The sequence below is a fragment of the Loxodonta africana genome, chromosome 27, assembly GCF_030014295.1.
Source record: "Loxodonta africana isolate mLoxAfr1 chromosome 27, mLoxAfr1.hap2, whole genome shotgun sequence".
NCBI classification, from domain to species: domain Eukaryota; kingdom Metazoa; phylum Chordata; class Mammalia; order Proboscidea; family Elephantidae; genus Loxodonta; species Loxodonta africana.
Window position 1 is genome coordinate 3,719,470 of NC_087368.1, and position 576,716 is coordinate 4,296,185.

The 576,716-nt window shown below is 43.9% G+C and overlaps 1 protein-coding gene, 1 long non-coding RNA gene and 1 pseudogene across 6 annotated transcripts; 1 reads left to right on the forward strand and 2 right to left on the reverse strand.

Moving 5' to 3' along the window:
* Positions 1-44,937: 44,937 nt before the first annotated feature.
* On the reverse strand, positions 44,938-46,098 carry LOC135228731 (cellular tumor antigen p53-like; annotated as a pseudogene).
* A 5,050-nt stretch (positions 46,099-51,148) lies between these two features.
* Positions 51,149-388,093, forward strand: LOC111749362 (uncharacterized). Of its 5 annotated transcripts, XR_010319522.1 has the most exons (12): positions 51,149-51,369; positions 51,548-51,662; positions 59,959-60,126; positions 69,752-69,849; positions 101,434-101,652; positions 102,112-102,992; positions 129,613-129,725; positions 155,288-155,390; positions 193,798-201,518; positions 208,166-208,398; positions 361,744-361,856; positions 387,882-388,093. It is a non-coding gene; the product is annotated as an uncharacterized LOC111749362 (long non-coding RNA). The 5 variants fall into 5 exon arrangements; XR_010319524.1 differs by lacking the exons at positions 208,166-208,398; positions 361,744-361,856; positions 387,882-388,093 and having other exon boundaries at positions 51,160-51,369; positions 193,798-194,144; positions 201,188-201,854; XR_010319521.1 differs by lacking the exons at positions 208,166-208,398; positions 361,744-361,856; positions 387,882-388,093 and having other exon boundaries at positions 51,164-51,369; positions 193,798-201,854.
* Positions 388,094-455,284: 67,191 nt separating this feature from the next.
* On the reverse strand, positions 455,285-457,022 carry LOC135228717 (proline-rich protein HaeIII subfamily 1-like). Its single transcript, XM_064277311.1, has 3 exons — positions 457,010-457,022; positions 455,498-456,453; positions 455,285-455,410 (listed from the first exon to the last, which is right to left on the reverse strand). Exons 1-3 carry the CDS (start codon positions 457,020-457,022, stop codon positions 455,285-455,287), a joined length of 1,095 nt encoding a protein of 364 aa, XP_064133381.1.
* Positions 457,023-576,716: the final 119,694 nt, after the last annotated feature.

The window sequence follows — 576,716 nt, forward strand, 5'->3', positions numbered from 1 at the left end:
ATTTTCTTTACAAAATTTGAAAGTGTAGTACTTGGACCAACAGCACCAGCACTACTTGGAAGCTTATTATAAAAGAAGGTTCTCAGTTCCCACCCCAGGCCCCAGGTCACTGCTTTGAGTTAAATGCAAGAATTACCTGCACTGATGAGTTTGGTATAAGTACAATCAGGAGAGGCCAAAGCTATTTACTGCCAGGTAGGGTGAGGGGTTAGAGGTGGTCTGCTCTTGCAGTTAGAAGTTTTGAGGATGAAAATAATTCTTGACATTTTGAAGTGAGTTTGTGTTAAAACAGATTTTCTGGGGTAGGTGGAGCTCCTAACCAAAGACCAAACCCAGTGCCATCGAGTCGATTCCAACTCACAGTGACCCTATAGGACAGAGTAGAACTGCCCCATAGAGTTTCCAAGGAGCGACTGGTGGATTCCAACTCCCAGCCATTTGGTTAGCAGCCGTAGCACTTAACCACTACACCAGCAGGGTTTCCAGTGGAGCCCCTATTAGGTATAAATTCCAACTCCACTTTTATAATGGCACTCAGTAGTAGATGTATAGAATAATATTCAGAGCCCTGGTGGGGTGATGGTTGAGAGCTTGACTGCCAACTGAAAGACTGGCAGTTGGAATCCACCACCCACTCTTTGGAAACCCTATGGGACAGTCATACCCTGTCCTATACTGTCATTATGAGTCAGAATCGACTTGACAGCAAGTTAACATAACATTTATCATGTGCCAGGCATTGTTCTAAGTTCTCATGAATTACTTAATTTGACCCTTTCTACAACCCTCAGAGATGGTGAGTCTGCTGTTATCCTCAGTTTACAGATGAGAAAGCTGAGGTACAGAGAGGTTGTTTGCTCAGGGTCACACTCCTAAAAAGTAGCAAAGCCAGGATTTGGAATATAGTCCATCTGGCTCCAGAAACCAAGTTCTTAACCATTACACTACACTGCCTAGGTATAAAATGTATAAATGAATAAATATTCATATATTGGAGGTGTATACACAAATATTTTTATTGATAAGAAACATGATCAAAAAAATTTGGGGACCACTAGCCTAGGGGATATAATCTCAAACTCTAGTGAGACATAAAAAGCCTTTTGTGATCTGGCCCCAACCAATCTCTCTGACCCCAGCTGTTGCTCTCCTCCCTTGAAACCTGTGTTCTGACTTCTGCCATATTGAATGAGCATCCTAGCAGCACACTGAATTCCCAATTGCTTCTCTTATCTCCTACTCCTACTTGAATTTAGGAACTCTACCTGCCCTTCTCAATTCCCAGCTTCTCAACTTCCATCACATCCCCTCATTCCCCCGACACAATGCCAAGTTCAGCCCAAGTATCCTATCTACACTCCTGGCACTCTCTGTACGCTTCTCCATGACCCTTGTTTCACTAATTTGTAATTATCTATTCACTTGTTTGTCTACCACCCTTAACTGCGGTGTTCTATCTTGTTAGTTTCTTATGTCTAGCATCTAGTGTACAGCCTGGTGTATAGTAGGTGATGTTCATAGGAATAAATGAAGTATCAATGAAAGAGAAAGCAGCCGTTGCCCTAAGAGTAATTCTTCAACCTGTTATTTGTATAATGGCCACCAGAGGGGGGCAGACGAACATGGTCGAGTGAACACCACACATTTAGAAGAATTAGGGGCCAAAACTTTAAAGAATTATCCTAGATCTGAAAGGGAAGTCGAGTGGTCATGTAGGCCATTGCCGTGTTTTATACAACACTTTTCAAATAAGCACAATGATATTTATAATTTTTTTGGTTTGCTTTTGTTTTTATCTAGGTAGTCTTCCCACCACTCTTTGCCAGTTTGTTTTAATGTGGTGGTTTTCATGTCGCTGTGATGCTGCAAGCTATGCTACCACCAGTATTTCGAATACCAGCAGGGTCACCCATGGTGGACAGGTTTCAGAGGAGCTTCCAGACTAAGAGAGACTGTTAAGAAGGACATGGTGACTTCTAAAAAAAACTGGCCAATGAAAACCTTCTGCATAGCAGCGGAACATTGTGTGATATAGTGCTAGAAGATGAGTCCCTCATTTTGGAAGGCACTCAAAAAACAACTGGGGCAGAGCTGCCTCCGTAAAGCAGAGTAGACCTTAATGACTCAGATGGAGTCAAGCTTTCAGGATCTTCGTACGCTGATGTGGCAAGACTCAAAATGAGAAGGGACAGCTGTAAATATACATTAATAATTGGAATGTGGAATGTACGTAGCATAAATCTAGGAAAACTGGAAGTCTTCAACAATGAAATAGAACACGTAAAGACTGATATCCTAGGCATTAGTGAGCTTGAAATGGACTGGAATTGGTCATTTTGAATCAGACAATCGTGTGGTCTACTCTGCTGGAAATGACAAACTGAAGAGGAGTGGTGTCACAGTCATTGCCAAAAAGAACATTTCAAGGCCTATCCTGAAGTACAGTGCTGTCAGTGATAGGATAATATCCATGCTCTTACAAGGAAGACCAGTTCATATGACTATGATGCAAATTTATACACCAAGCACTAATGTCCTGTAGGGTCGCTCTGAGTCAGAGTTGACTCGATGGCAGCACGTTTGTTTTTTTTTTTTTAATCGTTAATATCACATGCAAATAAAAATTTGCTCGAGAAAATTCCAAACTGTCTGCAGCAGTATATGGACGGGGAACTGCCAGGAACTCAACAGAATTAACAACAGGATCTAGTTCATAGAGTTTTTGTGAGGATTAAATGATTTAATACTATAAGGTGCTTAGCACAGCAATACCTTCCTATCTATTTACATATCAATTCCAAACTCAAGGGGACAGGGATGATGGCAAGTCAGATTGTCAAGAGCAGGGAGGCCAAGGGATGGGACACATCTCTCAGGAATGGGGTCCTGGGACCCATTAGAAACAGGCAGCATCACAGCCCAGCTTAACATTGGTTGCTGGAGAGCAGAGGCCCCTTCCCTGCCAAAGACCTTGGGTCGCACCATTGACATCACATGGACACTGCTATCTGGAATCCAGGGATGGGATTAAAAACAAAAAAAGACAAACCCGTTGCTATTGAGTCGATTCCGACTCATAGCAACTATATAGGACAGAGTAGAGCTACCCCATAGGGTTTCCAAGGAGTGCCTGGTGGATTTGAACTGCCCACCTTCTGGGTAAAAGCTGTAGCTCTTAACCACTGAGCTACCGTGGCTCCAGGGGTAGGATGAGCATGTGCATAAACCAGTTGCTACCAGTTTGATTTAGACTCATGGTGACCCCATGTGTGTCAGGGTAGAATTATGCTCCATGGATTCTTCAAAGGCTGACTTTCTAGAACTAGATCACCAGGCCTTTTTCTGAGGTGCCTCAGGGTAGACTCAAACCTTCAGCCTTTTGGGTAGTAGCCCAGCACATTAACCATTTGCCCACCAGGGACTCTAGATGTGCATAAAAACTAAACTCATTGCTGTTGAGTCGATTTCAACTCATAGCGACCCTATAGGACAGAGTAGAGCTCCCCACAGAGTTTCCAAGGAGCACCTGGTGAATTCGAACTGCCAGCCTTCTGGTTAGCAGCATGAAGCTCTTAGCCACTGTGCCACCAGGGTTTCCAATATGTTCATTAAAAAAAAAAAAAATCATTTATTTTTTTTATCGGGGAAGGAAAAACAATGTTAACTTCTTGTCCTTCTCAGTACCATCACATCCAGAGAGCTCTTCCCCTCAGCAGCAGCAGCACGTCTTCAGCCACACAAGAAAATGGAATTGTTTTCTTGAAATATTTTCTTGGAGGGTGGAAAAATCCCTTTTGGAGGGAAGAAGTAGAAAGGTCTTGGGTATTAAAGCATCCATTTCCAGACAATATCCTGGGGGCTGCTGGGACCAGCAAAGAGGCCGTGAATGTGAGACCAAGAGAGGCTGGTCTGTTTGAGCAGCTACAGAGAGGACTGCACTCATATCACTAACGGAAAACGAGAGGAAGGAGGAAGGAGGTGCCCAGTGATGCCTTGGATGAATGTCTTATTGACTAAGTCTGACAGGATGGCTTGGTGCCCTGGTAGAATCACAAGGAGTTTAGAAACGCACAGCCTTGTTTTCCTGCTTAACTTCTCCCTATTCAATCTCTTTGCTTCCCTGGCTGTGGTGACCCGGCTTTTTCTTACTTCCTTGATCCTCCTATTGTCTTTGACAATTGTGGGCACTTCTCAAACCTTTCTTCTCTTCTGAATGGCTCTGCTGAATGGCTATCATACTTCTTGGATATGTGCTACTTATTTGTCATTTAACCCCTCATGTCCTATGCCCTGGAAAACCCTGGTGACGTAGTGGTGAAGTCCTACGGCTGCTAACCGAAAGGTCGGCAGTTCAAATCCACCAGGTGCTCCTTGTAAAGTCTGTGGGGTAGTTCTACTCTGTCCTATAGGTTCGCTATGAGTCGGACTCTACTTGACGGCAACGGCTTTTTTTTCTTCTTGGTCCTATGCTCTATCTTCTGCTACGAAAAGGGATGAATATTTTATTCAGTTTTTTAACTGGTCACATATTTAGATTATTTCTCCCTAGCAAGGCCATTGTTTGGAAACCCTGGTGGTGTAGTGGTTAAGTGCTACAGCTGCTAACCAAAAGGGCAGCAGTTCAAATCCACCCGGCGCTCCTTGGAAGCTCTATGGAGCAGTTCTCCTCTGACCTTTAGGGTCGCTATGAATCGGAATTGACTCAACGGCAACGGATTTGGTATTGGTTTTGGGGCTGTTGTTGGACTATAGGTGCATGTCCTAGTTTACTTTTTTATTCCATGAGAGACCGAAACATGAGACCTTGTCCAGATCGGACTCAAAAATTGTCTGATTTGGTTCCTACTGGGCTATCGTCCACGTTGAACGCATATCAACCTGGGAGGTCTGGTGGGGAAAAAGGCCTATGCTGAGAGTCAGGAGACCTGGCTTCTGATTCTCACATGAGCCATGAGAAGTGGCCAAATCACAACTCTCTTTATTTCATGGATTTTCCATCTTGAAATAATGACAATAAAATGTGTCCTAATTCTCAGGATTGTTGTGAAAACACACGGGAATGATAAAAAGAAAGTGCTATATAAATGCAAGTTATGTTTATTCACATTGATAATTCAAAGGGAAAACCGAGATGTTACCAATAAGGTATCATTTTCAGGTACAATTCTTGCTACCAAGTTTGCATTTACACAATTGTTTTACAATTACACAATGTCATTACAATTACATTACACTGATGAAATGACTCCATTTCATCCGCTGAAAGCAGGAACCAGTGGCTAAGCCAGCCTTTTTAATTAACCTTGAAAAGCTTTGTGGAACTTTAAAGAAAATCTAATAGGAAACCTTGGTTTCCAAAACTTTCTGTTGGGAAAACTCATTCCACCAGTTACACTTGGCATCAAAGTGCCAATTCACAAATCATAACTTCACTGCTAAGTATATATTTTTTTCTTCTTCTTCTTTTTTTTTTTTGGTGCTTCTGGCAAGTGTTTAAATAACTACTTTCAGTAATGAAGTTTTTTTTTTTTTTTTTAAAACATAAACCTTTCCTTTCTCCTTTTGTTAAAGAGCCTAGATTGTAATTCTCTTCTCTGAATCAAGCTGCAAATTCAGTTTTACTCACTGCCTTGTATGTTTTCTTCGTTATCTAGTACTGCTATACCAGAAATACAACGAGTGGATGGCTTTAACAAAGAGAAATTTATTCTCTCACAGTCTAGGAGGCTAGAAGTCCAAATTCAGGGTGCCAGCTCCAGGGAAAGGCTTTATCTCTAGGTCGGCTCTGGGGGAAGGTCCTTACCATCAATCTTCCCCTGCAGAGGATCTTCTCAGTAGTGCAGGGACTCTGGTCCAAATGACCCACTATTCTCCTGCCTCTTCTTTCCTGGTGGTATTAAGTCCCTATGTCTCCCTGCTGGATTCTCTTTTTTCTATCTCAAAAGGGATTGATTTAAGACACAGCCTGATCTTTTAGATTGAGTCCTGCCTCATTAACATAACTTCCATTAATCCCACTTCATTAACATCATAGAGGTAGGATTTACAACACATAAGAAAATCACATCAAATGACAAAACTGTGGACAATCACACCATACTGGGAAGCATGGCCCAGCCAAGTTGACACATTTTTCGGAGAGGCACAATTCAATCCATTACATATGCACCAGACACAGTGTAAGGCACTGGGTCAATAGGGTCCAGTCCTTGCTCTCAAGGAGCATCCAGTCAAGTAGGAAAGACAGATGGCTTAAAAAAAATCATTTTTAATTACCTACGATTATGCAGTTAACAGTTATCTAACAGTGTACGAGTCTGGGTAGGCTAGTAGCTGTAACAAACAACCCCCAATTTTCAGTGTGTTAACATAGTAACTTACACAAACTGCAACGTGTCTGTCCTTGGTTGAGTGGTTCTCTTCCAAGTGGTGATGCAGGGATCCAGGCTCACTGTACCTTGTGATGTCACCATCTTCAACTCGTGGCCTCCAAGTTCACCAGGAAAGGGGAAGTTAGCGTGGGCAACGTGCAGTGGGTACTTAGCCACCTCAGCATAGAAGTGATAGAGGTGACCTCTGCTCATATTTCATTAACCAGGTCTAGTCACACAGCAATTTAGATGCTGGGCAGCCGCTTCCCAGACACAACTACACTATATAGGAGGAATGCATATCTTTGGAAAACAGTTAGTCACCTCTGCCAGGGGCAGGTACTATTTTACAGATGACAAAATTGAGGAACAAACTCAAAGTCACACAGCCAGTATGTGGAGACACCAGATGTGAACCCAGCTTCGTTTGATCCAAAGCTCATGCTCTAGCCGCTCTATTACACACTCTACTGTGACCACTGCTCTAGACCACAGTGTGATTCTCATGCACATGACCTGCCTGTGGATCCCATTCTCTGGTTTGGACCCGTCTGCAAAACTGGTGTTGCTGCTGCCTTAGCTTTCTGGCCTAATTTTCCTTGGCTATGACCTGAGGTCTTGCTAACCAAACCAACCCACTGCGACTGAGTCGACTTTGATTCATGGCAACCCTATAGGATGGAATAGAAGTCTCCCATAGGGTTTCCAAGGCTGTAAATCTTTACGGAAGTAGACTGCCACATCTTTCTCCCATGGAGCTGCTGATGGGTTCAAACCACCGATATTTTGGTTAGCAGCTGAGTGCTTTAACCACTGACCTGCCAGGGATCCTTCAGGTCTTGCTAGTTTCCTGTAATTCTCTCCTTCCTCAAATGAATTCATAGTACTGGAGAAAGTTTCCATCTTTGTGGCATGGAAAACAAAGGAACAGGATTCAGTCTTCCACAGCTGCTGTCTGGATGGGATAGCAGCAATTTGGATGTACAACTTCACACATCTTTGGTTATACAATGGTTACATTATTTTATAGTTCCTCCTCCCACAGGCTAGTAAATGGGCAGTGTTAAGTAATACACAGGGCTGTAGGAGCTTGGATATAGAAGACCACATTGGGTTTGAGTACAGGACCAATTAATTTTGTGAGAAGAAACCTCTACACTGGGCTACAAACATAAGCAACAGTATAAATATGTAAAATAGGCTCTTAACCTTTGATTTGGGAATGAATGAAAGCAAACAGCCTGATGCAGATGTATGAGAGAAATGTCAACCCCATCTAAAACGCCTTGATTAGACTGAATTCCAATTAGTATGCTTGTATAAAAACTTACCTAAAAGTTCGTAGCTAATACAACCATTTATTATGCTCATGGATCCTGTGGGTCAGGAATTTGACACAGCAGGGATGTCTTGTATTTGCTTCACAATTTCTGGGACCTCAGTTGGAAAACTCATTGACTGAGAGCTGAGATCCTCTGAAGGCTCGTTCACTCAGAACTCTGATGGTTGATAATGGCTGTTGGCTGGGGGCCTCTGTTCCTCTTCGTGTGGGCCTCTCCATGGAGTCCTTCTATGTAGGCTAGTATGGGCTTCCTCACAGCATGGTGGCTGAGTTCCAAGGGTAAGCATCTTGATAGAGAGAGAGAGGACTAGGCAAAAGCTGTATCGTCCTTTTTGATCTAGCCTCTGAAGTCATGTAACATTGCTTCTGCCATATTGTTTGTTTATTGAAGCAGTCAGAAAGTCTTGTCCAGGTTCACAGGGAGGGGAAATAGACCCTGCCTCTTGATAGGGAGCAGCAAAATTCTGGAAGAATGAGTGAGACTGGAAATAGTCCTGCAGCCAATTTTGGAAAATATAATCTGCCACACTTTGCTTTTATTCTGATCCTTAAATCTGACTTAAATCTTCGCTATCATCTACTTGGTACCCATGTGCCAAACCAAAAAACCAAACCCAGTGCCGTCAAATTGATTCTGACTCATAGCGACCCTATAGGACAGAGTAGAACTGTCCCATAGAGTTTCCAAGGCGTGCCTGGCAGATTCGAACCGCTGACCATTTGGTTAGCAGCTGTAGCACTTAACCACTGCACCACCAGAGTTTCTGGCCCTGTGCCAGGCCCCCTATATTCATTAAATATCATCCTGACCCCGACTCTGCAAAGTAAATCCTGTTGCCCCTTTTTTTACTTTAAGAAACTGAGGGCAAGAGAAATTAAAGCAACATATCCAAAGACACAGAGCTAGCAAATGGTAGAGTCAAGTTGCAAAGCTAAGCCTGGCCGACTCCAAATCCCATACTCTTTCCCACAGTTCCTATATGATTCCCAGTAGGATGACTCATTCCTTTAACCAAAGTCAAGTTTGTCAGGGGAAGGCTGGACTGGTAGTGATGGGATAAAGGGAAGTTCAGACACTTTAAAATATTGTAACTGCTATGAAGGTTTCTAATAATTTCCACCTTCTAGAATCGACACATCGTTAAAGCCCATCAAGTCAAGGCAATGGAATTTAAACCCTCCCTGGTTTCCAAATAGCTGCAATACATTTCCTTTGATTCTCCAGCATGTATAAAGTATTCCTCAAAGACCGCAGGGGAAGTAAAATGCTTGTGGACAATGAAATCCGCCCTCTTTCAAATGGGCTGACGAGAAACCCTGGGAGACTTCCCTGGAGTGATCATCAGGCTGTACTCTTAAGAGTTGTGTCCTTTACTGATGTGAGTTATACCTCAACCAAAAATCAATACGGCTGCAAAGGAATGAAAGTTATGCCAGGACAACAGGCATAAATGAGTTCTGTCCTGGGCAAATAAGGCTGAATGGACGTTATAACCTGTTGCCGTTGAGTGGATTCCGATTCACAGTGACCCTGTAGGACAGAGTAGAACTGCCCCGTAGTACTTCCGAGGCTGCAGTCTTTACAGAAGCAGACTGCCACATCTTTCTCCTGTGGAGCGGCTGGTGGGTTCAAACCATCAACCTTTCAGTTAGCAGCCGAGCACTTAACCACTGCACCACCAGAGCTTCTTAGAGCCATTACCAAGTCCCAAGCTAACCTCACTGGGGACAAGGGGGTGTTCGTGCTCAGAAATAATGGAGATTTCAAAGTTGAGATCCCTAAAAGTTACATGTTTGGATGCATAGTAAATGCACACACTCACATAACTTACACTCATACACACGTTCACACTCACACCCACTTACACACAGACTTGTACACTCACATTCACACCAGACAACCTGTACTCACACTTATGCAACTCACACACACACACATTCACGTACTTATATTCACATATTCACAAACTGGTACACGCATGTTCACTCACACAGCTTACACTCACATTCAAATATACAGTACACTCATATTCATAGTCACACACACATTCACATTTACACTCGTGATTACAAACACAACTTACGCTGGCACACTCACATTTACATTCTCTCTCTTTCTCTGTCTTAAAGCCCTGGTGATGCAGTGGTTAAGAGCTCGGATGCTAACCAAAAAGTTGGCAGTTCAAATCCACCTTGGAAACCCTGTGGGGCAGTTCTACTCTGTCCTGTAGGGTCACTATGAGTCGGAATCGACTCAACGGCAACAGGGTTTTGGTCTCTCTTTCTAACCCACCCCCACATATACTTTATCTCAGTCCTCTGAGAAGGACTCAGCTGGAACCAGACTGGGACAATTAGAACATTTTCCCCCTGAATTTTACCACACGGGCTGAGTAACTGCTAAGGGGTCTTGTCATTGCTGCATTATTTCTTCTGTCCTTATTTGTGTTTTTCCTTCAAAGAATCTCAGGTTTTTTGTCCCAAAATACAAATTTCTGTATTACTGCATATAAAATTTATATAAACAGAACAGTGCTTCTTGCTAAACTTCATAACCTTAAAAAAAAAATACTACCCTTGGTCCCGATGTTCAGAATTTGATTCCCTTGCCATGTGTATAACTATATGTTTTAGAAAGTGCCTCTTTTGATATTAGCGACTGAAGTGCTTTAAAATTTAAAAACTCCTCAAGCTCAGCTAACAGCCCCAGACAGCTGGGGGCTTTAGGGACACAAGTCTGTCTGGCGACCTTTGTGTCACTAATTTGTGCTCATGGTGGCAGTTTCTCTGGCTCTATCTTGGTTCCAGGGTGAATTCAGGGCCTCACCTGAGCTGGGCAGTGTGTGGGCTAGAGAACTGCCTAGGCAGCCTGCATAGAAGTGGGCATGAAATAGTTAAACAACAAACCATAGAAATAAAAACCTCAGACAGCTGTAGCTGGACTGGGGCGGGGGGGGCGGGGGGGTGGCGGGCAATGGGGACAGGGGAATGTTTCCCAGTGCAACATCCAATTTGTCCCACAGCTTATGATGACACAGAGGAGGCCTTTGTAGTCTGTTTACATCTCTTGCCACCCAATTAACAGCACAGGCTTTAAAACCCCCTCATAGTCTGGCGAGGCAGATCAGAGCGTGCAGAAACCAGAGCGAGGCAGAACGCCGAGCAGCACAGGCAGTACAAGGCCATTCCCAGGGAACCCGGCAGCAGCAGTATTTCACAGCTCACTTGGAAAAGGAGGCGTGATTCCCTTAATGTCCCAATAGCAAAAGGTAAAGTTAAAGATATATGAAAACCCAAACAAAACCTGTTGCAGTTGAATCAATTCCTGCTCATGGCGACCCCAATTGTTACAGAGTAGTATCAAGCTCCATAGGGTTTACTTGGCTGCAATCTTTATGGAAGAAGGTTGCCAGGCCTTTCTTCTGTGGCACTGCTGCATGGTTTTGAATCCCCAACCTTTTGGTTCGTAGTCCAATGTAAACTGTTTGCACCACTGCAGTGTGATAGATGACTTTTGTATGGCCTTTCTAGCCATGGTCTTGCAACTCCCACCCAAGTGATTGGGTGGGACTGTGCAGATATGGTAATTGTGGCCTACCAAAGGCATTGGTCAGGTTTGCCATTCTGTTGGGCTTGAAATGAGCCACCCCAGTGCCAGGAAGGAGAGGATCCCACCACCACCAAAGAAGAATAGCCAAGAGTGGAGAGCATGTCTTTGGACCTGGGATCCCTATGCCGAGAAGCTCCTGGAACCAAGAGACAGAGAGAGAGAACTGTAACAGTAAAGGCAGTGAGAAGTGCCAGTAGACACGCGGCAGCAGGGAGACTGCGCATTACGCTTTCCAGCTCACAGAGAGAGGGTGCTTTTGGGCAGAGGCCTAGGGCCAGGAAGAAGTATGCCTGTGAGCATGGGTGGGAAGAGACTGGCCTATGGAAGAACTGTATCCTTGAGTGTTCCTCGGGCTGAATTGTAACCTGTTACTTCCCTAATAAACCCCATAATAACGAGTATGGGCTGTGAGTTCTGTGTGGCCACAGCAATGAATTACCGAGCCCAGCAGAAAAGTAGAGAGTGCTGTGCGCGGGAAGGTTGGTGTCAGAATTGGTGAAGATGGTGGAGAGAGGAGGCGTGTTTGGCCTCCACCTCATGGGGCCAGGCTGGGGCTGTCGGTCTTGGTTCTCTTCCCCCTTGTGAGGTTAGAGGAGGTCACTCACCATCCTCGTGGTGTTTCCATAGCCACCCAGGGACCTTAAAGCTATGTGAACACAGCTGATAAAGCTCTGTACCTTTAGGCTGGAAAAGAATGAGAATCCTCTGCAATCTCAGTGTCAAAGCCAAAACAGGCAAAGAACTTTTACTTAAGAAAGCCCCTTTCCCAATGCCTGAAAGCTTGTTATGGAACAGTGTGGCACACAAAGGAGGACCAGTGAGGACTGCAGAACCAGGTGACAGAAGAAAAGATTGGACCAGGACAGAGAAGTCCTTGCCACACCCAGGTGAGGAGTCCTTTGATTCTTCGTTAGTAGGGATTGGAGATTAATGCCAGGACCACATAGTATGGAAATTGTCTCTGACTTGTATTTTTCACTTCCTGACTCGCTCTCTTTTTATTATTTGAGGTAGGATTAATATGTCTCAGTCAGGCCCTAAAGAGAAGCCCTCAAGCCTTGTCCACTTTCTGGGAATATCTGAAAGTCCAACATTTGTGTCTAATCACCTTTAAGACTCACCCTCACCAGGGGCCATTTGCTCTGAGGAAGACAATATTACTCCCATTGTAAAGCTGAGGAAACCAAGGGTCAGAGAGGGGCATTAATTTGCTAAAGATCTCACAAGTAATAAGTGGGAAAGGCCCTATACATATTACTATGCCTCTCCTCATTATTCCACTTCAGCAGATCACAGGATAAAACACCCAACAATGATAATTTCAATCCACAATGGTGCTTAGAGCAATAATGGTTTTTGTCTGCCCTAAAGGCCCAATGCAGGAACAGGGGTCCCTGGTAAAAGACAAGGAGTCACCACTCATTCATGTGAGTTCTTTGGTCCCTTCGGAGAAGTCTATCACAAACCACTTTCCTGTACCTCCTTGGCTCCAATTCCCCAATCATGTTTCTTCCAAGTCCCTGGCTATTCAGCCAAACCATCGACCACAGCCCATGAATCAGTGTACAATTACATATTTGGTCATTTATCCTTCCAAGCAAAGTGAACAACGAGGTGCACTGCTTGAAGTTCTGCCATTGGGAAGATATCCCTTCACCACTGTCCTTCAGGGAAGTCCCAGAAATGGGCTGCAGTGGCGCCGCTGTGCACATTCAAATGGTGCCTGCATGTCACGCAGAACCGTCAATACACCAGGCACGAGTTTTCTCTTCCTCAGGCAAATGATCACGAGGCACTCCCAATGAGGCCATAGGTGCAGCCTGGGAGAGGGCAGGTGATGTGACAGGAGTGGGGACCCTGAGCATTTGGGCCATTTCCTTATGCAAATTACTTGAGTGTTCAGGTCGTGCTCAGGCCCTGTATCATATATACCTCTTCATTTAACGACGGAGTGCTGCTGTGCACATCCAACTTTATGGCTCTATGGGTCAGACAATACCCAATTCATGATGGGCGACACAGGTCACTTGATGATTTGGTGGCCCATAGTTAAGAGTTCAGTCTCTACTAAGACCCAGTAACAAGACAAAAGCTGTTTTGCAAAAGGAGAGTAGTTATCTGTGGAGGATGGCAGGGCTTTGCTCCAAAATCCTAAAGATCTGCACTATGATTCGCCAATAGGAGCCTGCCAAAGACCCCAAATAGCATCTTTATTTGCAACTGACTCTACAGACATCACTGGATCGGCTGGATCATATGGCTCAAGTGGCAGAACAGCTTACACGTCAGTCTGAACCTGTTGCAAGGCCTTCTCTTGTTCTGGGCCCCACTCAAAACTAGCAGTTTTTCAAGTCACTTGATAAATAGGCTGGAGTAGCACACCCAAATGAGGGGTATGTTGCTTCCAAAATACAAAGATGTCCAGCAGGGTTTGTGCCTCCTTTTTAGTTGTAGGAGGGGCCAGATACATCAACTTATCCTTCACTTTACAAGGAACATCTTGACATGCCCACACCACTGGAGCCCTAGAAGTTCACTGAGGTGGAAGACATCTGAATTTTGGGGAATAATTCCCACCCTCTAGCACGCTAGGAGTCGGAATCAACTCGACGGCACTGGGTTTGGTTTATTGGTTTAGCATGCAAAAGTTCTACCAATAACTCTAGAGTCATTGATACTTCTTGCTTACTAAGTTCAATCAACATAATGTCTTCAATGTAATGGACCAATGTGATGTATTGTGGAAAGGAAGGGTGATTAAGTTCCCTGTTGATTAAATAATGACCTAAGGCTAGAGAGTTGATATACATCTGAGATAAAACAGTGAAGGTGTATTGCTGGCCTTACCATCTGAAGGCAAACTGATTCTGGTGGTTCTTCAAAACAGGGATGGAGAAAAATGCACTGGCCAGATTTATGGCTGCATACCCCAGGAAATGTATTAATTTGCAGGCCACGTTCCCAAGGAAATGCCTCTTCTAACTGATTGGCTGCTCACATCTGATCATAAAATAGAGTGTGATTACATAATGTCTGCCAAAACCCTGAGAATCATGGCCTACCCAAGTTGACACATAACATTAACCATCACAGTAGTGATGAAAATGTTCTGAAGTAGATACTGGTGATGGTGAATAGGATTGTGAAAGTACATAAAGCTACTATATTACACATTTGAAATCTATTAATACAAAACTTTATTTAACGAGAAATCTACCAGTTAAAATACTATAAACTATACAGAATAAATTGAGCTGGAAAAATACTGCAACAAAACCCAAAAACTACCCACTCAGGTGAGGAGAAGTAAGGGTCTGCTTCTGGAGCAGATGTCCCCTGGCTGTCAATAAGGAGCTGCTGTGGAGGAGGTGTGGCAACTAGTTCAGCCTCTGGTGCCCCAGATGGTGCTGGAGATGGAGGACTTAATGGTGCAAGGGGCTCCAGTGTTGGAACAGGAGCTGGATCAAATCAGCTGTTCGTCTGGGAGCCAGTTGGAAGTGGCCCAGGATGGAAATCCACCCGTCCAGCTGGCCCTTCATCTGGTGTCGGTGGTGAACCTGGAGAAGGAAGACCTGTGGCTTCAACAAGCTCCAGTGTTGGTCCAGGATCAGAATGAACAACAGCCGGTGCTATGGAAGCCGCTTCTGAAGGTGACCCAGGATAGGAATCCGATGCTCCAGCTGGCTCTTTGTCTAGTGTCACTGCCAGAGCTGGTTGTGGAATAACTGGTGCTCTAAGGAGCTCTGGTGTTGGTGCAGGAGCGCTATCAACATCAGCAGGTGATGGAGGAACTATTTCAGGAGGTTGTGCAGGGTTGGAATCCAGCTCATCCAGCCAGCTGTTTTCCTGGTGCCCAGGCCAGAGCTGGAGATGGAGGGCGGTGGGCCACAGTGAGCTCTGGTGTTGGTGTAGCAGCAGAGGTAGGATTGACATCAGCCGGTGGTCCAGGAGGCAGTTCTGGATGTAGCCCAGGGTAAGAATCAGACCTTCCAGCCAGCTGTCCATCTGGTACCAGTGATGCAGCTGGTGATGGTGCTCCATGGAGGTCCAGTGTTAGTCCAGGAGCATGATCAACTCCACCAGGTGGTCCAGGAGCCCATTATGGTTTTGGCCGAGGAAGAGAATCCGATCTTCCAGCAAGCTCTCTGTCTGCTCAACTTGCTCATGGAGAACCTGTTGTTGTACCCGGCTCCAACGTTGCTGCAGGGAAAGAATATAACGCAGGAATTGGTCCTGGAGTCTGTTCTGGTAGTCACCCAGCGTAAAAATCCAGCTCTCCATCTCTTGGCAGTGCTGGAGCTGGTGATGCTCTATTGAGCTTCGGTGTCGGTTCAGGACCAGGATCTCCATCACCAGGTTGTCCAGTGTCTCGCTCTGAAGGTGGTCCAGGTTAAGAATCCGAACCTCCCTCGTTCTATCCCTCTGCTGCCACAGCTGAAGCTGGTCATGGAAGAGCTGGTGCTCTACGGAGCTCCTGTGTTGGAACAGGAGCAGGATTGACATCAGCTGGTAGTCTAGGTTCCGGTTCTGGAAGAAGCCCAGGATGGGAATCCACCTCTCCATCCAGTTGTCCATCGGATGCTGGTGATGGAGCTGGAGGAGGGCCTGGGCTACACTGAGCTCTGGTGTTGGAACAGGAGCAGGATTGACAGCAGCCAGTGGCCCAGGAGTGGGCTCTGAATGTGGCCCAGGGTAAGACTCTGACCCTCCAGCTGGCTCTTCATCTGATGTCAGTGTAGGCGCTGGTGATATAATAGCTAGTGTGGTATGGAGCTCTGCTGTTGCAGCAGGAGCAGGACTGACATCAGCCAGTGGTCCGGGAGCCACTTCTGGAGGTGACCCTGGATGGGAATCCACCCCTCCAGCCGGCTCTCCATCTGGTGCCGGTGCTGGAGCTGCCAGTGAAATAGGTGATGTGCTCTGGAGCTCCGGTGCCAATAGAGGAGCAGAATATACCACAGGACACATTGCAGGAGCCGGTTCTTGGGGCAAAGATAGATCCTGAGGTACTTTTACAACTGGTGCTGGCTGTGGTTCCGGAGCTGCAAGAGGAGAAATGTTCACCAATATGACTGCATTTCCTCGTGCTTTCCAATGATGGAAAACAGCTCACTGCCATCAAGAGAAGCCCATTCCCAAGATTTCCACCCCAGGAAGTCTTCCCAGACTGTGGTCCACCAGAGGAGGGTCTGAGGTTACTCTGTGCTCTGGCTCAACCCCAGCCTCTGGGGGTCTTCCCATGTCCCCCTCACAAGCTCACATGCAGGCATGCCCAGTCCTCCTCACCCTCTGGCTCTGTCTCAGTGACTTTCATTTGATCCAGCTGGGCCAAGAGAAGTTGGGCACGACGCTCCAGATGTGAGCCTGGCATGTTCACCTGCACATACTCTACCAGGAGCTTTAGGCAGGGGAAGTATGGGGGCTGCTCGAAATCCTCCGAGTATTCTTTCAGCCACGTGCCCAGGATAAAAGAGATGGCACTGGGGGTGGGTGGTAAAGAGGAGGGTCAGAGGCCTTGCTTTCCCACCACACTGCCCTCCCAGGGCACCCCTGCAAAGGGCCCTTTGTCTGCCCATCCTTCCAAAGGTCAGCACCACCCTGCATCACACCCTCTGGCTATCCTGGCAGTGGCAGGCCTGGTCACTGAGCAGAGGGCTAGCACACAGCCTCCATCACAGGGAGCTCCCCATCAATGATCTGTACAACTCTCCCTGCTGGGGGAGCCTGAATTACATCTCTTTCTGTCCCCTGGCCCTCTCCCCACTGGACAGTAACCCTCTAAGGGCACAGAGATGTGTGTTTGCATGTTCACCTCACAGCCTGACACACAGTCGTGCTCCAGGATTATCTGATGCTGGGCGACACACAGAGTCCATCCCCTGACCCAGATGCCCAGGCCATAGGGCCCCTCCTCTGAAGTGTGTGCACCAGCGTGGTGCCTGGTTCTCTGCATGTGTGTGAGGGCTGCTTCTCCCATGGACACTGTTCTCCCCCAGGACAGGGGCCCCACATGCAGCTGAGCAGCCATGACTAGGGATCGGGATTTGGGAGCAATTTTTTCCACCCCCCTCCCCCGGCCCTCCTCACCTCCTGTTTTGGCCCTCCAGTAGGGGAGGGGGCAAGCTAAAATGTGAGGGGATTGTGGGAGGATAGGTTCTCTCAGGGGCCTTTCTGAGCCCCCAGCCTCCTCTCTGCTCCCCAGGACGCCCAGGTTCCACACCCAGCTCTATGACTGCTTATGTCCTGCAGGGGGTGCTCCTAAACTCATTCCTCTAGTGGGGCCCAGGGTCTGCCCAGGCCCAATCCAGACACAGAACCCCTATAGCCTCCACCCGTCCATATAGACAAGAGCTCCTCTTTCTCCACCCAAAGTCCACTCACCCTTTCAGCTGGTCATGGAGTTCACCGTCCTGGGCAGAATAGGGGTGGTTACATCCATACCTAGAGGTGGTGTGCGGGTGTCACATTGAACGCACTGTGAATACTACCTGCTTAAGATGTATGGTGTTCCTGTCTGACTCCCTGACTAGAAGGGAGGCCCAGGAGGGCAGGGCTGCCTATCTTCTTCGTCTACTGAATGATGTTAAGTGCCTAGAACAGTGTCTGCAACAGGAGGGGCTTCATGGATAATTGGTGAATGAGTGAACCCAACCAGCACCTTCCCAGGTATCTGAGAGTCCTGGGGCCCCTCTTCGAGCCTCCAGGAAGAGGGGCTCCTGTTCTGGCTATACCAAGGACAAATTAAATTGAATCTCAATCCTGCTTCACAAATAGGAAATAGGATTGCTCAAGGGCACGTAGTCAGTGAGGGGTGAGACAGGCAGCTTCTTCATGGGGGAGAAGAAAATAATAAATGTGAACATCCCAGCCCTTCCAACACCCTTTACCAAAGAGCTAGGCTCCAGTACACACTTTCCATGGCTTGTCCCACGGGCTCCTGACAGTAATTCTAGCTGATTTGTCCTTTACCACCCCACTTCTCAATGGAGCAAAGAGGCTCTGAGTGGTGAAGTGACATTCTCCAGAATCAGAACTGGTAGGGGTCAGAGTCAAACTGGGCTGTGGAGGACGGGGCGCTCACCTTTGGAACAGCTGGTCTAGGACCTGCTGGGTGGTGGCGTAGGTTCCGTAGGTCCCAAGGAAGATTTCGATGTAGGAGAAGTCACCCTTTAGGAAGGCGGGCACCAAGTGCTCGACTAGCTTCTCCAGTGAGCCTGCCTTGAATGTTTTCATCACCCAATCCTCATCCAGGTCCTCGTCAGAACCACAGACACACTGGGGTGGGACAGAGGAGGGACATATTGTCAGAGGCAGCCTCATGAACCACCAGGAGGATCAGGGGCACGGAGCTCAGACCAGGCACTCCCTCTCCCTCAGTGACCTGTGGCAGGAGGTGGGGCACGAGTGCCTTTATCAGAAAACAGGCCTCAGCTTTCCAAGCAGGATTGGAGGTGGGGGATGATTACAAACATTAGGAACCTGAAGGGATTTTGTTAACTAAATAACCGTGGTAACACCATGGAGGAAGAGCAGTATCCCACTGAGTCCTCACAAAACACCCCATTCCACAGATGAGAAAAGAGAGGCTTGGTGGTATCTAGTGTCTGCTCGAAGTCACCTAGTCAGAGCCCAGAACTGTCCGACGCTAGGGCTCTGTGATGTTCCCTCTGTGCTACATGAGGCCTGTTCTGCTCCTGACTTAGAGGGGAATGTCTGGTGCAAGCTCACTCCTTCCCAGCTGGAGACAGTGCACAGAGCAGACACACCCATGAGATAAGCAAGGCACAGATTTTTCTTTCTGTACATTAAAGGGGGTTTTGAGAACCTGAGGCTAGGGAGTACCAAGATGCAGTCAAGGGTGAGAGCCTGGAGATCCTGGGTGGGAGAAAGACCCCCATAGGACCCAGGATCTGAACAAATGGCTCAGGAAGAGTGAATCCAAATGGCCAGTAAAGGAGAGGGGGCTCTGCTTCTCAGGGCCAACAAGCACCTCAAAGCCACCCTGTAGTTCCATTGGCCACCCTGACAGCAGATTGGCAAAATGGAAAAGAACCCTAACAGCCGCAATGGGCTCGATGCAGGGACACAGCCATTGTCACAGACCACTGGGCCACGGGACTGTGACCGCTGTTTTGGGAAGGAGTCTGGCTCTAGTGATCCTAACTTGAAATGTGCACATCCTTCCCCTAGCATGCCACTCCTGGGAGTCTGTCCTGGGTGGGTCAGTGTATGAGGACACACATAAGTGTTCCTGCAACCCTGCTGAAAGGGCAGCAGAAGGAATCAGTCCAGGGCCAGGAGCAGACAGAGGCTCAGACACTGTGGGAACGGGCTTCCCTTCTGGAACATTCTGCAGCGAGTCAGGATATAGCCCCTGACCTGAAGGGGTCACGTGATATATTCCGTGAGACTGCAGGTTGTAGAAAAAGGTGTGTCATAGCCTGAGCCCTGAACTTTAGGGTAAAAGAAGCCTGGTAAGTGTGATGATATGTGAGGCTGGGAGAAGGTGTGGAAGGACAGTCCAGCCAACTGCTACCTGGGGCACTGGCATTAGAAGTTAAACATTAAAACAGCAGCAACACGCAAAAGACGCATGGGTGGATGTGAAGTGACAAAGGTATAAAAAATTCGTTTCTGATATTCCTACAAATATGGGAAGAGTGACTTTGTAGCTGGCCAAGGCAGGGAGGGCACTGGGGGGGGAGGGGGGAGAAAGGTTGATTCCTTTGGGAGGGGACTGGCGACCCTCGAGAGGGAAAGTCCTGTGAGGGACCTGAGTTTTACAGGGTTGTGTCTGGGCCCTGGGCCCCCTCTGGTCATCTCGGGTCCCTAGGTGGGGATGCCACACCCCTTCCCCCATACTCACCCAGAACCTGTGCCAGCCCTTCCTGGCCCCTTTCTTGGGGTAGACCGAGTAGACGATGCCATTCTCCTTTTCCTTGGGGATCTCCTGTGGGCTGTTCTGCAGAGACAGTGCCAGCAGCGGCCAGGGAGGCATCAAGAACCCCTCCGAGCCACCTCCTTCCCTCTCTGCCCCTCAAGGCCTTGTGCCTCCGAGGAGCTCCCAGTTCCCCCATGCTGGATGGGTTGGCCTGTGGGCAGCACCATCCAGGCCTGACCAAGTCCACAGATAGAAAAATCAGGATCTGATTGCAGCAGAATCTGGCAGAAGCTGGGCTGGCACAGGGTCAGCAGTGGCCCAGGCAATGCCAGGAGCTAGGGCTGCACGTTGACTGCCACACTCAGGGTGAGCGGGATCTCAGAGAAGACCCAGGCGAGAGTGCTCACTCAGTCTGTGACCCGTACAGTCCCTCCCTAAGGCCTGGTCTGAACTGGAACCCCCGGGTAGGCTTACATCCCAGTGTTCTGTGTTATCGGGGTGGTCAGGGCAGGGAAATAAAAGAGGCCTCCACATTTGCCAGCCCAGACCCCAGGCTCCCCAAGGCACCCAATCTGATGGACTAGTACCAGTCATGGTCAGACTCAGGCCCATGAACCCAGGATGGTGAGAGACCGTGGGGGTGGACCTAGGGGTTGCCCTCAATCTGTGCTAGTCCTCAAGCAGCAGCCCCATTTTCATCAACCTCATTATCACTCCTCCTCTCCCAGATCTCCCCAGGTCACATGGCACCTCCTTCCCTGACCCCCACCACCTCTCTACCAAATGGACCCTGCCTCAGCTAACAACTTTCTTCCTCATCAGTTCTGTCCACATTTCCTCCCAGCCCCCGTTACCAGGGACCCCATGAGGACAAGGGCTGGCATGGCCTGGGGGATGGTATGACCTGGGAGAGGGGTGTGGGGCTTTCTAGGTGGGATCACAGTGGTGGCCTGGCCTGGATTGGCAGCCCTGGGCCACCCTGTGTTACCTTCAGATTCTTTTTGGTAAATGGCCTGAGCGTCCGTGGTTGGGAGACGAGACCATGTCTCAGCCTTGGTGAAAGTGTCGAACTCCTGGGTCTCTCAAGCTTTGACACAAGGGAAGATAGGAGACAACAAGAAAACATGTTCCTAGTTTGAGTGTCTCCACTCAAGTGAGCTGGGTAGGGGGCTGGTTACCAGGGTTCCAAGTTCTATGTACTCTGTTGTCAAGGAAGTGAGGTCACGGCCTGGCCTCCTGACTTTGGCCTGATGTCAGTTAAAGCCTCCCCAAAGTCCCCTGTGGGCTGCTGAATGCTCACCTCTCCCCATGCAATCTCTGTAACTGTACACAGTGACATTAACACAGCCCTCCCCCTGCCCCCAGAACCCGGAGAAAACCTGGGTGTAGCCAGGACCCCAGCTTTGAGCAAACAGAGCTGGGTTCAAACAAAGCTCATCCCTCTCAACCAGTTTGTGACCCTGGACAAGTCTTTGTGCTTCTCAGAGCCTCCCCAGTCCCCTTACCCACACAACAGGGATCATACTAGTGTCTTCTTCCTAGGGACATTAGCAGGTATACGTGAGATAATACCTATAGAACCCGTGGATTGGCATTATCTGAAGCTAATCAGGGGTGGATTATCTAACAGGCAAGGTAAGAACAGGCCTTACCTGCTTACCAGATCATCTGTAATGAACATTTTCACCTTTTCATATTTTTCCACCATATCCAGTACTCTCCTTCTAGGTATGGCTGGCATCTGTCTCTCCCAACCCCACAGCACCTTCCTACAGAATCAAAGCCTCTTTTCAAATATACAATCCCTGACGGGGGGCAGATGACCCTGTAAGCAAGGTAAGCACATGTCTACTTGTACTTACTAATCTTTAGTGAGCAATTTTGCATGGGTTTTGCCACAGCAGAGATGTGGAGTTCACAGTGCTTACCTTGCCTATTGGGTAATCTGCCCATGTAGCTAATGCACGAACTCAGAGATGGAAGATTTTCAAGCAGGGGTGGGAAGCAGCATGGAGTACATCTCCAAAGAGGGCTGGGCCCTGGTGGTGTGAGCTTGGGAAAGTCACTTCCATTCTTGGCCTCATTTCCCAATCTGCACTAGGATGGGGTTGTAATTAAATGAACGTCAGATATTGTTACCCTCTCCATGAAACCCTCCAGTAACTCCCATTATATAGAATCCGACCCAGTGCCTCATCTCAGACTAGGGGGTAGATAACCTGCACAGTGGCTCCCAACTATCCTAACTCCTGGTCTCCATATCCTGTATGACCCCATCCCATTGGTGTGGATTGGACTCAGGTACTCGCTTCTCAAGAATGTTGTTGTTAGGTGCCACTGAGTCGATTTCAACTCATAATGACCCCATTTGGGGCAATGTTTCTTGGCTGTCTTTTATTCTCTATCTCAGTCATTTCTCTCTCTGTCATTTATTTCTCTCCCTCCCCCCAGGAAGCAGCTGTGATATATGACCTGCCCATGGAGAGACTCATGTGACAAGCACCTGAGGGAGGGTCCTGATCAACAGACAGAGAGGAAATGAGGCCCCCCAGACCAACAGCTCATAAAGTCCTGCTCATAACATGGAAGTGAGTAGGGAGCAGATCCTCCCCAGTCAAGACACAGTTGAGATCACAACCACAGTCTCCTGAACTTGGGGCAGTCACCAGGTAAGCCATGCCTGGATTCCTGGCCCACAGAGACTGTGTGCTGTATTGTGTTGTGAGCCATTAGTTTTGGGGGTGTTTTTTATCACAGAGCAGGAGATAACTCCTCCAGCCTACCAGGTCATGGGTCCTGGACCTGTTCTCCTCCTCTCTGCCTCCTCTCCTCCTCCGTTCCCTCTAGCCATACTGGCTGCATTTCAACTCTCTCTCTGGAAGAACTCACGTCTGTCTGTCTCCCAGTCTCTGTACCAGCTGTGTCTTCTCCCTGGCACTCTGTCCCCAGACAAGAGCAGGGCTGGTCCCTCCTGTCATTCTGGTCACACATAAATGTCACCTTAGTCAGGCCTTTTGGACCACACACCAGCCTTATCTCACAGCACCTTACGTTATTTTCTCTATAAAATGTGCTCTTTTCTTTGTATGTATTTGTTTTCATTCTTTTACCCATTTCGTGTCTCTCCTACAGATAGATTGTGAGCTCCTGGGGACAGAGACCACATGGGTCATTTTCAGAACCAGCTCCCAGACCACCTGCTGACGTCGACCCTGCTACTGCTCTACATCAAAGCTCCATAGAGCACCAGGTCCTCCATCTCCAGCTCTGCCTCAGTCACCAGAGATTGAATCATTTGCTCTACGTCCTCCACAGCCACTCTTCATTCACAGCTAGGGAACATCAGCTCCAGAAGCACACCTTTTCTCCAACTCACCTGAGTGGAAATTTCTTTGGTTTTGTTGTAGTACTTTTCCAGGTCACTTTATACTATTTTAACAGGTAGATTTCTCATAAAATAAATTTTTTTAATAGTTTTAAAGTGTGTAGCATAGTGGCTTTATGTACTTTTACAATCTTACTCACCCATCGTCAGTATCTATTTCAGAACATTTTCATCACCACTGTGATGGTTAATGTTATGTGTCAATTTGGTTAGGCTACGATTCTCGGAAGTTTGGCAGAAATTATGTAATCAGCCTCCATTTTATGATCTGATGTGAGCAGCCAATCAGTTGGAAGAGGAGTTTCCTTGGAGGAGTGAACTGCAAATTCACACACCTCCTGGTACCTTGTAAAATAAAAAATATATATATACTTTTTATTTATCCAGCCATTAATCTGGCCTATGCCTTTTTGTTCATCCTTGTTTTGAAGGACAGGCCCCTCTTGGTGAATCACAGCGCTGATCTGTAGGATTTTGGAGCAAAGCCCTGCCATCCTCTGCAGATAACTACTCTCCTTTTGAGAAAAAGCTTTTGGCTTGTTGCTGGGCCTTAGTAGAGACTGAACGCTTAACCATGGGCCACCGAGTCAACCTGTGGCCTGAGCTATCCCTTATGAACTGGATGTTGTCTGACCCACAGAGTTGTAAAGTTGGACTTGCCCAGCAGCACTCCATCATTAATTGAAGTGATATATACAAGATCGGGCCTGAGCAGGATGTGAAGGCCCAAGTAAGTTGCATGAGGAAATGGCCCAAATGCCCATGGTCTCCGCTCCTGTCACATACCTTTCATCTTCCAGTCTGCACCCACGGCCTCATGGGGAGCTCCTTATGATCAGGTGACCGAAGGTGAGAAAACTCGTGCCTTGTTTACAGATGGTTCTGTGCAATATGCAAGCACAAGTTGAAAATGGAGAGCGGCAGCACTATAGCCCCTTGCTGGGACCTCCCTGAAGGACAGTGGTGAAGGGAAATCCTCCCAATGGGCAGAACTTTGAACAGTGCACCTGGTTGTTCAGTTTGTCTGGAAGGAGAAATGGCCAGATGTGTGATTGTATGTCTACTGATGCACGGGCTGTGGCCAGTAGTTTAGCTGGATTGTCAAGGACTTGGAAGGACATGATTGGGAAACTGGAGACAAGGATTTATGGGGAAGAGGTATGTGGATAGACCTCTTTGAATGGGCCAAAGAAGTGAAGATATTTGTGTCTCATATGAACGCTCACTAAAGAGTGACCTCAGCAGACTAAGACTTTAACAATGAAGTGGATAGTGACGTGTTCTGTTGGAACCACTCATCCTCTTTTCCCAGGTACTCCCATCATTGCTCATGAATAATGTGGCCACGATGGCAGGGATGGAGTCTATGCATGGGCACAGCGACATGGACTTCTAGTCATCAAGGCTGACTTGGCGACAGCTACTGCTAAGTGCCTGATCTGCCAGCAGCAGAGACCAACAGTGAGTCCCCGATATGGCCCCATCCCTTAAATTGATCGTCCAGGAACCTAATGGCAAGCTGATTACATTGGACCACTTCCATCATGGAAAGGGCAACGTTTTGTTCTTACGGGAATAGACATTTACTCTGAATATGGATTTGCCTTCCCTTCATTCAATGCTTCTGCCATAACTACCACCCATGCACTTACAGAATGCCTTATCCACCATCATGGTATTCCACATGCATTTCCTTGAATCGAGGGACTCCCTTCACAGCAAATGAAATGCAGCAGTGGGCCCATGCTCATGGAATTCACTGGTCTTCCCATGTTCCCCATCATCCTGAAGCAGCTGGTTTGATAGAATGATGGAATGGACTCCTAAAGACACAATTATGGTGCCAGCTAGGTGGCAGTACCTTGCAGGGTTGGGGCAGTGTTCACCTAGAGGCTGTATATGCTCTAAACCAGCGTCCAATATATGGTGTTGTATCTCCCGTAGCCAGGATTCATGGGTCCAGGAATCGAGAGGTGGAAAAGGGAGTGACACCACTCACTATTACCCCTAGTGACTCACTGACAAGATTTTTTGCCTCCTGTATCCTAGCTTCTTCGCTTGTTTTGTTTTGATATGCTCAGATGGGTTGCTTGAGTGAGCTAGCTGGATTATTTTCACCTTTGAAGCTCTGCTGTCCTGTCACCAGATGGCTAGAGCTGTTATCAGATATATCAGTCTAGGAGTCCATTCACTTTTCTTGTATGGATTCAGCTCAGGTGTCCAGGTAGCTCATCATCTAGTGTGTGGTACAAGCTCTGTCCTACAATCTTAGAGGGGCAGAGGTGATTGTTGTAGGTACTGGTATCTGGTTGCAGTAGGGAGTCACGCTGTGAACAAGGCAGGGGGCTGAGAAACGTCCCCCAAGTGTCTGTGAGGAAAGCGCGTCCCTGTTCCCTAGAGCGTATGGGTGGGTAGGATCTGCAGATGGACCATGGGCACCCAACGCTTTTGGTTGTGAGGATTGGGAGGTACCAGTTATCCTTGGACCCCTGTCACGGGTGGCTGGATGACCTGAGTGGAGCCACTAGTCCTTTTCCCCTGATGTGGTAGGTGAGGACTCTGTTTAGTAGGCAAAGCGGTGTCAAATATCAAACATCCACCTCTCCACTGCACTGCTGAAATGGTTGCAGTCTGCCATCAAGGGCCTATTCTCCTGGAATAAGCCATCACAGGTCCATGCAGGGGGAAAAGATATTCAAAGTCAATGGACCATTTATGCCGGGACAGGAGCCCCTTCTGTCCTGAGCTCTGCTGGTTAGTTGAGCTGGCAAATTATCTTTTCCCCAACTGTGAACTTATTCTAATCTCATGTGATCCCACACAAGAAGTACTGCTTTTGCCATCAGGAGCAATCTGCTCACCAGACTGCCATTGTAGATCTAGGGCCTAGCCCAGAAGATCTGGGACAATCCCATGGATATATGGGCCTGAGTTTCTTGGGCCAGCAGGTGAACTCTACCCATGAGGTAGAGAATTAGAGAGTGCTCCAAAGGACAAAACAGGCAACAAGGTCCACGGAGACCCCAGTCTGGGCTCTGGGCATCCTGCGCCAATGGTACTGTCACACCTACAAGAGGGGGACAGAAAATCTCAAGGAAGCCCTCCAAAGCATGGGTCCCCTGAGGCATAGATCCTGAGAAGGGGAGCCCTTGGCCCATACCTAAGGGTGAAGCTTTTCTGTAGTATGTTTTACAAGCCTGTCAAATCCACAAGGACTGGAATCTCCTGATAATATGTTCCAAGTACGTGAGACAAGTCTCGCCATCCTTGCTTCTAAGGAGCATTCTGGCTATGGGCTGTGTTTTTAAGATAAATCTGGGAACTTTTGAATCTATCTTCTCTTTCTGTCTCTCAAATCTGATCACCAGAAACTTCCAAATAAAAGGTAACAACATCCCTCAGGAGTAGAATACATGTTCAAAATCTGCTCCCTTCTTTGTAGAGGCTGGGAAGAAGTGAGTAGTTCTGTATTCTGAGTTCGTAGGGAGGAGGTCTGAAAAAGGAAGGTTGATATTAGCCCTTTTCTTTGACAGTCCAAAGTCAATGATAGAATTAGACATTAGTTGTGAGAGTATTTCAGCAAAGCCCTTAATCTCACAAATAACTGGCACTGTTTTCCCAGCATCTCTGCCTGTGAGGTTTCTTTCCTGCAACTGTTCAGCTGTTTCAAAGGGTAGAGATTAGAGACCGCCAGACTCCCTCTGCAAACCCTGCCTTTGGATGGGTAGGTTAAGAAGTTTTTCTATGATCAGGTCCTGTGGAAAAGACCTTCTCACTACTTCTCTCCCTTAAGTGTCCTGTTCATTCACAGTGCTTGACAGTGAAAACCTCCAATTACAATTCTTTGCTTCTCATTTGGGCTTCTGTCCTGTTAGAGTGAGTGCTACACAGTAGCCAGCGTGGAAAGAGTCTCTTGATCTAATAATGCAAGATAGCAGACTATCCCTCACTTCAAGCTCCCTTCAGTACTCAATGCAATGGCGTGGCCTACCCTTTGAAGCACTGTGTGCTCCTAACAAGTTTTCTGAGTCCATGTGCTCACAAATGACAGACTTATACCATGGCAAGTTGCCAGGAAAGTCTCCAGCCATGTCTGCAGGATTCACCAAGGGTCCCTGGCACACCACCATTAACTACACTGGAGAGCAGGTTATGTCACATATAACAGGGGCATCTGGAATGAAGGGACTCTGTCTTATTTGACTTTTTTCTCTGGACCTTGTTTAGTGCCTTTAATACAGTAAGGAGCCATAAATGCTTGTTGAATGACTAAATGAAAGGATGAATGAATATAAATAAATGAAAACCACGTGAGGCCACAATTTCAGTGGATTCGGAGACCTACTTGCAGCTCATCTACATGCCCAAGGGGGTCTGTGTTCCAGGAAATAATAAAAAAAAAAGTAAGTTATTAAAAAGAATGCTTCAGCTTTAGCTGCCTTGATGAGTCTCCAAAAATACTGGGGAGTAGTTCTCAGGCTAGACGTTGATGGGAAAGCTCCAGGGGAGGAGGTGAAGTCAGTAGTTAGAGATGTGGGCACAGAAGCAGTATTGAGCTCTGTGATGGTGTGGACACTATTCCTCCTGGTCAGGGTTGCCAGATAAAACACAGGGTAAACAGTTAAATTTTAGTTTCAGATAAACGACAAATAAATATTTAGTATCAGTGTGTCCCGTACAATATTTGGGATACACTTATACTAAAATTATTCATTATTTATCAGAAATTTAAATCTAACTGGTCATCCTGTATTTTTATTTGCCCAACCTGGCAACCTTTTTCCCGTCCATTCTACTGTGGCTGGATTCCCTCCCTTGGATTTGCTATACCTCTGTCCTCTGTGTACCCATTCTGCCAATGGTTCCTCTTTTATCTCCAGATGCCCTTTAGTTTGATCCCACACTGACAAGGATACAGTGATGATTTTAGACTGGATGAAATGAGGGCACTTTGTTACCATCACTCTATTCTCAAAAACATGGGAAGAGTAAAACCAGGTGTATCTGTGCCTGTGTGTGAGAGAGAGAAAAAGGGCAAAAAAGTGAAATGATGAATCAGTAAGAAAGAAGTTTAAGGTTTACTCTTTTGAGATAATCATGACAACTAGAAAAGTAGTGCAGGGGCCACAGAAGGAAGTAGTACAACTCGTGTGTGATTAAGATAGAGAAGTGGCTTCTGGGAAGAAATTAGGGAAAAATCCTTGAGGTTTACAGAGAATTGCCAACTTCTTGTCAAAGAGAGTGAACTATTTTTGAAAATCAGATAGTGTGGGAGTACTGCTAGTTGCTAATTCCAATCCCCATTCTCCACTTTTTCTTTAAAATCAAAACTCTGAATTCTGACTTTCATCGAGGCAGCAATGTGTCTGGCTAAAACATACATTTCCCATCAGCTCTTGCATGTAGAAATAGCCATGTGACAAGTTGTGGCCAGTGAGACTTAAAATGAAGACTGCTGGACATCCCTGGGGAATCATTCCTTTCTCAATATAGGTGCTACCTCTTCTTCCTTTTTGCATCCTTCTTATTTCTGCCTCGAGTGCAGAAATAAGGCAAGGGGTGGAACAGTCATCTTGAGAGCGTGAAGCAACCGTGAGCGTGAAAGCCAAATGCTAAGAGTGGCAGTTCAGAAAGGCAGAAGGAGCCTAAGACGGTCCAGAGGCCTTAATCAACCCCACCCACTGATGTTGCATCATTACTAGGAGATTATTGCCGTCTCTTTCTATGCTATAAAGTTGGTACATCTAACTCTTCAGTAAAACGGTCACTGATGTGTAAATTAGAAATGTGTACTTGGTTCATACAGCTTTTGACTTCAGAGACATTTTCCTAAGTAATTTAAATCTAATGACTTCTGGGACATTTGCTTGTCTTGAGACTGGGACAGTGACAGGAGAAGTACATCTGTCACGTATTGAAAGCCCCAGCAAAAGCAGGGATTCAGGTTTGAATTTCTTGCACCTGGTATTTCTAGCATATATTTCCTTTCTCATTTGTCTACTTTACCCAGACACACACTATATTGATAATGGCCCCGTTTAGCACAGTGAGTGCAGTCCTTTAATTGAATGCAGTTGTATAATAAAACAGTAGAAGTCACATTATACTCAGGCTAGTTGCTTGATCTAGGCACCTCCAAGGAACATTCAAGAGCAGGGAGAAAGGAGGTTGCTGAGAAGGTAGATGTTTGTGGAATTCTCTTAGACCTAGTATTTGAAAGCATGGGGCATATTCCTTCCTTTACATGTATGGTCTCCTTGCTTAGTAGCTGAGTCCAGGTTTTACTGCAACAATGTACTCGGCTTAAAAAAAAAACAAAAAAAACTTTATTTCCTAGTCTCCCCTGCACCTAGTGGTGGTCATATGACACAGTTCAGGGAAGGAGTTTGAGGGATTTTAGGCTGCGGAATTGACACTTTTAGCTAAGAGTTGTAGCTGTGGCTCATATCTGATTTGCAGATGTGTTTTGCTTGGTCCACAGAGATTTCTTTTTAAAAAATGGGTAATTTCTTATATAAATCCAGATTTCTAGATCTCTAAAAATATGATATGGTAGATCTTGCATGCTCATGTTGCAAAAATGGGCTGTAATTTAGTAATACCACAGTCCCCAACTCTTCTTACTTTCTTATCGCTGCCTGTTTCACTCCTTCGCTTTGACTCTCTCACCCTGTAGGTGTCTGTCTTGTAACATCTTCCCTAAACCATAGTCTGTTTCTCTCTCACTCTTTTTTCCCTTTCTCTGTTTTATGCCATGTTTTATCTGTCTGTGCCTCAGCTATGGGTGACTGCTGCATCCCAAAGCTTTACACACTTATGAGGACTAAATTACCGTACCCAAAGAATGCTGCTTCAAAGCTGGGGCATGTGTGAGTGAATGAATGGGATTACTATTCATTAACCTTAATATTTTTAGGTAAGCTAACAAACAGTTGTCCTCGAGTTCACTCCAACTATGGTGACCCTGTGTGTGTTAGAGTAGAACTGTGCTCCACAGGGTTTCCAAGGCTGTGAACTTTCAGATACCGATCACTAAGCCTGTCTTCTGAGACACCTCTGGGCAGGTTCAAACTGCCAGCCTCTGCGGCTAGTGGTCCAGCGCTTAACTCTTTGTACCATCCAGGAACTCCCATAAATAGGTATGATAATATATAAAGACTATGCTTTTTGCACCCTTATTGGCAGGAACTTTTTGCCAGAGGGCTGTTGCTGATGCAGCTGGAGATAAAAAAAGATAGCTGATGAAATTCCAGAAGGGAGCCCAGTACAAAATGAAAGAACATTGGGGTTGGGAGGGGAGAGTGGACAGCCTGGAATCTATTGATTGGTTTTCTGAAGTTTTATTTATTTATTAAATCAATTTAAACACAGTTAACATTTGTTGAATGCTTACTGTGTGCTGGGCTTTTAGTTCGTTTTAAACCTGTAACTTTAACTGGTTAACAAATTCACAAGTAATAGTAAGGTCATAAGAGATAAACAAAAATACAATATGGTGATATGTAATTCTTATCCTGCCTAGTCAAATAGCAAGACAACGTATATGATGAGGGCGTTTGAAGCATGTCAAATTTTGAAAGTAATCTACTTAGCAAACACTTAAGTATTTCTTTACTACAGAAGTTAAGAAGTAGGTGTATGTAATGGTATCCCTGAGGATTCCTACTCTTTGGACTTCATTCAGAGGCAGGCACGTTGCTGTCTATTGATTGTGCAATATTCTGTGGTCTGTACCCCTGTTGCCATCATGGAGAGCCTAATTAAAGTCACTTGGAAAGAAATATAATAATCCAGAAGATACTCATCAGTTCTCATTTGTTTAGTAACCAGCACATCTCTCATGAAACCAGCAAATCAAGCACGCTTTTACTTTTAAAATTCACATTGTCTTTCCTCTCAAAGATGACTTTTGTTTAAATATTCAATGATTTTTTCATTGCTGTTATAGGCTCTATGACTTTGCCTGTTATTAAAGCAAAGCTCTTCTGATCATGGTTCTTCAGGTCTCCTCCAAACTCCTTCACTGAATGGGGTTACAGCTACATATTTGTACATATAAGTCAGCAGATTCTCCATCTCTCTGTCCTGACAGTTTGTCCGCATTGATTTTGTCCAGCCTGGTGAAGTATCTTCGAGTAGCGTGCAGTCAAGTAATTCCAACTAGTTCATCTTTGGGGACATCATGGAAAAGGAAGTCTCCACTTATTCTTTCAATTTGGATCAAACAATTCAGCGTGTAAAATATCCCCCTTTCCATTCTCGAGCAAATCCTTTATCTACAAGGATCAAAAAAAAAAAAAAGATCAAAGATCCCACTTATTCTTTGAGTGACTTCCTCCCATTTACATGTTGAAACAATCTCCTTTTATTGGTTTTTAAGACACTTTACTGGGTTAAGACACTTACAAGGTGCTTTTCAAATTCTTTCTGGTACAGTTATTATTTTCCTCATTTTTAGTTTACTGGGTGTCTTTATCCTGTTCACGTGAGCTCTCTTGCCAGTTTGGGGAAAATTCCCTATTTTTTCTCTAGTAATTTATATGGCTTTACCAGTTCTTTTTTTAGCTTCTACCAAAAATGCTTGTTACTTTTATTTCTTGGTACAAACTTTTCATGGAAGGCAAGGGGAAAAGTATATAGGATTTTCTTGTGCGTTATTGACTTTTTAAAGTACTTGCTTTCAATTATCTCCTGGGTGGGGCCTACATTTATCATATTTTCCTTTTTAAAAATCTAGAGTGCCTGAAACACGTTTTTTGGTTTTCCTCTGTCTCACGAGGATGAAGAATTTAATTGTTTTTAATTCTTACTGAGTGCTTCACCCACAGCAATGTCTAGAGTCCATTTCTGATCCTGTCTGGAATGAAAGCCTGCTCTATTTTCTGTTATTATGGGTTGTAGAAAACATCCTCAAATTATTAACCCCTCCCCCATCTCTCATCCTGATTGAGCAGTTGGTCATTTACGTTTAGATGATGAAAGCATTCTTTTATTAGTATCTGGACTAATATTTTAGCTTTGCCAATTCTTTTAACACTTTCTGTGTTATCATACCACTCAGGAAATCCATACTATACATATTTCTGGATATAGAAGTTTTAACATGAATTGTTTTAAAAATAGAAAAGCTTTTATATAAAAAGTTATAACACACACTGCTGCTGTGGAGTTTATTCAACAAATATTTTTTGAGTGTCTACTCTATACCAGAAAAACCCTGGTGGCATAGTGGTTAAGAGCTATGGCAGCTAAGCAAAAGGTCAGCAGTTGGAATCCACCAGGCGCTCCTTGGAAACTGTATGGGGCAGTTCTACTCTGTCCTATAGGGTCAATATGAGTTGAAATTGACTGCACTGCAGTGGATTTGTTTTTCTTACTATATACCAGTTCTGGGCATGGAGGATAAGCAGGGAACAAAATCAAGGTCCATACGCTTACATTCTAGAGACAAAAAAAAATAATTCATGAAATGTTGATAAGAGCTCAGAAGAAAAATCAAGTGGGATAACCATTTACAGCAGCCCTTTTCTATCAGTTCCACGGGAGAATTAAACACTAATGTCCTAAAGCAGCTGTTATGTACAATGAATTAAATTCTATGCAACTAGAAGGATGTTAGCTATTTACCATCCTTGGGAGGTATGAAAAAGTCACTGACATTGTTTTCTCTAGGGAAATTCTCTCACAGAACCCTGGTTAAGAAAGGCTTGGTTAGAGAGCACCAGTTGCTGGAGGAAATGCTTCTTTGGATCATTTGACCAGGGAAGGCCTCTCTGACAAGGACTCCTTTAAGCAAAGACTTGTTCAGTGAGGGAGAGAGGGCCCTGTGCGTACATGGGGGCAGAAGATTCCATCCAGAGAGAGTAGTGTGTTCCTGCAACAAGTGTGGGCTTGGAGTATTGGAGGAAAAGTTAAGAAGATAGTTGTAGCTGGAGCTAAGTTATCAAGGGGCAGAGAGGTGGGGCCGAGTTATATATGTGAGGCAAGTAGACTGAGAAACAGATAATGAATGAGGGCCTAGATGTGCTTTATACAAATTCATATTCTCAAGTAAGCATCTCTTTGTTTCCTGTTGCCTCTGTTTATAATGATGACACCCATAAAGGGGAAAACAATTTTTTTTCTAGTTTAAAATTCACAGTATTCATGCTAGTTAAATACCAATGAAATCTGCCCTTGTTTTACCCAATAGATAGAGCTACAAGTTTACAAGGCGAAAAACATTCCTTCCCATTTGGATGCTGTGAAATATATTTTTAGAAGAATCAGAGCAGGATGGAAGCTAGTTTGAAGGCTCACACATTGGGCTTCCATATTTTTCGTGTCAAAAATAAAGTCACTTTAGAAAAAGACAGCTGTTGTTAGGAGAGCATTCTGAGGGGACCTCACTAATTGAGTTAAAAACTGAGTCAAGCTCCACTACATTACACATCATTCCATAGAAAAACTCTGTGCAACAACAGCATCCCGATGCCTAATTAAAAATAATAATGACAGAACTTCCTACAATCCCTGTAAAGAGAACTGAGAATCCCTTGGAGTTTTTTTTTTTTTTTTTTTTTTAAATGGAATGGCCCTCCTATATTTAGCCAGCATGGCAAACTAAACTAATATCATAGCTCTTTTATTTGAGGGCTTGCGTATGTGTAGATGCTCTCTATCAGGAGATCCAGTTTGGACTCGCATTTGACCAATAATGACTTCAGGACTGTTACATGAGAGAAGTAACAGGAGACTCTGGGGTGAGTCCTGGGGATCTGCATTTTAACAAGTACCCCTGGTGACTCCTTACACACTTTGGGAAAAGCCTCAGAGAATAACTGTTAATGATATTCAACCAGGAATTTGCTTTTGGTAAGAGAGGCATAGAATAAGTGAAGATAGCACTAGAGAGCTGGTCAGCTTGGCATGGTTGACAAAGATAATAGGTTCTTTTTGAAACATTCAGCTAATCAACTGGAATGAAACTGAGTTGTGGACCTGGCTTTTCAATTTGTACCACTGAAATGTCCTTGGTGTATTTATTTCCTATGAATTGTTTTTGGCCTTTCTTATGTATTCTCACATATTGTGTGGAAAATGCCCTCTGTTTTCACAGTCTTCGTGTCATTAGTGATCTGTGTTGCAGACGTGACTTTTCCTTGTGAGAGAATGACTCCATTGATCTAGCAACTTACGCAGGTGTTCTCACACATGCTGGATAGCAAATCACCTGTGGGACTTTTTAAACCTATAGCTACCCAGGTTCCAGGCCTCACACCAAGCAGAACCTCTGGGCACAGGGGCCCCAAATCTACACCCTTAAAACCTTTACTGCACAGCCACACTTCAGAACCACTGGTTTAATGATAAACCCGAAATCAAACCCATTGCCGTGGAGTCGATTCTGACTCATAGCGACCCTATATGACAGAGTAGACCTGCCCCATAGGGCTTCCAAGGTTGTAATCTTCACAGAAGCAGGTCGCCACATCTTTCTCCCATGATAAGCCTGGTGGGTTTAAACCACTGAGTTTTGGTTAACAGTCAAGCACTTTACCACTGAGCCACCAGGACTCCTCCAGTTGGTTTAATGCTGAAACCAAGTCAAACCAAATCCACTGTCATCAGGTTGATTCCGAGTGATAGCAACTGTAGAAGACGGCAAAGGAAATTTTCTTTGAGACTTCAAATGTATTTTTCACCATTGGACAGCTGTTTATTCCTGCTGTAACCAGAACTTGATTTAACGTGTTCCCAGAAACTCTGAATTTTATGCTATGCCTGCTCTGATACTGAGCAATGTGATGAACAATGTCCGAGGTTACTGATTGGGCTTCACTTCTAGTCCTGATAAGACACACTGACAAGGATGAAGTTTTCTCTAAATGGCAGTTTAGTCCCCTTGATGAGTAAAGTGAGTAATAACTGCTTGAAGCAATGTGGTAGAATATCACACCACCTGGTCTGAAGGTTTTGGAGAATTTAGCCCTTACACTCTTGGAGCATATCAGGGACAACACTGGGCAATAAGAGCTTGATTATGCTGAACAGCAAAGCTCCTAGATGGCCAGTCTGTACACTAAGTTCAGGTCAAGTTTGAGAGATGGCGGAGGCAATGGGCTTCTTGAAGTCCTGACTCTGGAATTACAGAAGAGTATCTGGAAAATTTTTTAAGACTTCTCGCTATGAGTCGGAATCAACTCGACAGCACTGCTTTTTTTTTAAGGCAGGTTAGTTTACAACCACTCTAGCTTAGGCTGCAAAGATCAGATACCTGCATCTTTTTCCTGTATTCCAAGCTCCCTCCCTGAACTTGCCCTTGGAGTTCTATAACAGAGTGTAAATTCCACAAAGTAGAGGGCACTTTAAGCCAGAGTCTGGTAAAGCTGCCACTCAGAAACTCATGCCCAATATTTTAGAACACAGTCCTGTTACTTCCAAGGATCATACAGTCCCCATTTCTACTTTCCACACTCCAGTCCCAAGTTGGCATAGGTTGTTGTCCCTTAGCCTAAGGGTGGGTGGTGCGGGAATTAAACACAGCACAGAGGTGGAAGGTCAGGGGTTCCGATCCACCAGCTGCTCCTGGGACAAAGCAGTCTGCTTCCCTAAAGATTTACAGCCTTGGAAACCCTATGGGGCAGTTGTACCCTGTCCTGTAGGGTCCTATGAGTCCAAATCGACACCACAGCAGTGGGTTTCCTTGGCGGGTTTTTCCCCTCAGCCGCTGCCCAAACTATGAGCGTCATCAGGACACCCAGTGCTTAGTCAGTCACTGGAATGCTCTGCATCACTGGAGGAAGAGGTCTCAAAACTTGAAAATAACATGGGTCAGGTGTAAAACCTACGCTTTCTGACAGATTTCCTTAAAATCTTGCTCCTCAAGGGTGGTCCTCGGACCAGGAGCAGCATCACCACCACCTGGGAGCTAGTTAGAAAGCTGGAATCTCAGGTCCGTACCCCAAACTTACTGGATCAGAATCTGCATTTTAACAAGACACCCAGGTAATGACTATTCATATTAGGATTTTGGAAACTAACAGATGTAGCCAATGATCAATCCAGGGCTTCTCAGTCCCCCAACAAGCAGGCTTAGTCTTCCCGTGCACGCCTCGCATCCTCCGCGCTGTAGCAACAAGCTCCACAGACACTTCGGAACCTTTGCAGCCAAGGGCAATTTGGTGATTGGCTGCTGTGGCCACGTGACCGGCGCTGGGCCTCCCGTGCTAGCGGATTGGCTGTCGCGGACGCTGACGGGCAGGGCAGGGGCGGGCCAGAGCCTGGTCGGAGGGGCGCGCGCGTGGACCAGAGGGGCGAAGGCGCGAGAGCGCTAGTGCGCGTGCGCGAGCGGCGGGGCTTTCCTCGCGCCTTTGGAGGGAGCCCGAGCGTTTCTCCTGAGGTGAGCGACGCCTTGGGGTTGCCCGCCCCACCCCTCCGCCGGGTCGGGTGAGCGGGATGGGCAGGGCCGGCGGGTCGGGGCTAGTCTGGGGCTAACCCGCCCCGCCCCGGGAGCCCCACTTCTGAGGTGGCCGCAGACCCAGGCTCAGCCACCCCCTCGGTGCCTCGGTTTCCCTTTCGTACCCTCTTACGCATCTCTACATCCTCCCCACCCCGGAGATGGGGCCGCCCGAGGGGAGTTGCCCGCCTGGCAGCGTCGCTTCCGCCTTTGTTTCCCGCCCAGAGGGATGCTGGCAGGTAAAGGGCGCTGGTGGTGAGGTGGGGGCGTTCCAGGCGCGGACCCGGGTTGGGGCCCAGCAGAAGGTGGCATTAATGCAGCGGGAAAATGAGGGAAGAAATGGAGTGTCACGTTAAAGTGGCCCAGGCCTTGGGACGCGAACCTCTGAAGCTTCGGGACCCGCACTGATCCCGGGGCTGTGGGCGACGCCGAATTGCAGGCGCAGCTGTGGAGAAGCGCTCTCTGCCCCGGTGCGGGCGGGGTGGGGGCGGCGTGACCCGGGACCGAGCCCGAGTGCCGCCCGGAGAAGCTTCTCTGCCCGCTGGACCTGCAGGCGAGCCCTGGTCCCAGGTTCCCCGCAGCTGGGCGCTCTGAGTGGGCTGAAGGGCCCAGGTTCCCCGCAGTTGGGCGCTCTGAGTGGGGTGAAGGGCCCAGGTTCCCCGCAGTTGGGCGCTCTGAGTAGGCTGAAGGGCCCAGGTTCCCCGCAGATGGGCGCTCTGAGTGGGCTGAAGGGCCCAGGTTCCCCGCAGTTGGGCGCTCTGAGTGGGCTGAAGGGCCCAGGTTCCCCGCAGCTGGGCGCTCTGAGTGGGCTGAAGGGCCCGGGTTCCCCACAGTTGGGCGCTCTGAGCCGGGTGTAGGGCCCGGGTTCCCCGCAGGTGGGCGCTCTGAGCGGGGTGAAGGGCCCAGGTTTCCCGCAGTTGGGCGCTCTGAGTGGGCTGAAGGGCCCAGGTTCCCCGCAGGTGGGCGCTCTGAGTGGGCTGAAGGACCCAGGTTCCCCGCAGTTGGGCGCTCTGAGTGGGCTGAAAGGCCCAGGTTCCCCGCAGCTGGGCGCTCTGAGTGGGCTGAAGGGCCCAGGTTCCCCGCAGGTGGGCGCTCTGAGTGGGCTGAAGGACCCAGGTTCCCCGCAGTTGGGCGCTCTGAGTGGGCTGAAAGGCCCAGGTTCCCCGCAGCTGGGCGCTCTGAGTGGGCTGAAGGGCCCAGGTTCCCCGCAGCTGGGCGCTCTGAGCGGGCTGAAGAGCCCAGGTTCCCCGCAGGTGGGCGCTCTGAGCGGGCTGAAGGACCCAGGTTCCCCGCAGTTGGGCGCTCTGAGTGGGCTGAAAGGCCCAGGTTCCCCGCAGCTGGGCGCTCTGAGTGGGCTGAAGGGCCCAGGTTCCCCGCAGCTGGGCGCTCTGAGCGGGCTGAAGGGCCCGGGTTCCCCGCAGGTGGGCGCTCTGAGTGGGCTGAAGGGCACAGGTTCCCCGCAGCTGGGCGCTCTGAGCGGGCTGAAGGGCCCGGGTTCCCCGCAGCTGGGCGCTCTGAGCGGGCTGAAGGGCCCGGGTTCCCCGCAGGTGGGCACTCTGAGCGGGCTGAAGGTCCCGGGTTCCCCGCAGGTGGGCGCTCTGAGCGGGCTGAAGGGCCCGGGTTCCCCGCAGATGGGCGCTCTGAGCGGGCTGAAGGGCCCGGGTTCCCCACAGTTGGGCGCTCTGAGCGGGCTGAAGGGCCCGGGTTCCCCGCAGGTGGGCGCTCTGAGCGGGCTGAAGGGCCCGGGTTCCCCGCAGTTGGGCGCTCTGAGCGGGCTGAAGGTCCCGGGTTCCCCGCAGTTGGGCGCTCTGAGCGGGCTGAAGGGCCCAGGTTCCCCGCAGGTGGGTGCTCTGAGCGGGCTGAAGGACCCAGGTTCCCCGCAGGTGGGCGCTCTGAGTGGGCTGAAGGGCCCAGGTTCCCCGCAGGTGGGCGCTCTGATTGGGCTGACGGGCCCAGGTTCCCCGCAGGTGGGCGCTCTGAGTGGGCTGAAGGGCCCAGGTTCCCCGCAGGTGGGCGCTCTGAGTGGGCTGAAGGGCCCAGGTTCCCCGCAGTTGGGCGCTCTGAGTGGGCTGAAGGAACCCAGAGATTCGTTATAGGGGTAAAAATGTTCTAAGCAGTTGGGCGCTGGCGGAGCAGGTCTAAATGAGATCCTTAATTGGTGACTGGTAAATTGTGAGGAAGGAAATGCGTGCAGTGAACTGCGGACCAGGTCAGCACACTGAGATTCTTCTTCAAGAAGACAGATTTTGTGTGCGTGTGTGTGGGGTGGGGGGTCGCTGTAAACTGAGGTTTTTCGGGGCCTGTCCAAGCGGGTAATTACTTGTTTTCTGCTTATTAATGGACTGTAGGGAGAGGAACGCAGGGTCTAAATTAAGCCTCTTCAGACCTCCTTAGTTCTTTGAAAAGTGTGTGTTTGAAGAAGACCATTTGGCTGGCAGAAGAGGGATGTGTGGGGAGGGAATCTCTCGTGTAAACCGTTCTTTGCAAAGGAGAAGTGTGTGCAGCAGTTTCAGAGCAGATTAAAACTGCAGGGTATCCCCTACCTCTCTCCTCCATTTCCGCAGACCTGCAATAGGCAGGGCATACTGTACATCCTTATAGTGAAACATAAAAAGTCCCTTCAGTTTTCCAGTGGTTAACTACTTTGTTAATTTTACTGTATTCTGGAGTTTCAATGTAATCTGCTTAGAATTTATTCTGGCATGAGATTGACAAAGATCTTTATTTACCTGATTGCCTGGAGACATCCTGATACCTTTTCAAAGCCCTTTTATTCCTCTTCTTGCTACAGATTTGTTTCTTTAGGAAACAGTATGATTTTCAAACATCTAAGACATACTCCAGAGATGGATTATCCAATGAGCAAGGTACACATGGAGTTACTTGTGCCTACTTACTAGTGTGTAGTCAAAATTTTACCTGTTTTTCACCACATGAAAGTGGTGATGAAACCCCCGTGAAATTGTGCACTACTGATTGGTAAGTAAACACAATTAAGCTTGTTGCACACCTTGCTTAATGTAATCCCATGAGTACCTTGCTTACTGCTTAATCCGCCCCTGCATCCTGACAAAATGTCTACACTTGATAGGAAACCAGTTAGCTTGACAAGGCAAAAAAAAAAAAAAATTGAAGAGGGAGCACTTAGATTTGTTAGGAAGCAGAGAACTCTGAGGTGCGCAAAAGTAGAAGAAGTTGCTGTGAAGCTCAGGGTCACTGGGAACATAACAACTGTTCCTAGTAAAGTGAAATATAGGTTGTCGGCTAATAGTTTGGAACACAAAGCAAATTCTTGGGGATAACTTAAAATTTTGCCTAAAATTTTTAAGTTGGTATTGGTGATGGTGGGGGAAGGAGTCCTGAAGTTTGAGAGAGGTAGTATAACTTGAAAAAGTATATGCTTTTAGGTCTAATGAAAAAATGTCATTTTTGTCATGCAGGCAGTTCCTGGATGACGAACAAGTTCCTCTCCTAAATCTCTCTTTAAGTTGAATTTGTACGTAAGTCGGAACAGTTAGGTACCGTTTGTATCTAACGTCAGTTAATCAAATGTTTGTCTTACGATGTAGTGTTCCTTTTCTATACGTAAACATTAAAGAATCATTTCCAACTACACTAAAATATCTTTAACATGATAATATGGTAATAATAACAGTGTTCTAATGTGCTTCCCTAAGTAATGCCAGTTTATTATTATGAACCATTGTATATACCTCACATTTTTAATTTAAATAGGCTCTATGGGGATTGGTTTGTAACTACAGGTTGCACGTTAGTGGCACATTTGTAACTGGGGACTGCCTGTGAAAACTACACAAAGGGTGTGCAGTTCTTATGTTGAGCCTACGGAAGGGGCTGTGAAAAGGTTGAAAAACACTGATCAGGTTAAGGAAGGAAAACCAGGAAGATTGGCAGGCTTAGTTCATCTTGAGGGACACAGCATATATCCGTCACCTATAGCGCAAGGTTATATTTTCTGAATCAATGAAAACTCATTACTGTTACTTTCAAAACAACAAAATCATTTCCTTTCTGTTGTTTCTGCCCCTTGGTTTAGGCACTGGGAGGATGGAGAGCAAATGAAAGAGATTAGAGTCTGACCTCCATGCCTAAGCAGTAGTGTCCTTTGAGAAGGATCTGTGTCACATTGTGTACATGTAAGAGCCTTCACATTGAGAGGGGTCTGAGCACCTTCCTTAGGATGTGAGATGGAGCTAGATAGCATAGCCACAGGTCAGGGCTGGGAGTGCTATTATCTGATACTGAAGCAGTGGGGGAAAAGGAGAGCCAGGAAATGCTGAATTCAGTGCCGCTCTTGCATTTGGAACATTGAGGAGGCATTTCCAGACAGAAGTGCCTCATTGTTGGCTAGCCTGGCTTTGCTTTACATGGCTTCCAGACGACCTGCCAGTCACAATGGAGGCTCCTGTGGAGGTTACACATCTCAGGTTGTAGCTTATGCGTATAATGTGCTCTAGAAAAGAAAGGCTCCCAAAGACAGAAATCTAGGCTGTCATTCCTGTCACCCATAAAATAGGCTTCCAGAAAGCAGATTGTGCCCTCCCTACCAGCAGGTGGCACTGCTGTCTCTGGGAATTCCTGGAGGAGATGAAATAATGGAGCTGGCAAACCAGCAGTGTGTAGCCTCTAGTCTAGAAGATCTCAAGAAGCTTTGTGAGATCTCAGTCAAAGAGAAGCTCAAAGAAAATAGTTGTGAAAGCGAAACTGTTTCTATAGGAGTAATGGGTGTTGTGGGGACTGAGGGATCGTTGTGGTTACTTTGCTGGGTGTGTGTGTGTGTAGTGGGGGAGAAGGCAGAATGTAACCTACCAATTAAGCATCATAATACAGGGTTTGAAAGCACTTTGCATAAATTGGTTAATTGAATGTGAAGTTGAAATCATAATTCAATCAAATTTCCCCATAACTTCATAGTTTCTACTTCTTTGCTTGTAAAGCTAGTCTACACACATGGGTGGGATTCTGGAAATATACATTATTGGATCAGTATCAGTAATGTATATAATCACATACCTTGAAAGTAGGGGTGAGAGTATTAGTAAAAACTGTTGGTTAATTAGTCTCTATACTTCAGAGCTGACACAGAAGGCAGATCAAAGTTATTCTCAAATCAGTTTGTTCTAAAACTTGAAACTTCCTCCTAAGTATGGATTTTCTTAAATTCTGTCCTTTTGAGATTTTATTCACAACCCAAAACTTGGACATTGGTTTCATTGACCTTAGGAGCCAGAGTCATTCATCCATTCTCTCTTTGGAAATAACTAGGTGGCTGTTGTTTGAAATGGATTTTGTAGACATGATGTTTGAGGGAAATGGGTGCTGTTGCCATTGATGGGAGGGTTACAGTGTATAATGAGGCCCTCAGCTTTGACCCTGACCCAGGTAGAGTACACTGCCTTTGGTGCCAGTACCCCAGTCACCTGCTTCCTCTTACAGTTTGTATTCTATGCCCAGCTTATTTGAGGTTTATTTCTGTCTCTCTTCAAATAAACTGATGAGCTTGTTTTTACTAGCAATGACGAATCCTAGAATTCTCCTGGTGCTAGCTCAACATTATTAGTCATTAGGGAGATGCAAATCAAAACCACAATGCCATACCACCTCACCCCGACTAGAATGGGTATAATTAAAAAAAAAAAAGCAAAATAACAGGTGTTGGAGAGGATGTGGAGAAATTGGAACCCTTGTTCATTGCTGGTGGGAATGCAAGATGCCACAGTCGCTGTGGAAAACAGTTTGGTGGTTCCTCAAAAAAGTTAATCGTAGAACATATGACCCAGCAGTTCCAGTCCTAAGCATGTGGCCCAAGGAACTGAAAGCAGGGATGCAAACAGCAACCTGTATACCAGTGTTCATTGGAGCAGAATTCACAATAGCCAAAACCTGAAAACAAGGGAAATGTCCATCAAGAGATGAATGGATAAACAAAATGTGGAATATACATAACAATGGGCTATTATTCAGCCATGAAATCCTGATACATGCTATAAGGTGGATGAACCTGGAAAACGTTATGTTGAGCAAAATAAGTCAGTCACGGAAAGATACTGTTTGATCCTTCTTACATGAAATAGGCAGATCTTTATAGAGACCAGAGCTTATTAGTGATTGCCGAGGTGGGAGGGAAGAGTAAATGGGAAGTCAGTGCTTAGGGGCCACTGAGTTCCTGTTAATGGTGGTGGGATAATTTGGAAAAGGATAATGGTAATGGGTGTACAACATTTTCAATGTAATCAATGTCACTGAATTGTACATGTAAAAATTGTTGGAGGAAAAAATCCTGCTAGTACTAAATAGCAATAGTCACAACAGCTTGTTAACATTTCCTCTTTATGTGACCCCAACTCTCTTCGCTTTTTGAACCTCAGTTTTCTCACCTGTTCACTGGGATTGGTGAAGTGGCAGGTGTTGCTTCAGATTCCTTCCAAGTCTGAAATTGTCTGACTAGGTGATTTGTGTAGGTATTTCTGAAGCCTCTGGAAAATTCTCATTTAGAATTCATTTTCCTACTGTGAGTGTAGGGAGTCTTAGTCGTGTAGTGCTGCTATAACAAATACCACAAGTGAATGGCTTTAACAAAGAGAAGTTTATTCTCTCTCTGAGTCCAGTAGGCTAGAAGTCCAAACTTGGGGCGCTGGTTTTAGGGGAATGCTTTCTTTTTCTGTCGGTATGAGGTATGGTGGTATGAGGTCCCCAACTCTCTGCTTCCTTCCCTTTCCTTTTTATTTCTTGAGACATAAAAGGTGGTGCAGGCCACATCCCAGCGAAACTCCCTTTACATTGGTTCAGGGAGGTGACCTGGTAAGGGTGTTACCATCCCACCCTACCCGTCTTTAACATAAAATTACAATCACAAAATGGAGAACAGTCACAAAACCCTGGGAATCCTGGCCTAACCAAGTTGTTACACACATTTTGGGGGGACATAATACAATCCATGACATAGGGTGAGAAGAAATTTAAAGTCTCACTAATATTTATTTTGATAGCAAAGTTTTCTTGTAAAATAAGAAACAGATATAAAAATGGGATATAAAAAGAGGCGAGGAGAAGGGATACAGGCGAAGAACGCAAATGTGCCTTCCAGAGTGCAAAGAAATTAGACTCTGAGCATCTGGGGGCAGTAAGACGTGGTGGTGGGTACAGATGCCACGTAAAAGCTGGAATCCTCCAGGGAGTGGGATGGGGCGAGGTTTCCTTGTAGGTGCTGAGGTTTACCTGGAGGCTAGACAGGACGTGGCTAGGCCAGCAGAAAAGGGACTTGGGAACTCCCTCCCCTTAACCAGCTGCCCAGTCAATCCATCAACCAACAGGGACAGGGACCAGCACTCCCCAGAGGCCCAGTCCCAGATGCCATATGATCTAAGAAGATTTTAAGGCCAGCAGCCTGGTGACTTCTGGCCCTCTGGGATCTTTGAGTCCTACACACATCATTTCATTAACCTCATGTCAAACCCCACGAGGTAGCTGGTGGGTGTCAGCATTTCACAGATGTGCACATTGCTGTCAGGAGGAGGGAAACACCTTGAGATAGTTTCCCTGGCTAGTCTGCTGGTGACCTAGGCTTCCAACCCAGGTATGGCCAGTTCTATGACTGGTTTTAAAATCTAATTCTTACATGCAGGAATGCTATCCTCTCTCTCCCAAGCATTGTTTATAGTAAAAACCTTAAAATCTAAGCTGCATTGTCCCAGCTGCCCTCATGCCCCCCAAATCACCAGTGTAGGCCAACATCTTTAGTGGAGGCCCAGACCAAGGTAAGTGAAAAGTTCCTGAGTGTTTTGGAGGCACACCTGTATGAAGCAGGGGTTCAAGCATGTGAATTTCAAAATGGTAGGGAAGGAAGGCAGGGGCAGGGTGTGTAAATGGGGGACAGGAAGTGAAGGACATCAGTCTGAGTCAGGCTGCTCTCTGTTGAACATAAGTTTTTTATGGCGGGAGGTAGATTGCCTTTTCTTAGACTTGGGAAGGCTGGATTGAGCCCTGTTCCCCTCTGGCTGCTTCCCAGCCTGGGCATCCTTGAGCTCCAAGGCCTCGTTGAGCTTTAGGAACATCTTGAAGCATTCATGGCCATGGATCTGAAGAGTGAAGTATTTTTCATCCAGTGGCTTCTTCTTTGGCTTGGTAGAGGAGCTGGTGCTGGTGGGCAGTGTTCGCTTAGTGATCCTCCCCGAGCCTGGCTCAGGGCAAGGCTCCCACTTCTTATGGAAATTGTCTTCCTCTGTATATCTGTGTCTCCCAGGACAAGTACAAATATGCACCTCGAAACTGTTGTGTCCCAGCGGATTACCATTGGAGTCTTCCAGTGTGATGATGGTGAGGATGGGTTCCTGCCCCCCATGCAGGAGCTGTTACACATGAAGTTGAAGTGGATGGTGGTAGTCAGAACCGACCTCTGGTGGCTCCTAGGGCACCCCACACTATGTCATAGAGTGATGGTGTCCTCCAAATACTCAGCATGCAGGTTTCCTCCCACTGGATAAGGTGCTGAGGAGGGTCTAAGCAATCGCTATAGTCAGAGCGGCACTCAAGGTGGGGGCAGTGCTTCACGACCTCCATCATATGCTGACGTCTGGTAGATGGCCATGGTGTGAACACAGGTGCTGGGCGGGGATGTTGAGGTGACCCACAGCTGCACTGGACAGGCCTTTGCCAGCTGGCAAAACAGCATGTTAAGTTCAGGGGAGTACGTGTAGGTGACAGACTTGGCTGTCCCAGAATGCAAGAAGCCCAGACAGAAATGATAGGTGCTGGGTAGGTCTTCTGAGAAGGGACAGAGGATGACAGCGTCCAGGAGGTGGCTAGTGTAGGGGCTTCTGATATTCCTTGAGCCCCAGCTTGGCTTTCTAGCCAGTCTGCAGCATCTTCTGGGAGTAGCAGATCGTCTACTGCCTCTGCTGCTGGGGACAGTGAGGGGAACAGAACCAGCTTCTCAGGAAGGAGTTTCCCCAAGTATGAAAACGTCCCTTGACTCAGAGGGAGCTCAGTGCTGAGATCTGACTGAGGCTCCTCCATTGCAGCTCCAGGGAAGGCAGTCTGGCTATGGAGCCTCAGGGAAGTGTGTAACCTTCTTGGGAAGGACTCTCCAAGTCCAGAAAGAAGGTGCCCCCAGAGCCCAGCAGCTAGCTGTGCCCAGGATGGTGGCTTCGGGCTTTCGACTCGTTAATATTTCTTCCCAGATAGTTATGCATTATCTTAGTATCACAAAGTCATAGCTAGAAAGAATTCCAGAGATGGTTTAATTCAAACTTTTCATTTTATAGCCAGGAAGTTTCAATTCAGAAACTAGGTGACCTGACCAAGCTAACAGGGCTAGTTAGTGGCAGAAAACAAGGGGACTAAGACTGAAGCTTGGATCTCATCTGGATCTTCCAGTTCCCAGTGCTGCCTCCCTTCACTTGCCATCAGGACATAAAACATGCTTTGTCTGCAGGGCTGGGGCCAAGCAAATTCTCTGGGTAATTCCTTAATGTAGGATTTTAAAGGCACGTCATGAATAGTGTTGGGTTTGGGGAGAAAGTCAAGGTTAGACTTCTCTTTGCAGCTCATTCTTTTCTTCCCTGACTGATCCCGAGCAGGATTTTTCTGTGCATCTTTGGGTTTTTAAAACTTTTCTGCACACCGTCTGTTTCCTGTAAGAAAAAACTTTGACCATCCCAGAAGAGCCCTTCCCCAATCACTTGTTCTTAAATTGAAGTTCCTGAACTCCCTAAAAAAAAAAGGGCTTATATTTTCAGGGGTCATCCATGTGGTAGCATGTATCTGAACGTCATTTCTCCTAATGGCCGAATAATAATAGTCCATCGTGTGTATGTTCCAGGTTCTGTTTATCATCCGTTGGTGGACACTTGGGTTGTTTCTGTCTTTTGGCTGTTGTGAATAATGCTGCCTTGAAAATTTGTCTGCAAGTATCTGTTTGAGTGCCTGCTTTCAGATATTTTGGGTATATACCTAGGAGTGGAATTGCTGGGTCATATGGTAATTCTATGTTGAACGTTTCGAGAAACTGCCAAACTGTTTTCCACAGTGACTGCTGTTTTACAGTCCCACCAGCAATGCCCCAGGATTCTAATTTCTCCACATGACTTCCTTTTTAATGCTATGTGTTTTATCCTGCGTTTAACACATCGTTCTGAGGAGGGAGCCCTTGGCTTCAACAGACTGCCAGAGAAGCCCACGGTACAAAGAAGACTAATAACGCTCCAGTCTGCAGTAGATTCTGGAAAACCCCCGGGATGGGAGAATTCTTGATTGAGGAGTCAAAGGCCTTCTGGTGGAAGAGGGTTGTGAGGTGGGGTATGGAAATTCCTGGTAGTATTTTAATTTTTATTAAAAATACTTAAAATTGCTCACTAAATGAAGATATTCATATTTACTCATCTTAAATTAATAATGAATATGCAAGTATTGGAAACCCTGGTTGTATAGTGGTTAAGTGCTACAGCTGCTAACCAAGAGGTTGGCAGTTTGAATCCGCCATGCGCTCCTTGGAAACTCAATGGGGCGGTTCTACTCTGTCCTGTAGGGTCGCTATGAGTCAGAATCGACTCGACGGCAATGAGTTTGGCTTTTTTCATGCAAGTATTGATTTTCATTTACCATTCCTTGCTCAATAAGTTGTTGTTGTTAGGTGCTGTCAAGTTAGTTCTGACTCATAGCGACCCTGTGCACAACAGAACGAAACACTGCCCGGTCCTTAGCCATCCTTACAATCGTTGTTATGCTTGAGCTCATTGTTTCAGCCACTGTGTCAGTCCAGCTCGTTGAGGTTCTTCCTCTTTTCTGCTGACCCTGTCCTCTGAAGCATGATGTCCTTCTCTAGGGACTGATCCCTCCTGACAACATCTCCAAAGTATGTGAGACGCAGTCTTGCCATCCTTGCTTCTAAGGTGCATTCTGGCTGTACTTATTCTAAGACAGATTTGTTCATTCTTTTGGCGGTCCATGGTATATTCGATATTCTTCGCCAATACCACCGTTCAAAGGCGTCAGTTCTTCTTTGGTCTTATTCATTGTCTAGCTTTCACATGCAGATGATGTGATGGAAAATACCATGGCTTGGGTGAGACGCACCTTAGTCTTCAAGGGTGACATCTTTGCTCTTCAACACTTTGAAGACGTGCTTTGCAGCAGATTTATCCAGTGCAATGCGTCTTTTGATTTCTTGACTGCTGCTTCCATGGCTGTTGATTGTGGATCCAAGTAAAATGAAATCCTTGACAACTGCAATCTTTTCTCCTTTTATCATGATGTTGCTCATTGGCCCAGTTGTACTCCTACCTGATTTCACCAAGACATGTTCAAATTCACTTTGCTTTGTTGGAGATGACAACTGCGATTTGGTTTCCAGATATTCTGTGCCTTTCTGATTTATGACTTGGGAGTTTTCGACTGTTGTCTTTTACGTCAGTGATCCTACATCTGATGTTCTTCTCTAAGCACCTAGGACCCACCATCATCTCAGATGCAGGATAATTTACATGCCAGGAATACAAAAAGAAAAAAGCTTTAGATTTTTTTGTCTTCATGGCTCGCCACAGAAACCACTGTTGTTCTTCAGGGAACTCATTTATTTCCTTTTTCTGTTTGCTACCCCAAGCTCTCTCTTTTTCTAATTATCCCTGAATAGGAATGACTAGAGTTTGTATACATTGGAAACAAAATTCTGATTTTTGCCAGAAAGTAAAAAGAAGGAAATTTGCGTTTACATGATATTTTGGATACATGGGACGTAACTTTATTAGGGCTCACTGCATTTTGAAGATCATTTTCCTGAAAAATCCCTTGCTGTGTACCATGTGACAGCTTGCCTGTATTTAGTACCCTGGTGGCCTTTCTTGTTGAATTTCACCTTCTGGGACCTTTTTGGGTATGGGCCAGAATCATATTTGTTCAGTGAAGCATAAAAGTACCCTTTCTTTACAAGGTTATCATTTAGTTTATTTAATGACAGAAAAAAAGTCAAATGTTTGCATTCTAATCCTACCACACCACTAAGTTACTGAGAGATTTTGGGGGCATCAGTGATTTCTCTGAATTTGATTCCTTGTCTTAGAAATAAGGGGGTGGGGAGGGGGGGAAGGGAGTGGTGGATAGTAACTCCTTAAATTCTTCCTATTCTCCAAACCCTGTGACTGTCAAATTCTATCTGATGCTCATACTAAACACATCCTAGAACTGCTGGCTAGTTGGGGATTCATTTATAATCAGTTAAAGTGAGGACCAGGAAAATTATTCTTTATATCTGCAAATCACTTTGTGGTTTACAAAACTATTCTCTAACTATCCCTTTTTACTCTCTCTTCTGTTCCTCTGAGGCCAGCAGCATTGACATCACCTGGGAACTTCCCAGAAAAGCACAATCTCAGACCTCACTCTGTCCTCCTGAGTTAGAATCTACATTTTACCAAGATGCTGAGGTGATGTGGACGCACAGGGAGTCTGAGAACTGCTGCTTTGTCTCATTCTGAGTCTCCTAATACGGTCGCGATGAGTTGGAACCAGTTCACCAACACCTAAGAACAGTGACAACAGTGACCCTCAGAGGAAGACAGGATATTTTACAGATGAGGAAATCAAGACTCAGAGTTGTTAAGAAACTAAGTCAAGGTTGCTGTGCTTGTGTCTTATCCAAAATTTCTTGCTCTAAACCTTATGCAGCCAGGATGTTCGTTAGATGTGAGGATAGCAAAACTTCATGTCACGTACTTTGGACGCGTGATCAGGAGGGTCCAGGCAGTGAAGAACATCATGCTCGGAAAAATAGAGGGTCACCCAAAAAGAGAAAAACCCTCAATCGGACGGATTGACACAGTGACAGAAACAGTGGGCTTTAACATAGCAACTATTGTGAGGATGGCACAGAACCAGGCAGTGTTTCATTCTGTTGTACACAGGGTCTCTGTGAGTTAGAATTGACGGCACCTAACAACAACAACAACACACCTAATGCTCTCTTCCTGATTGGGCTGGAGTCAGCCTTGTACAACGGAGACTCCTGGCTGCCTAGCAGTCCATGTGGATAGTTCTAGCCAACTAGTGGCTGAGTTCTAGCCAGCAAAATGTGAGTGGAAGTAGGAAGTACTGTGATCCATTTCTAGGGAAAAGAGACAAACTGAATAACACCCATGCAACCTCCTCCATTGTGTTTTCCACTGCTAGCTGGCTTGAAAGGAGAGGACTCCCCAGAGCATCCTTGGTCTTCGAGGCACAGGGGAGATTGGTGTACCCACAGGCATCTGGTTGCAGCAGGGAGTCATGCTCTGAACAAGGCAGGTGGTTGTCAGCTGTCCCCTGAGTGTCTGTGAGGAAAGCATGTTCCTGTTCCCTAGAATGCAAAGGTGGTTCAGTTCTGCAGCTGGACCATGGGGACCCAGTGCTTTCAGTTGTAAGGACTGGTAGGCACCAGTTGGACCCCTGTTGTGGGTGGCTAGGTGATGTGGGTGGAGCCACCAGTCCTCAGGCCCCTGATGTGGGTAGGTGAGGACCCTGTTTAATAGGCAAAGCAGTGTCAAACATCAAAAACCTACCTCTCCACCACACAGCTGAAACAGTTGAAATCACATTTCGAGCAGGTACATTTGCAGTCTACCAACAAGGGCCTGATCTGAAATGGGCCCACACAAGTCTCTGCAGGGGTTAAAGGTGTTCGAAGTCTGCCTGAACAGGACCTGCTTCTGTCCTGAGCCTCCCAGCTTAGTGCAGCTGGCACATTATCTTTTCTCCCAAGGCCAGGGGAATGGCTCAGAGTACGCAGCAGGACCTGTCTCAGGCCCAGGGAAATCGACAGCCACTGAAGCCGGCTTGGGGGCTGGCGGTGTGGTAAAATAAGTGCAAGTACTTAGCTTTTGCCAAGAGTGCTATTCTTCTCTGGTTGGGGAGATGTGAGTAGACTGTGCGGCCCGCTGTCTCTCCCTGAGGAACCCGCATCCCGTACATTACCGCCAGCTCTGCTGTGGTTGTTCTGGGGAATTGTGCCTGAGTGGCGCTGGTTCCTGCCGAGTCAGGTCTGGCAACTCCTTGCCGCTTCTGAACCATCTCTCCCTCTGCCTGCCGCTCAGCTCAGTCCGATTTCTGAACTTTGCCTGTGATGTTCAGGGCTCCTACCTTTTCATATATATAAACGTCTCACTTGTTTTTTTTTTTGGTCTTTGTTGTAATAGGGATCGCTGGAAGCATCTAACTACTCCACCATCTTGGCCCCGCCTTACCCCAGAGCAACCTTAGAAATTGTTTAGAGATGGCAAGACTGTTGTCAGCCTGGGTACCTGGATCACTGCATTGAGAAAGCCCACCACAGTGACGGGTCTGTCACCTGTCCGGTATGTGTACAGGAGCCAGAAGTAAACTTTTATAGAGCTTGAGACATTATATTTGTTTGGGTCTATTTCTTAAGTGCTTAGCCAGCTCTAACAAATACATTCGAGCAGTGACCTAGTACTTGAAGTCGTGGGTCTTTTGGCCTAATGCATTCATTCATTTTTTTTTTGTCTCTGGCAGTTGGTGATTGATCGATCGTGGTCCAGCATGCAGAAGTGAGTGTGTGGTGAAAAGCAGCAGAGCTGATGAGTTGTGAAGACGTGTGTTTGAAGGCTGCCACACTCCCTACTCCAGGGTAAGGCAGGGGCAGTGGCTGCCATTGCTACTCTGACTTTGCCAAGTCATAGGGACTATTGTCTCTCCAGCCTCTCGAAGTTACTGCAACGGGATGCCCTGCCTGTGAAAAGTTTCCAAAGCATCTATTGATTCAACTCATAGACACCATGCTAGTCAGTAATTGTGAAGAGAAAACCATTAGGTTTTGGGTGATAGGATGGAATTCATTATGTGCATTGAAATATCTCAGGCATTATTAGGGACTTCTTTGTATGAGATGTGATTTTCCTAGGACCAGGGAAGGGTTGTTGGGCCTTCCTGAGGTGTGTTGTCCAGAATGGAACCAGGTCTGATTGCCCTTTTCCTGTACCCTATCAGGTTGTTAGCTCTGCCAGCTCACATTACCTCAACCACCATCCTCCTTCTCCATGGATCACTTTCCTTAACTATTCTTTCGTTAGTTACTTTTTCTAGAAAAGAAACAGCTTGCCAGAGAGTTGAGGATTCCAGGTTTGGTGGATAATAGCATTGGCAAAGCACATGGTTCTGCCAGTTCCGCTTTATCCTTCGTCACTGGTGGTCACATGTCCATTTATTCATCTCTTTACTGTTCCTAGTGATTCAGGTAGGGAGCCCTGGTGACATAATTGTTAAGCACTTGGCTGCTAACCCTAAGGTTGGCAATTCGAACCTTCCCAGTGGCTCCATGGGAGAAAGAACTGGGAATCTGATGGCACCTAACAACAGTGAATCAGGCATTGGCATTGGAACATTAATTATGACCAAGGCTGGCTTTGAACTGTCATTTGTGCTGAAGATTTCTGAGTCCAGAAGGAGAAAGTCACTGTTTGGTGTACCCTTCTGAGAGTCCAGGTGGAAGTCTGGGAAGAAGGGGTAGAAAAGATACCACATCTCTTTCCGAGCTCTCCAGCTTCTGTAGCTTGAACTCAAATCAGACTCCTTGAAGAGAAATTTACAACTAATAAAATCTAGGCAGAGCCAAGGGTGGTTTGGAAAGAGGGACAGAAAGTGAAAAGTTAAAAAAGAAAAGTTGTATTCAGCTTGAAAACTGTTTGGAGTGTTGTCTTAAGCTTCCTTTAGTACTTTGGAGCCCTTAGTAGATAATGTCCCATTGCCAGCCTCAGACAGAGGGCGACCAGAAAGGCTGATGTCCTTAGATGCCTCACATGGCTCGGTAATAAATGTAATTTACTGAGCAAAACACACAACTAGGGGGTGTAGATCTCTGGAGATTCCCATCAACATACATCATTACTGCTCTGGAGTGACGCGTGTGTGGGGATGAAAGCAGAAAAAACGCAGCTGCAAGACCATGTCATCAACCGGAGACTCCAGGTGAGCAGCCAGGCACAGGCAGACCACAGCTCAGGGGATGGAGGTTGCTAAGGAAAGGAGCTGGTCCTGCCAGGTTTTCTTAGTAAAAGAAAAGAGTTGGGCTTTGTGAGCTCTACTCGTATCCCTCTATGACTCTCTGTATCCTCTGTTTGAACAGTAGCTAAAAAGCATAGCATGTCAGAAATAGCAGTAGACCGGCATGTGTAAATGCTGTCCAATGATAAAATTGTAGAGTAAGCCATTCTTTAACTATCAGTTAGGGGCCAAAGAACGTAATCCTAGAGATACCAGTAGACCAGAGTTTCTCAGCCTCAATGCGGTTGACATTTTGGTCCAGACAGTTCTTGTAGGGGGGTTGGGGGCGGTTGTTGGAGGATGTTTAGCAGCATCACTGGCCTCTGCCCACTGGATGCCAGTAGCACTGCCCCCTTCCCCAATCGTGACAATCAAAAATGTCTCCAGACATGCCAGGTGTCTACAGGAAGGGGGCAGGGGCACCAAAAGAGCCCCAGTTGAGTGACTACAGTGGGAGATACAGGAATTTAATCTTGCTCTGAGTTTCTCTGGGACTGTATTTTAATGATTTAACCTCATCATGCCTCAGTTTCCCGACCTGTAGACGCAGTCTAAGGAAGTAATGGGCATAGTACTGTGTGGCAACTAGGGGGTTCTCTAAGTGCTCGGAAACAATACCTGCCTGTCCCCCACATTTGCAGGACCCAAAGATCACTCTTAATCTTTGTGATGGCAGTAAGTGAGGGGCAGTGGGAATTCGGAGAAGGGTGAAGGCTCAGTGGTGTGGGAAATGGTGAAGAGTACGGGCATCTGAGTTTGCTTGAAGACATCCTGTCCTAGTTTATTGTGACAGTATATTCTGGATGAAGGCCTTCTTTTGGAGAGGAAAGGAAGGGGAGGGTGGAGAAGGCAGGAAGGACGCTGCTCAGATGAGCAGCCAGGAAAGTGCACTCGATGGGGCTATCTCGTAGTGTGAAAGTGAGGCATACATAAGTAGACCAGAGGACACAGAGAAGTAACCCCCAAATCAAAATATCTTTTCAAATGACTGCTGATACAGAAGAGTTTTTGCAGGTAATTGAGGAAGACCAGAGACTGTTTGGAGAAGTCTCTTTGTTCTAGAGCCTTTACATTTCTGTCTCCTCTGTTGGAATATGGAAAAAAGATGTCTTCACATACGCTTTTGATAAACGCTTTACTATGATATGTGTGTTCTTTTGTTATTCTTCAGAAGTATGTGTTGGAAAGGTGACAAAGGCTGTAATCCTGATCCAGACCCGAGTGATCTGCATTATTTTGATAGAGAGCACCAACTCGACTCTAAGGCAGGGTCAGTGCGGGGATTAGACATAAACTATCCTGGCGGGCTTGCATTCACCCTTACTGTGCTTCTGGTCTCTGTAGCATTAGACACACTTACAGAGTTTATGACAAATGTGGACAGATCTTTGATCTAATACGTGGAGAAGCCGTCTTAGACAGGTAGCCTTGTTTATTTATATTCTCTCTACGCTGCATTTATACTACTTGGTGTTAAGTTCTTACTAGAAGAAAGGGCACTTCTGTGTAGCAGAAAGGGGACAGTGAGAGAAATATTTTGCTAGATAGGTTGGTGTCTTAGTCATCTAGTGCTGCTGTAACAGAAATGCCACAAGTGGATGGCTTTAACAAAGAGAAATTTGTTCTCTCACAGTTTAGGCGTCTAGAAGTCCAAATTCATGACGCTAGCTCCAGGGGAAGGCTTTTTGTCTGTGTGAGCTCTGAGGGAAGGTCCTTGTCATCAATCTTCCCATCCTAGGAACTTCTCAGTGCAGGGGCCTTGGATCCAAAGGAAGCGCCCCCCTTGTGGTTGTGCATTCTTGGTGGTAGGAGGTCTCTGTACTCACTTCTCTCTTTTATATCTTGAAAGAGATTGATTTAAAATACAGACTATTTTTGTAGATTGAGTCTTGCCTCATTAACATGACTGCCCCTAATCCCACCTCATTAACATCCTAGAGGTAGGGTTTGCAACCCATGGGAAATTCCATCAGATGACAGAGTGTTGGACAGTCATACAATACTGGGAATCATGGCCTAGCCAGGTTGACAAACATTTTAGGGGGGACACAACTCAATCCATGAGAGTTGGTGTTTGAATAGTTGAAGTTTTCATTCTAGTGCTACTCAGAGTGTGGTCCTAGCAGCATCAGCATTACTTGGGAACTTGTTAGAGATGTAAATGATTGGGGCTCAACCCAGACCTCCTGAATCAGAAACTTGGGGTTGGAGCTCAATGATCTGTGTTTTAACAAGCCCTCCGTGATTCTGACGTATGCTAAAATTTGAGAGTGCTGCTCTTGTGATGCATGGTGAAATCTTATGCATAGTGTCTGTGTGTGTATGGAGGGCAAGGGTTAAGGAAGTGTTTTATCAGGTAGTCAGAAGATGAGTAAGATTGTCTTCTCACATACTTTTGGATTATTTTCCCAGTCCATGGTGTAAGCCTTTAACTATGCTGTCTAGTACACTAGCCACAAGCCACATGTGGCTATTTATATTTAAACTAACACGACTAAATACAATCAAGAAAACTTATTCAGTTGAACTAGCCACCTTTCAAGTGCTCAGGAGCCACATGTGCTTAGTGCTGCCTTATTAGAGAGCAGAGATGTAGAGCATGTTCATCATCACAGAAAGTTCTATTGGACAGCACTGTTTCAGCCTGTAATGACCCCTGTTTGACTCATACAGGCTGGAAACCCCCAGTTGGAGGATGGTGTGTTCTAGTTAAGTCAAGACCTCAACTCCTTTAAAGCAGAATTGAGTTTCGGACTTCTGTACCCTGGGGAGACTTTCACTTTGTAGTTGTATCTTGGTGAACTTTGTATCTTGTGCTGACATCTGCCTGGTATAGAAAGTGCTGTGTGTCTCTGTCCCACATAAGTGAGTGCACTGCTTCTAAAACATTTGCTCTTTAATCTGCTAAGCTGTCTCTTTCCATTTGGTCTCCCCATGCCCTGACCAGCCGTGGTAAAGCTTGTTTGTGCAGAACGTCTCTTTGAATACTGCTTAGAGCTTTATAAAGAGTCTGGAAGAGGTGGCAAGAGAATTTGACGGCTTCTGTTTCCCCAGCGTGGCTCAAAAAACTGTTTCGCAAGAGGATATTAATTTATAAACTTAATCTGTGAAGAGTTATCCTCTGAAGAATTAATCTCTAAAGTGAAATTTCAATAGATGTATTATACCACAGATTTAGTAATTAAGTCCTTTAGCAACATGGAGAAATTTTCAGTTGATACTCTATTGCTATTATCAAGCAGCTCTGGTGATGTAGTGTTTAAGTGCTCAGCTGCTAACCGTAAGGTCACGGATGGAACCCACCAGTTGCTCACACGGAGAAAGATGGGGCAGTCTGCTTCCCTAAAGATTACAGCCTTGGAAAGCCTATGTGGCAGTCTACTCTGTCCTGTCAGGTTGCTCTGAGCTGGAATCGACTTGATCGCAGTGAGTTTGGTTTTGGCATTGCGATTATCAACAATAGCAGTAATTATTTAGTTGCTAAGAAATTCTCCTAATTAGAACAAATGAAAAGATGTGGAAATGCAGTGTTTAAAAGATGAAATTGAAAGCTAACTGGGCCCATGGGAGGGGGTATGAGAGTAAGAACTTTGTGTGCCTTTATCATTATTGCTGGAGGTGAGGGAAGGAGGTGCATAGAGGATCACATTGACCTTTGGACAGCCTTAACTTGACTGGTTCACTTCTGAGGGAGGATGTTGCTTATTCTCTTACTGTTCTCCTGTCTGTAATTTGCCTTTCTTACCCTGTTTTGTCTGCCCAGAATGTTGGAGGGGGCCCAGTATTTCTCAAGGAGGGTGCATTGGCGTGATTTATCATTATGTGGAACTGTCCTGCCCATTTCGGACATTTAGCATCCCTGGTCACTTGATGCCCATGTTACTCCAACCTAACCAAGTCATTGTGTCAACCAAAGATATCCACCCCACCTGCAGTACACATTTCCAAGTGCCTGTGATTGAGAATTACTGGTTGTTAAAGAGATGAGCTTGGTGTCTTTTGGGAGGGAGAAGTGATTAGAGTTGGTGAAGGTGCAGGTGCTCCGAGGGGCTGGATCATTAATTTTTGACATGACCTGGCTCCAAAGAGCTGCTTCTCGCAGTGCTTGAAGTGATGCTGGGAGCTGATTTTGTTCTATTAGACTAGAAGAATTGTGTTCTGCTACTGCAAGACTTGGACCCAGAGGCTCAAAATCAACAGAGGCCTCTGTTACTGCCAGGGAGGGACCTAACTCAAGAGCAGGGAGATAGTTCCTGGTCTGGTGCCACTCCGGGGTGTGTCTGCACTAACACTGGTTGCTCATTCGTACTCTACTTCTTAGCCATTTACATGACATGGCGTTTCCATTTAGGTTTCTCTTCTGGGGTTTTTCTGCTCTTGCTCGCCATTCTTGCTCCTACTACCTACTGATGGTCTGTGTATGGACCAAAGTCCAAGAAAAGAATAGACCTGGATAGGTTCTGTAGTAGCTATCATCCCTTTTGGCCTAAGCTCTTAAACCAGGCAATCTTATGGATGCTGATACCTTCTCCTGGTCTGTCTTAGTCATCTAGTGCTGCTACAACAGAAGTACCACAAGTGAATGGCTTTAACAAAGGGAAATTTATTTTCTGACAACCTGGTAGGCTAGAAGTCCAAATTCAGGGCGTCAGCTCCAAGGGAAGGCTTTCTTTCTCTGTCGGCTCTGGAGGAAGGCCGTTGCCCTCAATCTTCCTCTGGTGGAGGAGCTTCTCAGGCGCAGGGACCTCAGGTCCAAAGGACAGGCTTAGCTCCTAGTGTTTCTTTCTTGGTGGTATGAGGTCCCCCTCTCTGCTAGTTTCTCTTTCCTTTTATCTCGTGAAAGATGAATGTGGTGCAGGCCACACCCCAGGGAAACTCCCTTTACATTGAATCAGTGATGTGACCTTAGTAAGGGTGTTACAATCCCAACTAATCCTCTTTAACATAAAATTACCATCATACAGTGGAGGAAACCACACAATATTGGAAATCATGGCCCAGCCAAATTGATGCACACATTTTGGTGGTGGAGGGGGACATAATTCAATCCATGACATGGTCCAAACATTTGTGGCCTAGGGCTACTTGCTTCAGTAATGGCTGTGGCCATGGCAGTTTTCCTAGAAGAGAGCAGTGGTAGGATAGACTGATGGAGCATGAGACCCCTCTCCAGTGTAAACCAATAAACCAGTTGCCCTTGCATCATTTCTGACTCATGGTGACACCATGTGTGCAGAGTAGACCTGTTCCGTAGGGTTTTCAATGCCGTGAGCTTTCAGAAACAGATCAGCAGGCCTTTCTTCCAGGGAGCCTCAGAGTGGCTTCGAACTACCACCCTTTTGGTTAGTAGTCAAGTGCTTAACCGTTTGCACCACCCAGGGACTCCGCCTCCAGTATGTTGCTGTTGTTGGTCGCTGTCAAGTCGATTCTGACTCATAGCAAGAGCGTGCGTGCAGCGTAGAAATGCTCCGTAGGGTTTTCAATGCTGTGACCTTTTAGAAGTAGATCACCAGGCCTGTCTTCCAAGGCGCCTCTGGATGGGTTCAAACTTCCAACCTATCAGCTAGTAATCAAGCGCATCAGCATTTGTGCCACTCAGGGACTTCTCTCTCTGGCATAGGGACCCTGAATTGTTAACTTCTGGAATCAATATAAATAGCATTTGTGGGTTATGTGCAGCGTAGAGAATTGGAAGATGATTCACAAAACTTACGTGCTCTCATGTTCAGTAGCAATTGGGGAAAAGCATAAACCCTTTGTTTTAATTGAGACGATGGGCTGCATCTCAGTATAGAATAGCAGGGAAATTGCTAGACTAGATGATTGGGACATGGGGAGTTGTATTTACCATATGGCTATCCTATTTTTTGCATCCGTCAAGTATGATTCTCCCAGGCACTCATGGATCCCACGAGAATAATGGCTAGGTGACTGTCTAAATGTTGAAAGACGTTTTGACATCTGTGACAATTGCTGTTCAACAGCTGTGCTTGTAAGATTCCAGTTCTGACAAAGAAAATATCTTGGCTTCTTAGTCTATAAATAAGTTCCATATTAATGTTGTCATTTCAGGGATTACTGTCTTAGAAAACATAGTTAATATGTTGTTATAGTGGGTTTTGTTCATGTGAACCAACGATTGAGTGTGACCTTACAAGGGAATGCATTATAATATCACAGAGAGCTCTGTCCTTATTCCTGGTTTTGTGTCAGGGTAAGAACGACGGTCCAGGTTCCACTGGGACTGGCACAGCTGTGAGCGGGGTGATCTGTGGCAGCACAAAGAGCTCATGATGTCGATGAATTCATTTAAGGCTCTAACACTGAATTCTTCTCACCGAGTAGCTGGATCCCGGTGGTACTGCACACAGAGAATCAGTCAGCGCTTCCTTAGAGGGATGGAGCTTTGTCGATTGGGAGTCAGCAGAGAAGGGGTGCAGCAGAGCTTCTCCAGCTGGTGGGTGAGGAGGAAGTGTAGTTTGTTACCCAGGGGTGGCCTGGGTCAGCTTTCTCACCCAGCTGCTGACTACTGAAGTGAAAAGAACAGAGGGGAATCATTTGCTCCAGTTGCTCTTCTTTCTCTTCTTGAAGATTCCTACACCCTCTATGGAATTAAAAAAAAAAAAAAAAAAACGAGAAGAGAAAAAAGTACAGAATTATGTATAGTTAATTTTAATATATGTATGTATATATATGTATTTCTTTTGAATAGGAAGATTTATACAAAGATAACCATGTGTTGCCAGAAGATTAAAACCTTTCATTTTAATTTTAAATGAGCATTAATCTTGCAGGCTAAACTAGATAAAGGTAAAGCAGCTCAAATCTGTGCATATATAATTTTTTTTTGCAAAAATAAAACAAAATTATCATTGTTCCCACAGGATCAGGAATTAACTTGCAACAACCCTCGATGAAGATTCTGTAGCAGTGGTAAAGACATCTGCTCCCTCCACGATGTAAAGAGATCCTGAGAGATTCTGAAAGATGGCTGAGAGCCTAAAATTAAAATCCTGGATCCTTGAGTCATGTCCTGCCGTAGGCCACTCGCTGTGAGTCGCCTGAGGGATAAATGTGCACCAGGGGAAGGACTGTGGGTGCAGATGCTTGATTGAAGACCTGTGACTGAGCACCCCCCATCTAGTGAGCAGCCCCGCCCTTCCCATTAGGTGCGGGAAGGGGCTATGCTTCTTGGTGCTGTCTCTCCTGAGCCCATCATTGGTTCTTGCCTTGGACTTCCAAACAAGTAAAGCTGTGGCTGACTTAATGTTTTTAAATGTGACCCGTTCCTAGCACCCACCTCCTTTGAGGGGGCATCAGAAACAAGGAAGAAAGCAGGCAAGGGGGAGCATGATTCTCCTAGCTATCAGTAGCTTTCCCTGTTCCACCAGAAAGAACTTTTATTGGTCACTTTTTTTTTTCCCTCTTCTTATTTTATTTTATTTTCTTTTTTTATTGGAGGCTGTGTCGAGGGAACAAGGCTGGGAGGTGGGAAAGTGTGTACCCCTAGTTACTGGGTACTCTGTGTCCTGTTGGGAGCACCATGAAGTTTGCCTTCCCGTCCTCCTTATCTGCAGTCCTTGGTGGCTGAGTTCCAAGATGGCAAATCAGCCAGCAGTGAGCTGGTGTCTCTCCAGCTGAGTAACCGTGGCCCATTGGAAAGCAGTGGAGGCCACATACAGGGAAAAAGGGTGAGGGTGGGAAAGCATGTATCCCTGGTTACTGGGTGCTCTGTCTCCTGTTGGGAGCTCTGTGAAGTTGCCTTCTTGTACTCCTTGTTTGCGTTCCTTTGTGGCTGTGGTCCAAGATGGCAAATGCGTGCTGCCTTAGCTGGTAGGGGACCTCCACTCTGTAGTTCTCCTTGTTCTCTGTCAGTTTCTTATCCCATTTGGTGCTTGATTGAGTTCTTTATTCTTTCATTTGATGCTTCGGCTTCCAGGATTGACATTTGTATCTGTTTTACTTAGTTTTTCTGGTCTTTGCTGCAGAAGGATGGCATGGCGCTTCTGTCTATAGCTTCATGTTGGCTCCACCTCTTTCTCATTGGATTTTAAGATTTTTTCAATTTCATTTTTAATTTCTTCTATTACCCAATAGTTTTTAAGTAAGTTGTTATTCAGTTTCCATGTTTTTTTTTTTTCTTTAGTGTTCTTTCTATTATTGATTTCTAGCTTTATAGCGTTATGATCAAAGAAGATGTTCTGCATTACAGGTATACATCACTTAATATTCTTTCGGGTAATATCCAACTGCATACATGTCTGTGGTTCCATAAAGTTATAATAGAGTTTAGAAATCCCAATCACAGAACAGGATGTCGCAGATGTACTTTGCTGGAAATCTGATCCGTCTCTCACTAGCTGTCTGGGTCCCACATCTGCCCTGGCCCCGGGGGCAGAGGGGTGAGGGTCTCGGTGCCCATCTGTGGCTGCCTGTCCTGCTATATTCACCTCAGGCAGGATGATGCTGCCAGAGCTGCTGAGGGGTATGCCCTGCTGAGGCCACAGCTCCAGTCAGCCTGGGCGCCCTACACTTGAAGCTGAGGCCTGAGGCTGCAGCTCCTCCCATTGTGGTTGGTCACCTAATTATTGGGCTCAAGGGGGTGGTAGGAAAAAGAATAGGAAAGGCATGTGGAGATGTGATGTAAAGGAGGGGCGGGCAGGACTGGAAGAATTGAAAGCCATTATTGGGGATGGGGAAGGCAGGGAGGAATGAAGGGGATGGAGCTGGCAGCTGGCTGGACAGCAAGTGCGTGCCGCAGCAGGTTGGGGGCCAGGTGTGTCTCCTGGAGACGGGCTAGTAGCCATGCAGGACTGACTACGGCAGAGCGAAATTTTTGCACCGTCCCTTGGTGTGGCTGGTGACCATCCTGTGTACCTCTCTCCTGTATATACTGTGGTGTTCACACAACGTCCTAATCACTTAATGTCATATTTCACAGAATGTATTGTGGACATTAAGTGGTACATACCTGTACTTTGATGTTTTTTAATTTATTGAGGTTTGATTTGTGGCCTAAGATGTGGTCTCTTCTGGAGAATGGTACATGCGCATTGGAGAAGAATGTGTACTGTGCTGCTGTTGGGTGGTGTGTTCTGTATATATCTACAAGGTCGAGTTGATTGATTGTGTTAATTTAGATTTTCTGAATCTTTTTTTTTTTTTTTAATTTATTGTGGTTGAAATGAAAGTTTACAAATCAAGTCAGTCTCTCATACAAAAACTCTGGATATCTTGCGAGGTACTCCTAGCTGCTCTCCCTCTAATGAGACAGCAGACTCCTCCTCTCCACTCTATATTCCTTGTGTCCATTTAACCAGCTCCTATCCCTTTCTGCTTTCTCATCTTGCCTCTAGACAGGAGCTGCCCACCTAGTCTGATGTGTCTACTTGAGCCAAGAAGTTCACTCCTCACCAGTATCACTTTCTGTCTTATAGTCCAGTCCAATCCCTGTGTGAAGAGTTGGCTTCGGGAATAGTTCCAGTCTTGGGCTAACAGAGGTTCCAGGCACCATGACCTCCAGGGACCCTCTAGTCTCAGTCAGACCATAAAGTCATCTTTTGAGGAGAATTTGAGGTCTGCATCCCACTGTCCTCCTGCTCCATCAGGGATTTTCTTTTGTGCCCCCTGCCAGGGCAGTCGTCGGTGGTAGCCGGGCATCATCTAGTTCTTCTGGTCTCAGGCTGATGTAGTCTCTGGTTTATGTGGCCCTTTCTGAGACCAACAGATGCTCTTAGATGGCTGCTTGCTAGCATTTATGACCCAATACGCCACTCACCAAAGTGAAATGCAGAACTTTTTCTTAATATACTTTGTTATGCCAATTGACCTAGATGTTCCCTGAAATCATGGTTCCCAGACTCCAGTCCTGCTACTCTGGCCTTCGAAGTGTTTGGTTGTATTCAGGAAACTTCTTAGCTTTTTGTTTAGCCCAGTTGTACTGACCTCCCCTGTATTGTGTGTTATCTTTCCCTTCACTTAAAATGGTTCTTGTCTACTATCTAATTAGTGAATACCCCTCTCACTTCCTCCCCACCCTTATAACCATCAAATAATATTTTCCTCCGTGTTTAAACTTTTTCTTGAGTTCTTATAATAGTGGTCTCATACAATGTTTGTCCTTTGGCAACTGACTGATTTCACTCAGCGTTATGCCTTCCAGGTTCCTCCATGTTATGAGATGTTTCATGGATTCTTCAGTGTTCTTAATTTTTAGGTAGTACTCCATATGGGAATACACCATTATTTATCCATTCATCCGTTGATGGGCACCTCGGTTGCTTCCATCTTTTTTCCTGCTGTACATGGTGCCGCAGTGAACATGGGTGTGCATATACTGTTTATGTGAGGGGTCTTATTTCTCAAGTATATATTCCAAGGAGTGGGATTGCTGGATCATTTCTAGCTTTCTAAGGAAGCGCCAAATTGATTTCCAAAGTAGTACCATTTTACATTCCCACTAGCAGTGTGTAAGTGTTCCAGTCTCTCTACAACCTCTTCAACATTTATTATTTTGTGTTTTTTTGATTAACACTAGCCTTGTTGGGGTGAAATGGTATCTGATTGTAGTTTTGATTTCCATTTTTATTTTAATAGCTAATGATCGTGAGTATTTCCTCATGTATCTGTTAGCTCCTGAATGTCTTTGGTGAAGAGCCTGTTCATGTCCTTGCCAGTTTTTTAATTGGGTTATTTGTCTTTTTGTTGTTGAGTTTTTGCTGTATCATGTAGATTTTAGAGATCAGATGCTGATTCGATTTTTTGTAGCCAAAAACTTTTCCAGTCTGTTGGTTAGATCTGCAGTATCTTTGCTGAGTTTGTTTCAAGTTGTTCTGTCCTTCATCGAAAGTGATGTGTTAAAGTTTCCTACTACTGTTGTAGAACTGTCTGTTTTACTACTGTAGAACTCCAATTCTGTTGGAGTTTGCTTTATGTATTTTGGAGCTCTGTCATTAGGTACATAAATATTTATTAGGGTTATGTCCTTTTGGTGGATTAACCCTTCAGTAGTTAATGATGCCCTTCTGTCTCTTATAATGGATGTTGACTTTAAGTCTGTTTTATCAGAGATTATTATTGCCATTCCTACTCTCTTTTGGTTACTATTTGTTTGATATATATATTTTTTTCCATCCTTTGATTTTTAGCCATTTATGTCCTCATGTCCGAAGTGTGTGTTGTAGGCAACATATTGATGAATCATGGATTTCTTTTATCCATTCTGCACTCTCTGTCTCTTTTCTGTGTGATTATTGATAGGTATGTGTTTACCGTTGTCATTTTGTTATGCCTTTTTTTTGTGTGGTGTTAATGATTTCTTTGTTCCACTTAAATTTTTTTGCTAAGTTGTTTTTGTTTATGGATTTTCTTCCCATATCCGCAATTGTTGTTGACTTTGTGCTTACTGATTCTTTTTGATTTTGTTTTTGTTTGGTAAGTAGATTTATTAATTTTGCCTGTGGTTACTCTGAAATTCACCTTTATCTTCGTAAGTTTAAAACAGTGTTATATCTTGATATCGCCTTGACTTCCTCTCCATTTATTCCCCCTTTTTGTTTAGAAGCTGTCATTGTTTACAGATTGACATCTCTGGTATCCTGTTTTCAGTTTTGCACTTTATTTTACTTTTGAGAATTCTTTATCTGTGTTGGTATCTGTGTGATGTTGTTATATGTCTTAGTTTCAGATTGTTCTCTGATATTGTTGGTTCTCTGTCTGAAGGACTCCCTTTAATGTTTTTTTGAAAGGTTGGTCTGATTTTTACGTATTCCCTTATTTTTCTTTTATCTGAAAATGTTCTAGTTTTGTCATTATATTTGAAAGACAGTTTTGCTGAATATAAGATTCTTGGTTGGCAGTTCTTTTCTTTGAGTGCTTTACATATGTCATCCCATTACCTTCTTGGTGCATGTTTGCTGCTGAGAAATCAGTGCTTAGTCTTATTGGTGCCCCCTTGTAGGTGATATTTTGTTTTTCTTAAGCTGCTCTTAGAATTCTTTCTTTGTTCTTGGAAAGTTTAATTATAATATGTCTTAGTGACTTTTTGGGGGTTCTGGCATTGATTCAATGGCGCTGGTTTTGGTTTGTTTGGTTTATCCTGTATGGGGTTTGTTGAGCTTCTTGGATGGAAACCTTCTCATCTTTGATGACATTAGGGAAATTTTCTGGCAATAAATCTTTGAAAATTCTCTCTATACTTTTTTTTTTTTTCCTCTTCCTCTTTTGGAACTTCTGTTATGTGTAAATTATTATTCTTGATAGTGTCCCATATACCTTTTAAGCTTTCTTCATTTTTTGTCATTCTTTTTGTGATTGTTCCTCAAACAACTTAGTAACAAGGAATTTATTCTCTATTTTGCTGGTTCTTTCTCTCATTGACTAAATTCTACTTCTGTGTACTCCATTGCATTATTTACTTCTGATTTTTTATTGTTAATCTTCTGAATTTCTAGTTGTTGTTTTTGTATGGTTTCTAATTGTCTGTCTTGTGATTTTGTTCTTGTATTGTTTTCCTGAATTCTTCTAGGGTTTTGTCTGTGTTTTCCTTGATCTCTTTGATGGTCCTATATATGTCTTTTGAATCCCTCATTAGGTGGTTCTTCCTCAGTAAGGTTTTCTGCTCCTTTATCTTGCTCACTTTTTTGAGCTGTCTTATCCTGTTTCTTCCTATGATTTGTTATTGTCTACTGTCTCTGAGGTATTAAGGTGTTAATTTATTTATGTATTTCTTTCTTGATTGTATGTTTTTTGCTGATTTTTTTTATTATAGTTTAGATGAGGGTTTACAGTACAAACTAGCTTCTCATTAAATAGTTGGTACGCATATTCTTTTGTGACATTGGATATCAACCCTCCGACATGTCAACACTCTCCCCTCCTTGACCTTGAGTTCCCTGTTACCAGCTTTCCTGTCCCCACCTGCCTTCTCATCCTTGCCCCTGGGCTAGTGTGCCCCTTTAGTCTTGTTTTGTTTTATGGGCTTGTTGAATCTTTGGCTGAAGGGTGAGCCTCAGGAGTGACTTCATTACTGAGCTAAAAGTGTGATGGGGGCCATACTCTTGGGGTTTCTGTAGTCTGTCAAGCCAATAAGTCTGGTCTTTTTTTGTGAGTTAGAATTGTGTTCTACATTTTTCTCCATCTCTGTCCAGAGCCCTCTATTGTGATCCCTGTCAGAGCAGTCAGTGGTGGTAGCCAGGCACCATCTAGTTGCCCTGGACTCAGTCTGGTGGAGGCTGTGGTAGTTTTGGTCCATTAGTCCTTTGGATTAATCTCTCCCTTGTGTCTTTAGTTTTCTTCATTCTACCTTGCTCCTGATGTGTGCTAATTTATTTTATTTTGTTTTGATGTATCCAGAGCCTTGTTTCTTTTCTTTCTCTTTAGAATGACTTTATTCCTTTGCATTACTTATTTTGTGGTTCTGGCTTATTTGTAACTTTGGTGGTATATTTTGGCTGAGGATGATTTCCTCTCACTATGGGGTATGGTTTGTCACACTCATGTGTGAATCTTCTTTGGGTAGGCTCATTTGTCTTCCCTTACTGGATTGAGTGGAGGTGGGAGAGCTGGCTCTTCTCCTGACATTGGGTGACAAGTGTTGGGTGTTCAGCTTCCTTCCACAGCACTTGTGGGACCATGGGATCCTTCTGGGTTAGTGATAGAGTTAGTGTGTTTTCTGGAGGTCAGGGCAGGATGTTTCCATATCCACCATGAGAGAGTGCTACCCAAATAGATGGGGTAGGCCCACTGTACATGCACAAATTGTTATCTCATTAGGTGGTAGGGTATCAAGGGGTTTCAGAACAAGTGTAGACAGCCTGCAAGAACTCTTTGGATATGGAATGTGTGGCATTGCAGATGGTGAGATGTAGGCTGAGGGCACTAGGATCTCCTGATCATCATTTGGCAGAGGTTCAGTTGGCACCTGTCAGGATATATTGCCATTGCTGCTGAGGTGATGTGTCTTTCCAGCTGGTTACTGGAGCATGGGTGCAGGGAGCGTTCTTACTGATCTCTGGGTTGGGCATTGTGTGTGTGCCTTGCGGGTTTCCCAGTGGTTGGGGTGAGAGTGCGTGGGTCACTTGTCACTGGGTAGGTAGCACAGGAGCTTTCACTGCTGATCGCCAGGTGGGTGGAATGGTGGGCGGGAGAGGGGAGTTTAAGTCCTCCGATTGCCAGTCTGGTGGCGGGAGGGGTGGGCTGGGTAGCGCAGGGGTGGATGGAGCGTGCATGAGCCTCTGGTTGCAGGTCCGACAGTGTACGACTGTGTGCTGTGGATTGCCAGGTGTGCAAGTTGGCATGAGAATGGACGGGGCAGATGCAAACCTCGGGTTGGAAGTGTGACAGCACGGGGCTGTGTGATGTGGATTGCCAAGTGGCGAAGGGAAGAGAGGCACACTCCTGGGAACTGGGAGGGAAGCGGGGAGCATAGAGAGGGAGCTGAGACACTCCCCACAGAGTGCACCCAGTGATCAGGACCAGCTCTGACCAGATGCTGGGAGTGGGCTGTTCAGAGTCTGGTCAAGTGAGAGATCTCTAGCTGCCACTTCAAGGATCCACCACTCTGGCAGTGCCAGCTGCCCTAATGATCAGAAACTGCTGCTGGTGAGTAGTTCTGCCCTATTTTCTAGCTCACTCCCTACTCTATGGTTGCCTGGATCCCTAGGGCTCTCACCTGCCTTCCTGCACTTTGCTTCCTTAGGTATGGTTCATGTTTTGCTTACCTTGTTTTGCTCCACGTTTGTCTACACAGTATCTCTGTCTCTTAATGGGGGTTCTGTGAAGTTGCCTTCCTGAGCTCCTCACCCAGGAATGTAACTCACTTTGTTTTAAGATGGCCACATGGTGCTGGGCTGGCTGGGAGGATGCCTACAGTCTGTAAGTCTTGTTTGCTGTCTTCATTCAGTTCTCCTTTCCTTCGGTGTTTGACTCATTTGCTGTTCTGGGTTCCCAGATTGTCATCTGTCTTAGTCATCTAGTGCTACTATAATAGAAATACCACTAGTGGATGGCTTTAAGAAAGAGAAGTTTATTCTGTTAAAGTCCAGTAGGCCAGAAGTCTGAATTCAGGGCGCCAGGTCCCGAGGAAGGCTTTCTGTCTTTGTCATCTCTGGAGGAAGGTCCTTGTCATCAGTCTTCCCTTGGTCTGGGAGCATCTCCATGCAGAAACATCAGGTCCAAAGGGACACACCCTGTTCCCAGCACTGCATTCTTGGTGGTGTGAGATTCCCACGTCTCTCTGCCTGCTCCTCTCTCTCGTATCTCAAAATAGACTGGCTTAAGACACTGTCTAATCTTGCAGATCTCATCTGTATAACTGCCACTAATCCATCTCATTACATCATAGTGATAGGATTTACAACACGTAGAAAAATATCATGAAATGACAAAATGGTGGACAATCACACTATACTAGAAATCATGGCCTAGCCAAGTTAACAAATATTTTGGGGGGACACAGTTCAATCCATGACATCATCTTTATCTGTTTCACTTGGTTTCTTGGTTCTTTGCTGTAGGGGGACAGCATGGTGTGCGTGACTAAGCTGCCATCTTGGGTCATTTCCTCCTTCCTTAGCGTCTGTTTATCTGGGAATGTTCTATTTTTTGCCCTCAATTTTGAAGGACTATTTTGTCAGATACAGAATTATTATTTGGCAGTTTCTTTTTTTTTCTGTCATTGTCATAAGTATGTGACCCCACTGCTTTCTGGCCTTCTTGGTTTCTGAGGAGAAATTGATATTTAATCTTTTTGAGGATTCTTTGCATGTGATGATTTGCTTCTCTCTTGCTGCTTTCAAAACTCTTTGTCTTTGGTGTTCATCAGGTTGATTATAATGTGTCTCACTGTGGATCTCTTTGGGTTTATCCTTGGAGTTCATTGAGCTTCTTGCATGCATAGATTCATGACTTTGATCAAATTTGGAAAGTTTTCAGCCATTATTTCTTGAAATATTCTTTCTGTCCCTTTCTTACTTTCTCCTCATTCTGGGATATCCATAATGTGTATATTTTCTGCATGATGGCGTCCTACAGGTGTGTTAGACTCTGTACATTGTTTTAAAGTTCTTTTTTCTTTCGGTTTCTCAGATTGGATTATTTCCGTTGTCCTATCTTCAAGTTCACTGATTCTTCCTTCTGCTAGCTCAAATCTGCTGCTGAGCCCCTCTAGTGAATTTTTCATTTCAGTCATTGTACTTTTCTGTTTGGTTCTTTTTTTTTATATGTGTATAATTTATATCTCTACGGATATTCTCGCTTTGTTTATAGATTGTTTTTCTGATTTCCTTTAGTTCTTTGTGTTTTCTTTTAGCTCTTTGAGCATATTTAAAAGAGTTGTTTAAAAGTCTTTATCTAGTAAGTCCAGTAACTTGGCTTTCTTGGGGATGATTTCTGTCACTTTGTTCCTTTGAATGGACCATTCTCCCCTGTTTCTATGTATACCTGGTGATTTTTTTAATTGAAAATCAGATATTTGAGTAACATGAGGACTCTTGAAATGAGATTCTCCCCCTTCTACCGGACTTTCTTTTCTTCCTTCTTTCCTTTCTTCCTCCATTCTTCTCTGTCTGTCTCTTTGTTTTGTTGTTGAAGCCCATTGGTTTAGTGACCTTCACAGATTAGTTTTGCAAAGTCTGAATTACTTGGTGTGTGTGTTCACTGAAGTCTCTATTTCTTTAGGTTGTGCTCAGCTATTGTTCTGTCAGAGACTTCCATGAACACTAGGAGTTGAAAAGAAAAAGAAAAAAAATGAAAGAAAACAGGAAAAAGAAGCAAAGGTAAGCAATGAGAGAAAAAAATCCTCTGTGGTCCTTGCAGATAGGGTCTGTCCTGCAACACTCCTTCAATACTCAGCAAGGTTTACGCTGACCCAGAGATCAACGCAAAGTGAATGTTAAAAGTGTTCTCAGGTCTTTTCTGGGTGAGCATCTTAACCTAGGCGTTTGTATGTCTTTTTAAATTCCTCAGTATCCCTGGATGCTTCTGCATGCCCCAGTTTCCCAAAGAAGCTCTCGTTCTGGCCCCTTGACCTTACCCCACAGCTTTCTAACGTGTGTCTGAATCTTCTCCTCTTAACCCAGGACTTTCCATTAGCCCACTACTCCTCCATCTGTACTACCTCCTTTTAGGCCAACAAGGCTTATAGCAGTAACCAACAAACATTTTGACTGTTTGTGTGACTAATCAGGTATCCGTCAATTACAGTTATAATTACAGTGACTCTGTGTTGGTTGCTGTTGTTTTTAGGTGCCACTGAGTCAATTCTGACCCATAGCAACCCTGTGTGCAATAGAACGAAACACTGGCAGGTCCTGCGCCACCCTCACAGTTGGTGTTATGCTTAAGCCCATTGTTGCAGCCCCTGTGTCAATCCATCTTGCTGAGGGTCTTCCTCTTTTTCGCTGACCCTTTACTTTATGATGTCCTTCTCCATGGGCAGGTCCGTCCTGATGACATGTGCAAATTATGTGAGACAAAGTCTCACCAACCTTGTTTCTAATGAGCATTCTGTCTGTACTTCTTGCAAGACAGGTTTGTTTGTTCTTCTGGCGATTCATGGTATTTTCAATATTCTTCACCAACACTGTGATTCAAATGTACCAATTCTTTTTCGGTCTTCCTTAATTATTGTCCAACTTTCATGGGCATATGAGGCAATTGAAAACATCATGGCTTGAGTCAGGCGCACCTTAGTTGTTAAAGTGACATCTTTGCTTTCTAACACTTCGAAGAGATACTTGGAGCACATTTGCCCAAATGCAATGTGTCATCTGTTTTCTTGACTGCTGCTTCCATGGATGTTGATTGTGCATCCAAGTAGAATTAAATCCTTGACAACTTCAATCTTTTCTCCGTTTGTTGTGATGTTGTTTATTGGTCCAGTTGTCAGGATTTTTGTTTTCTTCATGTTGAAGTGTAATCCATACTGAAGGTTGTGGTCTCTGATCTTCATCAGTAAGTGCTTCAAGTCCTCTTCACTTTCAGCAAGCAAGGTTGTGTCATCTGCATGTCTTAGGTTCTTAATGAGTCTTCTTCCAATCCTAAGTTGCTAAGTAGGTCCAAATCAGCATTGTTCTCTTCTACCATCACAATCTATATTTATTCCTTTTTTTTTTTTTTAACAGTTTACAGAACGTCGTTTTCATGTTACCTCATTTAATCTTCATTGCATCCCATATGGAAAATAGCCTTTGTTCTCTTGTTTTACAGATGAGGAAACTGAGGCTCGATGTAGTTAAGTTACTTTCTCCAAACCTTCCAAATAATTAATGGATTTTAAAACTAGACCTTCTGGAACCACAACTTGTACTTTTCATACGGCAATATTGTATCCCCTGGAATGGAAACAGGTGGTGACCCAAGACTCTCAGGTGTTGCTGTCAGTCAATCTGTGCCCAGGAGAGTTTCCAGACACAACTTGTGGACCCAGGAGTAGGCCGGGAAGATGAGTGTATTCAGTCCCCTAAGCTATCCACTTGTCTCCCTTCCCCTACTTAAATGGTGCTTGGCTATGAATTGACTATGGCCCAATGGTTCCTTTGTGCATTCTTTCACTCAACAGGTGTGTGTTATTTTGGCCATATGTGTGACTACTATAGTTCAGAAACCATTCTGCCCACTGAGAATTCAGCAGTAAGCAAAATAGAGTAAAAAAAAAAAAGTCTGTGCTCTAATAGAGCTTAAATTCTCAATGGAGAATGTGATAACAGGTAAATGAACAAACATGTTCATTTACTTATTCATTTAATTTTGGGGACAATAAGTACTTTGGAGAGAAATAAAACCAGTAAGATGAACCTGGAGTTCCAGGGCATGAGGTTTGTTGTTTTCGATAGGTGATGAGGGATGACCTTGTTAAGGTGAAGGAATTGGGAAATGAGACACAGATATAGGGAGAAGGGTACTAGTCCAGGATGAATGAACAGCAAGTTGAAAAGCACTAATGCAGCAGGGTGTGTGGGGTTTTCTAGAAACAGCAAGGAAACCAGTGAGTCCGGAGCAGAGTGAGCCGTGCTCCAAGATGAATGAACAGCAAGTTGAAAAGCACTAATGCAGCAGGGTGTGTGGGGTTTTCTAGAAACAGCAAGGAAACCAGTGAGTCTGGAGCAGAGTGAGCCAGGGGAAGATGATAAGAGAGGAGTAATAGGGGACAATCATGGAGAGCCTTATTGGTCATTTGTCTTTTTTTTTATGGTCAACAGATTTTTTTTTCTGAATTTTATTAGTTTTTTTGTTTTTTAGAATATACAGAACAAAACATACACCAATTCAACATTTTCTGCATGTACAATTTAGTAACACTGATTGCATTCTTCATGTTGTGCAACCATTCTCACCCTCCTTTTCTGAGTTGTTCCTTCCTCATTAACATAGACTCACCCTATATAGATGGTTCTTAAAAGAGCATTTTGCTAAACTCTTGACCAATTTTGAGATGACTTCAGGGAATATTTTTGGTTTAATGTTTAAAAATCATTTCAGGGCAATAGTTTCAGTGGTTAATCTAGTCTGTATGGTCCAGAAAGTATGGATTCCATGAGAATTTGAAGTTCTGCAACCAGGATTCTTCTATGGACTTTTTGATCAAAATGCTTAGTAATGGTAGACAGACACCATCCAGTTCTTCTGGTCTTATGGCAAAGGAGGCGGTTGTTCATGGAGGCAATTAGCTACACATTCCATATCCTCCTCTTATTCCTGACCCTCTTTTTTCCCGTATTGCTCCATGTGAATAGAGATCAATTGTGCCTTGGACAGCTGCCTGCAAGCGTTTTAAGACCTCAGTCACTACAAAAGAAACTAGGAGGTAAACCAGAAGCACTAAATACATTATTAGGTTAGTTAACTGGGATGGTCCATGAAATCATAACTGTGAACCTCCAAGCCAAGGAACCAAATCCCATGAGGTGTTTGGTTATACATAAGCAGGCTCAACAGCTCTTTTTTTTTTTTTTTGTCATTATAAATATATCTCTCATGCAACTTTTGCCAGTTCAGCTTTTTACAGGTATATAGTTGACAGCAATTACAATACTTAGCTATGCAACCCTTGTTTAATCAATGTGATTTTTCCAACACCGTCAACTCCCGTTTCCTCCTGCTTCCCTGCCTCAGGCAACCACTAATAAACTTTGGGCTCTGTACATTTGCCTTTTCTTGTCTTTTTATACAATGGAGGTCATGTAATATTTTTCCTTTTATGATTGGCTTATTTCACTCAGCATACTGTCACATGTATCAAGACTTTATTTCTCCTACTGGATGATAGTATTCCCTTGTATGTATGTACCACATTTTGTTTATGCATTCATTTGTAGATGGGCATTTAGGTTGTTCCCACCTTTTGACTATTGTGAATAGTGCTGCAGTGAACATTCTTGTACAAGTCCCTATTTGAGCCTTTGCTTTCAAGCCTTTCGGGTATATACGTAGGAGTGGAATTGCTCGGTCACATGGTAGCTCCATTTTTGGGTTAAAAAATTTTTTCTTTTTCTTTATTGTGGTCTAAGTGAAAGGCTACAAATCAAGTCAGTTTCTCATACAAAAAGTTACGAACACCTTGCTATGTACTTCTAGCTGCTCTCCCCCTAATGAGACAGCACACTCCTCATCTCCAACCTGTATTCCCGGTGTCCATTCAACCAGCTCTTATACCCTCTGCTTTCTCATCTCACCTCTAAACAGCACTTGCCCACATAGTCTCATGGGTCTGCTAGAGCCAAAAATCTCACTCCTCACTAAGATCATTTTCTGTCTTATTGTGCAGTCCAAACCCTGTCTGAAGAACTGGCTTTGGGAATGGTACCAGTGCTGGAGTAACAAAGGGTCCGGGGACCATGACTTGCAGGTTACCTCTAGTCTCAGTCAGATCATTAAGCCTAGTCTTTTTATAAGAATTTGAGGTCTGCATCCCACTGTTCTCCTGCTCCATCAGGAATTCTCTGTTGTGTTCCCTGTCAGGGTAGTCATCGGTTGTCACTGGGCACCATTTAGTTCTTCTGGTCTCAGACTGATGTAGTCTCTGGTTTATGTGACCCTTTCTGCCTCTTGGGCTCATCTTTACCTTGTGTCTTTGTTATTCTTCAGTTTTCTCTGCTCCAGGTGGGTTGAGACCAATTGATGCATCTTAGATGGCTGCCTGCAAGCATTTAAGACCCCAGATTCCACTCACAAATGTGAGGTGCAGAATGTTTTCTTTGTGCATTTTGTTATGCAAATGACCTAGATGTCCCCTGAAAACATGGTCCTCAAACCTCCAGCCCTGCTACTCTGGCCTTCAAAGTGTTCAGTTGTATTCAGGAAACTTCCTTTCTTTTAGTTTAGTCCAGTTGTGCTGAGCTCTCCTGTATTGTGTGCTGTCTTTCCCTTCACCTAAAATAGTTCTTGTCTGCTATCTAAGTAGTGAATACCCCTTCCCTCCCTCCCCACCCTCGTAACCATGAAAGAATATTTTCTTCTGTGTTTAAACTTTTTCTTGAATTCTTATAATAGTGGTCTTGTACAATATTCGTCCTTTTGCAGCTGCCTAATTTCACTCAGCATAATGCCTTCCAGATTCCTCCACAGTATAGATGTTTCACACATTCATCATTGTTCTTAACCATTGTGTAGTATTCCATTTTGTGAATATACCATCATTTATCTATTCATCCATCGATGGGCACCTTGGTTGCTTCCATTTTTTGCTATTACAAACAGTGCTGCAGTGATCATGGGTGTGCATGTATCTGTGCATGTGAGGGCTCTTATTTCTCTAAGATAGATTCCAAGAAGTGGGATTGCTGGATTGTATGGTAGTTCTATTTCTAGCTTTCTAAGCAAGCGCCAACTCAATTTCCAAAGTGGTTGTACCATTTTACATTCCCATCAGCAGTGTATAAGTGTTCCAGTCTCTCCACAAGCTCTTGTACATTTATCATTTTGTAGTTTTTGGATTAATGCCAGCATTGTTTGGGTGAGATGGTGTCTCATTGTAGTTTTGATTTAGATTTCTCTAATGGCTAATGACTGTGAGCATTTCCTCATGTATCTGTTAGCTGCCTTAATGTCTTCTTTGGTGAAGTGTCTGTTCATATCCTTTGCCCATTTTTTAATTGTATTATTTGTCTTTTTGTAGTTGAATTTTTACAGTATCATGTAGGTTTTAGAGATCAGATGCTCATCAGAATTGTGGTAGCCCAAAACTTTTTCCCAGTCTGTCCGTTATCTTTTTCCTCTTTTGATGAAGTCTTTGGATAAGCATAGGTGTTTGATGTTTTTTTTTTCCAGATACCGAGTTTTTCTTCTGGTGTTTGTGCATTGTTACTAATGTTTTGCATACTGTTTATTCTATGTATTAGGGCTCCTAGCACTGTCCGTATTTTTTCTTCCATGATCTTTATTGTTTTAGATTTTCTATTTAGGTCATTGATCCATTTTGAGTTAGTTTTTGTGCATGGTGTGAGGTATGGGTCTTTTTTCATTTTTTTGCAGATGGATATCCTCTTATGCCAGCACCATTTGTTAAAGAGACTGTCTTTTCCTTATTTAACAGACTTTGGGCCTTTGTCAAATATCAGCTGCTCATATATGGGTGGATTTATGTCTGGGTTCTGAGTTCTGTACCATTGGTCTATGTATCTGTTGTTGTACCAGTACCAGGCTGTTTTGACTACTGTGGCAGTATAATAGGTTCTAAAATCAGGTAGTGCAAGGCCTCCCGCTTTGTTCGTTTCCTCAATAATGCTTAACTTATTGGGGACCTCTTTCCTTTTCATATGACGTTGCTGATTTGCTTCTACCTCTCATTAAAATCTGTCATTGGTATTTGGATTGGGATTGCATTGTATCTATGGATCACTTTGGGTAGAACAGAGATTTTTACAATGTTGAGTTTCCCTGTCCATGAGCAAGGTATGTTTTTCCACTTATGTTGGTCTCTTTTGGTTTCTTGCATTAATGTCTTGTAGTTTTCTTTGTATAGATCTTTTACATCTCTGGTTAGATTTATTCCTAAGTATTTTCTCTTCTTGGGGGCAATTGTAAATGTTATTGATTTGGGGATTTCCCTCTTTGATATTCTCTTTGTTGGTGTGGAGGGATCCAAATGATTTTTGTATATTTTTCTTGTATTCTGGTACTCTGCTGAAACGTTCTGTTAGTTTCAGTAGTTTTCTTAAGGATTGCTTAGGGTTTTCTGCATATAAGATAATGTCATCTGCAGAGATTCTTTTACTTCTTCTTCGCTAATTTGGGTGCCCTTTATTTCTGTATCTAGCCTAATTGCGCTGGCTAGGACATCCAGTACAATGTTGAATAAGAGTGATGATAGAGGGCGTCCTTCTCTGGTTCCCTTTCTCAAGGGGAATGCTTTCAGACTGTCTGCATTTAGGGTGATGTTGGCTGCTGGCTTTGTATAAATGCCCTGTATTATGTTGAGGAATTTCCCTTATATTTTTATTTTGATGAGAGTTTTTATCATGAATAGGTGTTGGACTTTGTCAAATGCCTTTTCTGCATCAGTTGATAAGATTATGTGGTTCTTGTCTTTTGTTTTATTTATATGGTGGATTACATTGATTGCATTTCTAATGTTGAGCCCTCCCCGCATACCGGATATGAATCCCACTTGGTCATGGTGAATTGTTTTTTTTTTTTTTGATATGTTTTTGAAATCTTTTGACTAGAAGTTTGTTGAGGGTTTTTGCATCTAGGTTCATGAGGGATATAGGTCTGTCATTTTCTTTTTCTGTGGTGTCTTTACCTGATTTTTGTATCAGGGAAATGCTGGCTTCATAGAATGAGTTTGGGAGTATCCGATCCTTTTCTGTGCTGTGAAATACCTTGAATAGTGGGGGGGTTAACTCGTCTCTGAAAGTTTGGTAGAATTCTCCAGTGAAGCCATCAGGGTCAGAGCTTTTTTTTGTTGGGAGTTCTTTAATTACCTTTTCAATCTCTTCTTTTGATATGAATTTTAGTTGTTCTACCTCTATTTGTGTTTGTTTACGTAGGTAGTGTGTTTCTAAAATTTGTCCATTTTTTCTAGGTTTTCAAATTTTCAGAGTACAGTGTTTCATAGTAATCTGAAATGATTGTTTTAATTTCAGTTGGGTCTGTTGTGATATCACCCATCTCATTTCTTATTTCAGTTATTTGCTTCGTCTCCTGTTTTTCTTTTGTAAGTCTGGCCCGTGGTTTATTGATTGTTAATCTTTTCAAAGAAAGAGCTTTTGGTCTTGTTAACTCTTTCAATTGTTTTGTTCTCTATTTCATTTAATTCTGCACTAAATTTTATTATTTGCTTACTTCTGGTTCCTGAGGGTTTCTTTTGCTGCTGTGTTATTTGTTCAAGTTGTAGGGGTAGTTCTTTGACTTTGGCCCTTTTTTCTTTTTGGACTTGTGCATTTATGGCTATAAATTAACGTCTGAGCACTGCTTTAGTTGAGTCCCAAAGATTCTGATAGGAAGTGTTTTCATTCTCATTGGATTCTATGAATTTCTTTATTCTGTCCATAATTTCTTCTATAACCCAGTCATTTTTGAGCAAGGTGTTGTTCCACTTCCATGTGTTTGATTTCTTTTCTCTGCTTTTTCTGTTATTGATTTCTACTTCTATGGCTTTATGATCAGAGAAGATGCTTTGTAATATTTCTATGTTTTGGATCCTGTTAAGGCTTGCTTTATGACCTAATATGTGGTGTCTTCTTGAGAATGTTCCATGAACGTTAGAAAAGAAAGCATACTTGTCTGGTGTTGGGTGGAGTGTTCTGTGTTTGTCTACAAGGTCAAGTTGGTTGACTGTGGCATTTAGATCTTCCGTGTCTTTGTTGATCATCTTTCTGGATGTTCTGTCCTTCATCAAAAGTGGTGTGTTGAAGTTATTGTATAGATGTGTATCTCACTTTTCAGTGCTGTTAGAGTTTGCTTTATGTATCTTGCAGCCCTGTCATTGGGTGCATAAATATTTAATATGGTAATATCCTCCCGGTATATTGTCTCTTTAATCATTATATAGTGTCCTTCCTCATCCTTTGTGGTGGATTTAACTTTAAAGTCTATTTTGTCAGAAATTACTGTTGACACTCCCTCTCTTTTTTGATTGTCGTTTGCTTGATATGTATGTTTTTTCCATCTTCTGAGCTTTAGTTTGTTTGTGTCTTTAAGTCTAAGATGTGTCTCTTGTAGGCAGCATATAAACGGATCGTGTATTTTTTTTTTAACCATTCTGGCACTCTCTGTCTTCTTATTGGCACATTAAGTCCATTTCCATTCAGGGAAATTATGGATAAGTATGAGTTTAGTGCTCTCATTTTGATGTCTTTTTGTGTGTGTTGTTGACCATTTCTTTTTTCCACTGAATTTTTTGTGTTGAGTAGTTTTTCTTTATAAATTGTCTTTTCCTTTTTTTCAGTGTTGATTTTGTTTTTGCTGAGTCTTTAGGTTTTTCTTGTATTTTATTTTGATGTGTAGGAGTGTTAATCTTCTTTGTGGTTATGGTATTATTTACCCCCAGTTTTCTAAGTTTAAACTAAACTTTTATCTCTGTATTGCCTTGACTTCTTCATATGAAAGATCTATGAGTACATTTTCTTGTCCCTCTTGATTGATTTAATGTCTTCTTTTACATAATGACGTCTCTATTTCCCTGTTTTGCACAATTTTTTATTGAGTTATTTTTGTGATTTCCCTACCTTGGTTGATATCTGATTTCTCTGTCGTATGTTTTAATCTTGGGTTTTTGTCTGATGCTATTGACTTTTTGAACCAGAAAACTCCCTTTAGTATTTCATGTAATTTTGTTTTAGTTTTTGCAAATTCCCAAAACTTCTGTTTATCTGGAAATGTCTTAATTTTACCTTCATATATTGAGAGACAGTTTTGCTGGATATATGGTTCTTGGCTGGCAGTTTTTTTCCTTCAAGGCTTTTTGTATGTTATTCCATTGCCTTCTTGCCTTCATTGTTTCTGTTGAGTAGTTTGAGTTTATTCTTACTGACTCTCCTTTGTAGGTGAGTTTTTCTTTATCTCTAGCTGCACCTAAATTTTCTTTATCTTTGGTTTTGGCAAGTTTGGTTATAGTATGTCTTGGTGACTTTCTTTTGGGATCTATCTTGTGTGCAGTTGGGTGAGCATCTTGGATAGATATCTTGTCATCTTTCATGGTATCAGGGAAGATTTGCCAGTAAATTGCCAGTAAATCTTCAGCAATTCTGTCTGTATTTTCTGTTTTCCCTCCCTGTTCTAGTACTTCAATCACACGAAGGTTATTTCTCTTGATAGAGTTCCACATGTTTCTTAGGGTTTATTCAGTTTTTAATATTCTTTTATCGGTTTTTCTTCAAATATATTGGCGTCAAGTGTTTTATCTTCAATCTTGTTAATTCTGACTTTCATTGCTTCAGTTCTGCTCATCTGACTTTCTCTTGAGTTTTCTGATTCTGAAGTATTATTGTTGAAGCTCTGAATTTCTGATTGCCGTGTGTCTATGGATTCTTGCAGCCTTTTAAATTTTTCATTATGTTCTTGAATAACTGTCTTAATTTCCTCAAATGCTTTATCTGTGTACTCTTTAGTTTGTTCTGCATTTTGCCTGATCTCCTTCCTGATCTCTTGAAGAGCTCTGTATATTAATATTTTGGATTCTACGTCTGGTAATTCCAGGAAGGCCTCTTCATTCAGAAGCTTCTTTTATTCTTTGTTTTGGGAGCTTGTTGAAATGATCAGTGTCTGCTTCTTTATATGATTTGATATTGACCGTTGTCTCCAAGCCATCTATAAGTTACTGTATTAATTTATTTTGTTTGCTTACTGTCTTAGCTTCTTACTTTGTTTTGTTTTGATATACCCAAATAGGCTGCTGGAATGAGCTAACGTGATTATTGGAGCCTTTAAGCTGTAATGTCTTTTCATGAAATGGCTAGAGTTGTTACCAAGTATACGAGCATAGGAGTCCATTCACTTTTCTTGTATGGATTCAGCACAGGTGTCCAGTGAACGGGTCACCAAGTGTGTGGTGCATGCTGTCACCTATGGTCTGAGAGGAGAGTAGTGATTGGTATATGCACAAGTTTCTTGTTGCAGCAGGAGGTCACACTCTGAACAAGTCGGGGGTGACAACCAACCCCCAGGTGTCTGTGAGCAAGGTGAGTCCCTGTTCTCTAGAGTGTACAGGTGGGTGGGCTGTGAAGCCGTGCCATAGCCACCCAGTGCTTTTAACTGTGAGGACTGGGAGGCACCACTTATCCTTGGACCCCTGTTGTGGATGGCTAGGTGGTATGGGTGGAAACACCAGTCTTCAAGCCCCTGATGTGGGTGGGTGAGGACCCTGCTTAACAGGCAGAGCAGTGTCAAATATCAAAAACTTGGCTCTCCACCCCACAGCTGAAACAGTTAAAGTCAGACTTCAGGCACATAAAGCCTTGCAGTGTAACAGCAAAGGCTTAGCTACTGAAATGGGACACAGGTCCATGCAGGGGTCAAAGGCATTCAAGTCAAGGACTGTTTATGCCTGAACAGGAGCCACTTCTTCCCTAAGGTCCCAGTTTAGGGGAGCCAGGAAATTATTCTTCTCCCCGTTTGTTAATTTGTTCCTTCTGTAAGGGCAGGAGAATGGCTTAAGGTGTGCAGCAGGATCTGGCTCAGGCCCAGGAAAAGTGACTGTCACTGAAGGTGACTTAGGACCTGGGGCAGAGGGAGGAGGGATCAGATAAATCTGCATGGTAAATTAGATGGAAGCACTTAACTTTTGCCAAGAAGGCTGTTCTTTGCTGATTCCTTAGGGATGAGTAGATTCTGCTACTCACTCTCTGTGGCTGAGAAAACCGCATTCAGTATGCTACAGCGAGCCCTGCTGTGGTCAAGGCAGGGGATTGGGGCTTAGGGGTGCCGGTTCCCACTGAGACAGGTCCAGCAACTCCTCATGCTTCTGAACCATCTCTCCCTCCCCCTACTGCTCAGTTCAGTTTCTTAACTTTGCTTTGATGTTCACGGGTCCTTGCTTTTCATATATATAATCAATTCACTATTTTTGGGGGGTCTTCTTTGTAAAAGGGACCACCGGAAGCATCTGAGTACTCCCCCATCTTGGGCCTGCCTCTCCTATTTTAGTTTTTTGAGGAAGTGCCACAGTTTACCACAACTGCTGTACCATTTTATATTCCCACCAGTAATGGATAAGGGCTCCAATTTTTCCACATCCTAACCAACATCTGTTTTTTTTTTTTTATGATTAGACGTCCTGGTGGGAGTGACATGGTATCTCATTGTGTTTTTGATTTGCATCCCTCTGATGGCTAATGACACTGAGCATCTTTTCATGTGTCTGGTGGCCATTTGAATGCCCTCTTTGGTGAAATGTCTGTTCAAGCCCTTTGCCCATTTTATGATTTTTGTATTTGTCTTTTTGTCACTAAGAGTCAGAATTGGCTCATTGGCAACGTGTTTGGTTTTGGTTTTTGTTGAAGTTTGGTATATAGTTTGATTGTTAGATTCTTATGCGACATAGAGTTCCTGAAGATATTCTCCAATTTGGTAGCTTGTGTTTTCACTTTTTTGATAAAGTGTTTTTTCTTTTTATGAAGTTCCATTTATTTATTTTGCCTTTTGTTCTTTTATTATTATATTAAATAAGCCATTGTTCAAAGCTGGACCTCAAAGCACTGCCCCTGCCTTTTCTTCTAAGACATTTATGGTTTTAGTTTGCACATCTGTGAGCGCGAAAATACAAATTTGAGCATACCAACCGACCAACCCAACCCTGTTGCCGTCAAGTCTATCCTGACTCATAGCAACCCTATAGAACAGAGTAGAACTGCCCCCACAGAGTTTCTAAGGTGTGCCTGGTGGATTCAAATTGCTGACCTTTTGGTTAGCAGCTGTAGCACTTAACCACTACACCACCAGGGGTTTGACCTTGAGTGTATACCACCTGAATTTAGACGCCATCTTTAGAATAGATTTCATGCATTGAATACTAATGACCAAAGACCAGAAATGTTGTGGGGTGGCATCAAGGACATCACACATGAAGAAAGCAAAAGATCATTAAAAAAGAGAAGAAAGAAAGAAAAGACCAAAATGAATGTCAGAAGAGACTCTGAATATTGCTCTTGAACATAGAGAAACTAAAACGAATAGAAGAAATGATGAAGTAAAAGAGCTGAACAGAAGATTTCAAAGGTCCGTTCGAGAAGACAAGGTAAACTAGTGTAATGAAATGTGCAAAGACATGGAATTAGAAAACCAAAGGGGAAGAACACACTAACCATTTCTGAAGCTGAAAGAAGCGAAGAAAAAATTCAAGCCATGAGTTGCAGTATTGAAGGATTCTACAGGAAAATATTGAATAACACAGGAAGCACCAAAAGTAGATGGAAGGAATACACGAAGTCACCGTACCAAAAAGAATTGATCGATGTTCAACTCTTTCAGGAGGTAGTATATAATCAAGAAGCAATGCTACTGAAAAAAGAAGTCCAAGCTGTACTGAAGGCATTGGCGAAAAGCAAGGCTCTAAGAATTGGAAGAATACCAATTGAGATGTTTCAACAAATGAATGCAGCGCTGGAGGTGCCAACTTATCTGTGTCAAGAAATTTGGAAGCCGTGTACTTGGCCCAGCCACTGGACAAGATCCATATTTGTGCCCATTCCAAATGAAGGTGATCCAACAGAATACAGAAATTATCGAACAACATCATCAATATCACACACAGGTAAAATTTTGCTGAAGGTGGTTGTAGCAATACATCAATGGGGAACTGCCAGAAGTCCAAGCCAGATTCAGAAGAGGACATGGAACAAGGTGCATCATTGCTGATGTAAGATGGCCCTTGGCTAAAAGCAGGGAATACCAGAAAGATGTTTACCTGTTTTATTGACTCTGCAAAGACATTCAACTGTGTAGATCATAACAAATTATGGGTAACATTTTGAAGAATGGGAATTCCAGAACACTTAATTTTGCTCATGAGGAACCTGTACATAGACCAAGAGGCAGTCATTTGAACAGAACAAGGGGATACTGAGTGGTTTAAAGTTAAGAAAGGTGTGCATCAGGGTTGTATCTTTTCACCATACTTTTTCAATCTGTATTCTGAACAAATAATCCAACTACATGAAGAAGGATGGGGCATCAGGATTGGAAGAAGACTCATTAAGAACCTGAGATATGCAGATGTCACAACCTTGCTTGCCGACTTAAAAAACATACTGATGAAGATCAAAGATGATAACCTTCAGTGTGGATTGCAACTCAACGTAAAGAAACCAAGAAATTTCCAACATGGCATTATACACAGAAGCACCATGCTATCCCTCTGCAGCAAAGACCCAAAAAACAAAACAAATATATACATTAATTCTGGAACCTTAAGCATCAACTGAAGGAATAAAGAAATCGATCAAGCATCAAATGGAATAAGAAACTGATAGAGAACAGAGAAAACAGAGAGCTATGGAGTGGAGGTCCCCTACCAGCTAATGTGGCATGGATTCGCCATCTTGGACTACAGCCACCAAGGAATAGAGACAGGGAGTATGAGAAGGCAACTTCATGGAGCTCCCAACAGGAGACAGAGCACCTGCTAACCGGGCATATGTGTGGTCTTAAGCTAGTTTCTTTGAAGAAGCAAAACCAGTAAAGCGTATGTACATGTACATACGTGTATATATATGTGTGTGTGTGTGTTTGTGTATCAATCACATGATTGTAGCGGCTGGAACAACCCACGTCCATGGATCAGGATAGAGGTTTCTCCTGATTCATGTAGCCCCAGGGGCTGGCGAACGCAAGATGGGCAAGTCAAAGAGGAGCGCTCTTGCTCACAGGCTGTGAAGGCTGATGAATCCCGAGATTGGCAGGTAGGTTGCTAGCTCAAGTCCCAAGAACCAGAGGTCAGATGAACTCGAGGTACCTGCAGGGTACAGAATCAGCCAAAAGCCTTGGCGAGGCAAGCAGGGAGGAAGTAGGCAGCAGAGGGAGGAGAGATGAAGGCTGAGGGGCGGTGAACTGCCCCATGCCCTGCCTCTGCTATTGCCACTCAGCAGATTCCATCTTGGGGGTGATTACATATCAGATTTCAACAGGAAGTGATCACAATACTATAGAACTGCCAAAACATTGATAATCATGGCCCAGCCCAAGCTGACATGCAATCTTAACCATCACAGTCCACGCCTTGTCAGCTTGGCACCTGTATACATCTCCCCAAACCATACAAAACCTCTGAAGAAAGACAATTAGAAAGTCACACTTGGAGCTAACATGATACAACTAACACACATCCAGCCGAAAACACTCTAGCCCTATTGACATCTTACATTTCATAAGTGTAGAAAACAAAAATATTTGATGCACACATACAAAACAGAAATACTCGTAACAATTACAGTCCTCGTTTCTGCAAGTGGTCACGTGGCCGCAACTGGTATTTAGAACTACCTTCTACCACCACCCATTCCATATTCCCTTTGTCCTCAGCAAGCACCTCAGCAGGTCATGGTTCTTTGCCTGGTGGGATGACCCAAACCTTCATTCCTGAAGGGCCTGGGCCATTAGTAGTCATGTCGGAATTGGGTTGCTGTAGTTTTCCGTCGACTTTAATCACAAGGTATAGTAGTACTAGGGGACACCTTAAGAGATCGCCTGCATTCCAAACATACTCTTTTTTACTTCCATTATGTAATATCAATCTGATTTCCTCTTGGTAATAAGGATCAATCACACCAGCCAGTGTGGTAACTCCCTTCTTTGCTTGTTGATCCAGAGACAAGGAACCCAAAGTGACCAGGTGGCATTCGTAGCTGCCAGTTCAATGGAATCAGTGATGCATCTCCAGGTGGTAGCATTCTTCCCTTTGAGACTAAGACCTCTAGACATGCAAAGCATAAGGTTGCAGGGACAGGAAGAAGAATCTTATGAGTGGATGACTAGGGGTAATAGTGCATGGTGCCATTTCCATTTCTACCCCTTGATTCCTGGACCCATGAATCCTGATTATGGGAGAAACAGTACCATATACTAGGCGCTGGTTTAGGGCATATAGAGCCTCTGGAGAACACAGCCCCAAACCTGCAAGGTATTCCCACCTACCTAGCACTGTAATTGTGACTTCAGGGGGCCATTCCATCATTCTGTCAAACCAGCTGCTTCAAAATGGTGGGGAACATGGTAAGATTAGTGAATTCCATGAGCATGGGCCCACTGCTGCACTTCATTTGCTGTGAAGTGAGTTCCTTGATCAGAGGCAATGCTGTGTGAGATACCATGAAGGTGGATAAGACATTCTGTAAGTTCACAGATAGTAGTTTTGGCAGAAGCTTTGCATACTGGGAAGGGAAATCCTTATCCAGAGTAAGTGTGTATTCCACTAAGAAGAAAACGCTGCCTTTTCCATGATGGAAGTGGCCCAGTATAATCAACTTGCCACCAGGTTGTTGACTGATCACGTCAAGGGATGGTGCCATATTGGAGAGTCAGTATTGGTCTCTGTTGCTGGCAGATTGGATGCTCAGCAGTGGCTGTAGCCAAGTCAGCCTTGGTGAGTGGAAGTCCATGTTGTTGTGTCCATGCATAACCTTCATCCCTGCCACCAGGGCCACTTTGTTCATGAGTTCATTGAACAATGACGGGAGTAGCTGGGGAAAGAGGATGACTGGTTTCCATAGAACACATCACCCTATCCACTTAATTATTAAACTAAGCCTCTGCCGAGGTCACCCTTTGGTGAGCATTCACATGGGACACATATCTTCACTTCTTTGGCCCATTCAGAGAACACTTTCCACATACCTCTTCCCCATAACTTCTTGTCTCCAATTTTTCAATCATATTCCTTCCAAGTCCCTGAGCATCAAGCCAAACCTTTGGACACAGCCCATGTATCAGTATACAAGCTCACCTCTGGCCATTTCTCCTTCCAAGCAAAGTGAACAACCAGGTGCACTGCTCAAAGTTCTGCCAATTGGGAGGAGTTTCCGTCAGTACTGTCCTTCAGGGAGGTCCCAGAAAGGGCTGAAGTGCTGCTACTGTTCACTTTTGAGTGGTGCCTGCATATTGCAGAGAATCATCTGTAAACCAGGTACAAGTTTCTCTTTTTCAGTCAACTGATCCGAAGGAACTCCCCATGAGGCCATAGGTGCAGACTGGGAGATGGACGGTAATATGATAGGAATAGAGACCGTGGGCATTTGGGCTGTTTCCTCATGCAACTTACTCAGGCTTTCAAGTCCTGCTCGGGCCCGATCTTGTATATACTGCTTCCATTTAATGATGGAGTTCTGCTGTGCACATCCAACTTTATGTCTCTGTGGGTCATACAACACCCAGTTTAAAATGGGCAGCTCAGCCCACATGGTGACTTGGTGTCCCATGGTTAAGTGTTCAGTCTCTACTAAGGCCCAGTAACAAGGCAAAAGCTGTTTCTCAAAAGGAGAGTAGTTAAATGCAGAGGATGGCAGGGCTTCGCTCCAAAATCTTAAGGGTCTGTGCAGTAGTTCACCAGTAGGGGCCTGCCAAAGTCTCCAGACAGAATCTTCATCTGCCACGGACACTTCAAGCACCATTGGATCAGCCGGATCATATGGCCCAAGTGGCAGAGTGGCTTACACAGCAGCCTGAACCTGTTGCAGAACCTTCTCTTGTTCTGGGCCCCACTCAAAACTAGCAACTTTTCAAGTCAGTTGATAAATAGGCTGGAGTAGCACACCGAAATGAGAAGCATTGCCTCCAAATTCCAAAGAGGCTCAGTAGGCATTGTGCCTCTGTTTTAGTTGTGGGAGCAGCCAGATGCAATAACTTATCCTTCAATTGAGAAGGAATATCTCGACATGCCCCAGACCATTGGACCCCTAAAAATCTGACTGAGGTGGTAGGTGCCTGAATTTTTGTGGGATTAATTTACCACTCTCTGGCAGGCAAATGTTTTACCAATAAGTCCAGAGTCATTGATACTTCTTCCTTACTAGATCCAGTCAGCATAATGCCATCAATGTAGTGGACCAGTGTGACATCTTATGGGAGGGAAAGGCAATCATGGACCCTGTTGACTAAATTATGACATAGGGCTGGAGAGCTCATGGAGCGCTGAGGTAGGCCAGTGAAGGTGTATTGCTGACCTTGCCAGCTGAAGCCAAACTTCTTCTTATGGTCCTTGGAAACAGCTATGGAGAAAAAGGCATTAGCCAGTTCAATAGCTGCACACCAGGTACCAGGACATGTATTAATTTGCTCAAGCAATGAAACTACATCTGGAAGAGCATCTGCAGTTGGAGTCACAACCTGGTTAAATTTTTGATAACCTACTGTCATCCTCCAAGATCCATCTGTTTTTTGCACAGGCCAAATAGGCGAGTTGAATGGGGGATGTGGTGGGAATCACCACCCCTGCATCCTTCAAGTCCTTGATGGTGGCAGTAATGTCTGCAATTCCTCCAGGAATGCAGTATAGCTTTTGGTTTACTGTTTTCCTAGGTAGGGGCAGTTCTAATGGCTTCCACTTGGCTTTTCCTACCAAAATAGCTCTTTCTTCATTTGTGAGGGATTCAGCGTGGGGTTTCTGCCGGTTGTTGAGTGTTATCTATTGCAATAATGCATTCTGGAACTGGGAAAATCACTGTGGGGGGATTCAGGGACCCAATGGACCTACTGTAAAACAAACATGAGCCAAGACTCCATTAATAACCTGACCTCTGTATATCCCCACTCTGACTGGTGGGCTACAGTGCCATTTTGTGTCTCCTGGAATTAGTGTCAGTTCAGAGCTACTGTCCGGTAATCCCCAAAAAGTCTGATTATTCTCTTTTCTTCAATGAAAAGTCACTCTCATAAAAGGTTGTAGACACCTTTGGGGAAGGCTAGGAGAGAATTGAGCATAGAAATTTTTAGCAGTGTATTGGAGTCCTTCCTCATGGGGACGTGGCCTCCCCTTCATTGAAGGTGTTGTGGGTCTTTAAATTTGCTCAAGTATGGTTGTTGAGTGTGGGCAATTCGAGTTAGACTGCTGTTCACCTGAACTAGAATTCTTCTGTTCTTACAGATCAAGTAAATATTTAGTAGATTTCCTATCTAATTCACTCCCAGGGACACCATGACTAAGTAGTCATAAGTCCATATGAGTCACACTCTTCTGATTACTGCTTTGATTCTGCCATCCATTACTGTAACCACGTCCACTTGTCTTTGCTGATTGAGTGTTGCCACTTGGCCCCTGCCATCACAGGGTCCGATCAACCCTATTGTATTTAGGTGTCTTGATTCAGTTAGGGCAGTTCCCACTGTCAAATCTGATTTACATAAAATAGCAGTCACAGCAGTCTTCAAGGATGCTGAATTTCCCTTCAGAAATTTGTTCCTCACAATTGTGGTAAAAGGTGTGTTCTCTGGGCATTCCATGTGTGGGTCTGTGGGTTTAACCTGAGAAATGCATTTTAGCATGGCAGTATCTCTAAGCCTTTGAGTACCTTCTTCTACAGTATACCAAAGCAGGTCTGGTACTTCAACTTGATTTAGTGTAGGCCACTGCATAACCCATGCTTCAGCAACCTAACCAAATGAAATGTTAGATCTTTTCCTAACTTCTCGAGGTGAAACACTGAATGAAGAATCTGTGCTTAGTGGACCCATATCAATAAACTCAGACCGATCCATCTTTACGTTCCTTGGAGCATTATCCTGTACCCTTAATAATCATTCCCATACCTATTCCCCAGGTTCCTGTTTGTACATATTAGAAAACTCAAGCACTTCTCTTCTCTTGGAGTGTAGCATACCTCCTCCTGGGTCACACTTTGTACTTCACCTTTTGTGGTTCGCTGGGACTTAAGTCTAGTTATAGGTCTAGAAGCCAGAATCTGTAGTGTGGAATTGTTTTGAGAACGTTCAGCATTGTCTTGTAAAGCATCTGCCTCCGATGATGCCCCAGGGAATGGCTCAGGCAAGGGCTCTTTAGAGGCAGCTGGGCAAGGGCTAATTTCATTAAATGGAAGTGGAGGTGCTGATGCTTTTATTTGGCAGGGTGGTGTAGCAGACAAACGTCAAGTAATCTCTTCAGATGAAAGTGGTTCTATTGGCAACCCGACCAACAGGAGTGATTAAATGGAATTTAGGGGCTCAGTGTCTCCAGCTTTCCAATTACGTTCCCTTATGTCCCGATCCCAAGTTTCAGGATCTTATTTCTTCCCAATCGGTCCCCTCATTTTTACTTCAGACACCTCTTGAGGTTGGAAATTGAAGTAGGATTGTAATTCAGCCACTCTTACAATAAGACTCGGGTTTGGTTTTTGGCAATATCAGTGTTATTGCTACAAGAAATAAGGCTTGCTTTCTTTTTCAAAGCACAAGTGTTTCCACTTTGAGATTGTTTATGCTGCGCTTGAGCTTTGACACTGAAGCCCTGAGCGCATCTCTTTCACCAGTTTGTCTAGTGAAAGTAGGACCAACCAACCAGCTTCTGTATACTTCTCATTATGAGAAAATTGTTGAAAGGTATCATGTATGCGATCACCCAGAGCCTCGCCTTTCACCAATACCTAATCTATTGGTGGTGGTAATTTGCATATTTGAATTGCCTCATGGCATGGATTAGCAGTGCCTTCTTTACTACTGAGAACAGAGTCATCAACATCTTTGAAACTAACCATAGTTGAAAATTAATTTAGAAAACTCATCCATACAGTTTTGTTTGTCTAGAACCACTCTTGGTAGCAATTGTCTTAGGCTGGGTTCTCTAGAGAAGCAAAACTAGTCAAGGGTATGTATATGTATAGAAAGAGAGATTTACATCAAGGAAGCAGCTCATGAGATTGTAGATTTGCAAGTCACTGAATCAGGACAGAGGCTTCTTGTGATTGATGTAGCCGTAGGGGCTGGCAAAGCCCAGATTGGCAGGCTAGAGAGCAGGGCTCTTAAACTCCCAGTCTGTGAAGGTTGATGAATCCCGGGATCAGCAGATAAGTCCCAAGAACTGGAGGTCGGATGAACAAGAGACAGCTGCAGGATCCAGAGCAAGCCAAGAGCCTGGGCAAGATGAGCAGGAAGGAAGTACATGGCAGAGGGTGAAGAGAGAAAGGCTGAGTGGGGAGTGAGCCACCACAGGCCCTACCTGCACTGATAACCGCTCAGAAGGTTTCATTATGGGGGTTCCATATCTGAAATCCGCATTTCAGATTTCAACAGGGAAGTGATCACGACATCGTACAAGAGCCAAGACACAGAGAATCGTGGCCCAGCCAAGTTGACACACACAGTCTTAACCATCACACATGCCTTGTGATTAATGTCAGTGGAAAACTACAGCAATTCAGTTACGACATGAGTACTAATGGCCCAGACCCTTTAGGAATGACGGTTTGGGTCACCCGACCAGGAAAGAGCCACGACGAGCTGAGGTGCTTGCTTAGAGCAAAGGGAACATGGAATAGGTGGTGGAAGAAGGTAGTTCTAAATACCAGTTTTGGCCATGTGACCAATTGCAGAAATGAGGAGTGTCACTGTTACGAGTGTTTCAGCTTTTATGTGTGCATCAAATATTTTTATTTTCTCAACTTATAAAATATTAGATATAAACAGGGCTAGTGCATTTTTGTTTGTATGTGTGTTCATTGTATCATGTTAGCACAAGAATGCCTTTATAATTGTCTTTATTCAGAAATTATGTATAGTTTAAGGAGATGTGTAGAGGTGAAAAGTTGGAAAGGGGTGAACTGTGATAGTTAAGAGTATGTGTTAACTTGGTGTGCCATGATTCTCAGAGTTTTGGCAGTCATGTTATGTTGTGGTCACTTCCCTGTTGAGATTTGATATGTGATTACCCCCATGGTGCAATACACTGTGAGTAGCCAGTTGGTTGAAGGGGAGTTTCCTTGGGCCTGTGTCCTGCATCTAGTTTGTGCAGACATTCTGTCAGGGCTCGGGGGGTTTTTGTCATTGTGGAATCTGCAGCTGACTTCTGTTCGTCTCACCTCCAGTTTTTGGGACGTGAGCTAACAGTTTACCTGTGGTCTTGTCTGCCACTCTTTGGATTTGTTGATCTTCACAGCCTGTGAGCAAAAGCCCTGCTCTCCAGCCTCCCTATCTTGGGTACACCAGCACCTGAGGGTACATGAATCAGGAGAGGCCTCTATCCTGACCCACAGACTTGGGGTGTTGTGGCCTCTAAAACCGTGTGAGCCATTTTCTTGATATAAATCTCTCTCTCTGTATAGGTATTTATACACTTTACTGGTTTTGCTTCTTTAGAGAACGCTGCCTAAGTCAGAGCATTCACATGAGATACAAATATGTTTGCTTCTTTGGCTTGTTCATAGAGGTCTGTCACATGCCACTTCTTCATACTTCCTTGGCTCCAAATTCCAATCATGTTCCTTCCAAGTCCCTGGCTATCCAGTCAAACTATTGGCCACAACCCATGAATCAGTGTACCACTGCATATCTGGCCATTTATCCTTCCAAGTAAAGTGAAAACTCACGTTCACTGATTGAAGTTCTGCCCATTGAGAGGCTATTCCCTCAGCACTGTCCCTCAGGGAGGTCCCGGAAACGGGCTGTAGTGCTTTGCTGCCACTGTCCATGTTGAGATGGTGCCTGCATATCATGCAGAGAAACACCTGTAAACCAGATATCAGTTTCTCTTCCTCAGTCAACTGATCATGAGGTCATAGATGAAGACTAGGAAAGGGCAAGTAATATAATAGGGGTGGAGGCCATGGGCATTTGGGCCATTTCCTCGTGCGACTTACTTGAGCCTTCAGGTCCTGCTCAGGCCTGATATCGTGTGTACCACTTCCATTTAATGATGGAGTGCTGCTGTGCACATCTGGCTTTATGGCTCCATAAGTCAGACAACACCCAGTTCATGATGGGCAGCTCTGGATGCATTGTGACTTGGTGTCCTACGGTTAAGTGTTCAGTCTCTACTAAGGCCCTGTAACAAGCCAAAAGCTGTTTCTCAAAAGGAGAGAGTAGTTAAATGCAGAGGATGGCAGGGCTGTGCTCCCAAATCCTAAGGATCTACACTGTGATTCACCAATAGGGGCCTGCCAGAGACTCTAAACAGGACTCCAAAGACCATCTCTGTCTGCCACTGTCGCTTCCCAAACCACTGGCTCTGCCAGATCATATGGCCCAAGTGGCAGAGCAGCTTGGACGTCAGACTGAACCTGTTGCAGAGCTTTCTCTTGTTGTGGGCCCTACTCAAAAGGTGCAGCTTTCAAACCATGTGATCAATAGGCTGGAGCAGCACACCCAAATGAGGGATATGATGCCTCCGAAACCCAAAGAGGCCCAACAAATGTTGTGCCTCCTCTTTAGCTGTAGGAAGGGCCAGATACATCAACTTATCCTTCACTTTACAAGGAATATTTCAACTTCCCCCACACCACTGGAAGCCTAGAAATTTCACTGAGATGTAGGCACATGGATTTTTGTCAGAATAATTTTCCACCCTCTAGCATGCAAAGGAAACTCTGGTGGCATACAGTGGTTAAGTGCTTCAGCTGGTAACCAAGAGGTCTGTAGTTCGAATCCTCCAGGTGCTCCTTTGAAACTCTATCGGGCAGATCTAATCAGTCCTATAGGGTCACTATGAAGCGGAAAGGACTCGATGGCAGTGTGTTTGGTTTTTGGGTTAGCATGCAAGCATCTGACCAATAAGTCTAGAGTATTGATCCTTCTTTCTTACTAGGTTCAGTCAGCATAACGCCATCAATGTAATGGACCAATGTGACGCCTTCTGGAAAGGAAAAGCAATCAAGCTCCCTGAGGACTGAATTATGACATACACCTTGAGAATTGATATACCCCCGAGATAAATTAGTGCAGGAGTATTGCTGGCCTGACCAAGTGACGGCAAACTGCTTCTGGTGGTCCTTTAAAACAGGGATAGAGAAAAAGGCATCAGTGAGACTAATGGCTGCATACCCCAGAAGATATATTAATTTTCAGGCCACATCCCCAAGGAAGCTTCTCTTCCAGCTGATTGGATGATCACATCAGATCACAAAATGGAAGATAATTACATGATTTCGGCCAAATCCCTGAGAATCATGGCCTACCTAAGTTAACACGTAACATGAGCCATCACAGTGGTGACGAAAGTGTTCTGACATAGATACTGGTGATGGTTGAATAGGATTGTGAAAGTAGGTAAATCTACTATATGACACACTTTAAAGCTATTAAAACAAAACTTTATTTAATAAGAAATCTACCAGTTAATACAGTATAAGCTATAAAGTATAAATTGAGCTGGAAAAAAAACAAAAGCGCAAAAACACCCACTGAGGTGAGAAGAAGAAAATGTCTGGTTCTGAGGCTGATGTTCCCTGGCTGTGAATGAGGAGCTGCTGTGGAGGAGGCATGGCAAGTGGCTCTGCCTCTGGTGCCTGAGGCAGAGCTAGCGGTGGAAGATTTATTAGCCTGTGGGGCTCCAGTGTTGGAGTAGGAGCAGGATCGATATCAGCTGTTTGTCGGGAGCCAGTTGGAGGTGGCCCAGGATGGAGATCCGCCCCTCCAGCTGACTCTTTGTCTAGCGCCATCGCCGGACGTGGTGATGAAATAACTGGTGGTCTAAGGACTTCCGGTGTTGGTGCAGGAGCAGGTGGTTGAGGAACCATTTCTGTAGGTGGCCCAGGATGGGAATCGGGCCCTCCAGCAGGCTCTTCCCCTGGTGCCGGGGCCAGAGATGGAGATGGACGGCTGTGGACTATATTGAGCCCTGGTGTTGGTAGAGGTACAGGAGCAGGGTTGACATCAGCCGGTGGCCCAGGAGCCAGCTCTGAATGTAGCCCAGAATAAGAATCTCATTTTCCCCCTTTCTCCCCATTTGGTGCCAGAGCTGGAGCTGGTGATGCTGCTCTGTGGAGTCCCAGTGTTAGTCCAGGCGCATGATGGACCTCACCAGGCGGTCCAGGAGCTGGTTATGGTCTTGGCCCAGGGAGAGAATCTGATCTTTCAGGAGGCTGTCTGTCAGGTGGCAGTGCTCGACTTGGTGATGGAGGACCTGTTGTTGTACCCAGGTCCAATGTTCCTGCAAGAGCGGGATCTGACTCAGGAAGCGGTCCTTGAGTGTGTTCTGGAAGTTGCCCAGGGTAAAAATCCAGCTCTTCTGCGGGCTCTCCATCTGGTGATGGGATAGGCCGTGCTGTATTGAGCGTCGGTGTCTGTATAGGATCAGAATCGACATCACCAGGTGGTCCAGGGCCCGGCTCAGGCGGTGGCCCTGGTTAAGAACGTGAACCTCCAGCGGGCTATCCATCTGCTGCCAGAGCTGAAGCTCGTGACAGAATAGCTGTTGCTCTGTCGACGTCCTGTGTTGGAGCAGGATCTGGATCAACGTCAGCTGGTGTTCCAGGATCCGGTTCTGGAGGTGGCTCACGATGGGAATCCACCTCTCCATCGGACTCTCCGCCTGATGCTGCTGATTTAGCTGGGGGAAGACCTGGGCTACGTCAAGCTCCAGTGTTGAAACAGGAGCAGAAGCAGGATTGACATCAGCCAGTGGTCCGGGAACTGGTTCTGGAGGTGGCCCAGGATACGAATCTGAGCCTCCATCTGGGTCTTCATCAGGTTCCACTGTAGGAGCTGGTGATGGAAGCAGTGGTGCTCTGTGGAGCTCTGGTTTTGGTGCAGGAGCAGGATCAACCTCACCAGGTGGTACAGGGGCCGGATCTGGAGGTGGCCCAGGATGAGAATCCCACCCTTCAGGCAGCTCTGGGTCTGGTGGCAGCGATGGAGTTGGCGATGGAATAGCTGGTGCTCTCTGCAGCTCTGGTGTTGGAGCAGCAGAAGGAGCAGGACTGACATCAGCTTGTGGTCCGGGAGCCATAACTGGAGGTGGCCCAGGAGAGGGGTCCGCCCCTCCTGCCAGCTGTCCATCTGGTGCCAGTGCTGCAGCCGATGACATAGTAGGCGGTGCACTATGGCACTTTGGTGCTGCTACAGGAACCGAATGTACCGCAGGAGATTGGCCAGGAGCCGGTTCCTGGGGCAAAGATAGCTCTCGAGCTCCTTTTACCATTGGCGCTGGCCCTGGCTCTGGAGCTGCAAGAGGAGAAAGGTTCACCAACATGACTGCTTCTCCTCATGCCTTGCCAATGATGGAAAACACCCACTGCCACAAAGAGAAGCCCATTCCCAAGATTTTCCACCCCAGAAAGTCTTCCCAGACTGTGGTCCACCAGAGGAGGGTCTGAAGTTACTCTGAGCTCTGGCTCAACCCCAACCCCTGGGGTTCTTCCGTCGTGTCCCTCCCAAGCTCACATGCAGTCATGCCCAGTCTTTCTCACCCTCTGGCTCTGCCTCAGTGACCTCCATTTGATCCAGCTGTGCCAGGAGAAGTTGGGCACAGCGCTCCAGATGTGAGCCTGGCATGTTCACCTGCACATACTCCAGCACGAGCTTTAGGCAGGGGAAGTCTGGGGGCTGATTGAAATCCTCCGAGTATTCCTTCAGCCATGTGCCCAGGATAAAAGAGATGGCGCTAGGGATGGGTGGTGAAGAGCAGGGTCAGAGGCCTGTCTTTTCCCACCACACTGCCCTCCCGGGGTACCCTTGCAATGGGCCAGTCCCTCTGCCTGCCCCTGCCCTTCCAAAGGTCAGGACCACCCTGCATCACACCCTCTGGTTATCCTGGCAGTGGCAGGCCTTGTTACTGACGGGGCTAGCACAAAGCCCTGTCCCAGGGAGCTCCCCATCCATGGTCTGACCAACTCTCCCTCCTTGGTGAGCCTGAATTACATCCATTTCTGTCCCCTGGCCCTCTCCCCACTGGACAGTAACCCGCTAAGGGCACAGAAATATGTGTCTGCATGTTTATCTCACAGCCCGGCACACAGTAGTGCTTCAGGATTATCTGATGCTGGGTGACACACAGTGTCCGTCCCCTGACCCAGATGTCCAAGCCATAATGCCCCTCCTCTGGAGCATGTGCACCAGCATGCTGCCTGGTTGTCTGCACATGTGTGAGGGTCTCTTCTCCCATGGACACTGTTCTCCCCTGGAACAGGGGCCCCACATGCGGCTGAGCACCCATGACTGGGGACGGGGATTTGGGAGCAATTTTCTCCACTCCCCAACCCCCCCTCACTTCCTGTTTTGGGCCCCAAATACAGAAGGGGGCAACCTGTGATGTGAAGCAATTTTGGGAGGATGAATTGTCTCAGGAGCCTCTCTGAGCCCCCAGCCTCCCCTCTGCTCCCCAGGACACCCAGGTTCCACTCCCATCTCTCTGTGATTGCATACATCCTGCAGGGGGCACCCCTAAACTCATCCCTCTAGTGGAATCTAGATGAATGGGGCCCAGGGTCTGCCAACCCCAATCCAGATACAGGTCTCCTGTAGCCTCCGCCCTTTTGTAAAGATAAGAGCCCCTCCTTCTCCACACAAAGTCCACTCACCCTTTCAGCTGCTCCTGGGGTTCACCGTACTCAGCAGAATAGGGGTGGTTACATCCATACCTAGAGGTGGTGTGAGGGTGTCACATCTAATGCACTGTGGACACTACTTGCTTAAGATGTCTAGTGTTCCTGTCTGACTCTTGGACTGGAATGGAGGCCCAGGAGGGCAGGGCTTTCTATCTGCTTTGTTCACTGAACAATGCTAAATACCCAGAACATTGTCTGCAACAGTAGGGGTTTCACTGATCATTGGTGAATGAGTGAACCCACCCAGCACCTTCCCAGGTATCTGAGAGTCCTGTAGCCTCTCTTCCAGCCTCCAGGGATCTCTTTTCTGGCTATACCAAGGACAACCCAAAACCAAAAACCAAATCCAGTGCCGTTGATACCAAGGACAAGGACACACTAAATGGAATTTCAACATCCCCTTTAGAAATGGGAGGTAGGTTTGCTGAAGGGCACGTAGTCAGTGAGGAGTGAGGCAGACAGCTTCTTTGTGATGGAGAACATGTGAAGATCCCAGCCCCTCCAGCACCCTTTACCATAGAGCTGGGCTCCAGGTACACACTCTCCGTGGCTTATCCCATGTGGTCCTGACAGTAATTCTAGCTGATTGGACCTTTATCAGCCCACTTCTCAGGGGAGAAAACTGAGGCTCTGAGTGGTGAAGTGGCATTCTCCAGACTCACAGCTGGTAGGGAGTAGAGTCCCCATTGGGCTGTGGAGGGCAGTGCAGTCACCTTTGGAGCAGCTGGTCTAGGACCTGCTGGGTGGTGGCGTAGGTTCTATAGGTTCTCAGAAAGATATCGATGTAGGAGAAGTCACCCTTTAGGAAAGCGGGCACCAGGAGCTCCACCAGCTTCTCCAGTGAGCCTGCCTTGAAGGTTTTCATCACCCAGGCCTCATCCAGGTCCTCGTTTGAACCACAGACACACTGAGGTGGGACAGAGGAGGGACATATTGTCAGAGGCAACCCCATAAACCACCAGGAGGGTTGGGGGCCCAGAGCTTAGACCAGGCACTCCCTCTCCCTCAGTGACCTGTGGCAGGAGGTGGGACATGAGTGCCTTCAGCAGCAAACAGGACTCGGATTTCCAAGCAGAATTGGAGGTGGGGGCTGATTAGAAACATTAGGAACCTGAAGGGATTTCGTTGACTAAGTAACCATTGTTATCTCCCTGAAGGAAGAGCAGTATCCCAGTGAGTCTTCACAAAACACCCCATTGAGAAAACAGAGGCTTGGTGATATCCAGTGTCTTCTCGAGGTCACCTGGTCAGAGCCCAGAACTGTCTGACGTTAGTGTTCCATGATGTTCCCTCTGTGCTACGTGAAGCCTGCTCTGCTCCTGACTCAGAGGGGAAGGTCTGCTCCAAGCTGACTCCCTCCCAGCTGGAGACAGTGCACACAGCAGACACACCAATGAGATAGGCAAGACATGGATTTTTCTTTCTGTGCATTAAAGGGGGTTTTAAGAACATGAAGCTATGGAGCACCCAGACGCATACAAGGTTGAGAACCTAGAGACCCTAGGGTGGGAGAAAGACCTCCGTAAAACTGAGGATCTGAACAGATGGCCCAGGGAGCGCAAATGTGAATGATCGGTAAAGGACTGAGAGGCGGTTCAGCTTCTTAGGGCCAACAGGTGCCTCAGAGCCACCCTGCAGTTCTGTTGGCCACCCTGACAGCAGACTGGCAAAACAGAAAAGAACCATAATACCTGGAACATGCTCAATGCAGAGACGTGGCCAGCATCACAAACTGCTGGGCCACGGGACTGCGACCGCTGTTTTGGGAAGGAGTCTGGCTCTAGTGATCCTAACTTGAAATGTGTGCATCCTCCCCGCCAAGCATGCCACTCCTGGGAGTCTGTCCTGGGTGGGTGAGTGTGTGAGGACACACATAAGCGTTCCTGCAGCCCTGCAGAAGGCATCAGTCCAGGGCCACCAGCAGAGAGAGGCTCAGTCACTGTGGGGACAGGCCTCCCTTCTGGAACATTCTGCAGCGAGTCAGGCTACAGCCCCTGACCTGAAGGGGTCACGTGATGTGTTCCCTGAGATTACAGGTTGTAGAAAAAGATGTGTCATAGCCTAAGCCCCTCGTTTTAGGATAAAAGAAGCCTGCCAAGTGTGATGATGTGTGAAGGTGGGAGAAGTTGTGCGAGGAGAGCCCAGCCGACTGCTGCCTGAGACCCTGGGGTTGAAAGTTCAACACTAAAACAGCAGCAACAGGCAAAATATGCATGGGCTTATGTGAAGTGAAGACAGTATAAAAACCTCATCTCTGATATTCCTACAACTATGGGAAGAGTGACTTTGTGGCTGGCCAGGGCAGGGAGGACAGTGGAGGGCGGGGGGGAAGATCATTTTCTTGCGAGAGGACTGGGGACCCTTGAGAGGGAAAGCCCTGGGAGTGACCTGAGGTCCACAGGGTGGTGTCTTGGTCACCTTGGGTCCCTGGGTAGGGACGTCACTCCCCTCCCCCTGCACTCACCCAGAACCTGCGGCAGCCCTTCATCGCCCGTTTCTTGGGGTAAACCGAGGAGATGGTGCCATTCTCCTTTTCCTTGGGGATCTCCTCCGGGGATTTCTGCAGAGACAGTGCCGGCAGCGGCCAGGGAGGCGTCAAGAGCCCCTCTGAGCCGTCTCCTTCTCTTTCTGCCCCTCAAGCCCTTGTGCCTGTGAGGAGCTCCCAGTTGTCCCATGCTGGATGGGTCTGCCTGGGGTCTGTACCATCCAGCCGTGACCATGTCCACGGATAGAGGAATCAACCTCTAATTACTGCAGCAGGATCTGGCAGAAGCTGGGCTGGCACAGGGTCAGCAGTGGCCCAGGCAATGCCAGTAGGTAGGGCTGCACTTTGACTGCCACACTCAGGGTGAGCTGGATCTCAGAGAAGGTCCAGGTGAGAGTGCTGACTGAGCCTGTGACCCCAACAGTCCCTCCCTACGGCCTCGTCTGAACTGAAACCCCCGGGTAGACTTACATCCCACTGTTCTGTGCGATCAGGGGGGTCAGGGCAGGGAAGTGAAAGAGGCCTCCCCATTTGCCACCCCAGCCCCCAGCCTCCCCAAGGCGCCCAACCTAATGGACTAGGCCCAGCCACGGTCAGACTCAGCCCCATGAACCCAGTGTGGTGAGAGACCGTGGGGATGGAGCTTGGGGTTGCCCTCAATGTGTGCTAGTCCTGAAGCAGCAGCCCAATTTTCATCATCCTCATTATTACTCCTCCCCTCCCAGATCTCCCCCGGTCACATGGCTCCTCCTTCCCTGCCCCCCACCACCTCTCTCCCAAATGGACCCTGCCTCATCCAACAACTTTCTGCCTCATCAGTTCTGTCCACATTTCCTCCCAGCCCCTATTACCAGGGACCCCATGAGGACAAGGGCTGGCATGGCCTGGGGGGTGGTATGACCTTGGGGAGGGGTGTGGGGCTTCCCAGGTGGGGTCACAGTGGTGGCCTGGCCTGGATTGGCAACCCTGGGCCACCCTGTGTTACCTTTGGATTCTTTTTGGTAAATGGCCTGAGCTTTCGTGGGTGGGGGATGAGACCATGTCTCAGCCTTCGTGGAAGTGTCGAACTCCTGGGTCTCTCAAGATTTGATACAAGGGAAGATGGGAGACAAGAAGAAAACATGTTTCTAGTTTGAGTGTCTCCACTCAAGTGAGCTGGGTAGGGGGCTGTGTTTTGAATGTGGGTACCTGGTTACCAGGGTTCCAAGTTCTATGTACTCTGTCGTCAAGGAAGTGAGGTCATGTCCTGGATCTCCTGACTTAGGCCTGATGGCAGATAAAACCTCCCCAAAGTCTCCTCTGGGCTGCTGAGTGCTCACCTTTCCCCATGCCATCTCCATAACTGTACACAGTGACACCAACACAGCCCTCCCCACCCCCACCCCCAGAACCTGAGGAAGGCCTGGGTGTAGCCAGGGCCCCAGGTTTGAGCTGACAGAGCTGGGTTCAGACAAAGGTCATCCCTGTCAACCACTTTGTGACTGTGAACAATTGTTTGTGTTTCTCAGAGCCTCCTCAGTCCCCTTACCCACACAATAGGAATCATTCTGGCATCTTCTTCCCAGGGACCTCGTCAGGTATATGTGAGATAACACCTGTAGAACCTGTGGGCTGACTAATCAGGGGTGGATTATCTAATAGGCAAGGTAAGCACAGGGTTTACCTGCTTGTCAGATTATGTGTAAGGGACAGTTTCACCTTTTCACATTTTTTCAGCACATCTAATACTCTGCTTCTGGGTATGGCTGGCATCTGTTTCTCCCAACCCCACAGCACCTTCCTACAGAATCAAAGCCTCTTTTCAAATTTACAATCCCTGACGGGGGCAGATGACCCTGTAAGCAAGGTAAACACAGGTCTCCTTGTGCTTACTTACTAACCTGTAGTGAAGAATTTCACATGGGTTTTGCCACATCAAAGATGTGGTGTTCACTGTGCTTACCTTGCCTATTGGATAACCTGCCCCTGTAGCTAATGCACAAACTCAGAGATGGAAGAATTTCAAGCAGGTGTGGGAAGCAGCATGGAGTACATCTCCAGACAGGGCTGGGTTCTGGTGGTGTGAGCTTGGGAAAGTCACTTCCCCTCTTGGCCTCATTTCCCAGTCTGCACCAGGAGGGGTTTGGAATTAAATGAACATCAGATGGTGTCACCCTCTGCATAAAACCCTCCGATAACTTCCATTATATTTAGAATCTGACCCGGTGCCTCATCTCAGACTAGCGGATACACAGCCTGCACCATGGCTCCCAGCAATCCTACCTCCTGGTCTCCACATCCTGTGTTACCCCCTCCCCTCAGTGTGGATTGGACTCAGGGACTCACTTCTCAAGAGTGGTGTTGTTGTTAGGTGCCATTGAGTCGATTTCAATTCATAATGACCGCATTTGGGGCAATGTTTCTTGGCTCTCTTTTATCCTCTCTCTCTGTTTCTCTCTCAGTCATCTCTGTCTGTCATTTATTTTTCTCTCTCCCTCCAGGCAGCAGCTGTGATGTATGACCTGCCCATGGAGAGACTCATGTGACAAAGACCTGAGGGAGGGTCCTGATCAACAGACAGACAGGAGTGAGGCCCCCCAGTCCAAAAGCTCATGGAGTCCTGCTGATAACACGGAAGTGAGTAGGGAGCAGGTCGTCCGCAGTCAAGACTCAGTTGAGACCACAACCACAGGCTCCTGAGAACTTGGAGAAGTCACCCGGTAAGCCATGCCTGCGTTCCTGGCCCACAGAGACTGTGTGCTGTTGTGTGTTGTGAGTCATTAGTTTTGGGGGTTCTGTTATCACAGAGCAAGAAGGAACTTCACCAGCCTACCAGGTCATGGGTCCTGGACCTGTTCTCCTTCTCCCTGCCTCCCCTCCTCCTCAGCTCCCTCTAGCTCTACTGGCTGCATTTCAACCACTTCTCTGGACAAACTCATGTCTGTGTCCCAGTCTCTGCAACAGCTCTGTCTTCTCCCTGGCACGCTGTCCCCAGACTCGCGCAGGGCTGGTGCCTCCTGTCATTCTGGTCAGACATAAATGTCACCTTAGTGAGGCCTCCTGGACCACAGCCCAGTCTTGTCTCACAGCACCCTGCTTTATTATCTCTATAAAATATGCTTTTTTCTTTGCATGTGTTTGTTTTCATGCTTTTATCCATCTCCATGTCTCCCCTACAGATTGTGAGTTCCAGTGGACAGGGACCACATGGGTCATTTTCAGAACCAGCTCCTGGATGACCTGCTGATGTTGATCCTGCTCCTGCACTAACACTGGAGCTCCACAGTGCACCAACTATACCGTCACCAGCTCCATCACCAGCGTCAGATGGCAGTCAGCTGGAGGCATAGAGTTCAATCGTAGCCACCTCCTGAATGGCTCGCAGATCACCTGCTGATGTCGATCCGGCTCCTGCTCAACATAAGAGCTCTATAGAACACCAGGTCCTCCATCTCCAGCTCTGCCTCGGTCACCAGAGGTTGAGCCATTTGCTGCAAGTCCTCCACGGCCACCCCTCATTCACAGCTAGGGGACGTCAGCTCCAGAAACACACCCTTTCTTCAACTTACCTGAGCGGGAATTTCTTTGGTTTTGTGGTAATATTTTCCCAGATCACTTTATACTTCATAGTTTATGCTATTTAAACTGGTTGATTTCTCATAAAATTTGTTTTAATAATTTTTAAGTGTGTAGTATACTGGCTTTATATACTTTTACAGTCTTATTCAACCATCATCAGTACCTACTTCAGAACATTTTCAACACCACTGTGATAGTTAATGTTATGTGTCAGTTTAGTTAGGCCATGATTCTCAGGGGTTTCGCAGAAATTATGTAATCAGCCTCCATTTTGTGATCCGATGTGAGCAGCCAATCCGTTGAAAGAGGAGTTTCCTTGGAGGAGTGAACTGCAAATTAACACATCTCCTGGTACCTGGTATGCAGCCGTTGATCTGGCCAATGCCTTTTTCTTCATCCTTCTTCTGAAGGACAGGCCCTTTTGGCGAATCACTGCACAGATCTGCAGGATTTTGGAGCAAAGCCGTACCATTCTCTGCAGGTAACTACTTTCCTTTTTTAATAATTTTTATTGTGCTTTAAGTGAAAGTTTACAAATCAAGTCAGTCTTTCACACACAAGCTTACTCCATACTCCATACTCCCACTAACTCTCCCCCAATGAGTCAGCCCGCTCCCTTCTTCCAGTCTCTCCTTTCGTGACAATTTTGCCAGTTTCTAACCCTCTCTACCCTCCCATCTCCCCTCCAGACAGGAGACGCTAACACAGTCTCAAGTGTCCACCTGATACAAGTAGCTCACTCTTCATCAGCATCTCTCTCCATCCCATTGTTCAGTCCCTTCCATGTCTGATGAGTTGTCTTCGGGAATGGTTCCTGCCCTGGGCCAACAGAAGATTTGGGGACCATGACTGCCGGGATTCTTCTAGTCTCAGTCAGACCATTAAGTCTGGTCTTTTTATGAGAATTTGGGGTCTGCATCCCACTGTCCTCCTGCTCCCTCAGGGGTCTCTGTTGTGCTCCCTGTCAGTGCAGTCATCGGTTGTGGCCGGGCACCAACTAGTTCTTCTGGTCTCAGGATGATGTAAGTCTCTGGTTCATGTGGCCCTTTCTGTCTCTTGGGCTCATAGTTATCATGTGACCTTGGTGTTCTTCATTCTCCTTTCATCGAGATGGGTTGAGACTGACTGATGCACCTTAGATGGCCACTTGTTAGCATTTACGAACCGATATGCCACGCTTTAAAATGGGATGCAGAATGTTTTCATAATAGAATTTTTTTGCCAGTTGACTTAGAAGTCTCTTTAAGCCATAGGCCCCAAACCCCGACCCTTGCTCCGTTGACCTTCGAAGCATTCAGTTTATCCTGGAAACTTGTTTGCTTTTGGTCCAGTCCAGTTGAGCTGACCTTCCCTGTGTTGAGTATTGTCCTTCCCTTCACCTAAAGCAGTTCTTATCTACTAACTAATCAGCAAATAACCCTCTCCCACCCTCCCTCCCTCCCCCTCTCGTAACCACAATTGTATATGTTCTTCTCAGTTTGTACTATTTCTCAAGATCTTATAATAGTGGTCTTATACAATATTTGTCCTTTTGCATCTGACTAAATTCACTCAGTATAATGCCTTCCAGGTTCCTCCATGTTATGAAATGTTTCACAGATTAGTCACTGTTCTTTATCGATGCGTAGTATTCCATTTTGTGAATATACCCTAATTTATTTACCCATTCATCCGTTGATGGACACCTTGGTTGCTTCCAGCTTTTGGCTGTTGTAAACAGTGCTGGAATAAACATGGGTGTGCATATATCTGTTCGTGTAAAGGCTCTTATTTCTCTAGGTTATTTTCTGAGGAGTGGGATTTCTGGGTTTATGGTAGTTCTATTTCTAACTTTTGAAGAAAACACCAGATAGATTTCCAAAGTGATTGTACCATTTGACATTCCCACCAGTAGTGTATAAGAGTTCCAATCTCTCCGCAGCCTCTCCAACATTTATTATTTTGTGTTTTTTGGATGAATGCCAGCCTTGCTGGAGTGACATGGAACCTCATTGTAGTTTTAATTTGCATTTCTCTAATGGCTAATGATCGAGAGCATTTTTCTCATGTATCTGTTAGCTGCCTGAATATCTTCTTTTGTGAAGTGTGTGTTCATATCCTTTGCCCACTTTTTGATTGGGTTGTTTGTCTTTTTTTGGTTGAGTTTTAACAGAATCATATAGATTTTAGAGATCAGGTGCTGGTCGGAGATGTCACAGCTGAAAATTTTTTCCCAATCCGTAGGTGGTCTTTTTACTCTTTTGGTGAAGTCTTTAGATGAGCATAGGTGTTTGATTTTTAGGAGCTCCCAGTTATCTGGTTTCTCTTTGTCATTTTTAGTAATGTTTTGTATTCCATTTATGCCTTGTATTAGGGCTCCTAAGGTTGTCCCTATTTTTTCTTCCATGATCTTTATCGTTTTAGTCTTTATGTTAAGTCTTTGATCCACTTGGAGTCAGTTTTTGTGCATGGTGTGAGGTATGGGTCCTGTTTCATTTTTTTGCAAATGGATATCCAGTTATTCCAGCAGCATTTGTTAAAAAGACTCTCTTTTCCCCAATTAACTGACACTGGGCCTTTGTCAAATATCAGCTGCTCATATGTGGATGGATTTAAATCTGGGTTCTCCATTCTGTTCTATTGGTCTATGTGCCTGTTGTTGTACCAGTACCAGGCTGTTTTGACTACTGTGACTGTGTAATACATTCTGAAATCAGGTAGAGTGAGGCCTCCCACTTTCTTCTTCTTTTTTAGTAATGCTTTACTTATCTGGGGCTTCTTTCCCTTCCAAATGAAGCTGGTGATTTGTTTCTCCATCACATTAAAAAATGTCATTGGAATTTGGATCGGAAGTGCATTGTATGTATAGATGGCTTTTGGTAGAATAGGCATTTTTACTATGTTAAGTCTTCCTATCCAGGAGCAAGGTATGTTTTTCCACTTATGTACGTCCCGTTTAGTTTCTTGCACTAGTATTTGTCGTTTTCTTTGTATAGGTCTTTTACATCTTTGGTAAGATTTATTCCTAAGTCTTTTATCTTCTTGGGGGCTACTGCGAATGGTATTGATTTGGTGATTCCCTCTTCGTTGTTCTTTTTGTTGATGTAGAGGAATCCAAGTGATTTTTGTATGATTATCTTATAACCTGAGACTCTGCTAAACTCTTCTATTAGTTCCAGTAGTTTTCTGGAGGATTCCTTAGGGTTTTCTGTGTATAAGATCATGTCATCTGCAAATAGAGATAATTTTACTTCTTTCTTGCCAATCCGGATGCCCTATATTTCTTTGTCTGGCCTAATTGCTCTGGCTAGGACCTCTAGCACAATGTTGAATAAGATCTGTGATAAAGGGCATCCTTGTCTGGTTCCTGTTCTGAAGGGAAATGCTTTCAGGCTCTCCATTTAGAGTGATATTGGCTGTTGGCTTTGTATTGATGCCCTTTATTATGTTGAGGAATTTTCCTTCAATTCCTATTTTGCTGAGAGTTTTTATCATGAATGGGTGTTGGACTTTGTCAAATGCCTTTTCTGCATGAATTGATAAGATCATGTGGTTTTTGTCTTTTGTTTTATTTATATGGTGGATTACATTAATGCTTTTCCTAATATTAAACCAACCTTGCATAAAAAAAAAAAAAGAAAACCTTGCATACCTGGTATAAATCCCACTTGGCCATCGTAGATTATTTTGTTGATATGTTGTTGAATTCTCTTGGCTAGATTTTTGTTGAGGATTTTTTGCATCTATGTTCAAGGGACATAGGTCTGTAATTTTCTTTTTTTGTGGTGTCTTTTTTTTACCTGGTTTTGGTATCTGGGATATGGTGGCTTCACAGAATGAGTTAGGTAATATTCCGTCATTTTCTATGTTTTGAAATACCTTTAGTAGTAGTGGTGTTAGCTATTCTCAGAATGTTTGGTAGAACTCTGCAGTGAAGCCGTCTGGGCCAGGGCTTTTTTTGGGGGGAGTTTTTTGATTACCTTTTCAATCTCTTTTTTTGTTATGGGTCTATTTAGTTGTTCTACTTCTGATTGTGTTAGTTTAGGTAGGTAGTGTTTTTCTAGGAATTCATCCATTTCTTCTACTTTTGCAAATTCGTTAGAGTACAATTTTTGTAATAATCTGACATGATTCTTTTAATTTCAGTTGGGTCTGTTGTGACATGGCCCATCTCATTTCTTATTCGGGTTATGTGTTTCCTTTCCTGTATTTCTTTAGTCAGTCTGCCAAATGGTTTATCAATTTTGTTAATTTTTTCAAAGAACAAGCTTTTGACTTTGTTAATCCTTTCAATTGTTTTTCTGTTCTCTATTTATTTCAGTTAGGTCAGCTCTAATTTTTATTATTTGTTTTCTTCTGGTGCCTGATGGATTCTTTTGTTGTTCGCTTTCTATTTGTTCAAGTTGTAGGGAGAGTTCTCTGATTTTGGCTCTTTTTTCTTTATGTATGTGTGCATTTATCGATATAAACTGACCTCTGAGCACTGCTTTTGCTGTGTCCTAGAGGTTTTGATAGGAAGTGTTTTCATTCTCATTGCATTCTATGAATTTCTTTATTCCCTCCTTAATGTCTTCTATAAGCCAGTTTTTTTGGAGCAGGGTATTGTTCAGTTTCCAAGTATTTGATTTCTTTTCCCTGATTTTTCTGTCATTGATTTCCACTTTTATGGCCTTGTAGCCTGAGAAGATGCTTAGTAATCTTTCTGTGTTTTGGATTCTGCAAAGGTTTGTTTTATGACCTAATATGTGGTCTATTCTAGAGAATGTTCCATGTGCAGTAGAATAAAAAAACTATACTTTGCATCTGCTGGGTGGCGTGTTCTGTATAAGTCTATGAGGTCAAGTTGGTTGGTTGTAGCAATTAGGTCTTCCCCGTCTCTGTTGAGCTTCTTACTGGAAGTCCTGTCCTTCTCCGAAAGTGGTGTGTTGAAGTCTCCTACTATAATTGTGGAGGTGTCTATCTGACTTTTCAGTTCTGTTAACGTTTGTTTTATGTATCTTGCCGCCCTGTCATTGGGTGTATAAATATTTAATATGGTTATATCTTCCTGGTCAATTGTGCCTTTAATCATTATGTAGTGTCCTTCTTTATCCTTTGTGGCGGATTTAACTTTAAAGTGTATTTTGTCAGAAATTAATATTGCTACTCCTGCTCTTTTTTGCTTGTTGTTTGCTTGATATATTTTTTTACATCCTTTGAGTTTTAGTTTGTTTGTGTCTCTATGTGTAAAGTGTGTCTTTTGTAGGCAGCATATAGGCGGATCGTGTGTCTTTATCCAGTCTGAGACTCTGTGTGTCTTTATTGGTGCATTTAGTCCATTTACATTCAGCGTAATTATAGATAAGTATGTGTTTCTATGTGTTTAGTGTTGTCATTTTGATCCCTTTTTGTGTGTGTTGTTGACAATTTCCTTTTTCCATTTGCTTTTTTGTGCTGAGACGTTTTTCTTTGTAAATTGTGTGTTTCTCATTTTCATAGTAGTTGAATTTATGTTGGTTGAGTTGTTATGTTTTTCTTGGTTTTTATTTTGAGTTATGAAATTGTTATACCTCTTTGTGGTTACCTTAATGTCTACCCCTATTCTTCTAAGTAAAAACCTAACTTGTATCGTCCTATATCGCCTTGTTTTCCTCTCCATATGGCAGTTCTATGCCTCCTGTATTTAGTCCCTCTTTTTGATTTTTATTTTTAAGGAATGACTTCAATGATTCCCTGTTTTGAGCATTTTTTCCTTTTTAAATTAATCTTAATTTGTTTTTGTGATTTCTCTGTTTGAGTTGATATCAGGATGTTCTGTTCTGTGACCTTGTGTTGTGTTGGTATCTGATATTATTGATTTTGTGACCAATTTCCTTTAGTATTTCTTTTAGCTGTGGTTTGGTTTTTGCAAATTCTCTAAGCTTGTGTTTATCTGTAAATGTCTTAATTTCGCCTTCATATTTGAGAGAGAGTTTTACTGGATATATGATCCTTGGCTGGCAGTTTTTCTCCTTCAGTTCTCTATATATGTCATCCCATTGCCTTCTTGCCTGTATGGTTTCTGCTGAATTGTCTGAACTTATTTTTATTGATTCTCCTTTGTAGGAGACATTTCTCTTATCCCTGGCTGCTTTTAAAATTTTCTCTTTATCTTTGGTTTTGGCAAGTTTGATGATAATATGTCTTGGTGATTTTCTTTTTGGATCAATCTTAAATGGGGTTCGATGAGCATCTTGGATAGGTATTCTTTCATCTTTCTTGATGTTAGGGAAGTTTTCTGCCAACAGATCTTCAACTATTCTCTCTGTGTTTTCCGTTATTCCTCCCTGTTCTGGAACTCCAATCACATGCAAGTTATTCTGCCTGGTAGAGTCCCACATAATTCTTAGGGATTCTTCATTTTTTTATATTCTTTTATCTGATTTTTTTTTCAGATATATTGGTGTCAATTCCCTGGTCCTCCATATCTCCCACTCTGCATTCCAATTGCTCCTCTGACTTCCTATTGCATTGTCTAATTCTGTAATTTTATTGTTAATCTTTTGGATTTCTGAATGCTGTCTCTCTATGGATTCTTGCAGCTTATTAATGTTTCCACTATGTTCTTGAATAATCTTTTTGATTTCTTCAACTGCTTTATCAGTGTCTTCCTTGGCTTTTTCTGTAGGTTTCCTTATTTCATTTATGAGGTCACCCCTGATGTCTTGAAGCATTTTGTAAATTAGTTTTTTATATTCTGCATCTGGCAATTCCAGGATTGTATCTGCATTTGGGAAAGATTTTGATTCTTTAGTTTGGGGAGTTGTAGAAGCAATCATGGTCTGCTTCTTTATGTGGTTTGATATCGACTGCTGTCTCCGAGCCATCTATAAGAAATTGTAATGATTTATTTTATATTTGCTCCCTGAGTCTTATCTTGTTTTGTTTTCTTTCAATATACGTAGATGGGCTACTAGATTGCGCTGTATTGATTATTGTAGCCCTTGAATCACTTATGTCCTATTACCAGCTGGTTTGGGCTGTTACCAGATATAGAAGCCTAAGAGTCCATTCACTATTCTTGAGTAGAATCTGATTTTGGGTCACCAAGTGTTTGGTGCAGACTGTCACCTATCCACCTAGAGGAGTAGTGGTGATAGTTGCATGCACCAGATTCTAGTGGCAGGAAGGGGGTCACACTGCATGGGGGGCAGGATGCTGACAGGGTTCCCCCAGGTGCCAGTGAGGTAGGTGTGTCTCTCTTCCTAAAGCACTTTGGTGGGTGGGCTCTGCAGATGTACCTTAGGCATCCAATGCATGACCCTCTACAGATTGGTAGGTGTCACCATCCTCAGACCCCTAAGGCAGGAGGCTAGGTGGTCTGGGGGGAGCTTCAGCCCTCAGGTCCCTGATGTGGGTCAGTGAGGGCTCTGTTTAATATGCAGAGATATCAGACCTGGGAAACTTGTCTTTTCAGTAATCCGCTAAAACAATTACAGTCAGATCACTATCAGATTTGCCTTTGCATTATAATAGCCACCTTGTTCCCTGTAGGGATGAAAGCCCAAGACTGTGGATCTCATATGCTTGGCTGGAGCTGGTTCTGTATTTTTAGTCCAATTTCGGGAAGTCAGGGAAGGACTTTTGGTCCCTGGGTTTTTTGTTGCTGCTTCTGTCTGGCCAGGAGGATGGGTTAGGAAAAGACCAAAATATAAAAAAACGGCAGAGCACTTCACTCTCTGGCTCAGAAAATTCCAATGTTAATGAAGCTGCTTGGGAAGGGGAGGGGAGGGATCAGAAAAATAGGAGAGGGTAGCACCCTGGAATATAGACAAAGTTACTTATCTTGCTTGGGGATGACTGATTTATCTGAGATTCCCGAGGGGTGCGTAGCCTGTGTGCATTGGCTGGGTCAAGATTGCCCCCGAGGGTCAGGCCTGCGTCCTGTGTTTGTACTGTCTCAGAAGCCGTGGTCAGTTCCTCCTCTCCCAGTCCAAAGCCCAGTGCCAAGGTTCCCAGGCTGGGATGCCGCACTCCAGGATCCCAAACCAGTCACTGCCTCACGGCGACTTCTCCTGTCAGCTGAGTTGCTGCGCTGCCTGCGTGCACTGGCTGGGCTTCCCCCGAGGTCAATTCCGGGGCCTAGGGCTGGTTCCCCTGTTTGTGCCGTGTCAAATTCAGATTCAGGAGGCGGGGCCAGGATGGCTAACTAGTCAGAAGCTTCCCCTGAACCCTCTTGCAAAAAAGACCCGAAAAAACAAGTGAATCGATTATATATGTGACAGTCTACGAACCCTGAGGATCAAACACAGAACTAAGGAATCGATCTCAGTGACAGAGGAGCAAGAGACAGTGGAGAAGCAGTGACGAGTTGCTGAGCCCACACAGCACCTCAGCTCCGATTCCTCGGCACCGTTCTTCAGTGCAAATGTGGCAGGGCTGATGGTGGTTTCCTGAGACACGGCAGACTCAGCAAAAGAATGCAAGCTAAGTGGCACACCCCTGACCCTGTGGTGTGTCTACAGCAGGGCTGGCCACAGCATTTTAGAAGCAGCTGCTTCAGTGAAAAAAGGCAAATGAAGTGCCGGCACCCCGATCCCCTGGTGTGACAGCCGCTGATCTGGCTGTGGAGTTTAGGACACAGCTGCTTTAGCGGAAGAAGGCAAGCACGGAATGCAGCCCTAACCCCCTGGGGCCATGTTGGTGGGTACCAGCCAGTGCACACAGGCTACACGCATCCTGGAATCTGTGATAAAAGAGCACTCTCGGTACAAGATACATGATTTTGTCTAATTTACCACAAGGATCTAATAGCTCTTTCTTCTGAAAGTACTCTGTCCTATCTATCTGATCCCTCCTGCCTCTGCCCCAGCAGGATTCATTAGCTGGTGAATTCCCTGGGCCTGAGATAGAACCTGTTGCACCCTCTCTGAGCCATTCTCCAGGACTGGGAGATGGAACCAATTAACAAACATGGGGAAAATACTTTCCCAACTCCCCTAAACTGGAAGCTCAGAGGAGAAGTGGCTCCAGTCCAGGCATAAGTGATCCACAGACTTTGGCTTTCACCTCTACATGGATCCAGGTGGCTATTATCATGCATGGGCTTATCTGTTAGAGATCTGACTGTAATGGTTTCAGCTGTGTGGTGGAGAGGCAGGTTTTGGAGGTCTGAAACCACTCTGTCTATTAAACAGAGCCCTCACTTACCCACAGCAGAGACCTGAGGGCTGAGGCTCCACCCATGCCACCTAGCCACTCCTGAAAGGGCTCTGAGGATAGTGGTACCTACCAGTCTTTACAGGGATAAGCACTGGGTGCCTAAGGTACAGCTAAAGAGCCCACCCACCAGAGCACTGTAGAGAACAGAGACTCTCCTTCCTCACTGACACTTGGGGGAAGACTGTCAGTACCCTGCCATCCTTAGAGTGTGACCCCCTGCTGCTACCAGAAACCAGTGCGTACAACCATTATCACTACCTCTCTAAGATAGCAGGTGAGAGCCTACAGCACGCACTAGGTGACTGACTGTCAGGACACCTGAGCTGAATCCACCCAAGAATAGTGAATGGACTCTTAGGCTCATATACCTGGTAACAGCTCTAACCATCTGGTAAGAGGACATTAGTGCTTCAAAAAAAAAAAAAAAGGCTCCAATAATCAAGTTAGCACACTCTAGTAGCCTATTTGGGTATATTGAAAGAAAGCAAAGCAAGAAGCTAGGACACAGTGAGAAAACATAAAATAAATTATTACAAGAACTTACAGATGGCTCGGAGACAGCAGTTGATATCAAATCACATAAAAGAAGCAGACTGTGCTGGCTTCAGCAAACTCCCAAAAACAGAATCAAGGACTCTCCCGGATGAAGATGTATTCCTGGAATTGCCAGATGTAGAATACAAAAGATTAATATACAGAACACATGAAGACATCAGGGATGACATCAGGCAACATACAGAAAAGCCAAGGAACACACAGATAAAGCAGTTTAGAACTTAAGATTGTTCAAGAACATAATGAAAAATTAATAAGCTGCAAGAATCCATAGAGACAGCATTCAGAAATTGACAAGATTAACAATAAAATTATAGAATTAGACAACACAATAGGAAGTCAGAGTAACAGAATTGAGGAGGTGGAATGCAGAATCACGTCAGACTCTATCAAGAAGAATAACTTGTGAGTGATTTACATACAAGAACAGGGAGGGATAAGAGAAAATACAGAGAGAATTGTTGAAGGTGTGTTGGCAGAAAACTTCCCTGACATAGTGAAAGATAAAAGGATATCTATCCTAGAACCCCATACACTGTAGGTCCCAAAAGAAAGTCACCAAGACATATTATCATCATTCTTGCCAAAACCAAAGATAATGAGAAAATTTTAAGAGCAGCCAGGGATAAGCAAAAACATCATCTACAAAGGAGAATGAATAAGAATAAGTTCGGACTACTCGGCAGACACAATGTAGGCAAGAATGCAGTGGGAGGACATATATGGAGCATCGAAGGAGAAAAATTGCCAGCCAAGAATCATGTATCCAGCAAAACTGTCTCTCAAATATGAAGGCGAAATGAAATCATTTCCAGATAAACACAAGCTTAGGGAATGTGCAAAAACCAAACCAAAACTACAAGAAATAATAAAGGGAATTCTCCAGTTAGAAAATCAATAATGTTAGATATCAACAGAGCACTAGGACACAGAGCATTCAGACATCAACTCAGATAGGGAAAGCACAAAAATAAAGATAAAAAAAGCTGAAAACAGGGAATCAGTGATGTCATTATGTGAAAGATGACAATAATCAATAAAGAGGGACTAAATAAGGTAGCCCCCACATGTGTGTTGCTGTGATGCTGGAAGCTAGCCGCTGGTATTCAGACACCAGTAGGGTAACCCATGGAGGACAGGTTTCAGCTGAGCTTCCAGACTAAGACAGACTAGGAAGAAGGACCTGGCAGTCTACTTGTGAAAAGAATTAGCCAGTGAAAACCTTATGAATAGCAGTGGAACATTGTGTGATATAGTGCTGGAAGATGAGCTCCCCAGGTTGGAAGGCACTCAGAAGATGACTGGGGAAGAGCTGCCTCCTCAAAGTAGGGTGAACCTTAATGATGTGGATGGAGTAAAGCTTTCGGGGCCTTCATTTGCTGATGTGGCATGAGTCAAAATGAGAAGAAACAGCTGCAAACATCCGTTAATAATCGGAACCTGGAATGTATGAAGTACGAATCTAGGAAAATTGGAAATCGTCAAAACTGAAATGGAATGCATAAACATCGATACCCTAGGCATTAGTGACCTGAAATGGACTGGTATTGGCCATTTTGAATTGGACAATCATATAGTCTACTGTGCTGGCAATGACAACTTGAAGAGGAATGGTATTGCATTCACTGTCAGAAAGAATGTTTCAAGATCTATCCTTAAGTACAACGCTGTCAGTGATAGGATAATATCCATATGCCTACAAGGAAGACCAGTTAATGCGACCGTTATTCAAATTTACGTACCAACCACTAGGGCCAAAGATGAAGAAATAGAAGATTTTTATCAGCTGCTGCAGTCTGAAATTGATTGAACATGCAATCAAGATGCTTTGATAATTACTGGTGATTGGAATGCGAAAGATGGAAACAAAGAAGAAGGATCAGTAGTTGGAAAATATGGCCTTTGTGATGAACAATGTGTGAAAAATGCCGGAGATCGAACGATAGAATTTTGCAACACCAGCGACTTCTTCATTGCAAACATTTTCCTTCACCAACATAAATGGTGACTATACACATGGACCTCGCCAGATGGAACACACAGAAATCAAATTGACTACATAAAAAAAAAAAAAATTTTTTTTTTCTGGAAGAGACGATGGAAAAGCTCAATATCATCAGTCAGAACAAGGCCAGGGGCCGACTGTGGAACAGACCATCAATTGCTCATATGCAAGTTCAAGCTGAAAGTGAAGAAAATCAGAGCAAGCCCACGAGAGCCAAAATATGACCTTGAGTATATCCCACCTGAATTTAGAGACCATCTCAAGAATAGATTTGATGCATTGAACACTAGTGACCAAAGACCAGGTGAGTTGTGGAATGACATCAAGGACATCAACTTTGGAGAAAGCAAGAGGTCACTGAGAAAACAAGAAAGAAAGAAAAGACCAAGGTGGATGTCAGAGGAGACTCTGAAACTTGTTCTTGAGCATCGAGCAGCTAAAGCAAAAGGAAGAATTGATGAAGTAAAAGAACTGAACAGAAGATTTCAAAGGGGCTCTCGAGAAGACAAAATAAAGTATTATGAGAACATGTGCAAAGAGCTGGAGATGCAAAATCAAAAGAGAAGAACACGCTCGGCGTTTCTCAAGCTGAAAGAACTGAAGAAAAAATTCAAGCCTCAAGTTGCAACAGTGAAAGATTCCATGGGAAAAATATTAAACGACGCAGGAAACATCAAAAGAAGATGGAAGGAACACACAGAGTCATTATACCAAAAAGAATTAGGCAATATTCAACTATTTCAAGAGGTGGCATATATCAGGAACCGATGGTACTGAAGGAAGAAGTCCAAGCTGCTCTGAAGTCATGGGTGAAAAACAAGGCTCCAGGAATTGATGGAATATCAATTGAGATGTTTCAACAAACAGATGCAGCACTGGAGGTGCTCACTCGTCTATGCGAAGAAATATGGAAGACAACTTCCTGGCCAACTGACTGGAAGAGATCCATATTTATGCCTATTCCTAAGAAAGGTGATCCAACCGAATGTGGAAATTATAGAACAATATCATTAATATCACACACAAGCAAAATTTTGCTGAAGATCATTCAAAAACAGCTGCAGCAGTACATCAACAGAGAGAGAACTGCCAGAAATTCAGGCTGGTTTCAGAAGAGGACGTAGAACCAGGAATATCATTGCTGATGGCAGATGGATCCTGGTTGAAAGCAGAGAATACCAGAAGGATATTTACCTGTGTTTTATTGACTATGCAAAGGCATTCGACTGTGTGGATCATAACAAATTATGGATAACATTGCGAAGAATGGGAATTCCAGAGCACTTAATTGTGCTCATGAGGAATGTTTACATAGATCAAGAGGCAGTTGTTCAGACAGAACAAGAGGATACTGATTGGTTTAAAGTCAGGAAAGGTGTGCGTCAAGGTTGTATTCTTTCATCATGCGTATTCAATCTGTACACTGAGCAAATAATACGAGAAGGTGGACTATATGAAGATGAACAGGCATCAGGATTGGAGGAAGGCTCATTAACAACCTGCATTATGCAGATGACACAACCTGGCTTGCTGAAAGTGAAAAGGACTTGAAGCACTTACTAATGAAAATCAAAGACCACAGCCTTCAGTATGGATTGCACCTCAACATAAAGAAAAACAATCCTCACAACTGGTCCAATGAGCTATATCATGATAAACAGAGAAAAGATTGAAGTTGTCAAGGATTTCATTTTACTTGGATCCACCATCAATAGCCATGGAAGCAGCAGTCAAGAAATCAAAAGACGCATTGAATTGGGTGAATCTGCTGCAACGGACCTCTTTCATTTGTTGAAAAGCAAAGGTGTCACCTTGAAGACTAAGGTGGGCCTGACCCAAGCCATGGTATTTTCAATCGCATCATATGCATGTGAAAGCTGGACAATGAATAAGGAAGACTGAAGAAGAATTGACGCCTTCGAATTGTGGCGTTGGCGAAGAATATTGAATATACCATAGACTGCCAAAAGAATGAACAAATCTGTCTTGGAAGATGTACAGCCAGAATCCTCCTTAGAAGCAAGGATGGCGAGACTGCATCTTACATACTTTGGAGATGTTGTCAGGAGGGATCAGTCCCTGGAGAAGGGCATCATGCTTGGCAGAGTACAGGGTCACTGGAAAAGAGGAAGACCCTCAACAAGGTGGATTGACACAGTGACTGCAACAATGAGCTCAAGCATAACAATGATTGTTAAGGATGCTTAGGACCAGGCAGTGTTTCGTTCTGTTGTGCATAGGGTTGCTATGAATTGGAACTGACTCGACAGCGCCTAACTACAACAACAACAACAAGGAAGATCAGTTAAGGCAAATATTATTCAAATTTACACACCAACCACTAATGACAGAGATGAAGAAATTGAAGATTTTTACCAATTCTGCAGCCTGAAATTGATCAAATATGCAATCGAGATGCATTGGTAATTACTGGTGATTGGAAGGAGAAAGTTGGAAACACAGATGAAGCATTAGTAGTTGAAAAATATGGCCTTGGTGATAGAAACTATGTGGGAGATTGCATGATAGAATTTTGCAAGACCAGTAAACTATTCATTGCAAATACCTTTTCTCAGCAACATAAATGATGACTACACACGTAGACCTTGCCAGATGGAATACAAAGGAATAAAATCGACATATCTGGAATCTATATATGTGGAGACAACTGAGACATTCAGTATCATCAGTCAGCACAAGGCTGGGGCTGACTGCAGAGCAGGCCATCAATTACTCATATGCAAGTTCAAGTTGAAGGTGAAGAAAATTAAAAGAAGTCCACAAGAGCCAAAGTACACCCTTGAGTATAGCCAACCTGAATTTAGACACCATCTCCAGAACAGATTTGATGCACTGAACACTAATGAATGAAGAGCAGATAAGTTGTAGGATCATGCATAAAGGACATCATACACGAAGACAGCAAAAGGTCCTTAAAAAGACAAAAAAAAAGACCAAAATGGTTGTCAGAAGAGACTCTGAAACTTACTGGTGAACATCGTGTAGCTAAAGCAAATGGAAGAAATGATGAGTAAAAGAGCTGAACAGAAGATTTCAAATGGCATCCAAGAAGACAAAGTAAAGTTTATAATGAAATGTGGAAGACCTGGAGTTAGAAAACCAAAAGGGAAGAATAAGCTCGGCACTTCTCAAGGTGAAAGAATTGAAGAAAAAATTGAAGCCTCAAGGTGCAATATTGAAGCATTCTACAGGTAAAAAACTGAACAAGCAGGAAGCATCAAAAGATGATGGAAGGAATACACAGAGTCGCTGTGCCAAAAATAACTGGTCAAAATTCAACTATTTCAGGAGGTAGCATATGATCGAGAACCAATGGTACTGAAGGAAGATGTCCAAGCTGCACTGAAGGCATTGGTGGAAAACAAGGCTCCAGGAGTGGAGGGGAAATCAATAGAAATGTTTCAACAAGCAGATACAATGCTGGAAGCACCCATTCATTTCTACCAAGAAATTTGGCAACAGCTACCTGGCCAACCGACTGGAAGAGATCCATATTCATGCCCATTCCAAAGAAAGGTGATCCAACAGAATGCAGAAATTATTGAACAATATCACTAATATTGTAATAAGTAAAATTTCGCTGAAGATAACTCAAAAATGGTTGCAGCAGTACATTGCCAGGGAGCTGCCAGAAATTCAAACTGGATTCAGAAGGGGATGTGGAATGATGTCAGATGGACCTTGGCTGAAAGCAGAAAATACTACAACAACGTTTACCTGTAGTTTATTGACTATGCAAAGGCATTAGACTGTGTGGATCCAACAGTTTATGGGTAACATTGCCAAGAGTGGGCATTCCAGAACACTTAATCGTGCTCATGAGAAACCTGTACATAAAGCAAGAGGCAGTCTTTAGAACAGCACAAGTGGATACTGCATGATTTTAAATCAAGAAAGGTGTGTGTCAGGGTTGTATCCTTTCACCATATTTATTTAATCTGTATGCTAAGTAAATAATCTGAGAAGCTGGACTATACGAAGAAGAACAGGGAATCAGTATTGGAGGAAGACTCATTAACATCCTGCCATATACAGATGACACAACGTTGCTTGCTGAAAGTGAGAGGACTTGAAGCACTTACTGATGAAGACCACAGCCTTTAGTATGATTTATACCTCAACAGGAAGAAAACAAAAATCCTCACAAGTGGACCAATAAACAACATCACGATAAACGAAGAGAAGAATGAAGTTGTCGAAGATTTCATTTTATTTGGATCCACAATCAACGTCTACCGAAGCAGCAGTCAAATAATCAAAAGATGCACAGCACTGGGAAAATCTGCTGCAAGAGATCTCTTTAAAGTCCTTAAGGACTAGGGTATGCCTGACCCAAGCCATGGTGTTTCCAGTGGCTTCATATGTGAAAGCGGGACAATGAATAAGAGAGACCGAAGGAGAATTGATGCCTTTGAATTATGGTGTTGGCGAGGAATATTGAATATACCACAGGCTGCCAGAAGAAGGAATAAATTTGCCTTGAAAGAAATACAGCCAGAATGCCCCGTAGAAGCAACGATGGTGAGACTTTGTCTCGCTTATTTTGGACATGTTATCAGGAGGGACCAGTCCCTGGAGGATATCACGCTTGGTAAAGTAGAATATCAGGGAGAAAGAGGAAGCCCCTCAATGAGATAGATTGACACAGTGGCTGCAACAGTGAGCTCAAGCATAACAATGATTGTGAGGGTGACACAGGACTGGGCAATATTCTTTCTGTTGTACCTAGGGGCAGTATGAATCATAATTGACTTGACAGCACCTAAGTAGAACAACACCACCTTTCAATCATTTCACCCTCTTCCCCTCTCACACCTAGTTAAACTATTTTCTCTTCCCCAGTGTTCCATGCTTCCGTGCTTTTTATATGGCCTGTTCCCCAGGCCTGGAATACCCTTGGCTGGAAGCTCTTACTAGTTCTTTGGAATTCAGTTAAGGCATTACTTCTTGCAAAAATTCTTCCCTGTTTCCATCAATCAGAAGTGGTGGTCCTATTTGCTTTCTTGCCATGATGTGTGCCTCACTTGCAATACAAGACTTTTTAATCTTGAACTGTGATGGCTTACTTCTCTTCTAAAATGAGCTGAAAGACAGGGGTCATAGAGTGTGTTTGTTGAATGAATGAGATCTGATCCCTCACCTTAGGCCTGCTCCTAATTACCTGTGCTGCCCTCCAAAGGTTACCTGCTTTCCAGCTCCAAATCTGTAACTGTAAAACACAAGGGTTGGGTGGACCACGTGGAATCTCCAGCTCTGTCATCATGCTCTTATACCAGTTTGGAATTTCCAAACATTTTGTTCAGTAAGAACTTTGTCCATTTATATTTATGTTGTTTATTACTTGTATACAACATGATGTTTCCTTACATAAGCCATTCTCTTTCCTTTGTGGCTAAGCTTGCTTATTGTGAATTCTCCTTCTAAAAAGTAAACGTCTTGGGAGTGGTTCACGGAGTTTTGACTGTGTTTATAACGTTTTGTTTCATGAGTTGAAGGGGGGGCTATAGAAGGCTATATCATATATTACCTACACATTCCTTAAGTCTGAAATATATTTTTTAAAAGTAACAACGTATAGAGACTATAAAGAAAATCATTTTATCTAAGCTGTGTGTTAGGTTAAAACTAAATCTGTACAGGATTACACTGGATGACAAAAAAAAAAAAAAGCAACAGCTATTAAAACACAACTAAAACTCTTTGCTGTCAAGTTGATTCTGACTCATAGAAACCCTCTAGGATAGAGTAGAACTGCCCTATACAGTTTCCAAGGAGCTCCTGGTGGATTCGAACTGCAGACCTTTTTGTCAGTGGTCATAGCACTTAACCTCTACGCCACCAGCATTTCCAAAAGACAGACACATAGGTATAAAATGTTAGAGAGAGTAAATTTTTGGATAACCTGTGAGTCTTTGTGAATGAAATCAATTGCATTTAGAGAAGCTGTTTATTGCTAGAGAGATAAAAGTGTAATTAGCAATTATAAAGGAGTCTACAGAGGTTTTGCTCACAAGAGACCAATGGACGGATTTCTGGGGACTTGGCAAATTGGTGGGGTGTTTATATCTTATCTCTTTCTTTTCTTTTCAAATATACCCCAATCTCTTGTTCAGCAATTTCTGGGGGGGAAGAAAGTGCTTGCGATCACTCGGGATTTATATCACATCCTAACATAGCCATTTCCTGAGACAGAATAGTCGAGTTATGTACGTGAGGCAAGTAGACCGAGAAACAGAAAATGAATGAGGGCCTGGATGTCCTTTTTACAAATTTATATCCTCAGGTAAGCATCTCGTTGCTTCCTGTTCCCTCTCTTTATAATGATGACACCCATAAAGAGAAAAACAAATGTTTTTTTTCCTAGTTAAAAGTTCACATTATTCATGCTAGTTAAATACCAGTGAAATCTGTCCTTAATTTCCCCAATAGATGGAGCCAGAAGTTTACAAGGCAAAAAACATTCTTCCCCCATTTAGATGCTGTGAAATATATTTTTTAAAGCGTCAGAGCTAGAAAGAAGCTAGTTTGAAGGCTCACGCATTGGGCTTTCGCATTTTTGGTGTCACAAATAAAGTCACTTTAGAAAAAGATGGCTGTTGTTAGCAGAGCGTTCTGAGGGGACCTCACTAATTGAGTTAAAAACTGAGTCAAGCTCCACTGCATTACACATCATTCCGTAGAAAAACTCTGTGCAACAACAGCATCCCGATGCCTTATTAAAAATAATGATAATAATAATGACAGAACTTCATACAATCCCAGTAAAGAGAACTGAGAATCTCCTGGAGTTTTATTAAATGGAATGGCCCTCCTTTATTTAGCCAGCATGGCAAACTAATAGCATAGGTCTTCTACTTGAGGCCTTGCCTGTGTGTAGGTGCTCTCTATCAGGAGGTCCAGTTTGGACTCCCATTTAACCAATACTGACTTCAGGATTGTTACATGAGAAAAGGTAACAGGAGGCTCTGGGGTGGGTCCTGGGAATCTGCATTTTAACAAGTACCCCTGGTGACTCTGTTACACACTTTGGGAAAAGCCTCAGAGAATAACTGTTAATGATATTCAACCAGGAATTTGCTTTTGGTAAGAGGGGCATAGAATAAGTGAAGATATCACTAGAGAGCTGGTCAGCTTGGCATGGTTAACAAAGATAACAGGTTCTTTCTGAAATATTTAGCTAATCAACTGGAATGAAACTGAGTTATGAACCTGGCTTTTCAGTTTGTACTGCTGAACTGTCCTTGGTGTATTTATTTCCTGTGAGTTATTTTTGGCCTTTCTTATCTCTTCTCACATGTTGTGTGCAACATGCCCTCTGTTTTCACAGTCTTCACGTCATTAGTGTTCTGTGTTGCAGAGCTGACTGTTCCTTGTGAAGGAATGACTCCATTGATCTAGGAACTTATGCAGGTGTTCTCACACATGCTGGAGAGCAAATCACCTGCGGAGCTTTGTAAACCTATCGCTATGCAGGTTCCACGCCTCACCCCAATCAGAATCTCTGGGCACAGGGGCCCAAAATCTATACCCTTGAAAACCTTTACTGTACAGCCACGCGTGAGAACCACTGATTTAACGATAAACCCAAAATCAAACCCATTGCCATTGAGTTGATTCCAACTCATAGCGACCTTAGAAGACAGCAAAGGAGATTTTCTTTGAGACTTCAAATGTGTTTTTCTTGCTTGGACATCTGTTTATTCCTGCTGTAACCAGAACTGGTGCTATACTTGATTTAATGTGCTCCCAGAAACTCTGAATTTTGTGCTATGCCTGGCCTGGTACTGAGCAATGTGATGAACAATGTCCAAGGTTACTCACTGGGCTTCACTTCTAGCACTAAGACACACTGACAAGGATGAAGTTCTCTCTAAGTGGCAGTTTAGTCCCCTTGATGAATAGTGAGAGAGAACTGCTTGAAGCAATGTGGTGGAATATCACACCACCTGGTCTGAAGGCTTTAGAGAATTTAGCACTTAGACTCTTGAGCCACATCAGTACAACACTGGGTAATAAGAGCTTGGCTATGCTGAACCACAAAGCTTCTAGATGGCCAGTCTGTACACTAAGTTCAGGTCAAGTGTGAGAGATGGCGGTGGCAATGGGCTTCTTGACGTCCTGACTCTGGAATTACAGAAGAGCATCTGGGAAAATTTTTAAGACTTCTAAGGCAGGTTTGCTATGGCTGCTAACCAGAATGCCAGCAGTTCGAATCCACCAGGCGCTCCTTGGAAACTCCACAGGGCAGTCCTACCCTGTCCTATAGGGTCGCTATGAATCGGAATCGACTCGACGGCAGTGGGTTTTAAGGCAGGTTAGTGTACAATCACTCTAGCTTACACTGCAAGCATCAGGTCCCTGCATGTTTTTCCTATACTCCAAGTGCCCTTCCTGAACTTGCCCTTGTAGTTGTATGACAGACTGTAAATTACATAAAGTAGGGGGGACTTTATGCCAGAGTCTGGCCCAGCTGCCACTCAGAAACACATGCCCAATATTTCAGAACACAGTCCTGTTATTTCCAAGGGTCATACAGTCGCCATTTCTACTTTCCATACCCCAACCCCAAGTTGGCATAGGTTGTTGTGCCTTAGCCTAAGGGTGGGTGGTTGGTGTGGGAATTAAACACAGCACAGCGGTGAAAGGTCAGGGGTTCCAATCCACCAGCTGCTCCTGGGACAAAGCGGTCTGCTTCCCTAAAGATTTACCGCCTTGGAAACCCTATGGGGCAGTTCTTCTCTGTCCTGTAGGGTTCTATGAGTCCAAATTGACACCACAGCAGTGGGTTTCCTTAGCGGGTTTTTTCCCTCAGCCGGTGCCCAAACTATGAGCCTCAGCAGGACACCCCCTGCTTAGTCAGTCACTGGAATGCTCTGCATCACTGGAGGAAGAGGTCTCAAAAGTTGAAAGAGCGGCAGGGTTTTTTTTGTTTGTTTGTTTTGTTTTTTTTCCCCGGAGCGTCCGAGGAAGCCGGAGCGTTTCTTCCGAGGTGAGCGACGCCGCGGAGCTGCTGGTCCCATCGCACGTTCGCGGGGTCTGCGCGATCGGGATAGGCAGGGCGGGGCGGGGCGAGCGGGATGGGCGGGGTGGGGCGGGCGGGGATTCACACGCCCCTCCCCCACCCCGGGATCCCCGATTCTGAGGTGGACGCAGACCCTCTTCCCTGGTGCGGGCGGGGTGGGGGCGGCGTGACCCGGAGACCGAGCCCGAGTGCCGCCTGGAGAAGCTTCTCTGGTCGCTTGACCTGCAGGCGAGTCCTCGGCCCAGGTTCCCCGCAGGTGGGCGCTCTGAGTGGGCTGCAGGGCCCAGTTTCAACGCAGTTGGACGCTCTGAGTGGGCTGAAGGGCCCAGGTTCCCCGCAGTTGGGTGCTCTGAGAGGGCTGAAGGGCCGAGGTTCCCCGCAGTCGGGTGCTCTGAGGGGGCTGAAGGGCCCAGGTTCCCCGCAGTCGGGCGTTCTGAGTGGGGTGCAGGGCCCAGGTTCCCCGCAGTTGGGCGCTCTGAGTGGGCTGCAGGGCCCAGGTTCCCCGCAGGTGGGCACTCTGAGTGGGCTGAAGGGACCCAGAGATTCATTACAAAGGTAAAAATGTTCTAAGTAGCTGGGCGCTGGCGGAGCAGGTCTAAATGAGACGCTTAACTAGTGACTGGTAAATTGTGAGGAAGGAAATGCCTGCAGTGAAGGGCAGACCAGATCAGCACACTGAGATTCTTGTTCAAGAAGACAGGATTTTGTGTGTGTGTGGGGGTGGGGGGGGGGTCGCTGTAAACCGAGGCTTTTCTGGGGCTGTTCAAGAGGGAAATTAGTTATCTTCTGCATGTTACTGGGCTGTAGGGTGAGGAAGGCAGGGTCTAAATTAAGCCTCTTCAGACTTCCTCAGTTCTTTGAAAAGTGTGTGTTTGAAGACGACCATTTGGCTGGCAGAAGAGGGATGTGCGGGGAGGGATTATCTCCTGTAAACCACGCTTTGAAAAGGGGAGGTGCGTGCAGGAGTTTCAGAGCAGATTAAAACTGCAGGGTATCCCCCACCTCTCTTCTCCATTTCTGCAGACCTGCAATAGGAAGGGCATAGTGTACATCCTTACAGTGAAACATAAAAAGTCCCTTCAGTTTTCCAGTGGTTAACTAGTGTTAATTTTACTGTATTCTGGAGTTTGAATGTAATCCACTTAGAATTTATTCTGGCATGAGACTGACAAAGATCTTTATTTACATGATTCCTTGGAGACACCCTGATACCTTTTCCAAGCCCTTTTATTCCTCTTCTCCCTACAAATTTGTTTCTTTAGGAAACACTATGATTTTCAAACATGTAAGACATACTCCAGCGATGGTTTATCCAATGAGCAAGGTACACACGGGTTTACTTGTGCCTACCTACTAATCTGTAGTCAGAATTTTCCCTGTTTTTCACCACATCAAAGGTGTGATGAAACCCCCGTGAAATTGTTCACTACTGATTAGTGAGTAAACACAATTAACCCTGTTGTACACCTTGCTTACTGGCTAATCCACCCTTGCATACTGGCAAAATGTCTATACTTGATAGGCAATCAATTAGCTTGGCAAGTTAAAAAAAAAATTGAAGAGGGAGCACTTGGATCTGTTAAAGAGATGAGAACTCTGAGGTGAATGGAAGTAAAAGAAGTTGCTGCGAAGCTCAAGCTCGCTGGGAACAACTGTCCCTAGTAAAGTGAAATATAGGTTGTTGGCTAATAGTTTGGAACACAAAGCAAATTATTGGTAATTTAAAATTTTGTCTAAAATTTTTAAGTTGGTATTGGTGATGGTGAGGGAAGGAATTCTGAAGGTTGAGAGAGGTGGTATAACTTGAAAAAGTATATGCTTTGAGATCTAAAAAAAAAAAAAAATGTCATTTTTGTCATGCAGGCAGTCCCCGGATTAAGAAGGAGCTCCGTTCCTAAATCTGTCTTTAAGTTGAATTTGTACATAAGCCGGAACAGTTAGGTACGGTTTGTATCTAATGTTAGTTAACCAAATGTTTGTCTTAGCACGTAGTGTTCCTTTTGTAGACATAAAAAGCATTAAAGACTCATTTCCAGATACACTAAAATATCTTTAACTGATAATATGGTGATAATAAGAGTGTTTTAATGCTCTTTGCAAAGTAGCACCTGTTTATTATTACGAGCCATTGTATATACCTCAAATTTTTAATATAAATAGGCTTTATGGGGATTGGTTTGTAACTACAGGTTGCGTGTTAGTGGGACGTTTGTAACTGGGGACTGCCTGTGAAAACTACACAAAGGGCGTGCAGTTCTTACGTTCACCTGTGGAAGGGGCTGTGAAAAGGTTGAAAAACACTGATCAGGTTAAAAAAAAAACTAGTGCCACAGGTTAAGCAAGGGAAACCAGGAAGATCGGCAGGCTGAGTGCATCTTGATGGACGCAGCATGTATCAGTGACCTATAGCACAAGGGTTTACTCTCTGAATCAATGAAAGCTCACTAGTGTTACTTTCAAAACAATAACAAAATCATTTCCTTCCTGTCCTTTCTGTCCCTTGGGTTAGGCGCGGGGAGGATGGAGAGTGAATGAAAGATTAGAGTCTGACTTGCATGCCTAAGCAGTAGTATCCCTTGAGAAGGATCTGTGTCACATTGTGTACCTGTAAGAGCCTTCACATTGGGAGGGGTCTGAGCACCTTCCTTAGGATGTAAGGTAGAGCTAGATAGCACAGCTACAGGTGGGGGCTGAGAGTGCTGTTATCTGATACTGAAGCAGTGGGGGAAAAGGAGAGCCAGGAAATGTTGAATTCAGTGAGGCTCTTGCATTTGCAAGATTGAGGAGGCATTTCCAGGCAGAAGTGCCTCATCGTTGGCCAGCCTGGCTTTGCTTTACATGGCTTCCAGACAACCTGCCGGTCACAGTGGAGGCTCCTGTGGAGGTTACACATCTCAGATGGTAGCTTATGCTTATGATGTGCTCTAGAAAAGAAAGGCTCCCAAAGACAGAAATCTAGGCTGCCATTCCTGTCACCCATGGGCTTCCAGAAAGCAGATTGTGCCTTCCCTACCAGCAGGTGGCACTGCTGTCTCTGGGAATTCCTGGAGGAGGTGAAATAATGGAGCTGGCAAACTAGCAGTGTGTAGCCTCTAGTCTACAGGATCTTGAGAGGCTTTGTGAGATCTCAGTCAAAGAGAAGCTCAAAGAAAATAGTTGTGAAAGCCAAATTGTTTACGTAAGGTTGAAATAATGGGTTTTGTGGAGACTGAGGGATGGTTGTGGTTACTTTGCTAGGGGTGTGTGTGTGTGTGTGTGTTTGCGTGTGTAGTGGGGGAGAAGGCGGGATGTAACCTAACAATTAAGCATCATAATACAGGTTTTGAATTTTGGGTTGCATAAATTGGGTAATTGAACCTGAAGTTGAAATCATGATTCAATTAAAATTCCCCATAACTTCATAGTTTCTAATTCGTTGCATGTAAACCTAGTCTACACACATGGGTGGGATTCTGGAAACATACATGTGACTTTTAAACCTGATCAATATCCAGTAATTATAAACCTTGAAGGTAGGCGTGAGAGTACTAGTAAAAATAGTGTTGGTTAATTAATCAGTATACTTCAGGGCTGGCACAGAAGGCAGGTCAAAGTTATTCTGAAATCAGTTTCTTCTAGAACTTGGAACTTTCTAATAAGTATGGATTTTCTTAAATTCTGTCCCTTTGAGATTGTATTCACAACCCAAAACTTGAACATTGGTTTTATTGACCTCACGAGCCAGGGTTCATTCATCCATTCTCTTTTCTGAAATAACTAGATGGCTGTTCTTTGAGGTGAATTTTGTAGACATGATGTTTGAGGGAGATGGGTGCTGTTGCCAGTGAAGGGGAGGTTACAGTGTATAATGAGGACCTCAGCTTTGACCCTGACCCAGGTAGAGTACACTGCCTTTGGTGCCAGTACGCCAGTCACCTGCTTCCTCTTTTAGTTCCTATTCTATGTTCAGTTAATTGGAGGTTTATTTCTGTCTCTCTTCAAATGAACTGATGAGCTTGTTTTTACTACCGATGACGAATTCCAAAATTCTGCTGGTGCTAGCTCAACATTGTTAGTCCTTAAAAAAAAAAAAATTTAGGGAGATGCAAATCAAAACCAGAAAGACATACCACCTCACCCCCACTAGAATGGCTATAATAAAAAAAAAAAAGGAAAATAACAGGTGTTTGCAAGGATGTGGAGAAATTGGAACCCTCGTTCATTACTGGTGGGAATGCAAAATGCCATAGTCGCTGTGGAAAACAGTTTGGTGGTTCCTCAAAAAAGTTCAACGTAGAACTATCATATGAGCCAGCAGTTCCAATCCTAAGCATATGGCCCAAGGAATTGAAAGCAGGGATGCAAACAGTACCTAACAACAATAACAGCAATGACCCTCAGAGGAAGACAGGGTATTTTACAGATGGGGAAATCAAGACTCAGAGTTGTTAAGTAACTAAGGCAAGGTTACTGTGCTTGTGTCTTATCCCAAATTTCTTGCTCTAAACCTGATGTAGCCAGAATGCTCATTAGAAGTGAGGATAGCAAAACTTCATCTCACATGCTTTGGACATATGATCAGGAGGGTCGAGCCCCTGAAGAACATCATGCTTGGAAAAATAGAGGGTCACCAAAAAAGAGGAAAGCCCTCAATGACATGGATTGACACACTGACTGAAACAGTGAGCTCAAACACAGCAATGATTGGGAGGATGGCACAGGACCAGGCAGTGTTTCATTCTGTTGTACACAGGGTCTCTGTGAGTCAGAATTGACGGCACCTAACAACAACAACAACAAATGTAATGCTATCTTCCTGGTTGGGCTGGAGTCAGCCTTGTACAACAGAGATTCCTAGCTGCCCAGCAGTTCATGTGGATAGCTCTAGCCCGCATAATGTGAGTGGAAGTGGGAGGTACTGAGATCCATTTCTAGGGAAAAGAGACAAACTCAACAAGATAACTCCCATGCAGCTCCTCCATTGTGTTTTCCACTTCTAGCTGGCTTGAAAGGAGTGAAGTCCCCAGAACAACCTTGGTCTTTGAGGGGAAGGGGAGATTGGTGTAGGCACAGGTATCTGGTTGCAGAAGGGGGTCATGCTCTGAATAAGGCAGGGGGCTGCCAGCCATCCCCCGAGTGTCTGTGAGGAAAGTGTGTCCCTGTTCCCTAGGACGCAGAGTTCGGTGGGTTCTGCAGCTGGACCACGGGCACCGAATGCTTTTGGTTGTAAGGACTGGTAGGAATGACTTACCCTTGGACCCCTGTCGTGGGTGGCTAGGTGACATGGGTGGAGCCACCAGTCCTCAGGCCCCTGATGTAGGTAGATTAGGACCCTGTTTAAGAGTCAAAGAGTTGTCAAACATCAAAAACCCACCTCTCCACCACACAGCTGAGACTGTTAAAGTCAGATCTCAAGCAGATGCACCGTTGCGGTCTACCAACAAGGGCCTAATCTGAAATGGGCCCACACAGCTCCATGCAGGGGTTAAAGGTATTCAAAGTTCACAGACCATTTGTGCCTGGACAGGAGCCGCTTCTGTCCTGAGCTCCCCAGGTTAGTGGAGCTGGCAGATTATCTTTTCCCCCAAGGCCGGGAGAATGGCTCAGGGTGTGCATCAGGACCTATCTCAGGCCCAGGGAAATCAATGGCCACTGAAGCTGGCTTGCGGGCTTGGGGATACGTTAAATAAACGCAAGTACTTAGCTTTTGCCGAGAGAGCTGTTCTTCTGTGGTTTGGGAGGTGTGAGTAGACTGTGCGGCTGGCTGTCTCTCCCTGAGGAAACCACGTCCTGAATGCCACCACCAGCCCTGCTGCAGTTGCTCTGGGGGATTGTGCCTGAGGGGCACTGGTTCCTGCCGAGTCAGGTCCAGCAACTCCTTGCAGCTTCTGACCCATCTCTCCGTCCCCCTGCCACTCAGTCTGACTTCTGAACTTTGCCTTTGGTGTTCAGGGATCCTCCCTTGTCATATATATAACCATTTCACTTGTTTTTTCAGGTCTTTGTTGTAAGAGGGGTCCTGGAAGCATCTGACTATTCCACCATCTTGGCCCCGCCTCACCCCAGAGCAACCTTAGAAATTGTTTCAGAGATGGCAAGACTTGTCAGCCTGGGTCCCTGGATCACTGCATTGAGGAGGCCCACCTCAGTTACAGACCTAGAGGAGGAGGCCCACCTCAGTGACAGACAGTACAGGAGCTAGAAGTAAACTTTTATTTTGAGCTTGAGCCATTATCTGTGTTTGGGTCTATTTCTTCAGCACTTAGCCAACTTTAACAAATACACTCGAGCAGTGACTTAGTAATTGAAGTCGTGGGTCTGTTGGCCTAAAGCATTCATTCCTTTTTTTGTCTCTGGCAGTTGGTGATTGATTGATCGTGGTCCAGCATGCAGAAGTGAGTGAGTGGTGAAAAGCAGCAGAGCTGATGGATTGTGAAGATGTGTTTGAAGGCTGTCACACTCCCTACTTCAGGGTAAGGCAAAGGCAGTGGCTGCCACTGTTACTCTGACTTTGCCAGGTCATAGGGACTCTTGTCTCTCCAGCCTCTTGGAATTAGTGCAATGGAATACCCTGCCTGTGAAAGGTTCCCAAAGCCTCTGTTGATTCAACTCATAGACACTATGCCAGTGAATAATTGTGAAGAGAAAACCATTAGGTTTTGGGTGATAGGATGGAATTCATTATGTGGGTGGAAATATGTCAGGCATCATAAGGGATTTATTTACATGAGACATGATTTTCCTAGAACCAGGGAAGGGTTGTTGGGCCTTCCTGAGGTGTGTTGTCGAGAATGGAACCAGGTCTGATTGCCCTTTTCCTGTACCATATCAGGTTGTTAGCTCTGCCAGCTCACATTCCCTCAACCACCATCCTCCTTCTCTGTGGATCACTTTCCTTAGCTGTTCTTTTGTTAATTAGCTTTTCTAGAAAGGAAACAGCTTGCCAAAGAGTTGAGGATTCCAGGTTTGGTGGATAATAGCATTAGCAAAGCACATGGTTCTGCAAGTTCCACTTTATCCTTTGTCACTGGCAGTCACATGTCCATTTACTCATCTATTTACAGTTCCTAGTGAATCAGGCAAGGAGCTCTGGTGGCGCAAAGGTTAAGCACTTGGCTGCTAACCATAAGGTTGGCAGTTCAAACCCACGCACCAGCTGGGAGAAAAACCTGGGAATCTGATGGCACCTAACAACAGTGAATCAGGCATTGGCATTGGGAGCATTATGACCAAGGCTGCCTTTGAGCTCTCATTTGTGCTGAAGAGTTTTGAGGCCAGAAGAACGAAGTCACTGTTTGGTGTACCCTTCTGAGAGTCCAGGTCGAAGTCTTGGAAGAAGGAGTAGAAAAGATACCACATCTCTTTTTGAGCTCTCCAGCTTCTCCAGCTTGAACTCAAAGCAGACTCCTTGAAGAGAAAATTACAACTAATAGAAATCTAGGCAGAGCCAAGGATGGTTAGGAAAGAGGGACAGGGAGTGAAAAATTAAAAAAGAAAAATTGTATTCAGCTTAAAAACTGGTTGGAGTGTTGTTTTGAGCTTAGGATAGTAATTTGGAGCCCTTACTAGATAATGTCCCATTGCCCAGCCTCAGACAGAGGGCAGCCAGAAAGGCTGATGTCCTTAGGTTCCTCACATGGCTCGGTAATGAATGTAATTTACTGAGCAAAACAGACAAGTAGGGGCTGTAGATCTCTGGAGATTTCCATCAGTGTACATCATTACTGCTGTGGAGTGAAGCATGTGTGTGGGGATGAGCAAAGCAGAGAAAAGGCAGCTGCAAGAGCATGTCAGCAACTGAAGAATCCAGGTGAGCAGCCAGGCACAGGCAGACCACAGCTCAGGGGATGGAGGTTGCTAAGGAAAGGAGCTGGTCTTTGCCAGGTTTTCTCAATAAAGAAAAAGAGTTGGGCTTTGTGAGCTCTACTCATGTTCCTCTATGGCTCCCTATATCATCTGTTTAAAAAAAAAAAAAAATTATTTTTTTAAGAGTAACTAAAAACTATGTTTTTTTTAAAGTATAACATGTCAGAAATAGCACTTGACTGGCATGTGTAAATGCTGTACAATGATAAAATTGTAGAGTAAGCCATTCTTTAAGTATCAATTAGGGGCCAAAGAACGTAGTCCTAGAGATTAGGTCAATGCAGTTGACATTTTGATCCAGACAGTTCTTGTTTGTTGCGGGGGCGGGGGGAAGGGGGAGTTGTTGTAGGACGTTTAGCAGCATCACTGGCCTCTGCTCACTGGATGCCAGTAGCACTGCCCCCCTCCCGAATTGTGACAATCAAAAATGTCTCCAGACATGGCAGATGTCTGCATGAGCGGGGAGGGGCACCAAAAGAGCCCCAGTTGAGAGTGACTCCAGTGGGAGATAGGACTTTATTCTTGCTCTGAGTTTCTCTGGGATTGTATTTTAATGATTTAACCTCATCGTGCCTCAGTTTCACTACCTGTAGACACAGTGTAAGGAAGTAATGTGCACAGAACTGCGTGGCAACTAGGGGGATGTGTAAGTGCTCAGAAACAATACCTATCTGCCCACATTTCCAAGACCCAAAGATCACTCTTAATCTTTGTGATGGCAGTAAGTGAGGGGCAGTGGGAATTTGGAGAAGGGTAAAGGCTTAGTGGTGTGGGAAATGGTAAACAGTAGTGGCATCTGAGTTTATTTGAAGGCATCCTGTCCTAGTTTATTGTGACAGTGTATTCTGGATGAAGGCTTTCTTTTGGAGAGGAAAGAAAGAGGAGGGTGGAGGAGGCAGGAAGGAGGCTGTTGAGAAGAGCAGTCAGGAAAGTGCACTTGGTGGGGCGATCTCGTGATGTGAAAGTGACTCATGTATAATTGGACCAGAGGACACAGAGAAGTGACCCCCCAAATCAAAGTGTCTTTTCAAATGACTGCTGATCCAGAAGAGTTGTTGCAGGTGATTAATGCAGACCACAAACTTTTTGGAAAAGTCTCTTCGTTCTAGAGCCTTTAGGTTTCTGTCTCCTCTCTTTTGGAATATGGAAAAACGTTGTCTTCACATAGGCTTTTCATAAATGCTTGACTATGATCCGTGTGTTCTTTTATTACTCTTCAGAACTGTGTGTTGAAAAGGTGAAAAAGGCTGTAATCCTGATCTAGACCTGAGTGATCTACGTTATTTTGATAGAAAGCAGCAACTTGACTCTAAGACGGGCAGTGCAGGAATTAGATGTAAACCATCCTGGAAGGCTAGCATTCACCCTTGCTATGTTTTTGGTCTCTGTAGTGTTAGACACACTTGCAAAGTTTATGACAAACGTGGACAAATCTTGGATCTAATACGTGGAGAAGCCGTCTTAGACAGGTAGCCTTGTTTTTTCATCTTCTGTCTGCCCTGCATTTATAGTACTAGGTGTTAAGTTTTTTTTTTTTTAATAATTTTTATTGTGCTTTAAGTGAAAGTTTACAAATCGAGTCAGTCTGTCACACATAAACCTATATACACCTTACTACATACTCCCATTTACTCTCCCCCTAATGAGTCAGCCCGCTCCCTCCCTCCAGTCTTGCCTTTCGTGACCTTTTTGCCAGTTTCTAACCCTCTCTACCCTCCCATCTCCCCTCCAGACAGGAGATGCCAACCCAGTCTCAAGTTTCACCTGATACAAGTAGCTCACTCTTCATCAGCATCTCTCTCCAATCCATTGTCCAGTCCCTTCCATGTCTGATGAGTTATCTTCGGGAATGGTTCCTGCCCTGGGCCAATAGAAGGTTTGGGGACCATGACTGCCGAGATTCTTCTAGTCTCAGTCAGACCATTAAGTCTGGTCTTTTTATGAGAATTTGGGGTCTGCATCCCACTGTTCTTCTGCTCCCACATGGGTTCTCTGTTGTGCTCCCTGTCAGGGCAGTCATTGGTTGGCCAGGCACCATCCAGTTCTTCTGGTCTCAGGATGATCTAAGTCTCTAGTTCATGTGGCCGTTTCTGTCTCTTGGGCTCATAGTTATTGTGTGACCTTGGTGTTTTTCGTTCTCCTTTGATCCACGTGGGTTGAGACCAATTGATGCATCTTAGATGGCCGCTTGTTAGCATTTAAGACCCCAGATGCCACACTTCAAAGTGGGATGCAGAATGTTTTCATAATAGAATTTATTTTGCCAATTGACTTAGAAGTCCCCTTAAGCCATAGTCCGCAAACCCCCGCCTTTGCTCCACTGACCTTCGAAGCATTCAGTTTATCCTGGAAACTTCTTTGCTTTTGGTCCAGTCCAGTTGAGCTGACCTTCCCTGTATTGAGTATTGTCCTTCCGTTCACCTAAAGTAATTCTTATCTACTAACTAATCAGTTAACTAATCAGTAAATAACCCTGTCCCATACTCCCTCCCTCCCCCCTCTTGTAACCAGAAAAGAATGTGTTCTTCTCAGTTTATACTATTTCTCAAGATCTTAGAATAGTGGTCTTATACAATATTTGTCCTTTTGCATCTGACTAATTTCACTCAGCATAATGCCTTCCAGATTTCTCCATGTTATGAAATGTTTCACAGATTCGTCACTGTTCTTTATCGATGCGTAGTATCCCATTGTGTGAATATACCATAATTTATTTAACCATTCATCTGTTGATGGACACCTTGGTTGCTTCCAGCTTTTTGCTATTGTAAACAGAGCTGCAATAAACATGGGTGTGCATATATCTGTTTGTGTAAAGGCTGTCATTTCCCTCTTCTGAGGAGTGGGATTTCTGGGTTGTATGGTAGTTCTATTTCTAACTTTTTAAGAAAATGCCAGATAGATTTCCAAAGTGGCTGTACCAGTTTACATTCCCACCAGCACTGTATAAGAGTTCCAATCTCCCTGCAGCCCCTCCAACATTTATCATTTTGTGTTTTTTGGATCAATGCCAGACTTGTTGGAGTAAGATGGAATCTCATTATAGTTTTAATTTGCATTTCTCTAATGGCTAATGATCGAGAGCATTTTTCTCATGTATCTGTTAGCTGCCTGAACACCTTCTTTAGTGAAGTGCGTGTTCATATCCTTTGCCCACTTTTTGCTTGGGTTGTTTGTCTTTTTGTGGTTGAGTTTGAACAGAATCATACAGATTTTAGAGATCAGGCGCTGGTCGGAGATGTCATAGCTTTAAATTCTTTCCTAATCTGTAGGTGGTCTTTTTACTCTTTTGGTGAAGTCTTTCGATGAGCATAGGTGTTTGATTTTTAGGAGGTCCCAGTTATCTGGTTTCTCTTCGTCATTTTTGGTAATGTTTTGTATTCTGTTTATGCCTTGCATTAGGGCTCCTAAGGTTGTCCCTATTTTTTCTTCCATGATCTTTATCGTTTTAGTCTTTATGTTTAGGTCTTTGATCCACTTGGAGTTAGTTTTTGTGCATGGTGTGAGGTGTGGGTCCTGTTTCATTTTTTTGCAAAGGGATATCCAGTTATGCCAGCACCGTTTGTTAAAAAGACTGTCTTTTCCCCGATTAACTGATACTGGGCCTTTGTCAAATATCAGCTGCTCATATGTGGATGGATTTATATCTGGATTTATATCTGGATTTATATCTGGGTTCTCAATTCTGTTCCATTGGTCTATGTGCCTGTTGTTGTACCAGTACCAGGCTGTTTTGACTAGTGTGGCTGTATAATAGGTTCTAAAATCAGATAGAGTGAGGCCTCCCACTTTCTTCTTCTTTTTCAGTAATGCTTTACTTATCCGAGGCTTCTTTCCCTTCCATATGAAGGTGGTGATTTGTTTCTCCATTACATTAAAAAAGGTCATTGCAATTTGGATCGGAAGTATAGATGGCTTTTGGTAGAACAGACATTTTTACTATGTTAAGTCTTCCTATCCATGAGCAAGGTATGATTTTCCACTTAAGTAGGTCCTTTTTAGTTTCTTGAAGTAGTAGTTTGTAGTTTTCTTTGTATAGGTCTTTTACATCTTTGGTAAGATTTATTCCTAAGTATTTTATCTTCTTGGTGGCTACTGTGAATGGTATTGATTTGGTGATTTCCTCTTCGATGTTCTTTTTGTTGATGTAGAGGAATCCAAGTGATTTTTGTATGTTTATCTTATAACCTGAGACTCTGCCAAACTCTTGTATTAGTTTCAGTAGTTTTCTGGAGGATTCCTTAGGGTTTTCTGTGTATAAGATCATGTCATGTGCAAATAGAGGTAATTTTACTTCCTCCTTGCCAATCCGGATGCCCTTTATTTCTTTGTCTAGCCTAATAGCTCTGGGTAGGACCTCTAGCACAATGTAGAATAAGAGCGGTGATAAAGGGCATCCTTGTCTGGTTCCCGTTTTCAAGGGAAATGCTTTCAGGCTCTCTCCATTTAGAGTGATGTTGGCTGTTGACTTTCTTTAGATGCCCTTTATTATGTTGAGGAATTTTCCTTCAATTCCTGTTTTGCTGTGAGTTTTTATCACGAATGGGTGTTGGACTTTGTGAAATGCCTTTTCTGCATCAATTAATAAGATCATGTGGTTTTTGTCTTTTGTTTTATTTATATGGTGAATTACATTAATGGTTTTTCTAATATTAAACCAGCCTTTCATACCTGGTGTAAATCCCACTTGGTCGTGGTGGATTATTTTTTTAATATGCTTTTGAATTCCATTGGCTAGAATTTTGTTGAGGATTTTTCATCTATGTTCATTAGGGATATAAGTTTGTAACTTTCTTTTTTTGTGATGTGTTTACCTGGTTTTGGTATCAGGGATATGGTGGCTTCATAGAATGAGTTAGGCAGTATTCCATCATTTTCTATGCTTTGAAATACCTTTAGTAGTAGTGGTGTTAACTCTTCTCTGAAAGTTTGGTAGAACTCTGCAGTAAAGCCATCCGGGCCAGGGCTTTTTTTTATTGGGAGTTTTTTGATTACTGTTTCAAACTCTTTTTTTTATTATGTGTCTATTTAGTTGTTCTACTTCTGATTGTGTTAGTTTAAGTAAGTAGTGTTTTTCTAGGAATTCATCCATTTCTTCTAGGTTTGCAAATTTGTTAAAGTACAATTTTTCGTAATAATCTGATATGATTCTTTTAATTTCAGTTGCGTGTGTTGTGATGTGACCCATCTCGTTTCTTATTCGGATTATTTGTGTCCTTTCCTGTATTTCCTTAGTCAGTCTGGCCAGTGGTTGATCAATTTTGTTAATTTTTTCAAAGAACCAGCTTTTGGCTTTGTTAATTCTTTCAATTGTTTTTCTGTTCTCTATTTCATTTAGTTCAGCTCTAATTTTTATTATTTGTTTTCTTCTTGTGCGTGATGGATTCTTTTGTTGCTCACTTTCTATTTGTTCAAGTTGTAGGGACAGTTCTCTGATTTTGGCTGTTTTTTCTTTATGTATGTGTGCATTTATTGATATAAATTGACCTCTGAGCCCTGCTTTTGCTGTGTCCCAGAGGTTTTGATAGGAAGTGTTTTCATTCTCATTGCATTCTATGAATTTCTTTATTCCCTCCTTAATATTTTCTATAAGCCAGTCTTTTTTGAGCAGGGTATTGTTCAGTTTCCAAGTATTTGATTTCTTTTCCCTGATTTTTCTGTTATTGATTTCCACTTTTATGACCTTGTAGTCTGAGAAGATGCTTTGTAATATTTCTGTGTTTTGGATTCTGCAAAGGTTTGTTTTATGCCCTAATATGTGATCTATTCTACAGAAAGTTCCATGTGCACTAGAAAAAAAAGTATACTTTGCAGCTGTTGGATGGAGTGTTCTGTATAAGTCTATGAGGTCAAGTTGGTTGATTGTAGCAATTAGGTCTTCCGTGTGTCTATTGAGCTTCTTACTGAAGGGAAGTCCTATCCTTCTCAGAAAGTGGTGTGTTGAAATCTCCTACTATAATTGTGGAGGTGTCTGTCTCACTTTTCAGTTCTGTTAAAGTTTGTTTTATGTATCTTGCAGCTCTGTCATTGGGTGCATAAATGTTTAATATGGTTCTATCTTCCTGGTCAATTGTCCCTTTAATCATTATGTAGTATCCTTTATCCTTTGTGGTAGATTTAACTTTAAAGTCTATTTTTTCAGATGATTAATATTGCTACTCCTGCTCTTTTTTGCTTGTTGTTTGCTTGATATATTTTTTTCCATCCTTTGAGTTTTAGTTTGTTTGTGTCTCTACGTCTAAGGCATGTTTCTTGTAGGCAGCGTATAGATGGATCGTGTTTCTTTATCCAGTCTCAGACTCTCTGTCTCTTCATTGGTGCATTTAGTCCATTTACATTCAGCATAATTATTTTATTTTATTATTTTTTTTTATAATTATAGATAAGTATGTGTTTATTGCAGTCATTTTGATGCCTCTTTGTGTGTGTTGTTGACAATTTCACTTTTCCACTTACTTTTTTGTGCTGAGATGTTTTTCTTTGTAAAATCTGTGTTCCTCGTTATCATAGTAGTTGAATTTATGTTGCTTGAGTCGTTATGTTTTTCCTGGTTTTTATTTTGAGTTATGGAATTGTTATACCTCTTTGTGGTTCCCTTAACATTTACCCGTATTTTTCTAAGTAAAAACCTAACTTGTATCGTCCTATATCGCCTTGTTTTCCTGTCCACATGGCAGTTCTATGGCTCCTGTATTTAGTCCCTCTTCTTGATTATTGTGATCTTTTACATAATGACTTCAATGATTCCCTGTTTTGAGCATTTTTTTTCTTTTTAAAATTAATATTAATTTGTTTTTGTGATTTCTCTATTTGAGTTGATATCAGGATGTTCTGTTCTGTGACCTTGTGTTGTGTTGGTATCTGATATTATTGATTTTGTGACCAAACAATTTCCTCTAATATTTGTATATATATATTCTTGTAGCTGTGGTTTGGTTTTTGCAAATTCTCTAAGCTTGTGTTTATCTGTAAATGTTTTAATTTCACCTTCATATTTGAGAGAGAGTTTTGCTGAATATATGATCCTTGCCTGGCAGTTTTTCTCCTTCAGTGCTCTATATATGTCATCCCAATGCCTTCTTGCCTGTATGGTTTCTGCTGAGTAGTCTGAACTTATTCTTATTGATTCTCCTTTTTAGGAGTCATTTCTTTTATCTCTGGCTGCTTTTAAAATTTTCCCTTTATCTTTGGTTTTGGCAAGTTTGATGATAATACGTCTTGGTGATTTTCTTTTTGGATCAATCTTAAATGGAGTTTGATGAGCATCTTGGATAGATAGCCTTTCGTTTTCCTTGATGTCAGGGAAGTTTTCTGCCAACAGATCTTCAACTATTCTCTCTGTGTTTTCTGTTATCCCTCCCTGTTCTGGAACTCTAATCACACGCAAGTTATTCTTCTTGATAGAGTCCCACATGATTCTTAGGGTTCCTTCATTTTTTTTTAATTCTTTTATGTGATTTTTCTTTATATTCGTGTCCATTTCCTTATCCTCCAACTCCCCCACTCTGCATTCCAATTGCTCGATTCTGGTCCTCTAACTTCCTATTGAGGTGTCTTATTCTGTAATTCTACTGTTAGTCTTTTGGATTTCTGAATGCTGTCTCTCTATGGATTCTTGCAGCTTATTAATGTTTCCACTATGTTCTTGAATAATCTTTTTGATTTCTTCAACTGCTTTATCAGTGTGTTCCTTGGCTTTTTGTGTAGATTGCCTTATTTCATTTTTGAGGTCACCCCTGATGTCTTGAAGCATTGTGTAAATTAGTTTTTTATATTCTGTATCTGGCAATTCCAGGATTGTATCTTCATTTGGGCAAGATTTTGATTCTTTAATTTGGGGAGTTGTAGAGGTAATCATGTGATTTGATATTGACTGCTGTCTCCAAGCCATCTATAAGATATTGTAATGATTTATTTTATATTTGCTCCCTGAGTCTTATCTTGTTTTGTTTTCTTTCAATATACGTAGATGGGCTACTAGATTGTGCTGTCTTGATTGTTGTAGCCTTTGAATCACTTATGTCCTATTACTAGCTGGCTTGGGCTGTTACCAGGTATATAAGCCTAAGAGTCCATTCACTATTCTTGGGTAGATTCTGATTTTCGGTCACCAAGTGTGTGGTGTAGACTGTCACCTATTCAATAGAGGAGTAGTGGTGATAGTTGTGTGCACCAGATTCTAATAGCAGCAGAGGGTCACACTCCAGTGGGGGCAGGATGCTGACAGGGTTCCCCCAGGTGCCAGTGAGGTAGGTTTGCTCTATTCCTAAAGCACTTTGGTGGGTGGGCTCTGCAGATGTACCTTAGGCACCCAATGCATGTACCTCTACAGATTGGTAGGTGTCACTATCCTTAGACTCCTATGGCAGGAGGCTAGGTGGTTTGGGTGAAGCTTCAGCCCTCAGTTTTCAGTTGTGGGTCAGTGAGGCCTCTGTTTAATAGGTAGAGATATCAGACCTGGGAAACTTATCTTTCCAGTAATCCGCTAAAACAATGACAGTCAGATCCCTCTCAGAATTGCCTTTGCATTATAATAGCCACCTTGTGGCCTGTAGGGATGAAAGCCCAAGACTGTGGATCTCATATGCTTGGCTGGAGTTGGTTCTGTATTTTCAGTCCAATTTCGGGAAGTCAGGGAAGGATTTTTGGTCCCTGGGTTTTTTGTAGCTGCTTCTTTCAGGCCAGGAGAATGGGTTAGGAAATGACAAAAAACAAACAAACAAAGAAAAACCTCAGAGTACTTCACTCTCTGGCGCAGAAAATTCCAATATTAATGAAGCCGCCTGGGAAGGGGAGGGGAGGGATCAGATAGATAGGAGAGAGTAGCACCCAGGAATATAGACAAAGTTACTTACCTTGCTTGGTGATGACTGTTTTTTCTGAGATTCCTGAGGGGCGTGTAGCCTGTGTGCTCTGGCTGGATCGAGATTGCCCCCGAGGGTCAGGCCCGTGTCCCGTGCTAGTGCCGTCTCAGAAGGCATGGTCAGTTCCTCCGCTCCCAGTCCAAAGCCCAGCTCCAAGGTTCCCCGGCTGGGACGCCGCACTTCAGGCTCCAAAACCAGTCACTGCCTACTGGTGACTTCTCTTCCTGTCAGCCGCACTGCTGCTCTGCCTGCATGCACTAGCTGGGCTTCCCTCGAGGTCACTTCTTGGGGCTAGGGCTGTGTCCCGTGATTTGTGCCGTCTGAGAAGCCGTGGTCAGTTCCTCCGCTCCCAGTACAAAGCCAGGCGCCAAGGTTCCCCAGCTGGGACGCCGCACTTCAGGCTCCAAAACCAGTCACTGCCTACTGGTGACTTCTCCTCCTGTCAGCCGTGTCGCTGCGCTGCCTGCGTGCACTGGCTGGGCTTCCCCCGAGGTCACTTCTGGGGGCTAGTGCTGTTTCCTGTGTTTGTTCCGTCTCAGGATGCCGTGCTCAGCTCCCCTGCGCCCAGTCCAAAGCCTGGCGCCAAGGTTTTCTGACTGGGATAGTGGCTCCAGGCTCCGAAAACAGTTGCTACTTCCCTATGATTTCTCGTTCTCTGGTTAGCTGCATCCGTGTGCAGCCTGCTTCCACTGGCTGAGTCTCTGTCACTCAGATCAACTCTTTAGGTTTGTGTTTGATGGTCAGGGTTCGTACATTGTCATGTATGTGATCGATTCACTTGTTTTTCTGAGTCTTTGTTGCAAGAGGAATCCGAGGTAGCTTCTACCTAGTCAGCCGTCTTGGTCCCGAGGTGTTAAGTGTTTACTAGAAGAAAGGGACATTTCTGTGTAGCAGAAAGGGGACAGTGAAAGAAGCTGTTCTTGTAGATAGGTTGGTGTCTTAGTCGTCTAATGCTGCTGTAACAGAAATGCCACAAATGGATGGCTTTAACAAAGAGAAATTTGTTCTCTCACAGTTTAGGAGGCTAGAAGTCCAAATTCATGATGCTAGCTCCAGGGGAAGGCTCTTTCTCTGTGTGAGCTCTGGGGGGAGGTCCTTTTCAGCAATCTTCCGATCCTAGAAGCTTCTCAGTGCAGGGGCCTTGGGTCCAAAGGAAGCGCTCCCCTCCTGGTTCTGTGTTCTTGGTGTTAGGAGGTCCCCATGTGTCTGTCCTCACTTCTCTCTTTTACATCTTCAAAGAGATTGATTTAAAATAAAAACTAATTTTGTAGATTGACTCCTGCCTCATTAACATAACTGCCACCAATCCCACCTCATTAACATTCTAGAGGTAGGATTTACAATGCATAGGAAATTACATGAGATGACCAAGTGGTGGACAGTCATACAATACTGGGAATCCTGGCCTAGCCATGTTGACTTACATTTTGAGGGGGACACAATTCAATCTATGACAGTTGGTGTTTGAATGGTTGAAGTTTTTATTTTAGTACTACTCAGAGTGTGGTCCTAGCAGTATCAGCATTACCTGGGAACTTGTCAGAGATGTAAATGATAGGGGCTCAACCCAGACCTCCTGAATCAGAAACTTGGGGTTTGAGCTCAATAATCTGTGTTTTAACAAGCCCTCCATGATTCTTACGTGTGCTAAAATTTGAGAGTGCTGGTCTAGTCATGCGTGATATGCTGAAATTTTATGCGTAGTGTCTGCATGTGTATGGACGGCAAGGGTTAAGGAAGTGCTTTATCAGGTAGTCGGAGGATGAGTAAGACTGTTTTGTGATATACTTTGGGATCATTTTCCCAGGCCGTGGTCTAAGCCTTTAACTATGCTGTCCAGTACAATAGCCACAGGCCACAGGTGGCTATTTATGCTTAAATTAATTACAATTAAAAAAAAACTTAGTTATTCAGTTGAACTAGCCACCTTTCAAGTGCTTAGTAGCTACATGTGCTTAGTGCTGCCTTATTGGAGAGCACAGATGTAGAGCGTGTTCATCATCACAGAAAGTTCTATTGGCCAGCAGTGTTTCAGCCTGTAATGACCCCTGTTTGACTCATACAGGCTGGAAACCCCCACTTGTAGTGATGGTATGTTCTAGTTAAGTGAATACGTCAAGTCGTTGAAAACAGAATTGAGTTTTGGACTTCTGTACTCTGGGGAGACTTTCAGTCTGTAGTTGTATCCTGGTGAACTTTCTACCTTGTGGTGGCATCTGCCTGGTATAGAAAGTGCCGTGGGTCTGTCTCCCACATAATTGAGCACACTGCCTCTAAAATATTTGCTCTTTGATCTGCTAAGCTGTCTCTTTCCATTTGGTCTCCCCATGCCCTGACCATTGGTGGTAAAGCTTGTTTGTGCAGATGTCTCTGTCAGCACTGCCTAGAGCTTTATAAAGAGTCTGGAAGAGGTGACAAGAGAAATTCACCCCTTCTGTTTCCCCAGCGTGGCTCAAAAAACTGTTTCCTAAGAGGATATTAATTGACAAACTTAATCTGTGAAGAGTTATCCTCTGAAGAATTAATCTCTAAGGTAAAATTTCAACAGACATATTACAGCACAGATTTAGTAATTAGTCCCTTTAGTAACGTGGAAAAAATTTCAGTTGTTACTTTATTGCTATTATCAAGGAGCTCTGATGATGCATTGGTTAAGTGCTCAGCTGCTAACCGAAAGGTCGTGGTTCGAACCCAGCAGTTGCTCTGTGGGAGAAAGATGTGGCAGTCTGCTTGTCTAAAGATTACAGCTTTGGAAACCCTGTGGGGCAGTCTACTCTGTCCTGTCAGGCTGTTCTGAGTTGGAATTGACTTGATGGTAATAAGTTTGGTTTTGGCATCGCTGTTATCAACAACAGCAATAATTATTCTTAGTTGCTAAGAAATTATCCTAATTGGAACAAATGAAAAGATGTGGAAATGTACAGTTTTTCAAAGATGAAACTGAAAGCTAGCTGGGCCCATGGGAGGGGGTATGAGAGTAAGAACTTTTTTTGTCTTTAGCATTATTGCTGGACGTGAGGGAAGGAGGTGCATAGGGGCTCACATTGATCTTTGGACAGTCTTAACTTGACTGGTTCACTTCTTACGGAGGATGTTGCTTATTCTCTTACTGCCGTCCTCTCTTTAATTTGCGTTTCTTACCCTTTTCTGTGTGCCCAGAACGTTGGAGGGGGTCCAGTGTTTCTCAAGGAGAGTGTTTTGGAGTGATTTATCATTGTATGGGACTGTCCTTGCCCATTTAGGAACATTTAGCATCCCTGGTCACTCGATGCCCGTGTTACTCCAGCCTAACCAAGTCATCGTGTCAAGCAAAGATATCCACCCCACCCACAATACACATTTCCAAATGCCTGTGATTGAGAATCACTGGTAGCTAAAGAGATGAGCTTGGTGTCTTTTTTGGAAGGGAGAAGTGATTAGAGTTGGTGAAGGTGCGGGTGCTCCGAGGGGCTGGCTCATTAATTTCTGACACAGCTGACCCCAAACAGGCACTTCTTGCAGTGCTGGAACTGATGTTGGGAACTACTTTTATTCTGTTAGACTAGAAGAATTGCATTTTGCTACTGCAAGATTTGGCCCTGGAGGGTGAAGGTCAACAGAGGCCTCTGTTTCTGCCACGGAGGGACCTAACTCATGAGCAGGAAGATAGTTCCTGGTCTGGTGCCACTCCAGGGTGTGTCTGCTCTAACATTGGCTGCTCATTCGTACTCTACTTCTTGGCCATTAACATGACTCAGCATTTCCATTTTGGCTTCTCTTCTGGTGTCTTTCTGCTCCTGCTCTCCCTTCTTGCTCTCACAACCTAGCTGATGGTCTGTGTATGGACCAAACTCCAAGAAAAGAATGGACTATGATAGGTTCTGTAGTAGCTATCATCCCTAGATGATGGGCTACATCTCAGTATAGAATAGTAGGGAAGTTGCTAGACTAGATGATTGGGACATGGGGAGTTGTATTTACCATGTGGATATCCTATTTTTTGCATCCGTCAAGTGTGATTCTCTCAGGCACTCATGGATCCCACGAGAATAACGGCTAGGTGACTGTCTAAATGTTGAAAGACGTTTTGACATCTGTGACCATTGCTGTTCAACAGCTGGGTTTGTAATATTCTAGTTCTGACAAAGAAAATAACTTGGCTTATTAGTCTAAAAATAAATTCCATATAAATGTTGTCATTTTGGGGATTACTGTCTTAGAGAGTGTAGTTAAAATTTTTTATAGTGGGTTTTGTTCATGTGAACCAACGATTGAGTGTGACTTTACAAGGGAATGCATTATAATATCACAGAGAGCTCTGTCCTTATTCCTGATTCTGTGCCAGGTTAAGAATGACGGTCCAGGTTCCATTGGGACTGGCACAGTTGTGAGCGGGGTGATCTGTGGCAGCACAAAGAGCTCATGATGTCGATGGCTAGGACCTCTAGCACAATTTTGAATAAGAGCGGTGATAAAGGGCGTCCTTGTCTGGTTCTCGTTCTCAAGGGAAATGCTTTCAGGCTCTCTCCATTTAGAGTGATGTTGGCTGTTGGCTTTGTATAGATGCCCTTTATTATGTTGAGGAATTTTCCTTCAATTCCTATTTTGCTGAGCGTTTTTATCATAAATGGGTGTTGGACTTTGTCAAATGTCTTTTCTGTATCAATTGCTAAGATCATGTGGTTTTTGTCTTTTATTTTATATATATGGTGGATTACATTAATGGTTTTTCTAATATTAAAGCAGCCTTGCATACCTGGTATAAATCCCACTTGGTCATGGTGGATTATTTTTTTGATATGTTGTTGAATTCTATTGGCTCGAATTTTGTTGAGGATTTTTGCATCTATTTTCTTTTTTTGTGATGTCTTTACCTGGTTTTGGTATCAGGGATATGGTGGCTTCATAGAATGAGTTAGGTAGTATTCCATCTTTTTTTATGCTTTGAAATACCTTTAGTAGTAGTGGCGTTAACTCTTCTCTGGATGTTTGGTAGAACTCTGCAGTGAAGCCGTCCGGGCCAGGGGTTTTTTTTGTTGGGAGTTTTTTGATTACCGTTTCAATCTCTTTTTGTTATGGGTCTATTTAGTTGTTCTACTTCTGAATGTGTTAGTTTAGGTAGGTAGTGTTTTTCCAGGAATTCATCCATTTCTTCTAGGATTGCAAATTTCTTAGAGTACAATTTTTCATAATAATCTGATATTATTCTTTTAATTTCAGTTGGCTCTGTTGTGATGTGGTCCTTCTCGTTTCTTATTTGGGTTATTTGTTTCCTTTCCTGTATTTCTTTAGTCAGTCTAGCCAATGGTTTATCAATTTTGTTAATTTTTTCAAAGAACCAGCTTTTGGCTTTGTTAATTCTTTCAATTGTTTTTCTGTTCTCTAATTCATTTAGTTCAGCTCTAATTTTTATTATTTGTTTTCTTCTGGTGCCTGATGGATTCTTTTGTTGCTCAGTTTCTATTTGTTCAAGTTGTAGGGACAGTTCTCTGATTTGGGCTCTTTCTTCTTTTTGTATGTGTGCATTTATCGATATAAATTGGCCTCTGAGCACTGCTTTTGCTGTGTCCCAGAGGTTTTGATAGGACGTATTTTCATTCTCGTTGCTTTCTATGAATTTCCTTATTCCCTCCTTGATGTCTTCTATAACCCAGTCTTTTTTCAGGAGGGTATTGTTCATTTTCCAAGTATTTGATTTCTTTTCCCTAGTTTTTCTGTTATTGATCTCTAGTTTTATTGCCTTGTGGTCTGAGAAGATGCTTTGTAATATTTCGATGTTTTGGACTCTGCAAAGGTTTGTTTTATGGCCTAATATGTGGTCTATTCTGGAGAATGTTCCATGTGCGCTAGAAAAAAAAGTATATTTTGCAGCAGTTGGGTGGAGAGTTCTGTATAAGTCAATGAGGTCAAGTTGGTTGATTGTTGTAATTAGATCTTCTGTGTCTCTGTTGAGCTTCTTACTGGATGTCCTGTCCTTCTCTGAAAGTGGTGTGTTGAAGTCTCCTACTATAATTGTGGAGGTATCTATCTCGCTTTTCAATTCTGTTAAAATTTGATTTATGTATCTTGCAGCCCTGTCATTGGGTGCATAAATATTTAATATGGTTATGTCTTCCTGATCAATTGTCCCTTTTATCATTATATCGTGTCCTTCTTTATCCTTTGTGGTGGATTTAAGTCTAAAGTCTATTTTGTCAGAAATTAATATTGCTACTCCTCTTCTTTTTTGCTTATTGTTTGCTTGATATACTTTTTTCCATCCTTTGAGTTTTAGTTTGTTTGTGTCTCTAAGTCTAAGGTGTGTCTCTTGTAGGCAGCATATAGATGGATCGTGTTTCTTTATCCAGTCTGTGACTGTCTTTTTATTGGTGCATTTAGTCCATTTACATTCAGGGTAATTATAGATAAATAAGTTTTTAGTGCTGTCATTTTGATGCCTTTTCATGTGTGTTGTTGACAATTTCATTTTTCCGCATACTTTTTTGTGCTGAGGCGTTTTTCTTAGTAAATTGTGAGATCCTCATTTTCATAGTGCTTGACTTTATGTTAGTTGAGTCGTTACGTTTTTCTTGCTTTTTATCTTGAGTTATAGAGTTGTTATACCTTTTTGTGGTTACCTTATTATTTACCCCTATTTTTCTAAGTAAAAACCTAACTTGTATTGTTCTATATCGCCTTGTATCACTCTCCATATGGCAGTTCAATGTCTCCTGTATTTAGTCCCTCTTTTCGATTATTGTGATCTTTTACCTATTGACTTCCATGATTCCCTGTTATGTGTATTTATTTTTTTTTAATTAATCTTAATTTGTTTGTTTTTGTGATTTCCCTATTTGAGTTGATATCAGGACGTTCTGTTTTGTGACCTTGTGTTGTGCTGATATCTGATATTATTGGTTCTCTGACCAAACAATATCCTTTAGTATTTCTTGTAGCTTTGGTTTGATTTTTGCAAATTCTCTAAACTTGTGTTTGTCTGTAAATATCTTAATTTCGCCTTCATATTTCAGAGAGAGTTTTGCTGGGTATATGATCCTTGGCTGGCAGTTTTTCTCCTTCAGTGTTCTGTATATGTCGTCCCATTCCCTTCTTGCCTGCATGGTTTCTGCTGAGTAGTCAGAACATATTCTTATTGATTCTCCCTTGAAGGAAACCTTTCTTTTCTCCCTGGCTGCTTTTAAAATTTTCTGTTTATCTTTGGTTTTGGTGAGTTTGATGATAATATGTCTTGGTGATTTTCTTTTTGGATCAATCTTAAATGGGGTTCGATGAGCATCTTGGATAGATATCCTTTCGTCTTTCATGATGTCAGGGAAGTTTTCTGTCAGGAGTTCTTCAACTATTTTCTCTGTGTTTTCTGTCCCCCCTCCCTGTTCTGGGACTCCAATCACCCACAGGTTATCCTTCTTGATAGAGTCCCACATAATTCTTAGTGTTTCTTCATTTTTTTTAATTCTTTTATCCGATTTTTTTTCAGCTATGTTGGTGTTGATTCCCTGGTCCTCCAGATGTCCCAGTCTGCATTCTAATTGCTCGAGTCTGCTCCTCTGACTTCCTCGTGCGTTGTCTAATTCTGTTATTTTATTGTTAATCTTTTGGATTTCTACATGTTGTCTCTCTATGGATTCTTGCAACTTATTAATTTTTCCACTATGTTCTTGAATAATCTTTTTGAGTTCTTCAACAGTTTTATCAGTGTGTTCCTTGGCTTTTTCTGCAGTTATCCTAATTTCATTTGTGATATCATTAAGCATTCTGTAAATTAGTTTTTTATATTCTGTATCTGATAATTCCAAGATTGTATCTTCATTTGGGGAAGATTTTGATTCTTTTGTTTGGGGGGTTGGAGAAGCTGTCATGATCTGCTTCTTTAAGTGGTTTGATATGGATTGTTGTCTCTGAGCCATCACTGGGAAACTAGTTTTTCCAGAAAATCCGCTAAAAAAAAAAATGCAGTCAGATCCCTATCAGAGTTCTCCCTCTGGCTCAGGCTATTCAGATGTTAATGAAGCCGCCTGGGGAGGGTGGGGGAGGGAACAGAGAGATAGGAGAGTAGCACCTCAGAATATAGCCAGAGTTGCTTGTCTTGCTTGTAATGACTATTATATCTGAGATTCCCGCGGGCGCGTCGCCTATGTGTGCTGGCTGTGTGGAGATTGCCCCCGGGGGGTCTGGCCCACTGGAGTCACGGTCAGATCCTCCGCTTCCAGCCCCACGCCCAGCGTCAAGGCTCCCCTACTGGGACGGTGCACTCTCGACTCCAAAATCAGTCGCTGCCTCCTGGGGACTTCTCGTCCCTCCAGCCACGTGGCCATGCCGCCTCCGAGAACCAGTTGGGCCTCCTCCCGGGGTTAGTTCAGATGGGTGGAGCAGCTCCCCGTGCTTCTGCCGTGACCGAGTGTCCTGGCTGGGACGCTGTTCTCCCCGCTCCAATACCAGTCGCTGCCTCCCGGGAACTTCTCCTACTGGCTGCGTCCCACGCCGCCCACGCGACCCGGCTGGTCCCCTTCCCGGGGTTATTTCAGGGGGGTGGAGCAACTCCCCGTGTTTATGCCGTACCTGCCTCCAGTCCAAATCCCTGCGGGACGGTTCCCCAGCTCGGACGCTGCTCTTTCTGCTCCAAGACCAGTCACTGCCTCCTGGGGACTTCTCCTACCGGCTGTGTTCCATGCTGCCCGTGGAACCGGCTGGTTCCCCTCCCGGGGTTAGTTCAGGGGGGTGGAGCAGCTCTCTGTGCTTGTGCCGTACCTGACTGGTACGCTGGCTCCAGGCTCTGGAAACAATCGCTGCTTCCCCGTATTAGTTCGTTCTCCGTCTCTAAATCTGTGTTTATTGTTCAGGGTTCGTAGATTGTTATGTATGTGATCGATTCACTTGTTTTTCCGAGTCTTTTTTGTAAGAGGGATCCGAGGTAGCGTCTCCCTAGTCCGCCATCTTGGCTCCTTGCTTCCATCTTTTTTCCTGCTGTAAACGGTGCCGCAGTGAACATGGGTGTGCATATACTGTTTATGTGAAGGCTCTTATTTCTCAAGTATATATTCCAAGGAGTGGGATTGCTGGATCATTTGGTAGTTCTATGTCTAGCTTTCTAAGGAAGCGCCAAATTGATTTCCAAAGTAGTACCATTTTACTTTCCCACTAGCAGTGTATAAGTGTTCCAGTCTCTCTACATTTTCTTTAACATTTATTATTTTGTGTTTTTTGGATTAACAGTAGCCTTGTTGGGGTGAGATGGTATCTCATTGTAGTTTTGATTTACATTTCTGTAATAGCTAATGATCGTGAGCATTTCCTCATGTATCTGTTAGCCCCTGAATGTCTTTGGTGAAGAGCCTGTTCATGTCCTTTGCCCATTTTTTAATTGGGTTATTTGTCTTTTTGTTGTTGAGTTTTTGCTGTATCGTGTAGATTTTAGAGATCAGGTGCTGATCGGATTTTTCGTAGCCAAAAACTTTTTCCCAGCCTGTTGGTTAGACCTGCTGTATCTTTGTTGAGTTTCTTTCAAGTTGTTCTGTCCTTCGTCGAAAGTGATGTGTTAAAGTTTTCTACTACTGTTGTAGAACTTTCTGTTTTACTATTGTAGATCTCCCATTCTGTTGGAGTTTGCTTTATGTATTTTGGAGCTCTGTTATTAGGTACATAAATATTTATTATGATTATGTCCTTTTGGTGGATGAACCCTTTAATAGTTAATGATGCCCTTCTGTCTCTTATAATGGATGTTGACTTTAAGTCTGTTTTATCAGAGATTATTATTGCCACTCCTACTCTCTTTTGGTTACTATTTGTTTGATTTTTTTTTCCATCCTTTGATTTTTAACCTTTTATGTCCTCATGTCTGAAGTGTGTCTGTTGTAGGCAACATATTGATGGATCATGGATTATTTTTAATCCATTCTGCTACTCTCTGTCTCTTTTCTGTGTGATTATTGATAGGTATGAATTTACTGTTATTTTGTTATGCCTTTTTTTTTTTGGTGTTGGTAATGATTTCTTTGTTCCACTTAAATTTTTTTGCTAAGTTCTTTCTGTTTATGGATTTTCTTTCCATAACCTCAATTGTTGTTGACTTTGTGCTTACTGATTCTTTTTGATTTTCTTTTTGTTTGGTGAGTAGATTTATTAATTTTGCCTGTGGTTACTCTGAAATTTACCTTTATCTTCCTAAGTTTAAAACAGTCTGTTATAGCTTGATACCACCTTGACTTCCTCTCCATTTATTCCCCCTTTTTGTTTAGAAGTTGTCATTGTTTACAGACTGACAGCTCTGGTACCCTGTTTTCAGTTTTGCACTTTATTTTACTTTTGAGAATTCTTTATCTGTGTTGGTATCTGTGTGATGTTGTTATGTGTCTTAGTTTCAGATTGTTCTCTGATATTGTTGGTTCTCTGTGTGAAGGACTCCCTTTAATGTTGTTTTGAAAGGTTGGTCTGATTTTTACAAATTCCCTTATTTTTCTTTTATCTGAAAATGTTCTAGTTTTGTCATTATAGTTGAAAGACAGTTTTGCTGAGTATATGATTCTTGGTTGGCAGTTCTTTTCTTTGAGTGCTTTATATATGTCATCCCATTACATTCTTGGTACATGTTTTCTGCTGAGAAATCAGTGCTTAGTCTTATTGGTGCCCCCTTGTAGGTGATATTTTGTTTTTGTTGAGCTGCTCTTAGAATTCTTTCTTTGGTTTTGGAAAGTTTGATTATGATATGTGTTAGTGACTTTTTGGGGGTTCTGGCACTGACTCAACGGCGCTGGGTTTGGTTTGTTTGGTTTATCCCCTATGGGGTTTGTTGAGCTTCTTGGATGGAAACCTTCTCGTCTTTGATGATATTAGGGAAATTTTCTGGCAATAAATCTTTGAAAATTCTCTCTATACTTTTTTTTTTCTCTTCCTCGTCTGGAATTTCTATTATGTGTAAATTATTATTCTTGATAGTGTCCCATATACCTTTTAAGCTTTCTTCATTTTTTGTCATTCTTTTCTGTGATTGTTCCTCAAACAGCTTAGTAACAAGGAATTTGTTCTCTATTTTGTGGGTTCTTTCTCTCATTGATTAAATTCTATTTCTGTGTACTCCATTGCATTATTTACTTCTGATATTTTATTGTTAATCTTCTGAATTTCTAGTTGTTGTTTTTGTATGGTTTCTAATTGTCTATCTTGTCATTTTGTTCTTGTATTGTTTTCCTGAATTCTTCTAGGGTTTTCTCTGTGTTTTCCTTGATCTCTTTGATGGTCCTATATATGTCTTTTGAGTCCCTCATCAGGTGGTTCTATTACTGTTTCTTCCTCAGTAAGGTTTTCTGCTCCTTTATTTTGCTCACTTTTTTGAGCTGTCTTATCCTGTTTCTTCCTATGATTTGTTATTGTCTACTGTCTCTGAGGTATTAAGGTGTTAATTTATTTATGTATTTCTTTCTTGATTGTTTGTTTTGTGCTGATATTTTTTTATTATACTTTAGATGAGGGTTTAGAGTACAAACTAGCTTCTCACTAAATAGTTGGTACACATACTGTTTTGTGACATTGGATATCAACCCCACAACATGTCAACACTCTTCCTTCCTTGACCTTGGGTTCCCTGTTACCAGCTTTCCTGTCCCCACCTGCCTTCTCATCCTTGCCCCTGGGCTAGTGTGCCCCTTTAGTCTTGTTTTGTTTTATGGGCTTGTTGAATCTTTGGCTGAAGGGTGAGCCTCAGGAGTGACTTCATTACTGAGCTAAAAGTGTGATGGGGGCCATACTCTTGGGGTTTCTGTAGTCTGTCAAGCCAATAAGTCTGGTCTTTTTTTGTGAGTAAGAATTTTGTTCTACATTTTTCTCCATCTCTGTCCAGGGCCCTCTATTGTGATCCCTGTCAGAGCAGTCAGTGGTGGTAGCCAGGCACCATCTAGTTGCCCTGGACTCAATCTGGTGGAGGCTGTGGTAGTTTTGGTCCATTAGTCCTTTGGATTAATCTCTCCCTTGTGTCTTTAGTTTTCTTCATTCTACCTTGCTCCTGATGCATGCTAATTTGTTTTGTTTTGATGTATCCAGAGCCTTGTTTCTTTTCTTTCTCTTCAGAATGCCTTTATTCCTTTGTATTATTTATTTTGTGGTTCTGGCTTATTGTTACTTTGGTGGTATATTTTGGCTGAGCATGATTTCTTCTCACTATGGCGTAAGGTGGGTCACACTCATGTGTGAATCTTCTTTGGGTAGGCTCGTTTGTCTTCCCTTACTGGATTGAGTGGAGGTGGGAGAGCTGGTTCTTCTCCTGATATTTGGTGACAAGTGTTGGGTGTTCAGGTTCCTTCCATAGCATTTTTGGGACCATGGGATCCTTCTGGGTTAGTGATAGAGTTAGTGTGTTTTCTGGAGGTCAGGGCAGGATGTTTTCATATCCACCATGAGAGAGTGCTACCCAAATAGATGGGGTAGGCCCACTGTACATGCACAAATTGTTATCTCATTAGGTGTTAGGGTATCAAGGGGTTTCAGCACAAGTGTAGACAGCCTGCAAGAACTCTTTGGATGTGGGATGTGTGGCATTGCAGATGGGCAGATGTAGGCTGAGGGCACTAGGATCTCCTGATCATCATTTGGCAGAGGTTCAGTTGGCACCTGTCAGGATATATTGCCATTGCTGATCAGGTGATATGTCTTTCCAGCTGGTTACTGGAGCATGGGTGTAGGGAGCATTCTTACTGATCTCTGGGTTGGGCACTGTGTGTGTGCACTGCTGGTTTCCCAGTGGTTGGGTTGAGAGTGCATGGGTCAGGTGTCACTGGGTAGGTAGCACAGGAACTTGTGCCAGGTGGGTGGAATGGTGGGCGGGAGAGGGGAGTTTCACTCCTCCGATTGCCAGTCTGGTGGTGGGAGTGGTGGACTGGGTAGCACAGGGGTGGATGGAGCGTGCATGAGCCTCTGGTTGCAGGTCCGACAGCTTAGGACTGTGTGCTGTGGATTGCCAGCTGTGCAAGTTGGCATTAGAATGGACGGGGCAGATGAAAACCTCGGGTTGCAAGTCTGACAGCATGGGGCTGTGTGATGTGGATTGCCAAGTGGCGAAGGGAAGAGAGGCACACTCCTGGGAACTGGGAGGGAAGCGGGGAGCATAGAGAGGGAGCTGAGGCACTCCCCACAGAGTGCAACCAGTGATCAGGACCAGCTCTGACCAGATGCTGGGAGTGGGCTGTTCAGAGTCTGGTCAAGTGAGGGATCTCTAGTTGACACTTCAAGGATCCTCCACTCTGGCAGTGCCAGCTGCCCTAATGATCAGAAACTGCTGCTGGTGAGTAGTTCTGCCCTATTTTCTAGCTGAGTCTCTACTCTGTGTTTGCCTGGATCCCTAGGGCTCTCGCCTGCCTTCCTGCACTTTGCTTCCTTAGATATGGTTCATGTTTTGCTCACCTCGTTTTGTTCCACGTTTGTCTACACAGTATCTCTGTCTCTTAATGGGGGTTCTGTGAAGTTGCCTTCCTGAGCTCCTCACCCAGGAATGTAACTCACTTTGTCTTAAGATGGCCCCATGGTGCTGGGCTGTCTGGCAGGACGTCTAAAGTCTGTAAGTCTTGTTTGCTGTTTTCATTCAGTTCTCCTTCCCTTCGGTATTTGACTCATTTGCTGTTCTGGGTTCCCAGATTGTCATCTGTCTTAGTCATCTAGTGCTACTGTAATAGAAATACCACTAGTGGATGGCTTTAACAAAGAGAAGTTTATTCTGTCAAAGTCCAGTAGGTCAGAAGTCTGAATTCAGGGCGCCAGGTCCAGGGGAAGGCTTTCTGTCTTTGTCATCTCTGGAGGAATGTCCTTGTCATCAGTCGTCCCTTGGTCTGGGAGCATCTGAGTGCAGAAATGTCAGATCGAAAGGACACACCCTGTTCCCAGCACTGCATTCATGGTGGTGTGAGGTTCCCATGTCTCTCTGCTCGCTCCTCTCTCTCATATCTCAAAATAGATTGGCTTAAGACACTATCTAATCTTGCAGATCTCATCAGTATAACTGCCACTACTCCATCTCATTACATCATAGTGATAGGATTTACAACACGTAGAAAAATATCATGAAATGACAAAATGGTAGGCAATCACACTATACTGGAAATCATGGCCTAGCCAAGTTCACAGATATTTTTGGGGGACACAGTTCACTCCATGACATCATCTTTATCTGTTTCACTTGGTTTCTTGGTTCTCTGCTGTAGGGGGACAGCATGGTGTGTATGAGTAAGCTGCCATCTTGGGTCATTTCCTACTTCCTTAGGTTTTGTTTCTCTGGGAATATTCTATTTTTTGCCCTCAGTTTTGAAGGACAGTTTTGTCAGATACAGAATTATTAGTTGGCAGTTTTTTTTTTCTTTCATTGTTCTAAGTATGTGACCCCACTGCTTTCTGGCCTTCATGGTTTCTGAGGAGAAATTGATACTTAATCTTTTTGAAGATTCTTTGCATGGGATGATTTGCTTCTCTCTTGCTGCTTTCAAAACTCTTTATCTTTGGTGCTCATCAGCTTGATTATAATGTGTCTCACTGTGGATCTCTTTAGGTTTATCCTTGGAGTTCATTTTGCTTCTTGCATGCATAAATTCATTACTTTCATCAAATTTGGTAAGTTTTCAGCCATTATTTCTTCAAATGTTCTTTCTGTCCCTTTCTTACTTTCTCCTCATTCTGGGATTTCCATAATGTGTATATTGTCTGCATGATGGTGTCCTACAGTTCTGTTAGACTCTGTACATTGTTTTGAAATTCTTTTTTCTATCGGTTTCTCAGATCGAATTATTTCAATTGTCCTATCTTCAGGTTCACTGATTCTTCCTTCTGCCAGCTCGAATCTGCTGTTGAGCCCCTCTAGTGAATTTTTCATTTCAGTTATTGTACTTTTCTGTTTGCTTCTTTTTTGTATATATATAATTTATATCTCTACTGATATTCTCGCTTTGTTTATAGATTGTTTTTCTGATTTCCTTTAGTTCTTTATGTTTTCTTTTAGCTCTTTGAGCATATTTAAAAGAGTTGTTTAAAAGTCTTTATCTAGTAAGTCCAGTATTTTGGCTTTCTTGGGGATGATTTCTGTCACTTTGTTCCTTTGAATGGGCCATTCTCCCTTGTTTCTCTGTATACGTTGTGACTTTTTTAATTGAAAATCAGATATTTGAGTAATATTTTAACTCTTGAAATGAGATTCTCCCCCTTCTACCGGACTTCCCTTTCTTCCTCCATTCCTCTCTGTCTCTCTCTTTGTTTTGTTGTTGAAGTCCATTGGTTTAGTGACTTTCACAAATAATTTTTGCAAAGTCTGAATTACTCGATGTGTGTGTTCACTGAAGTCTCTGTTTCTTTAGGTTGTGCTCAGCTATTGTTCTGACAGAGTCTTCCATGAACACTAGGAGTTGAAAAGAAAAAGAAAAAAAATGAAAGAAAACAGGAAAAAGAAGCAAAGAGAAGGTAAGCAATGAGAGGAAAAGTCCTCTGTGGTCTTTGCAGATTGGGTCTGTCCTGCAACACTCCTTCAATACTTAGGAAGGTTTACGCTGACCTAGAGATCAACCCCAAGTGAACGTTAAAGGTGTTCTCAGGTCTTTTCTGGGTGAGCATCTTAACCTAGGCGTTTGTATGTCTTTTTAAATTCCTCAGTATACCTGGGTGCTTCTGAATGCCCCAGCTTCCCAAAGAAGCTCTCTTTGTGGCCCCTGACCTTACCCCACAGCTTTCTAATGTGTGTCTGAATCTTCCTGTCTTAGCCCAGGACTTTCAGTGAGCCTGCTACTCCTCCACCTGTACAACGTCTAAGATAGATGATTCAGAGACATGCGGTTTGCTTCAGTACTTTAGGTAGGCACTGACAGGTTCAAACAGACAAACATAGTACTTTGTGCATGAGGTTTGGTTTATTCCTTTCAGAATCCAGGACCAGAGTCCCAAGCTGAAAATATGGGTTTCCCCTTCAAGCTGGCTACTGAGCCAGGGCAGGGGAGAGGCATAGGCCAGTAACAGAAAGCCACACAATTTTCCTACCATTTTCTTGACGTTACCCCCTTCTTGATTCAGTGTTCGTTTGATTGCCATGCGCCTCTGAGTGTGTACCAGAGTTCTGACAAGGTTAATTCTGACAGATTCTACTTGCTTTTCATGTTTACTTGGTAGTCAGGAGCTTGGAGCTTTTTACTTTACCATCGTGGTGATATCATTCTAGCATTACTATGTTTCATTTGGTTCGCAAGTCTACAATTCATCTCTGTTTCTATGAGCTTAAACTTTTCAAATGGAATTATGACTTAGGTACAGTAAACTGCACAGATCATCAGTATACAGTCTGATGAGCTTTGAAAAATGCAAACAGCATGTAACCCACTATGAATATAAGGCTATTTCTGTCACATCAGTAATTTCAATTTGCCCCTTTCGAGTTAATTCTACTCCCCCTCCCCACAAGATAATTACCATAGCTTATTTTTGTCTGCTGTAGAATTTCATAGGAATGGATCACGCAACATGTCGTCTTTTATATCAGGCATTTCCTACCTTCTATGAATTTAAACTAAACTTTTCACTTTCTATGGTGCTACCCTTCCCTGCACATTTCATGTGGAGCAACCTGTCTTGAACTTGTTTAAATATCATGGGTAAAGAGAGGCCTAACTTTAAAAGTCAGAGAATGGCTTGGTATTTTGGAAATGGGTTTAGTACTTACTAGTTACCTGACCATATGAGTTTTGACAGTTAAGCTCTCTGAACATCACTCATCGCTTTTTTTTTTTTAAACAATTTTTATTGTGCTTTAAGTGAAACTTTACAAATCTAGTCAGTCTGTCACATACAAGCTTATATACACCTTACTCCATACTCCCCCTTACTGTCCCCCTAATGAGTCAGCCCGCTCCCTCCTTCCAGTCTCTCGTTTTGTGACAATTTTGCTAGTTTCTAACCCTCTCTACCCTCCCATCTCCCCTCCAGACAGGAGATGCCAACACAGTCTGAAGTGTCCTCCTGATACAAATAGCTCACTCTTCGTCAGCATCTCTCTGCAACCCATTGTCCAGTCCCTTCCATGTCTGATGAGTTGTCTTCGGGAATGGTTCCTGTCCTGGGCCAACAGAAGGTTTGGGAACCATGACAGCCGGGATTCCTCTAGTCTCAGTCAGACCATTAAGTCTGGTCTTTTTATGAGAATTTGGGGTTTGCATCCCACTGTTCTCCTGCTCCCTCAGGGGTTCTCTGTTGTGCTCCCTGTCAGGGCAGTCATGGGTTGTGGCCGGGCACCATCTAGTTCTTCTGGTCTCAGGATGATGTAAGTCTCTAGTTCATGTGGTCCTTTCTGTCCCTTGGGCTCATAGTCATCATATGACCTTTATGTTCTTCATTTTCCTTTGATCCAGGTGGGTTGAGACCAATTGATGCATCTTAGATGGCCGCTTGTTAGCATTTAAGACCCCAGATGCCACATTTCAAAGTGGGATGCAGAATGTTTTCATAATAGAATTATTTTGCCAATTGACTTAGAAGTCCCCTTAAGGCATAGTCCCCAAACCCACACTCTTGCTCCACTGACCTTTAAAGCATTCAGTTTATCCCGGAAACTTCTTTGCTTTTGGTCTAGTCCAGCTGAGCTGACCTTTTGTATATTGAGTATTGTCCTTCCCTTTACCTAAAGTAGTTCTTATCTACTAACTAATCAGTAAGTAACGCTCTCCCACCCTCCCTCCCTCCCCCCCATAACCACAAAAGTATGTGTTCTTTTCAGTTTATACTATTTCTCAAGATCTGTTAATAGTGGTCTTATACAGTATTTGTCCTTTTGCCTCTGAGTAATTTCACTCAGCATAATGCCTTCCAGGGTCCTCCATGTTATGAAATGTTTCGCAGATTCGTCACTGTTCTTTATCGATGCGTAGTATTCCATTGTGTGATTATACCACAATTTATTTAACCATTCATCCGTTGATGGACACCTTGGTTGCTTGCAGCTTTTTGCTATTGTAAACAGAGCTGCAATAAACAGGGGTGTGCATATATCTGTTCGTGTAAAGGCTCTTTTTTCCCTAGGGTATATTCTGAGGAGTGGGATTTCTGGGTTGTATGGTAGTTCTATTTTTAACATTTAAGAAAACGCCAGATAGATTTCCAAAGTGGTTGTACCATTTTACATTCCCACCAGCAGTGTGTAACTGTTCCAATCTCTCTGTAGCCTCTCCAGCATTTATTATTTTGTGTTTTTTGGATTAATACCAGCCTTGTTGGTGTGAGATAGAATCTCATCATAGTTTTAATTTGCATTTCTCTAATGGCTAATGATCGAGAGCATTTTCTCATGTATCTGTTAGCTGCCTGAATATCTTCTTTAGTCAGGTGCGTGTTCATATCCTTTGCCCACTTTTTGATTGGGTTGTTTGTCTTTTTGTGGTTGAGTTTTAACAGAATCATATAGATTTTAGAGATCAGGTGCTGGTCGGAGATGTCATAGCTGAAAAAATTTTCCCAATCTGTAGATGGTCTTTTTACTCTTTCGATGAAGTCTTTAGATGAGCATAGGTGTTTGATTTTTAGGAGCTCCCAGTTATCTGGTTTCTCGTCATTTTTGGTAATGTTTTGTATTCTGTTTATGCCTTGTATTAGGGCTCCTAAGGTTGTCCCTATTTTTTCTTCCATGATCTTTATCTTTTTAGTCTTTATGTTTAGGTCTTTGATCCACTTGGAGTTAGTTTTTGTGCATGGTGTGAGGTATGGGTCCTGTTTCATTTTTTTGCAAATGGATATCCAGTTATGCCAGCGCCATTTGTTAAAAAGAGTACCTTTTCCCCAATTAACTGACACTGGGCCTTTGTCAAATATCAGCTGCTCATATGTGGATGGATTTATGTCTGGGTTCTCAATTCTGTTCCATTGGTCTATGTGCCTTTTGTTGTACCAGTACCAGGCTGTTTTGACTACTGTGGCTGTATAATAGGTTCTAAAATCGGATAGAATGAGGCCTCCTACTTTCTTCTTCTTTTTCAGTAATGCTTTAATTATCCGGGACTTCTTTCCCTTCCATATGAAGTTGGTGATTTGTTTCTCCATCACATTAAAAAATGTCATTGGAATTTGGATCGGAAGTGCATTGTATGTATAGATGGCTTTTGGTAGAAGAGGCATTTTTACTATGTTAGTTCTTCCTATCCAGGAGCAAGGTATGTTTTTCCACTTTCGTAGGTCCTTTTTTCTTTCTTGCACTAGTACTTTGTAGTTTTGTTTGTATAGATCTTTTACATCTTTGGTAAGATTTATTCCTAAGTATTTTATCTTCTTGGGGGCTAATGTGAATGGTATTGATTTGGTGATTTCCTCTTTGATGTTCTTTTTGTTGATGTAGAGGAATCCAAGTGATTTTTGTATGTGTATGTTATAACCTGAGACTCTGCCAAACTCTTGTATTAGTTTCAGTAGTTTTCTGGAGGATTCCTTAGGGTTTTCTGTGTATAAGATCATGTCATCTGCAAAGAGAGATAATTTTACTTCCTCCTTGCCAATCCGGATGCCCTTTATTTCTTTGTCTAGCCTAATAGCTCTGGCTACGACCTCTAGCACAATGTTGAATAAGAGCGGTGATAAAGGGCATCCTTGTCTGGTTCCCGTTCTCAAAGGAAGTGCTTTCAGGCTCTCTCCATTTAGAATGATGTTGGCTGTTTGCTTTGTATAAAAAAAAAAAAAAATTAGATGCCCTTTATTATGTTGAGAGATTTTCCTTCAATTCCTATTTTGCTGAGAGTTTTTATTATAAATGGGTTTTGGACTTTGTCAAATGTCTTTTCTGCATCAATTGCTAAGATCATGTGGTTTTTGTCTGTTGTTTTATACATATGGTGGATTACATTAATAGTTTTTCTAATATTAAATCAACCTTGCATACCTGGTATAAATCCCACTTGGTCATGGTGGATTATTTTTTTGATATGTTGTTGAATTCTATTGGCTCGAATTTTGTTGAGGATTTTTGCATCTATTTTCTTTTTTTGTGATGTCTTTACCTGGTTTTGGTATCAGGGATATGGTGGCTTCATAGAATGAGTTAGGTAGTATTCCATCTTTTTCTATGCTTTGAAATACCTTTAGTAGTAGTGGCGTTAACTCTTCTCTCAATGTTTGGTAGAACTCTGCAGTGAAGCCCTCCAGGCCAGGGCATTTTTTTGTTGGGAGTTTTTTGATTACTGTTTCAATCTCTTTTTTTTGTTATGGGTCTATTTAGTTGTTCTACTTCTGATTGTGTTAGTTTAGGCAGGTAGTGTTTTTCTAGGAATTCATCCATTTCTTCTAGGTTTGCAAATTTGTTAGAGTACAATTTTTGTAATAATCTGATATGATTCTTTTAATTTCAGTTGAGTCTGTTGTGATGCGGCCCATCTCGTTTCTTATTTGGGTTATTTGTTTCCTGTATTTCTTTAGTCAGTCTTGCCAATGGTTTATCAATTTTGTTAATTTTTTTCAAAGAACCAGCTTTTGGCTTTGTTAATTCTTTCAATTGTTTTTCTGTTCTCTGATTCATTTAGTTCAGCTCTGATTTTTATTATTTGTTTTCTTCTTGTGCGTGATGGATTCTTTTGTTGCTCACTTTCTATTTGTTCAAGTTGTAGGGACAGTTCTCTGATTTTGGCTGTTTTTTCTTTATGTGTGTGTGCATTTATCGATATAACTTGACCTCTGAGCCCTGCTTTTGCTGTGTCCCAGAGGTTTTGATAGGAAGTGTTTTCATTCTCATTGCATTCTATGAATATCTTTATTCCCTCCTTAATGTCTTCTATATGCCAGTTTTTTCTGGGCAGGGTATTGTTCAGTTTCCAAGTATTTGATTTCTTTTCCCTGGTTTTTCTGTTATTCATTTCCACTTTTATGGCCTTATGGTCTTCGAAGATGCTTTGTAATATTTTGATGTTTTGGATCCTGCACAGGTTTGTTTTATGACCTAATATATGCTCTATTCTGGAGAATGTTCCATGTGCGCTAGAAAAAAAAGTATACTTTGCAGCAGTTGGGTGGAGTGTTCCGTATAAGTTTATGAGGTCAAATTGGTTGATTGTAGCAATTAGGTCTTGCATGTCTCTGTTGAGCTTCTTACTGGAAGTCCTGTCTTTCTCCGAAAGTGGTGTGTTGAAGTCTCCTGCTGTAATTGTGGAGGTGTCTATCTCACTTTTCAGTTCTGTTAACGTTTGTTTTATGTATCTTGCAGCCCTGTCATTGGGTGCATAAATATTTAATATGGTTATATCTTCCTGGTCAATTGTCCTTTTAGTCATTATGTAGTGTCCTTCTTTATCCTTTGTGGTGGATTTAACTTTAAAGTGTATTTTTTCAGAAATTAATATTGCTACTCCTGCTCTTTTTTGCTTGTTGTTTGCTTGATATGTTTTTTTCCATCCTTTGAGTTTTAGTTTGTTTCTGTCTCTAAGTCTAAGGTGTGTCTCTTGTACGTAGCATATAGACGGATCGTGTTTCTTATCCAGTCTGAGACTGTCTGTCTCTTTATTGGTGCATTTAGTCCATTTACATTCAGCATAATTATAGATATGTATGTGTTTAGTACTGTGATTTTGATGCCTTTTTATGTGTTGTTGACAATTTCATTTTTCAATTATTTGTGCTGAGACGTTTTTCTTTGTAAATTGTGTTCCTCCTTTTCATAGTATTTGACTTTATGTTTGCTGAGTCATTATGTTTTTCTTGGTCTTTGTTTTGAGTTATGGAGTTGTTATACCTCTTTGTGGTTACCTTAATATTTACCCCTATTTTTCTAAGTAAAAACCTAACTTGTATTGTTCTATATCGCCTTGTTTACCTCTCCTTATGGCAGTTCTATACCACCTGTATTTAGTCCCTCTTTGTGATTATTGTGATCTTTTACATATTGACTTCAATGATTCCCTGTTTTGAGTGTTTTTTTCTTTTTAAAATTAATCTTAGTTTGTTTTTGTGATTTGTGAGTTGATATCAGAATATTCTGTTTTGTGACTTCGTGTTGTGCTGGTATCTGATATTATTGGTTTTCAGACCAAACAATTTCCTTTAGTATTTCTTGCAGCTTTGGTTTGGTTTTTGCAAATTCTCTAAGCTTGTGTTTATCTGTAAATGTTTTCATTTCGTCTTCATATTTGAGAGAGAATTTTGCTGGATATATAATCCTTGGCTGGCAGTTTTTCTCCTTCAGTACTCTGTATATGTCATCCCATTGCCTTCTTGACTGCATGGTTTCTGCTGAGTAGTCTGAACTTGTTCTTATTGATTCTCCTTTGTAGGAGACCTTTCTTTTATCCCTGGCTGCTTTTAAAATTTTCTCTTTACTTTGGTTTTGGCAAATTTGATGATAATATGTCTTAAGGATTTTCTTTTTGGATCAGTCTTAAATGGGGTTTGATGAGCATCTTGGATAGATATCCTTTCGTCTTTCATGATGTCAGGGAAGTTTTCTGCCAACAGATATTCAGCTGTTCTCTCTGTATTTTCTGTTATCCCTCCCTGTTCTGGGACTCCAATGACATGCAAGTTATTCTTCCTGATAGAGTCCCACGTGATTCTTAGAGTTTCTTCATTTTTTTAAATTCTTTTATCTGATTTTTTTTCAGCTATATTGGTGTCAATTCCCTTGTTTTCCTGATCCCCCGCCCTGCATTCCAATTGCTCGAGTCTCCTCCTCTGACTTCCTATTGAGTTGTCTAATTCTGTAATTTTGCTGTTAATCTTTTGGATTTCTGAATGCTGTCTCTCTATGGATTCTTGCAGCTTATTAAGTTTTCCACTTTGTTCTTGAATAATCTTTTTGAGTTCTTCAACTGCTTTATCAGTGTGTTCCTTGGCTTTTTGTGTAGATTGCCTTATTTCATTTCTGAGGTCATCCCTGATGTCTTGAAGCATTCTGTAAATTAGTTTTTTACATTCTACATCTGGCAATTCCAGGATTGTATCTTCATTTGGGAAAGATTTTGATTCTTTAGTTTGGGGAGTTGTAGACACAATCATGGTCTGCTTCTTTATGTGCTTTGATATTGAGTGCTGTCTCCGAGCCATCTCTAAGATAGTGTAGTGTTTTGTTCTATATTTGCCAACTGAGTCTTATCTTCTTTTGTTTTCTTTCAATATACGTAGATGGGCTACTAGATTGTGCTGTTTTAATTCTTGTAGCCCTTGAATCACTTATGTCCTAGTTCCAGCTGGTTTGGGCTGTTACCAGATATATAAGCCTGAGAGTCCATTCACTATTCTTGAGTAGAATCTGATTTTGGCTCATCAAGTGTTTGGTGCAGACTGTCACCTATCCACCTAGAGAAGTAGTGGTGATAGTTGTGTGCACCAGATTCTAGTCGCAGCAGGGTTTCACACTCCAGTGGGGGCAGGATACTGGCAGTCTTCCCCCAAGTGCCAGAGAGGTAGGTGTGTCTCTATTCCTAATTCACTTTAGTGGGTGGGCTCTGCAGCTGTACCTTAGGCCCCCAATGCATGCACCTCTACAGATTGGTAGGTATCACCCTCCTTAGACCCCTAAGGCAGGAAGCTAGGTGGTCTGGGGGGAGCTTCAGCCCTCAGTTCCCTGTTGTGGGTAAGTGAGGGCTCTGTTCAATATGCAAAGATATCAGACCTGGGAAACTTGTCTTTCTAGTAATGGGCTAAAACAATTACAGTGAGATCCCTATCAGAATTGCCTTTGCATTATACTAGCCACCTTGTTCCCTGTAGGGATGAAAGCCCAAGACTCTGGATCACATATGTTTGGCTGGAGCTGGTTATTTGTCTTTAGTCCAATTAGGGAAGGATTTTTGGTCCCTGGGTTTTTTGTAGCTGCTTCTCTCAGGCCAGGAGAATGGGTTAGGAAACGACCAGGAAAAAAAAAGGAAAGAAACAAAAACAGCAGCACACTTCACTCTCTGGCTCAAGAAATTTCAATGTTAATGAAGCCGCCTGGGAAGGGGAGGGGAGGGGAGGGGAGGGTTCAGATAAATAGGAGAGAGTAGCACCCTGGAATATAGACAAAGTTACTTATCTTGCTTGGGATTACTGTTTTATCTAAGATTCCCAAGGGGCGTGTCGACTGTGTGTGCTGGGTGGGTAGAGATTGCCCCCGAGGGTCAGGCCCGTGTCCTGTGCTTGCACTGTCTCAGAACCAGTGGGCAGTTCCTCCGCTCCCAGTCCAAAACCCAGCGCCAATGTTCCCCGGCTGGGACGCTGCACTCCAGGCTCCAAAACTAGTCGATGCCTACTGGTTGCTTCTCCTCCTGTCAGCCACGTGGCTTCGCTGCCTGTGTGCACTGGCTGGGCTTCCCCCGAGGTCACTTCTGGGGGCTAGTGCTGCGTCCCGTGTTTGCGCTGCCTCAGGATGCCGTGCTCAGGTCCCCTGCGCCCAGTCCAAAGCCCGGCACCAAGGTTTCCTGACTGGGACGCTGGCTGCAGGCTCCGAAAGGAGTTGTTGCTTCCCTGTGGTTGTTCGTTCTCAGTCTCTGTCACTCAGGTCAACTCTTTAGATCTGTGTTTGATGGTCAGGGTTCGTAGATTGTCATGTATGTGATCGATTCACTTGTTTTTCCAAGGCTTTGTTACAAGAGGGATCCGAGGTAGCTTCTACCTAGTCAGCCATCTTGGCCCCCGCCTCCTCCGTAAACCACTTATCGCTTTTAAGATAGTTGTTGTAATATTTACCTCACAAGAGTTTTTTATTAGAATAAAATGAAATAACGCATATAAAGTACTCACCACTTGTGAGTACTAAAAAATCATCATTCTCCTTTTAGGCCAACAAGGCTAATAGCAGCAACCAACAAATATTTTGAGTGTTTGTGTGACTAATCAGGTATCCATCAATTACAATGTAATTGTAATTACAATGACTCTGTTGGTTGCTGTTGTTTTTAGGTGCCTCTGAGTTGATCCTGACTCATAGCAACCCTGTGTACAACAGAACGAAACAGTGGCAGGTCCTGCGCCATCCTCACAGTCGATGTTATGCTTAAGCCCATTGTTGCAGCCACTGTGTCAATCCATCTTGCTGAGGGTTTTCCTCTTTTTCACTGACCCTTTACTTTATGTTGTCCTTCTCCACGGACAGGTCCCTCCTGATAACATGTCCAAATTATGTGAGAAAAAGTCTCACCAACCTTGCTTCTAATGAGCATTCTGTCTGTACTTCTTGTAAGACAGATTTGTTTGTTCTTCCGGCAATTCATGGTATTTTCAATATTCGTCACCAACACTATAATTCAAATGTACCAATTCTTCTGCAGTCTTCCTTAATTATTGTCCAGCTTTCATGGGCATATGAGGCAATTGCAAACATCATGGCTTGAGTCAGGCGCACCTTAGTTGTTAAAGTGACATCTTTGCTTTCTAACACTTCAAAGAGATGCTTGCAGCACATTTGCCCAAATGCAATGTGTCGTCTGATCTCTTGACTGCCGTTTCCATGGATGTTGATTGTGGATCCAAGTAGAATGACATCCTTGACAACTTCAGTCTTTTCTCTGTTTATCGTGATGTTGTTTATTGGTCCAGTTGTCAGGATTTTTGTTTTCTTCACGTTGAAGTGTAATCCATACTAAAGGCTGTGGTCTTTGATCTTTATCAGTAAGTGCTTCAAGTCCTCTTCACTTTCAGCAAGCAAGGTTGTGTCATCTGCATGTCTTAGGTTGTTAATGAGTCTTCCTCCAATCCTAAGTTGCTAAGTAGGTCCAAATCAGTATTGTTCTCTTCTACCATCACAATCTATATTTATTCCTTTTTTTTTTTTAACAGTTTACAGAACGTTGTTTTCATGTTACCTCATTTAATCTTCATTGCATCCCATATGAAAAATAGCTGATATGTTCTCTTGTTTTACAGATGAGGAAACTGAGACTCATTGTAGTTAAGTTACTTTCTCAAACCTTCCAAATAATTAATGGATTTTAAAACTAGACCTTCTGGAACAACTTGTACTTTTCATAAGGCAATATTCTATCCCCTGGAATGGAAATAGGTGGTGACCCAAGACTCTCAAGTCTTGCTGTCAGTCAATCTGTACGCAGGAGAGTTTCCAGACACAACTTGTGGACCCAGGAGTAGGCAGGGAAGATGAGTGTATTCAGTCCCCTAAGCTATCCACTTGTCTCCCTTCCCCTACTTAAATGGTGATTGGCTGTGAATTGACTATGGCCCAGTGGTTCCTTTGTGCATTCTTTCACTCAACAGGTGTGTGTTATTTTGGCCACATATGTGACTACTATAGTTCAGAAACCATTCTGCCCACTCAGAATTCAGCAAAAAGCAAAATAGATTAAAAAAAAAAAAAGTCTGTGCTCTAATAGAGCTTAAATTCTCAATGGAGAATATGGTAATAGATAAATGAACAAACGCTCATTTACTTATTCATTTAATTTTGGGGACAATAAGTACTTTGGAGAGAAATAAAACCAGTAAGAGGAACCTGGAGTTCCAGGGCATGAGGTTTGTTGTTTTAGATAGGTGATGAGAGATGACCTTGTTAAGGTGAAGGAATTGGGAAATGAGACACAGATATGGGGAGAAGGGTAGTGCTCCAAGATGAATGAACAGCAAGTTGAAAAGCACTAATGCAGCAGGGTGTGTGGGGTTTTCTAGAAACAGCAAGGAAACCAGTGAGTCTGGAGCAGAGTGAGCCAGGGGAAGATGATAAGAGAGGAGTAATAGGGGACAATCATGGAGAGCCTTATTGGTCATTTGTCTTTTTTTTTTTTATGGTCAACAGATTTTTTTTCCTGAATTTTATTAGTTTTTTTGTTGTTGAAAATATACAGAACAAAACATACACCAATTCAACATTTTCTGCATGTACAATTTAGTGACACTGATTGCATTCTTCATGTTGTGCAACCATTCTCACCCTCCTTTTCTGAGTTGTTCCTTCCTCATTAACATAGACTCACCCTATATAGATGGTTCTTAAAAGAGCATATTGCTACACTCTTGGCTGATTTTAAGATGACTTCAGAGAATACTTTTGGTTTAATGTTTAAAAATCATTTCAGGGCAGTAGTTTCAGTGGTGAATCTAGTCTGTATGGTCCAGAAAGTATGGATTCCATGAGAATTTGAAGTTCTGCAATCAGGATTCTTCTATGGACTTTTTGATCAAAATGTTTAGTAATGGTAGACAGACACCATTAAGTTCTTCTGGTCTTATGGTAAAGGAGGCAGTTGTTCATGGAGGCAATTAGCTACACATTCCATATCCTCCTCTTATTCCTGACCCTCTTTTTTCCCGTGTTGCTCCAGGTGAATAGAGACCAGTTGTGCCTTGGACAGCTGCCTGCAAGTGTTTTAAGACCTCAGTCACTACAAAAGAAACTAGGAGGTAAACCAGAAGCACTAAATACATTATTAGGTCAGTTAACTGGGATGGTCCATGAAATCATAACCGTAAACCTCCAAGCCAAGGAACCAAATCCCATGAGGTGTTTGGTTATACATAAGCAGCCTCAACAGCTCCTCTTTTTTTTTTTTTTGTAGTTATAAATCTATCTGTCACACAACTTTTGCCAATTCAGCTTTTTACAGGTGTATGAATTGACAGCAATTACAATACTTAGCTATGCAACCCTTGTTTAATCAGTGTGATTTTTCCAACACGGTCAATCCCCCTTTTCCTCCTCCTTCCCTGCCTCAGGTAACCACTAATAAACTTTGGGCTCTGTACATTTGCCTTTTCTTGTCTTTTTATATAATGGAGGTCATATAATATTTTTCCTTTTATGATTGGCTTATTTCACTCAGCATACTGTCACATGTATCAAGACTTTATTTCTCCTACTGGATGATAGTATTCCATTGTATGTATGTCCCACATTTTGTTTACGCATTCATTTGTAGATGGGCATTTAGGTTGTTTCCACCTTTTGACTGTTGTGAATAGGCTGCAATGAACATTCTTGTAGAAATCCCTATTTGAGTCTTTGCTTTCAAGCCTTTCAGCTATATACCTAGGAGTGGAATTGCTCGGTCGTATGGTAGCTCTATTATTGGGTAAAAAAAAATATTTCTTATTATTTATTGTGGTCTAAGTGAAAGGCTACAAATCAAGTCAGTTTCTCATACAAAAACTTACGAACACCTTGCTCTGTACTTCTAGCTGCTCTCCCCCTAATGAGACAGCACACTCCTCGTCTCCAACCTGTATTCCCGGTGTCCATTCAACCAGCTCTTATAACCCTCTGCTTTCTCATCTCACCTCTAAACAGCAGTTGCCCATATAGTCTCATGTGTCTGCTTGAGCCAAAAGTCTCAGTCCTCACTAGTATCATTTTCTGTCTTATTGTGCAGTCCAATCCCTGTCTGAAGAATTGGCTTTGGGAATGGTACCAGTCTTGGGGTAACAAAGGGTTCGGGGACCATGACTTGCAGGTTACCTCTAGTCTCAGTCAGATCATTAAGCCTAGTCTTTTTATAAGAATTTGAGGTCTGCATCCCACTGTTCTCCTGCTCCATCAGGGATTCTCTGTTGTGTTCCCTGTCAGGGTAGTCATTGGTTGTTGCTGGGCAGCATCTAGTTCTTCTGGTCTCAGACTGATGTAGTCTCTGGTTTATGTGGCCCTTTCTGTCTCTTGGGCTCATCTTTACCTTATGTCTTTGTTATTCTTCATTTTCCCTTGCTCCAGGTGGGTTGAGACCAATTGATGCATCTTAGATGGCTGCCTGCTAGCATTTAAGACCCCAGATGCCACTCACCAATGTGGGATGCAGAATGTTTTCTTTGTACATTTTGTTATGCAAATGACCTAGATGTCCCCTGAAAACATGGTCCTCAAACCTCCACCCTTGCTACTCTGGCCTTCAAAGTGTTCATTTGTATTCAGGAAACTTCCTTTCTTTTAGTTTAGTCCAGTTGTGCTGAGCTCTCCTGTATTGTGTGCTGTCTTTCCCTTCACCGAAAATAGTTCTTGTCTGCTATCTAATTAGTGAATACCCATTCCCTCCCTCCTCACGCGCGTAACCATGAAAGAATATTTTCTTCTGTGTTTAAACTTTTTCTTGAATTCTTATAATAGTGGTCTCGTACAATATTCGTCCTTTTGCAGCTGACTAATTTCATTCAGCATAATGCCTTCCAGATTGCTCCGTACTATAGATGTTTTACGCATTCATCAGTGTTCTTAACCTTTGTGTAGTATTCCATTTTGTGAATATACCATCATTTATCTATTCATCCATCGATGGGCACCTTGGTTGCTTCCATTTTTTGCTATTATAAACAGTGCTGCAGTGACCATGGGTGTGCATGTGTCTGTTCATGTGAGGGCTCTTATTTCTCTAAGATAGATTCCAAGATATGGGACTGCTGGATTGTATGGTAGTTCTATTTCTAGCTTTTTAAGAAAGCGCCAACTCAATTTCCAAAGTGGTGGTACCGTTTTACATTCCCATCAGCAGTTTATAATGTTCCAGTCTCTCCACAAGCTCTCGTATATTTATCATTTTGTATTTTTTGGATTAATGCCAGCATTGTTTGAGTGAGATGGTATCTCATTGTAGTTTTGACTTGGATTTCTCTAATGGCTAATGACTGTGAGCATTTCCTCATGTATCTGTTAGCTGCCTTAATGTCTTCTTTGGTGAAGTGCCTGTTCATATCCTTTGCCCATTTTTTAATTGCATTATTTGTCTTTTTGTAGTTGAATTTTTACAGTATCATGTAGGTTTTAGAGATCAGATGCTGATGAGAATTGTGGTAGCCCAAAACTTTTTCCCAGTCTGTAGGTTATCTTTTTACTCTTTTGGTGAAGTCTTTGGATGAGTATAGGTGTTTGATTTTTAGGAGCTCCCAGATGTCGAGTTCCTCTTCTGGTGTTTGTGCAGTGCTGCTAACGTTTTGCATACTGTTTATGCCATGTATTAGGGCTCCTAGCACTGTCCGTATTTTTTCTTCCATGATCTTTATTGTTTTAGATTTTCTATTTAGGTCTTTGATCCATATTGAGTTAGTTTTTGTTCATGGTGTGAATTATGGGTCTTGTTCCCTTTTTTTGTAGATGGATATCCTCTTATGCCAGCGCCATTTGTTAAAGAGACTGTCTTTTCCTTATTTAACAGATTTTGGGCCTTTGTCAAATATCAGCTGCTCATATGTGGATGGATTTATGTGTGGATTCTCAATTCTGTTCCATTAGTCTCTATGTCTGTTGTACCACTACCAGGCTATTTTGACAACTTGGCAGTATAATATGCTCTAAGATCAGGTAGTACAAGGCCTCCCGCTTTGTTCTTTTCTTCAGTAATGCTTAACTTATCGGGGACCTCTTTCCTTTCCATATGACGTTGGTGATTTGTTTCTCCATCTCATTAAAATACGTCATTGGTATTTGGATTGGGATTGCATTGTATCTATGGATCACTTTGGGTAGAACAGACATTTTTACAATGTTGAGTCTCCCTGTCCATGAGCAAGGTATGTTTTTCCACTTATGTTGGTCTCTTTTGGTTTCTTGCATTAATGTCTTGTTTTCTTTGTATAGATCTTTTACATCTCTGGTTAGATTTATTCCTAAGTATTTTCTCTTCTTGGGGGCAATTGTAAATGGTATTGATTTGGTGATTTCCTCTTTGTTGGTGTGGAGGGATCCAAATGATTTTTGTATATTTTTCTTGTATCCTGGTACTCTGCTGAAATGTTCTATTAGTTTCAGTAGTTTTCTTGAGGATTACTTAGGGTTTTCTGTGTATAAGATAATGTCATCTGCAGAGATTCTTTTACTTCTTCTTCACTAATTTGGGTGCCCTTTATTTCTGTATCTAGCCTAATCGCTCTGGCTAGGGCATCCAGTACAATGTTGAATATGAGTGATGATAAAGGGCATCCTTCTCTGGTTCCCATTGTGAAGGGGAATGCTTCCAGACTCGCTGCATTTAGGATGATGTTGGCTGTTGGCTTTGTATAAATGCCCTGTATTATGTTGAGGAATTTCCCTTATATTTTTATTTTGCTGAGAGTTTTTATCATGAATAAGTGTTGGACTTTGTCAAATTTCTTTTCAGCATCAGTTGATAAGATTATGTGGTTCTTGTCTTTTGTTTTATTTATATGGTGGATTTCATTGATTGTATTTCTAATGTTGAACCCTCCCTGCATACATGATATGAATCCCACTTGGTCATGGTGAATTATTTTTTTTTGATATGTTTTTGAAATCTTTCGTCTAGAAGGTTATTGAGGGTTTTTGCATCTAGGTTCGTGAGGGATATAGGTCTGTAATTTTCTTTTTCTGTGGTGTCTTTACCTGGTTTTTGTATCAGGGAAATGCTGGCTTTATAGAATGAGTTTTGGCCTATCCCATCCTTTTCTGTGCTGTGAAATACCTTTAGTAGTAGTGGGGTTAACTCGTCTGAATGTTTGGTAGAATTCTCCAGTGACGCCATCAGGGTCAGAGCTTTTTTTGTTGGGAGTTCTTTAATTACCTTTTCAGTCTCTTTTTTTGATATGAATTTTAGTTGTTCTACCTCTATTTGTGTTCGTTTACGTAGGTAGTGTGTTTCTAAAATTTGTCCATTTTTTCTAGGTTTTCAAATTTGTTAGAGTACAGTTTTTCACAGTAATCTGAAATGATTGTTTTAATTTCAGTTGGGTCCGTTGTGATATCACCCATCTCATTTCTTATTTCAGTTATTTGCTGCTTCTCCTGTTTTTCTTTTGTAAGTCTGGCCAGTGGTTTATTGATTGTTAATCTTTTCAAAGAAAGAGCTTTTGGTCTTGTTAACTCTTTCAATTGTTTTGTTTTTCTCTATTTCATTTAATTGTGCACTGTATTAATTTATTTTGTATTTATTTATTTTGTTTGCTTCCTGTCTTAGCTTCTTACTTTGTTTTGTTTTGATATACCCAAATAGGCTGCTGGAATGAGCTAACTTGATTATGGGAGCCTTTTAAGCTGTAATGTCTTTTCACGAGATGGCTAGAACTGTTACCAAGTATACGAGCATAGGCGTCCATTCACTTTTCTTGTATGGATTCAGGGCAGGTGTCCAGCGAACGTGTCACCAAGTGTGTGGTGCATGCTGTCACCTATGGTCTGAGAGGAGAGTAGTGATTGGTACATGCTCAAGTTTCTTGTTGCAGCAAGAGGTCACACTCTGAGCAAGTCGGGGTTGACAACCACCCCCTAGGTGTCTGTTCTCTAGAGCCTACAGGTGGATGGGCTCTGAAACCGTGCCATAGCCACCCAGTGCTTTTAACTGTAAGGACTGGGAGGCACCACTTATCCTTGGACCCCTGTTCTGGGTGGCTAGGTGGTATGGGTGGAAACACCAGTCCTCAAGCCCCTGATGAGCGTAGGTGAGGACCCTGCTTAACAGGCAGAGCAGTATCAAATATTAAAAACTTGGCTCTCCACCGCACAGCTGAAATAGTTAGTCAGACTTCAGGCACATAAACCCTTGCAGTGTAACAGCAAAGGCTTAGCTACTGAAATGGGACACAGGTCCATGCAGGGTCAAAGGCATTCAAAGTCATGGACTGTTTGTGCCTGAACAGGAGCCACTTCTTGCCTAAGTTCCCAGTTTAGGGGAGCCGGCAGATTATTCTTCTCCCCGTTTGTTAATTTGCTTCTTCTGTAAGGCCAGGAGAGTGGCTTAAGGTGTGCAGCAGGACCTAGCTCAGGCCCAGGAAAACTGACTGTCACTGAAGCTGACTTAGGACCTGGTGCAGAGGGAGGAGGGATCAGATAAATCTGCACAGTAAATTAGATGCAAGCACTTAACTTTTGCCAAGAAGGTTGTTCTTCGCTGATTCCTGAGGGATGAGTAGATTCTGCTGCTCACTCTCTTTGGCTGAGAAAACCGCATTCAGTATGGTATAGCCAGGGCTGCTGTGGTCAAGCGAGGGGATTGGGGCTTAGGGGTGCGGGTTCCCACTGAGACAGGTCCAGCAACTCCTCATGATTCTGAACCATCTGTCCCTCCCCCCTGCTGCTCAGTCCAGTTTCTTAACTTTGCTTTGATGTTCATGGGTCCTCACTGTTCATGGGTCCTCACTTTTCATATATAATCAATTCACTGTGTTTTTTTGGGTCTTCTTTGTAAAAGGGACCACTGGAAGCATGTGAGTACTCCCCCATCTTGGCACTGCCTGTCCTATTTTAGTTTTTTGAGGAACTGCCACAGTTTTCCACAACTGCTGTACCATTTTGTATTCCCACCAGTAATGGATAAGGGCTCCAATTTCCCCACATCCCAACCAACGTCTGTTATTTTTTTGTATTATTAGACATCCTGGTGGAAGTGACATGGTATCTCATTCTGTTTTTGATTCACATCCCTCTGATGGCTAATGACACTGAGCATCTTTTCATGTGTCTGGTGGCCATTTGAATGCCCTCTTTGGTGAAATGTCTGTTCAAGCCCTTTGCCCATTTTATGATTTTTTTTATTTGTCTTTTTGTCACTAAGAGTCAGAATTGACTCATTGGCAACATGTTTGGTTTTCTTTTTTGTTGAAGTTTTGTATATAGTTTGATTGTTAGATTCTTATATGACATAGAGTTCCTGAAGATATTCTCCAATTTGGTAGCTTGTGTTTTCACTTTTTTGATAAAGTCTTTTTACTTTTTATGAAGTTCTATTTATTAATTTTTCCTTTTGTGCTTTTATTATTATATTAAATAAGCCATTGTTCAAAGCTGGACCTCAAAGCACTGCCCCTGCATTTTCTTCTAAGAAATTTATGGCTTTCGTTCGCACATCCGTGAGGGCTAAAATACAACCTTGAGTATACCAACCCATCAACCCAACCCTGTTGCCATCAAGTGTATCCTGACTCAAAGCAACCCTATAGGACAGAGTAGAACCGCCCCCACAGAGTTTCCAAGGTGTGCCTGGGGGATTCAAATTGCTGACCTTTTGGTTAGCAGCTGTAGCACTTAACCACTACACCACCAGGACTTTGACCTTGAGTGTATACCACCTGAATTTAGACGCCATCTTAAGAATAGATTTCATGCATTGAATACTAATGACCAAAGACCAGAAAAGTTGTGGGATGGCATCAAGGACATCACACATGAAGAAAGCAAAAGGTCATTAAATAAGAGAAGAAAGAAAGAAAAGACCAAAGTGAATGTCAGGAGAGACTCTGAATATTCCTCTTGAACATAGAGAAACTGAAACGAACAGAAGAAAGGATGAAGTAAAGGAGCTGAACAGAAGATTTCAAAGGTCCGTTCGAGAAGACAAAGTAAAGTGTTATAATGAAATGTGCAAAGACGTGGAATTAGAAAACCAAAAGGGGAAGAACACACTAAGCATTTCTGAAGCTGAAAGAACTGAAGAAAAAATTCAAGCCATGAGTTGCAGTACTGAAGGATTCTACAGGAAAATATTGAATAACCCAGGAAGCACCAAAAGTAGATGGAAGGAATACACAAAGTCACTGTACCAAAAAGAATTGGTCGATGTTCAACTCTTTCAGGAGGTAGTATATGATCAAGAAGCAATGCTACTGAAAAAAGAAGTCCAAGCTGTACTGAAGGCATTGGCGAAAAGCAAGGCTCTAGGAATTGGCAGAATACCAATTGAGATGTTTCAACAAATGAATGCAGCGCTGGAGGTGCCAACTTATCTGTGTCAAGAAATTTGGAAGCCGTGTACTTGGCCCAGCCACTGGACAAGATCCATATTTGTGCCCATTCCAAATGAAGGTGATGCAACAGAAATTATTGAACGACATCATCAATATCACACACAGGTAAAATTTTGCTGAAGATCATTCAAAGCTGGTTGTAACAATACATCAATGGGGAACTGCCAGAAGTTCAAGCCAGATTCAGAAGAGGACATGGAACAAGGTGCATCATTGCTGATGTGAGATGGCCCTTGGCTGAAAGCAGGGAATACCAGAAAGATGTTTACCTGTTTCATTGACTATGCAAAGACATTCAACTGTGTAGATCATAACAAATTATGGGTAACATTTAAAAAATGGGAATTCCAGAACACTTAATTTTACTCATGAGGAACCTGTACAATGACCAAGAGGCAGTCATTTGAACAGAACAAGGGGATACTGAGTGGTTTAAAGTTAAGAAAGGTGTGCGTCAGGGTTGTACCCTTTCACCATACTTTTTCAATCTGTATGTTGAACAAATAATCCAACTACATGAAGAAGGGTGGGGCATCAGGATTGGAAGAAGACTCATTAACAACCTGAGATATGCAGATGTCACAACCTTGCTTGCCGACTTAATGCACATACTGATGAATATCAAAGATGACAACCTTCAGTATGGATTGCAACTCAACATAAAGAAAACAAGACATTTCCAACATGGCACTATACACAGAAGCAGCATGCCATCTCTCTGCAGCAAAGACCCAAAAAAACAAAACAAATATATACATCAGTTCTGGAACGTTAAGCATCAAATGAAGGAATAAAGAACTCGATCAAGCATCAAATGGAATAAGAAACTGATAGAGAACAGAGAAAACAGAGCTACGGAGTGGAGGTCCCCTACCACCTAATACAGCATGGATTCGCCATCTTGGACTACAGCTACCAAGGAATACAGACAGGGAGTATGAGAAGGCAACAGGAGACAGAGCAGCTGGTAACCGGGCATATGTGCTGTCTTAAGCTAGGTTCTTCAGAGAAGCAAAACAGTAAAGTGTATATACATATACATACGTGTATAAATATATATGTGTGTGTGTGTTTGTGTATCAATCACATGATTGTAGAGGCTGGAACAACCCAAGTCCATGGATCAGGATAGAGGTTTCTCCTGATTCATGTAGCCCCAGGGGCTGGCGAACCCAAGATGGGCAGGTCAAAGAGGAGGGCTCTTGCTCACAGGCTGTGAAGGCTGATGAATCCCAAGATTGGCAGGTAGGTTGTTAGCTCAAGTCCCAAGAACCAGAGGTCAGATGAACTCGAGGTACCTGCAGGGTCCAGAATCAGCCAAACGCCTTGGCGAGGCAAGCAGGGAGGAAGTAGGCAGCAGAGGGAGGAGAGATGAAGGCTGAGGGGTGGTGAACTGCTACTTGCCCTGCCTCTGCTGATGCCACTCAGCAGATTCCATCTCGGGGGTGATTACATATCAGATTTCAACAGGAAGTGATCACAATACTATAGAACTGCCAAAACATTGATAATCATGGCCCAGCCCAAGCTGACATGCAATCTTAACCATCACAGTCCACGCCTTGTCAGCTTGGCACCTGTACACATCTCCCCAAACCATACAAAATCTCTGAAGAAAGACAATTAGAAAGTCACACTTGGAGCTAACATGATACAACTAACACACATCCAGCCGAAAACACACTAGCCCTGTTGACATCTTACATTTTATAAGTGAAGAAAACAAAAATATTTGATGCACACATACAAAGCAGAAACTCATAACAATTAGAGTCCTCATTTCTGTAAGTGGTCACGTGGCCGCAACTGGTATTTAGAACTACCTTCTACCACCACCCATTCCGTATTCCCTTTGTCCTCAGCAAGCACCTCAGCAGGTCATGGTTCTTTGCCTGGTGGGATGACCCAAACCTTCATTCCTGAAGGGCCTGGGCCATTAGTAGTCATGTCGGAATTGGGTTGCTGTAGTTTTCCGTTGACTTTAATCACATGGCATGGTAGTACTAAGGGGTGCCTTAAGAGATCTCCTGCATTCCAAACATACTCTTCTTTACTTCCATTATGTACTATCAATCTGATTTCCTCTTGGTAATAAGAATCAATCACACCAGCCAGTATGGTAACTCCCTTCTTTGCTTGTTGATCCAGAGACATAAGGAACCCAAAGTGGCCAGGTGGCATTCGTAGCTTCCAGTTTAGTGGAATCAGTGATGCGTCTCCAGGTGGTAGCATTCTTCCTTTGGAACTAAGACCTCTAGACATGCAAAGCATAAGGTTGCAGGGACAGGAAAAAAAATCTTAAGAGTGAATGACTAGGGGTAATAGTGCATGGTGCCACTTCCATTTCTACCCCTTGATTCCTGGACCCATGAATCCTGATTATGGGAGAAACAGTACCATATAGTGGGAGCTGGTTTAGAGCATATAGAGCCTTTGGAGAACACAGCCCCAAACCTGCACGGTATTGCCACCTACCTAGCACCATAATTGTGACTTCAGGGGGCCATTCCATCATTCTGTGAAACCAGCTGCTTCAAAATGATGGGGAACATGGTAAGATTAGTGAATTCCATGAGCATGGGCCCACTGCTGCACTTCATTTGCTGTGAAGTGAGTCCCTTGATCAGAGGCAATGCTGTGTGAGATACCATGACTGTGGATAAGACATTCTGTAAGTTCACGGATGGTAGTTTTGGCAGAAGCGTTGCATACTGGAAAGGCAAATCCTTATCCAGAGTAAGTGTCTGTTCCACTAAGAACATAACGCTGCCTTTTCCATGATGGAAGTGGTCCAGTATAATCAACTTGCCACCAGGTTGTTGACTGATCACTTCAAGGGATGGTGCCATATTGGAGAGTCAGTATTGGTCTGTGCTGCTGGCAGATTGGATGCTCAGCAGTGGCTATAGCCAAGTCAGCCTTGGTGAGTGGAAGTCCATGTTGTTGGGTCCGTGCATAACCTTCATCCCTGCCACCAGGGCCACTTTGTTCATGAGTTCATTGAACAATGACGGGAGTAGCTGGGGAAAGAGGATGACTGGTTTCCAAAGAACACATCACCATATCCACTTAATTGTTAAAATAATCCTCTGGTGAGGTCACCCTTTTTGAGCATTCACATGACGCACATATCTTCACTTCTTTGGCCCATTCAGAGAGGACTATCCACATACCTATTCCCCATAAATTCTTGTCTCCAATTTTTGAATCATATTCCTTCCAAGTCCCTGACCATCCAGCCAAACCTTTGGACACAGCCCATGTATCAGTGTACAAGCTCACATCTGGCCATTTCTCCTTCCAAGCAAAGTGAACAACCAGGTGCACTGCTCAAAGTTCTGCCTGTTGGGAGGAGTTCCCATCAGCACTGTTCTTCAGGGAGGTCCCAGAAAGGGCTGAAGTGCTGCCACTGTTCACTTTTGAGTGGTGCCTGCATATTGCAGAGAATCATCTGTAAACCAGGTACAAGTTTCTCTTTTTTAGTCAGCTGATGAGAAGGAGCTCCCCATGAGGCCATACATGCAGACTGGGAGAAGGAAGGTAATGTGATAGAAATAGAGACCGTGGGCATTTGGGCTATTTCCTCATGCAACTTACTCAGGCTTTGAAGTCCTGCTTGGGCCCGATCTTGTATATACTGCTTCCATTTAATGATGGAGTGCTGCTGTGCACATCCAACTTTATGTCTCTGTGGGTCATACAACACCCAGTTCATGATGGGCAGCTTAGCCCACATAGTGACTTGGTGTGCCATGGTTAAGTGTTCAGTCTCTGCTAAGGCCCAGTAACAAGGCAAAAGCTGTTTCTCAAAAGGAGAGTAGTTAAATGCAGAGGATGGCAGGGCTTCGCTCCAAAATCCTAAGAGTCTGTGCAGTGGTTCACCAGTAGGGGCCTGCCAAAGCCTCCAGACAGAATCTTCATCTGCCACGGACACTTCAAGCACCATTGGATCAGCGGGATCATATGGCCCAAGTGGCAGAGTGGCTTACACAGCAGCCTGAACCTGTTACAGAACCTTCTCTTGTTCTGGGCCCCACTCAAAACTAGCAACTTTTCAAGTCAGTTGATAAATAGGCTGGAGTAGCACACCGAAACGAGAAACATATTGCCTCCAAATTCCAAAGAGGCTGAGTAGACATTGTACCTCTGTTTTAGTTGTGGGAGCAGCCAGATGCAATAACTTATCCTTCAGTTTCGAAGGAATATCTCAACATGCCCTGTACCATTGGACCCCTAAAAATCTGACTGAGGTGGTAGGTGCCTGAATTTTTGTGGGATTAATTTACCACTCTCTGGCAGGCAAATGTTTTACCAATAAGTCCAGAGTCATTGATACTTCTTCCTTACTAGGTCCAATTAGCATAATGCCATCAATGTAGTGGACCAGCTGTGACATCTTATGGAAGGGAAAGGCAATCATGGTCTCTGCTGACTAAATTATGACATAGGGCTGGAGAGCTCATGGAGCGCTGAGGTAGGCAAGTGAAGGTGTATTGCTTGCCTTGCTAGCTGAAAGTGAACTTCTCCTGATGGTCCTTCAAAACAGTTATGGAGAAAAAGGCATTAGCCAGTTCAGCAGCTGCACACCAGGTACCAGGAAGTGTATTAATTTGCTCAAGCAATCAAACTACATCTGGAACAGCATCTGCAGTTGGAGTCACAACGTGATTAAATTTTTGATAATCTACTGTTGTTCTCCTAGGTCCATCTGTTTTTTGCACAGGCCAAATAGGCGAGTTGAATGGGGGATGTGGTGAGAATCACCACCCCTGCATCCTTCAAGTCCTTGATGGTGGCAGTAATGTCTGCAATTCCTCCAGGAATGCAGTATAGCTTTTGGTTTACTGTTTTCCTAGGTAGGGGCAGTTGTAATGGCTTCCACTTGGCTTTTCCTACCAAAATAGCTCTTTCTTCCTTTGTTAGAGATTCAATGTGGGGTTTCTGCCGATTGTTGAGCATATCTATTGCAGTAATGCATTCTGGAACTGGGAAAATCAGTGTGGGGGGATTCAGGGACCCACTGGACCTGCTGTGAAACAAACATGAGCCAAGACTCCATTAATAACCTGACCTCTGTATACCCCCACTCTGATTGGTGGGGTACAGTGCCGTTTTGTGTCTCCTGGAATTAGTGTCAGTTCAGAGCTACTGTCTGGTAATCCCCAAAAAGTCTGATTATTTTCTTTTCATCAATGAAAAGTCACTCTCATAAAAGGTTGTAGACACCTTTGGGGAAGGCTAGGAGAGAATTGAGCGTATAAATTTTTGACAGTGTATTGGAGTCCTTCCTCATGGGGACCTGGCCTCCCCTTCATTGAAGGGGTTGTGGGTCTTTAAATTTGCTCAAGTATGGAAGTTGACTGAGAGCGATTTGAGTTAGATTGCTGTTCACCTGAAGTAGAATTCTTCTGTTTGTACAGATCAAGTAAATATTTAGTAGATTTCCTATCTAATTCACTCCTAGGGACACCATGACTAAGTAGTCTTAAGTCCATATGAGTCACACTATTCTGATTACTGCTTTGATTCTGTGTCCATTACTGTAACCACGTCCACTTGTATTTGTTGATTGAGTGCTGCCACTTGGCTCCTGCTATCACAGGGTCTTAATTCAGTTAGGGCAGTTCCCACTGTCAAATCTGATTTACATAAAATAGCAATCACAGCAGTCTTCAAGGATGCTGAATTTCCCTTCAGAAATTTGTTCCTCACAGTTGTGGTAAAAGGTGTGTTCTCTGAGCATTCCATGTGTGGGTCTGTGGGTTTAACCTGAGAAATCCATTTTAGCATGCCAGTATCTCTAAGCCTTTGAATACCTTCTTCTACAGTATACCAAGGCAGGTCTGGTACTTCAACTTGATTTAGTGTAGGCCAGTGCATAGCCCATGCTTCAGCAACCTAACCAAAGGAACTATTAGATCTTTTCCTAACTTCTTGAGGTGAAACACTGAATGAAGAATCTGTGCTTAGTGGACCCATATCAATAAACTCAGTCCGATCCATGTTTACGTTCCTTGGAGCATTATCCTGCACCCTTAATAATCATTCCCACACCTATTTCCCAGGTTCCTGTTTGTACATATTAGAAAACTCAAGTACTTCTCTTGGAGTGTAGCATACTTCCTCCTGGGTCACACTTCGTACTTCACCTTTTGTGGTTCGCTGGGACTTAAGTCTAGTTATAGGTCTAGAAGCCAGAATCTGTAGTGTGGAATTGTTTTGAGAACATTCAGCAATGTCTTGTAAAGCATCTGCCTCAGATGATGCCCCAGGGAATGGCTCAGGCAAGGGCTCTTTAGAGGCAGCTGGGCAGGGGCTAATTTCATTAAATGGAAGTGGAGGGGCTAATGCTTTTACTGGGCAGGGTGGTGTAGCAGACAAACATGAAGTAATCTCTTCAGATGGAAGTGGTTCTACTGGCAACCCAACCAACAGAAGTGATTAAATGGAATTTAGGGGCTCAGTGTCTCCAGCTTTCTAATTACCTTCCCATATGTCCCCATCCCACATTTCAGGGTCTTATTTCTTCCCAATCAGTGCCCTCATTTTAACTTCAGACACCTCTTGAGGTTGGCAATTGAAGTAGGATTGTAATTGAGCCACTCTTACAGTAAGACTCTGGTTTGGTTTTTGGCAATATCAGTGTTATTGCTACAAGAAATAAGGCTTTCTTTCTAAGCACAAGTGGAAACTTTGAGGCTGTTCATGCTGTACTTGAGGTTTGACACTGAAGCCCTGAGTGCATCTGTTTCACCAGTTCGTCTAGTGAAAGTAGGACCAACCAACCAGGTTCTGTATACTTCTCATTATGAGAAAATTGTTGAAAGGTATCATATATGGGATCACCCAGAGCCTCGCCTTTCACCAATACCTGATCTGTTGGTGGTGATAATTTGCATACTTGAATTGCCTCATGGCATGGATTAGCAGTGCCTTCTTTACTACTGAGAGCAGTCATCAACATCTTCGAAACTAACCAGAGTTGAAAATTAATTTAGAAAACTCATCCTTAAAATTTCGTTTGTCTAGAACCACTCTCGGTACCAACTGTCTTAGGCTGGGTTCTCTAGAGAAGCAAAGCTAGTCAAGGGTATAAATATGTATAGAAAGAGAGATTTACATCAAGGAAGCAGCTCATGTGATTGTAGATTTGCAAGTCCATGCATCAGGATAGAGGCTTCTTCTGATTCATGTAGCCATAGGGGCTGGCAAACCCCAGATTGGCAGGCTAGAGAGCAGGGCTCTTAAACGCACAGGCTGTGAAGGTTGATGAATCCCAGGATCGGCAGATAAGTCCCAAGAACTGGAGGTCGGATGAACAAGAGACAGCTGCAGGATCCAGAGCAAGCCAAGAGCCTTGGCAAGATGAGCAGGAAGGAAGTACATGGCAGAGGGTGAAGAGAGAAAGGCTGAGTGGGGAGTGAGCCACCACAGGCCCTACCTGCACTGATACCACTCAGAAGATTCCATTATGGGGGTTCCATATCTGAAATCCACATATCAGATTTCAACAGGGAAGTGATCACAACATCGGACAATAGCCAAGACACGGAGAATCGTGGCCCAGCCAAGTTGACACACACAATCTTAACAATCACACATGCCTTGTGATTAATGTCAGTGTAAAATTACAGCAATTCAGTTACGACAGGACTACTAATGGCCCAGACCCTTTACGAATGACAGTTTGGTCACCCGACCAGGAAAGCCACGACGAGCTGAGGTGCTTGCTTAGAGCAAAGGGAACATGGAATAGGTGGTGGAAGAAGGTAGTTCTAAATACCAGTTATGGCCATGTGACCAACTGCAGAAACGAGGAATGTAACTGTTATGAGTGTTTCTGCTTTGTATGTGTGCATCAAATATTTTTGTTTTCTCAACTTATAAAATATAAGATGTAAACAGGGCTAGTGCATTTTTGGTTGTATGTGTGTTCATTGTATCATGTTAGCACAAGAATGCCTTTGTATTTGTCTTTATTCAGAGATCATGTATGGTTTAAGGAGATGTGTAGAGGTGAAAAGTTGGAAGGGGGTGAACTGTGATAATTAAGATTGTGTGTTAACTTGGCTGTGCCATGATTCTCAGAGTTTTGGCAGTCATGTTATGTTGTGGTCACTTCCCTGTTGAGATTTAATATGCGATTACCCCCATGGTGCAATACACTGTGAGTAGCCAATTGGTTGAAAGGGAGTTTCCTTGGGCGTGTGTCCTGCATCTAGTTTGTGCAGACATTCTGTCAGGGCTCGGGGTTTTTTGTCATTCTGGAATCTGCAGCTGGCTTCTGTTCGTCTCACCTCCAGTTTTTGGGACGTGAGCTAACAGTTTACCTGTGGTCTTGTCTGCCACTCTTTGGATTTGTTGATCTTCATAGCCTGTGAGCAAAAGCCCTGCTCTTCAGCCTACCGATGTTGGGTACACCAGAATCAGGAGAGGCCTATATTGACCCACAGACTTGGGATGTCATGGCCTTTAAAACCATGTGAGCCATTGTCTTGATATAAATCTCTCTCTGTATAGGTATTTATACACTTTACTGGTTTTGCTTCTTTAGAGAACGCTGCCTAAGTCAGAGCATTCACATGAGATACAAATATGTTTGCTTCTTTGGCCTGTTCAGGGAGGTCTGTCACATGCCACTTCTTCATACTTCCTTGTCTCCAAATTCCAATCATGTTCCTTCCAAGTCCCTGGCTATCCAGTCAAACAATTGGCCACAACCCATCAATCAGTGTACCGCTGCATATCTAGCCGTTTATCCTTCCAAGTAAAGTGAAAATTCATGTTCACTGATTGAAGTCCTGCCCATTGAGAGGCTATCCCCTTACCACTGTCCTTCAGGGAGGTCCCAGAAAGGGGCTGTAGTGCTTTGCTGCCACTGTCCATGTTCAGGTGGTGCCTGCATATGATGCAGAGAAACACCTGTAAACCAGACATCAGTTTCTTTTCCTCAGTCAACTGATCATGAGTCCATAGATGAAGACTAGGAAAGGGCAGGTAATGTAACAGGGGTGGAGACCATGGGCATTGGGGCATTTTCCCATGCAACTTACTTGTGCCTTCAGGTCCTGCTGAGGTCTGATCTTGTATATACCACTTTCATTTAATGATGGAGTGCTGCTGTGCACATCCGGCTTTATGGCTCTGTAATCAGACAATACCCAGTTCATGATGGGCAGCTAGGGAGCATGGTGACTTGGTGTCCCATGGTTGAGTGTTTAGTAACAAGCCAAAAGCTGTTTCTCAAAAGGAGAGTAGTTAAATGCAGAGGATGGCAGGGCTTTGCTCCCAAATCCTAAGGATTTGCACTGTGATTTACCAATAGGGGCCTGTCAGAGACTCCAAACAGGACTCCAAACAGCATCTCTGTCTGACACTTCCAGAACCATTGGATCCGCCAGTTCATATGGCCCAAGTGGCAGAGCAGCTTGGACATCAGCCTGAACCTGTCGCGAAGCTTTCTCTTGTTGTGTTCCGTAGTCAAACGAGAAGCTTTTCAAGCCATTTGATAAATAGGCTGGAGCAGCACCCCCAAATGAGGGATATGATCCCTCCAAAATCCAAAGAGGCCCAACAAATATTGTGCCTCTTTTTTAGTTGTAGGAAGGGCCAGATACATAAACTTATCCTTCACTTTACAAGGAATATCTCGACATGCCTCACATTGCTGGAGCCCTAGAAATTTCACTGAGATGTAGGCACCTGGATTTTTGTCAGAATAATTTTCCACTCTCCAGCATGCAAAGGTCTTACCAATAAGTCTAGGGTATTGATAGTTCTTTCTTACACGTTCAGTCAGCATAATACCGTTAACATAATGGACCAGTGTGATGTCTTGTGGAAGGGAAAAGAAATTAAGTTCCCTGTGGACTAAATTATGCCACAGGGCTTGAGAGTTGATATACCCCCGAGATGAATTAGCGAAGGTGTATTGCCGGCCTTACCAGCTGAAGGCAAAGTGCTTCTGGTGGTCCTTTAAAACAGGGATAGAGAAAAAGGCATTAGCCAGAGTAATGACTGCATACCCCAGAAGATATATTAATTTTCAGGCCATGTCCCCAAGGAAGCTTCTCTTCCAACTAATTGGCTGCTCATATCAGATCACAAAATGAAAGATGATTACATAATTTCTGCCAAATCCCTGAGAATCACGGCCTACCCAAGTTGACACAGAACATGAATCATCACGGTGGTCGTGAAAGTGTTCTAGAGCAGATACTGGTGATGGTTGAATAGGATTGTGAAAGTAGGTAAAGCCACTCTATTACATACTTTAAAGCTATTAAAACAAAACTTTATTAATAAGAAATCTACCAGTTAATACAGTATAAGCTATAAAGTATAAATTGAGCTGGAAAAATACTACAACAAAAGCGAAAAAACACCCACTGAGGTGAGAAGAAGAAAATGTCTGGTTCTGAGGCTGATGTTCCCTGGCTGTGAATGAGGAGCTGCTGTGGAGGAGGTAGGGCAACTGGCTCCGCCTCTGGTGCCTGAGGCAGAGCTAGAGGTGGAGGACTTAATAGCCTATGGGGCTCCAGTGTTGGAGTAGGAGCAGGATCAATATCAGATGTTTGTCGAGAGCCAGTTGGAGGTGGCCCAGAATGGAAATCCACCCCTCCAGCTGACTCTTTGTCTAGCGCCATGGCCGGACCTGGTGATGAAATAGCTGGTGGTCTAAGGACTTCCGGTGTTGGTGCAGGAGCAGGTGGTTGAGGAACCATTTCTGTAGGTGGCCCAGGGTGGGAATCGGGCCCTCCAGCAGGCTCTTCTCCTGGTTCCTGGGCCAAAGATCGAGATGGAGGGTTGTTGGCTACATTGAGCCCTGGTGTTAGTAGAGGAATAGGAGCAGGACTGAGATCAGCCAGTGGTCCAGGAGTCAGTTCTGGATGTAGCCCAGAATAAGAATCTGATCTTCCAGCTGGCTCTCCGTTTGGTGCCAGTGCTGGAGCTGGTGATGGTGTTCTGTGGAGCTCCAGTGTTAGTCCAGGCGCATGATGGACCTCACCAGGCGGTCCAGGAGCTCGTTATGGTCTCGAACCAGCGAGAGAACCCGATGTTTCAGCACGCCCTCTGACAGGTGACTGTGCTCGACTTGGTGATGGAGGACCTGCTGTCGTATCCTGCTCCAGTGTTGCTGCAAAAGCAGGATCTGACTCAGAAAGTGGTCCTTGAGTGTGTTCTCAAAATTGCCCAGGGAAAAAATCCAGCTCTTCTGCGGGCTCTCCATCTGGTGGTGGGATAGGCGGTGCTGTATTGAGCGTCGGTGTCTGTACAGGGTCAGGATCGACATCACGAGGTGGTCCAGGGCCCGGCTCAGGTCTTGGCCCTGGTTAAGAATGTGATCCTCCAGCGGGCTACCCATCTGCTGCCAGAGCTGAAGCTCCTGACGGAATAACTGGTGCTCTGTTGACCTCCTGTGTTGGAGCAGGAGCAGGATTGATGTCAGCTGGTGGTCCAGGATCTGGTTCTGGAGGTGGCTCAGGATGGAAATCCACCTCTCCATCTGACTCTCCACCTGATGCTCGTGGTGGACCTCGGGAAAGACCTGGGCTACATCAAGCTCCAGTGTTGAAACAGGAGCAGGAGCAGGAGCAGGATTGACATCAGCTGGTGGTCCGGGAACCAGTTCTGGAGGTGGCCCAGGATACGAATCTGAGCCTCCAGCTGGCTCTTCGTCAGGTTCCATTGCAGGAGCTGGTGATGGAATCAGTGGTGCTCTGTGGAGCTCTGGTTTTGGTGCAAGAGCAGGATCAACCTCACCAGGTGGTACCGGGGCCAGTTCTGGAGGTGGCCCAGGATAAGAATCCCACCCTTCAGGCAGCTCTGGGTTTGGTGGCAGCGATGGAGCTGGCGATGGAATAGCTGGTGCTCTCTGCAGCTCCGGTGTTGGAGCAGCAGCAGGAGAAGGAGTGACATCATCTTGTGGTCCGAGAGCCATTTCTGGAGGAGACCTAGGAGAGGGATCCACCCCTCCTGCCAGCTGTCCATCTGGTGCCAGTGCTGCAGCCGATGACATAGTAGGCAGTGCACTATAGCACTTTGGTGCTGCTACAGGAACCAAATGTAACCCAGGAGATTGTCCAGGAGCCGGTTCTTGGGACAAGGATAGCTCTCGAGCTCCTTTTACCACTGGTGCTGGCCCCGGCTCTGGAGCTGCAAGAGGAGAAAGGTTAACCAACATGACTGCCTCTCCTCATGCCTTGCCAGTGATGGAAAACACCCGCTGCCACGAAGAGAAGCCCATTCCCAAGATTCCCACCCCAGGAAGTCTTCCCAGACTGTCGTCCACCAGAGGACGTTCTGAAGTTACTCAACCCCATCCTCTGGGGGTCTTCCCCTGTGCCCCTCACAAGCTCACATGCAGTCTTGCCCAGTCTTCCTCACCCTCTGGCTCTGCCTCAGTGACCTCCATTTGATCCAACTGTGCCAAGAGAAGTTGGGCACAGCGCTCCAGATGTGAGCCTGGCATGTTCACCTGCACATACTCCACCACGAGCTTTAGGCAGGGGAAGTCCGGGGGCTGATTGAAATCCTCCAAGTATTCCTTCAGCCACGTGCCCAAGATAAAAGAGATGGCGCTGGGGGTGGGTGATGAAGAGCAGGGTCAGAAGCCTTGCTTCCCTGCTATACTGCCCTCCCAGGGCACCCTTGCAAAGAGCCATTCCCTCTGTCTCCCCCTGACCTTCCAAAGATCAGCACCGCCCCGTATCACACCCTCTGTCTGCCCTGGCAGTAGCAGGCCTGGTCACTGACGGGACTAGCACAGAGCCTTGTCCCAGGGAGCTAACCGTAGATGGTCTGACCAACTCTCCCTCCTTGGGGAGCCTGAATTACATCCATTTCTGTCCCCTGGCCCTCTCCCCACTGGACGGTAACCCTCTTAGGGCACGGAGATGTGTGTCTGCATGTTCACCCCAGAGCCTGGCACACATTAGTGCTCCAGGATTATCTGATGCTGGGGGACACACAGAGTCCATCCCCTGCCCCAGATGTCCAAGCCATAGGGCTCCTCTAGAGCGTGTGCACCAGCGTGCTGCCTGGTTGTCTGCCCATGTGTGAGGGTCTCTTCTCCCATGGACACTGTTCTGCCCTGGGACAAGGGCACATATGCAGCTGAGCATCCCTGACTGGGGATTGGGATTTGGGAGCAATTTTCTCCACCCCCACCCCACACCTCCTGTTTTGGGTCCCAAATAGGAGAGGGGGCAAGCAGTGATGTGAGGAAATTGTGGCAGGATGAATTTTCTCAGGGGCCTCTGTGAGCACCCAGCCTCTCTGCTCCCCAGGACACCCAGGTTCCACTCCCAGCTCTCTATGACTGCTTATGTCCTGCAGGGGACACCCCTAAACTCATCCTTCTAGTGGAATCTTGATGTATGGGGCCCAGGGTCTGCCAACCCCAATCCAGACACCGAACTCACTGCCGTTGAGTTGATTCCGACTCATAGCGACCCTATAGGACAGAGTAGAACTGTCCCATAGAGTTTCCAAGGAGTGTCTAGCGAATTCCAACTCCTGACCTTTTCATTAGCAGCCATGGCACTTAACCACTGCACCACGAGGATTTACCCCAATCCAGACACAGGCCCCGTACAGCCTCCACCCTTCTGTAGAGATAGGAGCTCCTCCTTCTCCACCCAAAGTCCACTCACCCTTTCAGCTGCTCCTGGGGCTCACTGTCCTGGGCAGAAGAGGGGTGGTTACATCCATACCTAGAGGTGGTGTGAGGGTGTCACATCTATTGCACTGTGAACACTACTTGCTTAAGATGTCTCGTGTTCCTGTCTGACTCTCGGACTGGAATGGAGGCCCAGGAGGGCAGGGCTTCCTATCTGCTTTGTTCATTGAGCAATGCTAAATACCTAGAACAGTGTCTGCAACAGTAGGGGCTTCATGGATAACTGGTGAATGAGTGAACTCACCCACCACCTTCCCAGGTATCTGAGAGTTGAGGGGCCCCTCTACCAGCCTCCAGGGATCCCTGTTCTAGCTATACCAAGGACAATCTCAACCTCCCCTTTACAAATGGGAGGTAGATTTGCTCAAGGGCAGAGAGCTCGTTCATGGGGGAGAGGAAAATAATCAATGTGAACATCCCAGCCCCTCCAGCACCCTTTACCATAGAGCTGGGCTCTGGCTACACACTTCCTGTGGCTTATCCCATGTGGCCCTGACAGTAATTCTAGCTGATTGGACCTTTACCACCCCACTTTTCAGGGGAGAAAACTGAGGCTCCGAGTGGTGAAGTGACATTCTCCAAACTCACAAGTGGTAGGGGGTAGAGTCCCCACTGGGCTGTGGAGGGCAGAGTGCTCACCTTTGGAGCAGCTGGTCTAGGACCTGCTGGGTGGTGGCATAGGTTCTGTAGGCTCCCAGAAAGATTTTGATGTAGGAGAAGTCACCTTTTAGGTAGGCGGGCACGAGGTACTCCACCAGCTTCTCCAGTGAGCCTGCCTTGAAGGTTTTCATCACCCAGGCCTCATCCAGGTCCTCGTAAGAACCACAGACACACTGGGGTGGGACAGAGGAGGGACATATTGTCAGAGGCAGCCCCATGAACCACCAGGAGGGTTGGGGGCCTGGAGCTCAGACCAGGTACTCCCTCTCCTTCAGTGACCTGTGGCAGGAGGTGGGACACGAGTGCCTTCAGTAGCAAACAGGACTTGGCTTTCCAAGCAGAATTGGAGGTGGGGATGATTACAAACATTAGGAACCTGAAGTGATGTCATTAACTAAGTAACCGTGGTATCTCCCTGAAGGAAGAGCAGTATCCCAGTGAGTCCTCACAAAACACCCCGTTCCACAGATGAGACAACAGGCTTGGTGACGTCTAGTGTCTGCTCGAAGTCACCTAGTCAGCACCCAGAGCCATCCGACACTAGGGCTCTGTGATGTTCCCTCTGTGCTACATGAGGCCTGCTCTGCTCCTGACTTAGAGGGGAACGTCTGGTGCAAGCTCACCCTTTCCCAGCTGGAGACAGTGCACAGAGCAGACACGCCCATGAGATAAGCCAGACACAGATTTTTCTTTCTGTACATTAAAGGGGTTTTTGAGAACCTGAAGCTAGGGAGCACCCAGATCCAGCCAAGGGTGAGAGCCTGGAGATCCTGGGGTGGGAGAAAGTCCCCCAAGGAACTGAGGATTTGAACAGATGGTTCAGGGAGGGCAAATGTGAATGCTCGGTAAAGGAGCGAGGGGGGCTCAGCTTCTCAGAGCCAACAAGTGCCTCAAAGCCACCCTGCAGTTCTGTTGGCCAGCAGATTCGGAAAATGGAAAAGAACCATAACACCCAGAACAGGCTCAATGCAGAGATGCAGCCAGCATCAGAAACTACTGGGCCATGGGACTGGGACAGCTATTTTGAGAAGGATTCTGGCTTTAGTGATCATAACTTGAAATGTGCACATCCTTCCCCTAGCAGGCCACTCCTGGGAGTCTGTCCTGGGTGGGTTAGTGTAAGCGTTCCTGCAGCCCTGCTGAAAGGGCAGCAGAAGGAATCAGTCCAGGGCCAGCAGCAGTGAGAAGCTCAGTCGCTGTGGGGACAGGCCTACCTTCTGGAACATTCTACATCAAGTGAGGATACAGGCCCTGACCTGAAGGGGTCATGTGATGTGCTCCCCAAGATTGTAGGTTGTAGAAAAAGGTGTGTCATAGCCTGGACCCTGTACTTCGGGGTAAAAGAAGCCTGCTAACTGATGATGTGTGAAGCTGGGAGAAGTTGTGGAAGGACAGTCCAGCCGAGTGTTGCCTGAGGCCCTGGGGTTTGAAGTTAAACACTAAAACAGCAGCAACACGCAAAAGACACATGGGCTTATGTGAAGACAGTATAAAAAACTCTCTTCTGACATTCCTACAAATATGGGAAGAGTGACTTTGTAGCTGGCCAGGGCAGGGAGGACAGTGGGAAGGAGGGGAAAATGTTCGTTCTGTTGTGAGGAGGCTGTGGACCCTCGAGAGGGAAAGTCCTGGGAGTGACCTGCGGTCCACAGGGTGGTGTCTTGGTCATCTTGGGTCCCTGGTAGGGACGTCACTCCCCTCCCCCTGCACTCACCCAGAACCTGCGGCAGCCCTTCATCGCCCCTTTCTTGGGGTAAACCGAGGAGATGATGCCATTCTCCTTTTCCTTGGGGATCTCCTGCGGGGAGTTCTGCAGAGACAGTGCCGGCAGCAGCCAGGGAGTTATCAAGAGCCCCTCCAAGCCACCCACTTCCCTCTCTGCCCCTCAAGCCCTTGTGCCTGTGAGGAGCTCCCAGTTCCCCCATGCTGGGCGGCTAGGCCTGTGGGCTGTACCATCCAGCCCTGACCACGTCCACGAGTAGAAGAATGAGCCTCTGACTGTTGCAGCAGGATCTGGCAGAAGTTGGCTGGCACAGGGTCAGCAGTGGCCCAGGCAATGCCAGCAGCCAGGGCTGCACATTGACTGCCACACTCAGGGTGAGCTGGATCTCCGAGAATGTCCAGGTGAGAGTGCTGATTCAGCCTGTGACCCCAACAGTTCCTCCCTAAGGCCTGGTCTGAACTGGAACCCCTGGGTAGACTTACATCCTACTGTTCTATCTGATCAGGGGGATCAGGGCAGGGAAGTGATAGAGTCCTCCCCATTTGCCACCCCAGCCCCCAGCCCCCCAAGGCACCCAACCTGCCACGCCCAGCCACGGTCAGACTCAGCCCCATGAACCCAGTGTGGTGAGAGGCCGTGGGGATGGAGCTTGGGGTTGCCCTCAATGTGTGCTAGTCCTGAAGCAGCAGCCCCATTTTCATCATCCTCATTATCACTCCTCCCCTCCCAGATCTCCCCAGGCCACATGGCTCCTCCTTCCCTGACCCCCACCACCTCTCTCCCAAATGGACCCTGCCTCAGCCAACAACTTTCTGCCTCCTATCAGTTCTGTCCACATTTCCTCCCAGCCCCCATTCCCAGGGACCCCATGAGGACAAGGGCTGGCATGGCCTGGTGGATGGTATGACCTTGGGGAGGGGTGTGGGGCTGCCCGGGTGGGGTCACAGTGGTGGCCTGGCCTGGATTGGCAGCCCTGGGCCACCCTGTGTTACCTTTGGATTCTTTTTGGTAAATGGCCTGAGCTTTCGTGGGTGGGGGATGAGAACATGTCTCAGCCTTCGTGAAAGTGTCGAACTCCTGGGTCTCTCAAGATTTGATACAAGGGAAGATGGGAGACAAGAAGAAAACATGTTTCTAGTTTGAGTGTCTCCACTCAAGTGAGCTGGTAGGGTGGTGCGTGTTGAATGTGGGTGCCTGGTTACCAGGGTTCCAAGTTCTATGTACTCTGTCATCAAGGAAGTGAGGTCATGTCCTGGGTCTCCTGGCTTGGGCCAGATGGCAGATAAAAAAAAAAAAAATTTTTTTTTTTTTTATTTTTATAAGACCTCCCCAAATTCCCCTCTGGGCTGCTGAGTGCTCACCTTTCCCCCATGCCATCTCCATAATTGTACAGAGTGACACCAACACAGCCCTCCCCCTGCCCCCAGAACCTGGGGAAGGCCTGGGTGTAGCCAGGGCCCCAGCTTTGAGCAGACAGAGCTGGGTTTAGACAAAGGTCATCCCTGTCAGCCAGTTTGTGACCATGAACAAGTGTCTGTGTTTCTCAGAGCCTCCCCGTCCCCTTACCCACACAAGGGATCATTCTAGCATCTTCTTCCCAGGGACGTCAGCAGGTATATGTGAGATAACACCTATAGAACCTGTGGGCTGGCATTACCTGTAGCTAATCTGGGGCCAGATTATCTAATAGGCAAAGTAAGCAGAGGGCTTACCTGCTTACCGGATCATCTGTAATGAACATTTTCAGCTTTTCATATTTTTTTCACATCTAACACTCTGCTTCTGGGTATGTCTGGCATCTGTCTCTCCTAATCCCACAGCACCTTCCTACAGAATCAAAGCCTCTTCAAATTTACAATCCCTGATGGGGGCAGATAACCGTGTAAGCAAGGTAAACACAGGTCTCCTTGTACTTCCTACTCTGTAGTGAACAATTTCACATGGGTTTTGCCGCATTAAAGATGTGGTATTCACTGTGCTTACCTTGCCTGTTGGATAATCTGCTCCTGTAGCAAATGCAGAAACTCAGAGATGGCAGAGTTTCAGGCAGGTGTGAGAAGCAGCATGGAGTACATCTCCAAACAGGGCTGGGTTCTGGTGGTGTGAGCTTGGGAAAGTCACTTCCCCTCTTGGCCTCATTTCCCAGTCTGCACCAGGAAGGGGTTGGAATTAAATGAACATCAGATATTGTCACCCTCTGCATAAAACCCTGCAATAACTTCCATTATACAGAATCTGACCCAGTGCCTAATCTCAGACTAGGGGGTGGGCAGCCTGCACTATGGCTCCCAACAATCCTACCTCCTGGTTTCCACATCCTGTGTGACACCCTCCCCTCAGTGTGGATTGACTCAAGGACTTGCTTCTGAAGAATGTTGTTATTTACCACTGAGTCGATTTCGACTTATAATGACCCCATTCGGGGCAATGTTTCTTGGCGCTCTCTTATTCTCTCTCTCTCTTTGTCTCTCTCTATGTCATCTCTCTCTGTCTGCAGTTTATTTCTCTCTCTTCCCCTGGGAAGAAGCTGTGATGTATGACTTGCCCATGGAGAGATTCATGTGACATAGACCTGAGGGAGGGTCCTAATCAAAAGACAGAGAGAAAGTGATGCCCCCCAGTCCAACAGCTCACAGAGTCCTGCTCATAGCGTGGTAGTTGGTAGAGAACAGATCCTCCCCAGTCAAGACTCAGTTGAGACCCCAACCACAGGCTTCTGAGAACTTGGGACAGTCACCATGTAAGCCACGTCTGGATTCCTGGCCCACAGAGAGTGTATGCTGTGTGCTGTTGTGTGTTGTGAGTCATTAGTTTTGGGGGTGTTGTTATCACAGAGCAGGAGATAACTCCTCCAGCCCACCAGGTCATGGGTCCTGGACCTGTTCTCCTCCTCCCTGCCTCCTCTCCTCCTCAGCTCCCTCTGGCCATACTGGCTGCATTTCAACCCTCTCTCTGGACAAACTCACGTCTGCCTCCCAATTTCTCCACCAGCTGTGTCTTCTCCCTTGTGCGCTGTTCCCAGACTTGTGCAGGGCTGGTCCCTCCTGTCATTCTGGTCAGACATAAATGTCACCTTAGTGAGGCCTTTTGGACCACACCCCAGCCTTATCTTACAGCACCCTGCTTCATTTTCTCTATGAAACACGCTCTTCGTATGTGTTTGTTTTCATTTTTTATCCATCTTCGTGTCTCCCTTACAGATTGTGAGCTCCTGGGGACAGGGACCACATGGGTCATTTCAGAACCAGCTCCCGTACCACCTGCTGATGTTGATCCTGCTCCTGCACTAACACTGGAGCTCCATAGTGCACCAACTATTCCGTCACCAGCTCCATCACCAGCATCAGATGGATAGGTAGCTGGAGGCGTAGAGTTCAATCGTAGCCACCTCCAGAAATGGCTCCCACACCATCTGCTGATGTTGGTCTTGCTCCTGCTCAACACCAAAGCTCTACAGAGCACCAAGTCTTCCATCTCCAGCTCTGCCTCGGTCACTACAGGTTGAGCCATTTGCTACACCTCCTCTACAGCCACTCCTCGTTCATGGGTAGGGAACGTCAGCTCCAGAACCACACCCTTTCTTCAATTCACCGGAGTGGGATTTTTTTTTGGTTTTGTGGTAGTATTTTTCCAAATCACTATATGCTATTTTAACAGGTAGATTTCTCATAAAATCAAAATTGTTTTAATAATTTTAACATGTGTAGTATAGTGGCTTCAGGTACTTTTACAGTCTTATTCAATCATCATCAGTATCTACTTCAGAACATTTTCATCACGACTGTGATGGTTAATGTTACATGTCAGTTTGGTTAGGCCACGATTCTCAGGGGTTTGGCAGAAATTATGTAATCAGCCTCCATTTTGTGATCTGATGTGAGCAGCCAATCAGTTGGAAGAGGAGTTTCCTTGGAGGAGTGAACTGCAAATTAACACATCTCCTGGTACCTGGTATCCAGCCATTAATCTGGCCAATGCCTTTTTCTTCATCCTCATTTTGAAGAACAGGCCCCTCTCGGTGAATCACAGCGCTGATCTGTAGGATTTTGGAGCAAAGCCCTGCCATCCTCTGCAGATAACTACTCTCCTTTTGAGAAACAGCTTTTGGCTTGATACTGGGCCTTCGTAGAGACTGAACGCTTAACCATGGGCCACCGACTCACCATGTGGCCTGAGCTTCCCATTATGAACTGGATGTTGTTTGACCCACAGAATTATAAAGTTGGACCTGCCCAGCAGCACTCCATCATTAATTGAAGCAGTATATACAAGATCGGGCCTGAGCAGGATGTGAGGGTCCAAGTAAGTTGCATGGGGAAATGCCCCAATGCCCATGGTCTCCACTCATGTCACATACCTTTCATCTCCCAGGCTGCACCTGTGGCCTCATGGGGAGCTCTTTATGATCAGGTGACTGAAGATGAGAAAACTCGTACCTTGTTTACAGATGGCTGTATGCAATATGCAGGCACCACTTGAAAATGGAGAGCGGCAGCACTACAGCCCCTTGCTGGGACCTCCCTGAAGGACAGTGGTGAAGGGAAATCCACCCAATGGGCAGAAGTTCAAGTAGTGCACCTGGGTGTTCACTTTGCCTGGAAGAAGAAATGGCCAGAAGTACGATTGTATGTATACTGATTCATGGGCTGTGGCCAGTGGTTTAGCTGGATTGTCAAGGACTTGTAAGGAACATGATCGGGAAGCTGGAGACAAGGGTTTATGGGGAAGAAATATGTGAATATACCTCTTTGAATGGGCCAAAGAAGTGAAGATATTTGTATCTTATGTGAATGCTCACTAAAGAGTGACCTAAGCAGATGAAGATTTTAACAATCAAGTGAATAGGATGACGTGTTCTTTGGAAACCGCTCATCCTCCTTTCCCAGGTACTCCCATCATTACTCATGAACAAAGTGGCCATGATAGCAGGGATGGAGGTTATGCCTGGGCCCAGCAACATGGACTTCTACTCATCAAGGCCGACTTGTTGACAACCACTGCTAAGTGCCCAGTATGCCAGCAGTAGAAACCAAAATTGAGTCCCTGATATGGCCCTACCCCTCAAAGTGATCATCCAGCAACCTGGTCGCAAGTTCATGACGTTGGACCACTTCCATCATGGAAAGGGCAGCGTTTGGTTCTTACAGGAATAAACACTTACTCTGAATATGGATTTGCCTTCCCTGCATGCAATGCTTCTGCCAAAACTACCACCCATGCACTTACAGAATGCCTTATCCACCATCATGGTATCCTACATGCATTTCCTTGAATCAAGGGACTCACTTCACAGCAAATGAAATGCAGCAGTGGGCCCATGCTCATGAAATTCACTGGTTTTACCATGTTCCCCATCATCCTGAAGCAGCTGGTTTGTTAGAATGATGGAATGGACTCCTAAAGACACAATTACGGTGCCAGCTAGGTGGCAATGCCTTGCAAGGTTGGTGCAGTATTCACCTAGAGGCTGTATATGCTCTAAACCAGTGTCCAATATATGGTATTGTATCTCCCATAGCCAGGATTCATGGGTCCAGGAATGAATGGGTGAGAATAGGAGTGGCACTACTCACTATTACCCCTAGTGACCTCCTTACAAGATTTTTTGCTTCGTGTCCCCACAGCCTTATGCTCTGCAGATCTAGAGGTCTTAGTTCCAAAGGGAGAAGTGCTGCCACCTGGAGATGCATCACTGATTCCATTGAACTGGAAGCTAAGAATGCTACCTTCCACTTTGGGCTCCTTATGCCACTGGATCAACAGGCAAAGAAGGGAGTTACTGTACTGGCTAGTGTGATTGATCCTGATTATCAGGAGGAAATCGGATTGATATTACATAATGGAGGTAAAGAAGAGTACATCTGGAATTCAGAAGATCCCTTAGGGCATCTCTTGGTACTACCATGCCTTGTGATTCAAGTCAATGGAATAGAGGCAGGGCCAAGATGGCAGAGTAGTCAGATGCTTCTCGTGGTCCCTCTTACAAAAAAGACCTGCAAAAACAAGCAAATCGATTACATATGGCAATGTAGGAGCCCTGAACGTCAAAGACAAAGTCGAGGAATTGGACCGAGTGGCAGAGGGAGGAAGAGACAGTTCAGAAGCAGTGAGAAGTTGCCAGGCCTGACCTGGCCAGCACTGGCACCCTGCAGGCTAGATTGGCTGGTGCATGTGGTGAGGAAAGTGGTGGTTTTGGGACCAGTTCTCCACCTTGGGAGAGACCAATTGGTGGAGAATGTGCTCAAGTCTCCAGAACCAGTGAGAAATGCTGCTCAGTCAGCGAAAGATAAGTACAAGCATCTAACCTACCATATGGATGAAAATAGAAACAAAAACAAAACCCTTTTTATCTGCGTTTTCCTTGCTCTGCTCTGGGTCCTGGTCAGGCTTTAGAAAGTGCTGTGCTCCCTGGGCAGGAAGTAGGACCCATCATGTGTCCTGAGCCATTCTCCTCACTTTGGAGAGGGAACAAATTAATAAATGGGAAAAAAATAATCTGCCAGTTCCTCTACTCTGGGAATACAGGGCAGGCAGAGGCTCCCTGCCTAGGCACAGGCATTAGGGGTCCATGGACTTTGTAGGCCTTTCACCCCTGCTTAGACCTGTGTTAGCCCATTTCAACAGAGTAGGCCCTCATTAGCACAGTATAATAGGGTTTATACCTGAAGCCTATTTTCATGTGTATCTGCTATAAGGTGGAGTGGTAGATTTGTGACAGTTGACTCTGCCCTGCCCATTTAGCAGGGTCCTCACCTACCCACATCAGGGGCCTGCGGACTGGTAGCTCCACCCATTCCACTGAGCGACCTGCAACAGGGGTCCAAGAATAAGTGGTGACTCCCAGCCATTACACCCAACAGCATTGGGTGCCCATAATCTGGCTGCAAAATCCACCTACCTATGTGCTCTTGGGAGCAGGGACATGCCTTCTAGATAGACATTCAGGGACAGCAGTCAGCCCCTAGCCTTGATCAGTGCATGACCCTCTACTGCAGCCAAATACCTGTGCCTACTCCAATCATCCCTCCCATCTAGGACTGTAAGTGAGAGCCTACACCTCACACTTGGTGACCAATGACCTGGACACCTGATCAGAATCCTCACAAGAAAAGGAAATGGACTCCTGGACTCACATACCTAGTAAGAGTTCTAGCAGCCTGGAGACAGAATGTGAGAGTTTCAAAGGCATGAATAACCAAATTAGTTCACGCCACCACCCTATTTGGGCATATAAAAACAAAACAAGAAGCAGGGACACAGTAAGCAAACAATAAATGAATAAATAAAATAAATTATTGATGGCTCAGAGGCAACAGTCAATATCAAATCACATAAAGAGGCAGAGACCATGATGGCTTCATCGAGCCACCAAAACAAAGAGTCAAGAAACCTTCCTGAGGAAAATAATGTCTTGGACTTACCAGAGGTAGAATTCAAAAGACTAATATACAGAACTCTTCAAGAGACCAGGAAGGAGATCAGGCAAAACAGAGACCACACCAAGGAACACACAGACAAAACAATAGAGGAACTTAACAGGCTTATACAACAGCATTATGACAAATTTAAAAGGCTGCAAGAATCTGTAGAGAGACAGCAAACAGAAATCGAAAAGATTAACAATAAAATTTCAGAGTTAGACAACTCAGTAGAATGTCATAGGAACAGAATTGAAGCAATGGAAGTCAGAATTGGTGATACTGAAGATGAAGCACTTGACACCAACTTATTTGAGGAAAGTCAGATAAAAGAATTAAAAAAAATGAAAAAACCCTAAGAATTATGTGGGACTCTATCAAGAAGGATAACCTGCAAGTGATTGGAGTACCAGAACAGTGGGGGCATAAGAAAAAATGCAGAGAGAATTGTTGAAGATTTGTTGGCAGAAAACTTCCCTGAAACCGCAGCAGATGAGAAGCTATCTCTCCAAGTTGTTCATTGAACCCCACACAAGGTAGATCCCAAAAGAAAATCACTGAGACATAGTCAAACTTGCCAAAACCAAAGATAAAGAGAGAATATTAAAAGTGGCTATACATTAATGAAAAGTCATTTACAAAGGAGAGTCAACAAAACTAAGCTCAGACTACTCAGCAGAAACCATGGAGGTAAGAAGGCACTGGGATGACATATATAAAGCATTGAAGGAAAAACATTGCCAGCCAAGAAGTATATAATCAGCAAAACTGTCTCTGAAATATAATGGCGAAATTAGGGCATTTCCAGATAAACAGAAGTTTAGGGAATTTGCAAAAACCAAACCAAAATTGTGAGAAATACTAAAGGGAGTCCTTCAGTTAGAAAGTCAAAAACATCAGATAACAACCCAAGACTCGAATACAGAAGAGATATCACACAGATATTGACCCAGATAGGGACATCACAAAAATAAATCAAAGGTAAAACACTGAAAATAGGGAAGAAGAAACATCAATAGTAAAAGATGACAACATTAAAACAAAAAAGAGGAACTAAAAAATGTAGTCAGAAATCTTCCATATGGAGAGGATGTCAAGGCAGTATAAAGAAATAAACGATTTGTTTCAACTTAGAAAAATAGGGATAGATATTAAGGTAACCACAAAGGAAACTAACAATCCTACATATCAAAAAAAAAAAAAAACCCACAAAGACTCAGCAAATACAAAATCAACAACAATGAAAAAGAAAATAACGTAAAGAAAAACAACACAGCATAGAAAATTAAGTGTAACAGAGAAACTCTCCACGGTACGCACACACACACACACACAGACACACACACAAATACATCAAAATGACAGCACTAAACTCATACCTGTCACTAATTACACTGAATGTAAATGGACTAAATGCACCAATAAAGGGACAGAGAGTGGCAGAATGGATGAAAAAAAAAGATCAGTCTATTTGCTGCCTACAAGAGACACACCTTAGACTTAAAGATACAAATAAACTAAAACTCAAAGGAGGGAAAAAAATATACCAAGCAAACAACAATCAACAAAGAGCAGGAGTGGCAATATTAATCTCTGACAAAATAGACTTTAAAGCAAAATCCAGCACAAAGGATAAGGAAGTACACTATATAATGATTAATGGGTCAATACACGAGGATAACATAACCATAATAAGTATATACACACCCAATGACGGGGCTCCAGAATACATATACTCTAACAGCATTGAAAAGAGAAATAGACAGCTCCGCGATAGTAGTAGGAGACTTCAGCCCATCATTTTCGGTGAAGGACAGAAGATCCAGAAAGAGGATCTAAAAAGACACAGAAGATCTAAATGCCACAATCAACCAACTTGACCTCGTAGACAAACACAGAACACTCCACCCAACAGCAACCAAGCATACTTTCTTTTCCAACGCACGTGGAACAGTCTCCAGAATAGATCACATATTGAACCCCAAAGCAAGCCTTAACAGAATCCAAAACATTGAAATATTACAAAGCATCTTTTCTGACCATAAAGCCATAAAAGTAGAAACCAATAACAGGGCCAGCAGCTCTCTCTGGAGGGTTATGATGAAAAGCTGAGACATAGCCTGGCCAGAAGCCCAGGGTAGATCAGTCACCCCTTTTCATGGATTGAATTGTGTCCCCCCAAAATGTGTGTCAATTTGGCTAGTCCATGATTCTCAGTATTGTGTGACCTTCATTTTTCATCTGATGTGGTTTTCCTATGTGTTGTAAATCATACCTCTATGATGTTAACGAGGTGGGATTAGTGGCAGTTATGTTAATGAGACAGGGCTCAATCTAAAAGATTAGGTTGTGTCTTAAATCAATCTCTTTTGAGATATAAAAGAGAGAAGCAAGCAGAGAGACAGGGGGCCCTCATACCACCAAGAAAGAAGAGCTAGGAAAATAGCACACCCCTTGGACTTGGGGCCCCTGTGCTAAGAAGCTCCTAGAGCAGGGGAAGATTGACGACAAAGGCCTTCCCCAGAGCTGACAGAGACAGAAAGCCTTCCCCTGGAGCTGGCACCCTGAATTCAGACTTCTAGCTTCATAGACTGAGAGAATAAACCATCCACTTGTGAAATTTCTGTTATAGCAGCACTAGATAACAAAGACATGCCTGTATCAGTCAGGGTACAATCAGAAGGCAAAAAAGCACACCAGGTTGTTTTTTCAAAGCAAGAATTTAATATAAATAATTTCTAATTAAACAAACAAAAAACTTGTTGCCTTCGAGTTGATTCTGACTCATAGTTGGGCCCCATAGGGTAGAGTAGAACTGCCCTATAGGGTTTCTGAGGAGTGCCTAGTGGATTTGAACTGCCGATCTTTTGGTTAGCAGCTAAACTGGTAACCACTATGCCACCAGGGATCCCAAATTAGGCAACTGAAAAAGCAAACAATTATCTGGGAGTAGAAACTGCAGTAAGTAGCTACCACTTCTAGGGCTGGAGAATAACAGGAAAAGGCTGAAATTTATTAAAACTTAGAAACTCAGGGAAGGGTCCTGGGGGCTGGGACCCAGACCTCTGAGGAGAGGGTACTGCTCAGCAAATGCTGGTGTCTTTGAGGGGCTCCATGAGGTGAGTTCAGTAGTGTTGCAGAAACTGCAGACTGAACCCAATGCTTCTTACAGGACCAGGAAGCAAACAGGAAGGAGCAAGTGCCTGCCTTCCCCTCCAGCCTGCGGTATTCCTCTATCGCCCTCTATTGGCAGACCCGAGTGGGGAGCCACTGCAAAGCAGAAATTTGGTTGCCCTGTCCCAGCGCCAGCATCACAAAGCTGACTATGGAAGAGCATGTTTGGAGTTGAGAGGCAACAACTTGGTAACTGGCACGTCTTTCCAAAGGGTACATTTGGCAGGAGTCATGGAGACGAGCTGCCTGTGACCTGACCAGCACAGGCCAACCCCAAGAATATAAGTCAAAGGGAGAAGAAGCAAGAAAATAATCTGGAGGCCCAGCAGGTGATTGGAAATTCAGTTTGTAAAAGGAATGAGCAGCTCAGGGTTACCATAGCAAGATGACCCAATCTTCAGGGACAGGCAGGGGCATTGCTAGAGGTACTAAGAACTTGGCAATATTGATGTGTAAACTACCAGTTTCCATGCCTTTCTTCCTATCATTCCACCCCGCCCCAACCCTCTGTAGACCCCTCATTGGTTGCTGTGTCTGCTTTGTAGAAAATAGGGATTAAACTTTCACCCACCTTTCTCAATGACACCATACAAGAAGAGTCCTGAATAAGTGCCTGTTTTTGCTACCTACTGCCGCACAACAAATTACCCCCAAATTTCGCAGCTTAAAACAACAATGTATGATCTCACATTTCTGTGGGCCAGGATGCCTTTTGTTCAGAGTCTCTCGTGGGCAGCATCAAGGTGGATCTCAGTTGTCTCAAGGCTTGACTGGTGTGGCTGTTGGTAGGTCTCAGGTTTTCTCTCTGATTGGTGGCCAGAAGCCTCCCTCAGTACCTTGCCATGAAGGCCTCTCCAGAGGGCTATTCGCAACATGGCAGCTGGCTTTACCCAGATTTTTTTTTTTTTTTTTAAGAGAGAACAAAAAATATCTGTTGCTGTCAAATCAATTCCAACTCACGGAGACCCCACTTGTTACAGAGTAGAATTGCTCCACGGGGTTTTCTTGGCTGTAACCTTTTGCAGTACCACTAATGCTGTTGACCTCAAATCGATGTCAACTCATAGCAGCCCTATAGAACTGCCCCATAGGGTTTCCAAGGCTGCAAATCTTTACGGAAGCAGACTGCCACATCTTTTTCCCACAGAGCTGGTGGTGGGTTTAAACTATCAACCTTTTGGTTAGCAGCTGAGTGCTTAACCACTTTGCCACCCGTGCTCCTTTTGGGATACCACTGGGTGGGTTCAAACCACCAACCTTTAGGTTAGTAGACAAGTACAAAGCATTTGTGCCTCCCAGGGACCTAGAGAGAGTGAGAGGTAGAGAGAATGAAGTCACAGTCATTATTCACCTCATCTTGTTAAAAGACAGTCACTAGGTCCAATTGGACACAGAAGGGCAGGGGATCACACAAGGGTGTGAACACCTGGAAGTGAGGCTCCCTGGGAGCCGTTTTAGAGGCTGCCATAGCTGTTTTTCTCTCTGTGGCTCAGACTATAGTTGCATCAACGTTAAGATTAGCAGCTATCCATTCTGCACCAGTGACAAACTATGATGGCTCAATTCAATACGTGTTGAATGTCCTGTTCTAATCGGATTATACTTTATGGCAAAGTTAACTTAAGGCATATATGATATACGTATTACGGTGCCATATGGGAATTAGGCATCTATGCTAGGAGGCTCACCCAAATGACTATAATTAGCCAAACTAATTTAACTTTTCTCATTTGTTTAGGTCGCCAGTATCTATCATCAGCCTCCATGTTGACAGTTTTCCCTGATACCACCTACCGCTTAATTATCACCCCACATGCAGACCCTGACACTCACATAAACTCAAGTACAAATGCCTAGATATCACCATACAATAGTTGGGTGCTTTGGCTCTGTCTCTCTCTTCTCCTTGCTCCCCCAAACAGCAGCAGGCTTGAGGTAGCAACCAATTGGATGAGGAGACTGTGAATTGAATTTCTCCAGGCAGGTGCTGACACAGTGTAGGGCTTCGTGAGACCAGTTTAAACTCTCCAGCATTTCGGAATGTTCTCCTTCAGTTATTAAAGCAGGTTGTCCCTGGATCTCCCCTCACCCATTGCGTATTGTCTGGGAGCCATTTTAGCAGGAAATAAAAACCTCAAAACAGGGATGGGAGAGGTGTGGAAACTGGTGAGCTACAGACCTACCAGATAGAGTTGCCAGATAAAATACAGGACTCTCAGTTATATTTGAATTTCAGATAAACAACAAATAATTCTTTAAGTATATCCCGTGCAACATTTGGATTATACTGAAAAATTGTTGTTTGTCTGAAATTCGAATTGAACTGGGACTGTTGTATTTTTAGTTAAGTATGGCAATGCTACTACAAGATCAATCTCTCATACTGCTGTTAACAGGTGGAAACCCCAGGTTCTTACTCGGCATGACTCATGCTGGCGAATAAACGAGAGACCGAGGTAGGAGAACAGGACACCTTTGTTTTATTGTACAAGGAAATGGAGTCAGTCAGGCAAAACATCCTTCTTAAAAAAATGAAGGACAGCGGCCAAAATGTCCATGTGGTGTTTCCAAGATTTCTAAATGCCCCTTAAATATCAGACATTTATCCAGGGTAAGAAAACTCCCTGATGAAAATGTCCATCTGCGTTGTTTCTGGCTGGAATTCTATAAGCCCTCTCAGATTACCCCAGTTTTTTCATGAGTAACAGAAATTGTAATTGGCTGTTAATATATGTATATCATTTTAAAGAAGTGTGCAAATTATCACATAAGTGCAGTTTTTGGAGATAGACAGGTACGTCAAATCACCAGTAAACTGCACAGGATAAAAAATAAAATGTTTTCCTTAGTAGTGAAAAGGTTGAGAGCCAAATTTATGTCATCATTTATTCAAATATTTATTGAGCACCACTTACATGCCAGGCACTGTTTTAGGAGCTTGAGATACAGTAGTGAACAAGACAGACAAGATCCTCTCCTCCTGGAGTTTACCTTCTATGGGGAGAAAGGCATCGTAAACAAATAAACCAATAAACATATAAGGAACTATCTGATAATAGGTAACGCTCCCCATAGAATGGAGTCTCTGGGTGGTGCAAACGATTAAGGTGCTTAGCTGCTAACTGAAAGGTTGGTGGTTCGAGTTCAAGGCCTGGTGATCCACTTCCGAAACATCAGCCACTGAAAACCCCGTGGAGCACAGTTCTACTCTGACATAAACGGGGTTGCTGTGAATCGGCGTCGACTCAATGGCCGCTGGTTGTACTCAGAGAATGAAAATTGAGGGATGTTCTAAAGGGTGACTGGGTGGCAGGGAAGGCCTCTATGAGAAGGTGACATTTAAGCTGGGACCTAAGTGACAAAAAATATTAGAAGAAAGAGCAGTTGAAGAAGAGGGAATCATGCAAAGGGCCCCCGGGGCAGGACCAAATGAGGCATTTTCATAGCGTGTGTTTATTTACTTGTTTATCATCTGTCTCTTCCACTAGGCTGCAATCTCCAGGACAGGAGGGACCATGTCTGTTTTATTTACCAACATATCTCAGTGCCCAACATAGCATCTGTTTGTGACATAGAAGGTGCTCAATATATATTACTGAGCAACAAATGATCACTCATTTTGCCCAAGTTAGGGCAGTCCCTGCCTTGTGTACCACAGCGTCACCTGGAAAGGAGGGAGGAGGCAGAAGCTGTGTCCTGGCGGTCTGCCAGCCAGAGGGCCCAGGGATGCAGGGGTTGGGTGAGCGAGTATTGCTCTTCATCGCCCCCTCCCAGGACTTTATGTTCAGACTACTTATTTTCTGTGAGTATGGGAATCTGAGAACAGACTGGTCTGAATTCATTCTTATCACTCAGCTACACAATAATTTCTTGAAAAGGAAGCTTCTAATTAGGAGTTGGAATCTCATAGAAGCCACCAAAAACCAAAAACCCAAACCCGTTGCTATGGAGTCAATCCTGACTCACAGAGACCCTATAGGACGGAGTATAGCTGCCCCATAGGGTTTCCACGGAGCGGCTGGTAGATTCAAACAGCTGACCTTTGGTTAGCAGCCATAGCACCTAACAGCGTACCACCAGGGCTCCTACCAAGCCACATATATGGAAAAATCCCCAGTTGTCTTCCTGGTGTAAGGATGATAACAGGCACCTGGCATGCTGCTCAGGTACAGTTGGGCCCTTTAACTCAAACACAGCAACAACAAAATGACTATTAAAACAACCCGCTGTAGCTGCACGTTCTGGGGACTGGGCTTATTTGAGGGCCCATCTTCTACCAGCTGCTTGGCATCTTCTCTCTTGTTAGGTCCTCGGACCTACTTCACACTCTATCAAATATCTTCAATTCCACCCATGTCCCAAAGTAGGCATACGGAATTTTCTTTTTTATTGAACTTTAGATGAAGGTTTATATAACAAACTAGTTTCTCATCAAGCAGTTAGTACACACATTGTTGTATGACATTGGTTAACAACTCCACGACATGTCAACACTCTCCCTTCTCAACCCTGGGTTCCCTATTACCAGCCTTCCTGTTCCCTCCTGCCTTCCAGTTCCTGCCCCAGGGCTGGTGTGCCCCTTTAGTCTTGTTTTGTTCCATGGGCCTGTTCAGTCTTTGGCTGAAGGGTGAACCTCAGGAGTGGCCTCATTACTGAGCCAAAAGGGTGTCCAGGGTCCATACTCTCAGGGTTTCTCCAGTCTCTGTCAGGCCAGCAAGTCTGGTCTTTCTTTTAGAGTTAGAGTGTTGTTCTACATTTTTCTCCAGCTCTGTCCGGGACCCTCTACTGTGATCCCTGTCAGAGCAGTCAGTGGTGGTAGCTGGGCACCATCTTACTGTACTGGACTCAGTCTGGTGGAGGCCGTGGTAGATGTGGTCCATTAGTCTTTTGGACTAATCTGTTCCTTATGTCTTTAGTTTTCTTCATCTTCCTTGCTCCCGAGGGGATGAGACCAGTGAAGTGTCCTAGATGGTCGCTCACAGCCTTTTAAGACCCCAGATGCTACTCACCAAAGTAGAATGTAGCACATTTTCTTTATAAACTGTGTTACGCCAATTGAGCTAGATGTTCTCTGAGACCATGGTCCCCACAGCCCTGAGCCCAGCAATTCGGTCCCTCAGGGAGTTTGGAAGTGTCTATGGACCCACCATGGCCCTGCCTTTTGTAGGTTGTACTGGCTTCCCTAGTATTGTGCACTCTTACCCTTCACCAAAGTTACTGCTTATCTATTGTCTATTAAGTGTTTTTCCATCCCCACCCCTCCCCACCCTCAGAACCAGCAAAGATTGTTTCTTTTTGTATGTAAACCTTTTCATGCGTTTTTACAGTAGTGGTCTCATACAATATTTGTCCTTTTGTGATTGACTTCTTTCACTCAGCATAGTGTCCTCTAGATGCATCTACGTTATATGATGCTTCACAGTTTCATCGTTTTTTAGCATTCCGTAATACTCCATTGTGTGTATGTACCAGTTTGTTTATCCATTTATTTGTTGATGGGCAACTAGGTTGTTTCCATCTTTTTGCCGTTGTGAACAATGCTGCAGTGGACATGGGTGTGCATATGTCTGTCTGTGTGACGACTCTTATTTCTCTAGAATATATTCCTAGGAGTGGGATTACTGGATCATATAGTATTTTTGTTTCTAAGGAAGCGCCGTATCATTTTCCAAAATGGTTGTATCATTTTGCATTCCCATCAGCAGTGCATAAGAGTTCTGATCTCCCCACAGCCTCTCAAACATTTGTTGTTTTCTGTTCTATTGATTCATGCCAGTACTGCCAGGGTGAGATGGTTTCTCACTGTGGTTTTGATTTGTGTTTCTCTGATGGCTAGAGATCGCGAGCATTTCCTCATGTGTCTGTTGACCGCTGGAATGTCTTCTTTGGTGAAGTGTCTATTCATATCCTTTGTCCATTTTTTGAATTGGATTATTTGTCTTTTTGTTGTAGAGGTAGGCATACAGAATTTTGCTGTTCGAAAGGGTTTTGTTTCACTTAGCTAATGCTGTTTAACAAATTACCTCAAAAGGTGGTGGCTTAAAACCTGGGGCAAATTATCCAATAAGCAAGGTAAGCATGGTGCTTACCAGATCATCAGTAGTGAACAAAGATGTGGTGAAATCCATGTGAAACTGTTCACTACAGATTAGTAAGTAAGCACAAGTAACCCTGTGCTTACCTTGCCTACTGGGTCATCTGCCTCTGTCAGAGATTATAAGTTTCAAAAGAGGCTTTGATTCTGTAGGAAGGTGCTATGGGGTTGGGAGAGAGACAGATTCCAGCCAGACCTAGAAGAAAAATCTTTGATGTGGTGAAAAAATGTTCACTACAGATGATCTGGTAAGCAAGGTAAGCGCCTTGCCTGTTGGATAATCTACCCCTGCAAAGCCACAATTCTGTGGGTTGACTGTGTGGTCCTTCTGCTCCAGGTAGTGTTGGCTGGGACAGGGGCTGGTTACAATCATCTGGAGGCTCGACCAGGCGCTCATCTGAGACTGGAATGTCTGAGATGCCTGGACATCTGGACGTTTAGAAGCAGATGGAGCTTGACTGAGAAACACTGAGTTAGTTGTCATAATGCTGTTTTGTAGAAATTTAATGAAACATTTATTGATTTTGATTATGTAATTTTCTGTTTTGCGTTTTGAAGTCATTATACTTTTTTTTTTTTGGATCCCTGGTGGTGCAGTAGTTAAGCGCTTGGCTGCTAACAGAAAGGTTAGCAGCTTGATTCTACCAGCCACTCCTTGGAAACCCTATGGGGCATTTCTACTCTATCCTATAGGGTCGCTATAAGTTGGAATCAACAGCAATTTTTTTTTTATACTTTTTTTTAACCCTTTTAAAATTTCACAGACTTTTAAGAAGCTCCCAGGTCCTAGGCAGCATGCCTAGAGTACCCAGGGGATGGAATTTGTAAAGTTTGCATGTAGTCACATCCCTTTGGTTCTAATCCTGACTCTCCCCTCCACAGTTACAGCTCTCCCCGTCATCTGCCTCATTTTCACGTGAGCTCTTCCCTGAAATGAAGCTGCCGGGACACTGCTGGGCTTTCAGAACAAGAGCCCATGGCTGAGTGACCTCAGCCCTCAGAGCAGACCCAGGTCTCTGGGATACGAGGTCCAGCTGGCCAGGGAGGCAAAATCAACCACTTTGGCTCCAACTATCCAATGATCAGGCCAGCCTTAAAACTTCCTCTTGGAGAAGGTAACGTCAACTTTAGCTCTATGATTGTTGTTATTATTTACTATTTCTTGAAGTATGATATACATACGGAAACCCTGGTGGCGTATTGGTCAGCAGTTCGAATTTACCAGGTGCTCCTTGGAAACCCTCTGGGGCAGTTCTGCTCTGCCCTAAAGGGTTGCTGTGAGTCGGAATTGACTCCATGGCAACAAGTTTGGTTTTTGGTTAATATATATACAGAAATATGAACACATAAATTTACAACTCAGTACATTTTCATATACTAGTTTCTCCGTTGTACATAGTCCCCAGATGAAGGCACAGAATGTTACTAGCACCCAGAAGATCCTTCCAGTCACTACTTTCTCCAAGGATAACCATTCTGACTAATAACGTGCATTAGTTTTACCAATTTTTATTCTTCATATAATAGAGTGATACAGCATATTCTCTTTTATGTCTAGCCTCTTTCGCTCAACTTTTCATATGTGAGATTCATCCATATTGTTGCATGTAATTGTAGTTTGTATTGTCGTTGCTGTATAGTGTTCCATTTTGTGAATTCAACTCAATTTTTTTATTCATTATGTTGTTGATGGGCATTTGGGCAGTTTCTAATTTGGAGCTATTATAAATAATGCGAGTAGGAACATCTCAGTACATGTGGGGGGGTTCAGGTCCCATTTCTGTGGAAATAACCTGGGATTGGAATTGCTGGGTCACATAGTGCATGTCTGGGAGCCCTGGTGGCACAATGGTTAAGAACTTGGCTGCTAACCAAAAGAGCAGCAGTTTAAATCCACCACCTGCTCCTTGGAAACCCTATGGGGCAGTTCTACTCTGTCCTATGAGTTGGAATTGACTCCAGGGCAATGGGTTTGGATAGCTTAGTGTGTGTCTATGTTTAGCTTTAGTAGATACTACCAAACAGTTTTCCAAAACAGTAGGCCCATTCTTAACCTAACATGGAATGCCCCACCCCGTTCTGGAGCCCTGTTGGCTTGGTGGTTAAGAACTCAGGCTGCTAACCAAAATGTCCACGGTTCAGATCCACCAGCTGCTCCTTGGAAGCCCTGTGGGGCAGCTGTACTTTGTCATATAGGGTTGCTATGAGTCACAATTGACCCGATGGCACACAAGAGCAAGAAACCCCCATCCTATCCCTTCCTTGAGTTGTGAGCATTCTCAAACATGACGTTACTTCTCACATGCAAGATTTACAAATTTCTACCAAAACCTCAGTGCTAACGTTTCAAAATAAGTAAATGCTTCCATGAAATCCATCCTCAGCAGTGGCAGACTGGAAAAGCAGAGAATCTGAATGACAGCTAGAAAGCCCAGATGCCAAGATGTTTTTCTTTGTTGAGGAGAGGGCTGGGAGCCTTTTTGCAAACACCACTGCCAGGCAGGCTTGCTGAGCTTTGCAGGGCTCATTACAACACTTGGGCAAGCAAGGGGGTGGGCCCTGCACAGTGATTCGAATGGAGCCATCCCAGGGCTTCTGACTAATTGTAAACACAGAGAGCACTTAAAGGCTATGATTTAAAAAAAAAGAAAAAACTCTTCAGGGTGCTAGTGATTGCATGGCTGGCAGGCAGGGGTGCCAGGGAAAATCTCCTGCCACTGACTAAATCACGCCAAGCCTTGCTTCACACAGCCATCCTCCCAGTCCTGCACCGAGGAAGGGCTTTCTTTGTGTCCTGCAGGAGCTGGAAGGGAAGGGGTCAATTCATTTCCATTGTTGGGGGCCCTTCTGTGATAAACCTGCTATTTTCTTGCTCTTACAAAGCAGGGATGGGCAGACTGGGGTGATCTAAGCTTCTGGAGGGAGGCTGTTGTATGTGCAAGCTTTGATCCCCATTAGCTACAAACCCCCAAATAATCCATAAGGTCTGCAAATCAGGCTCCAATTAATAGCACTTATTAACATGTCCTGGAACCTGCCAGGAGAAGCTGCGAATGTTTGCCAGGGAGGAAAGCCACACTTTTGGGCCTCACTGCAAAAGCTTGTCTGCTCAGGTGAAAACTCCTGGGCTCGCTGGGAGGGAAGAAAGATCTAAAACTGAAAGGCTGCTTCGGTGCCCCCAGGTCATCTGGAAAAGTGTCAACATGGTTCAGGTTTGAGGGGTGATTTGCTGTGAGGTGGAGAAATGGAACAGGAACGCATTTCCCTGCCTCCCCGGCCCTTGGGGCCCTGCCTGGCCTGGGCCCTACTGAGTTCTCAGCACACAACCACCGTCCTCCCACCAGCCTCTGAGAAGAGACAGGCAACCTAAGGCCGGAAAAAACTAGCAGAGGCTGGGCTCCGAAGGGAAGACTGATGGTGAAAAGTTGATTGCATTAATAGCCTTGCTTATTCCCTGGAGCCATAACCCAACCCAAGCTGTAACCCAACCCATTGCTGTTGAGTCAGTTCCAACTCATAATGACCCTATAGCACAGAGTAGAACTGCCTCATAGTGTTCCCAAGGACCGACTGGTGGATTCGAACTGTCGACCTTTTAATTAACAGCTGATTTCTTAACTACTTTGCCACCAGGGCTCCACTCCCTAGAGTGGGGGTGGGGGGGGCAGTTAATCTTACTTGATCTGTGGATCCCTTGGGCAGTCTAGTGGAGCCCATGGACCCCTTTTTAAAATAAAAAATTTAAATACATAAGATATAATGTATATTAAAATACAGCTTTCAAAAATAAAGTATTATAATATGATAGTAAGTGTGGCTGAAATACCAAGATCTAGTAACAGATTGATGATTGCAAGAAGTTTGAAATAATGATGAATGTAAGCAATACTTCCAGCTATCTCCAATAACTGTAACCTTGTATAAGAGTATCTGTGATTTCTGTTGGTGACAGTTACAATTACTGCTTACACTCCTGTGGTGTGTTACCTACATTCATTACGGAAGGTAATGCTAAATTTCAGATAGAGGTTAGTGCAAATGTGATTTTTCTCTTCCAAGTTGACAAACCTCTTGAATTCTACCCACAGATTCCCTAGATTAAGAACCCCTTAAGCAGCCCTGGTGGCGTAATGGTTAAACTCTTGGCTGCTGACTGAGGCTCAGTTCGAATTCACCAGCAGCTCCGTGGGGAGAGAAGACCTGACAATCTGCTCCCTTAAAGACTGCAGCCTTGGAAACCCTCTGGGGCAGTTCTCTGTCCTGTAGGGTTGTTATGAGTCATAATTAACTCGACGGCACACAACGACAAGAAGAAACCCTTGTTTGGTATCACTTACCGATGGCTTAAACTGTTTTTAAAAATATACATCCAAGGTTATTAATAAACACTCCCTTTGCTTCAAAAGACAATAATTAAAAATGATTCTTATGAAAAATTATTCTGAAGGACATTGGCATTAAAATATTTTAGTGGCTCTTCACAATAGTTGAGTTGAGATACAAAGAGATACTTATCCTTTCCGTCATTCTTCTATTTATCTATTAAGAATTTTCTGAGTCGAAATCGACTCAATGGCAATGGTTTTGTTTTTTTTAACACAGCAATTAGGGACAAAACCAGCCACAGTGATTATAACAAGTTTAGCTGGTGGCAGACACCTAGCTGTTCCCCAAAGATTTGTTCTCTCCTTCCATAGACTAGAGTTGTTCCTGGGAAGTTGCTGCCAAGCCAAGGACTGTGTGTTCCACCCCTTGCATTTAGGTGGAGGTGATAAGATGAGCTCTCAGCAGGGGAATGTGAGCATAAGTGATGGATGCCTCTTCCAGGCCAAGGCTTTGAAGAAGAGCACATGCCTTCCTCACCCTCTTTTCTTCTGTCTGCCAGTTGATATTGAAGAAGTCAGCCTGGGTCCTGGAATGACTCACGGAACAAAGTGCCCCCCAGTCCCCTTCCACAATTTTCAAGACCCATTTCGGACATCACAGGGTTGAATGATAAACTTCTATTGTGCTGAACTATTGAGATTTTGGGGTTTGTCTGCTACAGCGGCCACTTTTTCCCTAACTAAATAGAAGAGGCATCAATCAGGGATTTTGCATGGGGGCTCTATTTCCCTACCTATCACGGATGGTATGGCAGGTATTGCAAACTGGCTCACTCAATTCCATCCCAACCCTTTTGTAGTGGGAAAGCTAAATGGGAGGAAGTCAAAGATATTTCCTCATTTCCCAGATACCCATTTATAGTTCAGGTTTCACATGAGATATAGGTTGTTCCAGGGGTGTACTTGTGTGTGATTTAGACAGCAGAGATGAACATAATGAGGTCATGCTCCTACTATTTCTACTGTTTCTTTTGTCAAGCATGTTTCTGAGGCTACAAATAATAGGAAAATCCACTTTCAAGGGCTTAAACAAATAGGAACTTATTTTTTCACCTAACAAGAAGTTTGGAGGTAGGCCGATACTGGTGTTGGTTCATGAGTTCAACAGTGTCAGGGTCAGCGTCTGTGCAGTTCTTTTGGATGTTCCCTCATGGTTGCAAAGCCATTGCTGCAGCTCCAGCCATCACATCTGTATTCTAGGCAGAAAAAAAAAGAAAAAGAAGTAGAAAAGGGGAACAGCAATGCCAACTGGTTCTTTTTATCAGAAAGGCAAAAACTTTCCCAGAAGTCTTCACAACAACTTACCTGTAGGTCTCACTGTCCAAAACTGGGCACATTGCCACCTGAACAAAATTAGGATTCTGTTGGCATGGAAGAGGGCAGGATAGCTATAAAAATAGAAGTCATGGTTGTTATTCTCAAAGACCTGTAATGGCTTTGTAGAAACAAAACATACGCATGTACACTTGAATAATAATACCAGAGTTAAGAAAAGCTATAAGACAATAATATAAGTTACAGAGCAGACATTTTAGAGGCGATGGGAACTGTAGGGGTTTTCAGGAGGGCTGGTGTGAAGGACCATGCATCTCAGTTGAACTCTGTGGGTAGCCTCTTGCTTGCCCATGGTGCCATGCTAGCAGCACCTGCTGGAGCAAACCAGTGTTCTGAGCGAGCGTCCAGATGAAGTGCCCTTGGCAGGATTGATGGGCAGCAAGTGGTGAACCTGGCCTGGCCCTGGGCGGATGAGAAGGTACTACAGGGACCGAGGAAAGGGTCCCGAACACAACTCCAGAAGTTAGTTTTGTGAGTAGAGCATTTCCCTGGATGTCAGAAATAATAAGGATGGCCACCTGCCTGTAATTAATCCAAGTCTCCTTAGTCACCCAGACATCATACAAGCTCTAAATTTGCCTCCAGAGAGTAAGGGGCCCTCACCCTGGAATTACTGGCAATTGCCTTTTGAAGTGAGATTTATTGACATGAATGATCCCAGTCCCCTATGGAGTTGCCTTGACCACTGAGATGATAAATTTACCTTCTATGGCAGCAGTGCTCCTGAGGAATGAGAATAAAGTATTTGGAACGAGTATTTCTAGTTTTTATTTTAATTTGGTGGCTCTTGTGATATTGGTCCCTGGATCATTTGTCATTCAAGCTCAGCTTTATTTTTCTCACTAACAGGGTTCAACAACCTATTGGGATGCTGCTTTGAACAAGCATAAAAATCTACAATAGCACCTCTCCCATATCCTTAGGGCCTTACCACTTCCTTGTGTCTCACGCCTACTTCCAACTGCCAGTCTCCAATCTCTCTACCTGAGGGCTTTCTCTGAAACTGTAGAAAGCCTCTCTCTGCCCACACTGCAGGCCAGAGTGCCTGAGACTCATACCACCCTCCCTTCAGTGTAGCTATCAACCAAGGACTGATGGGATTTGACGAATATACATAGCTCCTCCACCCCTGTGGTAGGATAACCCTGACGCGTGCGTTACCCCACATGTGTGAGCACGTGAGGCATATGCCCATGGCTTGTTGCCTACCAGACCTTTGGCACTTCATCTCTTGTAGAATCTCTCTGGGCAGCTTCCTGGGCTGGACTCCTCTTTCTATCATTAATGAAATCTGGAGATAGCAATGCTTCTTCCCCTTGGTCTTTCTGGGGTTGCCAGGGCTTTTTCTTTTCCAGAGATAATTGATAACATTCCTCAGTTCATGTGCGAGCCTGCTTAGGGGAACCAGTGCAAGGCAGATAGGAGAGAAGAACTCAACGTGTTACCTAAGCTCCTGAATTTTCCCCAATACATCCTTGTTGGAAAAAAGAAACCAGTTCCTAAATTTTGGTGCCACTCTTTGGTCAGCTTTAACCTCAAAACAACCTCAAGAGATTATAAATTCTTTTTTTGGGGGGGGGGGAATTTTTCATTAACACAGGTGAACTCCCCCTTTTTTCATAGATAGCCTTTTAGTAAAACCCAATGTGTACAGAAGAGAGAAGCTGGCTGCCTAGGCTTGGGCAATATTGATGGTTAGTCCATTCAGAGAGTCAAAGAGACAGAATGTCCCTTGAACATTAGGGAATCAAAAAGAGATTCCTAAGCACTCGGAAAAGTCATGTAAAAGGAAGGTTTGAAAAAAGAAACAAAAGGAAACATGTACTAAACGTCTATTCTGAGATGGGCACTTAGCGTTTTTTTTTTTTTGAATCAATTTTGCCAGTGTATGTCCTCTCCCTCATCTTCTAGGGAAGAGATTGCATACCTCTCGGGGGAGTTTCTTAGTTATCTGGGGGTGCCATAACAGAAATACTACAAGTGGATGGCTTTAACAAAGAGAAATTGATTTTCTCAGCCTAGTAGGCCAGAGGAAACCCTGGTGGTGTAGTGATTAAGTGCTACGGCTGCTAGCCAAAAGGTCGGCAATTCAAATCTGCCAGGCGCTCCTTGGAAATTCTGTGGGACAGTTCTATTCTGTCCTATAGGGTTGCTATGAGTTGGAATTGACTTGCCGGCAGTGGGTTTGGTTTAGTAGGCTAGAAGTCCAAATTCAGAGCGTCAGTTCCAGGAGAAGGCTTTCTCTCTCTGTCGACTCTGGAGGAAGGTCCTTGCCATCAACCTTCCCTTGGACTAGGAGCTTCTCTGTGCAGGAACCCTGGGTCCAAAGGACGTGCTCTGCTCTGTTAGCTACTTTCTGGGTGGGATGAGGTCCCCCTGTATCTCTGCTTGCTTCTCTTTCTTAAATCTCAAGAGAGATTGTCTCAAGATACAATCCGACCTTGTAGATTGAGTCCTGCCCCATTAACATAACTGTCACCTATCCCATCTCATTAAGATCGTAGCGGTAGGATTTACATCATGTAGGAAAATCACATCAGATAACAAAATAGTGGACAATCACGTAATACTTGGAATCATGGTTTAGCCAAATTGATACACGTATTTTGGGGGGACACAATTCAATCCATGAGAGGGAGCTGTTCGTATTTCTTGTGGACCATGGAAAGTCCCATCCAGGGGATTTCCCCCTCTTTTCTGGAAATTTTGCTGACCATCTCCCATTTCACCCAAGATGATCCACAGTTCCTTGCTCCTGTATTCTTAGATGCTTGGGCCCCTATTTGTCTCCGACTTCCAGCTTCTATAAAGGGGCTCTTACCCCTGCCCCCTCCCTTTTTTTTATTCTTGCTTTGTTTTTTTGGATTTCCCTGTCTGGGTTGATTTCTGGTTGCTCTGCCCAGTGTTCTAGTCTTGGGTTGATACCTGATATTATTGATTTTCTAACCAAAGAACTCCCTTTAGTATTTCTTGTAGTTTTGGTTTGGTTTTTACGAATTCTCCAAACTTGTGTTTGTCTGGAAATGTCTTAATTTCACCTTCATATTTAAGAGACAGTTTTGGTGGATATATGATTCTTGGCAGGCAGCTTTTTTCCTTCAATTTTTTAAATATGTCATACCATTGCCTTCTTGCCTACATGGTTTCTGCCGAGTAGTCCAAGCTTATTCTTACTGGCTGTCCTTTGTAGGTGACTTTTCGTTTATCCCTCGCTGCTCTTAAAATTGTCTCTTTATCTTTGGTTTTGGCAAGTTTGATTATAATATGTCTTGGTGACTTTCTTTTAAGATCTGCCTTATGTGGAGTTCGATGAGCATCTTGGATAGATATCTTCTCATCTTTCACGGTACCAGGGAAGTTTTCTGCCAACAAATCTTAAACAATTCTCTCTGTATTTTCTGTTATCCCTCCCTGTTCTGGTATGCCAATCACTCGTAGGTTATTTCTCTTGATAGAGTCCCACATGATTCTTAAGGTTTCTTCATTTTTTTAAATTCTTTTATCTGATTTTTCTTCAAATATATTAGTGCCAAGTGATTTATCTTCAAGTTCAGAAATTCTAGCTTCTACTTGCTCAATTCTGCTCCTCTGACTTTCTATTGAGTTGTCTACTTCTGTAGTTTTATTGTTAACCTTCTGAATTTCTGATTGGTGCCTGTCTGTGGATTTTTCCAGCTTATTAAAATTTTCATTATATTCCTGAATAATCTTTTTAATTTCTTCAGTTGCTTTATTTGTGTGTTCCTTGGCTTGTTCTGCGTATTGCCTCATTTCCTTCCTGATGTTTTGAAGGGTTCTGTATATTAAACTTTTGTATTCCGGCTCAGGTAATTCCAGGAATGCACTTTCATCTAGAAGATCCCTGGATTCTTTGTTTTGAGAGCCTGGTGATGTGATCATGGTCTATTTCTTCATGTACTTGACATTGACTGTTGTCTCTGAGCCATCTATAAGTTATAGTATTAGTTTATGCTTGCTTACTGTGTCATATCTTCTTGCTTTGTTTTGTTTTGGCATACCCCTATGGGTTGCTTGAGCGAGCTAGCTTGATTATTTTCCCCTTTGGAGCTCTGACGTCCTGTCCCCAGATGGCTAAATCTGTTACCTGGTGTATCAGTCTAGGAGTCCATTCAGTTTTGTTGTATGAATTCAGCTCAGGTTTCCGGGTAGCTGATCATCAAGTGTGTGGTACAGGCTCTGTCCTACAGTCTTAGAGGGGCAGGGGTGATTGGCGTATATACTGGTATCTGACTGCAGGAGAGGGCCACGCTCTGAACAAGGCAGGAGGCTGAGAACTGACCCCCGAGTGTCTCTGAGGAAAGCACGTCCCTGTTTCCTAGAGTGTGCAGGTGGGTGGGTTCTGCAGACGCACCATGGGCACCTAAAGCTTTTGGTTGTAAGGACTGGGAGGCACCAGTTATTTTTGGACCCCTGTCGTGGGTGGCTGGGTGACCTGAGTGGAGCTACCAGTTCTTAGGTCCCTGATGTGGGTAGGTGAGGACCTTGTTTAATAGGCAAAGCAATGTCAATCATCAAACACCCACCCCTCCACTGCACAGCTGAAACGGCTGGAGTCTGCCAACAAGGGCTCATTCTCCCGAAATAGGCCCACACAGGTCCATGCAGAAGGTAAAGGTGCTCAAAGTCCACAGACGGTTTATGCCTGGACAGGGACTGCTTCTGTCCTGAGCTCCCCAGGTTAGTGGAGCTGGCAAATTATCTTTTCCCGCAATTGCAAATTTTTTCCTTACCTCAAGGCCGGGAGCATGGCTCTAGGTGCTCAACAGTGCCTATCTCAGGCCCAGGGAATTCAGCTGCTGAAGCTGGCTTGGGGGTGAGTGGGCGCGGTAAAATATACGCAAGTACTTAGCTTTTGCCGAGAGCGCCGTTCTTCTCTGGTTCCAGAGGTGTGAGTAGGCTGTGTGGCTGGCTGCTTCCCCCTGAGGAAACTGTGGCCAAACCCTAGTACCAGCCTGCCGCTGCCGCTCCAGGAATGGTGCCTGAGGGCTCCCTGCGATTCAGGTCCACTAACTCCTCTCTGCTTCTGAATGGTCTCTTTCCCCCCCTGCCCCTCAGTTCGTTTTCTAAGCTTGCCTTTGAAGCTCAGGGCTCCCGGCTTGTCACAAATATACTCGTTTCACTTGTTTTTCTGGGTCTTTGTTGTAAGGAGGGCTTGCCGGAAGCGTTTGTCTATTCTGCCATCTTGGCTCCGCCTCCCCCCTGCCCCTTTTACTGACCCATTTTGGACATAGCTATTCGGCTTAACTAGCCCTTTTTTCAGCTGCAAGCCTGGAGTCCTGCCCAGTGATAAGCACCAACCCTTCCTGCTTCTATTTCAAATATTGAGCCGCTCACTGTTCTGTGGGTCTGCTGCAGATTAACTGGGCTAGGCATTCTGTCCCAGACCCCAGGCTGCAGATTGGGTTCGAGTCTGCTCCACATGTCTTGTTCTGGAGCCCAGGCCAAAGAGTCAGCAGCTACCTAGAGTATGTTCTTTTCATGGTGGATCACCAGAGCACAAGGGAGCAACCCAGCCACGCAAGTACCTTTCAGGCTTCTGTTCACATCACGTGTCCAGCCGTTGCTAGATTGTGAATGATTTTACTGCAAGAGGATGACAAATACAGACTAATGAATCAGTGTATCAGGTAACCTGTGGTAATGTTGACATGTGTCTCTTTAAATAAAACTTTGTTCCCATTTGGGCTTTTTCAAGTAGCCAAAATAAATGTCTGTGTCACTGGGAACAGAGGAAGTGGGGAGAAGGAAGAAGTGAGAGTGAGCATGGCACATTTGCACTCTCAGGACACAGAATATCTACAGCTCCATGCAGGTGTGTTCCTGTATGTGTTTATTCATATGAGAAAGAAATGCAAAGGACAGGAAAGTTGTAAAACTGCTTTAAAGTTCATTCGTTAACTTCCGAAAAGAAAGCCCTTCAAATTCCGACAGACAGACCAACGCTTAAAGGCATATTAAAGGAGCACCTGATGCACAAAAAAGTTCTTTTTAACTTTGACTAAGCAGTGTTTTTAAGGGAAACAATAGAAACCATCAGCTAAGATGTTGAAAAAACATCAATTAGAAAATTCACTTACAACTGATAAGTCCTTTGACTAATTCTCAGGGAGGGAGGGGTGGGAAAAAATTGGTGGATATACCAATATTTGTTGGCAAATTCTGACTTATCCTTTGGTAGCCACCAGTTGACAAAATTGACACTATTCAAAAACTTATGACTAGTCCCGTTATTGAAAAAAAGGAAAGAAAATTTGAGAGAGTTAGAGACATCCGGAAAAAGATGTTCTTGGTTTTCCCATAGTAACTACGTGTGGCTGAGTGCGCTGGGACACTTCTCTCCCGGGACCATTCCCGCAGCACGTCCTGGGCTCTACGTCTGTTGGCCACATGCAGCTCACATGAGCAGCCGCACATGTTCTGGGCCCCCAGCCACACAGCCCTCCTCATCTGTTGTCTCAGTTCGACATGAATTGCACACACTTTAGAACAGGGTCTCACCTATAAATACTTAATTATTTTGATCTTCAAAGCACTGTGCGAGGAATACTTCTCCTTTGCTGAGCATGCATGTCTGATCTTATTTTATGATGTAGTTTTTCTTACTAATTATTGTTGTAGTTGTTAGTTGCTATAGGGTCAACTCCAACTCACGGCCACATCATTTGCAACAGAATAACGTTGCCTGGTCCTGTGCCATCTGCACAATTGCTGGTGTGCTCAAGTGCATGATTGTGGTCACTGTGTATTTTGAGTGCCTTCCAACCTTCCATCTTCCGGCACTGTACTGGGCAATATGCTTTTGTGATCCATAGGGTTTTCATTGTCTAATGGTTTTCATCAAAGTTGAAAGTTTTCAGTGATTTTCTTTAAATATTCTTTTTGTCCCTTTTCCTCTCTCCTCTCCTCTGTGACTCCCATGATGTGTATGTTGGTTAGCTTGATGGTGTCCCACAAGACTCTGAGACTCCAGTCATTTTTCTTCATTCTTTTTTTTTTTTCTGTTCCTCAATGATGGCACTGGGTTTTTTGGGTTTTTCAAATTAGATAATCTTAATAGTGTTATCTTCAGGTTTGCTGATTCTTTTTCCTGCCAGTTTACGCCTGCTGTGGAGCCCCTCAAGTGACTGTTTCCTTTTAGGACACAGGGTATACACGATGTCAGAAATACTTTGGTGTTCACACTTAGTTGCTTAAATAAGTCAAACAATCAAACAATCATTTCTTGTGTAGCTCCTATAATGAGCCAAGCACTGCACCCTGGAGAATAAGAAAGGTGAGTGAAACTGTATTATTTAAGATTCTCACTGTAGAAGCAGACAGAAACTCACCTTAATCTTGTGTAGGCGAAAGGGAGACTTGTTGGGATGGTCCAGCAGTGCCCTGCACAGATCAAATGTAAAGATTGTGTGGGAATGAGAATGTCTCAGCCGACACCAACGTGGATAGGAGACAATAAATACCCAGAGAAGAATTCTTCTCCACACTTATATCAACCCTGATGCCTTGGCACCTATGGAACCCAGAGAAAACTCTGGGGAATGGGGAGATTAGAGTTCTACCACTTGAAAATTATAAAAAAGTAAATTAAAGAAGTAGTTTCTTGCAGGATTGAACTTGTAGCCTGAGATTTGTGCCTATCTCCCTTAAATGTTTACAAAATTGGTGTTACACCACACATTTATTTGTGGAAAAAAAAAAAAAAAGGTGGTGGGCATTTTCCAATGTCCTTAATCTGATTTATGATATATTTCATCAACTAGATGTGTTATAATTTATTATGTCTCCTTATGTGGGACGTATAGTTTCCAATTTTTTATTATTATAAATGATGCTGTGATAAATAATTTTCACATTAAACCCTGTCTGTCAGGCTTTTGCGGCACTGTCATTTCTCCTGTATTTATAGTATCTTTCTTGTTCTCGTTTTATCTTTATCCCATTTGAGCATTCAGTTAAATTACTTTATATTACATTATATGCATTTTTTAAATAATTTTTTGTTGTGCTTTAAGTCAAAGTTTACAAAGCAAGTCAGTCTCTCACACAAAAACCCATATACGCCTTGCTACACACTCCCAATTACTCTCCCCCTAATGAGACAGTCGGCTCTCTCCCTCCACTCTCTCTTTTCATGTCCGTTTTGCCAGCTTCTAGCCCCCTCCACCCTCCCATCTCCCCTCCAGGCAGGCGATGCCAACATAGTCCCAAGTGTCCACCTGATCCAAGAAGCTCACTCCTCACCAGCATCCTCTCCAACCCATTGTCCAGTCCAATCCATGTCTGAAGAGTTGGCTTTGGGAATGGTTCCCGTCCTGGGGCAACAGAAGGTCTGGGGGCCATGACCACCGGGGTCCTTCTAGTCTCAGTCAGACCATTAAGTCTGGTTTTATGAGAATTTGGGGTCTGTATCCCCACTGCTCTCCTGTTCCCTCAGGGGTTCTCTGTTGTGTTCCCTGTCAGGGCAGTCACTGGTTGTAGCTGGGTGCCATCTAGTTCTTCTGGTCTCAGGCTGATGTAGTCTCTGGTTCATGTGGCCCTTTCTGTCTCTTGGGCTCGTAATCGCCTTGTGTCCTTGGTGTTCTTCATTCTCCTTTGATCCAGGTGGGTTGAGACCAATTGATGCATCTTAGATGGCTGCTTGCTAGTGTTTAAGACCCCAGACACCACTCTTCAAAGTGGGATGCAGAATGTTTTCTTAATAGATTTTATTATGCCAATTGACTTAGATGTCCCCTGAAACCATGGTCCCCAGACCCGTGCCCCTGCTATGCTGGCCTTTGAAGCATTCAGTTTTTTCAGGAAACTTTGCATTATGTGCATTTTTAATGAGGCGCTCCTCAAATCCTTCCTGGAACAAGATCAAACACAAATAAATAAATAAATGCAGAATGCCCATATTTGTAAAACAAAAATCAGGATGCTCATTGTGACAAATAGGAGTTCACAGGGATGAAATTGCCCAGATAGTCTAATGGATCTAGGAGTTACAGAAACTTAGTCACGGAACACTTAAACACTCAAGGCTCCCTATTTGTAATACAGGGATGATAATAATACCTTCTTTATAGAACAGTTTTGGTTTTATAGAACAGTTAAACCTAGAAAACCCAGTGTCGTCGACTTGATTCTGACTCATAGCGACCCTATAGGACAGAGTAGAACTGCCCCATAGAGTTTCCAAGGAGCGCCTGGGGAATTCGAACTGCCAACCCCTTGGTTAGCCGCCGTAGCACTTAACCACTATGCCACCAGGGTTTCCATAGAACAGTTAGGAGGACTAAATGAAATAATTATGTATACCAATTAATATAGTGTTTGGCTCCTCATAAGTGCTCCATAAGTGTTATTATTAGTAGTATCATTGATGGCCATTCAAAAGTAACCAGTGGCAAACAGGAAGTAATGCGACCACCTACTTAAGTGACCAGATGACCCTGCTGGCCACCGCAGCATTTTCTGGAGAAGCCAGCTCTTGATTTTAACCCTTCTTCAGGGCTTTCACAAATTATAACTCTTTTGGTTTGAGGTAACAAAAACTCAGGTCAGACTAATACAAGTAAAAAGGAGATTATAACATGGAGATGGAAATTTCCCCTGGAATCTAGTGGCAGCAATGATTTGGGCCTCAGGATCCCAGTGGGACCATGGACTTGAAAGCCTTCACGATTTCTCACCGTGGCTTGCTTCTGCTTCTCTCTGGGGTCTTCGTATCTTTTCTCTCTTGTAATGACTGGTTTCTCCTCCTACTTAGTCTACACAGAGGAACACGGCCACCATTGGACCAAGGTTTTACGTATAGCAGGTTCAGCAGCCTGGAGAGAAACCCAACCCTGGGACCAAAGTCAAGGTCTAAAGCCCAAATTCCTAGTGGTCAGGTTAATGACCACCGTCTGTCACTTTGTGGTACTTGGTGACTTGTGTGTTGCCGTGATGGGGGAAACTATGCCACCAGTGTTTCAAATGCCAGGAGGGTCACCTGTGGGCACGTTTTAACAGAGCTTCCAGACTAAGACAGACTAGGAAGAAAGGCCTGATCTGCTTCCAAAAAATTAGTGAAAACCTTATGGATCACAACAGAATATCATCCAACTTGCTTGCTTTGGACACCTCTGTGCCACCTGGGCTCCCGACACATCATCAGAAGGGATCGATTGCTGGAGGAGGACATCATGTTTGGTAAAGTAGGGGGCCAGCAAGGGTGAGGGAGACCCTCAGGTGAGATGGATGGGCAGAATAGCTGCCATGACAGACTCGAACCTGCTGGTACCAGGCATCGTTTTGCTCTGTTGTATGTAAGGTTGCCCTGAGTCAGAGTTGACTTGACAGCAGCTATTTATCTATCTATGATTGATTAGCCTACACTGGGATGGGTACCTGTCCCGGAATCAATCACTTGTAGCTAAAGGAGCTACAGTGTTGCATAGCCTGCTGCCATGATAACCATGTGGCTTGGTTCTCAGAAAATGGAAAGGCAAAATCCAGAAAAGTAAGGACTAAAGTCAGATAAAGTAATAGGTAATAGATGTTCGTTACAGTCCCTCCTCCCTGCCATCTTCCTGTGGTCATTGAGAAAGCAGTTTATGCAGCAGCCCAAACACTCATCCGGGGAGTGGGAATTGATTACTAGACTTGGTCATTATTCCCCTTAGCTTGTAGGCATACCTTCCTCTGAGTTCTCTCTGTTTTTCTCTACCTGTGCCCACTCTCCAGCCTGTGGGCAAAGGAAGGCTTGCCGAGTGCTCCAAGTGAAAGGTGCTGTCACATTTTACAAAGCCCTTAGGACCATCACTTGGAACACTTTGGTCCTTTGCGTCCTGAGAGCAAGCACCTTGGTGCTCGGTGGAGGTGTCTTGAAGAGGTGTTAAGCACCAGCTCACAGAGGTGGTGAGGTGGTGTGTTTTAGAGCCTAACCTGCTATCAGGGAACGTACAGATTTTGTTATTTCCGTATTAGCAGCTTCCTCTCTGTGGACTTTGTCACATGAATTTCAGAAGGATGGAGTGTTATTCTGATTGACACCTTAGAATCATTCTTTGTGGCACAGTCACAAATATTCCCAGATCTTGCTGGCTGCTGCGAAGTCTGAGCTGCTGGAGACAACCTCTGAGTGTCACCTGACACAGTGTGTGAGGTCGGGGCTGGCTGAGCTGCTTGTCTGGACACAAAGCCAGAGCATTATGTGCCCTGCAGGAGGCCCATTGCCCTGGAGCCTGCCCAGGAGGGAGACTGACACATGTGGGTCATTCCACGGGGCCTTTTCCCCTTCACAGAGCAGAGCAGTCCTGACACTTCTGGAAGAAAATGACAGGGACCGTGCTCAGAAAAAGGAGGGACAGTGTTACCACTGCTTTCTGGACAGCCCTTTCTTTGTGGATTCGTATCAGTATTATTTTACCCACCTTATCTAATCGGCTTCTATTTTTTGTTCTTTAATAAAGGGAAGAAAGGCAACTCTTACTTAATGAATTCCTACTGTGTGCTACAAGAGGCGGGGTGTGTGCCGGAGATGGTTTGTACAGGCTCACAAAAGCCAGTTGTTTGCTTTCCAGGAAGTTTGCAAGAAACTGTTAAATGTGGCCTTAATCAAAAATTAAAATATGATGACATAATTAAAAATTAAACTATATTAAAGCAGAAGAAATACTCAAAACTCATCACTTTTTAATTATTAGACTACATTTTACTGTTACTTATGCTGTAGCAGTTATTTATGTCTATGGTATCTGTATGTTGGGAATATTGTATAATAGCTTGCTACTGCGCAACTCTGTCATATTGGTGGCTTGGAATTGGCTATGGTGGCTGTGTTTAAGTGGTACAAATAGTTTGCGATCATCTACTAACCTAAAGGTTTGGTGGTTCAAACCCACCCAGCAGAGGCACAGAACAAAGGCCTGGCAATCTGCTTCCATAAAGATTACAGCCAAGAAAATCATAGGGAGCAGTTGTACTCTGTAACACATGGAGTCATCGTGAGCCAGAATTGACTGGATGGCAACAAGGTTTCTCTAGTCAGTATTTATACCACAGAAATCAATAAACCCTACAAATCCGGGCTCGATTTATTGCTTTGTTGATTGCCTGGCCTTACAAAGTGATGGAAAAGTATTAATAACATGATTAAACTTAAAAATGTGTCATGTCTGTAGCCGTTACGTTAGGAATAGCACAAAAAATTATGGATCTATTTTTCCAGTATTCAAAATTATTACTGGATTCAGCAAAGAAGTTACTCATGTCATTGACCAAGGAGTGACATTCTCCCATACATTTTTGTTGTTTCACTTTTGTCTTACTCATTAAAAAAAAAAAAAATGTCAACCAGCATATCTGTGTCATGGTGTTGTTGTTGGTCGGTGTCATGGATTTCTCTCATACTCCTACTCTTAGCGACCCCATGTGACGGGGTAGAACTGCCCCATAGGATTTTTTAGGCTGTTAATCTTTACGGGAGCAAATTGCCAGGTCTTTCTCCCATGGAGCTTCTGGGTGGGTTCAAACCACTGCCCTTCAGTTAGCAGCTGAGCACTTCACCATTGTGCCACCAAGGCTCCTATCCATGTCATAGCTACATTTATTTGTCAGTTGCAGCCCTACTTTGGCTATGGATACAATGGCAAAAATCAATGAAAGCATTTCATGAAGAAATAATTAATGATGAATATCATGTATTTTATTAGTAGTGAATTCTGTGCTACACATCCTTTCTATTGATAACATTTATAATAGTTATAATGTATAACACATATACATGCACAGTTTTTGGAGAGCCAGTTTTAGTTTTTAGCTTTCTTAGCTATTAGTTACTCTGCCGTGAGTGTATTTCCCTCCTTATCTCACTCTCCAAGACCCAGTTCAGAGACAAATTTATTCCTTCTTTGGGGTCCTCTAGATTGGTCACAGCCCTTTCTCGGGTGCATTAGGCAATATGCAGGTCCTGTGCAGAAAATAGAGATTTCTTAGAACAAACACAGCTGAAGGGCAGGGACCTTGAATTATTCAGCACTGAAACTCTAGAGCTGAGCTAAGGGTTTGGTACATAAACCCATTGCCATTGAGTTGATTCTGACTTATAGCGACCCTGTAGCACAGAGCAGAACTGCCCCATAGGGTTTCCAAGGAGCAGCTAGTAGAATTGGACTGCCCATCTTTTGGTTAGCAGCCGAACCTTAACCACGGAGCCACCAGGGCTGTGTAAGAGGTACCCAAAAAGTATTGCTTGAAAAAAATAGCCAGAGCCTTGTGGGCTGAGATGCAGATAAAGAGAAGAGTAGGAGATCATATATATAGAAAAGGGACAATCAAGAAAACTATAGACCATCTTTTTTTCTTTAATTAATAGACTATTTTTGAGACTTTATAGAAAAATTGTGCGAAGTACAAAGATCCTATACACTCCCTTTCCCCCACTACTTACTAATTATTAACATCTTGCATTAGTATGTTACATGTGTTATAATTGATGAATATTGATACATTGCTATTAATTACAGTCTATTTTTTTTTTATAGCTTACATTAGTGTTGTTCAGTCCTGAGGGTTTTGACAAATGCATAATGTCATGTATCCACCATTACAGTATCATACAGAATGGTGTAACTGCCCTAAAAATGCCCTGCGTTCCACATATTCAGCACCCCCGCCCCATCCCGTCAACCACTGATCTCTTCACTGTCTCTGTAGTTTTGCCTTTTCCAGAATGTCATATAGTCTCAATCATACGGTATGTGGAATTTTCAGACTGGTTTCTTTCACTTAGTGATATGAGTTTAAGGTTCCTCCATGTTTTTCCCCAGCTTGTTAGCGTGTTTCTTCTTATTGCTGAATGATATTCCATTGTATAGGTATACTGCAGTTTATTTATCCATTCGCCCGTTGAAAGACATCTTAGCTGCTTCGAACTGCTGGCAATTATGAATAAAGCTGCTGTAAACATTTGTGTGCAGGTTTTTGTGTGCACATAAGTTTTTAACAGTTTTGGGAAAATACAAAACAGGACGATTGTTGGTCCCTGGTGGCACAAACGGTTTGAACTCGACTGCTAACTTCAGTATTGTTGGTTTGAACATACCCGGCAGTACTGTAGAAGAAAAGGCCTGGCAATCTGCTTCCATAAAGGTTACCGGCAAGAAAACCCTATGGAGCAGTTCTATTCTGTAACACATGGGGTTGCCATTAGATGGTACTAACAATGACTACAACATGTTAAGGCTGTTTAGCTTTGTAAGAAACTGCCAAACGGTTGTCCAACGTGGCTGCACCATTTTGCTTCCCCACTAGCAAGAAAGGAGAACTCCTGTTGCCCTGTATCCTCCCCAGCACTTGGTGTTGTCAGTGTTCTAGCTTTTAGCCATTCTAATAGACGTGTAGTGGTGTCCTGCAGTCTTCCTATAGTCACTTATTAGCGCTAAGATTTTGTTGATTCTTTGGGATTTTCTACATAGACAATCATATCATCTGTGAACAAACACAGTTTTATTCTTTCCTTCCTAATCTGCATACATTTTATTTCCTTTCCTTGTCTTTTTGTATTAGGTAGGACCTCCCATATGATGTTGAATAGCAGTGGAGAACAGGAACATCCTTGCCTTGTTTCTGATTTTAGGGGAACATCATCTAGCTTCTCACCGTTGAGTGTGATGTGAGCTGTAGGTTTTTGTAGGTGTTCTTTATCGGGTTGAGGAAAAGTCTTCTCTATTCCTAGCTTGCTGAGATTTTTTTTTTTTTAATTATAAATGGATGTTGAATTTAGACCCCCCTTTTTTTTTTCTTAAATATAAATTTCCTTAGGATTCCTAAAGGTGACAACCTGTGTAAAATACAGCCAAGCTTTGGTTGACAAAAGCCCGATGAATGAAAACCCTTGATGAAGTGGAATTGTTTGGAGGTGATCAGGTGTAGAGAAGCATGAGACAAGTCACAAGGTAACCAGCACAACTCAGCTCAATGCCAAATCCGTCCCGATGGTTTCCTTTATAACACTCATTGAACATTTTCTTGAACGTGCCAGGCACTGGGTTTTCCATGCATCATGTGTGTAAGGGAAGTGCCAATGGAACATTAAAAGCTCAGGAGGACTTAGTCTTACCCCAGCCTGTATGTCCTGCTGCATATCCTGGCTGCAAGCTCCTCTCCAACCCTCTTGGTGGGACCTGGATGCTAGCTCTCCTAGTCAAGAGGTATTTCCAGTCTTTAAAATCCAACCGTTGTTGACAGGCTGTCTAAGTTTCCTGTTCAAAGAGTGTACAGTGATTTATTTCCCCAAAATACATACCCAAGCAGGATCAGATTTCCCTGAGGCTAGCCAGCCATTCCTCTGAGATGAGCAGTTCCCAACAAACTTGGAAAGAAACACAAAGATCTTTCTCTGCCTTCCACTCCCTCCATCACAGTTAGTCATAACCCCAGAAGAGGTCAGCCGGAAGCTGTCCAGTCTCCAGCAGACCCCAGTGCAGGGTAGGTGTGTCAAAGACAGCAGAACAATCATTTACATTCCCCCCATCCTTTCTGCCATGTCTTACATGCCATTTACTCAACAGAGTCCCACAATAGGCAAATTAAAATGTCAGGGTGTGGGTCATCATTTCTCCCCTGGATTATCGCAGCGGACTCCCTGCTTCTGTCCTTGCCCCTTGCAAATCTGTTCTCAACTCCGAGACCAGAGGGGTCTTGTTACATGGCACATGAGAACATGCCACTCCTCTGCTCAGAACCATCCAATGACCCCACTTCAATCAGACGTAAAGCCAAAGACTTAAGATGGCTAAAGGCTCTACATGATGGACCCCGTAGTACCCCAATCCCTCACGTAGCTGATTTCTTTTGTTTTCATGTCAGTGGTTTTGGTTGAGGTATGTTTTGTAGACTACAGTTACCTAGGATTGCTCATTACCTGGAGGCTTCATATAATGGTTTATATTTTTGTGTATATAACCTTTTTAAAAAAATAATTTGTTTTATTTTTTGTTGTTTTGAGAATAAAAAAATTAAAAAATTGAGAATATATACAGCAAAAACATAAACCAATTCAAGTTTCTACATGTACAATTCAGTGTCATTGATTACATTCTTCAAGTTGTGCAACCATTCTCACCCTCCTTTATTGAGTTGTTCCTCTTGCATTAACATCAACTCATGGTTCTCTAATTTTCCTATCTAATCTTTTGACTTGCTATTATCAGTTTGGAAACCCTGGTTGCATAGTGGTTAAGTGCTATGGCTGCTAACCAAAAAGTCGGCAGTTCGAATCTGCGAGGCGCTCCTTGGAAACCCTGTGGGGCAGTTCTACTCTGTCCTTTAGGGTTGCTATGAGTCAGAATTGACTCGACGGCAATGGGGTTTTTTGGGTATTATCAGTTTGACCCCACGTAGGTCGATCTTAAAAGAGCATAACACTCAAGGTAGACATTCTTTACTAGATAAGCTAAATTATTGTTTGGTTTTAAGAAGATTTCAGGGGCTATTTTTGGTTTAAGGTTTAAAGATTATCTCAGGGCAGTAGATTTGGGGGTTCATCCAGGCTCCATGGATCCAGAAATTTGGATTCTGTGAGAATTTGAAATTATGTTCTGCATTTTCTCCCTTTTAATCAGGACTCTTCTATAGTGTCTTCGATCAATATATTCAGTAATGGTTATGTAGCTGATTTCTTACTAGTCTCTCCCTTACTCCGTCCCCGCCACAATCATCTTCTGGCTGTTCCTGAAACTCACCAGGCATACTCCCACCTGGGACTTTGCCCTTATTGGTCCCTCTCTCTGGAACTCTTCCCTCAGATATCTTCACGGCTCACTCCCTCATCTCCTTCAAGTCTTTTTGCAAATGGCACCTTCTCAATAACATGTGTGGCACTAGTTAAAACTGCAGTCTGCTTTCTTGCCCTGTGTTATTGTCCCTTCTCACCCTGTTCTATTTTTACCATAGAATTTATCACTTTCTATCATACCATATCATTTACATATTTATTATGTTTATTGTTTATCTTTTTTCAGTAGAATATAAGCTCCAAGAGGGCAGAATTTCTGGGTTTTTTTTTTTGTCTTTTGTTCACTGATGTATCTCAAGTGTTTAGAACTGTGCACCGCAGAGTCAGAGCCCAATAAACATTTGTTTAGCACATTACGTCCCATTTTAAAGATGAAGAATCTGAGTCTCAGAGAGGCTAAATGGCCTGCTCAAAGTTACAAACATTAGTGAGACAACTTGGAATAGAAATCGGTTTCCCCCACGTCAGAACCCATACCCACTTTCTAATCCTGGCTTCTCTTTCATTGACAACTGGATTTTTGGGGGAAAGTTCTAAGGAGTTCTCTCTAGAGAGAGCTGCCCTTGGGCTTTGCTGGATTTACTTGTTCGTCAAGACCAAGAAAGCCATTTAAAAACTCTAAAATGTGGCTTTTTGCAGTTAAGTTTTTTTTTTTTTGGAAATTGTCCTTTTATTTGGATAATTTTATGTACATATGTTAATACTTGCAAAATAAACTTACAGCAAGGAATTTTTGTTGCTGGTGGTGGAGGAGGAGAGAGAGGTGTGGCTGAGGAGGAATACAGAAACATTAGCTGAATCATGTGAACTGCTCTGATAATAAAGCAGGTAGCTCCTCTCTGACAGAGGGCCTTGGGAAACTGAATAGAAGATGACTTTCCTTTTAAGAGACAGTTGTGCTGAGTCATTGTCCCTCTCTGAATTCCCTCTCTCCTGCTTCTCACTCGGACTGATGATGATTTCATTTCCAATTAATCAAAGGGGTTATGAGTCATCGTTGAGACTGCAGTTGCGTTAAGGCCGTCTATCTCTGAACACTGCGTTAACCTGTTCCAGTGATTTACTGCTGTGTAACAAACTACCCTAGAACTGAGTGGGTTGAAACAACCACCGTTTATTTGCTCACAGTTCTGTAGGTCAGGAGTTCAGGCAGGGTCTGGTGGGTGGTCTTTTGTTCCAGGTGACGTCAGCTGGGATCACTCACTTGACTTCATTAACCTGGTGGCTGGCTTGGCTGGAAGGCTGGCTTTATGCACATCTCTGACGTCTCAGTGCTCCTCAGCATGGCCTCTCTCTCTTCAGGCACTTGAGCTCCCACTCAGTATGGTGGTCTTAAGGTTTAGCCTGGAAAGTTGCAGAACAGTGGTATTTCCACTGTATTCTTTTGGTCAAAATAAGACACAGAGCCAGCCTGTATTCAAGGGGAAGAGATATTTCTCATTTATAACCCTATTTAACTCATCAAATAGCCAAGTATAGGTGATTCGTTCCCACTTTAACCTGTGCTTCATCTCACTTTTCTGATAAATAAAAGATGTATTCAAGGAACCTTGAATGAGCACCTAAATGAGCATCTCTGTTATTTATGAATGCTCCCACCTCAGTCAAGCATACACTTCAGGAATTTCTATGCTTCCAACTCTGTTCCTGCTTGGAACCACTCTGTCTTGCCACAGAAGTTACTCCCCAAATCCCAGATTCCCATCACCACGAATCCCTACCTCACAGCCAAACCATCCCACATATCTATTGTTTCTGCTTTTTTGGGATCTTGTGGCCCTGGGATAGCCTTCTAAATGCTTTAATTATTGCCAGATACAAGGAGAAAATCTACTTCTCACTAGCTGAAGTTCTGATTTTGACATTGGAATTAATTTTCCCATAGAAAACTGTTGGGTCTGCCAAGTCAGAAATTTGGGTGAGCCCAGCAGCAGTTAATTTTAAGATGGAAATGGTCTATCTGGGACTGAGCCCATGCAGGAACAGAGGGCACAAGTAAACTGCATAAGCAGGTAGCTCAGTCCCCCATGTCGCCCATATGGTTGTACCAGCACCCCTCCCTCAGCTCACAACTATGGCCATATGTGGGATTTCATAAGAGCAGCTGAAGAAAGAGGAAGAAGCCTTAGCTTGGTTTACATTTGTGTTGGCTCAGTGTGTGGGTTCAAGCCTAAAATGAACAGCTACTACATTACAACCAGACTCAGGGTTGGCCTTGAAACAAAGTGGAGAGGGGAAACCTTCCCAATGGGCAGAGCTGCAAGTAGTGCACCTGGTCTTTCACTTTGTGTGGAAAGAGAAGTGGTCCAAAATGACAAAATATATGTACTCATGGGCAGTGGCTAATAACTTGGCAGACTGGCTATGGGCCTAGAAGGAAAACGACTGGAAGATTGGAGACAAGGAGGTGTGGGGTAGAGGCAGGTAGATGGACCTATGGAAGGAGGCATAAAGTGTGATACAAATTTTTGTATCACATTTTCATGCCCACCAGAAAGCATCCATCACAGAAGAGGCATTGAACAACCAAGTAGACCAAATTCCTGCCTAGTTGACGTTAACCAGCCTCCAACATTAACCCTCCAAAACTGGTATGATGTATTATTGAAAGGACCCATGAACAGAGTGGCCCTGGTGACAGAGACAGATGTTACACATAGACCCAGTTGCCTGAACTTCCATTTATCAAGCCTGATATAACTGTTGTCCCCTCTGAATGTCCATTCTGCCAGCAGCAGAGACCAATACTGAGCCCCTGATATGGCACTGATCCTTGATGAGATCAATTGATCACCTGATGGCAATTTGTTCTCACAGCAAGAGACAACCAATTCTGGATTTGAGTTTGCCTTTCACGCCAGCAGAGCCTCATGCAGTACCATTATTCAGTGGCTTATGGAGAAGTTGTCCACAGGCATGAGATCCCACACAATAGAATATCTGATCAAGATAGCCACTTCATAGTGAAAGACCTGCTGGAGTGGGCCCATGATCATGGGATCCACTGGTCATATTATTTACTGAAGCTTTCAGAAGCTGTCAGCCTGATAGAGCATTGGAATGATACGCTGAGGGTGCAGCTTGAGGCAATATTCTGCAAGGATGGGGTGTGGGTGCTTCCTCTAGGACATAGCTTACACACTGAATCAGGGAACTCTTTATGGCTCTGTGTCCCAAACAAGAAGAATACATGAATAATCAAGGGGCAGAAGCAGAAATGGCCCCACTTAGTGGTCATTAACAATGATCTACTGGGTAGCTTTGTGGTACCCTATCCCGTGACTTTGGGCTCTACAATGTTGGAGATTCTAGCCCCCAAAAGCAATGCACTCTTGGCAGGGGACACAGCAAGGGAAAACTGAACCACAAACTACAGTATGGCAGCTGTCTGAGCAATTTTGAATTCCTTGTGTCTAGAAGGGACCCCGCTGGCGTAGTGGTTAAGAGCTTGGCTCATTACCAAAAGGTAGGCAGTTCAAATCCACCAGCCGCTCCTTGGAAACCCTATGGGGTGGTTCTACTCTGTCCTGTAGGGTCACCACAAGATGGAACTGACCGGAGGGCAATGGGTTTTGTGTCTACCAGACCAACAGAAAAGGAGTCACTATCTTGGCAGGGGTAATTAACCTTAATCAAAAGGAGAAGGTAAGGCTATGTTACACAGTGGGGACAGGGAGGAATATATATGGCTGTTTCCCTTTTACCATGAGTTTTTTCTCCAATCTACTGATACTGCCGTTCTGCAAGTTTTGAAGCTGGTACTTTTAATTTTCACATATGGATAGGCAATGCCTTTTTGTCACAAGTACAAACTGGACAACAGATAACAAACTGTAAGAGGCCATCGCTTGTAACTCACACGCCCATTTCAGAGATATTAAAATGTGAAACAATCTTGCATCTTTCAGGGTTGACCTTACCATTCCCCTGGGTTTCTTCTGGCCGTAAGAAGCTCAGACAATCTCATGGCCTCTGAGATGGGGCATCTTATCTATTGTTTGTGTGACTCTGCTTGGTCTTTGAAGATGGCCTCCTTCCTCAGTGGCCTAAGATTACACCTAGTGAAATCCATGGTCTGTCTCTTGGCCTGACCTGTGCCTAGGGGTCCCTGGGAGTCGTGGCTCTCATCCCAGCTCTGGCAGATCCCTTGGGTGTCTGTCTGTGACTCTGGCCCTGTAATGCAGGCCCCTGCATTCCTTACCTCCAGAACTGCCCAGATGAGCTCTTCAGTCAACCCTTTCAGCTGTCATCTGCAAACCCACCAGGGCCCTCTCTCTTCTTGACCTCCCCTGCCACCATTTCTATCCCAGGTGGTCATTCCATATTGGCACGGAAGACTTGAAAAGTTTTCTTCCTCTCAGAACTCCTGGTAAGAAGCAGGGTTTCCTTCAGACCCCAGAACCTGGGTCCCTCCTTCCTCTTTTCAGGGTCTTGACATTAGGAGGGGACAGGGCCAGAACTGCCACTCAGAAACACTCACCTGCGTCTAACTTTCTTACCCTCTCTCCAGCCTTTCTCCTTTCTGCATTTATTTCTTTGGGTATGAAAATTCCTTTTACATAATTTCTTCTGTCCTCTCAAGTCTGTAGTTCATAGAATAAATCTCTATAGCTAATCCTCTATGATTAATTCCTGATACTTAAACCCTAGTTTCTAGAATTCTAAGCAAACTTTCTTCCTTCTGTCCTCCCTCCCTCCCTCCCTTCCTTCCTTCATTTGCAATTAAAAAACAATTCATGTCTGCTAAGTTAAAAATTTCATTCAGCACCTCAGATGACTTACTTGAACCAAGTTATATCAAAATATTTTCCAACCACATATATGTGTCACACTTTGTTCCCAGTAGAGAATATATTCTCTATTCTAAGCCCATGCAACATTTACTAAGAGCAATCAGCTATCAAAAAAAAGAAAACAAACCAAACCAAGCCAAACTATTTCCATCAAGTCAATTCCAACTCATAGAGACCATATAGGACAGAGTAGCACTTAACCACTATGCCACCAGGGTTTCCAAATTAGCTATTAGGCCACATTTAATACCTTCCAAAGAGAAGAAATCATGCAGGCCACAATCTTGAACCCCAGTGCAGTGAAATCACACATTAATGCCAAAACTTAAAGAAGACAAAACCCCACACACCCACATAACTCAGGTAGAAGAGAATCCAACATTGCAGTTATAGATTATTTAGAAAATACTAACAAGAACATCACATAGAGAGAAGGCCAAGGTTGTGCACACAGAACAAGTAGGAGCTTTAAAGCCTTTTATAATTAAACAAGAAAAAAAATGCAGATAAACTGTTTGATTAGAAGTTAAAAAGACAATAAAGAAAATAGGACAAAAACATAGGAAGAAGAAATTGATACAGATTGAAACAGACGTTAGCGGTTAGAAAAGAGAAAATGAGCAAACTTGATAAACAAATCAAAGAAATTCTTCTTTAAAACACCAGAGAGAGAGAGAAACCTTTGCAAAGGTAATCAAGAAAAAAAAAAAAAAGGATAAAACAGTTTGGAAAGAGGAAAAGAATATAACCGCAGGTAAAGGAAAGATTTAAAATTTTATCATGTGCATTATTACATTGGACTCAGCTAAAAGGTTTGAAATCTGGATAGAATGAATGATTTTATAATAAAACACAGATCAAAATTTATTAAAGAAGAAGAAAACACAAATATACCTGTGACCACAGAAGAAAATTTAAAATTTGTTGAAGTGCTCCCTGGTGTCTGGATTTTACAAACAAATTACGTTAGAACTTCATGGAGCACCTGATGGCCATGTGATTTAGACTATAGCAAAAGGTGGAGCCTGTTTCACTGAATTTTCCTAAATGAGCACATCCTCTAGCAGAAATCTACTACAATCTCAGACAGGAATCTAGTTCCAAGAAGTCTAAGTATTCACAAGTCAAATTGAATAGCACATCAGAAGAACAATATAGTAAGTAAAATATAAGAATAAGTAAAATATTTTCTAAGAATGCAGGCATAGATCGATAAAAGAAAATCTCAGATACTTTTGAGGGGTATGATTGCATTAAACTAACAAAAGAAAAAACACTATTTCCGAACACCAAACCGAATCACAGTAACAGGTACAGGGGCTAGGATTTCCACATATATTTTGGGAGAACATGAAATTCAATTCATAATACCTGTAAAATGGTGATAATTATATTTCTTAACAACACTGACATCTCTTTTCTCTGTTTAAAGCTAAGATGACTGGATTCTTTCGATGAAGCTTTTTTGGAAGATAACTTGGCAGAATCTATTGATTTAGAAATGCATCTAATCTGTGACTTAGCATTTGCACTCGTAGTTGTTTGTATGCTAAAGAAATATTCTCATATGGGTACAAAGGTGTCTGTATAAGAATATTTACTACAGCTTCCCCCGCCCCACACAGCTCTGTAATAGGGGAAAAAAGGTAACAACCTAAATAGTTATTAGTAAGGGAATGAGTCAATCACAGTGTTAGCTCCGTGCTAAGAATATGAGGTAGTTGCTAAGAGAGTTACTGTGTATGTACTACAACAGAAAAATCCCTGATGCAGTAACTAAAATAAATAGTGTACTAGATCATATTTGAGAATGATCCCATTAGTGTAAAAAAATAGAACTATGTATTTGTGTGTCTCCACATGTACCTTAAATGAAGCTAAAGAAGATCTGTCTACAGAAGTTAACTCTAGGGATTAGAATGGTGTCAATGGATATAGTAGTAAGGGCCAGAGGGGTGAACCTTTTCTAGACTTGTCTTTCTAGATAACTCTGTATTTCTTAATTTTTTTACAATGAAGATATGCTCAAACTTTACTTGTGTAACTAAAATAGTAGAAGAATCACATAAAAATATTTTAATAATCTCAACAATAGTCAAAAGAGAAATGGCTTTAGAAAAGTTTCTTACTTCTACTTATTTCTTTAAAAAAAACTTAGTAAATAAGGAGAAGAAAAATTTAACAAATAGAGTTAAGGATATCTTTCTTAAATGGCTGGTCATCATTATACCTTCATCAAGTTTGAAGCATTATCTAGTAAAGCCATGAGTAAGACTTGGAAGGCCAGAAACATAATTACTATTTAATACTGTTCAAAATTTTGGCCAATTCAATTGAAAAGGAAGAGAAAAAGAACTCAACAATCTTAGTTAAAAACAGAGAAAGGATATGTTAGTACTGTTGAGAAATAATATAAAATTATTACTATTGACAGGTGTGATAAACTATATGACAAGGCTCAATTATAAAAAAAATGACTCAAATATGCTAAGTACTTCTTCCTTGCCGGGCCGTCTTCTCAGTGCTTCACATGTTATTGTCTCATTTAATTCTCACAAGAACCCTGTTGTTGTTAGGTACTGTCAAGTTGATTCTGACTCACAGTGACCCTATGCACAACAGAACGAAACACTGCCCACTCCCGCGCCATCCTCACAATCGTTATTATGCTTGAGGCCATTGTTGACCCTCATTGAGTGTCTTCCTATTTTTTGTCCACCCTCTACTTTACCAAGCATGATGTCCTTCTCCAGGGACTGATCCCTCCTGACAACATGTCCAAAGTATGTAAGACGCAGTCTCACCATCCTTGCTTCTAAGGAGCATTCTAGTTGCACTTCCTCCAAGACAGATTTGTTCGTTCTTTTGGCAGTCCATGGTATATTCGATATTCTTTGTCAACACCATAATTCAAAGGTGTCAGTTCTTCTTTGGTCTTCCTTATTCATTGTCCAGCTTCTGCATGCATAGGAGGCAATTGGAAACACCATGGCTTGGATCAGGCGTACATTAGTACTCAAGGTGACATCTTTGCTTTTTAACACTTTAAAGAGATCTCTTGCAGTAGATTTGCCCAATGGAATGTATCTTTTGATTTTTTGACTGCTGCTTCCGTGGGAGTTGATTGTGGATCCAAGTAAAATGAAATCCTTGACAACCTCAATCTTTTCTCTGTTTATCATGATGTTGCTTATTGGTTCAATTGTGAAATTTTTTTTTTTTTTATGTTGAGGTGGAATCTATATTGAAGGCTGTGGTCTTTGATCTTTATCAATAAGTGCTTCAAATCCTCTTCGCTTTCAGCAAGCAAGGTTACTGTGTCATCTGCATGACCGAGGTTGTTGATGAGTCTTCCTCTAATCCTGATGCTCGTACTTCTTCATATAGTCCAGCTTTTTGGATTATTTGCTCAGCACACAGATTAAATAGGTATGGTGAAAGGATAAAACTGACGCACAACTTTCCTGACTTTAAACCAAGCAGTATCCCCTTGCTCTGTTTGAATCACTGCCTCTTAATCCACGTACAGAGTCCTCATGAGCACAGATAAGTGTTCGGAATTCCCATTCTCTGCAATGTTATCCATAATTTGTTATGATCCACACAGTCAAATGCCTTAGCAGAGTCAATAAAACACAGGTAAACATCTTTCTGTTATTGTCTGCTTTTAGCCAGGATCCATCTAACATCAGCGATGGTATCCCTGGTTCCATGTCCTCTTCTAAATCTGGCTTGAATTTCTGGTGGCTCCCTGTCGATATACTGTTGCAGCCACTTCTACATTCAACATGATCTTCAGCAAAATTTTGTCTCCATGTGATATTAATATTATTGTTTGATAATTTCCGTGTTCTGTTGGATCAACTTTCTCGGGAATAGGCATAAATATGGATCTCTTCCAGTAAGTTGGCCAGGTAGCTCTCTTCCAAATTTGCAGGCACAGACAGCACTACATTAGTTTGTTGAAACATCTCAATTGGTAGTCCGTCACTTCCTGGAGCCTTGTTTTTCGCCAGTGCCTTCAGTGCGGCTTGGACTTCTTCCTTCAGCACCATTGGTTCCTGATCATATGTTACCTCCTGAAATGGTTGAACATCGACCAGTTCTTTTTGGTATAGTGACTGTGTATTCCTTTCATCTTCTTTTGATGCTTCCTGTGTCATTTAATATTTTTTCATTACAACTTGAGGCTTGAATTTTTCCTTCAGTTCTTTCAGTTTGAGAAATGCTGCATGTGTTCTTCCTCTTTGGTTTTCTATCTCAGCTCTTTGCACACATCATCATAATACTTTATTTTGTCTTCCCGAGCTTCCCTTTGAAATCTTCTGTTCAGCTCTTTTACTTCATCATTTTTTCCTTTTGCTTTAGCTACTGGACATTCAACAGCAAGCTTCAGAGTCTCTTTTGACATCCAATTAGGTCTTTTATTTCTCTCCTGTCTTTTTAATGACCTCTTGCTTTCCTCATGTTTGATGTCCTTGATGTCATTCCACAACTCACCTGGTCTTCAGTCATTAGTGTTTAATGCGTCAAATGTATTCTTGAGATGGTCTCTAAACTCAGGTGGGATATTCTCAAGGTCGTACTTTGGCTCTCGTGGACTTGTTCTAATTTTATTCAGTTTCAACTGGAACTTGCATATGAGTATTTGATGATCTGATCTGTATTCAGCCCTTGGTCTTGTTCTGACTGATGATACTGAGCTTTTCCATCGTCTCTTCCCAAAGATGTAGTCGATTTGATTCCTGTGCATTCCATCTAGCAAAGTCCATGTTTATAATCGCTGTTTATGTTGGTGAAAAGAGGTATTTGCAATGAAGAAGTCATTGGTCTTGCAAAATTCAATCATGCAATCTCTGGCATCCATTCTATCACCAAGGCCTTATTTTCCAACTACTGATCCTTCTTTGTTTCCAACTTTTGCATTCCAATCACCAGTAATGATCAGTGCATCCTGATTCCATGTTTGATCAATTTCAGACTGCAGAAGTTGGTAAAAATCTTCAATTTCTTCATCTTTGGCCTAAGCGGTTGGTTCACAAATTTGAGTAATAGTTGTATTAACTGTTCTGCCTTGTAGGCATATGGGTATTATCCTATCATTGACAGCATTGTACTTCAGGATAGATCTTGAAGTGTTCTTTTTGATGACAAATGCAATGCCATTCCTCTTCAAGTTGTCATTCCCAGCACAGTAGACCATATGATTGTCTGATTCCAAATGACCAATACCAGTCCATTTCATCTCACTAATGCCTAGGGTATCGATCTTTATGCATTACATTTCATTTTGGATGATTCCCAATTTTCCTAGATTCATGCTTCGGACATTCCAGGTTCCGATTATTAATGGATGTTTACAGCTGTTTCTTCTCATTTTGAGTCGTGCCACGTCAGCATATGAAGGTCCTGAAAGCTTGACTCCATCCTCGTCATCAAAGTCGACTCTACTTTGATGAGGCAGCTCTTCCCCAGTCGTCTTTTGAGTGCCTTCCAAGCTGAGAGGCTGATCTTCTGGTGCAATGTCAGAGAATGTTCTCCTGCTATTCATAAGGTTTTCACTGCCTAATTCTTTTCAGAAGTAGACTGCCAGGTTGTTCTTCCTAGTCTGTCTTAGTCTGGAAGTTCACTTGAAACCTGTCTGCCATGGGTGACCCTGCTGGTATTTGAACACCAGTGGCATAGCTTCCAGCATCACAGCAACACACAAGTCCCCACAGTATGACAAACTGACAGAAACAGTTTATCATTGCTTCTATTTTACAGATGTGGAAACTAAGTTCCAGAAGGGTTAAGTAGGAGGTGAGTGGTAAGTGGTAGAGCCATGATTGCAACCTGAGTGACCTGATTCTGGAACCTGCTCACATAACTTCCCTGCTACCAACTGTTTAAAAACCAAAGGGTATCTTTCAATAAGCAGTCCTCTGACATATATATGAAAAGCAACAGCTTTTATATATCATATCAATAACCAATTTGAAAATATCATGGGGAAAAAAAATTCTACTTGCCATCAAAAAAAAAAACCCATTGCCGTCAAGTCGATTCCAATTCATAGTGATCTATAGGACAGAGTAGAACTGCCCCATAGAGTTTCCAAGGAGTGCCTGGCAGATTCAAACTGACGACCCTTTGCTTAGCAGGTTTAGCACTTAGCCACTACGCCACCAGGGTTTCCCTGTTTGCCATGGCAACTATAACTATGTATTACCAAGCAGCCAATTTAAAAAGACTAGCATAAGGAAAATTTCAAACTGTACTGAGAGACAGAGAAGACTTGAATAAATGGAGAGACATTCTGTATTTGTAGTTTAGAAGTCAATATTGAAGAGATGTCAATTATTCTCAAACCAACCTAGAAATGTAGTCTAAATCCCAAATTATTAACATTTTGTCAGAACTTGCCAAATTGTTCTTTTAAGAAAAATACTTCGTTTCAAAAGCTCATTATATAAAAAAATGACAAATGTGTCATCAAATATTTCCTTCAGAAGTAATCACTCTTTATAGTTTGGATTATACTCTTACACACATGCACACACACACTTTTTTTTTTATATATAAAGAGACCATTTTTCTCATTCTGTGCTGCAATTTTTCTCACTTATCAATATGTCTTGGACATCTTTCCAAGCTATTAATACACAACTGGATATATGATCCTTGGCTGGCAGTTTTTCTCCTTCAGTTCTCTATGTATGTCATCCCATTGCCTTCTTGCCTGTATGGTTTGTGCTGAATAGTCTGAACTTATTTTTATTGATTCTCCTTTGTAGGAGACATTTCTTTTATCCCTGGCTGCTTTTAAAATTTTCTCTTTATCTTTGGTTTTGGCAAGTTTGATGATAATACATCTTGGTGATTTTCTTTTTGGATCAATCTTAAATGGGGTTCGATGAGCATCTTGGATAGCTATTCTTTCGTCTTTCTTGATGTCAGGGAAGTTTTCTGCCAATAGATCTTCAACTGTTCTCTCTGTGTTTTCTGTTATTCCTCCCTGTTCTGGAACTCCAATCACATGCAAGTTATTCTTCCTGGTAGAGTCCCACATAATTCTTAGGGATTCTTCATTTTTTAAATTCTTTTATCTGATTTTTTTTCAGATATATTGGTGTCAATTCCCTGGTCCTCCAGATCCCCCACTCTGCATTCCAATTGCTCGAGTCTGCTCCTCTGACTTCCTATTGCGTTGTCTAATTCTGTAATTTTATTGTTAATCTTTTGGATTTCTGAATGCTGTCTCTCTATGGATTCTTCCAGCTTATTAATGTTTCCACTATGTTCTTGAATAACCTTTTTGATTTCTTCAACTGCTTTATCAGTCTCTTCCTTGGCTTTTTCTGTAGATTGCCTTATTTCATTTATGAGGTCTTCCCTGATGTCTTGAAGCATTCTGTAAATTAGTTTTTTATATTCTGCATCTGGCAATTCCAGGATTGCATCTGCATTTGGGAAAGATTTTGATTCTTTGGTTTGGGGAGTTGTAGAAGCAATCACGGTCTGCTGCATTATGTGGTTTGATATTGACTGCTGTCTCCAAACCATCTATAAGAAATTGTAATGATTTATTTTATATTTGCTCACTGAGTCTTATCTTGTTTTGTTTTCTTTCAGTATACATAGATGGGCTACTAGATTGCGCTGTCTTGATTATTGTAGCCCTTGAATCACTTATGTCCTATTACCAGATGGTTTGGGCTGTTACCAGATATAGAAGCCTAAGAATCCATTCACTATTCTTTAGTAGAATCTGATTTTGGGTCACCAAGTGTGTGGTACAGACTGTCACCTATCCACCTAGAGGAGTAGTGGTGATAGTTGCATGCACCAAATTCTAGTGGCAGGAGGGGGTCACACTCTGGGGGGGCAGGATGCTGACAGGCTTCCCCCAAGTGCCAGTGAGGAAGTGTATCTCTCTTCCTAAAGCACTTTGGTGGGTGGGCTCTGCAGCTGTACCTCAGGCACCCAATGCATGCACCTCTACAGATTGGTAGGTGTCACCATCCTCAGACCCCTAAGGGAGGAGGCTAGGTGGTCTGGGGGGAGCTTCAGCCCTCAGGTCCCCGTTGTGGGTCAGTGAGGGCTCTGTTTAATATGCAGAGATATCAGACCTGGGAAACTTGTCTTTCCAGTAATCCGCTAAAACAATTACAGTCAGATCACTATCAGATCTGCCTTTGCATTATAATAGCCACCTTGTTCCCTGTAGGGATGAAAGCCCAAGACTGTGGATCTCATATGCTTGGCTGGAGCTGGTTCTGTGTTTTTAGTCCAATTTCAGGAAGTCTGGGAAGGATTTTTGGTGCCTGGGTTTTTTGTTGCTGCTTCTGTCTGGCCAGGAGAATGGGTTAGGAAAAGACCAAAAGATAAAAAAACAGCAGAGCACTTCACTCTCTGGCTCAGGAAATTCCAGTGTTAATGAAGCTGCTTGGGAAGGGGAGGGGAGGGATCAGAAAAATAGGAGAGGGTAGCACCCTGGAATATAGATAAAATTACTTATCTTGCTTGGGGATGACTGTTTTATCTGAGATTCCCGAGGGGTGTGTAGCCTGTGTGCGTTGGCTGGGTCGAGATTGCCCCCGAGGGTCAGGCCTGCGTCCTGTGCTTGTGCTGTCTCAGAAGCCGTGGTCAGTTCCTCCTCTCCCAGTCCAAAGCCCAGTGCCAAGGTTCCCAGGCTGGGACGCCGCACTCCAGGCTCCCAAACCAGTCACTGCCTCCCGGCGACTTCTTTTGTCAGCTGTGTTGCCCTGCTGCCTGTGTGCACTGGCTGGGCTTCCCCCGAGGTCAATTCTGGGTGCTAGGGCTGGTTCCCCTGTCTGTGCCGTCTCAGATTCAGATTCAGGAGGCGGGGCCAGGATGGCTATCTAGTCAGAAGCTTCCCCTGAACCCCCTTGCAACAAAGACCCGAAAAAACAAGTGAATCAATTACATATATGACAATCTACGGAACCTGAGGATCAAACACAGAACTAAGGAATTGATCTGAGTGACAGAGGAGCAAGAGACAGTGCAGAAGCAGTGACGAGTTGCCGAGCCCACACAGCACCTCAGCTCCGATTCCTCGTCACCATTCTTCAGTGCAAATGTGGCAGGGCTGATGGTGGTTTCCTGAGAAACAGCAGATTCAGCAAAAGAATGCAAGCTAAGTGGCACACCCCTGACCCTGTGGTGTGTCTACAGCAGGGCTGGCCACAGCATTTTAGAAGCAGCTGCTTCGGTGAAAAAAGGCAAATGAAGTGCCTGCACCCCGACCCCCTGGTGTGACAGCCGCTGGTCTGGCTGTGGAGTTTAGGACAAAGCTGCTTTAGCGGAAGAAGGCAAGCACGGAATGCAGCTCTAACCCCCTGGGGCAATGTCGGTGGGTACCAGCCAGTGCACACAGGCTACATGCATCCTGGAATCTGTGATAAAAGAGCACTCTCGGTACAAGATACATGATATTGTCTAATTTACCACATGGATCTAATAGCTCTTCCTTCTGAAAGTACTCTCTCCTATCTATCTGATCCCTCCCGCCTCTGCGCAGCAGGCTTCATTAGGAGGTGAGTTCCCTGGGCCTGGGATAGAATCTGTTGCACCCTCTCTGAGCCATTCTCCAGGCCTGGGAGATGGAGCCAATTAACAAACATGGGGAAAATACTTTCCCAACTCCCCTAAACTGGAAGCTCAGAGCAGAAGTGGCTCCAGTCCAGGCATAAGTGATCCACAGACTTTGGCTTTCACCCCTACGTGGATCCAGGTGGCTATTATAATGCATGGGCAAATCTGTTAGAGATCTGACTGTAATGGTTTCAGCTGTGTGGTGGAGAGGCAGGTTTTGGAGGTCTGAAACCACTCTGCCTATTAAACAGAGCCCTCACCTACCCACAGCAGAGACCTGAGGGCTGAGGCTCCACCCATGCCACCTAGCCACTCATGAAAGGGGTCTGAGGATAGTGGTACCTACCAGTCTTTACAGGGATAAGCACTGGGTGACTAAGGTACAGCTAAAGAGCCCACCCACCAGAGCACTCTAGAGAACAGAGAATCTCCTTCCTCACTGACATTTGGGGGAAGACTGTCAGCACCCTGCCATCCTCAGAGTGTGACCCCCTGCTGCTACCAGAAACCAGTGCATACAACCATTATCACTACCCCTCTAAGATAGTAGGTGAGAGCCTACACCACACACTAGGTGACCAACTGTCAGGACACCTGAGCTGAATCTACACAAGAATAGTGGATGGACTCTTAGGCTTATATACCTGGTAACAGTTCTAACCATCTGGTAACAGGACATTAGTGCTTCAAAAAAAAAAAAGGGTCCAATAATCAAGTTAGCACACTCTAGTAGTCTATTTGGGTATACTGAAACAAAAGAAAGCAAGAAGCTAGGACACAGTGAGAAAATATAAAATAAATTATTACAAGAACTTACAGATGGCTCAGAGACAGCAGTTGATATCAAATCACATAAAGAGGCAGACTGTGATGGCTTCAACAAACTCCCAAAAACAGAGAATCAAGGACTTTCCTGGAGGAAGATGTATTCCTGGAATTGCCAGATGTACAAAAGATTAATATACAGAACACATGAAGACATCAGGGATGACATCAGGCAATATACAGAAAAGCCAAGGAACACACAGATAAAGCAGTTTAGAAATTAAGATTATTCAAGAACATAATGAAAAATTTAATAAGCTGCAAGAATCCATAGAGACAGCATTCAGAAATTGACAAGATTAACAATAAAATTATAGAATTAGAAACACAATAGGAAGTCAGAGTAACAGAATTGAGGAGGTGGAATGCAGAATTGAGGAGATGGAGGATAAGGCGCTTGGCACCAAGATACTTGAAGAAAAATCAGAAAAAAAATTTTTTTTAAAGTGAAGAAAATCTTAAGAATCACATCAGACTCTTTCAAGAAGAATAACTTGTGAGTGATTTGCATACAAGAACAGGGAGGGATAAGAGAAAATACAGAGGGAATTGTTGAAGGTGTGTTGGCAGAAAACTTCCCTGACAGAGTGAAAGATGAAAGGATATCTATCCTAGAACCCCATACACTGTAGGTCCCAAAAGAAAGTCACCAAGACATATTATCATCAGTCTTGCCAAAACCAAAGATAATGAGAAAATTTTAAGAGCAGTCAGGGATAAGCAAAAACATCATCTAGAAAGGAGAATGAATAAGAATAAGTTCGGACTACTCGGCAGACACAATGTAGGCAAGAATGCAGTGGGAGGACATATATGGAGCATCGAAGGAGAAAAATTGCCAGCCAAGAATCATATATCCAGCAAAACTGTCTCTCAAATATGAAGGCGAAATGAAATCATTTCCAGACAAACACAAGCTTAGGGAATTTGCAAAAACCAAACCAAAAGTACAAGAAATAATAAAGGGAATTCTCTAGTTAGAAAATCAATAATGTTAGATATCAACAGAGCACTAGGACACAGAACAGAGCATTCAGACATCAAGTCAGATAGGGAAATCACAAAAATAAAGATAAAAAAAGCTGAAAACAGGGAATCAGTGATGTTATTATGTGAAAGATGACCATAATCAATAAAGAGGGACTAAGTAAGGAAGCCCCCACATGTCTGTCAGTTTGTCGTACTGTGGGGGCTTGTGTGTTGCTGTGATGCTGGAAGCTAGCCACCGGTATTCAGACACCAGTAGGGTAACCCAGGGAGGACAGGTTTCAGCTGAGCTTCCAGATTAAGACAGACTAGGAAGAAGGACCCGGCAGTCTACTTGTGAAAAGAATTAGTCAGTGAAAACCTTATGAATAGCAGTGGAACATTGTGTGATATAGTGCTGGAAGATGAGCTCCCCAGGTTGGAAGGCACTCAAAAGATGACTGGGGAAGAGCTACCTCCTCAAAGTAGAGTGGACCTTAATGATGTGGATGGAGTAAAGCTTTCGGGGCCTTCATTTGCTGATGTGGCATGAGTTAAAATGAGAAGAAACAGCTGCAAACATCCGTTAATAATCGGAACCTGGAATGTATGAAGTACGAATCTAGGAAAATTGGAAATCGTCAAAACTGAAATGGAATGCATAAACATTGATACCCTAGGCATTAGTGAACTGAAATGGACTGGTATTGGCCATTTTGAATTGGACAATCATATAGTCTACTATGCTGGCAATGACAACTTGAAAAGGAATGGTATTGCATTCATTGTCAGAAAGAACGTTTCAAGATCTATCCTGAAGTACAACGCTGTCAGTGATAGGATAATATCCATATGCCTACAAGGAAGACCAGTTAATGCGACTATTATTCAAAATTATGTACCAACCACTAGGGCCAAAGATGAAGAAATAGAAGATTTTTATCAGCTGCTGCAGTCTGAAATTGATTGAACATGCAATCAAGATGCTTTGATAATTACTGGTGATTGGAATGCGAAAGATGGAAACAAAGAAGGATCACTAGTTGGAAAATACGGCTTTCGTGATGAACAATGTGTGAAAAATGCCGGAGATCGAATGATAGAATTTTGCAAGACCAGCGACTTCTTCATTGCGAACATTTTCCTTCACCAACATAAATGGTGACTATACACATGGACCTCGCCAGATGGAACACACAGAAATCAAATTGATTACATTAAAAAATTTTTTTTTTTTTTTCTGGAAGAGACGATGGAAAAGCTCAATATCATCAGTCAGAACAAGGCCAGGGGCCGACTGTGGAACAGACCATCAATTGCTCATATGCAAGTTCAAGGTGAAAGTGAAGAAAATCAGAGCAAGCCCACGAGAGCCAAAATATGACCTTGAGTATATCCCACCTGAATTTAGAGACCATCTCAAGAATAGATTTGACACATTGAACACTAGTGACCAAAGACCAGACGAGTTGTGGAATGACATAAAGGACATCAACCATGGAGAAAGCAAGAGGTCACTGAGAAAACAGGAAAGAAAGAAAAGACCAAGGTGGATGTCAGAGGAGACTCTGAAACTTGCTCTCGAGCGTCGAGCAGCTAAAGCAAAAGGAAGAATTGATGAAGTAAAAGAACTGAACAGAAGATTTCAAAGGGGCTCTCGAGAAGACAAAGTAAAGTATTATAATAACATGTGCAAAGAGCTGAAGATGGAAAACCAAAAAAGAAGAACACGCTTGGCCTTTCTCAAGCTGAAAGAACTGAAGAAAAAATTCAAGCCTCGAGTAGCAACAGTGAAAGATTCCATGGGGAAAGTATTAAACAACGCAGGAAACATCAAAAGAAGATGGAAGAAACACACAGAGTCATTATACCAAAAAGAATTAGGCGATATGCAACTATTTCAAGAGGTGGCATATATCAGGAACTGATGGTACTGAAGGAAGAAGTCCAAGCTGCTCTGAAGTCATTCGCAAAAAACAAGGCTCCAGGAATTGATGGAATATCAATTGAGATGTTTCAACAAACAGATGTAGCGCTGGAGGTGCTCACTCGTCTATGCGAAGAAATATGGAAGACAGCTTCTTGGCCAACTGACTGGAAGAGATCCATACTTATGCCTATTCCTAAGAAAGGTGATCCAACCGAATGTGGAAATTATAGAACAATATCATTAATATCACACACAAGCAAAATTTTGCTGAAGATCATTCAAAAACAGCTGCAGCAGTACATCAACAGGGAACTGCCAGCAATTCAGACCAGTTTCAAAAGAGGACGTAGAACCAAGAATATCATTGCTGATGGCAGATGGATCCTGGCTGAAAGCAGAGAATACCAGAAGGATGTTTACCTGTGTTTTATTGACTATGCAAAGGCATTTGACTGTGTGGATCATAACAAATTATGGATAACATTGCGAAGAATGGGAATTCCAGAGCACTTAATTGTGCTTATGAGGAATCTTTACATAGATCAAGAGGCAGTTGTTCAGACAGAACAAGAGGATACTGATTGGTTTAAAGTCAGGAAAGGTGTGCGTCAGGGTTGTATTCTTTCATCATGCGTATTCAATCTGTACACTGAGCAAATAACACGAGAAGGTGGACTATATGAAGATGAACAGGCATCAGGATTGGAGGAAGGCTCATTAACAACCTGCATTATGCAGATGACACAACCTGGCTTGCTGAAAGTGAAGAGGACTTGAAGCTCTTACTAATGAAAATCAAAGACCACAGCCTTCAGTATGGATTGCACCTCAACATAAAGAAAAACAATCCTCAGAACTGGTCCAATGAGCAGTATCATGAGAAACAGAGAAAAGACTGAAGTTGTCAAGGATTTCATTTTACTTGGATCCACAATCAATAGCCATGGAAGCAGCAGTCAAGAAATCAAAAGACGCATTGAATTGGGTGAATCTGCGGCAAGGGACCTCTTTCAATTGTTGAAAAGCAAAGGTGTCACCTTGAAGACTAAGGTGCGCCTGACCGAAGCCATGGTATTTTCAATCGCATCATATGCATGTGAAAGTTGGACAATGAATAAGGAAGACTGAAGAAGAATTGACGCCTTCGAATTGTGGTGTTGGCGAAGAATATTGAATATACCACGGGCTGCCAAAAGAATGAACAAATCTGTCTTGGAAGACGTACAGCCAGAATGCTCCTTAGAAGCAAGGATGGCAAGACTGCATCTTACATACTTTGGACATGTTGTCAGGAGGGATCAGTCCCTGGAGAAGGGCATCATGCTTGGCCGAGTACAGGGTCATCGGAAAAGAGGAAGACCCTCAGCAAGGTGGATTGACACAGTGGCTGCAACAATGAGCTCAAGCATAACAATGATTGTTAAGGATGCTTAGAACCAGGCAGTGTTTCGTTCTGTTGTGCATAGGGTTGCTATGAGTTGGAACTGACTCGACAGCGCCTAAGTATAACAACAAGGAAGATCAGTTAATGGAACTATTATTCAAATTTACACACCAACCACTAATGACAGAGATGAAGAAATTGAAGATTTTTACCAATTCTGCAGCCTGAAATTGATCAAATATGCAATCAAGATGCATTAGTAATGACTGGTGATTGGAAGGAGAAAGTTGGAAACACAGATGAAGCATTAGTAGTTGAAAAATATGGCCTTGGTGATAGAAACTATGTGGGAGATTGCATGATAGAATTTTGCAAGACCAGTAAACTATTCATTGCAAATACCTTTTCTCAGCAACATAAATGATGACTGCACACGTAGACCTTGCCAGATGGAATACAAAGGAATAAAATCGACATATCTGGAATCTACATATGTGGAGACAACTGAGACATTCAGTATCATCAGTCAGCACAAGGCTGGGGCAGACTGCAGAGCAGGCCATAAATTACTCATATGCAAGTTCAAGTTGAAGGTGAAGAAAATTAAAACAAGTCCACAAGAGCCAAAGTACACCCTTGAGTATAAAAAATAGCCACCCTGAATTTAGAGACCATCTCCAGAACAGATTTGATGCATTGAACACTAATGAATGAAGAGCAGATAAGTTGTAGGATCATGCATAAAGGACATCATACATGAAGACAGCAAAAGGTCCTTAAAAAGACAAAAAACAAAAAGACCAAATTGGGTGTCAGAGGAGACTCTGAAACTTACTCATGAACATCGTGTAGCTAAAGGAAATGGAAGAAATGATGAGTAAAAGAGCTGAACAGAAGATTTCAAATGGCATCCAAGACGACAAAGTAAAGTTTATAATGAAATGTGCAAGACCTGGAGTTAGAAAACCAAAAGGGAAGAATAAGCTCGGCACTTCTCAAGGTGAAAGAATTGAAGAAAAAATTGAAGCCTCAAGGTGCAATTTAGAAGCATTCTACAGGTAAAAAAACTGAACAAGCAGGAAGCATCAAAAGATGATGGAAGGAATACACAGAATCAGTGTACCAAAAATAACTGGTCAAAATTCAACTATTTCAGGAGGTAGCATATGATCGAGAACCAATGGTACTGAAGGAAGATGTCCAAGCTGCACTGAAGGCATTGGTGAAAAACAAGGCTCCAGGAGTTGAGGGGAAATCAATAGAAATGTTTCAACAAGCAGATACAATCCTGGAAGCACCCACTCATTTCTACCAAGAAATTTGGCAACAGCTACCTGGCCAACCGACTGGAAGAGATCCATATTCATGCCCATTCCAAAGAAAGGTGATCCAACAGAAGGCAGAAATTATTGAACAATATCACTAATATTGTAATAAGTAAAATTTCGCTGAAGATAACTCAAAAATGGTTGCAGCTGTACATTGCCAGGGAGCTGCCAGAAATTCAAACTGGATTCAGAAGGGGATGTGGAATGATGTCAGATGGACCTTGGCTGAAAGCAGAAAATACTACAACAACGTTTACGTGTATTTTATTAACTATGCAAAGGCATTAGACTGTGTGGATCCAACAATTTATGGATAACATTGCCAAGAGTGGGCATTTCAGAACACTTAATCGTGCTCATGAGAAACCTGTACATAAAGCAAGAGGCAGTCTTTAGAACAGCACAAGTGGATACTGCATGATTTAAAATCAAGAAAGGTGTGTGTCAGGGTTGTATCCTTTCACCATATTTATTTAATCTGTATGCTAAGTAAATAATCTGAGAAGCTGGACTATATGAAGAAGAACAGGGAATCAGTATTGGAGGAAGACTCATTAACATCCTGCCATATACAGATGACACAACCTTGCTTGCTGAAAGTGAGAGGACTTGAAGCACTTGCTGATGAAGACCACAGCCTTTAGTATGATTTATACCTCAACAGGAAGAAAACAAAAATCCTCACAACTGGACCAATAAGCAACATCACGATAAAGGAAGAGAAGATTGAAGTTGTCAAGGATTTCATTTTATTTGGATCCACAATCACGTCTATCGAAGCAGCAGTCAAAAAATCAAAAGATGCATTGCAGTGGGAAAATCTCGTGCAAGAGATCTCTTTAAAGTGTTAAAAAGCAACGATGTCACTTTAAAGTCCTTAAGGACTAGGGTATGCCTGACCCAAGCCATGGTGTTTCCAGTGGCTTCATATGTGAAAGCTGGACAACGAATAAGAAAGACCGAAGGAGAACTGATGCCTTTGAATTATGGTGTTGGCAAGGAATATTGAATATACCACAGGCTGCCAGAAGAAGGAATAAATTTGCCTTGGAAGAAATACAGCCAGAACGCTCCGTAGAAGCAAGGATGGCGAGACTTTGTCTCGCTTATTTTGGACGTGTTATCAGGAGGGACCAGTCCCTGGAAGATATCACGCTTGGTAAAGTAGAATATCAGGGAGAAAGAGGAAGACCCTCAATGAGATCAATTGACACAGTGGCTGCAACAGTGAGCTCAAGCATAACAACGATTGTGAGGGTGACACAGGACTGAGCAATGTTCTTTCTGTTGTACCTAGGGTCACTATGAGTCATAATTGACTTGACAGCACCTAACTACAACAACACCACCTTTCAATCTTCATTTCACCCTCTTCCCGTCTCACACCTAGTTAAACTATTTTCTCTTCCCCAGTGTTCCATGCTTCCGTGCTTTTTATATGGCCTGTTCCCCAGGCCTGGAATACCCTTGGCTGGCAAGCTCTTAGTAGTTCTTTGGAATTCAGTTAAGGCATTACTTCTTGTAAAAATTCTTCCCTGATTCCATCAATCAGAAGTGGTGGTCCTATTTGCTTTCTTGCCATGATGTGTGCGTCACTTGCAATACAACACTTTTTAATCTTGAATTGTGATGGCTTACTTCTCTTCCAAAATGAGCTGAAAGACAGGGGTCATGGAGTGTGTTTGTTGAATGAATGAGATCTGATCCCTCACCTTAGGCCTGCTCCTAAGTTCCTGTGCTGCCCTCCAAAGGTTACCTGCTTTCCAGCTCCAAATCTGTAACTGTAAAACACAAGGGTTGGGTGGACCACGTGGAATCTCCAGCTCTGTTATCATGCTCTTATACCAGTTTGGAATTTCCAAACATTTTGTTCAGTAAGAACTTTGTCCATTTATATTTATGTTGTTTATTACACGTATACAACATGATGTTTCCTTACATAAGCCATTCTCTTTCCTTTGTGGCTAAGCTTGCTTATTGTGAACTCTCCTTCTAAAAAATAAACTTCTTGGGAGTGGTTCACGGAGTTTTGACTGTATTCATAACGTTTTCTTTCATGAGTTGAAGGGGGGGTATAAAAGGCTATATCACATATTACCTACACATTTCTTAAGTCTGAAATATTTTTTTAAAAAGTAACAACCTATAGAGACCATGAAGAAAATCATTTTATCTAAGCTGTGCCTTGTGTGTTAGGTTAAATCTAAATCTGTACAGGATTACACTGGATGACAAAAAAAAAAAAAAAGCAACAGTTATTAAAACACAACTAAAACTCTTTGGTGTCAAGTTGATTCTGACTCATAGAAACCCTACAGGATAGAGCAGAACTGCCCTATAGAGTTTCCAAGGAGCTCCTGGTGGATTTGAACTGCAGACCTTTTGGTCAGCGGTCATAGCACTTAACCTCTATGCCACCAGCATTTCCAAAAGACAGACACATAGGTATAAAATGTTAGAGAGAGTAAATTTTTGGATAACCTGTGAGTCTTTGTGAATGAAATCAATTGCATTTAGAGAAGCTGTTTATTGCTAGAGAGATAAAAGTGTAATTAGCAATTATAAAGGAGTCTACAGAGGTTTTGCTCACAACAGACCAATGGGCGGATTTCTGGGGACCTGGCAAATTGGTGGGGTGTTTATATCTTATCTCTTTCTTTTCTTTTTCAAATATACCCCAATCTCTTCTTCAGCAATTTCTGGGGGGGAAGAAAAGTGCTTGCGATCACTCGGGGTTTATATCACATCCTAACATTAGCCATTTCCTGAGACAGAATAGTCGAGTTATGTATGTGAGGCAAGTAGACCGAGAAACAGAAAATGAATGAGGGCCTGGATGTCCTTTTTACAAATTCATATCCTCAGGTAAGCATCTCTTTGCTTCCTGTTCCCTGTCTTCATAATGATGACACCCGTAAAGAGAAAAACAAATGTTTTTTTTCCTAGTTAAAAGTTCACATTATTCATGCTAGTTAAATATCGGTGAAATCTGTCCTTATTTTACCCAATAGATAGAGCTACAAGTTTACAAGGCAAAAAACATTCTTCCCCCATTTAGATGCTGTGAAATATATTTTTTAAAGCGTCAGAGCTAGAAAGAAGCTAGTGTGAAGGGTCACGCACTGGGTTCCGTATTTTTGGTGTCACAAATAGTCACTTTAGAAAAAGATGGCTGTTGTTAGCAGAGCGTTCTGAGGGGACCTCACTAATTGAGTTAAAAACTGACTCAAGCTCCACTGCATTACACATCATTCCGTAGAAAAACTCTGTGCAACAACAGCATCCCGATGCCTTATGAAAAATAATAATAATGACAGAACTTCATACAATCCCAGTAAAGAGAACTGAGAATCTCCTGGAGTTTTATAAAATGGAATGGCCCTCCTTTATTTAGCCAGCATGGCAAACTAATAGCATAGGTCTTCTACTTGAGGCCTTGCCTGTGGGTAGGTGCTCTCTATCAGGAGGTCCAGTTTGGACTCCCATTTAACCAATACTGACTTCAGGATTGTTATATGAGAGAGGTAACAGGAGGCTCTGGGGTGGGTCCTGGGAATCTGCATTTTAACAAGTACCCCTGGTGACTCTGTTACACACTTTGGGAAAAGCCTCAGATAATAACTGTTAATGATATTCAACCAGGAATTTGCTTCTGGTAAGAGGGGCACAGAATAAGTGAAGACATCACTAGAGAGCTGGTCAGCTTGGCATGGTTAACAAAGATAATAGGTTCTTTTTGAAATATTTAGCTAATCAACTGGAATGAAACTGAGTTATGGACCTGGCTTTTCAATTTGTACCGCTGAATTGTCCTTCTTGTATTTATTTCCTATGAGTTATTTTTGGCCTTCCTTATCTATTCTCACATATTGTGTGTAAATTGCCCTCTGTTTTCACAGTCTTCATGTCATTAGTGTTCTGTGTTGCAGAGCTGACTGTTCCTTGTGAAGGAATGACTCCATTGATCTAGGAACTTATGCAGGTGTTCTCACCCATGCTGGATAGCAAATCACCTGCGGAGCTTTTTAAACCTATAGCTACGCAGGTTCCACGCCTCACCCCAATCAGAATCTCTGGGCACAGGGGCCCAAAATCTATACCCTTAAAAACCTTTACTGTACAGCCACGCTTGAGAACCACTCAAACGCATTGCCACTGAGTTGATTGTGACTCATAGCGATCCTATACGACAGAGTAGAACTGCCCCACAGGGTTCCCAAGGTTGTAACCTTCACAGAAGCAGGTCACCACATCTTTCTCCCATGAAACGGCTGGTGGATTTAAACCACTAACCTTTTGGTTAACAGCCGACCACTTTACCACTGAGCCACCAGAACTCGCCAGTTTAATGGTAAAACCAACTCAAACCAAACTCATTGCCATCAATTTGATTCTGACTCATAGCGACCTTAGAAGACAGCAAAGGAGATTTTCTTTGAGACTTCAAATGTGTTTTTCTTGCTTGGACATCTGTTTATTCCTGCTATAACCAGAACCGGTGCTATACTTGATTTAATGTGCTCCCAGAAACTCTGATTTTGTGCTATGCCTGCCCTGATACTGAGCAATGTGATGAACAATGTCCAAGGTTACTCACTGGGCTTCACTTCTAGCACTAAGACACACTGACAAGGATGAAGTTCTCTCTAAGTGGCAGTTTAGTCCCCTTGATGAATAGTGAGAGAGAACTGCTTGAAGCAATGTGGTGGAATATCACACCACCTGGTCTGAAGGCTTTAGAGAATTTAGCACTTAGACTCTTGAGCCACATCAGTACAACACTGGGTAATAAGAGCTTGGCTATGCTGAACCACAAAGCTTCTAGATGGCCAGTCTGTACACTAAGTTCAGGTCAAGTTTGAGAGATGTTAGAGGCAATGGGCTTCTTGATGTCCTGACTCTGGAATTACAGAAGAGCATCTGGGAAAATTTTTAAGACTTCTAAGGCAGGTTTGCTACGGCTGCTAACCAAAAGGCCAGCAGTTCGAATCCACCAGGTGCTCCTTGGAAACTCCACAGGGCAGTCCTACCCTGTCCTATAGGGTCGCTATAAATCGGAATCGACTCGACGGCGGTGGGTTTTAAGGCAGGTTAGTGTACAACCACTCTAGCTTACACTGCAAGCATCAGGTCCCTGCATGTTTTTCCTATACTCCAAGTGCTTTTCCTGAACTTGCCCTTGTAGTTGTATGACAGACTGTAAATTACATAAAGTAGGGGGGACTTTATGCCAGAGTCTGGCCCAGCTGCCACTCAGAAACATATGCGCAATATTTCAGAACACAGTCCTGTTATTTCCAAGGATCACACAGTCTCCATTTCTACTTTCCATACCCCAACCCCAAGTTGGCATAGGTTGTTGTGCCTTAGTGTAAGGGTGGGTGGTGTGGGAATTAAACAGAGCACAGCGGTGAAAGGTCAGGGGTTCCAATCCACCAGCTGCTCCTGGGACAAAGCAGTCTGCTTCCCTCAAGATTTACAACCTTGGAAACCCTATGGGGCAGTTCTACTCTGTCCTGTAGGGTCCTATGAGTCCAAATCGACACCACAGCAGTGGGTTTGGTTAGCGGGTTTTTTCCCTCAACTGGTGCCCAAACCATGAGCGTCACCAGGACACCCCGTGCTTAGACAGTCACTGGAATGCTCTGCATCACTGGAGGAAGAGGTTTCAAAACTTGAAAATAACATGGGGCAGGTGTAAAACCGACGCTTTCTGACAGATTTCCTTAAAATGTTGCTCCTCGAGGGTGGTCCTCGGACCAGGCGCATCATCACCACGACCTGGGAGCTAGTTAGAAAGGTGGACTCTCAGGTCCCTACCCCAAACTTACTGCATCGGAATCCGGAGTTTAACAAGATACTCAGGAGATGACTATTCATATTAGATTTTAGAAACTAAAAGATGTAGCAAATGATCAATCAGTCCCCAAGCACGGAGACTCAGTCTTCTGCGCGCGTCCCGCATCCTCTCCTCGCTGTAGCAGCCGAGCCCCCAGGGACTTCGGAGCGGGCGGCTGAAGGCCATTGGTGATTGGCTGCTGTGGGCACGTGACTGGCGCTGGGCCTCCCGTGCGAGCTTATTGGCTCTCGCGGACGCTGACGGACAGGGCCGGGGCGGGCCAGGGCCTGGTCGGAGGGTCTCGTGCGTGGACCCGAGGGGCGAAGGCGCGAGAGCCTAATGCGCGTGCGCGAGCGGCGGGGTTATTTTTATTTATTTTTTTTTTGTTTTGTTTGTTTGTTTGTTTTATTCCCCAGCCCTAGGAGGAAGCCGCAGCCTTTCTACCGAGGTGAGCGACGCCTCGGGGCTGCCGGTCCGATCGCAGATTCGCTGGGTCAGGGCGAGCGGGATGGGCGGGGCGGGGTGAGCGGGATGGGCGGGGCGGGGCGGGGCGGGGCGGGGTGAGCGGGATGGGCGGGGCGGGGCGGGGCGGGGCGGGGTGAGCGGGATGGGCGGGGCGGGGCGGGGCGGGGCGGGGGTTTGCATGCCCGTCCCGACGCCGGGATCCCCTATTCTGAGGTGGACGCAGACCCTCTTCCCTGGTGCGGGCGGGGTGGGGGCGGCGTGACGCGGGGACCGAGCCCGAGTGCCGCCCGGAGAAGCTTCTCTGCCCGCTGGACGTGCAGGCGAGCCCTCGGCCCAGGTTCACCGCAATTAGGCCTTTGAGTTGGCTGCAGGGCCCGGATTCCCCGCAGTGAGGCGCTCTGAGTGGGCTGAAGGGCCCAGGTTCCCCGCAGTTGGGCGCTCTGAGTGGGCTGAAGGGCCCAGGTTCCCCGCAGGTGGGCGATCTGAGTGGGCTGCAGGGCCCAGGTTCCCCGCAGGTGGGAGCACTGAGTGGGCTGAAGGGCTCAAGTTCCCCGAAGTTGGGCGCTCTGAGTGGGATGAAAGGACGAGGTTCCCCGCAGTTGGGCGCTCTGAGTGGGATGAAAGGACGAGGTTCCCCGCAGTTGGGCGCTCTGAGTGGGCTGAAGGGCCCAGGTTCCCCGCAGTTGGGCGCTCTGGGTGTGCTGAAGGGCCCAGGTCCCCCGCAGTTGGGCACTCTGAGTTGGCTGAAGGAACCCAGAAGTTCGTTACAAAGGCACAAATGCTAGTCTAAGCAGCTGGGCGCTGGCGGAGCAGGTCTAAATGAGACGCTTAACTGGTGACTGGTAAATTGTGAGGAAGGAAATGCCTGCAGTGAACTGCAGACCAGATCAGCACACTGAGATTCTTGTTCAAGAAGACAGGATTTTGTGTGTATGTGTGTGGGGGGCGGGGGGGGGGTCGCTGTAAACTGAGGCTTTTCTGGGGTGTTCAAGAGGGAAATTAGTTATCTTCTGCATGTTACTGGGCTGTTGGGAGAGGAAGGCAGGGTCTAAATTAAGCCTCTTCAGACTTCCTCAGTTCTTTGAAAAGGGTGTGTTTGAAGACGACCATTTGGCTGGCAGAAGAGGGATGTGCGGGGAGGGAATATCTCCTGTAAACCACGCTTTGAAAATGGGAGGTGCGTGCAGGAGTTTCAGAGCAGATTAAAACTGCAGGGTATCCCCTACCTCTCTTCTCCATTTCCGCAGACCTGCAATAGGAAGGGTATACTGTACATCCTTATAGTGAAACATAAAAAGTCCCTTCAGTTTTCCAGTGGTTAACTAGTGTTAATTTTACTGTATTCTGGAGTTTGAATGTAATGCACTTAGAAGTTATTCTGGCATGAGATTGACAAAGATCTATATTTAACTGATTCTTTGGAGACACCCTGATACCTTTTCAAAGCCCTTTTATTACTCTTCTCCCTAGAAATTTGTTTCTTTAGGAAACACTGTGATTTTCAAACATGTAAGACATACTCCAGAGATGGTTTATCCAATAAGCAAGGTACACACGGGTTTACTTGTGCCTACTTACTAATCTGTAGTCAAAATATTCCCTGTTTTTCACCACATCAAAGGTGTGATGAAACCCCCGTGAAATTGTTCACTACTGATTAGTGAGTAAACACAATTAACCCTGTTGTACACCTTGCTTACTGGCTAACCCATCCTTGCATACTGGCAAAATGTCTATACTTGATAGGCAGTCAGTTAGCTTGGCAAGTTAAAAAAAAAAAATTGAAGAGGGAGCACTTGGATTTGTTAGAGAGATGAGAACTGTGAGGTGAATGGAAGTAAAAGAAGTTGCTATGAAGCTCAAACTCGCTGGGAACAACTGTCCCTAAAAAAAAACTGTCCCTAGTAAAGTGAAATATAGGTTGTTGGCTAATAGTTTGGAACACAAAGCAAATTATTAGGAATAACTTAAAATTTTGTCTAAAATTTTTAAGTTGGTATTGGTGATGGTGGGGGAAGGAATTCTGAAGGTTGAGAGAGGTGGTATAACTTGAAAAAGTATATGCTTTGAGATCTAAAAAAAAAAAAATGTCATTTTTGTCATGCAGGCAGTCCCTGGATTAAGAAGGAGCTCTGTTCCTAAATCTGTCTTTATGTTGAATTTGTACATAAGCCGGAACAGTTAGGTACGGTTTGTATCTAATGTTAGTTAACGAAATGTTTGTCTTAGCACGTAGTGTTCTTTTTGTAGACATAAAAAACATTAAAGAACCATTTCCAGCTACACTAAAATATCTTTAACATGATAATATGGTGATAATGAGAGTGTTTTAATGCGCTTCCCGAAGTAGCGCCAGTTTATTATTATGAACCATTGTATATACCTCAAATTTTTAATATAAATAGGCTTTACGGGGAGTGGTTTGTAACTACAGGTTGCACGTTAGACATTGCTAACTGAGGACTGCCTGTGAAAACTACCCAAAGGGTGTGCAGTTCTTACCTTCACCTATGGAAGGGGCTGTGAAAAGGTTGAAAAACACCAATCAGATTGAGGAAGGGAAACCAGGAAGATGGGCAGGCTGAGTCCATCTTGAGGGACACGACATGCATCAGTGACCTATAGCACAAGGGTTTACTCTCTGAATCAATGAAAGCTCACTAGTGTTACTTTCAAAGCAACAACAAAATCATTTCCTTTCTGTTGTTTCTGTCCCTTGGGTTAGGCGCGGGGAGGATGGAGAGCGAATGAAAGGGATTCAAGTCTGACCTGCATGCCTAAGCAGTAGTGTCCTTTGAGAAGGATCTGTGTCACATTGTGTACATGTAAGAGCCTTCACATTGAGAGGGGTCTGAGCACCTTCCTTAGGATGTGAGATAGAGCTAGATAGCATAGCCACGGGTAGGGACTGGGAGTGCTATTATCTGATACTGAAGCAGTGGGGGAAAAGGAGAGCCAGGAAATGTTGAATTCAGTGAGGCTCTTGCATTTGCAACATTGAGGAGGCATTTCCAGGCAGAAGTGCCTCATTGTTGGCTAGCCTGGCTTTGCTTTACATGGCTTCCAGATGACCTGCCAGTCACAGTGGAGGCTCCCGTGGAGGTTACACATCTAGCTTATGCTTATAATGTGCTCTAGAAAAGAAACGCCCCCAAAGACAGAAATCTAGGCTGCCATTCCTGTCACCCATGGGCTTCCAGAAAGCAGATTGTGCCCTCCCTACCAGCAGGTGGCACTGCTGTCTCTGGGAATGCCTGGAGGAGATGAAATAATGGAGCTGGCAAACCAGCAGTGTGTAGCCTCTAGTCTGCAAGATCTTGAGAGGCTTTGTGAGATCTCAGTCAAAGAGAAGCTCAAAGAAAATAGCTGTGAAAGCCAAACTGTTTCTATAAGGTTGGAATAATGGGTTTTGTGGGGACTGAGGGATGGATGTGGTTACTTTGCTGGGTGTGTGTGTGTGTAGTGTGGGAGAAGGCGGGATGTAACCTAACAAGCACCATAATACAGGGTTTGAAAGCACTTTGCATAAATTGGTTAATCGAACCTGAAGTTGAAATCATGATTCAATTCAAATTCCCAATAACTTCATAGTTTCTAATTCTTTGCTTGTAAAGCTAGTGTATACACATGGGTGGGATTCTGGAAATATACGTGTGACTTTTAAACTTGATCAGTATCCAATAATCACATACCTTGAAGGTAGGGATGAGAATATTAGTAAAAATACTGTTGGTTAATTAGTCAGTATACTTCAGGGCTGGCACAGAAGGCAGGTCAGTTATTCTCAAATCAGTTTCTTCTAAAACTTGGAACTTCCTAATAAGTATGGATTTTCTTAAATTCTGTCCTGTTGAGATTGTATTCACAATCCAAAACTTGAACATTTGTTTTATTGACCTTACGAGCCAGGGTTCATTCATCCATTCTCTTTTCTGAAATAACTAGATGGCTGTTCTTTGAGGTGAATTTTGTAGACATGATGTTTGAGGGAGATGGGTGCTGTCGCCAGTGAAGGGGAGGTTACCGTGTATAATGAGGTCCTCAGCTTTGACCCTGACCCAGGTAGAGGACACTGCCTTTGGTGCCAGTACCCCAGTCACCTGCTTCCTCTTGCAGTTCGTATTCTGTGCTCAGCTTATTGGAGGTTTATTTCTGTCTCTCTTCGAATGAACTGATGAGCTTGCTTTTACTACCAATTACGAATCCTAAAATTCTGCTGGTGCTGGCTCAACATTATTAGTCATTAGGGAGATGGAAATCAAAACCACAAAGACATACCACCTCACCTCCACTACAATGGCTATAATAAAAAAAGAGGAAAATAACAGGTGTTTGCAAGGATGTGGAGAAATTGGAACCCTCGTTCATTACTGGTGGGAATGCAAAATGCCATCGTCGCTGTGGGAAACAGTTTGATGGTTCCTCAGAAAAGTTCAACGTAGAACTATCATATGAGCCAGCAGTTCCAATCCTAAGCATATGGCCCAAAGAATTGAAAGCAGGGATGCAGACAGCACCTAACAACAATAACAGCAATGACCCTCAGAGGAAGGCAAGGTATTTTACAGTTGAGGAAATCAAGACTCAGAGTTGTTAAGTAACTAAGGCAAGGTTACTGTGCTTGTGTCTTATCCCAAATGTCTTGCTCTAAACCTAATGCAGCCAGAATGCTCATTAGAAGTGAGGATAGCAAAACTTCATCTCACATGCTTTGGACATATGATCAGGAGGGTCGAGCCCCTGAAGAACATCATGCTTGGAAAAACAGAGGGTCACCAAAAAAGAGGAAAGCCCTCAATGACATGGATTGACACAGTGACTGAAACAGTGAGCTGAAACACAGCAATGATTGTGAGGATGGCACAGGACCGGGCATTGTTTCATTGTGTTGTACACAGGGTCTCTGTGAGTCAGAATTGAAAGCACCTAACAACAACAACAACAACAAACGTAATGCTGTCTTCCTGGTTGGGCTGGAGTCAGCCTTGTACAACAGAGATTCCTGGCTGCCCAGCAGTCCGTGTGGATAGCTCTAGCCCACATAATGTGAGTGGAAGTGGAATGTACTGAGATCCATTTCTAGGGAAAAGAGACAAACTCCACAAGGTAACTCCCATGCAGCTCCTCCATTGTGTTTTCCACTCCTAGCTGGCTTGAAAGGAGTGAAGTCCCCAGAACAACCTTGGTCTTTGAGGGGAAGGGGAGATTGGTGTAGGCACAGGTATCTGGTTGCAGCAGGGGTTCACGCTCTGAACAAGGCAGGGGCTGCCAGCCGTCCCCCGAGTGTCTGTGAGGAAAGCGTGTCCCTGTTCCCTAGAACGCAGAGTTCGGTGGGTTCTGTAGCTGGACTATGGGCACCTAATGCTTTTGGTTGTAAGGACTGGTAGGAATCACTTACCCTTGGACCCCTGTCATGGGTGGCTAGGTGACATGGGTGGAGCCACCAGTCCTCAGGCCCCTGATGTAGGTAGGTTAGGACCCTGTTTAAGAGGCAAAGAGTTGTCAAACATCAAAAACCCACCTCTCCACCACACAGCTGAGACTGTTAAAGTCAGATCTCAAGCAGATGCACCGTTGCGGTCTACCAACAAGGGCCTAATCTGAAATGGGCCCACACAGCTCCATGCAGGGGTTAAAGGTATTCAAAGTTCACAGACCATTTGTGCCTGGACAGGAGCCGCTTCTGTCCTGAGCTCCCCAGGTTAGTGGAGCTGGCAGATTATCTTTTCCCCCAAGGCCAGGAGAATGGCTCAGGGTGTGCATCAGGGCCTATCTCAGGCCCAGGGAAATCAATGGCCACTGAAGCTGGCTTGGGGGCTTGGGGACTTGTCACGGTAAAATAAATGCAAGTACTTAGCTTTTGCCGAGAGAGCTGTTCTTCTGTGGTTGGGAGGTGTGAGTAGACTGTGCAGCTGGCTGTCTCTCCCTGAGGAAACCAAGTCCTGAATGCCACCACCAGCCCTGCTGCAGTTGCTCTGGGGGATTGTGCCTGAGGGGCACTGGTTCCTGCCGAGTCAGGTCTAGCAACTCCTTGTAGCTTCTGAACCATCTCTCCATCCCCCTGCCACTCAGTCTAACTTCTGAACTTTGCCTTTGATGTTCAAGGATCCTACCTCGTCGTAAATATAACCGTTTGACTTGTTTTTTCAGGTCTTTGTTGTAAGAGGGATCCCGGAAGCATCTGACTACTCTACCATCTTGGCCCCGCCTCACCCCAGAGCAACCTTAGAAATTGTTTCAGAGATGGCAAGATTGTTGTCAGCCTGGGTCCCTGGATCACTGCATTGAGGAGGCCCACCTCAGTGACAGACCTTTCACCTGTCCAGTATGTGTACAGGAGCTAGAAGTAAACTTTTATTTTGAGCTTGAGCCATTATCTGTTTTTGGGTCTATTTCTTCAGCACTTAGCCAACTTTAACAAATACAGTTGAGCAATGACTTTGTAGTTGAAGTCGTGGGTCTGTTGGCCTAATGCATTCATTCTTTTTTTTGTCTCTGGCAGTTGGTGATCGATTGATCGTGGTTCAGCATGCAGAAGTGAGTGAGTGGTGAAAAGCAGCAGAGCTGATGGATTGTGAAGTCGTGTTTGAAGGCTGCCGCACTGTCTACTCCAGGGTAAGGCAAAGGCAGTGGCTGCCACTGTTAACTCTGACCTTGCCAAGTCATGGGGACTCTTGTCTCTCCAGTGTCTTGGAGTTAGTGCAGTGGGATACCCTGCTTGTAAAAGGTTCCCAAAGCCTCTGTTGATTCAAGTCAATAGACACCATGCCATAAGGTTGGCAGTTCAAACCCACCCAGCTGCTCCACGGGAGAAAGACCTGGGAATCTGATGGCACCTGACAACAGTGAACCGGGTATTGGCATTGGGAGCATTGACCAAGGCTGGCTTTGAGCTCTCATTTGTGCTGAAGAGTTTTGAGGCCAGAAGGAGAAAGTCACTGTTCGGTGTCCCCTTCTGAGAGTCCAGGTGGAAGTCTGGGAAGAAGGGGTAGAAAAGATACCACATCTCTTTTTTGAGCTCTCCAGCTTCTCCAGCTTGAAGTCTAAGCAGACTCCTTGAAGAAAAAATTATAATTAATAGAAATCTAGGCAGAGCCAAGGATGGTTAGGAAAGATGGACAGGAAGTGAAAAATTAAAATTGTATTCAGCTTAAAAACTGTTTGGAGTGTTGTTTTAAGCTTACGTTAGTAATTTGGAGCCCTTACTAGATAATGTCCCATTGCCCAGCCTCAGAGAGAGGGCAGCCAGAAAGGCTGATGTCCTTAGATACCTCACATGGCTCGGTAATGAATGTAACTTACTGAGCAAAACAGAGAAGTAGGGGCTGTAGATCTCTGGAGATTCCCACCAATGTACATCATTACTGCTGTGGAGTGAAGCATGTGTGTGGGGATGAGCAAAGCAGAGAAAAGGCAGCTGCAAGAGCATGTCAGCAACTGAAGACTCCAGGTGAGCAGCCAGGCACAGGCAGACCACAGCTCAGGGGATGGAGATTGCTAAGGAAAGGAGCTGGTCTTTGCCAGGTTTTCTCAATAAAGGAAAAGAGTTGGCCTTTGCGAGCTCTACTCATTTTCCTCTATGGCTCTTTATATCCTCTGTTTTGAGAGTAACTAAAAAGTATACACACACAGCATATGTCCGAAATAGCCCTTGACTGGCATGTGTAAATGCTGTACAATGATAAAATTGTGGAGTAGGCCGTTCTTTAACTATCAATTAGGGGCCAAAGAACGTAATCCTAGAGATTAGGTCAATGCAGTTGACATTTTGGTCCAGACAGTTCTTGTTTGTTGGCGGGGGGTGGGACAGTTGTTGTAGGATGTTTAGCAGCATCACTGGCCTCTGCTCACTGGGTGCCGGTAGCACTGCCCCCCTCCCGAATTGTGACAATCAAAAATGTCTCCAGACATGGCAGATGTCTGCCTGAGGGGGGAGGGGCACCCAAAGAGCCCCAGTTGACAGTGACTCCAGTGGGAGATACCGGAATTTAATCTTGCTCTGAGTTTCTCTGGCACTGTATTTTAATGATTTAACCTCATCGTGCCTCAGTTTCACTACCTGTAGACAGTGTAAGGAAGTAATGTGCATAGTACTGCGTGGTAACTAGGGGGTTCTGTATGTGCTCCGAAAGAATACCTGTCTCCCCACATTTCCAAGACCCAAAGATCACTCTTAATCTTTGTGATGGCAGTAAGTGAGGGGCAGTGGGAATTTGGAGAAGGGTAAAGGCTTAGTGGTGTGGGAAATGGTGAACAGTAGTGGCATCTGAGTTTATTTGAAGGCATCCTGTCCTAGTTTATTGTGACAGTGTATTCTGGATGAAGGCTTTCTTTTGGAGAGGAAAGAAAGGGGAGGGTGGAGGAGGCAGGAAGAAGGCTGTTGCGAAGAGCAGTCAGGAAAGTGCTCTTCATGGAGTAACCTTGTAATGTGAAAGTGACGCATACATAAGTAGACCAGAGGACATAGAGAAGTAACCCCCCAAATCAAAGTGTCTTTTGAAATGTCTGCTGATCCAGAAGAGTTGTTGAGGTGATTAATGAAGACCAGAGACTGTTTGGAGAAGTCTCTTTGTTCTAGAGCCTTAGGTTTCTGTCTTCTCTCTTTTGGAATATGGAAAAACGTTGCCTTCACATATACCTTTGATAAATGCTTTAGTATGATACGTGTGTTCTTTTGTTGCTCTTCCGAACTGTGTGTTGGACAGGTGAAAAAGGCTGTAATCCTGATCTAGACCTGAGTGGTGTACGATATTTGAATAGAAAGCACCAACTTGACTCTAAGGCAGGGTCAGTGCAGGTATTAGATGTAAACCATCCTGGCAGGCTTGCGTTCGCCCTTGCGGTGTTTTCTGGTCTCTGTAGTGTTAGATACACTTGCAAAGCTTATGAGAAATGTGGACAGATCTTGGATCTAATAGGTGGAGAAGCCGTCTTAGACAGGTAGCCTTGTTATTTATATTCTGTCTGCCCTGCATTTGTAGTACTAGGTGTTATTTTTTTACTAGAAGAAAGGGGCACTTCTGTGTAGCAGAAAGGTGACAGTGAGAGAAGATGTTTTGGTAGGTAGGTTCGTGTCTTAGTCATCTAGTGCTGCTGTAACAGAAATGCCACAGGTGGATGGCTTTAACAAAGAGAAATTTGTTCTCTCACAGTTTAGGCGTCTAGAAGTCCAAATTCATGATGCTAACTCCAGGGGAAGGTTTTTCTCTGTGTGAGCTCTCGGGGGAGGTCCTTGTCAGCAATCTTCGGATCCTAGGAGCTTCTCAGTGCAGGGGCCTTGGGTCCAAAGGAAGCGCTCCCCTCCTGGGTCTGTGTTCTTGGTGTTAGGAGGTCCCCATGTGTCTGTCCTCACTTCTCTCTTTTATATCTTCAAAGAGATTGATTTAAAATAAAAACTAATTTTGTAGATTGACTCCTGCCTCATTAACATAACTGCCGTCAAGCCCAGCTCATTAACATTCTAGAGGTAGGATTTACAATGCATAGGAAATTACATCAGAGGACCAAGTGGTGGACAGTCATACAATACTGGGAATGCTGGCCTAGCCATGTTGACGTACATTTTGAGGGGGACACAATTCAATCCATGACAGTTGGTGTTTGAATAGTTGAAGTTTTTATTTTAGTACTACTCAGAGTGTGGTCCTAGCAGCATCAGCATTACCTGGGAACTTGTTAGAGATGTAAATGATAGGGGCTCAACCCAGACCTGCTGAATCAGAAACTTGGGGTTGGAGCTCAATAATCTGTGTTTTAACAAGCCCTCTGTGATTCTGACGTATGTTAAAATTTGAGAGTGCTGGTCTAGTGATGCGTGATGTGGTGAAACGTTATGCATAGTGTCTGTGTGTGTATGGAGGGGCAAGGGTTAAGGAAGTGTTGTATCAGGTAGTCAGAGGATGAGTAAGATTGTCTTGTGAAACACTTTGGGATCATTTTCCCAGTCCTTGGTCTAAGCCTTTAACTATGCTGTCCAGTACAATAGCCACAAGCCACAGGTGGCTATTTATACTTAAATTAATTACAATTAAATACAATGAAAAAAAACTTAGTCACTTGAACTAGCCACCTTTCAAGTGCTAGTAGCCACATGTGCTTAGTGCTGCCTTATTGGAGAGCACAGATATGGAGCACGTTCATCATCACAGAAAGTTCTATTGGACAACAATGTTTCAGCCTGTGATGACCCCTGTTTGACTCATACAGGCTGGAAACCCCCACTTGTAATGATGGTGTGTTCTAGTTAAGTCAAGACCTCAACTCATTGAAAACAGAATTAAGTTTTGAACTTCTCTACCCTGGGGAGACTTTCAGACTGTAGTTGTATCCTGGTGAACTTTTTACCTTGTGGTGGCATCTGCCTGGTATAGAAAGTGCCGTGGGTCTGTCTCCCACATAATTGAGCACACTGCCTCTAAAATATTTCTCTTTGATCTGCTAAGCTGTCTCTTTCCATTTGGTCTCCCCATGCCCTGACCATTGGTGGTAAAGCCTGTTTGTGCAAGATGTCTCTCTCAATACTGCCTAGAGCTTTATAAAGAGTCTGGAAGAGGCGGCAAGAGAATTTCTCCTCTTGTGTTTCCCCAGCGTGGCTCAAAAAACTGTTTCCTAAGAAGATATTAATTCACAAACTTAATCTGTGAAGAGTTATCCTCTGAAGAAATAATCTCTAAGGTGAAATTTCAACAGGCATATTACAGCACAGATTTAGTCATTAGTCCCTTTAGTAACATGGAAAAAATTTCAGTTGTTACTTTATTGCTATTATCAAGGAGCTCTGATGATGCAGTGGTTAAGTGCTCAGCTGCTAACCGAAGGGTCGTGGTTCGAACCCAGCAGTTACTCTGTGGGAGAAAGATGTGGCAGTCTGCTTGTCTAAAGATTACAGCTTTGGAAACCCTGTGGGGCAGTCTACTCTGTCCTGTCAGGCTGTTCTGAGTTGGAATTCACTTGATGGTAGAGTTTGGTTTTGGCGTCACTGTTATCAACAATAGCAATAATTATTCTTTGTTGCTAAGAATTTATTCTAATTAGAACAAATGAAAAAAGATGTGGAAATGCACAGTTTTTCAAAGATAAAACTGAAAGCTAACTGGGCCCATGGGAGGGGGTATGAGAGTAAGAACTTCTTTTGTCTGTAGCATTATTGCTGGACGTGAGGGAAGGAGGTGCATAGGGGCTCACATTGATCTTTGGACAGTCTTAACTTGACTTGTTCACTTCTTACGGAGGATGTTGCTTATTCTCTTACTGCTGTCCTCTCTTTAATTTGCCTTTCTTACCCTCTTGTGTCTGCCCAGAATGTTGGAGGGGGCCCAGTGTTTCTCAAGGAGGGTGTTTTGGTGTGATTTATCATTGTATGGAACTGTCCTTGCCCATTTAGGAACATTTAGCATCCCTGGTCACTCGATGCCCGTGTTACTCCAACCTAACCAAGTCATCGTGTCAAGCAAAGATATCCACCCCACCCACAATACACGTTTCCAAATGCCTGTGATTGAGAATCACTGGCTGCTAAAGAGATGAGCTTGGTGTCTTTTCTGGGAGGGAGAAGTGATTAGAGTTGGTGAAGGTGCAGGTTCTCCGAGGGGCTGGCTCATTAATTTCTGACACAGCTGGCCCCAAACAGCCACTTCTTGCAGTGCTGGAACTGATGTTGGGAACTAATTTTATTCTATTAGACTAGAAGAATTGCATTCTGCTACTGTAAGACTTGGCCCCGGAGGCTGAAAGTCAACAGAGGCCTCTCTTACTGCCAGGGAGGGACCTAACTCATGAGCAGGAAGATAGTTCCTGGTCTGGTGCCACTCCAGGGTGTGTCTGCACTAACATTGGCTGCTCGTTCGTATTCTACTTCTTGGCCATTAACATGACTCAGCATTTCCATTTTGGCTTCTCTTCTGGTGTCTTTCTGCTCCTGCTCTCCCTTCTTGCTCCCACAACCTAGCCGATGGTCTGTGTATGCACCAAACTCCAGGAAAAGAATGGAGTGTGATAGGTTCTGTAGTAGCTATCATCCCTATTGGCGTAAGCTCTTATACCAGGCAATCCGATGGATGCTGATACCTTCTGCTGGTCTGTCTTAGTCATCTAGTGCTGCTATAACAGAAATACCACAAGTGGATGGCTTTAACAAAGAGAAATTTATTTTCTCACAATCTGGTAAGCTACAAGTCCAAATTCAGGGCATCAGTTCCAGGGGAAGGCTTTTTCTCTTTGTCGACTTTGGAGGAAGGCCCTTGTCCTCAATCCTCCCCTGGTCGAGGAGCTTCTCAGGTGCAGGGACCCTGGGTCCAAAGGACGTGCTCTGCTCCTAGTGCTTCTTTCTTGGTGGTATGAGGTCCCCCTCTCTGCTAGCTTCCTTTTCCTTTTATGTCTTGTAAGATAAATGTGGTGCAGGCCACACCCAGGAAAACCCCCTTCACAATGAATCAGTGGTGTGACCTCAGTAAGGGTGTTACGATCCTACCTTATCCTCTTTAACATAAAATTACAATCATAAAATGGAGGAAACCGCACAATTGGAAATCATGGCCCAGCCAAATTGATACACACATTTTTTGCCAGGACATAATTCAATCCACGACATGGTCCAAACATTTGTGGCCTAGGGCTACTTGCTTCAGTTAGGACTGTGGTCCTGGCAGTTTCCCTAGAAGAGAGCAGTGGTAGGATAGACTGATAGAACATGAGACCCCTCTCCAGTGTAAACCAAAAAAACCAGTTGCCCTTGCATCATTTCTGACTCAAGGTGACCCCATATGTGCTGAGTAGACCTGTTCCATAGGGTTTTCAATGCCGTGAGCTTTCAGAAACAGGTCAGCAGGCCTTTCTTCCAGGGAGCCTCAGGGTGGCTTCGAACGACCACCCTTTTGGTTAGTAGTCAAGTACTTAACCGTTTGCACCATCCAGGGACTCCGTCTCCAGTATGTTGCTGTTGTTGGTTGCCATCGAGTTGATTCTGACTCATAGCAAGAGTATGCATGCAGACTAGAGCTGCTTCATAGGGTTTTCAACGCTCTGACCTTTTAGAAGTAGATCACCAGGCCTGTCTTCCAAGGCGCCTCTGGATGGGTTCAAACTTCCAACCTTTCAGCTAGTAATCGAGTGCGTCACTGTTTGCGCCACTCAGGGACTTCTCTCTCTGACATAGGGACCCTGAGTTGTTAACTTCGGGAATCAGTATAAATAGCATTTGTGGGTTACGTGTAGCATAGAGAATTGGAAGATCATTCACAAAACTTACATGTTCTCATGTTCGGGAGCATTTGGGGAAAAGCATGAACCCGTTCTTTTAATTGAGACGATGGGCTTCCTCTCAGTATAGAATAGTAGGGAAATTACTAGATTAGATGATTGGGACATGGGGAGTTGTATTTACCATATGGCTATCCTATTTTTTGCATCCGTCAAGTGTGATTCTCTCAGGCACTCATGTATCCCACGAGAATAATGGCTAGGTGACTGTCTAAATGTTGAAAGACGTTTTGACATCTGTGACAATTGCTGTTCAACAGCTGGGTTTGTAAGATTCCAGGTCGGACAAAAAAAATAACTTGGCTTATTAGTCTAAAAATAAATTCTGTGTAAATTGTGTCATTTCAGGGATTACTGTCTTAGAAAGCATAGTTCATATGTTGTTATAGTGGGTTTTGTTCATGTGAACCAACGATTGAGTGTGACTTTACGAGGGAATGCATTATAATATCACAGAGAGCTCTGTCCTTATTCCTGATTTTGTGTCAGGATAAGAACGACGGTCCAGGTTCCATTGGGACCGGCACAGCTGTGAGCGGGGTGATCTGTGGCAGCACAAAGGGCTCATGATGCCGATGAATTCATTGAAGGCTCTAATACTGAATTTTTCTCACCGAGTAGCTGGATCCCAGTGGTACTGCGTACAGAGAATCAGTCAGCGCTTCCTTAGAGGGATGGAGCTTTGTTGATTGGGAGTCAGCAGAGAAGGGGTGCAGCAGAGCTTCTCCAGCTGGTGGGTGAGGAGAAAGTATAGTTTTTTACCCAGGGGTGGCCTGGGTCAGCTTTCTCACCCAGCTGCTGACTACTGAAGTGAAAAGAACAGAGGGGAATCATTTGCTCCAGTTGCTCTTCTTTCTCTTATTGAAGATTCCTACACCCTCTATGGAATTAAAAAAAGAAAAAAAAAACAAATGAGAAGAGAAAAAAGTACAGAATTATATATAGTTCATTTTAACATATGTATGCATATATATATGTATTTCTTTTGAATAGGAAGATTTATGCAAAGATAACCATGTGTTGCCAGAAAATTAAAACCTTCAATTTTACTTTTAAATGAGCATTAATCTTGCAGGCTAAACTAGATAAAGGTAAAGCAGCTCAAATCTGTGCATATATAATTTTTTTTTACAGAAATAAAACAAAATTACCATTGTTCCCATAAGATTAGGAATTAACTTGCAGCAACCCTCGATGAACATTCTGTAGCAATGGTAAAGATATCTGCTCCCCCCAGGATGTAAAGAGATCCTGAGAGATTCTGAAAGATGGCTGAGAGCCTAAAATTAAAATCCTGGATCCTTGAATCCTGTGCTGCCGTAGGCCACTCCCTGTGAGTCCCCTGAGGGATAAATGTGCACCAGGGGAAGGACTGTGGGTGCAGATGCTTGACTGAGGACCTGTGACTGAGCACCCCCCATCTAGTGAGCCGCTCCGCCCTTCCCATTAGGTGCGGGAAGGGGCTATGCTTCTTGGTGCTGTCTCTCCTGAGCCCATCATTGGCTGTTGCCTTGGACTTCCAAACAAGTAAAGCCGTGGCTGACTTAATGTTTTTAAATGTGACCCGTTCCTAGCAGCCCACCTCCTTCGAGGGGGCATCAGAAACAAGGAAGAAAGCAGGCAAGGGGGAGCATGATTCTCCTAGCTATCAATAGCTTTCCCTGTTCCACTGGAAAGAACTTTTATTGGTCACTTTTTTTTTCCCTCTTCTTATTTTATTTTATTCTTTTCTTTGTTGGAGGCTGTGTCAAGGGAACAAGGCTGGGAGGTGGGAAAATGTGTACCCCCAGTTACTGGGTACTCTGTTTCCTGTTGGGAGCACCGTGAAGTTTGCCTTCCCGTCCTCCTTATCTGCAGTCCTTGGTGGCTAAGTTCCAAGATGGCAAATCAGCCAGCAGTGAGCTGGTGTCTGTCCAGCTGAGTAACCATGGCCCATTGGAAAGCAGTGGAGGCCACATACAGGGAAAAAGGGTGAGGGTGGGAAAGCATGTATCCCTGGTTACTGGGTGCTCTGTCTCCTGTTGGGAGCTCTGTGAAGTTGCCTTCTTGTACTCCTTGTTTGCGTTCCTTTGTGGCTGTGGTCCAAGATGGCAAATGCGTGCTGCCTTAGCTGGTAGGGGACCTCCACTCTGTAGTTCTCCTTGTTCTCTGTCAGTTTCTTATTCCATTTGGTGCTTGATTGAGTTCTTTATTCTTTCATTTGATGCTTCGACTTCCAGGATTGGCATTTGTCTCTGTTTTACTTAGTTTTTCTGGTCTTTGCTGCAGAAGGATGGCATGGCGCTTCTGTCTATAGCTTCATGTTGGCTCCACCTCTTTCTCATTGGATTTTAAGAATTTTTCAATTTCATTTTTAATTTCTTCGATTACCCAATAATTTTTAAGTAAGTTGTTATTCAGTTTCCATGTATTTTCTTTACTGTTCTTTCTATTATTGATTTCTAGCTTTATAGCGTTATGATCAAAGAAGATGTTCTGCATTACAGGAATACATCACTTAACATTCTTCTGGGTAATATCCAACTGCATACATGTCTGTGGTTCCATAAAGTTATAATAGAGTTTAGAAATCCCAATCACAGAACAGGATGTAGCAGATGTACTTTGCTGGGAATCTGATCCATCTCTCACTAGCTGTCTGGGTCCCACATCTGCCCTGGCCCCGGGGGCAGAGGGGGAGAGGGTCTCGGTGCCCATCTGTGGCTGCCTGTCCTGCTATATTCACCTCAGGCAGGGTGATGCTGCCAGAGCTGCTGAGGGGTATGCCCTGCTGAGGCCAAAGCTGCAGTCAGCCTGGGTGCCCTACACTTGAAGCTCAGGCCTGAGGCTGCAGCTCCTCCCATTGTGGTTGGTCAACTAATTGTTTGGCTCATGGGCTCCTCCCATTGTGGTTGGTCACCTAATTATTTGGCTCATGGGGGTGGTAGGAGAAAGAATAGGAAAGGCATGTGGAGATGTGATGTTAAGGAGGGGCGGGCAGGACTGGAAGAGTTTAAAGCCATTATGGGGGATGGGGAAGGCAGGGAGGAATGAAGGGAATGGAGCTGGCAGCTGGCTGGACAGCAAGTGCGTGCCCCAGCAGGTTGGGGGCCAGGTGTGGCTCCTGGAGACGGGCTAGTAGCCACGCAGGACTGACTACGGCAGATTCAAATTTTTGCAGAGTCCCTTGGTGTGGCTGGTGACCATCCTGTGTACCTCTCTCCTGTATATACTGTGGTGTTCACACAACGTCCTGATCACGTAATGTCATATTTCACAGAATGTGTTGTGGACATTAAGTGGTGCATACCTGTACTTTGATGTTTTTTAATTTATTGAGGCTTGGTTTGTGGCCTAAAATGTGGCCTATTCTGGAGAATGGTACATGCGCATTGGAGAAAAATGTACTGTCTTGCTGTTGGGTGGTGTGTTCTGTATATATTTACAATACAAGGTCGAGTCGATTGATTGTGTTAATTTAGATCTTCTGAATCTTTTTTTTTTTTTAAAGTTTATTGTGGTTTAAATGAAAGTTTACAAATCAAGTCAGTCTCTCATACAAAAACTCTGCATATCTTGCTATGTACTCCTAGCTGCTCTCCCCGCAATGAGACAGCACACTCCTCCTCTCCACTCTATATTCCCTGTGTCCATTCAGCCAGCTCCTATCCCTTTCTGCTCTCTCATCTCGCCTCTAGACAGGAGCTGCCCACCTAGTCTGATGTGTCTACTTGAGCCAAGAAGTTCACTCCTCACCAGTATCACTTTCTGTCTTATAGTCCAGTCCAATCCCTGTCTGAAGAGTTGGCTATGGGAATAGTTCCAGTCTTGGGCTAAGAGAGGTTCCAGGCACCATGACCTCCAGGGTCCCTTTAGTCTCAGTCAGAGCATTAAGTCATCTTTTGAGGAGAATTTGAGGTCTGCATCCCACTGTCCTCCTGCTCCATCAGGGATTTTCTTTTGCGCCCCCTGCCAGGGCAGTCGTCGGTGGTAGCCGGGTATCATCTAGTTCTTCTGGTCTCAGGCTGATGTAGTCTCTGGCTTATGTGGCCCTTTCTGAGACCAACAGATGCTCTTAGATGGCTCCTTGCTACCATTTATGACCCCAGACGCCGCTCACCCAAGTGAAATGCAGAACGTTTTCTTAATATACTTTGTTATGCCAATTGACCTAGATGTCCCCTGAAATCATGGTTCCCAGACCCCAGTCCTGCTACTCTGGCCTTCGAAGTATTTGGTTGTATTCAGGAAACTTCTTAGCTTTTTGTTTAGTCCAGTTGTACTGACCTCCCCTGTAGGTTCTTCTCTACTATCTAGTGAATACCCCCTCACTTCCTCCCCACCCTTATAACCATCAAATGATATTTTCCTCCGTGTTTAAACTTTTTCTTCAGTTCTTATAATAGTGGTCTCCTACAATGTTTGTCCTTTGACAACTGACTGATTTCACTCAGCATTATGCCTTCCAGATTCCTCCATGTTATGAGATATTTCATGGATTCTTCATTGTTCTTAATTGTTAGGTAGTACTCCATTATGAGAATATACCATTATTTATCCATTCATCCGTTAATTGGCACCTTGGTTTCTTCCATCTTTTTTGCTGCTCTAAACGGTGCCGCAGTGAACATGGATGTGTTTTACTCAATTATGGGAATATACCATTATTTATCCATTCATCCGTTAATGGGCACCTTGGTTTCTTCCATCTTTTTTGCTGCTCTAAACGGTGCCGCAGTGAACATGGATGTGCATATACTGTTTATGTGAAGGCTCTTATTTCTGAAGTATATATTCCAAGGAGTGGGATTGCTGGATCATATGGTAGTTCTATTTCTAGCTTTCTAAGGAAACGCCAAATTGATTTCCAAAGTAGTACCATTTTACGTTCCCACTAGCCGTGTATAAGTGTTCCAGTCTCTCTACATTTTCTTTAACATTTATTATTTTGTGTTTTTTGGATTAACAGTAGCCTTGTTGGGGTGAGATGGTATCTCATTGTAGTTTTGATTTACATTTCTCTAATAGCTAATGATCGTGAGCGTTTCCTCATCTATCTGTTAGCCCCTGAATGTCTTTGGTGAAGAGTCTGTTCATGTCCTTTGCCCATTTTTTAATTGGGTTATTTGTCTTTTTGTTGTTGAGTTTTTGCTGTATCGTGTAGATTTTAGAGATCAGGTGCTGATCGGATTTTTCGTAGCCAAAAACTTTTTCCCAGCCTGTTGGTTAGACCTGCTGTATCTTTGTTGAGTTTCTTTCAAGTTGTTCTGTCCTTCGTCGAAAGTGATGTGTTAAAGTTTCCTACTACTGTTGTAGAACTTTCTGTTTTACTATTGTAGAACTCCAATTCTGTTGGAGTTTGCTTTATGTATTTTGGAGCTCTGTCATTAGGTACATAAATATTTATTATGATTATGTCCTTTTGGTGGATTAACCCTTTAATAGTTAATGATGCCCTTCTGTCTCTTATAATGGATGTTGACTTTAAGTCTGTTTTATCAGAGATTATTATTGCCATTCCTACTCTCTTTTGGTTACTATTTGTTTGATTTTTTTTTCCATCCTTTGATTTTTAGCCATTTATGTCCTCATGTCTGAAGTGTGTCTGTTGTAGGCAACATATTGATGGATCATGGATTTTTTTTAATCCATTCTGCTACTCTCTTTCTCTTTTCTGTGTGATTATTGATAGGTATGGATTTACTGTTATTTTGTTATGCCTTTTTTTTTTTTTTTTGGTGTTGGTAATGATTTCTTTGTTCCACTTAAATTTTTTTGCTAAGTTCTTTCTGTTTATGGATTTTCTTTCCATAACCTCAATTGTTGTTGACTTTGTGCTTACTGATTCTTTTTGATTCTCTTTTTGTTTGGTGAGTAGATTTATTAATTTTGCCTGTGGTTACTCTGAAATTTACCTTTATCTTCCTAAGTTTAAAACAGTCTGTTATATCTTGATATCACCTTGACTTCCTCTCCATTTATTCCCCGTTTTTGTTAAGAAGTTGTCATTGTTTACAGATTGACAGCTCTGGTACCCTGTTTTCAGTTTTGTGCTTTGTTTTACTTTTGAGAATTCTTTGTCTGTGTTGGTATCTGTGTGATGTTGTTATGTGTCTTAGTTTCAGATTGTTCTCTGATATTGTTGGTTCTCTGTCTGAAGGACTCCCTTTAATGTTGTTTTGAAAGGTTGGTCTGATTTTTACAAATTCCCGTATTTTTCTTTTATCTGAAAATGTTCTAGTTTTGTCATTTTGAAAGACAGTTTTCCTGAATATATGATTCTTGGTTGGCAGTTCTTTTCTTTGAGTGCTTTATGTATGTCATCCCATTACCTTCTTGCTGCATGTTTTCTGCTGAGAAATCAGTGCTTAGTCTTATTGGTGCCCCCTTGTAGGTGATATTTTGTTTTTCTTGAGCTGCTCTTAGAATTCTTTCTTTGGTTTTGGAAAGTTTGATTATGATATGTCTTAGTGATTTTTTGGGGGTCTGGCATTGAGTCAACGGCGCTGGGTTTGGTTTGTTTGGTTTATCCCCTATGGGGTTTGTTGAGCTTCTTGGATGGAAACCTTCTTGTCTTTGATGACATTAGGGAAATTTTCTGGCAATAAATCTTTGAAAATTCTCTCTATACTTTTTTTTTTCTCTTCCTCTTCTGGAATTTCTATTATGTGTAAATTATTATTCTTGATAGTGTCCCGTATACCTTTTAAGCTTTCTTCATTTTTTGTCATTCTTTTTTGTGATTGTTCCTCAAACAGCTTAGTAACAAGGAATTTGTTCTCTATTTTGTGGGTTCTTTCTCTCATTGATTAAATTCTCCTTCTCTGTACTCCATTGCATTATTTACTTCTGATATTTTATTGTTAATCTTCTGAATTTCTAGTTGTTGTTTTTGTTTGGTTTCTAATTGTCTATCTTGTGATTTTGTTCTTGTATTGTTTTCCTGAATTCTTCTAGGGTTTTGTCTGTGTTTTCCTTGATCTCTTTATGTTCCTGTATATGTCTTTTGAATCCCTCATCAGGTAGTTCTATTACTGTTTCTTCCTCAGTAAGGTTTTCTGCTCCTTTATTTTGCTCACTTTTTTGAGCTGTCTTATCCTGTTTCTTCCTATGATTTGTTATTGTCTACTGTCTCTGAGGTATTAAGGTGTTAATTTATTTATGTATTTCTTTCTTGATTGTATGTTTTGTGCTGTTTTTTTTTTTTATTATACTTTAGAAGAGGGTTTACAGTACAAACTAGCTTCTCACTAAATAGTTGGTACACATATTGTTTTGTGACATTGGATATCAACCCCACGACATGTCAGTACTCTCCCCTCCTTGACCTTGGGTTCCCTGTTACCAGCTTTCCTGTCCCCACCTGCCTTCTCATCCTTGCCCCTGGGGTAGTGTGCCCCTTTAGTCTTGTTTTGTTTTATGAGCTTGTTGAATCTTTGGCTGAAGGGTGAGCCTCAGGAGTGACTTCATTACTGAGCTAAAAATGTGATGGGGGGCCATACTCTTGGGGTTTCTGTAGTCTGTCAAGCCAGTAAGTCTGGTCTTTTTTTGTGAGTTAGAATTTTGTTCTACATTTTTCTCCATCTCTGTCCAGGGCCCTCTATTGTGATCCCTGTCAGAGCAGTCAGTGGTGGTAGCCAGGCACCGTGTAGTTGTACTGGACTCAGTCTGGTGGAGGCTGTCATAGTTTTGGTCCATTAGTCCTTTGGATTAATCTCTCCCTTGTGTCTTTAGTTTTCTTCATTCTACCTTGCTCCTGATGTGTGCTAATTTGTTTTGTTTTGTTTTGATGTATCCAGAGCTTTGTTTCTTTTCTTTCTCTTTAGAATGCCTTTATTCCTTTGTATTATTTATTTTGTGGTTCTGGCTTATTTGTTACTTTGGTGGTATATTTTGGCTGAGCATGATTTCCTTTCACTATGGCATATGGTGGGTCATACTCATGTGTGAATCTTCTTTGGATAGGCTCGTTTGTCTTCCCTTACTGGATTGAGTGGAGGTGGGAGAGCTGGTTCTTCTCCTGATATTGGGTGACAAGCGTTGGGTGTTCAGGTTCCTTCCATAGCACTTGTGGGACCATGGGATCCTTCTGGGTTAGTGATAGAGTTAGTGTGTTTTCTGGAGGTCAGGGCAGGATGTTTGCATATCCACCATGAGAGAGTGCTACCCAAATAGATGGGGTAGGCCCACTGTACATGCACAAATTGTTATCTCATTAGGTGTTAGGGTATCAATGGGTTTCAGCACAAGTGTAGACAGCCTGCAAGAACTCTTTGGATGTGGGATGTGTGGCATTGCAGATGGTGAGATGTAGGCTGAGGGCACTAGGATCTCCTGATCATCATTTGGCAGAGGTTCACTTGGCACCTGTCAGAATATATTGCCATTGCTGCTGAGGTGATGTGTCTTTCCAGCTGGTTACTGGAGCATGGGTGCAGGGAGCATTCTTATTGATCTTTGGGTTGGGCGTTGTGTGTGTGCACTGCTGGTTTCCCAGTGGTTGGGTTGAGAGTGCATGGGTCACGTGTCACTGGGTAGGTAGCACAGGAGCTTTCACTGCTGATCGCCAGGTGGTTGGAATGGTGGGCGGGAGAGGGGAGTTTCAGTCCTCCGATTGCCAGTCTGGTGGTGGGAGTGGTGGGCTGGGTAGCGCAGGGGTGGATGGAGCGTGCATGAGCCTCTGGTTGCAGGTCCGACAGTGTACGACTGTGTGCTGTGGATTGCCAGGTGTGCAAGTTGGCATGAGAATGGACGGGGCAGATGCAAACCTTGGGTTGCAAGTCTGAGAGCACGGGGCTGTGTGATGTGGATTGCCAAGTGGCGAAGGGAAGAGAGGCTCACTCCTGGGAACTGGGAGGGAAGCGGGGAGCATAGAGAGGGAGCTGAGGCACTCCCCACAGAGTGCAACCAGTGATCAGGACCAGCTCTGACCAGATGCTGGGAGTGGGCTGTTCAGAGTCTGGTCAAGTGAGGGATCTCTAGCTGCCACTTCAAGGATCCTCCACTGTGGCAGTGCCAGCTGCCCTAATGATCAGAAACTGCTGCTGGTGAGTAGTTCTGCCCTATTTTCTAGCTCACTCCCTACTCTATGGTTGCCTGGATCCCTAGGGCTCTCGCCTGCTTTCCTGCACTTTGCTTCCTTAGATATGGTTCATGTTTTGCTCACCTCGTTTTGTTCCACGTTTGTCTACACAGTATCTCTATCTCTTAATGGGGGTTCTGTGAAGTTGCCTTCCTGAGCTCCTCACCCAGGAATGTAACTCACTTTGTCTTAAGATGGCCACGTGGTGCTGGGCTGACTGACAGGATGTCTACAGTCTGTAAGTCTTGTTTGCTGTTTTCTTTCAGTTCTCCTTCCCTTCGGTGTTTGACTCATTTGCTGTTCTGGGTTCCCAGATTGTCATCTGTCTTAGTCATCTAGTGCTACTGTAATAGAAATACCACTAGTGGATGGCTTTAACAAAGAGAAGTTTATTCTGTCAATGTCCAGTAGGCCAGAAGTCTGAATTCAGGGCACCAGGTCCAGGGGAAGGCTTTCTGTCTTTGTCATCTCTGGAGGAAGGTCCTTGTCATCAGTCTTCCCTTGGTCTGGGAGCATCTCGGTGCAGAAATGTCAGATCCAAAGGACACACCCTGTTCCCAGCACTGCATTCATGGTGGTGTGAGGTTCCCATGTCTCTCTGCTCGCTCCTCTCTCTCAAAATAGATTGGGTTAAGACACTATCTAATCTTGCAGATCTCATCAGTATAACTGCCACTACTCCATCTCCTTACATCATAGTGATAGGATTTACAACACATAGAAAGCTATCATGAAATGACAAAATGGTAGACAATCACACTATACTGGAAATCATGGCCTAGCCAAGTTCACAGATATTTTGGCGGGACACAGTTCACTCCATGATATCATCTTTATCTGTTTCAGTTGGTTTCTTGGTTCTCTGCTGTAGGGGGACAGCATGGTGTGTGTGACTAAGCTGCCATCTTGGACCATTTCCTACTTCCTTAGGTTTTGTTTCTCTGGGAATATTCTATTTTTTGCCCTCAGTTTTGAAGGACAGTTTTGTCAGATACAGAATTATTAGTTGGCAGTTTTGTTTTTTTTTTTCTTTCATCGTTATAAGTATGTGACCCCACTGCTTTCTGGCCTTCATGGTTTCTGAGGAGAAATTGATACTTAATGTTTTTGAGGATTCTTTGCATGTGATGATTTGCTTCTCTCTTGCTGCTTTCAAAACTCTTTATCTTTGGTGTTCATGAGCTTGATTATAATGTGTCTCACTGTGGATCTCTTTAGGTTTATCCTTGGAGTTCATTGAGCTTCTTGCATGCATAGATTCATGACTTTCTTCAAATTTGGTAAGTTTTCAGCCATTATTTCTTGAAGTATTCTTTCTGTCCCTTTCTTGCTTTCTCCTCATTCTGGGATTTCCATAATGTGTATATTTTCTGCATGATGGTGTCCTACAGGTCTGTTAGACTCTGTACATTGTTTTAAAATTCTTTATTCTATCAGTTTCTCAGATTGGATTATTTCAATTGTCCTATCTTCAGGTTCACTGATTCTTCCTTCTGCCAGCTCAAATCTGCTGTTCAACCCCTCTAGTAAATTTTTCATTTCAGTTATTGTACTTTTCTGCTTGGTTCTTTTTTGTATATATCTATAATTTATAATTTATATCTCTAGTGATATTCTTGCTTTGTTTATAGATTGTTTTTCTGATTTCCTTTAGTTCTTTGTGTTTTCTTTTAGCTCTTTGAGCATATTTAAAAAAAAAAAAGAGTTGTTTAAAAGTCTTTATCTAGTAAGTCCAGTATCTTGGCTTTCTTGGGGATGATTTCTGTCACTTTGTTCCTTTGAATGGGCCATTCTCCCTTGTTTCTCTGTATACGTTGTGATTTTTTTAATTGAAAATGAGATATTTGAGTAATGTGGTAACTCTTGAAATGAGGTTCTCCCCCTTCTACCAGACTTTCCTTTCTTCCTCCGTTCCTCTCTGTCTCTCTCTTTGTTTTGTTGTTGAAGTCCATTGGTTTAGTGACTTTCACAAATTAGTTTTGCAGTCTAAATTACTTGGTGTGTATGTTCACGGAAGTCTCTGTTTCTTTAGGTTGTGCTCAGCTATTGTTCTGACAGAGACTTCCGTGAACACTAGGAGTTGAAAAGAAAAATTAAAAAAATGAAAGAAAACAGGAAAACGAAGCAAAGAAAAGGTAAGCAATGAGAGAAAAAGTCCTTTGTGGTCCTTGCAGATAGGGTCTGTCCTACAACACTCCTTCAATACTTAGCAAGGTTTACACTGACCCAGAGATCAACCCAAAGTGAATGTTAAAGGTGTTCTCAGGTCTTTTCGGGGTGAGCATCTTAATCTAGGCATTCGTATGTCTTTTTAAATTCCTCAGTATACCCGGGTACTTCTGAATTCCCCAGCTTCCCAAAGAAGCCCTCTTTCTGGCCCCTGACCTTACCCCACAGCTTTCTAATGTGTGTCTGAATCTTCCTCTCTTAGCCCAGTACTTTCAGTGAGCCCGCTAGTCCTCCACCTGTACTACCTCTAAGATAGGTGATATAGAGACGTACGTTTTGCTTCAGCCCTTTAGGTAGCCACTGACAGGTTCAAACAGACTAACATAGTACTTTGTGCATAAGGTTTGGTTTGCTCCTTTCAGAATCCAGGACCAGAGTCCCAAGCTGAAAATATGGGTTGCCCCTTCAAGCTGGCTACTGAGCCAGGGCAGGGGAGAGGCATAGGCCAGTAACAGAAAGCCACACAGTTTTCCTCCCATTTTCTTGACGTTACCCCCTTCTGGATTCAGTGTTTGTTTGATTGCCACGAGCCTCTGACTGTGTACCAGAGTTCTGACAAGGTTAATTCTGACAGATTCTACTTGCTTTTCATGTTTACTTGGTAGTCAGGAGCTTGGAGCTTTTTGCTCTACCATCGTGGTGATACCATTCTAGCGTTACTATATTTCATTTGGTTCCCAAGTCTACAATTCATTTCTATTTCTATGAGCTTAAACTTTTCAAATGGAATTACGACTTAGGTACAGTAAACTGCACAGATCATCAGTATGCAGTCTGATGAGCTTTGAAAAATGCAAACAGCATGTAACCCACTATCAAAATACAGGCTATTTCTGTCACATCAGTAATTTCAATTTGCCCCTTTCGAGTTAATTCTACTCCCCCTCCCCACAAGATAATTAGCATAGCTTATTTTTGTCTGCTCTAGAATTTCATACAAATGGAATCATGCGGCATGTCATCTTTTATATCAGGCATTTCCTACCTTCTATGAATTTAAATTGAACTTTTCACTTTCTATGGTGCTACCCTTCCCTGCACATTTCATGTGGAGCAACCTGTCTTGAACATGTTTAAATATTATGGGTAAAGAGAGGCCTAACTTTAAAAGTCAGAGAATGGCTTGGTATTTTGGAAAGGGTTTTAGTACTTACTAGTTACATGACCATCTGAGTTTTGGCAGTTAAGCTCTCTGAACATCACTCATCGCTTTTTTTTTTTTTTAATAATTTTTATTGTGCTTTAAGTGAGAGTTTACAAATCTAGGCAGTCTGTCACATATAAGCTTATATACACCTTACTCCATACTCCCCCTTACTGTGCCCCTAATGAGTCAGCCCGCTCCCTCGTTCCAGTCTCTCCTTTTGTGACAATTTTGCTAGTTTCTAACCCTCTTTACCCTCCCATCTTCCCTCCAGACAGGAGATGCCAACACAGTCTCAAGTGTCCTCCTGATACAAATAGCTCACTCTTCGTCAGCATCTCTCTGCAACCCATTGTCCAGTCCCTTCCATGTCTGATGAGTTGCCTTCGGGAATGGTTCCGGTCCTGGGCCAACAGAAGGTTTGGGAACCATGACAGCCGGGATACCTCTAGTCTCAGTCAGACCATTAAGTCTTGTCTTTTTATGAGAATTTGGGGTCCGCGTCCCACTGTTCTCCTGGTCCCTCAGGGGTTCTCTGTTGTGCTCCCTGTCAGGGCAGTCATGGGTTGTGGCCGGGCACCATCTAGTTCTTCTGGTCTCAGGTGATGTAAGTCTCTAGTTCATGTGGTCCTTTCTGTCCCTTGGGCTCATAGTCATCGTGTGACCTTGGTGTTCTTCATTCTCCTTTCATCCAGGTGGGTTGAGACCAATTGATGCATCTTAGATGGCCGCTTGTTAGCATTTAAGACCCCAGATGCCACATTTCAAAGTGGGATGCAGAGTGTTTTCATAATAGAATTATTTCGCCAGTTGACTTTGAAGTCCCCTTAAGCCATAGTCCCCAAACCCACACCCTTGCTCCACTGACCTTTAAAGCATTCAGTTTATCCCGGAAACTTCTTTGCTTTTTGTCTAGTCCAGCTGAGCTGACCTTTCGTATATTGAGTATTGTCCTTCCCTTCAACTAAAGTAGTTCTTATCTACTAACTAATCAGTAAATAGCCCTCTCCCACCCTCCCTCCCTACCCCCCATAACCACAAAAGTATGTGTTCTTTTCAGTTTATACTATTTCTCAAGATCTTTTAATAGTGGTCTTATACAATATTTGTCCTTTTGCCTCTGAGTAATTTCACTCAGCATAATGCCTTCCAGGGTCCTCCATGTTATGAAATCTTTCGCAGATTCGTCACTGTTCTTTATCGATGCGTAGTATTCCATTGTGTGAATATACCACAATGTATTTAACCATTCATCCATTGATGCATACCTTGGTTGCTTGCAGCTTTTTGCTATTGTAAACAGTGCTGCAATAAACGTGGGTGTGCATATATCTGTTTGTGTGAAGGCTCTTGTATCTCTAGGGTATATTCCGAGGAGTGGGATTTCTGGGTTGTATGGTAGTTCTATTTCTAACTTTTTAAGAAAATGCCAGATAGATTTCCAAAGTGGTTGTACCATTTTACATTCCCACCAGCTGTGTATAAGTGTTCCAATCTCTCCGTAGCCTCTCCAGCATTTATTATTTTGTGTTTTTTGGATTAACGCCAGCCTTGCTGGTGTGAGATGGAATCTCATCATAGTTTTAATTTGCATTTCTCTAATGGCTAATGATCGATAGCATTTTCTCATGTATCTGTTAGCTGCCTGAATATCTTCTTTAGTGAAGTGCGTGTTCATATCCTTTGCCCACTTCTTGATTGGGTTGTTTGTCTTTTTGTGGTTGAGTTTTAACAGAATCATATAGATTTTAGAGATCAGGTGCTGGTCGAGATGTCATAGCTGAAAAAATTTTCCCAATCTGTAGATGGTCTTTTTACTCTTTCGATGAAGTCTTTAGATGAGCATAGGTGTTTGATTTTTAGGAGCTCCCAGTTATCTGGTTTCTCTTTGTCATTTTTGGTAATGTTTTGTATTCTGTTTATGCCTTGTATTAGGGCTCCTAAGGTTGTCCCTAGTTTTTCTTCCATGATCTTTATCTTTTCAGTCTTTATGTTTAGGTCTTTGAATCCACTTGGAGTTAGATTTTGTGCATGGTGTGAGGTACGGGTCCTGTTTCATTTTTTTGCAAATGGATATCCAGTTACGCCAGCGGCATTTGTTAGAAAGAGTACCTTTTCCCCAATTAACTGACACTGGGCCTTTGTCAAATATCAGCTGCTCATATCTGGATGGATTTATGTCTGGGTTCTCAATTCTGTTCCATTGGTCTATGTGCCTTTTGTTGTACCAGTACCAGGCTGTTTTGACTACTGTGGCTATATAATATGTTCTAAAATCGGATAGAATGAGGCCTCCCACTTTCTTCTTCTTTTTCAGTAATGCTTTAATTATCCGGGACTTCTTTCCCTTCCATATGAAGTTGGTGATTTGTTTCTCCATCACATTAAAGAATGTCATTGGAATTTGGATCGGAAGTGCATTGTATGTATAGATGGCTTTTGGTAGAAGAGGCATTTTTACGATGTTAAGTCTTCCTATCCATGAGCAAGGTATGTTTTTCCGCTTACGTAGGTCCTTTTTTGTTTCTTGCACTAGTACTTTGTAGTTTTGTTTGTATAGGTCTTCTACATCTTTGGTAAGATTTATTCCTAAGTATTTTATCTTCTTGGGGGCTAATGTGAACGGTATTGATTTGGTGATGTCCTCTTTGATGTTCTTTTTGTTGATGTAGAGGAATCCAAGTGATTTTTGTATGTGTATGTTATAACCTGAGACTCTGCCAAACTCTTCTATTAGTTTCAGTAGTTTTCTAGAGGATTCCTTAGGGTTTTCTGTGTATAAGATCATGTCATCTGCAAATAGAGATAATTTTACTTCTTTTTTGCCAATCCGGATGCCCTTTATTTCTCTGTCTAGCCTAATTGCTCTGGCTAGGACCTCTAGCACAATGTTGAATAAGAGCGGTGATAAAGGGCGTCCTTGTCTGGTTCCCGTTCTCAAGGGAAGTGCTTTCAGGCTCTCTTCATTTAGAATGATGTTGTCTGTTGGCTTTGTATAGATGCCCTTTATTCTGTTGAGGGATTTTCCTTCAATTCCTATTTTGCTGAGCGTTTTTATCATGAATGGGTGTTGGACTTTGTCAAATGTCTTTTCTGCATCAATTGCTAAGATCATGTGGTTTTTGTCTGTTGTTTTATATATATGGTGGATTGCATTAATGGTTTTTCTAATATTAAATCAACCTTGCATACCTGGTATAAATCCCACTTGGTCATGGTGGATTATTTTTTTGATATGTTGTTGAATTCTATTGGCTCGAATTTTGTTGAGGATTTTTGCATCTATTTTCTTTTTTTGTGATGTCTTTACCTGGTTTTGGTATCAGGGATATGGTGGCTTCATAGAATGAGTTAGGTAGTATTCCATCTTTTTCTATGCTTTGAAATACCTTTAGTAGTAGTGGCGTTAACTCTTCTCTCAATGTTTGGTAGAACTCTGCAGTGAAGCCGTCTGGGCCAGGGCTTTTTTTTGTTGGGAGTTTTTTGATTACTGTTTCAATCTCTTTTTTTTGTTATGGGTCTATTTAGTTGTTCTACTTCTGATTGTGTTAGTTTAGGCAGGTAGTGTTTTTCTAGGAATTCATCCATTTCTTCTAGGTTTGCAAATTTGTTAGAGTACAATTTTTGTAATAATCTGATATGATTCTTTTAATTTCAGTTGAGTCTGTTGTGATGCGGCCCATCTCGTTTCTTATTCGGGTTATTTCTTTCCTGTATTTCTGTAGTCAGTCTTGCCAATGGTTTATCAATTTTGTTAATTTTTTTCAGAGAACCAGCTTTTGGCTTTGTGTATTCTTTCAATTGCTTTTCTGTTCTCTAATTCATTTAGTTTAGCTCTAATTTTTATTGTTTGTTTTCTTCTGGTGCCTGATGGATTCTTTTGTTGCTCACTTTCTATTTGTTCAAGTTGTAGGAACAGTTCTCTGATTTTGGCTGTTTTTTCTTTATGTATGTGTGCATTTATCTATATAAATTGACCTCTGAGCCCTGCTTTTGCTGTGTCCCAGAGGTTTTGATAGGAAGTATTTTCATTCTCATTGCATTCTATGAATTTCTTTATTCCCTCCTTAATGTCTTCTGTAAGCCAGTTTTTTTTGAGGAGGGTATTGTTCAGTTTCCAAGTATTTGATTTCTTTTCCCTGGTTTTTCTGTTAGTCATTTCCACTTTTATGGCCTTGTGGTCTGAGAAGATGCTTTGTAATATTTCGATGTTTTGGATTCTGCAAAGGTTTGTTTTATGACCTAATATGTGCTCTATTCTGGAGAATGTTCCATGTGTGCTAGAAAAAAAGGTATACTTTGCAGCAGTTGGGTGGAGTGTTCCGTATAAGTCTATGAGGTCAAATTGGTTGATTGTAGCAATTAGGTCTTCCATGTCTCTATTGAGCTTCTTACTGGAAGTCCTGTCTTTCTCCGAAAGTGGTGTGTTGAAGTCTCCTGCTGTAATTGTGGAGGTGTCTATCTCACTTTTCAGTTCTGGTAAAGTTTGTTTTATGTATCTTGCAGCCCTGTCATTGGGTGCATAAATATTTAATATGGTTCTATCTTCCTGGTCAATTGTCCCTTTAATCATTATGTAGTGTCCTTCTTTATCCTTTGTGGCAGATTTAACTTCAAAGTCTATTTTTTCAGAAATTAATATTGCTACTCCTGCTCTTTTTTGCTTGTAGTTTGCTTGATATATTTTTTTTCCATCTTTTGAGTTTTAGTTTGTTTGTGTCTCTAAGTCTAAGGTGTGTCTCTTGTAGGCAGCATATAGATGGATCGTGTTTCTTTATCCAGTCTGAGACTCTCTGTCTCTTTATTGGTGCGTTTAGTCCATTTACATTCAGCGTAATTATAGATATGTATGTGTTTAGTACTGTGATTTTGATGCCTTTTTATGTGCGTTGTTGACAATTTCATTTTTCAATTATTTGTGCTGAGACGTTTTTCTTTGTAAATTGTGTTCCTCCTTTTCATAGTATTTGACTTTATGTTTGCTGAGTCATTATGTTTTTCTTGGTCTTTGTTTTGAGTTATGGAGTTGTTATACCTATTTGTGGTTACCTTAATATTTACCCGTATTTTTCTAAGTAAAAACCTAACTTATATTGTTCTATATCTCCTTGTATCCCTCTCCATATGGCAGTTCTATACCACCTGTATTTAGTCCCTCTTTGTGATTATTGTGATCTTTTACATATTGACTTCAATGATTCCCTGTTTTGAGTGTTTTTTTTTCTTTTTAAAATTAATCTTAGTTTGTTTTTGTGATTTCCCTATTTGAGCTGATATCAGAATGTTCTGTTTTGTGACCTCGTGGTGTGCTGGTATCTGATATTATTGGTTTTCTGACCAAACAATTTCCTTTTTTATTTCTTGCAGCTTTGGTTGGTTTTTGCAAATTCTCTAAGCTTGTGTTTATCTGTAAATATTTTCATTTCTTCTTCATATTTGAGAGAGAGTTTTGCTGGATATATGATCCTTGGCTTGCAGTTTTTCTCCTTCAGTGCTCTGTATATGTCATCCCATTGCCTTCTTAACTGCACGGTTTCTGCTGAGTAGTCTGAACTTATTCTTATTGATTCTCCTTTGTAGGAGACCTTTCTTTTATCCCTGGCTGCTTTTAAAATTTTCTCTTTACTTTGGTTTTGGCAAGTTTGATGGTAATATGTCTTGGTGATTTTCTTTTTGGATCAATCTTAAATGGGGTTCGATGAGCATCTTGCATAGATATCCTTTTGTCTTTCATGATATCAGGGAAATTTTCTGCCAACAGATATTCAGCTGTTCTCTCTGTATTATCTGTTATCCCTCCCTGTCCTGGGACTTCAATCACATGCAAGTTATTCTTCTTGATAGAGTCCCACATGATTCTTAGAGTTTCTTCATTTTTTTAGATTCTTTTTTCTGATTTTTCTCAGCTATATTGGTATCAATTCCCTTGTCCTCCAGATCCTCCACCCTACATTCCAACTGCTCGAGTCTGCTCCTCTGACTTCCTATTGAGTTGTGTAATTCTGTAATTTTGCTGTTAATCTTTTGGCTTTCTGAATGCTGTCTCTTTGTGGATTTTTGCAGCTTATTAATTTTTCCACTTTGTTCTTGAATAATCTTTTTGAGTTCTTCAACTGCTGTATCAGTGTGTTCCTTGGCTTTTTCTGTAGATTGCCTTATTTCATTTTTGAGGTCGCCCCTGATGTCTTGAAGCATTCTGTAAATTAGTTTTTTACATTCTACATCTGGCAATTCCAGGATTGTATCTTCATTTGGGAAAGATTTTGATTCTTTAGTTTGGGGAATTGTAGATGCAGTCATTGTCTGCTGCTTTATGTGGTTTGATATCGACTGCTGTCTCTGAGCCATCTCTAAGATAGTGTAGTAATTTGTTCTATATTTGCCAACTGAGTCTTATCTTATTTTCTTTCAATATATGTAGATGGGCTACTAGATTGCGCTGTCTTGATTATTGTAGCCCTTGAATCACTTATGTCCTAGTTCCAGCTGGTTTGGGCTGTTACCAGATATATAAGCCTAAGAGTCCATTCACTATGCTTGAGTAGAATCTGATTTTGGTTCATCAGGTGTTTCGTACAGACTGTCACCTATCCACCTAGAGAAGAAGTGGTGATATTTGTGTGCACCAGATTCTAGTAGCAGCAGGGTTTCACACTCCAGTGGGGGAAGGATACTGACAGTCTTCCCCCAAGTGCCAGTGAGGTAGGTGTGTCTCTATTCCTAATGCACTTTAGTGGGTGGGCTGGGCAGCTGTACCTTAGGCCCCCAATGCATGCACCTCTACAGATTGGTAGGTATCACCCTCCTTAGACCCCTAAGGCAGGAGGCTACGTGGTCTGGGGGGAGCTTCAGCCCTCAGTTCCCTGTTGTGGGTAAGTGAGGGCTCTGTTCAATACGTAAAGATATCAGACCTGGGAAACTTGTCTTTCCAGTAATGGGCTAAAACAATTACTGTCAGATCCCTATCAGAATTGCCTTTGCATTATACTAGCCACCTTGTTTCCTGTAGGGATGAAAGCCCAAAACTGTGGATCACATATGTTTGGCTGGAGCTGGTTATGTGTCTTTAGTCCAATTAGGGAAGGATTTTTGGTCCCTGGGTTTTTTTGTAGCTGCTTCTCTCAGGCCGGGAGAATGGGTTAGGAAAAGACCAGAAAAAAAAAGAAAGAAACAAACAAAAACCGTAGCACACTTTATTCTCTGGCTCAGGAAATTTCAATGTTAATGAAGCCGCCTGGGAAGGGGAGGGGCGGGCAGGGTTCAGATAAATAGGAGAGAATAGCACCCCGGAATATAGACAAAGTTACTTATCTTGCTTGGGATTACTGTTTTATCTGAGATTCCCAAGGGGCGTGTTGACTGTGTGTGCTGGGTGGGTAGAGATTGTCCCCGAGGGTCAGGCCTGTGTCCTGTGCTTGCACTGTCTCAGAAGCAGTGGGCAGTTCCTCCGCTCCCAGTCCAAAGCCCAGCGCCGATGTTCCCCGGCTGGGATGCCGCACTCCAGGCTCCAAAACCAGTCGATGCCTACTGGTGGCTTCTCCTCCTGTCAGCCACGTGGCTGTGCTGCCTGTGTGCACTGGCTGGGCTTCCCCCGAGGTCACTTCTGGGGGTAGTGCCGCGTCCCGTGTTTGCGCTGTCTCAGGATGCCGTGCTCAGGTCCCCTGCGCCCAGTCCAAAGCCCGGCACCAAGGTTTCCTGACTGGGACGCTGGCTGCAGGCTTCGAAAGGAGTTGTTGCTTCCCTGTGGTTGTTCATTGTCAGTCTCTGTCACTCAGGTCAACTCTTTAGATCTGTGTTTGATGGTCAGGGTTCGTAGATTGTCAAGTATGTGATCGATTCACTTGTTTTTCCGAGGCTTTGTTACAAGAGGGATCCGAGGTAGCTTCTACCTAGTCAGCCGTCTTGGCCCCCGCCTCCTGTGTATACCACTTATCGCTTTTAAAATAGTTGTTGTAATATTTACCTCACAAGAGTTTTTTATTAGAATAAAATGAAATAATGCATAAAAAGTACTCACCACTTGTGAGTACTAAAAAATCATCATTCTCCTTTTAGGCCAACAAGGCTAATAGCAGCAACCAACAAATATTTTGCGTGTTTGTATGACTAATCAGGTATCCGTCAATTACAATGTAATTGTAATTACAATGACCCTGTTGGTTGCTGTTGTTTTTAGGTGCCACTGAGTTGATCCTGACTCATAGCAACCCTGTGTACAACAGAACGAAACACTGGCAGGTCCTGCGCCATCCTCACAGTCGGTGTTATGCTTAAGCCCATTGTTGCAGCCACTGTGTCAATCCATCTTGCCGAGGGTTTTCCTCTTTTTCGCTGACCCTTTACTTTATGTTGCCCTTCTACACGGACAGGTCCCTCCTGATAACATGTCCAAATTATGTGAGACAAAGTCTCACCAACCTTGCTTCTATTGAGCATTCTGTCTGTACTTCTTGGAAGACAGATTTGTTTGTTCTTCCGGCAGTTCATGGTATTTTCAGTATTCTTCACTAACACTATAATTCAAATGTACCAATTCTTCTTCAGTCTTCCTTAATTATTGTCCAACTTTCATGGGCATATGAGGCAATTGAAAACATCATGGCTTGAGTCAGGCGCACCTTAGTTATTAAAGTGACATCTTTGTTTTCTAACACTTCAAAGAGATACCTGCAGCACATTTGCCCAAATGCAATGTGTCGTCTGATTTCTTGACTGCCGTTTCCATGGATGCTGATTGTGGATCCAAGTAGAACGACGTCCTTGACAACTTCAATCTTTTCTCCGTTTATCGTGATGTTGTTTATTGGTCCAGTTGTCAGGATTTTTGTTTTCTTCATGTTGAAGTGTAATCCGTACTAAAGGCTGCGGTCTTTGATCTTTATCAGTAAGTGCTTCAAGTCCTCTTCACTTTCAGCAAGCAAGGTTGTGTCATCTGCATGTCTTAGGTTGTTAATGAATCTTCCTCCAATCCTAAGTTGCTAAGTAGGTCGAAATCATTATTGTTTTCTTCTGGCGTCACAATGTATATTTATTGCTTTTTTTTTTTTTAACAGTTTACAGAACGTTGTTTTCATGTTACCTCTTTTAATCTTCATTGCATCCCATATGGAAAATAGCTGATATGTTCTCTTGTTTTACAGATGAGGAAACTGAGACTCGATGTAGTTAAGTTACTTTCTCAAACCTTCCAAATAATTAATGGATTTTAAAACTAGACCTTCTGGAACCACAACTTGTACTTTTCATATGGCAATATTGTATCCCCTGGAATGGAAATAGATGGTGACTCAAGACTCTCAAGTCTTGCCGTCAGTCAATCTGTACCCAGGAGAGTTTCCAGACACAACCTGTGGACCCAGGAGTAGGCAGGGAAGATGAGTGTATTCAGTCCCCTAAGCTATCCACTTGTCTCCCTTCCCCTACTTAAAATGGTGCTTGGCTATGAATTGACTATGGCCCAATGGTTCCTTTGTGCATTCTTTCACTCAACAGGTGTGTGTTATTTTGGCCATATATGTGACTACTATAGTTCAGAAATCATTCTGCCCACTGAGAATTCAGCAATAAGCAAAATAGATTAGAAAAAAAGTCTGTGCTCTAATAGAGCTTAAATTCTCAATGGAGAATATGGTAATAGATAAATGAACAAACATGTTCATTTACTTATTCATTTAATTTTGGGGACAATAAGTACTCTGGAAAGAAATAAAACCAGTAAGAGGAACCTGGAGTTCCAGAGCATGAGGTTTGTTGTTTTCGATAGGTGATGAGAGATGACCTTGTTAAGGTGAAGGAATTGGGAAATGAGACACAGATATAGGGAGAAGGGTAGTGCTCCAAGATGAATGAACAGCAAGTTGAAAAGCACTAATGCAGCAGGGTGTGTGGGGTTTTCTAGAAACAGCAAGGAAACCAGTGAGTCCGGAGCAGAGTGAGCCGTGCTCCAAGATGAATGAACAGCAAGTTGAAAAGCACTAATGCAGCAGGGTGTGTGGGGTTTTCTAGAAACAGCAAGGAAACCAGTGAGTCCGGAGCAGAGTGAGCCAGGGGAAGATGATAAGAGAGGAGTAATAGGGGACAATTATGGAGAGCCTTATTGGTCATTTTGTCTTTTTTTTTTTTTTTTATGCTCAACAGATTTTTTTTCCTGAATTTTATTAGTTTTTTCGTTGTTGAGAATATACAGAACAAAACATACACCAATTCAACATTTTCTGCATGTACAATTTAGTGACACTGATTGCATTCTTCATGTTGTGCAACCATTCTCACCCTCCTTTTCTGAGTTGTTCCTTCCTCATTAACATAGACTCACCCTATATAGATGGTTCTTAAAAGAGCATATTGCTATACTCTTGGCTGATTTTGAGATGACTTCAGGGAATATTTTTGGTTTAATGTTTAAAAATCATTTTAGGGCAATAGTTTCAGTGGTTAATCTAGTCTGTATGGTCCAGCAAGTATGGATTCCATGAGAATTTGAAGTTCTGCAATCAGGATTCTTCTATGGACTTTTTGATCAAAATGTTTAGTAATGGTAGACAGACACCATCCAGTTCTTCTGGTCTTATGGCAAAGGAGGCGGTTGTTCCTGGAGGCAATTAGCTACACATTCCATATCCTCCTCTTATTCCTGACCCTCTTTTTTCCCGTGTTGCTCCAGGTGAATAGAGACCAATTGTGCCTTGGACAGCTGCCTGCAAGCGTTTTAAGACCTCAGTCACTACAAAACAAACTAAGCACGAAATACATTATTAGGTCAGTTAACTGGGATGGTCCATGAAATCATAACTGTAAACCTCCAAGCCAAGGAACCAAATCCCATGAGGTGTTTGGTTATACATAAGCAGCCTCAACAGCTCCTCTTTTTTTTTTTTTTTTTTGTAGTTATAAATATATCTATCACAGAACTTTTGCCAATTCAGCTTTTTACAGGTGTATAATTGACAGCAATTACAATACTTAGCTGTGCAACCCTTGTTTAATCAATGTGATTTTTCCAACACCGTCAACACCCCATTCCTCCTCCTTCCCTGCCTCAGGTAACCACTAATAAACTTTGGGCTCTGTACATTTGCCTTTTCTTGTCTTTTTATATAATGGAGGTCGTATATTTTTCCTTTTATCATTGGTTTATTTCACTCAGCATACTACCACATGTATCAAGACTTTATTTCTCCTACTGGAGGATAGTATTCCATTGTATGTACGTACCACATTTTGTTTACGCATTCATTTGTAGATGGGCATTTAGGTTGTTTCCACCTTTTGACTGTTGTGAATAGGCTGCAATGAACACTCTTCTACAAATCCCTATCTGAGTCTTTGCTTTCAAGCCTTTCAGGTATATACCTAGGAGTGGAATTGCTCGGTCATATGGTAGCTCCATTTCTGGGTAAAAAAAATATTTCTTATTATTTATTGTGGTTTAAGTGAAAGGCTACAAATCAAGTCAGTTTCTCATACAAAAACTTATGAACACCTTGCTCTGTACTTCTAGCTGCTCTCCCCCTAATGAGACAGCACACTCCTCATCTCCAACCTGTATTCCCGGTGTCCATTCAACCAGCTCTTATACCCCTCTGCTTTCTCATCTCACCTCTAAACAGCAGTTGCGCATATAGTCTCATGTGTCTGCTTGAGCCAAAAGTCTCAGTCCTCACTAGTATCATTTTCTGTCTTATTGTGCAGTCCAATCCCTGTCTGAAGAATTGGCTTTGGGAATGGTACCAGTCTTGGGGTAACAAAGGGTCGGGGGATCGTGACCTGCAGGTTACCTCTAGTTTCAGTCAGATCATTAAGCCTAGTCTTTTTATAAGAATTTGAGGTCTGCATCCCACTGTTCTCCTGCTCCATCAGGGATTCTCTGTTGTGTTCCCTGTCAGGGTAGTCATTGGTTGTCACTGGGCACCATCTAGCTCTTCTGGTCTCAGACTGATGTAGTCTCTGGTTTATGTGGCCCTTTCTGTCTCGGGCTCATCTTTACCTTATGTCTTTGTTATTCTTCATTTTCCCTTGCTCCAGGTGGGTTGAGACCAATTGATGCATCTTAGATGGCTGCCTGCTAGCATCTAAGACCCCAGATGCCACTGACCAATGTGGGATGCAGAATATTTTGTTGCGTAAATGACCTAGATGTCCCCTGAAACCATGGTCCTCAAACCTCCAACCCTGCTACTCTGGCCTTCAAAGTGTTCAGTTGTGTTCAGGAAACTTCCTTTCTTTTAGATTAGTCCAGTTGTGCTGACCTGTCCTGTATTGTGTACTGTCTTTCCCTTCACCTAAAATAGTTCTTGTCTGCTATCTAATTAGTGAATACCCATTCCCTCCCTCCTCACGCGCGTAACCATGAAAGAATATTTTCTTCTGTCTTTAAATTTTTTCTTGAATTCTTATAATAGTGGTCTCGTACAATATTCGTCCTTTTGCAGCTGACTAATTTCACTCAGCATAATGCCTTCCAGATTCCTTCGTACTATAGATGTTTCACGGATTCATCATTGTTATTCACCATTGTGTAGTATTCCATTTTATGAATATACCATCATTTATCTATTCGTCCATCGATGGGCACCTTGGTTGCTTCCATTTTTTGCTGTTATAAACAGTGGTGCAGTGAACATGGATGTGCATGTATCTGTTCATATGAGGGCTTTTATTTCTCTAAGATAGATTCCAAGATGTGGGATTGCTGGATTGTATGGTAGTTCTATTTCTAGCTTTTTAAGCAAGCGCCAACTCAATTTCCAAAGTGGTGGTACCATTTTACATTCCCATCAGCAGTGTATAAGTGTTCCAGTGTCTCCACAAGCTCTCGTACATTTATCATTTTGTAGTTTTTGGATTAATGCCAGCATTGTTTGGGTGAGATGGTAACTCATTGTAGTTTTGATTTGGATTTCTCTAATGGCTAATGACTGTGAGCATTTCCTCATGTATCTGTTAGCTGCCTTAATGCCTTCTTTGGTGAAGTGCCTGTTCATATCCTTTGCCCATTTTTTAATTGCATTATTTCTCTTTTTGTAGTTGAATTTTTACAGTATCATGTAGGTTTTAGAGATCAGATGCTGATGAGAATTGTGGTAGCCCAAAACTTTTTCCCAGTCTGTAGGTTATCTTTTTACTCTTTTGGTGAAGTCTTTGGATGAGTATAGGTGTTTGATTTTTAGGAGCTCCCAGATATCGAGTTCCTCTTCTGGTGTTTGTGCAGTGCTACTAACGTTTTGCATACTGTTTATGCCATGTATTAGGGCTCCTAGCACTGTCCGTATTTTTTCTTCCATGATCTTTATTGTTTTAGATTTTCCCTTTAGGTCTTTGATCCATATTGAGTTAGTTTTTGTGCATGGTGTGAGGTATGGGTCATGTTTCCTTTTTTTGCAGATGGATATCCTCTTATGCCAGTGCCATTTGTTAAAGAGACTGTCTTTTCCTTATTTAACAGACTTTGGGCCTTTGTCAAATATCAGCTGCTCATATGTGGATGGATTTATGTGTGGATTCTCAATTCTGTTCCATTGGTCTCTGTGTCTGTTGTACCAGTACCAGGCTGTTTGGACAACTTGGCAGTATAATATGTTCTAAGATCAGGTAGTGCAAGGCCTCCCGCTTTGTTCTTTTCTTCAGTAATGCTTAACTTATTGGAGACCTCTTTCCTTTCCATATGACGTTGGTGATTTGTTTCTCCATCTCATTGAAATACGTCATTGGTATTTGGATTCGGATTGCATTGTATCTATGGATCACTTTGGGTAGAACAGACAGTTTTACAATGTTGAATCTCCCTATCCATGAGCAAGGTATGTTTTTCCACTTATCTTGGTCTCTTTTGGTCTCTTGCATTAATGTCTTGTAGTTTTCTTTGTATAGATCTTTTACATCTCTGGTTAGATTTATTCCTAAGTATTTTCTCTTCTTGGGGGTAATTGTAAATGGTATTGATTTGGTGATTTCCTCTTTGTTGGTGTAGAGGGATCCAAATGATTTTTGTATATTTTTCTTGTATCCTGGTACTCTGCTGAAATGTTCTATTAGTTTCAGTAGTTTTCTTGAGGATTGCTTAGGGTTTTCTGTGTATAAGATAATGTCATCTGCAGAGATTCTTTTACTTCTTCTTCACTAATTTGGGTGCCCTTTATATCTGTATCTAGCCTAATCGCTCTGGCTAGGACATCCAGTACGTTGTTGAAGAAGAGTGATGATAGAGGGCATCCTTCTCTGGTTCCCTTTCTCAAGGGGAATGCTTTCAGACTCTCTGCATTTAGGATGATGTTGGCTGTTGGCTTTGTATAAATGCCCTGTATTATGTTGATGAATTTCCCTTATATTTTTATTTTGCTGAGAGTTTTTATCATGAATAGGTGTTGGACTTTGTCAAATTTCTTTTCTGCATCAGTTGATAAGATTATGTGGTTCTTGTCTTTGTTTTATTTATATGGTGCATTACATTGATTGTATTTCTAATGTTGAGCCCTCCCTGCATACCTGATATGAATCCCACTTGGTCATGGTGAATTATTTTTTTTTGATATGTTTTTGAAATCTTTTGCCTAGAAGGTTATTGAGGGATTTTTGCATCTAGGTTCATGAGGAATATACGTCTGTAATTTTCTTTTTCTGTGGTGTCTTTAGCTGGTTTTTGTATCAGGGAGATGCTGGCTTCATAGAATGAGTTTTGGAGTATCCCATCCTTTTCTATGCTGTGAAATACCTTTAGTAGTAGTGGGGTTAACTCGTCTCTGAATGTTTGGTAGAATTCTCCAGTGAAGCCATCAGGGTCAGAGCTTTTTTTGTTGGGAGTTCTTTAATTACCTTTTCAGTCTCTTTTTTTTGATATGAATTTTAGTTGTTCTACCTCTATTTGTGTTCGTTTACGTAGGTAGTATGTTTCTAAAATTTGTCCATTTTTTCTAGGCTTTCAAATTTGTTAGAGTACAGTTTTTCATAGTAATCTGAAATGATTCTTTTAATTTCAGTTGGGTCCGTTGCAATATCACCCATCTCATTTCTTATTTCAGTTATTTGCTTCGTCTCCTGTTTTTCTTTTGTAAGTGGTTTATCAATTGTTAATCTTTTCAAAGAAAGAGCTTTTGGTCTTGTTAACTCTTTCAATTGTTTTGTTGTTCTCTATTTCATTTAATTCTGCACTGTAATAATTTATTTTGTATTTATTTATTTTGTTTGCTTCCTGTCTTAGCTTCTTACTTTGTTTTGTTTTGATATACCCAAATAGGCTGCTGGAATGAGCTAACTTGATTATGGGAGCCTTTTAAGCCGTAATGTCTTTTCACGAGATGGCTAGAACTGTTACCAAGTATACGAGCATAGGAGTCCATTCACTTTTCTTGTGTGGATTCAGGGCAGGTGTCCAGTGAACAGGTCACCAAGTGTGTGGTGCATGCTGTCACCTATGGTCTGAGAGGAGATTAGTGATTGGTATATGCACAAGTTTCTTGTTGCAGCAGGAGGTCATACTGTGAGCAAGTCGGGGCTGACAACCACCCCCTAGGTGTCTGTGAGGAAGGTGAGTCCCTGTTCTCTAGAGTGTACAGGTGGGTGGGCTCTGAAACCGTGCCATAGCCACCCAGTGCTTTTAACTGTAAGGACTGGGAGGCACCACTTATCCTTGGACCGGTGTTGTGGGTGGCTAGGTGGTATGGGTGGAAACACCAGTCCTCAAGCCCCTGATGTGGGTAGGTGAGGACCCTGCTTAACAGGCAGAGCAGTGTCAAATATTAAAAACTTGGCTCTCCACCCCACAGCTGAAATAGTTAAAGTCAGGCTCCAGGCACATAAACCCTTGCAGTGTAACAGCAAGGGTTTAGCTACTGAAATGGGACACAGGTCCATGCAGGGGTCAAAGGCATTCAAAGTCATGGACTGTTTGTGCCTGAACAGGAGCCACTTCTTGCCTAAGTTCCCAGTTTAGGGGAGCCGGCAGATTATTCTTCTCCCTGTTTGTTAATTTGCTCCTTCTGTAAGGCCAGGAGAGTGGCTTAAGGTACGCAGCAGGACCTAGCTCAGGCCCAGGAAAACTGACTGTTACTGAAGGTGACTTAGGACCTGGGGCAGAGGGAGGAGGGATCAGATAAATCTGCACAGTAAATTAGATGCAAGCACTTAACTTTTGCCAAGAAGGCTGTTCTTCGCTGATTCCTGAGGCATGAGTAGATTCTGCTGCTCACTCTCTTTGGCTGAGAAAACCACATTCAGTATGGTACAGCCAGGGCTGCTGTGGTCAAGCCAGGGATTGGGGCTTAGGGGCGCTGGTTCCCACTGAGACAGGTCCAGCAACTCCTCATGATTCTGAACCATCTGTCCCTCCCCCCTGCTGCTCAGTCCAGTTTCTTAACTTTGCTTTGATGTTCATGGGTCCTCACTTTTCATATATATAGTCAGTTCACTGTTTTTTGGGGTTCTTCTTTGTAAAAGGGACCACCGGAAGCATGTGAGTACTCCCCCATCTTGGCACTGCCTCTCCTATTTTAGTTTTTTGAGGAACTGCCACAGTTTTCCACAACTGCTGTACCGTTTTGTATTCCCACCAGTAATGGATAAGGGCTCCAATTTCCCCACATCCCAACCAACGTCTGTTATTTTTATTATTAGACCTCCTGGTGGAAGTGACATGGTATCTCATTGTGTTTTTGATTCACATCCCTCTGATGGCTAATGACACTGAGCATCTTTTCATGTGTCTGGTGGCCATTTGAATGCCCTCTTTGGTGAAATGTCTGTTCAAGCCCTTTGCCCGTTTTATGATTTTTTTGTCTTTTTGTCACTAAGAGTCAGAATTGACTCATTGGCAACGTGTTTGATTTCGTTTTTTGTTGACGTTTTGTATATAGTTGGATTGTTAGATTCTTATACGACATAGAGTTCCTGAAGGTATTCTCCAATTTGGTAGCTTGTGTTTACACCTTTTTGATAAAGTGTTTTTACTTTTTATGAAGTTCTGTTTATTTATTTTGCCTTTTGTGCTTTTATTATTAAATAAGCCATTGTTAAAAGCTGGACCTCAAACACTGCCTCTGCATTTATGGTTGTAGTTCGCACATCCGTGAGGGCTAAAATACAACCTTGAGTATACCAACCAACCAACCCAACCCTATTGCCATCAAGTGTATCCTGACTCAAAGCAACCCTATAGGACAGAGTAGAACCGCCCCCACAGAGTTTCCAAGGTGTGCCTGGTGGATTCAAATTGCTGATCTGTTGGTTAGCAGCTGTAGCACTGAACCACTACACCACCAGGGCTTTGACCTTGAGTGTATACCACCTGAATTTAGACGCCATCTTAAGAATAGATTTCATGCATTGAATACTAATGACCAAAGACCAGAAATGTTGTGGGATGGCATCAAGGACATCACACATGAAGAAAGCAAAAGGTCATTAAAAAAGAGAAGAAAGGAAGAAAGGACCAAAACGAATGTCAGAAAAGACTGTGAATATTGCTCTTGAACATAGAGAAACTAAAACGAACAGAAGAAAGGATGAAGTAAAAGAGCTGAACAGAAGATTTCAAAGGTCTGTTCGAGAAGACAAAGTAAAGTAGTATAATGAAATGTGCAAAGACATGGAATTAGAAAACCAAAGGGGAAGAACACACTAAGCATTTCTGAAGCTGAAAGAACTGAAGAAAAAATTCAAGCCATGAGTTGCAGTACTGAAGGATTCTACAGGAAAATATTGACTAACCCAGGAAGCACCAAAAGTAGATGGAAGGAATACACAAAGTCACTGTAGCAAAAAGAATTGGTCGATGTTCAGCTCTTTCAGGAGGTAGTATATGATCAAGAAGCAATGCTACTGAAAAAAGAAGTCCAAGCTGTACTGAAGGCATTGGCGAAAAGCAAGGCTGTAAGAATTGGCAGAATACCAATTGAGATGTTTCAACAAATGAATGCAGCACTGGAGGTGCCAACTTACCTGTGTCAAGAAATTTGGAAGCCGTGTACTTGGCCAAGCCACTGGACAAGATCCATATTTGTGCCCACTCCAAATGAAGGTGATGCAACAGAAATTATTGAACGACATCATCAATATCACACACAGGTAAAATTTTGCTGAAGATCGTTCAAAGGTGGTTGTAGCTATACATCAATGGGGAACTGTCAGAAGTTCAAGCCAGATTCAGAAAAGGACGTGGAACAAGGTGCATCATAGCTGATGTGAGATGGCCCTTGGCTGAAAGCAGGGAATACCAGAAAGATGTTTACCTGTTTTATTGACTATGCAATGACATTCAACTGTGTAGATCATAACAAATTATGGGTAACATTTAAAGAATGGGAATTCCAGAACACTTAATTTTACTCATGAGGAACCTGTACAATGACCAAGAGGCAGTCATTTGAACATAACAAGGGGATACTGAGTGGTTTAAAGTTAAGAAAGGTGTGCGTCAGGGTTGTATCCTTTCACCATACTTTTTCAATGTGTATTCTGAACAAATAATCCAACTACGTGAAGAAGGATGGGGCATCAGGATTGGAAGACGATTCATTTACAGCCTGAGATATGCAGATGTCACAACCTTGCTTGCTGACTTAATGCACATACTGATGAAGATCAAAGATGACAACCTTTAGTATGGATTGCGACTCAACATAAAGAAAACAAGACATTTCCAACATGGCACTATACACAGAAGCAGCATGCCATCTCTCTGCCGCAAAGACCCAAAAAACAAAACAAATATATACATCAGTTCTGGAACGTTAAGCATCAAATGAAGGAATAAAGAACTCGATCAAGCATCAAATGGAATAAGAAACTGATAGAGAACAGAGAAAACAGCTGTGGAGTGGAGGTCCCCTAGAGCTAATGCGGCATGGATTCGCCATCTTGGACTACAGCTACCGAGGAATACAGACAGGGAGTATGAGAAGGCAACACGAGAGAGAGCACCTGGTAACTGGGCATATGTGCTGTCTTAAGCTAGGTTCTTTGCAGAAGCAAAACAGTAAAGCGTATATACATATGCATACGTGTATGTATATATGTGTGTGTGTGTGTTTGTGTATCAATCACATGATTGTAGAGGCTGGAACAACCCAAGTCCATGGATCAGGATAGAGGTTTCTCCTGATTCATGTAGCCCCAGGGGCTGGCGAACCCAAGATGGGCAGGTCAAAGAGGAGGGCTCTTGCTCACAGGCTGTGAAGGCTGATGAATCCCAAGATTGGCAGGTAGGTTGTTAGCTCCAGTCCCAAGAACCAGAGGTGAGATGAACTCGAGGTACCTGCAGGGTCCAGAATCAGCCAAAAGCCTTGGCGAGGCAAGCAGGGAGGAAGTAGGCAGCAGAGGGAGGAGAGATGAAGGCTGAGGGGCGGTGAACTCCCACGTGCCCTACCTCTGCTGATGCCACTCAGCAGATTCCATCTTGGGGGTGATTACGTATCAGATTTCAACAGGAAGTGATCACAATACTATACAACTGCCAAAACATTGATAATCATGGCCCAGCCCAAGCTGACATGCAGTCTTAACCATCACAGTCCACACCTTGTCAGCCTGGCATCTGTACATATCTACCCAAACCATACAAAATCTCTGAAGAAAGATAATTACAAAGTCATACTTGCAGGAAACTTGATACAGCTAACACACATCCAGCCAAAAACACACTAGCCCTGTTGACATCTTACATTTTATAAGTAAAGAAAACAAAAATATTTGATGCATACATACAAAGCAGAAATACTCATAACAATTACAGTCCTTGTTTCTGCAAGTGGTCACGTGGCCGCAACTGGTATTTAGAACTACCTTCTACCACCACCCATTCCGTATTCCCTTTGCCCTCAGCAAGGACCTCAGCAGGTCATGGTTCTTTGCCTGGTGCCATGACCCAAACCTTCACTCCTGAAGGGCCTAGGCCATTAGTAGTGATGTCGGAATTGGGTTGCTGTAGTTTTCCGTTGACCTTAATCACAAGGCATGGTAGTACTAGGGGACGGCTTAAGAGATCTCCTGCATTCCAGACATACTCTTTTTTACTTCCATTATGTACTATCAATCTGATTTCCTCTTGGTAATAAGAATCAATCACACCAGCCAGTATGGTAACTCCCTTCTTTGCTTGTTGATCCAGAGACATAAGGAACCCAATGTGGCCAAGTGGCATTCGTAGCTTCCAGTTTAGTGGAATCAGTGATGCGTCTCCAGGTGGTAGCATTCTTCCCTTTGGAACTAAGACCTCCAGACATACAAAGCGTAAGGTTGCAGGGACAGGAAGAAGAATCTTATGAGTGGATGACTAGGAGTAACAGTGCATGGTGCCGCTTCCATTTCTACCCCTTGATTCCTGGACCCATGAATCCTGATTATGGGAGAAACAGTACCATATACTGGGCGCTGGTTTAGAGCATATAGAGCCTTTGGAGAACACAGCCCCAAACCTTCAAGGTATTGCCACCTACCTAGCACCATACTTGTGACTTCAGGGGGCCATTCCATCATTCTGTCAAACCAGCTGCTTCAGAATGATGGGGAACATGGTAAGATTAGTGAATTCCATGAGCATGAGCCCACTGCTGCACTTCATTTGCTGTAAAGTGAGTCCCTTGATCAGAGGCAATGCTGTTTGAGATACCATGACTGGGATAAGACATTCTGTAAGTTCACGGATGGTAGTTTTGGCAGAAGTGTTGCATACTGGAAAGGCAAATCCTTATCCAGAGTAAGTGTCTATTCCACTAAGAACAAAATGCTGCCTTTTCCATGATGGAAGTTGTCCAGTGTAATCAACTTGCCACCAGGTTGTTGACTGATCACATCAAGGGATGGTGCCATATTGGAGAGTCAGTATTGGTCTCTGCTGCTGGCAGATTGGGTGCTCAGCAGTGGCTGTAGCCAAGTCAGCCTTGGTGAGTGGAAGGCCATGTTGGTTCCATGCATAACCTTCATCCCTGCCACCAGGGCCACTTTCTCCATGAGTCCCTTGAACAATGACGGGAGTAGCTGGGGAAAGAGGATGATTGGTTTCCACAGAACACATCACCCTATCCACTTAATTGTTAAAATAATCCTCTGCCGAGGTCACCCTTTGGTGAGCATTCACATGACGCACATATCTTCACTTCTTTGGCCCATTCATAGAGGACTATCCACATACCTCTTCCCCATAAATTCTTGTCTCCAATTTTTGAATCATATTCCTTCTAAGTCCCTGACCATCCAGCCAAACCTTTGGACACAGCCCATGTATCAGTATAGAAGCTCACATCGGGCCATTTCTCCTTCCAAGCAAAGTGAACAACCAGGTGCACTGCTCAAAGTTCTGCCTGTTGGGAGGAGTTCCTGTCAGCACTGTTCTTCAGGGAGGTCCCAGAAAGGGCTGAAGTGTTGCCACTGTTCACTTTTGAGTGGTACCTGCATATTGCAGAGAATCATCTGTAAACCAGGTACAAGTTTCTCTTTTTCAGTCAACTGATCAGAAGGAGCTCCCCATGAGGCCATAGGTGCAGACTGGGAAATTGAAGGTAATGTGCTAGGAATAGAGACCGTGGGCATTTGGGCTATTTCCTCATGCAACTTACTCAGGCTTTGAAGTCCTGCTTGGGCCCGATCTTGTATATACTGCTTCCATTTAATGATGGAGTGCTGCTGTGCACATCCGACTTTATGTCTCTGTGGGTCATACAATACCCAGTTCATGATGGGCAGCTCAGCCCACATGGTGACTTGGTGTCCCATGGTTAAGTGTTCAGTCTCTACTAAGGCCCAGTAACAAGCCAAAAGCTGTTTCTCAAAAGAAGAGTAGTTAAATGCAGAGGATGGCAGGGCTTCGCTCCAAAATCCTAAGGGTCTGTGCAGTGGTTCACCAGTAGCGGCCTGCCAAAGTCTCCAGACAGAATCTTCATCTGCCACGGACACTTCAAGCACCATTGGATCAGCCGGATCATATGGCCCAAGTGGCAGAGTGGCTTACACAGCAGCCTGAACCTGTTGTAGAACCTTCTCTTCTTCTGGGCCCCACTCAACACTAGCAACTTTTCAAGTCAGTTGATAAATAGGCTGGAGTAGCACACCGAAATGAGAAACGTATTGCCTCCAAATTCCAAAGAGGCTCAGGAGGCATTGTGCCTCTGTTTTAGTTGTGGGAGCAGCCAGATGCAATAACTTATCCTTCAGTTTAGAGGGAATATCTCAACATGCCCCGTACCACTGGACCCCTAAAAATTTGACTGAGGTGGTAGGTGCCTGAATTTTTGTGGGAATAATTTACCACTCTCTGGCAGGCAAATGTTTTACCAATAAGTCCAGAGTCATTGATACTTCTTCCTTACTAGGTCCAATCAGCATAATGCCGTCAATGTAGTGGACCAGCTGTGACATCTTATGGAAGGGAAAGGCAATCATGGTTCCTGCTGACTAAATTATGACATAGGGCTGGAGAGCTCATGGAGCGCTGAGGTAGGCCAGTGAAGGTGTATTGCTTGCCTTGCCAGCTGAAAGTGAACTTCTCCTGATGGTCCTTCAAAACAGTTATGGAGAAAAAGGCATTAGCCAGTTCAGCAGCTATACACCAGGTATCAGGACATGTATTAATTTGCTCAAGCAATCAAACTACATCTGGAACAGCATCTGCAGTTGGAGTCACAACCTGGTTAAGTTTTTGATAATCTACTGTTGTTCTCCTAGGTCCATCTGTTTTTTGCACAGGCCAAATAGGCGAGTTGAATGGGGGATGTGGTGAGAATCACCACCCCTGCATCCTTCAAGTCCTTGATGGTGGCATTAATGTCTGCAATTCCTCCAGGAATGCAGTATAGCTTTTGGTTTACTGTTTTCCTAGGTAGGGGCAGTTGTAATGGCTTCCACTTGGCTTTTTCTACCAAAATAGCTCTTTCTTCATTTGTGAGGGATTCAGCATGGGGTTTCTGCCGGTTGTTGAGCATATCTATTGCAATAATGCATTCTGGCACTGGGAAAATCACTATGGGGGGATTCAGGGACCCACTGGACCTACTGTGAAAGAAACATGAACCAAGACTCCATTAAGAACCTGACCTCTATATACCCCCACTGTGACTGGTGGGCTACAGTACCGTTTTGTGTCTCCTGGAATTAGTGTCAGTTCAGAGCTACTGTCCGGTAATCCCCAAAAAGTCTGATTATTTTCTTTTCATCAGTGAAAAGTCACTCTCATAAAAGGTTGTAGACACCTTTGGGGAAGGCTAGGAGAGAATTGAACGTATAAATTTTTGACAGTGTATTGGAGTCCTTCCTCATGGGGACCTGGCCTCCCCTTCATTGAAGGGGTTGTGAGTCTTCAAATTTGCTCAAGTATGGGAGTTGACTGAGAGCGATTCGAGTTAGACTGCTGTTCACCTGAAGTAGAATTCTTCTGTTTGTACAGATCAAGTAAATATTTAGTAGATTTCCTATCTAATTCACTCCTAGGGACACCATGACTAAGTAGTCTTAAGTCTGTACGAGTCACACTATTCTGATTACTGCTTTGATTCTGCCATCCATTACTGTAACCACGTCCACTTGTCTTTGTTGATTGAGTGTTGCCACTTGGCCCCTACTATCACAGGGTCCAATCAACCCTATTGTATTTAGGTGTCTTGATTCAGTTAGGGCAGTTCCCAGTGTCAAATCTGATTTACATAAAATAGCAGTCACAGCAGTCTTCAAGGATGCTGAATTTCCCTTCAGAATTTTTTTCCTCACAGTGTGGTAAAAGGTGTGTTCTCTGGGCATTCCATGTGTGGGTCTGTGGGTTTAACCTGAGAAATCCATTTTAGCATGCCAGTATCTCTAAGCCTTTGAATACCATCTTCTACAGTATACCAAGGCATGTCTGGTACTTCAGCTTGATTTACTGTACGCAACTGCGTGACCCGTGCTTCAGCAACCTAACCAAAGGAACTATTAGATCTTTTCCTAACTTCTTGAGGTGAAACACTGAATGAAGAATCTGTGCTTAGTGGACCCATATCAATAAACTCAGACCGATCCATCTTTACGTTCCTTGGAGCATTATCCTGCACCCTTAATAACCATTCCCACACCTATTCCCCAGGTTCCTGTTTGTACATATTAGAAAAATCAAGCACTTCTCTTGGAGTGTAGCGTACTTCCTCCTGGGTCACACTTTGTACTTCACCTTTTGTGGTTCGCTGGGACTTAAGTCTAGTCATATGCCTAGAAGCCAGAATCTGTAGTGTGGGATTGTTTTGAGAACGTTCAGCATTGTCTTGTAAAGCATCTGCCTCAGATGATGCCCCAGGCAATGGCTCAGGCAAGGGCTCTTTAGAGGCAGCTGAGGAAGGGCTAATTTCATTAAATGGAAGTGGAGGGGCTAATGCTTTTACTGGGCAGGGTGGTGTAGCAGACAAACATGAAGTAATCTCTTCAGATGGAAGTGGTTCTATTGGCAACCCAACCAACAGGAGTGATTAAATGGAATTTAGGGGCTCACTGTCTCCAGCTTTCTAATGATCTTCCCATATGTCCCCATCCCAAGTTTCAGGATCTTATTTCTTCCCAATCAGTGCCCTCATTTTAACTTCAGACACCTCTTGAGGTTGGCAATTCAAGTAGGATTGTAATTCAGCCATTCTTACAGTAAGACTCTGGTTTGGTTTTTGGCAATATTAGTGTTATTTCTACAGGACATAAGGCTTTCTTTCAAAGCACAAGTGGAAACTTTGAGGTTGTTTATGCTGCACTTGAGCTTAGACACTGAAGCCCTGAGTGCATCTCTTTCTTTCACCAGTTTGTCTAGTGAAAATAGGACCAACCAACCAGCTTCTGTATACTTCTCCTTATGAGAAAATTGTTGAAATGTATCATATATGCGATCACCCAGAGCCTCGCCTTTCACCAATACCTGATCTGTTGGTGGTGATAATTTGCATATTTGAGTTGCCTCATGCCATGGATTAGCAGTGCCTTCTTTACTACTGAGAGCAGAGTCATCAACATCTTCAAAACTAACCAGACTTGAAAATTAATTTAGAAAACTCATCCTTAAAATTTCGTTTGTCTAGAACCACTCTCGGTACCAACTGTCTTAGGCTGGGTTCTCTAGAGAAGCCAAGCTAGTCAAGGGTATAAATATGTATAGAAAGAGAGATTTACATCAAGGAAGCAGCTCATGTGATTGTAGATTTGCAAGTCCATGCATCAGGATAGAGGCTTCTTCTGATTCATGTAGCCATAGGGGCTGGCAAACCCCAGATTGGCAGGCTAGAGAGCAGGGCTTTTAAACGCACAGGCTGTGAAGTTTGATGAATCCCAGGATCCGCAGATAAGTCCCAGGAACTGGAGGTCGGATGAACAAGAGACAGCTGCAGGATCCAGAGCAAGCCAAGAGCCTTGGCAAGATGAGCAGGAAGGAAGTACATGGCAGAGGGTGAAGAGAGAAAGGCTGAGTGGGGAGTGAGCCACCACAGGCCCTACCTGCACTGATACCACTCAGAAGGTTCCATTATGGAGGTTCCATATCTGAAATCCACATATCAGATTTCAACAGGGACGTGATCACAACATCGTAGAACAGCCAAGACACAGAGAATCATGGCCCAGCCAAGTTGACACACACAATCTTACAAATCACACATGCCTTGTGATTAACGTCAGTGTAAAATTACAGCAATTCAGTTACAACAGGACTTCTAATGGCCCAGACCCTTTACAAATGACAGTTTGGTCACCCGACCAGGAAAGAGCCACGACGAGCTGAGGTGCTTGCTTAGAGCAAAGGGAACATGGAATAGGTGGTGGAAGAAGGTAGTTCTAAATACCAGTTATGGCCATGTGACCAACTGCAGAAACGAGGAATGTAACTGTTATGAGTGTTTCTGCTTTGTATGTGTGCATCAAATATTTTTGTTTTCTCAACTTATAAAATATAAGATGTAAACAGGGCTAGTGCATTTTTGGTTGTATGTGTGTTCATTGTATCATGTTAGCACAAGAATGCCTTTATAATTGTCTTTATTCAGAGATTATGTATGGTTTAAGGAGATGTGTAGAGTTGGAAAGGGGTGAACTGTGATAGTTAAGAGTATGTGTTAACTTGGCTGTGCCATGATTCTCAGAGTTTTGGCAGTCATGTTATGTTGTGGTCACTTCCCTGTTGAGATTTAATATGTGATTACCCCCATGGTGCCATATGATGTTAGTAGGCAATTGGTTGAAGGGGACTTTCCTTGGGTGTGTGTCCTGCATCTAGTTTGCGCAGACATTCTGTCAGGGCTCGGGGGTTTTTGTCATTCTGGAATCTGCAGCTGACTTCTGTTCGTCTCACCTCCAGTTTTCGGGACGTGAGCTAACAGTTTACCTGTGGTCTTGCCTGCCACTCTTTGGATTTGTTGACCTTCACAGCCTGTGAGCAAAAGCCCTGCTCTCCAGCCTGCCAATCTTGGGTACACCAGCACCTGAGGGTACATGAATCCGGAGAGGCCTCTATCCTAACCCACAGACTTGGGATGTTATGGCCTCTAAAACCGTGTGAGCCATTTTCTTGATATAAATATAGGTATTTATACACTTCACTGGTTTTGCTTCTTTAGAGAATGCTGCCTAAGTCAGAGCATTCACATGAGATACAAATATGTTTGCTTCTTTGGCCTGTTCAGGGAGGTCTGTCACATGCCACTTCTTTATACTTCCTTGTCTCCAAATTCCAATCATGTTCCTTCCAAGTCCCTGGCTATCCAGTCAAACTATTGGCCACAACCCGTGAATCAGTGTACCACTGCATATCTGGCCATTTATCCTTGCAAGTAAAGTGAAAACTCATGTTCACTGATTGAAGTTCTGCCCATTGAGAGGCTATTCCCTCACCACTGTCCCTGAGGGAGGTCCCAGAAAGGGGCTGTAGTGCTTTGCTGCCACTGTCAATGTTCAGATGGTGCCTGCATATCATTCAGAGAAACACCTGTAAACCAGACATCAGTTTTCTCTTCCTCAGTCAACTGATCATGAGGTCATAGATGAAGACTAGGAAAGGGCAAGTAATGTAATAGGGGTGGAGGCCATGGGCATTTGGGCCATTTCCTTGTGCGACTTACTTGAGCCTTCAGGTCCTGCTCAGGCCTGATATCATGTATACCATTTCCATGTAATGATGGAGGGCTGCTGTGCACATCTGGCTTTATGGCTCCGTAAGTCAGACAACAGCCAGTTCATGATGGGCAGCTCTGGATGCATTGTGACTTGGTGTCCTACGGTTAAGTGTTCAGTCTCTACTAAGGCCCTGTAACAAGCCAAAAGCTGTTTCTCAAAAGGAGAGTAGTTAAATGCAGAGGATGGCAGGGCTGTGCTCCCAAATCCTAAGTATCTGCACTGTGATTCACCAATAGGGGCCTGCCAGAGACTCTAAATAGGACTCCAAAGACCATCTCTGTCTGCCACTGTCGCTTCCAAAACCACTGGCTCTGCCAGATCATATGGCCCAAGTGGCAGAGCAGCTTGGACGTCAGACTGAACCTGTTGCAGAGCTTTCTCTTGTTGTGGGCCCTACTCAAAAGGTGCAGCTTTCAAACCACTTGATAAATAGGCTGGAGCAGCACACCCAAATGAGGGATATGATGCCTCCGAAACCCAAAGAGGCCCAACAAATGTTGTGCCTCCTCTTTACTGTAGGAAGGGCCAGATACATCAACTAATTCTTCACTTTACAAGGAATATTTCAACATCCCCCACACCACTGGAGCCCTAGAAATTTCACTGAAATGTAGGCATATGGATTTTTGTCAGAATAATTTTCCACCCTCTAGCATGCAATGGAAACTCTGGTGACATACACTGGTTACTTGCTTCAGCTGCTAACCAAGAGGTCCACAGTTCGAATCCGCCAGGTGCTCCTTTGAAAGTGTATCGGGCAGATCTAATCAGTCCTATAGGGTCACTACGAGTCAGAATCGACTTGATGGCAGTGTGTTTGGTTTTTGGGTTAGCATGCAAATATCTTACCGATAAGTCTAGAGTATTGATACTTCTTTGGTACTAGGTTCAGTCAGCATAGCGCCATTAATGTAATAGACCAGTGTGACGCCTTCTGGAAAGGAAAAGCAATCAAGCTCCCTGAGGACTGAATTATAACATACACCTTGAAAATTGATACACCCCCGAGATAAATTAGTGCAGGTGTATTGCTGGCCTAACCAAGTGAAGTCAAACTGCTTCTGGTGGTCCTTTAAAACAGGGATAGAGAAAAAGTCATCAGCCAGACTAATGGCTGCATACCCCAGAAGATATATTAATTTTCAGGCCACATCCCCAAGGAAGCTTCTCTTCCAACTGATTGGATAAATCACATCAGATCACAAGATGGAAGATGATTACATAATTTCGGCCAAATCCCTGAGAATCATGGCCTACCTAAGTTAACACGTAACATGAGCCATCACAGTGGTGACGAAAGTGTTCTGACGTAGATACTGGTGATGGTTGAATAGGATTGTGAAAGTAGGTAAAGCCACTACATGACATACTTTAAAGCTATTAAAACAAAACTTTATGTAATAAGAAATCCACCAGTTAATACAGTATAAGCTATAAAGTATAAATTGAGCTGGAAAAATTCTACAACAAAAGCAAAAAAACACTCACTGAGGTGAGAAGAAGAAAATGTCTGGTTCTGAGGCTGATGTTCCCAGGCTGTGAATGAGGAGCTGCTGTGGAGGAGGCATGGCAAGTGGCTCTGCCTCTGGTGCCCGAGGCAGAGCTAGCGGTGTAGGACTTAATAGCCTGTGGGGCTCCAGTGTTGGAGTAGGAGCAGGATCGATATCAGCTGTTTGTCGGGAGCCAGGTGGAGGTGGCCCAGGATGGAGATCCGCCCCTCCAGCTGACTCTTTGTCTAGCGCCATCGCCGGACCTGGTGATGAAATAGCTGGTGTTCTAAGGACTTCCGGTGTTGGTGCAGGAGCAGGTGGTTGAGGAATCATTTCTGTAGGTGGCCCAGGGTGGGAATCGGGCCCTCCAGCAGGCTCTTCCCCTGGTGCCCGGGCCAGAGATGGAGATAGACGGCTGTGGGCTATATTGAGCCCTGGTGTTGGTAGAGGTACAGGAGCAGGGTTGACATCAGCCGGTGGCCCAGGAGCCAGCTCTGAATGTAGCCCAGAATAAGAATCTCATTTTCCAGCTTTCTCCCCATTTGGTGCCAGTGCTGGAGCTGGTGATGCTGCTCTGTGGAGTCCCAGTGTTAGTCCAGGCACATGATGGACCTCACCAGGCGGTCCAGGAGCTCGTTATGGTCTTGGCCCAGGGAGAGAATCTGATCTTTCAGCAGGCTGTGTGTCAGGTGGCAGTGCTCGACTTGGTGATAGAGGACCTGCTGTTGTACCCAGGTCCAATGTTCCTACAAGAGCGGGATCTGACTCAGGAAGCGGTCCTTGAGTGTGTTCTGGAAGTTGCCCAGGGTAAAAATCCTGCTCTTCTGCGGTCTCTCCATCTGGTGATGGGATAGGCGGTGCTGTATTGAGCGTTGGTGTCTGTACAGGATCAGGATCGACATCACCAGGTGGTCCATGGCCTGGCTCAGGCGGTGGCCCTGGTTAAGAACGTGAACCTCCAGCGGGCTATCCATCCGCTGCCAGAGCTGAAGCTTGGGACAGAATAGCTGTTGCTCTGTCGACGTCCTGTGTTGGAGCAGGAGCTGGATCAATGTCAGCTGGTGGTCCAGGATCCGGTTGTGGAGGTGGCTCACGATGGGAATCCACCTCTCCATCGGACTCTCCATCTGATGCTGCTGATGGACCTGGGGGAAGACCTGGGCTACGTCGAGCTCCAGTGTTGAAACAGGAGCAGAACCAGGATTGACATCAGCCAGTGGTCCGGGAACTGGTTCTGGAGGTGGCCCAGGATGCTAATCAGAGCCTCCAGCTGGCTGTTCGTCAGGTTCCAGTGCAGGAGCTGGTGATGGAAGCAGTGGTGCTCTGTGGAGCTCTGGTTTTGGTGCAGGAGCAGGATCAACCTCACCAGGTGGTACAGGGGCCGGTTCTGGAGGTGGCCCAGGATAAGAATCCCACCCTTCAGGCTGCTCTGGGTCTGGTGGCAGCGATGGAGCTGGCGATGGAATAGCTGGTGCTCTCTGCAGCTCCGGTGTTGGCGCAGCAGAAGGAGCAGGATTGACATCAGCTTGTGGTCCGGGAGCCATATCTGGAGGTGGCCCAGGAGAGGGGTCCGCCCCTCCAGCCAGCTCTCCATCTGGTGCCAGTGCTGCAGCCGATGACATAGTAGGCGGTGCACTATGGCACTTTGGTGCTGCTACGGGAACCGAATGTACCCCAGGAGATTGTCCAGGCGCCGGTTCTTGGGGCGAAGATAGCTCTCGAGCTCCTTTTACCATTGGCACTGGCCCCGGCTCTGGAGCTGCAAAAGGAGACAGGTTCACCAACATGACTGCCTCTCCTCATGCCTTGCCAATGATGGAAAACACCCACTGCCACAAAGAGAAGCCCATTCCCAAGATTTTCCACCCCAGGAAAGTCTTCCCAGACTGTGGTCCACCAGAAGAGGGTCTGAAGTTACTCTGAGCTCTGGCTCAACCCCAACCCCTGGGGTTCTTCCGTCGTGCCCCTCCCAAGCTCACATGCAGTCATGCCCAGTCTTGCTCACTCTCTGGCTCTGCCTCAGTGACCTCCATTTGAACCAGTTGTGCCAAGAGAAGTTGGACACAGCGCTCCAGATGTGAGCCTGGCATGTTCACCTGCACATACTCCAGCACGAGCTTTAGGCAGGGGAAGTCTGGGGGCTGATTGAAATCCTCCGAGTATTCCTTGAGCCATGTGCCCAGGACAAAAGAGATGGTGCTAGGGATGGGTGGTGAAGAGTAGGGTCAGAGGCCTGGCTTTTCCCACCACACTGCCCTCCCAGGGCACCCTTGCAATGGGCCAGTCCCTCTGCCTGTCCCTGCCCTTCCAAAGGTCAGGGCCACCCTGTATTACACCCTCTGGTTATCCTGGCAGTGGCAGGCCTGGTTACTGACAGGGGGCTAGCACAGAGCCCTATCCCAGGGAGCTCCCCATCCATGGTCTGACCAACTCTCCCTCCTTGGGGAGCCTGAATTACATCCATTTCTGTCCCCTGGCCCTCTCCTCACTGGACAGTAACCCTCTAAGGGCACAGAAATATGTGTCTGCATGTTCATCTCACAGCCTGGCACACAGTAGTGCTTCAGGATTATCTGATGCTGGGTGACACACAGGGTCCGTTCCCTGACCCAGATGTCCAGGCCATGATGCCCCTCCTCTGGAGCATGTGCACCAGCATGCTGCCTGGTTGTCTGCACGTGTGTGAGGGTCCCTTGTCCCATGGACACTGTTCTCCCCTCAGACAGGGGCCGCACATGCAGCTGAGCACCCATGACAGGGGACGGGGATTTGGGAGCAATTTTCTCCACTCCCCACCCCCCGCCACTTCCTGTTTTGGGCCCAAAATTCAGAAGGGGGCAACCAGCGATTTGAAGGAATTTTGGGAGGATGAATTGTCTCAGGAGCCTCTCTGAGCCCCCAGCCTCCCCTCTGCTCCCCAGGACACCCAGGTTCCACTCCCATCTCTCTATGATTGCTTACGTCCTGCAGGGGCCGCCCCTAAACTCATCCCTCTAGTGGAATCTAAATGAATGTGGCCCACGGTCTGCCAACCCCAATCCAGACACAGGTCCCCTGAAACGTCCGTCCTTCTGTAGAGATAGAGCCCCTCCTTCTCCACACAAAGTCCACTCACCCTTTCAGCTGCGCCTGGGGTTCACCGTACTCCGCAGAATAGGGGTGGTTACATCCATACCTAGAGGTGGTGTGAGGGTGTCACATCTAATGCGCTGTGGACACTACTTGCTTAAGATGTCTAGTGTTCCTGTCTCATTCTCGGACTGGAACAGAGGCCCAGGAGGGCAGGGATTCCTATCTGCTTTGTTCACTGAACAATGCTAAATACCCAGAACAGTGTCTGCAACAGTAGGGGCTTCACGGATCATTGGTGAATGAGTGAACCCACCCAGTACCTTCCCAGGTATCTGAGAGTCCTGTAGCCTCTCTTCCAGCCTCCAGGGATCTCTTTTCTGGCTATACCAAGGACAAGCCAAAACCGAAAACCAAATCCAGTGCCGTTGATACCAAGGACAAGGACACACTAAATGGAATCTCAACATCCCCTTTACAAATGGGAGGTATGTTTGCTGAAGGGCACGTAGTCAGTGAGGAGTGAGGCAGACAGCTTCTTCGTGATGGAGAACATGTGAAGATCCCAGCCCCTCCAGCACCCTTTACCATAGAGCTGGGCTCCGGGTATACACTTTTTGTGGCTTATCCCATGTGGTCCTGACAGTAATTCTAGCTGATTGGACCTTTATCAGCCCACTTCTCAGGGGAGAAAACTGAGGCTCTGAGTGGTGAAGTGGCATTCTCCAGACTCACAGCTGGTAGGGAGTAGAGTCCCCATTGGGCTTTGGAGGGCAGGGCAGTCACCTTTGGAGCAGCTGGTGTAGGACTTGCTGGGTGGTGGCGTAGGTTCTATAGGTTCGCAGAAAGATGTCGATGTAGGAGAAGTCACCCTTTAGGAAAGCGGGCACCAGGAGCTCCACCAGCTTCTCCAGTGAGCCTGCCTTGAAGGTTTTCATCACCCAGGCCTCATCCAGGTCCTCGTTTGAACCACAGACACACTGAGGTGGGACAGAGGAGGAACATATTGTCAGAGGCAACCCCATAAACCACCAGGAGGGTTGGGGGCCTGGAGCTTAGACCAGGCACTCCGTCTCCCTCAGTGACCTGTGGCAGGAGGTGGGACATGAGTGCCTTCAGCAGCAAACAGGACTCGGATTTCCAAGCAGAATTGAAGGTGGGGGCTGACTACAAACATTAGGAACCTGAAGGGATTTCGTTAACTAAGTAACCATTGTTATCTCCCTGAAGGAAGAGCAGTATCCCAGTGAGTCTTCACAAAACACCCCATTGAGAAAACAGAGGCTTGGTGATATCCAGTGTCTTCTCGAGGTCACCTGGTCAGAGCCCAGAACTGTCTGACATTAGTGTTCCATGATGTTCCCTCTGTGCAACATGAAGCCTGCTCTGCTCTTGACTCGGAGGGGAAGGTCTGGTGCAAGCTCACTGCCTCCCAGGTGGAGACAGTGCACACAGCAGACACACCAATGAGATAGGCAAGACATGGATTTTTCTTTCTGTGCATTAAAGGGGGTTTTGAGAACATGAAGCTATGGAGCACCCAGATGCATACAAGGTTGAGAACCTAGAGACCCTGGGGTGGGAGAAAGACCCCCGTAAAACTGAGGATCTGAACAGATGGCCCAGGGAGTGCAAATGTGAATGATCGGTAAAAGACTGAGAGGCGGTTCAGCTTCTTAGGGCCAACGGGTGCCTCAGAGCCACCCTGCAGTTCTGTTGGCCACCCTGACAGCAGACTGGCAAAACAGAAAGGAACCATAATACCTGGAACAGGCTCAATGCAGAGACGTGGCCAGCATCACAAACTGCTGGGCCACAGCACTGCAACCGCTGTTTTGGGAAGGAGTCTGGCTCTAGTGATCCTAACTTGAAATGTGTACATCCTCCCCACAAGCATGCCACTCCTGGGAGTCTGTCCTGGGTGGGTGAGTGTGTGAGGACACACGTAAGCGTTCCTGCAGCCCTGCAGAAGGCATCGGTCCAGGACCAGCAGCAGAGAGAGGCTCAGTCACTGTGGGGACAGGCCTCCCTTCTGGAACATTCTGCAGCAAGTCAGGCTAGAGCCCCTGACCTGAAGGGGTCATGTGATGTGTTCCCTGAGATTACAGGTTGTAGAAAAAGATGTGTCATAGCCTAAGCCCTCGTTTTAGGATAAAAGAAGCCTGCCAAGTGTGGTGATGTGTGAAGGTGGGAGAAGTTGTGCGAGGACCCAGCCGACTGCTGCCTGAGACCCTGGTGTTGAAAGTTAAACACAAACAGCAGCAACAGGCAAAATATGCATGGGCTTATGTGAAGTGAAGACAGTATAAAAACCTCATTTCTGATATTCCTACAAATATGGGAAGAGTGACTTTGTAGCTGGCCAGTGTAGGGAGGACAGTGCGGAGGGGGGGAGATCATTTTCTTGCGAGGGGACCCTCGAGAGGGAAAGCCCTGGGAGTGACCTGAGGTCCACAGGGTGGTGTCTTGGTCACCTTGGGTCCCTGGGTAGGGACGTCACTCCCCTCCCCCTGCACTCACCCAGAACCTGCGGCAGCCCTTCATCGCCCGTTTCTTGGGGTAAACCGAGGAGACAATGCCATTCTCCTTTTCCTTGGGGATCTCCTGCGGGGAGTTCTGCAGAGACAGTGCCGGCAGCGGCCAGGGAGGCGTCAAGAGCCCCTCTGAGCTGCCTCCTTCTCTTTCTGCCCCTCAAGCCCTTGTGCCTCCGAGGAGCTCCCAGTTCTCCCCTGCTGGATGGGTCGGCCTGTGGGCTGTACCATCTAGCCCTGACCATGTCCCCAGATAGAGGAATCAACCTCTAATTACTGCAGCAGGATCTGGCAGAAGCTGGGCTGGCACAGGGTCAGCAGTGGCCCAGGCAATGCCAGCAGCCAGGGCTGCACATTGACTGCCACACTCAGGGTGAGCTGGATCTCAGAGAAGGTCCAGGTGAGAGTGCTGACTTAGCCAGTGACCCCGACAGTCCCTCCCTAAGGCTTCGTCTGAAGTGGAACCCCTGGGTAGACTTACATCCCTGCGTTCTGTGTGATCAGCGGGGTCAGGGCAGGGAAGTGAAAGAGGCCTCCCCATTTGCCACCCCAGTCCCCAGCCTCCCCAAGGCACCCAACCTGATGGACTAGGCCCAGCCATGGTCAGACTCAGCCCCATGAACCCAGTGTGGTGAGAGGCCGTGTGGATGGAGCTTGGGGTTGCCCTCAATGTGTGCTATTCCTGAAGCAGCAGCCCAATTTTCATTATCCTCATTATTACTCCTCACCTCCCAGATCTCCCCAGGTCACATGGCTCCTCCTTCCCTGACCCCTACCACCTCTCTCCCAAGTGGACCCTGCCTCATCCAACAACTTTCTGCCTCATCAGTTCTGTCCACATTTCCTCCGAGCCCCCATTACCAGAGACCCCATGAGGACAAGGGCTGGCATGGCCTGGTGGATGGTATGACCTTGGGGAGGGCTGTGGGGCCACCCAGGTGGGATCACCATGGTGGCTCTCTTTTATCCTCTCTCTCTGTTTCTCTCTCAGTCATCGCGTGTCTGTCATTTATTTTTCTCTCTCCCTCCAGGCAGCAGCTGTGATGTATGACCTGCCCATGGAGAGACTCATGTGACAAAGACCTGAGGGAGGGTCCTGATCAACAGACAGACAGGAGTGAGGCCCCCCAGTCCAAAAGCTCATGGAGTCCTGCTGATAACACGGAAGTGAGTAGGGAGCAGATCCTCCCCAGTCAAGACTCAGTTGAGACCACAACCAGAGGCTCCTGAGAACTTGGAGAAGTCACCAGGTAAGCCATGCCCGAATTCCTGGCCCACAGAGACTGTGTGCTGTTGTGTGTTGTGAGTCATTAGTTTTGGGGGTGTTGTTATCACAGAGCAAGAGAGAACTCCACCAGCCCACCAGGTCATGGGTCCTGGACCTGTTCTCCTCCTCCCTGCCTCCTCTCCTCCTCAGCTTCCTCTAGCTCTACTGGCTGCATTTCAACCACTTCTCTGGACAAACTCACGTCTGTGTCCCAGTCTCTGCAACAGCTCTGTGTTCTCCCTGGCACGCTGTCCCCAGACTCGCGCAGGGCTGGTGCCTCCTGTCATTCTGGTCAGACATAAATGTCACCTTAGTGAGACCTCCTGGACCACACCCCAACTTTATCTCACAGCAGCCTGCTTTATTTTCTCTATAAAATATGCTTTTTTCTTTGCATGTGGTTGTTTTCATGCTTGTATCTATCTTCATGTCTCCCCTACAGATTGTGAGTTCCAGCGGACAGGGACCACATGGGTCATTTTCAGAACCAGCTCCTGGACGACCTGCTGATGTTGATCGTGCTCCTGCACTAACACTGGAGCTCCGCAGTGCACCAACTCTTCCGTCACCAGCTCCATCACCAGCGTCAGATGGACAGTCAGCTGGAGGCGTAGAGTTCATTCCTAGCCACCTCCTGAATGGCTCCCAGACCACCTGCTGATGTCGATCCGGCTCCTGCTCAACATAAGAGCTCTATAGAACACCAGGTCCTCCATCTCCAGCTCTGCCTCGGTCACCAGAGGTTGAGCCATTTGCTGCAAGTCCTCCACGGCCACCCCTCATTCACAGCTAGGGAATGTTAGCTCCAGAAACACACCCTTTCTTCAGCTCACCTGAGCGGGAATTTCTTTGGTTTTGTGGTAATATTTTTCCAGATCCCTTTATACTTCATAGTTTATTCTATTTTAACTGGTAGATTTCTCATAAAATTTGTTTTAATAATTTTTAAGTGTGTAGTATACTGGCTTTATGTACTTTTACAATCTTATTCAACCATCATCAGTACCTACTTCAAAACATTTTCATCACCACTGTGATGGTTAATGTTATGTGTCAGTTTGGTTAGGTGATGATTCCCAGGGTTTGGCAGACGTTATGTAATTAGCCTCCATTTTATGATCTGATGTGAGCAGCCAATCTCTTGGAAGAGGAGTTTCCTTGGAGGAGTGAACTGCAAATTAACACATCTCCTGGTACCTGGTATGCAGCCGTTGATCTGGCCAATGCCTTTTTCTTCATCCTTCTTTTGAAGGACAGGCCCTTCTTGGTTAATCACTGCGCAGATCTGCAGGATTTTGGAGCAAAGCCCTGCCATCCTCTGCAGATAACTACTTTCCTTTTTTTTTTTTTAAATAATTTTTATGGTGCTTTAAGTGAAAGTTTACAAATCAAGTCAGCCTGTCACATATAAGCTTATATACACCTTACTCCATACTCCCACTAACTCTCCCCCAATGAGTCAGCCCGTGCCCTCCTTCCAGTCTCTCCTTTCGTGACAATTTTGCCAGTTTCTAACCCTCTCTACCCTCCCATCTCCAGACAGGAGATGCCAACACAGTCTCAAGTGTCCACCTGATACAAGTAGCTCACTCTTCATCAGCATCTCTCTCCAACCCATTGTTCAGTCCCTTCCATGTCTGATGAGGTGTCTTCGGGAATGGTTCCTGCCCTGGGCCAACAGAAGGTTTGGGGACCATGACCGCCGAGATTCTTCTAGTCTCAGTCAGACCATTAAGTCTGGTCTTTTTATGAGAATTTGGGGTCTGCATCCCACTGATCTCCTGCTCCCTCAGGGGTTCTCTGTTGTGCTCCCTGTCAGGGCAGTCATGGGTTGTGGCCGGGCACCAAGTAGTTCTTCTGGTCTCAGGTGATGTAAGTCTCTGGTTCATGTGGCCCTTTCTATCTCTTGGGCTCATAGTTATCATCTGACCTTGGTGTTCTTCATTCACCTTTCATTGAGATGGGTTGAGGACGACTGATGCATCTTAGATGGCCGCTTGTTAGCATTTAAGACCCCAGACGCCACGCTTCAAAGTGGGATGCAGAATGTTTTCATAATAGAATTATTTTGCCAGTTGACTTAGAAGTCCCCTTAAGCCATAGTCCCCAAACCCCCACCCTTGCTCCGCTGACCTTCAAAGCATTCAGTTTATCCCGGAAACTTCTTTGATTTTGGTCCAGTCCAGTTGAACTGACCTTCCCTGTACTGAGTATTGTCCTTCCCTTCACCTAAAGTAGTTCTTATCAACTAACTAATCAGCAAATAACCCTCTCCCACCCTCCCTCCTTCCCCCCTCTCGTAACCACAAAGTATGTGTTCTTCTCAGTTTGTACTATTTCTCAAGATCTTATAATAGTGGTCTTATACAATATTTGTCCTTTTGCCTCTGACTAATTTCACTCAGTATAATGCCTTCCAGGTTCCTCCATGTTATGAAATGTTTCACGGATTCGTCGCTGTTCTTTATCGATGCGTAGTATTCCATTTTGTGAATATACCGTAATTTATTTACCCATTCATCCGTTGATGGACACCTTGGTTGCTTCCAGCTTTTTGCTGTTGTAAACAGTGCTGCAATAAACATGGGTGTGCATATATCTGTTCGTGTAAAGGCTCTTATTTCTCTAGGGTATATTCTGAGGAGTGGGATTTCTGGGTTGTATGGTAGTTCTATTTCTAACTTTTTAAGAAAACGCCAGATAGATTTCCAAAGTGATTGTACCATTTGACATTCCCACCAGTAGTGTATAAGAGTTCCAATCTCTCCGCAGCCTCTCCAGCATTTATTATTTTGTGTTTTTTGGATGAATGCCAGCCTTGTTGGAGTGACATGGAACCTCATCGTAGTTCTACTTTGCATTCTCTAATGGCTAATGATCGAGAGCATTTTTCTCATGTATCTGTTACCTGCCTGAATATCTTCTTTTGTGAAGAGCGTGTTCATATCCTTTGCCCACTTTTTGATTGGGTTGTTTGTCTTTTTGTGGTTGAGTTTTAACAGAATCATACAGATTTTAGAGATCAGGTGTTGGTCGGAGATATCACAGCTGAAAATTTTTTCCCAATCCGTAGGTGGTCTTTTTACTCTTTTGGTGAAGTCTTTAGATGAGCATAGGTGTTTGATTTTTAGGAGCTCCCAGTTATCTGGTTTCTCTTTGTCATTTTTAGTAATGTTTTGTAGTCCATTTATGCCTTTAATTAGGGCTCCTAACGTTGTTCCTATTTTTTCTTCCATGATCTTTATCGTTTTAGTCTTTATGTTTAGGTCTTTGATCCACTTGGATTCAGTTTTTGTGCATGGTGTGAGGTATGGGTCCTGTTTCATTTTTTTGCAAATGGATATCCAGTTATTCCAGCACATTTGTTAAAAAGACTCTCTTTTTCCCAATTACTGACACTGGGCCTTTGTCAAATATCAGCTGCTCATATGTGGATGGATTTATATCTGGGTTCTCAATTCTGTTCCATTGGTCTATGTGCCTGTTCTTGTACCAGTACCAGACTGTTCTGACTACTGTGGCTTTATAATATATTCTGAAATCATGTAGAGTGAGGCCTCCCACTTTCTTCTTCTTTTTCAGTAATGCTTTACTTATCCGGGGCTTCTTTCCCTTCCAAATGAAGCTGGTGATTTGTTTCTCCATCACATTAAAAAATGTCATTGGAATTTGGATCGGAAGTGCATTGTATGTATAGATGGCTTTTGGTAGAATAGGCATTTTTACTATGTTAAGTCTTCCTATCCAGGAGCAAGGTATGTTTTTCCACTTATGTAGGTGCCTTTTCATTTCTTGCACTAGTACTTTGTAGTTTTGTTTGTATAGGTCTTTTACATCTTTGGTAAGATTTATTCCTAAGCATTTTATCTTCTTGGGGGCTACTGTGAATGGTATTGATTTGGTGATTTCCTCTTCGATGTTCTTTTTGTTGATGTAGAGGAATCCAAGTGATTTTTGTATGATTATCTCATATCCTGAGACTCTGCCAAACTCTTCTATTAGTTTCAGTAGTTTTCTGGAGGATTCCTAAGGGTTTTTTGTGTATAAGATCATGTCATCTGCAAATAGAGATAATTTTACTTCTTCCTTGCCCATCTGGAAGCCCTTTATTTCTTTGTCTAGCCTAATTGCTCTGGCTAGGACCTCTAGCACAATGTTGAATAAGAGCAGTGATAAAGGGCATCCTTGTCTGGTTCCCGTTCTCAAGGGAAATGCTTTCAGGCTCTCTCCATTTAGAGTGATATTGACTGTTGGCTTTGTATAAAAAAAAAAAAAAAATTTTTTTTTTTTTTTTGTATAGATGCCCTTTATTATGTTGAGGAATTTTCCTTCAATTCCTATTTTGCTGAAAGTTTTTATCATGAATGGGTGTTGGACTTTGTCAAATGCCTTTTCTGCATCAATTGATAAGGTCATGTGGTTTTTGTTTTATTTATATGGTGGATTACATTAATGGTCTTTCAAATATTAAACCAACCTTGCATACCTGGTATAAATCCCACTTGGTCATGGTGGATATTTTTTTGATATGTTGTTGAATTTTCTTGGCTAGAATTTTGTTGAGGATTTTTGCATCTATGCTCATGAGGGATATAGGTCTGTAATTTTCTTTTTTTGTGGTGTCTTTACCTGGTTTTGGTATCAGGGATATGGTGGCTTCATAGAATGAGTTAGGTAGTATTCCATCATTTTCTATGCTTTGAAATACCTTTAGTAGTAGTGGTGTTATGTCTTCTCTGAATGTTTGGTAGAACTCTGCAGTGAAGCCGTCCGGGCCAGGGCTTTTTTTGTTGGGAGTTCTTTGATTACCTTTTCAATCTCTGTTTTTGTTATGGGTCTATTTAGTTGTTCTAGTTCTGATTGTGTTAGTTTAGGTAGGTAGTGTTTTTCTAGGAATTCATCCATTTCTTCTAGGTTTGCAAATTTGTTAGAGTACAATTTTTCGTAATAATCTCATATGACTCTTTTAATTTCAGTTGGGTCTGTTGTGATATGGCCCATCTTGTTTCTTATTTGGCTTATTTGTTTCCTTTCCTGTATTTCTTTAGTCCGTCTGGCTAATGGTTAATCAATTTTGTTAATTTTTTCAAAGAACGAGCTTTTGACTTTGTTAATCCTTTCAATTGTTCTTCTGTTCTCTATTTCATTTAGTTCAGCTCTAGTTTTTATTATTTGTTTTCTTCTGGTGCCTGATGGATTCTTTTGTTGCTCGCTTTCTATTTGTTCAAGTTGTAGGGACAGTTCTCTGGTTTTGGCTCTTTCTTCTTTATGAATGTGTGCATTTATCGATATAAACTGACCTCTGAGCCCTGCTTTTGCTGTGTCCCAGAGGTTTTGATAGGAAGTGTTTTCATTCTCGTTGCATTCTATGAATTTCTTTCTTCCCTCCTTAATGTCTTCTAGAAGCCAGTTTTTTTTGAGCAGGGTATTGTTCAGTTTCCAAGTGTTTGATTTCTTTTCCCTGATTTTTCTGTTATTGATTTCCACTTTTATGGCCTTGTGGTCTGAGAAGATGCTTTGTAATATTTCGATGTTTTGGATTCTGCAAAGATTTGTTTTATGACCTAATATGTGATCTATTCTAGAGAAAGTTCCATGTGCACTAGAAAAAAAAGTATACTTTGCAGCTAGCTGGGTGGCGTGTTCTGTATAAGTCTATGAGGTCAAGTTGGTTGATTGTAGCGATTAGGTTTTCCGTGTCTCTATTGAGCTTCTTACTGGAAGTCCTGTCCTTCTCCGAAAGTGGTGTGTTGAAGTCTCCTACTATAATTGTGGATGTGTCCATCTCACTTTTCAGTCCTGTTAATGTTTGTTTTATGTATCTTGCAGCCCTGTCAATGGGTGCATAAATATTTAATATGGTTATATCTTCCTGGTCAGTTGTCCCTTTAATCATTATGTAGTGTCCTTCTTTATCCTTTGTGGCGGATTTGACTTTAAAGTCTATTTTTTCAGAAATTAATATTGCTACTCCTGCTCTTTTTTGCTTGTTGTTTGATTTATTTTTTTCCATCCTTTGAGTTTTAGTTTGTTTGTGTCTCTAAGTATAAAGTGTGTCTTTTGTAGGCAGCATATAGACGGATTGTGTTTCTTTATCCAGTCTGAGACTCTCTGTCTCTTTATTGCTCCATTTAGTCCACTTACATTCAGCATAATTATAGATTAGTGCTGTCCTTTTGATGCCTTTTTGTGTGTGTTGTTGACAATTTCATTTTTCCACTTACTTTTTTGTGCTGAGACGTTTTTCATTGTAAATTGTGTGTTCCTCATTTTCATAGTAGTTGAATTTATGTTGGTTGAGTTGTTATGTTTTTCTTGGTTTTTATTTTGAGTTATGGAATTGTTAGACCTCTTTGTGGTTACCTTAATATCTACCCCTATTTTTTCTAAGTAAAAACCTAATTTGTATCGTCTTATATCGCCTTGTTTTCCTCTCCATATGGTAGTTCTGTGCCTCCTGTATTTAGTCCCTCTTTTTGATTATTGTGATCTTTTACATAATGACTTCAATGATTCCCTGTTTTGAGCATTTTTTTCTTTTTAAAATTAATCTTAATTTGTGTTTGTGGTTTCCCTGTTTGAGTTGCTATCAGGATGTTCTGTTCTGTGACCTTGTGTTGTGTTGGTATCTGATATTATTGATTTTGTGACCAATTTCCTTTAGTATTTCTTGTAGCTGTGGTTTGGATTTTGCAAATTCTCTAAGCTTGTGTTTATCTGTAAATGTCTTAATTTCTCCTTCATATTTCAGAGAGAGTTTTGCTGGATATATTATCCTTGGCTGGCAGTTTTTCTCCTTCAGTGCTCTATATATGTCATCCCATTGCCTTCTTGCCTGTATGGTTTCTGCTGAGTAGTCTGAACTTATTTTTATTGATTCTCCTTTGTAGGAGACCTTTCCTTTATCCCTGGCTGCTTTTAAAATTTTCTCTTTATCTTTGGTTTTGGCAAGTTTGATGATGATATGTCTTGGTGATTTTCTTTTTGGATCAATCTTAAATGGGGTTCAATGAGCATCTTGGATAGCTATTCTTTCATCTTTCTTGATGTCAGAGAAGTTTTCTGCCAACAGCTCTTCAACTATTCTCTGTGTGTTTTCTGTTATTCCTCCCTGTTCTGGAACTCCAATCACACGCAAGTTTTTCTTCCTGGTAGAGTCCCACATGATTCTTAGGGATTCTTCATTTTTTTTAATTCTTTTATCTGATTTTTTTTCAGCTATGTTGGTGTCAATTCCCTGGTCCTCCAGATCTCCCACTGTGCATTCCAATTGCTCGAGTCTGCTCCTTTGACTTCGTATTGCGTTGTCTAATTCTGTAATTTTATTGTTAATCTTTTGGATTTCTGAATGCTGTCTCTCTATGGATTCTTGCAGCTTATTAATGTTTCCACTATGTTCTTGAATAACCTTTTTGATTTCTTCAACTGTTTTATCAGTGTCTTCCTTGGCTTTTTCTGTGGATTGCCTTATTTCATTTATGACGTCACCCCTGATGTCTTGAAGCATTCTGTAAATTAGTTTTTTATATTCTGCATCTGGCAATTCCAGGATTGTATCTGCATTTGGGAAAGCTTTTGATTCTTTAGTCTGGGGAGTTGTAGAAGCAATCATGGTCTGCTTCTTTATGTGGTTTGATATCGACTGCTGTCTCTGAGCCATCTATAAGAAATTGTAATGATTCATTTTATATTTGCTCACTGAGTCTTGTTTTGTCTTCTTTCAATATAGGTAGATGGGCTACTAGATTGTGCTGTCATGATTATTGTAGCCCTTGAATCACTTATGTCCTACTACCAGCTGGTTTGGGCTCTTACCAGGTATAGAAGCCTGAGAGTCCATTCACTATTCTTGAGTAGAATCTGATTGTGGGTCACCAAGTGTGTGGTGCAGAGTGTCACCTATCCACCTAGAGGAGTAGTAGTGGTCATCACTTGTCGCCTGTGAACATGCGCTCGGCTGTAGTCATAAGGCCTCTGGTTGGGATCATCTGTGTGAAGAGGGGCTGAAAGAGTAAGTGTGTCTGTGTGTGTGCTGAGCTAAAAGAGACAGGAAGGAGGGGAGAAAGATAATGTGGAAAAGAAAACTAAAGCAGTATTTGAGGCAGATGAAGGGACAGAGACTAAGGAATTTTCTTTCTTGGCTTAACTGAAACATGAAACAGAGCCGAGCTTTCAGCACCCAAAGGCCACTGTGTAAGGGAACCTCAGAGGAATAACTCAGTGGTGATCAGGAAGCTAGAGCAACCCAGCCAGGGGTTAGGGCAGAGTCCAGGAGGCTCCTGTGTTGGCCACTTTCTTCATCTCTAGGTTAGACCTGATGACTAGCATCTAACGTCTCGTGTTCCCTGACAAGCTAGAGATAGCCTGTTGTTTTTTAGTCTTTAAATATTGTCATCTGTACCCAAATCTTCTGCCTCAGACCTCTTTAAAGCATTAAAAAGCAAAGGTATCACTTTGAGGACTAAGGTGTACCTAACCCACGCCATGATATTTTTAGTAGCCTCATATGCATGCCAAAGGTGGACAGTGAAGAAGGAAAATAGAAGGAATATCTCGACATGCCCCACACCACAGGACCCCTAGAAACTTCACTGAGGTGGAAGGTGCCTGAATTTTTGTGGGATTAGTTTCCCACCCTCTAGCATGCAGCTGTTTTACCAATAAGTCCAGAGTCACTGACACTTCTTCCTTACTACGTCCAATCAGTTATGGACCCATGTGATGTCTTGTGGAAGGGGAAGGTGATAAAGTTCCCAGCAGTGTAAATTATAACCTATGGCTGGAGAGTTGATGTAGCCATGAGATAGGCAACTGAAAGTGTATTGCTCATGAAGCTGGAGAGACAGGAATGTCCCAAGTCCATGGGTCAGGAAAGAGGCTTCTGATTCACATAGCCACAGGAGCTATAAACTCAAGATCGGCAGGCCGGAGACCAGGGCTGTTGCTCACAGTCTGTGAAAATGGGCAAATCCCAAGATTGGCAGGAAGACCACAGCTAAGCTGCTAGCTCAAGTCCCAAGAAGTAGAGGTCAGAAAAACAGAAGCCAGCTGCAGGACCCTGAATGAGTGAAAACCCCCGAGCCCTGCCCGAATGTCTGCCCACACTCAATGCAGGCTACATGCCCAAGGAAGCTCCCTTCAACTGATTGGCTACTCACAGCAGATCCCATCATGGGGTGACCCGTATCAAATCTCAACAGGGAAGTGATCACAACATTACAGGACTGCCAAAACGCTGAGAATCATGACCCAGCCAAGTTAACACACAATCTTAACCATCACAGATCTTGATCTTCTTGCCCTTCCACGAGACCTCACACTGGCCCATTACATTCCTGACATCATGCTGATTGGACTTAGTAAGAAAGAAGTATCAATGACTCTAGACTTATTGGTAAGACATTTGTATGCTAGATGGTGGGAAATTATTCCAACCATAATTCAGTTTCCCTACACCTCAGTGAAATTTCTAGGGCTCCAGTGGTATGGGGCATGTCAAGATATTCCTTGTAAAGTGAAGGAAAAGTCAATTTATCTGGCCCCTCCCACAACTAAAAAGGAGGCACAACACCTGTCGGGGCACTTTGGATTGTGGAGGTAACTTATCCCTCATTTGGGTGTGCTACTGTGCCTATTTATCAAGTGACTCAGAAAGCTGCTAGTTTTGAGTGGGGCCTAGAACAAGAGAAGGCCTTGCAGCAGGTGCAGGCTGATGGTGCAGGCTGCTCTGCCGCTTGGGTCATGTGATCTGGCAGATCCGATGCTTCTGGAAGTGTCCATGGCAGATAGAGATGCTGTGTGGAGTCTCCTATTAGTGAATCACAGTGCAGATCCTTAGGATTTTGGAAGAAAGCCCTGCCATCCCATAGCTAGGATTCATGGGTCCAGGAATCAAGGGATGGAAATGGAAGTGGCACCATTCACTATTACCCCTAGAGATTCACTTGCAAAATTTTTGCTTCCTATCCTCAAGACATTATGCTCTGCAGGCCTAGAGGCTTAGTTTCAAAGTGAGGGATGATCCAAGCAGGAGACAAAACACTGATTGAACTGGAAGTTAAGAATGCCACTAGCCGGGGGCCAAGATGGCAGACTAGATGGACGCTACCGCGGATCCCTCTTGCAACAAAGACTCGGAAAAACAAGTGAATCGATCACATACATAACAATCTACGAACTCTGAACAACAAGCACAGACTTAGAGATGGAAAACGAACAAATACGGGCAGACAGCGAACGTTTTCAGAACTAGGAGCCAGCGTACCAGGCAGGTGACCTTCGGAGCCCGATCTGGGGCAGAGCCCAGGGGCGCAGACGGCACAGACAAAGGGCCCAGCCCTACCCCCCCGAACCCATCCCGGGAGGGAGTCTAGCTGGTTGGCGCGGGAGGCGTAGCGGCACAGCCAGAGGGAGAAGCACCCGGGAGGCAGTGACTAATCTTGGGGCGGGGAGAGCAGCGTCCCAGCCGGCGAGCCGTCCCGCCAGGAGTTTGGCGGGAAGTGGGCGGGGCGCGAGCGGGGGGGGTATCAGCTATATTTCCCTAAAGCGACCCCGGGGCGGGGCCCACACGTTCGTGCGGGGGGACGCCCACCCAGTTCGCGCTAGCAGTGCCGAGCACCGGAGGGAGAAGTCTCCGGGAGGAAGTGACTGGTCTCGGAGCAGGGAAAGCAGCGTCCCAGCCGGGGACCTGTCCCGCCCGGATTTTGGCGGATGGGGGCGGAGCGTGAACGCGGTGTTCAGCTCTATATTCTGTGGTGCTACACTCCTAGCTCTCTGATCCCTCCCCCACCCTCCCCAGGCAGTTCCATTAACATCCGAATACCCGGAGCCAGAGGGAGAATTCAGATAGGGATCTGACTGCATTTTTTTTTAGCTGATTACCTGGAAAATCTAGTTTCCCAGTGATGGCTCAGAGACAGCAGTCCATATCAAACCACATAAACAAACAGACCATGACAGCTTCTCCAACTCCCCAAACAAAAGAATCAAAATCTTTCCCAAATGAAGATACAATCCTGGAATTATCAGATACAGAATATAAAAAACTAATTTACAGAATGCTCAAAGATATCACAAATGAAATTAGGATAACTGCAGAAAAAGCCAAGGAACACACTGATAAAACTGTTGAAGAACTCAAAAAGATGATTCAAGAACATAGTGGAAAAATTAATAAGTTGCAAGAATCCATAGAGAGCATGTAGAAATCCAAAAGATTAACAATAAAATTACAGAATTTGACAACGCAATAGAAAGTCAGAGGAGCAGACTCGAGCAATTAGAATGTACACTGGGACTTCTGGAGGACCAGGGAATCAACACCATCATAGCTGAAAAAAAACCAGATAAAAGAATTTAAAAAAATGAAGAAACCCTAAGAATCATGTGGGACTCTATCAAGAAGGATAACTTGCGAGTGATTGGAGTCCCAGAACAGGGAAGGGGGACAGAAAACACAGAGAAAATAGTTGAAGAACTCCTGACACAAAACTTCCCTGACATCATGAAAGACGAAAGGATATCTATCCAAGATGCTCATCGAACCCCATTTAAGATTGATCCAAAAAGAAAAACACCAAGACATATTATCATCAAACTTGCCAAACCCAAAGACAAACAGAAAATTTTAAAAGCAGCCAGGGAGAAAAGAAAGGTTTCCTTCAAGGGAGAATCAATAAGAATAAGTTCAGACTACTCGAAAGAAACCATGCAAGCAAGAAGGGAATGGGATGACGTATACAGAGCACTGAAGGAGAAAAACTGCCAACCAAGGATCGTATATCCAGCAAAACTCTCTCTGAAATATGAAGGAGAAATTAAGATATTTACAGATAAACACAAGTTTAGAGAATTTGCAAAAACTAAACCAAGACTGCAAGAAATGCTAAAGGAGATTGTTTGGCCTGATGACCAATAATATCAGGTACCAACACAATACAAGGTCACAAAACAGAACGTCCTGATATCAACGCAACTCAAATAGGGAAAGCACAAAAACAAAAAATTAAGACTAATTCTAAAAAATAAATAAATAAACAAAATAATACACATAACAGGAAATCATGGAAATCAATAGATAAACGATCACAATAATCAAAAAGAGGGACTAAATATAGGAGGCATTGAACTGCCAGATGGAGAGTGATACAAGGCGATATAGAAGGATACAAGTTAGGTTTTTACTTAGAAAAATAGGAGTATATAATAAGGTAACCACGACAAGGAATATCAATTCCATAACTCAAGAAAAAAGCCAAGAAAAAAGTAACGACTCAACAAACACAAAGTTAAACATTATGAAAATGAGGATCTCACAAGCTACTAAGAAAAACGTCTCAGCACAAAAAAGCATGTGGAAAAATGAAATGGCCAACAACACACATGAAAAGGCATCAAAATGACAGCACTAAAAACTTATTTATCTATAATTACGCTGAATGTAAATGGACTAAATGCACCAATAAAGAGACAGAGTCACGCACTGGATAAAGAAACACGATCCATCTATATGCTGCCTACAAGAGACACACTTTAGACTTAGAGACACAAACAAACTAAAACTCAAAGGATGGAAAAAAATATATCAAGCAAACAATAAGCAAAAAAGAAGAGGAGTAGCAATATTAATTTCTGACAAAATAGACTTTCGACTTAAATCCGCCACAAAGGATAAAGAAGGACACTATGTAATGATAAAAGGGACAATTGATCAGGAAGACATAACCATATTAAATATTTACGCACCCAATGACAGGGCTGCAAGATACATAAATCAAATTTTAACAGAATTGAAAAGTGAGATAGACACCTCCACATTTACAGTAGGAGACTTCAACACATCACTTTTGGAGAAGGACAGGACTTCCAGTAAGCAGCTCAATAGAGACACGGAAGACCTACTTACAACAATGAACCAACTTGACCTCATTGACTTATACAGAACTCTCCACCCAACTGCTGCAAAATATACTTCTTTTTCTAGTGCACATGGAACATTCTCTAGAATAGACCACATATTAGGTCATAACACAAATCTTTGCAGAATCCAAAACATCGAAATATTACAACTCATCTTCTCAGACCACAAGGCAATGAAGCTGGAAATCAGTAAGAGAAAAACTAGGGAAAAGAAATCAAATACTTGGAAAATGAACAATACCCTCCTGAAAAAAGACTGGGTTATAGAAGACATCAAGGAGGGAATAAGGAAATTCTTAGAAAGCAACGAGAATGAAAATACTTCCTATCAAAACCTCTGGGACACAGCAAAAGCAGTGCTCAGAGGCCAATTTGTATGGATAAATGCACACATACAAAAAGAAGAAAGAGCCAAAATCAGAGAACTGTCCCGACAACTTGAACAAATAGAAAGCGAGCAACAAAAGAACCCATCAGGCACCAGAAGAAAACAAATAATACAAATTAGAGCTGAACTAAATGAATTAGAGAACAGAAAAACAATTGAAAGAATTGACAAAGCCAAAAGTTGGTTCTTTGAAAAAATTAACAAAATTGATAAACCATTGGCTAGACTGACTAAAGAAAAACAGGAAAGGAAACAAATAACCCGAATAAGAAACGAGAAGGACCACATCACAACAGAGCCAACTGAAATTAAAAGAATCATTTCAGATTACTACGTAAAATTGTACTCTAACAAATTTGAAAACCTAGAAGAAATGGATAAATTCTTGAAACAATACTACCTACCTAAACTAACACATTCAGAACTTGAAAAACTAAATAGACCCATAACAAAAATAAGAGATTGAAACGGTAATCAAAAAACTTCCAACAAAAAAAAGTCCTGGCCCAGACGGCTTCACTGCAGAGTTCTACCAAACCTTCAGAGAAGACTTAACACCACTACTATTGAAGCTATTTCAAAGCATAGAAAGAGACGGAATACTACCCAACTCATTCTATGAAGCTACCATCTCCCTGATACCAAAACCAGGTAAAGACATTACAATAAAAGAAAATTTTAGACCTATATCCCTCATGAACATAGATGCAAAAATCCTCAACAAAATTCTAGCCAATAGAATCCAACAACACATCAAAAAAATAATTCACCCTGATCAAGTGGGATTTATACCAGGTATGCAAGGCTGGTTTAATATCAGAAAAACCATTAATGTAATCCATCACATAAATAAAACAAAAGATAAAAACCACATGATCTTATCAATAGATGCAGAAAAGGCATTTGACAAAGTTCAACACCCATTTATGATAAAAACTCTTACCAAAATAGGAATTGAAGGAAAATTCCTCAACATAATAAAGGGCATCTATGCAAAGCCAAGAGCCAATATCACTGTAAACGGAGAGAACCTGAAAGCATTTCCCTTGAGAACGGGAACCAGACAAGGATGCCCTTTATCACCGCTCTTATTCAACATCGTACTTGAAGTCCTAGCCAGGGCAATTAGGCTAGACAAAGAAATAAAGGGTATTTAGATTGGTAAAGAGAAAGTAAAGCTATCACTATTTGCAGATGACATGATCGTATACATGGAAAACCCTAAGGAATCCTCCAGAAAACTACTGAAACTAATAGAAGAGTTTGGAAGAGTCTCAAGTTATAAAATAAACATACAAAAATCACTTGGATTCCTCTACCTCAACAAAAAGAACACCGAAGAGGAAATCACCAAATCAATACCATTCACAGTAGCCCCCAAGAAGATAAAATACTCAGAAATAAATCTTACCAAGGATGTAAAAGACCTATACAAAGAAAACTATAAAACTCTGCTACAAGAAATTCAAAAGGACATACTTAAGTGGAAAAACATACCCTGCTCATGGATAGGAAGACTTAACATAGTAAAAATGTCTATTCTACCAAAAGCCATCTATACATATAACGCAGTTTCAATCCAAATACCAATGTCATATTTTAAGGGGATAGAGAAACAAATCACTAATTTCATATGGAAGGGAAAGAACCCCCGGATAAGCAAAGCATTACTGAAAAAGAAGAAGAAAGTGGGAGGCCTCACTCTACCTGATTTCAGAACCTATTATACAGCTACAGTAGTCAAAACAGCCTGGTACTGGTACAACAACAGGCACATAGACCAATGGAACAGAATTGAGAACCCAGATATAAATCCATCCACGTATGAGCAGCTGATATTTGACAAAGGACCAGTGTCAGTCAATTGGGGAAATGATAGTCTTTTTAACAAATGGTGCTGGCATAACTGGATATCCATTTGCAAAAGAATGAAACAGGACCCATACCTCACACCGTGCACAAAAACTAACTCCAAGTGGATCAAAGACCCAAACATAAAGACTAAAACGATAAAGATCATGGAAGAAAAAATAGGATCAACCCTAGGAGCCCTAATACAGGGCATAAACAGAATACAAAACATTACCAAAAATGATGAAGAGAAACCAGATAACTGGGAGCTCCTAAAAATCAAACACCTCTGCTCATCTAAAGACTTCACCAAAAGAGTAAAAAGACCACCTACAGACTGGGAAAGAATATTCCGCTATGACATCTCAGACCAGCGCCTGATCTCTAAAATCTACATGATTCTGTCAAAACTCAACCACAAAAAGACAAACAACCCAATCAAGAAGTGGGCAAAGGATATGAACACACATTTCACTAAAGAAGATATTCAGGCAGCCAACAGATACATGAGAAAATGCTCCCGATCATTAGCCATTAGAGAAATGCAAATTAAAACTCTGATGAGATTCCATCTCACACCAACTAGACTGGCATTAATCCAAAAAACACAAAATAATAAATGTTGGAGAGGCTGTGGAGAGATTGGAACTCTCATACACTGCTGGTGGGATTTTAAAATGGTACAACCACTTTGGAAATCCGTCTGGCGTTATCTTAAACAGTTAGAAATAGAACTACCATACAACCCAGAAATCCCACTCCTTGGAATATACCCTAGAGATACAAGAGCCTTCACACAAACAGATATATGCACACCCATGTTTATTGCAGCTCTGTTTACAATAGCAAAAAGCTGGAAGCAACCAAGATGTCCGGCAACAGATGAATGGGTAAATAAATTGTGGTATATTCACACAATGAAATACTACACATCGATAAAGAACAGTGACGAATCCGTGAAACATTTCATAACGTGGAGGAATCTGGAAGGCATTATGCTGAGCGAAATGAGTCAGTTGCAAAAGGACAAGTATTGTATAACACCACTATTATAAGATCTTGAGAAATAGAAAAAACGGAGAAGAACACATACTTTTGTGGTTACAAAGGGGGGAGGGAGGGAGGGAGAGGGCTTTTTATTGATCAATCTGTAGATAAGAACTGCTTTGGGTGAAGGGAAAGACAACACTCAGTATCAGGAAGGTCAGCCTAATTGGACTGGACTAAAAGCAAAGAGGTTTCCGGGATAAAATGAAAGCTTCAAAGGTCAGCGGAGCAGGGGCTGGGGTCTGGGGAACTTGGTTTGAGGGGACTTCTAAGTCAATTGGCAAAATAATTCTATTATGAAAACATTCTGCATCCCACTTTGAATTGTGGCGCCTGGGGTCCTAAATACCAACAAGCGGCCATCTAAGATACATCAGTTGGTCTCAACCCACCTGGAGCAAAGGCAAAGGAAGAACACCAAGGTCACACGACAACTAAGAACCCAAGAGACAGAAAGGGCCACATGAGCCAGAGACCTACATTATCCTGAGACCAGAAGAACTAGTTGGTGCCCGTCCACAATCGATGTCTGCCCTGTCAGGGAGCACAACAAACAACTCCTGAGGGAGCAGGAGACCAATGGGATACAGACCCCAAATTCTCATGAAAAGACCATACCTAATGGTATGACTGCGACTAGAGGAATCCCAGAGACAATGCTCGCCAGAACGTCTGATGGCACAGGACAGGAACCATCCCCGAAGACAAATCATCAGGCATGAAAAGGACTAGTCAGTGGGCGGGGGAGAGAGATGCTGATGAAGAGTGAGCTAATTAAATCAGGTGGACACTGGAGAGTGTGTTGGCAACTCTTGACTGGAGGGGGGATGGGAAGATAGAGAGAGAGGGAAGATGGCAAAATTGGCACGAAACGAGAGACTGAAAGGGCTGACTTAATAGGGGGAGAGCAAGTGGGAGAAGGGAGTAAGATGTATGTAAACCTACATGTGACAGACTGATTGGAATGGTAAATGTTCGCTTGAAGCTTAATAAAAATTAATTAAAAAAAAAAAAAAAAGAATGCCACTAGCCACTTTGGGCTCCTCGTGCCTCTGGATCAACAGGCAAAGAAAGGGGTTACCATATTGGCTCATGTGATTGATCCTGATTACCAAGGGGAAATCAGAGTGATATTGCATGATAAAAGTAAAGAAGAGGATTTCTGGGACACAGAAGATCCCTGAGGACGTCTCGTAGTACTACCATGCCCTGTGATTAAAGGCAATGGAAAACTACAGGAACTCAATTCTGACATGATTGCCAATGGCCCAGAAGGTATGGGTCGCCCCACCAGGCAAAGAACCATGCCAGTTGAGGTGCTTGAGGAGGGTAAAGGGAATGCAGAAGTGGTGGTAGAAGAAGGTAGTTTTAAATACCAGTTATGACCACGTGATCAGCTGAAGCGATGAGGACTATATTTGTTATGAGTATTTCTTCCCTGTATGTGTGCATCAAATATTTTTGTTTTCTTCACTTAAAAAATAGAAGATGTAAATGGTACTAGTGCAGTTAGGCCAAGAGGGGAACTGACTTTCCCAAGATCACACCACCAGAACCCAGCCCTGCTTGAAGGTGTCCACCATGCATGCTGCTTCCCACTCCTGCTTGAAATTCTTGAGCCTCTGAGTTTGTGCATTAGCTACAGGGGCAGATATTCCAAAAGGCAAGGTAAGCATGGTCAACACCATATTTTGATGTGGTGAAACCCATGCGAAATTGTTCACTACAGATTAGTAATTAAGCACAAGTAAACTTGTGCTTACCTTGCTTACTGGGTTATCTGCCCCCATCAGGGATTGTCAATTTGAAAAGAGGCTTTGATTCTGTAGGAAGGTGCTGTGGGGTTGAGAGAAACAGATGCCAGCCATACCTAGAAGCAGAGACTTTGATGTGGTGACAAAATATGAAAATGTTCACTATAGATGGCCTGGTAAGCAGGTAAGCCCTGTGCTTACCTTGCCTATTGGATAATCTGCCCCTAATTAGCTACATGCAACGTCAGCCAACAGGTTCTTATGTCACATACACTTGCTGACGTCCCTAAGAAGAAGATGCTAGAATGATCCTCACTGTAAGGGTGGGGGACCAGGGAGGCTCTGGGAAGCAGAAAGACTTGTATAGGGTTGCAGACTGGTTAAGAGGGATGAGCTGTGTCTGAACCCAGCTGTTTGCTGCACCCAAGCCTTCCCCAGGTTCCGTGGGCTGAGGAGAGAGGGCTGTGTTGGTGTCACTGTGTACAGTTATGAAGATGGCATGGGGAGAGGTGAGCATTAGGCAGCCCAGAGAAGACTTTCGGGAGGTCTCATCTGAGGTCAGGCCCAGGTAAGGGGACCCAGGACATGGCTTCACTTCCTTGACAACAGAGTACATAGAACTTGGAACCCTGGTAACCAGGCACCCAGATGCAAAACAAGGCCCCCTACCCAGCTCACTTGAGTGGAGACACTCGAGCTGAGAACATGTTTTCTTGTTGTTTCTCATCCTCTTTTGTACCGAAGCTTGAGAAATCCAGGAGTTCGACCCTGTCCCAAAGGCTGAGACAAGGTCTCATATCCCACCCCCGACGGCTCCGGCCACTTTCCAAAAGGAAACCGAAGGTAACACAGGGTGGCCAGAGCTGCCAGTCCAAGCCAGTCCACCACTGTGATCCCACCTGGGTGGCCTCACATCCCACCCCAGGTTATACCAGCCTCCAGGCCATGTCGACCCTTGTCCTCATGGGGTCCCTGGTAACAGGGGCAGGGAGGAAATGAGGACAGAACCGCTGAGACAGAAAGTTGTTGGCTGAGGCAGGGTCCATTTGGGAGAAAGGTGGGTGGGAGTCAGAGAAGGAGGGCCATGTGATCTGGGGAGATTTGGGAGGGGAGAGGTGAGGATGAGGATGATGAAAATGGTGCTGTTGCTTGAGGGCAACCCCAAGCTCCAGGCCCACAGCCCCTCACCGTCACTGGGTTCATGGGGCTGGGTCTGACCTGGAATGGGGTGGTGGCCGGGCCTACTCCATCAGGTTGGGTGCCTTGGAGAGTGGGAGCTGGAGCACCAAGGCGGAGACCTCCTTTACGTCCCTGCCCAAACCCCACTGATCACATAGAACTCTGCAACCTAAGTCTGCCCAGAGGTCCCAGTTCAGACCAGGGCTTTAGGGAGGGACTGTCGGGGTCACAGTCTGAGTCAGCACGCTCACCTGGGCCTTCTCTGAGATACGGCTCGCCTTGAGTGGGGCAATCAAATCGCAGTCCTAACTACTGGCATTGCCTGGGCCAGTGCTGACCCTGTGCCAGCCCAGCTTCTGCCAGATCCTGCTGCAATACTCAGAGCTTGATTTTTCTATCCGTGGGCTTGGCTGGGGCTGGGTGGTGCAGCCCCCAGGCCGACCCGCTCATCACATGGTGACAGATGGGAAACTGGGAGCTCCTCTGAGGCCCAGGGGGCACGAGGACCTAAAGGGGCAGAACGTGAAGGAGGTGGCACAGAGGGGCCCTTGATGCGTCCCGGGCCACTGCCAGCACTGTTTTTCCAGAGCCCGGCGAAGAAGATCCCCAAGGAAAGGAGAATGGCATCATCCACTCGGGGTCCAGGAAGGGCTGGTGTAGGCTCAGGGTAAGTGCAGGTGAGGGGAGTAGGTCCCGGGTGGGACCCTAGATGACCAGGGGGCGCCCGGGGCCCAGACACCATCCTGAGACCACCAGTTCCCTCCCAGGACTTTCCCTCTCGAGGGCCCCCCAGTCCCCTCTCAATGAAATTGACCACCAACCTTTCCTGTCCCCCCAAGCCCCTGCCACTGCCCTCCCTGCCCTGGCCAGCTACAAAGCCTCTTTTGCATATTTGTAGGAATATCAGAAAGGGCTTTTTCATAGTGTTGTCGCTTGACATCAGCCCATGCGTCTTTTTGCGTGTTGCTGCTGTTTTAGTGTTTAACTTCCAATCCCAGGGCCCTGGGCAGCAGTCGGCTGGACTGTCCTTCCACACCTTCTCCCAGCCTCACACATCGTCACGCTTAGCAGGCTTCTTTTACCCTGAAGCGCAGGGCTCAGGCTATGAAACATCTTTTTCTGCCACCTGCAAGCTCGAGGAACACATCACGTGACCCCTCCAGTTCACGAACTGTGTCCTCACTCACTGCAGAATGTTCCAGAAGGGGGGCCTGTCCCCACAGTGACTGAGCCTCTCACTGCTGCTGCCCTGGACTGATTTCCTTCTGCCGCCCTTTCAGCAGGGCTGCAGGAATGCTTATGTGTGTCCTCACACAGTGACCCACCAAGGACAGACTCCTAGGAGTGGCATGCTAGGGGAAGGATGTGCACATTTCAAGTTAGGATCACTAGAGTCAGGCTCCTTCCCAAGACACGTTCGCAGTCCTGTGGCCAGTATTCTATGGCAATGGCCGTGTCCCTGCATCGAGTCAGTTCTGGGTATTAGAGTTCTTTTCCATTTTGCCAATCTGCTGTCAGGGTGGCCAATGGAACTGCAGGGTGGCTTTGAGGTGTTTGTTGGCCCTGGGAAGCGGAGCCCCCCTCACTCCTTTACTGGCCATTCGGATTCACTCTTCCTGAGTCATTTGTTCAGACCCTCAGTTCTGTGGAGGTCTTTCTCCCACCCCAGGATCTCCAAGCTCTCACCTGTGGCTGGATCTGGGTGCTCCACAGCTTCAGGTTCTCAAAGCCCCCTTTAACGTACAGAAAGAAAAATCCATGTCTTGCTTATCTCATGGGCGTGTCTGCTCTGTGCACTGTCTCCAGCTGGGAAAGGGTGAGCTTGCACCAGACATTCCCCTCTAAGTCAGGAGCAGAACAGGTCTCATGTAGCACAAAGCGAACATCACAGAGCCCTAGCATCAGGTGGTTCAGGGCACTGACTAGGTGACTTCGAGCAGACACTAGACGTCACCAAGCCTCTGTTTTCTCATCTGTGGAATGGGGTGTTCTGTGAGGACTCACTGGGATACTGCTCTTCCTCCAGGGAGATGCCATTGTTACTTAGTTAACAAAATCCCTTCAGGTTCCTAATGTCTGTAATCATCCCCTACCTCCAATCCTGCTTGGAAAGCCGAGGCCTGTTTTGCTGCTGAAGGCACTCCTGTCCCACCTCCTGCCACAGGTCACTGAAGGACAGGGAGTGCCTGGGCTGAGCTCCGGGCCCCAACCCTCCTGTGTTCATGGGGCTGCCTCTGACAATGTGTCCCTCCTCTGTCCCCCCCCCCCCCCAGTGTGTCTGTGGTTCTGAAGAGGACCTGGATGAGGCCTGGGTGACGAAAACTTTCAAGCAGGCTCACTGGAGAAGCTGGTGGAGAACTTGGTGCCCGCCTTCCTAAAGGGTGACTTCTCCTACATCGAAATCTTCCTTGGAACCTACAGAACCTATGCCACCACCCAGCAGGTCCTAGACCAGCTGCTCCAAAGGTGAGCGCCTGCCTTCCACAGGCTAGTGGAGACTCTGCCCCCTACCAGCTGTGAGTCTGGAGAATGTCACTTCACCACTCAGAGCCTGTTTGCTCCACTGAGAAATGGGGGTGGTAAAGGACAAATCAGCTAGAATTACTGTCAGGACCCTGTGGGACAAGCCATGGGAAGTGTGTATCAGAGGCCAGCTCTTTGGTAAAGGGTGTTGGAAGGGCTGGGATGTTCACATTCATTATTTTCTTCTCACCCATGAAGCAGCTGTCTGGCTCAGCCCTCAGTGACCGTGTGCCCTTGAGCAAACCTATTTCCCATTTGTAAAAGGGGGTTGAGATTCTTTTTAGTGGGTCCTTGACCTTGGTATAGCCAGAATAGGGATCCCTGGAGGCTAGTAGAGGGGTCCTAAGACTCTCAGATACCTGGGAAGGTGCTGATTGGGTTCACTCCTTCACCAGTTAGCCATGAAGCCCCTACTGTTGCAGACACTGTTCTAGGCACTTAGCATCGTTCAGTAGATGGAGCACATAGGAAGCCCTGCCCTCCTGGGCCTCCATTCTAGTCGGGCAGTCAGACAGGAACACCAGATACCTTAAGCAGATAGTGTCCACAGTGCATTAGATGTGACACCCTCACGCCACCTCTAGGTATGGATGTAATCACCCCTCTTCTGCCCAGGACGGTGACCCCAGGAGCAGCTGAAAGGGTGAGTGGACTTTGGGTGGAGAAAGAGGGGCTCCTGTCTATACAGAAGGGTGGAGGCTGTATGGGGCCTGTGTCTGGATTGGGGCTGGGCAGACACTGCACCCCATACATCTAGATTCCACTAGAGGAATGAGTTTAGGAGCGCCCCCTGCAAGACATAAGCAGTCATACAGAGCTGAGGGTGGAACCTGGGCGTCCTGGGGAGCAGAGGGGAGGCTGGGGGCTCAGAGAGGCCTCTGAGAGAACCCATCCCCCCACAGTCCCCTCACATTTCCACTTGCCCCCTCCCCTACTGGGAGCCCAAAATAGGAGGTGTGGGGTGGGAGGGAGAGAAATCTGCTCCTGAATCTCACTCCCCAGTCGTGGGTGCTCAGCTGCATGTGGGGCCCCTGTCCCAGGGGAGAACAGTGTCCATGGGAGAAAAGACCATCACATGCATGCAGAGAATCAGGCAGCATGCTGGTGCACAATCTCCAGAGGAGGGGCCCTATGGCCTGGGCAGCTGGGGCAGGGGACAGCCTCCATATGTTGCCCAGCATCAGATAATCCTAGAGCACTACTGTGTGCCAGGCTGTGAGATGAACATGCAGACACACATCTCCGTGCCCTTAGAGGGTTACTGTCCAGTGGGGAGAGGGCCAGAGGAGAGAAAGGGATGTAATTCAGGCTTTCCGAGGAGGGAGAGTTGTTCAGACCATTGATGGGGAGCTCCCTGGGATGGAGGCTGTGTGCTAGCCCTCTGCTCAGTGACCAGGCCTGCTACTGCCAGGATAGCCAGAGGGTGTGATGCAGGGTGGTGCTGACCTTTGGAAGGATGGGCAGACACAGGGCTCTTTGCAGGGGTGCCCTGGGAGGGAAGTGTGGCAGGAAAGCAAGGCTTCTGACCCTGCTCTTCACCACCCACCCCCAGCGCCATCTCTTTTATCCTGGACACATGGCTGAAGGAATACTTGGAGGATTTCGATCAGCCCCCATACTTTCCCTGCCTAAAGCTCGTGGTGGAGTATGTGCAGGTGAACATGCCAGGCTCACATCTGGAGCGCCATGCCCAGCTTCTCTTGGCCCAGCTGGATCAAATGGAGGTCACTGAGCCACAGTCAGAGGGTGAGGAGGACTGGGCATGCTTGCATGTGAGCTTGTGAGGGGCACACGGGAAGACCCCCAGAGGCTGGGGTTGGCCTATAGCGCAGAGTAACCTCAGACCCTCCTCTGGTGAACCATGGTCTGGGAAGACTTTCTGGGGTGGAAATCTTGGGAATGGGCTTCTCTTGATGGCCGTGAGATGTTTTTCATCATCGGAAAGGCATGAGGAAAAGCAGTCATATTGGTGAACATTTCTCTTCTTGCAGCTCCAGAGCCAAGGCCAGGGCCAGTTGTAAAAGTAGCTCAAGATCCATCTTTGCCCCAGGAACTGGCTCCTGCACCATGTTCTGGGGTATATTCTGCTCCTGTATTGGCACTGGAGCTCCACAGCACACCACCTATTATATCGCCAGCTCCAGCACCGGCACCAGATAGAGAGGCAGCTGGAGGGGTGGATTCCCAGCGAGGGTCACCTCCAGAACTGGCTCCTGGATCACTGGCTGATGTCAGTCCTGCTTCTGATGCAACAGCGGAGCTCCATACCACACCAGGTATTTCATCACCAGCGCCTGCACTGGCACCAGATGGAGGGCCAGCTGGAGGGTCAGAGTCTTATCCTGGGCCACCTTCAGAGCTGGCTCCTGGACCACTGGCTACTGTCAATCCTGCTCCTGCTCCAATACCAGAGCTCGATGTAGCCCAGGCCCTCCTCCAGCTCCATCACCAGCATCCGATGGACAACTGGATGGAGAGGTGGATTCCCATCCTGGGCTTCTTCCAGAACCGGAACCTGGACCACCAACTCATGTCGATCCTGCTCCTCCTCCAACACAGGAGCTCCGTAGAGCAACAGCTGTTCCATGACCAGCTTCAGCTGTGGCAGCAGAGGAATAGCCCGATGGACGTTCGGATTCTTAACCTGGACCACCTAGAGAGTGAGACACTGGACAACCTGGTGATGGAGATCCTGGTCCTGAACCGACACCGAAGCTCAATAGAGCATCAGCAGCTCCAGCACTGCCAAGAGATGGAGAGCTGGATTTTTACGCTGGGCGACTTCCAGAACAGAATCCAGGACCAATTCCTGTGTTATATTCTGTCCTTGCAGCAACGTTGGAGCCGGGTACAACAACAGGTCCTCCATCACCAAGTTGAGCAGGCAGAGAGCTTGCTGGAAGATCGGATTCTCTTCCTCGGCCAACACCATAACGGGCTCCTGGACCACCTGGTGGAGTTGATCATGCTCCTGGACTAACACTGGACCTCCATAGAGCACCATCACCAGCTGCATCACTGGTACCAGATGGACAGCTGGCTGGAAGGTCTGATTCTTATCCTGGGCTACATCCAGAACTGCCTCCTGGACCACCGGCTGATGTCATCCCTACTCCTGCTGCTACAACAACACCAGAGCTCGCTGTAGCCCACCACCCTTCATCTCCAGGTCTGGCCTGGGCACCAGGAGAACAGCTGGCTGGATGAGCTGGATTCCAACCCTGCAGAACCTCCAGAAATGATTCCTCTATCACCTGCTGATGTTGATCCCGTTCCTGCACCAACACTGGAGCTCCTCAGAGCTCCAGCAGTGGCACTAGACAAAGAGCCAGCTGGAGCATTGGATTCCTGTCCTTGGCCACCTGCAGAACCAGCTTCCATACCACCAGCTGATGTCCATTCTGATCCTGCACCAACACTGGAACTTGTTGGAGCCACAGGTCTTCCTTCTCCAGCTTCATCACCAACAGCAGATGAAGGGCCAGCTGGAGGGGTGGATTTCCATCCTGGGCCACTTCCAACTGCCTCCCAGATGAACAGCTAATATTGATCCAGCTTCTGTTCCAACACTGGAGCCCCATCTCCAGCTCAGTCTGGGGCACCAGAGGCTGAGCTAGTTGCCACACCTCCTCCACAGCAGCTCCTTATTGACAGCCAGGGAACATCCACTCCAGAAGCAGACCCTTACTTCTCCTCATCTCAGTAGGTACTATTTGGTTTCATTTTAGTATTTTTCCAGCTGAATTTATTCTGTATAGTTTATAGTATTTTAACTGGTAGATTTCTCATTAAATAAAGTTTTGTTTTAATAGCCTGTGAGTGTGTAATACAGTGGCTTTATGTACTTTCACAATCGTATTCACTGTCACCAGCGTCTACTTCAGAACATTTTCATCACCACTGTGTTGATTAATGTTATGTGTCAACTTGGGTAGGCCATGATTCTCAGGGTTTTGGCAGACATTATGTAATCATACTCCATTTTATGATCTGATATGAGCAATCAGTTGGAAGAGGCGTTTCCTTGGGAATGTGGCCTGCAAATTAATACATTTCCTGGGGTATGCAGCCATTAATCTGGCCAATGTGTTTTTCTCCATCCCTGTTTTGAAGGACCACCAGAAGCAGTTTGCCTTCAGCTGGCAAGGTCAGCAATATACCTTCAGTGTCTTATCTCAGAGGTATGTCAACTCTCTAGCCCTGTGTCATAATTTAATTCACAGGGACCTTAATCACCCTTTCCTTCCACAATATGTCACGCGGGCCCATCACATTGATGACATTCTGCTGAATGGACTTAGTAAGAAAGACATATCAATGACTCTACAGTTATTGGTAGAATATTGCTACAGGGTGGGAATTGTTCCAGAAAAATTCAGATGTCTTCCACCTCAGTAAACTTTCTAGGGCTCCAGTGGTGTGGTCATGTCAAGATGTTCCTTGTAAAGTCAAGGATAAGTTGATGTATCTGGCCCCTTCTACAACTGAAAAGGAGGCACAACCCCTGCTGTACGTCTTTGTATTTTGGAAGCAACGTACCCCTCATTTGGGTGTGGTACTCCAGCCTATTGATGGATGTTTGCAGCTGTTTCTTCTCATTTTGAGTCGTGCCACATCAGCAAATGAAGGCCGCGAAAGCTTTACTCCATCTACATCATTAAGGTCAAATCTACTTTGAGGAGTCAGATCTTCCCCAGTCATCTTTTGACTGGGGGGGGGAGGGGCTCATTTTCCAGCACTATATCAGACAATGTTCTGCTGGTATTCATAAGGTTTTCACTGGCTAATGCTTTTCAGAAGAAGACTGCCGGATCCTTCTTCCTACTCCGTCTTAGTCTGGAAGCTCAGCTGAAACCTGTCCTCTGTGGGTGACCTTGCTGGTATCTGAATACTGGTAGCATAGTTTCCAGCATCACAGCAACACACAAGCCCCCACAGCATGACAAATTGAAACACATGTGGGGAAAACATCCATTAATAATTGTACCTGGAATGTATGAAGTACGAATCTAGGAAAATTGGAAATCGTCAAAAATGAAATGGAACGCACAAACATCAATATACTAGGCATTAGTGAGCTGAAATGGACTGGTATTGGCCATTTTGAATCAGACAATCATATAGTCTATGCTGGGAATGACAACTCGAAGAGGAATAGTGTTGCATTCTTCATCAAAAAGAACATTTCAAGATCTATCCTGAAGTACAACGCTGTCAGTGATAGGATAATATCCATATGCCTACAAGGAAGACCAGTTAATACAACTATTATTCAAATTTACGCACCAACCACTAGGGCCAAAGACGAAGAAATAGAAGATTTTTATCAGCTGCTGCAGTCTGAAATTGATCGAACATGAAATCAAGATGCATTATTACTGGCGATTGGAATGCGAAAGTTGGAAACAAGGAAGAAGGATCAGTTTTTGGAAAATATGGCCTTGGTGATAGAAACAATGCCGGAGATCAAATGATAGAATTTTGCAAGACCAACGGCCTCTTCATTCCAAATACCTTCTCTCACCAACATAAACGGCGACTATACACATGGACTTCACCAGATGAAACACACAGAAATCAAATTGACTACATCTGCAGAAAGAGAAGATGGAAAAGCTCAATACCTTCAGTCAGAACAAGGCCAGGGGACGACTGTGAAACAGACCATCGATTGCTCATATGTAAGTTCAAGCTAAAACTGAAGAAAATCAGAGCAAGTCCACGAGAGCTAAAATATAACCTTGAGTATATCCCACCTGAAATGAGAGACCATCTCAAGAATAGATTTGATGCATTGAACACTAGTGACCAAAGACCAGATGAGTTGTGGAATGACATCAAGGACATCAACCATGGAGAAAGCAAGAGGTCACTGAGAAAACAGAAAAGAAAGAAAAGGCCAAGGTGGATGTCAGAGGAGACTCTGAAACTCACTCTTGAGCGTCACGCAGCTAAAGCAAAAGGAAGAATTGATGAAGTAAAAGAACTGAACAGAAGATTTCAAAGGGGCTCTTGAGAAGACAAAGTAAAGTATTATAAGAACATGTGCAAAGAGCTGGAGATGGAAAACCAAAAGGGAAGAACACGCTTGGTGTTTCTCAAGCTGAAAGAACTGAAGAAAAAATTCAAGCCTCAAGTTGCAACAGTGAAGGATTCCATGGGGAAAATATTAAACGACGCAGGAAACATCAAAAGAAGATGGAAGGAACACACAGAGTCATTATACCAAAAAGAATTAGGCGATATTCAACTATTTCAAGAGGTGGAATATATCAGGAACCGATGGTACTGAAGGAAGAAGTCCAAGCTGCTCTGAAGTCATTGGCGAAAAACAAGGCTCCAGGAATTGATGGAATATCAATTGAGATGTTTCAACAAACGGATGTAGCGCTGGAGGTGCTCACTCGTCTATGCCAAGAAATATGGAAGACAGCTTCCTGGCCAACTGATTGGAAGAGATCCATATTTATGCCTATTCCCAAGAAAGGTGATCGAACCGAATGTGGAAATTATAGAACAATATCATTAATATCACACACAAGCATAATTTTGCTGAAGATCATTCAAAAACAGCTGCAGCAGTACATCAACAGGGAACTGCCAGAAATTCCGGCTGGTTTCAGAAAAGGACGTAGAACCAGGAATATCATTGCTGATGGCAGATGGATCCTGGCTGAAAGCAGAGAATACAAGAAGGATGTTTACCTGTGTTTTATTGACTATGCAAAGGCATTCGACTGTGTGGATCATAACCAATTATGGATAACATTGCGAAGAATGGAAATTCCCGAGCACTTAATTGTGCTCATGAGGAATCTTTACATAGATCAAGAGGCAGTTGTTCAGACAGAACAAGTGGATACTGATTGGTTTAAAGTCAGGAAAGGTGTGTGTCAGGGTTGTATTCTTTCATCATGCCTATTCAATCTGTACACTGCGCAAATAATACTAGAACGTGGACTATATGAAGATGAACAGGGCATCAGGATTGGAGGAAGGCTCATTAACAACCTGGGTAATGCAGATGACACAACCTGGTTTGCTGAAAGTGAAGAGGACTTGAAGCACTTACTAATGAAGATCAAAGACCACAGCCTTCAGTATGGATTGCACCTCAACATAAAGAAAAACAATCCTCAGAACTGGTCCAATGAGGAATATCATGATAAACAGAGAAAAGATTGAAGTTGTCAAGGATTTCATTTTACTTGGATCCACAATCAAAAGCCATGGAAGCAGCGGTCAGGAAATCAAAAGACGCATTGAATTGGGTAAATCTGCTGCAAGGGATGTCTTTCAATTGTTCAAAACCAAAGGTGTCACCTTGAAGACTAAGGTGCGCCTGACCCAAGCCATGGTATTTTCAATCGCATCATATGCATGTGAAAGCTGGACAAAGAATAAGGAAGACCGAAGTAGAATTGATGCCTTCGAATTGTGGCGTTGGTGAAGAATATTGAATATACCGCAGACTGCCAAAAGAATGAACAAATCTGTCTTGGAAGACGTACAGCCAGAATGCTCCTTAGAAGCAAGGATGGCGAGACTGCATCTTACATACTTTGGAGATGTTGTCAGGAGGGATCAGTCCCTGGAGAAGGGCCTCATGCTTGGCAGAGTACAGGGTCAGCAGAAAAGAGGAAGACCCTCAGCAAGGTGGATTGACACAGTGGCTGCAACAATGAGCTCAAGCATAACAATGATTGTTAAGGATGCTTAGGACCAGGCAGTGTTTCGTTCTGTTGTGCATAGGGTTGGTATGAGTTGGAACTGACTCGACAGTGCCTAAGTACAACAACTGCAACAAGGAAGATCAGTTAATGCAACTATTATTCAAATTTACACACCAACCACTAATGACAGAGATGAAGAAATTGAAGATTTTTACCAATTCTGCAGCCTGAAATTGATCAAATATGCAATCAAGATGCATTGGTAATTACTGGTGATTGGAAGGAGAAAGTTGGAAACACACATGAAGGATTAAAAAAAAAATTTTTGGATTAGTAGTTGAAAAATATGGCCTTGGTGATAGAAACTATGTGGGAGATTGCATGGTAGAATTTTGCAAGACCAGTAAACTATTCATTGCAAATACCTTTTCTCAGCAACATAAATGACGACTACACACGTAGACCTTGTCAGATAGAATACAAAGGAATAAAATCGACATATCTGCAGTCTACATATGTGGAGACAACTGAGACATTCAGTATCGTCAGTCAGAACAAGGTTGGGGCTGACTGCAGAGCAGGCCATCAATTACTCATATGCAAGTTCAAGTTGAAGGTGAAGAAAATTAAAACAAGTCCACAAGAGCCAAAGTACAACCTTGAGTATATCCAAACTGAATTTAGAGACCATCTCCAGAACAGATTTGATGCACTGAACACTAATGAATGAAGAGCCAATAAGTTGTAGGATCATGCATAAAGCATATCATACATGAAGACAGCAAAAGGTCCTTAAAAAGACAAAAAAAAAAAAAAAAAGACCAAAATGGATGTCAGAAGAGACTCTGAAACTTACTCATGAACATCGTGTAGCTAAAGCAAATGGAAGAAATGATGAGTAAAAGAGCTGAACAGAAGATTTCAAATGGCATCCAAGGAGACATAAAGTTTATAATGAAATGTGCAAGACCTGGAGTTAGAAAACCAAAAGGGAAGAATAAGCTCGGCACTTCTCAAGGTGAAAGAATTGAAGAAAAAATTGAAGCCTCAAGGTGCAATATTGAAACATTCTACAGGTAAAAAACTGAACAAGCAGGTAGCATCGAAAGATGATGGAAGGAATACACAGAGTCGCTGTACCAAAAATAACTGTCAAAATTCAACCATTTCAGGAGGTAGCATATGAGAAGGAAGATGTCCAAACGGCACTGAAGGCATTGGTGAAAAACAAGGCTCCAGGAGTTGTGGGGAAATCAATAGAAATGTTTCAACAAGCAGATACAATGCTGGAAGCACCCACTCATTTCTACCAAGAAATTTGGCCACAGCTACCTGGCCAACCGACTGGAAGAGATCCATATTCATGCCCATTCCAAAGAAAGGTGATCCAAGAGAATGCAGAAATTATTGAACAATATCATTAATAGTGTAATAAGTAAAATTTTCCTGAAGATACCTCAAAAATGGTTGCAGCTCTACATTGCCAGGGAGCTGCCAGAAATTCAAACTGGATTCAGAAGGGGATGTGGAATGATGTCAGATGGATCTTGGCTGAAAGCAGAAAATACTAGAACAACATTTACCTGTATTTTATTGACTATGCAAAGGCATTAGACTGTGTGGATCACAACAATTTATGGATAACATTGGCAAGAGTGGGCATTCCAGAACACTTAATCGTGCTCATGAGAAACCTGTACATAAAGCAAGAGGCAGTCTTTAGAACAGTACAAGTGGATACTGCATGATTAAAAATCAAGAAAGGTGTGTGTCAGGGTTGTATCCTTTCACCATATTTATTTAATCTGTATGCTAAGTAAATAATCTGAGAAGCTGGACTATACGAAGAAGAACAGGGAATCAGTACTGGAGGAAGACTCATTAACATCCTGTCATATACAGATGACACAACCTTGCTTGCTGAAAGTGAGAGGACTTGAAGCACTTACTGATGAAGACCACAGCCTTTAGTATGATTTATACCTCAACAGGAAGAAAACAAAAATCCTCACAAGTGGACCAATAAGCAACATCACGATAAAGGAAGAGGAGACTGAAGTTGTCAAGGATTTCATTTTACTTGGATCCAGAATCAACGTCTACCGAAGCAGCAGTCAAAAAATCAAAAGGTGCATTGCACTGGGAAAATCTGCTGCAAGAGATCTCTTTAAAGTGTTAAAAAGCAAAGATGTCACTTTAAAGTCCTTAAGGACTAGGGTATGCCTGACCCAAGCCATGGTGTTTCCAATCGCTTCATATGTGAAAGCTGGACAATGAATAAGAAAGACCAAAGGAGAATTGATGCCTTTGAATTATGGTGTTGGCGAGGAATATTGAATATACCACAGGCTGCCAGAAGAAGGAATAAATCTGCCTTGGAAGAAATACAGCCAGAACGCTCCTTAGAAGCAAGGATGGCGAGACTTTGTCTCGCTTATTTTGGACATGTTATCAGGAGGGACCAGTCCCTGGAGGACATCATGGTTGGTAAAGTAGAATATCAGGGAGAAAGAGGAAGCCCCTCAATGAGATGGATTGACACAGTGGCTGCAACAGTGGGCTCAAGCATAACGATTGTGAGGGTGACACAGGACTGAGCAATGTTCTTTCTGTTGTACCTAGGGTCACTATGAGTCATAATTGACTTGATAGCACCTAACCAAAACACCACCACCTTTTAATCATCCTTTCACCCTCTTCCCCTCTCATACCTATTTAAACTATTTTCTCTTCCGCAGTGTTCCATGCTTTCGTGCTTTTAATATGGCCTGTTCCCCAGGCCTGGAATACCCTTGGCTGGCAAACTTACTAGTTCTTTGGAATTCAGTTAAGGCATTACTTCTTGTAAAAATTCTTCCCTGATTCCATCAATCAGAAGTGGTGGTCCTATTTGCTTTCTTGCCATGCTGTGTGCCTCACTTGCAATACAACACTTTTTAATCTTGAATTGTGATGGCTTACTTCTCTTCTAAAATGAGCTGAAAGACAGGGGTCATGGAGTGTGTTTGTTGAATGAATGAGATCTGATCCCTCACCTTATGTCTGCTCCTAATTTCCTGTGCTGCCCTCCAAAGGTTACCTGCTTTCCAGCTCCAAATCTGTAACTGTAAAACACAAGGGTTGGGTGGACCACGTGGAATCTCCAGCTCTGTTATCATGCTCTTATACCAGTTTGGAATTTCCAAACATTTTGTTCAGTAAGAACTTTGTCCATTTATATTTTGTTTATTACATGTATACAACATGATGTTTCCTTACATAAGCCATTCTCTTTCCTTTGTGGCTAAGCTTGCTTATTGTGAACTCTCCTTCTAAAAAATAAACTTCTTGGGAGTGGTTCACGGAGTTTTGACTGTATTCATAACGTTTTCTTTCATGAGTTGAAGGGGGGGCTATAGAAGGCTATATTGTATATTACCTACACATTCCTTAAGTCTGAAATATTTTTTTAAAAAGTAACAACCTATAGAGACCATGAAGAAAATCATTTTATCTAAGCTGTGCCTTGTGTGTTAGGTTAAATCTAAATCTGTACAGGATTACACTGGATGACAAAAAAAAGAAAAAAAAGCAACAGTTATTAAAACACAACTAAAACTCTTTGGTGTCAAGTTGATTCTGACTCATAGAAACCCTACAGGATAGAGCAGAACTGCCCTATAGAGTTTCCAAGGAGCTCCTGGTGGATTTGAACTGCAGACCTTTTGGTCAGCGGTCATAGCACTTAACCTCTACGCCACCAGCATTTCCAAAAGACAGACACATAGGTATAAAATGTTACAGAGGGTAAATTTTGGGATAACCTGTGAGTCTTTGTGAATGAAATCAATTGCATTTAGAGAAGCTGTTTATTGCTAGAGAGATAAAAGTGTAATTAGCAATTATAAAGGAGTCTACAGAGGTTTTGCTCACAACAGACCAATGGGCGGATTTCTGGGGACTTGGCAAATTGGTGGGGTGTTTATATCTTATCTCTTTCTTTTCTTTTCAAATATACCCAAATCTCTTGTTCAGCAATTTCTGGGGGGGAAGAAAAGTGCTTGCGATCACTCGGGATTTATATCACATCCTAACATAGCCATTTCCTGAGCTAGAATACTCGAGTTATGTATGTGAGGCAAGTAGACCGAAAAACAGAAAATGAATGAGGGCCTGGATGTCTTTTTACAAATTCATATCCTCAGGTAAGCATCTCTTTGCTTCCTGTTGCCTCTCTTTATAATGTTGACACTGATAAAGAGAAAAACAAATTTTTTTTCCTAGTTAAAAGTTCACATTATTCATGCTAGTTAAATATCAGTGAAACCTGTCCTTATTTTACCCAGCAGATAGAGCTACAAGTTTACAAGGCTAAAAACATTCTTCCCCCATTTGGATGCTGTGAAATATATTTTTTAAAGCGTCAGAGCTAGAAAGAAGCTAGTTTGAAGGCTCACGCATTGGGCTTCCTTATTTTTGGTGTCACAAATAAAGTCACTTTAGAAAAAGGTGGCTGTTGTTAGCAGAGCGTTCTGAGGGGACCTCACTAATTGAGTTAAATACCGAGTCAAGCTCCACTGCATTACACATCATTCCACAGAAAAACTCTGTGCAACAACAGCATCCCGATGCCTGATTAAAAATAATAATAATAATAATGACAGAACTTCATACAATCCCAGTAAAGAGAACTGAGAATCTCCTGGAGTTTTATAAAATGGAATGGCCCTCCTTTATTTAGCCAGCATGGCAAACTAATAGCATAGGTCTTCTACTTGAGGCCTTGCCTGTGTGTAGGTGCTCTCTATCAGGAGGTCCAGTTTGGACTCCCATTTAACCAATACTGACTTCAGGATCATTACATGAGAGAGGTAACAAGAGGCTCTGGGGTGGGTCCTGGGAATCTGCATTTTAACAAGTACCCCTGGTGACTCTGTTACACACTTTGGGAAAAGCCTCAGAGAATAACTGTTACTGATATTCAACCAGGAATTTGCTTTTGGTAAGAGGGGCATAGAAGAAGTGAAGATATCACCAGAGAGCTGGTCAGCTTGGCATGGTTAACAAAGATAACAGGTTCTTTTTGAAACATTTAGCTAATCAACTGGAATGAAACTGAGTTATGGACCTGGCGTTTCAATTTGTACTGCTGAATTGTCCTTGGTGTATTTATTTCCTATGAGTTATTTTTGGCCTTTCTTATCTATTCTCACATATTGTGTGCAAAATGCCCTGTTTTCACAGTCTTAATGTCATTAGTGTTCTGTGTTGCAGAGCTGACTTTTCCTTGTGAAAGAATGACTCCATTGATCTAGGAACTTATGCAGGTGTTCTCACACATGCTGGATAGCAAATCACCTGCGGAGCTTTTTAAACCTATAGCTACACAGGTTCAACGCCTCACCCCAATCGGAATCTCTGGGCACAGGGGCCCAAAATCTATACCCTTAAAAACCTTTACTGTACAGCCACGCTTGAGAACCACTGATGTAATGATAAACCCAAAATCAAACCCATTGCCATTGAGTTGATTGTGACTGATAGCGATCCTATACGACAGAGTAGAACTGCCCCATAGGGTTCCCAAGGTTGTAACGTTCACAGAAGCAGGTCACCACATCTTTCTCCCATGAAACGGCTGGTGGATATAAACCACTAACCTTTTGGTTAACAGCTGACCACTTTACCACTGAGCCACCAGGACTCCTCCAGTTTAATGCTAAAACCAACCCAAACCAAACGCATTGCCATCAAGTTGATTCCGACTCATAGCGACCTTAGAAGACAGCAAAGGAGATTTTCTTTGAGACTTCAAATGTGTTTTTCTTGCTTGGACATCTGTTTATTCCTGCTATAACCAGAACCGGTGCTATACTTGATTTAATGTGCTCCCAGAAACTCTGATTTTGTGCTATGCCTGCCCTGATACTGAGCAATGTGATGAACAATGTCCAAGGTTACTCACTGGGCTTCACTTCTAGCACTAAGACACACTGACAAGGATGAAGTTCTCTCTAAGTGGCAGTTTAGTCCCCTTGATGAATAGTGAGAGAGAACTGCTTGAAGCAATGTGGTGGAATATCACACCACCTGGTCTGAAGGCTTTAGAGAATTTAGCACTTAGACTCTTGAGCCACATCAGTACAACACTGGGTAATAAGAGCTTGGCTATGCTGAACCACAAAGCTTCTAGATGGCCAGTCTGTACACTAAGTTCAGGTCAAGTGTGAGAGATGGCAGAGGCAATGGGCTTCTTGACGTCCTGACTCTGGAATTATAGAAGAGCATCTGGGAAAATTTTTAAGACTTCTAAGGCAGGTTTGCTACGGCTTTTAACCAAAAGGCCAGCAGTTCGAATCCACCAGGTGCTCCTTGGAAACTCCACAGGGCAGTCCTACCTTGTCCTATAGGGTCGCTATGAATCAGAATCGACTCGACGGCAGTGGGTTTTAAGGCGGGTTGGTTTTTTTTTTTTCGTCTACAACCACTCTAGCTTATACTGCAAGCATCAGGTCCCTGCATGTTTTTCCTATACTCCAAGTGCCCTTCCTGAACTTGCCCTTGTAGTTGTATGACAGACTGTAAATTACATAAAGTAGGGGGGACTTTATGCCAGAGTCTGGTCCAGCTGCCACTCAGAAACACATGCCCAATATTTCAGAACACAGTCCTGTTATTTCCAAGGGTCATACACTCTCCATTTCTACTTTCCATACCCCAACCCCAAGTTGGCATAGGTTGTTGTCCCTTAGTCTAAGGGTGGGTGGTGTGGGAATTAAACAGAGCACAGTGGTGAAAGGTCAGGGGTTCCAATCCACCAGCTGCTCCTGGGACAAAGCAGTCTGCTTCCCTCAAGATTTACAACCTTGGAAACCCTATGGGGCAGTTCTTCTCTGTCCTGTAGGGTCCTATGAGTCCAAATCGAGACCACAGCAGTGGGTTTGGTTAGGGTTTTTTTTCCCTCAGCAGGTGCCCAAACCATGAGCGTCACCAGGACACCCCGTGCTTAGTCAGTCACTGGAATGCTCTGCATCACTGGAGGAAGAGGTCTCAAAACTTGAAAATAACATGGGGCAGGTGTAAAACCGACGCTTTCTGACAGATTTCCTTAAAATCTTGCTCCTCGAGGGTGGTCCTCGGACCAGGCGCATCATCACCACGACCTGGGAGCTAGTTAGAAAGGTGGACTCTCAGGTCCCTACCCCAAACTTACTGCATCGGAATCCGCATTTTAACAAGGTACCCAGGTGATGACTATTATTAGGATTTTAGAAACGAAAAGATGTAGCAAATGAACAATCAATCAGTCCCCGAACACGGATCCTCAGTCTTTTGCGCACGTCTCACACCCTCTCTGCACTGTAGCAGCTGAGGCCCCAGGGACTTGGGAGCAGGCGGCCGAGGGCTATTTTGTCATTCGCTGCTGTGGCCACGTGACTGCCGCTGGGCCTCCCGTGCGAGCGGATTGGCTCTCGCGGCCGCTGACCGACAGGGCCGGGGCGGGCCAGAGCCTGGTCGGAGGGTCTCGCGCCTGGACCGGAGGGGCGAAGGCGCGAGAGCCTAGTGCGCCTGCGGAGCGGCAGGTTTTTTTTTTTTTTTTTTTTTCTTCCCCCCAGAGCCGTCGGAGGAAGCCGGAGCGTTTCTTCCGAGGTGAGCGACGCCGCGGGGCTGCCAGTCGCATAGCACGTTCGCCGGGTCGGGGCGAGCTGGATGGGCGGGGCGGGGCGGGGCGGGGTGAGCGGGATGGGCCTGGCGGGGCGGGCGGGGGTTCACACGGCCCTCCACCAGGTCAGGATCCCGGATTCTGAGGTGGACGCAGACCCTCTTCCCTGGTGCGGGCGGGGTGGGGGCGGCGTGACCCGGAGACCGAGCCCGAGTGCCGCCCGGAGAAGCTTCTCTGGCCGCTCGACCTGCAGGCGAGCCCTCGGCCCAGGTTCCCCGCAGTTGGGCGCTCTGAGTGGGCTGCAGGGCCCAGGTTCCCCTCAGTTGGGCGCTCTGAGTGGGCTGAAGGGCCCAGGTTCCCCGCAGCTGGGCGCTCTGAGTGGGCTGCAGGGCCCACGTTCCCCGCAGCTGGGTGCTCTGAGTGGGCTGAAGGGCCCCGGTTCCCCGCAGTTGGGCGCTCTGAGTGGGCTGAAGGGCCCATGTTCCCCGCAGTTGGGCGCTCTGAGTGGGCTGAAGGGCCCACGTTCCCCGCAGCTGGGTGCTCTGAGTGGGCTGAAGGGCCCCGGTTCCCCGCAGTTGGGCGCTCTGAGTGGGCTGAAGGGCCCAGGTTCCCCGCAGTTGGGCGCTCTGAGTGGGCTGAAGGGCCCACGTTCCCCGCAGCTGGGTGCTCTGAGTGGGCTGAAGGGCCCCGGTTCCCCGCAGTTGGGCGCTCTGAGTGGGCTGAAGGGCCCAGGTTCCCCGCAGCTGGGCGCTCCGAGTGGGCTGCAGGGCCCAGGTTCCCCTCAGTTGGGCGCTCTGAGTGGGCTGCAGGACCCAGGTTCCCCGCAGGTGGGCGCTCTGAGTGGGCTGAAGGGCCCAGGTCCCCCGCAGTTGGGCGCTCTGAGTGGGCTGAAGGGCCCAGGTTCCCCACAGTTGGGCGCTCTGACTGGGCTGAAGGGACCCAGAGATTCGTTACAAAGGTAAAATGTTCTAAGCAGCTGGGCGCTGGTGGAGCAGATCTAAATGAGAGGCTTAACTGGTGACTGGTAAATTGTGAGGAAGGAAATGCCTGCAGTGAACTGCAGACCAGATCAGCACACTGAGATTCTTGTTCAAGAAGACAGGATTTTGTGTGTGTGTGTGTGTGTGTGGGGTGGGGGGTCGCTGTGAACTGAGGCTTTTCTGGGGCTGTTCAAGAGGGAAATTAGTTATTTTCTGCATGTTACTGGGCTGTAGGGTGAAGGCAAGGTCTAAATTAAGCCTCTTCAGACTTCCTCAGTTCTTTGAAAAGGGTGTGTTTGAAGAAGACCATTTGGCTGGCAGAAGAGGGATGTGTGGGGAGGGAATATCTCCTGTAAACCACGCTTTGAAAAGGGGAGGTGCCTGCAGGAGTTTAAGAGCAGATTAAAACTGCAGGGTATCCCCTACCTCTCTTCTCCATTTCCGCAGACCTGCAATAGGAAGGGCATAGTGTACATCCTTATAGTGAAACATAAAAAGTCCCTTCAGTTTTCCAGTGGTTAACTAGTGTTAATTTTACTGTATTCTGGCGTTTGAATGTAATTCACTTAGAATTTATTCTGGCATGAGATTGACAAAGATTTATATTTACCTGATTCCTTGGAGACACCCTGATACCTTTTCAAAGCCGTTTTATTCCTCTTCTCCCTACAAATTTGTTTCTTTAGGAAACACTGTGATTTTCAAACATGTAAGTCATACTCCAGAGATGGTTTATCCAATAAGCAAGGTACACATGGGTTTACTTGTGCCTACCTACTAATCTGTAGTCAAAATTTTCCCTGTTTTTCACCACATCAAAGGTGTGATGAAACCCCCGTGAAATTGTTCACTACTGATTCGTGAGTAAACACAATTAACCCTGTTGTACACCTTGCTTACTGGCTAATCCACCCTTGCATACTGGCAAAATGTCTGTACTTGATAGGCAATCAATTAGCTTGGCAAGTTAAAAAAAAAAATTGAAGAGGGAGCACTTGGATCTGTTAGAGAGATGAGAACTCTGAGGTGAATGGAAGTAAAAGAAGTTGCTGCGAAGCTCAAGCTCTCTGGGAACAACTGTCCCTAGTAAAGTGAAATATAGGTTGTCGGCTAATAGTTTGGAACACAAAGCAAATTATTGGTAATAACTTCAAATTTTGTCTAAAATTTTTAAGTTGGTGATGGTGAGGGAAGGAATTCTGAAGTTTGAGAGAGGTGGTGTAACTTGAAAAAGTATATGCTTTTAGATCTAAAAAAAAAAAAATATCATTTTTGTCATGCAGGGAGTCCCCGGATTAAGAAGGAGCTCCGTTCCTAAATCTGTCTTTAAGTTGAATTTGTACATAAGCCGGAACAGTTAGGTACAGTTTGTATCTAATGTTAGTTAACCAGATGTTTGTCTTAGCACTTAGTGTTCCTTTTGTAGACATAAAAAGCATTATAGAATCATTTCCAGATACACTCAAATATCTTTAACATGATAATATGGTGATAATAACAGTGTTTTAATGCTCTTTGCAAAGTAGCACCTGTTTATTATTAAGAGCCATTGTATATACCTCAAATTTTTAATATAAATAGGCTTTATGGGGATTGGTTTGTAACTACAGGTTGCATGTTAGTGGGACGTTTGTAACTGGGGACTGCCTTTGAAAACTACACAAAGGGCGTGCAGTTCTCACGTTCACCTGTGGAAGGGGCTGTGAAAAGGTTGAAAAACACTGATCAGGTTAAGCAAGGGAAACCAGGAAGATTGGCAGGCTGAGTGCATCTTGAGGGACGCAGCATGTATTAGTGACCTATAGCACAAGAGTTTACTCTCTGAATCAATGAAAGCTCAGTAGTGTTACTTTCAAAACAATAACAAAATCATTTCCTTCCTGTCCTTTCTGTCCTTTGGGTTAGGCACGGGGAGGATGGAGAGTGAATGAAAAATTAGAGTCTGACTTGCATGCCTAAGCAGTAGTATCCCTTGAGAAGGATCTGTGTCACATTGTGTACATGTAAGAGCCTTCACATTGAGAGGGGTCTGAGCACCTTCCTTAGGATGTAAGATAGAGCTAGATAGCATAGCTACAGGTGGGGGCTGGGAGTGCTGTTATCTGATACTGAAGCAGTGGGGGAAAAGGAGAGCCAGGAAATGTTGAATTCAGTGAGGCTTTTGCATTTGCAAGATTGAGGAGGCATTTCCAGGCAGAAGTGCCTCATCGTTGGCCAGCCTGGCTTTGCTTTACATGGCTTCCAGACGACCTGCCAGTCACAGTGGAGGCTCCTGTGGAGCTTACACATCTCAGATGGTAGCTTATGCTTATGATGTGCTCTAGAAAAGAAAGGCTCCCAAGGACAGAAATCTAGGCTGCCATTCCTGTCACCCATAGGCTTCCAGAAAGCAGATTGTGCCTTCCCTACCAGCAGGTGGCACTGCTGTCTCTGGGAGTTCCCGGAGGAGGTGAAATAATGGAGCTGGCAAACTAGCAGTGTGTAGCCTCTAGTGTACAGGATCTTGAGAGGCTTTGTGAGATCTCAGTCAAAGAGAAGCTCAAAGAAAATAGTTGTGAAAGCCAAATTGTTTACGTAAGGTTGAAATAATGGGTTTTGTGGAGACTGAGGGATGGTTGCGGTTACTTTGCTAGGGGTGTGTGTGTGTGTGTGTTGTTGCATGTGTAGTGGGGGAGAAGGTGGGATGTAACCTAACAATTAAGCATCATAATACAGGTTTTGAATTTTGGGTTGCATAAATTGGGTAGTTGAACCTGAAGTTGAAATCATGATTCAATTAAAATTCCCCATAACTTCATAGTTTCTAATTCGTTGCATGTAAACCTAGCCTACACACATGGGTGGGATTCTGGAAACATACATGTGACTTTTAAACCTGATCAATATCCAGTAATTATAAACCTTGAAGGTAGGCGTGACAGTACTAGTAAAAATAATGTTGGTTAATTAGTCAGTATACTTCAGGGCTGGCACAGAAGGCAGGTCAAAGTTATTCTGAAATCAGGTTCTTCTAGAACTTGGAACTTTCTAATAAGTATGGATTTTCTTCAATTCTGTCCCTTTGAGATTGTATTCACAACCCAAAACTTGAACATTGGTTTTTTTGACCTCACGAGCCAGGGTTCATTCATCCATTCTCTTTTCTGAAATAACTAGATGGCTGTTCTTTGAGGTGAATTTTGTAGACATGATGTTTGAGGGAGATGGGTGCTGTTTCCAGTGAAGGGGAGGTTACAGTGTATAATGAGGACCTCAGCTTTGACCCTGACCCAGGTAGAGTACACTGCCTTTGATGCCAGTACGCCAGTCACCTGCTTCCTCTTTCAGTTCGTATTCTATGTTCAGCTTATTGAAGGTTTATTTCTGTCTCTCTTCAAATGAACTGATGAGCTTGTTTTACTACCGATGACGAATCCTAAAATTCTGTTGGTGCTACCTCAACATTGTTAGTCATTAAAAAAAAAAAAAATTTAGGGAGATGCAAATCAAAACCACAAAGACATACCACCTCACCCCCAGTAGAATGGCTATAACAAAAAAAAAAAGGAAAATACAGGTGTTTGCAAGGATGTGGAGAATTTGGAACCTCATTCATTACTGGTGGGAATGCAAAATGCCATAGTCGGTGTGGAAAACAGTTTGGTGGTTCCTCAAAAAATTTCAGTGTAGAGCTATCATATGAGCCAGCAGTTCGAATCCTATGCATATGGCTCAAAGAATTGAAAGCAGGGTTGCAAACAGTACCTAACAACAATAACAGCAATGACCCTCAGAGGAAGGCAGGTTATTTTACAGATGGGGAAATCAAGACTCAGAGTTGTTAAGTAACTAAGGCAAGGTTACTGTGCTTGTGTCTTATCCCAAATTTCTTGCTCTAAACCTAATGTAGCCAGAATGCTCATTAGAAGTGAGGATAGCAAAACTTCATCTCGCATGCTTTGGACGGACATATGATCAGGAGGGTCGAGCCCCTGAAGAACATCATGCTTGGGAAAATAGAAGGTCACCAAAAAAGAGGAAAGCCCTCAATGAGATGGATTGACACAGTGACTGAAACAGTGGGCTCAAACACAGCAATGATTGTGAGGATGGCACAGGACCAGGCAGTGTTTCATTCTGTTGTACACAGGGTCTCTGTGAGTCAGAATTGACGGCACCTAACAACAACAACAACAAACGTAATGCTGTGTTCCTGGTTGGGCTGGAGTCAGCCTTGTACAACAGAGATTCCTGGCTGCGGAGCAGTCCGTGTGGATAGCTCTAGCCCGCATAATGTGAGTGGAAGTGGGAGGTACTGAGATCCATTTCTAGGGAAGAGAGACAAACTTAACAAGGTAACTCCCATGTAGCTCCTCCATTGTGTTTTCCACTCCTAGCTGGCTTGAAAGGAGTGAAGTCCCCAGAACAACCTTGGTCTTTGAGGGGAAGGGGAGATTGGTGTAGGCACAGGTATCTGGTTGCAGAAGGGGGTCACGCTCTGAACAAGGTAGGGGGCTGCCAGCCGTCCCCCCGAGTGTCTGTGAGGAAAGCGTGTCCCTGTTCCCTAGAACGCAGAGTTCGGTGGGTTCTGCAGCTGGACCACGGGCACCGAATGCTTTTGGTTATAAGGACTGGTAGGAATGACTTACCCTTGGACCCCTGTCGTGGGTGGCTAGGTGACATGGGTGGAGCCACCAGTCCTCAGGCCCCTGATGTAGGTAGGTGAAGACCCTGTTTAAGAGGCAAAGAGTTGTCAAACATCAAAAACCCACCTCTCCACCACACAGCTGAGACTGTTAAAGTCAGATCTCAAGCAGATGCACCGTTGCAGTCTACCAACAAGGGCCTAATCTGAAATGGGCCCACACAGCTCCATGCAGGGGTTAAAGGTATTCAAAGTTCACGGATCATTTGTGCCTGGACAGGAGCCGCTTCTGTCCTGAGCTCCCCAGGTTAGTGGAGCTGGCAGATTATCTTTTCCCCCAAGGCCGGGAGAATGGCTCAGGGTGTGCATCAGGGCCTATCTCAGGCCCAGGGAAATCAATGGCCACTGAAGCTGGCTTGGGGGCTTGGGGGCACGGTAAAATAAATGCAAGTACTTAGCTTTTGCCGAGAGAGCTGTTCTTCTGTGGTTTGGGAGGTGTGAGTAGACTGTGCGGCTGGCTGTCTCTCCCTGAGGAAACCACATCCTGAATGCCACCACCAGTCCTGCTGCAGTTGCTCTGGGGGATAGTGCCTGAGGGGCACTGGTTCCTGCCGAGTCATGTCTAGCAACTCCTTGAAGCTTCTGAGCCATCTCTCCGTCCCCCTGCCACTCAGTCTGACTTCTGAACTTTGCCTTTGGTGTTCAGGGATCCTCCCTTGTCATATATATAACCATTTCACTTGTTTTTTCAGGTCTTTGTTGTAAGAGGGATCCTGGAAGCATCTGACTATTCCACCATCTTGGCCCCGCCTCACCCCAGAGCAACCTTAGAAATTGTTTCAGAGATGGCAAGACAGTTGTCAGCCTGGGTCCCTGGATCACTGCATTGAGGAGGCCCACCTCAGTGACAGACCTTTCACCTGTCCAGTATGTGTACAGGAGCTAGAAGTAAACTTTTATTTTGAGCTTGAGCCATTATCTGTGTTTGGGTCTATTTCTTCAGCACTTAGCCAACTTTAACAAATACACTCGAGCAGTGACTTAGTAATTGAAGTCGTGGGTTTGTTGGCCTAATGCATTCATTCCTTTTTTTGTCTCTAGCAGTTGGTGATTGATTGATCGTGGTCCAGCATGCAGAAGTGAGTGAGTGGTGAAAAGCAGCAGAGCTGATGGATTGTGAAGATGTGTTTGAAGGCTGTCACAGTCTCTACTTCAGGGTAAGGCAAAGGCAGTGGCTGCCACTGTTACTCTGACTTTGCCAGGTCGTAGGGACTCTTGTCTCTCCAGCCTCTTGGAGTTAGTGCAATGGGATACCCTGCCTGTGAAAGGTTCCCAAAGCCTCTGTTGATTCAACTCATAGACACCATGCCAGTGAATAATTGTGAAGAGAAAACCATTAGGTTTTGGGTGATAGGATGGAATTCGTTATGTGGGTGGAAATATCTCAGGCATCATTAGGGATTTATTGACATGAGACATGATTTTCCTAGAACCAGGGAAGGGTTGTTGGGCCTTCCTGAGATGTGTTGTCGAGAATGGAACCAGGTCTGATTGCCCTTTTTCTGTACCATATCAGGTTGTTAGCTCTGCCAGCTCACATTCCCTCAACCACCATCCTCCTTCTCCGTGGATCACTTTCCTTAGCTGTTCTTTTGTTAATTACTTTTTCTAGAAAGGAAACAGCTTGCCAAAGAGTTGAGGATTCCAGTTTTGGTGGATAATAGCATTAGCAAAGCACATGGTTCTGCCAGTTCCACTTTATCCTTTGTCACTGGCAGTCACATGTCCATTTACTCATCTATTTACAGTTCCTAGTGAATCAGGCAAGGAGCCCTGGTGGCGCAAAGGTTAAGCACTTGGCTGCTAACCATAAGGTTGGCAGTTCAAACCCACCCAGCGGCTGGAAGAAAGACCTGGGAATCTGATGGCACCTAACAACAGTGAATCAGGCATTGGCATTGGGAGCATTATGACCAAGGCTGCCTTTGAGCTCTCATTTGTGCTGACGATGTTTGAGGCCAGAAGGACAAGGTCACTGTTTGGTGTACCCTTCTGAGAGTCCAAGCGGAAGCCTTGGAAGAAGGAGTAGAAAAGATACCACATCTTGTTGAGCTCTCCAGCTTCTGCAGCTTGAACTCAAAGCAGACTCCTTGAAGAGAAAATTACAACTAATAGAAATCTAGGCAGAGCCAAGGATGGTTAGGAAAGAGGGACAGGGAGTGAAAAATTAAGAACGAAAAATTGTATTCAGGTTAAAAACTGGTTGGAGTGTTGTTTTCAGCTTAGGATAGTAATTTGGAGCCCTTACTAGATAATGTCCCATTGCCCAGCCTCAGACAGAGGGCAGCAAGAAAGGTTGATGTCCTTAGGTGCCTCACATGGCTCGGTAATGAATGTAATTTACGGAGCGAAACAGACAACTAGGGGCTGTAGATCTCTGGAGATTCCCATCAACGTACATCATTACTGCTGTGGAGTGAAGCATGTGTGTGGGGATGAGCAAAGCAGAGAAAAGGCAGCTGCAAGAGCATGTCAGCAACTGAAGACTCCAGGTGAGCAGCCAGGCACAGGCAGACCACAGCTCAGGGGATGGAGGTTGCTAAGGAAAGGAGCTGGTCTTTGCCAGGTTTTCTCAATAAAGGAAGAGAGTTGGGCTTTGTGAGCTCTACTCATGTTCCTCTATGGCTCCCTATATCGTCTGTTTTAAAAAAAAAAAAAAATTTTTTTTTTTAGAGTAACTAAAAAGTATTTTTTTTTTTAAGTATAACATGTCAGAAATAGCACTTGACTAAAAAAGGGGGGCATGTGTAAATGCTGTAGAATGATAAAATTGTACAGTAAGCCATTCTTTAACTATCAATTAGGGGCCAAAGAACGTAGTCCTAGAGATTAGGTCAATGCAGTTGAAGTTTTGATCCAGACAGTTCTTGTTTGTTGTGGGGGCGGGGGGAAGGGGGAGTTGTTGTAGGATGTTTAGCAGCATCACTGGCCTCTGCTCACTGGGTGCCAGTAGCACTGCCCCCCTCCCGAATTGTGACAATCAAAAATGTCTCCAGACATGGCAGATGTCTGCATGAGGAGTGAGGGGCACCCACAGAGCCCCAGGTGAGAGTGACTACAGTGGGAGATAGGAATTTAATCTTACTCTGAGTTTCTCTGGGATTGTATTTTAATGATTTAACCTCATCGTGCCTCAGTTTCACTACCTGTAGACACAGTCTAAGGAAGTAATGTGCATAGTACTGCGTGGCAACTAAGGGGCTCTGTAAGTGCTCGAAACAATACCTGTCTCCCCACATTTCCAGGACCCAAAGATCACTCTTAATCTTTGTGATGGCAGTAAGTGAGGGGCAGTCGGAATTTGGAGAAGGGTAAAGGCTTAGTGGTGTGGGAAATGGTGAACAGTAGTGGCATCTGAGTTTATTTGAAGGCATCCTGTCCTAGTTTATTGTGACAGTGTATTCTGGATGAAGGCTTTCTTTTGGAGAGGAAAGAAAGGGGAGGGTGGAGGAGGCAGGAAGGAGGCTGTTGAGAAGAGCAGTCAGGAAAGTGCACTTTGTGGGGCTATCTCAGACCGTGGAAGTGACTCTTGTATAATTGGACCAGAGGACACAGAGAAGTAACCCCCCAAATCAAAGTGTCTTTTCAAATGACTGCTGATCCAGAAGGGTTGTTGCAGGTGATTAATGAAGACCAGAGACTTTTTGGAAAAGTCTCTTTCTTCTAGAGCCTTTAGGTTTCTGTCTCCTCTCTTTTGGAATATGGGAAAACGTTGTCTTCACATAGGCTTTTCATGAATGCTTTACTATGATCCGTGTGTTCTTTTATTACTCTTCAGAACTGTGTGTTGAAAAGGTGAAAAAGGCTGTAATCCTAACCTAGACCTGAGTGATCTACGTTATTTTGATAGAAAGCACCAACTTGACTCTAAGACGGGCAGTGCAGGAATTAGATGTAAACCATCCTGGCAGGCTAGCATTCACCCTTGCTGTGTTTTTGGTCTCTGTAGTGTTAGACACACTTGCAAAGTTTACGACAAACGTGGACAAATCTTGGATCTAATACGTGGAGAAGCCATCTTAGACAGGTAGCCTTGTTTTTTCATCTTCTGTCTGCCCTGCATTTATAGTACTAGGTGTTAAGTTTTTTTTTTTTTTAATAATTTTTATTGTGCTTTAAGTGAAAGTTTAGAAATCGAGTCAGTCTGTCACGCATAAACATACATACACCTTACTACATACTCCCATTTACCCTCCCCCTAATGAGTCAGCCCGCTCCCTCCCTCCAGTCTTGCCTTTCGTGACTTTTTTGCCAGTTTCTAACCCTCTCTACCCTCCCATCTCCCCTCCAGACAGGAGATGCCAACACAGTCTCAAGTTTCCAACTGATACAAGTAGCTCACTCTTCATCAGCATCTCTCTCCAATCCATTGTCCAGTCCCTTCCATGTCTGATCAGTTGTCTTCGGGAATGGTTCGTGCCCTGGGCCAATAGAAGGTTTGGGGACCATGACTGCCGAGATTCTTCTAGTCTCAGTCAGACCATTAAGTCTGGTCTTTTTATGAGAATTTGGGGTCTGCATCCCACTGTTCTCCTGCTCCCACATGGGTTCCCTGTTGTGCTCCCTGTCAGGGCAGTCATTGGTTGGCCAGGCACCATCCATTTCTTCTGGTCTCAGGATGATCAAAGTCTCTAGTTCATGTGGCCTTTTCTGTCTTTTGGGCTCATAGTTATCGTGTGACCTTGGTGTTTTTCGTTCTCCTTTGATCCACGTGGGTTGAGACCAATTCATGCATCTTAGATGACCGCTTGTTAGCGTTTAAGACCCCAGACGCCACACTTCAAAGTGGGATGCAGAATGTTTTCATAATAGAATTTATTTTGCCAATTGACTTAGAAGTCCCTTTAAGCCATAGTCCGCAAACCCCCGCCTTTGCTCCACTCACCTTCGAAGCATTCAGTTTATCCCGGAAACTTCTTTGCTTTTGGTGCAGTCCAGTTGAGCTGACCTTCCCTGTATTGAGTATTGTCCTTCCGTTCACCTAAAGTAGTTCTTATCTACTAACTAATCAGTAAATAACCCTGTCCCACACTCCCTCCCTCCCCCCTCTTGTAACCAGGAAAGAATGTGTTCTTCTCAGTTTATACTGTTTCTCAAGATCTTAGAATAGTGGTCTTATACAATATTTGTCCTTTTGCATCTGACTACTTTCACTCAGCATAATGCCTTCCAGATTCCTCCATGTTATGAAATGTTTCACAGATTGGTCACTGTTCTTTATCGATGCGTCGTATTCCATTGTGTGAATATACCATAATTTATTTTACCATTCATCTGTTGATGGACACCTTGGTTGCTTCCAGCTTTTTGCTGTTGTAAACAGAGCTGCAATAAACATGGGTGTGCATATATCTGTTCGTGTAAAGGCTCTTATTTCCCTCTTCTGAGGAGTGGGATTTCTGGGTTGTATGGTAGTTTTATTTCTAACTTTTTAAGAAAATGCCAGATAGATTTCCAAAGTGGTTTTACCAATTTACATTCCCACCAGCACTGTATAAGAGTTCCAATCTCCCTGCAGCCCCTCCAACATTTATCATTTTGTGTTTTTTGGATTAATGCCAGACTTGTTGGAGTAAGATGGAATCTCATTATAGTTTTAATTTGCATTTTTCTAATGGCTAATGATCGAGAGCATTTTTCTCATGTATCTGTTAGCTGCCTGAATACCTTCTTTAGTGAAGTGTGTGTTCATATCCTTTGCCCACTTTTTGATTGGGTTGTTTGTCTTTTTGTGGTTGAGTTTGAACAGAATCACACAGATTTTAGAGATCAGGCGCTGGTCGGAGATGTCATAGCTTTAAATTCTTTCCGAATCTGTAGGTGATCTTTTTATTCTTTTGGTGAAGTCTTTAGGTGAGCATAGGTGTTTGATTTTTAGGAGCTCCCAGTTATCTGGTTTCTCTTCGTCATTTTTGGTAATGTTTTGTATTCTGTTCATGCCTTGCATTAGGGCTCCTAAGGTTGTCCCTATTTTTTCTTCCATGATCTTTATCATTTTAGTCTTTATGTTTAGGTCTTTGATCCACTTGGAGTTAGTTTTTGTGCATGGTGTGAGGTATGGGTCCTGTTTCATTTTTTTGCAAATGGATATCCAGTTATGCCAGCACCGTTTGTTAAAAAGACTGTCTTTTCCCCAATTAACTGATACTGGGCCTTTGTCAAATATCAGCTGTTCATATGTGGATGGATTTATATCTGGATTTATATATGGATTTATGTCTGGGTTCTCAATTCTGTTCCATTGGTCTATGTGCCTGTTGTTGTACCAGTACCAGTACCAGGCTGTTTTGACTAGTGTGGCTGTATAATAGGTTCTAAAATCAGATAGAGTGAGGCCTCCCACTTTCTTCTTCTTTTTCAGTAATGCTTTACTTATCCGAGGCTTCTTTCCCTTCCATATGAAGTTGGTGATTTGTTTCTCCATCACATTAAAAAATGTCATTGGAATTTGGATCGGAAGTGCATTGTATGCATAAATGGCTTTTGGTAGAAGAGGCATTTTTATTATGTTAAGTCTTCCTATCCAGGAGCAAGGTTTGTTTTTCCACGTACGTAGGTCCTTTTTTGTTTCTTGCACTAGTACTTTGTAGTTTTGTTTGTATAGATCTTTTACATCTTTGGTAAGATTTATCCCTAAGTCTTTTATCTTCTTGGGGGCTACTGTGAATGGTATTGATTTGGTGATTTCCTCTTCGATGTTCTTTTTGTTGATGTAGAGGAATCCAAGTGATTTTTGTATGTTTATCTTATAACCTGAGACTCTGCCAAACTCTTGTATTAGTTTCAGTAGTTTTCTGGAGGATTCCTTAGGGTTTTCTGTGTATAAGATCATGTCATGTGCAAATAGAGGTAATTTGACTTCCTCCTTGCCAATCCGGATGCCCTTTATTTCTTTGTCTAGCCTAATAGCTCTGGGTAGGACCTCTATCTAGCGCAGTGTTGAATAAGAGCGGTGATAAAGGGCATCCTTGTCTGGTTCTCGTTCTCAACGGAAATGCTTTCAGGCTCTCTCCATTTACAGTGTTGTTGGCTGTTGACTTTGTGTAGATGCCCTTTATTATGTTGAGGAATTTTCCTTCAATTCCTGTTTTGCTGTGAGTTTTTATCACGAATGGGTGTTGGACTTTGTGAAATGCCTTTTCTGCATGAATTGATAAGATCATGTGGTTTTTGTCTTTTGTTTTATTTATATGGTGGATTACATTAATGGTTATTCTAATATTAAACCAGCCTTGCATACCTGATATAAATCCCACTTGGTCGTGGTGGATTATTTTTTTAATATGTTGGTGAATTCCATTGGCTAGAATTTTGTTGAGGATTTTTGCATCTATGTTCATTAGGGATATAGGTTTGTAATTTTCCTTTTTTGTGATGTCTTTACCTGGTTTTGGTATCTGGGATATGGTGGCTTCATAGAATGAGTTAGGTAGTATTCCATCATTTTCTATGCTTTGAAATACCTTTAGTAGTAGTGGTGTTAACTCTTCTCTGAAAGTTTGGTAGAACTCTGCAGTAAAGCCATCCGGGCCAGGGCTTTTTTTTATTGGGAGTTTTTTGATTACCATTTCAAACTCTTTTTTTATTATGGGTCTATTTAGTTGTTCTACTTCTGAATGTGTTAGTTTAAGTAAGTAGTGTTTTTCTAGGAATTCATCCATTTCTTCTAGGTTTGCAAATTTGTTAAAGTACAATTTTTTGTAATAATCTGATATGATTCTTTTAATTTCAGTTGGGTGTGTTGTGATGTGGCCCATCTCGTTTCTTATTTGGATTATTTGTGTCCTTTCCTGTATTTCCTTAGTCAGTCTTGCCAATGGTTTATGAATTTTGTTAATTTTTTCAAAGAACCAGCTTTTGGCTTTGTTAATTCTTTCAATTGTTTTTCTGTTCTCTATTTCATTTAGTTCAGCTCTAATTTTTATTATTTGTTTTCTTCTTGTGCGTGATGGATTCTTTTGTTGCTCACTTTCTATTTGTTCAAGTTGTAGGGACAGTTCTCTGATTTTGGCTGTTTTTTCTTTATGTATGTGTGCATTTATTGATATAAATTGACCTCTGAGCCCTGCTTTTGCTGTATCCCAGAGGTTTTGATAGGAAGTGTTTTCATTCTGGTTGCATTCTGTGATTTTCTTTATTCCCTCCTTAATGTTTTCTATAAGTCAGTCTTTTTTGAGCAGAGTATTGTCCAGTTTCCAAGTATTTGATTTCTTTTCCCTGATTTTTCTGTTATTGATTTCCACTTTTATGACCTTGTAGTCTGAGAAGATGCTTTGTAATATTTCGATGTTTTGGATTCTGCAAAGGTTTGTTTTATGACCTAATATGTCATCTATTCTAGAGAGTGTTCCATGTGCACTAGAAAAGAAAGTATACTTTGCAGCTGTTGGATGGAGTGTTCTGTATAAGTCTATGAGGTCAAGTTGGTTGATTGTAGCAATTAGGTCTTCCGTGTCTCTATTGAGGTTCCTACCGGAGGGAAGTCCTATCCTTCTCGGAAAGTGGTGTGTTGAAATCTCTGGCTATAATTGTGGAGGTGTCTATCTCACTTTTCAATTCTGTTAAAGTTTGTTTTATGTATCTTGCAGCTCTGTCATTGGGTGCATAAATATTTAATATGGTTATATCTTCCTGGTCAGTTGTCCCTTTAATCATTATGTAGTGTCCTTTATCCTTTGTGGTGGATTTAACTTTAAAGTTTATTTTGTCAGAAATTAATATTGCTACTCCTGCTCTTTTTTGCTTGTTGTTTGCTTGATATATTTTTTTCCATCCTTTGAGTTTTAGTTTGTTTGTGTCTCTAAGTCTAAGGTGTGTTTCTTGTAGGCAGCATATAGACGGATCGTGTTTCTTTATCCAGTCTGAGACTCTCGGTCTCTTCATTGGTGCGTTTAGTCCATTTACATTCAGCATAATTATAGATAAGTATGTGTTTATTGCAGTCATTTTGATGCCTCTTTGTGTGTGTTGTTGACAATTTCACTTTTCCACTTACTTTTTGGGCTGAGACGTTTTTCTTTGTAAAATCTGTGTTCCTCGTTATCATAGTAGTTGAATTTGTGTTGGTTGAGTCGTTATGTTTTTCTTGGTTTATATTTTGAGTTATGGAATTGTTATACCTCTTTGTGGTTACCTTAACATTTTCCCATATTTTTCTAAGTAAAAACCTAACTTGAATCGTCCTATATCACCTTGTTTTCCTCTCCATATGGCAGTTCTGTGCCTCCTGTATTTAGTCCCTCTTCTTGATTATTGTGATCTTTTACATAATGACTTCAATGATTTCCTGTTTTGAGCATTTTTTTCTTTTTAAAATTAATCTTAATTTGTTTTTGTGATTTCCCTATTTGAGTTGATATCAGGATGTTCTGTGACCTTGTGTTGGTATCTGATATTATTGATTTTGTGACCAATTTCCTTTAATACTTGGTTTTTGCAAATTCTCTAAGCTTGTGTTTATCTGTAAATGTTTTAATTTCACCTTCATATTTGAGAGAGAGTTTTGCTGGATATATGATCCTTGGCTGGCAGTTTTTCTCCTTCAGTGCTCTATATATGTCATCCCAATGCCTTCTTGACTGTATGGTTTCTGCTGAGTAGTCTGAACTTATTCTTATTGATTCTCCTTTGTAGGAGACCTTTCTTTTATCCCTGGCTGCTTTTAAAATTTTCCCTTTATCTTTGGTTTTGGCAAGTTTGATGATAATATGTCTTGGTGATTTTCTTTTTGGATCGATCTTAAATGGGGTTCAATGAGCATCTTGGATAGATAGCCTTTCGTTTTTCATGATGTCAGGGAAGTTTTCTGCCAACAGATCTTCAACTATTCCCTCTGTATTTTCTGTTATCCCTCCCTGTTCTGGGACTCCAATCACACGCAAGTTATTCTTCTTGATAGAGTCCCACATGATTCTTAGGGTTCCTTCATTTTTTTTTAATTCTTTTATGTGATTTTTCTTTATATTGGTGTGCATTGCCTTATCCTCCAGCTGCCCCACTCTGCATTCCAATTGCTCGATTCTGCTCCTCTAACTTCCTATTGAGTTGTCTAATTTTGTAATTCTACTGTTAGTCTTTTGGATTTCTGAATGCTGTCTCTCTATGGATTCTTGCAGCTTATTAATGTTTCCACTATGTTCTTGAATAATCTTTTTGATTTCTTCAACTGCTTTATCAGTGTGTTCCTTGACTTTTTGTGTAGATTGCCTTATTTCATTTTTGAGGTCACCCGTGATGTCTTGAAGCATTGTGTAAATTATTTTTTTATATTCTGTATCTGGCAATTCCAGGATTGTATCTTCATTTGGGCAAGATTTTGATTCTTTTATTTGGGGAGTTGTAGAGGTAATCATGTGATTTGATATTGACTGCTGTCTCCGAGCCATCTATAAGATATTGTAATGATTTATTTTATATTTGCTCACTGAGTCTTATCTTGTTTTGTTTTCTTTCAGTATGCGTAGATGGGCTACTAGATTGTGCTGTCTTGATTGTTGTAGCCTTTGAATCACTTATGTCCTATTACCAGCTGGCTTGGGCTGTTACCAGGTAAATAAGCCTAAGAGTCCATTCACTATTCTTGGGTAGAATCTGATTTTCGGTCACCAAGTGTGTGATGTAGACTGTCACCTATTCACTGGAGGAGTAGTGGTGATAGTTGTGTGCACCAGATTCTAATAGCAGCAGGGGGTCACACTCCAGTGGGGGCAGGATGCTGACAGGGTTCCCCCAGGTGCCAGTGAGGTAGGTGTGCTCTATTCCTAAAGTATTTGGTGGATGGGCTCTGCAGCTGTACCTTAGGCACCCAATGCATGTACCTCTACAGATTGGTAGGTGTCAGTATCCTCAGACTCCTATGGCAGGAGGCTAGGTGGTTTGGGTGAAGCTTCAGCCCTCAGTTTTTGGTTATGGGTCAGTGAGGCCTCTGTTTAGTAGGTAGAGATATCAGACCTGGGCAATCTGTCTTTCCAGTAATCCGCTAAAACAATTACAGTCAGATCCCTATCAGAATTGCCTTTGCATTATAATAGCCACCTTGTGGCCTGTAGGGATGAAAGCCCAAGACTGTGGATCTCATATTCTTGGCTGGAGCTGGTTCTGTATTTTCAGTCCAATTTTGGGAAGTCAGGGAAGGATTTTTGGTCCCTGGGCTTTTTGTAACTGCTTTCAGGCCAGGAGAATGGGTTAGGAAAAGACAAAAAACAAACAAACAAAGAAAAACCGCAGAGTACTTCACTCTCTGGCGCAGAAAATTCCAATATTAATGAAGCCGCCTGGGAAGGGGGCGGGGGGATCAGATAGATAGGAGAGAGTAGCACCCAGGAATATAGACAACGTTACTTACCTTGCTTGGAGATGACTGTTTTTTCTGAGATTCCCGAGGAGCGTGTAGCCTGTGTGCTCTGGCTGGGTCGAGATTGCCCCCGAGGGTCAGGCCTGTGTCCCGTGCTAGTGCCGTCTCAGAAGCCATGGTCAGTTCCTCCGCTCCCAGTCCAAAGCCCAGCTCCAAGGTTCCCCAGCTGGGATGCTGCACTTCAGGCTCCAAAACCAGTCACTGCCTACTGGTGACTTCTCCTCCTGTCAGCCGCAGTGCTGCTCTGCCTGCATGCACAAGCTGGGCTTCCCCCGAGGTCACTTCTGGGGGCTAGTGCTGTTTCCTGTGTTTGTTCCGTCTCAGGATGCCATGCCCAGCTCCCCTGTGCCTAGTCCAAAGCCTGGCGCCAAGGTTTTCTGACTGGGATGCTGGCTCTAGGCTCCGAAAACAGTTGTTGCTTCCCTGTGATTGCTCGTTCTCTGGTTAGCTGCATCCGTGTGCAGCCTGCTTCCACTGGCTGAGTCTCTGTCACTCAGGTCAACTCTTTAGATTTGTGTTTGATGGTCAGGGTTTGTAGATTGTCACATATGTGATCGATTCACTTGTTTTTCTGAGTCTTTGTTGCAAGAGGGATCCGAGGTAGCTTCTACCTAGTCAGCCATCTTGGTCCCGAGGTGTTAAGTGTTTACTAGAAGAAAGGGAGACTTCTGTGTAGCAGAAAGGGGACAGTGAGAGAAGCTGTTCTTGTAGATAGGTTGGTGTCTTAGTCGTCTAATGCTGCTGTAACAGAAATGCCACAAATGGATGGCTTTAACAAAGAGAAATTTGTTCTCTCACAGTTTAGGAGGCTAGAAGTCCAAATTCATGATGCTAGCTCCAGGGGAAGGCTCTTTCTCTGTGTGAGCTCTGGGGGGAGGTCCTTGTCATCAGTCTTCCCATCCTAGAAGCTTCTCAGTGCTGGGGCCTTGGGTCCAAAGGAAGCGCTCCCCTCCTGGGTCTGTGTTCTTGGTGTTAGGAGGTCCCCATGTGTCTGTCCTCACTTCTCTCTTTTACATCTTCAAAGAGATTGATTTAAAATAAAAACTAATTTTGTAGATTGACTCCTGCCTCATTAACATAACTGCCGTCAAGCCCACCTCATTAACATTCTAGAGGTAGGATTTACAATGCATAGGAAATTACATGAGATGACCAAGTGGTGGACAGTCATACAATACTGGGAATCCTGGCCTAGCCATGTTGACTTACATTTTGGGGGACACACAATTCAATCTATGACAGTTGGTGTTTGAATGTTTGAAGTTTTTATTTTAGTACTACTCAGAGCGTGGTCCTAGCAGTATCAGCATTACCTGGGAACTTGTTAGAGATGTAAATGATAGGGGCTCAACCCAGACCTCCTGAATCAGAAACTTGGGGTTGGAGCTCAATAATCTGTGTTTTAACAAGCCCTCCATGATTCTTACGTGTGCTGAAATTTGAGAGTGCTGGTCTAGTCACGCGTGATATGCTGAAATTTTATGCGTAGTGTCTACATGTGTATGGAGGGGAAGGGTTAAGGAACTGCTTTATCAGGTAGTCGGAGGATGAGTAAGACTGTCTTGTGATATACTTTGGGATCATTTTCCCAGGGCATGGTCTAAGCCTTTAACTATGCTGTCCAGTACAATAGCCACAGGCCACAGGTGGCTATTCATACTTAAATTAATTACAATTAAAAAAAAACTTAGTTATTCAGTTGAACTAGCCACCTTTCAAGTGCTTAGTAGCCACATGTGCTTAGTGCTGCCTTATTGGAGAGCACAGATGTAGAGCACGTTCATCATCACAGAAAGTTCTATTGGCCAGCAGTGTTTCAGCCTGTAATGACCCCTGTTTGACTCATACAGGCTGGAAACCCCCACTTGTAGTGATGGTGTGTTCTAGTTAAGTGAATACGTCAAGTCATTGAAAACAGAATTGAGTTTTGGACTTCTGTACTCTGGGGAGACTTTCAGTCTGTAGTTGTATCCTGGTGAACTTTCTACCTTGTGTTGGCATCTGCCTGGTATAGAAAGTGCCGTGGGTCTGTCTCCCACATAATTGAGCACACTGCCTCTGAAATATTTGCTCTTTGATCTGCTAAGCTGTCTCTTTCCATTTGGTCTCCCCATGCCCTGACCATTGGTGGTAAAGCTTGTTTGGGCAGATGTCTCTATCAACACTGCCTAGAGCTTTATAAAGAGTCTGGAAGAGACGGCAAGAGAATTTCACCCCTTCTGTTTCCCCAGCGTGGCTCAAAAAACTGTTTCCTAAGAGGATATTAATTCACAAACTTAATCTGTGAAGAGTTATCCTCTGAAGAATTAATCTCTAAGGTAAAATTTCAACAGACATATTACAGCACAGATTTAGTAATTAGTCCCTTTAGTAACGTGAAAAAAATTTCAGTTGTTACTTTATTGCTATTATCAAGGAGCTCTGATGATGCAGTGGTTAAGTGCTCAGCTGCTAACCGAAAGGTCGTGGTTCGAACCCAGCAGTTGCTCTGTGGGAGAAAGATGTGGCAGTCTGCTTGTCTAAAGATTACAGCTTTGGAAACCCTGTGGGGCAGTCTACTCTGTCCTGTCAGGCTGTTCTGAGTTGGAATTCACTTGATGGTAGAGTTTGGTTTTGGCGTCACTGTTATCAACAACAGCAATAATTATTCTTAGTTGCTAAGAAATTATTCTAATTAGAACAAATGAAAAAAGATGTGGAAATGCACAGTTTTTCAAAGATAAAACTGAAAGCTAACTGGGCCCATGGGAGGGGGTATGAGAGTAAGAACTTCTTTTGTCTTTAGCATTATTGCTGGACGTGAGGGAAGGAGGTGCATAGGGGCTCACATTGATTTTTGGACAGTGTTGACTTGAGTTGTTCACTTCTTACGGAGGATGTTGCTTATTCTCTTACTGCCGTCCTCTCTTTAACTTGCCTTTCTTACCCTCTTCTCTCTGCCCAGAATGTTGGCGGGGGCGCAGTGTTTCTCAAGGAGGGTGTTTTGGTGTGACTTATCATTGTATGGAACTGTCCTTGCCCATTTAGGAACATTTAGCATCCCTGGTCACTCGATGCCTGTGTTACTCCAACCTAACCAAGTCATCGTGTCAAGCAAAGATATCCACCCCACCCACAATACACATTTCCAAATGCCTGTGATTGAGAATCACTGGTAGCTAAAGAGATGAGCTTGATGTCTTTCTTGGGAGGGAGAAGTGATTAGAGTTGGTGAAGGTGCAGGTGCTCCGAGGGGCTGGCTCATTAATTTCTGACACAGCTGGCCCCAAACAGCCACTTCTTGCAGTGCTGGAACTGATGTTGGGAACTAATTTTATTCTATTAGACTAGAAGAATTGCATTCTGCTACTGTAAGACTTGGCCCCGGAGGCTGAAAGTCAACAGAGGCCTCTGTTACTGCCAGGGAGGGACCTAACTCACGAGCAGGAAGATAGTTCCTGGTCTGGTGCCACTCCAGGGTGTGTCTGCACTAACATTGGCTGCTCATTCGTATTCTACTTCTTGGCCATTCACATGACTCAGCATTTCCATTTTGGCTTCTCTTCTGGTGTCTTTCTGCTCCTGCTCTCCCTTCTTGCTCCCACAACCTAGCCGATGGTCTGTGTATGCACCAAACTCCAGGAAAAGAATGGAGTGTGATAGGTTCTGTAGTAGCTATCATCCCTATTGGCGTAAGCTCTTATACCAGGCAATCTGATGGATGCTGATACCTTCTGCTGGTCTGTCTTAGTCATCTAGTGCTGCTATAACAGAAATACCACAAGTGGATGGCTTTAACAAAGAGAAATTTATTTTCTCACAATCTGGTAAGCTACAAGTCCAAATTCAGGGCATCAGTTCCAGGGGAAGGCTTTTTCTCGTTGTCGGCTTTGGAAGAAGGCCCTTGTCCTCAATCTTCCCCTGGTCGAGGAGCTTCTCAGGTGCAGGGACCCTGGGTCCAAAGGACGCGCTCTGCTCCTAGTGCTTCTTTCTTGGTGGTATGAGGTCCCCCTCTCTGCTAGCTTCCTTTTCCTTTTATGTCTTGTAAGATAAATGTGGTGCAGGCCACACCCAGGAAAACCCCCTTCACAATGAATCAGTGGTGTGACCTCAGTAAGGGTGTTACGATCCTACCTTATCCTCTTTAACATAAAATTACAATCATAAAATGGAGGAAACCGCACAATTGGAAATCATGGCCCAGCCAAATTGATACACACATTTTTTGCCAGGACATAATTCAATCCACGACATGGTCCAAACATTTGTGGCCTAGGGCTACTTGCTTCAGTTAGGACTGTGGTCCTGGCAGTTTCCCTAGAAGAGAGCAGTGATAGAATAGACTGATAGAACATGAGACCCCCTCCAGTGTAAACCAAAAAAACCAGTTGCCCTTGCATCATTTCTGACTCAAGGTGATCCCATATGTGCTGAGTAGACCTGTTCCATAGGGTTTTCAATGCCGTGAGCTTTCAGAAACAGGTCAGCAGGCCTTTCTTCCAGGGAGCCTCAGGGTGGCTTCGAACTACCACCCTTTTGGTTAGTAGTCAAGTACTTAACCGTTTGCACCATCCAGGGACTCCGTCTCCAGTATGTTGCTGTTGTTGGTTGCCATCGAGTTGATTCTGACTCATAGCAAGAGCATGCGTGCAGAGTAGAGCTGCTCATAGGGTTTTCAACACTGTGACCTTTTAGAAGTAGATCACGAGGCCTGTCTTCCAAGGTGCCTCTGGATGGGTTCAAACTTCCAACCTTTCAGCTAGTAATCGAGTGCGTCAGTGTTTGCGCCACTCAGGGACTTCTCTCTCTGACATAGGGACCCTGAGTTGTTAACTTCAGGAATCAGTATAAATAGCATTTGTGGGTTACGTGTAGCATAGAGAATTGGAAGATCATTCACAAAACTTACATGTTCTCATGTTCGGGAGCATTTGGGGAAAAGCATGAACCTGTTCTTTTAATTGAGACGATGGGCTTCCTCTCAGTATAGAATAGTAGGGAAATTACTAGATTAGATGATTGGGACATGGGGAGTTGCATTTACCATATGGCTATCCTATTTTTTGCATTCGTCAAGTGTGATTCTCTCAGGCACTCATGTATCCCACGAGAATAATGGCTAGGTGACTGTCTAAATGTTGAAAGACGTTTTGACATCTGTGACAATTGCTGTTCAACAGCTGGGTTTGTAAGATTCCAGGTCGGACAAAAAAAATAACTTGGCGTATTAGTCTAAAAATAAATTCTGTGTAAATCGTGTCATTTCGGGGATTACTGTCTTAGAAAGCATAGTTAATATGTTGTTATAGTGGGTTTTGTTCATGTGAACCAACGATTGAGTGTGACTTTACAAGGGAATGCATTATAATATCACAGAGAGCTCTGTCCTTATTCCTGATTCTGTGTCAGGGTAAGAACGACGGTCCAGGTTCCATTGGGACTGGCACAGCTGTGAGCGGGGTGATCTGTGGCAGCACAAAGAGCTCATGATGTCGATGAAGTCATTTAAGGCTCTAACACTGAATTCTTCTCACCGAGTAGCTGGATCCCAGTGGCACTGCACACAGAGAATCAGTCGGCGCTTCCTTAGAGGGATGGAGCTTTGTTGATTGGGAGTCAGCAGAGAAGGAGTGCAGCAGAGCTTCTCCAGCTGGTGGGTGAGGAGGAAGTGTGGTTTGTTACCCAGGGGTGGCCGGGGTCAGCTTTCTCACCCAGCTGCTGACTACTGAAGTGAAAAGAACAGAGGGAAATCATTTGCTCCAGTTGCTCTTCTTTCTCTTCTTGAAGATTCCTACACCCTCTATGGAATTAAAAAAAAAAACAAATGAGAAGAGAAAAAAGTACAGAATTATATATAGTTCATTTTAACATATGTATGTATATATATATGTATTTCTTTTGAATAGGAAGATTTATACAAAGATAACCATGTGTTGCCAGAAGATTAAAACCTTCAATTGTAATTTTAAATGAGCATTAATCTTGCAGGCTAAACTAGATAAAGGTAAAGCAGCTCAAATCTGTGCATATATAATTTTTTTTTACAGAAGTAAAACAAAATTACCATTGTTCCCATAGGATCAGGAATTAACTTGCAGCAACCCTCGATGAAGATTCTGTAGCAATGGTAAAGACATCTGCTCCCTCCAGGATGTAGAGAGATCCTGAGAGATTCTGAAAGATGGCTGAGAGCCTAAAATTAAAATCCTGGATCCTTGAATCCTGTGCTGCCGTAGGCCACTCCCTGTGAGTCCCCTGAGGGATAAATGTGCACCAGGGGAAGGACTGTGGGTGCAGATGCTTGACTGAGGACCTGTGACTGAGCATCCCCCATCTAGTAAGCCGCTTCGCCCTTCGCATTAGGTACGGCAAGGGGCTATGCTTCTTGGTGCTGTCTCTCCTGAGCCCATCATTGGTTCTTGCCTTGGACTTCCAAACAAGTAAAGCTGTGGCTGACTTAACGTTTTTAAATGTGACCCGTTCCTAGCAGCGCACCTCCTTAGAGGGAGCATCAGAAACAAGAAAGAAAGCAGGCAAGGGGGAGCATGATTCTCCTAGCTATCAATAGCTTTCCCTGTTCCACTGGAAAGAACTTTTATTGGTCACTTTTTTTTTCCCTCTTCTTATTTTATTTTATTCTTTTTTTATTGGAGGCTCTGTCAAGGGAACAAGGCTGGGAGGTGGGAAAGTGTGTACCCCCCAGTTACTGGGTACTCTGTTTCCTGTTGGGAGCAGCATGAAGTTTGCCTTCCCGTCCTCCTTATCTGCAGTCCTTGGTGGCTAAGTTCCAAGATGGCAAATCAGCCAGCAGTGAGCTGGTGTCTGTCCAGCTGAGTAACCATGGCCCATTGGAAAGCAGTGGAGGCCACATACAGGGAAAAAGGGTGAGGGTGGGAAAGCATGTATCCCTGGTTACTGGGTGCTCTGTCTCCTGTTGGGAGCTCTGTGAAGTTGCCTTCTTGTACTCCTTGTTTGCGTTCCTTTGTGGCTGTGGTCCAAGATGGCAAATGCGTGCTGCCTTAGCTGGTAGGGGACCTCCACTCTGTAGTTCTCCTTGTTCTCTGTCAGTTTCTTATTCCATTTGGTGCTTGATTGAGTTCTTTATTCTTTCATTTGATGCTTCGGCTTCCAGGATTGGCATTTGTCTCTGTTTTACTTAGTTTTTCTGGTCTTTGCTGCAGAAGGATGGCATGGCGCTTCTGTCTATAGCTTCATGTTGGCTCCACCTCTTTCTCATTGGATTTTAAGAATTTTTCAATTTCATTTTTAATTTCTTCTATTACCCAACAGTTTTTAAGTACGTTGTTATTCAGTTTCCATGTATTTTTTTTTTACTGTTCTTTCTATTATTGATTTCTAGTTTTATAGCGTTATGATCAAAGATGTTCTGCATTACAGGTATACATCACTTAACATTCTTCTGGGTAATATCCAACTGCATACATGTCTGTGGTTCCATAAAGTTATAATAGAGTTTAGAAATCCCAATCACAGAACAGGATGTAGCAGATGTACTTTGCTGGAGATCTGATCCATCTCTCACTAGCTGTCTGGGTCCCACATCTGCCCTGGCCCCGGGGACAGAGGGGGAGAGGGTCTCGGTGCCCATGTGTGGCTGCCTGTCCTGCTATATTCACCTCAGGCAGGGTGATGCTGCCAGAGCTGCTGAGGGGTATGCCCTGCTGAGGCCACAGCTGCAGTCAGCCTGGGCGCCCTACACTTGAAGCTCAGGCCTGAGGCTGCAGCTCCTCCCATTGTGGTTGGTCACCTAATTATTTGGCTCGAGGGGGTGGTAGGAGAAAGAATAGGAAAGGCATGTGGAGATATCATGTAAAGGAGGGTGGGCAGGACTGGAAGAGTTTAAAGCCATTATGGGGGATGGGGAAGGCAGGGAGGAATGAAGGGAATGGAGCTGGCAGCTGGCTGGACAGCAAGTGCGTGCCCCAGCAGGTTGGGGGCCAGGTGCGGCTCCTGGAGACGGGCTAGTAGCCATGCAGGACTGACTACGGCAGAGTCAAATTTTTGCACCGTCCCTTGGTGTGGCTGGTGACCATCTTGTGTACCTCTCTCCTGTATATACTGTGGTGTTCACACAACGTCCTAATCACGTAATGTCATATTTCACAGAATGTATTGTGGACATTAAGTGGTACATGCCTGTACTTTGATGTTTTTTAATTTATTGAGGCTTGGTTTGTGGCCTAAAATGTGGCCTATTCTGGAGAATGATACATGTGCGTTGGAGAAGAATGTGTACTGTGCTGCTGTTGGGTGGTGTGTTCTGTATATATCTAGAAGGTCGAGTTGATTGATTGTGTTAATTTAGATCTTCTGTATTTTTTTTTTTTTAAAGTTTATTGTGGTTTAAATGAAAGTTTACAAATCAAGTCAGTCTCTCATACAAGAACTCTGCATATCTTGCTATGTACTCCTATCTGCTCTCCCCCTAATGAGACAGCGCACTCCTCCTCTCCACCCTGTATTCCCTGTGTCCATTCACCCAGCTCCTATCCCTTTCTACTTTCTCATCTCGCCTCTAGACAGGAGCTGCCCACATAGTCTCATGTGTCTACTTGAGTCAAGAAGGTCACTTCTCACCAGTATCACTTTCTGTCTTATAGTCCAGTCCAATCCATGTCTGAAGAGTTGGCTTTTGGAATAGAGCCAGTCTTGAGCTGACAGAGGTTTCAGGGACCATGACCTCCTGGGTCCCTCTAGTCTCAGTCAGAGCATTAAGTCGTCTTTTGAGGAGAATTTGAGGTCTGCATCCCACTGTCCTCCTGCTCCATCAGGGATTTTCTTTTGTGCCCCCTGCCAGGGCAGTCGTCGGTGGTAGCCGGGCATCATCTGGTTCTTCTGGTCTCAGGCTGATGTAGTGTCTGGTTTATGTGGCCCTTTCTGAGACCAACTGATGCTCTTAGGTGGCTGCTTGCTAGCATTTATGACCCCAGATGCCACCCACCAAAGTGAAATGCAGAACTTTTTCTTAATATACTTTGTTATGCCAATTGACCTAGATGTCCCCTGAAATCATGGTTCCCAGACCCCAGTCCTGCTACTCTGGCCTTTGAAGTGTTTGGTTGTATTCAGGAAACTTCTTAGCTTTTTGTTTAGTCCAGTTGTGCTGAGCTCCCCTGTATTGTGTGTTATCTTTCCCTTCGCCTAAAATGGTTCTTGTCTACTATCTAATTAGTGAATACCCCTCTCAGTTCCTCCCCACCCTCATAACCATAAAAATAATATTTTCTTCCATGTTTAAGCTTTTTCCTGAGTTCTTACAATAGTGGTCTCATATAATGTTTGTCCTTTGGTAACTGACTGATTTCACTCAGCATTATGCCTTCCAGATTCCTCCATGTTATGAGATACTTCATGGATTCTTCATTGTTCTTCATTGTTAGGTAGTACTCCATTATGGGAATATACCATTATTTATCCATTCATCCCTTAATGGGCACCTCGGTTGCTTCCATCTTTTTTGCTGCTGTAAACGGTGCCACAGTGAACATGGATGTGTATATACTGTTTATGTGAAGGCTCTTATTTCTCAAGTATATATTCCAAGGAGTGGGATTGCTGGATCATTTGGTAGTTTTATGTCTAGCTTTCTAAGGAAGCGCCAAATTGATTTCCAAAGTAGTACCATTTTACGTTCCAACTAGCAGTGTATAAGTGTTCCAGTCTCTCTACATTTTCTTTAACATTTATTATTTTGTGTTTTTTGGATTAACAGTAGCCTTGTTGGGGTGAGATGGTACCTCATTGTAGTTTTGATTTACATTTCTCTAATAGCTAATGATAGTGAGCATTTCCTCATGTATTTTTAGCCCCTGAATGTCTTTGGTGAAGAGCCTGTTCATGTCCTTTGCCCATTTTTTAATTGGGTTATTTGTCTTTTCGTTGTTGAGTTTTTGCTGTATCGTGTAGATTTTAGAGATCAGGTGCTGATCAGATTTTTCGTAGCCAAAAACTTTTTCCCAGTCTGTTGGTTAGACCTGCTGTATCTTTGTTGAGTTTCTTTCAAGTTTTTCTGTCCTTCATCGAAAGTGATGTGTTAAAGTTTTCTACTACTGTTGTACAACTTTCTGTTTTACTATTGTAGAACTCCAGTTCTGTTGGAGTTTGCTTTATGTATTTTGGAGCTCTGTTATTAGGTACATAAATATTTATTATGATTATGTCCTTTTGGTGGATTAACCCTTTAATAGTTAATGATGCCCTTCTGTCTCTTATAATGGATGTTGACTTTAAGTCTGTTTTATCAGAGATTATTATTGCCAGTCCTACTCTCTTTTGGTTACTATTTGTTTGATTTTTTTTCCATCCTTTGATTTTTAACCATTTATGTCCTCATGTCTGAAGTGTGTCTGTTGTAGGCAACATATTGATGGATCATGGATTTTTTTAAATCCATTCTGCTACTCTCTGTCTCTTTTCTGTGTGATTATTGATAGGTATGAATTTACTGTTATTTTGTTATGCCTTTTTTTTTTTTTTTGGTGTTGGTAATGATTTCTTTGTTCCACTTAAATTTTTTTGCTAAGTTCTTTCTGTTTATGGATTTTCTTTCCATAACCTCAATTGTTGTTGACTTAGTGCTTACTGATTCTTTTTGATTTTCTTTTTGTTTGGTGAGTAGATTTATTAATTTTGCCTGTGGTCACTCTGAAATTTACCTGTATCTTCCTAAGTTTAAAACAGTCTGTTATAGCTTGATACCACCTTGACTTCCTCTCCATTTATTCCCCCGTTTTGTTTAGAAGTTGTCATTGTTTAGAGACTGACAGCTCTGGTACCCTGTTTTCAGTTTTGCACTTTATTTTACTTTTGAGAATTCTTTATCTGTGTTGGTATCTGTGTGATGTTTTTATGTGTCTTAGTTTCAGATTGTTCTCTGATATTGTTGGTTCTCTGTGTGAAGTCCTCCCTTTAATGTTTTTTTGAAAGGTTGGTCTGATTTTTACAAATTCCCTTATTTTTCTTTTATCTGAAAATGTTCTAGTTTTGTCATTCTATTTGAAAGACAGTTTTGCTGAATATAAGATTCTTGGTTGGCAGTTCTTTTCTTTGAGTGCTTTATATATGTCATCCCATTACCTTCTTGGTGCATGTTTTCTGCTGAGAAGTCAGTGCTTAGTCTTATTGGTGCCCCCTTGTAGGTGATATTTTGTTTTTGTTGAGCTGCACTTAGAATTCTTTCTTTGATTTTGGAAAGTTTGATTATGATATGTCTTAGTGACTTTTTGGGGGTCTGGCATTGACTCAATGGCGCTGGGTTTGGTTTGTTTGGTTTATCCCCTATGGGGTTTGTTGCGCTTCTTGGATGGAAACCTTCTTGTCTTTGATGACATTAGGGAAATTTTCTGGCAATAAATCTTTGAAAATTCTCTCTATACTTTTTTTTTTCTCTTCCTCTTCTGGAATTTCTATTATGTGTAAATTATTATTCTTGATAGTGTCCCATATAACTTTTAAGCTTTCTTCATTTTTTGTCATTCTTTTTTGTGATTGTTCCTCAAACAACTTAGTAACAAGGAATTTGTTCTCTATTTTGCTGGTTCCTTCTCTCATTGATGAAATTCTACTTCTGTGTGCTCCATTGCATTATTTACTTCTGATATTTTATTGTTAATTTTCTGAATTTCTAGTTGTTGTTTTTGTATGGTTTCTAATTGTCTGTCTTGTGATTTTGTTCTTGTATTGTTTTCCTGAATTCTTCTAGGGTTTTGTCTGTGTTTTCCTTGATCTCTTTGATGGTCCTATATATGTCTTTTGAATCCCTCATCAGGTGGTTCTATTACTGTTTCTTCCTCAGTAAGGTTTTCTGCTCCTTTATTTTGCTCACTTGTTTGAGCTGTCTTATCCTGTTTCTTCCTATGATTTGTTATTGTCTACTGTCTTTGAGGTATTAAGGTGTTAATTTATTTATATATTTCTTTCTTGATTGTATGTTTTGTGCTGATATTTTTTTATTATACTTTAGAAGAGGGTTTACAGTACAAACTAGCTTCTCACTAAATAGTTGGTATACATACTGTTTTGTGACATTGGATGTCAACCCCAAAACATGTCAACACTCTTCCTTCCTTGACCTTGGGTTCCCTGTTACCAGCTTTCCTGTCCCCACCTGCCTTCTCATCCTTGCCCCTGGGCTAGTGTGCCCCTTTAGTCTTGTTTTGTTTTATGGGCTTGTTGAATCTTTGGCTGAAGGGTGAGCCTCAGGAGTGACTTCATTACTGAGCTAAAAGTGTGGTCGGGGGCCATACTCTTGGGGTTTCTGTAGTCTGTCAAGCCAATAAGTCTGGTCTTTTTTTGTGAGTTAGAATTTTCTTCTACATTTTTCTCCATCTCTGTCCAGGGCCCTCTACTGTGATCCCTGTCAGAGCAGTCAGTGGTGGTAGCCAGGCACCATCTAGTTACACTGGACTGAATCAGGTGGAGGCTGTGGTAGTTTTGGTCCATTAGTCCTTTGGATTAATCTCTCCCTTGTGTCTTTAGTTTTCTTCATTCTACCTTGCTCCTGATGCATGCTAATTTGTTTTGTTTTGATGTATCCAGAGCCTTGTTTCTTTTCTTTCTCTTTAAAATGCCTTTATTCCTTTGTATTATTTATTTTGTGGTTCTGGCTTATTGTTACTTTGGTGGTAGATTTTGGCTGAGCATGATTTCTTCTCACTATGGGGTATGGTGGGTCACACTCATGTGTGAATCTTCTTTGGGTAGGCTCGTTTGTCTTCCCTTACTGGATTGAGTGGAGGTGGGAGAGCTGGTTCTTCTCCTGATATTTGGTGACAAGTGTTGGGTGTTCAGGATCCCTCCATAGCACTTATGGGACCATGGGATCCTTCTGGGTTAGTGATAGAGTTAGTGTGTTTTCTGGAGGTCAGGGCAGGATGTTTGCACATCCACCATGAGAGAGTGCTACCCAAATAGATGGGGTAGGCTCACTGTACATGCACGAATTGCTATCTCATTAGGTGTTAGGGTATCAAGGGGTTTCAGCACAAGTGTAGACAGCCTGCAGGAACTCTTTGGATGTGGGATGTGTGGCATTGCAGATGGTGAGATGTAGGCTGAGGGCACTAGGATCTCCTGATCATCATTTGGCAGAGGTTTAGTTGGCACCTGTCAGGATATATTGCCATTGCTGATGAGGTGATGTGTCTTTCCAGCTGGTTACTGGAGCATGGGTGTAGGGAGCATTCTTACTGATCTCTGGGTTGGGCACTATGTGTGTGCACTGCTGGTTTCCCAGTGGTTGGGTTGAGAGTGCATGGGTCACGTGTCACTGGGTAGGTAGCACAGGAACTTGCGCCAGGTGGGTGGAATGGTGGGCCGGAGAGGGGAATTTCACTCCTCCGATTGCCAGTCTGGTGGTGGGAGTGGTGGGCTGGGTAGCGCAGGGTGGATGGAGCGTGCATGAGCCTCTGGTTGCAGGTCCGACAGTGTACGACTGTGTGCTGTGGATTGCCAGGTATGCAAGTTGGCATGAGAATGGACGGGGCAGATGAAAACCTCGGGTTGCAAGTCTGAGAGCACAGGGTTGTGTTATGTGGATTGGCAAGTGGCGAAGGGAAGAGAGGCACACTCCTGGGAACTGGGAGGGAAGCGGGGAGCATAGAGAGGGAGCTGAGGCACTCCCCACAGAGTGCAACCAGTGATCAGGACCAGCTCTGACCAGATGCTGGGAGTGGGCTGTTCAGAGTCTGGTCATGTGAGGGATCTCTAGTTGCCACTTCAAGGATCTTCCACTCTGGCAGTGCCAGCTGCCCTAATGACCAGAAACTGCTGCTTGTGAGTAGTTCTGCCCTGTTTTCTAGGTGAGTCTCTACTCTGTGTTTGCCTGGATCCCTAGGGCTCTCGCCTGCCTTCCTGCACTTTGCTTCCTTAGATATGGTTCATGTTTTGCTCACCTCGTTTTGTTCCACGTTTGTCTACGCAGTATGTCTATCTCTTAATGGGGGTTCTGTGAAGTTGCCTTCCTGAGCTCCTCACCCAGGAATGTAACTCACTTTATCTTAAGATGGCCACATGGTGCTGGGCTGTCTGGCAGGACGTCTACAGTCTCTAAGTCTTGTTTGCTGTTTTCATTCAGTTCTCCTTTCCTTCGGTGTTTGACTCATTTGCTGTTCTGGGTTCCCAGATTGTCATCTGTCTTAGTCATCTAGTGCTACTATAATAGAAATACCACTAGTGGATGGCTTTAACAAAGAGAAGTTTATTCTGTCCAAGTCCAGTAGGTCAGAAGTCTGAATTCATTGCGCCAGGTCCAGGGGAAGGCTTTCTGTCTTTGTCAGCTCTGGAGGAAGGTCCTTGTCATCAGTCGTCCCTTGTTCTGGGAGCATCTGAGTGCAGAAATGTCAGATCCAAAGGACACACCCTGTTCCCAGCACTGTATTCATGGTGGTGTGAGGTTCCCATGTCTCTCTGCTCACTCCTCTCTCTCATATCTCAAAATAGATTGGCTTAAGACTCTATCTAATCTTGCAGATCTCATCAGTATAACTGCCACTACTCCATCTCATTACATCATAGTGATAGGATTTACAACACATAGAAAAATATCATGAAATGACAAAATGGTAGACAATCACACTATACTGGAAATCATGGCCTAGCCAAGGTCAGAGATATTTTGGGGGGACACAGTTCTATCCATGACATCATCTTTATCTGTTTCACTTGGTTTCTTGGTTCTCTGCTGTAGGGGGACAGCATGATGTGTGTGACTAAGCTCCCATCTTGGGTCATTTCCTACTTCCTTAGGTTTTGTTTCTCTGGGAATATTCTATTTTTTGCCCTCAGTTTTGAAGGACAGTTTTGTCAGATACAGAATTATTAGTTGGCAGTTTTTTTTTTTCTTTCTTCGTTATAAGTATGTGACCCCACTGCTTTCTGGCCTTCATGGTTTCTGAGGAGAAATTGATACTTAATCTTTTTGAGGATTCTTTGCATGTGATGATTTGCTTCTCTCTTGCTGCTTTCGAAACTCTTTATCTTTGGTGTTCATCAGCTTGATTATAATGTGTCTCACTGTGGATCTCTTTAGGTTTATCCTTGGAGTTCATTGAGCTTCTTGCATGCATAGATTCATGACTTTCATCAAATTTGGAAAGTTTTCAGCCATTATTTCTTCAAATATTCTTTCTTTCCCTTTCTTACTTTCTCCTCATTCTGGGATTTCCATAATGTGTATATTTTCTGCATGATGGTGTCCTACAGGTCTGTTAGACTGTGTACATTGTTTTGAAATTCTTTTTTCTTTCGGTTTCTCAGATCGAATTATTTCAGTTGTCCTATCTTCAGGTTCACTGATTCTTCCTTCTGCCAGCTCAAATCTGCTGTTGAGCCGCTCTAGTGAATTTTTGATTTCAGTTATTGTACTTTTCTGTTTGCTTATGTTTTGTGTATATATATAATTTATATCTCTAGTGATATTCTCGCTTTGTTTATAGATTGTTTTTCTGATTTCCTTTAGTTCTTTGTGTTTTCTTTTAGCTCTTTGAGCATATTTAAAAGAGTTGTTTAAAAGTCTTTATCTAGTAAGTCCAGTATCTTGGCTTTCTTGGGGATGATTTCTGTCACTTTGTTCCTTTGAATGGACCATTCTCGCTTGTTTCTCTGTATACGTTGTGATTTTTTTAATTGAGAATCAGATATTTGAGTAATATTTTAACTCTTGAAATGTGATTCTCCCCCTTCTACCGGACTTTCCTTTCTTCCCCCATTCCTCTCTGTCTCTCTCTTTGTTTTGTTGTTGAAGTCCATTGGTTTAGTGACTTTCACCAATAATTTTTGCAAAGTCTGAATTACTTGATGTGTGTGTTCACTGAAGTCTCTGTTTCTTTAGGTTATGCTCAGCTATTGTTCTGACTGAGACTTCCATGAACACTAGGAGTTGAAAAGAAAAGAAAAAAAATGAAAGAAAACAGGAAAAAGAAGCAAAGAAAAGGTAAGCAATGAGAGGAAAAGTCCTCCGTGGTCTTTGCAGATTGGGTCTGTCCTGCAACACTCCTTCAATACTTAGGAAGGTTTACGCTGACCTAGAGATCAACCCCAAGTGAACGTTAAAGGTGTTCTCAGGTCTTTTGTGGGTGAGCATCTTAACCTAGGCGTTCGTATGTCTTTTTAAATTCCTCAGTATACCTGGGTGCTTCTGAATGCCCCAGCTTCCCAAAGAAGCTCTCTTTTTGGCCCCTGACCTTACCCCACAGCTTTCTAATGTGTGTCTGAATCTTCCTCTCTTAGCCCAGGACTTTCAGTGAGCCCGCTACTCCTCCACCTGTACTACCTCTAAGATAGATGATACAGAGACATGCGTTTTGCTTCAGCCCTTTAGGTAGCCACTGACAGGTTCAAACAGACAAACATAGTACTTTGTGCATGAGGTTTGGTTTATTCCTTTCAGAATCCAGGACCAGAGTCCCAAGCTGAAAATATGGGTTGCCCCTTCAAGCTGGCTACTGAGCCAGGGCAGGGGAGAGGCATAGGCCAGTAACAGAAAGCCACACAATTTTCCTACCATTTTCTTGACGTTACCCCCTTCTTGATTCAGTGTTCGTTTGATTGCCATGCGCCTCTGACTGTGTACCAGAGTTCTGACAAGGTTAATTCTGACAGATTCTACTTGCTTTTTGTGTTTACTTGGTAGTCAGGAGCTTGGAGCTTTTTCCTTTACCATCGTGGTGATACCATTCTAGCGTTACTATGTTTCATTTGGTTCCCAAGTCTACAATTCATCTCTATTTCTATGAGCTTAAACTTTTCAAATGGCATTATGACTTAGGTACAGTAAAATGCACAGATCATCAGTATACAGTCTGATGAGCTTTGAAAAATGTAAACAGCATGTAACCCACTATGAAAATAAGGCTATTTCTGTCACATCAGTAATTTCAATTTGCCCCTTTCGAGTTAATTCTACTCCCCCTCCCCACAAGATAATTACCGTAGCTTATTTTTGTCTGCTGTAGAATTTCATAGGAATGGAATCACGCAGCATGTCGTCTTTTATATCAGGCATTTCCGACCTTCTATGAATTGAAATTAAACTTTTCACTTTGTATGGTGCTACCCTTCCCTGCACATTTCATGTGGAGCAACCTGTCTTGAACATGTTTAAATATCATGGGTAAAGAGAGGCCTAACTTGAAAAGTCAGAGAATGGCTTGGAATTTTGGAAATGGGTTTAGTACTTACTAGTTACATGACCATATGAGTTTTGGCAGTTAAGCTCTCTGAATATCACTCATCACTTTTTTTTTTTTAAATAATTTTTATTGTGCTTTAAGTGAAAGTTTACAAATCTAGTCAGTCTGTCACATATAAGCTTGTATACACCTTACTCCATACTCCCCCTTACTGTCCCCCTAATGAGTCAGCCCGCTCTCTCGTTCCAGTCTCTTTTGTTTTCTTTCAATATACGTAGATGGGCTACTAGATTGTTCTGTTTTGATTCTTGTAGCCCTTGAATCACTTATGTCCTAGTTCCAGCTGGTTTGGGCTGTTACCAGATACATAAGCCTAAGAGTCCATTCACTATGCTTGAGTAGAATCTGATTTTGGTTCATCAAGTGTTTGGTGCAGACTGTCACCTATCCACCTAGAGAAGTAGTGGTGATATTTGTGTGCACCAGATTCTAGTCGCAGCAGGGTTTCACTCTCCAGTGGGGGAAGGATACTGACAGTCTTCCCCCAAGTGCCAGTGAGGTAGGTGTGTCTCTATTCCTAATGCACTTTAGTGGGTGGGCTCTGCAGCTGTACCTTAGGCCCCCAATGCATGCACCTCTACAGATTGGTAGGTATCACCCTCCTTAGACCCCTAAGGCAGGAGGCTAGGTGGTCTGGGGGGAGCTTCGGCCCTCAGTTCCCTGTTGTGGGTAAGTGAGGGCTCTGTTCAATATGCAAAGATATCAGACCTGGGAAACTTGTCTTTCCAGTAATGGGCGAAAACAATTACAGTCAGATCCCTATCAGAATTGCCTTTGCATTATACTAGCCACCTTGTTCCCTGTAGGGATGAAAGCCCAAGACTGTGGATCACATATGTTTGGCTGGAGCTGGTTATCTGTCTTTAGTCCAATTAGGAAAGGATTTTTGGTCCCTGTGTTTTTTTGTAGCTGCTTCTCTCAGGCCAGGAGAATGGGTTAGGAAAAGACCAGAAAAAAAAGAAAGAAACAAACAAAAACCGCAGCACACTTCACTCTCTGGCTCAGGAAATTTCAATGTTAATGAAGCCGCCTGGGAAGGGGAGGGGAGGGGAGGGTTCAGATAAATAGGAGAGAGTAGCACCCTGGAATATAGACAAAGTTACTTATTTTGCTTGGGATTACTGTTTTCTCTGAAATTCCCAAGGGGCGTGTTGACTGTGTGTGCTGGGTGGGTAGAGATTTTCCCCGAGGGTCAGGCCCGTGTCCTGTGCTTGCACTGTCTAAGAAGCCATGGTCAGTTCCTCCGCTCCCAGTCCAAAGCCCAGCGCCAATGTTCCCCGGCTGGGACGCCGCACTCCGGGCTCCAAAACCAGTCGATACGTACTGGTGGCTTCTCCTTCTGTCAGCCACGTGGCTGCGCTGCCTGTGTGCACTGGCTGGGCTTCCCCCGAGGTCACTTCTGGGGGCTAGTGCTGCGTCCCGTGTTTGCGCTGCCTCAGGATGCCGTGCTCAGGTCCCCTGTGCCCAGTCCAAAGCCCGGCGCCAAGGTTTCCTGACTGGGACGCTGGCTGCAGGCTCCGAAAGGAGTTGTTGCTTCCCTGTGGTTGTTCGTTCTCAGTCTCTGTCACTCAGGTCAACTCTTTAGATCTGTGTTTGATGGTCAGGGTTCGTAGATTGTCATGTATGTGATCGATTCACTTGTTTTTCCGAGGCTTTGTTACAAGAGGGATCCGAGGTAGCTTCTACCTAGTCAGCCGTCTTGGCCCCCGCCTCCTCTGTAAGCCACTTATCGCTTTTAAAATAGTTGTTGTAATATTTACCTCACAAGAGTTTTTTATTAGAATAAAATGAAATAATGCATAAAAAGTACTCACCACTTGTGAGTACTAAAAAATCATCATTCTCCTTTTAGGCCAACAAGGCTAATAGCAGCAACCAACAAATATTTTGCGTGTTTGTATGACTAATCAGGTATCGGTCAATTACAATGTAATTGTAATTGTAATTACAATGACCCTGTTGGTTGCTGTTGTTTTTAGGTGCCACTGAGTTGATCCTGACTCATAGCAACCCTGTGTACAACAGAACGAAACACTGGCAGGTCCTGCGCCATCCTCACAGTCGGTGTTATGCTTAAGGCCATTTTTGCAGCCACTGTGTCAATCCATCTTGCCGAGGGTTTTCCTCTTTTTCGCTGACCCTTTACTTTATGTTGCCCTTCTCCACGGACAGGTCCCTCCGGATAACATGTCCAAATTATGTGAGACAAAGTCTCACCAACCTTGCTTCTATTGAGCATTCTGTCTGTACTCCTTGTAAGACAGATTTGTTTGTGCTTCCGCAATTCATGGTATTTTCAATATTCTTCACTAACACTATAATTCAAATGTACCAATTCTTCTTCAGTCTTCCTTAATTATTCTCCAACTTTCATGGGCATATGAGGCAATTGAAAACATCACGGCTTGAGTCAGGCGCACCTTAGTTGTTAAAGTGACATCTTTGCTTCCTAACACTTCAAAGAAATGCTTGCAGACATTTGCCAAATACAATGTGTCATCTGATTTCTTGACTGCCGTTTCAATGGATGTTGATTGTGGATCCAAGTAGAATGATGTCCTTGACAACTTCAATCTTTTCTCCATTTATCGTGATGTTGTTTATTGGTCCAGTTGTCAGGATTTTTGTTTTCTTCATGTTGAAGTGTAATCCGTACTAAAGGCTGCGGTCTTTGATCTTTATCAGTAAGTGCTTCAAGTCCTCTTTCAGCAAGCAAGGTTGTGTCATCTGCATGTCTTAGGTTGTTAATGAATCTTCCTCCAATCCTAAGTTGCTAAGTACGTCCAAATCAGTATTGTTCTCTTCTACCATCACAATCTATATTTATTCCTTTTTTTTTTTTTTTTAACAGTTTACAGAACGTTGTTTTCATGTTACCTCTTTTAATCTTCATTGCATCCCATATGGAAAATAGCTGATATGTTCTCTTGTTTTACAGATGAGGAAACTGAGACTCGATGTAGTTAAGTTACTTTCTCAAACCTTCCAAATAATTAATGGATTTTAAAACTAGACCTTCTGGAACCACAACTTGTACTTTTCATATGGCAATATTGTATCCCCTGGAATGGAAATAGATGGTGACCCAAGACTCTCAAGTCTTGCTGTCAGTCAATCTGTACCCAGGAGAGTTTCTAGACACAACTTGTGGACCCAGGAGTAGGCAGGGAAGATGAGTGTATTCAGTCCCCTAAGCTATCCACTTGTCTCCCTTCCCCTACTCAAATGGTGCTTGGCTATGAATTGACTATGGCCCAATGGTTCCTTTGTGCATTCTTTCACTCAACAGGTGTGTTATTTTGGTCATATATGTGACTACTATAGTTCAGAAACCATTCTGCCCACTGAGAATTCAGCAATAAGCAAAATAGATTAAAAAAAAAAAAAAGTCTGTGCTCTAATAGAGCTTAAATTCTCAATGGAGAATATGGTAATAGATAAATGAACAAACATGTTCATTTACTTATTCATTTAATTTTGGGGACAATAAGTACCCTGGAGAGAAATAAAACCAGTAAGAGGAACCTGGAGTTCCAGGGCATGAGGTTTGTTGTTTTAGATAGGTGATGAGAGATGACCTTGTTAAGGTGAAGGAATTGGGAAATGAGACACAGATATGGGGAGAAGGGTAGTGCTCCAAGATGAATGAACAGCAAGTTGAAAAGCACTAATGCAGCAGGGTGTGTGGGGTTTTCTAGAAACAGCAAGGAAACCAGTGAGTCCGGAGCAGAGTGAGCCAGGGGAAGATGATAAGAGAGGAGTAATAGGGGACAATCATGGAGAGCCTTCTTGGTCATTTGTCTTTTTTTTTTTTTTTATGGTCAACAGATTTTTTTTTCTGAATTTTATTAGTTTTTTTGTTATTGAGAACATACAGAACAAAACATACACGAATTCAACATTTTCTGCATGTACAATTTAGTGACACTGATTGCATTCTTCATGTTGTGCAACCATTCTCACCCTCCTTTTCTGAGTTGTTCCTTCCTCATTAACATAGACTCACCCTATATAGATGGTTCTTAAAAGAGCGTATTGCTACACTCTTGGCTGATTTTAAGATGACTTCAGGGAATATTTTTGGTTTAATGTTTAAAAATCATTTCAGGGCAATAGTTTCAGTGGTTAATCTAGTCTGTATGGCTCCAGAAAGTATGGATTCCATGAGAATTTGAAGTTCTGCAATCAGGATTCTTCTAAGGACTTTTTGATCAAAATGCTTAGTAATGTAGACAGACACCATCCAGTTCTTCTGGTCTTATGGCAAAGGAGGCGGTTGTTCCTGGAGGCAATTAGCTACACATTCCATATCCTCCTCTTATTCCTGACCCTCTTTTTTCCCCCGCATTGCTCCAGGTGAATAGAGATCAATTGTGCCTTGGACAGCTGCCTGCAAGCGTTTTAAGACCTCAGTCACTACAAAACAAACTAAGCACGAAATACATTATTAGGTCAGTTAACTGGGATGGTCCATGAAATCATAACTGTAAACCTCCAAGCCAAGGAACCAAATCCCATGAGGTGTTTGGTTATACGTAAGCAGCCTCAACAGCTCCTCTTTTTTTTTTTTTTTTTGTAGTTATAAATATATCTATCACAGAACTTTTGCCAATTCAGCTTTTTACAGGTGTATAATTGACAGCAATTACAATACTTAGCTGTGCAACCCTTGTTTAATCAATGTGATTTTTCCAACACTGTCAACACCCCATTCCTCCTCCTTCCCTGCCTCAGGTAACCACTAATAAACTTTGGGCTCTGTACATTTGCCTTTTCTTGTCTTTTTATATAATGGAAGTCATATAATATTTTTCCTTTTATGATTGGTTTATTTCACTCAGCATACTATCACATGTATCAAGACTTTATTTCTCCTACTGGATTATAGTATTCCATTGTATGTATGTACCACATTTTATTTACGCATTCATTTGCAGATGGGCATTTAGGTTGTTTCCACCTTTTGACTGTTGTGAATAGGCTGCAATGAACATTCTTGTACAAATCCCTATCTGAGTCTTTGCTTTCAAGCCTTTCAGGTATATATCTAGGAGTGGAATTTCTCGGTCATATGGTAGCTCCATTTCTGGGTAAAAAAATATTTCTTATTATTTATTGTGGTGTAAGTGAAAAGCTACAAATCAAGTCAGTTTCTCATACTAAAACTTATGAACACCTTGCTCTGTACTTCTAGCTGCTCTCCCCCTAATGAGACAGCACACTCCTCATCTCCAACCTGTATTCCTGGTGTCCATTCAACCAGCTCTTATACCCCTCTGCTTTCTCATCTCACCTCTAAACAGCAGTTGCGCATATAGTCTCATGTGTCTGCTTGAGCCAAAAGTCTCAGTCCTCACTAGTATCATTTTCTGTCTTATTGTGCAGTCCAATCCCTGTCTGAAGAATTGGCTTTGGGAATGGTACCAGTCTTGGGGTAACAAAGGGTCGGGGGATCATGACTTACAGGTTACCTCTAGTCTCAGTCAGATCATTAAGCCTAGTCTTTTTATAAGAATTTGAGGTCTGCATCCCACTGTTCTCCTGCTCCATCAGGGATTCTCTATTGTGTTCCCTGTCAGGGTAGTCATCGGTTGTCGCTGGGCAGCATCTAGTTCTTCTGGTCTCAGACTGATGTAGTCTCTGGTTTATGTGGCCCTTTCTGTCTCTTGGGCTCCTCTTTACGTTATGTCTTTGTTATTCTTCATTTTCCCTTGCTCCAGGTGGGTTGAGACCAATTGATGCATCTTAGATGGCTGCCTGCTAGCATCCAAGACCCCAGATGCCACTCACAAATGTGGGATGCAGAATATTCTGTTATGCAAATGACCTGGATGTCCCCTGAAACCATGGTCCTCAAACCTCCACCCCTGCTACTCTGGCCTTCAAAGTGTTCAGTTGTGTTCAGGAAACTTCCTTTCTTTTAGTTCAGTCCAGTTGTGCTGAGCTGTCCTGTATTGTGTACTGTCTTTCCCTTCACCTAAAATAGTTCTTGTCTGCTATCTAATTAGTGAATACCCATTCCCTCCCTCCTCACGCACGTAACCATGAAAGAATATTTTCTTCTGTGTTTAAATTTTTTCTTGAATTCTTATAATAGTGGTCTTGTACAATATTCGTCCTTTTGCAGCTGACTAATTTCACTCAGCATAATGCCTTCCAGATTCCTTCGTACTATAGGTGTTTCACGGATTCATCATTGTTATTAACCATTGTGTAGTATTCCATTTTGTGAATATACCATCATTTATCTATTCATCCATCGATGGGCACCTTGGTTGCTTCCATTTTTTGCTGTTATAAACAGTGCTGCAGTGAACATGGGTGTGCATGTATCTGTTCATATGAGGGCTTTTATTTCTCTAAGATAGATTCCAAGATGTGGGATTGCTGGATTGTATGGTAGTTCTATTTCTAGCTTTTTAAGCAAGCGCCAACTCAATTTCCAAAGTGGTGGTACCATTTTACATTCCCATCAGCAGTGTATAAGTGTTCCAGTCTCTCCACAAGCTCTCCTATATTTATCATTTTGTATTTTTTGGATTAATGCCAGCATTGTTTGGGTGAGATGGTATCTCATTGTAGTTTTGATTTGGATTTCTCTAATGGCTAATGACTGTGAGCATTTCCTCATGTATCTGTTAGCTGCCTTAATGTCTTCTTTGGTGAAGTGCCTGTTCATATCCTTTGCCCATTTTTTAATTGCATTATTTGTCTTTTTGTAGTTGAATTTTTACAGTATCATGTAGGTTTTAGAGATCAGATGCTGATGAGAATTGTGGTAGTCCAAAACTTTTTCCCAGTCTGTAGGTTATCTTTTTACTCTTTTGGTGAAGTCTTTGGATGAGTATAGGTGTTTGATTTTTAGGAGCTCCCAGATATCGAGTTCCTCTTCTGGTGTTTGTGCAGTGTTACTAACGTTTTGCATACTGTTTATGCCATGTATTAGGGCTCCTAGCACTGTCCGTATTTTTTCTTCCATGATCTTTATTGTTTTAGATTTTCTATTTAGGTCTTTGATCCATATTGAGTTAGTTTTTGTGCATGGTGTGAGGTATGGGTCATGTTTCCTTTTTTTGCAGATGGATATCCTTTTATGCCAGTGCCATTTGTTAAAGAGACTGTCTTTTCCTTATTTAACAGACTTTGGGCCTTTGTCAAATATCAGCTGCTCATATGTGGATGGATTTATGTGTGGATTCTCAATTCTGTTCCATTGGTCTCTGTGTCTGTTGTACCAGTACCATTCTGTTTTGACAACTTGGCAGTGTAATATGTTCTAAGATCAGGTAGTGCAAGGCCTCCCGCTTTGTTCTTTTCTTCAGTAATGCTTAACTTATCGGAGACCTCTTTCCTTTCCATATGACGTTGGTGATTTGTTTCTCCATCTCATTGAAATACGTCATTGGTATTTGGATTGGGATTGCATTGTATCTATGGATCACTTTGGGTAGAACAGACATTTTTACAATGTTGAATCTCCCTATCCATGAGCAAGGTATGTTTTTCCACTTATCTTGGTCTCTTTTGGTTTCTTGCTTTAATGTCTTGTTTTCTTTGTATAGATCTTTTACATCTCTGGTTAGATTTATTCCTAAGTATTTTCTCTTCTTGGGGGTAATTGTAAATGGTATTGATTTGGTGATTTCCTCTTTGTTGGTGTAGAGGGATCCAAATGATTTTTGTATATTTTTCTTGTATCCTGGTACTCTGCTGAAATGTTCTATTAGTTTCAGTAGTTTTCTTGAGGATTGCTTAGGGTTTTCTGTGTATAAGATAATGTCATCTGCAGAGATTCTTTTACTTCTTCTTCACTAATTTGGGTGCCCTTTATTTCTGTATCTAGCCTAATCGCTCTGGCTAGGACATCCAGTACAATGTTGAATAAGAGTGATGATAGAGGGCATCTTTCTCTGGTTCCCTTTCTCAAGGGGAATGCTTTCAGACTCTCTGCATTTAGGATGATGTTGGCTGTTGGCTTTGTATAAATGCCCTGTATTATGTTGATGAATTTCCCTTATATTTTTATTTTGCTGAGAGTTTTTATCATGAATAGGTGTTGGACTTTGTCACATTTCTTTTCTGCATTAGTTGAAAAGATTATGTGGTTCTTGTCTTTTGTTTTATTTATATGGTGGATTACATTGATTGTATTTCTAATGTTGAGCCCTCCCTGCATACCTGATAAGAATCCCACTTGGTCATGGTGAATTATTTTTTTTTGATACGTTTTTGAAATCTTTCGCCTAGAAGGTTAATGAGGATTTTTGCATCTAGGTTCATGAGGAATATACGTCTGTAATTTTCTTTTTCTGTGGTGTCTTTACCTGGTTTTTGTATCAGGGAGATGCTGGCTTCATAGAATGAGTTTTGGAGTATCCCATCCTTTTCTATGCTGTGAAATACCTTTAGTAGTAGTGGGGTTAACTGGTCTCTGAATGTTTGGTAGAATTCTCTGGTGACGCCATCAGGGTCAGAGCTTTTTTTGTTGGGAGTTCTTTAATTACCTTTTCAGTCTCTTTTTTTGATATGAATTTTAGTTGTTCTACCTCTATTTGTGTTCGTTTACGTAGGTAGTGTGTTTCTAAAATTTGTCCATTTTTTCTAGGCTTTCAAATTTGTTAGAGTACAATTTTTCATAGTAATCTGAAATGATTGTTTTAATTTCAATTGGGTCCGTTGTGATATCACCCATCTCATTTCTTATTTCAGTTATTTGCTAAGTCTCCTGTTTTTCTTTTGTAAGTGGTTTATCGATTGTTAATCTTTTCAAAGAAAGAGCTTTTGGTCTTGTTAACTGTTTCAATTGTTTTGTTGTTCTCTATTTCATTTAATTCTGCACTGTAATAATTTATTTTGTATTTATTTATTTTGTTTGCTTCCTGTCTTAGCTTCTTACTTTGTTTTGTTTTGATATACCCAAATAGGCTGCTGGAATGAGCTAACTTGATTATTGGAACCTTTTAAGCTGTAATGTCTTTTCACGAGATGGCTAGAACTGTTACTAAGTATACGAGCATAGGAGTCCATTCACTTTTCTTATGTGGATTCAGGGCAGGTGTCCAGTGAACAGGTCACCAAGTGTGTGGTGCATGCTGTCACCTATGGTCTAAGAGGAGAGTAGTGATTGGTATATGCACAAGTTTCTTGTTGCAGCAGGAGGTCATACTGTGAGCAAGTCGGGGCTGACAACCACCCCCTAGGTGTCTGTGAGGAAGGTGAGTCCCTGTTCTCTAGAGTGTACAGGTGGGTGGGCTCTGAAACCGTGCCATAGCCACCCAGTGCTTTTAACTGTAAGGACTGGGAGGCACCACTTATCCTTGGACCCCTGTTATGGGTGGCTAGGTGGTATGGGTGGAAACACCAGTCCTCAAGCCCCTGATGTGGGTAGGTGAGGACCCTGCTTAACAGGCAGAGCAGTGTCAAATATTAAAAACTTGGCTCTCCACCCCACAGCTGAAATAGTTAAAGTCAGACTTCAGGCACATAAACCCTTGCAGTGTAACAGCAAAGGCTTAGCTACTGAAATGGGACACAGGTCCATGCAGGGGTCAAAGGCATTCAAAGTCATGGACTGTTTGTGCCTGAACAGGAGCCACTTCTTCCCTAAGTTCCCAGTTTAGGGGAGCCAGCAGATTATTCTTCTCCCTGTTTGTTAATTTGCTCCTTCTTTAAGGCCTGAGTGGCTTAAGGTGCGCAGCAGGACCTAGCTCAGGCCCAGGAAAACTGACTGTCACTGAAGCTGACTTAGGACCTGGTGCAGAGGGAGGAGGGATCAGATAAATCTGCACAGTAAATTAGATGCAAGCACTTAACTTTTGCCAAGAAGGCTGTTCTTCGCTGATTCCTGAGGCATGAGTAGATTCTGCTGCTCACTCTCTTTGGCTGAGAAAACCGCATTCAGTATGGTACAGCCAGGGCTGCTGTAGTCAAGCCAGGGGATTGGGGCTTAGGGGTGCGGGTTCCCACTGAGACAGGTTCAGCAACTCCTCATGATTCTGAACCATCTCTCCGTCCCCCCTGCTGCTCAGTCCAGTTTCTTAACTTTGCTTTGATGTTCATGGGTCCTCACTTTTCATATATATAGTCAGTTCACTGTTTTTTGGGGGTCTTCTTTGTAAAAGGGACCACCGGAAGCATGTGAGTACTCCCCCATCTTGGCACTGCCTCTCCTATTTTAGTTCTTTGAGGAACTGCCACAGTTTTCCACAACTGCTGTACCATTTTGTATTCCCACCAGTAATGGATAAGGGCTCCAATTTCCCCACATCCCAACCAACGTCTGTTATTTTTATTATTAGACATCCTGGTGGAAGTGACATGGTATCTCATTGTGTTTTTGATTTGCATCCCTCTGATGGCTAATGACACTGAGCATCTATTCATGTGTCTGGTGGCCATTTGAATGCCCTCTTTGGTGAAATGTCTGTTCAAGCCGTTTGCCCATTTTATGATTTTTGTATTTGTCTTTTTGTCACTAAGAGTCAGAATTGACTCATTGGCAACGTGTTTGGTTTGGTTTTTTGTTGAAGTTTTGTATATAGTTTGATTGTTAGATTCTTATACGACATAGAGTTCCTGAAGATATTCTCCAATTTGGTAGCTTGTGTTTTCACTTTTTTGATAAAGTGTTTTTACTTTTTGTGAAGTTCTATTTATTTATTTTGCCTTTTGTGCTTTTATTATTAAATAAGCCATTGTTAAAAGCTGGACCTCAAAGCACTGCCTCTGCATTTATGGTTGTAGTTCGCACATCTGTGAGGGCTAAAATACAACCTTGAGTATACCAACCAACCAACCCAACCCTATTGCCATCAAGTGTATCCTGACTCAAAGCAACCCTATAGGACAGAGTAGAACCGCCCCTGCAGAGTTTCCAAGGTGTGCCTGGTGGATTCAAATTGCTGATCTGTTGGTTAGCAGCTGTAGCACTTAACCACTACACCACCAGGGCTTTGACCTTGAGTGTATACCACCTGAATTTAGACGCCATCTTAAGAATAGATTTCATGCATTGAATACTAATGACCAAAGACCGGAAATGTTGTGGGATGGCATCAAGGACATCACACATGAAGAAAGCAAAAGGTCATTAAAAAGAGAAGAAAGGAAGAAAGGACCAAAACGAATGTCAGAAAAGACTCTGAATATTGCTCTTGAACATAGAGAAACTAAAACGAACAGAAGAAAGGATGAAGTAAAGGAGCTGAACAGAAGATTTCAAAGGTCTGTTCGAGAAGACAAAGTAAAGTAGTATAATGAAATGTGCAAAGACATGGAATTAGAAAACCAAAGGGGAAGAACACACTAAGCATTTCTGAAGCTGAAAGAACTGAAGAAAAAATTCAAGCCATGAGTTGCAGTACTGAAGGATTCTACAGGAAAATATTGAATAACCCAGGAAGCACCAAAAGTAGATGGAAGGAATACACGAAGTCACTGTACCAAAAAGAATTGGTCGATGTTCAACTCTTTCAGGAGGTAGTATATGATCAAGAAGCAATGCTACTGAAAAAAGAAGTCCAAGCTGTACTGAAGGCATTGGCGAAAAGCAAGGCTGTAAGAATTGGCAGAATACCAATTGAGATGTTTCAACAAATGAATGCAGCACTGGAGGTGCCCACTTATCTGTGTCAAGAAATTTGGAAGCCGTGTACTTGGCCAAGCCACTGGACAAGATCCATATTTGTGCCCACTCCAAATGAAGGTGATGCAACAGAAATTATTGAACGACATCATCAATATCACACACAGGTAAAATTTTGCTGAAGATCATTCAAAGGTGGTTGTAGCTATACATCAATGGGGAACTGCCAGAAGTTCAAGCCAGATTCAGAAAAGGACGTGGAACAAGGTGCATCATTGCTGATGTGAGATGGCCCTTGGCTGAAAGCAGGGAATACCAGAAAGATGTTTACCTGTTTTATTGACTCTGCAAAGACATTCAACTGTGTAGATCATAACAAATTATGGGTAACATTTAAAGAATGGGAATTCCAGAACACTTAATTTTGCTCATGAGGAACCTGTACAATGACCAAGAGGCAGTCATTTGAACAGAACAAGGGGATACTGAGTGGTTTAAAGGTAAGAAAGGTGTGCGTCAGGGTTGTATCCTTTCCCCATACTTTTTCAATCTGTATGCTGAACAAATAATCCAACTACGTGAAGAAGGATGGGGCATCAGAATTGGAAGAAGACTCATTAACAGCCTGAGAAATGCAGATGTCACAACCTTGCTTGCCGACTTAAAAAACATACCAATGAAGATCAAAGATGACAAGTTTTAGTATGGATTGCGACTGAATATAAAGAAAACAAGACATTTCCAACATGGCACTATACACAGAAGCAGCATGCCATCTCTCTGCAGCAAAGACCCAAAAAACAAAACAAATATATACGTCAGTTCTGGAACGTTAAGCATCAAATGGAGGAATAAAGAACTCGATCAAGCATCAAATGGAATAAGAAACTGATAGAGAACAGAGAAAACAGCTATGGACTGGAGGTTCCCTACCAGCTAATGCGGCATGGATTCGCCATCTTGGACTACAGCTACCAAGGAATACAGACAGGGAGTATGAGAAGGCAACATGAGACAGAGCACCTGGTAACTGGGCATATGTGCTGTCTTAAGCTAGGTTCTTTGCAGAAGCAAAACAGTAAAGCGTATATACATATGCATACGTGTATGTATATATGTGTGTGTGTGTGTTTGTGTATCAATCACATGATTGTAGAGGCTGGAACAACCCAAGTCCGTGGATCAGGATAGAGGTTTCTCCTGATTCATGTAGCCCCAGGGGCTGGCGAACCCAAGATGGGCAGGTCAAAGAGGAGGGCTCTTGCTCACAGGCTGTGAAGGCTGATGAATCCCAAGATTGGCAGGTAGGTTGTTAGCTCAAGTCCCAAGAACCAGAGGTCAGGTGAACTCGAGGAACCTGTAGGGTCCAGAATCAGCCAAACGCCTTGGCGAGGCAAGCAGGGAGGAAGTAGGCAGCAGAGGGAGGAGAGATGAAGGCTGAGGGGTGGTGAACTCCCACATGCCCTGCCTCTGCTGATGCCACTCAGCAGATTCCATCTTGGGGGTGATTACACATCACATTTCAACAGGAAGTGATCACAATACTATAGAACTGCCAAAACATTGATAATCATGGCCCAGCCCAAGCTGACATGCAGTCTTAACCATCACAGTCCACACCTTGTCAGCCTGGCACCTGTACACATCTCCCCAAACCATACAAAATCTCTGAAGAAAGACAATTACAAAGTCACACTTGCAGCTAACATGATACAACTGACACACATCCAGCAGAAAACACACTAGCCCTGTTGACATCTTACATTTTATAAGTGGGGAAAACAAAAATACTTGATGCATACATACAAAGCAGAAATACTCATAACAATTACAGTCCTCGTTTCTGCAAGTGGTCACGTTGCCGCAACGGGTATTTAGAACTACCTTTACCACCACCCATTCCGTATTCCCTTTGTCCTCAGGAAGCACCTCAGCAGGTCATGGTTCTTTGCGTGGTGGGATGACCCAAACCTTCATTCCTGAAGGGCCTGGCCCATTAGTAGTGATGTCGGAATTGGGTTGCTGTAGTTTTCCGTTGACCTTAATCACAAGGCATGGTAGTACTAGGGGACGGCTTAAGAGATCTCCTGCATTCCAGACATACTCTTTTTTACTTCCATTATGTACTATCAATCTGATTTCCTCTTGGTAATAAGAATCAATCACACCAGCCAGTATGGTAACTCCCTTCTTTGCTTGTTGATCCAGAGACATAAGGAACCCAAAGTGGCCAAGTGGCATTCGTAGCTTCCAGTTTAGTGGAATCAGTGATGCGTCTCCAGGTGGTAGCATTCTTCCCTTTGAGACTAAGACCTCCAGACATACAAAGCATAAGGTTGCAGGGACAGGAAGAAGAATCTTACGAGTGGATGACTAGGAGTAATAGTGCATGGTGCCGCTTCCATTTCTACCCCTTGATTCCTGGACCCATGAATCCTGATTATGGGAGAAACAGTACCATATACTGGGCGCTGGTTTAGAGCATATAGAGCCTTTGGAGAACACAGCCCCAAACCTGCAAGGTATTGCCACCTACCTAGCACCATAATTGTGACTTCAGGGGGCCATTCCATCATTCTGTCAAACCAGCTGCTTCAGAATGATGGGGAACATGGTAAGATTAGTGAATTCCATGAGCATGGGCCCACTGCTGCACTTCATTTGCTGTAAAGTGAGTCCCTTGATCAGAGGCAATGCTGTTTGAGATACCATGACTGGGATAAGACATTCTGTAAGTTCACGGATGGTAGTTTTGGCAGAAGTGTTGCATACTGGAAAGGCAAATCCTTATCCAGAGTAAGTGTCTATTCCACTAAGAACAAAACGCTGCCTTTTCCGTGATGGAAGTTGTCCAGTGTAATCAACTTGCCACCAGGTTGTTGACTGATCACATCAAGGGATGGTGCCATATTGGAGAGTCAGTATTGGTCTCTGCTGCTGGCAGATTGGGTGCTCAGCAGTGGCTGTAGCCAAGTCAGCCTTGGTGAGTGGAAGGCCATGTTGGTTCCATGCATAACCTTCATCCCTGCCACCAGGGCCACTTTGTTCATGAGTCCCTTGAACAATGACGGGAGTAGCTGGGGAAAGAGGATGACTGGTTTCCAAAGAACACATCACCCTATCCACTTAATTGTTAAAATAATCTTCTGGTGAGGTCACCGTTTGGTGAGCATTCACATGGCACACATATCTTCACTTCTTTGGCCCATTCATAGAGGAGTATCCACATACCTATTCCCCATAAATTCTTGTCTCCAATTTTTGAATCATATTCCTTCTAAGTCCCTGACCATCCAGCCATACCTTTGGACACAGCCCATGTATCAGAATAGAAGCTCACATCTGGCCATTTCTCCTTCCAAGGAAAGTGAACAACCAGGTGCACTGCTCAAAGTTCTGCCTGTTGGGAGGAGTTCCTGTCAGCACTGTTCTTCAGGGAGGTCCCAGAAAGGGCTGAAGTGCTGCCACTCTTCCCTTTTGAGTGGTGCCTGCATATTGCACAGAATCATCTGTAAACCAGGTACAAGTTTCTCTTTTTCAGTCAACTGATCCGAAGGAACTCCCCATGAGGCCATAGGTGCAGACTGGGAGAAGGAAGGTAATGTGCTAGGAATAGAGACCATGGGCATTTGGGCTATTTCCTCATGCAACTTACTCAGGCTTTGAAGTCCTGCTTGGGCCCGATCTTGTATATACTGCTTCCATTTAATGATGGAGTGCTGCTGTGCACATCCAACTTTATTTCTCTGTGGGTCATACAATACCCAGTTCATGATGGGCAGCTCAGCCCACATGGTGACTTGGTGTCCCATGGTTAAGCGTTCAGTCTCTACTAAGGCCCAGTAACAAGCCAAAAGCTGTTTCTCAAAAGAAGAGTAGTTAAATGCAGAGGATGGCAGGACTTCGCTCCAAAATCCTAAGGGTCTGTGCAGTGGTTCACCAGTAGGGGCCTGCCAAAGTCTCCAGACAGAATCTTCATCTGCCACGGACACTTCAAGCACCATTGGATCAGCTGGATCATGTGGCCCAAGTGGCAGAGTGGCTTACACAGCAGCCTGAACCTGTTGCAGAACCTTCTCTTGTTGTGGGCCCCACTCAAAACTAGCAACATTTCAAGTCAATTAATAAATAGGCTGGAGTAGCACACGGAAATGAGAAACGTATTGCCTCCAAATTCCAAAGAGGCTCAGTAGGCATTGTGCCTCTGTTTTAGTTGTGGGAGCAGCCAGATGCAATAACTTATCCTTCAGTTTAGAGGGAATATCTCAACATGCCCCATACCACTGGACCCCTAAAAATGTGACTGAGGTGGTAGGTGCCTGAATTGTTGTGGGAATAATTTACCACTCTCTGGCAGGCAAATGTTTTACCAATAAGTCCAGAGTCATTGATACTTCTTCCTTACTAGGTCCAATCAGCATAATGCCGTCAATGTAGTGGACCAGCTGTGACATCTTATGGAAGGGAAAGGCAATCATGGTTCCTGCTGACTAAATTATGACATAGGGCTGGAGAGCTCATGGAGCGCTGAGGTAGGCCAGTGAAGGTGTATTGCTTGCCTTGCCAGCTGAAAGTGAACTTCTCCTGATGGTCCTTCAGAACAGTTATGGAGAAAAAGGCATTAGCCAGTTCAGCAGCTATACACCAGGTATCAGGACATGTATTAATTTGCTCAAGCAATCAAACTACATCTGGAACAGCATCTGCAGTTGGAGTCACAACATGGTTAAGTTTTTGATAATCTACTGTTGTTCTCCCAGGTCCATCTGTTTTTTGCACAGGCCAAATAGGCGAGTTGAATGGGGGATGTGGTGAAAATCACCACCCCTGCATCCTTCAGGTCCTTGATGGTGGCAGTAATGTCTGCAATTCCTCCAGGAATGCAGTATAGCTTTTTGTTTACTGTTTTCCTAGGAAGGGGCAGTTGTAATGGCTTCCACTTGGCTTTTCCTACCAAAATAGCTCTTTCTTCATTTGTGAGGGATTCAGCGTGGGGTTTCTGCCGGTTGTTGAGCGTATCTATTGCAATAATGCATTCTGGCACTGGGAAAATCACTATGGGGGGATTCAGGGACCCACTGGACCTACTGTGAAACAAACATGAGCCAAGACTCCATTAATAACCTGACCTCTGTATACCCCCACTCTGACTGGTGGGGTACAGTGCCGTTTTGTGTCTCCTGGAATTAGTGTCAGTTCAGAGCCACTGTCCGGTAATCCCCAAAAAGTCTGATTATTTTCTTTTCATCAGTGAAAAGTCACTCTCATAAAAGGTTGTAGACACCTTTGGGGAAGGCTAGGAGAGAATTGAGCATATAAATTTTTGACAGTGTATTGGAGTCCTTCCTCATGGGGACCTGGCCTCCCCTTCATTGAAGGGGTTGTGGGTCCGTAAATTTGCTCAAGTATGGGAGTTGACTGAGAGCGATTCGCGTTAGACTGCTGTTCACCTGAACTAGAGTTCTTCAGTTTGTACAGATCAAGTAAATATTTAGTAGATTTCCTATCTAATTCACTCCTAGGGACACCATGACTAAGTAGTCTTAAGTCTGTACGAGTCACACTATTCTGATTACTGCTTTGATTCTGCCATCCATTACTGTAACCACGTCCACTTGTCTTTGTTGATTGAGTGTTGCCACTTGGCCCCTACTATCACAGGGTCCAATCAACCCTATTGTATTTAGGTGTCTTGATTCAGTTAGGGCAGTTCCACTGTCAAATCTGATTTACATAAAATAGCAGTCACAGCAGTCTTCAAGGATGCTGAATTTCCCTTCAGAAAATTGTTCCTCACAGTTGTGGTAAAAGGTGTGTTCTCTGGGCATTCCATGTGTGGGTCTGTGGGTTTAACCTGAGAAATCCATTTTAGCATGCCAGTATCTCTAAGCCTTTGAATACCGTCTTCTACAGTATACCAAGGCACGTCTGGTACGTCAACTTGATTTACTGTAGGAAACTGCGTGACCCATGCTTCAGCAACCTAACCAAAGGAACTATTAGATCTTTTCCTAACTTCTTGAGGTGAAACACTGAATGAAGAATCTGTGCTTAGTGGACCCATAGCAATAAACTCAGTCCGATTCATGTTTACGTTCCTTGGAGCATTATCCTGCACCCTTAATAACCATTCCCACACCTATTCACCAGGTTCCTGTTGGTACATATTAGAAAACTCAAGCACTTCTCTTGGAGTGTAGCGTACTTCCTCCTGGGTCACACTTTGTACTTCACCTTTTGTGGTTCGCTGGGACTTAAGTCTAGTTATATGCCTAAAAGCCAGAATCTGTAGTGTGGGATTGTTTTGAGAACATTCAGCATTGTCTTGTAAAGCATCTGCCTCAGATGATGCCCCAGGCAATGGCTCAGGCAAGGGCTCTTTAGAGGCAGCTGAGGAAGGGCTAATTTCATTAAATGGAAGTGGAGGGGCTAATGCTTTTACTGGGCAGGGTGGTGTAGCAGACAAACGTGAAGTAATCTCTTCAGATGGAAGTGGTTCTATTGGCAACCCAACCAACAGGAGTGATTAAATGGAATTTAGGGGCTCAGTGTCTCCAGCTTTCTAATTATCTTCCCATATGTCCCCATCCCAAGTTTCAGGATCTTATTTCTTCCCAGTCAGTGCCTTCATTTTATCTTCAGACACCTCTTGAGGTTGGCAATTGAAGTAGGATTGTAATTCAGCCACTCTTACAATAAGACTCTGGTTTGGTTTTTGGCAATATCAGCGTTATTGCTACAAGAAATAAGGCTTTCTTTCAAAGCACAAGTGGAAACTTTGAGGTGGTTTATGCTGCACTTGAGCTTAGACACTGAAGCCCTGAGTGCATCTCTTTCTTTCACGAGTTTGTCTGGTGAAAGTAGGACCAACCAACCAGCTTCTGTATACTTCTCATTATGAGAAAATTGTTGAAAGGTATCATATATGCGATCACCCAGAGCCTCGCCTTTCACCAATACCTGATCTGTTGGTGGTGATAATTTGCATATTTGAATTGCCTCATGCCATGGATTAGCAGTGCCTTCTTTACTACTGAGAGCAGAGTCATCAACATCTTCAAAACTAACCAGACTTGAAAATTAATTTAGAAAACTCATCCTTAAAATTTTGTTTGTCTAGAACCACTCTCGGTACCAACTGTCTTGGGCTGGGTTCTCTAGAGAAGCAAAGCTAGTCAAGGGTATAAATATGTATAGAAAGAGAGATTTTCATCAAGGAAGCAGCTCATGTGATTGTAGATTTGCAAGTCCCTGCATCAGGATAGAGGCTTCTTCTGATTCATGTAGCAATAGGGGCTGGCAAAGCCCAGATTGGCAGGCTAGAGAGCAGGGCTCTTAAACGCACAGGCTGTGAAGGTTGATGAATCCCAGGATCAGCAGATAAGTCCCAAGAACTGGAGGTCGGATGAACAAGAGACAGCTGCAGGATCCAGAGCAAGCCAAGAGCCTTGGCAAGATGAGCAGGAAGGAAGTACGTGGCAGAGGGTGAAGAGAGAAAGGCTGAGTGGGGAGTGAGCCACCACAGGCCCTACCTGCACTGATACCACTCAGAAGGTTCCATTATGGGGGTTCCATATCTGAAATCCACATATCAGCTTTCAACAGGGAAGTGATCATAACATCGTACAAGAGCCAAGACACAGAGAATCGTGGCCCAGCCAAGTTGACACACACAATCTTAACAATCACACATGCCTTGTGATTAATGTCAGTGGAAAATTACAGCAATTCAGTTACGACAGGACTACTAATGGCCCAGACCCTTTACGGATGACAGTTTGGTCACCCGACCAGGAAAGAGCCACGACGAGCTGAGGTGCTTGCTTAGAGCAAAGGGAACATGGAATAGGTGGTGGAAGAAGGTAGTTCTAAATACCAGTTATGGCCATGTGACCAACTGCAGAAACCAGGAGTGTCACTGTTACGAGTGTTTCTGCTTTTATGTGTGCATCAAATATTTTTGTTTTCTCAACCTATAAAATATAAGATGTAAACAGGGCTAGTGCATTTTTGGTTGTATGTGTGTTCATTGTATCATGTTAGCACAAGAATGCCTTTATAATTGTCTTTATGCAGAGATTATGTATGGTTTAAGGAGATGTGTAGAGTTGGAAAGGGGTGAACCGTGGTAGTTAAGAGTATGTGTTAACTTGGCTGTGCCGTGATTCTCAGAGTTTTGGCAGTCATGTTATGTTGTGGTCACTTCCCTGTTGAGATTTAATATGTGATTACCCCCATGGTGCCATATGATGTTAGTAGGCAATTGGTTGAAGGGGACTTTCCTTGGGTGTGTGTCCTGCATCTATTTTGTGCAGACATTCTGGCAGGGCTCGGGGGCTTTTGTCATTGTGGAATCTGCAGCTGGCTTCTGTTCGTCTCACCTCCAGTTTTTGGGACATGAGCTAACAGTTTACCTGCGGTCTTGCCTGCCACTCTGTGGATTTGTTGATCTCCATAGCCTGTGAGCAAAAGCCCTGCTCTCCAGCCTGCCGATCTTGGGTACACCAGCACCTGAGGGTACATGAATCCGGAGAGGCCTCTATCCTGACCCACAGACTTGGGATGTTATGGCCTCTAAAACCGTGTGAGCCATTTTCTTGATATAAATCTCTCTCTCTCTATAGGTATTTATACACTTTACTGGTTTTGCTTCTTTAGAGAACGCTGCCTAAGTCAGAGCATTCACATGAGATACAAATATGTTTGCTTCTTTGGCCTGTTCAGGGAGGTCTGTCACATGCCACTTCTTTATACTTCCTTGGCTCCAAATTCCAATCATGTTCCTTCCAAGTCCCTGGCTATCCAGTCAAACTATTGGCCACAACCCATGAATCAGTGTACCACTGCATATCTGGCCATTTATCCTTGCAAGTAAAGTGAAAACTCATGTTCACTGATTGAAGTTCTACCCATTGAGAGGCTATTCCCTCAGCACTGTCCCTCAGGGAGGTCCCAGAAAGGGGCTGTAGTGCTTTGCTGCCACTGTCCATGTTGAGATGGTGCCTGCATATCATGCAGAGAAACACCTGTAAACCAGACATCAGTTTTCTCTTCCTCAGTCAACTGATGATGAGGTCATGGATGAAGACTAGGAAAGGGCAAGTAATGTAATAGGGGTGGAGGCCATGGGCATTTGGGCCATTTCCTTGTGCGACTTACTTGAGCCTTCAGGTCCTGCTCAGGCCTGATATCGTGTATACCACTTGCATGTAATGATGGAGTGCTGCTGTGCACATCTGGCTTTATGGCTCCGTAAGTCAGACAACAGCCAGTTCATGATGGGCAACTCTGGATGCATTGTGACTTGGTGTCCTGCGGTTAAGTATTCAGTCCCTACTAAGGCCCTGTAACAAGCCAAAAGCTGTTTCTCAAAAGGAGAGTAGTTAAATGCAGAGGATGGCAGGGCTGTGCTCCCAAATCCTAAGGATCTGCACTGTGATTCACCAATAGGGGCCTGCCAGAGACTCTAAACAGGACTCCAAAGACCATCTCTGTCTGCCACTGTTGCTTCCAAAACCACTGGCTCTGCCAGATCATATGGCCCAAGTGGCAGAGCAGCTTGGACGTCAGACTGAACCTGTTGCAGAGCTTTGTCTTGTTGTGAGCCCTACTCAAAAGGTGCAGCTTTCAAACCACGTGATAAATAGGCTGGAGCAGCACACCCAAATGAGGGATATGATGCCTCCGAAACCCAAAGAGGCCCAACAAATGTTGTGCCTCCTCTTTACTGTAGGAAGGGCCAGATACATCAACTAATTCTTCACTTTACAAGGAATATTTCAACATCCCCCACACCACCGGAGCCCTAGAAATTTCACTGAAATGTAGACATATGGATTTTTGTCAGAATAATTTTCCACCCTCTAGCATGCAATGGAAACTCTGGTGGCATACAGTGGTTACGTGCTTCAGCTGCTAACCAAGAGGTCCGCAGTTCGAATCCGCCAGGTGCTCCTTTGAAACTCTATGGGGCAGATCTAATCAGTCCTATAGGGTCACTACGAGTCGGAATCGACTCGATGGCAGTGTGTTTGGTTTTTGGGTTAGCATGCAAGTATCTTACCAATAAGTCTAGAGTATTGATACTTCTTTCTTACTAGGTTCAGTCAGAATAATGCCATTAATATAATGGACCAATGTGACGCCTTCTGGAAAGGAAAAGCAATCAAGCTCCCTGAGGACTGAATTATGACATACACCTTGAGAATTGATATACCCCCGAGATAAATTAGTGCAGGTGTGTTGCTGGCCTGACCAAGTGACGGCAAACTGCTTCTGGTGGTCCTTTAAAACAGGGATAGAGAAAAAGGCATCAGTGAGATTAATGGCTGCATACCCCAGAAGATATATTAATTTTCAGGCCACATCCCCAAGGAAGCTTCTCTTCCAACTGATTGGCTGATCACATCAGATCACAAAATGGAAGATGATTACATAATTTCGGCCAAATCCCTGAGAATCATGGCCTAACTAAGTTAACATGTAACATGAGCCATCACAGTGGTGACGAAAGTGTTCTGACGTAGATACTGGTGATGGTTGAATAGGGTTGTGAAAGGTAAAGCCACTATATGACACACTTTAAAGCTATTAAAACAAAACTTTCTTATTAAGAAATTTACCAGTTAATAGAGTATAAGGTATAAAGTATAAATTGAGCTGGAAAAATACTACAACAAAATCGAAAAAACACCCACTGAGGTGAGAAGAAGAAAATGTCTGGTTCTGAGGCTGATGTTTCCAGGCTGTGAATGAGGAGCTGCTGTGGAGGAGGCATGGCAAGTGGCTCTGCCTCTGGTGCCCGAGGCAGAGCTAGCGGTGTAGGACTTAATAGCCTGTGGGGCTCCAGTGTTGGAGCAGGAGCAGGATCGATATCAGCTGTTTGTCGGGAGCCAGTTGGAGGTGGCCCAGGATGGAAATCTGCCCCTCCAGCTGACTCTTTGTCTAGCGCCATCGCCGGACCTGTTGATGAAATAGCTGGTGCCCTAAGGACTTCTGGTGTTGGTGCAGGAGCAGGTGGTTGAGGAACCATTTCTGGAGGTAGCCCAGGATGGGAATCGGGCCCTCTATCAGGCTCTTCCCCTGGTGCCGGGGCCGGAGATGGAGATGGACGGCTGTGGGCTATATTGAGCCCTGGTGTTGGTAGAGGTACAGGAGCAGGGTTGACATCAGCTGGTGGCCCAGGAGCCAGCTCTGAATGTAGCCCAGAATAAGAATCTCATTTTCCAGCTTTCTCCCCATTTGGTGCCAGTGCTGGAGCTGGTGATGCTGCTCTGTGGAGTCCCAGTGTTAGTCCAGGCGCATGATGGACCTCACCAGGTGGTCCAGGAGCTGGTTATGGTCTTGGCCCAGGGAAAGAATCTGATCTTTCAGCAGGCTGTCTGTCAGGTGGCAGTGCTCGACTTGGTGATGGAGGACCTGTTGTTGTACCCAGGTCCAATATTCCTGCAAGAGCGGGATCTGACTCAGGAGACGGTCCTTGAGTGTGTTCTGGAAGTTGCCCAGGGTAAAAATCCAGCTCTTCTGCGGGCTCTCCATCTGGTGATGGGATAGGCGGTGCTGTATTGAGCGTCGGTGTCTGTACAGGATCAGGATCGACATCACTAGGCGGTCCCTGGCCTGGCTCAGGCGGTGGCCCTGGTTAAGAACGTGAACCTCCAGCGGGCTATCCATCCCCTGCCAGAGCTGAAGCTTGGGACAGAATAGCTGTTGCTCTGTCGACGTCCTGTGTTGGAGCAGGAGCTGGATCGATGTCAGCTCGTGGTCCAGGATCCGGTTCTGGAGGTGGCTCACGATGGGAATCCACCTCTCCATCGGACTCTCCATCTGATGCTGCTGATGGACCTGGGGGAAGACCTAGGCTACGTCAAGCTCCAGTGTTGAAACAGGAGCAGAAGCAGGATTGACATCAGCCAGTGGTCCGGGAACTGGTTCTGGAGGTGGCCCAGGATACGAATCTGAGCCTCCAGCTGGGTCTTCGTCAGGTTCCACTGCAGGAGCTGGTGATGGAAGCAGTGGTGCTCTGTGGAGCTCTGGTTTTGGTGCAGGAGCAGGATCAACCTCACCAGCTGGTACAGGGGCCGGTTCAGGAGGTGGCCCAGGATAAGAATCCCACCCTTCAGGCAGCTCTGGGTCTGGTGGCAGCAATGGAGCTGGTGATGGAATAGCTGGTGCTCTCTGTAGCTCTGGTGTTGGAGCAGCAGAAGGAGCAGGATTAACATCAGCTTGTGGTCCGGGAGCCATATCTGGAGGTGGCCCAGGAGAGGGGTCCGCCCCTCCTGCCAGCTCTCCATCTGGTGCCAGTGCTGCAGCCGATGACATAATAGGTGGTGCACTATGGCAATTTGGTGCTGCTACAGGAACCGAATGTACCCCAGGAGATTGTCCAGGTGCTGGCTCTTGGGGCGAAGATAGCTCTCGAGCTCCTTTTACCATTGGCGCTGGCCCCGGCTCTGGAGCTGCAAAAAGAGACAGGTTCACCAACATGACTGCCTCTCCTCATGCCTTGCCAATGATGGAAAACACCCACTGTCACAAAGAGAAGCCCATTCCCAAGATTTTCCACCCCGGAAAGTCTTCCCAGACTGTGGTCCACCAGAGGAGGGTCTGAAGTTACTCTGAGCTCTGGCTCAACCCCAACCCCTGGGGTTCTTCCGTCGTGCCCCTCCCAAGCTCATATGCAGTCATGCCCAGTCTTCCTCACTCTCTGGCTGTGCCTCAGTGACCTCCATTTGAACCAGTTGTGCCAAGAGAAGTTGGGCACAGCGCTCCAGATGTGAGCCTGGCATGTTCACCTGCACATACTCCAGCACGAGCTTTAGGCAGGGGAAGTCTGGGGGCTGATTGAAATCCTCCGAGTATTCCTTCAGCCATGTGCCCAGAATAAAAGAGATGGCGCTAGGGATGGGTGGTGAAGAGCAGGGTCAGAGGCCTTCCAAAGGTCAGGGCCACCCTGTATTACACACTCTGGTTATCCTGGCAGTGGCAGCCTGGTTACTGACAGGCGGGCTAGGACAGAGCCCTATCCCAGGGAGCTCCCCATCCATGGTCTGACCAACTCTCCCTCCTTGGTGAGCCTGAATTACATCCGTTTGTGTCCCCTGGCCCTCTCCTCACTGGACAGTAACCCTCTAAGGGCACAGAAATATGTGTCTGCATGTTTATCTCGCAACCCGGCACACAGTAGTGCTTCAGGATTATCTGATGCTGGGTGACACACAGGGTCCGTCCCCTGACTCAGATGTCCAGGCCATGATGCTCCTCCTCTGGAGCATGTGCACCAGCATGCTCCCTGGTTGTCTGCACGTGTGTGAGGGTCCCTTGTCCCATGGACACTGTTCTCCCCTCAGACAGGGGCCCCACATGCAGCTGAGCACCCATGACTGGGGACGGGGATTTGGGAGCAATTTTCTCCACTCCCCACCCCTCCCCACTTCCTGTTTTGGGCCCAAAATTCAGAAGGGGGCAACCTGTGATGTGAAGGAATTTTGGGAGGATGAATTGTCTCAGGAGCCTCTCTGAGTCCCCAGCCTCCCCTCTGCTCCCCAGGACACCTAGGTTCCACTCCCATCTCTCTACGATTGCTTACGTCCTGCAGGGGCCGCCCCTAAACTCATCCCTCTAGTGGAATCTAGATGAATGTGGCCCACGGTCTGCCAACCCCAATCCAGACACAAGTCCCCTGAAACCTCTGTCCTTCTGTAGAGATAGAGCCCCTCCTTCTCCACACAAAGTCCACTCACCCTTTCAGCTGCTCCTGGGGTTCACCGTACTCAGCAGAATAGGGGTGATTACATCCATACCTAGAGGTGGTGTGAGGGTGTCACATCTAATGCACTGTGGACACTACTTGCTTAAGATGTCTAGTGTTCCTATCTGACTCTCGGACTGGAACGGAGGCCCAGGAGGGCAGGGATTCCTATCTGCTTTGTTCACTGAACAATGCTAAATACCCAGAACGGTGTCTGCAACAGTAGGGGCTTCACGGATCATTGGTGAATGAGTGAACCCACCCAGTACCATCCCAGGTATCTGAGAGTCCTGTAGCCTCTCTTCCAGCCTCCAGGGATCTCTTCTCTGGCTATACCAAGGACAAGCCAAAACCAAAAACCAAATCCACAGCCGTTGATACCAAGGACAAGGACACACTAAATGGAATCTCAACATCCCCTTTACAAATGGGAGGTATGTTTGCTCAAGGGCACGTAGTCAGTGAGGAGTGAGGCAGACAGCTTCTTCGTGATGGAGAACATGTGAAGATCCCAGCCCCTCCAGCACCCTTTACCATAGAGCTGGGCTCCGGGTATACACTTTCTGTGGCTTATCCCATGTGGTCCTGGCAGTAATTCTAGCTGATTGGACCTTTATCAGCCCACTTCTCAGGGGAGAAAACTGAGGCTCTGAGTGGTGAAGTGGCATTCTCCAGACTCACAGCTGGTAGGGAGTAGAGGCCCCGCTGGGCTTTGGAGGGCAGTGCAGTCACCTTTGGAGCAGCTGGTGTAGGACCTGCTGGGTGGTGGCGTAGGTTCTATAGGTTCGCAGAAAGATGTCGATGTAGGAGAAGTCACCCTTTAGGAAAGCGGGCACCAGGAGCTCCACCAGCTTCTCCAGTGAGCCTGCCTTGAAGGTTTTCATCACCCAGGCCTCATCCAGGTCCTCGTTTGAACCACAGACACACTGAGGTGGGACAGAGGAGGAACATATTGTCAGAGGCAACCCCATAAACCACCAGGAGGGTTGGGGGCCTGGAGCTCAGACCAGGCACTCCCTGTCCCTCAGAGACCTGTGGCAGGAGGTGGGACATGAGTGCCTTCAGCAGCAAACAGGACTTGGATTTCCAAGCAGAATTGGAGGTGGGGGCTGATTACAAACATTAGGAACCTGAAGGATTTCGTTAACTAAGTAACCATTGTTATCTCCCTGAAGGAAGAGCAGTATCCCAGTGAGTCTTCACAAAACACCCCATTGAGAAAACAGAGACTTGGTGATATCCAGTGTCTTCCCGAGTTCACCTGGTCAGAGCCCAGAACTGTCTGACATTAGTGTTCCATGATGTTCCCTCTGTGCAACATGAAGCCTGCTCTGCTCCTGACTCGGAGGGGAAGGTCTGGTGCAAGCTCACTCCCTCCCAGGTGGAGACAGTGCACACAGCAGACACACCAATGAGATAGGCAAGACATGGATTTTTCTTTCTGTTCATTAAAGGGGGTTTTGAGAACATGAAGCTATGGAGCACCCAGACGCATACAAAGTTGAAAACCTAGAGTCCCTGGGGTGGGAGAAAGACCCCCGTAAAACTGAGGATCTGAACAGGTGGCCCAGGGAGTGCAAATGTGGATGATCAGTAAAAGACTGAGAGGCGGTTCAGCTTCTTAGGGCCAACAGGTGCCTCAGAGCCACCCTGCAGTTCTGTTGGCCACCCTGACAGCAGACTGGCAAAACAGAAAGGAACCATAATACCTGGAACAGGCTCAATGCAGAGACGTGGCCAGCATCACATACTGCTGGGCCACAGCACTGTGACCGCTGTTTTGGGAAGGAGTCTGGCTCCAGTGATCCTAACTTGAAATGTGTACATCCTCCCCCCAAGCATGCCACTCCTGGGAGTCTGTCCTGGGTGGGTGAGTGTGTGAGGACACACGTAAGCGTTCCTGCAGCCCTGCAGAAGGCATCAGTCCAGGACCAGCAGCAGAGAGAGGCTCAGTCACTGTGGGGACAGGCCTCCCTTCTGGAACATTCTGCAGCGAGTCAGGCTAGAGTCCCTGACCTGAAGGGGTCACGTGATGTGTTCCCTGAGATTGCAGGTTGTAGAAAAAGATGTGTCATAGCCTAAGCCCTCGTTTTAGGATAAAAGAAGCCTGCCAAGTGTGATGATGTGTGAAGCTGGGAGAAGTTGTGCGAGGACCCAGCCGACTGCTGCCTGAGACCCTGGTGTTGAAAGTTAAACACTAAAACAGCAGCAACAGGCAAAATATGCATGGGCTTATGTGAAAAGAAAAAAAAAAAAAATTTTTTTTTTTTTGTGAAGTGAAGAAAGTATAAAAACCTCATTTCTGATATTCCTACAAATATGGGAAGAGTGACTTTGTAGCTGGCCAGGGCAGGGAGGACAGTGCGGAGTGGGGGAGATCATTTTCTTGGGAGGGGACTGGGGACCCTCGAAAGGGAAAGCCCTGGGAGTGACCTGAGGTCCACAGGGTGGTGTCTTGGTCACCTTGGGTCCCTGGGTAGGGACGTCACTCCCCTCCCCCTGCACTCACCCAGAACCTGCGGCAGCCCTTCATCGCCCGTTTCTTGGGGTAAACCGAGGAGACAATGCCATTCTCCTTTTCCTTGGGGATCTCCTGCGGGGAGTTCTGCAGAGACAGTGCCGGCAGCGGCCAGGGAGGCGTCAAGAGCCCCTCTGAGCTGCCTCCTTCTCTTTCTGCCCCTCAAGCCCTTGTGCCTCCGAGGAGCTCCCAGTTCTCCCATGCTGGATGGGTTGGCCTGTGGGCTGTAACATCTAGCCCTGACCATGTCCCCAGATAGAGGAATCAGCCTCTAATTACTGCAGCAGGATCTGGCAGAAGCTGGGCTGGCACAGGGTCAGCAGTGGCCCAGGCAATGCCAGCAGCCAGAGCTGCACATTGACTGCCACACTCCGGGTGAGCTGGATCTCAGAGAATGTCCAGGTGAGAGTGCTGACTTAGCCAGTGACCCCGACAGTCCCTCCCTAAGGCCTCGACTGAACTGAAACCCCTGGGTAGACTTACATGCCTGTGTTTTGTGTGATCAGCGGGGTCAGGGCAGGGAAGTGAAAGAGGCCTCCCCATTTGCCACCCCAGCCCCCAGCCTCCCCAAGGCACCCAACCTAATGGACTAGGCCCAGCCACGGTCAGACTCAGCCCCATGAACCCAGTGTGGTCAGAGGCTGTGGGGATGGAGCTTGGGGTTGCCCTCAATGTGTGCTATTCCTGAAGCAGCAGCCCAATTTTCATTATCCTCATTATTACTCCTCGCCTCCCAGATCTCCCCAGGTCACATGGCTCCTCCTTCCCTGACCCCCACCACCTCTCTCCCAAATGGACCCTGCCTCATCCAACAACTTTCTGCCTCATCAGTTCTGTCCACATTTCCTCCCAGCCCCCATTTCCAGGGACCCCATGAGGACAAGGGCTGGCATGGCCTGGGGGTGGTATGACCTTGGGGAGGGGTGTGGGGCCACCCAAGTGGGGTCACCGTGGTGGCTCTCTTTTATCCTCTCTCTCTGTTTCTCTCTCAGTCATCCCATGTCTGTCATTTATTTTTCTCTCTCCCTCCAGGCAGCAGCTGTGATGTATGACCTGCCCATGGAGAGACTCATGTGACAAAGACCTGAGGGAGGGTCCTGATCAACAGACAGACAGGAGTGAGGCCCCCCAGTCCAAAAGCTCATGGAGTCCTGCTGATAACACGGAAGTGAGTAGGAAACAGATCCTCCCCAGTCAAGACTCAGTTGAGACCACAACCAGAGGCTCCTGAGAACTTGGAGAAGTCACCAGGTAAGCCATGCCTGGGTTCCTGGCCCACAGAGACTGTGTGCTCTTGTGTGTTGTGAGTCATTAGTTTTGGGGGTGTTATTATCACAGAGCAAGAGAGAACTCCACCAGCCCACCAGGTCATGGGTCCTGGACCTGTTCTCCTCCTCCCTGCCTCCTCTCCTCCTCAGCTTCCTCTAGCTCTACTGGCTGCATTTCAACCACTTCTCTGGACAAACTCACGTCTGTGTCCCAGTCTCCGCAACAGCTCTGTCTTCTCCCTGGCACGCTGTCCCCAGACTCGCGCAGGGCTGGTGCCTCCTGTCATTCTGGTCAGACATAAATGTCACCTTAGTGAGACCTCCTGGACCACACCCCAACTTTATCTCACAGCAGCCTGCTTTATTTTCTCTATAAAATATGCTTTTTTCTTTGCATGTGTTTGTTTTCATGCTTGTATCCATCTTCATGTCTCCCCTACAGATTGTGAGTTCCAGCGGACAGGGACCACATGGGTCATTTTCAGAACCAGCTCCTGGACAACCTGCTGATGTTGATCCTGCTCCTGCACTAACTCTGGAGCTCCACAGTGTACCAACTCTTCCGTCACCAGCTCCATCACCAGCGTCAGATGGACAGTCAGCTGGAGGCATAGAGTTCAATCGTAGCCACCTCCTGAATGGCTCCCAGACCACCTGCTGATGTTGATCCGGCTCCTGCTCAACATAAGAGCTCTATAGAACACCAGGTCCTCCATCTCCAGCTCTGCCTCAGTCACCAGAGGTTGAGCCATTTGGTGCAAGTCCTCCACAGGCACCCCTCATTCACAGCTAGGGAACGTTAGCTGCAGAAACACACCCGTTCTTCAACTCACCTGAGCGGGAATTTCTTTGGTTTTGTGGTAATATTTTTCCAGATCACTTTATACTTCATAGTTTATTCTATTTTAACTGGTAGATTTCTCATAAAATTTGTTTTAATAATTTTTAAGTGTGTAGTATACTGGCTTTATGTACTTTTACAATCTTATTCAACCATCATCAGTACCTACTTCAGAACATTTTCATCACCACTGTGATGGTTAATGTTATGTTTCAGTTTGGTTAGGTGATGATTCCCAGGGTTTGGCAGACGTTATGTAATTAGCCTCCATTTTGTGATCTGATGTGAGCAGCCAATCCGTTGGAAGAGGAGTTTCCTTGGAGGAGTGAACTGCAAATTAACACATCTCCTGGTACCTGGTATGCAGCCGTTGATGTGGCCAATGCCTTTTTCTTCATCCTTTTGAAGGACAGGCCCTTCTTGGTGCATCACTGCGCAGATCTGCAGGATTTTGGAGCAAAGCCCTGCCATCCTCTGCAGATAACTACTTTCCTTTTTTTTTTTTAAATAATTTTTATGGTGCTTTAAGTGAAAGTTTACAAGTCAAGTCAGTCTGTCACATATAAGCTTATATACACCTTACTCCATACTCCCACTAACTCTCCCCCAATGAGTCAGCCCGCGCCCTCCTTCCAGTCTCTCCTTTCGTGACAATTTTGCCAGTTTCTAACCCTCTCTATCCTCCCATCTCCCCTCCAGACAGGAGACGCCAACACAGTCTCAAGTGTCTACCTGATACAAGTAGCTCACTCTTCATCAGCATCTGTCTCCAACCCATTGTTCAGTCCCTTCCATGTCTGATGAGTTGTCTTTGGAATGGTTCCTGCCCTGGGCCAACAGAAGGTTTGGGGACCATGACTGCCGAGATTCTTCTAGTCTCAGTCAGACCATTAAGTGTGGTCTTTTTATGAGAATTTGGGGTCTGCGTCCCACTGATCTCCTGCTCCCTCAGAGGTTCTCTGTTGTGCTCCCTGTCAGGGCAGTGATGGGTTGTGGCCGGGCACCAACTAGTTCTTCTGGTCTGAGGATGATGTAAGTCTCTGGTTCATGTTGCCGTTTCTGTCTCTTGGGCTCATAGTTATTGTGTGACCTTGGTGTTCTTCATTCACCTTTCATCGAGATGGGTTGAGAACGACTGATGCATCTTAGATGGCCGCTTGTTAGCATTTAAGACCCCAGACGCCACGCTTCAAAGTGGGATGCAGAACGTTTTCATAATAGAATTATTTTGCCAGTTGACTTAGAAGTCCCCTTAAGCCATAGTCCCCAAACCCCCACCCTTGCTCCGCTGACCTTCAAAGCATTCAGTTTATCCCAGAAATTGCTTTGCTTTTGGTCCAGTCCAGTTGAACTGACCTTCCGTGTATTGAGTATCGTCCTTCCCTTCACCTAAAGTAGTTCTTATCTACTAACTAATCAGCAAATAACCCTCTCCCACCCTCCCTCCCTCCCCCATCTCGTAACCACAAAAGTATGTGTTCTTCTCAGTTTGTACTATTTCTCAAGATCTTACAATAGTGGTCTTATACAATATTTGTCCTTTTGCCTCTGACTAATTTCACTCAGTATAATGCCTTCCAGGTTCCTCCATGTTATGAAATGTTTCACGGATTCGTCGCTGTTCTTTATCGATGCGTAGTATTCCATTTTGTGAATATACCGTAATTTATTTAACCATTCATCTGTTGATGGACTCCTTGGTTGCTTCCAGCTTTTTGCTATTGTAAACAGTGCTGCAGTAAACATGGGTGTGCATATATCTGTTAGTGTAAAGGCTCTTATTTCTCTAGGTTATATTCTGAGGAGTGGGATTTCTGGGTTCTATGGTAGTTCTATTTCTAACCTTTTAAGAAAACGCCAGATAGATTTCCAAAGTGATTGTACCATTTTACATTCCCAGCAGTAGTGTATAAGAGTTCCAATCTCTCCGCAGCCTCTCCAAGATTTATTATTTTGTGTTTTTTGGATGAATGCCAGCCTTGTTGGAGTGACATGGAACCTCATCGTAGTTCTACTTTGCATTCTCTAATGGCTAATGATCGAGAGCATTTTTCTCATGTATCTGTTAGCTGCCTGAATATCTTCTTTTGTGAAGAGCGTGTTCATATCCTTTGCCCACTTCTTGATTGGGTTGTTTGTCTTTTTGTGGTTGAGTTTTAACAGAATCATATAGATTTTAGAGATCAGGTGCTGGTCGGCGATGTCACAGCTGAAAATTTCTTCCCAATCCGTAGGTGGTCTTTTTACTCTTTTGGTGAAGTCTTTAGATGAGCATAGGTGTTTGATTTTTAGGAGCTCCCAGTTACGTGGTTTCTCTTTGTCATTTTTAGTAATGTTTTGTATTCCATTTATGCCTTTAATTAGGGCTCCTAACGTTGTCCCTATTTTTTCTTCCATGATCTTTATCGTTTTAGTCTTTATGTTTAGGTCTTTGATCCACTTGGATTCAGTTTTTGTGCATGGTGTGACGTATGGGTCCTGTTTCATTTTTTTGCAAATGGATATCCAGTTATGGCAGCACCATTTGTTAAAAAGACTCTCTTTTCCCCAATTAACTGACACTGGGCCTTTGTCAAATATCAGCTGCTCATATGTGGATGGATTTATATCTGGGTTCTCAATTCTGTTCCATTGCTCTATGTGCCTGTTCTTGTACCAGTACCAGACTGTTTTGACTACTGTGGCTTTATAATATATTCTGAAATCATGTAGCGTGAGGCCTCCCACTTTCTTCTTCTTTTTCAGTAATGCTTTATTTATCCGGGGCTTCTTTCCCTTCCAAATGAAGCTGGTGATTTGTTTCTCCATCACGTTAAAAAAGGTCATTGGAATTTGGATCGGAAGTGCATTGTATGTATAGATGGCTTTTCGTAGAAGAGGCATTTTTACTATGTTAAGTCTTCCTATCCAGGAGCAAGGTATGTTTTTCCACTTATGTAGGTGCCTTTTCGTTTCTTGCACTAGTACTTTGTATTTTTGTTTGTATAGGTCTTTTACATCTTTGGTAAGATTTATTCCTAAGTATTTTATCTTCTTGGGGGCTACTGTGAATGGTATTGATTTGGTGATTTCCTCTTCGTTGTTCTTTTTGTTGATGTAGAGGAATCCACGTGATTTTTGTATGATTATCTCATAACCTGAGTCTCTGCCAAACTCTTCTATTAGTTTCAGTAGTTTCCTGGAGAATTCCTAAGGGTTTTCTGTGTATAAGATCATGTCATCTGCAAATAGAGATAATTTGACTTCTTCCTTGCCCATCTGGAAGCCCATTATTTCTTTGTCTAGCCTAATTGCTCTAGCTCGGACCTCTAGCACAATGTTGAATAAGAGCGGTGATAAAGGGCATCCTTGTCTGGTTCCCGTTCTCAAGGGAAATGCTTTCAGGCTCTCTCCATTTAGAGTGATATTCGCTGTTGGCTTTGTATAAAAAAAAAAAAAAAAATTTTTTTTTTTTTTTTTTTTGTATAGATGCCCTTTGTTATGTTGAGGAATTTTCCTTCAATTCCTATTTTGCTGAAAGTTTTTATCATGAATGGGTGTTGGACTTTGTCAAATGCCTTTTCTGCATCAATTGATAAGATCATGTGGTTTTTGTTTTTGGTTTTATTTATATGGTGGATTACATTAATGGTTTTTCAAATATTAAACCAACCTTGCATACCTGGTATAAATCCCACTTGGTCATGGTGGATTCTTTTTTTGATATGTTGTTGAATTCTCTTGGCTAGAATTTTGTTGAGGATTTTTGCATCTATGTTCATGAGGGATATAAGTCTGTAATTTTCTTTTTTTGTGGTGTCTTTACCTGGTTTTGGTATCAGGGATATGGTGGCTTCATAGAATGAGTTAGGTAGTATTCCATCATTTTCCATGCTTTGAAATACCTTTAGTAGTAGTGGTGCTAAGTGTTCTCTGAATGTTTGGTAGAACTCTTCAGTGAAGCCGTCCGGGCCAGGGCTTTTTTTGTTGGGAGTTCTTTGATTACCTTTTCAGTCTCTGTTTTTGTTATGGATCTATTTAGTTGTTCTACTTCTGATTGTGTTAGTGTAGGTAGGTAGTGTTTTTCTAGGAATTCATCCATTTCTTCTAGGTTTGCAAATTTGTTAGAGTACAATTTTTCGTAATAATCTCATATGACTCTTTTAATTTCAGTTGGGTCTGTTGTGATATGGCCCATCTTGTTTCTTATTCGGGTTATTTGTTTCCTTTCCTGTATTTCTTTAGTCCGTCTGGCTAATGGTTTATCAATTATGTTAATTTTTTCAAAGAACGAGCTTTTGACTTTGTTAATCCTTTCAATTGTTCTTCTGTTCTCTATTTCATTTAGTTCAGGTCTAGTTTTTATTATTTGTTTTCTTCTGGTGCCTGATGGATTCTTTTTTTGCTCGCTTTCTATTTGTTCAAGTTGTAGGGACAGTTCTCTGATTTTGGCTCTTTCTTCTTTATGTATGTGTGCATTTATCGATATAAACTGACCTCTGAGCCCTGCTTTTGCTGTGTCCCAGAGGTTTTGATAGGATGTGTTTTCATTCTCGTTGCGTTCTATTAATTTCTTTCTTCCCTGCTTAATGTCTTCTATAAGCCAGTCTTTGTTGAGCAGGGTATTGTTCAGTTTCCAAGTATTTGATTTCTTTTCCCTGATTTTTCTGTTATTGATTTCCACTTTTATGGCCCTGTGGTCTGAGAAGATGCTTTGTAATATTTCGATGTTTTGCATTCTGCAAAGGTTTGTTTTATGACCTAATATGTGATCTATTCTAGAGAAAGTTCCATGTGCCCTAGAAAAAAAAGTATACTTTGCAGCTAGCTGGGTGGCGTGTTCTGTATAAGTCTATGAGGTCAAGTTGGTTGATTTTAGCGATTAGGTTTTCCGTGCCTCTATTGAGCTTCTTACTGGAAGTCCTGTCCTTCTCCAAAAGTGGTGTGTTGAAGTCTCCTACTATAATTGTGGATGTGTCCATCTCACTTTTCAGTCCTGTTAATGTTTGTTTTATGTATCTTGCAGCCCTGTCATTGGGTGCATAAATATTTAACATGGTTATATCTTCCTGGTCAATTGTCCCTTTAATCATTATGTAGTGTCCTTCTTTATCCTTTGTGGCGGATTTAACTTTAAAGTGTATTTTGTCAGAGATTAATATTGCTACTCCTGCTCTTTTTTGCTTGTTGTTTGTTAGATTTATTTTTTTCCATCCTTTGAGTTTTAGTTTGTTTGTGTCTCTAAGTATACAGTGTGTCTTTTGTAGGCAGCATATAGACGGATTGTGTTTCTTTATCCAGTCTGAGACTCTCTGTGTCTTTATTGCTGCATTTAGTCCACTTACATTCAGCATAATTATAGATTAGTGCTGTCCTTTTGATGCCTTTTTGTGTGTGTTGTTGACAATTTCATTTTTCCACTTACTTTTTTGTGCTGAGACGTTTTTCATTGTAAATTGTGTGTTCCTCATTTTCATAGTAGTTGAATTTATGTTGGTTGAGTTGTTACGTTTTTCTTGGTTTTTATTTTGAGTTATGGAATTGTTATACCTCTTTGTGGTTACCTTAATATCCACTCCTATTTTTCTAAGTAAAAACCTAACTTGTATCGTCCTGTATCGCCTTGTTTTCCTCTCCATATGGCAGTTCTATGCCTCCTGTATTTAGTCCCTCTTTTTGATTATTGTGATCTTTTACATAATGACTTCAATGATTCCCTGTTTTGAGCATTTTTTTCTTTTTAAAATTAATCTTAATTTGTGTTTGTGATTTCCCTATTTGAGTTGCTATCAGGATGTTCTGTTCTGTGACCTTGTGTTGGTATCTGATATTACTGATTTTGTGACCAATTTCCTTTCATATTTCTTCTAGCTGTGGTTTGGATTTTGCAAATTATCTAAGCTTGTGTTTATCTGTAAATGTCTTAATTTCGCCTTCATATTTGAGAGAGAGTTTTCTGAATATATGATCCTTGGCTGGCAGTTTTTCTCCTTCAGTGCTCTATATATGTCATCCCATTGCCTTCTTGCCTGTATGGTTTCTGCTGAGTAGTCTGAACTTATTCTTATTGATTCTCCTTTGTAGGAGACCTTTCCTTTATCCCTGGCTGCTTTTAAAATTTTCTCTTTATCTTTGGTTTTGGCAAGTTTGATGATGATATGTCTTGGTGATTTTCTTTTTGGATCAATCTTAAATGGGGTTCAGTGAGCATCTTGGATAGCTATTCTTTCATCTTTCTTGATGTTAGAGAAGTTTTCTGCCAACAGCTCTTCAACTATTCTCTGTGTGTTTTCTGTTATTCCTCCCTGTTCTGGAACTCCAATCACACGCAAGTTTTTCTTCCTGGTAGAGTCCCACATGATTCTTAGAGATTCTTCATTTTTTTAAATTCTTTTATCTGATTTTTTTTCAGATATATTGGTGTCAAGTCCGTGGTCCTCCAGATCTCCCACTCTGCATTCCAATTGCCCGAGTCTGCTCCTTTGACTTCCTGTTGCGTTGTCTAAATCTGTAATTTTATTGTTAATCTTTTGGATTTCTGAATGCTGTCTCTCTATGGATTCTTGCAGCTTGTTAATGTTTCCAGTATGTTCTTGAATAACCTTTTTGATTTCTTCAACTGTTTTATCAGTGTCTTCCTTGGCTTTTTCTGTGGATTGCCTTATTTCATTTATGACGTCACCCCTGATGTCTTGAAGCATTCTGTAAATTAGTTTTTTATATTCTGCATCTGGCAATTCCAGGATTGTATCTGCATTTGGGAAAGATTTTGATTCTTTAGTTTGGGGAGTTGTAGAAGCAATCATGGTCTGCTTCTTAATGTGGTTTGATGTCGACTGCTGTCTCTGCGCCATCTATAAGAAATTGTAATGATTTATTTTATATTTGCTCACTGAGTCTTGTTTTGTTTTCTTTCAATATACGTAGATGGGCTACTAGATTCCGCTGTCGTTATTATTGTAGCCCTTGAATCACTTATGTCCTATTACCAGCTGGTTTGGGCTCTTACCAGATATAGAAGCCTAAGAGTCCATTCACTATTCTTGAGTAGAATCTGATTGTGGGTCACCAAGTGTGTGGTGCAGAGTGTCACCTATCCACCTAGAGGAGTAGTAGTGGTCATCACTTGTCGCCTGTGAACATGGGCTCGGCTGTAGTCATAAGTCCTCTGGTTGGGATCATTCTATGTGAAGAGGGGCTGAAAGAGTAAGTGTGTCTGTGTGTGTGCTGAGCTAAAAGAGAGAGGAAGGAGGGGAGAAAGATAATGTGGAAAAGAAAACTAAAGCAGTATTTGAGGCAGATGAAGGGACAGAGACTAAGGAATTTTCTTTCTTGGCTTAACTGAAACATGAAACAGAGCTGAGCTTTCAGCACCCAAAGGCCACTGTGTAAGGGAACCTCAGAGGAATAACTCAGTGGTGTTCAGGAAGCTAGAGCAACCCAGCCAGGGGTTAGGGCAGAGTCCAGGAGGCTCCTGTGTTGGCCACTTTTTTCATCTCTCGGTTAGACCTGATGACTAGCATCTAACGTTTCGTGTTCCCTGACAAGCTGGAGATAGCCTGTTGTTTTTTAGTCTTTAAATATTGTCATCTGTACCCAAATCTTCTGCAAAAGACCTCTTTAAAGCATTAAAAAGTAAAGGTATCACTTTGAGGACTAAGGTGCACCTAACCCACACCATGATATTTTTAGAAGCCTCATATGCATGCCAAAGGTGGACAGTGAAGAAGGAAAATAGAAGGAATATCTCGACATGCCCCATACCACAGGACCCCTAGAAACCTCACTGAGGTGGAAGGTGCCTGAATTTTTGTGGGATAATTTCCCACCCTCTAGCATGCAGCTGTTTTACCAATAAGGCCAGAGTCACTGACACTTCTTCCTTACTAGGTCCAATCAGTTATGGACCCATGTGATGTCTTGTGGAAGGAAAAGTGATAAAGTTCCCAGCAGTGTAAATTACGACCTATGGCTGGAGAGTTGATGTAGCCATGAGATAGGCAACTGAAAGTGTATTGCTCATGAAGCTGGAGAGACAGGAATGTCCCAAGTCCATGGGTCAGGAAAGAGGCTTCTGATTCACATAGCCACAGGAGCTATAAACTCAAGATCGGCAGGCTGGAGACCAGGGCTGTTGCTCACAGTCTGTGAAAATGGGCAAATCCCAAGATTGGCAGGAAGACCACAGGTAAGCTGCTAGCTCAAGTCCCAAGAAGTAGAGGTCAGAAAAACAGAAGCCACCTGCAGGACTCCGTATGAGTGAAAACCCCCGAGCCCTGCCCGAATGTCTGCCCACACTCAATGCAGGTACATGCCCAAGGAAGCTCCCTTCAACTGCTTGGCTACTGACAGCAGATCCCTTCATGGGGTGATCCCGTATCAAATCTCAACAGGGAAGTGATCACAACATTACAGGACTGCCAAAACGCTGAGAATCATGGCCCAGCCAAGTTAACACACAATCTTAACCATCACAGATCTTGATCTTCTTGCCCTTCCACGAGACCTCACACTGGTCCATTACATTCATGACATCATGCTGATTGAACTTAGTAAGAAAGAAGTATCAATGACTCTAGACTTATTGGTAAGACATTTGTATGCTAGATGGTGGGAAATTATTCCAACCATAATTCAGTTTCCCTACACCTCAGTGAAATTTCTAGGGCTCCAGTGGTATGGGGCATGTCAAGATATTCCTTGTAAAGTGAAGGAAAAGTCAATTTATCTGGCCCCTCCCACAACTAAAAAGGAGGCACAACACCTGTCGGGCCACTTTGGATTGTGGAGGTAACTTATCCCTCATTTGGGTGTGCTACTGTGCCTATTTATCAAGTGACTTGGAAAGCTGCTGGTTTTGAGTGGGGCCCAGAACAAGAGAAGGCCTTGCAGCAGGTGCAGGCTGATGGTGCAGGCTGCTCTGCCGCTTGGGTCATGTGATCTGGCAGATCCGAAGCTTCTGGAAGTGTCCATGGCAGATAGAGATCAGTGTGGAGTCTCCTATTAGTGAATCACAGTGCAGATCCTTAGGATTTTGGAAGAAAGCCCTGCCATCCCATAGCTAGGATTCATGGGTCCAGGAATCAAGGGATGGAAATGGAAGTGGCACCATTCACTATTACCCCTAGAGATTCACTTGCAAAATTTTTGCTTCCTGTCCTCAAGACTTTATGCTCTGCAGGCCTAGAGGCTTAGTTTCAAAGTGAGGGATGATCTAAGCAGGAGACAAAACACTGATTGAACTGGAAGTTAAGAATGCCACTAGCCAGGTGCCAAGATGGCGGACTAGATGGACGCTACCGCGGATCCCTCTTGCAACAAAGACTCGGAAAAACAAGTGAATCGATCACATACATAACAATCTACGAACTCTGAACAACAAGCACAGACTTAGAGATGGAAAATGAACAAATACGGGCAGACAGCGACCGTTTTCAGAACTAGGAGCCAGCGTACCAGGCAGGTGACCTTCGGAGCCCGATCTGGGGCAGAGCCCGGGGGGCAGACGCCACAGACAAGGGGCCCAGCCCTACCCACCCGAACCCATCCCGGGAGGGAGTCTAGCTGGTTGGCGCGGGCGGCGTAGCGGTACAGCCGGAGGGAGAAGCACCCAGGAGGCAGTGACTAATCTTGGAGCGGGGACAGCAGCGTCCCAGCCGGGGAGCCGTCCCGCCAGGAGTTTGGCGGGAAGCGGGCGGTGCGCGAGTGGGGGGGGGGTCAGCTATATTTCCCTAAAGCGACCCCGGGGCGGGGCCCACACGTTCGTGCGGGGGGACGCCCACCTAGTTCACATGTGTGGCGCAGCGCACCGGAGGGAGAAGTCCCCTGGAGGAAGTGACTGGTCTTGGAGCGGGGAGAGCAGCGTCCCAGCTGGGGAGCCGTCCCGCTGGGATTTTGGCGTAAGCAGGCGGGGCGTGAGCACGGGGTCCAATTATATTCTCCTGAATAGACCCTGGGGGCGGGCCCACCCGTTCATGCGGGAGATGCCCACCCAGCTCACGCGAGCGGTGCCGCGCACCGAGGGAGAAGTCCCCGGGAGGAAGTGACTGGTCTTGGAGTGGGGAGAGCAGCGTCCCAACCAGGGAGCCGTCCCGCCCAGATTTTGGTGGACGGGGGCGGAACGTGAACGTGGTGATCAGCTCTACATTCTGTGGTGCTACACTCCTAGCTCTCTGATCCCTCCCCCACCCTCCCCAGGCGGCTCCATTAACATCCAAATACCCGGAGTCAGAGGGAGAATTCAGATAGGGAGCTGACTGCATTTTTTTTAGCTGATTACCTGGAAAATCTAGTTTCCCAGTGATGGCTCAGACACAGCAGTCCATATCAAACCACATAAAGAAACAGACCAGGACAGCTTCTCCAACCCCCCAAACAAAAGAATCAAAATCTTTCCCAAATGAAGATACAATCCTGGAATTATCAGATACAGAATATAAAAAACTAATTTACAGAATGCTTAAAGATATCACAAATGAAATTAGGATAACTGCAGAAAAAGCCAAGGAACACACTGATAAAACTGTTGAAGAACTCAAAAAGATTATTCAAGAACATAGTGGAAAAATTAATAAGTTGCAAGAATCCATAGAGAGAAAGCATGTAGAAATCCAAACGATTAACAATAAAATTACAGAATTTGACAACGCAATAGAAAGTCAGAGGAGCAGACTCGAGCAATTAGAATGTAGACTGGGACTTCTGGAGGACCAGGGAATCAACACCAACATAGCTGAAAAAAAATCAGATAAAAGAATTGAAAAAATGAAGAAACCCTAAGAATCATGTGGGACTCTATCAAGAAGGATAACTTGCGAGTGATTGGAGTCCCAGAACAGGGAGGGGGAACAGAAAACACAGAGAAAATAGTTGAAGAACTCCTGACACAAAACTTCCCTGACATCATGAAAGATGAAAGGATATCTATCCAAGATGCTCATTGAACCCCATTTAAGATTGATTCAAAAAGAAAAACACCAAGACATATTATCATCAAACTTGCCAAACCCAAAGACAAACAGAAAATTTTAAAAGCAGCCAGGGAGAAAAGAAAGGTTTCCTTCAAGGGAGAATCAATAAGAATAAGTTCAGACTACTCAGCAGAAACCATGCAGGCAAGAAGGGAATGGGACGACGTATACAGAGCACTGAAGGAGATAAACTGCCAACCAAGGATCATATATCCAGCAAAACTCTCTCTGAAATATGAAGGAGAAATTAAGATATTTACAGATAAACACAAGTTTAGAGAATTTGCAAAAACTAAACCAAGACTGCAAGAAATGCTAAAGGAGATTGTTTGGGCTGATGACCAATAATATTAGGTACCAACACAATACAAGGTCACAAAACAGAACGTCCTGATATCAACGCAACTCAAATAGGGAAAGCACAAAAACAAACAAATTAAGACTAATTCTAAAAAATAAATAAATAAACAAAATAATACACATAACAGGAAATCATGGAAATCAATAGATAAACGATCACAATAATCAAAAAGAGGGACTAAATATAGGAGGCATTGAACTGCCAGATGGAGAGTGATACAAGGCGATATAGAAGGATACAAGTTAGGTTTTTACTTAGAAAAATAGGGGTATATAATAAGGTAACCACAAAAAGGAATATCAATTCCATAACTCAAGAAAAAAGCCAAGAAAAAAGGTAACGACTCAACAAACACAAAGTTAAACATTATGAAAATGAGGATCTCACAAGCTACTAAGAAAAACGTCTCAGCACAAAAAAGCATGTGGAAAAATGAAATGGCCAACAACACCCATGAAAAGGCATCAAAATGACAGCACTAAAAACTTATTTATGTATAATTACGCTGAATGTAAATGGACTAAATGTACCAATAAAGAGACAAAGAGTCATGCACTGGATAAAGAAACACAATCCATCTATATGCGGCCTACAAGAGACACACTTTAGACTTAGAGACACAAACAAACTAAAACTCAAAGGATGGAAAAAAAATATATGAAGCAAACAATAAGCAAAAAAGAAGAGGAGTAGCAATATTAATTTCTGACAAAATAGACTTTAGACTTAAATCCGCCACAAAGGATAAAGAAGGACACTATATAATGATAAAAGGGACAATTGATCAGGAAGACATAACCATATTAAATATTTACGCACCCAATGACAGGGCTGCAAGATACATAAATCAAATTTTAACAGAATTGAAAAGTGAGATAGACACCTCCACATTTATAGTAGGAGACTTCAACACACCACTTTCGGAGAAGGACAGGACATCCAGTAAGAAGCTCAATAGAGACACGGAAGACCTACTTACAACAATGAACCAACTTGACCTCATTGACTTATACAGAACTCTCCACCCAACTGCTGCAAAATATACTTTTTTTTCTAGTGCACATGGAACATTCTCTAGAATAGACCACATATTAGGTCATAAAACAAATCTTTGCAGAATCCAAAATATCAAAATATTACAAAGCATCTTCTCAGACCACAAGGCAATGAAGCTAGAAATCAATAAGAGAAAAACTAGGGAAAAGAAATCAAATACTTGGAAAATGAACAATACCCTCCTGAAAAAAGACTGGGTTATAGAAGACATCAAGGAGGGAATAAGGAAATTCTTAGAAAGCAACGAGAATGAAAATGCTTCCTATCAAAAACTCTGGGACACAGCAAAAGCAGGGCTCAGAGGCCAATTTATATCGATAAATGCACACATACAAAAAGAAGAAAGAGCCAAAATCAGAGAACTGTCCCGACAACTTGAACAAATAGAAAGCGAGCAACAAAAGAACCCATCAGGCACCAGAAGAAAACAAATAATAAAAATTAGAGCTGAACTAAATGAATTAGAGAACAGAAAAACAATTGAAAGAATTAACAAAGCCAAAAGTTGGTTCTTTGAAAAAATTAACAAAATTGATAAACCGTTGGCTAGACTGACTAAAGAAAAACAGGAAAGGAAACAAATAAGCCGAATAAGAAACGAGAAGGACCACATCACAACAGAGCCAAATGAAATTAAAAGAATCATTTCAGATTACTACGTAAAATTGTACTCTAACAAATTTGAAAACCTAGAAGAAATGGATAAATTCTTGAAACAATACTACCTACCTAAACTTACACATTCAGAAGTAGAGCAACTAAATAGACCCATAACAAAAAAAGAGATTGAAACGGTAATCAAAAAACTTCCAACAAAAAAAAGTCCTGGCCCAGACGGCTTCACTGCAGTGTTCTACCAAACCTTCAGAGAAGACTTAACACCATTACTATTGAAGGTATTTCAAAGCATAGAAAGAGATGGAATACTACCCAACTCATTCTATGAAGCTACCATCTCCCTGATACCAAAAGCAGGTAAAGACATTACAAAGAAAGAAAATTTTAGACCTATATCCCTCATGAACATAGATGCAAAAATCCTCAACAAAATTCTAGCCCATAGAATCCAACAACACATCAAAAAAATAATTCACCCTGATCAAGTGGGATTTATACCAGATATGCAAGGCTGGTTTAATATCAGAAAAACCATTAATGTAATCCATCACATAAATAAAACAAAAGATAAAAACCACATGATCTTATCAATAGATGCAGAAAAGGCATTTGACAAAGTTCAACACCCATTTATGATAAAAACTCTTACCAAAATAGGAATTGAAGGAAAATTCCTCAACATAATGAAGGGCATCTATGCAAAGCAAATAGCCAATATCACTGTAAACGGAGAGAACCTGAAAGCATTTCCCTTGAGAACGGGAACCAGACAAGGATGCCCTTTATCACCACTCTTATTCAACATCGTACTTGAAGTCTTAGCCAGGGCAATTAGGCTAGACAAAGAAATAAAGGGAAGGAGAAAGTAAAGCTATCACTATTTGCAGATGACATGATCGTATACATGGAAAACCCTAAGGAATCCTCCAGAGAACTACTGAAACTAATAGAAGAGTTTGGCAGAGTCTCAGGTTATAAAATAAACATACAAAAATCACTTGGATTCCTCTACATCAACAAAAAGAACACCGAAGAGGAAATCACCAAATCAATACCATTCACAGTAGCCCCCAAGAAGATAAAATACTTAGGAATAAATCTTACCAAGGATGTAAAAGACCTATACAAAGAAAACTATAAAACTCTGCTACAAGAAATTCAAAAGGACATACTTAAGTGGAAAAACATATCCTGCTCATGGATAGGAAGACTTAACATAGTAAAAATGTCTATTCTACCAAAAGCCGTCTATACATATAACTCACTTCCAATCCAAATACCAATGTCATATTTTAAGGGGATAGAGAAACAAATCACTAATTTCATATGGAAGGGAAAGAACCCCCGGATAAGCAAAGCATTACTGAAAAAGAAGAAGAAAGTGGGAGGCCTCACTCTACCTGATTTCAGAACCTATTATACAGCTACAGTAGTCAGAACAGCCTGGTACTAGTACAAGAACAGGCACATAGAGCAATGGAACAGAATTGAGAACCCAGATATAAATCCATCCACGTATGAGCAGCTGATATTTGACAAAGGACCAGTGTCAGTCAATTGGGGAAATGATAGTCTTTTTAACAAATGGTGCTGGCATAACTGGATATCCATTTGCAAAAGAATGAAACAGGACCCATACCTCACACCATGCACAAAAACTAACTCCAAGTGGATCAAAGACCTAAACATAAAGACTAAAGCGATAAAGATCATGGCAGAAAAAATAGGATCAACCCTAGGAGCCGTAATACAGGGCATAAACAGAATACAAAACATTACCAAAAATGATGAAGAGAAACCAGATAACTGGGAGCTCCTAAAAATCAAACACCTCTGCTCATCTAAAGACTTCACCAAAAGAGTAAAAAGACCACCTACAGGCTGGGAAAGAATATTCAGCTATGACATCTCAGACCAGCACCTGATCTCTAAAATCTACATGATTCTGTCAAAACTCAACCACAAAAAGACAAACAACCCAATCAAGAAGTGGGCAAAGGATATGAACACACATTTCACTAAAGAAGATATTCAGGCAGCCAACAGATACATGAGAAAATGCTCCCGATCATTAGCCATTAGAGAAATGCAAATTAAAACTGCGATGAGATAGACTGGCATTAATCCAAAAAACACAAAATAGTAAGTGTTGGAGAGGCTGCGGAGAGATTGGAACTCTCATACACTGCTGGTGGGAATGTCAAGTGGTACAACCACTTTGGAAATCCATCTGGCATTATCTTAAACAGTTAGAAATAGAACTACCATACAACCCAAAAATCCCACTCCTCGGAATATACCCTAGAGATACAAGAGCCTTCACACAAACAGATATATGCACACCCATGTTTATTGCAGCTCTGTTTACAATAGCAAAAAGCTGGAAGCAACCAAGATGTCCGTCAATGGATTAATGGGTAAATAAATTGTGGTATATTCACACAATGGAATACTACGCATCGATAAAGAACAGTGACGAATCTCTGAAACATTTCATAACATGGAGGAATCTGGAAGGCATTATGCTGAGCGAAATGAGTCAGTTGCAAATGGACAAATATTGTATAAGACCACTATTATAAGATCTTGAGAAATAGAAAAAACGGAGAAGAACACATACTTTTGTGGTTACAAAGAGGGGAGGGAGGGAGGGAGGGAGAGGGCTTTTTATTGATCAATCTGTAGATAAGAACTGCTTTGGGTGAAGGGAAAGACAACACTCAATATAAGGAAGGTCAGCCTAATTGGACTGGACTAAAAGCAAAGAGTGTTCTGGGATAAAATGAAAGCTTCAAAGGTCAGCGGAGCAGGGGCTGGGGTCTGGAACTTGGTTTGAGGGGACTTCTAAGTCAATGGGCAAAATAATTCTGTTATGAAAACATTCTGCATCCCACTTTGAATTGTGGCGCCTGGGGTCCTAAATGCCAACAAATGGCCATCTAAGATACATCAATTGGTCTCAACCCACCTGGAGCAAAGGCAAAGGATGAACACCAAGGTCACATGACAACTAAGAACCCAAGGGACAGAAAGGGCCACATGAACCAGAGACCTACATTATCCTGAGACCAGAAGAACTAGTTGGTGCCCGGCCACAATCGATGTCTGCCCTGTCGGGGAGCACAACAGACAACTCCTGAGGGAGCAGGAGACCAATGGGATACAGACCCCAAATTCTCATGAAAAGACCATACCTAATGGTATGACTGCAACTAGAGGAATCCCAGAGATAATGCTCGCCAGAACTTCTGATGGCACAGGACAGGAACCATCCCCGAAGACAAATCATCGGGCATGAAAAGGACGGGTCAGTGGAGGGGAGAGAGATGCTGATGAAGAGTGAGCTAATTAACTCAGGTGGACACTGGAGAGTGTGCTGGCAACTCTTGACTGGAGGGGGGATGGGAAGATAGAGAGAGAGGGAAGATGGCAAAATTGGCACGAAACGAGAGACTGAAAGGGCTGACTCAATGGGGGAGAGCAAGTGGGAGAAGGGAGTAAGATGTATGTAAACCTACATGTGACAGACTGATTGGAATGGTAAATGTTCACTTGAAGCTTAATAAAAATTAATTAAAAAAAAAAAAAAGAATGCCACTAGCCCCTTTGGGCTCCTCGTGCCTCTGGATCAACAGGCAAAGAAAGGGGTTACCATATTGGCTCATGTGATTGATCCTGATTACCAAGGGGAAATCAGAGTGATATTGCATGATAAAAGTAAAGAAGAGGATTTCTGGGACACAGAAGATCCCTGAGGACGTCTCGCAGTACTACCATGCCCTGTGATTAAAGGCAATGGAAAACTACAGGAACTCAATTCTGACATGGTTGCTAATGGCCCAGACGGTATGGGTCGCCCCACCAGGCAAAGAACCATGCCAGTTGAGGTGCTTGCGGAGAGTAAAGGGAATGCAGAAGTGGTGGTAGAAGAAGGTAGTTTTAAATACCAGTTATGACCACGTGATCAGCTGAAGAGACGAGGACTATAATTGTTATGAGTATTTCTTCCCTGTATGTGTGCATCAAATATTTTTGTTTTCTTCACTTAAAAAATAGAAGATATAAATGGTACTAGTGCAGTTAGGCCAAGAGGGGAACTGACTTTCCCAAGATCACACCACCAGAACCCAGCCCTGCTTGAAGGTGTCCACCATGCGTGCTGCTTCCCACTCCTGCTTGAAATTCTTGAGCCTCTGAGTTTGTGCATTAGCTACAGGGGCAGATATTCCAAAAGGCAAGGTAAGCATTGTCAACACCACATTTTGATGTGGTGAAACCCATGTGAAATTGTTCACTACAGATTAGTAATTAAGCACAAGTAAACTTGTGCTTACCTTGCTTACTGGGTTATCTGCCCCCATCAGGGATTGTCAATTTGAAAAGAGGCTTTGATTCTGTAGGAAGGTGCTGTGGGGTTGAGAGAAACAGATGCCAGCCATACCTAGAAGCAGAGACTTTGATGTGGTGACAAAATATGAAAATGTTCACTATAGATGGCCTGGTAAGCAGGTAAGCCCTGTGCTTACCTTGCCTATTGGATAATCTGCCCCTAATTAGCTACATGCAACGTCAGCCAACAGGTTCTTATGTCACATACACTTGCTGACGTCCCTAAGAAGAAGATGCTAGAATGATCCTCACTGTAAGGGTGGGGGACCAGGGAGGCTCTGGGAAGCAGAAAGACTTGTATAGGGTTGCAGACTGGTTAAGAGGGATGAGCTGTGTCTGAACCCAGCTGTTTGCTGCACCCAAGCCTTCCCCAGGTTCCGTGGGCTGAGGAGAGAGGGCTGTGTTGGTGTCACTGTGTACAGTTATGAAGATGGCATGGGGAGAGGTGAGCATTAGGCAGCCCAGAGAAGACTTTCGGGAGGTCTCATCTGAGGTCAGGCCCAGGTAAGGGGACCCAGGACATGGCTTCACTTCCTTGACAACAGAGTACATAGAACTTGGAACCCTGGTAACCAGGCACCCACATGCAAAACAAGGCCCCCTACCCAGCTCACTTGAGTGGAGACACTCGAGCTGAGAACATGTTTTCTTGTTGTTTCTCATCCTCTTTTGTACCGAAGCTTGAGAAATCCAGGAGTTCGACCCTGTCCCAAAGGCTGAGACAAGGTCTCATATCCCACCCCCGACGGCTCCGGCCACTTTCCAAAAGGAAACCGAAGGTAACACAGGGTGGCCAGAGCTGCCAGTCCAAGCCAGTCCACCACTGTGATCCCACCTGGGTGGCCTCACATCCCACCCCAGGTTATACCAGCCCCCAGGCCATGTCGACCCTTGTCCTCATGGGGTCCCTGGTAACAGGGGCAGGGAGGAAATGAGGACAGAACCGCTGAGACAGAAAGTTGTTGGCTGAGGCAGGGTCCATTTGGGAGAAAGGTGGGTGGGAGTCAGAGAAGGAGGGCCATGTGGTCTGGGGAGATTTGGGAGGGGAGAGGTGAGGATGAGGATGATGAAAATGGTGCTGTTGCTTGAGGGCAACCCCAAGCTCCAGGCCCACAGCCCCTCACCGTCACTGGGTTCATGGGGCTGGGTCTGACCTGGAATGGGGTGGTGGCCGGGCCTAGTCCATCAGGTTGGGTGCCTTGGAGACTGGGAGCTGGAGCACCAAGGCGGAGACCTCCTTTACGTCCCTGCCCCAACCCCACTGATCACATAGAACTCTGCAACCTAAGTCTGCCCAGAGGTCCCAGTTCAGACCAGGGCTTTAGGGAGGGACTGTTGGGGTCACAGTCTGAGTCAGCACTCTCACCTGGGCCTTCTCTGAGATACGGCTCGCCTTGAGTGGGGCAATCAAATCGCAGTCCTAATTACTGGCATTGCCTGGGCCAGTGCTGACCCTGTGCCAGCCCAGCTTCTGCCAGATCCTGCTGCAATACTCAGAGCTTTGATTTTTCTATCCGTGGGCTTGGCTGGGGCTGGGTGGTGCAGCCCCCAGGCCGACCCGCTCATCACATGGTGACAGATGGGAAACTGGGAGCTCCTCTGAGGCCCAGGGGATACAAGGACCTAAAGGGGCAGAACGTGAAGGAGGGGGCACAGAGGGGCCCTTGATGCCTCCCGGGCCACTGCCAGCACTGTTTTTCCAGAGCCCGGCGAAGAAGATCCCCAAGGAAAAGGAGAATGGCATCATCCACTCGGGGTCCAGGAAGGGCTGGTGTAGGCTCAGGGTAAGTGCAGGTGAGGGGAGTAGGTCCCTGGGTGGGACCCTAGATGACCAGGGGGCGCCCGGGGCCCAGACACCGTCCTGGAGACCACCAGTTCCCTCCCAGGACTTTCCCTCTCGAGGGCCCCCGGTCCCCTCTCAATGAAATTGACCACCAACCTTTCCTGTCCCCCCAAGCCCCTGCCACTGCCCTCCCTGCCCTGGCCAGCTACAAAGCCTCTTTTCCCATATTTGTAGGAATATCAGAAAGGGGTTTTTCATAGTGCTGTCGCTTCACATCAGCCCATGCGTCTTTTTGCGTGTTGCTGCTGTTTTAGTGTTTAACTTCCAATCCCAGGGCCCTGGGCAGCAGTCGGCTGGACTGTCCTTCCACACCTTCTCCCAGCCTCGCACATCGTCACGCTTAGCAGGCTTCTTTTACCCTGAAGCGCAGGGCTCAGGCTATGAAACATCTTTTTCTGCCACCTGCAAGCTCGAGGAACACATCACGTGACCCCTCCAGTTCACGAACTGTGCCCTCATTCACTGCAGAACGTTCCAGAAGGGGGGGCCTGTCCCCACAGTGACTGAGCCTCTCACTGCTGCTGGCCCTGGACTGATTGCCTTCTGCCGCCCTTTCAGCAGGGCTGCAGGAATGCTTATGTGTGTCCTCACACAGTGACCCACCAAGGACAGACTCCTAGGAGTGGCATGCTAGGGGAAGGATGTGCACATTTCAAGTTAGGATCACTAGAGCCAGGCTCCTTCCCAAGACAGCGTTCGCAGTCCTGTGGCCCAGTAGTCTATGGCAATGGCCGTGTCCCTGCATCGAGCCAGTTCTGGGTATTAGAGTTCTTTTCCATTTTGCCAATCTGCTGTCAGGGTGGCCAATAGAACTGCAGGGTGGCTTTGAGGTGTTTGTTGGCCCTGGGAAGCGGAGCCCCCCTCACTCCTTTACTGGCCATTCGGATTCACTCTTCCTGAGTCATTTGTTCAGACCCTCAGTTCTGTGGGGGTCTTTCTCCCACCCCAGGATCTCCAAGCTCTCACCCGTGGCTGGATCTGGGTGCTCCACAGCTTCAGGTTCTCAAAGCCCCCTTTAATGTACAGAAAGAAAAATCCATGTCTTGCTTATCTCATGGGCGTGTCTGCTCTGTGCACTGTCTCCAGCTGGGAAAGGGTGAGCTTGCACCAGACATTCCCCTCTAAGTCAGGAGCAGAACAGGCCTCATGTAGCACAAAGGGAACATCACAGAGCCCTAGCATCGGACGGTTCAGGGCACTGACTAGGTGACTTCGAGCAGACACTAGACGTCACCAAGCCTCTGTTTTCTCATCTGTGGAATGGTGTGTTCTGTGAGGACTCACTGGGATACTGCTCTTCCTCCAGGGAGATGCCATTGTTACTTAGTTAACAAAATCCCTTCAGGTTCCTAATGTCTGTAATCATCCCCCATCTCCAATCCTGCTTGGAAAGCCGAGGCCTGTTTGCTGCTGAAGGCACTCCTGTCCCACCTCCTGCCACAGGTCCCTGAAGGAAAGGGAGTACCTGGGCTGAGCTCCAGGCCCCAACCCTCCTGGTGGTTCATGGGGCTGCCTCTGACACTATGTCCCTCCTCTGTCCCCCCCCCCCAGTGTGTCTGTGGTTCTGAAGAGGACCTGGATGAGGCCTGGGTGACGAAAACTTTCAAGGCAGGCTCACTGGAGAAGCTGGTGGAGAACTTGGTGCCCGCCTTCCTAAAGGGTGACTTCTCCTACATCGAAATCTTCCTTGGAACCTACAGAACCTATGCCACCACCGAGCAAGTCCTAGAGCAGCTGCTCCAAAGGTGAGCGCCTGCCTTCCACAGGCCAGTGGAGACTCTGCCCCCTACCAGCTGTGAGTCTGGAGAATGTCACTTCACCACTCAGAGCCTGTTTGCTCCACTGAGAAATGGGGTGGTAAAGGACAAATCAGCTAGAATTACTGTCAGGACCCTGTGGGACAAGCCATGGGAAGTGTGTATCAGAGGCCAGCTCTTTGGTAAAGGGTGTTGGAAGGGCTGGGGTGTTCACATTCATTATTTTCTTCTCACCCATGAAGCAGCTGTCTGGCTCAGCCCTCAGTGACCGTGTGCCCTTGAGCAAACCTATTTCCCATTTGTAAAGGGGGGTTGAGATTCTTTTTAGTGGGTCCTTGACCTTGGTATAGCCAGAATAGGGATCCCCGGAGGCTAGTAGAGGGGTCCTAAGACTCTCAGATACCTGGGAAGGTGCTGATTGGGTTCACTCCTTCACCAGTTAGCCATGAAGCCCCTACTGTTGCAGACACTGTTCTAGGCACTTAGCATCGTTCAGTAGATGGAGCACATAGGAAGCCCTGCCCTCCTGGGCCTCCATTCTAGTCGGGCAGTCAGACAGGAACACCAGATACCTTAAGCAGGTAGTGTCCACAGTGCATTAGATGTGATACCCTCACGCCACCTCTAGGTGTGGATGTAATCACCCCTCTTCTGCCCAGGACGGTGAACCCCAGGAGCAGCTGAAAGGGTGAGTGGACTTTGGGTGGAGAAAGAGGGGCTCCTGTCTATACAGAAGGGTGGAGGCTGTATGGGGCCTGTGTCTGGATTGGGGCTGGGCAGACACTGCACCCCATACATCTAGATTCCACTAGAGGAATGAGTTTAGGAGCGCCCCCTGCAAGACATAAGCAGTCATACAGAGCTGAGGGTGGAACCTGGGCGTCCTGGGGAGCAGAGGGGAGGCTGGGGGCTCAGAGAGGCCTCTGAGAGAACCCATCCCCCCACAGTCCCCTCACATTTCCACTTGCCCCCTCCCCTATTGGGGGCCCAAAATAGGAGGTGTGGGGTGGGAGGGAGAGAAATCTGCTCCTGAATCTCACTCCCCAGTCGTGGGTGCTCAGCTGCATGTGGGGCCCCTGTCCCAGGGGAGAATAGCGTCCATGGGAGAAAAGACCATCACATGCATGCAGAGAATCAGGCAGCATGCTGGTGCACAATCTCCAGAGGAGGGGCCCTATGGCCTGGGCAGCTGGGGCAGGGGACAGCCTCCATATGTTGCCCAGCATCAGGTAATCCTAGAGCACTACTGTGTGCCAGGCTGTGAGATGAACATGCAGACACACATCTCTGTGCCCTTAGAGGGTTACTGTCCAGTGGGGAGAGGGCCAGAGGAGAGAAAGGGATATAATTCAGGCTTTCCGAGGAGGGAGAGTTGTTCAGACCATTGATGGGGAGCTCCCTGGGATGGAGGCTGTGTGCTAGCCCTCTGCTCAGTGACCAGGCCTGCTACTGCCAGGATAGCCAGAGGGTGTGATGCAGGGTGGTGCTGACCTTTGGAAGGATGGGCAGACACAGGGCTCTTTGCAGGGGAGCCCTGGGAGGGAAGTGTGGCAGGAAAGCAAGGCTTCTGACCCTGCTCTTCACCACCCACCCCCAGCGCCATCTCTTTTATCCTGGACACATGGCTGAAGGAATACTTGGAGGATTTCGATCAGCCCCCATACTTCCCCTGCCTAAAGCTCGTGGTGGAGTATGTGCAGGTGAACATGCCAGGCTCACATCTGGAGCGCCATGCCCAGCTTCTCTTGGCCCAGCTGGATCAAATGGAGGTCACTGAGACAGAGCCAGAGGGTGAGGAGGACTGGGCATGCTTGCATGTGAGCTTGTGAGGGGGACACGGGAAGACCCCCAGAGGCTGGGGTTGGCCTATAGCGCAGAGTAACCTCAGACCCTCCTCTGGTGGACCATGGTCTGGGAAGTCTTTCTGGGGTGGAAATCTTGGGAATGGGCTTCTCTTGATGGCCGTGAGATGTTTTTCATGATCAGAAAGGCATGAGGAAAAGCAGTCATATTGGTGAACATTTCTCTTCTTGCAGCTCCAGAGCCAAGGCCAGGGCCAGTTGTAAAAGTAGCTCAAGATCCATCTTTGCCCCAGGAACTGGCTCCTGCACCATGTTCTGGGGTATATTCTGCTCCTGTATTGGCACCGGAGCTCCACAGCACACCACCTATTATATCGTCAGCTCCAGCACCGGCACCAGATAGAGAGGCAGCTGGAGGGGTGGATTCCCAGCCAGGGTCACCTCCAGAACTGGCTCCTGGATCACTGGCTGATGTCAGTCCTGCTTCTGATGCAACAGCGGAGCTCCATACCACACCAGGTATTTCATCACCAGCGCCTGCACTGGCACCAGATGGAGGGCCAGCTGGAGGGTCAGAGTCTTATCCTGGGCCACCTTCAGAGCTGGCTCCTGGACCACTGGCTACTGTCAATCCTGCTCCTGCTCCAATACCAGAGCTCGATGTAGCCCAGGCCCTCCTCCAGCTCCATCACCAGCATCCGATGGACAACTGGATGGAGAGGTGGATTCCCATCCTGGGCTTCTTCCAGAACCGGAACCTGGACCACCAACTCATGTCGATCCTGCTTCTCCTCCAATACAGGAGCTCCGTAGAGCAACAGCTGTTCCATGACCAGCTTCAGCTGTGGCAGCAGAGGAATAGCCCGATGGACGTTCGGATTCTTAACCTGGACCACCTAGAGAGTGAGACACTGGACAACCTGGTGATGGAGATCCTGGTCCTGAACCGACACCGAAGCTCAATAGAGCATCAGCAGCTCCAGCACTGCCAAGAGATGGAGAGCTGGATTTTTACGCTGGGCGACTTCCAGAACAGAATCCAGGACCAATTCCTGCGTTATATTCTGTCCTTGCAGCAACGTTGGAGCCGGGTACAACAACAGGTCCTCCATCACCAAGCTGAGCAGGCAGAGAGCTTGCTGGAAGATCGGATTCTCTTCCTCGGCCAACACCATAACGGGCTCCTGGACCACCTGGTGGAGTTGATCATGCTCCTGGACTAACACTGGACCTCCATAGAGCACCATCACCAGCTGCATCACTGGTACCAGATGGACAGCTGGCTGGAAGGTCTGATTCTTATCCTGGGCTACATCCAGAACTGCCTCCTGGACCACCGGCTGATGTCATCCCTACTCCTGCTGCTACAACAGCACCAGAGCTCGCTGTAGCCCACCACCCTTCATCTCCAGGTCTGGCCTGGGCACCAGGAGAACAGCTGGCTGGATGAGCTGGATTCCAACCCTGCAGAACCTCCAGAAATGATTCCTCTATCACCTGCTGATGTTGATCCCGTTCCTGCACCAACACTGGAGCTCCTCAGAGCTCCAGCAGTGGCACTAGACAAAGAGCCAGCTGGAGCATTGGATTCCTGTCCTTGGCCACCTGCAGAACCAGCTTCCATACCACCAGCTGATGTCCATTCTGATCCTGCACCAACACTGGAACTTGTTGGAGCCACAGGTCTTCCTTCTCCAGCTTCATCACCAACAGCAGATGAAGGGCCAGCTGGAGGGGTGGATTTCCATCCTGGGCCACTTCCAACTGCCTCCCAGATGAACAGCTAATATTGATCCAGCTTCTGTTCCAACACTGGAGCCCCATCTCCAGCTCAGTCTGGGGCACCAGAGGCTGAGCTAGTTGCCACACCTCCTCCACAGCAGCTCCTTATTGACAGCCAGGGAACATCCACTCCAGAAGCAGACCCTTACTTCTCCTCATCTCAGTAGGTACTATTTGGTTTCATTTTAGTATTTTTCCAGCTGAATTTATTCTGTATAGTTTATAGTATTTTAACTGGTAGATTTCTCATTAAATAAAGTTTTGTTTTAATAGCCTGTGAGTGTGTAATACAGTGGCTTTATGTACTTTCACAATCGTATTCACTGTCACCAGCGTCTACTTCAGAACATTTTCATCACCACTGTGTTGATTAATGTTATGTGTCAACTTGGGTAGGCCATGATTCTCAGGGTTTTGGCAGACATTATGTAATCATACTCCATTTTATGATCTGATATGAGCAATCAGTTGGAAGAGGCGTTTCCTTGGGAATGTGGCCTGCAAATTAATACATTTCCTGGGGTATGCAGCCATTAATCTGGCCAATGTGTTTTTCTCCATCCCTGTTTTGAAGGACCACCAGAAGCAGTTTGCCTTCAGCTGGCAAGGTCAGCAATATACCTTCAGTGTCTTATCTCAGAGGTATGTGAACTCTCTAGCCCTGTGTCATAATTTAATTCACAGGGACCTTAATCACCCTTTCCTTCCACAATATGTCACGCTGGCCCATCACATTGATGACATTCTGCTGAATGGACTTAGTAAGAAAGACATATCAATGACTCTACAGTTATTGGTAGAATATTGCTACAGGGTGGGAATTATTCCAAAAAAATTCAGATCTCTTCCACTTCAGTAAACTTTCTAGGGCTCCATTGGTGTGGTCATGTCAAGATGTTCCTTGTAAAGTCAAGGATAAGTTGATGTATCTGGCCCCTTCTACAACTGAAAAGGAGGCACAACCCCTGCTGTACGTCTTTGTATTTTGGAAGCAACGTACCCCTCATTTGGGTGTGGTACTCCAGCCTATTGATGGATGTTTGCAGCTGTTTCTTCTCATTTTGAGTCGTGCCACATCAGCAAATGAAGGCCGCGAAAGCTTTACTGCATCCACATCATTAAGGTCAACTCTACTTTGAGGAGTCAGATCTTCCCCAGTCATCTTTTGACTGGGGGGCGGGGCTCATTTTCCAGCACTATATCAGACAATGTTCTGCTGCTATTCATAAGGGGGGGCTCATTTTCCAGCACTGTATCAATGTTCTGCTGCTATTCATAAGGTTTTCACTGGCTAATGCTTTTCAGAAGAAGACTGCCGGATCCTTCTTCCTACTCCGTCTTAGTCTGGAAGCTCAGCTGAAACCCGTCCTCCGTGGGTGACCTTGCTGGTATCTGAATACTGGTAGCATAGTTTCCAGCATCACAGCAACACACAAGCCCCCACAGTACGACAAATTGAAACACATGTGGGGAAAACATCCATTAATAATTGGAACCTGGAATGTATGAAGTACAAATCTAGGAAAATTGGAAATCGTCGAAAATGAAATGGAACGCACAAACATCAATATACTAGGCATTAGTGAGCTGAAATGGACTGGTATTGGCCATTTTGAATCAGACAATCATATAGTCTATGCTGGGAATGACAACTCGAAGAGGAATAGTGTTGCATTCTTCGTCAAAAAGAACATTTCAAGATCTATCCTGAAGTACAACGCTGTCAGTGATAGGATAATATCATATGCCTACAAGGAAGACCAGTTAATACGACTATTATTCAAATTTACGCACCAACCACTAGGGCCAAAGACGAAGAAGTAGAAGATTTTTATCAGCTGCTGCAGTCTGAAATTGATTGAACATGAAATCAAGATGCATTATTACTGGCGATTGGAATGCGAAAGTTGGAAACAAGGAAGAAGGATCCGTTTTTGGAAAATATGGCCTTGGTGATAGAAACAATGCCGGAGATCAAATGATAGAATTTTGCAAGACCAACGGCCTCTTCATTCCAAATACCTTCTTTCACCAACATAAACGGTGACTATACACATGGACCTCACCAGATGAAACACACAGAAATCAAATTGACTACATCTGCGGAAAGAGAAGATGGAAAAGCTCAATACCTTCAGTCAGAACAAGGCCAGGGGACGACTGTGAAACCGACCATCAATTGCTCATATGTAAGTTCAAGCTAAAACTGAAGAAAATCAGAGCAAGTCCACGAGAGCTAAAATATAACCTTGAGTATATCCCACCTGAAATGAGAGACCATCTCAAGAATAGATTTGATGCATTGAACACTAGTGACCAAAGACCAGACGAGTTGTGGAATGACATCAAGGATATCAACCATGGAGAAAGCAAGAGGTCACTGAGAAAACAGAAAAGAAAGAAAAGGCCAAGGTGGATGTCAGAGGAGACTCTGAAACTCACTCTTGAGCGTCGAGCAGCTAAAGCAAAAGGAAGAATTGATGAAGTAAAAGAACTGAACAGAAGATTTCAAAGAGGCTCTTGAGAAGACAAAGTAAAGTATTATAAGAACATGTGCAAAGAGCTGGAGATGGAAAACCAAAAGGGAAGAACACGCTCGGTGTTTAAGCCTCGAGTTGCAACAGTGAAGGATTCCATGGGGAAAATATTAAACGACGCAGGAAGCATCAAAAGAAGATGGAAGGAACACACAGTCATTATACCAAAAAGAATTAGGCGATATTCAACTATTTCAAGAGGTGGCATATATCAGGAACCGATGGTACTGAAGGAAGAAGTCCAAGCTGCTCTGAAGTGACTGGCGAAAAACAAGGGTCCAGGAATTGATGGAATATCAATTGAGATGTTTCAACAAACAGATGTAGCGCTGGAGGTGCTCACTCGTCTATGCCAAGAAATATGGAAGACAGCTTCCTGGCCAACTGATTGGAAGAGATCCATATTTATGCCTATTCCCAAGAAAGGTGATCCAACCGAATGTGGAAATTATAGAACAATATCATTAATATCACACACAAGCATAATTTTGCTGAAGATCATTCAAAAACAGCTGCAGCAGTACATCAACAGGGAACTGCCAGAAATTCCGGCCGGTTTCAGAAAAGGACGTAGAACCAGGAATATCATTGCTGATGGCAGATGGATCCTGGCTGAAAGCAGAGAATACCAGAAGGATGTTTACCTGTGTTTTATTGACTATGCAATGGCATTCGACTGTGCGGATCATAACAAATTATGGATAACATTGTGAAGAATGGGAATTCCCGAGCACTTAATTGTGCTCATGAGGAATCTTTACATAGATCAAGAGGCAGTTGTTCAGAGAGAACAAGTGGATACTGATTGGTTTAAAGTCAGGAAAGGTGTGTGTCAGGGTTGTATTCTTTCATCATGCCTATTCAATCTGTACACTGCGCAAATAATACTAGAACGTGGACTATATGAAGATGAACAGGGCATCAGGATTGGAGGAAGGCTCATTAACAACCTGCGTAATGCAGATGACACAACCTGGTTTGCTGAAAGTGAAGAGGACTTGAAGCACTTACTAATGAAGATCAAAGACCACAGCCTTCAGTATGGATTGCACCTCGACATAAAGAAAAACAATCCTCAGAACTGGTCCAATGAGCAATATCATGATAAACAGAGAAAAGATTGAAGTTGTCAAGGATTTCATTTTACTTGGATCCACAATCAAAAGCATGGAAGCAGCGGTCAGGAAATCAAAAGACGCATTGAATTGGGTAAATCTGCTGCAAGGGATGTCTTTCAATTGTTCAAAAGCAAAGGTGTCACCTTGAAGACTAAGATGCGCCTGACCCAAGCCATGGTATTTTCAATCGCATCATATGCATGTGAAAGCTGGACAAAGAATAAGGAAGACCGAAGTAGAATTGATGCCTTCGAATTGTGGCGTTGGTGAAGAATATTGAATATACCGCAGACTGCCAAAAGAATGAACAAATCTGTCTTGGAAGACGTACAGCCAGAATGCTCCTTAGAAGCAAGGATGGCGAGACTGCATCTTACATACTTTGGAGATGTTGTCAGGAGGGATCAGTCCCTGGAGAAGGGCCTCATGCTTGGCAGAGTACAGTGTCAGCAGAAAAGAGGAAGACCCTCAGCAAGGTGGATTGACACAGTGGCTGCAACAATGAGCTCAAGCATAACAATGATTGTTAAGGATGCTTAGGACCAGGCAGTGTTACGTTCTGTTGTGCATAGGGTTGGTATGAGTTGGAACTGACTCGACAGTGCCTACGTACAACAACTGCAACAAGGAAGATCAGTTAATGCAACTATTATTCAAATTTACACACCAACCACTAATGACAGAGATGAAGAAATTGAAGATTTTTACCAATTCTGCAGCCTGAAATTGATCAAATATGCAATCAAGATGCATTGGTAATTACTGGTGATTGGAAGGAGAAAGTTGGAAACACAGATGAAGGATTAAAAAAAAAAATTTTGGATTAGTAGTTGAAAAATATGGCCTTGGTGATAGAAACTATGTGGGAGATTGCATGGTAGAATTTTGCAAGACCAGTAAACTATTCATTGCAAATACCTTTTCTCAGCAACATAAATGATGACTACACACGTAGACCTTGCCAGATAGAATACAAAGGAATAAAATCGACATATCTGCAATCTACATATGTGGAGACAACTGAGACATTCAGTATCGTCAGTCAGAACAAGGTTGGGGCTGACTGCAGAGCAGGCCATCAATTACTCATATACAAGTTCAAGTTGAAGGTAAAGAAAATTAAAACAAGTCCACAAGAGCCAAAGTACAACCTTGAGTATATCCAAACTGAATTTAGAGACCATCTCCAGAACAGATTTGATGCACTGAACACTAATGAATGAAGAGCCGATAAGTTGTAGGATCAAGCATAAAGCACATCATACATGAAGACAGCAAAAGGTCCTTAAAAAGACAAAAAAAAAAAAAAAAAGACCAAAATGGATGTCAAAAGAGACTCTGAAACTTACTCATGAACATCGTGTAGCTAAAGCAAATGGAAGGAATGATGAGTAAAAGAGCTGAACAGAAGATTTCAAATGGCATCCAAGGAGACATAAAGTTTATAATGAAATGTGCAAGACCTGGAGTTAGAAAACCAAAAGGGAAGAATAAGCTCGGCACTTCTCAAGGTGAAAGAATTGAAGAAAAAATTGAAGCCTCAAGGTGCAATATTGAAACATTCTACAAGTAAAACTGAACAAGCAGGTAGCATCGAAAGATGATGGAAGGAATACACAGAGTCGCTGTGCCAAAAATAACTGTCAAAATTCAACCATTTCAGGAGGTAGCATATGAGAAGGAAGATGTCCAAGCTGCACTGAAGGCATTGGTGAAAAACAAGGCTCCAGGAGTTGAGGGGAAATCAATAGAAATGTTTCAACAAGCAGATACAATCCTGGAAGCACCCACTCATTTCTACCAAGAAATTTGGCAACAGCTACCTGGCCAACCGACTGGAAGAGATCCATATTCATGCCCATTCCAAAGAAAGGTGATCCAACAGAATGCAGAAATTATTGAACAATATCACTAATATTGTAATAAGTAAAATTTCGCTGAAGATAACTCAAAAATGGTTGCAGCTGTACATTGCCAGGGAGCTGCCAGAAATTCAAACTGGATTCAGAAGGGGATGTGGAATGATGTCAGATGGACCTTGGCTGAAAGCAGAAAATACTACAACAACGTTTACGTGTATTTTATTAACTATGCAAAGGCATTAGACTGTGTGGATCCAACAATTTATGGATAACATTGCCAAGAGTGGGCATTTCAGAACACTTAATCGTGCTCATGAGAAACCTGTACATAAAGCAAGAGGCAGTCTTTAGAACAGCACAAGTGGATACTGCATGATTTAAAATCAAGAAAGGTGTGTGTCAGGGTTGTATCCTTTCACCATATTTATTTAATCTGTATGCTAAGTAAATAATCTGAGAAGCTGGACTATATGAAGAAGAACAGGGAATCAGTATTGGAGGAAGACTCATTAACATCCTGCCATATACAGATGACACAACCTTGCTTGCTGAAAGTGAGAGGACTTGAAGCACTTGCTGATGAAGACCACAGCCTTTAGTATGATGTATACCTCAACAGGAAGAAAACAAAAATCCTCACAACTGGACCAATAAGCAACATCACGATAAAGGAAGAGAAGATTGAAGTTGTCAAGGATTTCATTTTATTTGGATCCACAATCACGTCTATCGAAGCAGCAGTCAAAAAATCAAAAGATGCATTGCAGTGGGAAAATCTCGTGCAAGAGATCTCTTTAAAGTGTTAAAAAGCAACGATGTCACTTTAAAGTCCTTAAGGACTAGGGTATGCCTGACCCAAGCCATGGTGTTTCCAGTGGCTTCATATGTGAAAGCTGGACAACGAATAAGAAAGACCGAAGGAGAACTGATGCCTTTGAATTATGGTGTTGGCAAGGAATATTGAATATACCACAGGCTGCCAGAAGAAGGAATAAATTTGCCTTGGAAGAAATACAGCCAGAACGCTCCGTAGAAGCAAGGATGGCGAGACTTTGTCTCGCTTATTTTGGACATGTTATCAGGAGGGACCAGTCCCTGGAGGACATCATGCTTGGTAAAGTAGAATATCAGGGAGAAAGAGGAAGCCCCTCAATGAGATGGATTGACACAGTGGCTGCAACAGTGGGCTCAAGCATAACAATGATTGTGAGGGTGACACAGGACTGGGCAATATTCTTTCTGTTGTACCTAGGGTCACTATGAGTCATAATTGACTTGATAGCACCTAACCAAAACACCACCACCTTTTAATCATCATTTCACCCTCTTCCCCTCTCATACCTATTTAAACTATTTTCTCTTCCGCAGTGTTCCATGCTTTCATGCTTTTTATATGGCCTGTTCCCCAGGCCTGGAATACCCTTGGCTGGCAAACTCTTACTAGTTCTTTGGAATTCAGTTAAGGCATTACTTCTTGTAAAAATTCTTCCCTGATTCCATCAATGAGAAGTGGTGGTCCTATTTGCTTTCTTGCCATGCTGTGTGCCTCACTTGCAATACAACACTTTTTAATCTTGAATTGTGATGGCTTACTTCTCTTCCAAAATGAGCTGAAAGACAGGGCTCATGGAGTGTGTTTATTGAATGAATGAGATCTGATCCCTCACCTTATGTCTGCTCCTAATTACCTGTGCTGCCCTCCAAAGGTGACCTGCTTTCCAGCTCCAAATCTGTAACTGTAAAACACAAGGGTTGGTTGGACCACGTGGAAACTCCAGCTCTGTTATCATGCTCTTATACCAGTTTGGAATTTCCAAATATTTTGTTCAGTAAGAACTTTGTCCATTTATATTTATGCTGTTTATTACATGTATACAACATGATGTTTCCTTACATAAGCTATTCTCTTTCCTTTGTGGCTAAGCTTGCTTATTGTGAACTCTCCTTCTAAAAAATAAACTTCTTGGGAGTGGTTCAAGGAGTTTTGACTGTATTTATAACGTTTTCTTTCATGAGTTGAAGGGGGGGCTATAGAAGGCTATATCGTATATTACCTACACATTCCTTAAGTCTGAAATATTTTTTTAAAAAGTAACAACCTATAGAGACCATGAAGAAAATCATTTTATCTAAGCTGTGCCTTGTGTGTTAGGTTAAATCTAAATCTGTACAGGATTACACTGGATGACAAAAAAAAGAAAAAAAAAGCAACAGTTATTAAAACACAACTAAAACTCTTTGGTGTCAAGTTGATTCTGACTCATAGAAACCCTACAGGATAGAGCAGAACTGCCCCATAGAGTTTCCAAGGAGCTCCTGGTGGATTTGAACTGCAGACCTTTTGGTCAGCGGTCATAGCACTTAACCTCTACGCCACCAGCATTTCCAAAAGACAGACACATAGGTATAAAATGTTACGGAGGGTAAATTTTGGGATAACCTGTGAGTCTTTGTGAATGAAATCAATTGCATTTAGAGAAGCTGTTTATTGCTAGAGAGATAAAAGTGTAATTAGCAATTATAAAGGAGTCTACAGAGGTTTTGCTCACAACAGACCAATGGGCGGATTTCTGGGGACTTGGCAAATTGGTGGGGTGTTTATATCTTATCTCTTTCTTTTCTTTTCAAATATTCCCAAATCTCTTGTTCAGCAATTTCTGGGGGGGAAGAAAAGCGCTTGCGATCACTCGGGATTTATATCACATCCTAACATAGCCATTTCCTGAGCTAGAATAGTCGAGTTATGTATGTGAGGCAAGTAGACCGAAAAACAGAAAATGAATGAGGGCCTGGATGTCTTTTTACAAATTCATATCCTCAGGTAAGCATCTCTTTGCTTCCTGTTGCCTCTCTTTATAATGTTGACACTGATAAAGAGAAAAACAATTTTTTTTTCCTAGTTAAAAGTTCACATTATTCATGCTAGTTAAATATCAGTGAAACCTGTCCTTATTTTACCCAGTAGATAGAGCTACAAGTTTACAAGGCAAAAAACATTCTTTCCCCATTTGGATGCTGTGAAATATATTTTTTAAAGCGTCAGAGCTAGAAAGAAGCTAGTTTGAAGGCTCATGCATTGGGCTTCCTTATTTTTGGTGTCACAAATAAAGTCACTTTAGAAAAAGATGGCTGTTGTTAGCAGAGCGTTCTGAGGGGACCTCACTAATTGAGTTAAATACCGAGTCAAGCTCCACTGCATTACACATCATTCCGTAGAAAAACTCTGTGCAACAATAGCATCCTGATGCCTGATTAAAAAAAATAATAATAATAATGACAGAACTTCATACAATCCCAGTAAAGAGAACTGAGAATCTCCTGGAGTTTTATAAAATAGAATGGCCCTCCTTTATTTAGCCAGCATGGGAAACTAATAGCATAGGTCTTTTACTTGAGGGCTTGCCTGTGTGTGGATGCTTTCTATCAGGAGGTCCAGTTTGGACTCCCATTTAACCAATACTGACTTCAGGATCGTTACATGAGAGAGGTAACAAGAGGCTCTGGGGTGGGTCCTGGGAATCTGCATTTTAACAAGTACCCCTAGTGACTCTGTTACACACTTTGGGAAGAGCCTCAGAGAATAACTGTTACTGATATTCAACCAGGAATTTGCTTTTGGAAAGAGGGGCATAGAAGAAGTGAAGATATCACTAGAGAGCTGGTCAGCTTGGCATGGTTAACAAAGATAACAGGTTCTTTTTGAAATATTTAGCTAATCAACTGCAATGAAACTGAGTTATGGACCTGGCGTTTCAATTTGTACCGCTGAATTGTCCTTGGTGTATTTATTTCCTATGAGTTATTTTTGGCCTTTCTTATCTATTCTCACATATTGTGTGCAAAATGCCGTGTTTTCACAGTCTTAATGTCATTAGTGTTCTGTGTTGCAGAGCTGACTTTTCCTTGTGAAAGAATGACTCCATTGATCTAGGAACTTATGCAGGTGTTCTCACACATGCTGGATAGCAAATCACCTGCGGAGCTTTTTAAACCTATAGCTACACAGGTTCCACGCCTCACCCCAATCGGAATCTCTGGGCACAGGGGCCCAAAATGTATACCCTTAAAAACCTTTACTGTACAGCCACGCTTGAGAACCACTGATGTAATGATAAACCCCAAATCAAACCCATTGCCATTGAGTTGATTGTGACTCATAGCGATCCTATACGACAGAGTAGAACTGCCCCATAGGGTTCCCAAGGTTGTAACCTTCACAGAAGCAGGTCACCACATCTTTCTCCCATGAAACGGCTGGTGGATATAAACCACTAACCTTTTGGTTAACAGCTGACCACTTTACCACTGAGCCACCAGGACTCCTCCAGTTTAATGCTAAAACCAACCCAAACCAAACGCATTGCCATCAAGTTGATTCCGACTCATAGCGACCTTAGAAGACAGCAAAGAAGATTCTCTTTGAGACTTCATATGTGTTTTTCTTGCTTGGACATCTGTTTATTCCTGCTGTAACCAGAACCGGTGCTATACTTGATTTAATGTGCTCCCAGAAACTCTGAATTTTGTGGTATGCGTGCCCTGATACTGAGCAATGTGATGAACAATGTCCAAGGTTACTCACTGGGCTTCACTTCTAGCGCTAAGACACACTGACAAGGATGAAGTTCTCTCTAAGTGGCAGTTTAGTCTCCTTGATGAATAGTGAGAGAGAACTGCTTGAAGCAATGTGGTGGAATATCACACCACCTGGTCTGAAGGCTTTAGAGAATTTAGCACTTAGACTCTTGAGCCACATCAGTACAACACTGGGTAATAAGAGCTTGGCTATGCTGAACCACAAAGCTTCTAGATGGCTAGTCTGTACACTAAGTTCAGGTCAAGTTTGAGAGATGTTAGAGGCAATGGGCTTCTTGACGTCCTGACTCTGGAATTACAGAAGAGCATCTGGGAAAATTTTTAAGACTTCTAAGGCAGGTTTGCTATGGCTGCTAACCAAAAGGCCAGCAGTTCGAATCCACCAGGTGCTCCTTGGAAACTCCACAGGGCAGTCCTACCCTGTCCTATAGGGTCGCTATGAATCGGAATCGACTCGACGGCAGTGGGTTTTAAGGCAGGTTAGTGTACAACCACTCTAGCTTACACTGCAAGCATCAGGTCCCTGCATGTTTTTCCTATACTCCAAGTGCCCTTCCTGAACTTGCCCTTGTAGTTGTATGACAGACTGTAAATTACATAAAGTAGGGGGTACTTTATGCCAGAGTCTGGCCCAGCTGCCACTCAGAAACACATGCCCAATATTTCAGAACACAGTCCTGTTATTTCCAAGGATCATACAGTCTCCATTTCTACTTTCCATACCCCAACCCCAAGTTGGCATAGGTTGTTGTGCCTTAGTGTAAGGGTGGGTGGTGTGGGAATTAAACAGAGCACAGCGGTGAAAGGTCAGGGGTTCCAATCCACCAGCTGCTCCTGGGACAAAGCAGTCTGCTTCCCTCAAGATTTACAACCTTGGAAACCCTATGAGGCAGTTCTACTCTGTCCTGTAGGGTCCTATGAGTCCAAATCGAGACCACAGCAGTTGGTTTGGTTGGCGGGTTTTTTCCCTCAGCAGGTGCCCAAACCATGAGCGTCACCAGGACACCCCCTGCTTAGTCAGTCACTGGAATGCTCTGCATCACTGGAGGAAGAGGTCTCAAAACTTGAAAATAACATGGGGCAGGTGTAAAACCGACGCTTTCTGACAGATTTCCTTAAAATGTTGCTCCTCGAGGGTGGTCCTCGGACCAGGCGCATCATCACCACGACCTGGGAGCTAGTTAGAAAGGTGGACTCTCAGGTCCCTACCCCAAACTTACTGCATCGGAATCCGCATTTTAACAAGGTACCCAGGTGATGACTATTATTAGGATTTTAGAAACTAAAAGATGTAGCAAATGATCAATCAATCAGTCCCCGAACACGGATCCTCAGTCTTTTGCGCACATCTCACACCCCCTCTGCACTGTAGCAGCTGAGCCCCCAGGGACTTGGGAGCAGGCGGCTGAAGGCTATTTTGTGATTGGCTGCTGCGGCCACGTGACTGCCGCTGGGCCTCCCGTGCCAGCGGATTGGCTCTCGCGGCCGCTGACCGACAGGGCCGGGGCGGGCCAGAGCCTGGTCGGAGGGTCTCGCGCCTGGACCGGAGGGGCGAAGGCGCGAGAGCCTAGTGCGCCTGCTGGGAGCGGCAGGTTTTTTTTTTTTTTTTTTTTTTTTCCCAGAGCCGTCGGAGGAAGCCGGAGCGTTTCTTCCGAGGTGAGCGACGCCGCGGGGCTGCCAGTCGCATCGCACGTTCGCCGGGTCCGGGCGAGCGGGATGGGCGGGGCGGGGCGGGGTGAGCGGGATGGGCCTGGCGGGTCGGGCGGATGTTCACACGCCCCTCCACCACCCCGAGATCCCCTATTCTGAGGTGGACGCAGACCCTCTTCCCTGGTGAGGGCGGGGTGGGGGCGGCGTGACCCGGAGACCGAGCCCGAGTGCCGCCCGGAGAAGCTTCTCTGGCCGCTCGACCTGCAGGCGAGCCCTCGGCGCAGGTTCCCCGCAGTTGGGCGCTCTGAGTGGGCTGCAGGGCCCAGGTTCCCCTCAGTTGGGCGCTCTGAGTGGGCTGCAGGGCCCAGGTTCCCCTCAGTTGGGCGCTCTGAGTGGGCTGAAGGGCCCACGTTCCCCGCAGCTGGGTGCTCTGAGTGGGCTGAAGGGCCCCGGTTCCCCGCAGTTGGGCTCTCTGAGTGGGCTGAAGGGCCCACGTTCCCCGCAGCTGGGTGCTCTGGGCTGAAGGGCCCCGGTTCCCCGCAGTTGGGCGCTCTGAGTGGGCTGAAGGACCCACGTTCCCCGCAGCTGGGTGCTCTGGGCTGAAGGGCCCCGGTTCCCCGCAGTTGGGCGCTCTGAGTGGGCTGAAGGTCCCCGGTTCCCCGCAGTTGGGCGCTCTGAGTGGGCTGAAGGGCCCACGTTCCCCGCAGCTGGGTGCTCTGGGCTGAAGGGCCCCGGTTCCCCGCAGTTGGGCGCTCTGAGTGGGCTGAAGGGCCCAGGTTCCCCGCAGGTGGGCGCTCTGAGTGGGCTGCAGGGCCCAGGTTCCCTGCAGGTGGGCGCTCTGAGCGGGCTGAAGGACCCAGGTTTCCCGCAGGTGGGCGCTCTGAGTGGGCTGCAGGGCCCAGGTTCACCGCAGTTGGGCGCTCTGAGTGTGCTGAAGGGCCCAGGTTCCCCGCAGTTGGGCGCTCTGAGTGGGCTGAAGGGCCCAGGTTCACCGCAGTTGGGCGCTCTGAGTGGGCTGAAGGGACCCAGAGATTCGTTACAAAGGTAAAAATGTTCTAAGCAGCTGGGCGCTGGTGGAGCAGATCTAAATGAGACACTTAACTGGTGACTGGTGAATTGTGAGGAAGGAAATGCCTGCAGTGAACTGCGGACTAGGTCAGCACACTGAGATTCTTGTTCAAGAAGACAGGATTTTGTGGGGGGTGGGGGGGGGTGGGGGGTCGCTGTGAACTGAGGCTTTTCTGGGGCTGTTCAAGAGGGAAATTAGTTATTTTCTGCATGTTACTGGGCTGTAGGGTGAAGGCAAGGTCTAAATTAAGCCTCTTCAGACTTCCTCAGTTCTTTGAAAAGGGTGTGTTCGAAGAAGACCATTTGGCTGGCAGAAGAGGGATGTGTGGGGAGGGAATATCTCCTGTAAACCACGCTTTGAAAAGGGGAGGTGCCTGCAGGAGTTTCAGAGCAGATTAAAACTGCAGGGTATCCCCTACCTCTCTTCTCCATTTCCGCAGACCTGCAATACGAAGGGCATAGTGTACATCCTTATAGTGAAACATAAAAAGTCCCTTCAGTTTTCCAGTGGTTAACTAGTGTTAATTTTACTGTATTCTGGCGTTTGAATGTAATTCACTTAGAATTTATTCTGGCATGAGATTGACAAAGATTTATATTTACCTGATTCCTTGGAGACACCCTGATACCTTTTCAAAGCCGTTTTATTCCTCTTCTCCCTACAAATTTGTTTCTTTAGGAAACACTGTGATTTTCAAACATGTAAGTCATACTCCAGAGATGGTTTATCCAATAAGCAAGGTACACACGGGTTTACTTGTGCCTACCTACTAATCTGTAGTCAAAATTTTCCCTGTTTTTCACCACATCAAAGGTGTGATGAAACCCCCGTGAAATTGTTCACTACTGATTCGTGAGTAAACACAATTAACCCTGTTGTACACCTTGCTTCCTGGCTAATCCACCCTTGCATACTGGCAAAATGTCTATACTTGATAGGCAATCAATTAGCTTGGCAAGTTAAAAAAAAAATTGAAGAGGGAGCACTTGGATCTGTTAGAGAGATGAGAACTCTGAGGTGAATGGAAGTAAAAGAAGTTGCTGCGAAGCTCAAGCTCGCTGGGAACAACTGTCCCTAGTAAAGTGAAATATAGGTTGTCGGCTAATAGTTTGGAACACAAAGCAAATTATTAGGAATAACTTCAAATTTTGTCTAAAATTTTTAAGTTGGTGATGGTGAGGGAAGGAATTCTGGAGTTTGAGAGAGGTGGTATAACTTGAAAAAGTATATGCTTTTAGATCTAAAAAAAAAAAAAAATGTCATTTTTGTCATGCAGGGAGTCCCCGGATTAAGAAGGAGCTCCGTTCCTAAATCTGTCTTTAAGTTGAATTTGTACATAAGCCGGAACAGTTAGGTACAGTTTGTATCTAATGTTAGTTAACCAGATGTTTGTCTTAGCACGTAGTGTTCCTTTTGTAGACATAAAAAGCATTATAGAATCATTTCCAGATATACTCAAATATCTTTAACATGATAATATGGTGATAATAAGAGTGTTTTAATGCTCTTTGCAAAGTAGCACCTGTTTATTATTACGAGCCATTGTATATACCTCAAATTTTTAATATAAATAGGCTTTATGGGGATTGGTTTGTAACTACAGGTTGCATGTTAGTGGGACGTTTGTAACTGGGGACTGCCTGTGAAAACTACACAAAGGGCGTGCAGTTCTTACGTTCACCTGTGGAAGGGGCTGTGAAAAGGTTGAAAAACACTGATCAGGTTAAGCAAGGGAAACCAGGAAGATTGGCAGGCTGAGTGCATCTTGAGGGACGCAGCATGTATTAGTGACCTATAGCACAAGAGTTTACTCTCTGAATCAATGAAAGCTCAGTAGTGTTACTTTCAAAACAATAACAAAATCATTTCCTTCCTGTCCTTTCTGTCCCTTGGGTTAGGCACGGGGAGGATGGAGAGTGAATGAAAAATTAGAGTCCGACTTGCATGCCTAAGCAGTAGTATCCCTTGAGAAGGATCTGTGTCACATTGTGTACATGTAAGAGCCTTCACATTGGGAGGGGTCTGAGAACCTTCCTTAGGATGTAAGGTAGAGCTAGATAGCATAGCTACAGGTGGGGGCTGGGAGTGCTGTTATCTGATAGTGAAGCAGTGGGGGAAAAGGAGGGCCAGGAAATGTTGAATTCAGTGAGGCTCTTGCATTTGCAAGATCGAGGAGGCATTTCCAGGCAGAAGTGCCTCATTGTTGGCCAGCCTGGCTTTGCTTTACATGGCTTCCAGACGACCTGCCAGTCACAGTGGAGGCTCCTGTGGAGGTTACACATCTCAGATGGTAGCTTATGCTTATGATGTGCTCTAGAAAAGAAAGGGTCCCAAGGACGGAAATCTAGGCTGCCATTCCTGTCACCCATAGGCTTCCAGAAAGCAGATTGTGCCCTCCCTACCAGCAGGTGGCACTGCTGTCTCTGGGAATTCCTGGAGGAGGTGAAATAATGGAGCTGGCAAACCAGCAGTGTGTAGCCTCTAGTCTACAGGATCTTGAGAGGCTTTGTGAGATCTCAGTCAAAGAGATGCTCAAAGAAAATACTTGTGAAAGCCAAATTGTTTACGTAAGTTTGAAATAATGGGTTTTGTGGAGACTGAGGGATGGTTGTGGTTACTTTGCTAGGGGTGTGTGTGTGTGTGTGTGTTTTTGCGTGTGTAGTGGGGGAGAAGGTGGGATGTAACCTAACAATTAAGCATCATAATACAGGTTTTGAATTTTGGGTTGCATAAATTGGGTAATTGAACCTGAAGTTGAAATCATGATTCAATTAAAATTCCCCATAACTTCATAGTTTCTAATTCGTTGCATGTAAACCTAGCCTACACACATGGGTGGGATTCTGGAAACATACATGTGACTTTTAAACCTGATCAATATCCAGTAATTATAAACCTTGAAGGTAGGCGTGACAGTACTAGTAAAAATAATGTTGGTTAATTAGTCAGTATACTTCAGGGCTGGCACAGAAGGCAGGTCAAAGTTATTCTGAAATCAGGTTTTTCTAGAACTTGGAAGTTTCTAATAAGTATGGATTTTCTTAAATTCTGTCCCTTTGAGATTGTATTCACAACCCAAAACTTGAACATTGGTTTTATTGACCTCACGAGCCAGGGTTCATTCATCCATTCTCTTTTCTGAAATAACTAGATGGCTGTTCTTTGAGGTGAATTTTGTAGACATGATGTTTGAGGGAGATGGGTGCTGTTTCCAGTGAAGGGGAGGTTACAGTGTATAATGAGGACCTCAGCTTTGACCCTGACCCAGGTAGAGTACACTGCCTTTGATGCCAGTACGCCAGTCACCTGCTTCCTCTTTCAGTTCGTATTCTATGTTCAGCTTATTGAAGGTTTATTTCTGTCTCTCTTCAAATGAACTGATGAGCTTGTTTTACTACCGATGACGAATCCTAAAATTCTGTTGGTGCTACCTCAACATTGTTAGTCATTAAAAAAAAAAAAAATTTAGGGAGATGCAAATCAAAACCAGAAAGACATACCACCTCACCCCCAGTAGAATGGCTATAACAAAAAAAAAAAAAAGGAAAATACAGGTGTTTGCAAGGATGTGGAGAATTTGGAACCTCATTCATTACTGGTGGGAATGCAAAATGCCATAGTCGGTGTGGAAAACAGTTTGGTGGTTCCTCAAAAAATTTCAGTGTAGAGCTATCATATGAGCCAGCAGTTCGAATCCTAAGCATATGGCTCAAAGAATTGAAAGCAGGGTTGCAAACAGTACCTAACAACAATAACAGCAATGACCCTCAGAGGAAGGCAGGGTATTTTACAGATGGGGAAATCAAGACTCAGAGTTGTTAAGTAACTAAGGCAAGGTTACTGTGCTTGTGTCTTATCCCAAATTACTTGCTCTAAACCTAATGTAGCCAGAATGCTCATTAGAAGTGAGGATAGCAAAACTTCATCTCACATGCTTTGGACATATGATCGGGAGGGTCGAGCCCCTGAAGAACATCATGCTTGGGAAAATAGAAGGTCACCAAAAAAGAGGAAAGCCCTCTATGAGATGGATTGACACAGTGACTGAAACAGTGGGCTCAAACACAGCAATGATTGTGAGGATGGCACAGTACCAGGCAGTGTTTCATTCTGTTGTACACAGGGTCTCTCTGAGTCAGAATTGACGGCACCTAACAACAACAACAACAAACGTAATGCTGTCTTCCTGGTTGGGCTGGAGTCAGCCTTGTACAACAGAGATTCCTGGCTGCGGAGCAGTCTGTGTGGATAGCTCTAGCCCGCATAATGTGAGTGGAAGTGGGAGGTACTGAGATCCATTTCTAGGGAAGAGAGACAAACTTAACAAGGTAACTCCCATGTAGCTCCTCCATTGTGTTTTCCACTCCTAGCTGGCTTGAAAGGAGTGAAGTCCCCAGAACAACCTTGGTCTTTGAGGGGAAGGGGAGATTGGTGTAGGCACAGGTATCTGGTTGCAGAAGGGGGTCACGCTCTGAACAAGGTAGGGGGCTGCCAGCCGTCCCCCCGAGTGTCTGTGAGGAAAGTGTGTCCCTGTTCCCTAGAATGCAGAGTTCGGTGGGTTCTGCAGCTGGACCACGGGCACCGAATGCTTTTGGTTGTAAGGACTGGTAGGAATGACTTACCCTTGGACCCCTGTCGTGGGTGGCTAGGTGACATGGGTGGAGCCACCAGTCCTCAGGCCCCTGATGTAGGTAGGTGAAGACCCTGTTTAAGAGGCAAAGAGTTGTCAAACATCAAAAACCCACCTCTCCACCACACAGCTGAGACTGGTAAAGTCAGATCTCAAGCAGATGCACCGTTGCGGTATACCAACAAGGGCCTAATCTGAAATGGGCCCACACAGCTCCATGCAGGAGTTAAAGGTATTCAAAGTTCACGGACCATTTGTGCCTGGACAGGAGCCGCTTCTGTCCTGAGCTCCCCAGCTTAGTGGAGCTGGCAGATTATCTTTTCCCCCAAGGCCGGGAGAATGGCTCAGGGTGTGCATCAGGACCTATCTCAGGCCCAGGGAAATCAATGGCCACTGAAGCTGGCTTGGTGGCTTGGGGGCACGGTAAAATAAACGCAAGTACTTAGCTTTTGCCAAGAGAGCTGTTCTTCTGTGGTTTGGGAGGTGTGAGTAGACTGTGCGGCTGGCTGTCTCTCCCTGAGGAAACCACGTCCTGAATGCCACCTCCAGCCCTGCTGCAGTTGCTCTGGGGGATTGTGCCTGAGGGGCACTGGTTCCTGCCGAGTCAGGTCTAGCAACTCCTTGCAGCTTCTGACCCATGTCTCCGTCCCCCTGCCACTCAGTCTGACTTCTGAACTTTGCCTTTGGTGTTCAGGGATCCTCCCTTGTCATATATATAACCATTTCACTTGTTTTTTTTTAGGTCTTTGTTGTAAGAGGGATCCTGGAAGCATCTGACTATTCCACCATCTTGGCCCCGCCTCACCCCAGAGCAACCTTAGAAATTGTTTCAGAGGTGGCAAGACTTGTCAGCCTGGGTCCCTGGATCACTGCATTGAGGAGGCCCACCTCAGTGACAGACCTTTCACCTGTCCAGTATGTGTACAGGAGCTAGAAGTAAACTTTTATTTTGAGCTTGAGCCATTATCTGTGTTTGGGTCTATTTCTTAAGCACTTAGCCAACTTTAACAAATACACTCGAGCAGTGACTTAGTAATTGAAGTCGTGGGTTTGTTGGCCTAATGCATTCATTCCTTTTTTTGTCTCTGGCAGTTGGTGATTGATTGATCGTGGTCCAGCATGCAGAAGCGAGTGAGTGGTGAAAAGCAGCAGAGCTGATGGATTGTGAAGATGTGTTTGAAGGCTGTCACACTCTCTACTTCAGGGTAAGGCAAAGGCAGTGGCTGCCACTGTTACTCTGACTTTGCCAGGTCATAGGGACTCTTGTCTCTCCAGCCTCTTGGAGTTAGTGCAATGGGATACCCTGCCTGTGAAAGGTTCCCAAAGCCTCTGTTGATTCAACTCATAGACACCATGCCAGTGAATAATTGTGAAGAGAAAACCATTAGGTTTTGGGTGATAGGATGGAATTCATTATGTGGGTGGAAATATCTCAGGCATCATTAGGGATTTATTGACATGAGACATGATTTTCCTAGAACCAGGGAAGGGTTGTTGGGCCTTCCTGAGGTGTGTTGTCGAGAATGGAACCAGGTCTGATTGCCCTTTTCCTGTACCATATCAGGTTGTTAGCTCTGCCAGCTCACATTCCCTCAACCACCATCCTCCTTCTCTGTGGATCACTTTCCTTAGCTGTTCTTTTGTTAATTACTTTTTCTAGAAAGGAAACAGCTTGCCAAAGAGTTGAGGATTCCAGGTTTGGTGGATAATAGCATCAGCAAAGCACGTGGTTCTGCCAGTTCCACTTTATCCTTCATCAGTGGCAGTCACATGTCCATTTACTCATCTATTTACAGTTCCTAGTGAATCAGGCAAGGAGCCCTGGTGGCGCAAAGATTAAGCACTTGGCTGCTAACCATAAGGTTGGCAGTTCAAACCCACATACCAGCTGGGAGAAAGACCTGGGAATCTGATGGCACCTAACAACAGTGAATCAGGCATTGGCATTGGGAACCTTATGACCAAGGCTGGCTTTGAGCTCTCATTTGTGCTGACGATGTTTGAGGCCAGAAGGACAAAGTCACTGTTTGGTGTACCCTTCTGAGAGTCCAAGCGGAAGCCTTGGAAGAAGGAGTAGAAAAGATACCACATCTTGTTGAGCTCTCCAGCTTCTGCAGCTTGAACTCAAAGCAGACTCCTTGAAGAGAAAATTACAACTAATAGAAATCTAGGCAGAGCCAAGGATGGTTAGGAAAGAGGGACAGGGAGTGAAAAATTAAGAACGAAAAATTGTATTCAGCTTAAAAACTGGTTGGAGTGTTGTTTTCAGCTTAGGATAGTAATTTGGAGCCCTTACTAGATAATGTCCCTTTGCCCAGCCTCAGACAGAGGGCAGCAAGAAAAGTTGATGTCCTTAGGTGCCTCACATGGCTCGGTAATGAATGTAATTTACTGAGCGAAACAGACAAGTAGGGGCTGTAGATCTCTGGAGTTTCCCATCAATGTACATCATTACTGCTGTGGAGTGAAGCATGTGTGTGGGGATGAGCAAAGCAGAGAAAAGGCAGCTGCAAGAGCATGTCAGCAACTGAAGAATCCAGGTGAGCAGCCAGGCACAGGCAGACCACAGCTCAGGGGATGGAGGTTGCCAAGGAAAGGAGCTGGTCTTTGCCAGGTTTTCTCAATAAAGGAAGAGAGTTGGGCTTTGTGAGCTCTACTCATGTTCCTCTATGGCTCCCTATATCGTCTGTTTTAAAAAAAAAAAAAAAAAATTTTTTTTTTTAGAGTAACTAAAAAGTATTTTTTTTTTTAAGTATAACATGTCAGAAATAGCACTTGACTAAAAAAGGGGGGCATGTGTAAATGCTGTACAATGATAAAATTGTAGAGTAAGCCATTCTTTAACTATCAATTAGGGGGCGAAGAACGTAGTCCTAGAGATTAGGTCAATGCAGTTGACATTTTGATCCAGACAGTTCTTGTTTGTTGCGGGGGCGGGGGGAAGGGGGAGTTGTTGTAGGACGTTTAGCAGCATCACTGGCCTCTGCTCACTGGATGCCAGTAGCACTGCCCCCCTCCCGAATTGTGACAATCAAAAATGTCTCCAGACGTGGCAGATGTCTGCCTGAGGGGGGAGGGGCACCCAAAGAGCCCCAGGTGAGAGTGACTCCAGTGGGAGATACAGGAATTTAATCTTACTCTGAGTTTCTCTGGGATTGTATTTTAATGATTTAACCTCATTGTGCCTCAGTTTCACTACCTGTAGACACAGTGTAAGGAAGTAATGTGCATAGTACTGCGTGGCAACTAGGGGGTTGTGTAAGTGCTCAGAAACAATACCTGTCTCCCCACATTTCCAAGACCCAAAGATCACTCTTAATCTTTGTGATGGCAGTAAGTGAGGGGCAGTGGGAATTTGGAGAAGGGTAAAGGCTTAGTGGTGTGGGAAATGGTGAACAGCAGTGGCATCTGAGTTTATTTGAAGGCATCCTGTCCTAGTTTATTGTGACAGTGTATTCTGAATGAAGGCTTTCTTTTGGAGAGGAAAGAAAGGGGAGGGTGGAGGAGGCAGGAAGGAGGCTGTTGAGAAGAGCAGTCAGGAAAGTGCACTTTGTGGGGCTATCTCAGACCGTGGAAGTGACTCTTGTATAATTGGACCAGAGGACACAGAGAAGTGACCCCCCAAATCAAAGTGTCTTTTCAAATGACTGCTGATCCTGAAGAGTTGTTGCCGGTGATTAATGCAGACCAGAGACTTTTTGGAAAAGTCTCTTTCTTCTAGAGCCTTTAGGTTTCTGTCTCCTCTCTTTTGGAATATGGGAAAACGTTGTCTTCACATAGGCTTTTCATGAATGCTTTACTATGATCCGTGTGTTCTTTTATTACTCTTCAGAACTGTGTGTGGAAAAGGTGAAAAAGGCTGTAATCCTGACCTAGACCTGAGTGATCTACGTTATTTTGATAGAAAGCACCAACTTGACTCTAAGACGGGCAGTGCAGGAATTAGATGTGAACCATCCTGGAAGGCTAGCATTCACCCTTGCTGTGATTTTGGTCTCTGTAGTGTTAGACACACTTGCAAAGTTTATGACAGACGTGGACAAATCTTGGATCTAATACGTGGAGAAGCCATCTTAGACAGGTAGCCTTGTTTTTTCATCTTCTGTCTGCCCTGCATTTATAGTACTAGGTGTTAAGTTTTTTTTTTTTTTAATAATTTTTATTGTGCTTTAAGTGAAAGTTTACAAATCGAGTCAGTCTGTCACACATAAACCTATATCCACCTTACTACATACTCCCATTTACTCTCCCCCTAATGAGTCAGCCCGCTCCCTACCTCCAGTCTTGCCTTTCGTGACTTTTTTGCCAGTTTCTAACCCTCTCTACCCTCCCATCTCCCCTCCAGAGAGGACATGCCAACACAGTCTCAAGTTTCCAACTGATACAAGTAGCTCACTCTTCATCAGCATCTCTCTCCAATCCATTGTCCAGTCCCTTCCATGTCTGATCAGTTGTCGTCGGGAATGGTTCGTGCCCTGGGCCAATAGACGGTTTGGGGACCATGACTGCCGAGATTCTTCTAGTCTCAGTCAGACCATTAAGTCTGGTCTTTTTATGAGAATTTGGGGTCTGCATCCCACTGTTCTCCTGCTCCCACATGGGTTCCCTGTTGTGCTCCCTGTCAGGGCAGTCATTGGTCGGCCAGGCACCATCCATTTCTTCTGGTCTCAGGATGATCAAAGTCTCTAGTTCATGTGGCCTTTTCTGTCTCTTGGGCTCATAGTTATCGTGTGACCTTGGTGTTTTTCGTTCTCCTTTGATCCACGTGGGTTGAGACCAATTGATGCATCTTAGATGACCGCTTGTTAGCGTTTAAGACCCCAGACGCCACACTTCAAAGTGGGATGCAGAATGTTTTCATAATAGAATTTATTTTGCCAATTGACTTAGAAGTCCCTTTAAGCCATAGTCCGCAAACCCCCGCCTTTGCTCCACTGACCTTCGAAGCATTCAGTTTATCCCGGAAACTTCTTTGCTTTTGGTGCAGTCCAGTTGAGCTGACCTTCCCTGTATTGAGTATTGTCCTTCCGTTCACCTAAAGTAGTTCTTATCTACTAACTAATCAGTAAATAACCCTGTCCCACACTCCCTCCCCCCCCGCCTCTTGTAACCAGGAAAGAATGTGTTCTTCTCAGTTTATACTGTTTCTCAAGATCTTAGAATAGTGGTCTTATACAATATTTGTCCTTTTGCATCTAACTAATTTCACTCAGCATAATGCCTTCCAGGTTCATCCATGTTATGAAATGTTTCACAGATTCGTCACTGTTCTTTATCGATGCGTAGTATTCCATTGTGTGAATATACCATAATTTATTTTACCATTCATCTGTTGATGGACACGTTGGTTGCTTCCAGCTTTTTGCTGTTGTAAACGGAGCTGCAATAAACATGGGTGTGCATGTATCTGTTCGTGTAAAGGCTCTTATTTCCCTCTTCTGAGGAGTGGGATTTCTGGGTTGTATGGTAGTTCTATTTCTAACTTTTTAAGAAAATGCCAGATAGATTTCCAAAGTGGTTGTACCCATTTACATTCCCACCAGCACTGTATAAGAGTTCCAATCTCCCTGCAGCCCCTCCAACATTTATCATTTTGTGTTTTTTGGATTAATGCCAGACTTGTTGGAGTAAGATGGAATCTCATTATAGTTTTAATTTGCATTTTTCTAATGGCTAATGATCGAGAGCATTTTTCTCATGTATCTGTTAGCTGCCTGAATACCTTCTTTAGTGAAGTGTGTGTTCATATCCTTTGCCCACTTTTTGATTGGGTTGTTTGTCTTTTTGTGGTTGAGTTTTAACAGAATCACACAGATTTTAGAGATCAGGCGCTGGTCGGAGATGTCATAGCTTTAAATTCTTTCCGAATCTGTAGGTGGTCTTTTTACTCTTTTGGTGAAGTCTTTCGATGAGCATAGGTGTTTGATTTTTAGGAGCTCCCAGTTATCTGGTTTCTCTTCGTCATTTTTGGTAATGTTTTGTATTCTGTTTATGCCTTGCATTAGGGCTCCTAAGGTTGTCCCTATTTTTTCTTCCATGATCTTTATCATTTTAGTCTTTATGTTTAGGTCTTTGATCCACTTGGAGTTAGTTTTTGTGCATGGTGTGAGGTATGGGTCCTGTTTCATTTTTTTGCAAATGGATATCCAGTTATGCCAGCACCATTTGTTAAAAAGACTATCATTTCCCCAATTGACTGACACTGGGCCTTTGTCAAATATCAGCTGCTCATACGTGGATGGATTTATATCTGGGTTCTCAATTCTGTTCCATTGGTCTATGTGCCTGTTGTTGTACCAGTACAAGGCTGTTTTGACTAGAGTGGCTGTATAATAGGTTCTAAAATCAGATAGATTGAGGCCTCCCACTTTCTTCTTCTTTTTCAGTAATGCTTTACTTATCTGAAGCTTCTTTCCCTTCCATATGAAGTTGGTGATTTGTTTCTCCATCACATTAAAAAATGTCATTGGAATTTGGATCGGAAGTGCATTGTATGTATAGATGGCTTTTGGTAGAAGAGGCATTTTTACTATGTTAAGTCTTCCTATCCAGGAGCAAGGTTTGTTTTTCCACTTACGTAGGTCCTTTTTTGTTTCTTGCACTAGTACTTTGTAGTTTTGTTTGTATAGATCTTTTACATCTTTGGTAAGATTTATTCCTAAGTATTTTATCTTCTTGGGGGCTACTGTGAATGGTATTGATTTGGTGATTTCCTCTTCGTTGTTGTTTTTGTTGATGTAGAGGAATCCAAGTGATTTTTGTATGTGTATGTTATAACCTGAGACTCTGCCAAACTCTTCTATTAGTTTCAGTAGTTTTCTGGAGGATTCCTTAGGGTTTTCTGTGTATAAGATCATGTCATCTGCAAATAGAGGTAATTTTACTTCCTCCTTGCCAATCCGCATGCCCTTTATTTCTTTGTCTAGCCTAATAGCTCTGGCTAGGACCTCTATCTAGCACAGTGTTGAATAAGAGCGGTGATAAAGGGCATCCTTGTCTGGTTCTCGTTCTCAACGGAAATGCTTTCAGGCTCTCTCCATTTAGAGTGTTGTTGGCTGTTGACTTTGTGTAGATGCCCTTTATTATGTTGAGGAATTTTCCTTCAATTCCTGTTTTGCTGTGAGTTTTTATCACGAATGGGTGTTGGACTTTGTGAAATGCCTTTTCTGCATGAATTGATAAGATCATGTGGTTTTTGTCTTTTGTTTTATTTATATGGTGGATTACATTAATGGTTATTCTAATATTAAACCAGCCTTGCATACCTGGTATAAATCCCACTTGGTCGTGGTGGATTATTTTTTTAATATGTTGGTGAATTCCATGGGCTAGAATTTTGTTGAGGATTTTTGCATCTATGTTCATTAGGCATATAGGTCTGTAATTTTCCTTTTTTGTGATGTCTTTACCTGGTTTTGGTATCTGGGATATGGTGGCTTCATAGAATGAGTTAGGTAGTATTCCATCATTTTCTATGCTTTGAAATACCTTTAGTAGTAGTGGTGTTAACTCTTCTCTGAAAGTTTGGTAGAACTCTGCAGTAAAGCCATACAGGCCAGGGCTTTTTTTTATTGGGAGTTTTTTGATTACCGTTTCAAACTCTTTTTTTATTATGGGTCTATTTAGTTGTTCTACTTCTGAATGTGTTAGTTTAAGTAAGTAGTGTTTTTCTAGGAATTCATCCATTTCTTCTAGGTTTGCAAATTTGTTAAAGTACAATTTTTCGTAATAATCTGATACGATTCTTTTAATTTCAGTTGGGTGTGTTGTGATGTGGCCCATCTTGTTTCTTATTTGGATTATTTGTGTCCTTTCCTGTATTTCCTTAGTCAGTGTGGCCAGTGGTTTATGAATTTTGTTAATTTTTTCAAAGAACCAGCTTTTGGCTTTGTTAATTCTTTCAATTGTTTTTCTGTTCTCTATTTCATTTAGTTCAGCTCTAATTTTTATTATTTGTTTTCTTCTTGTACGTGATGGATTCTTTTGTTGCTCACTTTCTATTTGTTCAAGTTGTAGGGACAGTTCTCTGATTTTGGCTGTTTTTTCTTTATGTATGTGTGCATTTATCGGTATAAATTGACCTCTGAGCCCTGCTTTTGCTGTATCCCAGAGGTTTTGATAGGAAGTGTTTTCATTCTGGTTGCATTCTATGATTTTCTTTGTTCCCTCCTTAATGTTTTCTATAAGCCAGTCTTTTTTGAGCAGAGTATTGTCCAGTTTCCAAGTATTTGATTTCTTTTCCCTGATTTTTCTGTTATTGATTTCCACTTTTATGACCTTGTAGTCTGAGAAGATGCTTTGTAATATTTTGATGTTTTGGATTCTTCAGAGGTTTGTTTTATGACCTAATATGTCATCTATTCTAGAGAGTGTTCCATGTGCACTAGAAAAGAAAGTATACTTTGCAGCTGTTGGATGGAGTGTTCTGTATAAGTCTATGAGGTCAAGTTGGTTGATTGTAGCAATTAGGTCTTCCGTGTGTCTATTGAGCTTCTTACTGAAGGGTAGTCCTATCCTTCTCAGAAAGTGGTGTGTTGAAATCTCTGGCTATAATTGTGGAGGTGTCTATCTCACTTTTCAGTTCTGTTAAAGTTTGTTTTATGTATCTTGCAGCTCTGTCATTGGGTGCATAAATGTTTAATATGGTTCTATCTTCCTGGTCAATTGTCCCTTTAATCATTATGTCGTGTCCTTTATCCTTTGTGGTAGATTTAACTTTAAAGTCTATTTTTTCAGAAATTAATATTGCTACTCCTGCTCTTTTTTGCTTGTTGTTTGCTTGATATATTTTTTTTCCATCCTTTGAGTTTTAGTTTGTTTGTGTCTCTAAGTCTAAGGCATGTTTCTTGTAGGCAGCATATAGATGGATCGTGTTTCTTTATCCAGTCTGAGACTCTCGGTCTCTTCATTGGTGCGTTTAGTCCATTTACATTCAGCATCATTATAGATAAGTATGTGTTTATTGCAGTCATTTTGATGCCTCTTTGTGTGTGTTGTTGACAATTTCACTTTTCCACTTACTTTTTGGGCTGAGACGTTTTTCTTTGTAAAATCTGTGTTCCTCGTTATCATAGTAGTTGAATTTGTGTTGGTTGAGTCGTTATGTTTTTCTTGGTTTATATTTTGAGTTATGGAATTGTTATACCTCTTTGTGGTTACCTTAACATTTTCCCATATTTTTCTAAGTAAAAACCTAACTTGAATCGTCCTATATCACCTTGTTTTCCTCTCCATATGGCAGTTCTGTGCCTCCTGTATTTAGTCCCTCTTCTTGATTATTGTGATCTTTTACATAATGACTTCAATGATTTCCTGTTTTGAGCATTTTTTTCTTTTTAAAATTAATCTTAATTTGTTTTTGTGATTTCCCTATTTGAGTTGATATCAGGATGTTCTGTTCTGTGACCTTGTGTTGTGTTGGTATCTGATATTATTGATTTTGTGACCAATTTCCTTTAATACTTGGTTTTTGCAAATTCTCTAAGCTTGTGTTTATCTGTAAATGTTTTAATTTCACCTTCATATTTGAGAGAGAGTTTTGCTGGATATATGATCCTTGGCTGGCAGTTTTTCTCCTTCAGTGCTCTATATATGTCATCCCAATGCCTTCTTGACTGTATGGTTTCTGCTGAGTACTCTGAACTTATTCTTATTGATTCTCCTTTGTAGGAGACCTTTCTTTTATCCCTGGCTGCTTTTAAAATTTTCCCTTTATCTTTGGTTTTGGCAAGTTTGATGATAATATGTCTTGGTGATTTTCTTTTTGGATCAATCTTAAATGGGGTTCGATGAGCATCTTGGATAGATATCCTTTTGTTTTTCATGATGTCAGGGAAGTTTTCTGCCAACAGATCTTCAACTATTCCCTCTGTATTTTCTGTTATCCCTCCCTGTTCTGGGACTCCAATCACACGCAAGTTATTCTTCTTGATAGAGTCCCACATGATTCTTAGGGTTCCTTCATTTTTTTTTAATTCTTTTATGTGATTTTTCTTTATATTGGTGTTCATTGCCTTATTCTCCAGCTCCCCCACTCTGCATTCCAATTGCTCGATTCCGCTCCTCTAACTTCCTATTGAGTTGTCTAATTCTGTAATTCTACTGTTAGTCTTTTGGATTTCTGAATGCTGTCTCTCTATGGATTCTTGCAGCTTATTAATGATTCCACTATGTTCTTGAATAATCTTTTTGAGTTCTTCAACTGCTTTATCAGTGTGTTCCTTGGCTTTTTGTGTAGATTGCCTTATTTCATTTTTGAGGTCACCCGTGATGTCTTGAAGCATTGTGTAAATTAGTTTTTTATATTCTGTATCTGGCAATTCCAGGATTATATCTTCATTTGGGCAAGATTTTGATTCTTTAATTTGGGGAGTTGTAGAGGTAATCATGTGATTTGATATTGACTGCTGTCTCCAAGCCATCTATAAGATATTGTAATGATTTATTTTATATTTGCTCACTGAGTCTTATCTTGTTTTGTTTTCTTTCAATATACGTAGATGGGCTACTAGATTGTGCTGTCTTGATTGTTGTAGCCTTTGAATCACTTATGTCCTGTTACCAGCTGGCTTGGGCTGTTACCAGGTATATAAGCCTAAGAGTCCATTCACTATTCTTGGGTAGAATCTGATTTTCGGTCACCAAGTGTGTGGTGTAGACTGTCACCTATTCAATGGAGGAGTAGTGGTGATAGTTGTGTGCACCAGATTCTAATAGCAGCAGGGGGTCACACTCCAGTGGGGGCAGGATGCTGACAGGGTTCCCCCAGGTGCCAGTGAGGTAGGTGTGCTCTATTCCTAAAGCACTTTGGTGGGTGGGCTCTGCAGATGTACCTTAGGCACCCAATGCATGTACCTCTACAGATTGGTAGGTGTCACTATCCTCAGACTCCTATGGCAGGAGGCTAGGTGGTTTGGGTGAAGCTTCAGCCCTCAGTTTTCAGTTGTGGGTCAGTGAGGCCTGTGTTTAATAGGTAGAGATATCAGACCTGGGCAATCTGTCTTTCCAGTAATCCGCTAAAACAATTACAGTCAGATCCCTATCAGAATTGCCTTTGCATTATAATAGCCACCTTGTGGCCTGTAGGGATGAAAGCCCAAGACTGTGGATCTCATATTCTTGGCTGGAGCTGGTTCTGTATTTTCAGTCCAATTTCGGGAAGTCAGGGAAGGATTTTTGGTCCCTGGGTTTTTGTAACTGCTTCTTTCAGGCCAGGAGAATGGGTTAGGAAAAGACAAAAAACAAACAAACAAAGAAAAACCGCAGAGTACTTCACTCTCTGGCGCAGAAAATTCCAATATTAATGAAACGCCTGGGAAGTGGTGGGGGGGGATCAGATAGATAGGAGAGAGTAGCACCCAGGAATATAGACAACGTTACTTACCTTGCTTGGAGATGACTGTTTTTTCTGAGATTCCCGAGGAGCGTGTAGCCTGTGTGCTCTGGCTGGGTCGAGATTGCCCCCGAGGGTCAGGCCCGTGTCCCGTGCTATTGCCGTCTCAGAAGCCATGGTCAGTTCCTCCGCTCCCAGTCCAAAGCCCAGCTCCAAGGTTCCCCAGCTGGGATGCTGCACTTCAGGCTCCAAAACCAGTCACTGCCTACTGGTGACTTCTCATCCTGTCAGCCGCAGTGCTGCTCTGCCTGCGTGCACTAGCTGGGCTTCCCCCGAGGTCACTTCTGGGGGCTAGTGCTGTTTCCTGTGTTTGTTCCGTCTCAGGATGCCGTGCCCAGCTCCCCTGTGCCTAGTCCAAAGCCTGGTGCCAAGGTTTTCTGACTGGGATGCTGGCTCTAGGCTCCGAAAACAGTTGCTGCTTCCCTGTGATTGCTCGTTCTCTGGTTAGCTGCATCCGTGTGCAGCCTGCTTCCACTGGCTGAGTCTCTGTCACTCAGGTCAACTCTTTAGATTTGTGTTTGATGGTCAGGGTTTGTAGATTGTCACGTATGTGATCGATTCACTTGTTTTTCTGAGTCTTTGTTGCAAGAGGGATCTGAGGTAGCTTCTACCTAGTCAGCCATGTTGGTCCCGAGGTGTTAAGTGTTTACTAGAAGAAAGGGACACTTCTGTGTAGCAGAAAGGGGACAGTGAGAGAAGCTGTTGTTGTAGATAGGTCGGTGTCTTAGTCGTCTAATGCTGCTGTAACAGAAATGCCACAAATGGATGGCTTTAGCAAAGAGAAATTTGTTCTCTCACAGTTTAGGAGGCTAGAAGTCCAAATTCATGATGCTAGCTCCAGGGGAAGGCTCTTTCTCTGTGTGAGCTCTCGGGGGAGGTCCTTGTCATCAGTCTTCCCATCCTAGAAGCTTCTAAGTGCAGGGGCCTTGGGTCCAAAGGAAGCGCTCCCCTCCTGGGTTTGTGTTCTTGGTGTTAGGAGGTCCCCATGTGTCTGTCCTCACTTCTCTCTTTTACATCTTCAAAGAGATTGATTTAAAATAAAAACTAATTTTGTAGATTGACTCCTGCCTCATTAACATAACTGCCATCAAGCCCACCTCATTAGCATTCTAGAGGTAGGATTTACAATGCATAGGAAATTACATCAGATGACCAAGTGGTGGACAGTCATACAATACTGGGAATCCTGGCCTAGCCATGTTGACTTACATTTTGGGGGACACACAATTCAATCTATGACAGTTGGTGTTTGAATGGTTGAAGTTTTTATTTTAGTACTACTCAGAGTGTGGTCCTAGCAGTATCAGCATTACTTGGGAACTTGTCAGAGATGTAAATGATAGGGGCTCAACCCAGACCTCCTGAATCAGAAACTTGGGGTTGGAACTCAATAATCTGTGTTTTAACAAGCCCTCCATGATTCTTACGTGTGCTGAAATTTGAGACTGCTGGTCTAGTCATGCGTGATATGCTGAAATTTTATGCGTAGTGTCTACATGTGTATGGACGGCAAGGGTTAAGGAAGTGCTTTATCAGGTAGTCGGAGGATGAGTAAGACTGTCTTGTGATATACTTTGGGATCATTTTCCCAGGGCATGGTCTAAGCCTTTAACTATGCTGTCCAGTACAATAGGCACAGGCCACAGGTGGCTATTTATACTTAAATTAATTACAATTAAAAAAAAACTTAGTTATTCAGTTGAACTAGCCACCTTTCAAGTGCTTAGTAGACACATGTGCTTAGTGCTGCCTTATTGGAGAGCACAGATGTAGAGCACGTTCATCATCACAGAAAGTTCTATTGGCCAGCACTGTTTCAGCCTGTAATGACCCCTGTTTGACTCATACAGGCTGGAAACCCCCACTTGTAGTGATGGTGTGTTCTAGTTAAGTGAATACGTCAAGTCGTTGAAAACAGAATTGAGTTTTGGACTTCTGTACTCTGGGGAGACTTTCAGTCTGTAGTTGTATCCTGGTGAACTTTCTACCTTGTGTTGGCATCTGCCTGGTATAGAAAATGCCGTGGGTCTGTCTCCCACACAATTGAGCACACTGCCTCTAAAATATTTGCTCTTTGATCTGCTAAGCTGTCTCTTTCCATTTGGTCTCCCCATGCCCTGACCATTGGTGGTAAAGCTTGTTTGTGCAGATCTCTATCAACACTGCCTAGAGCTTTATAAAGAGTCTGGAAGAGATGGCACGAGAATTTCACCCCTTCTGTTTCCCCAGCGTGGCTCAAAAAACTGTTTCCTAAGAGGATATTAATTCACAAACTTAATCTGTGAAGAGTTATCCTCTGAAGAATTAATCTCTAAGGTAAAATTTCAACAGACATATTACAGCACAGATTTAGTAATTAGTCCCTTTAGTAACGTGGAAAAAATTTCAGTTGTTACTTTATTGCTATTATCAAGGAGCTCTGATGATGCAGTGGTTAAGTGCTCAGCTGCTAACCGAAGGTCGTGGTTCGAACCCAGCAGTTGCTCTGTGGGAGAAAGATGTGGCAGTCTGCTTGTCTAAAGATTACAGCTTTGGAAACCCTGTGGGGCAGTCTACTCTGTCCTGTCAGGCTGTTCTGAGTTGGAATTCACTTGATGGTAGAGTTTGGTTTTGGCGTCACTGTTATCAACAACAGCAATAATTATTCTTAGTTGCTAAGAAATTATTCTAATTAGAACAAATGAAAAAAGATGTGGAAATGCACAGTTTTTCAAAGATAAAACTGAAAGCTAACTGGGCCCATGGGAGGGGGTATGAGAGTAAGAACTTCTTTTGTCTTTAGCATTATTGCTGGACGTGAGGGAAGGAGGTGCATAGGGGCTCACATTGATCTTTGGACAGTCTTGACTTGAGTTGTTCACTTCTTACGGAGGATGTTGCTTATTCTCTTACTGCCGTCCTCTCTTTAATTTGCCTTTCTTACCCTCTTCTCTCTGCCCAGAATGTTGGAGGGGGCCCAGTGTTTCTCAAGGAGGGTGTTTTGGTGTGACTTATCATTGTATGGAACTGTCCTTGCCCATTTAGGAACATTTAGCATCCCTGGTCACTCGATGCCTGTGTTACTCCAACTTAACCAAGTCATCATGTCAAGCAAAGATATCCACCCCACCCACAATACACATTTCCAAATGCCTGTGTTTGAGAATCACTGGTAGCTAAAGAGATGAGCTTGGTTTCTTTCTTGGAAGGGAGAAGTGATTAGAGTTGGTGAAGGTGCAGGTGCTCCGAGGGGCTGGCTCATTAATTTCTGACACAGCTGGCCCCAAACAGCCACTTCTTGCAGTGCTGGAACTGATGTTGGGAACTAATTTTATTCTATTAGACTAGAAGAATTGCATTCTGCTACTGTAAGACTTGGCCCCGGAGGCTGAAAGTCAACAGAGGCCTCTGTTACTGCCAGGGAGGGACCTAACTCACGAGCAGGAAGATAGTTCCTGGTCTGGTGCCACTCCAGGGTGTGTCTGCACTAACATTGGCTGCTCATTCGTATTCTACTTCTTGGCCATTCACATGACTCAGCATTTCCATTTTGGCTTCTCTTCTGGTGTCTTTCTGCTCCTGCTCTCCCTTCTTGCTCCCACAACCTAGCCAATGGTCTGTGTATGCACCAAACTCCAGGAAAAGAATGGACTGTGATAGGTTCTGTAGTAGCTATCATCCCTATTGGCGTAAGCTCTCATACCAGGCAATCCGATGGATGCTGATACCTTCTGCTGGTCTGTCTTAGTCATCTAGTGCTGCTATAACAGAAATACCACAAGTGGATGGCTTTAACAAAGAGAAATTTATTTTCTCACAATCTGGTAAGCTACAAGTCCAAATTCAGGGCATCAGTTCCAGGGGAAGGCTTTTTCTCTTTGTCGGCTTTGGAGGAAGGCCCTTGTCCTCAATCTTCCCCTGGTCGAGGAGCTTCTCAGGTGCAGGGACCCTGGGTCCAAAGGACGTGCTCTGCTCCTAGTGCTTCTTTCTTGGTGGTATGAAGTCCCCCTCTCTGCTAGCTTCCTTTTCCTTTTATGTCTTGTAAGATAAATGTGGTGCAGGCCACACCCAGGAAAACCCCCTTCACAATGAATCAGTGGTGTGACCTCAGTAAGGGTGTTACGATCCTACCTTATCCTCTTTAACATAAAATTACAATCATAAAATGGAGGAAACCGCACGATTGGAAATCATGGCCCAGCCAAATTGATACACACATTTTTTGCCAGGACATAATTCAATCCACGACATGGTCCAAACATTTGTGGCCTAGGGCTACTTGCTTCAGTAAGGACTGTGGTCCTGGCAGTTTCCGTAGAAGAGAGCAGTGATAGAATAGAGTGATAGAACATGAGACCCCCTCCAGTGTAAACCAAAAAAACCAGTTGCCCTTGCATCATTTCTGACTCAAGGTGACCCCATATGTGCTGAGTAGACCTGTTCCATAGGGTTTTCAATGCCGTGAGCTTCCAGAAACAGGTCAGCAGGCCTTTCTTCCAGGGAGCCTCAGGGTGGCTTCGAACTACCACCCTTTTGGTTAGTAGTCAAGTACTTAACCGTTCGCACCATCCAGGGACTCCATCTCCAGTATGTTGCTGTTGTTGGTTGCCACCGAGTTGATTCTGACTCATAGCAAGAGCATGCGTGCAGAGTAGAGCTGCTCCATAGGGTTTTCAACGCTGTGACGTTTTAGAAGTAGATCACCAGGCTTGTCTTCCAAGGCGCCTCTGGATGGGTTCAAACTTCCAACCTTTCAGCTAGTAATCAAGTGCGTCAGTGTTTGCACCACTCAGGGACTTCTCTCTCTGACATAGGGACTCTGAGTTGTTAACTTCAGGAATCAGTATAAATAGCATTTGTGGGTTACGTGTAGCATAGAGAATTGGAAGATCATTCACAAAACTTACATGTTCTCATGTTCGGGAGCATTTGGGGAAAAGCATGAACCCGTTCTTTTAATTGAGACGATGGGCTTCCTCTCAGTATAGAATAGTAGGGAAATTACTAGATTAGATGATTGGGACATGGGGAGTTGTATTTACCATATGGCTATCCTATTTTTTGCATCCGTCAAGTGTGATTCTCTCAGGCACTCATGTATCCCACGAGAATAATGGCTAGGTGACTGTCTAAATGTTGAAAGACGTTTTGACATCTGTGACAATTGCTGTTCAACAGCTGGGTTTGTAAGATTCCAGGTCGGACAAAAAAAATAACTTGGCGTATTAGTCTAAAAATAAATCCTGTGTAAATTGTGTCATTTCAGGGATTACTGTCTTAGAAAGCATAGTTAATATGTTGTTATAGTGGGTTTTGTTCATGTGAACCAACGATTGAGTGTGACTTTACAAGGGAATGCATTATAATATCACAGAAGGCTCTGTCCTTATTCCTCATTCTGTGTCAGGATAAGAACAATGGCCTAGATTCCACTGGGACCAGCACAGCTGTGAGCGGGGTGATCTGTGGCAGCACAAAGAGCTCATGATGTCGATGAAGTCATTTAAGGCTCTAACACTGAATTTTCTCACCAAGTAGCTGGATCCCGGTGGCACTGCACACAGAGAATCAGTCGGCGCTTCCTTAGAGGGATGGAGCTTTGTCGATTGGGAGTCAGCAGAGAAGGGGAGCAGCAGAGCTTCTCCAGCTGGTGGGTGAGGAGGAAGTGTAGTTTGTTACCCAGGGGTGGCCGGGGTCAGCTTTCTCACCCAGCTGCTGACTACTGAAGTGAAAAGAACAGAGGAAAATAATTTGCTCCAGTTGCTCTTCTTTCTCTTCTTGAAGATTCCTACACCCTCTATGGAATTAAAAAAAAAAAAAAAAACAAATGAGAAGAGAAAAAAGTACAGAATTATATATAGTTCTTTTTAACATATGTATGTATATGTATATGTATTTCTTTTGAATAGGAAGATTTATACAAAGATAACCATGTTTTGCCAGAAGATTAAAACCTTCAATTTTAATTTTAAATGAGCATTAATCTTGCAGGCTAAACTAGATAAAGGTAAAGCAGCTCAAATCTGTGCATATATAATTTTTTTTTACAGAAATAAAACAAAATTACCATTGTTCCCATAGGATCAGGAATTAACTTGCAGCAACCCTCGATGAACATTCTGTAGGAATGGTAAAGACATCTGCTCCCTCCAGGATGTAAAGAGATCCTGAGAGATTCTGAAAGGTGGCTGAGAGCCTAAAATTAAAATCCTGGATCCTTGAATCCTGTCCTGCTGCAGGCCACTCCCTGTGAGTCCCCTGAGGGATAAATGTGCACCAGGGGAAGGACTGTGGGTGCAGATGCTTGACTGAGGACCTGTGACTGAGCACCCCCCATCTAGTGAGCCGCTCCGCCCTTCCCATTAGGTGCGGGAAGGGGCTATGCTTCTTGGTGCTGTCTCTCCTGAGCCCATCATTGGTTCTTGCCTTGGACTTCCAAACAAGTAAAGCTGTGGCTGACTTAATGTTTTTAAATGTGACCCGTTCCTAGCACCCACCTCCTTCGAGGGGGCATCAGAAACAAGGAAGAAAGCAGGCAAGGGGGAGCATGATTCTCCTAGCTATCAATAGCTTTTCCTGTTCCACTAGAAAGAACTTTTATTGGTCACTTTTTTTTTCCCTCTTCTTATTTTATTTTATTCTTTTTTTATTGGAGGCTGTGTCGAGGGAACAAGGCTGGGAGGTGGGAAAGTGTGTACCCCCAGTTACTGGGTACTCTGTTTCCTGTTGGGAGCACCATGAAGTTTGCCTTCCCGTCCTCCTTATCTGCAGTCCTTGGTGGCTAAGTTCGAAGATGGCAAATCAGCCAGCAGTGAGCTGGTGTCTGTCCAGCTGAGTAACCATGGCCCATTGGAAAGCAGTGGAGGCCACATACAGGGAAAAAGGGTGAGGGTGGGAAAGCATGTATCCCTGGTTACTGGGTGCTCTGTCTCCTGTTGGGAGCCCTGTGAAGTTGCCTTCTTGTACTCCTTGTTTGCGTTCCTTTGTGGTTGTGGTCCAAGATGGCAAATGCGTGCTGCCTTAGCTGGTAGGGGACCTCCACTCTGTAGTTCTCCTTGTTCTCTGTCAGTTTCTTATTCTATTTGGTGCTTGATTGAGTTCTTTATTCTTTCATTTGATGCTTCGGCTTCCAGGATCGACATTCGTATCTGTTTTACTTAGTTTTTCTGGTCTTTGCTGCAGAAGGATGGCATGGCGCTTCTGTCTATAGCTTCATGTTGGCTCCACCTCTTTCTCATTGGATTTTAAGAATTTTTCAACTTCATTTTTAGTTTCTTCTATTACCCAACAGTTTTTAAGTAAGTTGTTAGTCAGTTTCCATGTATTTTCTTTACTGATCTTTCTATTATTGATTTCTAGTTTTATAGCGTTTAGATCAAAGAAGATGTCCTGCGTTACAGGTATACATCACTTAACATTCTTTCAGGTAATATCCAACTGCATACATGTCTGTGGTTCCGTAAAGTTATAATAGAGTTTAGCAATCCCAATCACAGAACAGGATGTAGCAGATGTACTTTGCTGGAGATCTGATCCATCTCTCACTAGCTGTCTGGATCCCACATCTCCCCTGGCCCCGGGGGCAGAGGGGGAGAGGGTCTCGGTGCCCATGTGTGGCTGCCTGTCCTGCTATATTCACCTCAGGCAGGGTGATGCTGCCAGAGCTGCTGAGGGGTATGCCCTGCTGAGGCCACAGCTCCAGTCAGCCTGGGCGCCCTGCCCTTGAAGCTCAGGCCTGAGGCTGCAGCTCCTCCCATTGTGGTTGGTCACCTAATTATTTGGCTCGAGGGGGTGGTAGGAGAAAGAATAGGAAAGGCTTGTGGAGATGTGATGTAAAGGAGGGGCGGGCAGGACTGGAAGAGTTTAAAGCCATTATGGGGGATGGGGAAGGCAGGGAGGAATGAAGGGAATGGAGCTGGCAGCTGGCTGGACAGCAAGTGCGTGCCCCAGCAGGTTGGGGGCCAGGTGCGGCTCCTGGAGACGGGCTAGTAGCCATGCAGGACTGACTATGGCAGAGCCAAATTTTTGCACAGTCCCTTGGTGTGGCTGGTGAACACCCTGTGTACCTCTCTCCTGTATGTACTGTGGTGTTCACACAACGTCCTGATCACGTAATGTCATATTTCACAGAATGTGTTGTGGACATTAAGTGGTGCATACCTGTACTTTGATGTTTTTTAATTTATCGAGGCTTGGTTTGTGGCCTAAAATGTGGCCTATTGTGGAGAATGGTACATGCGCATTGGAGAAGAATGTGTACTGTGCTGCTGTTGGGTGGTGTGTTCTGTATATATCTAGAAGGTCGAGTTGATTGATTGTGTTAATTTAGATCTTCTGAATCTTTTTTTTTTTTAAAGTTTATTGTGGTTTAAATGAAAGTTTACAAATCAAGTCAGTCTCTCATACAAAAACTCTGCATATCTTGCTATGTACTCCTAGCTGCTCTCCCCTCAATGAGACAGCACACTCCTCCTCTCCACCCTATATTGCCTGTGTCCATTCAGCCAGCTCCTATCCCTTTCTGCTTTCTCATCTCGCCTCTAGACAGGAGCTGCCCACCTAGTCTGATGTGTCTACTTGAGCCAAGAAGTTCACTCCTCACCAGTATCACTTTCTGTCTTATAGTCCAGTCCAATCCCTGTCTAAAGAGTTGGCTTCGGGAATAGTTCCAGTCTTGGGCTAACAGAGGTTCCAGGCACCATGACCTCCAGGGTCCCTCTAGTCTCAGTCAGAGCATTAAGTCATCTTTTGAGGAGAATTTAAGGTCTGCATCCCACTGTCCTCCTGCTCCATCGGGGATTTTCTTTTGCGCCCCCTGCCAGGGCAGTCGTCGGTGGTAGCCGGGTATCATCTAGTTCTTCTGGTCTCAGGCTGATGTAGTCTCTCATTTATGTGGCCCTTTCTGAGACCAACAGATGCTCTTAGATGGCTCCTTGCTAGCATTTATGACCCCAGACGCTGCTCACCCAAGTGAAATGCAGAACGTTTTCTTAATATACTTTGTTATGCCAATTGACCTAGATGTTCCCTGAAATCATGGTTCCCAGACCCCAGTCCTGCTACTCTGGCCTTCGAAGTGTTTGGTTGTATTCAGGAAACTTCTTAGCTTTTTGTTTAGTCCAGTTCTGCTGACCTCCGCTGTATTGTGTGTTATCTTTCCCTTCACTTAAAATGGTTCTTCTCTACTATCTAGTGAATACCCCCTCACTTCCTCCCCACCTTTATAACCATCAAATAATATTTTCCTCTGTGTTTAAACTTTTTCTTGAGTTCTTATAATAGTGGTCTCATACAATGTTTGTCCTTTGGCACCTGACTGATTTCACTCAGCATTATGCTTTCCAGATTCCTCCATGTTATGAGATATTTCATGGATTCTTCATTGTTCTTCATTGTTAGGTAGTACTCCATTATGGGAATATACCATTATTTATCCATTCATCCCTTAATGGGCACCTTGGTTTCTTCCATCTTTTTTGCTGCTGTAAAGGGTGCCGCAGTGAACATGGATGTGCATATACTGTTTATGTGAAGGCTCTTATTTCTCAAGTATATATTCCAAGGAGTGGGATTGCTGGATCATATGGTAGTTCTATTTCTAGCTTTCTAAGGAAACGCCAAATTGATTTCCAAAGTAGTACCATTTTACTTTCCCACTAGCAGTGTATAAGTGTTCCAGTCTCTCTACATTTTCTTTAACATTTATTATTTTGTGTTTTTTGGATTAACAGTAGCCTTGTTGGGGTGAGATGGTATCTCATTGTAGTTTTGATTTACATTTCTGTAATAGCTAATGATCGTGAGCATTTCCTCATGTATCTGTTAGCCCCTGAATGTCTTTGGTGAAGAGCCTGTTCATGTCCTTTGCCCATTTTTTAATTGGGTTATCTGTCTTTTCGTTGTTGAGTTTTTGCTGTATCGTGTAGATTTTAGAGATCAGGTGCTGATTGGATTTTTCGTAGCCAAAAACTTTTTCCCAGCCTGTTGGTTAGACCTGCTGTATCTTTGTTGAGTTTCTTTCAAGTTGTTCTGTCCTTCGTCGAAAGTGATGTGTTAAAGTTTCCTACTACTGTTGTAGAACTTTCTGTTTTACTATTGTAGAACTCCAATTCCGTTGGAGTTTGCTTTATGTATTTTGGAGCTCTGTCATTAGGTACATAAATATTTATTATGATTATGTCCTTTTGGTGGATTAACCCTTAAATAGTTAATGATGCCCTTCTGTCTCTTATAATGGATGTTGACTTTAAGTCTGTTTTATCAGAGATTATTATTGCCATTCCTACTCTCTTTCGGTTACTATTTGTTTGATTTTTTTTCCATCCTTTGATTTTTAACCATTTATGTCCTCATGTTTGAAGTGTATCTGGTGTAGGCAACATATTGATGGATCATGGATTTTTTAAAATCCATTCTGCTACTCTCTTTTTCTTTTCTGTGTGATTATTGATAGGTATGGATTTACTGTTACTTTGTTATGCCTTTTTTTTTTTTTTGGTGGTATTAATGATTTCTTTGTTCCACTTAAATTTTTTTGCTAAGTTCTTTCTGTTTATGGATTTTCTTTCCATAACCTCAATTGTTGTTGACTTTGTGCTTACTGATTCTTTTTGATTTTCTTTTTTTTTGGTGAGTAGATTTATTAATTTTGCCTGTGGTTACTCTGAAATTTACCTTTATCTTCCTAAGTTTAAAACAGTCTGTTGTATTTTGATATCACCTTGACTTCCTCTCCATTTATTCCCCCTTTTTGTTTAGAAGTTGTCATTGTTTACAGATTGACAGCTGTGGTACCCTGTTTTCAGTTTTGTGCTTTATTTTACTTTTGAGAATTCTTTATCTGGGTTGGTATCTTTGTGATGTTGTTATGTGTCTTAGTTTCAGATTGTTCTCTGATATTGTTGGTTCTCTGTCTGAAGGACTCCCTTTAATGTTTTTTGAAACGTTGGTCTGATTTTTACAAATTCCCTTATTTTTCTTTTATCTGAAAATGTTCTAGTTTTGTCATTCTATTTGAAAGACAGTTTTGCTGAATATAAGATTCTTGGTTGGCAGTTCTTTTCTTTGAGTGCTTTATATATGTCATCCCATTACCTTCTTGCTGCATGTTTTCTGCTGAGAAATCAGTGCTTAGTCTTATTGGTGCCCCCTTGTAGGTGATATTTTGTTTTTGTTGAGCTGCTCTTAGAATTCTTTCTTTGGTTTTGGAAAGTTTGATTATGATATGTCTTAGGGACTTTTTGGGAGTTCTGGCATTGACTCAACGGCGCTGGGTTTGCTTTGTTTGGTGTATCCTGTATGGGGTTTGTTGAGCTTGTTGGATGGAAACCTTCTTGACTTTCATGACATTAGGGAAATTTTCTGGCAATAAATCTTTGAAAATTCTCTCTATACTTTTTTTTTTCTCTTCCTCTTCTGGATTTTCTATTATGTGTAAATTATTATTCTTGATAGTGTCCCATATAACTTTTAAGCTTTCTTCATTTTTTGTCATCTTTTTTGTGATTGTTCCTCAAACAACTTAGTAACAAGGAATTTGTTCTCTATTTTGCGGGTTCTTTCTCTCATTGATTAAATTCTCCTTCTGTGTACTCCATTGCATTATTTACTTCTGATATTTTATTGTTAATCTTCTGAATTTCTAGTTGTTGTTTTTGTATGGTTTCTAATTGTCTATCTTGTCATTTTGTTCTTGTATTGTTTTCCTGAATTCTTCTAGGGTTTTGTCTGTGTTTTCCTTGATCTCTTTGATGGTCCTATATATGTCTTTTGAGTCCCTCATCAGGTGGTTCTATTACTGTTTCTTCCTCAGTAAGGTTTTCTGCTCCTTTATTTTGCTCACTTGTTTGAGCTGTCTTATCCTGTTTCTTCCTATGATATATTGTCTACTGTCTCTGAGGTATTAAGGTGTTAATTTATTTATGTATTTCTTTCTTGATTGTATGTTTTGTGCTGGTGTTTTTTTTATTATACTTTAGAAGAGGGTTTACAGTACTAACTAGCTTCTCATTAAATAGTTGGTACACATACTCTTTTGTGACATTGGATATCAACCCCACGACATGTCAACACTCTCCCCTCCTTGACCTTGGGTTCCCTGTTACCAGCTTTCCTGTCCCCACCTGCCTTCTCATCCTTGCCCCTGGGCTAGTGTGCCCCTTTAGTCTTGTTTTGTTTTATGGGCTTGTTGAATCTTTGGCTGAAGGGTGAGCCTCAGGAGTGACTTCATTACTGAGCTAAAAGTATGATTGGGGGCCATACTCTTGGGGTTTCTGTAGTCTGTCAAGCCAGTAAGTCTGGTCTTTTTTGTGAGTTAGAATTTTGTTCTACATTTTTCTCTATCTCTGTCCAGAGCCCTCTATTGTGATCCCTGTCAGAGCAGTCAGTGGTGGTAGCCAGGCACCATCTAGTTGCACTGGACTCAATCTGGTGGAGGCTGTGGTAGTTTTGGTCCATTAGTCCTTTGGATTAATCTCTCCCCTGTTTCTTTAGTTTTCTTCATTCTACCTTGCTCCTGATGCATGCTAATTTGTTTTGTTTTGATGTATCCAGAGCCTTGTTTCTTTTCTTTCTCTTTAGAATGCCTTTATTCCTTTGTATTATTTATTTTGTGGTTCTGGCTTATTTGTTACTTTGGTGGTATATTTTGGCTGAGCATGATTTCCTCTCACTATGGAGTATGGTGGGTCATACTAATGTGTGAATCTTCTTTGGGTAGGCTCGTTTGTCTTCCCTTACTGGATTGAGTGGAGGTGGGAGAGCTCTTTGTTCTCCTGATATTGGGTGACAAGTGTTGGGTGTTCAGGTTCCTTCCATAGCACTTGTGGGACCATGGGATCCTTCTGGGTTAGTGATAGAGTTAGTGTGTTTTCTGGAGGTCAGGGCAGGATGTTTCCATATCCAGCATGAGAGAGTGCTACCCAAATAGATGGGGTAGGCCCACTGTACATGCACAAATTGCTATCTCATTAGGTGTTAGGGTATCAAGGGGTTTCAGCACAAGTGTAGACAGCCTGCAAGAACTCTTTGGATGTGGGATGTGTGGCATTGCAGATGGTGAGATGTAGGCTGAGGGCACTAGGATCTCCTGATCATCATTTGGCGGAGGTTCATTTGGCACCTGTCAGGATGTATTGCCATTGCTGCTGAGGTGATGTGTCTTTCCAGCTGGTTACTGGAGCATGGGTGCAGGGAGCATTCTTACTGATCTCTGGGTTGGGCGTTGTGTGTGTGCACTGCTGGTTTCCCAGTGGTTGGGGTGAGAGTGCATGGGTCACGTGTCACTGGGTAGGTAGCACAGGAGCTTTCACTGCTGATCGCCAGGTGGGTGGAATGGTGGGTGGGAGAGGGGAGTTTCAGTCCTCTGATTGCCAGTCTGGTGGTGGGAGTGGTGGGCTGGGTAGCACAGGGGTGGATGGAGCGTGCATGAGCCTCTGGTTGCAGGTCCGACAGTGTACGACTGTGTGCTGTGGATTGCCAGGTGTGCAAGTTGGCATGAGAATGGACGGGGCAGATGCAAACCTTGGGTTGCAAGTGTGACAGCACTGGGCTGTGTGATGTGGATTACCAAGTGGTGAAGGGAAGAGAGGCACACTCCTGGGAACTGGGAGGGAAGCGGGGAGCATAGAGAGGGAGCTGAGGCACTCCCCACAGAGTGCAACCAGTGATCAGGACCAGCTCTGACCAGATGCTGGGAGTGGGCTGTTCAGAGTGTGGTCAAGTGAGGGATCTCTAGTTGCCACGTCAAGGATCCTCCACTCTGGCAGTGCCAGCTGCCCTAATGATCAGAAACTGCTGCTGGTGAGTACTTCTGCCCTATTTTCTAGCTCATTCCCTACTCTACAGTTGCCTGGATCCCTAGGGCTCTCGCCTGCCTTCCTGCACTTTGCTTCCTTAGATATGGTTCATGTTTTGCTCACCTCGTTTTGCTCCACGTTTGTCTGCACAGTATCTCTATCTCTTAATGGGGGTTCTGTGAAGTTGCCTTCCTGAGCTCCTCACCCAGGAATGTAACTCACTTTGTCTTAAGATGGCCACATGGTGCTGGGCTGGCTGGCAGGACGTCTACAGTCTGTAAGTCTTGTTTGCTGTTTTCATTCAGTTCTCCTTCCCTTCGGTGTTTGACTCATTTGCTGTTCTGGGTTCCCAGATTGTCATCTGTCTTAGTCATCTAGTGCTACTGTAATAGAAATACCACTAGTGGATGGCTTTAACAAAGAGAAGTTTATTCTGTCCAAGTCCAGTAGGCCAGAAGTCTGAATTCAGGGTGCCAGGTCCAGGGGAAGGCTTTCTGTCTTTGTCATCTCTGGAGAAAGGTCCTTGTCATCAGCCTTCCCTTGGTCTGGGAGCATGTGAGTGCAGAAATGTCAGATCGAAAGGACACACCCTGTTCCCAGCACTGCATTCATGGTGGTGTGAGGTTCCCATGTGTCTCTGCTCGCTCCTCTGTCTCATATCTCAAAATAGATTGGCTTAAGACACTATCTAATCTTGCAGATCTCATCAGTATAACTGCCACTAATCCATCTCATTGCATCATAGTGATAGGATTTACAACACATAGAAAAATATCCTGAAATGACAAAATGGTAGACAATCACAGTGTACTGGAAATCATGGCCTCGCCAAGGTCAGAGATATTTTGGGGGGACACAGTTCTATCCATGACATCATCTTTATCTGTTTCACTTGGTTTCTTGGTTCTCTGCTGTAGGGGGACAGCATGGTGTGTGTGACTAAGCTCCCATCTTGGGTCATTTCCTACTTCCTTAGGTTTTGTTTCTCTGGGAATATTCTATTTTTTGCCCTCAGTTTTGAAGGACAGTTTTGTCAGATACAGAATTATTAGTTGGCAGTTTTTTTTTTTTTTCTTTCATGGTTATAAGTATGTCACCCCACTGCTTTCTGGCCTTCAGGGTTTCTGAGGAGAAACTGATACTTATATCTTTTTGAGGATTCTTTGCATGTGATGATTTGCTTCTCTCTTGCTGCATTCAAAACTCTTTATCTTTGGTGTTCATCAGCTTGATTATAGTGTGTCTCATTGTGGATCTCTTTAGGTTTATCCTTGGAGTTCATTGAGCTTCTTGCATGCATAGATTCATGACTTTCTTCAAATTTGGTAAGTTTTCAGCCATTATTTCTTCAAATATTCTTTCTGTCCCTTTCTTGCTTTCTCCTCATTCTGGGATTTCCATAATGTGTATATTTTCTGCATGATGGTATCCTACAGGTCTGTTAGACTCTGTACATTGTTTTAAAATTCTTTTTTCTATCAGTTTCTCAGATTGGATTATTTCAATTGTCCTATCTTCAGGTTCACTGATTCTTTCTTCTGCCAGCTCAAATCTGCTTTCAACCCCTCTAGTGAATTTTTCATTTCAGTTATTGTACTTTTCTGTTTGGTTCTTTTTTGTATATATATATAATTTATATTTCTACTGGTATTCTCGCTTTGTTTATAGATTGTTTTTCTGATTTCCTTTAGTTCTTTGTGTTTTCTTTTAGCTCTTTGAGCATATTTAAAAGAGTTGTTTAAAAGTCTTTATCTAGTAAGTCCAGTATCTTGGCTTTCTTGAGGATGATTTCTGTCACTTTGTTCCTTTGAATGGGCCATTCTCCCTTGTTCCTCTGTATACGTTGTGATTTTTTTAATTGAAAATCAGATATTTGAGTAATATGGTAACTCTTGAAATAAGATTCTCCCCCTTCTACTGGACTTTCCTTTCTTCCTCCATTCTGCTCTGTCTCTTTGTTTTGTTGTTGAAGTCCATTGGTTTAGTGACTTTCACAAATTAGTTTTGCAAAGTCTGAATTACTTGGTGTGTGTGTTCACTGAAGTCTCTGTTTCTTTAGGTTGTGCTCAGCTATTGTTCTGACAGAGACTTCCGTGAACACTAGAAGTTGAAAAGAAAAATTAAAAAAATGAAAGAAAACAGGAAAATGAAGCAAAGAAAAGGTAAGCAATGAGAGAAAAAGTCCTTTGTGGTCCTTGCAGATAGGGTCTGTCCTGCAACACTCCTTCAATACTTAGGAAGGTTTACGCTGACCTAGAGATCAACCCAAAGTGAATGTTAAAGGTGTTCTCAGGTCTTTTCTGGGTGAGCATCTTAAACTAGGCATTCGTATGTCTTTTTAAATTCCTCAGTATACGCGGGTACTTCTGAATGCCCCAGCTTCCCAAAGAAGCCCTCTTTCTGGCCCCTGACCTTACCCCACAGCTTTCTAATGTGTGTCTGAATCTTCCTCTCTTAGCCCAGGCCTTTCAGTGAGCCCGCTACTCCTCCACCTGTACTACCTCTAAGATAGATGATACAGAGACGTGCATTTTGCTTCAGCCCTTTAGGTAGCCACTGACAGGTTCAAACAGACAAACATAGTACTTTGTGCATAAGGTTTGGTTTGCTCCTTTCAGAATCCAGGACCAGAGTTCCAAGCTCAAAATATGGGTTGCCCCTTCAAGCTGGCTACTGAGCCCGGGCAGGGGAGAGGCATAGGCCAGTAACAGAAAGCCACACAGTTTTCCTCCCATTTTCTTGACGTTACCCCTTCTTGATTCAGTGTTTGTTTGATTGCCATGAGCCTCTGACTGTGTACCAGAGTTCTGACAAGGTTAATTCTGACAGATTCTACTTGCTTTTCATGTTTACTTGGTAGTCAGGAGTTCGGAGCTTTTTCCTTTACCATCGTGGTGATATCATTCTAGCGTTACTGTGTTTCATTTGGTTCCCAAGTCTACAATTCATCTCTATTTCTATGAGCTTAAACTTTTCAAATGGAATTATGGCTTAGGTACAGTAAACTGCACAGATCATCAGTATACAGTCTGATGAGCTTTGAAAAATGCAGCCAGCATGTAACCCACTATCAAAATACAGGCTATTTCTGTCACATCAGTAGTTTTAATTTGCCCCTTTCGAGGTAATTCTACTCCCCCTCCCCACAAGATAATTACCATAGCTTATTTTTGTCTGCTCTAGAATTTCATACAAATGGAATCATGCAGCATGTCGTCTTTTATATCAGGCATTTCCTACCTTCTATGAATTTAAATTAAACTTTTCACTTTCTATGGTGCTACCCTTCCCTGCACATTTCATGTGGAGCAACCTGTCTTGAACATGTTTAAATATCATGGGTAAAGAGAGGCCTAACTTTAAAAGTCAGAGAATGGCTTGGTATTTTGGAAAGGGGTTTAGTACTTCCTAGTTACAGGACCATATGAGTTTTGGCAGTTAAGCTCTCTGAACATCACTCATCGCTTTTTTTTTTTTTTTTAATTATTTTTATTGTGCTTTAAGTGAAAGTTTGCAAATCTAGTCAGTCACATATAAGCTTATATACACCTTAGTCCATACTCCCCCTTACTGTCCCCCTAATGAGTCAGCCCGCTCCCTCGTTCCAGTCTCTCCTTTTGTGACAATTTTGCTAGTTTCTAACCCTCTCTACCCTCCCATCTCCCCTCCAGACAGGAGATGCCAACACAGTCTCAAGCGTCCTCCTGATACAAATAGCTCACTCTTCGTCAGCATCTCTCTGCAACCCATTGTCCAGTCCCTTCCATGTCTGATGAGTTGTCTTCGGGAATGGTTCCGGTCCTGGGACAACAGAAGGTTTGGGAACCATGACAGCCGGGATACCTCTAGTCTCAGTCAGACCATTAAGTCTGGTCTTTTTATGAGAATTTGGGGTTCGCGTCCCACTGTTCTCCTGCTCCCTCAGGGGTTCTCTGTTGTGCTCCCTGTCAGGGCAGTCATGGGTTGTGGCCGGGCGCCATCTAGTTCTTCTGATCTCAGGATGATGTAAGTCTCTAGTTCATGTGGTCCTTTTTGTCCTTTGGGCTCATAGTCATCGTATGACCTTGCTGTTCTTCATTCTCCTTTGATCCACGTGGGTTGATACCAATTGATGCATCTTAGATGGCTGCTTGTTAGCATTTAAGACCTGAGATGCCACATTTCAAAGTGGGATGCAGAATGTTTTCATAATAGAATTATTTTGCCAATTGACTTAGAAGTCCCCTTAAGCCATTGTCCCCAAACCCACACCCTTGCTCCACTGACCTTTGAAGCATTCAGTTTATCCCGGAAACTTCTTTGCTTTTGGTCTAGTCCAGCTGAGCTGACCTTTCGTATATTGAGTATTGTGCTTCCCTTCACCTAAAGTATTTCTTATCTACGAACTAATCAGTAAATAGCCCTCTCCCACCCTCCCTCCCTCCCCCCCATAACCACAAAAGTATGTGTTCTTTTCAGTTTATACTATTTCTCAAGATGTTTTAATAGTGGTCTTATACAATATTTGTCCTTTTGCCTCTGAGTAATTTCACTCAGCATAATGCCTTCCGGGTTCCTCCATGTTATGAAATCTTTCGCAGATTCGTCACTGTTCTTTATCGATGCATAGTATTCCATTGTGTGAATATACCACAATTTATTTAACCATTCATCCATTGATGGACACCTTGGTTGCTTGCAGCTTTTTGCTATTGTAAACAGAGCTGCAATAAACAGGGGTGTGCATATGTATCTGTTCGTGTAAAGGCTGTTATTTCTCTAGGGTATATTCTGAGGAGTGGGATTTCTGGGTTGTATGGTAGTTCTATTTCTAAGTTTTTAAGAAAACGCCAGATAGATTTCCAAAGTGGTTATACCATTTTACATTCCCACCAGCAGTGTATAAGTGTTCCAATCTCTCCGTAGCCTCTCCAGCATTTATTATTTTATGTTTTTGGATTAATGCCAGCCTTGTAAAAAAAAAAAAATTTTTTTTTTTTTGTTGGTGTGAGATGGAATCTCATCATAGTTTTAATTTGCATTTCTCTAATGGCTAATGATCGAGAGCATTTTCACATGTATCTGTTAGCTGCCTGAATATCTTCTTTAGGGAAGTGCGTGTTCATATCCTTTGCCCACTTTTTGATTGGGTTGTTTGTCTTTTTGTGGTTGAGTTTTAACAGAATCATATAGATTTTAGAGATCAGGTGCTGGTCGGAGATGTCATAGCTGAAAAAATTTTCCCAATCTGTAGATGGTCTTTTTACTCTTTCGATGAAGTCTTTAGATGAGCATAGGTGCTTGATTTTTAGGAGCTCCAAGTTATCTGGTTTCTCTTCATCATTTTTGGTAATGTTTTGTGTTCTGTTTATGCCTTTTATTAGGGCTCCTAAGGTTGTCCCTATTTTTTCTTCCATGTTCTTTTTCTTTTTAGTCTTTATGTTTAGGTCTTTGATCCACTTGGAGTTAGTTTTTGTGCATGGTGTGAGGTATGGGTCCTGTTTCATTTTTTTGCAAATGGATATCCAGTTATGCCAGCACCATTTGTTAAAAAGAGTACCTTTTCCCCAATTAACTGACACTGGGCCTTTGTCAAATATCAGCTGCTCATATGTGGATGGATTTATGTCTGGGTTCTCAATTCTGTTCCATTGGTCTATGTGCCTTTTGTTGTACCAGTACCAGGCTGTTTTGACTACTGTGGCTGTATAATATGTTCTAAAATCGGATAGAATGAGGCCTCCCACTTTCTTCTTCTTTTTCAGTAATGCTTTAATTATCCGGGACTTCTTTCCCTTCCATATGAAGTTGGTGATTTGTTTCTCCATCACATTAAAAATGTCATTGGAATTTGGATCGGAAGTGCATTGTATGTATAGTTGGCTTTTGGTAGGATAGGCATTTTTACTATGTTAAATCTTCCTATCCAGGAATAAGGTATGTTTTTCCACTTACGTAGGTCCTTTTTTGTTTCTTGCACTAGTACTTTCTAGTTTTGTTTATATAGGTCTTTTACATCTTTGGTGAGATTTATTCCTAAGTATTTTATCTTCTTGGGGGCTAATGTGGATGGTATTGATTTGGTGATTTCCTCTTTGATGTTCTTTTTGTTGATGTGGAGAAATCCAAGTGATTTTTGTATGTGTATGTTATAACCTGAGACTCTGCCAAACTCTTCTATTAGTTTCAGTAGTTTTCTGGAGGATTCCTTAGGGTTTTCTGTGTATAAGATCATGTCATCTGCAAATAGAGATAATTTTACTTCCTCCTTGCCAATCCGGATGCCCTTTATTTGTTTGTCTAGCCTAATTGCTGTGGGTAGGACCTCTAGCACAATTTTGAATAAGAGCGGTGATAAAGGGCGTCCTTGTCTGGTTCCCGTTCTCAAGGGAAGTGCTTTCAGGCTCTCTCCATTTAGAGTGATGTTGGCTGTTGGCTTTGTATAGATGCCCTTTATTATGTTGAGGAATTTTCCTTCAATTCCTATTTTGCTGAGCGTTTTTATCATAAATGGGTGTTGGACTTTGTCAAATGTCTTTTCTGTATCAATTGCTAAGATCATGTGGTTTTTGTCTTTTATTTTATATATATGGTGGATTACGTTAATGGTTTTTCTAATATTAAACCAGCCTTGCATACCTGGTATAAATCCCACTTGGTCATGGTGGATTATTTTTTTGATATGTTGTTGAATTCTATTGGCTCGAATTTTGTTGAGGATTTTTGCATCTATTTTCTTTTTTTGTGATGTCTTTACCTGGTTTTGGTATCAGGGATATGGTGGCTTCATAGAATGAGTTAGGTAGTATTCCATCTTTTTCTATGCTTTGAAATACCTTTAGTAGTAGTGGCGTTAACTCTTCTCTGGATGTTTGGTAGAACTCTGCAGTGAAGCCGTCCGGGCCAGGGCTTTTTTTTGTTGGGAGTTTTTTGGTTACCGTTTCAATCTCTTTTTTTGTTATGGGTCTGTTTAGTTGTTCTACTTCTGATCGTGTTAGTTTAGGTAGGTAGTGTTTTTCTAGGAATTCATCCATTTCTTCTAGGTTTGCAAATTTGTTAGAGTACAATTTTTGTAATAATCTGATATGATTCTTTTAATTTCAGTTGAGTCTGTTGTGATGCGGCCCATCTCGTTTCTTATTCGGGTTATTTGTTTCCTGTATTTCTGTAGTCAGTCTGGCCAATGGTTTATCAATTTTGTTAATTTTTTTCAAAGAATCAGCTTTTGGCTTTGTGTATTCTTTCAATTGTTTTTCTGTTCTCTAATTCATTTAGTTCAGCTCTGATTTTTATTATTTGTTTTCTTCTGGTGCCTGATGGATACTTTTGTTGCTCACTTTCTATTTGTTCAAGTTGTAGGGACACTTCTCTGATTTTGGCTCTTTTTTCTTTATGTATGTGTGCATTTATTGATATAAATTGACCTCTGAGCCCTGCTTTTGCTGTGTCCCAGAGGTTTTGATAGGAAGTGTTCTCATTCTCATTGCATTCTATGAATTTCTTTATTCCCTCCTTAATGTCTTCTGTAAGCCAGTTTTTTTTGGAGCAGGGTATTGCTCAGTTTCCAAGTATTTGATTTCTTTTCCCTGGTTTTTCTGTTATTCATTTCCACTTTTATGGCCTTATGGTCTGAGAAGATGCTTTGTAATATTTCGATGTTTCGGATTCTGCAAAGGTTTGTTTTATGGCCTAGTATGTGCTGTATTCTGGAGAATGTTCCATGTGCGCTAGAAAAAAAAGTATACTTTATAGCAGTTGGGTGGAGTGTTCCGTATAAGTCTATGAGGTCAAATTGGTTGCTTGTAGCATTTAGATCTTCCGTGTCTCTGTTGAGCTTCTTACTGGAAGTCCTGTCCTTCTCCAAAAGTGGTGTGTTGAAGTCTCCTACTATAATTGTGGATGTGTCCATCTCACTTTTCAGTCCTGTTAATGTTTGTTTTATGTATCTTGCAGCCCTGTGATTGGGTGCATAAATATTTAATATGGTTCTATCTTCCTGGTCAATTGTCCCTTTAATCATTATGTAGTGTCCTTCTTTATCCTTTGTGGTGGATTTAACTTTAAAGTCTATTTTGTCAGAAATTAATATTGCTACTCCTGCTTTTTTTTGCTTGTTGTTTGCTTGATATATTTTTTTCCATCCTTTGAGTTTTAGTTTGTTTGTGTCTCTAAGTCTAAGGTGTGTCTCTTGTAGGCAGCATATAGATGGATCGTGTTTCTTTATCCAGTCTGAGACTCTCTGTCTCTTTATTGGTGCATTTAGTCCATTTACATTCAGCGTAATTATAGATATGTTTTTTTTTATGTGTTTAGTACTGTGGTTTTGATGCCTTTTTATGTGTGTTGTTGACAATTTCATTTTTCAATTATTTGTGCTGAGACGTTTTTCTTTGTAAATTGTGTTCCTCTTTTTCATAGTATTTGACTTTATGTTTGCTGAGTCATTATGTTTTTCTTGGTCTTTGTTTTGAGTTATGGAATTGTTATACCTCTTTGTGGTTACTTTAATATTTACCCGTATGTTTCTAAGTAAAAATCTAACTTGTATTGTTCTATATCGCCTTGTTTCCCTCTCCATATGGCAGTTCTCTACCACATGTATTTAGTCCCTCTTTGTGATTATTGTGATCTTTTACATATTGACTTCAATGATTCCCTGTTTTGAGTGTTTTTTTCTTTTTAAAATTAATCTTAGTTTGTTTTTGTGATTTCCCTATTTGAGTTGATATCAGAATATTCTGTTTTGTGACCTCCTGTTATGCTGGTATCTGATATTATTGGTTTTCTGACCAAACAATTTCCTTTAGTATTTCTTGTAGCTTTGGTTTGGTTTTTGCAAATTCTCTAAGCTTGTGTTTATCTGTAAATGTTTTCATTTCATCTTCATATTTGAGAGAGAGTTTTGCTGGATATATGATCCTTGGCTGGCAGTTTTTCTCCTTCAGTGCTCTGTGTATGTCATCCCATTGCCTTCTTGACTGCATGGTTTCTGCTGAGTAGTCTGAACTTATTCTTATTGATTCTCCTTTGTAGGAGACCTTTCTTTTATCCCTGGCTGCTTTTAAAATTTTCTCTTTACTTTGGTTTTGGCAAGTTTGATGATAATATGTCTTGGTGATTTTCTTTTTGGATCAATCTTAAATGGGGTTCGATGAACATCTTGGATAGACATCCTTTCGTCTTTCATGATATCAGGGAAATTTTCTGCTAGCAGATATTCAGCTGTTCTCTCTGTATTTTGTGTTATCCCTCGCTGTCCTGGGACTCCAATCACATGCAAGTTATCCTTCTTGATAGAGTCCCACATGATTCTTAGAGTTTCTTCATTTTTTTAAATTCTTTTATCTGATTTTTTTCAGCTATATTGGTGTCAATTCCCTTGTCCTCCACATCCCCCACCCTGCAGTCCAATTGCTCGAGTCTACTCCTCTGACTTCCTATTGAGTTGTCTAATTCTGTAATTTTGCTGTTAATCTTTTGGATTTCTGAATGCTGTCTCTCTATGGATTCTTGCAGCTTATTAATGTTTCCACTTTGTTCTTGAATAATCTTTTTGAGTTCTTCAACTGCTTTATCAGTGTGTTCCTTGGCTTTTTCTGTAGATTGCCTTATTTCATTTCTAAGGTCATCCCTGATGTCTTGAAGCATTCTGTAAATTAGTTTTTTACATTCTACATCTGGCAATTCCAGGATTGTATCTTCATTTGGGAAAGATTTTGATTCTTTAGTTTAGGGAATTGTAGGCACAATCATTGTCTGTTTCTTTATGTGGTTTGATATCGACTGCTGTCTCTGAGCCATCTCTAAGATAGTGTAGTAATTTGTTCTATATTTGCCAACTGAGTCTTATCTTCTTTTGTTTTCTTTCAGTATATGTAGATGGGCTACTAGATTGCGCTGTCTTGATTCTTGTAGCCCTTGAATCACTTATGTCCTAGTTCCAGCTGGTTTGGGCTGTTACCAGATATATAAGCCTAAGAGTCCATTCACTATGCTTGAGTAGAATCTGATTTTGGTTCATCAAGTGTTTGGTGCAGACTGTCACCTATCCACCTAGAGAAGTAGTGGTGATATTTGTGTGCACCAGATTCTAGTCGCAGCAGGGTTTCACACTCCAGTGGGGGAAGGATACTGACAGTCTTCCCCCAAGTGCCAGTGAGGTAGGTGTGTCTCTATTCCTAATGCACTTTAGTGGGTGGGCTCTGCAGCTGTACCTTAGGCCCCCAATGCATGCACCTCTACAGATTGGTAGGTATCACCCTCCTTAGACCCCTAAGGCAGGAGGCTAAGTGGTCTTGGGGGAGCTTCAGTCCTCAGTTCCCTGTTGTGGGTAAGTGAGGGCTCTGTTCAATACGCAAAGATATTAGAACTGGGAAACTTTTCTTTCCAGTAATGGGCTAAAACAATTACAGTCAGATCCCTATCAGAATGGCGTTTGCGTTATAATAGCCACCTTGTTCCCTGTAGGGATGAAAGCCCAAGACTGTGGATCACATATGTTTGGCTAGAGCTGGTTATGTGTTTTTAGTCCAATTAGGGAAGGATTTTTGGTCCCTGGGTTTTTTTGTAGCTGCTTCTCTCAGGCCAGGAGAATGGGTTAGGAAAAGACCAGAGAAAAAAAAAAGGAAAGAAACAAAAACCGCAGCACACTTCACTCTCTGGCTCAGGAAATTTCAGTGTTAATGAAGCCGCCTGGGAAGGGGAGGGGAGGAGAGGGTTCAGATAAATAGGAGAGAGTAGCACCCCGGAATATAGACAAAGTTACTTATCTTGCTTGGGATTACTGTTTTATCTGAGATTCCCAAGGGGCGTGTTGACTGTGTGTGCTGGGTGGATAGAGATTGCCCCCGAGGGTCAGGCCCGTGTCCTGTGCTTGCACTGTCTCAGAAGCCATGGTCAGTTCCTCTGCTCCCAGTCCAAAGCCCAGCGCCAATGTTCCCCGGCTGGGACGCCGCACTCCAGGCTGCAAAACCAGTTGATGCCTACTGGTGGCTTCTCCTTCTGTCAGCCACGTGGCTGCGCTGCCTGTGTGCACTGGCTGGGCTTCCCCCGAGGTCACTTCTGGGGGCTAGTGCCGTGTCCCGTGTTTGCCCTGTCTCAGGATGCCGTGCTCAGGTCCCCTGAGCCCAGTCCAAAGCCCGGCGCCAAGATTTCCTGACTGGGACGCTGAGTGCAGGCTCTGAAAGGAGTTGTTGCTTCCCTGTGGTTGTTCGTTGTCAGTCTCTGTCACTCAGGTCAACTCTTTAGATCTGTGTTTGATGGTCAGGGTTCGTAGATTGTCATGTATGTGATCGATTCACTTGTTTTTCCGAGGCTTTGTTACAAGAGGGATCCGAGGTAACTTCTACCTAGTCAGCCGTCTTGGCCCCCGCCTCCTGTGTATACCACTTATCGCTTTTAAAAAAGTTGTTGTAATATTTACCTCACAAGAGTTTTTTATTAGAATAAAATGAAATAATGCATATAAAGTACTCACCACTTGTGAGTACTAAAAGCTCATCATTCTCCTTTTAGGCCAACAAGGCTAATAGCAGCAACCAACAAATATTTTGAGTGTTTGTATGACTAATCAGGTATCCGTCAATTACGATGTAATTGTAATTACAATGACTCTGTGTTGGTTGCTGTTGTTTTTAGGTGCCACTGAGTTGATCCTGACTCATAGGAACCCTGTGTACAACAGAATGGAACACTGGCAGGTCCTGCGCCATCCTCATAGTTGGTGTTATGCTTAAGGCCATTTTTGCAGCCACTGTGTCAATCCATCTTGCCGAGGGTTTTCCTCTTTTTCGCTGACCCTTTACTTTATGTTGCCCTTCTCCACGGACAGGTCCCTCCTGATAACATGTCCAAATTTTGTGAAACAATGTCTCACCAACCTTGCTTCTATTGAGCATTCCGTCTGTACTTCTTGCAAGACAGATTTGTTTGTTCTTCTGGGAGTTCATGGTATTTTCAATATTCTTCACCAACACTATAATTCAAATGTACCAATTCTTCTTCAGTCTTCCTTAATTATTGTCCAACTTTCATGGGCATATGAGGCAATTGAAAACATCGTGGCTTGAGTCAGGCGCACCTCAGTTGTTACAGTGACATCTTTGTTTTCTAACACTTCAAAGAGATGCTTGCAGCACATTTGCCCAAATGCAATGTGTCGTCTGATTTCTTGACTGCCGCTTCCATGGAAGTTGATTGTGGATCCAAGTAGAATGACGTCCTTGACAACTTCAATCCTTTCTCTGTTTATCGTGATGTTGTTTATTGGTCCAGTTGTCAGGATTTTTGTTTTCTTCATGTTGAAGTATAATCCGTACTAAAGGCTGCGGTCCTTGATCTTTATCAGTAAGTGCTTCAAGTCCTCTTCACTTTCAGCAAGCAAGGTTGTGTCATCTGCATGTCTTAGGTTGTTAATGAATCTTCCTCCAATCCTAAGTTGCTGAGTAGGTCCAAATCAGCATTGTTCTCTTCTACCATCACAATCTATATTTATTCCTTTTTTTTTTTTTTAACAGTTTACAGAGTGTTGTTTTCATGTTACCTCTTTTAATCTTCATTGCATCCCATATGGAAAATAGCTGATATGTTCTCTTGTTTTACAGATGAGGAAACTGAGACTCGATGTAGTTAAGTTACTTTCTCAAACCTTCCAAATAATTAATGGATTTTAAAACTAGACCTTCTGGAACCACAACTTGTACTTTTCATATGGCAATATTGTATCCCCTGGAATGGAAATAGATGGTGACCCAAGACTCTCAAGTCTTGCTGTCAGTCAATCTGTACGCAGGAGAGTTTCCAGACACAACTTGTGGACCCAGGAGTAGGCAGGGAAGATGAGTGTATTCAGTCCCCTAAGCTATCCACTTGTCTCCCTTCCCCTACTTAAATGGTGCTTGGCTATGAATTGACTATGGCCCAATGGTTCCTTTGTGCATTCTTTCACTCAACAGGTGTGTATTATTTTGGCCATATATATGACTACTATAGTTCAGAAACCATTCTGCCCACTGAGAATTCAGCAATAAGCAAAATAGATTAAAAAAAAAAAAAGTCTGTGCTCTAATAGAGCTTAAATTCTCAATGGAGAATATGGTAATAGATAAATGAACAAACATGTTCATTTACTTATTCATTTAATTTTGGGGACAATAAGTACTTTGGAGAGAAATAAAACCAGTAAGAGGAACCTGGAGTTCCAGGGCATGAGGTTTGTTGTTTTCGATAGGTGTGAGGGATGACCTTGTTAAGGTGAAGGAATTGGGAAATGAGACACCGATATAGGGAGAAGGGTAGTGCTCCAAGATGAATGAAAAGCACTAATGCAGCAGGGTGTGTGGGGTTTTCTAGAAACAGCAAGGAAACCAGTGAGTCTGGAGCAGAGTGAGCCAGGGGAAGATGATAAGAGAGGAGTAACAGGGAACAATCGTGGAGAGCCTTCTTATTAATTTGTCTTTTTTTTTTTATGGCCAACAGATTTTTTTTTTTTCTGAATTTTATTAGTTTTTTTGTTATTGAGAATATACAGAACAAAACATACACCAATTCAACATTTTCTGCATGTACAATTTAGTGACACTGATTGCATTCTTCATGTTGTGCAACCATTCTCACCCTCCTTTTCTGAGTTGTTGCTTCCTCATTAACATAGACTCACTGTATATAGATGGTTCTTAAAAGAGCGTATTGCTACACTCTTGGCTGATTTTAAGATGACTTCAGGGAATATTTTTGGTTTAATGTTTAAAAATCATTTCAGGGCAATAGTTTCAGTAGTTAATCTAGTCTGTATGGCTCCAGAAAGTATGGATTCCATGAGAATTTGAAGTTCTGCAATCAGGATTCTTCTATGGACTTTTTGATCAAAATGTTTAGTAATGGTAGACAGACACCATCCAGTTTTTCTGGCCTTATGGCAAAGGAGGCAGTTGTTCATGGAAGCAATTAGCTACACATTCCATATCCTCCTCTTATTCCTGACCCTCTTTTTTCCCGTATTGCTCCAGGTGAATAGAGACCAATTGTGCCTTGGACAGCTGCCTGCAAGCATTTTAAGACCTCAGTCACTACAAAACAAACTAGGAGGTAAAACAGAAGCACTAAATACATTATTAGGTCAGTTAACTGGGATGGTCCATGAAATCATAACCGTAAACCTCCAAGCCAAGGAACCAAATCCCATGAGGTGTTTGGTTATACATAAACAGCCTCAACAGCTCCTCTTTTTTTTTCTTTTTTGTAGTTATAAATATATCTATCACACAACTTTTGCCAATTCAGCTTTTTACAGGTGTATGAATTGACAGCAATTACAATACTTAGCTATGCAACCGTTGTTTAATCAATGTGAGTTTTCCAACACCGTCAACACCCCTTTCCTCCTCCTTCCCTGCCTCAGGTAACCACTAATAAACTTTGGGCTCTGTACATTTGCCTTTTCTTGTCTTTTTATATAATGGAGGTCATATAATATTTTTTCTTTTATGCTTGGCTTATTTCACTCAGCATACTGTCACATATATGAAGACTTTATTTCTCCTACTTTATGATAGTATTCCATTGTATGTATGTACCACATTTTGTTTATGCATTCATTTGTAGATGGGCATTTAGGTTGTTTCCACCTTTTGACTATTGTGAATAGTCTGCAATGAACATTCTTGTACAAATCCCTATTTGAGTCTTTGCTTTCAAGCCTTTCAGGAATATGCCTAGCAGTGGAATTCCTCGGTCATATGGTAGCTCCATTTTTCGGTAAAAAAAATATTTCTTATTATTTATTGTGCTTTAAGTGAAAGGCTACAAATCAAGTCAGTTTCTCATACAAAAACTTATGAACACCTTGTTCTGTACTTCTAGCTGCTCTGCCCCTAATGAGACAGCAGACTCCTCATCTCCAACCTGTATTCCTGGTGTCCATTCAACCAGCTCTTATACCCCTCTGCTTTCTCATCTCACCTCTAAACAGCAGTTGCCCACATAGTCTCATGTGTCTGCTTGAGCCAAAAGTCTCAGCCCTCACTAGTATCATTTTCTGTCTTATTGTGCAGTCCAATCCCTGTCTGAAGAATTGGCTTTGGGAATGGTACCAGTCTTGGGGTAACAAAGGGTCCGGGGATCATGACTTGCAGGTTACCTCTAGTCTCAGTCCGATCATTAAGCCTAGTCTTTTTATAAGAATTTGAGGTCTGCATCCCACTGTTCTCCTGCTCCATCAGGGATTCTCTTTGTGTTCCCTGTCAGGGTAGTCATCGGTTGTCGCTGGGCACCGTGTAGCTCTTCTGGTCTCAGACTGATGTAGTCTCTGGTTTATGTGGCCCTTTCTGTCTCTTGGGCTCATCTTTACCTTATGTCTTTGTTATTCTTCATTTTCCCTTGCTCCAGGTGGGTTGAGACCAATTGATGCATCTTAGATGGCTGCCTGCTAGCATCTAAGACCCCAGATGCCACTCACCAATGTGGGATGCAGAACATTTTGTTATGCAAATGACCTAGATGTCCCCTGAAACCATGGTCCTCAAACCTCCAGCCCTGCTACTCTGGCCTTCAAAGTGTTCAGTTGTATTCAGGAAACTTCCTTTCTTTTAGTTTAGTCCAGTTGTGCTGAGCTGTCCTGTATTGTGTATTGTCTTTCCCTTCACCTAAAATAGTTCTTGTCTGCTATCTAATTAGTGAATACCCATTCCCTCCCTCCTCACGCATGTAATCATGAAAGAATATTTTCTTCTGTGTTTAAACTTTTTCTTGAATGCTTATAATAGTGGTCTCGTACAATATTCGTCCTTTTGCAGCTGACTAATTTCACTCAGCGTAATGATTCCTTCGTACTATAGATATATAGATTTCCAGATTCCCTCGTACTATAGATATTTTACGGATTCATCATTGTTATTAACTATTGTGTAGTATTCCATTTTGTGAATATACCATCATTTATCTATTCATCCATCGATGGGCACCTTGGTTGCTTCCATTTTTTGCTGTTATAAACAGTGCTGCAGTGAACATGGGTGTGCATGTATCTGTTCATGTGAGGGCTTTTATTTCTCTAAGATAGATTCCAAGATGTGGGATTGCTGAATTGTATGGTAGTTCTATTTCTAGCTTTTTAAGCAAGCGCCAACTCAATTTCCAAAGTGGTGGTACCATTTTACATTCCCGTCAGCAGTGTATGAGTGTTCCAGTCTCTCCACAAGCTCTCCTATATTTATCATTTTGTATTTTTTGGATTAATGCCAGCATTGTTTGGGTGAGATGGTATCTCATTGTAGTTTTGATTTGGATTTCTCTAATGGCTAATGACTGTGAGCATTTCCTCATGTATCTGTTAGCTGCCTTAATGTCTTCTTTGGTGAAGTGCCTGTTCATATCCTTTGCCCATTTTTTAATTGCATTATTTGTCTTTCTGTAGTTGAATTTTTACAGTATCATGTAGGTTTTAGAGATCAGATGCTGATGAGAATTGTGGTAGTCCAAAACTTTTTCCCAGTCTGTAGGTTATCTTTTTACTCTTTTGGTGAAGTCTTTGGATGAGTATAGGTGTTTCATTTTTAGGAGCTCCCAGATATCGAGTTTCTCTTCTGGTGTTTGTGGAATGTTACTAACGTTTTCCATACTGTTTATGCCATGTATTAGGGCTCCTAGCACTGTCCGTATTTTTTCTTCCATGATCTTTATTGTTTTAGATTTTCTATTTAGGTCTTTGATCCATATTGAGTTAGTTTTTGTGCATGGTGTGAGGTATGGGTCTTGTTTCCTTTTTTTTGCAGATAGATATCCTCTTATGCCAGCACCATTTGTTAAAGAGACTGTCTTTTCCTTATGTAACAGACTTTGGGCCTTTGTCAAATATCAGCTGCTCATATGTGGATGGATTTATGTGTGGATTCTCAATTCTGTTCCATTGGTCTCTGTGTCTGTTGTACCAGTACCAGGCTGTTTTGACAACTTGGCAGTATAATATGTTCTAAGATCAGGTAGTGCAAGGCCTCCCGCTTTGTTCTTTTCTTCAATAATGCTTAACTTATCGGAGACCTCTTTCCTTTCCATATGACGTTGGTGATTTGTTTCTTCATCTCATTAAACTACGTCATTGGTATTTGGATTGGGATTGCATTGTATCTATGGATCAGTTTGGGTAGAACAGACATTTTTACAATGTTGAGTCTCCCTATCCATGAGCAAGGTATGTTTTTCCACTTATGTTGGTCTCTTTTTGTTTCTTGCATTAACGTCTTGTAGTTTTCTTTGTATAGATCTTTTACATCTCTGGTTAGATTTATTCCTAAGTATTTTCTCTTCTTGGGGGTAATTGTAAATGGTATTGATTTGGTGATTTCCTCTTTGTTGGTGTAGAGGGATCCAAATGATTTTTGTATATTTTTCTTGTATCCTGGTACTCTGCTGAAATGTTCTATTAGTTTCAGTAGTTTTCTTGAGGATTGCTTAGGGTTTTCTGTGTATAAGATAATGTCATCTGCAGAGATTCTTTTACTTCTTCTTCACTAATTTGGGTGCCCTTTATTTCTGTATCTAGCCTAATCGCTCTGGCTTAGACATCCAGTACAATGTTGAATAAGAGTGATGATAGAGGGCATCCTTCTCTGGTTCCCTTTCTCAAGGGGAATGCTTTCAGACTCTCTCCATTTAGGATGATGTTGGCTGTTGGCTTTGTATAAATGCCCTGTATTATGTTGATGAATTTCCCTTATATTTTTATTTTGCTGAGAGTTTTTATCATGAATAGGTGTTGGACTTTGTCAAATGCCTTTTCTGCATCAGTTGATAAGATTATGTGGTTCTTGTTTTTTGTTTATTTATATGGTGGATTACATTGATTGTTTTTCTAATGTTGAGCCCTCCCTGCATACCTGATATGAATCCCACTTGGTCATGGTGAATTATTTTTTTTGATACGTTTTTGAAATCTTTCGCCTAGAAGGTTATTGAGGGTTTTTGCATCTAGGTTCATGAGGGATATAGGTCTATAATTTTCTTTTTCTGTGGTGTCTTTATCTGGTTTTTGTATCAGGGAGATGCTGGCTTCATAGAATGAGTTTTGGAGTATCCCATCCTTTTCTATGCTGTGAAATACCTTTACTAGTAGTGGGGTTAACTCGTCTCTGAATGTTTGGTAGAATTCTCCAGTGACGCCATCAGGGTCAGAGCTTTTTTTGTTGGGAGTTCTTTAATTACCTTTTCAGTCTCTTTTTTTGATATGAATTTTAGTTGTTCTACCTCTATTTGTGTTCGTTTACGTAGGTAGTGTGTTTGTAAAATTTGTCCATTTTTTCTAGGTTTTCAAATTTGTTAGAGTACAGTTTTTCATAGTATTCTGAAATGATTGTTTTAATTTCAGTTGGGTCTGTTGTGACATCACCCATCTCATTTCTTATTTCAGTTATTTGCTTCGTCTCCTGTTTTTCTTTTGTAAGTGGTTTATCGATTGTTAATCTTTTCAAAGAAAGAGCTTTTGGTCTTGTTAACTGTTTCAATTGTTTTGTTGTTCTCTATTTCATTTAATTCTGCACTGTAATAATTTATTTTGTATTTATTTATTTTGTTTGCTTCCTGTCTTAGCTTCTTACTTTGTTTTGTTTTGATATACCCAAATAGGCTGCTGGAATGAGCTAACTTGATTATCGGAGCGTTTTAAGCTGTAATGTCTTTTCACGAGATGGCTAGAACTGTTACCAAGTATACGAGCATAGGAGTCCATTCACTTTTCTTGTGTGGATTCAGGGCAGGTGTCCAGTGAACAGGTCACCAAGTGTGTGGTGCATGCTGTCACCTATGGTCTGAGAGGAGAGTAGTGATTGGTATATGCACAAGTTTCTTGTTGCAGCAGGAGGTCATACTGTGAGCAAGTCGGGGCTACAAGACACCCCCTAGGTGTCTGTGAGGAAGGTGAGTCCCTGTTCTCTAGAGTGTACAGGTGGGTGGGCTCTGAAACCGTGCCATAGCCACCCAGTGCTTTTAACTGTAAGGACTGGGAGGCACCACTTATCCTTGGACCGGTGTTGTGGGTGGCTAGGTGGTATGGGTGGAAACACCAGTCCTCAAGCCCCTGATGTGGGTAGGTGAGGACCCTGCTTAACAGGCAGGGCAGTGTCAACTATTAAAAACTTGGCTCTCCACCCCACAGCTGAAATAGTTAAAGTCAGACTTCAGGCACATAAACCCTTGCAGTGTAACAGCAAAGGCTTAGCTACTGAAATGGGACACAGGTCCATGCAGGGGTCAGAGGCATTCAAAGTCATGGACTGTTTATGCCTGAACAGGAGCCACTTCTTCCCTAAGTTCCCAGTTTAGGGGAGCTGGCAGATTATTCTTCCCCCAGTTTGTTAATTTCCTCCTTCTGTAAGGCCAGGAGAGTGGCTTAAGGTGCGCAGCAGGACCTAGCTCAGGCCCAGGAAAACTGACTGTTACTGAAGCTGACTTAGGACCTGGTGCAGAGGGAGGAGGGATCAGATAAATCTGCACAGTAAATTAGATGCAAGCACTTAACTTTTGCCAAGAAGGCTGTTCTTCGCTGATTCCTGAGGCATGAGTAGATTCTGCTGCTCACTCTCTTTGGCTGAGAAAACCGCATTCAGTATGGTACAGCCAGGGCTGCTGTAGTCAAGCCAGATGATTGGGGCTTAGGGGTGCGGGTTCGCACTGAGACAGGTCCAGCAACTCCTCATGATTCTGAACCATCTCTCCGTCCCCCCTGCTGCTCAGTCCCGTTTCTTAACTTTGCTTTGACGTTCATGGGTCCTCACTTTTCATATATATAGTCAGTTCACTGTTTTTTGGGGATCTTCTTTGTAAAAGGGACCACCGGAAGCATGTGAGTACTCCCCCATCTTGGCACTGCCTCTCCTACTTTAGTTCTTTGAGGAACTGCCACAGTTTTCCACAACTGCTGTACCATTTTGTATTCCCACCAGTAATGGATAAGGGCTCCAATTTCCCCACATCCCAACCAACGTCTGTTATTTTTATTATTAGACATCCTGGTGGAAGTGACATGGTATCTCATTGTGTTTTTGATTTGCATCCCTCTGATGGCTAATGACACTGAGCATCTTTTCATGTGTCTGGTGGCCATTTGAATGCCCTCTTTGGTGAAATGTCTGTTCAAGCCGTTTGCCCATTTTATGATTTTTGTATTTGTCTTTTTGTCACTAAGAGTCAGAATTGACTCATTGGCAACGTGTTTGGTTTGGTTTTTTGTTGAAGTTTTGTATATAGTTTGATTGTTAGATTCTTATATGACATAGAGTTCCTGAAGATATTCTCCAATTTGGTAGCTTGTGTTTTCACTTTTTTGATAAAGTGTTTTTACTTTTTATGAAGTTCTATTTATTTATTTTGCCTTTTGTGCTTTTATTATTAAATAAGCCATTGTTAAAAGCTGGACCTCAAAGCACTGCCTCTGCATTTATGGTTGTAGTTCGCACATCCGTGAGGGCTAAAATACAACCTTGAGTATACCAACCAACCAACCCAACCCTATTGCCATCAAGTGTATCCTGACTCAAAGCAACCCTATAGGACAGAGTAGAACCGCCCCCACAGAGTTTCCAAGGTGTGCCTGGTGGATTCAAATTGCTGATCTGTTGGTTAGCAGCTGTAGCACTTAACCACTACACCACCAGGGCTTTGACCTTGAGTGTGTACCACCTGAATTTAGACGCCATCTTAAGAATAGATTTCATGCATTGAATACTAATGACCAAAGACCAGAAATGTTGTGGGATGGCATCAAGGACATCACACATGAAGAAAGCAAAAGGTCATTAAAAAAGAGAAGAAAGGAAGAAAGGACCAAAACGAATGTCAGAAAAGACTCTGAATATTGCTCTTGAACATAGAGAAACTAAAACGAACAGAAGAAAGGATGAAGTAAAGGAGCTGAACAGAAGATTTCAAGGGTCTGTTCGAGAAGACAAAGTAAAGTAGTATAATGAAACGTGCAAAGACATGGAATTAGAAAACCAAAGGGGAAGAACACACTAAGCATTTCTGAAGCTGAAAGAACTGAAGAAAAAATTCAAGCCATGAGTTGCAGTACTGAAGGATTCTACAGGAAAATACTGAATAACACAGGAAGCACCAAAAGTAGATGGAAGGAATACACGAAGTCACTGTACCAAAAAGAATTGGTCGATGTTCAACTCTTTCAGGAGGTAGTCGTATATGATCAAGAAGCAACGCTACTGAAAAAAGAAGTCCAAGCTGTACTGAAGGCATTGGCGAAAAGCAAGGCTCTAGGAATTGGCAGAATACCAATTGAGATGTTTCAACAAATGAATGCAGCGCTGGAGGTGCCAACTTATCTGTGTCAAGAAATTTGGAAGCCGTGTACTTGGCCAAGCCACTGGACAAGATCCATATTTGTGCCCATTCCAAATGAAGGTGATGCAACAGAAATTATGGAACGACATCATCAATATCACACACAGGTAAAATTTTGCTGAAGATCATTCAAAGGTGGTTGTAGCAATACATCAATGGGGAACTGCCAGAAGTTCAAGCCAGATTCAGAAGAGGACATGGAACAAGGTGCATCATTGCTGATGTGAGGTGGCCCTTGGCTGAAAGCAGGGAATACCAGAAAGATGTTTACCTGTTTTATTGACTGTGCAATGACATTCAGCTGTGTAGATCCTAACAAATTATGGGTAACATTTTGAAGAATGGGAATTCCAGAACACTTAATTTTACTCATGAGGAACCTGTACAATGACCAAGAGGCAGTCATTTGAACAGAACAAGGGGATACTGAGTGGTTTAAAGTTAAGAAAGGTGTGCGTCAGGGTGGTATCCTTTCACCATACTTTTTCAATCTGTATGCTGAACAAATAATCCAACTACATGAAGAAGGATGGGGCATCAGGATTGGAAGAAGACTCATTAACAACCTGAGATATGCAGATCTCACAACCTTGCTTGCTGACGTAATGCACATACCGATGAAGATCAAAGATGGCAACCTTTAGTATGGATTGCAACTCAACATAAAGAAAACAAGACATTTCCAACATGGCACTATACACAGAAGCAGCATGCCATCTCTCTGCCGCAAAGACTCAAAAAACAAAACAAATATATACATCAGTTCTGGAACGTTAAGCATCAAATGAAGGAATAAAGAACTCTATCAAGCATCAAATGGAATAAGAAACTGATAGAGAACAGAGAAAACAGCTACGGAGTGGAGGTCCCCTACCAGCTAATGCGGCATGGATTCGCCATCTTGGACTACAGCTACCAAGGAATACAGACAGGGAGTATGAGAAGGCAACACGAGACAGAGCACCTGGGAACTGGGCATATGTGCTGTCTTAAGCTAGGTTCTTTGGAGAAGCAAGACAGTAAAGCGTATATACATATGCATACGTGTATATATATATGTGTGTGTGTGTGTGTGTTTGTGTATCAATCACATGATTGTAGAGGCTGGAACAACCCAAGTCCATGGATCAGGATAGAGGTTTCTCCTGATTCATGTAGCCCCAGGGGCTGGCGAACCCAAGATGGGCAGGTCAAAGAGGAGGGCTGTTGCTCACAGGCTGTGAAGGCTGATGAATCCCAAGATTGGCAGGTAGGTTGTTAGCTCAAGTCCCAAGAACCAGAGGTCAGGTGAACTCGAGGTACCTGCAGGGTCCAGAATCAGCCAAAAGCCTTGGCGAGACAAGCAGGGAGGAAGTAGGCAGCAGAGGGAGGAGAGATGAAGGCTGAGGGGCGGTAAAGTGCCACATGTCCTGCCTCTGCTGATGCCACTCAGCAGATTCCATCTTGGGGGTGATTACACATCACATTTCAACAGGAAGTGATCACAATACTATACAACTGCCAAAACATTGATAATCATGGCCCAGCCCAAGCTGACATGCAATCTTAACCATCACAGTCCACGCCTTGTGAGCTTGGCACCTGTACACATCTCCCCAAACCATACAAAATCTCTGAAGGAAGACAATTACAAAGTCACACTTGCAGCTAACATGATACAACTAACACACATCCAGCCGAAAACACACTAGCCCTGTTGACATCTTACATTTTATAAGTGGAGAAAACAAAAATATTTGATGCATACATACAAAGCAGAAATACTCATAACAATTACAGTCCTCATTTCTGCAAGTGGTCACGTGGCCGCAACTGGTATATAGAACTACCTTCTACCACCACCCATTCGGTATTCCCTTTGCCCTCAGCAAGGACCTCAGCAGGTCATGGTTCTTTGCTTGGTGCCATGACCCAAACCTTCATTCCTGAAGGGCCTGGGCCATTAGTAGTCATGTCGGAATTGGGTTGCTGTAGTTTTCCATTGACTTTAATCACAAGGCATGGTAGTACTAGGGGACGCCTTAAGAGATCTCCTGCATTCCAGACATACTCTTCTTTACTTCCATTATGTAATATCAATCTGATTTCCTCTCGGTAATAAGGATCAATCACACCAGCCAGTATGGTAACTCCCTTCTTTGCTAGTTGATCCAGAGACATAAGGAACCCAAAGTGGCCAAGTGGCATTCGTAGCTTCGAGTTTAGTGGAATCAGTGATGCGTCTCCAGGTGGTAGCATTCTTCCCTTTGGAACTAAGACCTCTAGACATGCAAAGCATAAGGTTGCAGGGACAGGAAGAAGAATCTTATGAGTGGATGACTAGGGGTAATAGTGCATGGTGCCACTTCCGTTTCTACCCCTTGATTCCTGGACCCATGAATCCTGATTATGGGAGCAACACTACCATATACTGGACACTGGTTTAGAGCATATAGAGCCTTTGGAGAACACAGCCCCAAACCTGCAAGGTATTGCCACCTACCTAGCACCATAATTGTGACTTCAGGGGGCCATTCCATCATTCTGTCAAACCAGCTGCTTCAGAATGATGGGGAACATGGTAAGATTAGTGAATTCCATGAGCATGGGCCCACTGCTGCACTCATTTGCTGTGAAGTGAGTCCCTTGATCAGAGGCAATGCTGTTTGAGATACCATGACTGGGATAAGACATTCTGTAAGTTCACGGATGGTAGTTTTGGCAGAAGTGTTGCATACTGGAAAGGCAAATCCTTATCCAGAGTAAGTGTCTATTCCACTAAGAACAAAATGCTGCCTTTTCCGTGATGGAAGTGGTCCAGTATAATCAACTTGCCACCAGGTTGTTGACTGATCACATCAAGGGATGGTGCCATATTGGAGAGTCAGTATTGGTTTCTGCTGCTGGCAGATTGGGTGCTCAGCAGTGGCTGTAGCCAAGTCAGCCTTGGTGAGTGGAAGTCCATGTTGGTTTCATGCATAACCTTCATCCCTGCCACCAGGGCCACTTTGTTCATGAGTCCATTTAACAATGATGGGAGTAGCTAGGGAAAGAGGATGATTGGTTTCCAAAGAACACATCACCCTATCCACTTAATTGTTAAAATAATCCTCTGCCGAGGTCACCCTTTGGTGAGCATTCAAATGACGCACATATCTTCACTTCTTCGGCCCATTCATAGAGGACTATCCACATACCTCTTCCCCATAAATTCTTGTCTCCAATTTTTGAATCATATTCCTTCTAAGTCCCTGACCATCCAGCCAAACCTTTGGACAAAGCCCATGTATCAGTACAGAAGCTCACATATGGCCATTTCTCCTTCCAAGCAAAGTGAACAACCAGGTGCACTGCTCAAAGTTCTGCCTGTTGGGAGGAGTTCCCGTCAGCACTGTTCTTCAGGGAGGTCCCAGAAAGGGCTGAAGTGCTGCCACTGTTCACTTTTGAGTGGTGCCTGCATATTGCAGAGAATCATCTGTAAACCAGGTACAAGTTTCTCTTTTTCAGTCAGCTGATCCGAAGGAACTCCCCATGAGGCCATAGGTGGAGACTGGGAGAAGGAAGGTAATGTGCTAGGAATAGAGACCATGGGCATTTGGGCTATTTCCTCATGCAACTTACTCAGGCTTTGAAGTCCTGCTTGGGCCCGATCTTGTATATACTGCTTCCATTTAATGATGGAGTTCTGCTGTGCACATCCAACTTTATGTCTCTGTGGGTCATACAATACCCAGTTCATGATGGGCAGCTCAGCCCACATGGTGACTTGGTGTCCCATGGTTAAGCGTTCAGTCTCTACTAAGGCCCAGTAACAAGCCAAAAGCTGTTTCTCAAAAGAAGAGTAGTTAAATGCAGAGGATGGCAGGGCTTCGCTCCAAAATCCTAAGGGTCTGTGCAGTGGTTTACCAGCAGCGGCCTGCCAAAGTCTCCAGACAGAATCTTCATCTGCCACGGACACTTCAAGCACCATTGGATCAGCTGGATCATATGGCCCAAGTGGCAGAGTGGCTTACACAGCAGCCTGAACCTGTTACAGAACCTTCTCTTGTTCTGGGCCCCAGTCAAAACTAGCAACTTTTCAAGTCAGTTGGTAAATAGGCTGGAGTAGCACACTGAAATGAGAAACGTATTGCCTCCAAATTCCAAAGAGGCTCAGGAGGCAGTGTTCCTCTGTTTTAGTTGTGGGAGCAGCCAGATGCAATAACTTATCCTTCAGTTTAGAGGGAATATCTCAACATGCCCCGTACCACTGGACCCCTAAAAATTTGACTGAGGTGGTAGGTGCCTGAATTTTTGTGGGATTAATTTACCACTCTCTGGCAGGCAAATGTTTTACCAATAAGTCCAGAGTCATTGATACTTCTTCCTTACTAGGTCCAATCAGCATAATGCCGTCAATGTAGTGGACCAGCTGTGACATCTTCTGGAAGGGAAAGGCAATCATGGTTCCTGCTGACTAAATTATGACATAGGGCTGGAGAGCTCATGGAGCGCTGAGGTAGGCCAGTGAAGGTGTATTGCTTGCCTTGCCAGCTGAAAGTGAACTTCTCCTGATGGTCCTTCAAAACAGTTATGGAGAAAAAGGCATTAGCCAGTTCAGCAGGTATACACCAGGTACAGGGACATGTATTAATTTGCTCAAGCAATGAAACTACATCTGGAACAGCATCTGCAGTTGGAGTGACAACATGATTAAGTTTTTGATAATCTACTGTTGTTCTCCTAGGTCCATCTGTTTTTTGCACAGGCCAAATAGGCGAGTTGAATGGGGGATGTGGTGAGAATCACCACCCCTGCATCCTTCAGGTCCTTGATGGTGGCAGTAATGTCTGCAATTCCTCCAGGAATGCAGTATAGCTTTTGGTTTACTGTTTTCCTAGGTAGGGGCAGTTGTAATGGCTTCCACTTGGCTTTTCCTACCAAAATAGCTCTTTCTTCATTTGTTAGAGATTCAATGTGGGGTTTCTGCCGATTGTTGAGCATATTTCTTGCAATAATGTATTCTGGTACTGGGAAAATCACTATGGGGGGATTCAGGGGCCCACTGGACCTACTGTGAAACAAACATGAGCCAAGACTCCATTAAGAACCTGACCTCTATATACCCCCACTGTGACTGGTGGTCTACAGTACCGTTTTGTGTCTCCTGGAATTAGTGTCAGTTCAGAGCTACTGTCCGGTAATCCCCCAAAAGTCTGATTATTTTCTTTTCATCAGTGAAAAGTCACTCTCATAAAAGATTGTAGACACCTTTGGGGAAGGCTAGGAGAGAATTGAGCGTATAAATTTTTCACAGTGTATTGGAGTCCTTCCTCATGGGCACCTGGCCTCCCCTTCGTTGAAGGGGTTGTGGGTCCGTAAATTTGCTCAAGTATGGGAGTTGACTGAGAGCGATTCGCATTAGACTGCTGTTCACCTGAACTAGATTTCTTCTGTTTGTACAGATGAAGTAAATATTTAGTAGATTTCCTATCTAATTCACTCCTAGGGACACCATGACTAAGTAGTCTTAAGTCCATATGAGTCACACTATTCTGATTACTGCTTTGATTCTGCCATCTATTACTGTAACCACGTCCACTTGTCTTTCTTGATTGAGTGCTGCCATTTGGCCCCTACTGTTTTTTTTTTTTTTATCACAGGGTCCAATCAACCCTATTGTATTTAGGTGCCTTGATTCAGTTAGGGCAGTTCCCAGTGTCAAATCTAATTTACATAAAATAGCAGTCACAGCAGTCTTCAAGGATGCTGAATTTCCCTTCAGAAATTTGTTCCTCACAGTTGTGGTAAAAGGTGTGTCCTCTGGGCATCCATGTGTGGGTCTGTGGGTTTAACCTGAGAAAACCATTTTAGCATGCCAGTATCTCTAAGCCTTTGAATACCGTCTTCTACAGTATACCAAGGCATGTCTGGTACTTCAACTTGATTTACTGTAGGCAACTGCGTGACCCATGCTTCACAACCTAACCAAAGGAACTATTAGATCTTTTCCTAACTTCTTGAGGTGAAACACTGAATGAAGAATCTGTGCTTAGTGGACCCATAGCAAGAAACTCAGTCCGATTCATGTTTACGTTCCTTGGAGCATTATCCTGCACCGTTAATAACCATTCCCATACCTATTCCCCAGGTTCCTGTTTGTACATATTAGAAAACTCAGGCACTTCTCTTGGAGTGTAGCATACCTCCTCCTGGGTCACACTTTGTACTTCACCTTTTGTGGTTCGCTGGGACTTAAGTCTAGTTATAGGTCTAGAAGCCAGAATCTGTAGTGTGGAATTGTTTTGAGAATGTTCAGCATTGTGTTGTAAAGCATCTGCCTCAGATGATGCCCCAGGCAATGGCTCAGGCACGGGCTCTTTAGAGGCAGCTGAGGAAGGGCTAATTTCATTAAATGGAAGTGGAGGGGCTAATGCTTTTACTGGGCAGGGTGGTGTAGCAGACAAACATGAAGTAATCTCTTCCGATGGAAGTGGTTCTACTGGCAACCCAACCAACAGGAGTGATTAAATGGAATTTAGGGGCTCAGTGTCTCCAGCTTTCTAATTATCTTCCCGTATGTCCCCATCCCAAGTTTCAGGATGTTATTTCTTCCCAATCAGTGCCCTCATTTTAACTTCAGACACCTCTTGAGGTTGGCAATTGAAGTAGGATTGTAATTCAGCCACTCTTACTGTAAGACTCTGGTTTGGTTTTTGGCAATATCAGTGTTATTGCTACAAGAAATAAGGCTTTCTTTCAAAGCACAGTTGGCAACTTTGAGGTTGTTTATGGTGTACTTGAGGTTTGACACTGAAGCCCTGAGTGCATCTGTTTCACCCGTTTGTCTAGTGAAAGTAGGACTAACCAACCAGCTTCTGTATACTTCTCATTATGAGAAAATTGTTGAAAGGTATCATATATGCGATCACCCAGAGCCTCGCCTTTCACCAATACCTGATCTGTTGGTGGTGATAATTTGCATATTTGAGTTGCCTCATGCCATGGATTAGCAGTGCCTTCTTTACTACTGAGAGCAGAGTCATCAACATCTTCGAAACTAACCAGACTTGAAAATTATTTTAGAAAACTCATCCTTAAAATTTTGTTTGTCTAGAACCACTCTCGGTACCAACTGTCTTAGGCTGGGTTCTCTAGAGAAGCAAAGCTAGTCAAGGGTATAAATATGTATAGAAAGAGAGATTTACATCAAGGAAGCAGCTCATGTGATTGTAGATTTGCAAGTCCATGCATCAGGATAGAGGCTTCTTCTGATTCATGTAGCCATAGGGGCTGGCAAAGCCCAGATTGGCAGGCTAGAGAGTAGGGCTCTTAAACGCACAGGCTGTGAAGGTTGATGAATCCCGGGATCGGCACATAAGTCCCAAGAACTGGAGATCAGATGAACAGGAGACAACTGCAGGATCCAGAGCAAGCCAAGAGCCTTGGCAAGATGAGCAGGAAGGAAGTACATGGCAGAGGGTGAAGAGAGAAGGGCTGAGTGGGGAGTGAGCCACCACAGGCCCTACCTGCACTGATACCACTCAGAAGATTCCATTATGGGGGTTCCATATCTGAAATCCACATATCAGATTTCAACAGGGATGTGATCACAACATCGTACAAGAGCCAAGACACAGAGAATCGTGGCCTAGCCAAGTTGACACACACAATCTTAACAATCACACATGCCTTGTGATTAATGTCAGTGTAAAATTACAGCAATTCAGTTACGACAGGACTACTAATGGCCCAGACCCTTTACAAATGACAGTTTGGTCACCCGACCAGGAAAGAGCCACGACGAGCTGAGGTGCTTGCTTAGAGCAAAGGGAACATGGAATAGGTGGTGGAAGAAGGTAGTTCTAAATACCAGTTATGGCCATGTGACCAACTGCAGAAATGAGGAATGTAACTGTTACGAGTGTTTCTGCTTTGTATGTGTGCATCGAATATTTTTGTTTTCTCAACTTATAAAATATAAGATGTAAACAGGGCTAGTGCATTTTTGGTTCATTGTATCATGTTAGCACAAGAATGCCTTTATAATTGTCTTTATTCAGAGATTATGTATGGTTTAAGGGGATGTGTAGAGTTGGAAAGGGGTGAACTGTGATAGTTATGAGTATGTGTTAACTTGGCTGTGCTGTGATTCTCAGAGTTTTGGCAGTCGTGTTATGTTGTGGTCACTTCCTTGTTTAGATTTAATATGTGATTACCCCCATGGTGCCATATGATGTTAGTAGGCAATTGGTTGAAGGGGAGTTTCCTTGGGTGTGTGTCCTGCATCTAGTTTGTGCATTCTGGCAGGGCTCGGATTCTTTTGTCATTGTGGAATCTGCAGCTGACTTCTGTTCGTCTCACCTCCAGTTTTCAGGACGTGAGCTAACAGTTTACCTGCGGTCTTGCCTGCCACTCTTTGGATTTGTTGACCTTCACAGCCTGTGAGTAAAAGCCCTGCTCTCCAGTTTGCCGATCTTGGGTACACCAGCACCTGAGGGTACATGAATCAGGAGAGGCCTCTATCCTGACCCACAGACCTGGGATGTTATGGCCGCTAAAAGCGTGTGAGCCATTTTCTTGATATAAATCTCTCTCTCTATATAGGTATTTATACACTTTACTGGTTTTGCTTCTTTAGAGAACGCTGCCTAAGTCAGAGCATTCACATGAGATGCAAATATGTTTGCTTCTTTGGCCTGTTCAGAGAGGTCTGTCACATGCCACTTCTTCATACTTCCTTGGCTCCAAATTCCAATCATGTTCCTTCCAAGTCCCTAGCTATCCAGTCAAACTATTGGCCACAACCCATGAATCAGTGTACCACTGCATATCTGGCCATTTATCCTTGCAAGTAAAGTGAAAACTCATGTTCACTGATTGAAGTTCTGCCCATTGAGAGGCTATCCCCTCACCACTGTCCTTCAGGGAGGTCCCAGAGAGGGGCTGTAGTGCTTTGCTGCCGCTCTCCATGTTGAGATGGTGCCTGCATATCATGCAGAGAAACACCTGTAAACCAGATATCAGTTTCTCTTCCTCAGTCAACTGATCATGAGGCCATAGATGAAGACTAGGAAAGGGCAGGTAATGTAACAGGGGTGGAGAGCATGGGCATTGGGGCATTTTCCCATGCAACTTACTTGTGCCTTCAGGTCCTGCTGAGGCCTGATCTTGTATATACCACTTCATTTAATGATGGAGTGCTGCTGTGCACATCCGGCTTCATGGCTCTGTAATCAGACAATACCCAGTTCATGATGGGCAGCTAGGGAGCATGTTGACTTGGTGTCCCATGGTTGAGTGTTTAGTAACAAGCCAAAAGCTGTTTCTCAAAAGGAGAGTAGTTAAATGCAGAGGATGGCAGGGCTTGGCTCCCAAATCCTAAGGATTTGCACTGTGATTTACCAATAGGGGCCTGTCAGAGACTCCAAACAGGACTCCAAACAGCATGTCTGTCTGACACTTCCAGAACCATTAGATCTGCCAGTTCATATGGCCCAAGTGGCAGAGCAGCTTGGACATCAGCCTGAACCTGTCGCAAAGCTTTTTCTTGTTGTGTTCCGTAGTCAAAACGAGAAGCTTTTCAAGCCATTTGATAAATAGGCTGGAGCAGCACCCCCAAATGAGGGATTATGATCCCTCCAAAATCCAAAGAGGCCCAACAAATATTGTGCCTCTTTTTTAGTTGTAGGAAGGGCCAGATACATAAACTTATTCTTCACTTTACAAGGAATATCTCGACATGCCTCACATTGCTGGAGCCCTAGAAATTTCACTGAGATGTAGGCACCTGGATTTTTGTCAGAATAATTTTCCACTCTCCAGCATGCAAAGGTCTTACCAATAAGTCTAGGGTATTGATAGTTCTTTCTTACACGTTTAGTCAGCATAATACCGTTAACATAATGGACCAGTGTGATGTCTTATGGAAGGGAAAAGAAATTAAGTTCCCTGTGGACTAAATTATGCCACAGGCCTTGAGAGTTGTTATACCCCCAAGATGAATTAGCGAAGGTGTATTGCCGGCCTTACCAGCTGAAGGCAAACTGCTTCTGGTGGTCCTTTAAAACAGGGATAGAGAAAAAGGCATTAGCCAGAGTAATGACTGCATACCCCAGAAGATATATTAATTTTCAGGCCATGTCCCCAAGGAAGCTTCTCTTCCAACTAATTGGCTGCTCATATCGGATCACAAAATGAAAGATGATTACATAATTTCTGCCAAATCCCTGAGAATCATGGCCTACCCAAGTTGACACATAACATGAATCATCACGGTGGTCGTGAAAGTGTTCTAGAGCAGATACTGGTGGTGGTTGAATAGGATTGTGAAAGTAGGTAAAGCCACTATATGACACACTTTAAAGCTATTAAAACAAAACTTTATTAATAAGAAATCTACCAGTTAATACAGTATAAGCTATAAAGTATAAATTGAGCTGGAAAAATACTACAACAAAAGCGAAAAAACACCCAATGAGGTGAGAAGAAGAAAATGTCTGGTTCTGAGGCTGATGTTCCCTGGCTGTGAATGAGGAGCTGCTGTGGAGGAGGTAGGGCAACTGGCTCCACCTCTGGTGCCTGAGACAGAGCTAGAGGTGGAGGACTATGGGGCTCCAGTGTTGATGGAAGAGCAGGATCAATATCAGATGTTTGTCGAGAGCCAGTTGGAGGTGGCCCAGAATGGAAATCCACCCCTCCAGCTGACTGTTTATCTAGCTCCATCGCCGGACCTGGTGATGAAATACCTGGTGCTCTAAGGACTTCTGGTGTTGGTGCAGGAGCAGATGGTTGAGGAACCATTTCTGTAGGTGGCCCAGGATGGGAATCGGGTCCTCCAGCAGGCTCTTCCCCTGGTGCCTGGGCCAAAGATCGAGATGGAGGGTTGTTGGCTACATTGAGCCCTGGTGTTAGTAGAGGAACAGGAGCAGGACTGAGATCAGCCAGTGGTCCAGGAGTCAGTTCTGGATGTAGCCCAGAATAAGAATCTGATCTTCCAGCTGACTCTCCGTTTGGTGCCAGTGCTGGAGCTGGTGATGGTGTTCTGTGGAGCTCCAGTGTTAGTCCAGGCGCATGATGGACCTCACCAGGTGGTCCAGGAGCTCGTTATGGTCTCGAACCAGGGAGAGAACCCGATGTTTCAGCACGCCCTCTGACAGGTGACTGTGCTTGACTTGGTAATGGAGGACCTGCTGTCGTATCCTGCTCCAGTGTTGCTGCAAAAGCAGGATCTGACTCAGGAAGTGGTCCTTGAGTGTGTTCTCGAAATTGCCCAGGGAAAAAATCCAGCTCTTCTGCGGGCTCTCCATCTGGTGGTGGGATAGGCGGTGCTGTATTGAGCGTCGGTGTCTGTACAGGGTCAGAATCGACATCACGAGGTGGTCCAGGGCCCGGCTCAGGTCTTGGCCCTGGTTAAGAATGTGATCCTCCAGCGGGCTACCCATCTGCTGCCAGAGCTGAAGCTCGTGACGGAATAACTGGTGCTCTGTTGACCTCCTGTGTTGGAGCAGGAGCAGGATTGACGTCAGCTGGTGGTCCAGGATCTGGTTCTGGAGGTGGCTCAGGATGGAAATCCACCTCTCCATCTGACTCTCCATCTGATGCTCGTGGTGGACCTCGGGAAAGACCTGGGCTACATCAAGCTCCAGTGTTGAAACAGGAGCAGGAGCAGGATTGACATCAGCTGGTGGTCCGGGAACCGGTTCTGGAGGTGGCCCAGGATACGAATCTGAGCCTCCAGCGGGCTCTTCGTCAGGTTCCACTGTAGGAGCTGGTGATGGAATCAGTGGTGCTCTGTGGAGCTCTGGTTTTGGTGCAGGAGCAGGATCAACCTCACCAGGTGGTACAGGGGCCGGTTCAGGAGGTGGCCCAGGATAAGAATCCCACCCTTCAGGCAGCTCTGGGTCTGGTGGCAGCGATGGAGCTGGTGATGGAATAGCTGGTGCTGTCTGCAGCTCTGGTGTTGGAGCAGCAGCAGGAGCAGGATTAACATCAGCTTGTGGTCCGGGAGCCATTTCTGGAGGAGACCCAGGAGAGGGATCCACCCCTCCTGCCAGCTGTCCATCTGGTGCCAGTGCTGCAGCCGATGACATAGTAGGCAGTGCACTATAGCACTTTGGTGCTGCTACAGGAACCGAATGTAACCCAGGAGATTGTCCAGGAGCCGGTTCTTGGGGCGAAGATAGCTCTCGAGCTCCTTTTACCATTGGCGCTGGCCCCGGCTCTGGAGCTGCAAGAGGAGAAAGGTTCACCAACATGACTGCCTCTCCTCATGCCTTGCCAATGATGGAAAACACCCACTGCCACAAAGAGAAGCCCATTCCCAAGATTTTCCACCCCGGAAAGTCTTCCCAGACTGTGGTCTACCAGAGGAGGGTGTGAAGTTACTCTGAGCTCTGGCTCAACCCCAACCCCTGGGGTTCTTCCGTCGTGCCCCTCCCAAGCTCACATGCAGTCATGCCCAGTCTTCCTCACTCTCTGGCTGTGCCTCAGTGACCTCCATTTGAACCAGTTGTGCCAAGAGAAGTTGGGCACAGCGCTCCAGATGTGAGCCTGGCATGTTCACCTGCACATACTCCAGCACGAGCTTTAGGCAGGGGAAGTCTGGGGGCTGATTGAAATCCTCCGAGTATTCCTTGAGCCATGTGCCCAGGATAAAAGAGATGGCGCTAGGGATGGGTGGTGAAGAGCAGGGTCAGAGGCCTTCCAAAGGTCAGGGCCACCCCGTATTACACACTCTGGTTATCCTGGCAGTGGCAGGCCTGGTTACTGACAGGGGGCTAGCACAGAGCCCTATCCCAGGGAGCTCCCCATCCGTGGTCTGACCAATTCTCCCTCCTTGGTGAGCCTGAATTACATCCGTTTGTGTCCCCTGGTCCTCTCCTCACTGGACAGTAACCCTCTAAGGGCACAGAAATATGTGTCTGCATGTTTATCTCACAACCCAGCACACAGTAGTGCTTCAGGATTATCTGATGCTGGGTGACACACAGGGTCCGTCCCCTGACCCAGATGTCCAGGCCATGATGCCCCTCCTCTGGAGCGTGTGCACCAGCATGCTGCCTGGTTGTCTGCATGTGTGTGAGGGTCCCTTGTCCCATGGACACTGTTCTCCCCTCAGACAGGGGCCCCACATGAAGCTGAGCACCCATGACTGGCGACGGGGATTTGGGAGCAATTTTCTCCACTCCCGACCCCCCCCCCCACTTCCTGTTTTGGGCCCAAAATTCAGAAGGGGGCAACCTGTGATGTGAAGGAATTTTGGGAGGATGAATTGTCTCAGGAGCCTCTCTGAGCCCCCAGCCTCCCCTCTGCTCCCCAGGACACCCAGGTTCCACTCCCATCTCTCTACGATTGCTTACGTCCTGCAGGGGCCGCCCCTAAACTCATCCCTCTAGTGGAATCTAGATGAATGTGGCCCACGGTCTGCCAACCCCAATCCAGACACAAGTCCCCTGAAACCTCTGTCCTTCTGTAGAGATAGAGCCCCTCCTTCTCCACACAAAGTCCACTCACCCTTTCAGCTGCTCCTGGGGTTCACCGTACTCAGCAGAATAGGGGTGATTACATCCATACCTAGAGGTGGTGTGAGGGTGTCACATCTAATGCACTGTGGACACTACTGGCTTAAGATGTCTAGTGTTCCTGTCTGACTCTCGGACTGGAACGGAGGCCCAGGAGGGCAGGGATTCCTATCTGCTTTGTTCACTGAACAATGCTAAATACCCAGAACAGTGTCTGCAACAGTAGGGGCTTCACGGATCACTGGTGAATGAGTGAACCCACCCAGTACCTTCCCAGGTATCCGAGAGTCCTGTAGCCTCTCTTCCAGCCTCCAGGGATCTCTTTTCTGGCTATACCAAGGACAAGCCAAAACCAAAAACCAAATCCAGTGCCATTGATACCAAGGACAAGGACACACTAAATGGAATCTCAACATCCCCTTTACAAATGGGAGGTATGTTTGCTCAAGGGCACGTAGTCAGTGAGGAGTGAGGCAGACAGCTTCTTCGTGATGGAGAACATGTGAAGATCCCAGCCCCTCCAGCACCCTTTACCATAGAGCTGGGCTCCGGGTATACACTTTCTGTGGCTTATCCCATGTGGTCCTGACAGTAATTCTAGCTGATTGGACCTTTATCAGCCCACTTCTCAGGGGAGAAAACTGGGGCTCTGAGTGGTGAAGTGGCATTCTCCAGACTCACAGCTGGTAGGGAGTAGAGGCCCCATTGGGCTTTGGAGGGCAGGGCAGTCACCTTTGGAGCAGCTGGTTTAGGACTTGCTGGGTGGTGGCGTAGGTTCTATAGGTTCGCAGAAAGATGTCGATGTAGGAGAAGTCACCCTTTAGGAAAGCGGGCACCAGGAGCTCCACCAGCTTCTCCAGTGAGCCTGCCTTGAAGGTTTTCATCACCCAGGCCTCATCCAGGTCCTCGTTTGAACCACAGACACACTGAGGTGGGACAGAGGAGGAACATATTGTCAGAGGCAACCCCATAAACCACCAGGAGGGTTGGGGGCCCGGAGCTTAGACCAGGCACTCCCTGTCCCTCAGTGACCTGTGGCAGGAGGTGGGACATGAGTGCCTTCAGCAGCAAACAGGACTTGGATTTCCAAGCAGAATTGGAGGTGGGGGCTGATTACAAACATTAGGAACCTGAAGGATTTCGTTAACTAAGTAACCATTGTTATCTCCCTGAAGGAAGAGCAGTATCCCAGTGAGTCTTCACAAAACACCCCATTGAGAAAACAGAGGCTTGGTGATATCCAGTGTCTTCCCGAGTTCACCTGGTCAGAGCCCAGAACTGTCTGACATTAGTGTTCCATGATGTTCCCTCTGTGCAACATGAAGCCTGCTCTGCTCGTGACTCGGAGGGGAAGGTCTGGTGCAAGCTCACTCCCTCTCAGGTGGAGACAGTGCACACAGCAGATACACCAATGAGATAGGCAAGACATGGATTTTTCTTTCTGTGCATTAAAGGGGGTTTTGAGAACATAAAGCTATGGAGCACCCAGACGCATACAAGGTTGAAAACCTAGAGACCCTGGGGTGGGAGAAAGACCCCCGCAAAACTGAGGATCTGAACAGGTGGCCCAGGGAGTGCAAATGTGAATGATCAGTAAAAGACTGAGAGGAGGTTCAGCTTCTTAGGGCCAACAGGTGCCTCAGAGCCACCCTGCAGTTCTGTTGGCCACCCTGACAGCAGACTGGCAAAACAGAAAGGAACCATAATACCTGGAACAGGCTCAATGCAGAGACGTGGCCAGCATCACAAACTGCTGGGCCACAGCACTGTGACCGCTGTTTTGGGAAGGAGTCTGGCTCTAGTGATCCTAACTTGAAATGTGTACATCCTCCCCCCAAGCATGCCACTCCTGGGAGTCTGTCCTGGGTGGGTGAGTGTGTGAGGACACACGTAAGCGTTCCTGCAGCCCTGCAGAAGGCATCAGTCCAGGACCAGCAGCAGAGAGAGGCTCAGTCACTGTGGGGACAGGCCTCCCTTCTGGAACATTCTGCAGCGAGTCAGGCTAGAGTCCCTGACCTGAAGGGGTCACGTGATGTTTTCCCTGAGATTACAGGTTGTAGAAAAAGATGTGTCATAGCCTAAGCCCTCGTTTTAGGATAAAAGAAGCCTGCCAAGTGTGATGATGTGTGAAGCTGGGAGAAGTTGTGCAAGGAGAGCCGAGCCGACTGCTGCCTGAGACCCTGGTGTTGAAAGTTAAACACAAACAGCAGCAACAGGCAAAATATGCATGGGCTTATGTGAGAAGAAAAAAAAAAAGAAATTTTTTTTTTTTTTTTGTGAAGTGAAGACAGTATAAAAACCTCATTTCTGATATTCCTACAACTATGGGAAGAGTGACTTTGTAGCTGGCCAGGGCAGGGAGGACAGTGCGGAGGGGGGGAGATCATTTTCTTGTGAGGGGACTGGGGACCCTCGAAAGGGAAAGCCCTGGGAGTGACCTGAGGTCCACAGGGTGGTGTCTTGGTCACCTTGGGTCCCTGGGTAGGGACGTCACTCCCCTCCCCCTGCACTCACCCAGAACCTGCGGCAGCCCTTCATCGCCCGTTTCTTGGGGTAAACCGAGGAGAGGATGCCATTCTCCTTTTCCTTGGGGATCTCCTGCGGAGAGTTCTGCAGAGACAGTGCCGGCAGCGACCAGGGAGGCGTCAAGAGCCCCTCTGAGCTGCCTCCTTCTCTTTCTGCCCCTCAAGCCCTTGTGCCTCCGAGGAGCTCCCAGTTGTCCCATGCTGGATGGGTCGGCCTGTGGGCTGTACCATCTAGCCCTGACCATGTCCCCAGATAGAGGAATCAACCTCTAATTACTGCAGCAGGATCTGGCAGAAGCTGGGCTGGCACAGGGTCAGCAGTGGCCCAGGCAATGCCAGCAGCCAGGGCTGCACATTGACTGCCACACTCAGGGTGAGCTGGATCTCAGAGAATGTCCAGGTGAGAGTGCTGACTTAGCCAGTGACCCCGACAGTCCCTCCCTAAGGCCTCGTCTGAACTGAAACCCCTGGGTAGACTTACATGCCTGTGTTTTGTGTGATCAGCGGGGTCAGGGCAGGGAAGTGAAAGAGGCCTCCCCATTTGCCACCCCAGCCCCCAGCCTCCCCAAGGCACCCAACCTGATGGACTAGGCCCAGCCACGGTCAGACTCAGCCCCATGAACCCAGGGTGGTGAGAGGCTGTGGGGATGGAGCTTGGGGTTGCCCTCAATGTGTGCTATTCCTGAAGCAGCAGCCCAATTTTCATTATCCTCATTATTACTCCTCGCCTCCCAGATCTCCCCAGGTCACATGGCTCCTCCTTCCCTGACCCCCACCACCTCTCTCCCAAATGGACCCTGCCTCATCCAACAACTTTCTAACTCATCAGTTCTGTCCACATTTCCTCCCAGCCCCCATTACCAGGGACCCCATGAGGACAAGGGCTGGCATGGCCTGGGGTGTGGTATGACCTTGGGGAGGGGTGTGGGGCCACCCAAGTGGGGTCACCGTGGTGGCTCTCTTTTATCCTCTCTCTCTGTTTCTCTCTCAGTCATCCCGTGTCTGTCATTTATTTTTCTCTCTCCCTCCAGGCAGCAGCTGTGATGTATGACTTGCCCATGGAGAGACTCATGTGACAAAGACCTGAGGGAGGGTGCTGATCAACAGACAGACAGGAGTGAGGCCCCCCAGTCCAAAAGCTCATGGAGTCCTGCTGATAGCACGGAAGTGAGTAGGGAACAGATCCTCCCCAGTCAAGACTCAGTTGAGACCACAACCAGAGGCTCCTGAGAACTTGGAGAAGTCACCAGGTAAGCCATGCCTGGGTTCCTGGCCCACAGAGACTGTGTGCTGTTGTGTGTTGTGAGTCATTAGTTTTGGGGGTGTTGTTATCACAGAGCAAGAGAGAACTCCACCAGCCCACCAGGTCATGGGTCCTGGACCTGTTCTCCTCCTCCCTGCCTCCTCTCCTCCTCAGCTTCCTCTAGCTCTACTGGCTGCATTTCAACCACTTCTCTGGACAAACTCACGTCTGTGTCCCAGTCTCCACAACAGCTCTGTCTTCTCCCTGGCACGTTGTCCCCAGACTCGCGCAGGGCTGGTGCCTCCTGTCTTTCTGGTCAGACATAAATGTCACCTTAGTGAGACCTCCTGGACCACACCCCAACTTTATCTCACAGCACCCTGCTTTATTTTCTCTATAAAATATGCATTTTTCTTTGCATGTGGTTGTTTTCATGCTTTTATCCATCTTCATGTCTCCCCTACAGATTGTGAGCTCCAGCGGACAGGGACCACATGGGTCATTTTCAGAACCAGCTCCTGGACGACCTGCTGATGTTGATCCTGCTCCTGCACTAACACTGGAGCTCCGCAGTGCACCAACTCTTCCGTCACCAGCTCCATCACCAGCGTCAGATGGACAGTCAGCTGGAGGCTTAGAGTTCAATCGTAGCCACCTCCTGAATGACTCCCAGACCACCTGCTGATGTCGATCCGGCTCCTGCTCAACATAAGAGCTCTATAGAACACCAGGTCCTCCATCTCCAGCTCTGCCTCGGTCACCAGAGGTTGAGCCATTTGCTGCAAGTCCTCCACAGCCACCCCTCATTCACAGCTAGGGAACGTTAGCTCCAGAAACACACCCTTTCTTCAGCTCACCTGAGCGGGAATTTCTTTGGTTTTGTGGTAATATTTTTCCAGATCACTTTATACTTCATAGTTTATTCTATTTTAACTGGTAGATTTCTCATAAAATTTGTTTTAATAATTTTTAAGTGTGTAGCATACTGGCTTTATGTACTTTTACAATCTTATTCAACCATCATCAGTACCTACTTCAGAACATTTTCATCACCACTGTGATGGTTAATGTTATGTTTCAGTTTGGTTAGGTGATGATTCCCAGGGTTTGGCAGACGTTATGTAATTAGCCTCCATTTTGTGATCTGGTGTGAGCAGCCAATCCGTTGGAAGAGGAGTTTCCTTGGAGGAGTGAACTGCAAATTAACACATCTCCTGGTACCTGGTATGCAGCCGTTGATGTGGCCAATGCCTTTTTCTTCATCCTTCTTTTGAAGGACGGGCCCTTCTTGGTGAATCACTGCGCAGATCTGCAGGATTTTGGAGCAAAGCCCTGCCATCCTCTGCAGATAACTACTTTCCTTTTTTTTTTATAAATAATTTTTGTGGTGCTTTAAGTGAAAGTTTACAAATCAAGTCAGTCTGTCACATATAAGCTTATATACACCTTACTCCATACTCCCACTATCTGTCCCCCAATGAGTCAGCCCGCGCCCTCCTTCCAGTCTCTCCTTTCATGACAATTTTGCCAGTTTCTAACCCTCTCTATCCTCCCATCTCCCCTCCAGACAGGAGACGCCAACACAGTCTCAAGTGTCTACCTGATACAAGTAGCTCACTCTTCATCAGCATCTCTCTCCAACCCATTGTTCAGTCCCTTCCATGTCTGATGAGTTGTCTTCGGGAATGGTTCCTGCCCTGGGCCAACAGAAGGTTTGGGGACCATGACCGCCGAGATTCTTCTAGTCTCAGTCAGACCATTAAGTCTGGTCTGTTTATGAGAATTTGGGGTCTGCATCCCACTGATCTCCTGCTCCCTCAGGGGTTCTCTGTTGTGCTCCCTGTCAGGGCAGTCATCGATTGTGGCCGGGCACCAACTAGTTCTTCTGGTCTCAGGATGATGTAAGTCTCTGGTTCATGTGGCCCTTTCTGTCTCTTGGGCTCATAGTTATTGTGTGACCTTGGTGTTCTTCATTCACCTTTCATCGAGATGGGTTGAGAACGACTGATGCATCTTAGATGGCCGCTTGTTAGCATTTAAGACCCCAGACGCCACGCTTCAAAGTGGGATGCAGAATGTTTTCATAATAGAATTATTTTGCCAGTTGACTTAGAAGTCCCCTTAAGCCATAGGCCCCAAACCCCCACCCTTGCTCCGCTGACCTTCAAAGCATTCAGTTTATCCCGGAAACTTCTTTGCTTTTGGTCCAGTCCAGTTGAACTGACCTTCCCTGTATTGAGTATTGTCCTTCCCTTCACCTAAAGTAGTTCTTATCTACTAACTAATCAGCAAATAACCCTCTCCCACCCTCCCTCCCTCCCCCATCTCGTAACCACAGAAGTATGTGTTCTTCTCAGTTTGTACTATTTCTCAAGATCTTACAATAGTGGTCTTATACAATATTTGTCCTTTTGCCTCTGACTAATTTCACTCAGTATAATGCCTTCCAGGTTCCTCCATGTTATGAAATGTTTCACGGATTCGTCGCTGTTCTTTATCGATGCGTAGTATTCCGTTTTGTGAATATACCGTAATTTATTTAACCATTCATCCGTTGATGGACACCTTGGTTGCTTGCAGCTTTTGGCTGTTGTGAACAGTGCTGGAATAAACATGGGTGTGCATATATCTGTTCGTGTAAAGGCTCTTATTTCTCTAGGTTATATTCTGAGGAGTGGGATTTCTGGGTTGTATGGTAGTTCTATTTCTAACCTTTTAAGAAAACTCCAGATAGATTTCCAAAGTGATTGTACCATTTTACATTCCCAGCAGTAGTGTGTAAGAGTTCCAATCTCTCCGCAGCCTCTCCAACATTTATTATTTTGTGTTTTTTGGATGAATGGAGCCTTGTTGGAGTGACATGGAACTTCATCGTAGTTCTACTTTGCATTCTCTAATGGCTAATGATCGAGAGCATTTTTCTCATGTATCTGTTAGCTGCCTGAATATCTTCTTTTGTGAAGAGCGTGTTCATATCCTTTGCCCACTTTTTGATTGGGTTGTTTGTCTTTTTGTGGTTGACTTTTAACAGAATCATATAGATTTTAGAGATCAGGTGCTGGTCGGAGATGTCACAGCTGAAAATTTCTTCCCAGTCCGTAGGTGGTCTTTTTACTCTTTTCATGAAGTCTTTAGATGAGCATAGGTGTTTGATTTTTAGGAGCTCCCAGTTACCTGGTTTCTCTTTGTCATTTTTAGTAATGTTTTGTATTCCATTTATGCCTTTAATTAGGGCTCCTAACGTTGTCCCTATTTTTTCTTCCATGATCTTTATCGTTTTAGTCTTTTTGATCCACTTGGATTCAGTTTTTGTGCATGGTGTGAGGTATGGGTCCTGTTTCATTTGTTTGCAAATGGATATCCAGTTATGGCAGCACCATTTGTTAAAAAGACTCTCTTTTCCCCAATTAACTGACACTGGGCCTTTGTCAAATATCAGCTGCTCATATGTGGATGGATTTATATCTGGGTTCTCAATTCTGTTCCATTGGTCTATGTGCCTGTTCTTGTACCAGTACCAGACTGTTTTGACTACTGTGGCTTTATAATATATTCTGAAATCATGTAGCGTGAGGCCTCCCACTTTCTTCTTCTTTTTCAGTAATGCTTTACTTATCCGGGGCTTCTTTCCCTTCCAAATGAAGCTGGTGATTTGTTTCTCCATCACGTTAAAAAAGGTCATTGGAATTTGGATCGGAAGTGCATTGTATGTATAGATGGCTTTTGGTAGAACAGGCATTTTTACTATGTTAAGTCTTCCTATCCAGGAGCAAGGTATGTTTTTCCACTTATGTAGGTGCCTTTTCGTTTCTTGCACTAGTACTTTGTAGTTTTGTTTGTATAGGTCTTTTACATCTTTGGTAAGATTTATTCCTAAGTATTTTATCTTCTTGGGGGCTACTGTGAATGGTATTGATTTGGTGATTTCCTCTTCGTTGTTCTTTTTGTTGATGTAGAGGAATCCAAGTGATTTTTGTATGATTATCTCATAACCTGAGACTCTGCCAAACTCTTCTATTAGGTTCAGTAGTTTTCTGGAGGATTCCTAAGGGTTTTCTGTGTATAAGATCATGTCATCTGCAAATAGAGATAATTTTACTTCTTCCTTGCCCATCTGGAAGCCCATTATTTCTTTGTCTAGGCTAATTGCTCTAGCTCGGACCCCTAGCACAATGTTGAATAAGAGCGGTGATAAAGGGCATCCTTGTCTGGTTCCCGTTCTCAAGGGAAATGCTTTCAGGCTCTCTCCATTTAGACTGATATTGGCTGTTGGCTTTGTATTGATGCCCTTTGTTATGTTGAGGAATTTTCCTTCAATTCCTATTTTGCTGAAAGTTTTTATAATGAATGGGTGTTGGACTTTGTCAAATGCCTTTTCTGCATCAATTGATAAGATCATGTGGTTTTTGTTTTTTGTTTTATTTATATGGTGGATTACATTAATGGTTTTTCAAATATTAAACCAACCTTGCATACCTGGTATAAATCCCACTTGGTCATGGTGGATTATTTTTTTGATATGTTGTTGAATTCTCTTGGCTAGAATTTTGTTGAGGATTTTTGCATCTATGTTCATGAGGGATATAGGTCTGTAATTTTCTTTTTTTGTGGTGTCTTTACCTGGTTTTGGTATCAGGGATATGGTGGCTTCATAGAATGAGTTAGGTAGTATTCCATCATTTTCTATGCTTTGAAATACCTTTAGTAGTAGTGGTGTTAAGTCTTCTCTGAATGTTTGGTAGAACTCTTCAGTGAAGCCGTCCGGGCCAGGGCTTTTTTTGTTGGGAGTTCTTTGATTACCTTTTCAATCTCTGTTTTTGTTATGGGTCTATTTAGTTGTTCTACTTCTGATTGTGTTAGTTTAGGTAGGTAGTGTTTTTCTAGGAATTCATCCATTTCTTCTAGGTTTGCAAATTTGTTAGAGTGCAATTTTTCGTAATAATCTCATATGACTCTTTTAATTTCAGTTGGGTCTGTTGTGATATGGCCCATCTTGTTTCTTATTTGGCTTATTTGTTTCCTTTCCTGTATTTCTTTAGTCCGTCTGGCTAATGGTTTATCAATTATGTTAATTTTTTCAAAGAACGAGCTTTTGACTTTGTTAATCCTTTGAATTATTCTTCTGTTCTCTATTTCATTTAGTTCAGCTCTAGTTTTTATTATTTGTTTTCTTCTGGTGCCTGATGGATTCTTTTGTTGCTCACTTTCTATTTGTTCAAGTTGTCGGGACAGTTCTCTGATTTTGGCTCTTTCTTCTTTTTGTATGTGTGCATTTATCGATATAAACTGACCTCTGAGCCCTGCTTTTGCTGCGTCCCAGAGGTTTTGATAGGAAGTGTTTTCATTCTCGTTGCATTCTATGAATTTCTTTCTTCCCTGCTTAATGTCTTCTATAAGCCAGTCTTTGTTGAGCAGGGTATTGCTCAGTTTCCAAGTATTTGATTTCTTTTCCCTGATTTTTCTGTTATTGATTTCCACTTTTGTGGCCTTGTGGTCTGAGAAGATGCTTTGTAATATTTCGATGTTTTGGATTCTGCAAAGGTTTGTTTTATGACCTAATATGTGATCTGTTCTAGAGGAAGTTCCATGTGCCGTAGAAAAAAAAGTATACTTTGCAGCTAGCTGGGTGGCGTATTCTGTATAAGTCTATGAGGTCAAGTTGGTTGATTGTAGCGATTAGGTTTTCCGTGTCTCTATTGAGCTTCTTACTGGAAGTCCTGTCCTTCTCCGAAAGTGGTGTGTTGAAGTCTCCTACTATAATTGTGGATGTGTCCATCTCACTTTTAAGTCCTGTTAATGTTTGTTTTATGTATCTTGCAGCCCTGTCATTGGGTGCATAAATATTTAACATGGTTATATCTTCCTGGTCAATTGTCCCTTTAATCATTATGTAGTGTCCTTCTTTATCCTTTGTGGCGGATTTGACTTTAAAGTCTATTTTGTCAGAAATTAATATTGCTACTCCTGCTCTTTTTTGCTTGTTGTTTGTTTGATTTATTTTTTTCCATCCTTTGCGTTTTAGTTTGTTTGTGTCTCTAAGTATAAAGTGTGTCTTTTGTAGGCAGTATATAGACGGATTGTGTTTCTTTATCCAGTCTGAGATTCTCTGTCTCTTTATTGCTGCATTTAGTCCACTTACATTCAGCGTAATTATAGATTAGTGCTGTCCTTTTGATGCCTTTTCGTGTGTGTTGTTGACAATTTCATTTTTCCACTTACTTTTTTGTGCTGAGACGTTTTTCATTGTAAATTGTGTGTTCCTCATTTTCATAGTAGTTGAATTTATGTTGGTTGAGTTGTTATGTTTTTCTTGGTTTTTATTTTGAGTTATGGAATTGTTAGACCTCTTTGTGGTTACCTTAATATCTACCCCTATTTTTCTAAGTAAAAACCTAACTTGTATCGTCCTATATCGCCTTGTTTTCCTCTCCATATGGCAGTTCTGTGCCTCCTGTATTTAGTCCCTCTTTTTGATTATTGTGATCTTTTACATAATGACTTCAATGATTCCCTGTTTTGAGCATTTTTTTCTTTTTAAAATTAATCTTAATTTGTGTTTGTGATTTCCCTATTTGAGTTGCTATCAGGATGTTCTGTTCTGTGACCTTGTGTTGTGTTGGTAGCTGATATTACTGATTTTGTGACCAATTTCCTTTCATATTTCTTCTAGCTGTGGTTTGGATTTTGCAAATTCTCTAAGTTTGAGTTTATCTGTAAATGTCTTAATTTCGCCTTCATATTTGAGAGAGAGTTTTGCTGGATATATGATCCTTGGCTGGCAGTTTTTCTCCTTCAGTGCTCTATATATGTCATCCCATTGCCTTCTTGCCTGTATGGTTTCTGCTGAGTAAAAAAAAAAAAAAAATTTTTTTTGCTGAGTAGTCTGAACTTATTTTTATTGATTCTCCTTTGTTGGAGACCTTTCCTTTATCCCTGGCTGCTTTTAAAATTTTCTCTTTGTCTTTGGTTTTGGCAAGTTTGATGATGATATGTCTTGGTGATTTTCTTTTTGGATCAATCTTAAATGGGGTTCAATGAGCATCTTGGATAGCTATTCTTTCATCTTTCTTGATGTCAGAGAAGTTTTCTGCCAACAGATCTTCAACTATTCTCTGTGTGTTTTCTGTTATTCCTCCCTGTTCTGGAACTCCAATCACACGCAAGTTTTTCTTCCTGGTAGAGTCCCACATGATTCTTAGAGATTCTTCATTTTTTTAAATTCTTTTATCTGATTTTTTTTCAGATATATTGGTGTCAATTCCCTGGTCCTCCAGATCTCCCACTCTGCATTCCAATTGCTCGAGTCTGCTCCTTTGACTTCCTGCTGCGTTGTCTAAATCTGTAATTTTATTGTTAATCTTTTGGATTTCTGAATGCTCTCTCTCTATGGATTCTTGCAGCTTATTAATGTTTCCACTATGTTCTTGAATAACCTTTTTGATTTCTTCAACTGTTTTATCAGTGTCTTCCTTGGCTTTTTCTGTGGATTGCCTTATTTCATTTATGACGTCACCCCTGATGTCTTGAAGCATTCTGTAAATTAGTTTTTTATATTCTGCATCTGGCAATTCCAGGACTGTATCTGCATTTGGGAAAGATTTTGATTCTTTAGTTTGGGGAGTTGTAGAAGCAATCATGGTCTGCTTTTTAATGTGGTTTGATGTCGACTGCTGTCTCTGAGCCATCTATAAGAAATTGTAATGATTTATTTTATATTTGCTCACTGAGTCTTGTGTTGTTTTCTTTCAACATACGTAGATGGGCTACTAGATTGAGCTGTCATGATTATTGTAGCCCTTGAATCACTTATGTCCTATTACCAGCTGGTTTGGGCTGCTACCAGATATAGAAGCCTAAGAGTCCATTCACTGTTTTTGAGTAGAATCTGATTTTGGGTCACCAAGTGTGTGGTGCAGAGTGTCACCTATCCACCTAGAGGAGTAGTAGTGGTCATCACTTGTCGCCTGTGAACATGGGCTCGGCTGTAGTCATAAGTCCTCTGGTTGGGATCATTCTATGTGAAGAGGGCCTGAAAGAGTAAGTGTGTCCCTGTGTGTGCTGAGCTAAAAGAGAGAGGAAGGAGGGGAGAAAGATAATGTGGAAAAGAAAACTAAAGCAGTATTTGAGGCAGATGAAGGACAGAGACTAAGGAATTTTCTTTCTTGGCTTAACTGAAACATGAAACAGAGCTGAGCTTTCAGCACCCAAAGGCCACTGTGTAAGGGAACCTCAGAGGAATAACTCAGTGGTGATCAGGAAGCTAGAGCAACCCAGCCAGGGGTTAGGGCAGAGTCCAGGAGGCTCCTGTGTTGGCCACTTTTTTCATCTCTAGGTTAGACCTGATGACTAGCATCTAACGTTTCGTGTTCCCTGACAAGCTGGAGATAGCCTGTTGTTTTTTAGTCTTTAAATATTGTCATCTGTACCCAAATCTTCTGCAAAAGACCTCTTTAAAGCATTAAAAAGTAAAGGTATCACTTTGAGGACTAAGGTGTACCTAACCCACACCATGATATTTTTAGTAGCCTCATATGCATGCCAAAGGTGGACAGTGAAGAAGGAAAATAGGAATATCTCGACATGCCCCACACCACAGGACCCCTAGAAACTTCACTGAGGTGGAAGGTGCCTGAATTTTTGTGGGATAATTTCCCACCCTCTAGCTGTTTTACCAATAAGTCCAGAGTCACTGACACTTCTTCCTTACTAGGTCCAATCAGTTATGGACCCATGTGATGTCTTGTGGAAGGGGAAGGTGATAAAGTTCCCAGCAGTGTAAATTACGACCTATGGCTGGAGAGTTGATGTAGCCATGAGATAGGCAACTGAAAGTGTATTGCTCATGAAGCTGGAGAGACAGGAATGTCCCAAGTCCATGGGTCAGGAAAGAGGCTTCTGATTCACATAGCCACAGGAGCTATAAACTCAAGATCGGCAGGCCGGAGACCAGGGCTGTTGCTCACAGTCTGTGAAAATGGGCAAATCCCAAGATTGGCAGGAAGACCACAGGTAAGCTGCTAGCTCAAGTCCCAAGAAGTAGAGGTCAGAAAAACAGAAGCCAGCTGCAGGACCCCGAGTGAGTGAAAACCCCCGAGCCCTGCCTGAATGTCTGCCCACACTCAATGCAGGCTACATGCCCAAGGAAGCTCCCTTCAACTGATTGGCTACTCACAACAGATCCCATCATGGGGTGATCCCGTATCAAATCTCAACAGGGAAGTGATCACAACATTACAGGACTGCCAAAACGCTGAGAATCATGGCCCAGCCAAGTTAACAAACAATCTTAACCATCACAGATCTTGATCTTCTTGCCCTTCCATGAGACCTCACACTGGTCCATTACATTCATGACATCATGCTGATTGGACTTAGTAAGAAAGAAGTACCAATGACTCTAGACTTATTGGTAAGAGATTTGTATGCTAGATGGTGGGAAATTATTCCAACCATAATTCAGTTTCCCTACACCTCAGTGAAATTTCTAGGGCTCCAGTGGTATGGGGCATGTCAAGATATTCCTTGTAAAGTGAAGGAAAAGTCAATTTATCTGGCCCCTCCCACAACTAAAAAGGAGGCACAACACCTGTTGGGCCACTTTGGATTGTGGAGGTAACTTATCCCTCATTTGGGTGTGCTACTGTGCCTATTTATCAAGTGACTCAGAAAGCTGCTAGTTTTGAGTGGGGCCCAGAACAAGAGAAGGCCTTGCAGCAGGTGCAGGCTGATGGTGCAGGCTGCTCTGCCGCTTGGGTCATGTGATCTGGCAGATCCGATGCTTCTGGAAGTGTCCATGGCAGATAGAGATGCTGTTTGGAGTCTCCTATTAGTGAATCACAGTGCAGATCCTTAGGATTTTGGAAGAAAGCCCTGCCATCCCATAGCTAGGATTCATGGGTCCAGGAATCAAGGATGGAAATGGAAGTGGCACCATTCACTATTACCCCTAGAGATTCACTTGCAGAATTTTTGCTTCCTATCCTCAAGACTTTATGCTCTGCAGGCCTAGAGGCTTAGTTTCAAAGTGAGGGATGATCTAAGCAGGAGACAAAACACTGATTGAACTGGAAGTTAAGAATGCCACTAGCCGGGGGCCAAGATGGCGGACTAGATGGACGCTACCGCGGATCCCTCTTGCAACAAAGACTCGGAAAAACAAGTGAATCGATCACATACATAACAATCTACGAACTCTGAACAAGAAGCACAGACTTAGAGATGGGAAACGAACAAATACGGGCAGACAGCGACCGTTTTCAGAACTAGGAGCCAGCGTACCAGGCAGGTGACCTTCGGAGCCCGATCTGGTTCAGAGCCCAGGGGTGCAGACGGCACAGACAAAGGGCCCAGCCGTACCCCCCCGAACCCGTCCCGGGAGGGAGTCTAGCTGGTTGGCGCAGGCGGCGTAGCGGCACAGCCGGAGGGAGAAGCACCCGGGAGGCAGTGACTAATCTTGGAGCGGGGAGAGCAGCGTCCCAGCCGGGGAGCCGTCCCGCCAGGAGTTTGGCCGGAAGCGGGCAGGGCGCGAGCGGGGGGGGGTCAGCTATATTTCCCTAAAGCGACCCTGGGGTGGGGCCCGCACGTTCGTGTGGGGGGACGCCCACCCAGTTCGCGCTAGCAGTGCCGAGCACCGGAGGGAGAAGTCCCCGGGAGGAAGTGACTGGTCTCGGAGCGGGGAAAGCAGCGTCCCAGCTGGGGACCCGTCCCGCCCGGATTTTGGCGGACGGGGGCGGAGCGTGAACGTGGTGTTCAGCTCTATATTCTGTGGTGCTACACTCCTAGCTCTCTGATCCCTCCCCCACCCTCCCCAGGCAGTTCCATTAACATCCGAATACCCGGAGCCAGAGGGAGAATTCAGATAGGGATCTGACTGCATTTTTTTTTTAGCTGATTACCTGGAAAATCTAGTTTCCCAGTGATGGCTCAGAGACAGCAGTCCATATCAAACGACATAAAGAAACAGACCATGACAGCTTCTCCAACCCCCCAAACAAAAGAATCAAAATCTTTCCCAAATGAAGATACAATCCTGGAATTATCAGATACAGAATATAAAAAACTAATTTACAGAATGCTTAAAGATATCACAAATGAAATTAGGATAACTGCAGAAAAAGCCAAGGAACACACTGATAAAACTGTTGAAGAACTCAAAAAGATGATTCAAGAACATAGTGGAAAAATTAATAAGTTGCAAGAATCCATAGAGAGACAGCATGTAGAAATCCAAAAGATTAACAATAAAATTACAGAATTTGACAACGCAATAGAAAGTCAGAGGAGCAGACTCGAGCAATTAGAATGTAGACTGGGACTTCTGGAGGACCAGGGAATCAACACCAACATAGCTGAAAAAAAATCAGATAAAAGAATTAAAAAAAATGAAGAAACCCTAAGAATCATGTGGGACTCTATCAAGAAGGATAACTTGCGAGTGATTGGAGTCCCAGAACAGGGAAGGGAGACAGAAAACACAGAGAAAATAGTTGAAGACCTCCTGACACAAAACTTCCCTGACATCATGAAAGACGAAAGGATATCTATCCAAGATGCTCATCGAACCCCATTTAAGATTGATCCAAAAAGAAAAACACCAAGACATATTATCATCAAACTTGCCAAAACCAAAGACAAACAGAAAATTTTAAAAGCAGCCAGGGAGAAAAGAAAGGTTTCCTTCAAGGGGGAAGCAATAAGAATAAGTTCAGACTACTCGGAAGAAACCATGCAAGCAAGAAGGTAATGGGATGACGTATACAGAGCACTGAAGGAGAAAAACTGCCAACCAAGGATCGTATATCCAGCAAAACTCTCTCTGAAATATGAAGGAGAAATTAAGATATTTACAGATAAACACAAGTTTAGAGAATTTGCAAAAACTAAACCAAGACTGCAAGAAATGCTAAAGGAGATTGTTTGGCCTGATGACCAATAATATCAGGTACCAACACAATACAAGGTCACAAAACAGAACGTCCTGATATCAACGCAACTCAAATAGGGAAAGCACAAAGACAAAGAAATTAAGACTAATTCTAAAAAATAAATAAATAAACAAAATAATACACATAACAGGAAATCATGGAAATCAATAGATAAACGATCACAATAATCAAAAAGAGGGACTAAATATAGGAGGCATTGAACTGCCAGATGGAGAGTGATACAAGGCGATATAGAAGGATACAAGTTAGGTTTTTACTTACAAAAATAGGGGTATATAATAAGGTAACCACGACAAGGAATATCAATTCCATAACTCAAGAAAAAAGCCAAGAAAAAAGGTAACGACTCAACAAACACAAAGTTAAACATTATGAAAATGAGGATCTCACAAGCTACTAAGAAAAACGTCTCAGCACAAAAAAGCATGTGGAAAAATGAAATGGCCAACAACACCCATGAAAAGGCATCAAAATGACAGCACTAAAAACTTATTTATCTATAATTACACTGAATGTAAATGGACTAAATGCACCCATAAAGAGACAGAGTCACGCACTGGATAAAGAAACACGATCCATCTATATGCTGCCTACAAGAGACACACTTTAGACTTAGAGACACAAACAAACTAAAACTCAAAGGATGGAAAAAAATATATCAAGCAAACAATAAGCAAAAAAGAAGAGGAGTAGCAATATTAATTTCTGACAAAATAGACTTTAGACTTAAATCCGCCACAAAGGATAAAGAAGGACACTATATAATGATAAAAGGGACAATTGATCAGGAAGACATAACCATATTAAATATTTACGCACCCAATGACAGGGCTGCAAGATAGATAAATCAAATTTTAACAGAATTGAAAAGTGAGATACACACCTCCACATTTACAGTAGGAGACTTCAACACACCACTTTTGGAGAAGGACAGGACTTCCAGTAAGAAGCTCAATAGAGACATGGAAAACCTACTTACAACAATGAACCAACTTGACCTCATTGACTTATACAGAACTCTCCACCCAACTGCTGCAAAATATACTTTTTTTTCTAGTGCACATGGAACATTCTCTAGAATAGACCACATATTAGGTCATAACACAAATCTTTGCAGAATCCAAAACATCGAAATATTACAAAGCATCTTCTCAGACCACAAGGCAATGAAGCTGGAAATCAATAACAGAAAAACTAGGGAAAAGAAATCAAATACTTGGAAAATGAACAATACCCTCCTGAAAAAAGACTGGGTTATAGAAGACATCAAGGAGGGAATAAGGAAATTCTTAGAAAGCAACGAGAATGAAAATACTTCCTATCAAAACCTCTGGGACACAGCAAAAGCAGTGCTCAGAGGCCAATTTATATCGATAAATGCACACATACAAAAAGAAGAAAGAGCTAAAATCAGAGAACTGTCCCGACAACTTGAACAAATAGAAAGCGAGCAACAAAAGAACCCATCAGGCACCAGAAGAAAACAAATAATAAAAATTAGAGCTGAACTAAATGAATTAGAGAACAGAAAAACAATTGAAAGAATTGACAAAGCCAAAAGTTGGTTCTTTGAAAAAATTAACAAAATTGGTAAACCATTGGCTAGACTGACTAAAGAAAAACAGGAAAGGAAACAAATAACCCGAATAAGAAACGAGAAGGACCACATCACAACAGAGCCAAATGAAATTAAAAGAATCATTTCAGATTACTACGTAAAATTGTACTCTAACAAATTTGAAAACCTAGAAGAAATGGATAAATTCTTGAAACAATACTACCTACCTAAACTAACACATTCAGAAGTAGAAAAACTAAATAGACCCATAACAAAAAAAGAGATTGAAACGGTAATCAAAAAACTTCCAACAAAAAAAAGTCCTGGCCCAGACGGCTTCACTGCAGTGTTCTACCAAACCTTCAGAGAAGACTTAACACCATTACTGTTGAAGCTATTTCAAAGCATAGAAAGAGATGGAATACTACCCAACTCATTCTATGAAGCTACCATCTCCCTGATACCAAAACCAGGTAAAGACATTACAAAAAAAGAAAATTTTAGACCTATATCCCTCATGAACATAGATGCAAAAATCCTCAACAAAATTCTAGCCAATAGAATCCAACGACACATCAAAAAAATAATTCACCCTGATCAAGTGGGATTTATACCAGGTATGCAAGGCTGGTTTAATATCAGAAAAACCATTAATGTAATCCATCACATAAATAAAACAAAAGATAAAAACCACATGATCTTATCAATAGATGCAGAAAAGGCATTTGACAAAGTTCAACACCCATTTATGATAAAAACTCTTACCAAAATAGGAATTGAAGGAAAATTCCTCAACATAATAAAGGGCATCTTTATGCAAAGCCAAGAGCCAATATCACTGTAAATGGAGAGAACCTGAAAGCATTTCCCTTGAGAACGGGAACCAGACAAGGATGCCCTTTATCACCACTCTTATTCAACATCGTACTTGAAGTCCTAGCCAGGGCAATTAGGCTAGACAAAGAAATAAAGGGTATTTAGATTGGTAAAGAGAAAGTAAAGCTATCACTATTTGCAGATGACATGATCGTATACATGGAAAACCCTAAGGAATCCTCCAGAAAACTACTGAAACTAATAGAAGAGTTTGGAAGAGTCTCAAGTTATAAAATAAACGTACAAAAATCACTTGGATTCCTCTACATCAACAAAAAGAACACCGAAGAGGAAATCACCAAATCAATACCATTCACAGTAGCCCCCAAGAAGATAAAATACTTAGGAATAAATCTTACCAAAGATGTAAAAGACCTATACAAAGAAAACTATAAAACTCTGCTACAAGAAATTCAAAAGGACATACTTAAGTGGAAAAACATACCCTGCTCATGGATAGGAAGACTTAACATAGTAAAAATGTCTATTCTACCAAAAGCCATCTATACATATAACTCACTTCCAATCCAAATACCAATGTCATATTTTAAGGGGATAGAGAAACAAATCACTATTTTCATATGGAAGGGAAAGAACCCCCAGATAAGCAAAGCATTACTGAAAAAGAAGAAGAAAGTGGGAGGCCTCACTCTACCTGATTTCAGAACCTATTATACAGCTACAGTAGTCAGAACAGCCTGGTACTGGTACAAGAACAGGCACATAGACCAATGGAACAGAATTGAGAACCCAGATATAAATCCATCCACGTATGAGCAGCTGATATTTGACAAAGGACCAGTGTCAGTCAATTGGGGAAATGATAGTCTTTTTAACAAATGGTGCTGGCATAACTGGATATCCATACCTCACACCGTGCACAAAAACTAACTCCAAGTGGATCAAAGACCTAAACATAAAGACTAAAACGATAAAGATCATGGAAGAAAAAATAGGATCAACCCTAGGAGCCCTAATACAGGGCATAAACAGAATACAAAACATTACCAAAAATGATGAAGAGAAACCAGATAACTGGGAGCTCCTAAAAATCAAACCCCTATGCTCATCTAAAGACTTCACCAAAAGAGTAAAAAGACCACCTACAGACTGGGAAAGAATATTCAGCTGTGACATCTCAGACCAGCGCCTGATCTCTAAAATCTACATGATTCTGTCAAAACTCAACCACAAAAAGACAAACAACCCAATCAAGAAGTGGGCAAAGGATATGAATACACATTTCACTAAAGAAGATACTCAGGCAGCCAACAGCTACATGAGAAAATGCTCCCGATCATTAGCCATTAGAGAAATGCAAATTAAAACTATGATGAGATTCCATCTCACACCAACTAGACTGACATTAATCCAAAAAACACAAAATAATAAATGTTGGAGAGGCTGTGGAGAGATTGGAACTCTCATACACTGCTGGTGGGATTGTAAAATAGTACAACTACTTTGGAAATCCATCTGGCGTTATCTTAAACAGTTAGAAATAGAACTACCATACAACCCAGAAATCCCACTCCTTGGAATATACCCTAGAGATACAAGAGCCTTCACACAAACAGATATATGCACACCCATGTTTATTGCAGCTCTGTTTACAATAGCAAAAAGCTGGAAGCAACCAAGATGTCCGTCAATGGATGAATGGGTAAATAAATTGTGGTATATTCACACAATGAAATACTACGCATCGATAAAGAACAGTGACGAATCTCTGAAACATTTCATAATGTGGAGGAATCTGGAAGGCATTATGCTGAGCGAAATGAGTCAGTTGCAAAAGGACAAATATTGTATAAGACCACTATTATAAGATCTTGAGAAATAGAAAAAACGGAGAAGAACACATACTTTTGTGGTTACAAAGAGGGGAGGGAGGGAGGGAGAGGGCTTTTTATTGATCAATCTGCTTTGGGTGAAGGGAAAGACAACACTCAATATAAGGAAGGTCAGCCTAATTGGACTGGACTAAAAGCAAAGAGGTTTCCGGGATAAAATGAAAGCTTCAAAGGTCAGCGGAGCAGGGGCTGGGGTCTGGGGAACTTGGTTTGAGGGGACTTCTAAGTCAATTGGCAAAATCTATTGTGAAAACATTCTGCATCCCACTTTGAATTGTGGCGCCTGGGGTCCTAAATACCAACAAGCAGCCTTCTAAGATACATCAATTGGTCTCAACCCACCTGGAGCAAAGGCAAAGGAAGAACACCAAGGTCACACGACAACTAAGAACCCAAGAGACAGAAAGGGCCACATGAACCAGAGACCTACATTATCCTGAGACCAGAAGAACTAGTTGGTGCCCGGCCACAATCGATGTCTGCCCTGTCAGGGAGCACAACAAACAACTCCTGAGGGAGCAGGAGACCAATGGGATACAGACCCCAAATTCTCATGAAAAGACCATACCTAATGGTATGACTGCGACTAGAGGAATCCCAGAGACAATGCTCCCCAGAACTTCTGATGGCACAGGACAGGAACCATCCCCGAAGACAAATCATCAGGCATGAAAAGGACTGGTCAGTGGAGGCGGAGACAGATGCTGATGAAGAGTGAGCTAATTAAATCAGGTGGACACTGGAGAGTGTGTTGGCAACTCTTGACTGGAGGGGGGATGGGAAGATAGAGAGAGAGGGAAGATGGCAAAATTGGCACGAAACGAGAGACTGAAAGGGCTGACTTAATAGGGGGAGAGCAAGTGGGAGAAGGGAGTAAGATGTATGTAAACCTACATGTGACAGACTGATTGGAATGGTAAATGTTCACTTGAAGCTTAATAAAAATTAATTAAAAAAAAAAAAAAAAGAATGCCACTAGCCACTTTGGGCTCCTCGTGCCTCTGGATCAACAGGCAAAGAAAGGGGTTACCATATTGGCTCATGTGATTGATCCTGATTACCAAGGGGAAATCAGAGTGATATTGCATGATAAAAGTAAAGAAGAGGATTTCTGGGACACAGAAGATCCCTGAGGACGTCTCGTAGTACTACCATGCCCTGTGATTAAAGGCAATGGAAAACTACAGGAACTCAATTCTGACATGATTGCTAATGGCCCAGAAGGTATGGGTCGCCCCACCAGGCAAAGAACCATGCCAGTTGAGGTGCTTGCGGAGAGTAAAGGGAATGCAGAAGTGGTGGTAGAAGAAGGTAGTTTTAAATACCAGTTATGACCACGTGATCAGCTGAAGAGATGAGGACTATAATTGTTATGAGTATTTCTTCCCTGTATGTGTGCATCAAATATTTTTGTTTTCTTCACTTAAATAATAGAAGATGTAAATGGTACTAGTGCAGTTAGGCCAAGAGGGGAACTGACTTTCCCAAGATCACACCACCAGAACCCAGCCCTGCTTGAAGGTGTCCACCATGCATGCTGCTTCCCACTCCTGCTTGAAATTCTTGAGCCTCTGAGTTTGTGCATTAGCTACAGGGGCAGATATTCCAAAAGGCAAGGTAAGCATTGTCAACACCACATTTTGATGTGGTGAAACCCATGTGAAATTGTTCACTACAGATTAGTAATTAAGCACAAGTAAACTTGTGCTTACCTTGCTTACTGGGTCATCTGCCCCCATCAGGGATTGTCAATTTGAAAAGAGGCTTTGATTCTGTAGGAAGGTGCTGTGGGGTTGAGAGAAACAGATGCCAGCCATACCTAGAAGCAGAGACTTTGATGTGGTGACAAAATATGAAAATGTTCACTATAGATGGCCTGGTAAGCAGGTAAGCCCTGTGCTTACCTTGCCTATTGGATAATCTGCCCCTAATTAGCTACATGCAACGTCAGCCAACAGGTTCTTATGTCACATACACTTGCTGACGTCCCTAAGAAGAAGATGCTAGAATGATCCTCACTGTAAGGGTGGGGGACCAGGGAGGCTCTGGGAAGCAGAAAGACTTGTATAGGGTTGTAGACTGGTTAAGAGGGATGAGCTGTGTCTGAAACCAGCTGTTTGCTGCTGCACCCAAGCCTTCCCCAGGTTCCGTGGGCTGAGGAGAGAGGGCTGTGTTGGTGTCACTGTGTACAGTTATGGAGATGGGGAGAGGTGAGCATTAGGCAGCCCAGAGAAGACTTTTGGGAGGTCTCATCTGAGGTCGGGCCCAGCTAAGGGGACCCAGGACATGGCTTCACTTCCTTGACAACAGAGTACATAGAACTTGGAACCCTGGTAACCAGGCACCCACATGCAAAACAAGGCCCCCTACCCAGCTCACTTGAGTGGAGACACTCGAGCTGAGAACATGTTTTCTTGTTGTTTCTCATCCTCTTTTGTACCGAAGCTTGAGAAATCCAGGAGTTCGACCCTGTCCCAAAGGCTGAGACAAGGTCTCATATCCCACCCCCGACAGCTCCGGCCACTTTCCAAAAGGAAACCGAAGGTAACACAGGGTGGCCAGAGCTGCCAATCCAAGCCAGTCCACCACTGTGATCCCACCTGGGTGGCCTCACATCCCACCCCAGGTTATACCAGCCCCCAGGCCATGTCCACCCTTGCCCTCATGGGGTCCCTGGTAACAGGGGCAGGGAGGAAATGAGGACAGAACCGCTGAGACAGAAAGTTGTTGGCTGAGGCAGGGTCCATTTGGGAGAAAGGTGGGTGGGAGTCAGAGAAGGAGGGCCATGTGATCTGGGGAGATTTGGGAGGGGAGAGGTGAGGATGAGGATGATGAAAATGGTGCTGTTGCTTGAGGGCAACCCCAAGCTCCAGGCCCACAGCCCCTCACCATCACTGGGTTCATGGGGCTGGGTCTGACCTGGAATGGGGTGGTGGCCGGGCCTAGTCCATCAGGTTGGGTGCCTTGGAGACTGGGAGCTGGAGCACCAAGGCGGAGACCTCCTTTACGTCCCTGCCCCAACCCCACTGATCACATAGAACTCTGCAACCTAAGTCTGCCCAGAGGTCCCAGTTCAGACCAGGGCTTTAGGGAGGGACTGTCGGGGTCACAGTCTGAGTCAGCACTCTCACCTGGGCCTTCTCTGAGATACGGCTCACCTTGAGTGGGGCAATCAAATCGCAGTCCTAACTACTGGCATTGCCTGGGCCAGTGCTGACCCTGTGCCAGCCCAGCTTCTGCCAGATCCTGCTGCAATACTCAGAGCTTGATTTTTCTATCCGTGGGCTTGGCTGGGGCTGGGTGGTGCAGCCCCCAGGCCGACCCGCTCATCACATGGTGACAGATGGGAAACTGGGAGCTCCTCTGAGGCCCAGGGGGCACGAGGACCTAAAGGGGCAGAACATGAAGGAGGTGGCACAGAGGGGCCCTTGATGCCTCCTGGGCCACTGCCAGCACTGTTTCTCCAGAGCCCGGCGAAGAAGATCCCCAAGGAAAAGGAGAATGGCATCATCCACTCAGGGTCCAGGAAGGGCTGGTGTAGGCTCAGGGTAAGTGCAGGTGAGGGGAGTAGGTCCCTGGGTGGGACCGTAGATGACCAGGGGGCGCCCGGGGCCCAGACACCGTCCTGGAGACCACCAGTTCCCTCCCAGGACTTTCCCTCTCGAGGGCCCCCAGTCCCCTCTCAATGAAATTGACCACCAACCTTTCCTGTCCCCCCAAGCCCCTGCCACTGCCCTCCCTGCCCTGGCCAGCTACAAAGCCTCTTTTCCCATATTTGTAGGAATATCAGAAAGGGGTTTTTCATAGTGTTGTCGCTTCACATCAGCCCATGTGTCTTTTTGCGTGTTGTTGCTGTTTTAGTGTTTAACTTCCAATCCCAGGGCCCTGGGCAGCAGTCGGCTGGACTGTCCTTCCACACCTTCTCCCAGCCTCACACATCGTCACGCTTAGCAGGCTTCTTTTACCCTGAAGCGCAGGGCTCAGGCTATGAAACATCTTTTTCTGCCACCGGCAAGCTCGAGGAACACATCACGTGACCCCTCCAGTTCACGAACTGTGTCCTCACTCACTGCAGAATGTTCCAGAAGGGGGGCCTGTCCCCACAGTGACTGAGCCTCTCACTGCTGCTGGCCCTGGACTGATTTCCTTCTGCCGCCCTTTCAGCAGGGCTGCAGGAATGCTTATGTGTGTCCTCACACAGTGACCCACCAAGGACAGACTCCTAGGAGTGGCATGCTAGGGGAAGGATGTGCACATTTCAAGTTAGAATCACTAGAGCCAGGCTCCTTCCCAAGACACCGTTCGCAGTCCTGTGGCCCAGTATTCTATGGCAATGGCCGTGTCCCTGCATCGAGCCAGTTCTGGGTATTAGAGTTCTTTTCCATTTTGCCAATCTGCTGTCAGGGTGGCCAGTGGAACTGCAGGGTGGCTTTGAGGTGTTTGTTGGCCCTGGGAAGCGGAGCCCCCCTCACTCCTTTACTGGCCATTCGGATTCACTCTTCCTGAGTCATTTGTTCAGACCCTCAGTTCTGTGGGGGTCTTTCTCCCACCCCAGGATCTCCAAGCTCTCACCCGTGGCTGGATCTGGGTGCTCCACAGCTTCAGGTTCTCAAAGCCCCCTTTAATGTACAGAAAGAAAAATCCATGTCTTCCTTATCTCATGGGCGTGTCTGCTCTGTGCACTGTCTCCAGCTGGGAAAGGGTGAGCTTGCACCAGACATTCCCCTCTAAGTCAGGAGCAGAACAGGCCTCATGTAGCACAAAGGGAACATCACAGAGCCCTAGCATCGGACGGTTCAGGGCACTGACTAGGTGACTTCGAGCAGACACTAGACGTCACCAAGCCTCTGTTTTCTCATCTGTGGAATGGGGTGTTCTGTGAGGACTCACTGGGATACTACTCTTCCTCCAGGGAGATGCCATTGTTACTTAGTTAACAAAATCCCTTCAGGTTCCTAATGTGTGTAATCATCCCCCACCTCCAATCCTGCTTGGAAAGCCGAGGCCTGTTTGCTGCTGAAGGCACTCCTGTCCCACCTCCTGCCACAGGTCACTGAAGGAGAGGGAGTGCCTGGGCTGAGCTCCAGGCCCCAACTCTCCTGGTTGTTCATGGGGCTGCCTCTGACACTATGTCCCTCCTCTGTCCCCCCCCCCAGTGTGTCTGTGGTTCTGAAGAGGACCTGGATGAGGCCTGGGTGACGAAAACTTTCAAGGCAGGCTCACTGGAGAAGCTGGTGGAGAACTTGGTGCCCGCCTTCCTAAAGGGTGACTTCTCCTACATCGAAATCTTCCTTGGAACCTACAGAACCTATGCCACCACCCAGCAGGTCCTAGACCAGCTGCTCCAAAGGTGAGCGCCTGCCTTCCACAGGCCAGTGGAGACTCTGCCCCCTACCAGCTGTGAGTCTGGAGAATGTCACTTCACCACTCAGAGCCTGTTTGCTCCACTGAGAAATGGGGTGGTAAAGGACAAATCAGCTAGAATTACTGTCAGGACCCTGTGGGACAAGCCATGGGAAGTGTGTATCAGAGGCCAGCTCTTTGGTAAAGGGTGTTGGAAGGGCTGGGATGTTCACATTCATTATTTTCTTCTCACCCATGAAGAAGCTGTCTGGCTCAGCCCTCAGTGACCGTGTGCCCTTGAGCAAACCTATTTCCCATTTGTAAAGGGGGGTTGAGATTCTTTTTAGTGGGTCCTTGACCTTGGTATAGCCAGAATAGGGATCCCTGGAGGCTAGTAGAGGGGTCCTAAGACTCTCAGATACCTGGGAAGGTGCTGATTGGGTTCACTCCTTCACCAGTTAGCCATGAAGCCCCTACTGTTGCAGACACTGTTCTAGGCACTTAGCATCGTTCAGTAGATGGAGCACATAGGAAGCCCTGCCCTCCTGGGCCTCCATTCTAGTCGGGCAGTCAGACAGGAACACCAGATACCTTAAGCAGGTAGTGTCCACAGTGCATTAGATGTGACACCCTCACGCCACCTCTAGGTATGGATGTAATCACCCCTCTTCTGCTCAGGACGGTGAACCCCAGGAGCAGCTGAAAGGGTGAGTGGACTTTGGGTGGAGAAAGAGGGGCTCCTGTCTATACAGAAGGGTGGAGGCTGTATGGGACCTGTGTCTGGATTGGGGCTTGGCAGACACTGCACCCCATACATCTAGATTCCACTAGAGGAATGAGTTTAGGAGCGCCCCCTGCAAGACATAAGCAGTCATACAGAGCTGAGGATGGAACCTGGGCGTCCTGGGGAGCAGAGGGGAGGCTGGGGGCTCAGAGAGGCCTCTGAGAGAACCCATCCCCCCACAGTCCCCTCACATTTCCACTTGTCCCCTCCCCTATTGGGGGCCCAAAATAGGAGGTGTGGGGTGGGAGGGAGAGAAATCTGCTCCTGAATCTCACTCCCCAGTTGTGGGTGCTCAGCTGCATGTGGGGCCCCTGTCCCAGGGGAGAATAGCATCCATGGGAGAAAAGACCATCACATGCATGCAGAGAATCAGGCAGCATGCTGGTGCACAATCTCCAGAGGAGGGGCCCTATGGCCTGGGCAGCTGGGGCAGGGGACAGCCTCCATATGTTGCCCAGCATCAGATAATCCTAGAGCACTACTGTGTGCCAGGCTGTGAGATGAACATGCAGACACACATCTCTGTGCCCTTAGAGGGTTACTGTCCAGTGGGGAGAGGGCCAGAGGAGAGAAAGGGATGTAATTCAGGCTTTCCGAGGAGGGAGAGTTGTTCAGACCATTGATGGGGAGCTCCCTGGGATGGAGGCTGTGTGCTAGCCCTCTGCTCAGTGACCAGGCCTGCTACTGCCAGGATAGCCAGAGGGTGTGATGCAGGGTGGTGCTGACCTTTGGAAGGACGGGCAGACACAGGGCTCTTTGCAGGGGTGCCCTGGGAGGGAAGTGTGGCAGGAAAGCAAGGCTTCTGACCCTGCTCTTCACCACCCACCCCCAGCGCCATCTCTTTTATCCTGGACACATGGCTGAAGGAATACTTGGAGGATTTCGATCAGCCCCCATACTTCCCCTGCCTAAAGCTCGTGGTGGAGTATGTGCAGGTGAACATGCCAGGCTCACATCTGGAGCGCCATGCCCAGCTTCTCTTGGCCCAGCTGGATCAAATGGAGGTCACTGAGCCACAGCCAGAGGGTGAGGAGGACTGGGCATGCTTGCATGTGAGCTTGTGAGGGGGACACGGGAAGACCCCCAGAGGCTGGGGTTGGCCTATAGCGCAGAGTAACCTCAGACCCTCCTCTGGTGGACCATGGTCTGGGAAGACTTTCTGGGGTGGAAATCTTGGTAATGGGCTTCTCTTGATGGCCGTGAGATGTTTTTCATCATCGGAGAGGCATGAGGAAAAGCAGTCATATTGGTGAACATTTCTCTTCTTGCAGCTCCAGAGCCAAGGCCAGGGCCAGTTGTAAAAGTAGCTCAAGATCCATCTTTGCCCCAGGAACTGGCTCCTGCACCATGTTCTGGGGTATGTTCTGCTCCTGTATTGGCACCGGCGCTCCACAGCACACCACCTATTATATCGCCAGCTCCAGCACCGGCACCAGATAGAGAGGCAGCTGGAGGGGTGGATTCCCAGCCAGGGTCACCTCCAGAACTGGCTCCTGGATCACTGGCTGATGTCAGTCCTGCTTCTGATGCAACAGCGGAGCTCCATACCACACCAGGTATTTCATCACCAGCGCCTGCACTGGCACCAGATGGAGGGCCAGCTGGAGGGTCAGAGTCTTATCCTGGGCCACCTTCAGAGCTGGCTCCTGGACCACTGGCTACTGTCAATCCTGCTCCTGCTCCAATACCAGAGCTCGATGTAGCCCAGGCCCTCCTCCAGCTCCATCACCAGCATCCGATGGACAACTGGATGGAGAGGTGGATTCCCATCCTGGGCTTCTTCCAGAACCGGAACCTGGACCACCAACTCATGTCGATCCTGCTCCTCCTCCAACACAGGACCTCCGTAGAGCAACAGCTGTTCCATGACCAGCTTCAGCTGTGGCAGCAGAGGAATAGCCCGATGGACGTTCGGATTCTTAACCTGGACCACCTAGAGAGTGAGACACTGGACAACCTGGTGATGGAGATCCTGGTCCTGAACCGACACCGAAGCTCAATAGAGCATCAGCAGCTCCAGCACTGCCAAGAGATGGAGAGCTGGATTTTTACGCTGGGCGACTTCCAGAACAGAATCCAGGACCAATTCCTGCGTTATATTCTGTCCTTGCAGCAACGTTGGAGCCGGGTACAACAACAGGTCCTCCATCACCAAGTTGAGCAGGCAGAGAGCTTGCTGGAAGATCGGATTCTCTTCCTCGGCCAACACCATAATGGGCTCCTGGACCACCTGGTGGAGTTGATCATGCTCCTGGACTAACACTGGACCTCCACAGAGCACCATCACCAGCTGCATCACTGGTACCAGATGGACAGCTGGCTGGAAGGTCTGATTCTTATCCTGGGCTACATCCAGAACTGCCTCCTGGACCACCGGCTGATGTCATCCCTACTCCTGCTGCTACAACAACACCAGAGCTCACTGTAGCCCACCACCCTTCATCTCCAGGTCTGGCCTGGGCACCAGGAGAACAGCTGGCTGGATGAGCTGGATTCCAACCGTGCACAACCTCCAGAAATGATTCCTCTATCACCTGCTGATGTTGATCCCGTTCCTGCACCAACACTGGAGCTCCTCAGAGCTCCAGCAGTGGCACTAGACAAAGAGCCAGCTGGAGCATTGGATTCGTATCCTTGGCCACCTGCAGAACCAGCTTCAATACCACCGGCTGATGTCCATTCTGATCCTGCACCAACACTGGAACTTGTTGGAGCCACAGGTCTTCCTTCTCCAGCTTCATCACCAACAGCAGATGAAGGGCCAGCTGGAAGGGTGGATTTCCATCCTGGGCCGATTCCAACTGCCTCCCAGATGAACATCTAATATTGATCCAGCTTCTGTTCCAACACTGGAGCCCCATCTCCAGCTCAGTCTGGGGCACCAGAGGCTGAGCTAGTTGCCACACCTCCTCCACAGCAGCTCCTTATTGACAGCCAGGGAACATCCACTCCAGAAGCAGACCCTTACTTCTCCTCACCTCAGTAGGTACTATTTAGTTTTGTTTTAGTATTTTTCCAGCTGAATTTATTCTGTATAGTTTATAGTATTTTAACTGGTAGATTTCTCATTAAATAAAGTTTTGTTTTAATAGCCTGTGAGTGTGTAATACAGTGGCTTTATGTACTTTCACAATCCTATTCACCGTCACCAGCGTCTACTTCAGAACATTTTCATCACCACTGTGTTGATTAATGTTATGTGTCAACTTGGGTAGGCCATGATTCTCAGGGTTTTGGCAGACATTATGTAAGCATACTCCATTTTATGATCTGATATGAGCAATCAGTTGGAAGAGGTGTTTCCTTGGGAATGTGGCCTGCAAATGAATACATTTCCTGGGGTATGCAGCCATTAATCTGGCCAATGTGTTTTTCTTCATTCCTGTTTTGAAGGACCACCAGAAGCAGTTTGCCTTCAGCTGGCAAGGTCAGCAATACACCTTCACTGTCTTTATCTCAGAGGTATGTCAACTCTCTAGCCCTGTGTCATAATTTAATTCACAGTGACCTTAATCGCCCTTTCCTTCCACAATATGTCACGCGGGTCCATCACATTGATGACATTCTGCTGAATGGACTTGGTAAGAAAGACATATCAATGACTCTACAGTTATTGGTAGAATATTGCTACAGGGTGGGAATTATTCCAAAAAAATTCAGATGTCTTCCACCTCAGTAAACTTTCTAGGGCTCCAGTGGTGTGGTCATGTCAAGATGTTCCTTGTAAAGTCAAGGATAAGTTGATGTATCTGGCCCCTTCTACAACTGAAAAGGAGGCACAACCCCTGCTGTACGTCTTTGTATTTTGGAAGCAACGTACCCCTCATTTGGGTGTGGTACCCCAGCCTATTTGCAGCTGTGTCTTCTCATTTTGAGTCGTGCCACATCAGCAAATGAAGGCCGCGAAAGGTTTACGCCATCTACATCATTAAGGTGAAATCCACTTTGAGGAGTCAGATCTTCCCCAGTCATCTTTTGACTGGGGGGGGGCGGGGAGCTCATTTTCCAGCACTATATCAGACAATGTTCTGCTGCTATTCATAAGGGGGGGCTCATTTTCCAGCACTGTATGAATGTTCTGCTGCTATTCATAAGGTTTTCACTGGCTAATGCTTTTCAGAAGAAGACTGCCAGATCCTTCTTCCTACTCCGTCTTAGTCTGGAAGCTCAGCTGAAACCTGTCCTCCGTGGGTGACCTTGCTGGTATCTGAATACTGGTAGCATAGTTTCCAGCATCACAGCAACACACAAGCCCCCACAGTACGACAAATTGAAACACATGTGGGGAAAACATCCATTAATAATTGGAACCTGGAATGTATGAAGTACGAATCTAGGAAAATTGGAAATCGTCAAAAATGAAATGGAACGCACAAACATCAATATACTAGGCATTAGTGAGCTGAAATGGACTGGTATTGGCCATTTTGAATCAGACAATCATATAGTCTATGCTGGGAATGACAACTCGAAGAGGAATAGTGTTGCATTCTTCATCACAAAGAACATTTCAGGATCTATGCTGAAGTACAACGCTGTCAGTGATAGGATAATATCCATATGCCTACAAGGAAGACCAGTTAATACGACTATTATTCAAATTTATGCACCAACCACTAGGGCCAAAGACGAAGAAATAGAAGATTTTTATCAGCTGCTGCAGTCTGAAATTGATCGAACGTGAAATCAAGATGCATTATTACTGGCGATTGGAATGCGAAAGTTGGAAACAAGGAAGAAGGATCCGTTTTTGGAAAATATGGCCTTGGTGATAGAAACAATGCCGGAGATCAAATGATAGAATTTTGCAAGACCAACGGCCTCTTCATTCCAAATACCTTCTTTCACCAACATAAACGGTGACTATACACATGGACCTCACCAGATGAAACACACAGAAATCAAATTGACTACATCTGCGGAAAGAGAAGATGGAAAAGCTCAATACCTTCAGTCAGAACAAGGCCAGGGGACGACTGTGAAACAGACCATCGATTGCTCATATGTAAGTTCAAGCTAAAACTGAAGAAAATCAGAGCAAGTCCACGAGAGCTAAAATATAACCTTGAGTATATCCCACCTGAAATGAGAGACCATCTCAAGAATAGATTTGATGCATTGAACACTAGTGACCAAAGACCAGATGAGTTGTGGAATGACATCAAGGATATCAACCATGGAGAAAGCAAGAGGTCACTGAGAAAACAGAAAAGAAAGAAAAGGCCAAGGTGGATGTCAGAGGAGACTCTGAAACTCACTCTTGAGCGTCGAGCAGCTAAAGCAAAAGGAAGAATTGATGAAGTAAAAGAACTGAACAGAAGATTTCAAAGGGGCTCTTGAGAAGACAAAGTAAAGTATCATAAGAACGTGTGCAAAGAGCTGGAGATGGAAAACCAAAAGGGAAGAACACGCTCGGTATTTCTCAAGCTGAAAGAACTGAAGAAAAAATTCAAGCCTCGAGTTGCAACACTGAAGGATTCCATGGGGAAAATATTAAACGACGCAGGAAGCATCAAAAGAAGATGGAAGGAACACACAGAGTCATTATACCAAAAAGAATTAGGCGATATTCAACTATTTCAAGAGGTGGCATATATCAGGAACCGATGGTACTGAAGGAAGAAGTCCAAGCTGCTCTGAAGTGATTGGCGAAAAACAAGGCTCCAGGAATTGATGGAATATCAATTGAGATGTTTCAACAAACAGATGTAGCGCTGGAGGTGCTCACTCGTCTATGCCAAGAAATATGGAAGACAGCTTCCTGGCCAACTGATTGGAAGAGATCCATATTTATGCCTATTCCCAAGAAAGGTGATCCAACCGAATGTGGAAATTATAGAACAATATCATTAATATCACACACAAGCATAATTTTGCTGAAGATCATTCAAAAACAGCTGCAGCAGTACATCAACAGGGAACTGCCAGAAATTCCGGCCGGTTTCAGAAAAGGACGTAGAACCAGGAATATCATTGCTGATGGCAGATGGATCCTGGCTGAAAGCAGAGAATACAAGAAGGATGTTTACCTGTGTTTTATTGATTATGCAAAGGCATTCGACTGTGTGGATCATAACAAATTATGGATAACATTGCGAAGAATGGAAATTCCAGAGCACTTAATTGTGCTCATGAGGAATCTTTACATAGATCAAGAGGCAGTTGTTCAGACAGAACAAGTGGATACTGATTGGTTTAAAGTCAGGAAAGGTGTGTGTCAGGGTTGTATTCTTTCATCATGCCTATTCAATCTGTACACTGCGCAAATAATACTAGAACGTGGACTATATGAAGATGAACAGGGCATCAGGATTGGAGGAAGGCTCATTAACAACCTGCGTAATGCAGATGACACAACCTGGTTTGCTGAAAGTGAAGAGGACTTGAAGCACTTACTAATGAAAATCAAAGACCACAGCCTTCAGTATGGATTGCACCTCAACATAAAGAAAAACAATCCTCAGAACTGGTCCAATGAGCAATATCATGATAAACAGAGAAAAGATTGAAGTTGTCAAGGATTTCATTTTACTTGGATCCACAATCAAAAGCCATGGAAGCAGCGGTCAGGAAATCAAAAGACGCATTGAATTGGGTAAATCTGCTGCAAGGGATGTCTTTCAGTTGTTCAAAAGCAAAGGTGTCACCTTGAAGACTAAGGTGCGCCTGACCCAAGCCATGGTATTTTCAATCGCATCATATGCATGTGAAAGCTGGACAAAGAATAAGGAAGACCGAAGTAGAATTGATGCCTTCGAATTGTGGCGTTGGCGAAGAATATTGAATATACCGCGGGCTGCCAAAAGAATGAACAAATCTGTCTTGGAAGAAGTACAGCCAGAATGCTCCTTAGAAGCAAGGATGGCAAGACTGCATCTTACATACTTTGGACATGTTGTCAGGAGGGATCAGTCCCTGGAGAAGGGCCTCATGCTTGGCAGAGTACAGTGTCAGCAGAAAAGAGGAAGACCCTCAGCAAGGTGGATTGACACAGTGGCTGCAACAATGAGCTCAAGCATAACAATGATTGTTAAGGATGCTTAGGACCAGGCAGTGTTTTGTTCTGTTGTGCATAGGGTTGGTATGAGTTGGAACTGACTCGACAGTGCCTGAGTACAACAACTGCAACAAGGAAGATCAGTTAATGCAACTATTATTCAAATTTACACACCAACCACTAATGACAGAGATGAAGAAATTGAAGATTTTTACCAATTCTGCAGCCTGAAATTGATCAAATATGCAATCAGCATGCATTGGTAATTACTGGTGATTGGAAGGAGAAAGTTGGAAACACACATGAAGGATTAAAAAAAAAAATTTGGATTAGTAGTTGAAAAATATGGCCTTGGTGATAGAAACTATGTGGGAGATTGCATGGTAGAATTTTGCAAGACCAGTAAACTATTCATTGCAAATACCTTTTCTCAGCAACATAAATGATGACTACACACGTAGACCTTGTCAGATAGAATACAAAGGAATAAAATCGACATATCTGCAATCTACATATGTGGAGACAACTGAGACATTCAGTATCATCAGTCAGAACAAGGTTGGGGCTGACTGCAGAGCAGGCCATCAATTACTCATATGCAAGTTCAAGTTGAAGGTGAAGAAAATTAAAACAAGTCCACAAGAGCCAAAGTACAACCTTGAGTATATCCAAACTGAATTTAGAGACCATCTCCAGAACAGATTTGATGCACTGAACACTAATGAATGAAGAGCCAATAAGTTGTAGGATCATGCATAAAGCATATCATACATGAAGACAGCAAAAGGTCCTTAAAAAGACAAAAAAAAAAAAAAAAAGACCAAAATGGATGTCAGAAGAGACTCTGAAACTTACTCATGAACATCGTGTAGCTAAAGCAAATGGAAGAAATGATGAGTAAAAGAGCTGAACAGAAGATTTCAAATGGCATCCAAGGAGACATAAAGTTTATAATGAAATGTGCAAGACCTGGAGTTAGAAAACCAAAAGGGAAGAATAAGCTCGGCACTTCTCAAGGTGAAAGAATTGATGAAAAAATTGAAGCCTCAAGGTGCAATATTGAAACATTCTACAGGTAAAAAACTGAACAAGCAGGTAGCATCGAAAGATGATGGAAGGAATACACAGAGTCGCTGTGCCAAAAATAACTGTCAAAATTCAACCATTTCAGGAGGTAGCATATGAGAAGGAAGATGTCCAAACTGCACTGAAGGCATTGGTGAAAAACAAGGCTCCAGGAGTTGTGGGGAAATCAATAGAAATGTTTCAACAAGCAGATACAATGCTGGAAGCACCCACTCATTTATACCAAGAAATTTGGCAACAGCTACCTGGCCAACCGACTGGAAGAGATCCATATTCATGTCCATTCCAAAGAAAGGTGATCCAAGAGAATGCAGAAATTATTGAACAATATCATCAATACTGTAATAAGTAAAATTTTCCTGAAGATACCTCAAAAATGGTTGCAGCTCTACATTGCCAGGGAGCTGCCAGAAATTCAAACTGGATTCAGAAGGGGATGTGGAATGATGTCAGATGGATCTTGGCTGAAAGCAGAAAATACTAGAACAACATTTACCTGTATTTTATTGACTATGCAAAGGCATTAGACTGTGTGGATCACAACAATTTATGGATAACATTGGCAAGAGTGGGCATTCCAGAACACTTAATCGTGCTCATGAGAAACCTGTACATAAAGCAAGAGGCAGTCTTTAGAACAGTACAAGTGGATACTGCATGATTTAAAATCAAGAAAGGTGTGTGTCAGGGTTGTATCCTTTCACCATATTTAATCTGTATGCTAAGTAAATAATCTGAGAAGCTGGACTATACGAAGAAGAACAGGGAATCAGTACTGGAGGAAGACTCATTAACATCCTGTCATATACAGATGACACAACGTTGCTTGCTGAAAGTGAGAGGACTTGAAGCACTTACTGATGAAGACCACAGCCTTTAGTATGATGTATACCTCAACAGGAAGAAAACAAAAATCCTCACAACTGGACCAATAAACAACATCACGATAAAGGAAGAGAAGACTGAAGTTGTCAAGGATTTCATTTTACTTGGACCCAGAATCAACGTCTACCGAAGCAGCAGTCAAAAAATCAAAAGATGCATTGCACTGGGAAAATCTGCTGCAAGAGATCTCTTTAAAGTGTTAAAAAGCAAAGATGTCACTTTAAAGTCCTTAAGGACTAGGGTATGCCTGACCCAAGCCATGGTGTTTCCAATCGCTTTATATGTGAAAGCTGGACAATGAATAAGAAAGACCGAAGGAGAATTGATGCCTCTGAATTATGATGTTGGCGAGGAATATTGAATATACCACAGGCTGCCAGAAGAAGGAATAAATCTGCTTTGGAAGAAATACAGCCAGAACGCTCCTTAGAAGCAAGGATGGCGAGACTTTGTCTCGCTTATTTTGGACATGTTATCAGGAGGGACCAGTCCCTGGAGGACATCATGCTTGGTAAAGTAGAATATCAGGGAGAAAGAGGAAGCCCCTCAATGAGATGGATTGACACAGTGGCTGCAACAGTGGGCTCAAGCATAACGATTGTGAGGGTGACACAGGACTGAGCAATGTTCTTTCTGTTGTACCTAGGGTCACTATGAGTCATAATTGACTTGATAGCACCTAACCAAAACACCACCACCTTTTAATCATCCTTTCACCCTCTTCCCCTCTCATACCTATTTAAACTATTTTCTCTTCCGCAGTGTTCCATGCTTTCGTGCTTTTTATATGGCCTGTTCCCCAGGCCTGGAATACCCTTGGCTGGCAAACTCTTACTAGTTCTTTGGAATTCAGTTAAGGCATTACTTCTTGTAAAAATTCTTCCCTTATTCCATCAATCAGAAGTGGTGGTCGTATTTGCTTTCTTGCCATGCTGTGTGCCTCACTTGCAATACAACACTTTTTAATCTTGAATTGTGATGGCTTACTTCTCTTCCAAAATGAGCTGAAAGACAGGGCTCATGGAGTGTGTTTGTTGAATGAATGAGATCTGATCCCTCACCTTATGTCTGCTCCTAATTACCTGTGCTGCCCTCCAAAGGTGACCTGCTTTCCAGCTCCAAATCTGTAACTGTAAAACACAAGGGTTGGTTGGACCACGTGGAAACTCCAGCTCTGTTATCATGCTCTTATACCAGTTTGGAATTTCCAAACATTTTGTTCAGTAAGAACTTTGTCCATTTATATTTTGTTTATTACATGTATACAACATGATGTTTCCTTACATAAGCCATTCTCTTTCCTTTGTGGCTAAGCTTGCTTATTGTGAACTCTCCTTCTAAAAAATAAACTTCTTGGGAGTGGTTCAAGGAGTTTTGACTGTGTTTATAACGTTTTGTTTCATGAGTTGAAGGGGGGGCTATAGAAGGCTATATTGTATATTACCTACACATTCCTTAAGTCTGAAATATTTTTTTAAAAAGTAACAACCTATAGAGACCATGAAGAAAATCATTTTATCTAAGCTGTGCCTTGTGTGTTAGGTTAAATCTAAATCTGTACAGGATTACACTGGATGACAAAAAAAAGAAAAAAAAAGCAACAGTTATTAAAACACAACTAAAACTCTTTGGTGTCAAGTTGATTCTGACTCATAGAAACCCTACAGGATAGAGCAGAACTGCCCTATAGAGTTTCCAAGGAGCTCCTGGTGGATTTGAACTGCAGACCTTTTGGTCAGCGGTCATAGCACTTAACCTCTATGCCACCAGCATTTCCAAAAGACAGACACGTAGGTATAAAATGTTACAGAGGGTAAATTTTGGGATAACCTGTGAGTCTTTGTGAATGAAATCAATTGCATTTAGAGAAGCTGTTTATTGCTAGAGAGATAAAAGTGTAATTAGCAATTATAAAGGAGTCTACAGAGGTTTTGCTCACAACAGACCAATGGGCGGATTTCTGGGGACTTGGCAAATTGGTGGGGTGTTTATATCTTATCTCTTTCTTTTCTTTTCAAATATACCCCAATCTCTTGTTCAGCAATTTCTGGGGGAGAAGAAAAGTGGTTGTGATCACTCGGGATTTATATCACATCCTAACATAGCCATTTCCTGAGCTAGAATAGTCGAGTTATGTATGTGAGGCAAGTAGACCGAAAAACAGAAAATGAATGAGGGCCTGGATGTCTTTTTACAAATTCATATCCTCAGGTAAGCATCTCTTTGCTTCCTGTTGCCTCTCTTTATAATGTTGACACTGATAAAGAGAAAAACAAATTTTTTTTCCTAGTTAAAAGTTCACATTATTCATGCTAGTTAAATATCAGTGAAACCTGTCCTTATTTTACCCAATAGATAGAGCTACAAGTTTACAAGGCAAAAAACATTCTTCCCCCATTTGGATGCTGTGAAATTTATTTTTTAAAGCGTCAGAGCTAGAAAGAAGCTAGTTTGAAGGGTCACGCATTGGGCTTCCTTATTTTTGGTGTCACAAATAAAGTCACTTTAGAAAAAGATGGCTGTTGTTAGCAGAGCGTTCTGAGGGGACCTCACTAATTGAGTTAAATACCGAGTCAAGCTCCACTGCATTACACATCATTCTGTAGAAAAACTCTGTGCAACAACAGCATCCGGATGCCTGATTAAAAAAAAAAATAATAATAATGACAGAACTTCATACAATCCCAGTAAAGAGAACTGAGAATCTCCTGGAGTTTTATAAAATGGAATGGCCCTCCTTTATTTAGCCAGCATGGCAAACTAATAGCATAGGTCTTTTACTTGAGGCCTTGCCTATGTGTGGATGCTTTCTATCAGGAGGTCCAGTTTGGACTCCCATTTAACCAATACTGACTTCAGGATCGTTACATGAGAGGTAACAAGAGGCTCTGGGGTGGGTCCTGGGAATCTGCATTTTAACAAGTACCCCTAGTGACTTTGTTACACACTTTGGGAAAAGCCTCAGAGAATAACTGTTACTGATATTCAACCAGGAATTTGCTTTTGGTAAGAGGGGCATAGAAGAAGTGAAGATATCACTAGAGAGCTGGTCAGCTTGGCATGGTTAACAAAGATAACAGGTTCTTTTTGAAATATTTAGCTAATCAACTGGAATGAAACTGAGTTATGGACCTGGCTTTTCAATTTGTACCGCTGAATTGTCCTTGGTGTATTTATTTCCTATGAGTTATTTTTGGCCTTTCTTATCTATTCTCACATATTGTGTGCAAAATGCCCTGTTTTCACAGTCTTAATGTCATTAGTGTTCTGTGTTGCAGAGCTGACTTTTCCTTGTGAAAGAATGACTCCATTGATCTAGGAACTTATGCAGGTGTTCTCACACATGCTGGATAGCAAATCACCTGCGGAGCTTTTTAAACCTATAGGTACACAGGTTCCACGCCTCACCCCAATCGGAATCTCTGGGCACAGGGGCCCAAAATGTATACCCTTAAAAACCTTTACTGTACAGCCACGCTTGAGAACCACTGATGTAATGATAAACCCCAAATCAAACCCATTGCCATTGAGTTGATTGTGACTGATAGCGATCCTATACGACAGAGTAGAACTGCCCCATAGGGTTCCCAAGGTTGTAACCTTCACAGAAGCAGGTCACCACATCTTTCTCCCATGAAACGGCTGGTGGATATAAACCACTAACCTTTTGGTTAACAGCTGACCACTTTACCACTGAGCCACCAGGACTCCTCCAGTTTAATGCTAAAACCAACCCAAACCAAACGCATTGCCATCAAGTTGATTCCGACTCATAGCGACCTTAGAAGACAGCAAAGGAGATTTTCTTTGAGACTTCAAATGTGTTTTTCTTGCTTGGACATCTGTTTATTCCTGCTATAACCAGAACCGGTGCTATACTTGATTTAATGTGCTCCCAGAAACTCTGATTTTGTGCTATGCCTGCCCTGATACTGAGCAATGTGATGAACAATGTCCAAGGTTACTCACTGGGCTTCACTTCTAGCACTAAGACACACTGACAAGGATGAAGTTCTCTCTAAGTGGCAGTTTAGTCCCCTTGATGAATAGTGAGAGAGAACTGCTTGAAGCAATGTGGTGGAATATCACACCACCTGGTCTGAAGGCTTTAGAGAATTTAGCACTTAGACTCTTGAGCCACATCAGTACAACACTGGGTAATAAGAGCTTGGCTATGCTGAACCACAAAGCTTCTAGATGGCCAGTCTGTACACTAAGTTCAGGTCAAGTGTGAGAGATGTTAGAGGCAATGGGCTTCTTGACGTCCTGACTCTGGAACTACAGAAGAGCATCTGGGAAAATTTTTAAGACTTCTAAGGCAGGTTTGCTACGGCTTTTAACCAAAAGGCCAGCAGTTCGAATCCACCAGGTGCTCCTTGGAAACTCCACAGGGCAGTCCTACCCTGTCCTATAGGGTCGCTATAAATCGGAATCGACTCGACGGCAGTGGGTTTTAAGGCAGGTTAGTGTACAACCACTCTAGCTTACACTGCAAGCATCAGGTCCCTACATGTTTTTCCTATACTCCAAGTGCCCTTCCTGAACTTGCCCTTGTAGGTGTATGACAGACTGTAAATTACATAAAGTAGGGCAGTAGGGGGGACTTTATGCCAGAGTCTGGCCCAGGTGCCACTAAGAAACACATGCCCAATATTTCAGAACACAGTCGTGTTATTTCCAAGGATCATACAGTCTCCATTTCTACCTTCCATACCCCAACCCCAAGTTGGCATAGGTTGTTGTCCCTTAGTCTAAGGGTGGGTGGTGTGGGAATTAAACAGAGCACAGTGGTGAAAGGTCAGGGGTTCCAATCCACCAGCTGCTCCTGGGACAAAGCAGTCTGCTTCCCTCAAGATTTACAACCTTGGAAACCCTATGGGGCAGTTCTACTCTGTCCTGTAGGGTCCTATGAGTCCAAATCGAGACCACAACAGTGGGTTTGGTTAGCGGCTTTTTTCCCTCAGCAGGTGCCCAAACCATGAGCGTCACCAGGACACCCCGTGCTTAGTCAGTCACTGGAATGCTCTGCATCACTGGAGGAAGAGGTCTCAAAACTTGAAAATAACATGGGGCAGGTGTAAAACCGACGCTTTCTGACAGATTTCCTTAAAATGTTGCTCCTCGAGGGTGGTCCTCGGACCAGGCGCATCATCACCACGACCTGGGAGCTAGTTAGAAAGGTGGACTCTCAGGTCCCTACCCCAAACTTACTGCATGGGAATCCGCATTTGAACAAGGTACCCAGGTGATGACTATTATTAGGATTTTAGAAACTAAAAGATGTAGCAAATGATCAATCAATCAGTCCCCGAACACAGATCCTCAGTCTTTTGCGCACGTCTCACACCCTCTCAGCACTGTAGCAGCTGAGCCCCCAGGGACTTGGGAGCAGGCGGCCGAGGGCTATTTTGTGATTGGCTGCTGTGGCCACGTGACTGCCGCTGGGCCTCGCGTGCGAGCGGATTGGCTCTCGCGGCCGGTGACCGACCGGGCCGGGGCGGGCCAGAGCCTGGTCGGAGGGTCTGGCGCCTGGACCGGAGGGGCGAAGGCGCGAGAGCCTAGTGCGCCTGCGGGAGCGGCAGGTTTTTTTTTTTTTTCCCCAGAGCCGTCGGAGGAAGCCGGAGCTTTTCTTCCGAGGTGAGCGACGCCGCGGGGCTGCCAGTCGCATCGCACGTTGGCCGGTCGGGGCGAGCGGGATGGGCGGGGCGGGGCGGGCGGGGGTTCACACGCCCCTCCACCACGTCAGGATCCCCGATTCTGAGGTGGACGCAGACCCTCTTCCCTGGTGCGGGCGGGGTGGGGGCGGCGTGACCCGGAGACCGAGCCCGAGTGCCGCCCGGAGAAGCTTCTCTGGCCGCTCGACCTGCAGGCGAGCCCTCGGCCCAGGTTCCCCGCAGTTGGGCGCTCTGAGTGGGCTGCAGGGCCCAGGTTCCCCTCAGTTGGGCGCTCTGAGTGGGCTGCAGGGCCCAGGTTCCCCTCAGTTGGGCGCTCTGAGTGGGCTGAAGGGCCCATGTTCACCGCAGTTGGGCGCTCTGAGTGGGCTGAAGGGCCCACGTTCCCCGCAGCTGGGCGCTCTGACTGGGCTGCAGGGCCCACGTTCCCCGCAGCTGGGTGCTCTGAGTGGGCTGAAGGGCCCCGGTTCCCCGCAGTTGGGCGCTCTGAGTGGGCTGAAGGGCCCACGTTCCCCGCAGCTGGGTGCTCTGAGTGGGCTGAAGGGCCCTGGTTCCCCGCAGTTGGGCGCTCTGAGTGGGCTGAAGGGTCCAGGTTCCCCGCAGCTGGGCGCTCCGAGTGGGCTGCAGGGCCCAGGTTCCCCGCAGGTGGGCGCTCTGAGTGGGCTGCAGGGCCCAGGTTTCCCGCACGTGGGCGCTCTGAGTGGGCTGAAGGGCCCAGGTTCCCCGCAGTTGGGCCCTCTGAGTGGGCTGAAGGGCCCAGGTTCCCCGCAGTTGGGCGCTCTGAGTGGGCTGAAGGGCCCAGGTTCCCCGCAGCTGGGTGCTCTGAGTGGGCTGAAGGGCCCTGGTTCCCCGCAGTTGGGCGCTCTGAGTGGGCTGAAGGGTCCAGGTTCCCCGCAGCTGGGCGCTCCGAGTGGGCTGCAGGGCCCAGGTTCCCCGCAGGTGGGCGCTCTGAGTGGGCTGCAGGGCCCAGGTTTCCCGCACGTGGGCGCTCTGAGTGGGCTGCAGGGCCCATGTTCCCCACAGTTGGGCGCTCTCAGTGGGTTGAAGGGCCCAGGTTCCCCGCAGTTGGGCGCTCTGAGTGGGCTGAAGGGCCCAGGTTCCCCGCAGGTGGGCGCTCTGAGTGGGCTGCAGGACCCAGGTTCCCCGCACGTGGGCGCTCTGAGTGGGCTGAAGGGCCCAGGTTCCCCGCAGTTGGGCCCTCTGAGTGGGCTGAAGGGCCCAGGTTCCCCGCAGTTGGGCGCTCTGAGTGGGCTGAAGGGCCCAGGTTCCCCGCAGTTGGGCGCTCTGAGTGGGCTGAAGGGACCCAGAGATTCCTTACAAAGGTAAAAATGTTCTAAGCAGCTGGGCGCTGGCGGAGCAGATGTAAATGAGACGCTTAACTGCTGACTGGTAAATTGTGAGGAAGGAAATGCCTGCAGTGAACTGTGGACTAGGTCAGCACACTGAGATTCTTGTTCAAGAAGACAGGATTTTGTGTGTGTGTGTGTGTGTCGGGTGGGGTGTCGCTGTGAACTGAGGCTTTTCTGGGGCTGTTCAAGAGGGAAATTAGTTATTTTCTGCATGTTACTGGGCTGTAGGGTGAAGGCAAGGTCTAAATTGAGCCTCTTCAGACTTCCTCAGTTCTTTGAAAAGTGTGTGTTTGAAGAAGACCATTTGGCTGGCAGAAGAGGGATGTGTGGGGAGGGAATATCTCCTATAAACCACGCTTTGAAAAGGGGAGGTGCGTGCAGGAGTTTAAGAGCAGATTAAAACTGCAGGGTATCCCCTACCTCTCTTCTCCATTTCCGCAGACCTGCAATACGAAGGGCATAGTGTACATCCTTATAGTGAAACATAAAAAGTCCCTTCAGTTTTCCAGTGGTTAACTAGTGTTAATTTTACTGTATTCTGGCGTTTGAATGTAATTCACTTAGAATTTATTCTGGCATGAGATTGACAAAGATTTATATTTACCTGATTCCTTGGAGACACCCTGATACCTTTTCAAAGCCGTTTTATTCCTCTTCTCCCTAGAAATTTGTTTCTTTAGGAAACACTGTGATTTTCAAACATGTAAGTCATACTCCAGAGATGGTTTATCCAATAAGCAAGGTACACACGGGTTTACTTGTGCCTACCTACTAATCTGTAGTCAAAATTTTCCCTGTTTTTCACCACATCAAAGGTTTGATGAAACCCCCGTGAAATTGTTCACTACTGATTAGTGAGTAAACACAATTAACCCTGTTGTACACCTTGCTTACTGGCTAATCCACCCTTGCATACTGGGAAAATGTCTGTACTTGATAGGCAATCAATTAGCTTGGCAAGTTAAAAAAAAAATTGAAGAGGGAGCACTTGGATCTGTTAGAGAGATGAGAACTCTGAGGTGAATGGAAGTAAAAGAAGTTGCTGCGAAGCTCAAGCTCGTTGGGAACAACTGTCCCTAGTAAAGTGAAATATAGGTTGTCGGCTAATAGTTTGGAACACAAAGCAAATTATTGGTAATAACTTCAAATTTTGTCTAAAATTTTTAAGTTGGTGATGGTGAGGGAAGGAATTCTGAAGTTTGAGAGAGGTGGTATAACTTGAAAAAGTGTATGCTTTTAGATCTAAAAAAAAAAAAAATGTCATTTTTGTCATGCAGGGAGTCCCCGGATTAAGAAGGAGCTCCGTTCCTAAATCTGTCTTTAAGTTGAATTTGTACATAAGCCGGAACAGTTAGGTACAGTTTGTATCTAATGTTAGTTAACCAGATGTTTGTCTTAGCACGTAGTGTTCCTTTTGTAGACATAAAAAGCATTATAGAATCATTTCCAGATACACTCAAATATCTTTAACATGATAATATGGTGATAATAAGAGTGTTTTAATGCTCTTTGCAAAGTAGCACCTGTTTATTATTACGAGCCATTGTATATACCTCAAATTTTTAATATAAATAGGCTTTATGGGGATTGGTTTGTAACTACAGGTTGCATGTTAGTGGGACGTTTGTAACTGGGGACTGCCTGTGAAAACTACACAAAGGGCGTGCAGTTCTTACGTTCACCTGTGGAAGGGGCTGTGAAAAGGTTGAAAAACACTGATCAGGTTAAGCAAGGGAAACCAGGAAGATTGGCAGGCTGAGTGCATCTTGAGGGACGCAGCATGTATTAGTGACCTATAGCACAAGAGTTTACTCTCTGAATCAATGAAAGCTCAGTAGTGTTACTTTCAAAACAATAACAAAATCATTTCCTTCCTGTCCTTTCTGTCCTTTGGGTTAGGCTCGGGGAGGATGGAGAGTGAATGAAAAATTAGAGTCTGACTTGCATGCCTAAGCAGTAGTATCCCTTGAGAAGGATCTGTGTCACATTGTGTACATGTAAGAGCCTTCACATTGGGAGGGGTCTGAGCACCTTCCTTAGGATGTAAGGTAGAGCTAGATAGCATAGCTACAGGTGGGGGCTGGGAGTGCTGTTATCTGATACTGAAGCGGTGGAGGAAAAGGAGAGCCAGGAAATGTTGAATTCAGTGAGGCTCTTGCATTTGCAACATTGAGGAGGCATTTCCAGGCAGAAGTGCCTCATCGTTGGCCAGCCTGGCTTTGCTTTACATGGCTTCCAGACGACCTGCCAGTCACAGTGGAGGCTCCTGTGGAGGTTACACATCTCAGATGGTAGCTTATGCTTATGATGTGCTCTAGAAAAGAAAGGCTCCCAAAGACAGAAATCTAGGCTGCCATTCCTGTCACCCATAGGCTTCCAGAAAGCAGATGGTGCCCTCCCTACCAGCAGGTGGCACTGCTGTCTCTGGGAATTCCTGGAGGAGGTGAAATAATGGAGCTGGCAAACTAGCAGTGTGTAGCCTCTAGTCTACAGGATCTTGAGAGGCTTTGTGAGATCTCAGTCAAAGAGAAGCTCAAAGAAAATAGTTGTGAAAGCCAAATTGTTTACGTAAGGTTGAAATAATGGGTTTTGTGGAGACTGAGGGATGGTTGTGGTTACTTTGCTAGGGGTGTGTGTGTGTGTGTTTTTGCGTGTGTAGTGGGGGAGAAGGTGGGATGTAACCTAACAATTAAGCATCATAATACAGGTTTTGAATTTTGGGTTGCATAAATTGGGTAATTGAACCTGAAGTTGAAATCATGATTCAATTAAAATTTCCCATAACTTCATAGTTTCTAATTCGTTGCATGTAAACCTAGCCTACACACATGGGTGGGATTCTGGAAACATACATGTGACTTTTAAACCTGATCAATATCCAGTAATTATAAACCTTGAAGGTAGACGTGACAGTACTAGTAAAAATAATGTTGGTTAATTAGTCAGTATACTTCAGGGCTGGCACAGAAGGCAGGTCAAAGTTATTCTGAAATCAGGTTCTTCTAGAACTTGGAAGTTTCTAATAAGTATGGATTTTCTTAAATTCTGTCCCTTTGAGATTGTATTCACAACCCAAAACTTGAACATTGGTTTTTTTGACCTCACGAGCCAGGGTTCATTCATCCATTCTCTTTTCTGAAATAACTAGATGGCTGTTCTTTGAGGTGAATTTTGTAGACATGATGTTTGAGGGAGATGGGTGCTGTTTCCAGTGAAGGGGAGGTTACAGTGTATAATGAGGACCTCAGCTTTGACCCTGACCCAGGTAGAGTACACTGCCTTTGATGCCAGTACGGCAGTCACCTGCTTCCTCTTTCAGTTCGTATTCTATGTTCAGCTTATTGAAGGTTTATTTCTGTCTCTCTTCAAATGAACTGATGAGCTTGTTTTACTACCGATGACGAATCCTAAAATTCTGTTGGTGCTACCTCAACATTGTTAGTCATTAAAAAAAAAAAAAATTTAGGGAGATGCAAATCAAAACCAGAAAGACATACCACCTCACCCCCAGTAGAATGGCTATAATAAAAAAAAAAAAAAAAAAGGAAAATACAGGTGTTTGCAAGGATTTGGAGAATTTGGAACCTCATTCATTACTGGTGGGAATACAAAATGCCATAGTCGGTGTGGAAAACAGTTTGGTGGTTCCTCAAAAAATTTCAGTGTAAAGCTATCATATGAGCCAGCAGTTCGAATCCTAAGCATATGGCTCAAAGAATTGAAAGCAGGGTTGCAAACAGTACCTAACAACAATAACAGCAATGACCCTCAGAGGAAGGCAGGGTATTTTACAGATGGGGAAATCAAGACTCAGAGTTGTTAAGTAACTAAGGCAAGGTTACTGTGCTTGTGTCTTATCCCAAATTTCTTGCTCTAAACCTAATGTAGCCAGAATGCTCATTAGAAGTGAGGATAGCAAAACTTCATCTCGCATGCTTTGGACATATGATCAGGAGGGTCGAGCCCCTGAAGAACATCATGCTTGGGAAAATAGAAGGTCACCAAAAAAGAGGAAAGCCCTCAATGAGATGGATTGACACAGTGACTGAAACAGTGGGCTCAAACACAGCAATGACTGTGAGGATGGCACAGGACCAGGCAGTGTTTCATTCTGTTGTACACAGGGTCTCTGTGAGTCAGAATTGATGGCACCTAACAACAACAACAAGAAATGTAATGCTGTCTTCCTGGTTGGGCTGGAGTCAGCCTTGTACAACAGAGATTCCTGGCTGCGGAGCAGTCCGTGTGGATAGCTCTAGCCCGCATAATGTGAGTGGAAGTGGGAGGTACTGAGATCCATTTGTAGGGAAGAGAGACAAACTTAACAAGATAACTCCCATGCAGCTCCTCCATTGTGTTTTCCACTCCTAGCTGGCTTGAAAGGAGTGAAGTCCCCAGAACAACCTTGGTCTTTTAGGGGAAGGGGAGATTGGTGTAGGCACAGGTATCTGGTTGCAGAAGGGGGTCACGCTCTGAACAAGGTAGGGGGCTGCCAGCCGTCCCCCCGAGTGTCTGTGAGGAAAGTGTGTCCCTGTTCCCTAGGACGCAGAGTTCGGTGGGTTCTGCAGCTGGACCACGGGCACCGAATGCTTTTGGTTGTAAGGACTGGTAGGAATGACTTACCCTTGGACCCCTGTCGTGGGTGGCTAGGTGACATGGGTGGAGCCACCAGTCCTCAGGCCCCTGATGTAGGTAGGTGAAGACCCTGTTTAAGAGGCAAAGAGTTGTCAAACATCAAAAACCCACCTCTCCACCACACAGCTGAGACTGTTAAAGTCAGATCTCAAGCAGATGCACCGTTGCGGTCTACCAACAAGGGCCTAATCTGAAATGGGCCCACACAGCTCCATGCAGGGGTTAAAGGTATTCAAAGTTCACGGACCATTTGTGCCTGGACAGGAGCCGCTTCTGTCCTGAGCTCCCCAGCTTAGTGGAGCTGGCAGATTATCTTTTCCCCCAAGGCCGGGAGAATGGCTCAGGGTGCGCATCAGGACCTATCTCAGGCCCAGGGAAATCAATGGCCACTGAAGCTGGCTTGGGGGCTTGGGGATACGGTAAAATAAACGCAAGTACTTAGCTTTTGCCGAGAGAGCTGTTCTTCTGTGGTTTGGGAGGTGTGAGTAGACTGTGCGGCTGGCTGTCTCTCCCTGAGGAAACCACGTCCTGAATGCCACCTCCAGCCCTGCTGCAGTTGCTCTGGGGGATTGTGCCTGAGGGGCACTGGTTCCTGCCGAGTCAGGTCCAGCAACTCCTTGCAGCTTCTGACCCATCTCTCCGTCCCCCTGCCACTCAGTCTGACTTCTGAACTTTGCCTTTGATGTTCAGGGATCCTCCCTTGTCATATATATAACCATTTCACTTGTTTTTTCAGGTCTTTGTTGTAAGAGGGATCCTGGAAGCATCTGACTATTCCACCATCTTGGCCCCGCCTCACCCCAGAGCAACCTTAGAAATTGTTTCAGAGATGGCAAGACAGTTGTCAGCCTGGGTCCCTGGATCACTGCATTGAGGAGGCCCACCTCAGTGACAGACCTTTCACCTGTCCAGTATGTGTACAGGAGCTAGAAGTAAACTTTTATTTTGAGCTTGAGCCATTATCTGTGTTTGGGTCTATTTCTTCAGCCAACTTTAACAAATACACTCGAGCAGTGACTTAGTAATTGAAGTCGTGGGTCTGTTGGCCTAATGCATTCATTCCTTTTTTTTTGTCTCTGGCAGTTGGTGATTGATTGATCGTGGTCCAGCATGCAGAAGTGAGTGAGTGGTGAAAAGCAGCAGAGCTGATGGGTTGTGAAGATGTGTTTGAAGGCTGTCACACTCTCTACTTCAGGGTAAGGCAAAGGCAGTGGCTGCCACTGTTACTCTGACTTTGCCAGGTCATAGGGACTCTTGTCTCTCCAGCCTCTTGGAGTTAGTGCAATGGGATACCCTGCCTGTGAAAGGTTCCCAAAGCCTCTGTTGATTCAACTCATAGACACCATGCCAGTGAATAATTGTGAAGAGAAAACCATTAGGTTTTGGGTGATAGGATGGAATTCATTATGTGGGTGGAAATATCTCAGGCATCATTAGGGATTTATTGACATGAGACATGATTTTCCTAGAACCAGGGAAGGGTTGTTGGGCCTTCCTGAGGTGTGTTGTCGAGAATGGAACCAGGTCTGATTGCCTTTTCCTGTACCATATCAGGTTGTTAGCTCTGCCAGCTCACATTCCCTCAACCACCATCCTCCTTCTCTGTGGATCACTTTCCTTAGCTGTTCTTTTGTTAATTACTTTTTCTAGAAAGGAAACAGCTTGCCAAAGAGTTGAGGATTCCAGGTTTGGTGGATAATAGCATCAGCAAAGCACGTGGTTCTGCCAGTTCCACTTTATCCTTCATCAGTGGCAGTCACATGTCCATTTACTCATCTATTTACAGTTCTTTTTTTTTTTTAGTGAATCAGGCAAGGAGCCCTGGTGGCGCAAAGGCTAAGCACTTCGCTGCTAACCATAAGACTGACAGTTCAAACCCACCCAGCGGCTAGAAGAAAGACCTGGGAATCTGAAGGCAGCTAACAACAGTGAATCGGGTATTGGCATTGGGAGCATTATGACCAAGGCTGGCTTTGAGCTCTCATTTGTGCTGACGATTTTTGAGGCCAGAAGGAGAAAGTCAGTGTTTTGTGTACCCTTCTGAGAGTCCAGGTGGAAGTCTTGGAAGAAGGAGTAGAAAAGATACCACATCTCTTTTTGAGCTCTCCAGCTTCTGCAGCTTGAACTCAAAGCAGACTCCTTGAAGAGAAAATTACAACTAATAGAAATCTAAGCAGAGCCAAGGATGGTTAGGAAAGAGGGACAGGGAGTGAAAAATTAAAAAAGAAAAATTGTATTCAGCTTAAAAACTGGTTGGAGTGTTGTTTTCAGCTTAGGATAGTAATTTGGAGCCCTTACTAGATAATGTCCCATTGCCCAGCCTCAGACAGAGGGCAGCCAGAAAGGCTGATGTCCTTAGGTGCCTCACACGGCTTGGTAATGAATGTAATTTACTGAGCAAAAGAGACAACTAGGGGCTGTAGATCTCTGGAGATTCCCATCAATGTACATCATTACTGCTGTGGAGTGATGCATGTGTGTGGGGATGAGCAAAGCAGAGAAAAGGCAGCTGCAAGAGCATGTCAGCAACTGAAGACTCCAGGTGAGCAGCCAGGCACAGGCAGACCACAGCTTAGGGGATGGAGGTTGCTAAGGAAAGGAGCTGGTCTTTGCCAGGTTTTCTCAATAAAGGAAAAGAGTTGGGCTTTGTGAGCTCTACTCATGTTCCTCTATGGCTCCCTATATCGTGTGTTTTAAAAATATATATATATATTTTTTAAGAGTAACTAAAAAGTATTTTTTTTTTTTGAAGTATAACATGTTGGAAATAGCACTTGACTGCCATGTGTAAATGCTGTACAATGATAAAATTGTAGAGTAAGCCATTCTTTAACTATCAATTAGGGGCCAAAGAACGTAGTCCTAGAGATTAGGTCAATGCAGTTGACATTTTGATCCAGACAGTTCTTGTTTGTTGCGGGGGCGGGGGGAAGGGGGAGTTGTTGTAGGATGTTTAGCAGCATCACTGGCCTCTGCTCTCTGGATGCCAGTAGCACTGCCCCCCTCCCGAATTGTGACAATCAAAAATGTCTCCAGACATGGCAGATGTCTGCATGAGCGGGGAGGGGCACCCAAAGAGCCCCAGGTGAGAGTGACTACAGTGGGAGATAGGAATTTAATCTTGCTCTGAGTTTTTCTGGGATTGTATTTTAATGATTTAACCTCATCGTGCCTCAGTTTCACTACCTGTAGACACAGTGTAAGGAAGTAATGTGCATAGAACTGCGTGGCAACTAGGGGGTTGTGTAAGTGCTCAGAAACAATACCTGTCTCCCCACATTTCCAAGACCCAAAGATCACTCTTAATCTTTGTGATGGCAGTAAGTGAGGGGCAGTGGGAATTTGGAGAAGGGTAAAGGCTTAGTGGTGTGGGAAATGGTGAACAGCAGTGGCATCTGAGTTTATTTGAAGGCATCCTGTCCTAGTTTATTGTGACAGTGTATTCTGAATGAAGGCTTTCTTTTGGAGAGGAAAGAAAGGGGAGGGTGGAGGAGGCAGGAAGGAGGCTGCTCAGAAGAGCAGTCAGGAAAGTGCACTTTGTGGGGCGATCTCGTGATGTGAAAGTGACTCATGTATAATTGGACCAGAGGACACAGAGAAGTAACCCCCAAAATCAAAGTGTCTTTTCAAATGACTGCTGATCCAGAAGGGTTGTTGCAGGTGATTAATGAAGACCAGAAACTTTTTGGAAAAGTCTCTTTGTTCTAGAGCCTTAGGTTTCTGTCTCCTCTCTTTTGGAATATGGGAAAACGTTGTCTTCACATAGGCTTTTCATAAATGCTTTACTATGATCCGTGTGTTCTTTTATTACTCTTCAGAACTGTGTGTTGAAAAGGTGAAAAAGGCTGTAATCCTGATCTAGATCCGAGTGATCTACGTTATTTTGATAGAAAGCACCAACTTGACTCTAAGACGGGCAGTGCAGGAATTAGATGTGAACCATCCTGGAAGGCTAGCGTTCACCCTTGCTGTGTTTTTGGTCTCTGTAGTGTTAGACACACTTGCAAAGTTTATGACAAACGTGGACAAATCTTGGATCTAATACGTGGAGAAGCCGTCTTAGACAGGTAGCCTTGTTTTTTCATCTTCTGTCTGCCCTGCATTTATAGTACTAGGTGTTAAGTTTTTTTTTTTTTTTAATAATTTTTATTGTGCTTTAAGTGAAAGTTTACAAATCGAGTCAGTCTGTCACACATAAACCTATATACACCTTACTACATACTCCCATTTACTCTCCCCCTAATGAGTCAGCCCGCCCCCTCCCTCCAGTCTTGCCTTTCGTGACTTTTTTGCCAGTTTCTAACCCTCTCTACCCTCCCATCTCCCCTCCAGACAGGAGATGACAACACAGTCTGAAGTTTCCACCTGATACAAGTAGCTCACTCTTCATCAGCATCTCTCTCCAATCCATTGTCCAGTCCCTTCCATGTCTGATGAGTTGTCTTCGGGAATGGTTTCTGCCCTGGGCCAATAGAAGGTTTGGGGACCATGACTGCCGAGATTCTTCTAGTCTCAGTCAGACCATTAAGTGTGGTCCTTTTATGAGAATTTGGGGTCTGCATCCCACTGTTCTCCTGCTCCCACATGGGTTCCCTGTTGTGCTCCCTGTCAAGGCAGTCATTGGTTGGCCAGGCACCATCCAGTTCTTCTGGTCTCAGGATGATCAAAGTCTCTAGTTCATGTGGCCTTTTCTGTCTCTTGGGCTCATAGTTATCGTGTGACCTTGGTGTTTTTCGTTCTCCTTTGATCCACGTGGGTTGAGACCAATTGATGCATCTTGGATGGCCGCTTGTTAGCATTTAAGACCCCAGACGCCACACTTCAAAGTGGGATGCAGAATGTTTTCATAATAGCATTATTTTGCCAATTGACTTAGAAGTCCCCTTAAGCCGTAGTCCCCAAACTCCTGCCTTTGCTCCACTGACCTTCGAAGCATTCAGTTTATCCCGGAAACTTCTTTGCTTTTGGTGCAGTCCAGTTGAGCTGACCTTCCCTGTATTGAGTATTGTTCTTCCGTTCACCTAAAGTAGTTTTTATCTACTAACTAATCAGTAAATAACCCTGTCCCACACTCCCTCCCTCCCCGCTCTTGTAACCAGAAAAGAATGTGTTCTTCTCAGTTTATACTATTTCTCAAGATCTTAGAATAGTGGTCTTATACAATATTTGTCCTTTTGCATCTGACTAATTTCACTCAGCATAATGCCTTCCAGATTCCTTCATGTTATGAAATGTTTCACAGATTCGTCACTGTTCTTTATCGATGCATAGTATCCCATTGTGTGAATATACCATAATTTATTTAACCTTTCATCTGTTGATGAACACCTTGGTTGCTTCCAGCTTTTTGCTATTGTAAACAGAGCTGCAATAAACATGGGTGTGCATATATCTGTTCGTGTAAAGGCTCTTACTTCCTTATTCTGAGGAGTGGGATTTCTGGCTTGTATGGTAGTTCTATTTCTAACTTTTTAAGAAAATGCCAGATAGATTTCCAAAGTGGTTGTACCAATTTACATTCCCACCAGCACTGTATAAGAGTTCCAATCTCCCTGTAGCCCCTCCAACATTTATCATTTTGTGTTTTTTGGATTAATGCCAGACTTGTTGGAGTAAGATGGAATCTCATTATAGTTTTAATTTGCATTTTTCTAATGCCTAATGATCGAGAGCATTTTTCTCACGTATCTGTTAGCTGCGTGAATACCTTCTTTAGTGAAGTGCGTGTTCATATCCTTTGCCCACTTTTTGATTGGGTTGTTTTTCTTTTTGTGGTTGAGTTTTAACAGAATCATACAGATTTTAGAGATCAGGCACTGGTCGGAGATGTCATAGCTTTAAATTCTTTCCTAATCTGTAGGTAGTCTTTTTACTCTTTTGGTGAAGTCTTTAGATGAGCATAGGTGTTTGATTTTTAGGAGCTCCCAGTTATCTGGTTTCTCTTCGTCGTTTTTGGTAATGTTTTGTATTCTGTTTATGCTTTGCATTAGGGCTCCTAAGGTTGTCCCTATTTTTTCTTCCATGATCTTTATCGTTTTAGTCTTTATGTTTAGGTCTTTGATCCACTTGGAGTTAGTTTTTGTGCATGGTGTGAGGTGTGGGTCCTGTTTCATTTTTTTGCAAATGGATATCCAGTTATGCCAGCACCGTTTGTTAAAAAGACTGTCTTTTCCCCAATTAACTGACACTGGGCCTTTGTCAAATATCAGCTGCTCATATGTGGATGGATTTATATCTGGGTTCTCAATTCTGTTCCATTGGTCTATGTGCCTGTTGTTGTACCAATACCAGGCTGTTTTGACTACTGTGGCTGTATAATAGGTTCTAAAATCAGATAGAGTGAGGCCTCCCACTTTCTTCTTCTTTTTCAGTAATGCTTTACTTATCCGAGGCTTGTTTCCCTTCCATATGAAGTTGGTGATTTGTTTCTCTATTACATTAAAAAAGGTCATTTGAATTTGGATCGGAAGTATAGATGGCTTTTGGTAGAATAGACATTTTTACTGTGTTAAGTCTTCCTATCCATGAGCAAGGTATGTTTTTCCACTTAAGTATGTCCTTTTTAGTTTCTTGCAGTAGTACTTTGTAGTTTTCTTTGTATAGGTCTTTTATATCTTTGGTAAGATTTATTCCTAAGTCTTTTATCTTCTTGGGGGCTACTGTGAATGGTATTGATTTGGTGATTTCCTCTTCTATGTTCTTTTTGTTGATGTAGAGGAATCCAAGTGATTTTTGTATGTTTATGTTATAACCTGAGACTCTGCCAAACTCTTCTATTAGTTTCAGTAGTTTTCTGGAGGATTCCTTAGGGTTTTCTGTGTATAAGATCATGTCATCTGCAAATAGAGGTAATTTTACTTCCTCCTTGCCAATCCGGATGCCCTTTATTTCTTTGTCTAGCCTAATAGCTCTGGGTAGGACCTCTAGCACAATATTGAATAAGAGCGGTGATAAAGGGCATCCTTGTCTGGTTCCCGTTCTCAACGGAAATGCTTTCAGGCTCTCTCCATTTAGAGTGATGTTGGCTGTTGACTTTGCATAGATGCCCTTTATTATGTTGAGGAATTTTCCTTCAATTCCTGTTTTGCTGTGAGTTTTTATCACGAATGGGTGTTGGACTTTGTCAAATGCCTTTTCTGCATCAATTGATAAGATCATGTGGTTTTTGTCTTTGTTTTATTTATATGGTGGATTACATTAATGGTTTTTCTAATATTAAACCAGCCTTGCATACCTGGTATAAATCCCACTTGGTTGTGGTGTTATTTTTTTAATATGTTGTTGAATTCCGTTGGCTAGAATTTTGTTGAGGATTTTTGCGTCTGTGTTCATTAGGGATATAGGTTTGTAATTTTCTTTTTTTGTGATGTCTTTACCTGGTTTTGGTATCAGGAATCTTGTGGCTTCATAGAATGAGTTAGGCAGTATTCCATCATTTTCTATGCTTTGAAATACCTTTAGTAGTAGTGGTGTTAACTCTTCTCTGAAAGTTTGGTAGAACTCTGCAGTAGAGCCATCCGGGCCAGGGCTTGTTTTTATTGGGAGTTTTTTGATTACCGTTTCAAACTCTTTTTTTTATTATGTGTCTGTTTAGTTGTTCTACTTCTGATTGTGTTTGTTTAAGTAAGTAGTGTTTTTCTAGGAATTCATCCATTTCTTCTAGGTTTGCAAATTTGTTAAAGTACAATTTTTCGTAATAATCTGATATGATTCTTTTAATTTCATTTGGGTGTGTTTTGATGTGGCCCATCTCGTTTCTTATTCGGATTATTTGTTTCCTTTCCTGTATTTCCTTAGTTAGTCTGGCCAGTGGTTTATGAATTTTGTTAATTTTTTCAAAGAACCAGCTTTTGGCTTTGTTAATTCTTTCAATTGTTTTTCTGTTCTCTATTTCATTTAGTTCAGCTCTAATTTTTATTATTTGTTTTCTTCTTGTGCGTGATGGATTCTTTTGTTGCTCGCATTCTATTTGTTCAAGTTGTAGGAACAGTTCTCTGATTTTGGCTGTTTTTTCTTTATGTATGTGTGCATTTATCGATATAAACTGACCTCTGAGCCCTGCTTTTGCTATGTCCCAGAGGTTTGGATAGGAAGTATTTTCATTCTCATTGCATTCTATGAATTTCTTTCTTCCCTGCTTAATGTTTTCTATAAGCCAGTCTTTTTTGAGCAGAGTATTGTTCAGTTTCCAAGTATTTGATTTCTTTTCCCTGATTTTTCTGTTATTGATTTCCACTTTTATGACCTTGTAGTCTGAGAAGATGCTTTGTAATATTTCGATGTTTTGGATTCTGCAAAGGTTTGTTTTATGACCTAATATGTCATCTATTCTAGAGAGTGTTCCATGTGCACTAGAAAAAAAAGTATACTTTGCAGCTGTTGGATGCAGTGTTCTGTATAAGTCTATGAGGTCAAGTTGGTTGATTGTAGCAATTAGGTCTTCCGTGTATCTATTGAGTTCTTACTGAAGGGCAGTCCTATCCTTCTTAGAAAGTGGTGTGTTGAAATCTCCTACTATAATTGTGGAGGTGTCTATCTGACTTTTCAGTTCTGTTAAAGTTTGTTTTATGCATCTTGCAGCTCTGTCATTGGGTACATAAATGTTTAATATGGTTCTATCTTCCTGGTCAATTGTCCCTTTAATCATTATGTCGTGTCCTTTATCCTTTGTGGTAGATTTAACTTTAAAGTCTATTTTTTCAGAAATTAATATTGCTACTCCTGCTCTTTTTTGCTTGTTGTTTGCTTGATATATTTTTTTCCATCCTTTGAGTT

Coding starts and splice junctions, on each gene's coding strand:
- LOC135228717 (XM_064277311.1), bottom strand. Junction 455,411..455,497: donor CGCTCCGGCTTCCTCCGACG/GCTCTGGGAAAA, acceptor CCTCCGGTCCAG/GCGCGAGACCCTCCGACCAG.